The sequence below is a fragment of the Eulemur rufifrons genome, chromosome 6 (assembly GCF_041146395.1).
Source record: "Eulemur rufifrons isolate Redbay chromosome 6, OSU_ERuf_1, whole genome shotgun sequence".
In the NCBI taxonomy this organism is placed as follows: domain Eukaryota; kingdom Metazoa; phylum Chordata; class Mammalia; order Primates; family Lemuridae; genus Eulemur; species Eulemur rufifrons.
This window is the reverse complement of record NC_090988.1, coordinates 26,529,608-27,106,323: the sequence shown is the minus strand read 5'-3', so window position 1 is coordinate 27,106,323 and position 576,716 is coordinate 26,529,608. Positions and strand designations below refer to the sequence as shown.

Below are 576,716 nucleotides of genomic sequence, written 5' to 3'. Positions count from 1 at the left end.
AGCAACAACAGAAATATATGAATGGGTCGTGATTAAATTAAAAAGCTTCTTCACACCTAAGTAAATAATCAACAGAGCAAATAGAAATCCTACAGAATGGGAGAAAATAGTCTCAAACTATACATCCAATAAAGGAATAATATGCAGAATCTACAAAGAACTCAAACAAATCAGCAAGGAAAAAAACCAAACAACTTCATTGAAAAGTGGGCAAAAGACATGAATAGACGTTTTTCAGAGGAAGATAGACAAATAGCCAACAAACATATTAAAAAAAAAAAAAGCTCAACATCACTAATCACCAGAGAAATGTAAATTAAAACCACAATTAGATATTACCTTACTGCTGTTGGAATGGATTTTATTAAGAAAGTGTAACAACAATAGATGCTGGCGTGGATGAGAAAAGAAAGCTTATACATTGTTGGTAAGAATCCAAATTACTACAACCTCTATGGAAAACAGTATAGAGATTTCTCAAAGAAATAAAAGTAGACCTACCATTTGATCCAGCAATCCCACTACTGGGTATCGACCCAAAGGAAAAGAAGTCATTTTATCAAAAAGACACATGCACTCACATGTTTATTGCAGCACAATTCACAATTGCAAAGATGTGGAATCAACTCAAGTGCCCATCAATTCATTAGTGGATTAACAAAATGTGGTATACATATGCCATGGAGTACTACTCAGCCATTAAAAAGATGAATTAATACCTTTTGCAGAAATTTGGAAGGAATTGGAGCCCACTATCCTGAGTGAAGTATCTGAAGAGTGGAAAAACAAACACCACGTACACTCTCTAATAAATTGGACCTAACTGATGGGCACACATATGCACAGAGGGAAGGAAAAGTCATTGGAAATCAAGCAGGGGAGAGGCGGGAGGAGAAGAGGGGCAAAAACCTACCTAATGGGTACAATGAACACGTTTTGGGTGATGGGCACACTTCTAGCCCATGACTCAAGCCATGTAACAAAAACATTTGTGCCCCTTTAATATTTTGAAATTAAAAAGAAAGAATGTAAAATGGTATCTTTTCTAAAAGAAAATTCTTCTTCCAATGATCATACACATTCAATGCTTCTGAGAGCAGCACTTCACCAGGGTAGGCATAGCTTTCACACTGAAGAAAAGTTTACAGTGTTTGTCTTCTAGTAACTTCAGCGAATAAATCAGAAAAGAAAATCTCCCTATTGACAACGGCATCCCTTAGTGTGAAAACTTTGCATATGCCCTATTTTAAAGCACTGCTGATAGAGATGAACATAGACAAATGACAGCATTGTTTCAAATTTCATGTGCACATACAAAAATATCCACTGTTACTGCATTGATGCTTCTGCCTGGCTAGTAGACATTTGAAGATATGTCAGTGGTGTCCAGGTCTCTGATGCATGATGACAGCATCACTGATGCACGTGCCAGCAACGTTCTTGCTGTAATGTCTAAATGGTAGTGAACAGGCTTAATGGTGCCTAACATAGGCTTAAAGAGTAAGCAAGAAATAAAATAATAACAATAGTAATAGTACTAATGATAATAACATCTATTTAATGATGTTATTTCTATATGGCAGGTATTCTGCTAAGTGCTTTAAATATATTATCCCAGTTAGTTTAATAAATCCCTTATGCAGTAAATATTATCACCTCCATTTACATATGACAAAAATAGGAGCTCAGAGTGGCAAAGTAACTTTCTCTAGGTCAGATAGCTAGTCCCTGGCAGAGAATTCAAAGGCATATCTGTCTGACTCTAAAGACTGTGCTTCTAATCACTATGCAACACTTATTTTTAAAATATACCCGTAGTTTTTCCTCCCTGGCTGCTTGAGGATCAAGCGCCATCATGAATGACACAGTAACTATCCGGACCAGGAAGTTCATGACGAACTGACTACTCCAGAGGAAACAAATGGTCATCGATGTCCTTCATCCTGGGAAGGCAACAGTACCAAAGACAGAAATTAGAGAAAAACTAGCCAAAATGTACAAGACCACACCAGATGTCATCTTTGTATTTGGATTCAGAACTCACTTTGGTGGTGGCAAGACAACTGGCTTTGGCATGATTTACGATTCCTTGGATTATGCAAAGAAAAATGAACCCAAACATAGGCTTGCAAGGCATGGCCTGTATGAGAAGAAAAAGACATCAAGAAAGCAGTGAAAGGAACGCAAGAACAGGATGAAGAAAGTCAGGGGGACTGCAAAGGCCAATGTTGGTGCTGGCAAAAAGCCGAAGGAATAAAGATTCTGCAGTGATGTTATCTGCAGCCGTCGTGTGGATTTTTCACAAGAAGATTAATAAACTTAAAAACTTAAAAAAATGTATATATACCTGTAGACAAATAAACATGAAAATATGAAAGAAAACCAGAATGAGAAAATATTAAGGATATAATGGTTTTCATAGATATGCAAGTTTAATATCAGACTATACAGTACAAATCAAAACAATGGTTTTACTGAAGTGAATGTCTATCAACCATCTATCTATATATCTATTAATATCTATCTATGTAATCTATTTATCTATCCATCTATCTCTAGCTATCTATCTATATACCTGTCTGTCATCCACTTGTCTCTCTGTCATCTATCTTATCTATCTACCTATTTACTTATCTATCTATTTTTACCTACCCAGCATCTCTTCTTTATTATACAAAATCACAGCATGAAAATGTTAGGCAGGCTGAACAGAGAACCTCCCTCTCCTAGCAGAGTGATTGACCAGTTATGGGCACATGATAAGTAGGGCCAGTCAGTCTTTGTGGTTGGATTGATCTGAACACAGAGGGAAAAGGAAGTATCCTGATCTTTCTGAGACCATAAGTGCCAACTGCTATGTAAATCTGTAGGTGCATTGAGCCATTTTTTGCTGTCCAGGGAGAAAGCCTGCTTAGGCATGAGGCCAACAAAGAGACTAGAGATGGCCTAAAGAAATAGGCCTTATGATATTATTTTAATTCCAAGGCCATCTCTGTTGGGAGCTTATGCCATCCCTTAGATATTCAAGAAGGATGAATCAAAATTACTCTTTTTCCCCCTTAAGGTATTAATAGTTCAAGATAGGCTTCTTTCTAAGGCAAAGAGCACTGTCTCATCTCCATTTAAACCATGTCCATTTATATTTTTCTGAAGAGTTCGTACTTTCTCCTATGTCCACTTTTTTGTGTGTGCTCTTTCTGCATTGCCAGCCCCCAATCTCCCTTTTGGAAAGATGAGTAATATAGAGTACCCAAGGACAAAAAATCTGGTACCTTTAATGGAAGGTATTGAGTATATTGATCTAACAGATGAGATTCTATCTGCATGCTTGAGAACAAAAAAGTACCATAAAATTAGCTAGCTGTTGTCCCAAAAATCAGACTATGAGGATATCAAGCATTAAAATCTGAAATATAAATGCATTATAGCAAAGTTAGCCAAAACATGTTTGAGCATGCTTTAGCTATGATCATCACATAAGCCTAGTTTAATTCCTTCAGGCTGCCATAATAGTATTTCTTACATATCTATTCCAGAACTCCCAAGAATTGCACATTTCTCTGTGTGATATTCACTTGAGGAATTTGACTCCGACATACAATATAATCGTTGATAATTGAATGATGCCTCAGCTGAGTTAATGTTTTTACTAGTAAGATTTAAGTAAACATTAACATTTTAGTAGCAAATTCAGTATAGTATTTGGCTTATTCATTAATAAACATTTGTCAAATGATTTATATGGGTAAGTACTAGTAGAACAAAAAGTATTTTCCTCCTATAGGCTTTCTGTAATATTACAAGGGGTGTAGTACTGGCTATCATTGTGGAAACAAGGAATATTATTTCACTCTAGATGGAAATTAAATCTGCAGAGTTATGAGATGTATCATGTAAAGCTCTCAATGAGACATATTAACAGGATGCCTGTTGAGTATTGATTTGTAATTAAATATACAAATATTAAAAGACCATTGGGTAATAAAATAAGGTATCTGTGAAACTATCATGTATAATGCTTGACACTGAAAGTTTTTCTTGGATGCAGCTAGAGTGAGTTAAGAATGGAATCAATTTTAAGATGTTTTGAAGGAAAGAATTTTTTTCCATAAATTAGATTAGGAAATACAAGTTTTTGGTTTCGAAGAAAAGCTGATTCAGTTTACTTAAAATCAGGAAAGTAGTTCTTGTAAAAGAAAGGGATACTTTTCTCATGGGAAAAGCCAAATAAGATTAATTATTGGTGAAACGTAGGCATCAAACTCTCAAACTCTCATTTGGTTACTAGCGAAAATGATTTATTTAGAGATTGTTACTGAAGTGCTTCCAATTTGCCTTAAAAAGTGGCTTTTTGAATCATTTCTGAAGAATTGGTTTGAGAATAATGAAGATAAATAAAAAGACAAGTCAGAAGGACATGTGGAATTCAGGCAATATATGGAGATTATTCTTGGAAAATCATTCAGCTTTTAATCTCACTGGGTTTTAATTCACAGAAGTTGATAGAAGCTTCACTCCTTACCGAGTATCTGAATGGATTATTATTTTTTTTTTTGCATAAGTGGAGGAAAATAATGACACCAGAGACTTCCAATCAAAGGTGTATATATGGGATATTATTTGATACTCAAGATGAAGTATTTTTATATATGTTTTAAGTTATATATTAATAACTTTTAGCTTCTAAAGTTTAAGAATCAAGACTTTACTTTTTTAATAAAACAAATATTTTTTTTAATTCATATATATTTCTTTTCTAGGACTTTCCTGTTTTGGATTAGAGTCAACTAAATAAATCAAGAAAGAATGTATATATTAAACAGCCTAGTCAGGTATGCCCTATCACCTGGCTTTCCACTGACATTTCCATTACCTGAAATGTATAAAGTAAAGAGTGTTTGAGCCTTTAGAAGATTAGGTGGTATATAAATAGCAATGTTATAGAAGGGAAATTGGAAAGTTGAAGAAAGTGAATGTGAAATATATGCTGTTGACTTTATCTATGAGCACATTTTAAAACAATAAATATTCCGGTGATAGTTAGCAGTTTTATGCAGATTGCACCAGAAAGAAGGAAAGCAATCACTCAGAGCAGCTGAGGAGAAAGCAGGTAAGTCAGAAGATGGAACTTTAAAATTAGAAATGTAAATTTTTCACAAAACAGGAAAGGAAGATATAGTCTATTCAGTGGCCCTGAGTTTAGCCACATAGACTCTATTTAAAAAATCACATTAAACATCAATACTGGGTTGGGTGAACACAAACATCACTGATTGATATCAAGAATAAGGAATATCCCCTTCAGAGTTTCTGTAGTGTTTGGAAAAATGAGTTTTTCCATTTCCTATTTCCACCAATTCTCATGTAGAGTTGGGATAAAAAAAATCTGGCTTTCAAATCAGCTAAAAATAGATTCATTTTGTATGTGTTATCTGGGTGAAAACAAAAATTTTAAAGAAATAGTTTGATGATATATTTAATAAGTAAAGAACAACTCCACTGAGTATATTAGACAGTTTCTCCACATAGACTTAATAATGGTTGGTATATACACTGTCTTGTCCAACAATGTGTTAAATCAGTGTTCCTTAGGGTCCTAAAGAAACTCATTATCTAATGAAAGATTCAGCAAATATTTTTATAAAGGGAGGAATTACTTCCTATTCAATGTTTCACAAAATTTTCATTTTTATAAAAGTTTTTCTTATAGGAAAGGAAAACTATTGTGTTCTTCTAACTTATGAGACATGAAGATGAAACAATGTGAATTATATTTACTGGTGTGTTAAACAGGGTTGTGAAATTTGGTGATAAGATAATCTATTACATTATGCTACTGCAAAGCCAAATTAAAGAAGTTAACAGGGTTAGAAAATATCAATTAGCTGTAGCCAAAATGTTTTCTCTCTTGTGAAATGTACTGTGCCATATTTCACTTACATTTCTGTAATTTTCCATTCTAATGTCATCATAATCATTTTTTTTATTTTGAATTTTTCTGGAGCATGTGGGGAAGATGGATGACCAGAGACATCAGCTGCCAGGTTGTCTCAGAAAAAAGGAAAATTTTAGATGAAAAAGAAAAAACACAACCAAAAAAACACAAACATAAAATGGGTGTAATTCCAAGGGAATACTGCCAGAACCTACCAGAGAGTCCATGGGAAGAAGTTGAGGAGCAGAGCAAGAAGGAGCAAGATATTGGCAGGGATCAACCCCTAGAGGCTTGGAGTATAGCAAAAAGGATCAGTGGGGTGGTTTACTTCCCTCCCTCACATCTCTGGCAGCAGACTCCTGAGCTGCTGGAGAGCCCTTCTACCCTCAGAAGCCCAACAGCTGCTGCCGCCAGTAAACTGGGAGCTTCTTGAGGGAGAAGCACTAGGCTGCCAGCCCCTTTGGGGTTTCTTCCCATCACCGCAGGCCTGAGCTGAGATGGAAGGTGCCATATTGCTTCTCCATAGACTGAGCACCTTTGTCCTCCCCAGGGGGCTTCAGCCTCTCAGTTTTCATGACGCTCATTCCCACACAAACATTTCCCAACACTGGCCCAGATTTCAGGAGCCACAGGGACTGGTGGGTCCTGGGGGATCTTCATGACCCCAGAGCCTGGACATTCCGGGCAGGCTGCCTTCTGGAGAAAGAGACAGAGATGACCAGAGTGCTAGCTTTCCTCCATTCAGACTCCCTTCCTCCCATTCCCCTCCCCCAGCCATGGCTGCCAAGCCAGAGAGACAATTGAGCTGGGCTTGTCAGGAGCAGCTGCTTCCCCTCTGTGGTGCATCTATCACACAGAGGCTTCCACAGAGAGTGATACTTAAACCTTTCCTCTTAAAGACCTGCGGCAGACTAAGGGGTGCTTGGACTGTAAGCTACCTGCTCACTGGCCCTCCCTGGTGCTGCTTGCCCAGCTGCTCTATCAGAGCAGGGCACACCCTGAGTAGTGTGCTTCAAACCTACTTGAGCACCCCATAGGCAATGCAGGACCAGCATGCTTCTCCCTGACATGGGCAGAGATTGATCTTCAGGGACCCAGGGTCAGGTCCACAGGCCAGATCCTGTACCCCCAGGACTTGATTGTATTCTTCAGAGGCACAGAAGGGAGATTTGTGAACTAATCTTGGGAAGCAAGGGAGCCTGCTTGTGCAGAACTGAGAAGAGACTGCAGCATGGGTCCAAGCCACATCATACCCATCCCCCCACAGGAAGATTGCACTCTCAGCCCAGGGTGGGATCCTGGATAGGGAAGCTCCCAGCCTATAGCACCATTGTGGGGGAGCTCAGCTAGTTTGAGCTTCTGCCTGCTGGCAGATGCCAGAGAGAGACTGCAGAAAAGGGAAGCAGGGAGAAGAATGAAATCCACTCCTAACAGCTGGATTGTGAATCTCAGATGGCCTCTCCCCCATAAACAGACTTTCTGGCTAGGTGGATCCACTTCAGCCCCTCCCTGGAGGCTTTCCCAGAAGCTTGGGAGTGAACTTTTGACTTTTGCTAAAGGAGCTACCTTACCAGCTTTTGTGGGCTTGAAGACAAGGTTATCCAACACAGCTCACCCAGCATCACTCCCCCACCTGCATTTGCTGCACCACCTGGGGCATTTGAGTGCTTTTCCTGAGGCACACAGGTCACAGGTCCCAAAACAACACTGCACCCTATTCCTTTCAGCAAACACCACCTACTGACAGGGAGGCCAATTTGCACAGCCCTTTACAACACTAACTGACTCAATCATACAGGGTGTGGTTGATTCTTACCCACAAGCACCACCTACTGTCTCAGAAATTAAACTGGGCATGCCAATACAATTCACACTATTGAACTGACCATAGAGTTGGGAAAACAGAAAGGATTTCAAAGACCTCCATTCTCCCTCATCAACGAGAGACAGGGAATCTGCCCATACATGTAGCTCACTACTGCTACAGCCTACATACAACTGGCAACAGAGAAAACCACCACACTAAGAATATCTATAAGCAACAACTGCCCCAGATGAGAAGGAATGAGTGAAAGAATTCTAGAAGTATGAAAAATCAGAGTGAAAGAACTCTTGCAAAGGGGAACACAAGCTCTCTAGGAATGGATACCAACCACAATGAAAATATTGAAATGACAGAAAAAGAATTCCAAACATGGATGGTAAGCAAGCTAAATGAAATCCAAGATAAAATAGAAAACTAACTCAAAGATACCAGAAAAACAATCCAGGAAATGAATAATTCACTAAAAAGATCAACATGTTTAAAATAAAAACAAAATAGAACCTCTGGAAATGAAAAATTCCTTTATGGAAATACTAAACACAGTGGAAAGTTTTTGTTTGTTTGTTTGTATCAAGACAGAGTCTCACTCTGTTGCCTGGGCTAGAGTGATGTGGCATCAGCCTAACTCACAGCAACCTCAAACTCCTGGGCTCAAGCAATTCTCCTGTCTCAGCCTCCCAAGTAGCCTGGACTACAGGCATGCGCCACCATGCCTGGCTAATTTTTCTATATATAATTTTAGCTGTCCATATAATTTCTTTCTATTTTTAGTAGAGATGGGGTCTCGTTCTTGCTCAGGCTGGTCTTGAACTCCTGACCTCAAGCAATCTTCCCACCTCGGCCTCCCAGAGTGCTAGGATTACAGGCGTGAGCCACTGCACCTGGCCTGCATTCTTTTTAAAATTGAAGAATATTTTTTATTATTCTTTTTAATGCTCAAAATAGTCGATGTCTGGCCCTTGAAAGTCTCTTCAGACAGGCTCCCATGTTTTTTTGATATGACTTCATTAGTTTTTGAGCATTTTATTTCTTTCTGGTTTAACAATATGTCCTAGGCTCATCTTGTACTTTCCCTGATCCATATCTGTCATTTTCCCAAGAGGCCTTGATTTATTTTAGCAGGAAATGATATATAGAAACCAAGATCTGGGCTCTAGCTGTGCTTATTATTACTGAGTTATCAAGGCTTCTAGGCATTTCAGTGACCAGAGAGAAAATACCTATATATTTGTTTAAAATTATGGATTTACTGTGGTTAGCTGGCATTGAAACAACGGAGGAATTGACTTAAAAAATAAAATGAGGAAATATTTTTTTTAGAACTGTTCTGCATCCTGATTGTGGTGGTGGTTATATAACTCTGAATTTTTCAAAACTCAGAATGGTATACCAAAAAGAGTATATTTTAATGTATATAAACTTAAGAAAGCCTTAAGAATTCATACTCATCGAATTCAAATCCAATCATAGATTCCTCCTCACTTTCCTTTATTCTATAGTTTATCTCCCTTTTCCTGCAGCAAAATTCCTGGTTCCTGGCAATACCAATGTATCTACTCATGTCCTCTACTTTAAAAGAAATATAAAATAGATTCAAATAGTTTCAGAATTTCAACACCAACGTCACTATATCACTGCAACAGCAAATCTAGCAAATTCAAAATTTTTCTCCACTACTTTCTAATCTCAGAATAAATACAATTAACAGGTAAAGTTTGTGTGCTGTGTTCAAAAGTTACTTGGATTAATTGTTTTCTCTGTATGAATAACAAAACCACATAAAACTATATATGTTAATAAATACACAGCGAGGTTCATATGTATTCAATTTTATGGTTTGCCTCTTTAATTATAATTTTTTTCAACATTTAAAACACTTTCCTGGTTCAAAAGCCAAAACTAAATGGAATAGAATTCTTATTCCCACCCCAATCTCCTATATTCTATTTTCGTTTCATTTGCAAAAATAAGCATATATTTTAATTTCTCCTTTCTCAGACAAAAATTAACACACCATAAATTCTCTTTTGGACCATGCTTTATTTATTACCAATATATCTTGGAGATCATTCCAAAACTTGTACCAATCTTCCTCATTCCTCTTCACTGCCACAGAGCACCCTATTGTGTAAATAGTCACAAATAGTCAACAGTCTCCATTTCTCATATTTTATGCATTGTTTAATGTCACAACGAATAATTTTGTGACATGTTTTGTATTTGTGGAGGTTTACTTTTAGAGTGCTTTCCTAGATGTGAGAACACTGAGTTAAATGGTAAATGCATATATAGTTTAGTTACATATTACCAAATTCCTCCCCAGAGCAGATGCACCATTTTATCCTCCTCCTCCCAATGGAAGTGCTGAGAGGGCTGCTTTCTCACAATCCCACAACCTCACCAACGGAATGTATTATCAATTTTAGCTAATCTGGTATGGGAGAAATTATAGCTCAGTACAGTTTTAATTTCTGTTTCACTGATGAGTAAAGTTGAGCATATTTCTACTTGTTTAGTACCTATCTTAATATATCTTTCTGTTAATACTTTTTGTCTATTTTTCAGTGGAGATTGTGGTCTTTTCCTCCTTGATTTGAAGATAACTTTAAGAATTAAACAAATTAGTCTAATTAGTAATATAAATTGCAAATATTCTCCCATTTTTCATTATTTTGATTTTATCGACATGCAATAGTACTGTATGCGATAGTATGCAATAGTTTTATGCAGTAGTATTTTATTTCTATATGGGAGGTTTTTATCAATATTTCCTTGTATTTTTTTAAATTTTAAATCAAGTTATAAAGGCTTTCTCCACAGCCATACCTAGGTTAAAAGGGATTCTTATAAATACATTTGGGTCAATATTTGGGTGACTTCTATTCTGCTCCAGTGGTCTGTCTGTTCATGTACAAGTTCAACACTGTTTTACCAAAAGAGGTTTTCTATTATAGTATACATTAACATCTAGTAGGGCTGGCTGCTTCTCATTGGGTTTTTAAAAATTTCATAGTTTTCCTTGCTATTCTTGTATGTTTCTTTTTATTTATAACCTTTACAAGCAACTTGTCTGGCTCCAGAAAATAAGAACAAACTTGTCAATATTTTTTATAGGAACTGCATTCAATGCACTTATTAACTTGGACAGAGTTGGTTGACATCTTTGTGATGTTAAGACATTTATCTAAGAAAAAAGGGTGTCCTTCCTTTTGTTTAAGTCTTATTTGTCTCTTTCAGAAATGCTTTAAAGTTTTCCTTCTGTGCTTCCATATTTTTTAAAGTTTGTTTCTTAGTATATTATCTTTTTTGTTGCTATTTTATTATGGGAGTTTCCTCTTTCACTGGATTTTCTAACTGCTTATTATTTGTATACATGAAAACTATTGATTTTTGTAGCTTATTTTACATTCTGCTTGTTTATTGAATTTTTATTAGTGTTATCATTGATTCTCTTGGGTATTTTGAAGTATAGTATTTTATCATCTGTGAATATATATAGTTGTACTTCTTACCTATTGTTATGTCTGTAATTGTTTTCTCATCACTTTTCATCGCCTACCTCCAATGCATGATTAAACTTGGTAAAGAGAGTCAAGATAGAGTGTCCACTTCGATCTTATTTCTCTGACCATTGTAAGAATAAAAATGTTTCTAGTGTTTCAACATGATAATATATACTATAGATTCTTTTTCTTAGTCAAGAATAGGTGTTCAATTTTGTCAAAGTTTTTTAAGTATCCATTATATGATTTTTCCCCTTCAATATATTAGGTTGGTGAATTATAATTATTGGGGTTTTTTTTCTTTTCTTTTTTTTTTTTTTTGAGATAAGGCCTCACTCTATTGCCCAGGGTGGAGTGCAGTGGCTCCATCATGGCTCACTGCAGCCTCAAACTCTTGAGCTTAAGCCATCCTCCTTCCTCAGCCTCCCAAGTTGCTAGGACTACAGGCAAAACACATCTGGCTAATTTCTCTATTTGTGTTTTTTTTTTTTTTTTTTTTTAGAGATGTGGTCTCACCACATTGCTCAGGCTGATCTCAAACTCCTGGACTCAAGTGATACTCTTGTCTTAGCCTCCCAAAGTACCAGGATTACAGGCATGGGCCACTGTGCCCAGCCTAATTATTGATTTTTTAATATTGAATCATCCTAACATTTCTGAAATAAATCCCCCTTGGTCATGGTGAATTATTTTTCATGTGGTGTTGGATTATATTTGCTAATATTTTATTTAGAAATTTTGCAATGATAGTATAAGTAAAATATAAACATAAAGTAAAATATAAAGTGCACTTTATAAAAGCTTTTTTTTTTTTTCTTTGCTCTTGGAAAATTTAGTATTGAGTTGAACTATTCTTTGATTATTCTTTGATAGGTTCTTTTATGGAAACTATTTTACTTCAAAATTTCATTTATTTTACCTGATTTTTTATGATGATTGTTAACATTTTCTATTTTAACTCAATAAAGCATAGGAATTAAGAGCAAGCACTCTGACTCTGCTTCAGTTAAAATCTCAGTTTCAACTACTACTATGTGACCTTAAGAAATTTGTTTTATTTCTTATGCCTCAGTTTCTTGATCTGTGTAGTACTGACCTTATGAAGGTGTTGTGCCTACAAATTAGTCCATATGTAGGCACCTAGCACACAAGTTCTCAGTATTAGCTATTGTTAATCTTCTCATTCATGCATTTATTCATACATTCATTAAACATGTCAAAACAACATTAAGAAACTAAAAATGCCAGATTTTTTTTTGATACTTAGGCTGCAAATATGAATGACATAGATCTTACCCTAAAGATAAGATCAAACCCTAAAGAGGAATCCAGAAAAATATGGTGATTAGGAAAGGTACAAATAGAGACCTGAAAGAAAAATAAACTTTGATGAGCATTTCAGATGGTAAAAATAATATATTCAAAGGTATGGAAGTATTTAAAACAACATTTCAGGAAATCTTGTGGTCTAAGGATCAGTACTTAAAGTGGATGCAAGTGGTAGATTTTGAAGAGTCTTTTATGTCATGCTGTAGAGTCTGAACTTTACCTTCTCAGTCAGTGATGGACAATAATTAAGGATTTTAAATAATGTAGGGTTATGATCTGGCTTGGGTTTGTGAGAGGTCGTTTTGGCAGCAGTGTGGAGAATGCACGGGAAGAGGAAAGACTGGCAATATATCCAGTGGAAAAAGTAGTTGTCAAACTTTACAGTCCATGAGAATTATCTGGGGAACTTTTGTAAAAATATAAATTGTCAAGCCATATCCCTGAAGATTTCTGATTAGTAGGACTAGTGTAGGACCTTGAATAAAGATTTTCAAGGAATTTGGCTGCTGATGGTTGTCATACATTGAAATAGAAGAACATTAAAATTGTCCAGGTAAAGGTATTGAAGCTGTTATTATATATGGCAGAGGTGGTGGGGACAAAAAATAGAAAAAATTATGTCTCTATCTCTATCTATCTATCTATCTATCTATTTGAGTGCTATGGACTACATATTTGTGTCCCTGCAATATTCGCATGGCAAAATCCTAACCAATGGGATGATCTTAGGATGTAGATGTGGGGACTCTGGGAGGTATTTAGATCATGATGGTAGAGACTCTATGATGGGATTAGTGCCCTTATAAGAAGAAGGAGAAAGCTAGGTAGGATACAAGGAAAAGATGCCCATTTGTAAACGAGGAAGAGGGTCCTCACCAAAACCCAACCATGCTGGTACCTTGATCTTAGACTTCCCAACCTTTAGAACTATGAGAAATATAACATTGTTTAAAGCCACCCAGTCTACAGTATTGTTATGGCAGCCCAAACTAAGACTAAACACATATACACCCCTTGAAAAATTCTTAGTACAGATTTATAGTTTAATAAATTCTAAAAATTTACAAACAACATATTTTGACAGTTTAATTATTTACATTTTTTCAACACATTGTTAGTTTGGGGAATTTTTGATACTATATCCTTAATTTTAATTTTCATTTCAGTCCCAGGACAAAATGTCAACAGCACAGATTAGCTACTAGGGAGGTTGTTGAAGGAAAAGAACAAGATCGAATACAAAGAGGAAATGTGTGCTGTCATTGCCAGAAGAAGGGAATATAAAATTATGATAAGATTTGCAGAGGATGAGTTATCTTCCAGTTGTAGTGAGTTTAAAGTTCTTCTGAGCTACCCGGGAAGCCTTCAGCAGGCATTGGGGATCTAGGTCTGGAACTCAAGGAAGTAGACTCAGGCTGGGGATGAAGTTCAGGAGCCATCAGCATGTTATTGGTTCTAACTGAAGCCAGGAGAGGGAACCACACTACCCAGGGAAAGTGAGACAGTGAGAAGAGTAGAAGATTCAGGAAAGAATTTGGGGAAATATCAGAGGCAGGAAGGGGAAAAGAATTTGCAAAGAAGAGAATTAATGCCACATGAGGCATAATAATATAAAGAGAAAGAGCGTTATCGTGAAAGCCAAGGGAGCGATGGAATGTGAAGAGAGAAAGCAATGATGGAGGGTGTCAGGTGCCCCAGAGAGGTCAGCAAGTGAACGTTGCTCCAAGGATGCGGATGTGCCCCAGCAGCTGCTGCGGACTTCCAGAGACATGGGTTTCACTGGAGTGCTGAGAGCAACAGCCAGGTTCTTCCAGCGGTTGAGCAAAGGAAGGTAAGCAAGACAAGGCAGCACATAGGAGTAAACAATTGTTTCAAATTGTTGCAAAACAGAGGAAGGAAACAAAGTGAACCCCCAGGAGGGATGTAATATGTTTTCAAAGATGCTTGAGCCTATTTTGTAAGTGGCAGGTAGGGAGGAATGAGAGAAAGGGAATAATCATAGAGGTAGCATTAGATAAAATCCAGGGAATGGGCACGACCTCTTACATTCTGAGACAAGCATGAACAAAGGAAGCATGTGTGTGTGCACAGATTAGGGTTCTGTAAAGTAGAGCAGACTGGTGCCTGGCATTCTCCACTGTTTCTTTGCAGTAAAATGGACAGAGTCATCTGCTGAGTGCTGCTGCTCTGCTGGTGTGCTAAGCCTGTGCTTAGCAGGAAAGGGTTTGAGAAAAGCCACAAGGGTCTGGAACAGCTGAATTCAGGGCTGGAAAAGCAGAGGAAAGAACATGCAAAGTCGGTGCAGGAAAAATTATGGTGCACCTCTCTTACCCCACCCTATTTAACTATGGTTAGGTGGACCCAGTCTTGTAAAGTATAATTTATCTTGATGTGATACAAACCGTATAACATATGATGGAATTAAAGTAAACCTTTCTGTGGATTTTCTGATTTTCTCTTTTTCTGAGTGCTGCTGCTCTGCTGGTGTGCTAAGCCTGTGCTTAGCAGGAAAGGGTTTGAGAAAAGCCACAAGGGTCTGGAACAGCTGAATTCAGGGCTAGAAAAGCAGAGGAAAGAACATGCAAAGTCGGTGCAGAGGCCTTGATAAAGTTTGCAATTGAAACTTTTTTTGATTCCAATCCTCTTGCTTCTGTGACTTGCCTCCAATTGCTGTTACCTCCAATGGCAGCCCTTGCATGTATATAACCGTGAAAAAGGCTGGGGAGGGGGCTGCAGTCATTGGCTCAGGCCTTACATTGTGAAATCATCTTACTGTGGTAACATTTGAGTTCCTGCAAGTCACCAAGGCCTTAGCCAGACACTCGGAGTGGATGAAAATATGCTCATGCTAAATAATAGATTTAATTATGTTTTTGTGCTTAGTATAAGCCCAGTTTCAAAGACTTTAATGTGCTAACTCATTCAGCATTCCTAAGAACCCTATGAAACAGGCACTGTTATTAGCTTAATTTTAATAAAAAGAAATAAAAATTTGAAGTAATTTGCCCAAGGCCAGGGCTACTAAAAGGCAGAGCTAGGATTTAAACCCAGTAATTGTCCCTTTCTTTGATAAAGTGAGACATAAATGAGAAAATGTCAACTCATGTGAGATGGTTAAAGAGAAAACCCATTTTCAATAGAGAAAATGGGTGGGGGAAAGGGTGGGGTGGGGAGTAGGGGACATTCTATAGTAGCAAAGAATCTCAGCTTTGACATTGCTCTTAAAACAAATCAAACAGGTCATCCTAGTTCACGGGCGAAGGTAAGCTTCAGAAGTCCAGGCATGTTAATTTCTCCCCATAAAAAGAAGTCAATAAAATTATAACAAGTGTTTAATAATTTTCAATTAATATCCTGCAACCACTTCCTGGTGTTCAATAGCCCTGAACGATTTTGGTTACTTTCTGGGGAACAGTGATTGCATGTTTGGTTAGGTACATGCCTCACAAATGAAGGGAAAGTTCAACTGCTCCTAAAGGCAGTCCCATAACAGTTCTGAAGAAAATTCCATTGGTTTGCTCACTCCGGTATTCATTATTCTTTTGTTTATGCTTAGAAGGCTAGGAAGAGGAGAGAAGGCAATCTTGAGAGAAATAAAATAACAAATGGAAACTTACATAGATTTCTTATTACAGAATAGGAAGGAAAGCCCCAGGAGGGCACCAGTGGGAATGGTTCTCTCCTTTGTGCCTCCCCAGCAGTGCCTGCTTTGATTTGATTACACCAGATGTCCTGACTGTGCACTGTGCCCTGCCCTTCCATACACCCTGTGAAATACCCTTCGAACAGCAAGACTGTGCCTTGCTGTTCTCTCCATGTAGAATCTCCTTCTTTCCTCTCCCACCTGATTTCCTTATATCGGAAATCATTTAATTCCAAATTAAAATCCTACCTCTTCTTGAAGGTTTGCTGATTATCTCCGGTTGGAAGAGATTTCCTACTCTTTGGAACCCCACTATTATCTTATTTACACCCTTTGTGCAGCATTTAACAAATTCTCTTATGTTCATTTGTGTGGGATGTACAAGTGGCTTTGAAGTAGAGGGTGATAGTTATGGATTTTGCCTGCCCAATACGCTGGGACTGTCAGTCATAGTGTCCCCACCCTTTCCATTCTCCCCAACCACATGCCACCACCAACTCCACAGGAGGATGAGCTCATGACTCAGGTGCGTGGGAATCTTCACTAGGATCAATTTATTAACTTTTCAAGGAAGAAGTTCTCCTTCTGCTGAGATTGCTAACCTGAAAATACGTGAGCCTGGAGCTGTTGGCAGCTGTTTTGTCAGCCTTGCATGAAGCCCATCTGAGAATGGTGCCAATCAAAGAGAGGCAGAGAAGAGAGAGAAGGGAAATTGAGCTCTGACAACACTATTTGAGCTCCCGGAATAAAACTTGACTGGAGTCAGCTTCCTTGTACTTCCAGTTACCTGAGTCGTATTTTTTTCCATTTTTTTGCTTAAAATGATTTGAGTTGAATATTTTTTCAGTTTTTATCAAGAGTTATGGTTAATAAACTCCTGGAGATTTGTTATTTTAAGAGCAAGACTCAGATGCGATCTATCTCTCTTTTCCTTTTCCACCCAGCATTTGATATACACAGCTGAACGAGTGAATGAATTAATTAATGAGTGGTGCCTCAGAACATCATCCTTAATTCTCCCAGTTTCATGCACTGGGAAAATGCACACGCTATATGCAACATTTCAAGAACTCACATATATTATGCTTCGCCATTTAATTTTTTCTGGTTTCTTTGATCGTCTAAATCTTTATAGCATTTTTTCCACTTTTTGATTCTTTATTATAGCTTTATGAGATATATTTCACATATCATAAAAGTCCCCCATTTACAGTACAAAGTTCAGTGGTTTTTAGTATATTCAGTGTTATGCAACCATCACTACTATCTAATTTTAGAGCATCTTCTTTACCCCCGAAAGAAACTCTGCACATATTAGCATTTATTCTTCATCCATCAATACTCCCAGTCCTTAGCAACTACAGATCTAGTTTCTGTCTGTATGGATTTGCCTATGCTGGACACTGTACATACACAGACTCTTTTGTGACTGACTTCTTTCACTTATCATAGCATGTCAAGGTTCATCCATGTTGTAGCATGTATCAATATTTCATTCTTTTTTATTGTTTAATAATGTTCCATTGTGACTACTATATAGCCAAAAAAGAATGAAATCCTGCCATATGAAACAACATGGATGGAACTGGAGAACATGATATTAAATGAAATAAGCCAAGCACAGAAAGACAAATCTCACATGTTCTCACTCATATGTGGGAGCTAAATATGGAAAACAATTGTTCTCATGGAGACAGAGAGTAGAGTGACAGTTACCAGAGGCTGGGAAGGGTGGCAAGGAGAGGGGAATAAATTGGGGATAGTTAATGGGTACAAAATATAGTTAGATATAATGAACAATATTTGAACAAAGTCACAATGAAGTGACTATAATCAACAATAAATTAGAGTATACTTTAAAACAACTAAAAGAGTGGAATTAGAATGTTCATGACACAAAGAAATGTTAAATGCCTGAGGTGATGGATACCTCAATTACCCTGATTTGATTAATTCACATTGTATGCCTGTATCAAAACATCACATATATCTTATAAAGATATACAACTATTATGTACCTATAATAATTAAAAATAAAAAATTACAATAATAATAATATTCCATTGTATGTATATACCACTTTTTGTTTATCCATTTATCAGCTGATGGACATTTATGTTGTTTCACATTTTGTGAATTATGAGTAATGTTTTTCTGAACACTTTTGTACCAGTTTTTGTATGAACAAATGTTTTTATTTCTCTTGGGTATATACCAAGGAATGGAATTACTGGGTAATATGGTAGTTCTTTACCAGTAAATTCAACCAGTAATATAACCCCTTTCCTTCACTCCTGCTTTTTACTATGATTATACAAACAATATCTTTGTATGTTATAAACCCATCAGTACAAATTTATAATCTTGCTTTATGCAGTTGTCTTTTAAAATGGAAGAAAAGAGTGACAAACAAAAAACCACATTTATGTTGTCTTTCATAATACCTACATGGTTAACTTTACTGGTGCTCTTACATCTTCGTGTGGATTCAAGTTACCCTCTATCTGTCCTTTTATTTCATCTTGAAGGTCTCCCTTAAGTATTTCTTGTAAAGCAAGTCTGCCAGCAATAATTTCTCTCAGTTTAGAACGAAATGTCCTAATTTTCCCTTACTTTTGAAGGAGAGTTTAACTGTATATAGAATTTTTGGCTGACAGTCTTTTTCTTTTAACATTTTGAAAATGTCATTACACTGTTTTCTAGCTTCTGTGGTTGAACTGCTTAAATGTACAGATTAATATCTTTCATCAAATTGGAGAAGTTTTTAGCCATTATTTCCTCAAATAGTTTTTCTACCCTCTTTTCTTTCTCTTCTCTTCCTGGAAATCCAAGTATGCGTATGTTGATACACATGTTGGTGTTTTAAAATTCTCTGAGACTTTGTTTATTTTTCTTTATTTTTTTCCTCCTCATCAGATTGGATAATTTTGGGTAATCTCTATTGATTTATCTTCATATTTGATGATTCTTTTTTCTGCCAGCTCAAATCAGTTGTTCAACCATTTTATAAGTTTTTTTATTTCAGTTGTAATTTTCAACTTTATAATATTTTTGCTTCCTTTAAAATAATTTATGTCTTTATTAATGTTTTTTGCTTAATGAGACATCTTTGCCACTCTTTAATTCTTTAGACAGTTTCTTTTGGTTTAATTATATTGATAATAGCTGATTTAAAGTATTTATATACTATGTCTATGCTTAAGGCTTCTGCAGGGAAGTTCTAGTTGGCTGTTTTTTCCCTGTGCATGTGGCATACTTAACCATTTGTTTGCATGTTTCATATTTTTTTTGTTGAAAACTGAACGTTAATATATTGTAACAATGATATTCCTCACCCACCGAGATTTATTGTGTTGCTATTTTTATGTTGTTTTAGTTTTTCTTTTTGCTGCTTATTTGTTTAGTGACTTTCCTAGACCAATTCTGTAGATTATGTCCCTACCATTATATGTGTCTACTTAGTTCTCTATTACCTTTTTAATAAATGTTTTTGTCTTTATTTTTAAGCTTGGCTTCTAGGGGTGAGTTCTTTATGAGTATAATTTAGTGGTAAGCCAATGATTAGTCAGAAGATTTCCTTAAATGCCTTTCTCATATCTCCCATTTTTGGCATCAGTTTACAAGACACACTTAGCTTTCACTTTCTGCTTGATCATGGCCTTAAGGTCAGGAAGAAATGAATGACTAATGGCTTTTCCTTTCTGAGGTCTTTGCTAGATATGCACACAGCCTTGCACATACTCAGTCTTTTAGATTCCTAGGAATACATAGGAGCTTTCAAAGCTTTGCTCCCCCTCCTGAGTTGAGCTCTGAGTCCTATCAATAGCCACTACACCCTGAGAATATCCACTTTCTAGGAACCTACAAGTTTGTCAAAAGTTTGTGCTTTAGGGGTGGTGCTTTTCACAGAGCTCCAAAAGCAACCACATTTCTCTGTGTTCTGAGATTTGTTTCCTTTTGGTTATGGAGCTCCTGAGCTGGGGACAGAAGCGGATGGAGATAGTTCCAAGTTAGAATGTTACAGACTATGCTGTCTTATTGAGGTTCACTAGTTCTCTTGGGTAGATGATTCTCAGTTCATTTTGTGGCTTTAGTTAATTGCCTACATCCTACAATGGTTTATTTCTATTGTTTTGTCCATACTTTTCATTGTTTTAGAGGGAGGATGAGTTCAGAGGTCGTTTTGCCATTCCAGAAGTTGATTGTCACTTTTGTTTCTTGATCATATATATTTCCCCATGGTCTACTACTAAATTTTTCTTCTATCTGTTTAGTATTTTCCAAGATAGTAATCATATCAAGAACTTATAATCCTTTGTATTTTCCTCATATTGTAGTACTTATAGTGAATATTCAATAAATAATTGAATGTGACTACATGATAATTGCCAAATGTCCCTACGGGGAGCAAACTATGCCTTATTAAGAAACACTGATATACATTGTTTTATTTAATCCTTGCCACAATTCTGCTGGGAAAATATTATTATCTCCATTTGACAGTGGTCTTGAGAGCAACATATATACCTTACCAAAGTCACAGTTAGTTAAGTGGCAAAAGTTAACTTTAAATATAGTTTTCTCTGACTCCAAGGTTAATTTTAGTCATAGTTTATAAATCAAAGGAAGGACTTTGTTACTTTTTTAAATTATGATATACCTGTGATCTTGTCAATATTCCAGAACATTACATTTTATTTGTTCAGTAATTCTGGCAATAGCTTTTGGACAAAAGTATTACACATTTGAATGAGGCCTTTTATTAAAATTGAGCAATAAGCTATGAATACTAGGTTAACTTGGCCCCTTTTTTCAGTGCAATGACCTTGAACTCAGTATGCCTGAGTTTGTGGGATGTAGGGTGCTCACACTGTGAGAATTAGTAACATTATTCTTCTGTACTTTCCTCCTGCTTTAATAATAAGCTCTCAAAGGAGGCTGGCTCTGAGTTGTGTGCTGTCACCCACATCCTGTTTGTCTTGTCAATAGAACACATGGGGCGGTGTGGAAGTGCCCCAGGCAGGCTTCCTCACATCCTGTTGCCAAGGCAGCAAAGCCCTGCTCCCCCGTTCTGCGGCTGAGCTAGCAGCAGGCCGGCACCCACGGAAACGCCACACACCCACATGTGTCTTACTATCTTGGGAGAACATAAGAAAAACTGTGCTTGAATTGGGCTTGGACAGGATTCTTTATGATTAAGATGATACTTAGACCACTGATGCACCTTTGATACTGTTTTTCATACGAAGTTCTATTGACAAAATAGTGTGCTTCATCGAGTAGCTGGAGTCCAAGGACATGTATTGGAACCCTGAATTTGCCACTACTGAGTATGCAGTCTTGAACAAGATATTCAATTACCCTTTCCAAGTGTCAGTTTTCCCTTCTGAGGGAAATGGAATTAACATCAATTACTTCACTGGATCATTCTAAAAATGAGAAGAGTTAACACACATGAAATTAGTTCATAAATGATAAAGTTATTCAAATGCTAATTTTAAGTGTTTTAAACCCCACGCTTCATTTTTGGTATTACTTTATCCCCATTTGCAGAAATTAATCAGTGACAAAGGAAAAGAGATGCTGAGCTGTTTAAGGTCAGGAATCATGCTTATGAGGAGCATAAAGTAGCTCCTTGACCAATGATTATTCATGCATGGCTGTGAGTTCCCTGAGCTCATTGTCATTGCCACTTGAAGAGCCAGGCTCAGCAGGACTCACCCGTGAGTACCACAATAGTGAAAGCTGTATATTCTCCTTGTCCTCAGGGTACCTCAGGAGCAGGCTCTAATTTCCAGTGAAAGTTTTCTCACCGTAAATATAAGCATTTATGGTAGATTTGTTTGTCATATTTTTTGGAAGGTTTGTGAGTGCATTTTAAGTCCCATAATTTTGATGTACATTAATATTTTATTCAGTTAGATTAGGGGTGAGCCATATTTTATGAATAATCTTTGACACACAAGCACACACAGCTGTATTTATGCTCAGCACCACACATTGTAATTGAAGCAAAAATGAAATAAAGGCTTACATGGTAAGAAGCAAAGAATAGCTCCAGCTTTCTCCTTTGCACCTTCTAACCCACTTCAGTCTGTCAAGAGCAGGTCAGGAATAGCTTTATTTTGAGTCAATATGAATCAATTATAGAGATCAACAAATTGTTGAGAAAGAAACAAGAGAGTAAATCTGAGCAATGAGAGATTTTCACTATATCCTTGAAAACTATACGCATATCATTTTCAAACAAGGTCTCAGTCTCCGTCAGATTTTAAAGTAGTATTTTTTTCCTTTAATGATGTTGGAATTTACAAAATTCAAAAATCTAAAAATGTTCACAATTGTAGATCTATAAAAGTAATTAGCCACATGATATATGATCCCCTTTGAATTCATTACTCTTTTGAAAGTAAATTATCTTTTGCCTGTCCACAAGGTAAATAAACACTTGCTTTATTCATCTCATAAACTCTGGGAGGTTAGAGACCATTGTAAGTTCTCCCCAACTTAATGTCTACTGTGGCATCAGGTACAGATGAACAAGCATTCAATGATTTTTGACTATGAATGGTATCAGCACTACTTTTGTTTCTTAAAAGGCAAACAGAGTTTTCATTGCCTAAAGTAGGTACTTAATAAAAAATTCATGTACAAATTAAAAGGCATCAGCAGAATGAAAATATTGGATCATTGCACAAATAAACAGTAATGCAGACATATCCCTATCAGAGATTTGCAATTACCTATGTGTATCATCGACAAAAGGTCATCTTAAATCCGTAAAGAAATAAGATTCCTATAAAGACTATTTTCCCAATATATTTAGGTCTGTGAAGTAGATCTACAATACTTTTTTTTTTTTTTTTTTTTTTGAGACAGAGTCTCACTTTGTTGCCCGGGCTAGAGTGAGTGCCATGGCGTCAGCCTAGCTCACAGCAACCTCAAACTCCTGGGTTCAAGCGATCCTACTGCCTCAGCCTCCTGAGTAGCTGGGACTACAGGCACGCGCCACCATGCCCGGCTAATTTTTTCTATATATATTTTAGTTGTCCATATAATTTCTTTCTATTTATAGTAGAGACGGAGTCTCACTCTTGCTCAGGCTGGTCTCGAACTCCTGACCTTGAGCGATCCTCCCGCCTCGGCCTCCCAGAGTGCTAGGATTACAGGCGTGAGCCACCGCGCCCGGCCTACAATACTTTTAATATTAATGTTGTGGTATTGTATTAAATTTAGAAAATTAATCAGAAAGTATGCACGTATTTGTGTGAAAAATATATATATTTCCTTTCAACACCTTAACAGCAGGGGCGGTATTTGGCTTAGCGTTTTTCTCTTATACTATACAACAAAGAATCTCATTATTTCTTGTCAGGGAACTGGCAGCTAATCATTAATTTCAATTAATCAGGATGCTTCAAGTCATCTGCAATGTTTTTGCATTATTAAATATTTCAGCAGCTCTTGGGACTTTCCCTTTAATGTCCTCAGAATGATGTAGCATTACTATTTTTGAATAGATTCCCACATGTGTTCATCCCTGAAAACTGAATATCCCTCATTGGGGAAAAGAACCACATAAACCACTTCCTTCTGATTCCATCAGCCAGCCAGATCCAGAATCCCATTGGCATCTGAAATAAGTCCACTTATGCCAATCCACAAAAAACAAATCATTGTGACCTAAAGGATTATTGTTGAGTAAATGCTGAAAACACCACATGAAATCCACTTTCCCGTGAACATCATGCTTCCATCTACTCTGGCTAATTAATGTCTGAGATATGTTTTATATGCTTGGATAGAACACATAAACCAAGGGTTTTCCAGAAGTTTGACTTTGAAGCATTTGGTACACGTACATCAAATCTCTAGCAAGATGGGCTGTCCGAAGATATTCTGGTCATTATGAACTTAGCTTGAAATAAATTCATGTTTCCTTTAATATAGATCTTATGGGAGGGACAATTTCTTCTTTATTGCTTGAGAGTGATAATTCTAATTCTCTTAACCTAGTTAAGGTTAGTTATCTGTTGAATGCAGCATGTTAAGGCGAGCATTAAATGAGGTCGAAGGAATTTTTATGAATGGAAGATGTAAGGTGATCCAAGCTAAGTGAATGTAAAATGGAGAAAAGTTTGGAGTCATAAGTGAACACAGATTATACATTAGAAGATTAAAAGAGGCTTGCTCTATTTAAGTAGACTAAAAAATCATAGATCATGGTGCTTGCTAGTTTACTAGCTAGTAACACACCTCAGAGAAATTTTCCTCTAATTAGAGCACCTTAGCAAACTGAGTATTACAAGCCGAGAGAACCACAGAAACAGGAAGGTCACTCCCTGACCTTCTCCCTGACCTTCTCCCTCTCTTCTCCCCTGAAGTAGATCATGAGACCTTTATTAACATCTTTATCTCTGAAGACACAGGGACATAGAGAAAAATATGAACAAACTGGCCTGGCTAAGTCCTCCTTCCAGAGTTTATTACCATTAGATCAAACTCTCTGGTCCTCTAATTATACTTCTGCATGACTGACCATAAAAACACACAGACCTTGTAAAGCTTACGTTCAGTCAATTTCTATGCTTTTCTCTTGTAAATCTATCTTTTATTACAGGATCCTCAGCCGTGAACCTTGCAACGAGTGAGGAAAAGATACTACTTGTTCCTCTCTAAACTAGAACATATGGCTTTATAAAGGCAGATGCTTTCATTTGTTGGAAGCACCCCTGTCTCCTCAGTGCTGAGGACAGTGCTGGCATATGGTGGATGCTCAGTAAATATGTGTTGAATGAGTGCCTTAACTGAGGCCAGGGGTGGCCTTGCCAGGGCCTTCCTTTAGGACTGGTGGCTCACTGTAAGGGTGCAGAAAGCAAGAGAGAGAGCAAAACCAATCAGCAAAACTGATCTAGGTTGGGTGTGCTGCTGATAAGGTGAATTTGTCTCTTGCATTTTATTCCTATATGCCGCTACAATCAAATTCCTTCACTGCAAGTGATTTTTGAATATTCCTTCTCAGCCTAGTGCATGAATCAGAGAGTTATATGTTGCAATTAAGAGGATCTGTGTGCTTTGAAAGAAGAAACACTTGAACTTTAAGGAAGAGGAAACAAAATATAGATTAAAAATGACCTGAGCCTGAGCAAAAGAGTAAATTACAAAGGCTGTTTCTAAATTTACCCTCAACTCTTTTCTGGAAATTACCAAAGATGAATCTCTAGATGAATAATGTTCAATAGAATTTTCTTTGATAATGAAAATGTTCTGTAACCCCTACTGCCCTGTACAGCAGCCACTAGATACACTTACCTACTGATCACTGGAAATGTGGCTAACGCAACCGAGGAACTGAATTTTCAATTTTATTTAGTATTAATTAATTTTAATTTAAACATCCACATGTGGCTAGTGGCTACCATGTTAGACAGCACAGATGTAGGTCTGTGTTACCTAAAGTGGTATGTTTACTGCTGGGGTGGAGGACAGAAGGCCTTGAAAGCAGAATTACTTTCCACTAATTGGTGACAGGGTCAAAGAGGGCTGGTGCCAGAAGCACCACAGTTCACAGCTTTTGGAATGGATATTCTTTCAAATAGGGAAGTGGTGTTTTCTTTTACAAGAGGAAAGCAAAATCAATCTTTTCCTTATCACATAGTAGCAGGTCATTAGACAGGACCCACAGAAGGACATAATAAATCAAGGGTTCCCAGAAATGCATTTAGTAAGGGAAAACAATGAAGGTTTGCAATGTTTCAGATGAAAAGGGAACATTTGGCTTCCATTGTCAAAAATAGCACTTAGATTTGCAACCCTATCTCTGACCTTCAGATCTGATAAGGAAGATAAGAGGAGTTTATTGCTAAACCTCAGATCTGTCAAGCAGGGTCAGATGAAGCATTGCATTCCTCTCTGATAAAGAATACAGCTTGTCTGCAGAGAAAGGAGCCAGCTCCATTAGACCACACACGGAGACATAGGTGGGGAGAATTTCAAGCAACATTTTGAGAGAGAGAGAGGAGAACAAGCAGGGAAAAAGCAAGCAAGAGTTGATTTACATTTATGCAAAAGAAATGCAAAACAAAATTAAAATTGTTATGTTTTTATTAAGAACATATTCCCAAAAATATGTTTTCACATAGATCATGCTGGTTGGAGACAACAAAGAGTACTCCTGAAGGGAAATTGGGCAGTAATTACTCAAAAACCATTCAAATATACATATTTTGACACAGCGATTCAATTTTCAGAAAGGTATAAGAAATAATCACAACTGTGCAATGATACAGCTAGAGTCATTTCACTGAAGCAGCAGTTATTGCAGCATTAATTATAATGGACAAAAATTCTAATTGAATGTCTATCACTAGAAAGTCAGTTAGTTAAATTATGTTACTTCCATACAAAGGAGCACTATGCCATCATAAAAAAAAATGTTGGGAGATGCCTATAACACATGAGAGTTTAACAGTATATCTATACTGATTTTTTTTTCTTCTTATACATTAATATTTTAAAAATAATCCTCATTAAATTTTTTAAGTTTCTTAAATATATGATATTTTCAAATGTACTAGTTTTATAATAAAAAGTTATTTTTTCAAAATGTTCATGATGTTTTTGTTTTTTTGCTGTCCAGGCTTTGCTATTCAGTGAATTCCTTGTCTTGAGTTGTCAGAAAGATCCACTGAATCTGTAAACAGGTGGAGATTATAGTGTGTAAAAGATAATACTCTTTGGCACCTTTAGTAAGCTCTACTTCTTGCAGATCTAGAGGGATCTTAAGGCACATAAGCCATCACTAAAAACTGTTGTTAGTGTGTAAGCTGCTTATCCACTCATGGTTTTCATTTGGCTCAAGAGATTTACATTCTGCCTACACGTCACCTTTAGTAAGTAGGGAGCTATTTCATAGCTACTGTCCTGTGATCACTCCCCACTGTTTCCTAATTTCTCTCTGGAGAAATCTGGGTCCCTAATTGGAGGACTAGAGGAAACTACCCTCAGAGTTCATGTCCCCATTGGTCCATTCTAGTTAGTGAAAAATTGCAATGAATTTTCCAAAAAGTATGAAGTCAAGGCATTATAGACCCATTGCCTCGTCTCTGCAACTCCATTTCTGAGCATAAGGAATTTGTGTTTCTCAGTGCTTTCCAGCAGTACTAAAGCAACAACAAAAAGGAAGAAAAAGAGAGCTAAGAATAATACCAGAAGAAGAAGAAGAAGAGGAGGAGGAGGAAGAGGAGAGGGAGGAGGAGGAGGAGGGAAGAAAGGAAAGAAGGAAGAAAGGAAGGAAGGAAAAGAAATCCAACCTATACCGTGGATATAAGGGCCATGGGAACAACTAGAAGTCTGGATTCATCCTCATTTGTTTTGATTGTTCATTTTGAAAACCACAGCTAGGTTCCCAATCTGCTACCTCCACACTATCTGGGTTAAAGTGGTATGCATTAGGAAGTCTTTGCAGAAATGAAATCATATTGCCAGGAATGGTCCCGGAAAGAATGTTCTCACAACAAAAGGCCATGTCAGGTCTTTCTCATTTCTTTTGGAGAAGCCAAATCTCATGAAACAACAACACATATATTCCCATGAGTGATAGGACATTCCTTTCCTATCAGTGTCACTTTGGACAGAATGTACACAAGTCGTGGGAATATACAGAAAGCTGAATCTGCTGCAGGGATGCTGATAGCTTAGCTAGACTTCAACTCATACCAAATTAGTGTGTAATTTGGATACTGTCTGTATTTTCTTAAGTGAATTTTATTAGATAGATAAAAGTGCCACTTGACAGAGGTCCCTGTGTTACTCACACTCAGGTTTTACAATACAGGCTCTCAAAGTACCGCATACCTCTACATAGAATATACCATATCTATAATCGCTTGTTCAATGTCTGTCTTTCCCATATCTTTATAAGACTCCTGTTTTTAGGGATTATGCCTTTTTTGTCCACCGCTGTATCGTTTGGGCCTGGTTCTGTGCCTGAGACAAAGTGAACACACAAAATCTGTATATTGAACAAATAAATGGGAAGTGTTTGAGGGAACCTAAGAAAAGAAGATCTCACTAAAATCCGATAAAGACCAGCTGCTGATAAGATGCCATGTTTATCACAAAGTACTATGGATCTACTTGCTGATACTCTCCATTAACCTGAAAATAATAACAGTTACAATTTATTGAGAATCGACTATATATATCAAGATCTTTGCATACCTTATACCATTTAATTCTTTTTTTTTGGCTGCATATGTTTTTATTAATTTTTTTTTTCTTATTTTAGCATATTGTGGGGGTACAAAAGTTTAGGTTACATATATTGCCCTTGTTATTCTCATTTTGTGGATAAAAACTGAAATGCAGAAAATTTAAGTTACTCAAGGTCACAGCTGCAGAGCACATAGTAAGCTCTTGACAATGGCATTTAGAAATGAAATACAATGGAAGAACCAGAATTTAATCATTCATTTTAATCTAACGTTTATTTTTGTTTGTTTTCACTCATTTTATTCCATTCCTTCCCAGTTAGCAAATTTAGATGAATTATGTTTGTAGGATGTATGTACCTGCATAATACTAGCTACTGCTAACCAGGTTTCTGCAGAGAGGGCCAGGCTGGATCTGGTGTAGTGCTCAAGCCTTCTGCATCATGAGGAAAAGGGGTGCTCAGAAAGATGGAATAAAGTTCCCCTGGGGTGAGTTTCCTGAGTGTAAAATTAGGGATGTGTTTTTCTTTCTCACTGGAACACAAGGAGGAACAATGCTAAGGGTTTCAGCACTTTCCTGATGGGAGTGAGGAGCGGCAGCCTGGCAGCTCAGTGGTTGGTTGGAACCATGAACTCCCAAAGAGACAGCGAAGATGAAGTGGCAGTAGCAAGGCGTGGCTCAAGGCCAAGACCACCTCTGAGGAAGAGCAGGTGCCATGGGAGAACAACTCCAAGGGGACTTGGCTGAATCTCGCAGAGGCAAACGCCCAGAGTTAAGGGACAAGTCCAAGTGTGATTAGTTGGATTTGTCATTTTCTGGGCACTGGTGAGCTTGCTCCCAGAGGACCTGGGGCAATGTGCCATCCCAGGTGGGATTCGGACATGGAGGCCTCATTCCTGGGCTCTGGAAACTTGTTTGGGAAAAGCTGATCTTTGAAGGAGTGGGTATTTGGGGCAGAAATGCCTCTCCTAGTGCTTGGGGCAAAGTGAACTTAGTGTTTCTGTTTAATTTTTTCTACGCTTGGCTCCAGGGCATTGAAATGTACTTATAGGGAACAATAGATCTTTGCAGGATGTGCCCCCCTTAATGGCTGAGCTTACTGTCCTACACCAGTCCCCTGACACAAGACAAATAATAGGAAAAACACTCAGCATTTCTCAGGGCTTTCTTGAAACGGAGATCAGAGATTGATACCTGAGTTTAGGTTGTTGTGGGCTGACATGTGCCACTCCCCCTCCCACCCCCACTGCCAGCCACCATTCATATGTTGAAGTCCTAACCTCCAGGACCTCAGTAACCATTGGTAGAGATAAGATCTTTAAAGAGTTAAAGTGAGGCTCTTAGGGCTGGCCCTAATGTAATATTACGGGTATCCTTCAAAGAAGAGGAAATTTGGACACTGACATGACAAAGGAAAGACCATATTGAGAGACCAGGAGAAGACAGCCATCTACAAGCCAAAGAGAGAGGCCTTGGAAGAAATCAACCCTGCTGACACCTTGATCTCGGACCTCTAGCTCCCAGAACTATGAGAAAATAAATTTCCGTTATTTAAGTCACCCAGTCTGTGCTACTTTTTTATGGCAGCCCTAGCAAACAAATGTAGTGGTCCAAGGTTCATGAGGATATTGCATGAAGGCTCAGCGTAGATGGAGCAGGGGTGAGGAAGAACGTGAACCATCTGTGGCCCCAAACCTTGCCTACATAATTCAGGCATCAGGTTTTAGGGTACTTGAAACCCATGCACAACCAGAAAGCACAACAGTTCATAAAAGAAGACGTGATAGAAATGATGGCAATGGCTATTTGTAGAATGTTTATTCCATGCAAGTGCTATATAAATATTATTTCTTTAATCCTCACAACAGCACTCTGAGGTAGGTAACCTTAGTATCCCCATTTTGTGAATACAAAAACAGTCCTAGAGGGTTAATTTAGCCATCAAGGGTAATGTGCTCATGGTCACCCAGCTAGTGGCACAGCCTGGGCTCTGACAGATGAACGGGCCAAATAAGGCTCAAAGGTGTTCAGTAGGTATCCAGAGTCATAAAGCAAGCAAGAAGCAGCAGAGCTAAGACTTCCAATCAGCTGCTTGATTTGCAAAGGTTCCCTTTTCAGTTCCTCCCAAACTGCAGTGAATTAGTCAGACCAAGGGCACTATTAAGCACCCAGTGTGTCTTCTCCACTCTCGAAAATAAACAGCCCTTCATAAAAAAAGAAAGTGAAGACATCACCAGTGGTCAGCTAAAGATGGCCTCCTTCAGTTCTATTTTTGTTCAAAACTTTTCTTCCTCATTTCTGAAACCTTTCAGAAAAAAAATCTTCAGTTTATGCTTAGTATTTGTTTTACATGACTGATCTCACCACTGGAATGATGCCACGATATAAGGCTGCAGTAATCCTTAACCACTGACTCACAAGCCCAGCTGGTGCTTAATTTGTATTGCAATCAGCAGCGTAGAACACATTTTTTATTTTTCAGACTAAGTAAACATGTGAATCCAGGATCAATATAGATTGGACACTGTTTACAACTAACAAAGCTTGAGTTCTATGATATCATGGGAGGAAAAAGAAAAGAAAGAAAAAATCAAGGACCCTTATCTAAAAATTCATCCAGGGGCTCTTATGTTGAAATGTTTGAATAAACTGTTACAGAATTGGACAATTGTGTATGAAAAGGTCTTTTAGATATGCTTGTGTTCAAACACACACATACTGGTAAAGAAGCTTTGGAGAACAAATATTTGTTTTGATTAAGGATAAGACATTTGATGTAAGTTAATATATTTGCCAAACACATTACAAGGGAGCTGGAAGATGACAGATTTTTTTGGTATGTATATTCATTCCTAATTATGTGACAGAACAACTGCAGTGCATTCCATGGGTTCTATGGAAATCTTTAAGACGTGGTCTGACCTTTCAACCATGTATTTATTCATTTATTCAATTCTCTATTCATCCATTAAAAAACATTTATTGTTGGCCTACTGGTGTTCAGAACTGGCGATAAGGAAGCCAATAAGATAAAACACGGTTCTGCTGCCCAAAGATCTTAGAGTGTAGAGAGGCAGTGAGTCATCAAACAATCATGTGAATGCCATGTTCATGAATGCTACAAAGGAGAAGTAAATGGTGTCCCAGCTACAAAACACCTGGATCTAACTAACTGCAAAAGTAGAATTATTTCCCTGGTGTGTTTGCAGAGATGATATGAAATGCCAATAACTAGCAGTGACAGTTGGTAAAGAATAATCACACACTGGGCTAGAAATATTTTCCTTTCACTACATTTAGCTTTGGGCTCATTATTTTGTAGAACTTATTTTGTGGCTGCCTGAATAAATGGAATATTCGAGCTCAATAGTCTTGCAAACTGCCATTCACTATGGTTCGTACAACCATCAAGTTTACATTAAACCAAGGAGAGGACTAATTTAAAATTTTCTCCTTCTGCTTTTTCTTTTGGGAACCCAATGCCATGCTTGGGATCTGTCAGAGCACTGTCGGCAGAAGAGGAATGAGGAAAAGAATGTAAAGCCCAACTACTCTCAGCCCTTTCAGGCCTCCTTTCATTGTTCGTGGGTCTGTTCCTACTCAGTGAGCTGTCTGTTTCCTGGGGCTGCATGGTGTTTTTCCCTGACTCGAGTGTATGGTTCAGGAATAGTGAACTGCCTCTAGAGAGCTGAGAGTTCATTTTTTGCAAACTAAGTGGATTTTTTTTTCCTTGGGGAAATAATTTCTTTCCTATACAACTTATAACTGGAAAATCATTTAGCCAGTAAATATGTATGATGCTCTAAAAAAGGTATGAGGCAAGCGTGGATAGGAGGGAATAAGGTAGAAAAGAAGAGAAGTTAGGATTTTGAAAATCAATAAAAATTATTACTAGCTAAAGTATTTCTTTTCAACTAGCTGACTTTGTTCTGTCAAAATAAGTTCTAGCCAGATAATCATAGCTACTGTATAATAATGGAAATTTTTTTATTGTGCTGTGACATGCCTGAAATAAATTTCATTAGAACTGGTTATTGATAGGCAACTTAAGTAGTTGAAGAAGTTTAAGTTGTAATCAGCCAATGTTTTAATATTTTCCTCAGTATTTTAGAGCAGTGGTACTCTTTATCATTATAAATATCTGAAACCTATGAATTGAAAAGTAAACAAGCAAAGGGAATCAGAAGTTAAAGATGATATTTCCATTTGATAGCTTGTAACGTTAGGAGGAACTGAGTATCGAAAATAAGACTTCTGGAGTTTTGTAAATCTTTAAATGGTTTGGCACTGAATCCTATATTAATAGTTGTTATGCGGCCTATAAGAAGAGCTGATAAATGATTCACACTAAGGTGAAAAAAAAATGAGGAAATATTCAGACTTTAGCTTCCAGTAGACTGGAGAAGAACTATTTTCACATTGATGAACCTCTAATCAACAATAAAGTAGAAAATGAAATATATATTATAGGACAAAGGAAAAGCAATGAAAAGACACCAAGAGCACAAACATGTGGAACGTAAGCAAAATTGTATGTAGTTGTCATGCTGAAAAATTAGCTACCTGTGTATTAAATAAAATAAACTATATGAAATTATAAAACTTTGTAGTTTATTCAATGTGCAACATTATTCAAAATTCCAAATATTAGAAATGACTATGGTAGTCCCTGTCTTGGTCCAAGAGAAGGCAATTAACCAAAAGTGATAAAGTTTAGAAATAGGAAATTTTGAGGCCCTGTGATTTTACAATAAAAATTAATACATAAAATAAAATACATCTTGGACTCAAGATCAGAAGAATCTAAATACTAGCTAGCTAGTGTTTTCAGCTGAGTTCACTTTCAACAAACATGAAAAATGGGGATAATTATGTCTTTCTACCTCCTACTGCACTAAGAACAAACAAACCAATATATAAAAAGCCCTTTGTGGTCCTCAGGGTAAAGGTATTGTAAATTCACAGGATGACTTCAAGCTCTAAGCCCTTGGTAAATAGAAATTTTCACACCTTGTTTGGTTAACACTTAACTGGAATACCTGGCAAGGTGTCCTCTTGTGACACAAATTTAGGATTGAGAAAAGTCATGGACAATAGGCTAAGAAAAGTGAAGACATCTATCATGGATCTATGAGTCTCTGTAAAAAACTCTTGCAAGGCTTGGAAATTTTCTCCAAGTTATATAGCTGTATGGGGCAATTCATGGTGGGAAGTTATCTTTATATTGGATTATTAAATATGAAATGTCCAATTTCATTAAGTCTAATTTTTTTTAGAGTAATTTTTATAAACCATGGATAAGTCAAAAGTCTGTGTTATTTTCTAATACGAGTTTCATCATGGAACCAATGCAGCACAGACAGCTCAAAGTATCAACAAAGTGTTTGGGAAGGATGTGGCTAATGAATGCAGAACTTCTAGATGGTTTGAGAAGTTCTGTTCTGGTGATTTTAATCTTGAAAATGAGCCACATGGATGACCTGAGATCAAGGTGGACAGTGATGAGCTGAAAGCTGTAGTGGAAGCGAATCCATCTCAACCTACATGTGAATTAGCAGCAAGGTTTGACATTACTACTCCAACAGTATTGGACCATTTGAAACAAATCAGCAACGTAAAGAAGCTGGATAGATGGATTCCATTAAATGAGTATCAGAACTAAAATCATCTCGAAGTCTACCTTTTTTGCTATCATGACATAAAAGCAAATCATTTCTACACCATATTGTTATGTGTGATGAAAAATTGATTCTTTTTGACAATCACAAGCATTTAGCACAATGGTTGGATAAAAATGAAGTGCCTAAACACAGTCCAAAACTGAATATTCATCAAAAAAAGCTAATGGTGTCTGTTTGGTAGTCCAGTGCTGATATTATCCACTTCAGCTTCATGAAACCTGGTCAGTCGACTACAGATGTCTACTGCAACCAGATGAACAACATGATGAGGATGCTTGCCATTAAACAGCCAAGATTGGTCTATAGAAACAGGCCAATCTTCCTGCAAGACAACGCTTGACCACATGTCGCATAAACTACAGAGGCTGGACTTGGGAACTGTCATCCATGGTATTCACCAGACCTTGCACCAACTGACTACCACTTCTTCCAGGCTTTGAACCACATTTTGCAAGAAAAACTAGCCAATTCTCAACAAGCTGTGGAAAACACCTTTTGTGATTTCATCGTTACTCACTCTCCAGGCTTCTTTGCTGCTGGCATAAGCAAGCTACCACTGAGATGGCAAAACAGTGTCGATAATTTAGCTGCATATTTTGATTAATTATACTGCTTCTTGTTTAAGATATAATAAACTACACTTCTGATTCGAAACTCTGGGTTATGTGAGTTACTTCAGGAAGGTCTTCTGATCTCACCCTCTTTCATGTCCTTTCCAGCTGCCAAATGGGAATCATGATCTTATCTACCTCCTGAAGGAGGCTCCTGAGGATGGAGTCATTCTTGTGTTCAAGGGCTAAAGTTCTCTTCTGCAGGAACACAGTGACTGGAACTTCAGCTCATTTGCTACAATTCCTGCCCTTCTATGTAACATTTCTTAGGGACAGTTATCTGATCGGTCGGCTTTTGGAGGTTCAATCAATGGGAACTGCAGACCTGAGTCCGTGTTCTTGAGTCCCCAGTTCATCCAGTCTCTAAATCCAGTACTACATTTGGAATCGCCTCTTTTTGCTTTCATCTCCCCATTGTTCTACCTGAATGCATCTTTCTCTGGCTTGTTTCCTCCAGTTAGGAGCCGGGAGGATTCAGTCCCAGTGAATCCCTCATGGAGGATTCAAATGCTGGAATTCTATGCCAGCTTTCCTTACTTGCAGACCCCACAGTGCTTGGGGCAGAAGGAGATGTGATGCAGTTTGCCCTACTGAGCTTTTTTCATGTTAAGCCTGGATTCTTCCCTCCTCACTTCCTCATAAATAAAAAACTCAAAGGCCATGTGGTCATGAAGTCATTCTAACTGCCAAAGTCCAGCAGTCAGATGGCCTTGAGTAGGACTCCTGCCTTCAGTGTGTTTGTGACAGCAGCCTAAAGGCCTTTATTTCTTCACGAATTCAAAAGTATTTACCTGCGTATTTACGACTCAAATAGGGTCTGAAGTTCTGCAAAGAGAGAGCTGATGAAACAGTGGCTTTAGACCCACCCAATAGACTGGGAGTTTGCACAGAGCTGTGTGCCGAGGGCTAGTGAATTGCTGGTATTGCTGAAAGTGAGGTTGGTCGCTCATTTGCCTCGAGACTCATATTACATTCAAGATCATCTGCATTGTGTTGGAGAAGAGACACAATACTCCTGGCAAACCTGAAATTTTAAAATAAGACTGTCCTCTACAACCTCCTAGTCACACGCAGGAACACTGTAGCCAAACCAGAGTGTGTCTCAGCCACGGGGGGCAGGCTACTCTCAGCTGGCACAGCACCTCTGGAGAGGAGAGAATGCATGGATAGGAATTGGGTTGGAGAAAGGACAATGGGAGTATTGTGATCCTCGTTATCTGAGGGTCCGGAGGAGGCAGATGGACCTCACCAGGGAAGTCTTACTGGGTCTGTTTTGTGTAGGAATTCCCTGTAGACAAATTACTGATCCTCCAACTCCTCTCCCCAGTACGTAATGTCTGAATAAAATTGTGATCAACTGCATTGCATTGAAAGCCTTAAAACTAGTCAGGTGCTCCTCCAACCCAATACCATTGCTCATCCTCTAATCCTACGTGATCTTTAACAAAACAGTAATAACTCTAATGACAATCTCTATTTTGTTGGACTTTCTTATAGTTGTCTAGAAAACCTAATTGTAATAAATAAATGAATAAACCAATAAACTAAGGTTTAATGATAAGAGAATGATAAGGCCTACTTTAGGGTGGGATTTAGGGAATTTGCCCTCCCATAATTTCAAACTTTCCAAAATGCTATATTTAAAAAAATCATTACACACAACATACATTTAAGAACATGAAGGCAAGAAGTTTCTTATATTTTCTGTATGCACAGTGTCTGGTTATTAAAGCAGATTTGAGATTGAACATGCTTGAGAATATCCACTATGAGTAATTTTCTTCATTTCCTTGTTTTTCCTCCTGCCCACCTTCCTCTGCCCTTATCTCTGTCTGTTTCAGAGACCGTGTTTGCCTCACACCTGCTTGGTATTCCAGCTTTGTCCCAGCTTATCAGAATGCTAAAGCTATGCTCACTGCAGCCTCAGGTCGTGACTTTTAAATAACCATGGAAAATTGCTATCAGGATATGTGTTATGTTGTATTATACAAAATGTTTCCCCACAGAAGATGCTCTTTTTGCATCTATAGATAATTCTTAGTTTTGTTTTATTGTAAGTATAAGGCATTCTATAATCCAAGAGGCATTTCCAATCACTCGACAGGCTGTGTATTTAAAAAGTTGTTGGGCAAGAATCCAACGTTTAACGCATATTCGGTCATCTGGCCCACCATCTGTCATAAATATGTTATTTGGTTGCCATTAAAGCTTTGAACCAGATTGATTAATTGGGACTTACAAGAATCAACCTTACAACAGAACCTTGAAATATAGTCTGCCTGGTTTTCCACAGCTTGTCTTTACAATAAAATTCAGAGACACAGTTATACTGCTTTTTCTATGCTGAAAACATCAACCTGGGGAAATATCACTATTATGAACTAAAGTCTGGTTTGTTTGTATTATATAAACATAAAATGAGTATTAGCTCATGGAGATTGTTCAATTTTTATATATCATCTCAGTCAGATTAGGCTCAAAACTTCAATTCCTTCAAAAAGCCTGCTATAACTTTACCTGATTCTGATGATTTTGGGCTCAATGTCAACAGGATACTTTTACACTCAATACATATGATATTTACCAAGTGTCCCCTAATGGGAAGATTCTGGGGGCATTCTTAGATGGTCATATCTGTAGCTTCTCTGCTTGCCAAAGGTGTGAACTTTTATGGGAGCTTGACTTCAAAGATGGCCTCCAACAATTCTTCCCCTCTGTGTATGTTCATGATCATGCTCCCATCAAGAGGTAGAGCTTATTTTTCTTCTTTCTAAATCTGGAATAGCCAACAGGAAGCATTGGAAGTGGCATATTGGGACTTCTAAACTGAGGCATCAGAGAGTTGGCAATTTCCTTTTGGAACGCTTTCTGTTAAAACAGTCCCTCTTAGAACCCAGCTGCCATGTTGTGAGAAACCCAACCCACATGGAAATGCCATGTTACTCCTCTTAACAGCCTCAAATGAACTCTCAGCCAAGAGCCAGCATCTACTGCCCTCCATGTTAATAAGCTTACTTGGACATTGCAACTAAATAGGTCCTTAGATGGCTAAGGCCCATCATGGAAATTCTATAGCACAGACGAACCATCCAGCTGAGTTCAGTCAATTCAAAGAACGAGGAGAGATAATGAAATGATTGTTCTTTTACACTTCTAAGCTGGATGCCGGATAGCATTGGAAAAATAAAATGCTTTTAAGGATTCTTTGCTTACCAAGAGGCTGGGTCTCCAGTGGACAGGTGTCTTCTGCAGGGAAAACATGTTACCAGCCCTGAGAATAAAACTTACAAAGGCCCTCCCCAAGGGCCTATTAATAGGGTTTCCCAGAGAATCACAACTCTATAAATTTCTCATTCTGGGATGAGGAAAAGCAGATGAGGAGCCTATGAATCTTGCTTTTGCCAATTTTATTCCTACGCTTATTGATACATTATTTTTACATTTTTTTTTTTTTTAACTTCCCTTCATTGTCTTCTATATTGCATGATAAGCTATTTGGGATAATGGGGGGAAAGTTCAGGTTTGTTCCCAACAGTGTAGTTTTGGCATGATACTTGGGTCTCCTGTAGACTGTTTATTTCTCTTTCTGTAAGATGAGGTTAATAATACTCACTTTGCAAGATTATTATGAGGGTCAAGTAAATGGGCTTGATTGTTTTCTCTTCTACAGTACCCTAAATGCACTTATAAATAAATTTTGTTTGATATCCACGGTTTTGCTATATTTCTTTTTTTCTTTCTTTTTTGTTTTGTTTGGTATATTACAGAGACTTGACATGTTTAAATGATGAAAATGTTGATTTAGGTTTGGAAACAATGTGATATTTATCTCATTCCCCCCCCCCGGAGGATTTTCTGGCAGTATATAAATGGACATTCTGCCTCATATGATAAATTATAGCACCACAACGAAGTGAATGATCCCAAGGCAAATAGTTTCCTGAAGTGAATATGATTAAACTCAGTCGGAGGGTGACGGATCACTGGCTCTCCTGAAAGTCTGGATATACAACCACTAGAATGGCCTTCCTGGCCAAGCAAGGCTAAAGTGTTACAAATGGCTCTGATAGATAAGCAATGAAACTAATCAGAAGTCTCTTCAGGAAGCAGTAGTTTGAATGGTACTGTTTTATAATAGAGAACAGCAGTGATATTGGAGTTTCTAGTTGTCTCCTCTCTTCTCGTTGTTTAGAAATGAGATCTATTTGAGTAAATAATTCAGATAATGGTGTCTTGTCATGCACAAAGTTTAAAATGAACTTTGAGATGTTAGTATGCTTCATTTGGCCTAGCATAAGATGCAGGAAATTTTATCTCTTTTTGTCCAAATTTACTTGTGAGGAGATTATATTTGTGAGCTTCTTGGTTCATTTAATGTTGGTGTCCAGGAAATTAACCCTTTTGTAAGGAAAACTGTCTCCTAGGGTCTCCTGACTTCATTGTCATTTAAGATAAGAGGGTCAATGGTCCTAAAGAGTTTTAGTGCTCTTAAAGGAGTAAGTCTAATATACGAAAATTTAACTAAAGAAATATAGCATGTAGTTGTTTTTGCTGTTGTTATTGTTCTATGTGTGTATGTGTGTATACACATGAACTTAATTTTAGCAGCTTTATAGAGGTGCAACTGTTATACAAAAACTTGCCATATTTAACAAATATAATTTGATGGTTTTGAACATATGTACACACCAGTGAAACTATCACCATAACTGAGATAATAAACATCACCTCCAAAAGTTTCCTTCTGCCCCCCTCTTTTTGTGGTAAGAGTACAACTTGAGATCTACCCTCTTAACAAATGCACAATACAGTATTAATTATAGGTATTATATTGTACAGAAGATCTTAGAACTTATCCATCTTGCATGACTGAAACTTTATATCTGTTGGAAAATATCTCTTGATTTCCCCCTCCTCCAAGCCCCTGATAACCACCACTCTACCTTTTGCTTCTAATGAGTTTGAGTATTTTAGATATCTTATATGAGGAGGATCATGCAGTATTTTTTTTCTGTCCTTATTTCACTTATTTGTCCTTATTTCATGTGGTATAATGTCCTTCAGCTTCATCCATGTTTGCAATATGACAGAATTTTCTTTTCTTAAGATTGAATCATATTCCATTGTTTGTATGTACCATATTTTCTTTATCCATTCATCTGCCAATGGACATTTAAGTTGTTTCTATATTGTGGCTATAGAGAATAATGATGTAATGAACATGGGAGTGCAAATATCTCTTTGAGATCCTGGTGTCAATTCATTTGAATATATACCCAGATATGAAATTACTGGATTATATAGAAGTTCTATTTTTAAGTTTTTGAGGAGCCTCCATACTGTTTTCCATAGTGGCTGCACCATTTTACATTCCCACCAACAGTGTACAAGAGTTTAGCTTTCTCCACATCTTCACCATCACTTGTTATGTTTCAGCTTTTTGACAATAGCCATCCTAACAGGTGTGAGGTATATCTCATGGTTTTGATTTGTATTTCCCTGATGATTAGTGATGTTGAGCACCTTTTCATTTACCTATTGACCATTCATATGTCATCTCTGGAAAATTGTCTATTCAGGTTCTTTGTCCATTTTTTAATCAGGTTATTTGGGGTTTTTTGTTTTCTTTTATTTTTTATTTTTGCTATAGAGTTATAGGATTTCCTTACATCTTTTGGATATTAACCCATTATCAGATCTATGTCTTGAAAATATTTTCTCCCATTTCATAGGTTTTCTTTTCACTTTGCAGATTATTTCATTTGCTGTACAGAAGCTTTCAGTTTGTTGTAATCCCACTTGTCTAATTTTGCTTTTGTTCTCTGTGCTTTTCATGTCATATTCAAGAAATATTTGCTAAGAGCAATGTTATGAATCTTTTCTCCTAGGTTTTCTTCTAGGAGTTTTATAGTTTGCAGGCTTATGTTTAAGTCTTTAATCGATTTTGAGTTGATTGTTTGGGTATGGTGTAAGAGAAGGGTCCCCTTTTATTTATTTATTTATTTATTTGTATGTGAATATTCAGTTTTCCCAATACCATTTATTGAAGAGACTATCCATTCGCCACTGTATATTTTTGGCACTCTTATCAAAGATCAGTTGACCAAATATGCATGGGCCTATATGTGGGCTCTCCATTCTGTTCCATTGGTCTCCATGTCTGCCATTATGCCAGTTCTATACTGTTGTTTTTTGTGTTTGTTTTTGTTTTTTTTTTTTACTGTTGCTGTAATATATTTTTAAATCTGGAAGTGTGAAGCCTCTGGCCTTCTTCTTTCTCAATATTACTTTGGCTAGTCAAGATACTTTGTGGTTCCATGTTAATTTTAGGATTGTTTCTTCTATTTTTTATGTTTTAATGTAGTAGATTTTAGGGGTTTTTCCCCTTTTTTATTTTAATAGATTGAGGGAATACAAGTTGAATTCCATTACATGTATATGTTGCATAATGGTGAAGTCTGGGCTTTTAGTGTACCCATCACCTGAGTAGCGCACATTGTATCCCATAGGTAATTTTTTATTCCTTATCTCCTCCCACTCTCCTCCCTTTTAAGTCTGCAGGGTCCATTATACCACTCTTTGTGTCCCTGCGTAGCCATAGTTTAGCTTTCACTTATAAGTGAGAACATGCAGCATATATTTTTCTGTTCCTGAGTTACCTCACTGAGGATAATGCTTCCAGTTCCACTCAAGTTCCTGTAAAATACATTATTTCATTCTTTCTTATCACTAAGTAGTACTCCATGGTGTATATATACTACATTTTCTTTATCTATTCATCCATTGATGGGCAGTTAGGTTGATTCTACATCTTTGTGATTATGAATACTGTTGTGACAAACGTATTAGTGCAGATATTTCTTGATATAATGATTTCTTTTCCTTTGAGTAGATACCCCATAGTGGGATTGCAGGATCAAATGGTAGAACTACTTTTAGTTCATTGAGAAATCTCCATACTGATCTCTGTAGAGTTTGTACTAATTTACATTCCCACCAACACTGTATAAGTGCTTTCTTTTTACTACATCCACATCTGGAGCTATTGTTTGTTGACGTTTTAATAATGGCCATTCTAATTGGAGTAAGATGGTATCTCATTATGGTTTTAATTTGCATTTCTCTGATGATTAGTAATGTTAAGCATTGTTTCATATGCTTGATGGCCATTTGTATATCTTCTTTTGAAAAATGACTTAATATCATTTGCCCATTTTTAATGGGGTTTTTGTTTTGTTCTTGCTGGATAGTTTGAATTCCTTGTAGGTTCTGGATATTAATCCTTTGCCAGATGCATAGTTTGTAAATATACTCTCTCATTCTATAGGTTGTCAGTTTACTTTGCTGATTATTTATTTTGCTGTACAGAAGCTTTTTAGTTAAATTAAGTCCCATTTAATTAAAATTAAATTTAGTTTAATTAAAGTCCCATTGATTAAGTCACATTTTGGTTTTGTTACATTTGCTTTCAGGGTCTTAGTCATAAATTCTTTGCCTAGGCCAATGTTCAGAAGAGTTTTTCCTAGGTTTTCTTCTAGGATCATTATGGTTTCAGGTCTTACATTTAAGTTTTTAATCTATCTTGAATTAATTTTTGTATATAGGGAGAAAAAGGGATCCAGTTTCAGTCTTCTTCATAAGGCTATCAAATATTTCCAGCACTGTTTATTGAAGAATGTGTCCATTCCCCATTGTATGTTTTTATTTACTTTGTTAAAGATCAATTGGTTGTAGGCATATGATTTTATTTCTGGGTTCTCTATGTTCCATTGATCTATGTGCCTACTTTTATGCCAGTACTATGCTGTTTTAGTTATTATTGCCTTCTAGTATAGTTTGACATTGGGTAATGTCATGCATCCAGTTTTGTTCTTTTTGCTTAAGATTGCTTTGGTTATTTGGGCAGACTTAAACTGTGCAATATGGACTTAACAATTTATAGAACATTCTACCTAAAAACTATAGAATATACATTCTTTTCATCAACATATGTATATTCTTCAAGATAGACCATATTTTATTTGTTTTATTTTAGCCTCTGTGGAACATTGAAGAAAAGACCACATTTTAGACCGAAAAACAGGTCTTAACAAATTTTTTAAAAAATCAAAATCATATCAAGTATCTTAGACCAGCGGAATAAAGTGGAATAAAGCTAGAAATCAATAAAAAGAGGAACTTCAGAAAGTATACAAATGTATGAAAATTAAAGAAAATGCTCCTAAACAATCACTGTGTCAATGAAAAAGATGGAAATTAATTCCTTTTATGGAATGCAGGAATGTAAAAACACAACATACAAAAACCTGTGGGATACAGAAAAAGCAGTGCTAAGGGAAGTTTATAGCATTAAATGCCTATAGCAAAAAAGTAGAAAAGATCACAAATTAACAACTTGAGGAACCTCAAGGAACTAGAAAAACAAGAACAAACCAAACCCAAAGCTAGCAGAAAATAAGAAATAACAAAGATCAGAGCAGAACTAAATGAAATAGAGACTGAAATAAATAAATAAAGGATCAATGAAGGAAAAGGTTGATTCTTCAAAAAGATAAACAAAATTGATAAACCACTAGCTAGACTAACAAAGAAAAGATCCAAATAAAAACAAACAGAAATGAAAAAGGAGACATTATAACTTATACCAGAGAAACACAAAAGATCATCAGAGACTATTAAGAACTACTCTGTGCTCACAAATTAGAAAACTTAAAGAAAATGGGTAAATTCCTGAAAATATACAACACCCTGAGATTGCACCAGGAAGTATTAATAATAGAACTACTGAATAGACTAAATTAAATCAGATTAAATCAGTAATAAAAAATATCTCCCAACAACAAAAAAAGCTCAGGACCAGATGGATTCACAGCTGAATTCTACCAGATGTACAAAAAAGAACCAGTGCCAATTCTGCTGAAACTGTTCCAAAAAATAGAGGAGGGAATCCTTCCTAACTCATTTTATGAAGCCAGTATCACCCTGATACCAAAGCTAGGCAAGGATGTAATAAAAAAAAATAAAACTACAGACATATCTCAGATGAACATAGATACAAAAATCCTCAATAATACTAGCAAACTGAATCCAACAGCACATCAAAAGGATAATTCACCACAATCAAGTGGGTTTCATCCCTGGGATGAAGGACGGTTCAACATATGCAAGCCAATAAATGTGACTCACCACATAAGCAGAATTAAAAACAAAAAATACATGATCATCTCAATAGATATGGAAAAAATCATTCAATAAAATCCAGCATCTCTTCATGGTAAAAAACCTCAACAAACTCAGCATAGAAGGAATATACCTGAAAATAATAAAAGCCATATGACAAAACCATAGCCAACATCATACTGAGTGGGGAAAAGTTGAAAGCATTCCCACTAAGACCTAGAACAAGACAAGGATGTTCACTTTCACCACTTCTATTCAACATATTACTGGAATTCCTAGCCAGAGTAAGCAGGGAAGAGAAAGAAAGGGCATCCAAATTGGAAAAGGGGAAGTCAAATTATATCTGTTTGATGATGATAAGATCTTATATCTAGAAAACCCTGAAGACTCCTCCAAAAAGTTCCTAAATTTCATAAATGAATTCAGCAAAGTCTAAGGTTATAAAAATCAATATACAAAAATCAATAGCATTTCTATACATCAACAATGACCAAGCTGAGAACTAAATCAAGAATTCAATCCCATTTACAATAGTTGCAAAGAAAAAGTACCTCGGAATAAATCTAAGGAGGTGAAAGATCCAAAGAACTACAAATCACTGATGAAAGAAATCATAGAAAACACAAACAAGTTTAAAAACATTTCATGCTCATGGATCAGAAGAATCAGTATTGTTAAAATGACTATACTGCCCAAAGCAATCTACAAATTCAATTTTCAATTCCTATCAAAGTAGGGATGTCATTTTTCACAAAATTAGAAAAAACAATTCTAAAATCCATATATTTTTCTATTTCTGTGAAAAATGTCTTTTGTATTTTGATACAGATTGCATTGAATCTGTATATTGCTTTGGATAGTGGAGACATTTTTATAATATTAAATATTCCAGTCCATGAATATGGGGTATCTTTTCATTTAATTTGTGTCTTTAATTTCTTTCATCAATGTTTTATAGTTTTCAACATACATGTTTTTCACTTGCTTAAGTTCATTCCTACATATTTCATGCTTTTTGATGTTATTATAAATAGGATTTTTTTCTTAATTTCCTTTTAGAAGAGTTCATTGTGAATATATACAAATGCGTCTGATTTTTGTATGTTGATTTTTAGTCCTGCAACTTAACTGACTTCATTTATTAATTCTAACAGATTTTTGTGGAGTCTTTAGGGTTTTCTCTGTATAAAATCACATCTTCTGCAAACAGAAATTTTACTTATTTATTTCTGATTTTGTTGCCTTTTATTTCTTTTTCTTGCCTAATTTTTCTGGTTAGTACTTCCAGTACTATGTTGAATAGAAATGGTGAGTGGGCATTCTTGTCTTATTCCTGATCTTAGAGAAAAAGCCTCCATTGTTTTACTCTTGAATATGATAATAACTGTAGACTTGCCATATGCAGCCTCTTTTATGCTGAGGTAATTTTCTTCCATACCTAGTTTGTTGAAAATTTTTTCATGAAATGTTGTTGAGTTTTGTCAAATGCATTTGTGAAATGCATTTTCTGTATCTGTTGAGATCATCTTGTGATTTTTATCTTTTATTCTGTTAATGTGGTATACCCCATTAATTGGTTTGTATATGTGGAGTCATCCCTGTATCCCAGGGATATATTCCACTTGATCAGTGTTGATGCCATTATTGGAGTTGTGCTAATATAGAATAATTATTTGTTTTTTCTTTTATTCCTGTAAATGGCAAGGTCCCTTGAAGTTTTTGAAACTTTATCAGTTTATGATAAAGAGAGCAACAAACTTTTTCAGGCATGCCTGCATATTCTCATAGCTCAAATGTAGCTGCAAATAGCTCCATGCTGTATAGGTACATGGAAGAGTGGATGAGTACTGAATACTTTCCCAAGGAACATAATCTAGAGCCACACAGAAAAATAACATAGGAAGTAAATCACAAGAAGTAATCACTAGGCTTCCTGCTCCTGTCTAAAGCCTCGGGTATAAGTTGGTTCCAGATTGGAAGGGCTAAAGGACTTTCTCTCTTGTTCTTCCCAGGTATTTAAACCAACATTGGGATGTACAAAGAACAGATATAATGTTATTTTCTGTCAGGACTCTTCACTTGCTCTTTCATCTATCTGGAATGTTTTTCCTGTCATCTTACTCACCCAGATTCCTTATCATCTGTCAGGTTTCAGCCTCAATGTCACCCTTTCTGAAAGACCTTCCATCACCACTTTATTTGAGGAACATCCCCGCTGTGTTCTGTACCACATGCTCTTCATTTACCTCATGGCAGCTATTGCCATCTAGAATTATTTATTTTCTTATCTGTTGTCTATCTCCCTAACTAGAATATGACCTCCTCAAAGCTAGGAATTACCTCATTTATCTATTTATGTCCCCAGTTCAAAAAAAGAGAGTATTTACACAAATACTTGTCAAATATGTGAATGAATGAGCCTTAGATAAACTTAAAAGTGTATACCTTCAGAATGTCTTTATGAAACTGCATTACTTACCAAATCATGGGGGGAAAGTAGCTTTTGGTTACAAGAGACTCTTTAAGGGAATGAGATTCATTTCTTAATTTTCTGCATGTGGCTCACTTATTTTGTGGATTTTCTTTGGTTAGCTTTATACTCCACAACAGTTGCCATTACCACCTAGAACATGTCTTGACTGCCTTTCTCTGCTCTGTTCTGATGTGCTCTCTGAACATTCATTTTAATATCAGTTAAGCCAGACACGACTGAGAAGGGAAATGAGCTGCCATGAATGCAAATGCATGCATCCCCCAAAGAAACAAACAAACAAACAAAACTTGTGAGCTGGAAAAATTCAGTGTATTGCAGACAGAAAAAAACTGGTCTTAGAAACAGAAGATCTAAATTTCAGGTCTTGCTCTACCACTGAAATTCTCTTGATTAAATCTCATGGTCTCTTTGAGCCTCAATTTCCTTAACTATTATGTGAGTATAATTACAACTGCCTTAACTTGCTTTTAGAGTTTCTGTGAGAAATGCATGATATATAAAGCACTTGGGAAACCAATAAACCTCTCTCCACAAAAGGAATTGTTTTTAGAATATAATTTAAATATTAAGCTCTATAATATGCAAACAAAAGCCTGCAAAGTAAGGGCATAGCATCATGCACAAATCCCACATTTCTCATGTGGTCCTGGCCACTAAGAAAACCAAAATTATATGTTTATTCAACAAACATGTATTAAGCACTTTTATGTTCTAAGCTCTAGTGTTGACATTGGTAGAATAAGATAAACGTGCTATCTGTCTCATGTAGATTGCAATCCAGTGGAGAAGATGAGCTGAGAGTAACAATACTATGCCATAAATGCAATCTCAGAGTTAGTGCTGGGGGATGTACCAGGTACTCCAGGAAGGGAGTGGAAAGATTTTTCCAAAGGAAATATATATATTCTGAGACCTGAAATATAAATAAGATTAATGAGGTTAGAGGGTAGGAGAAATAATGCTCCAAGAGGTAATAGCATCTTTGGAGTCCAGAAGTAAACAGAAGAGGGCACATAGAGATATTGAGGAAAATAGAAGATTTTATAACGGATGAAGCTCAGTGTGTGAGATAGGGAGGTGCTAAGAGTTGAGGTTGGGAAGCTGGGTTGGAGCCAGGGACTGAAAGAATTTAGACTCACGTGGTCAATCCAGGAGTCATGAAGGATTTCGGAACATGGTAGTGAAATGAGATGATTTTGTTTTGGAAGAATTATGTGGACTGTAGTATAGCAAATAATTAGGCAAGAGTGGACCAGGGATATGAGTTGGGAGGTTGATTAAGTAGCCTAGGCAAGACATGGAAATGGGTGAAGGCAGTGGGGATGGAGAGAAATTTAGATGCTTGGTTTAGTGAGGGGAGTGAGTGAGACCACCCAATCGAATCTCCTCTCTCCCAGCCTTTGAGAGCCTACCCCTTTAAGTCTAAGTCAAATTTTCTAAATACTGGTAGCTTCTACCTTCAGACTTCAAACTATTCCAAACTCTAAACCAGTAAGTAGAAGGAAGCTTCAGAATGACTTGATTTTTTTTTTTTTAATTTTTGGATCTATTCTCAAATATCTCATTGAGCTTAGGAAGGAAAAACCTGATGTATAAGAACTTTGGTGCTGTGGCTTTTTCTTTAGAGAAACTAATGTAGAAAAAAATCTACTTTTTAAAAAAATTAGAAATAAAATGTGTAGGTTTCTATTTATCCATGAAGTTTAAGGCTATTTGCTTATTTAAACAAATATTCAGCAATAGATAAATTATAGTTATTGCTCAAATTATTAGAACACTATCTCAGTCTGTTTTGTGCTGCTATAACGGAATACCGATACTTTAGAAAAAACCAGAAATTTATTTCTCACAGTGCTGGAGGCTGGGAAGTCCCAAGATCAAGGTGCCAGCATCTGGTATTGGGTAAGGACCTTCTTGCTGTGTCCTCACATGGCAGAAGGGTGAGAAGGGACAAACTCTTGTGTTCTCACATGGCAGATGAACAGGAGAGAGAGAACCCACTCCCCAAAGTCCTTTTGACAGTGACATTAATTCATTCATGAGAGTTGAGCCCTCAAGATCGAAACACCTACCATCAGGCCCCACCTCCCAACATTGCTTCATTGAGGATTAAGTTTCCAATGAGTGAATTTTGGATGATACATTCTGCCCATATCAAATATGAAAATGTATTTAATACTAAAATATTTACCACTATTTACTATAATTAATTAGGACTTATAGAGGTAAAGTCATTATTGTAAACCTTACTTTTTACTAAGGGTTGTGAATGTCAAAGGATTGAGAGGTTGGTCTAAGAGATCTTTATGGATACTAATATCTACTCAGCAAAATGGAATAAACCCTTGCTACTGCTCATCTCTTTTCATAAAAAACCATGTGTGGAATATATAACCTTCAAAGAAATATCTGGTTCTTTGCATTTTCTGGTTGTTTAGATTGCATGTAAGTATTTTAAAAACTGTACAACTAAAAAAATCATGGTAGGGACTTAGCCCATTAGAATAGAAAGGCAATAGAATATTAATAATAATTACATTTATTGAGCACTTACTACTTGTCAGGCACTAACTGGTAAGGGGTAGAGCTGGAATTTGAACCCGGCTCTAACTTTAAAGGATATAGTAGGCTGTTTCCCCAGGATTTCAAACTGGCATCCTGCAGTCTACAATAAAGCCTAAGCTCATATTTTGCTGGCCTAATATGAGTCCACATCAGGTTTTAATTTTATTTTTAAATTAATCTCCAACATCTAAAACTTGAAGCATTTTACCCATATTCTTGGATTTCCAGTTTCTTTTAGAAAATTGTGAGAGCTGAGCTCATTTTCTTGCCAAAAAAACAATCAATTGGAGTTCAGCTTCAGTATAGTATAGCATAGTGTGGTATGGCATGGGATAGTGTGGTATAGTAAAATTTATACCTTGTACTTTCCAGTTTATTGTAATTCTCACCATTCCCTATTGCATTTGTTAAATGAAATTTGCCCTAAAGCTGCCTCCTTACATATTTTAAGTTTGGACTCAAGGTTTCTTTGTACATAGTGAACTGTAACCTAACTGAATGTGTAAACAGACTGTAACCTACTCTTGTGCCAATCACTGAGTTCAGAGGTGGCTAACTGTTCGAACTGAGTTCAAATAAGGCAAACGCTGAGCTGTAACCAATCCAATTGTTTCTGCATCCCACTTTTGTCTTCTGTACCTCACTTTCCTTTTTCTTTCCATAAATCTTCAACCACATGGCAGAGCAGAGTCTCTCTGAACCTATTCTGGTTTGGGGGCTACCCAATTAGTGAATTACTCTTTGCTAAATTAAACTTTGTTAAATTTAACTTGTCTCAGGTTTTTCTTTTAGCACATTTCTGTAAAGAAGCCAAGTGCAAGTTGCCATTGATGATGAATGCTTGCCATATAATTTCAATATAGAGTTAAAATGAGCGTTAATTATTTGTTATGTGTTCACACTTTTTTAATGTTAAAAGCTAAAAGACAGCTCCAAAGGGTTGCATGTTTAAAGAAAAATGGGAGAAAAATATTCTTTGAGGCTTTGAAAAATTCTGCCTATTTACATGAACTTCCTGGCCCACTGAGTTTTTGACATCTGTCCAGCCTTCTTGTTTTGCTCATTATAACTTCAAAATGGAGGCTTCAGAGAGGCCCAGAATGGAGGCTTGAGTATTTTTAAAAGCTTCCAGTAATCTTAAAGAGCAGCTGGGTTGAGAATCACTGGGTTAATCACACAGCTGGTGAGTGCCAGAGCCTGGTCCCCTGCCCTAAATGTGGAATAAACAAAAGGGTGACTTACATGGGAGCAGAGAAGTGGCTGGCTGTAAAGCCCACCCTTGTAGCAGGACAAAGTCCTCCATTTAAGTAGAAAGAAAGGCCTTTTGTGTTTTCCTTTTTCATTTTACATCTTCCAAGATTTGCTTGTTGCTGTTTACTCTCTCCTGGCAAATATTGTAAAAAATCTTTCCAATCTAACATAGCCACTAGCCTGTTTGTAACAAGCCTGCAACTGGGAATAGCTGTATCTAATTTTGGTGAATCATCATCCCTCCAGTGGGAAAGGCATAATTTATGTAATGGGGACTGATGGAAAGGTGAGCCATTTCCTACTCAACCCAAAGTTTAGGAAGTTACTGGAACATTTTTTCCCCTGAAAATCAGAAGAAAGTATACTAGAATAAATCTCCCAGGCCCCTGATTGTTGACAGCCGGGGGAAGCAAGAGTGGAGTGAGAGTACATAAAAATTGAAACCGTGCCCGGTTCTCCTATAGGCAGCAAGTGCACAGGGCATAACAGAGCCTTCTACTTCCCTTAAGAATTTCACACATCAGTTTGGGAGATATACTGACAGCAAAGGGAATTAAGTGAGGAATCTGCCTTAGGAATGAATGGCTTAGACAACAGACTTCTGATCCAGCATCTCTCTCTAAAACTGATACCTTTGTGTGATTGACTGGGCATAGTGTGAAGATCTGAGAATTTGTGGTCTAAAAATAAAAAAGGCTGTATATCCAATTATTACCTATTTGTTTAAATATTTATTATCCTGGGGTAAAGCCCTTGAACTTGGTATCTAATTAGCAGCTCAGTTATGAGCAAATTTTCAATCATCTTGAAGCATTCAATATTTCTCAATATTGATTGGTCATTTGATCTGAAGAAAACACAGAACTAGGCATTCTGGGTTAGCTTCAACTAATAAATGCTTAAGCTGATTTCTAGAGATTCTTGAAATCTCCAAATAGGTTTTATTTTAGTGTCAAGTCTTAACTGGATGGAGGCAGTAGAATTTGTGAACACACTTGGTAGAATCACCCCCTTTTTTTTTTTTTTTTTTTTGAGGCAGACTCTCACTCTGTTGCCGGGGCTAGAGTGCTGTAGTGTCAGCCTAGCTCACAGCAACCGCTCTTAAATGTCAGTGACCCTACAATACTAAATCCCTGTTGTAAGCTATACCTCACAGCTCCTATACTTCAGGCTTTTGGGTGCAGAAAGATTTAGTAAGTGGAAATGACACACTTTTCATTGGCTGTTCTATGGGGTTCTACTTTATTTATATTTAATTCCTGGATCTAATTTGATCCATATGCAAGTAGTGATTTCTCTCGGTGTTCTTATGTACATATGCACCAGTGCTAATTGTACAATGATTAACACATCAACATTGGAATCAGATTTGATATGAATTTCTGTTCAAGTTTCATGCAAGCTTTATGACCTTGGAAAGCTTGTTTGGTTTTTCTAAATTTCAGTTTCCTCATATGTAAAAATGAAATAGTAACAGTCTCCACTCCATAAAACCATGCGAAGATTAAATAAGATAAGGTATGTTTAAAACAAAGTGTCTGGATTCTAATCAGCACTTAATGTTAGATATTATCTACATCAGTCTCTTCATCTTAGCATCAGATCTTTACCTACCAAAGCCCTGTTTGTGTTTAAAAGCGTAGCTTCTTTTTGAAATCTCTAATCTTTGCAGTTAGAATTTATATCTCTTTCCTCAACTTTCCTTAACACTTTGTTAAAAACTTTATTACTCTAAAACTAAATTGCAGTCGAGTTTGTATCAGAGAATTTATTTCCCTAATATATAGTGAACTCCTTAAGAGCAGTTTCCATATTTTATGTATTTCTATTTCCCCAGGATATATTAAAATGACTGATATTCAGAACATGTTTGTTGTATAAACTGCTTCTAGGTGACTAGTTACTGTTTCTATTAATAAATTGGTCTTATCTTCCTACTGCTTAGCACCACTGTGATAAAAATATTCATGATTTCATGGGGATATGAAAAAAAAGAAGGGAAAATAACAGAATGCAATGACTAGAACATTTAATAGTGTTTTTCTCTAGCTATAAAAATGGAAAGTACTAGAAAGTGTCAAGAAATAGGAAAAAAAATTCATAATCCCTCCACTACAAAGCAATTTCAACATATTTTGACATATATATTTTTAAATGTTTTAGTATATTTTTAACAGAAGATCACAGTGTGTGTATACAAACACATATAAGAAAATATTATATTCTCCTTTTACTGAATGTTTAATTACCAATTTCTTCCAATGAAATTAAACAACTCTTTGCAAACATTATTTTTAATGGTGCATAACATTCCATCTCATAGATGGTTTATAATTTACTCAACCATTACTCTAATACTAAACAATTAGGTTATTCTCAGTTTTCATTATTATAATTAATGCTGAAATGGCATATTTTGTACATAATTGTTTGTTCACATTTCAGATTATTTATTTGGGACAAATTTCTATAGGTGAATTACTGTGTCAAAAAGTGTTATTCACAGAGTTCTAGATTGTGTTCTAAGATAAACCTAAATGTGGACATTTAAAAAGTTTCTGAAACTCTTCCTAATCAAAAAGAAATGGATAAAAGACAGGAAATAAAATTTAAGCAAATCCCCACTAAACATATGGGAGAATGCAATCTTGTCATTATCAAAAGAAAATTAATTAATATTAAATTTATTACTTGTTATACTATTTGTTATTAAAATAATAAAATATTATTTTAATTTATCATATACAAAAAGATTTTTAAAAAATTTATTGCATGGTCTTGAGAAGGAAATGAGTACACAGTATTTGTGAAACTGTAAACTGCTGTTGAGTTGTACATTTTAACAGTTGTTAACAAGGCATTAGGACAGTGCATATGTTTTGACTTGGGAGTGTATGAAAATAAATATAAGTAAATATATTCCTAAAATGTTTTATATTACATGTGCTATTTTACAATGTTTTAAAAAAATTAGCCAAGTATTGGGAATAGGAGATTCAAGATGGCTGACTAGAGATGTCAGACACCAGTTCTACTCAGAAGAACCAAAATTCCAAATAGATGATCAGCACTTGAATAGACTATCTAGGACAGAATACTGGAGCCCAGCCGAGAACTGAAAGGAAGAAGCTGGGGCACGAAAGAAGATGGAAGCAAGAGGCAGTGATTGGCGAGGAGCTCCTTGGGACTTGGTATTTCATGGAGAGGGTAAGTGGGAGGATTTCAGCTCCCTTTGTCCCTGCAGCAGACTGCTGATATCCGAACTGTTAGAGAGCTCCCCTGCTCTCCCAAACCTGAACACTAATCACAGCAATTTGGGGACTTCTTGAGGGTGGGCATTACACCAGACTTCAACCTCATGCCGGTTGCTCACCACACCCCCAGACTCGAGAAGCTCCAGTGAGATACCGGTGTTGGGGACAGCAGTCAGGGGACTGTATCCTGCCCAGGGAATCTCAGCCGTTATATCTCCACATCCCAGGAGCTCCTGCTGACATTCCCCATCACCCACTCAGAGAGTGGCAGTGGCACAGTGCTGGCTGAACCCAAGGGAGCTGCAGGAGTGCTACTCTTAAGAGAAGGGAGAGAGCAGTGCTCTAGGGGGCAGCCCCTGGGAGAAAGGAATCCAGAAGCACACTTTCTTGTGCCCAAGAACTACCTTCTTGTGGGCCATGAGTGGCTGTGCTGCTTCCAGCAGAGATACAAACTCTGCTCAGCTTTGCAAGGGAGGAGTGAAAATCCCATCCCACTGGCCAAGCAGCCTCAGTGCTTGAGCCCAGATACAGAGAGGGCGTTCTTCTCTTCCCACTCAGCCAACTACTGCAGACACAGCCCTTCCCTCTCCCATGGGAAGTTGGTACAGACACACCAAGGACAGACTATCTGTGGCTGTGAGGGGCTATAGTGTCCTCACTGGCAGTGTGGTCTCCAGGATCAAACTTTGAGGAAAGATGGGGTCCCTCCCTCTCCCTGCAAGGAGCTGCAATATTCCTGCACAGAGAGGTGGAGAGCTGTGTGTTTGGGGTCCAGGGAGGAGACTCCACACTGCAGACATTTCCAGATGGCATAGAGGTTTGGTGGGGAGCTGAGGGGCAGGTGGCTGCTATGGCTCTCGTCTGTATTGCAGCCTGGAAATAAACAGCAGTGTCTGACTGAACCGAATGTCCTAAGTGCCAGGATGAGAGCATCGTGGGGAAAGAGATCACATTCCTGACAGCCAGACTGTGGTGCTGGGCCAGCTCCTCCCAACACCAGGCGGCAGCAGTGTATCTCACCAGGGGACTCATGAATTCCCTGACATCCCTATCAGGGCTGGTGCTTCTGACTGCCACTGAGGGATCCAAAGACAGGGGCTTGCCTGGTCCAGCTCTGCCCCACTTTCTCTCTCTCCATCGCCTCACCACCAAGCAAGGAGCTTAGGCTCCTGTGCACTCCACAGATCAGCCCCATTGCTTTAGGTACTAGAAAGCTTCTCCCAGTAAACGAAGATTAAGCATAAACCCTACTGGTACAGCCATAGCAGGTTCTTACCTGCAAACACCACCTACTGGCCTGGAGGTTAAATTGCATAACTGAATACAAAATCTGCTGACATAGTTCATAGTGGTAGGGAACCAGATAAGCTTTTCAAGACCTCTACCACCCCAGCTCTGCAGGAGGCCATGAACTGCTTACATGCCCAGTACACTGTTACTCCAACCATCATTTTAAAGCCCACCACATTAAGGCTATTATAACCAAGGAATTCATACAGAGTCTTTGCCATGAAAAGCACCCAGAAACAAAGCCAAATGACCTCACTTGATATACATTATAGTCACATCCTTAAGGGAAAATAAATTTTTTTAGGTCTCATCCAAATAAAAGTAAATTCAATAATAAGAAGGAGTGATAGTTTCTCTAGATGAGAAAGAGCTACTGTAACAATTCCAGAAAAAAAAAAACAAAAAAAAAAAAAACAGGGTATATGACACTCTTAAGGGATCACTCTAACTCGCTAGCAATGGATCCTAACCAAAATGAAACTTCTGAAATGCCAGATAAAAATTCAAAATATTGATTTAAAAAAAAACCTCAATGAAATCCAAGAGATATCTGAAAACAGTACAAAGAAGTAAAAAAATAAACTCAGGATGTGAACAAGAAATTTACCAAAGAGATATTTAAAAAGAAAACACAAAATAAAAATGAAAATAAAAAATCTATTAAAGGAGTTACAAAATACAATTGAAATCTTCACCAATAGACTAGATCAAGCAGAAGGAAGAACCTAAGAACTTGAAGACAGGTCTTTTGCATTAAAGAAAATAAATTTAAAAAATAAAGAAAAATGAATTAAAGAAAATAAATTTAAAGAATAAACAAAAAAGAATTTAAAAAGTAGGAATTCTTCCCTAGTCTAGCAAAAGATCTATATCCAGGTATAAGAGGCTCAAAGAACTCCAGGAAAATACATTTCAAGCAGGACCACAACATACAGTTATCAAACTGCCTAAGGTCAACAAGAAGGAAAAATCCAAAAATCAGCAAGAGAAAAGTATTCTAAAAGAAACCCCAGCAGACTAACAGTGGACTTCTCAGTAGAAACCTTATAAGCCAGAAGAGAATGGGGTTCTATTTTCAGAGTTCTTAAAGAGAAAAACTGTCAACCATAAATTTTATATCCTGCCACAGTAAGTTTAATTAATGAAGGAGAAAGAAAATCTTTCCCAGACACATAAGCACTGAGGGAATTCATCACCACTAGACTGACACTACAAGAAATGCTCAAAAGAGTCCTAAACATGGAAATAGAAAGTCAATATTTGCCATTATGAAAACACAAAGAGAAAAAAAAATCAAAGAATCCATAAAACAACTAAATAACAATTAACATTATGAAAAGAACAAAACTTCACATGTCAAAATTAATCTTGAACGTAAATGGATAAAATGCCTAACTTAAAAGATACAAATTAGAAGAATGAATTCAAAAATGAGCCAACTCATCTTAACTGATAAAGCCACTTATAACTGAAAGTAAAAGGATGAAAAACATATTCCATAAAAACAAAAACCATAAGCAATCAGGAATAGCTATATGCAAATCACATAAAACAGACTTCCAAATCAAAAACAGCAAGAAAATAAGAAAAATGTCATTTTATAACAATAAAGGGATCTATTCAACAAGAGGTTATAACAATCCTAAATATATACGCAGCCAACACCAGAGCACCCAGATTCATAAAACTAGACTATACCTAAAGAAAGACATAGACAGCAATACAATAATAATGGGGAACTTTAACACCTCATTCACAACACTAGACAGATTATTGAAACAGATAATTAACAAAGAGACACTGGACTTAAGTTGGACTTTAGGCCCAATGGAACCATGGGGAGCCATGAGGGCCTCCAGCTATGGGTGGGATTTGTGCTGTTACAAAAGGGAGAGTTTGACTCTTTCTTATTCCGTTTTATTTATTTTTACATTTATTTCTTGTAGAAAAGGGATCTTATTATATTACTTAGGCTGGTCTTGAACTTGTGGCTTCAAGTGATACTCCCACCTTGGCCTCCTAAAGTGCTAGAATTACAGGCATGAGCCACTGTGCCCAGCTTCTTGTTCTCTTTTGACTTTTTGCCTTTAGCCATAGAATGGTGGAGAAAAGGCCCTCACCAGATGCCAGCCCCTTGATGTAGGACTTCCCAGCCTCTGGAACTGTGAGAAAATAAATTTCTGTTTATTGTGTAATACTCAGTCTCAGGTATCGTGTTACAGCAGCATGAAGTAAACTAAATCAATATGTATGTTGACAACTACAAAACATGGTTGAAAAATATCTAAGAAGACCCAAGTAAATGGAGAAATATACAGTGTTCATGGATTGGAAGATATAATATTGTTAAGATATCAATTCCCCCCAAACTGATTTATAAATATGACAGAATCCCAATCATAATATCAGCAGAATTTTTAATAGAAATCAATAAGCTAATACTAAAACTCATATAGAAAAAAAGAATCTAGAATAACCAAATACATTTTTAAAAAGAACAAAGTTGAGAAATTTACACTACTGAATTCAAATCTTAAGGTAAAGTTTAAGAATTTATGGAGACTGGGCACGGTGGTTCATGCCTGTAATCCCAGCACTCTGGGAGGCCGAGGCGGGAGGATCACTCAAGGTCAGGAATTCGAGACCAGCCTGAGCAAGAGCGAGACCCCATCTCTACTAAAAATAGAAAGAAATTAGCCGGGCAACCAAAAATTTACAGAAAAAAAATTAGCTGGGCATGGTGGCACATTCCTATAGTCCCAGCTACTCGGGAGGCTGAGGCAGAAGGATTGCTTGAGCCCAGGAGTTTGAGGTTGCTGTGAGCTAGGCTGACGTCATGGCACTCTGGCCCAGGCAACAGAATGAGACTCTGTCTCAAACAAAACAAAACAAAACAAAACAGAAAGACAAACAAAAAGCATTTATGGAAAATGGTACAAAGTCCAGAAATATATCCACACGTATATGGCCAGTTGATTTGTATATAAGTACAAATGCAAATTCAATGCAGAAAGAATAATCTTTTTATCAACTGGTGCTGGAACAATGGGACGTGTATAAAAAAAATTGACCTCAATCTATGCTTCATACCATATATAAGCATTAATTTAGCATGGATTATATAGCTAAATGTAAAACTTGAAATTATAAAACTTATTAAAGAAGGCATGGGGAAAACCTTTGTCACCTTACATTAAGTGAAGATATCTTAGGTAAAACACAAAATGCACAATCCATAAAAATTGATCAAATTTGAACTTCTTCAAAGCTAAAAATTTTGCTTATCAAAACAGAGCCAACAGAATGAAAAAAAAAAAAAAACAAGTAACAGACTTTTAAAATCTTTGAAAAACACATATCTGGTAAAGGTCTTGTATATAGAATACATATAAAGAACTCTCAAAGCTCAATAATTAGAAATTGAGTAAACTCATAAAAAATAGGCAAAAGATTTGAACATACACTTCACCCAAGAAGATGCAGAGATGACAATAAGGCACATGAAAAGAATCTCAATCTGATTCAAATTAAAAACAACTTAGAACTTAGATGACCTTAAAATGGCTTAAAAAAATCTTGGTGATGATATAGAGCATTTTGAACTCATATGTTACTTTGAAAATGCTAAATGGTGTGGCAAGTTTAAAAATCAGTGCAGCAGTTAAATATATACTTACCACATAACCCAGCAACCTCACTCCTGGTTATTTGTTTAACTAAAATGAAAACATGTTCATACAAAGTCCTGTACGTAAATGGACATAGCAGCTTATTCATAATTGCCAAAAACTGAAAAAAATCCTAATGTTTATCATTAGGGAATACATAAGGAAACTGTGGACATCCATAAATGGAATACTACTCAGCAATAGAAGGAATGAATTACTGATATGTGTAACAATGTAAATAAATCTCAAGAGCTTTATCCGGTCTAACTAGCCTGACTCAGAAGACTACATACTGTATAATTCCATTTACGTGATACTCTGGAATAAACATACATAAGAAAAAAAAAGTGATAGGTGGTTTCTGGGGACTGGGACAGGGACACAAGGGAATCATTGATTAATTGAAACATTGAATATCTTGGTTGTGGTGGTGATTCCTATGCAACTGTATGTGATTGTCAAAACTTACATAATTTTACACTAAGAAAAGTGAATATGAAACCCCAATTAAAAATAAATTTCTAACAGTTACCTGGATCTCACTATTACAGGAAAAGTCAATTTTACTGAATCAAAGAAATAATTAATGAAATCACAGACTGATGCATGGTATTTGTGACCTTTAATGTTCAGTACCTTATAAGTCATAAACAATGGATGAATGGGTTGTGGAATAGGAAACTTGCAACATTTTTATCTTGTAGCAGCAGTGTCAAAGAATTGTAGCAGCAAAATTGTAGCAGCAAAAGAACTTTGGTTCAACTGAGTATGCAGATGACTTTTAGGGGAAAAATTCTACATTGTGTGAACAATTTTCAAAGTGAAATACTCTAGGACAAAATTATTATTCTAAATTGTTTATTTCTACTCATTGCTCACACTTGTATGGAGTGGGGCATTTGTATTGATTGATTCTTTATTTAAATTATGCATGTCAGAAGTAATTTGTGAGTACAGAAGTAAATTTATCAGTCATTTAATAAATACTATAACAATCTATCAATAGATAGGTTATAAAATCCCAGAATATTTTTAGCTGCACTGTAGATTTCATGAGTTATTTATTCTCCCTGGGCTTTATTTTATTTTGTCATAGTGCCTTACTTAGTATGAAAATATTAACATTGATAAAGTAGCATATTGTATTAGAGTCTCCTTAGCTCAAAGAGACTTGAATAAATTTCAGATAGGCAAGTGACCCCTTTGTTATCCTTGGGACTGTCAGTGAAGTATCATATATATGACTGTGGAACTGAAAGTGCTGGCAGTTGACAAGTTATTCAATAGTGATTCAACAAATATTTACTGAGCTCCTGCTCTGTAAATTTTGCAACGTGGGTCTCTAAAGACTTCACCATAGGCATGAATGTCTGCTCAAGCTGTCCGCTGCAGTTGCACACTACCATATGTGGCTGTCTGGGTGACTCAACTGCTGCTGCTTATGCAAATTATGTTTCATTTTATACCCCTTAGGAACAAAATGGAGAAAAATAATTTCAGCTCCACCAACAAAAATAGTATTTAATGAGTGTACAGAAACTCCTGGAACTTACTGAGGGAAAGTATAATGTGGTAAGAAGAGAATGGGCTTTGGGATGCAATCCACCTGGATCCCAAATTCTAGGCTATGTTACTATACCTTGCTTTTCTAATTTTCAGTTTTCTCATTGAGAGAGAGAGAGAGAAAGAGAGAGGATGATTATATCTTCCTCGTGGTCTTGTGAGTGTCAAATACATAATAGTTTTGAAACGTGTTTGAAAGTACAGAGCTTAAGTGATAAATTGTAGCTGAGTCCCTTAATATAGGCCTGAACTGTAAGTTAAGTAGAGATAGCTTCTATTTTTGTGAACCTTATCGTGTAGAACCCAGAATAATAACATGAACACACACTGAAGAGACAGACTCTAAAAGCAGTCTCTGGGTTGTCTGCCCAGAGATGCACTCCCCAGCCCTCCAGAATGATCCCATTGTCCACATAGCTATTTCTGAACCCCCAGCTATGTTGCATTCTACTGGCTCAGAGGAGGCCTCAACTCAAGGCCTTTTGAATTGGAACAGTCAGTTCCTCTCTGTGATAGAAACTGTATGATGTAAAACCTGGAAGCTGTTTTGATTGTTTAATCCTTCCAAAATTCCATGAGCTAATTTGGTTGTATTTCTGTCACTTTTAACCAAAGTCATAATTGCCCCAAGTTGTAGATAGAAATTATTCAACAGAGAAGTGATATTTTCAAAGCTTACCTTTTAAAACAATGGAATAGAGCTTGGCTTGGAGTAAAGAAGCTCTCCTAAATAGTATGTGTGAATTCCTCAGGTGACAAAGCAAGTTCTTAAAGGTATGACTAATTGTATGTCTAGTTATGTTTATTGTGCCATATTTCTGTGTATCATGTGATGGTATACCACAAAAATCTGAAACAGTGAGTATTGTGGCAAAAAAAAAAAAAAAACCTGAAGAAAAAGAATCAAAAGCTTCCCCCCGCAGCTAACTTGGATATTATAGCTTTGTTGCCTCAAGGTTATATTGTGAGGAACACTGGCCCGCAGAGGAGAATAAGAAGACAGGCCTCACGTAAGCAAAGATTTTCTATAATTGATTCTCATTTAATCATTGTTTGATTTTTTTTTCTTATACTATAGGAAGTTGGAAAATGTTAAAGATCTAGAATTGACAGAATTTAATTACTGATTAGATGACAAGGATGAGGATAAATGACAGGAGGAAAAGGTGCTTATATTTCTTGTTTTGGTTGAAACTGATCACAATTCACTGAGATCAGGCACACAGTTGGGACAGGCTTTGGCTTGAGCAGTCTCTCTCCAGTTGTAGCCGCATTCTTTCTCTGGACACTATTCCCTTTCCCATTCCTGGAAGGATTGTGGCCCTGCCTCTCTGGCTCAGAGTTTATTGGAACAGGGATGAACACTTGTCTCAAACAGAGCCAAAAGTATTCTTTCTCCAAGAAATCTGGACTTCGACTTGGGCTGTACTTGCTGCTGAAACTGAGAACATATAAAGTCAATGGCAGGAGGTATCATTATCTGCCATGTGTGGGGAGAAACAAAGGAAGCTGGTCCTCAGAGTGAGAAGAAGAGGCAGATAGGCCTAGTGAAGTAAAGAAGACATAATATGAGAGAGAGAGAGAGAGAGAGAGCTGTTGCCTTGGTTTCTGTCATCTTTTCTCTTCCTGGCTTTGCCCACTGCTACAACTGTCTGATCTTTCTAATCATAGTATCTGTGAAGTATATACTGTATCCTTGATGGTTATATCCTTAATGGTTAATTTGTCCAAGACCGATTCTTTGCAGGCTAGATTCAGAAAAGAAACTGACCTCCTGAAGACCTCCATGGGGCCCCTTTATGGCCTAGTGCTTAAGTGATTAACCCTAGCCCAGAGAGAGGCTTGAACCCAGCCCTGATCACACCAGGAGAAGGCTCGGGCTTTCCAATCATCAACACTGCTGTGAAAAACCCAGCTGCTAGATTTCCATATTATATGACTGTACCAAAAATCTTGGACCTACCTACTCTCCAGTCACACTACAGGAGAAGCCAGTGCTCACCCGAACATGAATATTGAGCGGGAAGGAAGTCAGTGCAGCCAAAGGGTTGAAGTCGCTTCCCTGCAGTCTGTCATTTGAGTTTGCTTTCTATCTCTGCACTGACCTAGAATACTACGGGCAGCAGGGAACAGGCTCGGTGGCTATTGTTCCTGGGTTCAAGAGTTTTTCCCTGCTGAATATTGCTGTATGAAGCCTGGTGTGTTCTTGTCTATGAATTTGCTCTTGTTTTTATGACAATCCTTACAACACATTTCCTTCTTTTTGCTTAAGCTACCTTATGGTTTCTATTATTATCTGCCAAAAGTTTAAAGACAGAAGGGTATAAATATAAACATCTATTCTAATATTCTATATTTAGTAAAAGTCTCTTCTATAGACAGTTATGAGTAACTAAAGCCAAGAAAAAATTCCTAACTCTTGATAGTTACAAAAGCAGGTGCCCTAAATATGCTTCTCTACAGTGCTTTCTTGTGTTGTTCCTTGACTGATAACCTGAAACCATAATTCAATGAAGTCCAAAGTTGTCTGCGTGGTTTTGGTGGGAGTCCACCAAAACTGCAGAAATGATACAGGATTTAGGGCTCTTATTCTAATGCGAAGAGGTCTAGTTGACTTCATAATGAGCTATGACTCAGGGCTCCTTGGTACCCCCACAATGCTATGAAATATTACTTCACTAAGCATGAAGCCTTAACATGATAACATCCCAGGACTTAAGCAGGGTATTTCCTTATGCATTTATTCTATATCTTGTGAAGTCCCTCAGGGGTAAACTTTATCCAAGTAAGTATTTTATCTTTTAATATAGGGCTATCTCTACCCTTTGACGTTAGGATAACTTCTCGGATCGTTAGTGCTGGTCTTAGTCTGTACCTGCTACAACAGAATAGCTTAGACTGGGTAATTTATAAACAATACAAATTTATTTCTTACAATTCTGGAGGCTGGGAAGTCCAAGATCAAAGCACCAGCAGACTCAGTGTCTGATAAGGACCTATTCCTCATAGATGGTAACTTCTCTGTGTCTTTTCATGGTGAAAGAGGGTAAGGGAGCTTGCTCAAGCCTCTTTTATAAGGGTACTAATTCCATTCATGAGGTAGAGCCCTCCTGACTTAATCACTTCCCAAAGGCCCTACCTCTTAACACTATCACATGGGTATTAAGTTCAAACATATAAATATGGGGGACACCAATATTCATACCATAGCAGTGCTCTTATTACTTTCATGATAGATATTTTAAAATTCATCCACCATCAATTTTGGTTCTATTACCTAAGTGACTTCGTTGGTACTAAATCAGCACTTGTCAGAGAACCAGTAGAATGTCCAAGGTATTGGTCCTGTGGGCAAAGGCTGAAAATTACCAGGTATAGACTTGCTTTTTAATTTTAAACAAATTTTACTATTTTCTTATTACAAAATTATCTATGTTTATAGTAAAAAAAAATTGTAAAATATAGAGAATAAAAAATTTTTAGGTACTTAAAATCCCACTAAAAAGAGATGCACTGATAGCACTTCAAGGAAAAAAAAGTCCTTATGGTCTCACACTAATTACTTCCTGAAAGAAATCTACTTTCCTTTTCAGTTTACTTCCCTACTTGCTGTACATTCTAGAGTTCTTTGTCATGATCTGTGGGCAGTAAATACTCTTAGTCTTGTTTGCTCTAAAAAGTCTTTGTATTCCCTTCAACCTGTTTATGAATAAAAATTTAGTTGGGTATGGAATTGTAATTTTTTTTAATCTTTTCACCACGTTGAAGATATTACTACATCATTTTCTGTCATTTACTGTTTTGCGTGAGAAGTATACTATCCATCTGATAGTCATTTGTTTGTCTTCTTTACTCTGGCAGTTTTTTTAAGTTTTTTCTGGGTTTTTTGTTTTGTAACTAATAGACAATGACTTGAGTTTATTTTTTTCTGTTTACATCTTGTCATCTACTTCTAAGATTCAATCTTTCTTCAAATTTAAAAATTCATACATGGTTAATCTTTTGAACATTGCCTTTTCTTCTGAAACATTATTGTATGTAACTTGGAGGTTTTGATTCTATTCACCATGTCTCATAACAACATTTTCATATTTTAAAAAAATCTCTCTGTGATGCTTTCTGAGTAATATACTCAGATCTATTTTTCATTTTTTAAATTTATTTTTTATTATATATACTTAACATGTTATATATATATATATAGAGAGAGAGAGAGAGAGAGAGAGAAATGATTATAGATCAGCCAGTTAGCCTGTCTATCACATTCCATAGTTACTTCTTTCGTGTGTGTATGTGGTAAGAGCACCTAAAATCTATTTTCTTTGCAAATTTCAATATACAATACAATATTATTAACTATAGTCCTCATGCTGTGCATTAGATGTCCAGAATATTTATCCTGAATAACTGCAAGTTTGTACCTTTGACCTACTTCTCCCATTTCCTCCCCCTCCCCATCCCTGGTAACCACTGATCTACTCTATGTATGTATTCTACTGTACGTATTCAACTTTTTTTTAGATTCTACATATAAGTGAGATAGTGAATTTTTTTTTCTGTGTCTGCCTTATTTCACTTAGCATAATATCCTCCAGGTTTATCCATGTTATTGCAAATGGAAGTATCTCCTTGCTTATGGCTGAATAATATTTCATTATGTGTATATGTGTCTGTGTATATATATCAAAATTTATTTATTCATTCATCTGTCAATGGGCATTTAGACTTGTTTCCGTATCTAATCAATTGTGAATAATGCTGCAGTGAACATGGGAGTGTAGATATCTCTATGAGTTAATAATCTCATTTCCTAAGAATATATACCCAGCAGAGGGATTGCTCAGTTATATGGTAGTTCTATTTTTATTTTTTTGAGGAACCTCTATACTATTATTTTATAATGGCCATACCAATCTACATTTCCACCAACAGTGTACAAGTTTCTCTTTTCTCCATACCCTCGCCGACATCTATCTTTGGTCTTTTTTATCATAGCCATTCTAACAGTTTTAAGGTGATATCTCATTGTGGTTTTGATTTTCATTTCCCTAATGATTAGTGATATTGAGCACCTTCTTATATACCTATTGGCCATTTGTATATCTTTTTTGAAAAAAATGTCTATGCAGGACCTTGGCTCATTTTTAATTGGATTATTTAGTTGTTTTGCTATTGAGTTGTGTGAGTTCCTTATATATTTTGTATATTAACCTCTTATCTGACATACAGTTTGCAAATATTCTATCCTAATCAGTAGGCTGCCCTTTCATTTTGTTGATTGTTTCTTTTGCTGTGTAGAAGCTTTTTAGTTTGATGTAGTCCCACTTGTCTACTTTTGCTTTTGTTGCCTGTGTTTTTGGTGTTATAGTCAAGAAATTATTGCCAAGGCCAATATCAAGGAGCTTTTTTCCCATATGTTTTCTTCTTGGATTTTTGGTTTCAGGTCTTATGTTTATGTATTTAATCCATTTTGAGTTGATTTTTATGTATAGAGTAAGATAAAAGTCCAATTTCATTTTTTTTCATGTGGATATCCAGTTTTCCCAATATCATTTATTGATGAGAATATTCTTTCCTCATTGTGTCTTCTTGGTGGCTGCTTTCTAAAAACTCTCAAACTATGTTTTTCCCTCTGTTCACACAGTGCAATAATCATCAACATGGAAGACTTCTGTGACCAAGTGTGGGGATTTTTCCCCACACAACAAACAGTGGACACCAGCTAAGTGTCCTGTAAGTCAATTCTGACACCATCTACTTGGACATAGCATCAGATCCCACAGGGTGAAGGCTCAGTCCCCAAAACTTCCCTCATTTTCAGACACCAGTAGCAAGTCTAGGCCTCCAGAACTTCTGACTGACTACCTTTAAGTTGGTGTTCCCATGACTTACCCTTAGTCTTCAATTAATTTGCCGGAGTGGCTCACAGAACTCAGGGAAACATGTATATTTACAAGTTTATTATAAAGGATGATACAAAGGATAAAGATGAAGGGATGAGTAGGGCAAGATATGGGAGAAGGGATGGGGAACTTCTATGCCCTCTCTGGGCACACCACCCTCTAGGAACCTCCACATGTTCAGTTCTCTAGAAGCTCCCTGAACCCTGTCCTCTTGGGTTTTTATGGACAACCATGTTGAAATATTATTAATATTAGCCTTTAGAGTATGGGGCAGTACTCTCTCTAGAATGAAGGTCTTAAGACCCACAATCAGAAAGTTGGGGGAAGAATAGAGTTCTGTCTCGTGGTAGGTGAAGGTCAGAGATTCTATTTCCTGAGGTCTGCTCCTGAGGCCTAACACACCCAACATTATAACAAAAGAGTCAGGAACTATGGATGAAAACCAATATATATATGTATGTATGTATATATCATAACACCAAACGGCCTTGTGGAAAATTAATTGACTATAAATTTACAAATTTATTTCTGTTCCGTTGGTTTATATGTCTGTTTTTATGCCAATACTATACTGTTTTGATTAGTATAGCTTTGCAATATAATTTTAAATCAGGACATGTGATGCCTCCAATTTTGTTTTGCTTAAGATTGTTTTGTCTATACAGGATCTTTTGCAGTTCCATATAAATTTTAGAATTGTTGTTTTCTATTCTTGTGAGAAATTTCATTAGAATTTTTATAGGGATTGTATATTAGTTTGGGTAATATGGACATTTTAACAATATTAATTTTCTAATTCATAAACATATATTTCCTAAATCTATTTTTCAATTCCATAATTCCTTCTTGGGTTGTATTAACTCTACTGCTTAATGAATCACTGAGTATTAATTAATTCCTAAATCCAATTATTACATTTGGGATTTCTAGTTTTCCATTTCACTATGCTTTACATCTGCCATTTTTTTTGCCTCATTAATTCTATTCAATTATCTTTTTGAACATTTCAAAACACTAACCTGAAAATCTTTTTCCAATTGCTCTTTATCTATAATTCCTTGAGTTTGACTCATCTCAATTGTCTATATCTTATGGCAATAGATTTCACTGCATACTTTGTAATTTTTTGTGAGCTCATCTTTATTTAAAATTATCTTTTTCAGGCATTTTTTGTGAGTCATGAATTATAGAAGTATCCCTATGGAATGGTTCCATGTGGAATTGCTAGGACTCTTGGATTCATTTTTCTAGATCATTTTTAATATTAATTTCTTTGCTTTAGGTTCCAGCACTTCCTACATTTCAAGCAAGATTTATGGTTCAGGATTGCATTCTGAGTGAACTACGATTTCTGTTGTCACCAGAGCCCTGGCCAAACAGCTCATCTTTGTGCTATATCCTTGGACTGAAGAACTGAGGTTTCCAAGTCCCTTTCATAGAAGAGACAACTGTTCCTAGGCGCCTGCCTTGATAGTTCCAGATTTCCTTCTGAGCAGAAGATTGATAGCCTGGTGTTCTATTCCATGAGGTCATCACTGCCACTAATTCAAAGGTCTATTTATCTGGTTTGGTTAATCCTGGGCCTTTGAATTTTAACTCTTTCTTACCTTATTGGTTACCTCTTAAATTCTGGCACTGAGTTTTCATCTTGATCATGTATTTTATAAAATAAAATTTATTCTGTCTACTATTTGATAGTTATGAAGAGAAATAGGGACTTCCCTTTTCAACTCAGGCTGCAGTGATGAAAATCTCTAAGATAGCCTCTGTAAACTTCCCACTGACATCTCTTAATTTCCTAGAGAAAATTAACTAAATTTTTGCTCAATTTTCTAGTAAATAAAACCAGCATTGCTTGGTGCTACCTAGTCAACACAAACCGAGACTAAGATAGGAGTATATTCACAGAATATTTGATATTTTTGGTAAGGTAATCTGTTTAGATACAAGGACATAACTTTGACCATAGCCAGATACACAAGACGGTCAGTTAATTACTGGCAACAGATTAATTCTCCAGTGGTCAAATTAATCAATTAATATTAGCAGCTAAATTCATAGGAATTCATCTTTGTCCTTAGCTGTTAAGATAGTTTAATGCAATGGACATTTTGATGTAATATTTACTACATGTTTAATTTTAATGGAAGATAAATCATCATTTGGATGCATACTAGATAAATCATTGGTGACATGAAATGGACATGACCTATGAACAATAGGTTAAAATAATGCTAATGCTAATCATTTAGGTAATACTATTTGTTTCTAATTTTTTTCAGTGTGTCTTTTGTTTTTTAACAAGTTCAGTATCAGCTGATCCATTTCTATGGAAGTAATTGTGGAAAACCAAAACAGGTGCCATTAAATATATCATAGATATTATAAATAATAAATATATGCCCTCACAATGACAAGGCTGACAAAGTACTTCACAATCAAATATACTACTATTAGCCTTGTTTTGCATGGGAGCAGTTGAGGTCTAGGAGACTAAATATAATATTCAAGTTTACATAGTAAATCAGTACTCAAGAGGGAAAATGAGCCCCTCCTGGGCCTCATCCTGTGCTCTGGCCTGAGCACAGCATATTATCAGCATAAATCTATTCAGAACATTCAGGGCATTCATTAACTAGGTCATGTGGATGTGCCTGGAATGTACAGTGATGTTACTGAACATTGTGGAATCACAAACAGCAACACTGAGTTAAACAGACCATGAAATTTCAAATCTCCAAACTGATAAATACATGTTCCAAAGAGGAAAGGAGAGAAATTTGAGAAGGACATTTCCTCACTCTGCTAAATCCCAAAGTTTATAAAGCTTTATTTTAATTGACAATATTTAGTCTCTGTTAGAGAATAATGAAAGGAGCAAAAATATTGAAATCTTCACATAAAAGTATTGCTAGGCAGATATTTTTAAACAATTCAAACAATGAGGGAAAGGTTTTGATAAAATGATGTTTTCGTTTGCAAATAGGCATGGCCATGCTGATCTATCAACTGTTATTTCATTAAGCTACCAGACAACCCAGAGGAGCATGAAGTTGGTATTTGACATCTATGTTGAATTTTGGGCTCTGCCTCTCACCACTTTTATATGTTTTTGATCAAGCCATTGAACTACCAATATTATATGTCTTCATTTGGTCAGGTGCATGCTTTTGTACAAAAAAAAGGCCGAATGTAGATTTAAAATTTACATACTTATCTGCATATATGGTATACTGCAATAAAATAGTAAAAAGAAAATCCCCTTCATTTTTAAATGACAAAATTTTATTGTGTAAAATTACATAGCATGATCCAATTTTAATTTTGAAATATTTAAAAATTATATCAACATATATGATGCATTATTGTGCATGCATGGAGAAAGCTATAGAAGAATAGACAATAAGCTAAGGATTTACGACTTCTTTGGGGAATGGGGAAGAAAAAATTGAAAAATTTAAATAAAATTCTATGTTATATACTGAGTGAGCTATGTATGTGTGTGTCCATATAAAACATATGAGTATACATATATACACATGTATATACATACTATTTTTATAAATTGTATCACATATCCCTGCAACTTGATTCTTATTTTTTTATTTCAGAATATTACACAGGTATAAATGTTTAGGTTACATATATTGCCTTTGCCCCACCCAAGTCAGAGCTACAAGCATGTCCATCCCCCAGACAGTGTGCACTGCCCCCATTAGGTGTGAATATACCCATCCCCTCCTCCCCTCTCCCAGTTGCCCAACACCGGATGAATGTTACTACCATATGTGCACATAAATATTGATCAATTAGTACCAATTTAATAGAGAATACATGCTGTGTTTTTTTTTTTTTTTCCCATTCTTATGATACATCACTTAGAAGAATGGGTCCAGTTCTATCCAGGTTGTTACAAAAGATATTAGTTCACCATTTTTTTAAAGCTGAGTAGTACTGCATGGTATACATATATTACATTTTATTAATCCACTCATGTATTGATGGGCACTTGGGTTGTTTTCACATCATTGCAATTGTGAAGTGTTCTGCTATGAACATTCAAGTGCAAGTGTCTTTTTAATAAAATGTGTTTTTTCCTTTGGATAAATACCTGTCTTTTTTTTTCTTACCATTTCTTTCTATTTCTTCTTCTTCATTCTCTTTCTTCTTTCTTTTCTTTCTTTCTCATTATCTTCCTTCCTCATTTTCTTTCTGTGCTCCTTTTTTTCCTTCCTTCTTTTCTTTTTTTTAATTTCTTTCCATATTTACTTGATGGTCGCCTTCATCTAGATACTACCTATTCCCAGTTCAGAATCAGGTATTACATTGGTATTTGGGGGCATTCTTATTTTCCAGTATCACAAATTAAGTTCTTATTCAGCAGCATCTTTATCCAAGTCCTGGCTGTACAGCTCTCTGCTTCCTTCTCATATCTCAGACAGAAGCTTGAAAGAGATCACAACTCCAGTAAAAAATTTTAGTCTCCACGCTAGGGGCAGATGTCATGCCCTGTGAGCCTGACTCTGTTTATTTGCTATTTATTAAGGCCTTTGGGGTCTTGCTTCCCCTGTATCCCTGAGGGAGTTAAATTATTAAGAACATCTGCTTGATTCTGTTCCAGATGTCATACATATCTTTATTTCAGCACCTTTTTACCTCTCCCTCTGTTCTAAGACATCTATTATTATATTCATTTTGGCAGCAGTGAATCACTTGCAGTCTCAAAATGGCTAAGCACCTTTACCAAGAGTACCTTGTTAGTTAATAGAGTCAGGTATTAAATCTCTAACAGAACAATTCAAGAATATATATTATTTCCCTCTATTACACGTCCTTCCTTGATGTAGTTACTAAGTGTTTACCCTGTAGACCAGGCCTCTGGAATACCACAAGTTAATCCATTCTTCAGATTCAAATATATCTCATGTGCAACCTGTGGAAAGGTTCTTCACCTCATCACTTTTATCTGCTTTCCTGCTCTTACAGAAGGCAGTGGCAGCTCTTTCTAATGAGAAGGTGGTAACATGATGAGATTGAAATCAGGGTCAAAAATTGAGCAGTGCCATATGCACAAACATTTAGTGAAGGCACTTGTCTCTAGTACAGGTTAGAAAAGATTTATTACATGGGTGCTATAATCTTAGCAGCGGTATGTAAAAATACTGTCGAGACCAATTGGTCTTCACAGCTGCCCATAAAGGAGATATACAAAAGGGAAAGGAGTCGTATGGAGCACTTGTATGGTCAGCATCTGTCAAGGAATTTTACACTTATTAATTTGCTTAATTCTTTAACCAACACAAGGTGTTGAGTATTTTAATGTGGAATTGTAATCAGTGGAAAATAACTTGAGGCTCAGAGAGAATAAGTAATTCTCCCACTGTTACACAGGAAGCAATAGAAAACCCAGGCTTCCCTGATAACATACTATTTAGATTGCCTTTGTCTACCTTTTCACCAGGCAGCTAATGAAAGATCTCTATTTTATGAGCAATTATTATTTTAGCTTAATAAGTGCTTTCTTTAATCTTAAAAAGGGCTACATTCTATATTAATATTGGTACATAATTTGATCTTAATTGCTGGACTAAACACAAATAGAGGTTGCTCTATAATGATGATGAGGTTTCTCTCAGGACCTTTCTCATGTTAACCTTCTGTGGCAACACATCCTACAACTAACGCCATAAAGGTGGAACCTAGGCTGGGAAAATTGTAGTTTTCATCTTCCTGGACATAGTAATTGGTTCAAGGGGTTGGGTGGATACATGACCCACAGGGGCCTAAGGTGAGATATTCTTTAGATGATATGATATGATGATGTAATATGATATGCTGTGATATGATGATATGATATGATACAATGGGATATAATAGAGACAAGACCTGTATCTCTCAGAATCAGAGCAACTTAAGGCCATCCTATCAAGTCATGGAGAAAATCCACTTAGAGTTGAAGAGAACAAAGCCAGTAAGTTGAGAGAAGCATAAGTGAGTGACGGACAGTTTTCGAGTCCCTGCACCCAGGCTTCTCTAAGAATAAACCTCCTCCTGCCTGTCCAAGATTGGGTTATGCAAACCAATGAAGTTTGCTAAAGCTATTTTGAGTTGAATTTACGTTCTTTGCAACAAAAAGAGTCTTGACTGAAATATCTGATTTCTGAAAAGAGCATCAAATTACAAATGAGATATCATGGGTTTTTTGCTCATACAGTATTTTGTTTTTGTTCCCCTCACATTCCTCCCACCAAAAGAACAGCAAAGATAGAAGACATTTAATAGGGAAGTACTGTAATGTCTATGAGTGGCATACCTTCTACAGATTACACCAGAAAAAAACAAACTCAGCGCTCCTCTCAAATTATACAAAGAAGAAAACACTTTAGACTATGTGTACATTTTCTATATGACATAGCCAAGGACTTGTCAAAAGTGAGAAGGAAGAATAGGTTTTCCCAGAAATTGCCTAGTGCCTTCTCCAGCGTTTCTGGTTCAGGAGTTGGCATGGTTCACTGACCATTAGGCAGCCCCACACACTAAGATACCAGAGGCTGATGGTCGGTTTTTCTTTTTTCCATTTAAAGAGAAATGCTTTTGATTTTCTGTGGAAGAAACCATGAGGGACAATCCTGAGGGTGGTACCATCTCACCCTCTGCTGCTTCAGTAAACACTGAGTGCCTGTGGGAGGGAGGCAGCAATAGTGAGTCTGAAGATGGGACAGTATCTTGGAGGTCACCCGAGGGCTACTTTAAAGTAAGTAAAGGGGAAAATTCAGAAAATACAAAGTCCCTAGCAGTGACCTGTGTCAATAAAGTGGCCTCATCTCTTAAAGAGAGGTGGCCCCTTCCTTATGGCACCCTCCTCTCCTTTGAAATACACCTGCTTCCCGTCTTATTCCTTTAAAAGCTTCTCTTTGAGGAGACAAGAAAAAAATATTTTCCTTTTGTTACTCATTCAATCCTGCAATAATTTATACATTTATTCTCAACTTCTCCCTCCTACATAGCAGCTATGCTGGTGAACAGTGCAGTCTTCCCTGGATTGGCCCGCAGGGACAAGGGACATTCACTTTTCAGTCCACCGTTCTCTGGACTCTTCCCCCGCAATACTACTATGACCCCTCTTACCAGGGGGACCAAAGAGGAGTTAAGTGTCTAATGCAATGGACGCTGCTTTCCACATCTTACTTAACGTCTTAGAGAAGATTCCCTACTGGGAACGCTCTCCTTTGGCATTTGTAACTCTACCGTGCTGTTCTATTTCTGTAGTCATTCCTCAGATTCACTTCCTGGACTCTTTGTTCTCTTCTAAACATAAGGGTTTTTCTAAAATTATTTTAGCCCTTTTTTTTCACACTACTGTCTCCCTGAGCTATCCGATTCTACCTAGCTACATGCTGATGACTCCAAAACTCTCAAATGAACTCCAGATCCACATATTCAACTGCCTATTAAATATGTCTAATTTAAAGTTTCCAGCAGAATATCAAGCTCAATTTGTTCAAAAACCCAAACTCATTACTGTTTGCACTTCCTAAAATTTGTCCTTGTCCAATATTTCCTATTTAGATGAATTATAGCACGTAGTAATCCAAGATTTTTATTTTCTATCATCTCCAATCTCTTAAGGCCTTTCACTGATACTTTTTAAATAATTCTTAAAAACTGACACCCTCCTTTAAACTTCTACTATCTTAGATCACATTCTCATCATTTCTATCCTTAATTACTATCATGGCTTAACTTATTTCCAGCCTCCAGTCTATCTTCTATCCTACTTCCAGTGTGAGCTTTTAAAAATGGAAATCTTATCAGATTTCTCTTTTTGGGGGGAAATTTTTCAATGGTTCCCATTATTCTCAGTGTAAAATTCAAACCCTGTAGGGTAATGTTGAAAGCTCCTCATTTATTGGTCCCTCCCAATCTCTCTAATTTTAACTAGTACTTCTCTACCTGCATTTTACACTGTGACAACTGACATTCTCAGACTTTTCCAGGACTCTGTCCCTTAGAGAATGAACAGGGCACAGAATTTTGCTTCTTACTATATGTTATTTGATTTTGAAGTGAGGAACTTGTTTTATTTTGTGTGTGTTTTTCTGTATTTCAAAATGTCCTCCCAAACATAATGTATTGATTCTCAGGAATTCTCTGTAAATATCTAGATAGTTCTGGAAAGCTAATATAATAAACCAATACCATGGTATTCTAATTCTGTAGGAATATGTTGACAGATTGATAATATATGTAAAGTAGTAGCATTTTTCATACTTCAATTGTATAAATTTGCAAAATATATTCTTTATCATCGGCATCATCATTAAAAAAAAGGAGATTAAATAATTGGAGTCATGGGTTCTGCCAATGGACAAGTCTTAGTTGAATGTGTGTTGGGGTCATGGAGGAACTTCTTGAAATAGAAAAGGGGACCATCTAAAAATGAGGTAGAGGTCCACATCTGATTTGTAATTTTGAACTCAATAGTATACCATCTGTATTTGTGGGTATCCTAAATTGGCTATTAGCAGCCAAAAATAAATACAAAATACATTCCTTATTTCAAAAAAAGCAAGTATAGCCTACAAAAATTAAAATGTTAAAAGAAATTCTTGAATTTCAGACAAATGAGGGTAACAGAATAAACAACTTATTAATAACATTAACAATACTAAAATTATGGAGGTTTTATTATATCCTAAGTATTTATATTCATTCGACTTCCACAACTTTCATAGATTAAAAAACCTTCAGATGTGTAAAATTATATCTAAAAGATCCCCATGACTAACCGTGGAAATCCAGATTTTCCCTGACTTCCCAAAACACTATCTATAAGAAAATTTAGTATTATTTACCTCATGATAAATGCAGGAAAACCTCTGTGGGTAAGTATGGATAAATATATGAAGCAAAAGCAAAGAGTTGTCAGTAATGAATGTTGCACTTTATATGTCGAATCAGATAAATATATGAAGCAAAAACAAAGAGCTGTCAGTAATGAATGTTGCACTTTATATGTGAAATCAGTGCAGGTCCAATTTTGATATGGCCACTTTGAGACAAGGGCTATGTCATCCATAAATTGTATCTTATTTCCATTTGCTGTATTTTTACTTCTCTGGTTTTTAAGAAGTTTTGGCTGTGATGCAAATTGTGTATTCAAAAGATCAAACACCTCACTAACTAGACAAACAAAAGCTTTATTCTAAAAAAAAATCCTTTCCTTATAGCACAAGTAATCTGCGCAGAAACAGAATATCTGAGGAGAGATGGATCTCTGCTTACTATGTCTTTAAGAAAAAAAACGTTGATTTTCAACTTTACAACACTGGATTCAGTTCCTCCTTTCCTATCTTCCTGTACAAGCTCTGAATTCACCTGAATAATTCTCTTTCTTTTTAACCTAGACATTTTTTTGTGTGGCTTTAAAAAATAAATTCTGTAATGGAGGTGAAAAAGAAAAATTGTCCTTCACTTCCTACACTGAATCTAGGGCAAACAATTATTATTGGAAATGCCACCATTGAATTGAATTCATTGTACTATGCAAATTTTACTTTTTAAGCTTTTAAATGATGTGACATTTTTATTTAGCAGCAATTCAGAAGTGACCACAAAATAAATGAGCTCCCTGATTTTGCAGTACTTTATCATTCCCATATGAAAGTTTTAGAATTATTACTAACTGAAAAATTGGAAGGTAAATTCATAGAAATTCATCTCTGGGTTTTCAAATCTTTTTATTCATATAACACTTTCTTCAAAACTTTTTCTTCAACTCTTCATGAGAAAGTAAATATATAAAGCTATTAAAAGCTGTGCTCCCCTGACTGAAGTGGGGGTAGTAGACATGGCGCGAAAATGCATCCTTCCCTTGTGGAGTCCTTTAGTCCCTGTAACATACAAATATAAAGAAGCAGGAAAATACAACTTAAATGAGAAAAATTGATCAATTTAAATTGACTCAGAAATGATTCAGATCCTAAAATTAGTTAGCAAGAACATTAAAAGTTTTTATGACTATATTCCATATGTTAAGAAGCCAGATGAATGATTGAACTTGATAGGTAAAGGCATGGAAGATATAAACATGACCCAACTCAACTATTAGAAATGGAAATTAGGCCGGGCGCGGTGGCTCGTGCCTGTAATCCTAGCACTCTGGGAGGCCGAGGTGGGCGGATCGTTTGAGCTCAGGAGTTCGAGACCAGCCTGAGCAAGAGCGAGACCCCATCTCTACTAAAAATAGAAAGAAATTATATGGACAGCTAAAAAATATATATAGAAAAAATTAGCCGGGCATGGTGGTGCATGCCTGTAGTCCCAGCTACTCGGGAGGCTGAGACAGGAGGATCGCTTGAGCTCAGGAGTTTGAGGTTGCTGTGAGCTAGGCTGACGCCACGGCACTCACTCTAGCCTGGGCAACAGAGTGAGACTCTGTCTCAAAAAAAAAAAAAAAAAAAAAAAAAAAGAAATGGAAATTAAAATATGTGAGAAGAAAAGTACATTGGCTAGTGTTAGCACCAGTTTGGACATTATAGAAGAATACACAGCAATAAAAATTAGTCAAACCAAAACACAAAAAGATAAAATTTTTAAGGATCAAGGGTCAGAAAAATGATTTGAAAAAATAATGCCTGACATTACACCACCTGAATTCAAAATACGCTATAAATCTACAGTAATCAAAATAGAATGATAATGGCATAAAAACATACACATAGACCAATGGAACAAAACAGAGAACACATAAATAAATCAATACATTTTTGGTCTATTGATTTTTGACAGAGTTGCCATGAACATACAATGGAGTAAAGCCAGTCTCTTTAATAAATGATGTTGGGACAACTGGGTATCTACATGCAGAAGAATAAAATTAGCTGCTTATCTCACACCACATACAAAAATCAAGTCAAAATGGATTCAAGACTTAAACATAGTACTGAAAACTGTAAAATTATTAGAACAAAACATAGGAGATGTTCCATGACATTGGTCTGGGTAATGGCTTTTGGATATGACCCAAAAGCAAAGACAACAAAATTAAAAACAGATAAATGAGGTGATATCAAACTAAAAACTTTCTGTAAAGCCAAGGAAATAGTCAACAGAGTAAAGAGACAACCTATGGAATGGGAAATAACATTTGCAAACCATATATCTGTGAAGTGGTTAATACCCAAAATATATAAGGAAGTGAAACAACCTATTAGCAAGAAAACAAATAGCCCAATTAAAAAAATGGACAAGGGATTTGAATAGACCTTTCTTTAAAAAAGACATACAAGTAGCTAACTGTTCTGTGAAAAGTTGCTCACCATCATTAATTATCAAGGAATTATAAATTAAAACCACAATGAGCTATCACTTCACATCTGTTAGAATGGTTTTTATGAAAAAGATAAAAAATAGCAAGGGCTGGCAAGAATGTGGAGAAAAGAGAATGCTTGCACTGTTGGTGGGAATGTAAATCAGTATTTATATCTTGTAAATTAGTTATTAAAACCAGTATTAAGATTCTCAAAAAGTTAAAAATGCAACTATGATACTATTTCACAATCCCACTCCTGGGTATATATTCAAAGCAAATGAAATCACTATCTTGGAGAGATACCTGCACCTCCATGTGCACTGCCACATTATCCACAATAGCCAAGAGATGGAATCAACCTAAGTGTTTATCAACACATAAATGGCTAAAGAAAATATGCTATATACACGCAATGGAATACTATTCAGCCTTAAAATGAAGAAAAATTTGTCATTTTTTACAACATAGATAAAACCTGGAGGACATTATATTAAGTGAAATAAGCCAGGCACAGAAAGACAAATACCATGTGATCTCACTTACATTTGAAATCTAAAAAATTTAAACTCATATAAGTAAAGAGTAGAATGGTGGTTAACAGGGACTGGTGGGGGGTGGGGGTGGAGAGATGTTGGTCTAAGGATACATAATTTCAGTTAGATGAGAGGAATGGGTTCAAGAGATCCACTATACAACATGGCGACTATAGTTAATAACCATGTATTGTATTCTTGAAAATTGCTAAGAGAGTAGATTTTAAGTTTTCTCACCACAAAAAAATGATAAGTATGTTAGGTAACGCCTATGTTAATCAGTTTAGTTTACCCATTCCACAATGTGTACATATTTCAAAACATCATGTTGTACACAATAACTGTATACAATTTTTAATTTGTTAATTAATTAAATATATAGACAAATCAGAAAAAGAAAAGAAAAGAGAATATCTGGAAAAATTATAAATTTCTTTAAAACAATAAACTTACAGATCTAAGAAACTCAATAAACACAATAAGCACAAGAAACAAAGAACAATACACTGTTATGTTCCAATTAAACTGTTTTAAAAATGATAATGATTATAGGATATTATTTTATACCACTAGGAGCATCCCTTTAGTGATGAGCAAATGAACAAATTTTATTAATCCATTTCCTAGAGGACATTATGTTGCTTCTGAGTTCCTATTTCTACAACAATGCTATCCATGTGAGAATTTCTATAGAATACATTTCCAGAAGTGTGAGCATTGAGCAAAGTTGTGTCTCTGTCAGAATACAAACAACAACACCCCCAAATTTAGGATGATTCAAGCTTTTATTTACAAAGAGACTAATTGCCAGAGTATGGTTGGGATGTAAAGAAACCAGAAGAGATAGTGCAGGATCCCTGGGATAAACAGCAATGAAATTGTTATGCTCCTCAGCCCAAAGTCATGGGACAAGAGACAGGTTTCTAGAACATTTAGTGAGAGTGACACATTTAGAAGCTTTCTTTTGAGAGGAGCTATGACCTTTGGTGGCTATAGTACATAGCCACCCCGTGACCATCCTGCAGGGTAGGATAAGGGATTAGATTTCTTTTCTCTCCCTCCAGGCTCGTGCCTGGACTTCCAATGACTCAACCCAGCTAGAAACCAGAACGCATGGGGGCCTTGATGCAATCCATAGAGGTCAAGCTCCCTGGGGCAGAGGATAAGGTGAAGAAAGCTGATGGGACGCTCATGGTGAATCTACAGGGGCATATGGAGGATATGTGGCATAGGGAATGCATGGGGAAATTAACATTGCTTGTAGAAGTTGATGCTCCTACCAGTAGTATATGACAGTTTCCATTTCCCCATGTCTTCACGAGAAACTTTATAGAACAAGTTGCTGAATTTTAGGTACTCTTTTTACATGGTAAGCTCCCAGTTATGACAATAAAAGTTGGAAGAAAAATAGGTTAGTTTGAACATTTGAACATTCAGTGAATTCATCCTGGATCCTATTATTTTGGGTCACTACTTTCAGAACTGATTAAACATGGATCAACATCAAATTCACTGGTGAAAAATTTGACCTGTCTGCACTCTTTGAATCCTTTGTCATTTTTGCTGATACTTGAAAGATTTCTAAAATGGTTCCTTAATCACAGTTGCAAAAGTTTTCAGTTCTCTGCTAAAGTGATTATGAAGAAATGGGAAGAACCTAGGGGGTGAGATTAGCTAGTTTCTTCACCATCCGTAGCATTGGTTTTTTAATTTCTAGAATCTGAGACTGCATAGTCTCTAGACTCCTTTCTGAATTCAGACCCTGTATTTTTGGTTAAAAATAAAAAAAACAAAGCTCATCTATTCTGGTGATTATATTTACTTATCTTTGCTTCTGGACATTATGTTTAAATTCCCTAAACAGACATTCATGTTTAAAGCTCCTAAAGACAAGAAGGTTGTGTAGACATAGTGGTTGAAATCAGCCACACGGATGTGTTTCTTGTAATTAGCCCCTTTTTGGGGTGCCCTTCTTGGCCCAATGATTGCACAACTGTCAGGTTGCTGCAATTCTCAATCTGTTTATTGAGATTGAGAATTGATCTAAATTCTCAGTTTTGAGATTGAGATACCCATCTCCTCTCCCTTATTCGTTAAATATTCCTTGTCTGATCATTGTTTTGACAGAATCAGCATCTTACTCTATTTACATTGCTAGCACCAAGGTAATTCTTTTCAGTACAACCATCCTCATGCAATGTTCATTAACCCTGATAGTATTTATTTGCATGCAGAGCACAGGTTCAAATGCATATGTATAAGCACATCTGTGATACCTGTCCCCTTTTGATTGCCCTGTGCATAAAACCCAGCCTCCTCTAGCCCTTATCACAGGCTCCTTACGGACAGAGCAATCTGGAAATCCAGTTTTCTTAATAGACCACCTTGAATACAAAGTTCACTCAAAAAGCATGTGCTGCTCCCTAGCTGATAATGAAACATGAAAATAGAAAGCGAGGCTCAACCCACACCTTAACCATTGCTTTTAATTTGCCAACACATGTAGCCTCTGCAAGAGCAGTTAATAAGTGACGAGATTGAATTAGGTGTCCTCTCCTTGATGGAAATTTTAATGAGGTAGATAATGAGCCAAAGGTAGAGAGAATCAGGCAGAAGAAACTAGATGCATGAATAGTTTGAAAAACATATAATCCACTAGAATGATAATGCCTGGGTTAAATCAATGAGTGCTTGGTATATTTTAAGCAAAAATATATTTCTAATGGGGCCATTGTTGATCTTTTAAACAAATCCTAGAGAAATGAGCTAGGATTTTAGAAAAATGGTCTTTATTTAGTTTCTCTTCTCTGTCAATAATTATTTTTTCTAGAATATTTGAATGTGCTATTTTCTAAGTGCCAGAACCTGAGAGGCTACTAGAGAAAGCAGGAACTTGAAATTTTCAAGGATATCCTTTTTCCTACATTTCAATCCATTTGCCATTCATCTGGACTGTTAATGTAAATAGAAACCATATCAAATTGGCAAATATTACTCCTGAGGTTGTGCTGTAATAATTAAATTGTAAGGGTGACTAAAAGGTAGAGGGAAGAAATATAGTATGAGCCTATTTCTGGGATATTGTTATTAACAGCCTTTATTTGCATGCTGCTCTTTTCAAATTGTTCTTTTATATATTTTAGCTGGAAGATTCTAACAATTTCTTTTCTAGGGATCATGGCATTTTACGGTGTATATATAGGGATCTCTAAGGACATTTAAAATCAAGTAGTTGATCTTGGTAACAAGGGAGGAAATTCAAATGTAACTTCAACTTAACTTAGCAGATAGGCAATGTGGTATGGTAGAAAGATTATGTTTTTTTCTTTTTTAATAAAACTGGCCTTGATTTAAACCTGATTCTGCTGCTTACAAATTATACAACCTTGAGCAAGTAACTACCAACCTCTCTGAAACTCAGTGTCCTTATCTACAAATTGGAGTTAATTCCTCTTTACTTTAATATGTATTTTCAAAGACTAAGTTAATTTCAAAGATAAAGTTTTATAGGTAATGAACCTGGGATTTTCTTTTGAAAACCCACAAACTAGAAACAGCAGAAATAAAAAGAATTCAGAAAGAATATTTTAATGCCTGATTACACAGACAATATGAGCAATGCTTTTCTAATTAAAAAGTAATAATAATTAAAAAACACATCACAGAAGCTAGATAAAACAGTGATGGAAGAGATCATTCACCTATATATTTAATAGAAATATTATTCTGTCAAAATCGAGTCTGTTATTTTTGCCTTGCCTTAATAAGTTTTACTCTCTGAAGTTTGTAGGAGAAATACAGAAACATGCTTTTCTTGTCTCCTTTCTAATAAACAAGAAAGAACTCGTTAATAAAGTGTAAATGAGGACAATATTAGGGGAAAAGTGCTGCTATTCTTTAATCCTTAATAGCCAAGAAAAAGAAAACTACTTCATACTGTTAAAAAAAGTTTGCCATAAAAGAATCCTTTTAGTGGAAATTTTCAAATATAGATTCCCTGATCCCATTCCCAGAGAGCCAGTGGGGATGGATAGCCCAAGAATCAAAACTTGAAAGCTCTTCCAGGTCAATCTTGTGTCAGGTAGGATTTGGAACAGATGTCTGAGACAACATAGTAACAAATGTAAGATTCATAGTAAGGCATAAACCTACAAGAGAAAGATGGATCTAGAGGAATGGGAGATTCTCAAATTGGATTCTAATGAGGATGAAAAGTGGAACATCTATAAAGAAACATCTGAGGCATTTACATTTTAAAGGGATTTGTATGTAGCGTGAAAAGAAGGATATTTTAACCAAGGACATAGTGCCAAAACTTTGAAGATGGCTAAGTCTATATGAACCAAAGGTCCAGTGCTTGGAACAGATGGAGTAATGTTAAAGATCATAATAAATAAAAAGCATCCTCAGCACCTATTTCTTTTCCTCTCTGTTCCCTCTAATTGACAATAATCTTTTAAATTGGACAGAATAAAACAGTTTATTAGTTAAATATTGCTGCATAACTGACAACCACAAAATCTTAGCAGCAAAGAGCAATAAGCATAGGTTTCTCTCTTACATGGTAGCAGTTCATCCTCCTCCTGGCATCAGCAGCCCCGCCAGGACATGTTTTCAGGAGAATGGCAGCTGCACAAGAGAGAATGCCCAATACCATAGGCCAATGTCAATACTCAGTTTGTGTCATGTCTGCTTACATTGCATAGGCCAAACAAGCTACATAGCTGAGCCCAAAATCAAAGGACCTTTTTTGAGAGGAGCAACATTTGTGTCATTGCAAAGTTAAATTACAAAGGGAATAGACACAGGGAAGAGTAAAGAATTAGGGCCAATAATTTAATATGACAAAAATATGATGAAATCATAATGTAATCTTTTGTTAGGTAGCAGTTGGAACAGATATCCTGTACAACACAGTAACAAGTTTTAAAAGATGCATAGAATCTTATTATACAATATAATCATGTTATAAAATTATTTTATTACATAATTTAATGCTAAAGATATTATTTTCTAGCTGAGAAAGCTGATCAAAACTATGAAACATATGTTCTGACCCTAAACTCAGTATCCTTTCCAGTGGAAATATACCACCTTAAAATATCTGAGACATAATTATTGTTGTTGAATAAATATATTCAAGGATTTAAAAAAATACTCTGAAATGTATTCATTTGTTTGTTCAATATTTACTGAGCTCCTGCTATATACAGGTACAGGGCTGAACCTGGGGATTCGCTAGCAACAAAACTGGTTCTTGATTTTACAGTACAGACAAGTGGCATTGACTTAAAATTGAAAGTCACATAAAGATTTTTAAATATCTTATTAATTTTTAAAAATTTTCTCATGAAAAAGAAGAACTAATACAGACACAATAAATGAATAGTTAAGAAGGTGAAGAGCTCTGAGTCAGTAGTAATGAGGGGTTCTATGGTATAGTGAGGGGAAAACTTTGGATTAGAATCAGAAGATGTGAATTCTAGATTTGAATCTGCCTCTTATTAGCTGTGCTGACATTAAGAAGGTGATTTTACTAGTCTCAGCTTCTGATTTAACATTAGTAAAATTGGGATAATGATATCCCTTCTTCCTGCCTTAGGTAAGTGGTATATATCAAGCCCATGAAAACTATAAAATGCTTTAAAATTGAGACACCATTAAAAAGTGAAAAGTGATTAAACAAGTGTCAGAGAACAGATGAAATAATAGCTGAGTTCACTGGTACAAATTTAATCTGGCACTTTGCCACTCTATGTTACCAAGCTCCAGAGCAGAAAGTTAGAAGGAGAACTATTTCAAAGGACCTTCTAAATGCTATGACTCTACTTCTGTAAACAATTACCAAAAAATTTTTTATTTTCCCTGGACCACTAGAGCTTGAATTTGTTGCCATATTGCATAAGGCTGAATGAATATCAAACACCAGCATATGTTCCTGTTTAAGCATCCCATATGGACAAAAACAGCTGACTTCACTGCTATTTTTGATAATCTGTTACTCTGGCGAAACTAGATACTGTCTGCTCCTCTGAAAGCCGACTGAAGTTACTTAAAAACCGATCCGTTAATACTTGTGCATGAGTTTTAATTAGGAATTAGCATTTCATTTAAGTACACAAGCTCACCTTCATAGTATCTTGTGTCCTGCAAAGAGCTTCTCTAGGATCATTTTGCAGTGAAACAAGGATGTTCTATCTTCTTGTTCAACATTACTTCTGATACTGTTCTATCTACTGCAATATGCATGAGTAGAATTTTATTGTTATAGCCTTAGTTTTAGCCTTTTACTTTTTCAGCTTTCTGGTCCTCAATAACATCCACATCAGGCACCCTCCCTGCATCATATTCTTAATATTGACATCCTTTAATAATATACCCACTCTATAATACTGGCTTCTCTGAATACTGCCTCCCATGCTTCCAGCTTACCTACTTTGGTGGCTCTATTGCAGCAATTACTCAATCTCTGGAGACTTTTTTTCTTTTCTATATTTGTAAACATTTAAAATTTTATAATAATTTAGATTTACAGAAAAATCATGAAGACAGTATAGAGTTCTCACATATCCTACACCTAGTTTCCCCCATTGTTAACTAACTTATGTTTGTATGGTACATTTGTTGCAAGTGAACCAATATTGATACATTATTATTAAATAAAGTCTAAAATTTATTCAGATTTCCTTAGCTTTTATCTAGTGTCTTTTTTCTGTTTTAGGATCCCATGCAGCATTATTTCATTCTATGTTACAATATCATAATAATAGAAAATAAAGTGCACAATAAATGTAGTGTGCTTGAATCATCCCAAAACCATCCCCCTACTCCCTGGTCTGTGGAAAAATTGTCTTCCATGAAAACAGTCCCTGGTGCCAAAAAGATTGGGGACCGCTGCACAGGATAACATACAGGATGACATTTAGTCATCATATCTCCTTACGGCTCATCTTGGCTGTGACAGTTTCTCAGACTTGCCTTGACAGTTTTTTGAGGAATCCTGATCTGGTGTTTTGTAGAATATAGATCTGTCTGATGTTTTTCTCATGATTAGACTGAGGTTATGGGTTTAGGGGAGGAAGACCATGGAGGAGTAGTACCCTTCTCATCACATCGTATGAAGGACACATAATTGTCAACATGACTTCTTGCTGTTGATGTTAACCTTGATCACCTGGCTAAAGGAGCGTTTGTTAGTGTTCTCCATGGAAAAGTTTCTCCCTTTTCCATACTGTTCTTTTTGGAAGGAAGTTACTATCTACAGCTCATACTTGAGAAGCGAGAAGTTATATTCCACCTCCTTGAGGGTGGAGTATCTACATAAATTATTTGGATTTCTTCAGTACCACATATTTGTCTCTTCTCTCCATTTCTGTATTTATTCACTCATTTGTTAACATCCAGTATGGACCCAGGAATATTTATTTTATACTTTGAGCTATAATCCAAAGCTATCATATTAATATTTATTTTGTTCAACTTTGGCCATTGTAAGCTCTTTCAGTTGACTTCTGTGTCCCATTGACATACCTCCCTTCATTGTTTTAATAGGTACTTTCCTTTGCAGCATTTCTTTATGTTCTGGCAATACAAGATGTTCTGAGCTAATCTTACACATTTCCTGACCCAGTCCTACAATCAGTCATTTCTCCAAGGAGCCCTGGTTTCTTTCACTGGAGAATAGTGTTGGAAACCAAGATCTGGGCCTTATCCCGGAGACTTTGATTCCTTAATCTATCAGTTTCTCACTGTGAATCAGCCTCTAGTTTTTTCTCCTGTGTTCTCATATCTACTCTTCAACTGATTACTTCACACCTTCTCTTTTCTCCTCAAACTTTATCACCCTGGTCTATCCCTTTACTTGAGGATCTTGCCTCATATTTCATATTTTATTGAGAAAATTGATGCCAAAAGGAAACTTTCCATATTTTCACCACCCAAACTACCAATCCATCCATTTCTACCCAGTCTATGCCTCCTCACCCAATACTGAGGTTGAGATGTCTACATCCAGGGACTGAGGGAGTGAGGAAAAGGTGAATTTCTTGCTATTCTGTGTGCAGAATTCCACATAATCTCCTTGTTTCAAGTGTCGTACTCTTCCTTGTCCACACCTATATCTGTGTGTCTGGCTTCCCTTAGCCAATTGTCCTGTGGTTCAACTTCCCTAGGGAGTAAACATCCATCTTCTGCCAGGGCGGAGGCAAGACATCATTGGCAAGGGGAGAGAAGATGGAGTTCCTGCTATTTCAGACTACTTCAAATCCCAGTCTTGAGAGATGCATATAACCACTGTTTCCTGGGCCTTTCTACGTTCTGTGGTTTGAGGAAATCCCTTTGTTTGGGCTCCAGTCTCTCCCTTTGTCCCAATTCCCCTATCCAATTCTCCTCCCCATCCCCAATCCCTTAGGGTTTACTGTCTTTGCCAAAATCAGTTACCAGTCATAAATGTACTTTCCATATTCCTCAAATTTTTACCTGCTGTTTTCTTGTCATCGGTCTGTAGGATTCATCATTTTAATATCAATTTACTACCATTTAAGTGAGACTTTAAGGAAAGAGATGAAATAAATATACATGCTCAGTCTGCCATGCTTTATGAAAAGTCTCAGTTAGGTTTTGAAAATCCTTTCTTCTTACCCTATTGTAAAATCACCTATTTGCTTCCCCAACTTCTAGGTTCCACCATCACTGTTAGACTTCAATGTCTAAAATCTAGAGTGAAAAAACTTTTGTCATTGGAGCCAAAGAGACTTTGATTTGGATTCTAGTCATTTGGTCTTATATATGACATCAAAATTGGAAGCTTAGTCTCTGAATAAATTGCTAGGATGGCTTGTTTGATCTCTTAATATCACTTTGACTTAAGTTTTTTTAATCTTTAAATGTATGTTTAATAGTGCAGCCTTATAATTTTCTTCTCTCTATTAAATGAAATAATTTGTGTGAAATACACTAACTCATGTAATGCTCAGAACAAACCTATGAGGTCTATTTCTTTTGTTTGTTACACAGATGAAAATGCCTAAGCTTGAATGATTTAAGGAAAGGCAAGACACTGAAAACTGTTAATTTTAGAAAAAGAAATGCCCGCAGAGGTGTTTTTGGTACAGAATGATGTTAGTGTTCTCTCCCTCTTTCTCTTATGGTAGTTGGCACACTAAATTACTTGCTTTTCCCTGGGCATACCATAACTTGGGCATGTCTGAGCTTTGGTGAATGCCATTTTTTCTGCCTACATTGGGCTTTTGCTCCCTCCCCATGCTATATCCAACTAGGACCGAGTTCTGAAACCTCTGCCTCACAAATAAGTTCCTTGGAGACAGGACAAGGCCTACCCACGGGTCCTGGTAGAGTGCCTGACACATTATAGGCACCTATTAAATATTTTTGAAAAGAATGAATTATACAATTTAACAAAAGTTACAATAATAACAGCAGCATTTACATATAAATTTATTTATCTTAGGCACATTATGTAAAAGACACTAGTGTGAACTTATATAATAGATGGATAGATGAATAGATACATAGATGATAGACAGAGTCTATGCAATACTCATAAAAATGTGTAAGAAAGGCATATTCTTTTCTGTGGCTGCTGTAACAAATTACCTCCTATGGCTTACAACAACAGAAATTTATTCTCTCACAGTTCTGTGGGTCAGAAACCCAATTATCAACAAGTTGGCACTCTCTCCAGAGGCTCTAGGGAAGATTCCATTCCTTCCTTTAGCTTTACTATTCTCTGGCTTGTGGTTGTATCATTTCTATCTCCATCTCCATTTCCACATGACCTTATCCTTCTTTCTTTTCTTTTTTTTTTTTTTTGACACAGAGTCTCCCTCTGTCACCCTGTGTAGAGTGCCATGGCATCATCATAGCTCACTGCAACCTCAAACTCCTGGGCTCAAGTGATCCTCCTGCCTCAGCCTCCCAAGTAGCTGGTACTACAGGCACACACCACAACACCCAGCTATTTTTTCTATTTTTAGTAGAGATGGGGTCTCACTCTTGCTCAGGCTGGTCTCCAATTCTTGACCTCAAGCGATCCTCCCACCTCAACCTCCCAGAGTGCTAGGATTACAGATGTGAGCCATTGTGTGCCTGGTCAACCTTCTCTCTCGTGTGTGTTTTTCTCTTTCTCTTTCTTATAAGGACACTTGTGATCCCCTCCTCTCAAGAGCTTTAACTTAATTACATCTACAAAAGCTTTTTTTTTTTTTGCAAATAATATTTATAAGTTCTAGGGATTAGAACTTGATATCTTCCAGTGTCCATTATTCAATCTTTTATACTAGGTGTGCCAGGCAGGGCATTTGCTTGCAAGCAATAGGAATTGGCTCAGCTCATCTTAGAAGAGCAGGAATTTATTGCAGGATGATATTGAAGGCTCACAGTTGATTGGAGACCTGAAGGCCAGTCTGAGAAAATGGTAAAGAACAAAGGGGTAGGCATTGAGAGGCCAGGCAGTACGTATATTCTGCCCCAGGACGATGTTACTGTGAGAAAATTGTAACCAAACTTTCACCTTTGAGTTTTTTAATTGTGATTCAGAGTCTGGGGCAAGGGCAAGCTGGATGTTTGGGGCAAGGGCAGCTGGATAGCTGGCTAAGCCTACGTCATGTGTGAAATCTCTGGTCCTCAGGGCAGGGAGACTGGGAACTACCACAAAATAGTGTTCCAAAATAGGAGAAAGGAGGGTTAGACATTGGACAATAAAGAAAAAAGAGAGAAAAAAATGGGAAATGTCCACTGTGAAGAGTAACTATACTCCTCAATTTAAAAAAATGAAGAAATTGATTCTCAATTCAGTAAGGGTGGAAAATAGGGCTGCCTGATGCCGTGGTTTATATTCTTTTCACTCAATGATGCTGCCTTCTGCTACACCAAAATTCACTTAATTTATAGAAAAATTTTGAACTAATAAAATAATCAATTATATATATTTCTTCTAATTTACAAAATAAATAAATGTCAAAAACTCAAGGAACTGGTTTTAATGAGAATTAGGCCTCCTTCCTTTATGAAGTATAAAGACATTCAAACTTTGTTCTTCAAATAATATTAAATAGTACCCTTTTAAATATTATTCTGAAAATTCTATTTTTTTTCATTATTCAAAACAATTTTGGAACTCTTATTTTAAAAATTACCACCGGAGTCCCCATCTTACAAGTTTGTGTTTTAAAGACCAATCATGCATGTTTAAATTATATTACTGTGTCTATTGAAATTTTTACTTTAAATGTCATTCTGGAAAAAAAATGATTACTTCACAAAATTGTTTTTGGCATAAACTTTAATCTGCAAATAATTGGTCAAAAATGCTGGTTGCTACAGAAACCATTAAATGCAGATTTCACGTCCTGCAAAAAGTTAAGAGAAGGGGGAGGGAGAAGCCAACCTTTATGAAGCTAACCCATGACTTGCCAGCTTTGTAAGGAAAAAAATCTTTATTTTATAATTAAAGAAACTAAGAGAATTTATATGCCCAGTTCAAGATTGTAGAGCTATTGAACAGTCAGACTTTTAATTCTGAACTAACACAAAACCCATGCTAAATTTAAGCTTAAAGGAAAGGTAAGAAAAAGTGGAGTTTCAGTTCTCTTTGAAAAAAAATATAAGATAACTTGTTAAATACTACAAGGACAAAGAATCGTAGAGTTTCTTTCTTTTTTTGTTTACTTGTTTCTCTAACTTGATGTAGAGTTTGGAGACTATTCTAGAAAGACTAGAATTCCGTGGCAAATAACCCCTTCCTTGTTTACCAAGGAAGAACAAAACAACAATTGAATTGAGACAAGTACTAAGTAGAATAAATATTAACTTGCATAGGCTCATTCTTTCTATAACGCAATGTTCCTTAGTAATTCCAAATTTAGTTGTTTTAATGGATATTTCTCTTGTTGATTATTTTTAAAACAGTGTATGAGAGGGAAATGCTTCTCCCTCTCTCTCTCATTCAGTTACCCATTAAATGACTATTTTTTCAGACTAAATCAGGACATATGACCTCAGATTTGTCAGGATTTAGTTACAAATATTGAAATAAGGATTATCTGGGGGAATATGAAACATTTACTTAATGGCCTGCTGTAAGAATACTTGATATGTGCTATTCCTTCTACCTAAATGCTCAGCCCTTTTTATCTGGTGGCTTCTTTACCCCCAGCTCACATAGTTCCAGCTCTATAAAGTTTTATGCTGCATTTCAAAGCAGAGCACAACCAACTTTATAAAACAGATGCTATCTGAACTACATTCTAATTACTTATAAGCCTGTATCACACATGTCTATGTGTGCCTCAAGGATAGGAACCATGTATTACGAAGATGTTTATTCTGAATGCCAAGTATAACACCTGGTGAAATTTGCCAAGTTATCAATAAGTATTTTTAGAGTGGATACATGAGATATCTGAATGAATGGATGAAAGAAAAATACTGAATGAGCAAAATTCTGTCTGATTTGGGACAAGTAACTGCTTAACATATACTGATGGATGAAGTCAGTCATGTTTTTTCATTAATAACTCTAGCTTTTACTTATCATCAGCATGACATATGGTGGTTATTTTGCCAATGTTCCTGAGAAAATAGTAAGAAAAATAGCAAAGGATGAATATAAAACAGCTTGAAAGTTAAGACTGATAAAAGAGACTAGCCCTGTATTATCTCTATTAATTTTCCAAATCCTCCTCAAGCCAGTTCCTAGAGCCAGTTAGATACTCCTCTTAGGTTAGAGAAGATTTGACCTCTGAGCTGGGGAGCCCAGGGCTCAGAGTCTGATACCCAATGGTGAAACACAAGAACATGTTATAACCCTTAACAAGCTAAATCCATTCCTGTTAGCAGATTTGCCCCACCATAACACAAAAGTATTGACATCTGAAAAGCTGTGGATCATTATAACTGAAGGTTTACTGGAGAAAGAACTATTTTTTTTTTATTTCTGAATGTTAAAGAATGATCATTTCTGAAATTTTTCATTTGAGGTTTTGGAGAGCGGTGGGTGAAATTCCTGTCTCAGTACTGTCTTTGAGGATAATAAAAGGCAGTTGTTTATATTTCTAAGTACACCAAGACCTCTGACATCTTCTACATGAACTGGTAGCTTCTTCATAAATATTTACAAGAATTACAAAACCCACAAAGAACGAAAATGAATATATACATTTCCTTGTCTGATTAAAGAGAAAACTATTAATATAAATTCCCCTACAAAGTTATTCAGCCAGGTAAACATCAAAGCCATATGTTTAGGGAAAAATGATTACTAAAGCAATTAATAGAGAGTCAAACCATTGTCATATGTTACATATGTCCATTTAAATTAAGCAGAGATTTTCCAATTTTGCCATACTGGAGAGCTTATATTAATACACAATGTTCACCTACAATTATTGTTAGAAGTTTGATTTTCCTTCTAAACTATAAACTTCTTGAATATACAGATTATATTTATTCTGTTGGTAGCTCCGTTGCCACTCTCTAGCTTTATACCTAGTCAGATGCTGATTATAACCCAAAGGTCAGCTTTTTCTTTTGGTTTTAGGGATTATTTTCTACTCATATTTTGGGAAAAGAAAAAGAGAGCTTGTCTGAAGCTCTCTTCTAAGTTATCTACTTAATCACTGCTTCTGGGAAATACTCAATTTCAGATCCAAGAGAGGATATATAAGAGATAAGCCTGGAACATTGTGTGCCCTAAAATAAGAAAACCATGAAGGGGACATGAGGCTTTGTCAACATGACATACGAGCCAGCTGGAATGGACTTCCTCAGTCCAAATGTGAGACAAATTGAGAATCAAAAAGAATCATTACTATGATGTATTAAAACCCATTTAATATATAAAAAGCCATGCATTCATAATGATATTTTTAAGAGAGAGAGAGCCAACCAAAACTCATTGGATATTGAACGACATTAGAGATTGCCTTGTCACTAAATCAATATTCTGAAAATTCCCAACTGAAGGGAAAGAATTAAGTATTCACCTTGCCATTCTGAAGTAAATTGATTTCAGGGTATCCCAAAAGTCCTATAGGTGTAGGAAAGAGTTTTATATAGAAATATTCTAATTAATAGATGAAGAAAAACTGATTGAATTAAAAAACACTGCAACCCTAATGAAATAACTCACTGAGGTAATCATCACCAATAGATGATAAAATCATTAAAGGTGAAATTGATGGGTAATTTGCTGTCTAAGCTGTGACATTTTGTGGGGAAGAGATTGCACTGTTGATAATTATGCCAGGGCACCAGGCATAAACTGGTACAATTCCAGGCAGGGATATGTCAGTCATCCCATACTGAGGAAACTGATAATAAGGAGAACAGGCTGTCATTGTCTGAATTCGCTGATCAATTTTAGTAGAATAAAAGTGAGAAAATCAAACCTTATATGCCTCCTGATGTGAGGCAATATGAAGAATTCAGCATCATCTATGATACATTTATATATATATGTGTATACATATATATATATATATATATATGTATAAAATATTCAAGACTTAAATCTTATCTCCAGTGGACAAAAAATAAAGGGGATGGAGAAATAAGTCAAATGATGCCATGGGGAAGTACACTTTCTGATGACTGTCTATGTGAGTAACAAAAGCTCACACTGAACCATGTCCCACAAGATCACAGATTTAGGCACATTTTCTGTAGCCTAGAGACCTTTTCTTAGCAGGCAAGAAAGCACACTGAAAGAAATGGTAGACTTAGGTGGTGTGTCACTTTCTTTCATGATAGTGGCTTTTGAATCAATGCTAGTAACTGGATAATAGGTATTGGGCTAGGTCCTGTGTTTATGACCTAGTCACATGGAGGGAGCTTAAAATTCTGTTACACAGATAAAACAAGCCTGATCATATGAAAGTGAAATAATTATTCAACAGATAAGCTACTTTTAAAACCAACAAAATAAGAAATGCTTTGAGAATGAATACAGTTTTCAAGACAGAGATAGGAACAGCAAGTTCTGTTAAAGTTAGAAGTAAACTCTACTTCGTATTCTATTTATGCCCAGGGTAGAAGGAAGGCATTATAGAGGAGATAGGTTTTGAGTTTGGCTTTTAAAAAAGTATAGAATTTATAGATAGAGAAAGGAGAAAGAATTCCAGAGAGTGGGAATAATATGTGCAAAAGCACTAAATGCCTAAACAGCGGATGATATTTGATAGTTCACAAACAAGCTCTATTGGAGTAGAGAATCAATGGGAAATAAGACTGGAAAGATAGGTTGTTAATACCTTCCTGGGTCCCTTGCATAGTTCCCCCAAGCATACAGACCCTGTACCTTCCTGGGGGCTTATTAAACCACATAGCTCAGTAGCCACTAGCAAAATAATGAGTCAACCCCATTGCTGAACATTACAGGACTTAGTTTTCATGGGTTTCTTGCTCTCCCCTACATTAGCCTAGTTCTTTAGTTAGACCTTGCCTGAGTTCCTGCCTCTCAGTGTTTCAGAAACAGACAAGTCTTTCATGAGATCCCAAAGAAGCCCATTCCTCATATATCTAAGATATAAATTATCAAAGATTACAGATTTGAATACATTTATTTTATTTACACAAATGTAGACTTCAGACTTTTAAATTTAGTATGGCTGCCCAATTCCAAAACTATGGATATTGATTAATTTTATTTATTGAGTGCTCTTTTTTAATCCATGTCTAATATTCCTCATTGCTATTGCTTTTTTAATTCTGTTCAGTGGAGGCAAGTTATCTTGTTTCTTTTGTTCAATTGCTCCCAGAGTTTATTTCATTGATCATTGATAAGCTAATTTAAGAATATGGTCTCCGATTGTTTTAGATAATTGCTCTTAACAATCTACTCCCATGCAAAACTGTGTTAACTTTTCCATTACACGCACTATTAATTCCAAACAAGCAAAGCAATATTCATCACCCTTGACCACTGAGCTGCCGACCTTGTCTACTGCATGAATGTGAGCAAATGAAGGCAGATTACATTAAAACCTAATAAGGTGTTCGGTTGGTTAAAATGGATTGCATGAAACAAACATCTTCTCACACTAGGTCAAGGAAAGGGTAGTTTATTCTACAAATACCAATGATGTGGAAACTAAACATTAACTGGGACTGAGGCAGCCCTAGGGACTGGCTCCTCAGTTTCTCTCTGTTATATTTCTTTTAACATCTCTGCTTTTGTCTGTAAATCTGCTCTAGGTACCTCTCTGTATCAATCAGGGTTATTAACACTTTGAAAAATTCTAATTCTTCAAAATTTCAGCTTTGCCTCACTATGGCCATTCCAGTCTGGATTCTTTTCATGGAATGCCTCTATGAAAATGTTGCCTTCTCTTTCTGATCAACAGTCTCAGTGCAAGAATTCCTGAAGAAGGAATTGATTGCCTTAATACTTCTCACACCAGGTCATGGATTTTAAATTATAAAACATACAGCAATTTGTTGGCTTGGCAATTGACTGATTGTATTTGAGTCAAGTTTACAACCATTGTCTGATAGTCTAAGATTAAGAGGCCAGGATATTATGCTATAAAATTTGGTCGCTGTCCACTCAGCAGTGCCTAGCGATTTCTTTTTGAAGGAAAAGTAGACTGAGAAAGTCCCAAGACCTTTCAAGTACAGATGTGCTGCAATCCTTGAGAAGTAGACACATGGGAGGAGTGAAAGTCAAAGGAGTAGACTTGTAGTCACCACGGGAAGAAGAGAGTCTTACTTTGGAGTCAATCTTAGAAAATTGAAACAGGTAATCATTGTGTTGTATGATCTTAGAGGTGCTGGTGAGGCTCTGGATCCTAAAGTTATAGTTTATCTATTCAGATACTGAATGATGCCCAAAGATCCTTTGAAGGACTTTCCCCCTGAATAGCTCCTCTCCAGCATTCCTGGCAAGTGGTCCACCTGTTTTAGCTTGGATGTCTTCAGAGATTGGGAGCTTGTTTCAGGAGTCTACTAGCTTACTCAAAAGCACTAGCCTTAAAGGGAGTATCACCTTCAATTGTGCTCAATATTTGTTTTATTGTGAAAGGCAATAGTTCATGAGTGTTCTCAATTGCCTATGCATTCATTAAGATATACATAACAGAAACAGATTCTGAGAGCTAAAGCACAAAGTGAAATGTATTGATGGAGTATGTCTGTATCTCACAAAATCCAGAGCAGAGCCAAGCAACTAAGGCTTGGGAAAGATAGGAACCAGAGCTTCCCTGGGAGTATTAGTAGTAGTTTCTAGACAGTTCATCTAAATAATGCAAATAATGTGACTCAGTTGCCAATAACTCTTACCCCTATGTTTCTGAATGTAAAATTTTGAATTCTTAAGACAGAATCAACTGACCAAAAAAGAGTCAGCTGTCTTTCCCTCAATAGTCTGCTACAGGACCAATTAACAGACACATGACTTGTTGGAGTACTCTCCTGGCAGATGTGTGGGCAACTTTGAGAGACCTTAAGTGACTACCACAGTCAGAAATTAAAGTCCAAAAACCCTTTCACAGAGTATTCAAATATGTCAGAGATCTGGCCTCAACCTCTATTTTCAGCCTCATGTTTTACTACTTATTTTTTCTCTCCAGATCTTTTATTGAACCACACTGTATTACTTGCCAGTGACTAATTATACCATTTACCATCACACTATCACACTTTTTTGCCTCTGCTCATACACTCATGCCTCTGTTCGTGTTTCCTTCTGCATAGAAAACAAATCCATCACTGTCTAATCAGCACCCCATTTTTAAATTTAGAGGCAACCACTTACAATTCCTTTGGCTGCTTCTTTTGCTATTTACACCCGTATTGCCAAATAAAATATTTACGCTTCCATTTTTCTTTTTTCCCCCCAGTTTCACATCTAATTGTTGACCTCTCAGTATGAGAGCTTCCTCCTCTACCCACACAGGCTTTCCTCCCTTCTTCAGGCTTTCAAGATAGTTTATATGTTTAAAAGTTTTAGCTTGATAATGACTTAGTGGGTATATTATTATACCATTGTAAATATTATTCACAGGTAAATCACATACTATACATTTAATGTTTGTGCAATATTTTATTTTCCCTAGAGTTAATAATTGATTTTTTTTTGGTTGCTTTATTTTCTATGAACTTATCCGTAAACTAACCACAAATTCTTTACCATAGGTATAAATCTCCCTGATATTTTTAAACATGCTGAGTAATGTATCCATTTCATCTTTTTCTTTAAAACCTTCCTTCTGGAGTCTTCCTTTCTTCTAGTACTATCTGGACAGACTATTTCCTAGAACTGTGGACATGTGGTTGTCCTTGGACATATCATTACCATCTTCTTGGGGATCCCCTTTCCCTCTTTCTTGCATTAGATCCAGTATCTTCCTCTCTTGTTTCACTTCAGTGGCCACCCAAAAAGCCTGAGTACTAAATGTGGAAAGTTTTTAAGAATGAAAATATCTTTATTCTACCCTCTCCATTGATTATTGGGCTATATATAGCATCTAATGTCAAAAATATGTTTTCCTCAGCAGTTTGAAAGCATTGTTCCATATTATTTTGCTTCCATTTTTACTATTATAAATTTGATGCTATCACTCTAATTCTGGGCATTTTGGCCATTCTCTCTTTCTCCCTCTCTATCTCTTCATCTCTTTTCCTCTCTCTTATTCTCTTTCTTCCTCTCTCATTCTCTTTCTTCCTCTCTCACTCTTCCTCATCTTTATTTCTATCTGTTTTAGATTTTAGGATCTACTCTTTGTCCACGGTGTTTTCAAATTCCTTGGTGATGTATGTTGCTGTATACGTGCCTTTTCTTACTCTTTTTGCCAGACACTTGATGAGCACTTTCAATCTGGAAATGTTTGTCCATCAGTTCTAACAATTTTTCTGTGTTTATTATTTTGGTAATTTACTCATGTAGATATCTCTGTTGTATCTGTCTGAAACTCCTATTTTCAGTTTTAGAACCTTTAATATTGACCTTATATTTTTCTATTTTTTCTTTTTTGTTATTGTACTTTCCCGGGAATTTCTCCATGATATTTCCTCAAAGGAAGGAATTCGTGATGAAGATGTATGAGAGTGTGTTTGTCTAAGATTCATAATGCATAAATTGTATACTTTTTGTGAACAGAATGCCTCCATTAATTCTCTAAATCTTCAACTCAACATTCACAATTCAATTTTGCCTTCAGTAAAGCTTTGTTAATGATGCCCTTCATATTGCACTTCTCAGAGTAGCAAAATACTCAAGGATTTAGGTTATAATCAAAACCAAGATACAAACTTCCTAAAAGAATGCTAATGCTGTCGAAGTTCCTGGTTGTGTTGCGTATTAATTAACATGATATGTCCACTGCATAATTGGTTAAGAAAATTAAAATGGTCTTTTGCATCATATTCTCCAAAAACCCATTCTATGAAGGGCCACCTTGTTACACAAATAAGGAGGTAAATTTAGTATTTGATGTGCTTTTCTTTTAGATGTCTTTTGAACCCCAACTACCCAAAGCATCATACAGTACAATTGTGCTTGCTACTGCTCCCCACATCAAGGCCCTCCTCCCACATCAAAGCCCTCCTCTTTGTAAGTAACTGGAGGTCAGTGATTATCTCCATCAGATAATAAGTTTGCAATTTGCCAGAAGCCCTGTTTTCCAAATGCCTTAATCCATAAAAGAGTGATTAACATTAGCACTTGAAATCACCTATCCTGGTGGAGGTAGATTGGAGAGGGAGAAACATTTAGAGCCTCCTGGATCACATCACATAGGGAGGGCCGTCTCACTCATGTACTGTAAGGAAAGCTGGATTAGAGCAAGATACATGAAGTTACCTTCCCCCAAATCCTGCCTCTTCCTGAGTATTCTGTTTTGGTGAATAGCATGGTCAAAATCACTCTTAACTCTTCCCTCTCACTCATCCTGTTGGTCACCAAGTTCTTTAATTATACCTTCTAAATCTTTGGAAATTTTGATCTTTTCTCATGTCTGTTGCCATTCCTGATTTCATATCCTAATAATTCCTTTCTGAATTACCACAGTGACCTCCTCACTGTCTGTCTCCACCCTTGCCTCCATTTGGTTCATTCTCTGTGCTTCAATCAATGTTATTATTACACAATGTACAACTGACTGTGTCCACCCTCAGCATAAATTTTTCTTTTTAGAGGTAACAATGACATTTTGAGGAAAACACAAACTCTAAACCATGCCACTGAAGCTGTGTTATGAACTAGTTTCCAGGGGTCTAGTTTTATTTTATTTTATATTTTTTGGCTTTTTTGCCCAGATTGTTTCTTCTGACTGCTGCCATTTCTCCATTATTACCTGGCTAGACCTTCCTATTTCTTATAAACTCAGTTCACATATCTCAGACTCTGAAAGTACTTTTCCTGACCTCTCCCCTCCTCTTACCTCCCACTCTGATTAAATGTCTCTCTTCTATGCTACAATGGGCCCCTGTATGTGTCTTTGTGGAAGATTCTATCATTAGATCATTTTGTATCTTTGTCTCTCAGTCTGTGCCCTCTTGGGCTTTCCCCTTGACGTCCCCAGAGCTTAGGATGGTTCTTGGCACATAGTGTGTGCATAACAAAGGTTTGTTGAATATAAAATTTAAAATAAATTTTTTTGGGATTAAAGTTCAGAATTTTAATCCTGGGTTTCATTTTATAACAGCACATTTAATTCTTCACTTTGCACATACTTTAGAGGTGCGTGCATATTTTGCCGGCATATATCAGACACAGTGTTAAAACGCAGTCTTCACTATATGTCACGAAGATGAAAAGGAATAATTTGACCTTTAAAGTTGATATGAGTCTATACTACAGCTATTAAATATCCAATTTTACTTCAACCCTTTGATGCATATTTTAGCCTACTGAATAATTAACTTTTCAGAAACTGCATATTTTAGAAATACTCTAGAGGTTTTTTAAAAGTGTATGTTTCTAATGTTTTGAGTGACTTTGGTGTCTAAAATTTATCTAGGAGCCAGAAAAATAGATCTATCAGTACTTTCCTCTCTCCCAAGTTCTAGCAGTTTTTTGTTATTGTTGGACATGATGTGTAAATTAATATTTCCAGTAGACTTTTACAGCAAAATATGGTCTCCTGTGGAGTCATTTGGACAAATATAAAATACCCTTTATCTCAATTAGGTAAACTATCTATTTTATGCCTATTTTAAAGAAGGGAAACTCTAACTGCCTAACATGGTGAGTTTCCCAAATTTACTTATTAATAATATTTTATTAAGAATAACCTAATAAACCCATTAATTACCACATACACAGCTAAAGTCTTTTCTCCAATGCATTTTTTAGTTATTTGAAAACATACTGTACTTAAAATTTTCATTTAATCTCATATCAAAATTGTATCCCTATGTTATTAAAAACTTTATTAACAGAAATGTAAAATATTACACAATGCTTTCATGTGAAGATAGCCCTGTTTGCTTAGTGATTTTCTTTTTAGTGTGAATTTTTGCTTGTTGCTGTTTCTCCTGAAATGAATAGCACACACAAACATACACACACACACACACACACACACAATACATATAATTAGGTCAAATTGCATTTTCAGATTGCTTCCCATAAAGATCATACCAATCTACCTTTCAAATGTCTATGCATTGGCCACTTCTAACATTGTGTATTTTATTTTTCTTTCAATCTTTTTAAAAACTATTTGCTAATTCAATTTATATATTGTTGTTTAAATGTACATTTGTTTGGTTATTAATGAAATTTAGAATTTTTTTCCTAATATTTATTATTCATTTACATTTGTTTGAATAGAAAAGGGAGGTACATAAAACTTGACATATTCTCACTGAACTAATCACTTGCCTGAGCCATTTCCTCCACTTGCTTTGATTAAAGGAATTCTACATAGATCTGGGCTTGTGATACCTTGCAGACTCCTCTTTTCCTTTCTTCCTCATCTCTCCATCTCATATGTTTATATTTTTAAGCTCTCTTCTCTTCTGCCTATACAACTCTCCCATTTGATTTCATCCACTCTGAGGGCAGAAGAAACCATTTATATCTTTATCTCCAACTAATTTTTCTTCCTCCTTTCTCTTGAGCTTCAAACACAGATTGCCAACTGTTTAATGAATGTCTTTATTTGACTCTTTTAGTAACTTCAAAATTAACAAATCTAAAATTTAATCAATCATTTTCCCCATCAAAGTTGAGCAGCCCCAAGCTTGTTCTTCTTCTGATGTTTCTGTCTTTAGATAATGCCACAACCATCATCCAATAGCTCAAAGCCATATTTCATCCTTTAAACTATCAATTATCAGATTTCAATTATAATGCTGAAATAACTCTCAAATTCTCTTCAAACTCACGGATATCATCCTTGTTTAAAATACTGCTGCCTGGACTATTTAAATAGTCTCCTAGCTGCAACCTTCCATTTCCAATCAATTTGCACATTGCAGTGAGAATATTTTTTAAATGTACGTTTTATCATGGCACTCTCATCCTGAAGACTTTTAAGTCTTCAGCTTCCAGCCAAGATAAAGTAATAGGGACTAGATTTACCTCCAACTTAAAACAACTGAAAGTGTTGACAAAATATATGAAACAACTTTCGTAACATGTATATCAAGCAATGAAAGACAGTGAAGCTTGAAAGACAGGAAATGAATTGCCCAGTTGTAGCATGGCTTGGAGATTTTCTAGGCACAGGGTAAGATACAGGAGAGGAGGTAGCTGTCCCAAAAGAGGATTTCTAAAATCTCCAGAGGGTTTTCCCCATATATTCAGCAAAGAACTAATCAACACAAGCATGTGAGGAAACTACACAAAGCTGTGGAAAGAATCATCTGAAGGGATTAGGGTTAGAGGGAACAGCACTGGGAATACTTTATATTTTCATCAACAGAGTGGAAAACTTTCATAACACATGGGCATTACATAGAACACTCAGAATAAATTGACTTAGTGCACAGTAATTAGGCTTAGACTAAATGTTGCTCTGACCTCACTCAATTTTAAAAGCAAGGTGTCGAAATATTTTTCAAAAATTAAAATGTAACAAGGACTTTTTCAGACACAAAAAAGCTGAAAGAATTCATTACCAGCAGACAGGCCTACAGAGGACGCTCAGAGGGAAAATGATACAAAAAGGAATGAAAAGCTACATGGGTAAATTCATAATGTTTGTCTTATTTAAATCACATTAAAAGATCATTAATTTTTTAAACAAAATTATAACTATAGGGTGGCATTAATAACTATATAGAAGCAAAATGATGAAATATTGGCACAGAAATCAGAAGGGAAAAATGAAATAACACCACTGTAAGGATTTAGAACTATTATATAATATCACTTAAAAACAGACCCTGCTAAGTTGAAGCAGTTTATTATAAGCTCTAATGCACACATTAAAATAACAAGACAAAGAGTCATAGTCAATAAGCTGAAAAAAGAGATATCAAATGAAATCATAAATAATACTCAACCCAAAAAGGGGAATAAAAAGAGGAAAAATAGATGAAAGAAGAGATGGAACAAATAAAAAACAAAAACAAAAATGGGACATTTGACCTTAATCATATCAAAAGTCACATAAATATAAATGTTCTAAACACTTCAATTAAAAGGCAGAAATTATCAGATTGACTAAAAAACACTCAATTATAAGCCATCTGTAAAAAGCTTGATTTAAACATAAAAGACACAATAGAATAAGAGTAAAATAATGGAAAAAGACAAAACATGATAAAACTAATCAAAATAAAGCTAGAGTGACAATATTAACAACAGACAAGGTAGATTTCAGAGCAAAGGACATTACTAAAATTAAAGAAGTTCATTTCATAATGATAAAGAGGTCAACTGGTCAAGAGGACATACAAACCTCATGTTTAGACACTAATAACATGAAGCAAAAACTGTTGAAATTGCAAAGAGAAATGCACATTTTCTCACAGTTCCACAATTTTAGTTGTAGGTTTCAATACCACTCTCTCACTATTGATACAGCAAAAATCATAAAATTGTAAAGGTATGGAAGACTTTAGCAACACTATCAGATAACTGGACATAATCGACATTTATAGAACAAGCACATCAGAGTACCTTTTATTTTTAAGTACACATGTAATATTTGCCAAGATAGACCTTATGTAGGGCCATAAAGCAAGTTTCAGTAAATTTAAAATAATTTAAGTCATAAAATATGTTCTCTGACCAAAAAAGAATAGATTAGAAATCAACAATGAACGGATATCTGAAAAATACCCCAAATATTTTGAAACTCCAAAAAAAAAAAAAAAAAAAGTCAAAAGGGAAAACAGAAAAAATTTTGAGCAGAATGAAAATGAAATATCAGAACTTATGAGATACAGAAAAAGCAGTAACTTATAGCACAAAATCTCTATAATAGAAAAGGAGAATTTCAAATCAATAATCCTAGCTTCTACTAGAAAAAGTAGAGCAAATGAAACCCAAAGTAAACAGAAGAAAGCTATTTCAGATGGGAGGTAAGTCCAGTCCTGGCTGTTTCATCTTGACCAGAAGCAAAGTCACTTCTTTTGGAATTTGATTATTTTATCTCCTTAGAGAGAGAAAAAAAGATCAATTAAAGATGTTTCCTTGTAGAAGTTACTTCCAAATTAACATGAAAAATACAGAATCACATAAATAAGATAGGATGCATCATTATCAAGTTATAGAGGTTGTACTAATGGGTTTCTTAAGAAAGACAAATTATCTTCTTGTAGGAGAATCAAGAAAACCATTTTAAAAACTTCCACTTCCAAATCATAGTAGAGTCCATAAAAAAAAAAAAACAACGCTTGCACAAATTCCCACCACTACATTACTAACCTGCCTATATCTGAGCCCATATACTCTGCCTTCTCTATTGCTGTGAATGATCCCTCAGTGACTTGAAGAAATTACAAACTCTCCTATTTTTATATTAGATCACAATTCCTTCATCTATTCATGGACATTGCTCCAGATAGTCTCCTTTTCATCTCCTGCATCAAGATGTTTTTCATTCCTGCTGTATCTCTTTCATCAGCTTACAAGTCTACTTCTGTTACCCTCATCTTAAAAAAAAAACACACCTCTTGACAATAAATCCTTTTTCATCTACCACTGTACTTCTCACTTTCCTCATGCAGACCTCTGCCCTAAGGATTGCTTCCACATTGGTCCTCTCTTCATGGTAGATTTTTTTTCTTCCATACCCCTTTCACCTCTAGACCTAGTGGTGGGGGTTCCCTATTAGCTCATCCACATCATTCTCCTGCTCTTCTCCTTACATCATACCAGCTATGACTACATGTCATTAGACAATACCATCCACAAACCTTTGTTTTAGTGATCTGCTGCCCCTACATAGCTCTCTCTTAATTTTCAAAGGTTTTGGCTACATGCCCCCTTCCAATCACATTATCAAACACTATTGCTATCAAAATTCTTGATAATTTAAATATTCTTCTGTATTAGAGCCAATATTATGTTAGACCGCCATTGGCCTGAGGTGGTGGAGGTGTCTCCATAGAAAATCAGAAAAGAGACTAGATACCATCTCAAGACATTTTTATACCCCCAAAAATATGACCTGGTAGGCTGACAAAAAGAAAGATAAAGAATCCTAACCAATTATATATTAAAGATTTATGATAGTGGCTCTCAACTGTGGGCAATTTTGGCTCCCAGGAGACATTTGGCAATATCTAGAGACATTTTTGGTCATCACAACTTGGGGGAGGGGTGGAGTGTGTTCCCAGCACCTGGTGAGTACAGGGCAGGGATGCTACTAAATATCCTGCAATGCACAGGGGACCCACCACAGCAAAGAATTATCCAGCCCCAAATATCTATAGTGCTGGTTGAGAAATTTTGGTTTATGGTGATGAGTACTCATCACTTTAAGATTTTCAATCAGGAAAATGTCTCTTCAGGACACCAGCAGATTTTACATAGAATAGAAATACAGCAAAAACTTTTTAAAAAAAAAAAAAAACAAAACACTAGAACCTCTGGAGGATTAAAGGATTTTTGAAATATAAAAATATGAAGTTCACACTTTTAGAGCCTCCAGGTTGTTTTAAATTCCCTCCCTCATGAGTACAGAAAGTCTAGCTAGGTGTTTTATCTTAAGTTGAAATGTGGCTTAGTTCGTGATTTCAAGTTACCAGTTTTTTTTCATAGCCCAAGGAACTTTTTACGTAGACTGTTCTCTCCTAGGCTTACATTCGGAAGAAAAATATTTTTAAACTAAATGTGATGTCGTTGGGACACAGAAACTGTTCTCCTGTTTGCAAATTAGGACTCTGGCCTGATCTTTTGAGTTGCTTTATTGATCGATGGCATTCTCGACAGAGTGACTGGCTTGAGTTCACTGTCACTCATTTGTTCTTTTATTACCATCCACTTGGCATCCATTCAGCATCCTTTCATTTATTTAGAAAGGATTTTCTACATTCCTACTACGTGCTAGGCAAAGCACTAGCATTGGGGATATTAGGATACATAAGAAAAAGTCCCTGACTTTGAATTTCTTTTACTATGGTGGAGGAAATAAACCACAGAAATTATAATAATTTATTAAATTACATTTAGTAAATTAATACATTGAGATATTAAGCAATAAGAAGTGCTGTAATAGCACACAGAAAGGAGTGACTTACAATTCTGCATAATGTTAGAAAGCAATTTCAGTAGATTTTCAAGATTAAATCATATGTGAGTTAAAATTTATGAATAAAAGGAAAAAGAAATTTGACATTTGGGGGAAGTCTATCTTGTGCCAGACCCTCTGCAAGGCACTTTAGTTTCTTTTTCTCCTTTAATGCTTACAATAACCCTGCAAGATACATTTATTATCCACGTTTTCCACATGAGGAAACAGAACCTTAGATAAATTCGTCAAGGTTACCATGGAAATACACAGCAGAACTGAGATCTGGGTCCACATCTAACTCCCCATACCCATCTTCTTTCCAATGAACCAAAGGGTTGGGACAGGTTTGAATACTGAGGATATAATGTACTCACATTTTACCAGGTTCACCAGACTTTTATTTCTCATTTAACCCACCTTTCCTATAGCTCCTAGAACATCTGATTCCCTTGCTATTGTCATGTATAGCTGCCCTGACCCACAATGACCCTATCAATAGGCTGGGCTGAGTCCATGAGATTATCTCTCAAGAATATAAACAAAAAGACTATCCTCAAAAAGATGGTGTATATGTGGTGATGGCTGGCTGCTCTGCTAGGTCACTCCGTGGTGGGGCTGAAGTGGATGGGAAAGAAGGAAATGAGCCAATGTGGTACATGAGCCAATGTGCTGTAGGATCAGAAGCCTCTGTGTAGAGGAAGCTGTCAGCAGAACAAGAGAGAGAAGCAGAAAGAAGCTTCTGGAGAATGAAAGACACTGAGACAGCAGTAGCTATAGTTCTTGAAGGAAGTGTTTTATTTCCCATTAAGCCCACCACCACCACCACACTTGCAAAGGTTTAACTGGAGCTAAAGTTTGATTAGATTGCGTCTAGTAAAAAGATATTTGAAATGACAGTAGCAAAAATACAGAGCTATAAGACAATAAGAAACAAGAACTTTAGAATCACTGGAGCAGAGTGGGCTCCTAAGTGTACCCTGCCAGACTTGAAGAGGGAGGAGGGCGGAGTGAGACTATGAAGCGTCTTTTATGTTGGGCCAAGGATTTGGACCTTATTTTAAAAGTTTTGGGGAGATTTAAAATACTTTAAAGCAGCTCCTTAAACTAGAATGTTTGGTTTATTTATCCCTGTATCAATAGCACCTGGCTGAGAGACTTTTGTGCACAGTTTATGTTTAATAAAAAATTGTTATATCAATGAGAAAATTAAATCAGAGAAATCAATCATTGAGTTCAGTTCTATATCACAATTATGATAAGTAAAATCATGACGGGTAAGGAAGAGCTTTGAGGATAGGGTGAGTATTAAAGGACAGCAGGCAGTAAGCCCGCAGTGAAACACAGAAGTAGTGCCTCCAGCTATGACATGAAATGTGAGGCCACGCAGGAGCTGCAGGGAATGATGGGCACCATGGTATAATTTTAAAGAGTAAAGAAGTGCGGAGACACAGTGAGGCAAGAGAGATAGTATGAGTCTGTTTAAGAGAAACCTTGTATGACCTGCTAACAATCTTAACATTAATGTTCTATAGTTTACAAACAACCACTGAAGGATTTTCCATAATTAATTCATTCACTCCCCGCAACATGTATTTCTTGAGAAAAAACTATATTCTGGATAGTATTCTTGGTGCAGTAAATACATTGGTGAACAAAATACTATAAAAAATCCCTTGTGGAATGTACATTATGTTGGGAACAGACTGATAGTAGACATAATAAATAAGCAAATGTATACAATTGATTATGGAAAAGGAGTTAAGCTGGGTAAGGGGAATTAGGAGGGCTGGTAAGAAGTGTGCTGTAGTTTTAATAGAGTGGTCAGTGTAGACCTCATTGAGTAGGTGATATTTGAGCAGAGACTTGAAGGAAGTGAGGGAGTAAACTCGGCAAATACTTAATGGAAGAACACGCCAGGAAGGGATTTTCGCCAGCCACTACCACAAATGGCATGAAACAAGAAAATGTCTAGCAAGTCAGGGAAATCCAGGAGAAATGTAAAGAAACAGTAGAATAAATGGGATGCAGAGGTGAAAAAGATAAGGTCAGAGAAGGAATATAATGCCAGATCACAGAGGGCTGTATGACCAGATATACATTTTAGGGTGGTTACTCTGTCAGCTATACTGAAGATATATTTTTGAGGGGCAAACTACTTGGGATAATTTTGGTTCTAAGTAACAGAAATTATAAGAAATCACAGTAGGTCATATTATAGGATATGAAAACAAGGAGTTTACAGCAGATTAGATAGTAAAGAAGAAAAGATCAACAATGTAAAGATGTACCAGTAGACTACCCAAAATAAAGTACAGAAAGGAAAAGAAAAATTGGAGCAGCATTAACCTGTGCTAACATACATTTGAGTCCAAGAAAGATGGAAAAAGAGAGAAAAAAATCAGAAAATAATGGACAGTTTTTAAAATTCAATTAAAACTATAAATCCAAGACTCAAGAATCTCAGTATACCCCTAGTATTATGAAAAAAACCACATCAAGGCTTATGATAATTAAATGGTTAAAAACCAGTGATAAAGAAAAAATCACAAAAGAAGCCAAAGAAAACAATAACTGTATACAATGGAACAAAGTTAAGAATTACTGTAGGGTCGATGTCAGAAACTATGCAAGCCAGAAATGATGGAAAGTTATCTTTAAAGTATCAAAGGGCAAAATAAAGTCAACCTAGAAGTCTCTACTAAACAAAAATACCTTTTACAACTGAATGTGAAATAAAGACTTTTTTAAAAAAACAAGAGCTGAGAAAATTCATCTGTGCTAGATTGACACTATAAAAAAGATTAAAGGAAGTTCTGGCAGAAGGAAAATTATACCAGAGAGATATTTGGATCTACACAAATGAATGAAGATTGCCAGATGTGGTAAATAGGTAGGTAAATATAAAACACATTTTCCCCCAAAATATCAATTCTTTGTCCATTTAACATCATCTCCACACAGCTATCACTCTGCCAGTCTTCAGCACCACAATCTCTCAATTTTTTATCCAGATTTCTGCATGAGTCTCCCAACTGGTCTCCCTGGTTCTGCCCCTATTCTCAACACAGCACCCAGACTTTTAAAGTATGTCGTACAGATTATATCACTCTTTGCTCAGAATCCTCTAATGGCTTCTCAGCTCATTTTCAGTAAAAGATAAAGTCCTCACATTAATTATGAGGCCCTGTAACACTGGCTCTCCCATTGTTCCTCTCCTTACCTCTAAGACCTTATCTTAGAGTCCCATTCCCTTCGTTCATCCTATCCAGCAACATTGGCCTCTTTGCCAGTCATTGACACCAGGCATTATCCTACCTCAGAGTCTTTATCCTTATTCTTCTCTCTACCAGAACACTCTTCTCCAACTCATCTGCATAGCCACGCCCTCATCTCCTTTGCTTTTTGTGCAATGTCACCTCAGGGAAGACTTTCTTATCCATATTTCAAAATCACATATCCCCACTCTCAACAATTTCTCCCCTCCTTTCATGCTTTATTTTTAATACAGCATTTGTAACTATTTGACATACTCTGTTTTCTTATTTTGTTTATTGTCTATCTCTTCTACTGAAATAGAAGCTCCATGATGACTCACACGTATTCTCTGTGAAAGTTTCTTTGACACCTCCCAGAACAGTTGAACCCTCCTTGACTTCCCATTCAGACCACAGTGTATGAGCATTCCAATGGATTGCATCCTTGCTAACACTTGGTGTTGTCAGTCTTTTTCTCTTTGGTCATTTTGATGGAGGGAGAGGATTAGCTCTCCAAAAGGTGGAAGGCATTGTTTCTAGAAAAGGAAATGTATGCCATGGGACAAAAAGCATCAAAAACCAAACATGATTTCAGAGAAAATATCACTATGCACTGAATTTATAAAACTATGGAATGAGCTCAATTCTATTCCAAATCTCTCCAGGTTAAGCATTCAACTCAAGGACAAATAGATAAAAGGGTAAAAAATGTCAATGAATTTATGACATGTGCTGACTTATTTCTCTTGTTCTTCAGTAGGCACTGACAAGAGATCGTCGTCAGGCAGACAGTTGTTGATTTCATGCTTTTGACAAGTCTGAGAGATTTTAGAGTACAATTATTTAAATTGTCATTAAATTCATTACGGCACATTTTAAGCAGCAGCCTTATGTGTCAAGAACTCCTTATGAATTTTTTAATGTTATTAAAGTAAAATTTAAATACAGAAAATAGCACGTATCATAAAAGTACAGCTCAATGAATGTTCACAGATTGAGTACACCAATGTAGACGTTGCCCAGACCCAGAAGCAAAACATTGCAAGCATTAAGGAGTCTCCTTTATGTCTCCTACTCACTATCCATCCTCAAGGGTAACCACTATTCAGCCTTCCTCCTGATTAGCTCTGCCTTTTTTTTTTTTATTTTATTTAAGTGGGATCAAATTGTATTTATTATTTTGATGTCAGGCTTCTTTTGTTCAGTTCTGTATTTGTGAGATGCATGCATGCAATCCATGCTGTTGACTGTAATTGTGGGCTGCTTATTCTCATTGCTGTGTAGTACTCAACAATTCCTCTATCCATTGTAATATTAGTGGGCATTTGAGGATTTCCAGTTTGGGGCTATTTTACTGCTATTATAGTAACATTCTAGTGCTTGTCTTTTGGTGAAGATACACATGCACAGTTCTTTTGGATATACACCAAAGAGTAGAATTGTTAGCATATGGATACACGTGTGTTTAACTTTAGAAGATACTGCCAGTGTTCCAGTTTTATTTCTTAAAATAAATAGTGCTATAGATAAGAGAAAGCAAAATATTTTACTATGTGGTTATTGCGAGGATGCAGGTAAGCTGTTGATATATGCAAATTCATTTTTTTAAACTATGTACCATAACAAACTCTCTTATTAGTTTCTTTTCTCTCAGGTATCATGATCTTGTACTGCCTATTGCCCAATATTTGTTTCATATATTGTTTCCAGTTTTCTAGCTATTTACAGTAGGAAAGCAAAACCAACGAACCACAGCTGGAAAAAATGTCTCTTTCTTTGTTTTGCCTTTATTTTCTCTTAACATGTTTTGAAAGTTTCTATGCAAAGGTCTTGTGTGGAATTTATTTATTCCCAGATATTTGATGCTTTTTAATATTACTGTAAATTGTATCTTTTAAAATATTTTGTTTTATTTTTTGCTAACTATGGAAATACAGTTGATTTTCACTTATTAACCTGGTCTCTAGCAACCCTGTTAAATTTAATTATTAATTTTACTCTAAAGATTATTTTTTATTGCCTTAGTACATTCATGTTCTGTACAAATAATGATAATTTTATTTCTTCCTTTCAAATCTTTGTGTTTCTTATTTCATTTCTTACATTATTGCACCGGCTGAAATATCTAGTATAACATTACATAAAACTGCTGGTGAAGAGTGAGAATCCTTGTCTCCTTCCTACTCTCTGGGGAAAGCATTGACTATTTCATCATTAAGATCTTTTCTCTAAAATAAAATTTGAAAAAAGATATTTTCTCTAAGTTGTTTTGTAGATATTATTTATAAAATTAAGAAAGTTCCCTCGTATTCCTAGTTTAAGAGTTGGTTTGTTTTCGTCATGAATAGGGTTGAATTTTTCAATACTATTTCTGCATTAATTGATTTTTATTCTTTATTTTTCTTAATGTGGTGTATTTACTTTAAAATGCTAAAACACATTTGCAAACCTGAAATAAACTGCACTTATAATAGGATACTGTCCACTTTATTTATTGCCAAATTTTAGTTGCTAACATTTTGTCATGAACTTTTCTGTGTTCTTGAGAAATATTGATCTGTAATACTTCTGCCTTGAAATGTAATTGTTGACTTTGGAAACAGGGTGTTTTTTCTGTCTTAAAAAAGAATTAGGAATCATCCTTTGTCTATCCTCTGGAAAAATCTGTACTTGATTGATGTTATTTAAGAGAATCTAACAGTAAAGCCATATGGAACTGTCTTTTTACACCCCTAGGAAGGACTTTAGCAAGAGATTTATTTTTTTACTAAATGTAGCAATATTGGATTTTTAATATTTTTTAGTGCTGTAAGATGTGGTTTTTCAGAAATTTATCCATCCAATCCAAATAGTTGTTTATTAATGTGAGATTATCCCTAATATTTGCTTATATTTTTGAAAACTGTAGAACATATAGTGCTGTCATTTTTGCATTACTAATATTGGTTATTTGTGGTTCGGGCATTTGTCAATATTATGAATATTTTCAAAGACTTAAATTTTGCTTTCTTGAATTTTCTATATTGTATTTCATATTCCACTATTTTTTTTTACTGTTATATATTTTATTCTACTTTATTTATTTGAGCTTAATTTGTTCTGTTCTATTTCTAAGTTCTTGAGCTGGAAGTCCAAGTTATTGATTTGCAGCCTTTCTTCTTTTCTAAGATATGAATTAAGGCTATGAAGTTTCCATATCTTTTAGTTAAAAATATTTTTGAATTTCTGTTTTGGTCTCTTATTATTTTTTACCATTGAACTATTTGAAAGTTCATTGCTGACCTCTGGACCATTGGGTTTTCTTAGTTATCTTTTCATATTAAATATTGACTTATCCCCCTGTGGTCATAGAACATACTTTGTGATCTTCTACATTTACTGATGCTCTTTTGTTTGTATTGTTTTGTTTTATGGCACAGTCTATGGTGTGTTCCAAGTATACTTGAAAATAATACAGTTATGGTGAGTAGACACAGTATTCTATTCCTCTAAATATCAATTAGATTGAGTTTATAACTGTTCTCTGCAGATGTTCTAAATCCTTGCTGATTATTTTTATGCTTGTTTTTATCAGCAATCAAGAGAAGTATGCTAAAGTCTTCCACTAGGTTTTGGAATTATCTACTCCTTATTTTAGTTTTGTTAAATCTTGTATGTTATGAAGCTATTAAGGACAAACAGTTGTCATATATTCCATTACATTGTGCCTCTTGATATTACTGTTTATTCCTAGTAATGTTTAAAGTATATTTTCCTATTAGTACAGCTACCTCAGCTTTCTATAATTAGTGCTTGTGCAGTATATTTTTCCCCCTCTTTTTAGTTTCAACTAAATTCTTATAAGGAGTATAGAAATGGTTTTTGTTTTGTTTTTGCTTTTAATCCAAGCTGATGGTTTTAGTCATTTCATTGGAGTGTTTATTTCATTTATATTGAATATAATTACAGAAATAGTTGCGTTCCATTTTCCCTTTCTTCTATATATTTGGTTAATCAAGTATATATTTTCTTATTTCATTTTCCTCCTAAGGACATGTTGGTTATATTCAATTCATGGTTTAGAGATTAAATATGCATCCTTGACTTTTTACAACTTAATACAAATTACAACTTTTAACACTTGCCCTATACTTCTAGAGTTTTAGAATCTTTTAAACCGATTTATCCCTTCCATTTGTTGTATTATTTCTCTAGCATTTTCAGTTTTTGCTTTTCTGAAAATGTCTTTACTTCACTTTTATATTTGGAAGATATTTTCACTGGGTGTAGAATTCTAGGTGGCAGTTTTTCTTTTACTTTCAGCATCATAAAACTGCTATTACATTGTCTTATGACTCCCATTGTTTTATTAATAGCTGAGAAGTCAGTTGTAAATTCCATTACTGCTTCAATAAAGGTTTTTCAGGGACCAAGGGGAAAACTTCCCCTTTGCCCTCTGAAGGTTCGCAAGAAAACTCACAAAAGGCAGATTAATTGAAAAAAGGCATACAAACTTATTAACGTGCACATGGGAAAGAACGGTAGAGTGGTTACTGCCAGCCCCCAGTGGGGTATAGAAGCTATATACCCTCCTGAAGTTACAGAAAAAATAGGGGCTTGGGTTATTGCAAAACAGGTTTTGGTGGCAAGAGAGGTTATAAGAGGGGGAGAAGAGGAGGCCTGACTAGCAAAGGTGGCCTTGTGATGGAGATGAAACCGCACAGATGTCAGCCGTCAGAGAAAATAGAGGGCAAATATTTCTTTCAGAACTTTAGAAGTGTCAGTCTCTCAGTTAATCTTTCCTAGATCCAGACAAGGGAAGGCCTCAGAGAAAACCTGGCTGCATCAATGCAGATTCTCGGCAGATATAAATCTCCCCCAAACAAGATAGCTTTGCAGTATTACTTCTGTTTGCTGGCTCTCTGAATAACCATCTCAAAATGTGCCAAAGAAAGGTATTTTGGGGTAAAATATTTAGATTTTCTTCCATTTTCTATCTTATTTCTTTGGCTATTTTTTAAAAAATGTTCTTGTCCTTAGTTTTTAGCAGTTTCACCATGATGTACCTAGTGTGATTTTCTTTATATTAATTCTGCTTCAGTTTCACTAAAGTTTTTTAATCTTTGGGATGATGTTTTTCAACAACTTTGCTAAATTTTAAACCATTCTCTCTTCATTTTACTAATCTGTTGTTCTTCTATGTCTAATCTTGCATTTAACTCATCCATAGAGTTCTTAAATTCAGATATTGTATTTTTCAGTTCTAGAATATATATTTAATTTTTTCAAAGACAACTCCAAATTTATCTTAAAATTCATCTCTTTCCATTTGTTACCAAACCAAACTGGGGTCTGTTTGCTCAGTGCAGCAAAGCCAGACACTGATGTCAAGAGTTGCAGTGGGGAAAAGAGGCATTTTTTATTGCCTGGTGCCATGCAAGGACAACAGGCAGCTAATGCTTAAGACATGAGTTCCCTGATGGCTTATGATGCAGGGGTACATTTTGGGCAGGCAAAATTGTAAACAAATATATGGAGGTTATACATTAGCCTGGCCCCAAAAGGCAGGATATCCCAAAGTGGGGCCTATGGATCATAGGTGGATTCAGGGATTCTTGGAATAGTGGAAAGGAATGTTAAGATAGGTGTGACTCTCTCCAGGTCCCTCAGCGAGAAATTTAGAGCAAAGAACAGCAGTCAGAGTTCAATTCCTCAGTTCCCCCATATCTGCATTTTCCATCCGTGAGGGTTTCTGAAAAGCAACTGAAGAACATACGTTAAGACGCCATCTTTAGTGTCCATGGGGAACCAAAGCACCTCATGACTCTGGCTGGCTTGGAGAGCTGTTGTGATTCCCATTCACTTTGCAAGGCTACCTAGGTGCCCAGAACTTCCCCCAAAAGGATTCAAAAATTCCTTTATCTCTATGCTTAGGGAGACCAGCAGGCCCCTAAGAGGGGGCCTTGCTTTGTCTCACATTTATCTATTTTTTCATCTTTTCTTTAACACAGTAATCATGGTTATTTTTAAGTATTAATATCTTTCTAAGAACTTCAATATCTGAATCATCTGTGAGACTGTTTCTATTTCTTATTTTTTCACATCCTTATTGGTCATTTTTTTTTACCATTTTGTAAATAAAGTAAGTTTTGATTATGCACAAAAGAATTAGACACTGTTTATAAAAGAGCTACCCAGGGTCCTCATGGCTTTCTATTTCAAAAAGAACACTCTATTTCCTCTATTAGACAGGTAGGTTGAATGACTGATAACAATATACAGTTACAGGTTCTGCTTGTTTAGGGCTGGGTTTCAGTCTTATTAAGACTTTGCCTACCTCTGTTTACTTTCATTTCTAGGGTATAAAATTGCTGGATTTTTGACTGAGGTTCTGGCAGACCAGCTCATTTCTGAAAGACTATAGTAGATTCAACTCTTTCCTGCAGAGATTCTCAGCCCAGCTCTCCAGCCATACTGCTTCAAAATCTACTAAAATCCTTAACAGGGAGACAAGTTGTGTGCTTGAGACAGGCCTGCATGGTATGTATTGCAAGGTGGCCTTTTTTTCCCCCTAAGCACTGTCAGTCTATAAGAAATGTAACTCTGCCTTTAGAAATGTTTGGTATAGTTTCCTGGGCTCCTGTGAAAATTTCCCATAAGGAAATCAACTTTTGTTTGATTTTTCTCAAGTTTTTAGACTCTCATAATTGCTATATGTTTTTTCCTGTTTATCTTTCTTCCATCTGGGCCAACCTGGATCTTTAGCCAGTACCAAAATTTTCAAATTCTCATAAGAAAAAAATACAACAGCCAAAAGTGTCAGTTCATCTCAGAGGATCATTTTCTTTCCTCATATAAATTTAGTTTATCTGGGTCTCACTCCATCTGCAGAAATCTGATATCTTTAAATTATGCTTCATAAAATTAATTATGCAGCTTTATTTTATTTGTTGCAGCAAGAACATTGGCTTCTTGTGCACAACTGCACTATTTGGAAGTGGATTTCCCTTTGTAACTTTTACATGTTTGAATTTTATTTGCTAAAATGGGGAACTGGTGATAATTTCTGCATAAAACATGTTTTCCCTGAAAATATTCAAGAAACAACCAATTCCAGGACTCAGCAAAGTAATTTCTTATACCTTAAAAAAATCTTTTTTATGTATGTATTAGTGCTTGAAATTTCACTATTTGAGAATTTTTTGCTAACATGAGTTGTCCTTGTTAAACTGGAATGGACTGCCCATTATGTCCATATGCTGTAGTTTGAAGTAACTTAGTTAATTTGATTGAAAGTAAATATAGCAAAAAGGAAGATTGGAAAGAACTCAAGGACACAAAGTGCCTGGGAAAGAGAGAAAGAGGGAATATAAAAGAAGAATAAAAGAAACAGAAACAGGAAATTTGCTACCAATGACCAGATTAACCAGGTGTTATAGAGGTGGTGACCTTGCACTAGATCTTCCTCTCTTCTTCATCATCAACAGGCTAAGCCCTAGTGATTCAGATCTTATAATAAGTTACATTTAGTAAATGTTTGTTAAGTACTGCTCACTCTTGCAAGTGCTTCTATAATTGTATAAATTTTTGAAATTTACTTATATTTTATTGACAAAAATTGCATATATTTATCGTGCACAAAATGTAGTTTTAAAATACATATACATTGTGGAATGACTATATCGAGCTAATTAACACGTGCATTATCGCACATACTTATCATCATTGTATAAATTTTATAGACAAGAAAACTGTAGCAGAAAAATGTGACTTTTCCAAGATCATATGGTGATCAAGAAATATCCCTAGGTGTTTCAGACAAAATTATGCTACAGCTGAATTAGGACAGCCCTGTGCTTCTTTCTGGGGATGCATGGAAATCTGGTACTGACTTCTGACTTAAGGTGAGAAGGAGTGAGCTAGCCAATAATTTATAATGTGCTATTAAATTTCAAAAGTATGCTGGTAGCACCCATGCACAATTTATTTACATTCTTTATGGATGAGTAGATTGATGATTTATCCATGTTTAACTGGTTCCTTAAACATTTCTTGGTGGTTCATAATCTGGAGATGAAATGCATTGAGTACAACTAAGAAAGAACCCTGGAGAGCTGCGTCTTGAAGTCTGTTGGGCTCTTGATGCTTGTTTGCATTTTCTTTTTCCTAAGGTATTTTATCCTTTGCCTTTATTAAAGTCTAGTATGAGTATGCTTTGTGTAGTCTTGTGAATGTTTTCACCTGTTGAACTTTGTTTAATTATTTTGTACTAAGAGTCATACCAGCATTATGCATGCAAATCTACTGCATGCATATGTATATATAGCTCTTAATTTACTGTCCTTAAGCTTATAGTAATTGGAGGGAGAGTGTGTCTTAGTCTGTTTGTGCTGCTATAACAAAATAGCTAAGACTGGGTAATTTGTAAAGAACACAAATCTATTTCTTATGGTTCTGGAGGCTGAGAAGTCCAAGATCAAGGCACTGGCGCGTTCAATTGTCTGGTGAGAGCTGCTCTCTGCTTTCAAGACAGCACCTTGTTGCTGCATCCTCCAGAGAGGAGGATCACTGTGCCCTCACATGGCAGAAGGCAGAAGAGCAAGAAAGCTGAAGGCTGCATGAAACCTCTGTTATAAGGAGGGCCTTAATCTATTCATAAGGGGAGGAGCCTTCATGATCTAATCACTTTGTGAAGACCCCACCTGTTAATAACATTACATTGGCCATTAAGTTTCAAAACCTGAATTTTGGAGAGGACACATCTAAATCATAGTGGATGACCTTGGAAATGAGTTATTATTAGGCAATGTAATAGCTAAATTATATATTTTCACAGATGTCAAATATTAATATTTAGACTTAGGAGTACCTAGCTCTGACTAAGTCCTAGAAAGGATTAGAGAAAGGTTTCACAGTGGTGGTGACACTCAGGCTTCACCTTGAGTGATGAGCACGACACACCAGTTATAATGGAGGGAACAGACACATTAGGCTGAAAGAACAGTCTGTCCAACGACAGAAAGACTTGACTAGGGATGGTGGATCCTGACATTGTTAAAAGATACAGAGTGGGAGTGGCAGGAGTTGAAACTAGAGACATAAGTGGGAGCAAAATGGTAAAAGTCCCTACATGTCAGATCAAGGGGTTTGGAGTTTTTCTTTCCTACTGAGACTTGAGGAGTGTCGTTATTGTATTTTAAGCAGGGGAGTAAAGTGGTCAGTTTTGAGATTTAAAGACTCTAGTCCGGTGGTAGAGCTATCATGTGTAGCCACTGACATTATGCCTTGTACAATTCTAGGGAATGCCATTTACCTCTGCTGCCATGTAAACAGTGCCCTCTGAAGTTGTATGATGGGCAGTCCTGGAGGATAGACTGGAGAGGTGTTCCTGGAGACAAGGATATTAATGTTAAATAAAAACGAATCCAGACTATGTAAGGAGAGACTTTATTTGAAAACTCTGGCTATAAGATTGGCAAGTATCACAAAGGTCAGAGAGAAAAGGGCCTTTCTTTTAAAGGGCAGAGTTAACAAAGCTAGAAAGAACCAGGTTCAGGGAACAGGACCAAGAATGTTTTTCCTGAGATCAGTAGATGATGCTTAGATGGGCCCTAAGGAGGAGCAGTCCTGCATTATGCTGCTGGATCAGGCCAGGGTCAAAGTTCAGGGTCCTGTAGGGAGGAGAGAAGTTTAACTACAGTGTGGGCAAGTCAAGTAAACAAGCATTGTGTTTGACCAGTGGGTACAAACAATTCGGCTGATTATTATACTTATGAGGCAAAAATGGAAATTTGGAAGACCTGTGCCTGGCCTCATCCCGACATAAGCAAGGGGCTATTCAGGAGTGCTATCTAAGTCATGTGGGGAAGCTTGGCTCTTCCCAGTAAGATGTTTCTGGGAACACAAAGGGTAGGGAGATTGCTTTAATCACTACTGCTTCCCAGAATTACAGGGATTGGGTAAAGTTCAAAATTGTCATTACTTAGGAGACTGTGGTAAATGTCCAGGTAAAAAGTGATTAGAAATTAAAATATTTACAGATATCCAGAGCTCTTTTGGCTTTTGAGCTAGACTGAGTGTCAACAAAGTGCCATTTTTATTATCTGGGGGAAGAAAACAGAATTAATACTGGGTTTTTCCGGAGAAAGTAAATGTCTCTGCCTCCAACTGTCCTCACGGTAGACTCCCTTGCTGTGGTCTAATACCCTTTACCCATGGTTCTTCAGATACTCTTTACTTTCCACTACCTTCTTAATTAAGTACAAAAAATTACAATGAATGTATTGTTAAAAGAAAAACTTTGGACAAACTAAAATTAGCAGAGTTTAATTGAGCAAAAAATAATTTGCAAATTAGTCAGCCCTTAGAACCAGAATAGGTTCAGAGCAACCCTGGGGCTGCCAATGACTGGATAATATTTATGAAAAGAAAAAGGAAAGGGACATAGAGAAAACAGAGTGAGGTATAGAACTAGAAGGATTCCTGACAGCTAGACATTTGCCTTATTTAAACCTGCTTCGAACAGTTGGCTGCCTGTGATTGGCTAAAACTCACCTACTCGTACCAAGAGTAGGTTACAGTCTGCTTACACATCAAGTTAGGTTACAGTTCACTACATACTGAGAAACCGCTAGCAAACTGAAAATATGTATGGAGGCAGTGTTAAGCCAGACTTAATTTAACAATACAGAACCTGGTATACAATGAGCTCTCAATAATTGTTAGCTGTTTTGGCCTTTTTTCATTCTTGATTTTGCTGCTGATGAACGAGAAATATGCTGTCACTAAGTGTGCAAATGCCGCCCAGGGCCTTAATTAATTCATAAGTATGGTAGGCAAACTAAAGCTAGACAAATTTCATTATTAATTACTGGGTCATTTCTCTAGAAATATATTGCAAATTTACTGTATATCTAAATCAGCATTCCAAATGCCTAGGATAAAAGATAAATTTCTGCCCTCCTCTTTTCCCACTCCCTCGCTCAGGTGTGAGGTATTTCTATTTTCTAAGTTACACACTGCAGCTCATGTAACAGAAATTGTTTTATTCCCCCGTGCCCATTATAATTCATTGTCTGCAAGTAGCTGGGTTATAACTGGGAAATTTTTTCCACACTCTTTATTGTACTGTTACTTCCAGTAATCACCTCTAATTATACCTCCAGACAACTGGTAAATAATTACAAATACCTTTTTTTATGATTTTCATTGGTGCTATTTAAATTCTGAGAAGCTTTGTTAATTTTGGCAGCTTATAATAATTTCTCTCCCCTTCCGTAACCTGTTTAGTGCTCTCAAAAGCTTGCTTAATAGTCAATAAATGTCATTCAATAAGCAAGACTAATTTTCTAAAGGAAAAAATGAAACCATGGAGACTACAGGATGGTAACAAGTTATATTTGAACAAAGAAAGGAAATGTTCGATAAATATAATGTTTATTTACATTCATCATAAGCAAATGCATTAATTTGACATGGATATATCTAACTATCCATGCATCTTTGGAATTTTTTTCTTGAAAGGGCATTTAAAAAAAATACTTATTTTCTCATATGTCTTGCCTTCAGGCATTGCTGTATATTCATAGACTCCTAGGTACTCTTATATGTAAATTTTAAATAGCAATTCTCTAAGCAGTCACAACACAAACAATAGCACTCCATCGATTCAAGTCAATAAGATAACATATATTTAATTTGAGCCCTTTCTCTCAAAGTGTGATTCATGGAAACAGTATCTGTATCAATCAAGAACTTATTAGAAAGCTCCAAGATTTAAAATCTTCAGCTCCACCCTAGATCTCCTGAATCAGAATTTGTACTTTAACAAGATCCCCACATGATACAAATGCACATAAAGTTTGAGAAGCTCTGCTCTATCTCAAGGATATACATTTCAATTTCACACTATAACAGCCCCCTTAGTTCTTTTGACTCCATGGATTAATCATCCGCTTCTGAACACTATATAAATGACTCATTCACTGCATATTTTTCTGAGTCTGGCATCTCTTGTTAAATGTTATGCTTGTGAGATTTGTCCATACTATTTTATGAAACTAGAATTTATTCATTGTCATTGCTGTATAATATACCAGATAATACACTGCAATTTATTTTCTATTTTTGCTAGACATTTGAACTGTACCCTGTTTGAGACTATTACAATTTCACATTTATATGCATTTCTTTTGGATATACCTAGGACTGAAATATCTGGGTCAAAGAATATGTGTATAATCAACTTCAGCCAATACTACTGAAGAGTTTTCCAAAGTGGCTGTAACAATTTATAATATCATCAGCAACATATGAGAGCTGTGTTACTTCACATTCTCACATTACCAGTCTTTTTAATTTTAGTCATTCTGGTGGATGTCTAGTAGATTCTCGTTAAAGTGTTTTTTATTTTTCTCCAATGAGCTCAGAGCACTTTGCAATGCTCATTGGCCATTGGGATGTTCTTCTTCTTGAAATTCCTCTTTTAAGTTGTTTTTCTTTTGTTTTGACAACTGTTCAATTGATTTAACTGTCTTTTTCTATTGATTTGTAGGAGTTTTAAAATATATTTGGAAAGAGCCCTTAGATGGAAGTATTAAAAGCATGCTCTAATCTGTGAATTTGCCTTTTCACTCCTTTAATGGAATCTTTTTAGTAACAGAACTATTTCTTTTTTAATTTAGTGAAATTAATGCTTTTTTGTGTTAAGCTTAAGAAATCTTTCCCTATACCAAGTTTGCAAAAAATTATATTCTATGTTATCTTTTAGAACCTTCTAGATGCTTAAGGCAATCTTTTATGTGTAGGTCTAATTTCATCTGGAATTTATGTTTAAGTATGAACTAGGAGTCAGATGAGCGCCCCCCCCCCACCGCCACATGTGCATATACACATAGATAACTAAGTGTTCCAGCACTATTTTTTGGATAGACAATCTTTCCCTATAACCCTGAAGTATCTACTCTGCTATGTGATTCAAGCGTCCATACATGTTTGGACTTATTTCTAGAATCTCTATTCTAAATTATTGGTCTATTTTTTCATCCTAACACAAATATTATATGACTTTATTAATATAGTTTATATTAATAGTAAGTCTTGATTGATGACATAGTGTTTCTTCCTTGTGTACTCATCTTCATGCAGATTGTCTTGGTTACTGTTGGACTCTTAGTTTACATATACATTTCAGAATTAGCTTGCCAAATTACACACATATGCAAAGACACACACACACACATCCCTGACTTTTTTTTTTTTTTTTTTGAGACTCTACCCTGGGTAGAGTGCAGTGGCATCATGATAGCTCACTGCAACCTCAAACTCCTGGGCTGAAGCAATCCTCCTGCCTCAGCCTCCTGAGTAGCTGGGGCTATAGGCACACACTACCATACCCAGCTAATTTTGCTATTTTTAGTAGAGACAGGGTCTCGCTCTTGCTCAGGCTCACCTCGAACTTCTGAGCTCAAGAAATTTGCCCTCCTCAGCTTCCCAGAGTGCTAGGATTATAGGTATGAACCACTATGCCTAGCCTCACTCCTGAGACTTTGAAAGGAATAATATTGAATCAATTATATTGAGCCTTCCAATCAATGAATATGATATAATCTCCATTTATTGAAATCTTCTATAAATCTCTTAATAATGTTTTAGAGTTTTTTATGTATCATTAGATTTGGTATGCCAATATTTTTTTAAATTATTTAAACCTCTTTGCATGAGAAAGATTAGTTGTAATTGTCCTTTTTTGTAACGTATTTGTTAGGTTTTCATATTATATCATAAAACATCTTGACAAGTATTCTATTCCAATTTATTCCCTAGAAAATTTTTGCAAAATTGGTGTCATTTTTTTTTTTTTTTTTTAACTTAGAATTCACCAAACTTCTGGTGGAAAACACCTGGGCATGGAGTTTTCTTTTGGGGAAGGTATTAGATAATGGATACAATTTCTTTCATAAATATGACTAATCTGATTTTCTCCTTTTTGGTGGGAACAATTTCAGTAAGTTGTGTTTTTATAGGATTTTTGTCTATGGCATCCAAATGTATAGTCATAAAAGTTTTCACTTTACCCTTGTAGTAGTATTTTTAATTTCTGTATTTCTTATCTTTGTTATTTTCTTTCTTCTATTTTCTTAGGGTAAATTTTCTATTCTTTTCCTGACTTCTTGATGTGGATGCTTATCCCACTGATTGTCATTTATAATGTATAAACCTAAGTCTGTAATTTTCTCTCTGAGCATGGAGTTAGCTATATTCTGTAAGTTTTTACATGCAGTATTTTCATTATTGTTCTGTTTCCTAATCTTCATTGTGATTTCTTCATTGAACCATGGATATTTAGAAGTGAATTTATTACTTTCTAAATATAAGAGAATTTTCTAGTTATCCTTTTTATTATTTCTAACATCATTCCACTGTGGTCAGAGAATGTATTTGGTGTGATTTAAACCTTACTGAATCTATTGAGACTTGCTTTGTGGCCTATCATATTGTCAATTTCAGTAAATATCCCATGTGCACTTAAAAAGAATGACTATTCTAGAGCTTTATATGCGACTGTTGTCTGTAGTCAATTAGGTTAAGTTTGTTACGTACAATATTCAAGTATTCTACAGTTTTAGTGCCTTTTTTGGCTTTTTCTTCGTATTACTGAAAGAAATGTGCTAAAAATTTCTACTACAAATGTAGACTTGTATATTTCTCCTTGTATTACTAATTTGCTTTATGATAAACCTTCTTGTCAAAAAATGGCACCTAAAGAATTAGATGTTAAAATCAGTAGCTTATAAAACAGATCTTTTAATTTCAATCTTATATCAATAAAACACAGTTATATTCTACATTCTACTTATATCTTGATTTACACCGTGTGATGGACAGAAATGACCAGTTTCCTGTTCCTGCTCACTGGAGACTCACCATTATATTTAATAGAGACTAATCCAGAGATCTGCAAGCTGGAAAACACTGGATTAAGAGCCACTGCAGGAGGCTGGCATTGGTGAATAGCAGATAAGAGATTAGGTTTTGTTACTCACTGCTTGTATAAAATAGTCATGGTACCACCACTGACTCATTGACCACACATGCTAACTGCCAGTGAAGCATCCAAGTGAAAATAATCAACTTACTTGGGCTGCTACTGCAACACTAAAAAAATAAATTGAGAGTAAAACATTCACAGTTCTTGAGCATGAGGAAAACCTTGAGTATCAGGTACAATCAACTGAGCTCCTCAAAGACAGGGGCTACGCCTCATGGATCATTTTAGCTGTAGCAGAGTCTTTTACTTATCATTTGATAACAGTCACTAAATATTTGTTGAAGGAAACTATTGGTCCTGCTTGAAGAGAGATAAGAACAATAAGTCACATGTCAGTGAGCCTGGAAACCCCTGACTGCACAGGTAGGTCTCCCAGGCTTCAGCAATCTCAAGAACTATCACATTTTCTCTAGCAGAATACAAAAACCACAAAACAGAAAAAGTTACCTACACTAGGATCACCTCTCCTATGACTACTGTCTTCTTATGTCATGGATCATTGGAGGAAAAGGTTACATTCATCAGCCCTGGAAACTGGATCACCTTGCCTAAGATAAATCTGAGTACCTTAATAATTCTTCTTTCTCCTCCTCCTGTGCAAACCTAAAATGGCTCCCTGCTGATTACCCTTCAAAGACAGCGTCCATTCTCAAGAATCACTAACTCAGTTTCAAAGGAACAAAGAAATACTTAATTCTAGAGCCCCAGGGGTTAGTCTCCATTGCAGTATATTTTCAGAGATAATTATTTTAAAGGTAATAGGCCCTTTAAAAAGCACCCTGGTCATGTCATCAGTTCTTAAGAAGAGAATACAGTCTGAACATGACTGAGCTCAGGAATCAAGTCTCAGTGTCCTTGTACAGTGGGCTGCTTACATGAAATTGTGAGGCAGGAAATTGTCTTGGCTATTAAATATTTGGGGTCTTCATTACACAATGCAGTATCCCCAAAAAGCACATAAGGAAATTTTGCTGCAGGCCTGTTAAGGCCCAGTGGATAAAGATCTAATATGGGGGCCAGCACACTAACATATATAAGTTTGGCCATCATCTCTCACCAGAAATGATGGGTTGGACAAAGGAATAAAGTCAACTAGGGTGCCAAAACCTTTCATAGACTGAGATGGATGATATTCATCTGGCCATTCCAAGTAGCCTCCATAATTGTTTACTTCTATTTTTAAGTCACTAGAGAAAATAATTCAAAGCGTAGGACTTGCCATGACTTTTCCTAAAGAATCACCTCTTTCAGAGAAACACCAACCACTTTTCTCTGGTTTATAATTGTCTCTTCTGTGTTTGGCTGGTGGCTGTGGCTATATCTAGAAGATCTTCTCCTAAAGGAGCTGTATCCCACCCAACAGGTGGTATTGAATCTGGACACTGTATGTTCACAGCTTGGACATATCTCTAGTCTAAGTACTTCCAAATGGCAGAGAGGTGAGATTTGGCTTATTAATATATTAGGGCAATGACTTATACTCAAAAACTTCCTGGATTGGGAATGACTCATTGAAATATTAATATTCAGGCCTCTCTTACCTCTTTGCTGTGAGTAAAGCTCAATATAAGCCAGTAGATCCCTGGAACTCCACTGATTCCCCAAATCCTCCAGAGTGGATTAGCATTCTTGCCATCTTTCACCCAAATCCATTGCATTAACAAGTCCTGTCGGGCCGGGCGCGGTGGCTCACGCCTGTAATCCTAGCACTCTGGGAGGCCGAGGCAGGTGGATCGCTCGAGGTCAGGAGTTCGAGACCAGCCTGAGCAAGAGCGAGACCCCGTCTCTACTAAAAATAGAAAGAAATTATATGGACAACTAAAATATATATATACAAAAAATTAGCCGGGCATGGGGGGGCATGCCTGTAGTCCCAGCTACTCGGGAGGCTGAGGCAGTAGGATCGCTTAAGCCCAGGAGTTTGAGGTTGCTGTGAGCTAGACTGACGCCACGGCACTCACTCTAGCCCGGGCAACAGAGTGAGACTCTGTCTCAAAAAAAAAAAAAAAAAAAAAAGTCCTGTCAAATCTACCTTCCACATACATCTTGAGGACACCCACTTCTCCACTCTCTTTGTCTGTCTCAGCTACCATCTTTTCAACTACCTCCCTCAAATCATCTCCCACACAATTGCAAGAATAATCTCTTAACATATAAATGCTATCATATCACTGTTGAACCTGGTACCCTTTAATGACTTCTTTTATTTAACTCCAAGCTCATTATCATGGCCTGCATCTTCTCCTTTATTGGAGTTAGTTTCATGAGGGTAGAGTCTATGTCTGTTTTGTTCACCACTGAATTCTAAAACCTACAATTGAATCATAGTGTCAATCAAAGTAGAAGTCAGCCTTCTGTCATAGACTCACCATGGATCAATGATCTGGATTCCAAGCCCAATTCAGGAAACTCACTTCCAGGTAAAACCTTGAGGGCTGGGTCCTAGAGGTCTGGATTCAGAACAGTGATGTCATTGTCCCTGCCCTTCTTTTGCAGTAGAAAAGGCGATGAGACAGTTACTGAAAGCAATGTCCATAGGGAGCTGCAGGCCAGAGCCAGGAACACAGACCAAAAATGAGTTAGCAAACCAAACAGGAGTAGACAAAGAATAGAAAGGTAAGGAGGCAATTCAAATGAAGAATAAAAGGGAGCTGGGGAAATAGAGCTTTAGAATAAGATCCTGGAGAACTGCAACTTCAGAAATTCCTGTTCCTAAAGGTAAATAAAGAGTCATAGACCTTAAACTAATATTCATGGCCTGACCCTTCTGGGAGTGAGTAAATTGTCAGAAGCAGAATGCACACAAGTTTCAAACCCTCACCACCTCTAAAAATGCACATGATTCACTTCAAAATGTACTTACTTGTCTACTCACTCTCTGATTCATTCATTCTTCTATGATACAATATTTATAGAGAATCTGTGAACATTCTTTGGAAACATGCAAATACACTTATTTCAAAGACTGTCCATCTATAACAAGACAGATTGATTTTCCCATTTTTCATACCCTTCCTTCTTCTCTCCCTCGTCACTCAGGATTCAACCCAAGTCTTTCTATTATCTGGGGTTTCCAAAATTTCCCCTGGTTTTCTCTTATCTGAACTCCCTTAGCATGTACAATTGCCTCACATCTTTTAAACCTTGAAGACTAGCTATCCGTATTATTTCCAGATCATATAAACCTTAATGACTGGCACATTTTATTATATCTGTTGCGTTTCTCCCATTGAACTTAGTTCAGATATGGGTACTTAGTGCATGATAAGTTCTTGGTAAATATTTAAAATATATTGGCTGGTTAGTAGGATCATTATCCCCAGATTAAAACTCTAGTTGAGTTATTCCCCTTATTCTCTAGTTAATTTGGATATATGAAAAGATCTTTCTCAGCAGTTTCAGAATTTTATTGCATCTGTCTGCCAGCCAGAACCCATTCTTGTGTGCTCCCAACTGGCTCCTATAATATCCCTTTGGCACACTAAACTATGGTGGTAGATTTCTATTTATGCCATTTGGGTTATTGGCTGACTTGAATCGTTTCATGTAACCAATCTGGGAATTCTCAAACTTTACAAGTAAATAAATTTAAAATACATACATAAAAATACATATTCATTTAAAGAATATGAATAAAATAGAATTTTTTAAGTTCATTATATTTCTTTTATTTTAAAAGAAATACATGGAAATTAGAAATGTTTGAAAGATAAAATAACATCCTTATAATTCCAGCATCACAATAAACTTTGCAGTTTGCAAATATGTTTGCATTTTTTACATTTCTGTCCACTCTTTTTATCTATTCATTTTGGAGCCTGTCTTTTTCATTTCTGTTCCATATAGAAATCAATTATGACATACTTATCAGTTGTCTCATGTTCTCCATATTACCCTCGTTGGTTCTGAGTCTGTCAACTTCCCCTGATAGGACTTAAATGAAATAAAAGGAAGGTGAAGTGTACTGAATATTATACCAGAAAAATTTTTTCTGTGTTGGTGTATAGCCCTGAAACAAGTGTTTTAGAACAAACAAATATTTCTTTGGTATTCTATGAATTATATGTATAACTTAATGGTGACTGATATTATAGCCACCAATTCATATATGGAGACAGCAATGCAAACACCAGTTTCTTTTATTTAGGCTTGTATAACTGGACTTCTGCCCCCAGATATCTCTCGTCAGGTCACACACACATAAACACCTATAGGACATGGCTCTGTGGGGGGTGGTCAGAAAAGGCATATCAGTCTCAGGAAGCGAAATGGGGGGCCCAGACAAGGTGGGATGAAAGGAACTCTCAAGTGAAGTCTTCTCTAGGTTCAATTGCTTTCACAGCTTTGCTCTTGCTCTTTGTACAGAGTTGGAAGTGTGACATTTTAAAGTTAGTTTTTATAGAAACAAATGTCAGGAGAGGTGAGTCATCCCAATATCTCTAAAAATAAATCCAGGTTGTCAAAGAAATCAAAACTTTGCCCTCAAGCTTAGCCAGTGTGAGAGCAAGAGTCTTCCCACCCATGGCTGTGCAGCTGCTCAAAGTAATCCCAGAATTTGAGGGCAGTATGGGGCTGAACTGAATGAAAATATGAGGCAAAAAGAACTTTGGATTTCAGCTTTATCTAACTGGAAAATTTCCCTAAGGAAATGCACTATATTGAGAAGGAGAGAAATTATTTGATTATTTCAAATGAAGCCCAAGACAGGCATCCTAAGAGAATACCCTTTGTAGAGGCCAAAAGAAAGCCTCCCCTCCCCCTTCTTGTTACTACCTACCAAAGTTCATTGCCTGCTGTTCAAGAGGAAGCCAATACATTGAGACAGTAGGGGTTACAGCAGAGAAAGAGTTTGATATTGTGGGGCACTATGTGAGGAGATGGGAGGAATTTCTCAAATCCATCTCTCTGGGAGTTTTTGAACCAGGGTTTTTAAAGATACTTTGGTGGGCAAACGGCTAGGGAATTGGCTCTGCTAATTGGCAGGGGATGAATTCATAGAATTGGGAAGCAGAAATTATCTTCTTGCACTGAGTCAGTTCCCAGGTAGAGAGTTGAAAGACCAGTTGAGTTAGTTCCATGGTATGGGCCACTGGTCTGGTCTGGTCAGTTGGTCCACCATAATGCAGGGTCTAGAAGATATCTCAAACACCAGCTTTAGGTTCCAAAAAGATGATGTTATCTATGGGAGCAATGAAGAAAGCCAAGAATTTTTATGACCATCAGCTATGTGATGTCTGAGTAATAGGCAATTATAGGAAAGCAAGCTAGGGAACAACAGCTGGTGTGTGTATGTGTGTATGTGTATATATACGTATTTTAACTATGGTTACAGTTTTCATAGTTCAAGCCCCTACCATAGTTCCCACCTTATAGTTTTTTATTAATTTTATAAAGGATGGTTTCACTCTGAAGATTTACTGAAAATGAACTGACAATAGACAATAAATAGAAGAAAAAGGCATATAAAATTTATTTAAGGTGCATAGCATGGGGGAATTATAGGAGAATGATTACCCAAATACCCAATGAGTTCTAGATGATTATATAATCTTCTTCATAGGAAAAGGGGAGACAGAATATAAGTGTAAGTGATTTTCAGGGGAAATGAATGAGCCCAAGGAACAATGGCTTTGGACAAAATTGGTCTGAGTTCTGAGGGAAGTGGTGGAAAGGTGAGAGAAAGAATCTCACTGTGAAAAAAGATTGTTTTATCATACAGATAAAGCCTTCCAGGTAATCTCTCAGAGATTAGAAGAATCTGAGAAGAATCTTTCAGAAGCATTGAGATAACAAGTCTGTTTGAGCATGGTGGCAACTCCTAACTTCTTCTCTTCCCCAGTGGTTAATCTTTCCTGGTTACTTAATGAGATTCTTAGGAAAGGGATCTTAAAACAATTGCATTTCTTTTGGAAAAGAGATTTCTTAGATAAGTAAATTCCAAAGAGAGTCCCTCTTTGTGCTTCAGGAAAGAGGATCAGAGAAACAGAGAAGCAGGGGAAGGTCAGAGAGAGAGAACTTGAGGCTGCTTTTTTAGTTCAGCGTGTCAAAGGATTATATTTCAGGCTATTGTTTTCTGAGCCCTAACACCTCTAATGTTCAGATTTGAAACATAGGTTTGTTAGCAGCCTCAATAGTTAACATATGAAAATGAGTATCCATAGTAATCTGAGTTCAGAGGGAAGAAAAAACTCCAAAGCCCTCAGTAGGATATTCAGGAACCTAGGCCATGCCCAAGATGTGCCCTAACATAGACACATGAAGGCCAAAAGGAAATAAAAATTGAGTTCTAGCTTTAGAAACAGGAAGCCATCTATGTATGGTTTCCACTTATGTTACTCCTCTGTAGCCCTCTCTCCCATTTCAACATTCATCTCAGTGGCCAGTACCCTTTGGTCTCCCTGCCCAGGCCTGCCCACTGTGTAACTGTATACTTCCCCCTGACTGCCTGCTTGAGGATACCAACTGGGAAAGTTTTGGTGCCATTTGTTTGTTTTAATTGTGTACCCCCCTACCCCATGCTAGGGACTGATGGCACAATGGTGAACAAGACAAAGTCCCTGCCATCATCATGGTAACAAATAAATATATAGTATAATTTTAGGTACTATCAAGAAATAGTAGAAAAAAGAGTGTATGTCAGGGTATGGAGGTCTTGGTTAGAGATATCCTTTCTTCCATTTTACATGTGTCATACATGCATGTGTTATATATTCAGAAATACAGAAAGGTATACAGTTCAAAGGAAGCCTCTATGTGCCACACAACACATCTCTTGAAGGAAACCTCATTTATTGCTTCTCTGATACCCTTCCAAAGATATTCTATGGATATGTAAGCATAAATTAATTTATATCCTTATGTATATACAAAAGTTTATTATTGTAAAAACCTTCAAATATATAGCAATGTTGAATAAATTTTACAATAAACACATATACATCCATCGCTTAGAATCTACCATTAACATTTAACGGTACTTTAAAAAAATTATTTATCTATTTATCTATCTGTCTTAGTCTATTTTGTTCTCTTACAACAGAATACCTGATACTGGGTAATGCATAAAGAAAAGAGGTTTATTTAGCTTCCAGTCTGTGGGTTAGAAAGTCTGAAGGTATGGCCCTGCCTTCTGGTGAGGGCTTTCATGCTGCATCATAACATGGCAGAAAAGTTCAAAGGGGAAGAAATATTTGTAAAGAGACAAACCCCAGGGACATTCTGGCTTTTTAACAACCCACTCTTAAAGGAACATTCTTGCAAGAACTAATCCAGTCTCACAATACTGAAAATTCATTACTGCAAGAATGGCACCAAGCCATTCATGAGGATCCACCCCTATAACCCAAACAACTCCCAGTAGGTGCCACCTCCCAACACCACCACATTGAGGATCAAATTTCAATATAAGTTCTAATGGGAACAAACTATATCCAAAACATAGCACCATTCCTTTGTCTATACATCTTTTTTTTACACATTTCAAAGTAAATTTTAGACATTATTAGACAACCTTGTAAACACTTTAGTACATATATCAGTAATTAGAGCTTAATATTTGTTTAGATTTTCTTTTTGATATAGACTTGAAATGCAAAAGTTTTAAATGTCTTTCAATCTATAACCGTGCAATAACTCTATACTTAGTTTTTTTTAAAAAATTTCTCTCAACAATGTTTTGTAGTTTTTCATGGATTTTATTAAATTTATTTATGTGTTTTATGTTTTCTGATGCTATTCATATAGCATCATCCTTAATGATGAAGGACTGAAAGACTTTCCTCTAAGATTGGGAAGCAAAGAAGTATGCCTACTTTTGCCACTTCTATTCAACCTAGTATTGGAAGTTCTAACCAGAGCAATTAGGCATGAAAAAGAAATAAAAAGAATCCAAATTGCAAAGAAAGAAGTAAAATTATCTCTTTTCACAGATAATATGATCTTACATGTAGACAACCCTAAAGATTCCACACACACACAAAAAGTTAGAAAACTGATAGAACCAATAAATGAATTCAGGAAAGTTGAAGGATACAAAATCAACACTCAAAAATTAGTTATATTTTTATGCATTAACAATAGGTAATCCAAAAAATAAAATTAAGAAAATAATTCCACTTACAATAGTATCAAAAATAATAAAATACTAAGGAATGAACTCAACTAAGGAGGCAATAGACTTGTACACCGAAAACTTCAAAATACTGATAAAAGGACTTATCAAAGACATAAATAAATGGAAAGGCATCCCATATTCATGTATTGAAAAACATAATGTTAAGTTGTCGGTACTACCCAAAGAGATCTACAGATACAAAGTAATCCATTATCGAAACCCAACTAGCCAACAAACAAACAAACAAAAAAACCCAGAAAACAACTGAGTGTTAGAATATGGAAAAATTGGAGTTCAGAGAGCTCCCCTTCTTAGCATGGGCAGTGAGCTTTTGTAGGCTGAAGACTGGAAGTAAAGTAGAGAAATAGCTTGATTGGTTACAGTATGTGTTTGCCTTATTTGGACATGGTCTGATCAGAGTTGCATGTGATTGGCTGAAGCTCAGCTGCTTGCATGACTGAGACCTGGCTATCTGTTACAAAAAACATACACCTAAGTCAGATTTTAGCTTGTTTAAGTTAGGTTGTGGTTCTTGACCTCCTGCTTATTTAATTTAACATTATTGAGAATCTTGGGTGCTCCCTCCTATACAGAGGGGCTGATTAATTTGAGGATTGCAACAAAAATCATTTTAAAAATGATTGACTATAATTCTCACCATCTGCCACACTGTCAAATTGCTGGGACGTGACATAGAACTCATGGAAGGTTGTTGGGACAAACTTGCTGAAAACAGAATATATCTTTAGCTTCAGACATTAATGGATAATGGAGTGGTCAGAAATAGGATAAATTATTTTGAATTTCAGAGATTCCTTAAATAACAGGTCAAATATTAAACAATTTTTTTACTTTTGTGAAAATCAATCTTGTTGATTTTATTTTGATTCTTTAAATACTCAGAAATAGGATTTAAATGGTAAAAGATTGGTGTCTGTGCTTGTTTCTGAAATAAATTTAATTTATATAATTTTTTTCCTACTAAGGTGCCCAAAATACTTTATAACATTATCAAAATGTTCCATCAAATGCCATTTTGCAGGGAAGAGAACCATCTTTCAGTGGGAAATTGGTGACTGAGTGGTAAAATAATCTCTAATGAGATTACAAAACAAATTAGAAGTAGAGACTTCAAAGAAAAAAAGAAAGCTATCACATTCTCAAATGGAACATGCTTTATTTAAGATGCTGTCATTTAAGAAGTCTTCAATGGCTCTTTCTGCTCCAAATCATCCTTCATTTCAGTTTTTCATTCTACCTGAAATTCTGCCAATTAGAGATTCATTTTCAATAACAATTTAGTATAAAATAAGAAATAACTCTGGAACTCTGAGGCTATTAATTGTTCACACATTTGTATCATTTAGTTGAATCATATTTCTCTCTCTCTCTTTTTTTTTTTTCCTAACTGAACTGTATTGAAGACAGTAGGAGATAGGAGGAGGAGTGGAGAGGAGAGAGATAATTGGAAAGGACTAGGGCATTTATAATGATATTATCTGACTTCCCTGCTCTAAGGCAGCCGTCTGCATCCTGGCTGCATACTAAAACTGCCAAGGGAACTATTTAAAAATGAAACAAAACAAACTCAAACCAAGAAAACAAAGATCAATGCCTGAACCCCTCATTCCACAAGGACAATTATATCTGAATCTTTGTGGGAGGCAGGGTGTTTGGTTGTTTTTTTTTTTTTCTTTTTAAGGCTCCTAGGGTGATTTTAATTTGACAACTGAGACTGAGAACTCCTCTCTCAGTCCTGATGCCCAGATCATACCCCATACCAATTAAATTAGAATATCTGGAGCAAAGGAGCTAGGCATTGGTATTTTTTAAGGTCTCCAGATAATTCCAATGTGCAGCAAAGTTTAGGAACCACTGATGGTGAGCTTGCATCAGAATAACCTAGAGTACTTATTAAAACAAATGCTGCTGGGCTCCACTCCCAGAGTTTCTGATTCAGTTGGTCTGGGTTTGCATTTCTAACAAGTCCCCAGGTGAGTCTGATAACACAAGTGCGGAAATCAATTGCATAGGATCACTTTGACAACTGTTTAGCTTTAAGTGCTAAAAGTAAGGTTATACATACTCTGCCCAGCAATTTCTTTCTTCGGTACATCCCTTATAGAAATTCGTATTTTTATGCACCAGGAGACATGTATAAGAATGTTTCTGAACACTATTATTTTTAATTACCAAAGCAAAAAAAAATCCAAGTATCGACCAGCAATAGAATGAGAAAACAATTTGCAGCATGTTGAGACAATGAAATGACCTACAACAATAATAATAAACAAATACACACAATATGGATGATTCTTTAAAACATGCTATTAAACAGAAGAAGCCAGATACATACACAAAACACAAAGAAAATTATTTCATTTATATAAATTTCAAATAAAATTGCAAAGGCTAAATTATATTGTTTAAGAATTCATACTTAAGGGTTAAAGCTGTAAAGAAAATTAAGTAAATGCCTTAGAATAAACAGTGGTTTCCTTGTAGGAGTGAGAAAGTGTTTTTATTGGCATGTACCTCATAAGATCTTTGGGGTAATGAAAGTATCTCATCTCTTTACCTGGGAGGTTGTTCTGTAGATGTTTTCTTTACAATAATTTTAATATGTGTTTATTTTTATGTACTTTTCCATATATCTACAATATTTTACAATTTTAAAAGTCAAATACAATTAAGAAGGCCAAGTAACTAGTAGAGAAAATTATGTAGAATTAACACTAACTTCAAAGCTGAAACAGGATGGATCTAAAGTTGTCTGTAGTAAAGGAAATTTCATGTTTAAAGTCAATCCTATAATGTAAATAGAGAACATTTCAATTATTTTGTTTGGAAAGCTAGAAGAAAACCATTTTCTGAGAGAAAATGGTGACAACTAGGGCCTTCTTTGTGAGGTATACTGGTTGGTACCTGTTGTCCCAGTATGATTATTAATAATGTCCTCTCATTCTCAAAGGGTCGCAATTTAGACAATAAATTATGAGTATATAACTATTTTTAGCATTCTTTGCTTAGACATCTGAAATATTAGAAAAAACATCTTTTCCAATGATGGATTTTATTCTGTACAGTAATTTCCAACAGGATAAATGCAGAATGGCTTAATTATAGGTAAATATGGTTTTGGAAAAACATTATGCATTTCCAAAGCCATAGTATTTCTTTTGTGTTACAAACTTTTTTCCTTGATCCACCTCTAAAAGGTTTGGCCTAATTTAATGGTGCCACAGAAGTTAATCACTTTGCATGCTTATACCTATCCTGCCAAAAAGTAAGACTATTTCTTAATACAATGTAAAAAGGTCAAAAACGCATGCTAACACCCCAAAACAGTGCTTAAATACTTGACATCTGCAATGCCACCTGCTTTTAAATCTAAATATCATTTTCAGAAGTTTTTCTGATAATCATTGAAAATTGAAATCATGCAAAAGAATTGCAAGGAGTCTAGAAAGACTAGAAAGGATGGAGACAAGATGTCAAAGCACAAAAAGAAATAGAAACCTGTGCTAAGTTTCTTCTAACTCAAACTTTCTAAGTAAAATCTCCAAGTACAGCACTGAGAACATCAAAATGTTCCCACATAGTCATATCCTCCTCTTCTCCGACCCACTCTTGAGAAGGAAAAAGCTAAAGCTTTCAGATCAGATTGAAATAACTCAGCAAAATTTATTAATACTTGCCTAATTCTTAGGCCCTCAGGATAAACTCCCATTGACGTCAGCAGGAGATTTCTTTTGCAGACATTGTGAATTCATCTCAATAAATTTCAACTGGGTTATTTAGAGTCCTGCCATTTTAGGATGGAGTTTCAAAGGCCTTACCTACCACTGCTAAGAAATTCATGCTGAGAGCCTGAACTCTCAGATGCAATGACTCCCTCCTGGCTGTTTGTGAAGGATGCTGCTTGAATTTTGTCTCTGTAATGGGAAAATAAGATGAGAGTTTTCCTGACTCTGGACGCTGCTCTATTTTGGCCATCGTCTATTTCAGATTGTGAGCACTGGCCGATAGAAATGATGTTTCTAACTAAAGAGCCATTTACACACAGTGAAGCTGTGTTTGCACACACAGACCTATCTGAGGAGGGGAAACTAGTTAACTTCAGGCATAGACCTTTTTGTAAAACAATATGCCAGCCTAGGATCAAGAGGCAAGGAACTAAAGCCCATTTAAGCCAGCTTAAGTCAAGAGGAATTTATTTTAGGCTAAACCAGGCATCTTCACAGGCATTTAAGGATAAGATATGAAATGGAGCCAAGCCACATGGGGACAGATACTAGACCGGAAAAATCAGTTACAAGATCATTCTCTCTGTGCTTCTAATGCATGAGGTATCCCCCAATCTCTGCTTCCTTCTTTTTTGTCTTATTTGGCTTCATGTGGTTCCACATTCCTCTATTTGCCCTGACATGTCGATTTTCAATTCAATTGTCCACTATCACCTAACTAATAATCCCTGTATCTCCCAGTGCAACTTCTCAAGAGAAAGAATCTAATTAGTTCAACCCAGTCTATGCACAGGTTCTTCCTGTGCTGGCGTTCAAGCCAAGCTGAGTCAGCTGGCGGTGAGCAGTTGCTTCCTGTAAGAGGGGCTGTGAGTGGGGTACGTTTTACAAAAGTAGAATAGACTTAGTGCGTGCTCCCAAAATGTCTACTGTAAGAAGTTTATAAAAATTATTTAAAATTATTATATCCTGAATAGACCTATTTGTAGATGCCCAAAGTGCTAGCCCTTTTTCCCTTGTGTTTCAGGTCAATATGAAATTTAGGAAATGGATAACTGACAAATGACAATGTTGAAGATACAATAGAAGTTTTCAGTCTCCTGCAATGGAAATGTATTCACACACACACACACACACACACACACACTGGATGATGTTTTCAAAGTCCAGGCTTTTTTTTCCTCAAAAGGCCTGTAAGGTTGGATTGCTCTATTCCCCAAATGAAATTTTATGCATTTCTGACATGTTTCTGTTTAACATTCTCCCCTCAAATCCAAAGTGAAGAGTTGCTTTTAACATTATATTAATAACAAAATATACTTTTGATTTTCCCTGCAAATGACAAGATTTCCAAAATGGGATACAATTAGGTTCTGCTGAGACTCTCAGAATATATTTTAAGAACCAATGGAGTAAAATCTTACTATTTGGTTGTCCTGTTTTGCCATAACTTTGATCTCATATTTTAGATAACTTTTTCCCTCCAAAGTCAGAATATTTAGTGTATTTTCTTTTAAAAAGAAAACAAGTATTAGCTATTTGTTTCAATCCTTTCAAAGTAAGTTTTTGCAAAAATTATATGTTCTGACCTATGCTTACTGCTAGAGGACTACAAAGGGCATATCTGACCCATTTCCAGGAAGAACAAACAACTTTTTATATAACATATTTTCTTGGCATTAATATGCAGAATCTGAAAGCTTGGGGAGCTTTTTTTTTTTTTTTTTTAATCAATTTCTTACTGTACACAATTCACCTTAACATTTTTTAGGCTTTTCAAGTTTTCAAATTATTACCATTCAGGAGTAGCAATGAAACTTAGTTTAGTAGTTTATTTTTAACCAACCTGACTTGTGCCTCAAAAACTTATGATCTGAAACGAGAGAAGAAGGTGGCAAAATCTTTCAGTTGCTTAATCTCTAGCCAAGAGAGGTTACCTGTGGCCAATCTCTGCTAATTCAGTTCTGGGCAGGGAAGTGGTTTGGCCTTCTAGTGGTATTAATAATTGTGCCCACTGAGTGTCTCCCGCCTATGCCATACTGTACCTGTGCTATTGTCTGAATGTCTCAAACAAAACTCATGTTGAACTTTAATTGCCATTGTAACAGTATGAAGAGGTAGGGCCTTTAAGAGCTGATTAGGCCATGAGGATGGACTAATGAATTAATGCCTTTATCTTGGGAGTGGGTTAGTTATCATGGGAGTGAGTTCCGAGTAAAAAGGGTGAGTTCAGTCTGATTTTCTCTCTCTAGCATGGGTGTGTTTTTTCACCGTGTGATGCCTTCTGCCATGTTTTGACAACAGCAAGAAGGTCCTTACTAGAACTAGCACCTTGATCTGGGACTTCCCAGCCTCAATAATAGTAAGCCCAATAAACTTGTTTATAAATTATTATTTATAACTTTATAATATTATTGTTTATAAGTTTCCCAGTCTGGTATTCCGTTCTGAAAGCATAAAATGGACTAAGAAAACCTGTCACTTGATGAATACCTATGGCAGGTAACACTGAAGGAGAAGTTAACTATTAAAGGCGGACTTTTTTTTAAGTGGGAAGCAGGTTAATGAAAGTAGTTTTAGTTACTATTTTATTGATTCAGCCATTCAACCAATCAAGCAATTGTTTATTTAACAAATTTTTATTGAACAGTTACTATGTACCAAGTACTCTGCTAGGATTGGGGATATAGAAGTAAACAAAAATATGATCCCTACTTAAACTCAGTGGGGAATATAGTCACATAGGTAATTTTCCTGTGAAGGGTTATTTGGAGTTGTGAGAGACAATAGGAAGAAAGCATAGTGAGATTGGGGATCGCAGGATGCCTTCATGTAGAATGAAATGAATGTTACATAGAAGGCAATCATTGCCTTTAGGCAATGAAATGAATGTTTCATAGGAGGAGGCAGGAAGGTTGTTGTGAGGTCAGGAGGGAAATTTTATATTCAGGAAACTGAAAAGTCAAAGTGCTTATCCCGCAGAAAACACTGGGTAAAATGGCTGAAAATAAGACTGGAGCTGTAGACGAGGACCACAGTAACTTGGGTTCACGATCTGCATGAACAATTTGGGGCTTGATCCTAAATACAATGGACAACAATTCATGTGTTCTGAGCCAGGGATAACATGATCTCATTTATTTTTAAAATAATGGTGAAATGGAATGGAAAGGGTCAGAGGTCAACAGTAGACAGACATGCAGTAAAATGATTGTAAATTAGAGTGGAGGCAATGGAAATAAGAGAAACGGATTGATTCAAGACATCTTGAGGAGACCTATCCAATCAATCAGCAAGTTCTATTGTTTATGGGCAATTGAGGTTATAGGAGCAACCCTCATGATTTGGGATTAAGCAGTTGGGTGGATTGTGATGCCATTTCCTCAGATGGGGAAGACTGAAAAGAGAGGGTGCTATGGACTGCACTGTGCTGTCCTCCACCCCCAAAAAATCATATGTTGAAGCCCTACCTTCCAATGTGACTGTATTTGGGGATAGGGCCTGTGAGGAAGCAATAAAGGTTAAATTGTCATAAGAGCGGGGCCCTAATACAATAGGACTGTGCTCCTAGAAGAAGAAGAGACATCAGAGCTCAATCTCTCTTTCTGCCATATAAGCAAGTAAGTGGCTCTCTGCAAGCCAGGAAGAGAGCCCTCATTGAAACCAACTTGGCTGAACCTTGATCTTGGACTTCTAGCCTCCAGAACTGTAAGAAATAAAATTCTGTTGTTTAAGCCACCCAGCCTGTAGTATTCTTTTATGGTAGTGACTGTTGACTAAGACAGAGAGGCTATGAAGGATACCTGTAGTTTAAGATGAATGTGGACTGATTGTCATAATGGGTCCAGGAGTCAGAGTTTGATCTAAGTGGGAAATCAAAATCTAGCCATCATTAGTGCTGAAAAGGCATTCGAAGTCACAGGTGAATGAGATCATCTGAATCAAGCATGTAGATAAAGAGCAAGGATCAAGTCTCGAGGATGTCCTACATATAGAGTTTGATACTAGAGGAGTAGCCAGACAAATAAATTGAGAAGGATTGGCCAATTGGCCAAAAGGGTGAGAGATTTGTTATCAGGAGTTTGTGGTGTTAGGGAAGCCAAGACAAGAAAATGTTAAAGCAGAAGAGTACTGGTCAAATATGCTGTCTATTGCTGAAATGATAACTAGGAGGAAGATGAAGAAGCTTCCAGCAGATTTGGCAAAATGAAAGTGATTGATGAGCCATGGAGAACAGTTTTTGTATAATGGTGTGGTAGAATCCATATTTGAGTGGGCCAAAGAGTGAATCAAAGGTTAAGAATGGTAGGCACTTTTTTTATATGTGTGTGTGTGTGTTTGTGTGTGTGTGTGAGAGAGAGAGAGAGATTTGACTGTGACAGGAAGCAGAGTAATAATAAGTAATTGAATCTAATGTGTGTTAATGACTCTCCTGGGGTGGATCAGGTCTAGGATGAGTCACATTAGTTGCTCCTTAGGCAATGAACATGCCTCTATACCTAGTACACTAGAAATCATACAATGAAGTCTCTACTATCACCTGTTATGAAAAAATTACTTTAGAAATATTTATTTTAGGGTTAGGTTTTCAAGAATGCATTTCATAGCTATGGCAAGGGTTGTCTACACTTCTATTTCTTTGGAAATGGAATCCTTTGATAGCATCTCCTCAGTTCTTCCTTGTGGTCCTGAATCCTGGCTACTTTATTGGGTTTCAGACTCTTAGAGCAGGTTAGCTGCCTCTCTATCCCTCCTGTCTCTTATGAGCTTCCAGAGTTTCTCTACATGCATCTAGGCTCATGTACTTCAAGGACTTCTTCAAGGACCACCTTCAAGGACCACCTTCAAGGACTTCTCATTTCTGCACAGTCTAAACCTCCATGGTTACTACTTGACTTCCTGGATCGTGTTATATTAGCTGGTGTTTGACCATCTCTGGCCACCTGACATCCAGGCCACCTATGGGCTACATCCAAAGTGGTTAAGAGCTCATCCCTGTGGAATAAGAAATGTGAGTATGAAGACCATTTGTACTACCTGACAGCTATGAGTCCTTGGTCATATTTAATTCTCTAAGCCTAGGATCCTTTCCCTGTAAGAACAAGATAACATCCCTACCTCTTGGGTTGCTGTGAGTACAAAATGAAATACTGTTCATAAACATTTACCTGGAACAGAGGATGTTCTGAATTAATTGAGGCTGCAATTGTTATATCCAATAGTGACACAAATAAATTATCTAGCCAGCTTCATTTTCCTTCACAGTGCTGTGATTTAGTTTGAGTTTTAAAGCCTGCTGAAGTCTAATTAGTAAAAAATAATTTTCAAAACTGTTTTCCTCACTTCATTTTAGAAATTAATAATTTTAAACAGTCTATAACTATTTTAAACAACAGTCTGCCTTATGATTGTTTTTAACTTTCTTTTGCAAATGGGAGAAGAGTCTTCATAAATGACTCATTGGCCACTCAATTAGTTAATTCATGTGGCATTTCTAGACTCTAAAAGAAACCTCTCTCTGACATACAGTATAGGGAAAAGTACTGATAAAAGAAGATAAGATGAAGGCCTCCCAAAAACTTAGGCACAAATGCCAGCATACACTACTGCTGTCTCCCCAGAGTCACTATTTCACTCTAGTATCAGCTAAATATTAGGAAAGCTCTGTCCAATGGAAACATAATGCAAGCCACATATGTAATTTTAAATTTTCTAGTGGCCATATTTTTAATAAATCATTTTATTCACTTTATTGCTTTATTTTTTTATCAGCTTTATTGATATAATTCACATATTATATATAATTCACCCATTTAAAGTATATAATTCAGTGGTTTTTATTATATTAGCAGAGTTGTACAACCATCACCACAATTAATTTTACAACATTTTTATTATTACAAAAAGAAACTGCATACCAATTAGTGGTTATTCCCCATTGACCTTCCAACCTCTTGCCCAGCCCTCGGCAATCACTAATCTACTTTCTGTCTCTATAGATTTCTCTATTCAGAACATTCCTTTCTGCTATCCCCATTTAGTCAATTATTACAGTATGTAGCTTTTTGAATATAGCTACTTTCATTTAGCATAATGCATCTGTCATACATGGGTGTAGTAATGATTGTCAGTAGTTCCTTTTAATTACCAAGTAATATTCCATTGTACAGAGACATCACAGTTAGTTATTCACTCATCTATTGATGGACATTTGGTTATTTGAAGTTTGAATGATTATGAATAAAGTTGCTGTAGACATTATCAGTACAGGTTTTGATGTAAACACAAGTTATTATTCTTCTTCGGTGAATACCCAGAGTGGGATTGATGAGTCATAAGGAAAGTGTTATATTTAGCTATGTAAGAAAATTATCAAACTGTTTTCCAAAATGGCTCTACCATATTAAACTCTCACCAGTGGTGTATGAGAGTTCCGGTTGCTTCTCATTGTTGTATTTGGTATACTCAGTTTTTGTTTGTTTGCCATTCTAATAGGTATGTAGTGGCATAGCCACATTTTAAAAAGTCTAAAAATATGAAATTAATTTCAATAACATATTTTATTTAACCCAATGTATACAAAATAATATCATTTCAGCATGTACTCCTGAGATAGCACGTGGTCAAAACAAATGGTTAGTTTCATGTGCTATATGTGGTACTTAGTCTGATAGTACTGTATTGAATTTAGAATGGTCATGTCTATAGTGAATGGTGACACTGGCATCTAGTTGATTTTTTTGCTTTTCATTTAGTTGTGCCAGTGTTAGCAAAACTCTATTTTGAGCAGCTGCTTCCAGCCCAGAGAATCAGTTTGTAGGCCAGATAAAGAAACACACTGAGTGATAGCAGGGGTCTACCCAGCAGGTGTCTAATCCTGTCATTGAGAGCAGGAACTTTATTTCTGCCTTACAGTCAGGCTCAGATTTTGTGGCAGACCTAGAGGAAAGCTTCAGTGCAATCTGTATAAAGCAAAGGTCTAAGAAAAACACAGTGAGGAGAGAGGACCTGGGAGTTAGTCTAGTGTTCAGACAGAAAAAGAAGGGCTGAGAGTCGGAGTGAGAGAAGGAGGAACCACTGCTCAAATTCACAAAGCAAATATGCAATTGAAAAGGAGACAGAGAGACAGAGACAGAGAGCAAGAGAGTCCCTTAGGAGACCAGGAGACAGTTTTAGCAGAGCAGTCCAAGCCAGAAGCACAAGTTCTAATGGGGATGTTGGGGATCATATGCTGAAAGAAGGCAGACTTCCTATCCCACCCGGGTTCTAACCACAGACTCACACAGACTCACTAGTACATATTGCTAGGCCCAAGACCTCTTCTTGAGAAAGATTTGGCAAAGAGAACAAAAAGCCACAACAGATCTCAAGACCAAAAGGCATAAGGGTTAACAATTAATTGGCAGTTAGACTGAAACGAAGGGGAGACAATAGGCCATACATAAACAACAGCACGAAAATCTGTGCTTTAAAAGCCCTTTTATAGATTTCAATGATAGACTTAATACCAAAGAGGCAGCTGATGGAGCAGGGCTTACAAGAATGCTTCAGCTATGGTCAATTATGACTAATCCAACCAGAGAGAGAGAAAGCAGAGCCTGTTGAAGAGAGGATGTTTAGGGTAACCATATAATATATTGAGAGTGAAAGGGGGTACTAACTGGATGATAGACATAATTTTTAACTATTCTGATAAAATCAGGACAAGAGTTACCCTGGGATGTGCTACCACTGCTATGGACAGAATTGTGTTTCCCACAAACACATATGTTGAAGTTCTAACCCAAAATATGACTGTATTTGAAGATAATGCCTTTTTAAGGAGATAATTAAGGTTAAAGGAGGTCATAAGGGTAGGACTCCATCAGGCTGGGATCCTAATCCAATAGGACTGGTGTCCTTACAAGAAGAGGAAGAGAGACAAGAGAGATTTCTCTCCATGTGTGACAAAGAACAGGCTATGTGAGCACACAGTGAAAATCCTACAAACAAGGGAGAGATACCTCTCCATAAACCAATCCTGACAGCACCTTGTCTTGGACTTCTAGGCTCCAGAACTGTGAGAAAATGAATTTCTGTTGTTGCAGTTACCCATTCTGTGGTGTTCTGTTATGGCATCCTGAGCTGATGGAGAGAATAACCAAATTAAAATCTTCATTTCTTGGATGGAGTAGAACAAACATGGATTAGGCTAGTGTTGCTGGTTGTTGCTTGGCACATCCTCATTTCTGAGCAACACCACTGAAGCGGTCCTAGGACTGAAACCAAAGCATTTTGAAGATCAGTTTCTGAATCCAACCTTCTGTTTTTGTTCAGATAGTGCTTCTCATAAAGAAAAAGAAAGCCAGGCATTATCAGATATTCTTAGGCATGGCTATTCAGTCCAAAGCTGTGTTCAGAGTCAAGAATTGAAAGGCAGAGTATGGAAAGAACCAGTGGTAAATTGCTTTGACTTAGTTCAAACCAAAGGCCACCTCTTTTGAAAATGGAATAGTCATGTGTTTTTGTTTGAAAAATAGCATTCATTCCTCTAGCATTTGCATATGTACCTTCTATACCAAACACCATGCTAGGTCCAAGGGACACAAAATGAGCAAGGTATGTTCCCTCTCTTTAAATAAGTTATAATAGTATATCATAGAATTATTTAAAACAAGGTATTAATGTGGAAAAATGTTCATGATAGTGTTAAATATATTAAAAACTAAGCTTCAGCCCAATTTGTATGTAAATGTTTATAAAAATCTAAATATTATAAATATAAATGCACATACATAAAAAATTTCTGGGAGCATCCACACAAATCTGTTACTGATTACATTTGGAGAGTAGAATTGGGGCTAAAGGTAGCGACAAGAGATTTAATTTCACTAAATATGGTTTACAGTTGGTCCATGATATGTTTAATGAATTCACAGCCTAGCTACAGAGGACATGAGCAAAAATAAGCAAAATAAAGCATTGTAAGGGCTATAATAGAAATATGTATAGGGTGAAACCAGGATGTAAAGAAGGGAGTGTTCAATTTTATATGGAATGGTAGAAAATGACTTTTTAAGGAGAAGTCATAAATGAGCTGCTTTGAAAACTGGATAATAAGAAATGGAGCAAGGGAGCTAGACATCAGGAAGAGAGAACTAGAGCTATGAAACACTATAGAATGTTTGAGGATCTGCAAATGGTCCTCTATACCCACTCTAGTTAGCCAAATAGATAGGGGACAATGCAGAGAGGTATGGCCATGGATAAAGTCTATGAGGGAGGTACTAATACACACATCTAAACTTTAATGAACCATCTTGTGCTAAGAGCTTTGTCATTACAGAAGATGATAAGGAAATTGAGACAAACTTTCAGGAAAGGTTGAGTAGGCAAAAATATCAAATAGTATATGAAGAATCAGCCATCAAAGACATGGAAAGAGTTCTTGCTTTGACTACTATGAGATCACTGGTTACTTCCATCATAGAGTTTAATGAGTTGAAAAATGACGGGCATTTTGTCCAGTGATAGTAAATGACAAGGCTGTAAGGTGGTTTACCTTGGGAGCTCAGGTCTCAGGTAGCTCGAGACCCAACAGGAATTTATTACATTGCCTTTGCCCCACGTGTAGACTGGAAGTTGCTTAGTTATCATTCTCAGGCTTTGAAGAGAATGTTCCATAGGAAGTTGTAGGGGAGGAATTTGACCTACAGCTGGAACTCCACAGTGGGTGAGTCTTTTACAGATTCATGGTCTGTAACAAAAGAGGCTCAGAGCAGCTGTGGGAAAGGGCTCAGGTGGCTGGGAGGCTAGAAGTAGCCTGGGTAATAAAGCCCTTGAAACAAATCATTTTCTTTTGAGAATTTGCAGATAATTTAAAACTCCTCTCCTCTGAGGATATTTCTAGGGATGGACATCTAAATGTATTCACGTCTGGCTCTATCCAGAGCTATTATTCCCCATAAATGTCCTCTGGTGCCTTAATTCAAATGTCCAATTGAATTCACTTTGGCTCTAAAGGTTAAGAACCAGGCTTTGGCATCAGGTCAACTTGGGCTGAAATCCTGGCTTTGCCACTTGGCTAGCTTACTGGGTTTCGCCACGTCTCCACTATATTGCCACAAAGTGGGGAGAGTATGTGATTATCTCATGAGTATTCTTTGGAGGTTCAATTGAGAGAGTGTATTTAAAGCCCTTAGCATAATGCCATGTAGAAAAGATGTACCTAAAGGGGAAAAAAAGGATAGATTCTATTTTTATTATTTTAAGTATTTTATTACTTTATAGTTTTATTGGAAAAGTTTTGCTCTCAGATGAACTTAATATAATTTTTTTCAGGTGTCCAGTTAAAGATAATCTCAGGTTTTAATAAATACTACTAATGGTAAACCATCAGAAATTCTTTTGACTATAGACATTATTATTTTAAAAAATCAAATAACAAAACTAACTGAATATAAAAAATCTTCTATTTTATGTGACTTTATATTCAAAATGTAGTGAATTGATGTATGATATTGCACATGTTAAATGTATTTGAAATATCCCCGTGTGATGATTTGTGTCACTATCGTAGAAAATATGACTTTCACTTTGAGGTTAGGGTCTCAGTCTGATTCCTAGAACTGCTACTTACTAATTACTACTTGCTACTACTAATTAGTACTCACTATCTACTAATTTTATGGCCTTCTGCCAAAGATACTTTAAACTCATAAAAGCTAAGATGTATTTAGCACATACTATATGCCAGTGCGTTTCTAACTTGCTTCTTACGATATATCTCTGAAATAAGTACTAATAATTCCATTTTATGAGAATTAAATGAGAAAAGGGAGAAAGACAAATATCATTTTCCCAACATCGCCAGTAGGGAATAGATTTGAACCAAAGATCTGTGAGACTATGAAACCCACACTCTTCACCCCCAGCTACATACTGCGGTGGCTCTTCTGTCACTAAAATGAAGCTAAAGAAACTTACTTTGCAGAGTTATTATTAAAACTGGTGATAATGTATGTCATTTTCACATGGTGAACACTCCATAAATTTTAGTGATTTTTAAATTCTCATTTCTGTGAACCATAATAATTTAAAATGGAAAAAAAAACCCTGATATTTTGGAATTTATAATATAGATTTCCAAATTTACCTGCCAATAAAATGCATAATGTGGACAGAATTAGTGTGAAGAAAGAACAAGAATGTCATATGCAGTGAAGTATCAGGTTTTTGATACAGAAAAAGCAGTACGGCACCCATTTAGGTATTTGCAAATAATGGGCAGTATCTAATGACTAGATTTCTACCTAATGGCAAATTTTACCCAATGCTTTGTTTGTGTGAAATACAGAAGACTTGACAGTTCCATTCGAAGTTTTAATCAACTTAATAAGAAATTTGTGTCCTTTTAAAAACGCCTTCTTATTCAGTAAAAAATCAAAATGTGTTCACAACAGTTTGTTAAACTCAATAGTCCCTATATGACCTTCACTATAACTATTTTATTCTTCTTGTTTTCCTCTTTATCTTTACCAGTTCTATTTTGGGTGAACTGGGTGAGCACTTTACGTGAAAGCAAAAAACTGGTAACGTTTTCAAACACATCAAATTATGCCAAATGAGATGCAATCTGCTATACATATTTTAAATGACGAGTAACTATTAGCATTGCTGTGTTTGTTTGACTTCAGAAATAGAAAAGAAATAACTAAATTGATGTATGTTACTTTACATCAAAAGAGTTCAAAGAACTGTGATGATTAATGAACCATCCCCCAAACTCTATTAAGTCCTCAGGTTCAATCAATGCTTAATTATCCAAACTAATAGAGAGGGGCAGAGGTGTAGGACATTGGATTGGTCCCATCTATTTCAGGGCTGCTGCTCCCTGTCCCTTGGGATCTGGCCTCCCATGCCCAATACCAAACTCTCCCATTTATAGTAGAATCCCAGCCCTCCAGTCCTACCACAACTGCCCTCTCACAGAGTTCCGCACGAGCCAATCAAGAACAAAACATGTCTTATTCAAGTTTACATCTTGCTCAAGGACTGAAATAAGCCCAGTCTCAACTCCTGTATAATTTTGGAATGAGTGTACACCCCATCAGTCAAAAACGTATGTTCTTCTTCATGGCCACTAATATACTAATACTAGAGAACTTAGTATTTCAGCATGAAGTTAGAACTTCCATTTAAAATTATAGTGAAAGACTCTTTCACCCTCCAAAGTTCTTTCCTTCTTTCCTTTCTTTTTTCCCTTTCTTCTCTTTTTTCCATTTTCCCCCTTTCTTTCTTCCCCTTTCTTTTTTCTTTTTTAAACCTTTCTGCCTTCCTAGTTTCCTATTAGCACTTTATTATGTGTGTTGTACCAAGTGTTACACAGACAAAATTAAATGATAAGGCAAAAGTTTATCATCAAGAAACTCTTAAGCCAACTGACCAACTGACCATTTAGCTTACTCAGGGAAAAATGAAGAAAACCTTACGATGATATTTTTAAAGTACTAGAGAAATCTTTGATTTATTACTTTCATACAGTAAAAAAAAAAGGAATATTTCAAGACTTTCATTGTAAAGTAGATTTGTGCCTATATTTCAGAAAGTGGCACATCCTCAAAGAGTCACAATTTTCTTCAAATTATAGGGCTGTTCTTAAGGAAACAAGGAAGATGACAGAGAAAATGACTTGTCCGACACAGCTTTTGTTAGGCAGTAAAGAGGTACCTGAATCAGGGAGAAACTGTTATTTTTCTATTACTTTCATAGTGGAGACGCTAACATTGAAATGCTACATTTTTCTCCACTGAAGTTCTGCTTCAAACAGTGTTCAGCTACTGCTTTTTGCATCATTAGTACTGCGGGTTGTGATTTCATCAGGACAACTTCTATTGCAAAGCACTCTCCTAAATGAAATTCAGGGGAAATGAGCTAAACCTAAGAGGCTGTTGGTTTGCTAATGCCAATCTTCTTCTCACAAAATTCAAGTGCTACTTGTCTTTGTAATTGCAAGCATAGGGACATATCTTTCCTCACTTAGAAGCACTCATATAGTACTAGATCATTATCAGGCAGGAGAGCATTTGAATCTTAAATTGTCATTGATCCATGTTCACTGTGCAATTGGCTCTATAGTAATTTGACGGGGTCAAGTAGGAAATAAATTTTGGGTTTCTCTTGATTCAGTTTGAGAGAGTTCAAATCTTCCTGTTCTTTTTCTACAAAGACTGCTTTGATTTTAAAAAGGCATATCCATTTAGACATAAAGAAATTATTTGATTTTGGCAATCAATATTTTTGGTTTTTATTTTTTAGGAAATGCTAAGCAGTTTTTAGAGTTATGATTATGCTATGTTATGTTTTGATTGGCAAGAGAACATACATCAAATGAAAGGATGAAGCAATGAAGTCTTCTCAGTAGAGAAGATTGACAGCTAGAGTATTCCATATTTAACCTGAAATAAATACTCACGGGCATTTATGAAAGCCAGTGCCTTCATGATGGTAAATTATCTTTCTTTTTCTTTGTTTTTGCTTCCCCTGATGAAGCTGGGGTTGAAAATGGTTACTCTCGAAAAGTAATCCAGGCCTTTCTTCAGATGAATTGTAGGCAGGTCATGAGAAGTCTTCCTTGAAAAAGGATGTAAAACAAAACAAAAACATGAAACAATCTACAGAAGTTTGACACTAGTGTAGATGAGAGTATTCTGGCTTTTTTAGCCTTAGAAAAAAATTGAGTTTAGTTTAATAGATAAAGGATAAGTTAGAAAAAATTTCTAATTAAGCTGGGATCAGGCCAGTTAATTGAGCAACCTTTGATATATCTGTATTTGTGAGCAACCTTGATGATATCTGTATGCATGCTATATAGCCTCCAAACATTGGCATTTTAAAAATAGAAATTATTAAATTCATGCTACTCTAATTAGCATATAACTACATAATATTTAGCAACGTGCATTCATACAGCTTTTAAGACTCTCATAAAATTTAATACAACATTGTTTGCTAGACCCACTATTATTTTATGAACCGTTAAGTAAGACAAAAACTCTACCAAATAAAATATGACAGAGGCATTAGAGAAAATTTTGTGTGATATATGAATTGTTCACACAAACCTCTTATTGCTTGGATATTACTTTCATCTATTGTGAGGATTTTGGTAGTTTCTCCTGACTTTTACTGAGTTGCCTAGCATGTGGCAGGCAATTCTTTTGCACATTTCTCCCAGACAGAATGTAAGGCAGCTGGCCAGGCATGGTGGCGCATGCCTGTAATCCTATAATTCTAGCACTCGGGGAGGCCAAAGCAGGAGGACTGCTTGAGGTCAGGAGTTCAAGACCAACCTGAGCAAGAGCGAGACCCCTGGCTCTACTAAAAATAGAAAAAAATTAGCTGGGAGTGGTGTTGTGCTCCTCTTTTCCCAGTTACTTGGGAGGCTGAGGCAGGAGAATCGCTTGAGCCCAGGAGTGTGAGGTTGCTGTGAGCTAGGCTGATGCCACGGCACTCTAGCCTGGGCAACAGAGTGAGCCTCTGTCTCAAAAAAAAAAAAAAAAAAAAATGTAATGTAGCTTTAAGTACTCACAAGCATCTTCCTTTCTTTGATCCCATAAAGCACTTGGCTGTTTTGCAAGGAAATATGAAGTTTTAATTACTCTCCCAACAATGAATATTTGCTTCACTCTATTCTTTCCCCATGTTTTTGCACATAAAGAGAAACTTTTTGTTTCCATACTGAAACACGATATGATCTTTTCACACATTTTACATTTTAAATAGCTCAATACTGCTCAACAACAGTATGCACTGGGCTCATAATTCTAGAAATATGAATAGATATGACCCAGTTCATTCACATAGGAAATGAAAAATCTGACATGATTGCTGTCTGCTAGAAAGCAACTGTAAGCACTATAGATTTTAAGATGCATTCCTATTTCAGAGATTTTTAAATGTACCCAAAAGAAATGTGTCTTAGAATCAATGAAATGAGAACGTATTTATTTTTATAAAAGAATATATTCACATAAGGAAAAATGCATATTCTATAAGCATACTAATAAGTACTCTAGGAACTTGGGTGTACAAAGGAGAGGGTCATAAAAATGCACTCTGAGGCACCAGGGTATTTTAGTGTCTGAAGGCAAAGTGCCCCAGAGCACTTTTTGCAAACCCAGATCTCTAAAGATATGCCCATAGTAATATATAAAACTGAGTCCCTATACTTTGCTAAAAATATTAGGGTGAAAAAATATTGGAAAGGACAGAAAGAAACTGAGTGAGGCAGCATATGGAGGTAATAATTACTTGTTGTCAATCAGTAGACAGTAGACTTGTTCAATTTTATTGACTAGACAAGTTTATTGTTCCTGAGCAATAGGAACAAGTCCAGTCATCACAGCCCCCTGAGAACCATAGTCTCAGGCACGGGTCAGCAAACCAGTTTTGTGAAAGTCAAGATGATAAAAAGTTTAAGCTTTGCTGATCACGTACATTTTCTGTCACATATTCTTTGTTTTATTTTTGATCACCTTTTCCAGTTGTAAAGACCATTCTAAGCTTGGGGCCCTCCAGTAAGAGGCTGTGGGCTGGATGTGGCTCTCGGGCCACAGTTTGTAGACTTCTGGTTTAGAACAGCGATTACCAAATTTTAGCACACATCAGGACTCCCTGGATGGCTTTCTGAAACAGATTGGCGCACGCAGCATTTCTGATTCAGAAGGTCTGGGATGGGGCTGGAGAAGTTGCATTTCTGACAAGTTCCTAGTTGATGTTGATGCTTCAGTTCCAGAAACTATGCTTGGAGACACACTGGTCTAATGTTAAGAAGTAGCTTTGGAGTAAAACAAATTTGGGTTAAAATCCTCACTTTTTCACTCACTGTCTGTGAGAACTTGGGTAGTTTACTGAACTCCAACTGGATCTCGGCTTCCTCAGCTGCAGAACAGACAGAGATAGAACCTACTTTTCTGGGCTCTTGTGAAGTCAGACTTCAATAAACTTAACTTCATGATGAGTTTAACCTTCACGAGTGAGGTTCATGGGGCGCGTAGCACAGTGCTCCGCACACAGTGACTGTTACATATGTGTTAACTATTGTTAATCATAGCAGGTGGAAAACCATTTTGAGAAACCCAAACTGGGATGAAAAAAAAAGTTATATTCTTTCACCCTACATCAATTTATTTGGGGTGTTGGTGGGAAAAAAAAAAAACAACTCAAACCCTGTAAAATAATTTACAGAGGTTTATTCTGAGCTGATTATGTGCAACTGTGGTCGGGGGAACATGCTGTCAAGAGGTCTTGAGAAAACGCACTCGAAGTGGCTGGGTTAGGGTTTGGTTTGATAATTCATGGAGACAGGAATTATAGGTAAAATCATAAATCAAAACATGTAAGGTATACATTGGTTAGGCCAAAAAGGCGGTACATCTCAAAGCAAGGGCTTACAAGGCATAGGTGGATTTTAGGAATTCTTTAGTGGGGAATTGGTTGAAAGAGTTAAACTTTGTCTTAGGACCAGGAGACAGTAGAAAGGAATGCAGGAGTTAAGTTAGGGAGTCTGTCAGGATGCTTGAGTTAAGATAAAGGAGTCTTCCATCTGCCATGCAAAGCTATACTGGAATCAGATTGGAAAGTAAGCCACATTATACCAGCTTAATAAAAACCTGTAATGAGATTTGTTGTTTGTAGGCATAAATCACCAGGCCTCTTAGAAAGGAATTTGGGCAATAGAAAAAAAAAAAGTTCAGAGTTCCATCTTTAGGGATGAGGGAAAATATCAATGAGAAAGTTAAAAATGAAGGAAAAAAGTAAGTGGCAATGTAGGCAATACTGGAAAAGATGTCAGATTCTTTTCCATGTGAAAAGGCATGGCATTTTCCTGAAGATGGATTCATGGACTAAATGGTGAGATTAGTAGTCCATGAGCGAGCCGTGTGATGAGACACATGCTGTTTAAGAAGTGAAACATCTGGGAGGCTTCTCTGCACTAGAAACACGGGACTCATTTCTAGCGACAGCACACGCAATCAAGCAGCTGCTGCTGTTTCCTTGTCCTAATGTTCCAGCCACTCAGAGGGTACTTGAGCAATGTCTCTTCCTACCTGGTGCAGCTGTTAGATAGTTACAAATATGCCCTCTGATTCTGTTTGGGATTCATTCCTGCTGTTTGGTAATGCAATAAAACTGGCCTCCCCTTAAAAGTAAACAGCTCAGCTATCACAGGAACATTTGGGAGTTGTTGGAATGTGATTCACCTCCACTAAGACACAGATAAAGAGTGAGTCCCCCCTGTAATGTGCCTGGCACATAAGATGTGCTTATCACGAACAACTGTAGAATGAACACAGTGTTCCTAGCGTCCAATAAATTGTGCCTATTTGGCAGATCACCTTTAAAGGATTCATGGTGAAGCCAATAGATCCATTTATCTTGCCTTAGGCTATTTCTGTCTCACGAATGTGCATCTTCTAAGATGAGATTTCTCTTATCTAGGCAATGACCTAGGATAAAAGAACACAGACTTTGGGTTGCTTACTCAATGTTTATTTTCACCCCTTCTCTATTTTCTCCCACTTTTATGTATATGGCAGTGGTGCCTAGATTTTATAGGTCATCTCTGTGACAATCTGAAACACTCTATTCCACCATCTTAAGAGAGCGTCTAACAGTTACATCACTTATTGACTTCTCTGAGCATCAATTTCACCTGCAATAAATCCCTAACAATTTCTCCAGTAGAAGGGTCAGAGGCACAGTTAGGAAAGGATATAGTGAGAGGGAAAATAGAGTACTTAGTCTGCCAGATGGAAAGATAGCTGCACTCTTTACCTGCATCCGGATGGCCCTGGTTTTTGTAAGGATCATCCTAACAGGGATATGCAGTGTGAGTGATCATTTAAATATAGGAAATTTTGAGTGCCTGAGAGTTGGAACATATTCAGTTCATTCATTTAATTTTCTGAAGTATTGGTTGTGAGAATATGGAACACAATATTGAATAAATACAAGCAATTATCTAACCATGATAGATATTTGAAATACTTTACTTTCAGTACAAGAGAAAAATGCTAGAGGTTGAGAATTGAGAGAATGAGAAAGCTAGAGGATCTATGAAGCTTTTGGAAATGAGTGAAGTGGTGTGTCTCTGAGAAGCAGTTTGGAGGTACCTTTGAAGTGGCAAGGTCACAGGCTTTGGAGTCAGATGGATACAAGCTGGAATTGTTTAGTAATAGTAACTGTGGAATAGTATTTACTACCTCTAGCTCTGTAAAAGGTAGAAAATGTTAGTGCCAAGCTCACAGAGCTAGAATAGATGAGCTCTGTGGGGGAGTGCTTTGCAGTGCAAAGCACCTGACACATAGTCACTAGCCTATACACATTAGCAATTACTATAATTTTTGAGAGTTAAGAGGCAGACTAACACAGAACTGCCATGTTACCTCTGCTTCCACATAACAAATATGTATAAATAGCTTTTAAATGCCTCTATCTTTCCTTTCCTATGCCCTCACATATTCTTCTGTCCTTCGACACAAATCTCCCTTCTATGGGCAAATTTCTCCAATGACTAGATCAGAAACACAGTCAGAAATGGGAATAGTAAAAGGGGAAGGGGCCAGGCTGACAAAAAAAAATCACACAGGTTCCCTTTTGTGTCTTGTCCAGAAGAAAAAACCTAAGATTTCATTTCTGTAACCAGAAAACAGTTGTCTTCCTATAAAAGTGGACCCCACTTGGAACAACTAGGGAGCATCTGTGAAAGCAATGAAGGAGAGGCATGATACTAAATAGAGGGAGAACTGTATCGACACTGGAATCAGATTTCTGTGCTTGTTATATTAATGGCAAGAGCAATTCCCTTACCTGGCAAACTAAAATGAAATTGATGAATATTAATTCACTTCATCTTACTTGAAAAATTAAGCTAAAGTGTAGCACAGATGAAATATTATTTGAACAGTATCAGAATAAGTGTATAATCTAGGACAACAAGCACCGATACTTCTGTTAAAATATCTGACTTTTTTTTCTTTCTTCTTTTCTCATCTAAGATAGTTTTATATTGGTGGTAATGTTGAAATAAATCTAACTTTTTTCTGTGAGATTCTATAACCCTATTTTTGTTCACTATAAAAACAATGAGGAACATCCTGAATAACTTTTCTTACCATTCCTCATGAACTTTGAGTCCTGTACTATTTATTTCCCCTTGAGCTGTAAAGCTATGAGCTATTTAGAGCACTTTATTTATTATTCTTCCAATCAACTGATATAAATGTGAATAATCTTTACTTCCTGTTTTATAAAGAAATAAATGTACTGAAGTACCATTAAAAATAATATACTTCTAATCGAAGCCCCCACATTTTCCAATGAAGTCTAGAAACGTGAATGACTTTTCCAAATATACGAGCAATATAGTCAGGAGAATAGCTGAGATCTCTCTCACCTGAATCTCATTCCAAGCCCTTATGATGAGATCCTATTGATTCTTTTTACCTAGATATGTACTATAGTCTACATGACGAATATTGAAGACTCCAAGATGTTAAACTTGAATTCCTAGTAGATTTCCCTAGGCCTGGAGTTGATCCTAAAATCTGCTAAAATATAAACCAGTGAAGGTCACTAAATCTCTTACTAAGAAGACAACTGTGCTGTAAACAGATTTATCAGACAAGGTGTGTTAGTTCCCCATTGCTGCTATGACAAATTACCACAAATTTACTGGCTTAAAGCAAAACAAATTTATTACCTTGAAGTTCTTGAGGTCAGAATCCTGTGATCAGTCTCAGTGGGCTAAAATCAGCACAACCACATTCTTTCTTGAAGGTCTGTGAGGGAAACCATTCCATTGCCTTTTCCAGCTTCTAGAGGCTGCCCTCCCTCCTCAGTTCATGTCCCCATGTTACTCTGATCTCTCTCCTGTTGTCACATTTCCTTCTCTGACTCTGATCCTCCTGTCTTCCTCTTATGAGGACACTTGTGATTACGCTGGGCCTACTCCTACAATCCAAGATCATCTTCACGTTCCAAGACCCCTAATCACAAAAGTCCCTTTTGTCTTGCTTGTAAGGTAGCATATTTACAAATTTTAGGGATTAGGACGTGGACACCTTTGGGGAGCCATTGTGCTGTCCATCATACAACAATACTATAAATCTGTCAGATTTTTGCCTTGGCCTGACCGGCTCAGCCCCTAACCAATCTGTGCTGTAGTTACTGATGTAGGTAGAACAGGAGAAGTTCACATGTGTTTCTCTAACTCCATTCTTCTGACAGACTGTCTAGTTTGTTGCTATCTCACAACAAAAGAGTTATCTTTGAGAACTATCACCTAGCAGTTTAACCTGGAAAGCTGAATCAGAAATTCATTCCTATATGTGAATTTTATTCATCTTTGCCACATTTTCTAGGGGGGTTGAGATTGCTTCTATTCTAGTCTGCAAAACCTGAACAGGGCTGGGTCTGACTATTCAAAAATGAATGTCTTCAGTAGACAACTGAAGTGATAACGAAAAAAAAAAAAATGTCAAAGGGATTGCAGACTTTCTTAACTAGGAACAGCCTGAGTGCCTATGTTACATGCTCAACACTCACAGCTGTCAGAAAAGAATGCATGTTTCTCAAAAGCTCACCCCACATTCTATATCCAGTATTATTTTTTTAAAAAAATTCTTTATAACATGAATTGCTATCCAGAAAATCTACATGAATTTATTAAATGTTGACTCTCTTCCAGACATTGTCCTGTATTCTGTGAACACAAAAGTGAATCAGGTATGGTGCATATCTTCACGGAAGACATTGTACAGGGCAGTGGTTTTAAAAGTGTGGTCCCTGGGCTAATCAGCATCACCTGAGAGCTTAATACAAATGCAGATTCTTGGGCCTCATCCAAGACCTACTTCAGAGACGAAGCCCAGCAGTTTTTGTCTTAACAAGTCCTTCAGGTGATTTGAATGCATCCAAAAGTTTGAAACTACCAGGCTAATATTAATACGTGAGGTAGAAATGTAAACATATTATACCATAATGTAATCAACGTTTTAATAATGGTGTTGAGTATGTGATATGGAAACACAATAAGGTGGTTACTGGGAAAGTTAAACAGGCTTCACATCAAAGGTGACATGTCATATGGGCTTGGAAGGGTGATTAGGGGGCTTTGTTAGGTTGTCCTTCAAACCTTGATGTGCTCTGAAATTGTGGAAGTTCAACATGGCTGATCTATAATGTGTGTGGGTAGAGTAAGGATAGATAAACCTAGGAGTTAGAAAGGAGTCAGATTTTGAAGGACCTTTTATGTCAAGCTAAAATGAATGGCATGATTATATTTTCTCTTTAGTTTGAAGACTGGAACCAATATGAACATTGTGCAGGGAAGGTAGATATCTGTGGCAAGGACATCAAATAAGAACCTAGTATAAAATCAAAATGACTAATAAAAAGGGCCTTAACCATGGGTGACTAATTGTAACATGTTATGAAAAATTTCATAATTTTTATAAGCAAAATTGAAATAATTTTAAAAATAATTACCAGCTAGACATTACCATTAATGTTTTCCTAAACTTGCTTTATCATATATTCATCCATCCATCTATTCCTCTATCTAATAATCAACTTACTTTATTTTTTAATTCATTTCAAAGTAAATGGAAAACATGATTTGCCTTTTCACTACATACATCAGTATGCATATTATTCACCAGAGCTCAACACTGGTATACAATTTTAACTTTTGAGGTTCCATTTATGTACAATAAAATGCACAAATCTTAAATATACATTTGCTGAATTTTGTCTAATGCCTATACTTATTTAACTTCTATCAAGACATAAAGATTTTCCCTCACTCCAGAAAATTCTTTCATGCCACTGCCCAGTCATTCATTATGTCTAGCCCCAGAGGCAAACACTGTTTCAATTTTTTAAACCATAGATTAGTTTTGGCTATTCTAGGAATTCATATAAACGAAATCATACAATACATACTCTGTATGCAAAGTTTGTTCCACTCAACATAATGTTTTCGAGATTCATCCATGTTGGTATGAGTACTGTTAGCACATTCCTTCTTATTGCACAATAATACAAACAGTAATATTGTACGAGTAAATATACCACAGTTTGTTTAAACATTCTGTTTTTAAACACCTGAACTATTTCTAGTTTTAGTACTAATAAAACTTCTATGAGTATTCTTGTACAAATCTTTTATTTTTTAGGGTGGGTGTATGTTCTAATTTATAAGAAACTGCCAAATAGTTTTCAAAGTGATTGTACTGCATTTACACTCCCACTGAGCAATGTATGAGGATTCCAGTTACCCCATGTCCTCACTAGCATTTGTAGTTGTCAGTCTTTTTAGTTTTTGCCACTCTGAAGAATATATGGTGGTATCTATTTGTGGTTGCATTTTGCATTTTCCCAATAGAAAATGAGGTTGAACACCTCTTCGTGTGATTCTTGGTCATTTGTATATATATTTTTGTAAAGTTTTTTCTGAAACCTTTTGCTCATTTTATTTTTGCCTACCCTGTGTATGAGAGAGACACTAAACATTTTTTACATTCTTGTTCTTGACTAACAGAGTGCTGGTGCAGACGGAATGGAAACAAATTTCTGAAGCAAACTACAGAGAATGTGATCACAATGTAGATGGTGGAAATGAAGGAGATAGAACAGTTGAGTAGGATTCCAGATTGCTAGCTCATGAAACTGGGTGGGTGCAGTTATAACTATAAAAATAAAAAAAGAAGGAAATGAGTTTGGTTTGGAAATTGTATATTTGAGATCAATTGGACATGAAAGTATAAATTGGGAGTTGGATTTAAAGGTCTTGATCTTATCGATGAGTTTTCCACTCCTCATTTGACAGATTAGGAAACCTGATGGCCTGGAGAGAAACTTGACTGAAATGCTAATGGCAGACCCAGGTCCAGATCAAGGGCTCTTGCTCCTTTGTCTTTTGTTTTTCCTACCAGAGCACCCACAGATGGCATTCCCACGGCTGAAGTCAGAATATCAGTGTGGAAACAAAACTTTATTTGGTAAACATTTAAATCTTTTCTCCAAATAGAAGCACACCAATGGGAAACTACTAAACGCGTTCCACAGTCCATTAGCTACTTTAATGCCAGCTGCGGAGTTTGCTCACCTGTGGTGATCAGAGGTACCTGCTGTTTTAAATGATGCCAAGTGTAGTTCAAAGTGCTCTGGATCTTCAACTTTTTCCTATTTAAAAGAGATTAAGATTCGGTTGCCAATACGGTGTAGCTTCATTGACTACCTGATAGCAAACAAACTTGCCCAAAACAGGTGTTCGCTAAAGCAGATGCGAATGTGAGACAAAATCATGGCTGTTGTGATCCTTTACTCAGGCATTGTTGGCTCCCCTCGTGGAGGCAGAGGAGACAGGTGGAGCACCCTTCCATCTTGATTCTGATTTAACTGCCAACAATTTCACACCTGATATTCTTAGGAAAGCCTTGAATTCCATCTTTTCATTCTTAAAACCAAGACCAATGACGTCTCAGTAGAATGGGCAGCAATAGAGACTCAATCCACCAACCACACACCTGCAGACTGCAAGCGCTTCTAAAATCAATTCATTTCCAAGAGTTACTTTAAGAATCCTGAGACTTAAAGAGAAAGTTCATGAATATGATTTTATTATAGGGCATACTATAAATATCAGCTAGAGGATAGCACACAGTCACAAATAAAACAAAAATATAAGCAAATAAACTGGGGAAGAGTTGATGTTACGCATGTGGCAGCAAAAATTAAAATACTAAATCTATCTTCTTATTAAAGAAGTATCCCACCACTGAGTACAGGAGGAGAAAATTTCTTTAAATTGAGATTCCAAGTGATCATTGAATAAGGATCCTAAGTAAACACTCTAGAATACCAGACCCTCTTCTGAATTCGTTCATTTCCCTGTTCAGCCTATGGCTCAACAATTCAGAACTGCTACCTTAGATGTGACTCTTCTCCCTTCTTTTTTCCTCGGCTCTAACTCAAGTAGAAGTAAATGCTCAGTGATTTTATGTTTAAAGTCATAATCATACATTTAAGGAACTATTTTTCCTCATCACCGTATAGCACCAATTTTCTGCATTTCTTCATTATAATATAGGTTCAAAATTCATTTAAAAATATTTAAGTGCCAACTATGGACAATGCACAATCCTGGGTTTTGGGTGACAGCAATAAATAAAATAGAAAGAAAATCTCTGGTACTGTGGGGTCTACATTCTACTGGATAACAACTAATATTTATATAGTGCCTACTCTGTGCCAGTCTTGCCCCAGGTGGTTTGCATATACTGTATTAACTCATGTAATCTTTATACTAGTACTTCATTATACAGATAAGGAAACTGAGGGACAGAAAGGTTAAATAACTCAGCCAAGGTTAGAGAGTAAATATCAGAGGCGAAGCACAAACTCCTTTTCACTCTAGCCATACTCACTCCCATGGGAATTTCATTTAGTCTCATGACTTTAAATAACACTCATATAGTGATGCCACCCAATTTATACCTCCCTTGTATTTCTATTTCTCCTGAATTTCAGGCTCATAGATCCCATTGCCTATCCAATACCTTTAGTTGGATTTCTAACAGATTTCAGTTTAAAGTACCAAATGGATCTCCTGATTTCCCCCAGACCCTAAAACTACTCCGCTTGCCATCACCTCCATCTCACTTGACAACTGCATCTTTCTAGTCGCTCGGAGTCTCCTCTCTGCATCACACCTTGCATAGACTCCATCTTGGCTCTACATCCCAAAATTTCAGACACTCGGCGCCAGCCCCACTGCTACTGCCCTAGTGTGGGCCACATCATCTCTTCTCTGAATTGCTGGGGCGGCCTCCTCACTTGCCTCCCTTCTTCCACTCTCCCCCCACCCCCGCCCTGTATCGCAGCCTGATAATCTTTCTAAAAATTTTTAAATATACCTTATATTTCTTCAGGTGTCTGCTCAAATCCTTCTGACTGCTTGCTAATTCCCATCAAATCTGAAGTCATCTCTGATCACTCAGCTTTAGCAACACTGGCCTTCTTGGTTTCCATTGGACAGACAAGCTCCCACCATAGGGACTTTGCATGGTCCCTGTCCCCTACGGGAATATTCTTTCCTCAGATATTCCCCATATTAAATATTGTACCTCTTTCAAGCTTTTGTTCAAATGTCACTTTTCTAAAGAGGCCTGTTGTGAATTTTGTATTTTACATTATAACCCCCCTTTTCTCCAGTATTTCTATTCCTTCTCCAGTTTTTTTTCTACGACACTTACTCTGTTCTGTTACTTTGCCAGAGAACTTTTCATCCTCTAAGAAATGATGTCATTTACTTATTTATTTTATCTTCTCCAGCTAGAATGTAAGCCCTATGAGGGCAGCAATTTTTGTCTGTCTGGTCTTTAAGGTATCCTGATAACCTACAACAGTGTCTGATAGCTAATAGCTGCTCAGCAAATACGTCTTTCAAGAATCTAAACAGAGTAATTTTTTAAAAGTCAGGCAGAGCAGCATTCCAACATAAGAAAATAACTTTGGTGGGTTTGAGCTTGGCATCTTTCATGCATTAAAAGATCAGTAACTGGGTATGAAAGTAGTATGAGGCTGCATTGCAGAAGTCAGGAAGGGCGAGACTTTGGAGGGCTTTGTATGCTAGAATAATAAGCATGGACTTTATTTTAAGTGTTATATGGATCATTTGAGAGTCCTAAGCAGAGACATGATTAAGTTTATATTTAAAAATATATTGGCTGCTGTGTGCAGGGTGAATTGTAGGGAGGCAAAATTTGAAACAGGGTGGTGAGATTTTTAAAAAGTAAGATTATTTTGAAAAACTAGTTGACATTATCTAGGAAAGTTGAAATAAGGGTATCCTAAGGAATACCTAAGGGTGTTCCATGCTTAGTTATAAACAAACAAAGACGTTAACCTGTGCACCAAAAAGACAGGCACAAGAAGTTGCATAACAGCATTGCTCATAGTAGACAAAAACTATTAAGAGAATCAACCCAAAGGACCTCAAGAGTAAAATGAATTATTAAATTGTGATATATTTATATAATGGAAATGACATGGCTATAAAAAGACCCTGAACCACAGCTTCATGGAACTGTGTGAATGAATCTTACAAACATATTCTTAAGCAAAAGAAGCTAGACACAAAGAATACATGCTTATGACAGCTGGTGTCTAGAGATGGCTCCCAATGAACCAGGCCTCTAGGAATTCATACTTTTATATAGTTCCCTAGAGCACGGAAGCAGCACCACTTGGGTCTAACTTAAACCCATAGAGTGGGCTAGAAGTGACACGTTCCAGTTCTAAGCCTAAGCTTTAAGGATTAGCAGTTTCCATTTTTATACATTTGAGAACACTGACCCGCGTGTAATGCAAAATCAGCTGTCTGGAAAGGCCAGATGGGGAGGCCACATGGAGAAAAGAGACCCTGAGACTATCTGGAGTGGGAGATGCTCAAGTGTCCCAGCAAGCATCTAATTAGCTGCCATCTGACTGTTTGCATACGAAGAAAGCCAAGACAGGAACCACCCAGCTAAGTCCGGTCAATTTACAGAGCCTCAAGAGGTAATAAATAATTGTTTTAAACCACTGGTTCTTGGATGATTTGTTGGACAGCAATAAATAACCAAGACATAAATTAGAAGGGATTTCTTAGAGGAGAGTTGTGTTTACAACATAAACTCTATAACAAAAACCTGAGCATGTGGCACTGGCTTTGGTAACGGGCAGTGTGTGCAGGCCAGAAGGCCTCAAGGTTACTGTTCAAGAAGGTTACAAGGCCTGGGAGGCTGCAATAATGGCGACTCTTGGAAAGCAGGGGCCAATAGTTTGGCAACAATGTAATCTGTAGTAACATGGAAACTAGCAAATATACCTAATAAACTTTGTAGACTTGGCTAAGGAGATTTCCAGGCATGATGTTGCAAGTGCCAACTGTTTTCCTTTAGCTGCTCTTAACAAGATAAGGATATAAAAAAGATTAACTAAAGTAGAAACTGTTCAATTTCCAAGAAGACAGAGTAAACATTTCCAAGTCAGGACTTTCTGAATCCCTGGCAAAAGACTGTCGAAGGAAGACATAGCCTTAACGGAAATATCAGACCAAGAGTTTTTTAGTTAAAATGTGATCTCGGGGTCCATATCCCAAGATCCCTTGTTAAGATCTCAGAAAAAATTAAGATGGTGCCTCATAGACCCTCTCAGACAGATGGAGAGCTTTTAAAATCTTAAAGATGTTGTTTCATAGCACCTGGACTTAGTCAAGCCAGTGTAGAGAGGAACCGGTCTTAAATAGATACATGGGTATGGCTTTTGTCTGGTGTTATAAATTATAATTTGAATCATAAGAAAACTCTCAAAGTTTTTAAAGAACATATACAATTTTGGACTGAAAAGGAGAGAGACCATTCACAATGAAAAAAGTCTTTGGGCCCTAAGTTCTGATGGGCAGGCTGAGAAAGCCACAAACATGAGGTTTTTTTTTTTATAAAAAAGGAAGAATGACTCAGAGGCTGGGGCCAAAATTTCTGAGGGTGGAGCCAAGAGGCCTGAAGAACCACTTCCAAGGGAACAGGAACGGGCCTTGTCAGGAGCTGGCAACAGGTGCCTGGCGCAAACCTGGAGTTCAGATTTGTTATGAATGAGTGACTGCTATGTGCATCCTGGTTTTCCTTCCTCTCTGTGAATGGAAGCGGCACTTGTGGTTCTAGCATCCCTGTCTCATCACTGTATGTTGGGTGGGAAAGAGGGAAAAGAATATCTCTTTAGTTCACATGTCTTTAGATTGAGAAGAGTCATACCCAAAGAGCCTTATCCGCACCTAGAGCTGATTCAGAAGACAAGATCCTAAAATCCAAGCCTTAACCCAATTCTATATCATTAATGAGATTTGGGGGGGTGGAACATGGTGGGGATAGTTTACATGTGGGAGCAAAATACATTGTACATTGTAAGCCACATGACAGACTGGTAGCCATCCAAAGATGGCTTCCCAGTGAATGCTTCCTGACATTCACACTCTCGTACAGTGATTTTCGGGACCACTTTCTCTGGTTGTTTCTTTACTTAGCATCCTGTTCTTGGTTTACGTATGCAATATCTTCCTTAATCTGTCCAGAGATACTAATCTGAGTTACTCATTTAAACTGATGTTTCTTCTCCCAACCTGAATTAGCTCTTGTTTCATTCATGATCATTTTCTTCTATACATGTGTCATATCATTATTATTATTTCGCATGTTGCCATCTTTCCTCAAATAATGGCTGAGTTAGGTTACCCATTTGTATTTAAGGATTCAAAACTAAAAAGGCTGACTGGAAAAGTGGATGGAGCTTGTCAATTAGCAAATCTTCATTTTAAGATTAACAGTTATTCCTACCTCAAGGCCTTTGCACTTACTATTCCTCCTGCTTGGGAATTTTTTGGGAGAATATTTTCATGGCTAGTTTCTTCTAGTCATTCAAGTCTTGCTTCAAATATCTCATATTCAATAATGCCTTCCCTAACAAAAGTATCTAACGTCATTTACCGCCACCGTCTCCTCCCAACATGGACATACTCTATCTCTCTGCATTGTATTCTATGATCCTTTTGGTTTATTATTGGTTTGGCTGTTTCTTGTACTGGGAAGTACAACCGTGAGAGCATGCACCTCATGGCTTGTTCGCTACAGTGTTCTCAACACCTAGAGCAACACACTTCACATTGCATGCTCTTAATAAATATTTTTTGAGAAAATCAATGATTGAGATGCAGTCAGTCATCTTATTCTGAAAGTCTCACAGCTGTATCTTAACTCTGTCCTACAATAAACCCTCTCAGTGCCCTAAAATAACTTTAAGAAAATGACTTAAAAATATTATAATAAAAACTATTGAAGGCTGCTATGATATTATACTCTCTCTTTATGGCACTACTACTGAATCAGAAAAATCCAGGCTGAGGAATCTATTTTCAGCAGCTTTTTAATAAGAAAGATGATTTCATATTTCAATTGTCCTTTTCCTACAGAGCAGAATGAGGCATGAAATAAAAGGACACTAGAATTAGGTCAGAACACCTCGGTTTGAATCAAGGCTGTGGCACTTGTTAGTTGTGTGACCTTATTCAAGTAGCTTAAATTCTCTGAGCCAATATCTTTATGTATAATTTGAGGATGATAATACCCACACACAGTGGAGGATCTGTGTAAAAATACCTACATAGTGCATGTCACGGAGTAGTGACTTAATGAATAATTCTTTTCTTCCAATACTATATTTTACAATTAGGAAGAATTTCTTCTTGTTTAGTTTAAATCCCTTCAGCTCTTTGTTCTCTATTATGAATGTGGGAACAGAAAGTACTCATCAAATATGATGCTTCTAAAGTTTTACTTTAATTCTCTAATCAAGCAGGCACCAGGGAAAACAGACTATTTTGTAAATAAAGTCTTATTAAAATACAGCCATGCCCATTCTTTTACATATTATCTATGTTATGGCTGCTTTTATGCTATAACAGCAGAGTTGAGTAGCTGAAACAGAAACTATATGACCCCTAGCGCCTGAAATATTTAGTTCTGGGCTTTTGGAGGGGGAAAAAAGTACTGATCATTTTTAATCCATTAGAAAACAAACTTTTAAGAAATAGAATATTTTAAACAGTTTCTTTTTAAAAAATATAACTTCATTTCTTAAAAAAATTAAAGGCCAAAATATGTAGCAGTGTTAGACCATTGACATGTGAGAAAAAAAAAATCCTATTAAAAAGCCAATTCAGAAAAATCATAAAAATTGCTGTTATCTAAAGAAAGAAACATTTTCTTTGAAGAACAGTGGTTCACAATTGGGGGAAATTTTGTCCCCCAGTGGATATTTGGAAATGTCTGAAGATAATTTGTTGTTACAACTAGAGGTCAGGGTGCTACTGGCATCTAGTGGGTAGAGCCCAGGGGTGTTACTAAACATCCTACAGTGCACAGGACGGATTCCCCACAAAGAATTATTCAGTTTTAAATGTTAAGAGTGCTGAAGGTGAGAGGGAAGAACTTGGTGTAAAGTGAGCTACATACATAATTAAACAGTTCCTTTGGAATCTGTCATTGTGTTTAGTGTGGCTTCCAAAACCTTTATACATGCTGACCATCTTTCTGAGGAAAATCTAGAACACTCACACAAATAAGTCTGCCTTCTATTTATGAGTTACTGGCAAGTGTCAAAATGTTACCAAAAGCTCGGCACTTATCCATGAAGCTGAATCAGAAAAATGAGGACAAATGTTTTGGAGAGGAGGAAAGAGATTTACTTTGCTAGCAAAAGAGGAAAAATGGTAGAGCTTCTTATCTCAAAATCCAAATTTCCTGAACATAGGCAGAAATACAGAGCTTTTCAAGGGAGGGCTTCTCAGTTCTAGGCTATTGTGGTTTACTATTCTAATTGACCCATCTCTGCCAAAGACAAAGCCTGTGAACTCCTCCAGCTGCCCACCTGGGGGGGGAGGGGTTGGTGCCACCTGGGATAAGAACAAAAGGGCTTCTCCCTGCTCCTCCCTACCACTGGCCTGAGGTAAGGATGCAGGTTTCAGTGCTCAAAAGGAGTGGGGGAAGTTTCAAAGATACAGAAAATATTTTTGTCTTCTTTTTTTCTAAGCCATTCCCTGTTACAAAAACTGGGTGGCTATTTTCCACAAGGACAGATGTTTTGTTGTCCCTACATTCCTTCTTCCCAGGGTGCAAATAGTCACACCTTCCCAGTTTCCCAGATCTTTGCCTGTACCAAACTTCCTCAGTCATTAGCCCCTAAAGCTGTCCCCTGCCTGGAAACATTCATATTATATTCAGGTGCTGCTGCCAGCCATCATTAGCCAGAATTTCCCTAATTATTCCCATTACAGGTTTATTCTAAATATGGGATAAAATCTTTGTTTCTTCTTTTAATCAGGCAGTAGAGGTATTAAGAAACAGTGAGCACTCTGTATGGAAATTGGCTCCAGAGTCTGGTCCTCCAAATAGCATTCAGACACCTGGAAAATGCTTTGGGGAGGACATAATAGTTATAACGAACATTTAGTGTGTATCATTTTCTCCCCTCAGGAGAACAAATTGACAAATGGACAATTTATTTCACCCTCAATGATTTTGCCATTAAAAATGTTTTTATGCAAAGGCTGTGATAACAAAGATTCTCTGTGCACACATCAGATGCACAGCATGCCCCAGATACCTTTCTTCTAGGGCCTGTGGCTACATTTGGATATGTTCACTTCAATACCAAGCTTGATTCATTTTCAGACATAACATTCTATGGTTGTGATGTAAAATAATATCTACTCTGAGCCTATTATCTTCTTTAATGTCACAGATATTAATCGAGCAGAATGTTTACTAGCCAAAGTTATTTAAGTCCCAGTGGTTGACTCTACACTCCCCCATACCCAACCACAAACAGGAAAACTTGGGCAGCCAAGCACTTCTGGGTTATATAAAGATCTGGAGCTAGTCTAGTATATTAGTCAGTTCACCAGAAAAAAAATTGTTCTGTTTCTCTAGATGGATAGATAGATAGACAGATAGCTGATAGATAGAAAGAAAGAAATTATAAGCAATTGGCTCACAGGATCATGAAGACTGAGAAGTCCCAAGCTCTGCAGTCTGAAGGCCTGAGAATGAGATGAGCTGATGGTATACGTTCTAGTCTGGGTTTGAAGGCAGGAGGAGACTGATGTTTCAGCTGAAGACTGTCAAGCAAAGAGCAAAGTCTCTTTTGCTCAGGCTTTTGTTCTGTTCAGGCCTCTGATGGATTGGATGAGGCCCACCCACATTAGGGAAGGCAATCTGCTTTACTTAGTCTACCAATTTAAATAGTAGTCTCATCCAGAAGCACTCTCACAGTCGCACCCAGAATAATGTTTAACCAAATATCTGTGCACCCCGTGACCTAGTCAAGATGACATGTAAAATTAATCATCTCATCTGTACTCATAACAAATTCCTCAAGATAAAAATTAATGATATAAAAAACTATGGAATAGGTTCAATAAAACATAAATGCAAATATGTGAATGTACACGTATCTATCCAAAATTTAAACTGATTCTAATGTCAACAACAAGTTAGATAGGCCAATACTCTCATTATAACAAACACTTGAGAAAATATTTTAAAACTGCTAAAATGGATGTGAAGTTTCTTGGGAATCACTTCTTTTAGCTCACTGATGTTTTAGTTATGCACTGGTTTAACCTGAAGAAATGAATCACTAATATTGGAATTCTGGATCATAGAACAACAGAGGCGGGGTTAGTTGTTGGCTGTGTAGCCTTGCTGCTGGTCAGGCCAGCATTAAGCCTTGGCCTCCATCTATGTTTCTGTCTCTCACATGTCTTCCTAATGATTGGTGGAGCAGACAGAAATGAGATTAGTTTGATAGCTCACAGTTCTGGAGCATCACATTCAATTAATTACTTAAGACCCTGCCCCCAATCCAAAGACTGGAATTCCTTAGTCATTTCAGAGGGTAAAATGGAGAGACTATCAAGGCAATAATTTCTTTGTAAGCTGAGAATAAAAAGAACTATAGAAATTCAAGGTCATTTTGGGTTTTTTATGCAGTAATAGCAGCAATAATGCATTGCTATTGTAAAGTCTTGAAAGCCTAGATAAATACAAACATTTGCCAAGAATATAAGAAAACTATTTCAGGAACAGTTTTATAGAGATCAAAAAGACATGGCCTTTAGTACCCAAGTAAGTTTCTCAGTGTCAGATAACAAACCACTTAACACTACTGTGTCAAATGACAAGCACCCAGGTAGCAGGTGAATTTAGTGGCTGATTTGAATTTAAAGAATGGCTCACTGCAATTTCTTCCGGTGAAGAAATACCCTATTAAATTTAGTAAGATTAAAATTTATTTCAGAAAAGCTTAAACTCAGCTAGTTGCAGCCAGCCACCAACATTCTTTTGCTCCCTTATAAAGAATGATATTTGTATAAATATCTCAAATCATCACGATAGAGGAGGAGTTATGCAGTTCAAAGACATACCAAGCACATGATTCAAAATTCACCAAATCATCATGATAGAGGAGGAGTTATGGAGTTCAAAGACATACCAAGCACATGATTCAAAATTCATCAAACAGCTTACTTATGTCAAACAAGGTCAGGAATCTGACCTTAAAATTTCTATAGGGACAAGGTAGTTAACACTTATGAGAGAAGCAGTTGAGGTATAACAAAATAGGAAGTGATAAGGACCGGTGAATATAGGCCTAAACTTTGGCATTTAAATATATTTAAATGTGTGGTTAAAATAATATACCATGTGCCAGTTAATGACCCATAAATACGGTAGTTGAAGAAGTGTGTAGAGAATCTCTAAGTATACAACAACTGTGCTGAGGTTAGTCATTTTTCAAGGGAAAAATCTTTAAGAATGATATCCATAGTGAAACTTCCCTTCACAGAAGTCAATAACAGGATACAAGGCGAGAACTATGGTAAACGCATAGCTAAAAATAATGATAATAATTAATCGCTGACCCACTGTTTGCTTCTCTATAATTGCCACTCCAGAGCCATGCAGCTGATCATCATAAAGATTCTTAACTTTCTCCCCATAGCTGGTGTCCATAAAGACAACATCACCTTTTTGAAACCTAAAGGTAGTTTTTAAGGTATCTTCCAGGGCCTGCATTCCAGTGGTTTGATTGACCCACCCAGACCAGTGGCCCAGATCAAAAAACCAACACAACTGGAATTGTGACCCCAGAGACTGAAACAACACAAGAAGATGATTCCTACACCTCTATAATTTTGTCCCAATTAACAAACCTAATTGCCTAATCCCTTGCCTACCTAACTGTGAACTAAAATAAAATCTTAAACCTTCCCCCAAACCAGCTGGCTGAATGGAACCCCTCCTGGTCAAGGAGATACCCCAAAACTAAATTGCCTGCCATGAGGAGGGAGGTTAGACATGCCTCATCATGCCCCCCTCCCTTCTTAGAGATATTCTTTGTAACTCATTAATAGGCCTAAGGCTGTGCAAGACAAACCTGTAGGTCCTCAATTTATACAACGAATATGTGTTGGCTGGCTTGTCTCTGATTAACGGACCTCCTTATCTTAAAATATTCCAAGACTTTAGACAAAGCTTCATGTCTTTAACCAATTATAAATCAAAGAATCTTTAAGTCCACCTATAACCTGTAATCCCCCACTTTGAGATGGCCCACCTTTTTGGGCCAAATGGATGTATGACCTCCATGTATTGATTTATGACTTTGCCTGTAATCCCTGTCTCCCTGAAATGTATAAAACCAAACTGTATCCCAACCAAAGAGAGTCCACTTGCTCAAGGCTTCTTGGGTATGGCTCTGGGTCATGGTCCTCAAATTTGGCTCAGAATAAACCTCTTTAAATTATTTTACAAAGTTTGGCTTCTTTTCAGTTGACCAAAACATCCCTAAAAACCCTGTCTCCCAAATTCTCGGGGAGGCAGATTTGAGAAATTTCTCCCACCTCCCTGCTTAGCGCTATGTGAAATAAAGGCTTTCTCTTGCATAAAACCCGCTGAGTCCACATATTGGTTTCCTCTTGGGCAACGTGCAAATGAACCTGGTTGGGCAGCAACAGTTGCAGGTAGTCTGTTATTTATTTTATAAAATAATGTCAAGGGCAGCAAATCTTCAAACTATAAGAATTATTAAAAAATTTTGTGCTAAGTTCAATAAAATATGTAACAATTGTTAATATTAAATGCACTCCCCTCAGCACAGCAGCAATTTTCATAATGAACAGATGCAGAACGAGAAAGAAAACATAGACAAATATATAATAGGTGACTTTGACACATTTTTCTCAATCTTAGATCAAATGGACAGTAAAATAATAATTGCATAGTAGATTGTAAAAAAATTATAAAGTGGCTCTTCTAGGTGAATACTGAAGGAGCTCGGGAAATCTCACCCCAAAATATGACTCTTTGATATAAAGAATATTTTGAATTAAAGGCCTGTATAGATTAACAGGCAGTAGAAGGGGCCTTCCTTTTATCTGCATAATACCAGATGGACCTATCAAAAAGAACAATTGCCTTTCCTCCCTCTCCCTGTTATCTCACTATGTTGCAGTGAAGAAGATCAAGAATGCAACCAGATGTGATCAACTCATTTTAAAGATAATACCTGTATCTCAGGTTAATTAAATCTCCAAAGAGAATCATTTACCAGTCAATCTGTTTTCCCCTATTCTTTCATCCTCCCAAGTATCTATTAATCCTCCCTAGTAATCATTTATTTTCACTCAACAGAATTACCTGTATTCTTCATCTCCCCCTCCCAATTAAAATGAGGATATATAAACTTCTGGATGCCATTGGGATATTGAGTGATCACTCTGTGATTCTTCCCATGAACGTGGTAAATAAATTTGTAATCTCTCTTATTAATCTGCCTCATTGTGAGTTGATCTTTTAACAAATCTTCCAGGGTAAAGGGGGAGTTTTTCTTCTTCCCCACAATATCAAAAAGTAAACACATGTTATTAGAGAATATAAATTCATTTCAAGTACATATGGAACATTTACAAAAATTGACCATATATTTGGACACACATACATACTTCTACCTCACTAAAATCCAAGAACAAACAAGAAAGAATATATAAAATATCCCATTCCTAATGCTCTAAAACTAGAAATTTATAAAATAGCAATAACAAGAAAATAGTCTTTCCAACTGAAAAATTTAAAATCCTTTCTATGCAAGAAAAAAAAAATTTAATTCTTAGAATTTGTAGAAATCTATCAAAAAGAATAGTAATTAAAATATAATATATCATAATGTATAAGCTAAAAACAGTATTCAGAGGAAAATTTATAGTATGAAATATATATTTACATATATGTATTCATAAAAACAAAACAAATGACAGTAAATAAATTCAATATGTCAGGTTTTAGTTGAAACTGTCAGTTCTTGGCGCGCTCATGGCCAAAGAATGACCAGACACGCCAAAGTTAAGCGAGCATGAAAATGAGCTTTATTGAGGAGAGAAAGATAGGATTATAGGGCAAGAGCAAGATATAGAGAATGACACATACACCACAGATGATGAATAGACCCATTGTTTCAGCAAAGGGAGAGCTAAAGTAAAGGCACAAAGAGAGGTTGGCTATGGTCTGTGTCTTACTTTCTAGTGCCTGGATAGCGACCTCCCTTATGGTTCAGAAGTCACCATGGAACCACTTTGATTGGACAGTTGGGAGTCACATGACCTGAGCCTTAACTATGCTTGTCGGCTTTAGGTCACTTTCTGGACTTTCTGGTACTCATGCTGCTTTGGCCTGTGGGTTAAAGAGTCCTCTGCATTCTTTCGCAGCTGGTGGGCCAAGTTCTGATTGGCAGATTCATAGGGTGTTCCCTCCTCCCCCAGGTATGGAGAATTAGGGTGAGGCAGGACCAAGATGGGGCAACAGCACCCCATTTCATCCCTAGGAAACCTGGAATCCCTTGCTATCTACCTAAAAAATACCCAACTCAAAAGGCTAGAAAAATAATAACAAATTATAATAGAAGAAAGAAGAAGGAACAAATTAAGAAAAGCAAAATCAGAAATCAATGTTAGACTTCCAGTTTCAGCTCTAACATGTAAAGAGCTTGGATATCACCACCACATCCTTTAACAACAATGGAAAAAACTGAACAAACTGAAAATCAACAACTTCTTTTGGACTTAGTAGAGAATCGAGGTCATAGGGCAAGCCAATCCTGAAATCTGGAGAGACAAGGTGAATTAAATACAGGAAATTACAGCCACGATCAGTTTATCTGGAATACAAGCTGCTACAGCCATAAACTATTAGGAACAATTAAATGGTAATTTTGACAAGTTTCTGGAAACTGAGTGTCAACTAGCACGACAGTGAGAAACTTTCAGGAGTTGCAGTGTTGTGGGAGCTCCCATACCACTGCGAATGTTATTACCTTCAGGAACTAGTTTTCATACTAAAAACACAAGAAAAATCGCCTCTTATTTCTGGCATGGGGAAGAAGAAAGACATCATTTTGAATATGCCCAGGGCATTCTCCATAACAAAGTCTTACTCTCCCAAAAAAGATTTCAAGATTTTTATCTTGAAAAGAGGAAATCATCCTGGATTATTGAGGTGGATCCTACCTCCAACAGAAAGTATCCTTACAAGAGTGAGCTAGAGAGAGGTTAAATAGAGAGGAGAGGTGAAGGCCATGTGAAGATGAAGGCAAAGATTAGAGCAACCCAGGCAGAAGCCCAGGAATGTCAACAACCATCAGAAGAAGCTCAAAACAACAAAAAACAGATTCTCTCCTGAAGTCTCCAGAGAGTGTGTCGCTACCAACATCTTGATTTCAGACATCTGGCCACCAGAACTGTGAGAGAATCCATTTCTATTATTTTAAGCCACCCAATTTGTTATATATTTTTACAGCAGCCACAGAAAACTACTAAAGCTTGAGCATTCCTAATCTAAAAACCAAAATCTGAAATGCTCCAAAATTTAAAACTCTTTAAGCACCAACATGAGGCCACAAGTGAAAAATTCCACCCTTGACCTCATGACCTCATGTGATAGGTGGCAGTCAAAACACAGGCTTACAACACACACTTTTTTCAACATCCCCAAAAGAAAAATAAAATTACCTTCAGGCTACGTGTATAGGTGTGAATTAAACATAAATGAATGTTATGTTTACATTTAGATCCCATCCCTAAGGTACCTCATTATGTATATGCAAATATTCCAAAATCCAAAAAGATCCAAAATCTAAAACATTTCTGGTCCCAAGCATTTTGAATAAGGGATATTCGAACTGTATGCTAAAAGGCAAGAAAAACACAATCTGAAATGAGAAGCAAGCATCAGAACCAGAATCAGATATGACACAGATTTGGGAATTATTGGATAGGGAATAAAAATGACTATAATTAATATATTAAGGGATCTAATGGAAAAAGTAAACAACATGCAAGAATAGGTAGGTAATATAAGCAGATGGAAACTCCAAGAAAGAATAAAATAAAAATGTTAGAAATCAAAAATATCAGAATGAAGAATGTCTCTAATGGGAACATCAGTAGGTTTGACATAGTCAAAGAAGGATTCAGTGATCTTGAAGATAAGTCAATAGAAAATTCCCTAACTGAAATTCACAGAGAAAAAAGGAATGAAAACACAACATCATAGATTATTTAAGAATCACAAAACATTTTCAAGAGTGTAACACAGCATAATTGGAATATCAGAATGAGAAGAACAAACAAAAACAGAAGAAATAATTGAAAAAATAATGGCTAAAAATTTTCTAGAGTTAAGGACAAATACCAAACCAGAGATTTAGGAAACTCAGAGAACACCAAACAGGATAAATAAGAAAAATCTACACATAGGCTTTCACTTTGTGAAAGCACAGGCCTAACTAAAAATCATCATCATCATCATCACTGTCCCCTGTTTGCTTCTCTATAATTGCTACTTTGGAGTCACACAGCTGGTGGTCATAAAGATTCTTAACTTTCTCCGTAGATAACATCATCTTTTTGAAACCTACCGGCAGTTTCTAAGAGATCTTCCAGGTTCCACATTCCCGTGAATTGGCTGACCCCCTCAGACCAGTGGCCCATGCCAAGAAACTGACTCAACCGTAATTGTGACCCCAGCCCAGAAATCGACTGGACACGAGAAGATTGCCTAATCCTTTGCCCGCCAAACTACCTTTAAAAACCCTATCTCCCAAATTCTCAGGGAGGTGGATTTGAGAAATTCCTCCTGTCTCTCCACTTAACACTGTGAAATTGAACCCTTTCTCCATTGTAATCCTGACTGTCTCAGTGTATTGGCTTTTCTCTGCCCAGTGGGCAATACAACCCGGTCGGGTGGCAACACAAACTTCAAAAAACCGAAGATGAAGAGAAAATTCTTGAAAGAAGCCATAGAAAGAAAATACCACATCTTTCAAGCAGGGCTAAAAATTTTACTGGACTTCTCATTTAGAAACCATGTAAGCAAGAGGAGAATGGAGTAAAATATTTAAAGTGTTAAATAGAAAAAAATCTGCCAACCTAAAATTCTATTTCCAGTGAAATTATCCTTCAAAAGTGAAGAAGAAATAAAGACTTTCTCAGATAAACAAAAATGAGGAAATTCATTGCCGGCAGACCTGCCCTGCAAGAATTGTTAAAAGAAATTCTTCATGCAGAAGAAAAACTATATAGGCCAGACATTTAGATCTATACAAAGAAAAGAACATTGGGAAAGGAATAAATAAAAGTAAAATAAAATATTTTCTTTTTCTTAATTGATCTCATACATAACTCTTTGTTCTAAGTAATAGTAACAATGCATTAGGTGACGATTGTTTATGTGTAAATAAAATAAATGTCAGTAATGTTATGAGTGATAGGAGGGAAAGATGCAAATATTCTTATAAAGTATCTGCACTACCTGTGAGGCAGAATAATTTGAAAGTAGACTTAGATTTGTTGTAAATGTATATTGCAAACTCTAGGACATCAACTAAGAAAATTTTTAAAAGAAATCAATATATTAGGGAAAAAGTAAGTGTTAAAGCAAATAAATATAAAAGCTGGTTCTCTGGAAAGATGAACAATATATTACAGGAAAAAAGAAGGCACAAACATTCCAAATTGGGAAATGACAAGGGAAAAATAACTATCAAAACTGATAAAACTCAATTTTGTGGAAAAAAACTATTTTGTATAATTCCATAAAAATAACTTGTGTTAAATTAAGTTTAGCCTAAGGGTGCCCCCTTACATATTTTAAGTGTGGCCTAAATGTTTCCCCATGCATATTTGAACTGTAACCTAACTGGATGTGTAAACAGACTATAACCCACTCTTATAACAAGTAGTGGAGTCTCCGCCAATCACAGCAGCCAAGTTTCAGCCAATTACAGGTGGTCAACTGTTCAAACCACGTTCAAATAAGGCAAACATCATGCTGTAACCAATCCGGCTGTTTCAGAGCCCCACTTCTGTTTTCTGTACATTACTTTCCTTCTTTTGTCCATAAATGTTATCTGACCATGTGGCAGCCCCAGAGTCACTCTGAACCTATTCTGATTCTGGGGCCTGAAACATGAATTATTCTTTGCTCAATTAAACTCTGTTAAATTTAATTTGTTCAAAGTTTTCCTTTTAATACTTGAAAATATCAATTCAATGGATGAGACCCTAGAAAAATAAAATTTATTAAAAATGACTCTATTAGAGATAGAAAGTTTAACACAACAATTTCACAGAGGAGAGAAAATTGGCAGAAATCTAACAAACTTCTAACCGTCACCATCCTTAGTTCCTGTTGGGACCGTCTCATCAACTGTACTCAGTGTCTTTCTGGGGCAATAATGCCAGAGCAGTGATGTTTCATCTTCAGCCTTATAGGCTTGTTCTGGTATCAGACTTTCATGAGCAATGACCTTAGGAAATTCATTAATGAATTTCTCTGCTGCTTTGTGATCAGTAGATGCTTTATTACCAAAATCTTTAAAAATTTGGTGTTGTGTCTCTTCTTAAACTTCCTCAACCAGCCTGTTGAATATTCACAGTTTTCCTCAATTTTCAATTTATTGTGATAGATCTTTGTTTCGTGATCAGCATACCATTAAGTGGCATGTGTTCACTGTGATGCCGATGGATCCACTTTCTCAATATACAATCGAGATCTTCATTTTTAGTTTTATGCAGTGTTTTTCTATTTTTCATTAACTCCTATTTATCACTTTTGGCCTAGAACTTCAACGGTTTATCCTTCTGTTTCTTCCGGTCATATATGATGGCCATTCCAACACCATACTCTTCTGTAAGATGTTTCACACTCACACTGCTGTCCAGTTTCTCCAACAGCACTTTCTATGCTATAAATAACCATAAATGCTTTCTCTTTTTCTAATGACTGTTACCCATAGGGGTGTCTGCAGGTCTTTTTGGCACTTTTAATATCTTTACATTACCGAGCAATGAATAAGCAAAAAAATAAATAAATAAAAAATAAACCCCAAAATCCTACAGTGAGTAAAGCATATAGGTCTTGGCCCCATGTGGGGCATCATGGGGAACCTGTCACTGAGGTGTCCAGCCTGCACACGTGCCATTTCATTACCCTTTGTGGGTATACTTGCATGGGGGGACTGTGGGCATCCATGAAAAAGATATATCGCAACTAAAGAGGACTGGGAGGGTCTTTCTTACTTTGAAGATGCTGAATAATTTTGTGTTGTGTACCTGCATTTTGACTGTGACCCATTATATGAGGTTGAGTTGGAATTTTCCACTTATAGTATCATATCAGTGCTCAAAAAGTTCCAGAATTTGGAGCATTTCAAATTTCAGATTTTTGGGTTATGGATGCTCAACCTAGATATAAACTAGATATATATATATATATATGCTTTATTGATTATAGGTGATGCAAATATTTTCTCCCACTTTGAGCTTATTTTTCTACTTCCTTTGCAGTTCTTAAAATGAACAGAATTTAATGTACCTGAATATACCAGTATTTTTCTTTATGACTTACACTTTTTGTGTCTCAATAAGATACCCTTCCCTGACTTAAGATCATACAGATTTTTCTACTCTATTTTCTTCTAAAGTTTTGTAGTTTTGCTTTATACATTTAAATCTTTAAACCACCTAGAATGTGTGTTATATATGATATGAGATAGAGGTTGGATTAATTTTTCCACATGCATGTTACAAGAATCACTAGAAAACCCTTATAGTTTTGACATCATGAAATTCAAATATTTTTGGGGTCAATGAACAAACCATAATATTAAGAACTGAAAGATGGTAATACTTTGGAATTTGTTTAGATGTGTCTTGAAGCTCAGACTGGTAAAATTTCACACTATTTTGTGCATTTGAAAAAGAAGAGCATTTTTCAGGAGTTAGATAAAATGTTCTATACATGTTTTTTAAAGTGTTCAAATATTTCATGTCCTATGGACCTTTTATCTCCTTGCTCTGTCAATTACTCAGTGAAGTGTATAAAAATATCTTTCAATATGATTGTTTATTTTCCCATTTTACCTCTTAGTTCTGCCTATTTTTTGGCATATATATATATATATATATATGGTGTGTGTATACACATATACGGTATATACTGAGCTGCCTGTATTGGTGAGTTTTTCATTTCGGTATTCAACCAACCACAGATCAAATTCTGAGGATATGGAGGGCCAACTGTACATATTTTCCATCCACAGTTGGTTAAATCTGAGGATGTGGAACCTGAAAATATGTAAATCCAACTGTATTATGCCATATTATCTAAGGGATTTGAGCATCTGAGGATTTTGATATCTGTGGGAGCCCTGAAATCAATCCTTTGCAGATACGGGGGGGGGGGGGTGTGGGAAACTGTATAACTATATATATAAGATTTATATATATAGACACACACAGACCCCTTTTTTACTAAGTGAAAGTTTATAAGTTTATTATCTTAAGCTGAACTAAACAGTTTATAATTGTGAAAGTGACATTTTTAACATCTAATAGTGCTCTTTGCCTAAAGTCTATTTTCCGTGATACAAATATTTAATAGCTAAATTTGGGCCATGATGGGGTTCAGTATATCTTTCTTCTACCCTTTTACTTCCACCTTTCTGTATGTTTATATCATAAACATATTTCTAATAAATAACAAGTAGATGGATCTTCCCCTCAGCTGACAATTTTTTCTTTTAATGTGGCCTTTACATTTTTTATTGTAATTATTGACATATTTTTATTTATTTCTAACATTATTTTGTACTTTCTTTTTCCCAGAATTTTCTATGATTTCTTCTTTGTTTTCTTGCCTTGTTTTTGGATTAAGTGACAATTTCACTTTTCATTATAGTTTTCCTCTACTAATTTGGTTATTTTATAATTTTTATTTCTACCATTTTAATGTTACCCTATACATTTAAAAATATATCTTAAATTTACCAAAATCTCAGGTTAATCAATACCTTTATTTAGCTTCTGGCAAATGACACAAGAGTTTAATCTTAGAATATCTAATTATTATATAAATATTCTCCACATTATCTCTGATCACCCTGTTCCAAACTATATGCTATTGTTGTCATATATTCTGGTTTTATCTTATATTTTATAACCCCAGAATATGGTAATAATTGTTTTGTGTTGCCAATGTTTTTTAAGATTCATGCATATCTTCCACTTTGTGTTTTCTTCATTTATTGTGTAGTCTCAGATTTTTTTTTTCTGGGTTTATTTTCCTCTCACCTGAAGCACATTCTTTAATAAAGTTCTGTCAGAGGCAAACTTGGCCCATTTTCTGTTGTCTTAAAAAGTTTTTATTTTGCACTCACTCGAAAAAATTCTGTTGGGTCTATAGTTCAGTAAATGGACGTTTATTTTCTATTAGTGTACTGTGGAAAACATCTCACTGTCTTTTGGCATCTATTGTTATGGTTGTTTATTTTTCAATTTCTTTGTAGACAATTTGTCTTTTTTTCCTCACTAGTTTTAAAATGATTGAATCCAAAGTTCTGCAGTTATACTACATGTCTGGCTCTGAATTTATTCTTATTTGTTCTACTTTGGTATTGAATGGCTTCTATGTTTTCTGGAAAGTCTAAGCCGTCCACTGAGTATGGCAAAGTGTTTAAGGGCAAAGTATTGAAGGGCAGGTTGGCTTTGGTGCTCTTACCAGGTTCTTTTTTTAATTATTATTTTAATTAATTAATTAATTTACATTCCATATCTTTGTTTGTAAATTTTATTTCAGAATATTATGGGGGTACAAATGTTTTGGTTACATAATTTGCTTTTGTACCATTTGAATCAAAGTTATAAGTGTGCCCATCCCCCAGATAGTGTGCATTGTACCTGTTAGGTGTGAATTTACCCACCCCCTCCTTCCCCTCCCTCCTGCTTGATTCTTATATTCACTTGGTTCATACTCTATTTCTTATAGTTCAAAGATATACATACATACATACATATATATATGAAATCATTATTTTTAGTTTTTTGCAGGACAGCTATAATGGACTGACTATGACTATTTGAGTCCCCCACAAAATTTCTATGTTGCCATCCTAATCCCCAATGTAATGGTATTAAGAGGTAGAGCCTTTGGGAAGTGACTAGGTCATGAGGATAGAGCCCTCAAGAATGGGATTGGTGCTCTTGTGACAGAGGCCCAAGGAAGCTTGTCCACCCCTTTCATCGTGTGAGCACACAGCTAGAAGGCACTATCTATGAGGAAGTGGGCCTTCACAAGACACTGAATCTGTGTGCACTTTGATTTTGGATTTCCCAGCCTCCAGAACTGTGAGAAATAAATGGTTTTTGTTTATAAGCCACCCAGTCTATGGTATTTTGTTATAGCAACCAAAAAAAACTAGGACCAGGGACCAGGTAATTAGATTGTCCTATTTCCAAAATTTAACAAAGCATTTTTCTTTAATATTGAAGCTAAAAATTCTTATTATTTGAACTGGTAGTATTAATTGATTTACAATATTGTCATTACTCATATTTAGAGTTATACACATTCTATTTTGTATTTTTTCTTGACTGTGCTTATTCTCTTTTTCTTTGTTTCTTTGTATTGACTGAAGTTTCTTTAGTTACCCCCACATACCCATTTTCTTTTCTCTTTATGTGTTTGGCAGTTTTACAATTTATTTCTGTTTCTGATGAGTTTACTTTTAAATTGTAGCAGGCATAACTGATGTAGAAAGCGTACTGTTAGTCAACATTTTTATCCTCCTCTAAAAACCACAAAACCTTAAAGACCTTAACTCTGATTACCTATTCTTATCTTACATGTCATTATTTTCTATATGACTCTGCTTTGATTTTTAAATCTCCTAACTTAGCATTATGATTATTATTTATTTATGTAGTTAAAAATTAGCTGGATTTACCAGAGTGTGCATTGCTATCTTGCTCTTTATTCCTCCTACATCTCAGATTATCTTTCTGAGATTTTTTTTATTTCTTCCAGAAGTATATTTTTAAATAGCTTTTTTGATGCGTTCATCTTTATGTAAAAGTGTCTTTATTTTGCCCGAACTCTTGAATTCTAAATTTATTCTTTTTCTCTCAGCACATGAAAATATACCAACTGCTTTCTGGATTTCTGGCTTGTGTTATGGCTATTGAGAAACATGCTGTTTGTCTAAATATTATTCCTTTGTAGAAAATTTCTTTTTCCTCAGGTTACTTTTAAGGTCTACTCTTGCATAAGATAGTTTTATCATGTTTACTGAGATCAACAACTCCTCTCCTCTCCATGTTGTTTTGTTTGTTTGTTTCTTTTTCTGGTGACAGTTTTTTCTCTGCTTCTATGTTCTGAAATTTTAGATTGTGAGCTAATATTTGATAACGCTTTATCTTCAGGCATCTATTTATTCTGGGTTGAAGTAGTGTCTCTCTGGAGATACTTTGCATTTTCTTTTTGCTAGGCATATAAGGAATTTCAGCAGTGTAGGGAAACTTTTTGTGGCAGTAAAATTTAAAGATTCTAACTCTGGTCTGTGGTCATCAAATCTTAGGGAAAACTATTATTTTTGTCTCGCCTGAGCCATACAGAGGCAGAAAAATTTCCTCCAAGCAGCTTGCCAGGAGAGGGTGGATTTTGTTTTGTTTTGTTTTTTTGGTTTGCTAGCTCATCTTTTTACTGACAGTGTAACCCCATATGAGTCTTAGATTTCTCCTGAGGATTTCCAATTCCCTGTGGTCTATTATCTCATACTCTTTTAGGTATGAAAGTTTCTTGTTTAATGAAATCAACAACCATCTTCTTTCTCTCCTTCCCCATACCACCACAGGGCTTCTGAAGCTTCACTTCAAGTGTTCCTCTTACTTTCTGGTTTCTAGTTTGTCCTCTTACCTTCTTGTATACTAAGCTATTTTGTAGAGGGACATTTTCAGGTTTTCTCCTCTGTTACAATGCTGGAGGTAGAAGTCTCACCCTTCTATTTTCTGTAGAACTCTATTCACCCTTCAGATTTCAGCTCAAAAGTTACATCCTCAGTGATTTCTTTCTTCTTCCTTATTGTATGTATCAAAGTACTTTGTAAGTTTCCCACATCATATTCACAATTTTCATTTATACATTTGATTGTGCAGTTCTGATGAATCTTTGTATCTTCTGTGATTTATATAGCTCCTTCATGGGAGAAAATATGTATATGATTCATGATAGTCAAAAGGCTAGCACAGTTCCAGGCACAAAGTTTATATTTAGTAAATATTTGATGATTTAATGAACAAATGTGAGAACCTGTAGAAAGACAACGAAAAATTAACATATATCATTCAAGTGTTGCAATGTAAGTTCTGTAACGTAAGATGAAGAAAACTGGAGCTGATTTTAGGACAGAGAAAAATACCAAAAGGAAAGATGTAGTGTTCCCCTGGAAGTGTTGGAGAAATATAGGGAAGAATACTAAATTTGATGGTTAGCTGTGTAATCTGTCAGGTGATTTTGGAAAGCTTGCTAATCCTTCATGTTTCTTTTTTTGACAGATAATAAATACTCACCTGGTAAAATTAAAATGAGGACTAAATGGAATAAGGAATGTAACATGGGATCTAACACATAGTCCGAATTTATTAATAACCATAGTTCTTCTTCACCTGGAAAACTTTGAAAGAGAAGTTACTTAGATGAAACAAATTAGACTCAGCCTTAAGAAACCCCTGTAGAGTATAAATATATGCAAGAATCATCCACCGAGCTTGAGGGTGACTTGTCAACTTCTGTTGGTGACCTGCATGTGGGGCCACTGTCATTATGTGCAGTGGGCTCTAGTCATTGTGTCTTGAGGTGGTGGGTGGATTAGGTGGCCATTTAAATCTTTCCTTACCTGTGAGCCTTGATTAATTGCACATGACAAAGGAGAAGAGCAAAAGTTCTTTGGAGATTTCTTTATTCTCTTAACTGGCTGAAAGTCTTGCTCTACATTTAACGTGTTACTTAGTCTGTATCAGGAGCTTAAATCACTTCTCACCCTCTTACATTAGCACTAATAAGCTCAGAGTTGCATTATCTTAATGAGGCCTCTTGATAATGAAGTGTTCTACCTGTCATCCCCAAGGAGAAAAATCAGTCTGCTGACTATATAGGGTTCCCACAAATTCAGTATTACCACTGATCATGAACCTCCTTCCAGAGAGCATATAGGAGTCCTTTCAGGTGAATGACGAGGGCAGAAGAAAGGGAGAGAGAGGGAGAGAGAGGGAGAGAGAGAGAGGGAGAGGGAGAGAGAGACAGAGGGAGAGAGAGAGAGAGAGAGGGAGAGAGAGAGAGGGAGAGGGAGAGAGAGACAGAGGGAGAGAGAGTGTGAGAGAGAGAGAGAGCCTTTAAAAAATCTGTGTAAATTAAAACTTTAATATCTCCTCACATGGTAAAGTCTATCCCAAAGTCCCTATTGTCAATACAGTTAATAATTTAAAAGAGCCATGATTTAGCAGTGATATTAAAGCTTACATTACATTTTGTCTGGTCATAGAGCTATCTTTATGCATATACAAAGCAGAAGGGTATCTACATGCTATGACTTAAAGGATTTTAGGAGCTATCCTTATCCAACAATGTTACCTTCTATGTACTATTTCACCACTGCTGTGGATTCCTACTTTAAAAATGCAAATATCTCTAATACATTGAATTAGCGACAATGGAATAATGATTATGTCTAAAATAGGTTGCAAATTGTAGGTGGCCCATAGACAGATTAAATCGTCCTGAAATATTTTATATCCACTCCACCCTTCTCCCTTGGGTAACAGCCAAAAGCTATATGGATGTTTATTTATTGCCATAAACTAACAGTGTAATTTGCTACCTCTTAAACCACGGTGGGTTCTTCACTAGTGAGAGAATGATATCCCTCAGCTCAAAGCAATTGCTTTAGGTCTGTTGCAGCCTTCACATCTGTACAGTACATAATCCAGACAAAGAAAGGGTCTTCTCTTCCTTCAATGACTGAATAAAAATACTACCGAAGCCATTTTATGTCCACAAGGGAAGCCAATCTGAGGGTCAAGCCAACATGCAAAAGAGGGTGGAATCACAGCTAAACAGTCTTTGTATACCACATCTAAATTCTTAGTTCTATGAGCCTGTAAGTCTTCTTTAATTTAAAAAAGCCTGTTGAGTTGGATTTTCTGTTACTTGTCAATATACCTATCTAAAAAGACACACTTGCTTTTCCATCTTTGGCTATTAATGAATAATGGTTCTGTTCTGTTTTAGATTCTTGAGGCCGGAATAACCTCGTTCCAGTAGTACCCCACAGTGGCATTAAAGGGTGTTGGGGAGGTACATAGGCAAATTCTGTAAAGGATGAGATGATAGTGGTCATTCTGAAGAATGGATAAATATTCTCTAGGAAGTTCAGGACATGGGGAAAGTATTCTTGCAAAGTAAAAAATTATAAAATGTAAACTCTTCCTGTCAACAATGCCCCTTAATGCAGCTAAATTGGGTTTTCTCTTACTTAATATCTAAATTAAAAACAGCTTTTCAGATTGCATTGATTTAGCTTCACAACAATTTTTTTTTCTTTTTCATTTTTTTCATGAACAAAGGAGTTTCTACAAACAAGTGCTATTCCATGGACCAGTGCTTGTGAAGCATTGTGTAGGTAAGAGACAATTGCATCTGTACTAATTTCTATTTCCACCAACAGTGTATTAAAGTTTCCTTTTTACTGTATTCTTGCCAGCATTTGTTATTTTTTATATTTTTGATAAACACCATTATAACTGGGGTGAGATGATATCTCGTTGTGGTTTTGATTTGCATTTCCCTAATGATTAGTGATGTCAAACATTTTTTCATATACTTGTTGTCCATGTGTAGTTTTTTAAATGTCTATTCATGTCCTTTGCTCATTTTTAAATCCGATTATTAGTCTTTTTGTGTTGAGTTGTTTGTGTTTCTCATATATTCTGGATATTAGTCTCTTGTTGGATGTATAGTTTGCAAATATTTTCTCCCATTCTACAGGTTGTCTTTTCACTATGTTGATTGTTTCCTTTGCTGTTCAGAAGCTTTTTAGTGTAACATAGGCCCATTTGTCTATTTTTGTTTTTGTTGACCATGATCTTGAAGTCTGACTCAAAATCTTTAGACCAATGTCCTGAAGCATTTTCCTTATGTTTTCTTCTAGTAGTTTTATAGTTGTGGGTCTTACATTTAGGTCTTTAATTTATTTTAAGTTGATTTATGTATATGGTGATGTCTAGTTTTATTCTTCTGCATATGAATGTCTAGTTTTCCCAGCACTATTTGTTGAAGAGGTGTCCTTTCCTTGTGATACATTTAACATAATTGAGTATCTAGACATTTAGCATTTATCCAGCAGAAGTGCATTGATATTAATATATTAAAGCCAAGAACATAGTGATATGTGTAAGATAATACAAAATATTTAAATCAAACATATATTTGATTAAGAGTTAGATCCAAAGACTGTTAAGAGAGAGAAAGTTAGAGCACTAAGCTGCAACTATATTCCAATGAATGTACTCTCAGTAACTTTCTACTATTCAACATTTATTTAGTTATATAAAGGGCATCATATAAATAAGATCAAGATTGTAATTTAAAGACAGCCAATATCGAAATCTTAGTCTTTGGAAAGAGATGTACTTGGTCTAATCTAGTGGTCTAATCTTGGATAGTTAGCTTTTTGGTATTACAACAGTAAAAACAAACTTAATGAGGATTCCTGAGACTGAGGCCACCTGAATCACTAATGTTGTCAAAAAGTTTTGCACAGAATTCATGTAAAATTAACATATTCCCTCCCATTCCTTTGTAATTTAAAAACAGAACATGTGATTTTTAAGTTGGCCCCTCAAGCATTCTGCATTGAGAGACAAAAGTTATTAGTCACATATCTGGCATCAAAGAACATTTTAAAATGTAAGTCATTGCCTTCCTTGAAGTGAGAACATTAGATACATTATATGCTAAAATAAGGAAATTAATAATATATGAAAGAGTTTCATGTCTTCTTAAAAAAAAGGCTCATGACAGTTTTCTCAGGTTGGGATGTAGTAACGGATGGAAAAAGAGTTTCCTTCAATGGAAATCTGGGCTGACTAAAGTACAATTGTCAAATTGTATAGAGTAGTTTCTTATAGTTTCTTAGCTAATAAATTGCATATCTGGGATTGATCCCAGGTCTGTGTAATTCCTGATATCCCACACAAACTAACTTGTGCTTACTTCTTTGCACATCTGTTTCTGTGATCATAACCTTCAACTAAAAGGCATAAATTCGATAAAAATCTGACGGAGTGCTTCTACCTAACTTCTGTATTTTGTAAATTGAAATCCTATAGGCTTGGCCCTTTCATAACGGAAAATGTTCCAGGCTTGAACGCCAACACTGAAAACCCCAAACTGTTCAATCTGTCCAGGATTGGGTGATTAAGGGTCTTTTACTTAGCTCGTCTTGCTCATTGTGATTGTAGTGTAGGGATCCCTCTTTTGGCAATTTGCATATACCAGCTCTTCTATTCTACTAGATCATTAGCCCCCTTTAACTTAGTGCCCGGCACATACTTGGGATTGGGAGGGAGTAGTGAAGGGGAGGCTTTGTCTCCTAAGGAATGTAAGTTGTCCTCCATCCTCTTACTTGATCATGGTGATGAAGATACTTTGCAAGGGATTCCCTTCCTGATTAGTAGAGATCACACAAGAGGAATCTAGGAAACCTGTGGGAATCTGTGGTCTAGTTAATATGTTTTATTAGGGGGATTTGTCTGCAGATAGTAATCATCATTTGGTTAGAATGTCTCTGTCCATGGGAATTAGAGAACTAAGACAATCTCACAGCTAATATTACAATTGTGATTTTTGAATGATACAGTTCTGTTTTAAATGGGAAGATATAGCCTGAAGCCTGGTATTCCTGAGACTAAGATAATAAATAATCTCAGAATAAAAAAATACAGTTGTGGCAGAAATGGCTAAATGTCTTCCAAAATTGTTACTCTTTTTCTAACTCTCTCCTTGACCAAACCTGAATCAGACTCCTCTGAGTCCTTTGTCTGACCAGGCCCTGACCTTGGGCTCTGTCCTTGGTCTGCTTAGTCCAATTTTAACATGAATGCTGCTGAGAAAATTTCCCCACCCTTAATATCTGATCAGATGTTTCCTCTTAGAAATTTTCCCTTCACTGACCCGGACCCTGCTCCTTGGTTATAAATCCCCACGAGTTCTTGTTGGAGCTGGAGTTGAGACCAATCTCTCTTCTCTGCTGGAAAATCCCATTGCCATATCCCGCAAATAAAGTCTGCCTTACTGTCTTCAGAAAGTGTAATGAAAGATTTCTCTTTAACACTGGGTATGCAACTGGAGTGTCTTTACCATCTCTCCTGTAGTCAGGTGTGGTTGTATGACCGAGTCTGGAGGCAGGAATGTGGGTAAAAGTGATCTATGCTGTTACCAAACCTGGCCTATGAGAAAGCCTGCCAGACAGAGTCCTCATCAGCCTGGGTCCCTAAATAATAGCATAAAGAAGTTTTACTCCAATCTAGAAACTTTCTGGCCTGATGTATGAGTGTGAAATATACATTCATTGCATGAGGTCTTTGTCTGTTTAGATTTTTTGTAAGGGCAGCCTATCTTATCCTAACTAATATGCAGAATACAAAGCCTTGAAGATGGATGCCACTGTAAAAAAACAAAACAAGACAAAATCCTAAGCTCTGTGGCACTGGCTTAGAGGTGATTTGGAGATTTCTCAGAAGGAAAAGAGCAGGGCATATGCTAGGTGGTAACAAAACATTTAGTATAATAAAACTGTCGACCTTGGATAACCTTAAGTGATCTCAGAGTCTACAGTTCTAGGGCAGTGGCTGAGGGGAACCAGAATATCAGCGTGTATTCGTGTGTTGGCTTCTTCTTGCGGTATTAGGAAAGGTATGACAAGCAGGTGAGTTTAGGACAGACCTGGGTGGTTTTTAGGCAGAATGTGGAGAATGCCAGTGACTTGTATACTCCATTAAAAGGAGATAGGACTGAAAAAGACAGCAATAGAGACCCATTAAGACCTCTCATTTTAGCAAGGGGACCTCTGTGGCAAAGACCAGACTAAAAGTGTTGCCTCCCTCCCAAACCCTCCTTCCAGTTCTGTGTGACATTGAGGTGGCTGCCATTAAGTTAAAGAACAATCTTGGTGACAAAGAAAGAGGGTAGGAATAAAAACTTCAGGAAAAAAACCTTGGCTTGGATGCTCTCAGATAGAACTGACTAGAAGAAAATAGATCAGAAGACTTTTAAGTTTTGAGTGGATTGTTTTGTCCAACAACAAAAGACAAATATGATCCTGTCCTGGAAAAGCATGTAAGTCCAAATTAATGCTTCAGCCAAAAACGTGTGCTAGCTGGGAGTGGACTGTGAAAGCTATACAGCTCCCAAGGAGGGCATGTTTCCTAATACCCACTTCAGATGCAGCCATGGAATGTAATGAACAAGGAAGAACCTCCCAGCAAATGGAGACAAGTGTTGTAGATGGAAGTAGGCACCATAGATGATGATTCCTCCTAGAGAGTAGAGTTGGGGCAGGGGTTTCATAGTAACTGCCTATCGTGGTATGAACCAGAGAATTGGAATGTGTTTCCCTTTCTTCCATGAGAGTTTTAATTGAAATTATGCAATTATCTTGTCTTTGTCTCTCTCATCTCTGTATCTGTGTGAATATACATACACACATATATTTATAATACGGGAAGATGGAGAGGGAAGAAGCAGACAACCTGTGTTTAGGTTCCTAAGTGGCCAGCTGAGGATGGACATGACCAGGCCTTACCCAGAGTATCTGCACTTGAGCTGGATGTTTGAACTGTAAGATACTCTATGTTGTCTCCCTTGCACAGGGACCCAAAGGCATTCTACACGTGGGGAAAATTGTGCAAATCAATATGTGGCAACCAGAAGAGCAACTGTGGCAGAAACTTCTAGTCCTTCACCAAAATAATTTCCAGTTCATCCTGAGCACAATATCCAGTGTGCTTTGTAGTTAAGTCCTTAAAAGTTCAAATTATTAACAAAAGGTAGACTTTAGCCTCATTAACTGTGTTTTAAGTAGCTACTGCCTTGCCTAATTGGTAATAGTATCAAAGCAAGACAGTACATTGGCAACCAAGCCACGGACAACTTATGTTTCTCTTTCTTTATGCTTAAATTTTCTTACTTCTCATTTCGATCGGTAGCGGGAGCGGAGAGCGGAACCCAGAGAGCCCTGTGCAGCCCCACGCAGCCGGCCTAGTTACCATCACATACCGGGAGGAGCCGCAGCTGCCGCAGCCGGCCCCAGTCACCACCGCCGCAACCATGAGCTGCGAGGCCGAGACCCAGCAGCCGCCCCCGCCCCCGCCCTCAGCGCTGCCGACACCAAGCCCGGCACCACGGGCAGCGGGGCAGGGAGCGGTGGCCCGGGCGGCCGCACATCGGCGGCGCCTGCCGGCGGGGACAAGAAGAGCATCGCAAGGAAGGTTTTGGGGACAGTAAAATGGTTCAATGTAAGAAACGGATATGGTTTCATCAACAGGAATGACACCAAAGAAGATGTATTTGTACACCAGAGTGCCATAAAGAAGAATAACCCCAGGAAGCACCTTCGCAGTGTAGGAGATGGAGAAACTGTGGAGTTTGATGCTGTTGAAGGAGAAGAGGGTGCGGAGGCAGCAACTGTTACAGGCCCTGGTGGAATTCCAGTTCAAGGCAGTAAATACGCAGCAGACCATAACCATTATAGACGCTCTCCACGTCGCAGGGGTCCCCCACGCCATTACCAGCAGAGTTACCAGAATAGTGAGAGTGGGGGAAAGAATGGGGATCGGAGGGCGCTCCTGAAGGCCAGGCCCAGCCACGCCGGCCCCACCGCAGGCGAAAGTTCCCACCTTGCTACATGCGGGGACCCTATGGGCGGCGACCACAGTATCCAACCCTCCTGTCCAGGGAGAAGTGATGGAGGGTGCTGACAACCAGGGTGCAGGAGAACAAGGTAGACCACCAGTAAGACAGAATATGTATCGGGGTTATAGACCACGATTCCGCAGGGGCCCTCCTCGCCAAAGACAGCCCAGAGAGGATATGAAGAGGATGAAGAGAATCAAGGAGATGAGACCCAAGGTCAGCAGCAGCCTCAACGTCGGTACCGCCGCAACTTCAATCACCGACGCAGACGCCCAGAAAACCCTAAACCACAAGACGGCAAAGACACAAAAGCAGCCGATCCACCAGCTGAGAATTCGTCTGCTCCTGAGGCTGAGCAGGGCGGGGCTGAGTAAATACCGGCTTACCCTCTCCACCATCGTCCGGTTTAGTCATCCAACAAGAAGAAATGAATATGAAATTCCAGCAATAAGAAATGAACAAAATTGGAGCTGAAGACCTTAAGTGCTTGCTTTTTGCCCGTTGACCAGATAACTAGAACTATCTGCATTATCTATGCAGCATGGAGTTTTTATTATTTTTACCTAAAGATGTCTTTTTTGGTAATAACAAACGTGTTTTTTAAAAAAGCCTGGTTTTTCTCAATGCGCCTTTAAAGGTTTTTAAATTGTTTCATATCTGGTCAAGTTGAGATTTTTAAGAACTTCATTTTTAATTTGTAATAAAAGTTTACAATTTGATTTTTTCAAAAAAGTCAACAAACTGCAAGCACCTGTTAATAAAGGTCTTAAATAAAAAAAAAAATTTCTTACTTCTAAAATGAAGACATCAGATTTTCATAGGATTATTAAAAATTAATTAAGAAAATATATATAAAGCATTTTACAGTGATTGCCCTTTAAGGACTACTCATTAAATGTTTCTTCTACTTCTTTTACCTCCTCAGTATCAACTTTGTTATGATCAGGGCAGTGGTTCTCAGGGGTGGCTTCTGAGCAGCAGGTATCAACATGAAGACGAAGGCAGAAGATGAGAACAGCTGTGTTCATGAACACGGGATGAAGACTCCCTTGAGAACTACTAACAACAGGTAGAAATGGATTTTTATGGTGGAGACTAAATGATTATGGAAGAGAGGACCAATAAAATAACCAAGAGGACTTGACTTTTTTTATACATAATCTGCTGGGTTATGGGAACATTGGAATACAATGGTCTTGTAGGTATGTCATTTAACCATAGAGTGGTGCCCTGGCAGATTCTCAGGTGGGCATTTAATTGACATTTATTTAATTATGACAGTAATATGATCCCTTTTCTCAGTTTGTCCTTTCAGAGAAGCAACTGTCTAGTCATAAGACAGGTGAATTATGCCTTCTCTGTTTCATATATATTTAGAGTACATCTAACCACAGTAATCGTGGCTGTGCTGTTTGGTTTTGTGGGATGATTAAAGGGAGATTTCATGCTATAAAAATAATTCCAAATGGGCCCAGCCTACTATTGCATCAGTAGCATCATCTTCAGCCATAAAGATGATGTATTATGTGATGGATATACCAAGTACACTGATTTGACCATTATAAATTATATGAATTTATTAAATTATCACATGTCCCCTGAAGCTATGTACATCTATTATGCATCAATTTAAAAAAGGTAATGTATTATGTACACTCCATTCAATTATTTATTTGTTCCCCCATGGTTTCATCTATTATTCATTCACATGCTTAGTCATTGTCATTCACAGAGTGAAAAATATATGCTAAAAAGAATCTGCAGACTCTTTTTATGGTATCATTTATTGATTTAAATATTTTATAAGTGACAGTTTGGACTTACAGGGTAAATAAATGCATGACTTAACTAGACAGTTTTGTAATGAGTTATGTAACTATAACACACAACTATCATTTCCACTTTGTGTTATAAGAATCCCAGGTTTCCATCACTCATTTTTCATATACAAATTCACCTTGTTCTGCAGTCTGTAAATACAAAGACATTTTGCATCATAAAACATACTATTTACATTGTGCATGATTTAGAATAGCTACAAATAAGATAAGAAAATGAGTAAAAAGTAGTGTTACACGAAAAACAATGAAGATACAGTGGATGTTCATAATCCTATGTTTACATACTTTTACATGTACTATTATATTATTCTTAAAATTCTAGTGAAATGAGGCATATTTTATCATTTCAATCGGAAAAAGTTTCTCTAAACCTGTACTACTGGATAAAGGAAAATATTTTAAAATATAATATGAAATACGAAATGAAACTTTTTAAAATTAATGGTACAGGTTTAAGAGATGCATTCATTTTTTAAAAAATAAAAAATAGCTTGACATTTCAAAATATGTGCAATTTAACCATGCTCTACATATATTTTAATATATTTACCTGGCATTATTTGATGATGTAATTTAAGTTTGTGATAACTAGATTTTTAAAAGAAATTATTCACAAACTAAATCTGATAGCAAAAGAGCAGATGTACAATATAATTTACATTGCAAGCCAAACTAAAAATTTAGACTTATGAAATTTGAAATTACAGCAAATTAGCCAAAATGTTAAGATAATTCAGGTTATTTTAATAATTCAGGTTAAATAAAAACCATCCCATGCAGAGAAAGCTAATGAAGGCCTAGCACATTATAGCTGTGTTTGTATTAAATGAGGGAAACCTATTTATTATTATATAGTGGCTGAATGTTTAATGGAAATGCATTGGCTATTTATTTTGTGCATTGAAATGAGTAGGATTACGTTTGATATCTAAAGTAGTATTTTGGAAATGAGACCCTTTGGTTTTAAAAAATGGCTACTCACAGTTGAAGAGTCAGAATTCAGGTAGGTTGATTTTGAAATGAAGAATGATATGTATTTTTTCTGGAATGCACTTGATCGGTACATTTTAAAACCATGAGACAGTTTTGTCACTTGATTACCAAAGTTATAATGTAGCCACAGGCAGCTGTTATAAAACTTTAGACTTTTTCCAAGGCAAAACTCTCGGGAGGATTTTTTTTTTTTTAAGTGAAGAAAAAGCTGTTCATCCAACTCTAAGAAAAATCAGAAAGTATTTCTCTCCATGGACCATTTTTCTATTTGAACCTAACCTGATTTCCCTAGTAGTCATAACCTGCCATGATAATGTGAATCAATTTCCTTACAGTCAGAGTAATTTTTGTTCCAAATTCTTAAAGGAGGCAATGAATTAGTAGATTGTAAATTTTGCAGATCTGGGTCTTGGGTATCAACTCAGTAGAAGGCAACCAAATAGAGGGAAAAAATGGGATTAGGGATCACAGCTATTCAAATTTCATCTAAATTTTTTCTGTTTTCCTCAACCATATTTATTCTGTTTTTACAATCATTATTAAAAATATTTCCCTAAAGAAATAAAAATGGCTCCTCATCTGAACAAGTATTATAATTGTCTGTCATTTCAAGATAAAGGCTTTCTTACACTAAAAATCACAGGAAGAAAATAATCAGTATTTTCATAGTCGCCAATTTATACGGTAGATGCCCTTTTTTCCACAATTTCAAATAAATTAGTCAGTATGGAATAAATAAAAGTAGATTAACAGATAAATTCTTCCCCTTTGAAGTTTTTAATTCTTCTGAGTATTTCATACCCTTCTTTGACTCCTTGATCTGCTAGAGTTTAAGACCCCTGAAGTGCATAACAAAGAAGTCCAAGTAAGAAATAGGAACCAAAATTCAAAGGATATTTAACTTATTGAAGTATATCTTTCCAGAGAGGGAAAAAGCTGTATTATTTCTATGTGATATTCTATTAATAACACAAACATATCATGAAGACAACTTAAGTGTTTTGAGTACAATATTAATGCACTAACATAAAAAACATAAAGAAAATAAAATTTTCCATTTTGGAGATTAAAGGTTCTTTAAATCTTGTTTAAGGCTTGTTCAAATTATTATAATGTCAAGAGGAAGTACCTAAAATGGAAGAACATACTCTTCTGTCTTCCTTATTACTACTCTTAAATAAGATGTTTGACTTATTTTCCCTTATGAATCAAATAATCTGCTAGAAATGATTTAATTTTCCCTGAAAACAAAATAGCTTTGGATTGGGATTTGTAAATGATTGATCCCTTGATATGTTATAAAATGATCCAAGCTATGTCTCTTTGTATTTAATAACATGGCAATTTGCTAATTCTGGTGAATACAGCAACATTGTAGTTAAAAACAGCTATCGGAATATATGTTAAAACCTCAAAGGCATAGAGCTAAGACCTACAGAATACACTGTGTATTGCTTTTTCAATAGAGTAGATTTATAAAACTGTTGGCAAATGTTTTCAACCTTCTAAAAAGAACTCAAAACACCATACTACACCACGCTGAGTTCAGAGGGGTACCCAGGAAACAAGACAGTGCATCAGTTATCTCTAGATAAAGAGCCAGTAAAACCAAGTCAAATTTGGTGTATCTGCCTTATTGGGAAGTAGTTTTCAGAAAACAATTTTCCTACAAGTAGAAAAAACATCTTTTCTGTTTCAATCTTTAGCAGTGTGGTACTCACATAAAAAACTGACTATTTGGAAACAAGATTTTTCTAAAGTAAGTCATTTGTAGGAGCTAAAAAAGGAGATTGTCCAAAAAGATTGACCCTGATACTACTTGAGAAAGTGTTTAAATTCAGCAAAAAAGAACACACATGTGTTTTTGTAGACCCATGTTTCTCTTGACTGACAAAGCCCTTGGGAGCCAAAGTCCCAATCCTCTCAGGCACTTCTGTCCCCCAATGTCTGTGAGCCACCTCCTTTCCCTTGTCTCACAAATCCATAACGTGTTCAGGCATGCAAGAGTTTAAAAGGGAAGGCCCAGTCAAAATAGTGAAATACTATTGTCAAGTACATCATAAGATCTAGAAAGAAATAAAGAAAGGGAGAATGGAGGGAAGGAAGGAAGGAAGGAAGGAGAGAAGGAGGTAAAGAAGGAAGAGAGGAAGAGGGAGGCAGGGAAGACAAGAAAGAATGAGAAAAAGGCGCTAAGGATGTTAACAAGCTTTAAAGGCCTAAATAGTTTACTACACATAAAATCTATATATACAACCCATTCATTTTACAATCATCAAGAGTCTTATTCAGAAAGAATCCCAAAATTTATTGATATTCAAGTTATAGCCACACTTGATATTTGGACTCTTATATGGTTTCTCATTAGCATAAAGACTATACTAACATTTAAATTAGATCATGCAGCAAATATTGCTTGAAGATATAGTGCCAGATTTTCCCAACAGGAAGCAAACTCTGCACTGGTGAGCAGTTATAATGTGAGAACTTTTTTTTTTTTTTTGATCCTTTTTTTGAACTAATATTCCCTCTGATTAGTGAATTTATTAAGTTTTTTGTCTATTTTATTAAGGTTTTGGCATGTTGAATTTTCTGACATTCTGTCATTTTATGACATTCTGTTGAATATGATTCCTGTTTAAAAATCTATAATCAGTTATCCCTGCCATCCATTTTCAGCTTTCATCTAGGTTAACACTGTTGGGCTACCGACATCATTTAAATGCAAGTAAAGTTTGATTTTTCTGTTTCTTTTCATCTTCCCTACTGGTGTCCCTTTCTTTTTCTATGTTGCATTCCAGCTGAATTCAAGTAAATGTTTAATATATGATCATAAAATAAGACACCTCTTATAGTCAGGTAATCATTTGCGTTTTTTAGCAGGGGAATTTTTTTTAGACAGATTAAAAGTGTTTTTAAAGATCAAAAGAAAAAGCAATGAGCACCCACTATTCCAGGTCATTGAGTTACATAACACATGAAAGGGATGGATTTTACAAGTGCCTGGTGACACACGTGAAACAAATTTAAAAAAATAGGAATAATAACTTTGGCTATCTTCCAGTAATAATTCTTTTTACATAAGAGCAAAAATTAAAGTGGCTCAGCCCTGTAATACTAACACACTGGGGGACTGAGGTGGAAGGATCACTTTGAGGCCAGGAGTTCAAGACCAGCCTGAACAACATAGCAAGACCCTGTCTCTACCAAAACAAACAAAAAAATCCCAAAATAGAAAAATAGCCAGGCATGGTGGTGGGTACTGGTAATCCCAGCTTCCTGGGAGGCTGAGGCAGGAGGATGGTTGGAGCCCAGGAGTTTGAGGCTGCAGTGATCTATGATGATGGCACTGCACTCTAGCTCAGGTGACAGAGCAAGACCCTGTCTCCAAAAAAAAAAAAAAAAAAAAAAAAAAACAAAAAAGTTTTTTTCTAAAATTTGCCTTGAATTACTTTAGATAATTATACTATTCTCTAGTTTATCTAGACCTTCTTGGCTAGACTTGGATCTACATCAGAGATAATTTGTTCTTCTTGAGAATACTTTCTATTCAAAGAATTCTAAAACAATTTAACTGAGAGGCCATGGTTGCAATGTGGTCACTTATACCAATAACATTTAGAGGGAAGATTTCCTGTTGTTAATCAATCAACTGGCTGCTTCAATATTTTGCTTCATTTTATGGAGATTTTAACTTAAAAGGCTAAAAAAAAAGGGGAAGCCGTTCAAATGGTTATACACAAACATGCAGATCCAGGTTACCCCAGTCTCAGAAGATAGTCACATTCATCTGCTAGCCTTGAAAGTTTGTGATATTGACTATAAAGGAATGCTTCCTGGGAGTTCATGAAAGTAGAATTGCTCTAGGAATTGAGGCTTGATTAGGTATGGAAATGCATAGGTTCTTGTTAGTCAGAGGTGATGCAGAAATATTTATATGTTGTTCAAATGATTTGAACATAGATTGGCTTTGACTTAGATTTTATTCTGAGAAGTTTGAGATGCTTTGCTCCGTATCCTAATGTGGACAAATTTGAATACAGTATTATTTGACTGTTACCCTTAACCCTTACATTATTAAAAAGAGTTTAAATTTTTTAAGTAAAAGAATATTGCCAAATTTGCAAACTGTGGCTCAATGACATCTTTTTTTTTTTTCTGTAGCAAACAGAAAATATGAAGAAAAATCATTTAAATGTAATTTATAATTAGGTGTCATTACCAGAGGATCTTTCCTACGGAATCCAGAAACAAAATTAATTTTCTTTGTCATTGCTGAAGAACTTGATACACTTAGAAAACTTTTAAAAGCCTCCAACATTTTGAGTTTTGGATCTAAGGAAGTTGACTATCTCAGGATGATAAATCTTTATCCTGAATTATTTTTCTAATTGATAATTTGATTAAATATTGTTCAAGTTTGTCTCCTTCTTTTAATGTTTCTGTTCTAAACAAACCCTGCATGAATTAACCAGTTATACATAAGTGAAAAATCTTTGAATGATGATAAGAGACTACCTAACTACTTTTAATTTGAGAAGACTGAGAGTAAATCTTCATCTCTTCCACAGAATGCCAGCAAATGCTGTGGGGTGATTCTCTTCCCAGCTCAAATGCTCTGGTACACCCTTTAAGAGATGGATGAGCATCTCTCTAAAGTTGAACACTTGTTTTGCTAGCAACCAAAGCCCAATTGGAGAAGAGTGTGAAGAAGAATATGGAACATAGTATAGCCCCCAAAATGCTTTTACAAATTTCAGGACACAAAATAAATATTTCCTATCTTTTGTGATTAAATTTCCCAAAGAAGGAAAGATGTAATATCTATAATGTCAGATCAACAATAAAAAAAGGATACATAAAACAAAATTATATTCTTCTCACTGAATGCTAGCTCAGCCAGGCATGTTATAAATGGAAAAAAAAAAAGTTTTGTTGTGTTATCACTTGCTTATTGATAGTTTGTTTTCCTGTACTAATTTTAGCAGGCTTTTCTGTGGCATGTGGCAGAGCTGGTATTTGGCTTTCTTTGTTCCTTCAAACCAGATGTTGTGATACTTTCATTTACCTTCATCATTGTAACCAAAACTAGTTCTATCTGCCACCTTCAGAGAGTTTCTATTTATAGCTCTGTGAGCTTCTATCTCAGCTTCACTGAGATGTGCAGCTGCTGAGAAGTTGGCACTATCTCCTAAGAAAACTAAAAATGGCTTGTGAAGGTTTTTAATTTTTTTTTCTTCCTCACTTTTTAAAAATGAGTGACCGGTAGTCAAATAAATCGCTTGGCTTTCATTAAACCAGAGGTGTCTATTATGGCAACTGCCTCTCCTTTAAGAGTCTCCATACCTTCCTGAAGAAAAGCATTAAATCTTTTCTGAATCTCATCTAAAGCTCCTGCCCACCCTACTCCCTCCATCTGTTCCTCTGTCCTGAGTCTGATGTGTAACTGCCAGGCAGCAAAATGCAAGAGATTAGGAAGTGAGGTGGTAGGAAGAAACAATTTTGCATTTCTGATGATACCCCAATTATTACTTTTCTGTTCCACTTAGATTGAATGACATTTAACAGACCACAGTAAAAATATGTTAAGTGGAATGACTTCTTTATCTCCAAATAGTGAAAAGATCACAGAAGAAGATTGAATATAAACTGATTCCTTCATTCAAAAAATATGTATCAAAAGAATCAAAAACAAGCTATTACTCAGGGTTGCCATTTAGTTTTTCCTCTCTTTTCTGCTTTCAAATAATAAGCAACAGTACTTAAGTCTAACGTTGAGAACGGTCAGATCAGCAACTAGATGGATTAACTGGGAGGATAAATTCAGTATAATGTAATAGATTTAAATTAAACATTTTCCATTATTTACTGACACTCAAAAACATTCTTATTAAGGGTTTAAGGATCCAGTGATACACAACAGTATAATTGTCAAAACCTTCTCGGTGAATTAACAATCCTGCTTCGTTTGGATAGGGAAATTTTTCAAACTGTGGGCAGGAGAATGCTAAGTTAAGTTTTGTTATGAGTAATAGGAAGGTAGAGAGAAAATGCTAGAAAACCCACCCACCATTCTAATAGGCTCAGATTGATGATTAGAGGAGAGTTTAGCTCGCTAGGCATCAAAAGGAGCTGTAATCCTAGTTAGATTTGGATCCTAAATTTATAAGCTAAATAATAATCTTACGTTTAGACAGCATTCAGTATACCATAAATTTACCAGTTACTTTTAACTGTCTCCTAATACATTATTCGAAATGGTGGAGGGGTAAATATAACTATTCAAGAACTGATTATTATTGACTATGCCACATTAGAGTAAAATTATATTTCAAGAGGACTAAAAATTTAAGTTATTCATTTTGAAATCTGCATAATCATTTCCAAACATTTATTAATTATCCTACGGGTGACTTCAACCATATTCTGAAGTCAAAATGCTATTATACTTACTAAACATTTGTGTAGCTGTCATAGAAAACAGTGGTAATGAGCTCTTTTTATCTTTACTCTTTTATCTTCCAAGACTTTATCAAACCAACATTTGAATTAGTTAATTTGTCGCAAGACCCATCTATATTTTTGCAAAGCCTACTTTCTCAATCACCTTCTCTAATCTATGCCCTACTTTTACTCATTTATCCATCCTTAACTTCCCCCTTGCTATCATATACTAAGATCCAAAGATTTAGGCGACATTACAAATAACACAAAAATCTCTTTTAAAAGACTAGAAATCAAATTATAATAGGTATTTCAAAAACTGTACATGAGAAATAATCTGATAGGAGTATACTAATTATAGCATGTTTGCAGATGAATAACTTCTGAGATAGATTAAGCATGTCATCTGCTTAGTTTTTATTGTTTGCAAATGAATAACTTCTGAGATAGATTAAGCATATCATTTGTGCAGATATTTTTTTATCTGAGTCATCGCTTGCTGCTCATTTTGCTATAGATTAGTGAATATCTTTAAAAAGTCCACACCAGCTATATTATTGCTTGTATAAAGCATGTCTGTATTTCCCCAAAGGTTCTATGAAATGCTCAGAAATACAAGTTTCATATGGCATCATCACTATGGCTTAAATTATTGCTTGAAAGGTTGTTATAAGGTATTGCTAGGAAATCACTTTTAGATGAATGTACGATTCAATGTGAAAAGTCCATAGTGAGACTAACTATTAAATTGGTGTCTTTTCAAAACAAAAATCAAAGCATTCTGAAGTAAGGCTGTCACTTTGACATTTGCTTCTGTATCCTAGAGTTCGTAGTTTATACCTCAGTTGTGAGGATCAGCAAATATTGTAATATACTGCACATCTTTGGCAGTAACTAATGAAATGCTACCATATCTAGTATGCCTAATAGCCCTATAGTGAGCAATATTCATCCCTCATGCTTATCAGTGATGACATCTGTCTCTAATAAATTTGAAGACTTGTGTTCAAAAAGCAGACTACAAATTGGAAACTAAAGCTAAAATTATAAAACTTATGACAGAAATAATGGTATGAAGCCCAGAGTATTTAACTTTTCAGAATAACTACATGTGAAATAATATCATCTCATTCTACTTGTATTTATTCCTAGTAATTGGGATTATCTGAATACTCTTAACAATTCCCAAGTCTGGCTGCATATTAGCATTACTGAGAGCGACTTCCTGAATACAAATTCCTAGGTCCTACCTACTCAATCCAAATCTCTGAAGGCAAAACCTAACGATTTGTATTCATAAAACTCCCCAGGTAATTCTTATGAAGCCAGCCAGTTACTTACAAGTAGATGAGTTGAACCACTGAACTAGGTCATTTCTTAATAAGGATGGGATGGTAATGAGGTGCTTAACTGAAGCTGTGATCTGGTTACAACATATTAGCTATAAAGACACAAACTTTACTTCTCTACATTCCCAAGTCCTTCCAGAAAGGTTATTCCTTTTAATCATGTAACATCTACATTCAATAAACACATACGCGCACACACACACAAAAACTAAGAATATTCATCACTTTATAAAACTGTTTTACAATATGAGATTAGCAGTGATTCTTCTCATGTTATGAATGTATCAATGACTTCTTTTTAATGAAAGGAAAGGAGAAAGGAAAAAAGGAATGAAGGAAGGAAAAAGAAAGGTGGAAGAACAGTAATACTTAGGTTTCAATTGTTTGAATCAAGTGTGAGGAAGGAATTTTGCACACTATCTCAATATATATAGACTGATAAGATTATGCTAATCTGCATATAAAATCAGTGACTGCTCTTCATTTGCCACCATGAGGATCCTGAAATTGAGTCCACAGCTGGTGTCAATTAACCTATTTAACAATAAATTTTGTTCAATCTTATGAACACAATTTATGTGTATGTTAAACCAGCTGGTTGTGATTTAGGTATATTCATATCAAGAGTTGCCCATAAAACCATTATTCAGCCTTGGAATATGCTAAAATTTAATAGCTCAGTCTCTCATGTATCATGATTTTGGGCTATATCTAATAAGCTATGCTTATAGAAGCCTCTGAAATGACATAATTTTTGTAGTTGAAGGTCTGCAATTACAATCTAATAATGAAAACTACTAAGTTGTGATATGGGGCTTGGCTCTTGGACTTGAGTTTCTAGGTTTTGTTGGCTGAACAACAAGACTTTTGGTGCCACCCAAAGTCTATCCAGAGTCATGTATGATTAATTCCAAAGTACATTCAGTAAAGTTACATGAAGCACTTTGACTTAGATTGTGTTTTGAAGAAAGAGCAGAGGTAGAAGCTGCAGATGTAAGCAATGCCCCAGCACATCTCAGAATGGTTAGTTCACTCCAGAAGTGCACTGTTACTCGGGCCTGACCCTGTGTGGGCATTCTTGTCTACCTGAATCAGACCTCAGCAACCCTTTCCATGGCTGTGCCAGGCTCAGAAGAGAGAATGATGCTTGACGGGGCCAGGCTTCAGGGGTTTCTAGTGATAGATGGTTTCTAGTGATAGCATGGAGGAACAGAGGGTCTGGAATGGGCTAAGTCGTGCTCAAAATGCATGACAAGACAGAAACCTGTATGTAGAAGTTTTACTCTCCTAATCATCCACAACACCTGCCCTCAGCAAATCAGGAACCCAAGGAGCCTTTAACAAATAAATTTAATGATAGTCATAATCTTGAGCTCCCTCTTGATACATCAAAACTTAAGATACACTATTTCATTCGGCAGCAATGCGTTTCTGTACAGAACACAGAGCCTGGGGGGTTTCCAAATTCTCCATGGCTTTGCCTTTTGTAGCCATCAATTTAATTTTGTGTTATTGCTGGAACTCTTTGGAGGAATTTGCAAATTTAAAAGCCTTGCTGTCTTTGTGAATGAGATTTTGTTTAAGTTGTTATTGTCTCATTTTGCTCTGTTTTTCCTGGAAGGGCACACACTTTCACAATGAAACACTGTATCTTGGTACCATTGTCACTGGACAAGAGGAAGAAGTGTGAGACTGAGTTATCATTTGAAGTGTTGAATCCACAGACCCGCTCTCAAGTCTCAGGCATGGATGTGTGTCTCAAAGTCACCATAGGTCACAGCTCACTAGATTCAACACATAATCAGATATTAAAAAGGAAACTCAATAATTTGAAATATAAGATAAGAGATTAATACAGAGGCAGTTTTAGACGGTTGGGTCTCACGTCACCCAGAAGCTATGTCTTCTTCCCTTTCCCTACATTACACAGCCAAGAGATTCAACTAAATATGTTTCTTTTTCTCTTATTATTGTTCTTTTTATTATGGCCAATGTTACCTAATTATTAAGGTTCGCAAAGCAGATACTGTGCAGTACATTTTGAGTAAATATTGGGGGATTCTGGTTTTGCTAGATAACTGATTTATTTGCAGGTGATGGCATTCCTTTCCTCCAGATGATCCTCATGCTAATGTGAACCTTTGCTACTGACAGATAGGCTTAAACTGCCTTCTTCAAATTAGCTGCTTAAGAAAACATTAAAATACAGGAACTGCAGGTGCCAAATTATACTTCAAAGTATTCCTTTTACAGTGGGTTAAAGTCATTTCCCCAACTGCTTGGTTTCTAAGGGAACATCATTTAAATTCCTTTTAACTGCCATGCTAAAATGCATGCTGTATGCAATACTTTGTAAGGAAGTGAGAATACTGTATAGATATTAGTCAAATGAAATACCAAATGCCACCACATTGTTACAGTCACAATTCTTAAGAGAGAATATGTGGACTGCATTGTGTAGGACAAACAAAAATATAATGCTTTTTCGCAGCTTCTAACTTCCGTGACTGCAGCTGGAATGAACAGATATTTTGTATAGTACCTTACAAACACATTCAGCAACAGTGTAACTATAATAATCAACTGTAATAGGTTGGCAAAATGATAATAGATTAGACCATTGCCTCAGACAATAGCTTCAAAAATACATTTAGATTATACTGTATGAAAAATAGAGTTTACTTCCTGTTGGTGACATACAAGAGATCTCTGGCATGTTATTCAGTGTGACATTGGTGACAATGTAAATGGCTAGTTCTCTAAGTAAAGTTATACAAACTAATACAGATTTTGTGATTTTTCTGACAAATTGAATGTATATATACAATCCTTCTCTCAAACCCTATCACCAATTACCAGATAATGGAGTGGATTTCCAATGATGCTTTTAAAATATGTTTCCCATAGATATTCTTAAGTACAGAGAGAATAACCATGTGTTTAGTATAGTTGCTTAGACAAATCTTTACAAAAGACAGAGAAATAGACTGGATGATTCCTGGAAGTCCCTCTGTGTATGTTACAGAACACATTGTTTATCACCAAAATGTGTGTTGATTTAATATATCCTATTAAGCTCTATTGCACAGAATAAGCAGAAATGATTTCAGTGAGCTTGGTTTTCTCCCCAAGTCCCAGGCTATTAGAAGCCCATCAGCATTGCTAAGGCATTTTCTAATATCACCATGAGGACTGAGTTGCTCCCAGCCTGTGCTGTCCACACTAGCTGTAAACCTCCCCACTGTCCCCTGTGGAGGAAGTGGGTTAATCATCCAGTACCCTGAAGAGATTTCTTTGTGTGTAATTATTCCCATGAGAATACCCTGTCCTTGGCCTACATGTAGCCTCTTATAAATCTTGGCCTTCTCTCCCCCATGTAGTTAAAAACAGAGACATAGGCCCAGGGAAGAGGGGTCAGGCAGGGGTTTAGAGAGCTCAGGGTCTACGTCTTCTTTTCTCCACATAAAAAGTGTTACACTAGTATCCTCATAAACTCCAGGGTGAGAACAGGCTCAAATTATAAAAGGAATCACGATTATAACAAATATTTGCATATTTTAAATGTTTTCTAGCCACACACTTCGCAAAAACATTAATTAAGCCTCACAGACTACATTGGAAATTAGTTAATATACTTCTTAGCTGAGTTATGTCATAACCAAATCATAATACAGCCAAAATCCCTGAAAAGAAAAGAAATATATTGCATTCAGTAGACATGAGCTACCAATAAGTAAGAAAATGACCACTTCAAGGTTTCAAGGAAACAAATGCTTCTAGCTCATTAACTTCAATAGAAACTTAGGTTTTATATCTGATCTGAAATAAGAGTACTCTGGACACACTGTGCTCCTAATTTTAGTGTGGGCCAATAATAATATTTTCATGCAGTGTTGATTAATGGGAACAGGTCTTCATTTTAGCAGGACATGCGATGGAAATCTATCTGTAGCTACAGTGATTACTAGTTCTGAACGTTAAACTTACTTCAGTGCTCAGGAAGACGATTCGCTGAATTTAAAAGCCACATCAATCAAACTGCAGAACATTTTTAAACAAAATTCTCAGTGCCATAAAATACAGGGTTTTCCTTGCTTTGTGTTACACAAGAAGAAACAACATTCTTGGCAACATGTGCTGACACCTATTTGTCACTAACACCGGTATCCAGGAATTTGCTCTCCAAGTGGCAGTCAGCCCTTAGGAGGCATGAATTGGGGAAGGGAAAGGGGAGTTACCAACATGTCATTTGGTAGAATGCTGCTTATTAGAATGCAGGTTGATGTTGCAAAAACTACATATATTTATAAGTTCTAGGTTGCAAAAGGTCCAATGTAGCAAAGCATATCATTTTAACTGATATTTGTTAGAAGATGGCAAAAGAAACATTTCCTTAATCTTGGTTACAGGTATATCTGCTATTAGGAAATTCCATTTCCTTTGGATTCCATGCTACATTAATTAAATCTAAATGATATTTACTAAACAGACATATAATGCTTCCTCAGCATCTGAAATCCTTGGTTATATATATTCTCAGTCCAAGCACTTAATCTCTCTAAATAAGTGAAACTATATTAGAGTAATAGGTTAGCATCACATAATATACCAACAACATAGTAGGAGATTTGGAAAATCTAATAATGTGTGAAATGTAATTATCTAGAAGAGATATGTATAAAAATAGGTAATATCCCTAAAATATTTTGCTGAGTTACAATTCTTCCGATTGGGAAGTTTACCATACTGCCATGATATATGTATGAAATGTCTGTTCAGAAAAAGAAAATTAGAAAATCTTCCTCACCTACCAACTCACTAAATGTAGGAATATATAATCAAAACTGGCTCTCGAAAGTGGTACAAATATATATGGAAAGATACTTGTATGTGTGACAAACAAGAAAACAGAATCTATTTCTTGGTTAGTTTTGAAAGGGAGCCCATACTTGTAATTAAAATATATGTATATATATGTATATATATATATGACCAAAAACACTCTCATGAATGGACATGTCTTATTTCCCCTCATGCTCCAGCTTTTTGATTGGCAGCAGTCACCCACATTTTCTATGATTATTGCCTGACAAAACACAGAAAGTCCGCTGCTTATTTTCAACAAAGCTCTCACTGAAAGAGAAACAATCTCTTCCCGCTCTCCTGTCGTGACCCATCTTCTGGGCTTGTGCTTTGTGGAGGAGACTTCGGTCTGCAGCAGGTCTCAGAGGCTTGTCTCCCGGAGGAACATGGTGCCGATGTTGTAGGAAACTTTTTTGATTCTTGATGAAGAAAGAGAAGGCTTTGGCTGCTTTGGCCCAGTCCTTACCTCGAGGAAATAGCAGATCCCAGGGATTTCCTTTGGGAAGTTATCTGGAAGCTCTTCACGGGACCGAGGAACGAATGTGAAACTTTCTTCTCGTTTTAGTAATCTAAGAAGAAAATATAATGTGAATCAAATAGGCAGGGCAAATGTAAATAATGGACAGAAAGTTCAAAGGCTCAGGAAACCTGTGACTGTGCTCTTGTGAACAAACCCCATTCCTTTGAATAGCTGTGGCCTTCATAGGATTCCAAATACTAGGGAATGTTATAAATCAGGAAAAATCCCTTCATGTTATGACGATAAAAAACAAAGCATTTGTGGTACGACTTGAAAATATTTGTTCAAGTTTGATTTCTTTCTAAACAGCATTCCTTGAAAATATTTGTTCAAATTTGATTTTTTTTCTTAAACAAAGGGCTAAGGAAACTGCATAATACAGGTTTTATTTCAAATATGCAGAATTTACCCTGTTTTTAAAACCTGTCCAAATTCTAGAGTACTTCTTTTATGTTAGGTAACCTATTGATAAGCTTTAAATGTGTGTCCTGTGTATCAAACATAGTAATCAAATATTTAACTTTGTAGAACATTTCATGACTCCAAGTGTATGTGATATCTGCTTACTCATTTCTAGCCGTACACGTTACCCAAACTCACTAGCATTTATTGGTCAAACAGCTTAATTCTTCTCTTCCAGACACACTTCAAGACTCTTTTTCAGAACAGTAACACTGGAGGAGGTTTATTCTTTAAACTTGTTCAGTTTCATGAAAAGTTTGGTTTGATACCCATTTCTAAAAATGTGGCCCAACAATCCAATTTAGTTCCACAACTCTTTATGGACTACTTCTCATTGCCTAAGAAAAACCTCCTCGTCACTCTTGTGAATTTAATACGTCGAACACAATCTAAGAAGCTCATGGTTTTGTCAGTAGGGAGAGAAGCAGAGAATAAAAGAAGTTTAGGCCGGGCGCGGTGGCTCACGCCTGTAATCCTAGCACTCTGGGAGGCCGAGGCGGGTGGATTGCTCAAGGTCAGGAGTTCGAGACCAGCCTGAGCGAGACCCCGTCTCTACTAAAAAATAGAAAGACATTATATGGACAACTAAAAATCTATATAAAAAAATTAGCCGGGCATAGTGGCGCATGCCTGTAGTCCCAGCTACTTGGGAGGCTGAGGCAGTAGGATCGCTTAAGCCGAGGAGTCTGAGGTTGCTGTGAGCTAAGCTGACGCCACGGCACTCACTCTAGCCTGGGCAACAAAGTGAGACTCTGTCTCAACAAAAAAAAAAAAAAAAAAAAAAGAAGTTTAAAAAATCCTCAATAAGCAAACAAAAAACAGTAATATAAAAGTAGTACGGAACAAAATAGGCTAATGCCATAAGAAAGGTAGATACAAAAAGCTGCAGAAGCCCAGAAGAGAAAAAATGTTTGCAGTGAGAACACAAAGGCTTCATGGACAAGATGCTATTTAAGATGTGCAGAATTTCAATAACTGAATATGGAGAACAACATAATCAAAGGGTTCATGGGGCCAAAATCATTATCTTTTTATCAAGAACAACTAATCTTCCTAAGTCAGGTTAATGTTAACAGCTACAAGTTATGCTGTACAGGAGATGGGTTGGGGGGAAAGGAACCAATGAGTTCAAGGAGAACAAAGGATGTGTGAAAATATAAGAACATTACATTCCTCCTTCCCCCTGTTTGATTTCCACTCAATTTTACTTCTCTCTGTGCACATGTGTGCTCTTCAATTAGTTCCAGTTTAATAGTAAGTACGTATGGCATTTGTTCCTCCATTCTTTAGATACTTCACTTAGGATAATGGTCTCCAGTTCCATCCAAATTGTTGAATGAAGGAATGGGTGGAAACCTACCGAGCGGGTACAATGAACAATATCTGGGTGATGGGCACACTTATAAATTTGACTCATGCATAACAAAATTGATATTTGTATCCAAAACATTTGTACCCCTGTAATATTTTGAACTAAAAAAACTTGTTACATGAAGAAGACATAAAGTATAGAGATGTCATGCAGTTATTAAAAGTATATTGGTATTTTTCTGGAAATAAAAATTTCAGATAATGATTGGACTATGAGGAACATAAAACATGATAAAAAACCAACAGAGGAAAAAAAAGAACATTACATAAGCAATGATGATTGTCTCTATGCTACAGAAAAGAAAAACAACTTATTTCTTCTCAAACTTTCTTAATGGATAAAAAAAAAATATTATCTAAAAACAACAGCGGCCAGTACTAATAACTGTTACAAATGAGCAGTCTATACTTACTTTTATGAACCAGAGTTGTAGTATTTTGTTTTCTAAAGGATAAAAGAACAGTTCTAATTGCCAATTCCTTAAAAAAATATTCACAATGATTATATTAATTTGGGACATGAAGTGAGGATCATTCTAACATTTCAAAATTCTTTCAAAATCCTTATCTCATTTCATCCACATAACATAATCCTATGCAAATCTATAAAAAATGCTCTTCTCTGCCAAATATATGGAGGGTGAAAGTGAGTTCAGAACAAGTTGGAGTGATTTGCTCAAGGAAAAAGCAAGACAGTAGAGGCAGTGGCACTGGGATCTAGATCTGTTAACTTAGTCAAGCGTAGCCCTACAATAAATAATGAGAATGCATAAAGATAGCTCTCCATCACAAAACAACCACGCTGAGGTCTAGGTGGGGCATTCGTGACAATCAGAACGGAAGTCATCGGTACTGTTTTCATTTGCACAGATGTCAATTTCCTTCATGTATAATATATAATTAATCACTTCAGAAATAAAATGTAAAAATTCCTAAACAGTAGTTTAATTTGGCTATCAATTCCACAATACTTTTGCTGAGTTCAATAGAACAGTCATCACTGCACAATCTGTGGGTGTCAATCCATGATGCTAATCAATCAACAAACATTCCTTTAGTGCCTGTGATGTGCTAAAGGAGCCCTTCAAATGGAGAAAAATAGGTAAGAATATATAGAATAAGTTAATATAATTAAAAACACAAGAAATGCTTGTGGAAACAAATTAGTAATACGAAGCAGTATATGATACAACATATGATGCAATCCAAAAGAAGAAATTCTGTAGGATAAAAGAAATAACGACTGTGTATTTAAGTACAAAAGTTAAGAACCAAAGCAGTAACTTCACTTCAACCAATTGTAACATACAGCTATAGCTCAATCTTTCCAAACAATTTCCTTGGAGCCCCTGATCAACAATTAGGACTCCACATTTGCTTCATTCCTCCTCCCTATTTTTTAAGTCCTCAAATGTATCTCTTTTCCAGTTTGTTAGCCTCACTACAGTCTTTATGTTTTGCTATAATTGAGGTTTTTCTGACAATGAAAAATAAAATTGGGGTTACATCTATGAATATATTTGTAAATGACTAAAAGAAGAGGATAACATCCACTTCGGATGCCTGGACTTTTAAATAATTCACTGCACTTTGGCTAGGAGGAAATTCTTCACAGTGAATTGATCTCTTGACATTTTCAATAAAGCTCATATACTGTGCTAGAAATCAGAGACAACAGCTTTTATGAAATTTTATTTTTTTCACATAAACACTTTGGTATCAATAAACTAAATATGGTTTTAAATTTTGATAATAAAAATGAGAGAGCACATAACAATAAATTGATTCAAGCTCCTATGATATCCATGATTTAGCAGGCTTTGTATATATGAACATTGAAGTGCAATATTCAGATGACTTCCAACAGGAAAATCTCAATGACTTACTGTGAGGTCTGTGAAAGAGGTTGAGAAAACATTTCACACAGCATGGCCGGTGATGATATGAATCATGGTGCCGAATAAATGATCAAATGTGTATACAGGGATTAGGAATTTAGACCTGATCACCCCAGAACTTCTGATCCCCTCTGAAGTGTTTTAAGTCCAAGTCCCTGGGCTGGATTCTAAAGCTTTACCTAACAATCCATTTCTTTAGTACTGCGAGGCTGATCTAAAAGCTTAGATTCTACCTAAATCTAAATTAATCCCCAGCGGCAATCCACAGCTGGTTAATATACAACCTGGGAGTTTCAGCAACATGTTCAATAAGTATTTGGAAGCCACACAAATCCTGGTCTACCTGCCTGTCATCCTGTCTCTGTTCAATAGTATTTCTACAAAGTTATTTTCAAAATAAAAATTCATTGCTGCTTTGGATCAAGCTTGTGCAGGAAGCTGGATACCACTGAGGTCCTTGGATCTACTCCCATAGAGCTACAGAAATGAAGCTGGTCTCTGACTCTCTCAGCTCTTGTTTGCATGCCCATTTCCCCCAATTTCACCAAGCTTTGCCCTCTATCTCATATTCTTCCTTGGAAAAGGACCTGGAACTTATTCACACGGAATTACCAATGATCTAAATGTAATTTAAATTTTAACACCAGATTCAGAGTTTAATAAAAGGAATGGGATTATAAGGATGGAATTTCAGGCATCCTAGTCAGGGATGTATTGTCTTTTCTAAATCGTACTTCAAGTGGCATATACAAAATACAGGTTGGTTATCTATAATGTAGAGACAAGAATTTGGTCTTTCATCCCACTATAATTTTTTCTCCAATTGTATACTTTGATTTAATTGCTAATGAGGTCAGTTAGGGAGGTCTTTATGACCACTTGCTATGTGCATTTCCCTTACTGCTCCAAGACTGTAGAATTGTGAAAGGCAACATAGGAGCATGCAGTTCCTGAGTCAGGCTTCATCCTCATGCTTAGAATCATCCAGTCTTCTGGTCAGTGAGTTCAGGAGTTCAGCAGTCAGCCAGTCAACAGGTAGTTATTAATTAAGTGCCTTCTGTGAACTAGGTCCCGAAGCGGTGCTTTCCTATCTGTAGTCATAGTATTTATGGGGCAGGATATTTAGGTTTAAAGTGAATATACTTGCTTCTTAGCCGCATTCTCTTCTGTAGGACCTGAGACTTCAGTTTTCTCCTATGCATTAAGCCAAATATCACCCACGTATATATTTTCCATCTCCCTTTCTTCCATTGTTAGTTAAGTCCTCTTACAGTCTTTGTGTGTGTTTCTGTGTGTGTGTACCTATATATGTGTGTGTGTGTGTGTGTGTGTATATATATACATATATATGTCAGGAGAGAATTATACCTCTTTTATACCTTTATATCATTGTGCTGTTGTTTCAGTAAAAGATTAATTATAAACTTCAGAAAACCACAATTTGATAAACTCAGGAATTCAGTCTTCTATGTTCAAAGTTTCTGTTGTTGCTGAATATTCACCTGAATGTCTTTTTGCCAAGGAATGTATTCAGACTCTACTGTAATGGCACTGGGCATTGTCTTTGAGTGCAGGAGAAGGATGACAGTTCTGAAAATGGAAATAAAAAACATCAAGACACCTTATGTTTTTCTAAGTGTTCTGAAGTTCCTGAATTTTTCCCTTTCACTTTCTTCTTTCCACCTGAGTGAAAGAAAAGAAGGAACTCTGCTATGTATTTCTGCTTTGTGCTTCATTGCTCTAAGATCTGATGCAATTTGAAGATAGGCCCAGTGAAACTATAGTCATTGAGTCAGCTAGACAAGCCTAAAATCCCTTGAAACCCAATGATTCATTCTCTGGAAATAACACGCTGCTGTCCAAATAAGGAAAGTAAAAATCTAGCTCACTATGAAATAAAACAGAAAAAAGATCTCAACAATTTTTTCATACATTTTAAGGTTACAAACATTTTTAGTTGTGGATTCTAAGGCAATTTTATAAGATTGTCAATTTGTTCGTTCTAAAATTTAGATTAATGGATAAATTCTCAAAAATGGATTGTCTTCCTGTATGTCCCCCGAAAATTATGAGGCAGGGAGTCTCAGAGGCACTTCTGTGGCATCCCAGCTCACTTCTCTCTGCAACTCACCTTCGGTTAAGTACTAATGACAAAGTGTGCTTTCTATGGGGTTCCACAGTCTACATGCCTAGGGCTTGCTAGAGAGTGTACATCTGGCATGTTTCTTTCTATTTGAGTGACAAAACTAATGCCACTTAAATACTTGAATTTTAGGAGCTAAATAGCTAAAGATGATTCTACTCCATTGGCTTCTCTGGACACTGTCAATTTTGACCTTTAATAGCCTAAAAACTCTATTTCCAGTAAATGCCAAGGGATTCAAATTCAAAACACTCACTCAAAAGTTTAGTATGTCTATAGACAGAACGTAAAAAGCAGATGACAAATGAGAGATTAGAAAAGATAACTGTAATCAGTTCTTCTAACATAAATAATTACCTCCCATTTTTTCACTTCTCTGACCAAAATTCTTTCTTAAAAACAAATCTATCATTGTACTAGTCTTTATAAAAGACATAGGAAGGACCAGAAAGAAGAAAATATGCACATTAACTTTTAAAAATGAATTCATTATTAAAAAATGAGGACAAGAACTGATTTTAAAGAATTCTATGTTATTTATTTTCTATATTCTTCCACCAATTAGAAATAGACTTATCCTAGATGTATTATAAAAAGAACATGCAGAGTTGTAACAACTTCAGTCCCAAAGAAGGCAAATCAACCTAAGAATATATTTGAAGGCGAAAAGACAGAAGGCATACTTTTTCCCTTTTCTTCAAGAGTTCAGTCTACTTCTATTTACCATCTTGAACAATGTTTTATAGGATAGCGACATGTAGAAGACTGAAACAGGATCCTCACCTTTCACTTCTCACAAAAATCAACTCATGGTGAACTTAAACCCAAGGCATGAAACTATAAGAATTCTAGAAGAAATGTTGGAAAAACTCTTATAGACATTGGCCTAGGCAAAGAATTTATGAAAAAGACCCCAAAGGCAATCACAGCAACAACAAAAATAAATAAATGAAACTTGATCAAATTAAAAAGCTTCTGCCCAGCCAAGGAAACTATCACGAGAGCAAACAGACAACCTACAGAATGGGAGAAAATATTCGCATGCTACACATCCGATAAAGAGCTGATAACTAGATTCCATATAGAACTCAGGAAAATCAGCAAGAAAAAATGAAAAAACCCTATCAAAAAGTGGGCAAAAGACATGAATAGAAACTTTTCAGAAGAAGATAGACTAATGGGCAACAATCATATCAAAAAATGCTCAACATCTCTAATCATCAGGGAAATGCAAATCAAGACCACAATGAGATATCACTTAACTCCAGTGAGAATGGCCTTTATCAAAAAGTCCCATAAAAACAAATGTTGGCGTGGATGCAGAGAGATAGGAACACTCATACACTACTAGTGGGACTGCAAACTAGTACAACCTCTGTGGAAAGTAATATGGAGATACCTCAAAGAGCTACAAGTAGAACTACCATTTGATCCAGCAATCTCATTACTGAGCATCTTCCCAAAGGAAAAAAAGACATTGTATAAAAAAGACATCTTCACTAGAATGTTTATAGCAGCACAATTCACAATTGCAAAGATGTGGAAACAACCCAAGTGCCCATCAATACATGAGTGGATTAATAAAATGTGGTATATGTATACCATGGAGTTCTACTCAGCCACAAAAAACAATGGTGATCTAGCACCTCTTGTATTATCCTGGATAGAGCTGGAGCCCATTCTACTAAGTGAAATATCCCAAGAATGGAAAAACGAGCACCACATGTACTCACCATCAAACTGCTATTAACTGATTAGCACTTATGTGCACATACAGTAGTAACATTCCTCGGGTGTCAAGCAGGTGGGAGGGGGGAGGGGGGATGAGTATATTCATACCTAATGGGTGCGGTGTGCACTGTCTGGGGGATGGACACGCTTGAAGCTCTGACTCAGGTGGGGCAAAGCCAATATATGTAACCTAAACGTTTGTACCCCCATAATATGCTGAAATAAAAAAAAAAAATTCCTTGCAAATTCCCCTCACAGGATCCTTCTCAGAAATACTAATTTTTGTAAAGAGAAAATATGGCAAGGTGGTAAATAAGAATGGGACAGGAGAAAAGATGTAGGTAAAATCTGTAAATCTGATCTCTTACTTTATAGGGGTTCTCTTTCCCCCACAGAGGTGAGATAGGCACAAATTAGCTAATGGCATTAGTTAAGCCACTTAAATTCTCTGATTCTCCATTTTCCTGTGGAAAAGGAGATTTTGCTCTAATTTATCTCAAAGATTTTTACAGAGCTAACATTTAGTGAAGCTTGAGACTTTATATACTACACAGATTACAGAGAGTCATGTAAAGAACACGATCAAACATGTTAGCTTTAGACTTGCAAATCTGAAAAAGTCTCAAGTAAGATCTCCAGAGAAAACACATTTGTATTGGCTAATATCACAAAAATTGATTATAGAGCAATTTTGATTTACAGTAGTAATGGGTGACTAATGCATGAGAATCTTTGCACTTTAATCAGAGCTATGAAAAGGATCCTTGAACATAGCATGTAGAACAATCATATTTTTCATAATACAAAAGAATAGTGGGAGGAATTGACTAAAGACCCAATTAAAACTGGTTTCAATTCTCTGGTTTAATAATGATTTCTCCAAACAAACCATATTTTATTAAATATTAAATATTAAATAAAGTGTATGTACATAATACAATTCATGATAAATTTTTTGGAAGATAGACTGCTTTGTTATGGAGGGATTTGAAACATACCTATTTACCTAATATCTCATAATATAATATACAAACAATCTAATATAACACAATATAAAATTTTACTATTTTCTTTAAAAGACAATGTATATAAATTTTCAAAAAAGAGAAAGACAAAATGATATAGAAGTTTGATTACATAAAAGCAAAAACTTTAAAATAAAAAATAAATTCATAATGCATTATTTTAAAAAATGAGTAAATATGGCTTTCTAGTTCCAAAGGCACAGTGTTAACTATACAATACATAGAATGGTTATGTGGTTTTGACTTGTCAATTATTTCTTTAAAGAGTTTCATACCTTATATAGTTTCTTTCTATTCCCACTACCATGGTCCTAGTTCATGATCCTACCTCAGGCCTGGAACGATGCTGTTACCTCTTAATAGTCACCTAACCTCTAGTATTCCCCATTCCACTCCCTGTGAAACAGCATTTCCAGGTAAGTGTTCCTTTCATCATGTTGTTTTCAGGCTCAAAAAAACATTCAGTGGGTCTCTAATAGCAAATAACATCCTCTATTATCTAAGTTGAAAATAAATTATCAGCCTCACCAGATGTTAAAACTGTAATAATATTTCAAGTAAACATTTTATTTTGGAATAATTTTAGATTTACAGAAGAGTTGCAAAGATGGTAGTACACTGAGTTCTCTTAAACTCTTTGCTCTGTTTCTCCTAATGCTAACATTCTTTATAACCCTGGTACATTTATCAAAACTAAGAAATTAACAATGGTATATTACTATTAACTAAACTACAGACTTTATTCAGCTTTCACTGCTTTTGCACTAAAGTCCTTTTTCTGTTCCAGAATTTAGTGTAAAAAACTGTTTTAAGTTATCTGGACTTAATTGTGTTTTATAATTCATGAGTAAATGAAGGATGAGATCAATTATGTGACTTATTCAGGATCATAAACTAATTAGTGGTTGAACAGGAATATGAACTTCACATTCTTTTATTTGGCCATTCATCTATTTAATCAGTCAGTAGTGGTTATCAGTATCTTCTGAATTATGGGACACTTATTAGAAAATGCACATGTGAGTATGCATAGAAAATGCTTCATAAACACACTAATCCTAAGACTGAAATGCAACACCATCTCCCAATAACCTCAGCAATATTACTTTTATCTACGTTCTACCTTGGGATTCTATTTTTTTTTTTTATTTCAGCATATTACAGAGGTACAAATGTTTAGGTTATGTATATTGCCCTTGCCCCACCCAAGTCAGAGCTTCAAGTGTGTGCATCCCCCAGACGGTGCACACCGCACTTATTACGTGTGTATACACCCATCCCCTCCTCCCCCTCCCATCTGCCCGACACCCCATGAATGTTATTACTGTATGTGCACTTAAGTGTTGATCTGTTAAAACCAATTTGATCATGAGTATACGTGGTGCTTGTTTTTCCATTCTTGGGATACTTCACTTAGAAAGGGTTCCAGCTCTATACGGGATAATACAAGAGGTGTTAAATCTCTTGGGATTCTAAATCAGATTCTACTTGAATTGTCTCCACAACAAATAAACGTTTAAAACTTCCTTTTTTACTTTGCCTTTTTAGCTAAAATGTGGACATCTAAACAAACAAACAAACTTCAGAAAGAATTCTTTATGCTGTGTTGATTACAAAATCAACATTAATCTCCAAGCCACTTGAAATGTTGCCATTTTTTAATGGAGAAAGGGAAAGAAAAATATGAGGAGTGACTTTCTCTCTTGCTTTAAATTATGCTTAATTATTTTAGCAACTAATTTTCACTTTATAGTGTTTTAGATAACATAATTTACTGAAACTTGTCATTATCTGTGAACATATTATTTATGGCCAGTAAAAGTTATTATTTTTACTTCAAGGAAATTCTTTTTTGTGTGTGAGATTAGCAGATGTCCCCCATATAAATGGGAACTAATGACATGAATACCAGATTAGCATCTTTAATTTCTGAATCCTAGAACTATGTAATTGAAATTTTAACATTGCTGTCCTGGGAAGAGAGAAATACCAGCAGGTCCTCCCTTCATATGGGACCTAATAAAATGGGTCCTAATATAGAACCAGTAAAATTTTATTTCTAGATTCAATCTTGTGCCTAATCATAGCAACTAAACCTATGCCAAATAATCAACTAAATCATAAAGAAAAAAAGTCTATGTTGCCAGACACAGTCTTCATTTCATATCTATGAAATAATAATAACTAACCATTATTGCACAGCACATAACTATATATTTTCTCATTGATTATTAAAATTTTAGGCAATTAGACCTTTAGAAGTAAGCTAATGGGTAAGTTTTTACCATTTTTGCTATAAAAATTACTGTAACATTATATTCTGATCCTCAAAGACTTCACTATACTGACCTTAAATATGCTGGTAAATACATGGAATAATTGAAGTGGAATATTCTAAAAATACACAAAAAGGCAAGATTTATTTTTTAAAAAAAATAATTAGAAAGGCGTATGATTCCCAATCCACAGAATTCCATTTTCTGGGGAAAATGTTACTTGCTGTAGCAGGGAAACAAAGGAAGAAAGAACAAAATAAAAATGTCAAAACGAGCAGAATATTACATTCAGTCTTGCTACATGTGACTTTTGTTGGCACATTTAAAAGGGTAATATTAATGTAATTGGAAAAACAGAAATATGATTTTTGAAGCACAGCTTGTTTTCCTTTTGGGAAAACTATTAAGTCATTTACCTTGATGGATTATATTTCTTTTGTAAAATAGAAATGTAAAATAGTATTTACTGTTTGGGTGTTTCTATTGAAAAAAGGATAAGATGATCAATAAAGTTATTTTAAAGACTGACATTACAGTAACATGACAAACCCAATTTTTTAAATTTTCTTTAAGTATCAAGTCATTAGTTCCAATGAGCATTTTGATTTTTTTTTTTTAAGGAGGCTACAAGTAAACTGCTAGACAAGAATTTACTGAAGCTTCTCTGGATATCTTTTCCCACATTAAGTGTCCATAGGAAAAAGAGTAAATATTTGTAACATAGTATCTCACTCTTGTATAATAATTATATTGACAGAACAGAAGATTTTCCAGCTAGTGTTTTTATTAGTGTTTTAGTGATTATTAACTTTTACATGCAAAAAAAATTATATCCAAGCAACTTCATTATTCTTTAATAAGTTATTAAATGCATCTCTCAATTTATCAGAAAGATACATTCCTCCAAATGGTCTACTAAGTCAATTCTGAACAAGCCTGTATTCCCAGTGACTTACTACTTACTATATGCATCAAAGACATGCTTACACAGGATGTGTTAGCCTCACAGAAACAAAAGACGGTTTTCTGTTTCCCTTGGAAGCCTCCATTTGCCACAGCTTTGTCCTCTACGTTCATGTTCAGATCCAGAGATAGAGATACTAACAACTTTATAATTATGGTGACTCCAAGTAAATATTTTAGAAATAATTTCTTTTTTATTATTCTGAGTATGAAAGCAACTCCGGAACATCAAAAGTGCAACCTGGGGGCATTTACATCTGCAGAGATAGGAAAAACAAGGAACTCCCTTGCTGTGATTTCAGTTTGCTTCCCACTGCTCTTGTCATCATTTTCTTGCAGAAGAAATCCTCTCATCGAGGCAAGTAATATTCAGAAATTATTGCTTTTTTAAAAAAAATTTGAGCCCATGAAAATAGAGAGTAGAATTGTGGGTATGAGAGGCTGGGAAGGGCAAGAAGGATGGGAGAGGTTGGTTACGGATCCCAAATTACAGCTAGACAGGAGCAATGAGTTGCGGTGTTCTGCAGCACTGTAGGGTGAATATGGTTAACTATAATTTATTGTATATTTTCAGAAAGGCAGAAGAAAGGATTTTGAATGTTCTCAACACAAGGAAATGATAAATGTTTGAAGTGATGGATATGCTAATTACTCTGATTTGATCATGACACATATACGTGTATTGAAATATCATTCTGTATCCTATATACATATGTACAATTATAGTGTGCCACCTAAAAAGAAAGGAATAAAAGAAATTATTGGTTTTTTTTTTTTTACCATTTTATTTCAACTAGTTTATCAACCCTATGAGACAGTTTGGTCATGGATAAGAACTCAGGCTTTAGGGTAGGGCAGCCATGGAGTTGACTCCTACGTTTATTTAGCTGTGTGGTCTCAGTGACTTGTTTAACCTTTCTAAGTTTTAGTTTCTTCTTATCTTAAAAATAAAGATCATAACAAGGCCTAACTCACGTTGGAGATTAAATAAGCTAATGTGAATAAATTGCTTAGAGAGAATAAGTAATCCAATAAGTGTTTGCTGTAACTATCATGAGATGTTAAAATGGAAAGATACATAAAAGATCACCCAGGTCATCTAATATCTCAACCAAGATTAGATTCAGTTTTCTTAATTCCTAGAGGAATCATGCATGATACTTAACTCTAGCATAAAAATGTGGACTATGGACTATGTTAGGTTACATGGCAAAGAGGAACGAAGGTTGTAGATGTAATTCAGGTTGCTAAACTATCCTGGATTATCCAATAGGCCCAATGTCATCACAAGGGTTCTTAAAAGTGGAGGAAGGAGGAAGAAGAGCCAGAAAAAGATCTGTGGTGATGGAACTAGAGTCAGAGACATAATACTGACTTTGATGATGGAGGAAGGAGGTCATGAACCAAGGAATGAGGGTGGCCGCTAGAAGCTGGAAAAGGCAAGAAAATGCATTATCTGATAGAATGTCCAAAAAAGAATACAGCCCTGATGATACTTTGATTTTAGCCCTGTGATACCTGAGTTAGACTTTTATCTTAAAAAACTGTAAAATATTAAATTTTTGCTGAAGTCAACAGTAAAGTAATCAAATTAGTAATTCCATTTATATATATTATTAATTGAAGTATTTATGTACTTCTGCTTAAATTTGGGAATCTTCCAAGAAAATAGCAAGATTTTGTCATATGACTATGACTTAGATTCTCATCAGTAAGAGTGTATGCCTTTGCTAATATAAACTTGTAGGAATAAACTGATTACTATCTCAGTTCTGAGCCATAGCTCAAAATGCCTTTGGCCAAATTATAATATCATGCCCATTCTTTCTTTGAGACTGCCAGATGAAGTCTGTAATCCAAGTATCACACTTCATTAAACATGGCTAATTTGTAAAATATGAGGATCGAGTGCAGGAATAAGACGGTACCTATTTTAAAGGTGACAAAACTTGACCCAAATGAATTAAGTTCCTAAGTTTCACAGAGACAATAAGCTTTGGAGCTGGATTTCACCATAGCCACTCTTACTCTGAGTGTATGCACTTACCCACTTACCCTATCCTGTCCCATGGTGCGTTCCTGCATGTCATGAGCTGTTTATGTACTAGTGATTAGAAGACAACTTGGTTTTAACAGAAAAAGAAGCCTTTCGCAGTGAATAAAAATAGGCATTCTAAAAAGTCCAGAGTAGATCAGTTATAAAATGAGAAAAGCAAAAATGTTTAAAGGTTAAAGAAAATTCATATCAAAGAATTAAAAAGTCTTTCTACATTTTTAGTTTGCATGTAGCAAGGAAAAACAAATAAATCTGCTCAGGCAAATCATTCTGTTATTTCAAAATTTGTTGAAGCCATCCTTCATATTAATAGAAGCAATTATTTTAGCTTCACAGATCAGTAGCATGATATTAAGGCATTGTTTGTAATATGTGCACTATTTTTAAATTGGGATGAGTGAGAACAAAGATGAGTGTACACATTACTTTTATTGTAGAAAACTGAAAACATACAAACATGGAAAACTCAAGACTCAATCAAGATTTCTTTTTGTCCAGAAGTAAAACTAACAATAAAAGTACTCTAGGTGAAAAAGAAATGGTTCTTGGGCATTATTACTTCATGTAACAAGATGACTCACATACTAAGTGTCCAAAAAAATGGGAACTAGTATATAAAAGTTATGGTCCTGATTGTAAAGACTATTCCTTATGTCCACAATGAATTTTAAAATAAACAGCATTTGATCTTTCAATTCTAGTAGTAACCTAAAGGAAGCATAATTATTTATATAATATGAAATGTAAAGTAATCTAACTTATGTAATGGCAGGTAAATAATGTTCATAGGAACAAAGTTTGTAATAACTAAAAAGTTGAAAATAACCCTGTGCTCATCAATAGAGACATAGACGAACAACAAATTACAATATGGTATAGTCATACAATGGAACATCACACAGTAATTAAAATGATGATCTAGAGCTTTATATTTCAACATGGATAGTTCTTAAAAATATAAAATTGTGTTTAAAAGAAACAAAAGTTAGAGAGAGTCATACAGCAAGATACCACTTATGTAAATTAAAACATATAAAATAAAATTCTATTGTTTATGGAAACATATGTAGAAATATATAAAACACTGGACTTTAAAAATCTACCAGATTCACTAGGATATTTGTCACAATGAAAGGGAGGAAAAATTCCAATAGAAATGTTTAATTCATTTTTATTAAAAAATATCTAAAACAAATTAGCATTAAACCAGTGGTAGGATCAGGATATTATATTATCTTTTCATTTTCAGTACTCTACAATAGTTATAAAGGTAGGTTTTTTTGAAATAAGTTATTTGGATATTTCAGACAAAATGTATTTGGAATGAATTTTTCAGAAAATATTTCAATTTACCATAATATCAAAATAATCCACTCTCTCAAGGTTTACGATAATCATATAGTTTTACTAAAAATAAATTCAGTAAGAACCTCTCTGAAGATTTCAAGATAAACAGGCAATGTTGGATATTCTATAGAATTTAATTGAGGGATGAAAACTGGAAATTTCAAACTCTCATGAGCTTAATATTCAGTTTTACTTCACAAGGTCCTATTTGCTCTAAGAGTCTACTCACATGGCAGCTCAAAGTGTCTATCTGCAGCTCCATTTGATTTTTTTTTTTTTTTTTTTTTTTTAACAGAACAAAAAGCTTCAGTGTCTGCAGTGGTTGAAATGATTTAATTCTTCAGACCATATTGATCACTAAGGATTATCACAAATGCAATGTGAAAAAGATTGTGAAAACTCACAGTCACCACCAAAATGCACAGGTACTTTAGTGTGGCTTGCAGGGCTTTTCTTACTGGTCACGTGTAAACAAAGATAGCAACAGTTATGATGTCTAAGCTCAGAGCATGAACTCCTCACACAGTTGGCCCCTTCTTTATAATCAGTTTTTTAAAATTGAGTTTCCACAGAAGATGTAAATCTACACTAAGTTACACAAACATGGAAAATAAGTATTAACACCATGAAGGAAAAAAAAAATGTAACCGCGGTAAGAAGATCTGGATGAGGCAGTTGATCTTCAGTAACTTCCCCCACGCTATAGAGCATAAAGTGTCACAATCACTGATCTCTGCTAGAGAATTGGCCAAAATTCAATTTGATATGGCAGTTATTGTCAGATCATCTGCAATATGCTTAGAATTGTGTTAGAAAAATAGGGAGAAGTTTAAAAGCAGCAAAATCCTCTTACAAACATCACCAAAATGGATAACAGATTCTTGAAACGTGTTCCAGAAGTTGTCTGATAGGCCCTCCAAATCTCCTGGGCGCCTTAAATCTATTAGAGATGTGTCTTTCTTCAAAAAGAAAGAAATCTTAGCAAGAGATTTAGAATATATTTTTAATGTGAACTTTCTCTTGATTTTATATTTGTAATTTCAGCTCTCTTTCTCATCTATTCCTCCGCAATCTGGAAGTACTTGCCTTTCATCTAAAAAACTTTAAATTTAAATTCCCTCTGCATAGGTTTGGTATTAAAAGCTTCAATATATCACCATTTTATTCATTATTATAATCAACTTTTATTATGTTTATATTCAAATTTTCTGTTTAAGGGTTTTTTTTTGTAATCATGTCAATAAAAATATCAATGGTCACTAATTTTACTCTACATTTTTTTCAATATGATTCTAAGTTATCTACAACCTAACACTAATTAAATAGCTTGTGCACCAATGCTTAGCATAAAGCCAAAGTCTGACACGGTATGAGATTTTCAGGCTGTTCTTTGCTATTTATTCTGAAGAGGTCCATCTTATCGGTGCATTTTTTCATTAATTCCATAAATATTTGTAGAGTTCATATTATATGCTAAACATTTTTTGTAAGTTCCAGGGATATAATGATGACCAAACCAAAGACGGGCCCTGCCCATATGGAGCTTAACATCTAGTGGGGGAGATTTCTGCCAGTCACAAAATAAGGAAGAGTTCAGGAGGCAGAAATGTGTAGCATTGTCAAAGATGACCTTTAAGATGGAGTTTGAAGTTTTACTCCAAATCCAGAACAGTTGAGCATCCCAAATCTGAAAAGCCAAAATCTGAAAAGCTCCAAAATCTGAAACTTTTTGAGTGCCAACATGACACACAAAGGAAGTACTCATTGGAGCATTTTGGATTTTGGATTTTTAGATTTGGTATGCTGAACTGATAATATAATGCAAATATTCCCAAATCCGAAAAAATCCAAAATTTGAAACCCTTCTAAGCTCCAGCATTTCAGATAAAGGATACTGTATATATTTAACTTTACAACATCCTTATTTATACTCATTATTCAAAAGAATGAAAACAGACTGCTGCCTTTTCTATCTTATTCCTTTGATTTTTATAAACAATGAAGACCATTTTGAAAATATTGGGATTTCTAGTGTAATGTGGACCCTTTGCATTTGCTGTCCTGTATTTTAAACAGGTATACCTCAGAAGGACAGAAACTGGCGGAAATGACAAACCTCTATTTACCTCTCAGTCAAGTCAGATCTTTCATGCACTCTCACAGGGTACAAATAAAAGTTTGTGTCACAATCACTATCTTCCAGACTGGTCTACTCATAATATCTTGGACAATGACAGGATCAAGAAAAACAACAGAGTCTCACAAATGACAGTATATCACCTCAAAGCAATGCCCAAGACAGGGAGGAGAAGGATAGACAACACTTACTGGTAAGTGGTTGGGCTGACATTGATGCGCCGAGGGTGACTTCCCGACTCGAATTTGCTTGCCAGAGTGACATTATTTCCAAACAGGCAGTAACGTGGCATTCTCACCCCAACAACTCCAGCCAGCACGGAGCCTGAGTGAATGCCTATCCTCATCTAAAAAAGAATGAAAAAGGACAAGAACATATTTGTTTCCATTTGGTATGCAATTATATTAATGAAAGGCACTACTAATTACTAAAAAATTAAACTATAAGCTTCTCAAAGACAGGAGGCGAGTCTTGGTCATTTTTTTGAGCCTAATATCTGGACCATTATAGTGCTCAGTGAACGTAAGTGTTGTGGGATAAATGAATAAATGGATTAACTAAATGAAAAAATTTAAGTTTAATTTGCTACACAAGTCTGATTGTTACAGGTTAACTCAGGTTTCATTTGTACATAATATAGTCTAACTGAAAAGTATATTTTTCTCCACTTTTCTCTCCAGTTGTTCTTACATAAAACCCTATTTCTTCCCTTCATAGCATTAAACACAATTATAAATTAAATATTTATATTTCTGTTTATTTTATTTAAATGTTAGTTTTCCCATGAGAGAAGGGTATATATGTATTTCCTTACTGCCGAATATTCATCAATTTGTATAGTACCTAGAGCAAATTACGCACTCAACAGTAAGTGATGAATGTTGAATAAATTGCCTGAATTCCCCAACATACTATTAAAATGGAGTTATAGAGAATTCAACCCTTCAGTCAGTCAATAGACATTGATTAAAAAATGCTAAAGAGTAAATTAAGTGCTGTATATTTTACTCTCTGAGAATCTGATAAAGATTAGTCTGGTCCATGCCTTGAAGGAGCCCTCAATGTAAAGTTGATATACACTTAAATGTGATCACAGTAATGAAATTATATCAACATGGTTTACACCAAAACAACTGAAACTAATGGAGAACAAATAGGCGATGACATCCTCAGTTCTAGAGGAATGCAGAGTGTTCCTGAGAAAGAGGAGGAGAACTGACCCCTAGATGCCTACCAGGTAGGCAAACTGTCACCCTTTCACCCCCACCACACCCCCTTGCCACTAGAGTTGTAAGGAAAAGAAGTCACTCTGAGATCAACCCTTGTCATAGGACTAGAGACTTCTGCATGTATCAACTCATTATAAGATAGATTGAAACTAATGTGACCTAGATACATAATCTTTTCATCTACTTTTTAAAACTGACTTTAAAATTTATTTGGAAATTCAATATGGTAGGAAGAGTCAAGATACATTTTAGAAAGAAGAAAAATTAGAATATTTTCCGTATCAGATATTATGTCTTAATAGAAATATATCTAATTAGTGCATGGATATCATCAAGAGAAACAGACTAATGGAACTGATAGCCCAGAACGGCTGCCATGTATACATGCGTGCTAGATACACGAAAAAGTTGGCATTTCAGATTAGTGAGAAAAAGATGGCCTTTCCATTAAAATACTATGGATCAACTCTATCTTCATGTGGAAAAAAAATTTCAAGTAAGTTAAAGATCTTAATGTAAAAGGCACAACTTTACAGCTTTAAAAATAATGCTACTAATCAAGGAAAGGTCAATCTATGATATCAGTAAAACTCCCAAATACAGACACTTTAAAAACATAGACTTTTATTTGTCTCTCGATAACAGTTCCCAGGTGAGTGGTCTAGATTGTCAGGCAGCTCTGTTTCCTTCTGTCATTCAAGGGTCAGGCCCTGTCCATTGTGTTTCTCCTCCCTGTCTTGGCACATATTTGGAGCATCCTCATGTTCTAAGTCATGGGATGTGGGAAGATAGATAGCAAAAGTTATCAATTAAAGTGATCTTCATTTCTTTGTATAGATCCAAATTTCCGTCTGATATCATTTTCTTTCTGCCCAAAGGACATCTTTAACATTTCTTATACTGTAAGGCCACTGGTTATGAATTCCTTCAGCTTTTGTATGTTTGAAAAAGTCTTTATTTTGCCTTCATATTTAAAAGATATTTTACTGAGTATAGAATTATACATTGACAATTTAATTTTTTTCTTTAGTACTTTAAAGATGTTGCTACACTGGCTCCTCCTTTGCATTGTTTCAGATGAGAAATCTGCTGTCATGTTTATCTTAATTCCTCCATATGTAACGTAGCTTTTTATTTTGGCTGTTTTTAAGTTTTTCTTTTATTGCTAGTGTTAAGTAATTTAGTTATGATTTCCCTTGGTGGTGTTTTCTTTATGTTTCTTGTGCTTTGGCTTTGTTGAACTCTTAGATGTGTGGGTTTATGGTTTTCATCATATTTAGGAATTTTCCAGCTATTATTTTTTCAAATATTTTTTTCTGTGCACTTCTTCCTCTCAGAGACTCTAATTACCTGTATGTTAGGCTGCTTGAATTATTTCCAAAGTTCACTGATAATATATTCATTTAAAGTAATTTTTCTCTATTTATTTGAGATAATTTCTATTGCTATGTCTTCAAATTTACTAATCTTTTCTTTTGCAATGCCTTATCTGTTGTTAATAACATCAGTGTATTTTTCATTTCAGACATTGTAATTTTCCTCTCTAGAAGTTCAATTTGGGATTTTTTATCTTCCAGGTATCAATTTAGCTTTTGAACATATGGAATACAGTTAAAATTACTGTTTTAGTGCTCTTGTCTAATGATTTCATCTTCAGTTTCAGCTCTGTGTATATCAGTTTGGATTGATTGAGCTTTTCCCTTTATTGTGAGTCATATTTTTTCAGCTTTTCCTCATGCCTAGTAATTTTTGATTGGATGCCAGATATCATGAATTTGACTTATGGAGTGTTGGATGTTTTTATATTCTCATAAATATTCTTGAGCTTTGTTCTGGGATTCAGTTAAGTTCCTTAAACAGTTTGTTCCTTTCAAGTCTTGCTTTTAAGATTTGTTAGGCAAGCAGTGTTTCGTGAAGGACTAATTATCCCCCATTACTAATGCAAGAACCATGAGTCTTTTCTCCAATGCCCTTGATTTATGGGTTTTTCAAGTCTGCCTAATGGAAACAGGCATTTTTTTCCAAGTTGTATCTGAGTGTCAGGTACTTTTTACTCTAACTTTTTTTGGTATCTCCCCCTCCCCTGGGGCTCAGGTAGTTTCCTCATATTACATTCACTGGTCAGTGCTCTGTAGAATACAAGAGAAGGATGCTTGGAAGATATCTGGGGGTCTTTATGCAAATCTCTCCTCTCTGGTACTCTGTCTATGACCTCTAGCCTTCTTGGTCTCCCCAGACTTTCAGCTCCCTCTCTTTAACTCAACGAGTTCACTGTGTGTTCCCTGGTTTGCCCCTCCATGAGCCACAGCCTGGTTATCTCTCAAAGCAGTTATCTAGGACAATCATAAGGCTCATCTCATTTGTTTCCTATCTCTCAGGGATCACTGTCTTCCACTGTTTAGTGCCCAGTGTCATGAAAACTGTCCTTTTGTATATTTTGTCCAGATTTTTTTGATTTTTTTAAGATGGAAGTGTCAATCCAGTCCCTATACTCCATATTGGCTAGAAACAGAAGTGAGATCTACTTTTCTAAGAAACTATGTGAAAAATGTAAGCCTATTTCTGATGAGGGATTGCCTATTTGGATTTAAAGCAAAACATGATAAGTGGCAACATTCCTTTTAAACAAGACAAGTGTAAAGCACCTTTCTCTAAAATTAGCAAAGAGCTCTGCAATATCATATTTCTTTGGTGTTCTGTTTGCTTTAAGAAGGCCTATTTATACCTATTCATATCATCGCCTTGTGTAATACAGATTTGCCTGAAAAGACCCGGACCTTAGATACTACGATTATCATTTTGGGTTTGTGATCACTATTGTAATCTTTTTAAGTAGGAGGAGAGCAAGAGTGAGTATCATCACATTGACACATTTTTACAGCCTCTTTTATTTTTGGGCTTTCTGTTCCAGAAATAAGAGTCCATAGCCTACACCAAAAATATAGAAGGCTTTTCAAAAGACCTGAGGCTTTTTTAAGCCAAGTTTTCAGAAGGAGAATTATTATAACATGAAAAATACTCAAGATAAATACCCTGATATTCTTTGGGAGTGTATAGGGAGGAGTGGTCATAAAAAAAAACCAAAACAATTTTGTCTCTTACAATGCCACCTAGAAGATGCACAAGAGTATCAACCATCACAAAAATAGCACTGACCCATTGTCACTGCCACTACCCTATAATGGAAGAAGACTCAAAGAATTATTTAGTTTGGGAAGTAAGGAGATACCACTAGAAACTTACAAGCTGAATCATCAGACTCCATTTTCTTTAGTATTTCTTTCTTTCTTTTTTTTTTTTTTTTTTGTTGAGACAGAGTCTCACTTTGTTGCCCAGGCTAGAGTGAGTGCCGTGGCGTCAGCTTAGCTCACAGCAACCTCAGACTCCTCGGCTTAAGCGATCCTACTGCCTCAGCCTCCCGAGTAGCTGGGACTACAGGCATGCGCCACTATGCCCGGCTAATTTTTTCTATATAGATTTTTAGTTGTCCATATAATGTCTTTCTATTTTTAGTAGAGACGGGGTCTCGCTCAGGCTGGTCTCGAACTCCTGACCTTGAGCAATCCACCCGCCTCGGCCTCCCAGAGTGCTAGGATTACAGGCGTGAGCCACCGCGCCCGGCCTTAGTATTTCTTTTGACAACTTATTAAGATTTCCTAGGAATTGTTGCCTATATAAGGAAGTCACTGATTGCCTCATTCAGAATGTGCCAAGAGCATCTAGCTGTTAGACAAAATAGAGATACATTTAAGCATCAGTGGAGGGTTTAGATTCATTTTGGCAAGATTTAGCTTTATTTAAATGGGTTAACCAAGAAGTAGCATTTGCATCCATCTGGCCAGTATGCTCTGACTAAAGAGGATTTATTTGCACTAAACCAGTGGTTCTCAAATGGGGCCATTTGTGCCCCTCAGTGGACATTTGGCAATGTCTGGAGACAATTTTGATTTTCACAACTGGCGGAGAGAGCTGCTAATGGCATTTCCAGCATCTAGCTACTGGTGGAGCTAGAGATTCCCAGGTCAGCTCCCTCCCCTTAGCAAAGAATTCTCCAGCCTCAAATATCAATAGTGCCAAAATTGAGAAACCTTGCACTAAATAGAGCTCTGGCAACCTATTAATATTTAGTAAACCAGCATAAACAAAAATATAAATGCTTTAATCAGATTAAGGCTTGGATAAAACACATTAGACTTTAACCTTAAAAGAAAGTTCATGAAAAAACTAATGGTGTCCCAGGAATTTATTGAAAAACACAATAACTTTAGGATATACCCTGAGGTTAGGTTATCTATTACCTAATCTCGTATGTCTTCAATGTATAAAATAGTATAAAACTCTGGGACACATCAAAGTCCCCAATTATCAAAGGATTCAGTTATTGTCATAGTGTTCTACATATTATTTGTTAACCACAATTAATAAACAACTGCATATTTAGAAACATTCCTCCTACAACTTTTAAAAACAGAAGGCTTGTGTGGTTCTCTACTTCGCTAAGCCGAAACTCTCTCTAGTTTAGTAAAGAAGGAATGTAGGGTTAGGAGGGCAGCACGGATCCTTTAGTCCAGCTCCCTCATTTTACAAATAAACTCAAGTCCAGAAAAGCACAGTGAAAAGAGCAAATTAGTGTGAGGGCCAGCTCTAGACCTTAGGTCACTTGGCTTTGACTTCAGTGCACTATAAAAAGTGCCTAAATCAAGTGCTGCCTCAGCCTGTTTCTACCAGGCCCATCAGATTTAGACAATTAAAAAAAATCATATTTAATCTGGTTTGTGTACTCTATCTACACAGAAGGGCTGGCACATTCCAGTTGAAACTGAGAAAAAAATAAGTTATATATTAATTAAATCTAACAGCAGAAACCTTCCATCCCTTTTCCATCTCACTGTTTATGCTTTTCAACACTAAATCTTTCCTGACCAGTCTACTCACCACATTCAAAAAATGCTTGATGCATCCATGCCTCTGAGATTTTACTCATGTCGATTGCTTCATCTGAAATACCACCCAACCTTAATCACAGACTCTGTTCTAAGTGCTCAGAGTATAAAGAGAAACAAAAGAGTTTTTGTGTGTTGTTTTAGAGTTTTCATTTGCTGTAGAAGATAGAATAGCTAATTAAAATTATGGTCAATGCTAAAAAGTTAAAGTAACAAAGAGGGCAGGACATATGCAGCAGGCGGGTGGTGTGGACCAAGTCTGGAGAATCAGTGAAGTCTTCCTTGGAAAAAGTACCCTTTGATTTCAGTGCTTCTACAGCTAGTAAAGTACCCTTTGAGCTTAGTGCTTCCCCACCTTTGGCCAGGAGCTTTGGTACACTTAGGAGATACTGAAAGAAAGCCAGTCAAGATGGCTGTGGCTTAAAGAAAAAAGAGGGAGGCAGATCATAAGACTGAGGGAATATGTTCCCAGCAGATCATATCGAACAAGATTTCTTAGTCTGGGCACTATTGACATTTTGGGTTGGGGATCTGCATTATGCATTGTTGGATGTTTAATGTCTCTGGCCTCTAACCACTAGATGCCAGTTGTACAGAGAAGGAAGAAATTACGTCTTGGTAGTTCTTTTGCATAACTGAAAGGGTAAAGATTTTATATTCAGTCCTTGCTCTACTACCTACTAAATGGTGATAACACCTTCTCCAGCCAATAGCACTGGAGATTTTTTTTAGGCAATGCACTTTTTCCTATTCGCAGCCCTGCAGGTTTCATGGGACTGACTCCACCTCCAGGTGAGGAATAGGCCCAAACTGGCAAGGGTATGACAGTCTCCCAGTGTTAGCAATTAATTTAAGAAAGGACAGGTGATCCTATGTGAACCAATGAGAGAGTGAATCTCAGGAATTGTATAATGTAAGAGCTATAAAAAGAGACTCTCTTTCCCCCCAGATGGTGTGTTAGACATTTGTAAGCAGTGTACAGTGTTCCAGAGAACAGCTAGAATCAATCTGACACCAGGACTGGGGAACAGGGGACTGGAGATGTAGGGGGTCACCTTGTGGAGCCTGAGGATGAAGCCAACACTGGGATGGCAAACCAGAGAGAACAAAAGAGAAGCCAAGTTCATGGTGACTTCAATTTGGCAGCTATATCTAGCCTCCTATAAAGCTAGTCCTACCTCTGAACTTTTGTTATTTGAGTCAATGCATTCCTTTATTTGTTTATGTCAGCTTGTTTATTCTGTTTGCAGAAAAAGACAAAAAGACTCAAGTCATACTATAACTACATGAATTTAGGCAGGTCAACTAACCTTTGTGAGGTTTTTATTCATAAAATAATAATGATAACGCCTTCTTGGTCAAATGAGATAAACTATAGGCCCACAGCAGACACTCAAAAAGGTATGAATTCCCTTCCTACACCTGTGATACCCATTGCATTGCTCATGGTGTCAAGGACAATGCCACACACCCATTCATAATTCAGTAGATTTATTAATTTTGGAATGTGCAAGTCAAACTGAAACCATGATTAGCATTATGAGCTAGCAAGTTAATAAATAAATACAAATTTGTGTTGAAACAGTCCTAGTTGAACAAGAAAAATATTCAAATTAAAATAGAAGGTCTACAATAGAAAAAGAGGAAAGTCTCCTAGTAGAAAAAGCAAGTTAGCTGGTTTACCCATGCTTGCATTTATTTAAGTGCTGGTCTTAGATTTATGTGATTATGATTTTAAGCTTTTGAAAAACCTTTAACTGCTTCAATAGAAAGGAGCTTAAAGTCATTATTCACGTTGTTAGGCAAGAATAAAATAAGGACTTCACCCTTTTACCAGAATTAGTTAACATGTATTATAAAGTTTTACCATAAAATACTCTTTTCACCAACAAAATGAGATAAATAAAATTTCATATTTTTGTCTTATTTTATTAATAATCAATATTTCCCTGATAAGAAAGTTAATATTTTAAATTCTAATTTCTGAAGCTCAAGATTCTTAGGAAAAACACAATCAACTCATATCCTTCAGTAATTTTTACAATTTCTTCTTGTTCCCGAGGTGTTCAAGGAAACAGGGAGAAATAATTGTGTGGCTACGTGGCATTTTTCTCTTTATCAGGGGATTCAGCCTCCAGTCTGATGGTGTCAGAATGTCATGTTCTCAAGCAATACTCTTAGAAACACAGAACTTTGGGCAAAATATCTTACTGTGTTTACTCTGAACATTACAGAAATACTATTCATAGATAAATTTCACATTATAGAAAATATCTGACCAAATAATTGTTCTCATTACTGGTATGATGATATATAATTTCAGACATACAATAAGAACTATTGTGACTTTTATAAATCAAAATATGGTGAAATTTTAAAATAATTAATACATTGAAGTTAGGGAAGGAAGTGGGTTTGTAATCCTGTTTATGTTCTTTGATGGGGAAGGACAGAAGCCTACAAAAGACTGCTTAGGAGGGCATACCTGGAGTCACATAGCTGATGACACTGAATATCAGAGGTTGCTATGGGGATACGGCACGATGGCTCAACTTCACCACAACCTTGTCATGGGGCACTCATTAATGTATATGTTCTCATTTAAATACATTTGATACCCAAAAGGAGATTTAAATTTGACCCAGCTTGTAGGAGAGTTATTATTAGGGCCTACAAGCTGAATCTGAAATTTACCTTTGTGCAAACCTTTGTGCAGAAAAGAATGCCTTAAAATTTTTTTCAAAGTAAGAAACTGATTTAAATTAATTGAGATACTTAGACTAAATATGCATGTATTTAGAAATAACCAGTATATAATTTAGCAGTTGAAAAAAATATCATTTTGTGTTAAAAATATGGTTATCTAATGTATCATTTAATAACATAGTACCTTACTTTAAACAGACACGATCTGATTATTATAATAAAGAGTAACAGCAGAATTCAAAGATAATCAACATAATTTCTACCAACTTCTGATTTTCATTCTGATATGTAGAAAAGAATTATAAACTCTCTTTTGACATTCAATTTTTGGCTATCTAATCAATGATGCCAAGGAAACATCTATTCTACTAATCATACTTATAACATTAATCAAATCATTCTGTGATACTTTACTTAGTATTAAATACATCTTTATTGTATACTTGCCTAGACTGAAATCTACCTCTTACTATAATAATATCCTTTAATGGCTTCATTTTTAACAGACAAAGTCTGTTAATTGCTAAAACTTCAAATCTCTTAGAAGTTTCTATTTTGAGGATACTAATGAAAAATATTGCTACTGACTTACCAATTCACTCTGCTAAGTTAGGAAAATCATTTTCTGTCAAAATGCAACCCTTAACAGTTAATCTGGAACAACATTTTTAGTAAGAAAGAAATTTTATACCAACATGAATCCAAAATAATAATAATTTTTTTTAAATCTTAAGTATGTAGAAATGGAATTCTTTGAAAAGGGCTAAAGGGATTCAGAAAAGGATTCTAATAGCATTAAGTGTGTGTTTATCAATTTATTCCTCTTAATTATCAAAATATATTTCTCTCCCTCCTCTCTCTTTGGATGTACATCAGTGTACATATACATGCAGTATATATTTCTTATTCTCAAGACCAAAGACCAAAGTCAACCAACAGAATAACTTTACTTTCAACTAAAATATCTCCAAGCTTGAGCCCTTTGAGTAGTAATCTGGGAGATGCACAGTTTCAAAGAACAGAACATAGTCTCTGATCATTCATCCCTTAAAGAAAATGTAATCTACAAAATGTGGAAACTTGCTTCCTTTTATCCTTCCCTCCTTCCCTTCTTTCTTTTATTTCCATCTCCCTTCCAAAGGTTACTATGGAACAATTCAGGCCCAAACACCTACTCTGCATGTGGATGATACAAAGGAGAGGAGAGAAAGAGACTCTTCCTTCAAGGAACTTGAAATCGGTGTCACCAAGTTAAGGAAAGACAGAAATTTTATTCCTTAAAACAATGGACATGTGATTAACACATGTCTCCTCCAAATAGTAAATATTGGAATGGATTTTTATTTTACAATTTTACCAAAACTAACAATAAAGCTTTCAATTATATAATTTTCTATTCAGAAAATACTTAATAAAAATAGAAACACCTCTATGAGAAAATGCTGTGCATTATAATGATGTCCATGCTTAATATTAGGTAATTGAATTGCTGTAGGGAAAATTTAGTTCATTTGACTTTTCAAAAGTTCTGTATCTTGGAGAAAAAACAATGTATTTGATAGATGTGTAAGCAAAACAAACAAAAATGAGAATTTTAATAATGAGTTTAATTGACTGTTAAAACATAATAATTCTTATCCTCTTTTGTAAGCCATATTTTTTTATACTATAAGAATAAATAACAGCTAAGTTTATGCTCCTGAGTAAAAGTACAGGAACAACATTAAACCCCTGAGTTACAATGTAGAACTCTTGCCTACATATTAGAATCAACTAGGGAGCTTTAAAAATGTTTTTTTGGATTTCATCACAGAGATTATGATTTAACACATCTGGAATGAGGCTTGGGCATTGGAACTTTTAACCCTCCCTGGGGCTTCTAATGTGCATCCAAAGTTGAGGTCCATGAGTGTACAGCAATTGTTTAATGTTTCACAGATACGTTCACAAATAATCAATACTGCAGGAGCCAACTAGTTTATATAGCTCTACTCTTTGCCCAGCAAACTATCTTTTTAGCCAGGATTGTGTAAATTCCTTCATATACATATAAACATATATACTACCTCTTCAATTTTCAGAAGGAAACACAATATTCCATCCTGCTCTCAGGAGACTGAAGTTATCAACAAAATATTCCCGTATGTCTCCCGAAGACTTAAAAGCAAGAAAAATATAAGTTTATTAAAATATTAGTAAATAGGGCAGAACTGTGAATACTCCTCAGACTTAATGTATTTCAGTTTGTATAAAACAGAAGTTTCTTTGAAACTTCAGCACATTTGTTTTGTGCTAAACCAGGCTCATACATATAGCATTTTATATACATCTCCTATGCCTGGAGGCAATGAGACTCCAAAGGGAAACTTCTTTTTTGGGGGGTGTTGGTCATTATAGGAGCCCTGGGAACAACGTGGCAGCTGTGGTGGAGGGCATTTTAAGCTACAGATGCTGAAAGGGTTTTTTTTTTCTGCTTGGAAGTTGCCATAGGCTTTGAAATCTGACCCATCACTTACATGTTGTATCATCTTGGCAATCTTGGCAAGATAAACATTTTGGTAATCCTCTTTCTTTATCCTTTTCATTATTAGAGATGAAAAATGTACAATGGTAATTTGTTTATACAAACCTTCATAAAGCTGATTAAATATTTAATAGTTATATAGTGTTATCAAGGGGACAGAACAAGGGAAAGTATTTTCTGAAAAGTTAAATTGTTTAAAGATTTTGAAAAATAACAGCCATATTAAAATTCAAAGACATACAACATCAAATGTAAGTCAAACTGTCAAAACTAAGCATAAAGAGGCATGACTACTAAATTTAATGTGTCCTCGATGAGATCTTGAACCACAAAAAGGACATTAGGGAGAACTTAATGAAATCTGAATAAACTATAGACTTTAGTGAATGTTATCAATATTGGTTTGTTAATTTTAACAACTGTACCCTATTACTGTTTGGGTAAAACTGGGTGTGGGGTATTTGAGGACTCTATGTACTATCTTCACAACTATTATGAAAATCTAAAATAAAATGTTTATTAAAAAATGTAAGTGATATGCTCTTCCACCAATAAAAGGACATATATTTACAAAATGTTTCTTATTGCTAAAAATGTTTCTTATCATTAAATTCAGATAGTAACAGCTAACTCACGGGATTGTGATGTGGAATAAAAGGATCAAAAATGATAATATAAAAAAATAACTTACAAATCTTACAGAGAAATGAACCAACCAACCAACCAACCAATAACAAATCTAATTCCTTTTGTACTTATACCTATACCCTAATCATCAGTGGGCATTAGATGGCGCTCATGCTCATTTTACTGAGCAGGCTGGCTCTTTAATATCAACAATAATAGGTCTCTCAACTGGAGATGTGCCTAGAAGATCTGGCCAAATAGTACTTTTAGGGGGTAAATTATGAAAACAAAATCAACCCCATAATAAGGCTAATAAACCTTGGATTGGGTGGCAATATTCAAACAATGACATGATTTGAAATAAAGAAATCACTAAGCAAAATTCATAAATCCCAAGGAGTCCAACTGTAGACTTCACGGTATCCTCAGACCCACTGAAGTTACGTGCACATATGTGCATATGTTGCATTCAGAGTACTATTAGCTTTTCAAATGAGTCCATGGACTCCCAAAATTTTGATAACCATTATGCTAATATTTTTATTACTCGAGTCATTGGCTATTCATTCCTTTTTGTATTCCTCATCAGTATTTGCAAACTAATCTGAGAAACATCTTTTAAACAAAGGATCTTGAATCAATGCTTTATACCCAATCCTATTTCTGCTTGTTGCATTATCCCAATAACTGATAAAGTAACCTCAGCCTGGACCTTGTAAAATTGTACATTTAGATACTTCCAAATCTGGCTAAAAGTTAGAGAGAAAAACTAATTAATAGCTTCATAAGGGGAACAAAAATCTTGGTAATGGGGGCTAAAATCACTACCTAAGACTCAAAATTGTTCTTATAGTGCTGCCTCAGTCCAGCTGTGATTTTTTAATTTATTTTGATGGTGGCTTTAGTACAAAATAAAAGAATAACAGAATCATGAATCAGTGAGTCCATGGACTAAAATAAGTCATTTGATTTAATTATAGTTCTTCTTTTAACCTGGGCTTTAAGAAAAAACTCCAACATTTGAAATGAAAATTTTTGTAGTATTTATTTGTGATTAATAAGTCATTAATCTCATCCAGGCAAACAAAAGAAAAAATAGGACACTTTTTTCTTCAAAAATGAGGCTTGCTAAGTGAAGAACTTACGCAAAGTAGTCATCAAAGACCAATTATGTGTGTGTGGTGCACACAATGCCGATTTCAAGGAAGCTCTCTGCAGGCAGAACTTCTAGAACAGTTAGTACTGATTTGTTTTGTTTTGATCCCATTCCCCTGACATATGAAATTCAGAATAAGCAATCTGTAGTTTTAGGATAACTTTATAGGACTACTAAAATATATATAGTTTATTTTGATATATTTTATTATCACACCACGTTATCTGTAGGTCTTGAAACATACCAACCTGTTGTCCTCCTCTGATCCTTTATTGTTGCCCTGATTGCCTTCCACCTCTTCTCTTGAGTAATTCCCATCACTATCATAGACCCAGCTTATCCATAGTCCCTGCTCCATGCCTGTGCATAAGTTGTTCCCTCTGCTTTCCTCAACCTTCTCACCCTTCAGACCACAGATTACAAGTCACTTTCTCTGGGAAGGCTTTCATCAGAAAGTTAGGTATCCTTGGTATGAATTGTATTCACTACTCTTCTCTCCTAACATTTACTACACTTTATTTTGACTTTTTTTTTTTCATTACCTTTCTCCTCTGCTTCGTGCTGGGTTCTGGGAAAACCAAAATAACCTCTGTCTTAATCACTGTTATATTCCCAGCACCTACCAGAACCTTCCTGGCACGTAGCAGTGGCTCAATATTTAAGGTGAAATATGAATTTAAAATATCCTTTAAAAACATCTGAATATAAACTAATATGATTTTTGAATTAAATATTTGAAATGTAGTTTGTCTTCTTTAACTGTTTCTTCTCATAAATGGAATTTCCTAAACAGTGAATTTAATTAAAGAATAATTTGACAGCACATTGCCTCAGATACTCCTCCATTCCCTTTCAGTCTACTTTTTCTACCAAGTTAAAACCAACCACATGAACAAATGAAACAAGCTAACTCAGGTCAAGTGAGTGTGTCCAAGCCACGGCACCTGCCCTGTGGAATTATCTAAGGGCTGCCTGTGCCTCTTGCAGAGCTGTACACCAGGAGCAAGTAACAGCAGAAGGAGGCTAAGATAGCTGCTCTGGGCCCCAGCCATGCAGCAGTCTTAGTATGGCTAGGGGCACAGGGCAGGCAGAAGTGACCATCACAAGAGTTTATTCCTTAGACTTAAGGAACAATACCCTTCTTCTTCCTAAGTTAAAAGAAAGAAGAGTTGAAGAACCCTATAAGGAACTTTTGTTGGCTTGGGTTCATTTTTCATATGGTCACATAGACACACCTATAAAAATCAACCTCAAACCCCTAATCTAATTACCCCATCTTTCCTCCCAGCCCCATCCCACTCCCTCGGGTTGCATGCCTTTAAGAGCCTTTATCCTGTTTACACAGGAGAAAGCTACAGCTCTTTTGCTCTTGAGCACTTGCTTCATCCACACTTGGTCATCAGGGATCTTTATTTTACACTCTGAGAAGTCAGTGCTCAAATCATGGTTTGAGAGTCTTGACCTTAAGCTCATTTGGAAGATCAGTGTTCCCTTCCCGGTTTTGTAACATATTATCTGGCTGGCCTTCAGACTGAGTCATTGTTACTGTCTGAGCTTTCATATCCTCATTTGTAAAATGGGAATAACATGGCTACCTCAAAGTAGAGTTTTGAGGATAACTATCCACATTGTTATCCCTAGCATTTTACTGAGTGCTTATATATGCCACACACTGTGTTAAGCCCCTGATGTATATTATCTCATTTAATCTCATTATCTCATTTAATAGACCATCTGGCCACAAAGCTTATTCTCCTAAATCCTCAGATATCTCCAAGTATACAGACAGCTTATATAGATAATGTTTATTAAAAGTAGCCTCCAACAATTGATGTTATTACTTTTTATGAATAGTAATTTTCACAACAGAAATTTAATTACATTGTGGATTTCTGCCTTACAAGGATTGCAGAGCTAAGTATTTTAGAAATTATTTATTTTGGTGGAGAACTGCTCACATCTCCAATATCTCTACCTACATTCTTGTTGACATTACTCACTAAAATTCTAACTATGATATTTATTTGCATGGTATATACATAGGAGAACAAATGTGCCCTAAAATTATCAGAGTTATACCAAATAGTTCAACTTAAAAGTATATATATTTTAAAGTTAATTTAATTAGGTAAGGGTATTATCAAAACAAACATCAAGCCATGGTAGAATATCATTTTATAGTGTAAACGAACATACTTCAATATGGAATTACTTTGTGTCACAATATTAATAAAGTATATGTTCCCATTGGTAGAGAGTAATATTTCAGAGTCCTTTGAACCAAATATTAGAAATGGTAAATCATTATTTTATGAGCTTAAAAATAGTCAGTGACAGACACTTGCATGTTTAATTAAATGCCTGACTCTCCAATGACTACAACAATGACCACGGTGGACTCTATTAAATAGCTTCTTACTCCAGATCTTTTCTTTTTGCCTTTTGCATACTCATGCATGGACTGTGCAGTACTCTCAGCTTTGGGGATGAAGTCAATGAAAGTAGATGTTACGCTTTGTAATTCACCTTTTTTCTACAGGTAGGCTGGAGCAGACCATAAATTTCAAGCAGTATAAGGGCTTCTGATGTGATTCTGAAAGCCATCAAGAGTTTGAGATAGGCCATGTCTATTTCATTTACTGTGATAACCCTGCATCCTTCCACAGTGCCTGGCATGTAAAAAGCTTGTTGATAAATATATATGTATTGGGTAAGCATGCAAAAATTAATACACCAACGGGTTATATTTCTGTTTTAGATATTAGTATGGGCTACAGGATTGGGGGTTGGACAAGAAAGACTATAGGCTAAAAGAGATTTTAGTAAAAGTTGAGTGGAAATGGTAACGGCAAGGAGGAGACTGATTAGAAAGATATGTAGGAGGCAAATTGATAAGACTCAGTGACTGGCTGGATATAAAAGATAAGAGAAAGAGAGTTATAAAGGAGGATGTCACCAACTCTGGCTCAATAGGTTGGGTGTCATGGATTGAAATAAAGGGAAAGGGAGAAAGAAAAAGTTCCCTTTGGGTGGGATGAAGGTGGTAGAAGATTGTGGGTTAATTTTGAATGGGAGAGTTAAATGTGAGTTAAATTTGAATTAGGTGATAGCTTTCAGGTAGTTCTAGAAGCTACAGCCATGGCAGACTTATCAGAGAGTGAATAGCATGGGGGCAAAACAAAACAAAACAAAAAACAGCTGGATGAATACTGTTGGAACATGAATATTTAAAAGATTTGTAATCAAAGTAAAGTGAAGGACTTGAAGCCAGGCCACGAATCTGAAATTGGAGAGTAGACAGGTTGGGGTTGTAGGCCAGATCAAAATGGAAGGACAAAACCAGGAAGCAAGAGATGCATGAGAAATCGAGTGATAAAGTATGCGGCGATGGAGAAAAAGAAGCCTGGACATTAAAGCAAGACTGCTATTAATAGTACAAGAGTCATCCCCAGGGCAAAGCCTGCCTGAGGTCTGAGGACAGAAGGAATCTGGTAAAAAGGACACCCATGTGTGGTGAGTAGAGTCAGGGGCCCACCCTGACAACAATAGAGCAAATTCAAGAGCTGTCCCGCAGGAGGCAGCCCACCTTGAGAGCTTCCCTGCTCAGAGTCCACTGAACCAGACCCACTGAATCTATCAAACGGAAGCCAGCCACTGGCATTTTTCCACATCTGCGAGATGAGAACATGTGATGGATGACACACACTTCTCAGTTAGATGAACTTAGTCTCTTGGTCTTGGAAAGAAATCGCATTCTTAATTTCTTAAGCCCCTGAAGAATTTTCAAATTACTAAACACAGCACTAACGTTACATTTTTGAAGTGTTCCTTTGCCCTATTCATTTAAAAAGAATCCAGCAACAACAAAAACAACAACATATATATATATACACTTATGGAAAAAAAATACCACAGATTTCTTAAAAATAAAAGGAAAAACAACTTGTTTTCAGAAACTAGACTTTATACACTGAAAACATTTAGGAAGTGTCCTGCCAATTTTGCCTCCTAAATCTATCTCTAATTGGCTTCCCTTCTGTTTTCCTACTGTTCCTACTTTAGCTGGGGCTCCCATTCTCTGTGTGTGCCCGGACTACCACACTAATGTCTTAACTTGTCTACCTGTCTATCTCCTGCTTATTTCCTCTTCAAACTTCCAATACACATCTGCCAGATGGTTCTTTCTAAAACATTCTAAGACATTCATCTGAACTGGATTCTCCCCAGTTAGAATCTCCCAATGGCTCCTAACTTCCTAACTCCCTTGCTTCTGAATATTCAAACCCCGTTGCAAGGAAATCACAATTCCTAATAGCCTGGTTCCTTGCAAATGCCCCACCTCATCTGACATGCCTCTTGCCTTTATAATTGTTGCCCTTAAAACACTACATGCTTTGTTTTCTAAATTCCTTAAATAATTTCACATTTCTGGGATTTTGTATGTTTATCATCCCACTCTCTGTTAGCTTAGTTTCTTGTACATTCTTCTATTTTTGCATATATAAATCATAGTAGGCTCTTGAAATGCAACTGAAGAGATAGGGAAGGCATCTCTTTAGAAAGCTAAACAAATCTTTGGAAATTACTGAATTCACAATACCACAGCATCGAATAATTTCTGCCCAAAATGTTTAAGAATGAGACAGAACACATGCCATGTGGGCATGCAGATGGTGAAGAGTAATCTAAGCTCACTGACTAGCTCACTAAGCTCCCTACCCAAGCCTTGCAGCATGGGTGATTTAAATGCATGCCTGGGCAAAAATATATTTACTATATATAACTACTCTGAGCTCATTTCTGAATAGTTGAAACTAAGGATGTAAATTTTATAATTAACAAGGATCAATATTATGGTACTTACTTGTTTGTGCATTTGCGACCCCAGCTAAATCTACATTCCTTGAGAAGAGGGACTATGTCTATTTGTCTCTGTGTGAGAAATAGAAGATGCTCAATAAATGTTGAATGGATAAATGAACCAGATACTAGAAATTCAATTGCCATGTTTAAACAATAACAAAATGCTCATTTCCTTCTGCCTACTTTTAAGAAGAATGACAATGTGACAGTATCTTCCTATTTATGAAAAGTATGATTGCTAGAGGAAAAGATTTATTTTATTCAGTATTGGTTTATTTCACTTATTCATTCATTCATCAAATATTCGTTAAGTTCTTAATATACGCTGCTGCACATTGTTCCTTCTAGGTGTTGGGGATACGAAATAAATAAGACAGATGAGGTTTCTGCTTTTATGATGCTTACAAGAATGGAGACACACAATAAGCAAATAAATAAAAATTCCATACTGCAACAAATTCATGTTTTAAAAAATATCTTTTTGTTCTTTTTAAAACCTGGGAAGGAGTTAGAGGGAGGAAGATAGGGGGCTGAAGCTGGAAGGAAGAATTGGTGGGGACTGCTCTCTATTTCTGCCACTATACAATGCAAACTCTGAGCTTTGCAACTGCAGATTCTGAAGATTTTTCAAATCTTTGCAGTGTTCCTAATTACCTGTTTGCATAAAAAGCATTGCCAAATGAATGACTAAAATAATTTTTTTTTTTTAATTTCTGTGGGCTGGTTGTGTGACTCTGCAAATGAGCAACTTTGCCAGGAAACTGAGAGGTATATTTAAAAGATCTTACTTTTGTCATAGGGACCACATCTTAGCTGAGAAAACAGAAACGAAATGATAAGAATATATAGCCATTTAGTGGGGACTGCTCTTTAGAAGTTTAGGAAATTTTAATTATAGACCATTTTCTGCAATTACACAAGGCAGCTTATTGTTGTAAATGCAGCAGGGAAAAAAATGACTTCTTCAATGACAAAATAGCTCTTTTTGTAAATTTAGAAGATGTCATGCCTGCTGGAGTGGTCATAACTAATTATGCCAGGAAGAGTGAAAATATCTTTCTCACAACTATTCATTCATTCGGAATAATTTCCTCTCTGCATGTCCTTCAAGATTGGCCTTAGGGATTACATATTTTGTGAGGCTGTGTTTTGATCTCTTCTGTCAAGACAGTAAGTTCTTCCTTCCTCAGTTACCAATGTACCCTGTGTATACTTCGACTAGTTCATTCATCACATTGTACTTTAATTATTTTTCATAAACCTGTTTCCTTCTCTAGATTGGAATCTTCTTATGTCTGTGTATACCTTTAATCCCCAGAAGTTATCTTTCTGGAATAGAAAGATTAAATAAATAATTACAGTCTATTTTCTATATCGGCATAACCAAGCACATTACTCTTAAGTGATAAGAAATCGCTCCTTAAGTAGCAAAACATCTTTCTTTAATTAATATGGTACATTTTTATATTCACATTCTTTAATTTTAAATACATAAAGTTAGCTTCATAAGACTTTTATGCATATTTATTGAATTTGTTCACTATGACAAGATGGAATATCTAATGAATGTTTAACCTGCCAGAAGATACTAAATACCAAATACTGTAGTTATCTTTACACACTGCCAACAGCATATTTGGTGTTGGTGGTAATGGTGTTGATGAAGCATTTACTTGAAAGAACACACAAAAAAGTTATCCTTAACAATGAAATGTTTACTAGGATTTCACTTAGTGAAAAATCAATATGAAAGCGGGAAATTCTTCACATTCTGTCTTTAGGATGGACAATTCGTCCCACTACAGAAATTAGGGAATACAAAACAATCGACTCATTTGTGAACCTATATACACAAGGCAAATAAATGCAGAAGTCATTTCCTAACCAAAGCTAAGTGATAAGGAGGCCCAACATAGAGTAAAAGATAACATAAACAAGACTGGGAAAAAAAAAATAATAGACTAGATTTTATAAAAACAATAACCTTACTTTCTCTGTCTCATTCATGTGCTACAAAATACATGTAGAAATTTAGTCCCTGAGAAAAATAACACATGAATGGAAAATTCAGATTTGGAATCATCACAGACAACTGTAATCTAAGGTTATTTATTATACTTTCTTTCAATACTATAATGGTGTCTGAAACACTTATTTTGTAGCAAAGTAACTTACAGGCCCCCACCAAACATATTTCTGATTAAGCTTCCTAAAGGGACTTACACATCTTCTAAATCAAGGTTTTTTTAAACTGCTGGTTGCAACCTTTCAGTGAGTTGTAAGGTTAAGAGTTTTACTATTTTAAGCTAATCTTTTGTTTTAATTCTATGTACCTTGCATATACATAAACATACGTGTGCACTCTCCATCAGGATGTAAAATGGATTTATTATGAGTTGTACTCAAATATTTGAAAGCCATTGTTTTAAGGAGCACAAACAAGCTAACAATGTTTAATGCATATGAATACCTATAACATGTTGGAGGGGGGCTGTAAGCAGTATTTCCTCAAGAAGTTTACAACCCAAACACCGCCTAAGGCATCACTCTCTCACCGTACTAGAAAGTCTCAACATTTAGTACCTCTTCAAGGCTAAAAGAATATCTGCTTAAAGATAATTTTTAAAGTAATGATTTTTATTAAAATGAGATAGATTTTTAAGTTTAGCTTGTGATAGTAGCTATTTATTTAGTAGACTGAAGGCACAGTGGGAATGAGAGATACAAAGTGGACTGGTGGTGGGAAACAAGTGGGGGGCACTTATTGCAAAGGAAGGGGGAGCGTGGACAGGGAACCCAGTCCTCAGCAGCCCAGAGGAAAGAATGAGGATGCTGGCCCTGGAGGAAAAGGAAGGTTGGCAATGAGATGCCCGAGCTTGAATATTGGAGGCAGCCAGGGAGTATCTCTTAGAAATCTTATTCCTTTCTTGAAAATGCATTCATCAGCTCCTCCTAGGGGAACATTCCTCTAATTCCTGGAGACTCTGAACTATTTGGCCACATGTACACTGTAGGCTGTTACTGCTCAGTCACAGCATATGACTACGGATATAAATAGGTAACAATATAGCAATCTCCCTCCACCCTGCCTCCTCTAGACAAATAAATCCGAGTTCCTTTTTTGTTTGTAAAATAGGCAAAACGAAAAAAACGACCACTTAATAGTAACTAATATCTTATAACACTTTTTAAATGTGCTTTTGACTAATCCAACATCTGAAGGACATAAAGCAGTTATATCATTATCCCCAGAGAAAATTCAGAGGTGACCCACACAAGTTTAAAAGCCAGCAATTTTTGGAGCAAGAACTAAAACCTGAGCCTTTGCATTTCAAATCCTTTGCCCTTTGATTACACTAACCTGCTTCTCCACTTGAGAGACAACAGAAGGGGCCAAAATCAAAGATATATTTTTCTTATCTGATGGCTCTGCCCTTGGCTCACCTCGGCCTTAGGACACACTAAGAATATCCTATAAACCTGAGGATGCTGCTCTGTACTATCTTTTGTTTATGTGTTCTTTTATAATAACTTGAAAAATTAATGTATTTCACAGAATGTCAGAATTCATCAGTTGTAAAAGGCACGAGTATTTCATGCACCGTTAAGAAAGAAAAAATACAAGCAATTAAACCATGACATAATGCTTTCATATCTCTTAGAATTTCCTTTAACAATTATTAAAATATTTATTTTAGACTTATTTGGATATAGTTTATCATATTCATTCTATGCAAGCATAAAAAGAAAAATAATTCTGTTAAGTTATTACTAAAGTCCCTCATTTTCAGGGTCTAACTCTTCTGAATCATTTTTCAAATTGGAGATATTGTTGTCCATATTTTCCCACCTATTTCATTCTCTGTGACATCCAGAGTATTTCTTAGGAGTTTCCACTCTTCAGCAAGCTTTGAGGTTGGAACATCTGGATTTTACCAGAAGATGAACAGAAAAATGTTTGCAAACATTTGCTAGGCCGCATAGTTTTTCTTAAGATAATCTTTAAATTATTTGTAGATTTAAACATTGAGGATTGCATTTGTGTACACATGCCACCAGAAATATTAACAGTTTTACATATATGCAAACAGCAATAACTACCTCAGCGGGGCGACTTTTGTAAGGCACCATCAACTCTGAGACATACAGTGTTAGTCTGTGATGTTAGTTAAGTAGGAGGGAAAAAACCCTGCATTTTAGAATGGATGAAATAAAATATTCTCCTTGTAGCGTCTTTTCACTTTCCCTTTTAAAATAATAGGCAAGAGATTTAAATTCATGCATTTCACCAGTTCAATTCCTTCTAGGGAATCAACCAAAATAAGATAAATATTCAAAATTATTAATAGTTAGGCCCGGGAGTGGTCAAACATAATAACTAACATTTATTGAATACTTACAGAGTGCCAGATAGTGTGTTTTACATTATTTCTTTTCTTTTTTTTTTATTCAGGATATTATGGGGGTACAAACATTTTGGTTACATGTAATGCGTTTGTCCTGCCCAAGCCAGGGCTACAACTCTGCATGGAAGGCTTTGTTACGCTGTACTTTTTATAGATCAGGAAGCTGAAACTCAGAGCATCAGCAACTTGCCCACAACCTAAAGGCAGTGCAGGCCAGAGCCTAAATTCAAACCCGAGCAAGACACTGCCCTGTCTCGCCTATCACCCTCAACTCTCTCTTACTTTCCTTATGAGTTCCTTGCTATCCATACAATCTCTCTTTTGGAATCAATTTTTCCCTACTTCTTTCATTCCTTTCTGCTTACTCATCAAATACTTTATGGTGAACCATAAGATATCCTAATTCTCAGGAGACACACTTGGAAATGTAACTCTTGTCTGCCCGCTCACCACTGGAATGACCAATGGGTGGCAGGTGAGCTATGCCTGCCTTTCCATTCAGTAGCCGCCACTGAAGGTTACCTCCTCAAAATTCCCTATCGGCTTTACTGAAGCAGCATCTCTCCAGTCTGCCATAAAGTAGCTCCTCCTCACAGGCTCATTGAAAGGAGCCTTTTTTTCTCATTGGAAGTAGGCATGGGAGTAGAAACAGATGCTTTTAAGAGGAGCTGGTAAGGAGCTGGAAACATTTTCCAGATAGGTTTTTTATTTTCTACGATTAGCCATAGGGCAGTGATGTGATTTAAATAAAATTTGAGATGACTGTTTTAGTAGCTTTCTTTCTTGTGACCAAGCATTTACTCTACTTGAAATGCTAACATGCCTGTCCTCCTTCTATGATGATACAATGTCACCTCTTCCATGGATCTTCTTTAAATGCCCAGTTAGAAATGATTACTCACTCTTCACATCATAGCCTTCTGTGGCTCTTTTCCCGTTATGATGTTATAGTTACTTTCACATCTAGCCGCATGACCTCAGAGCAGAGTGCATGCCTCCTTTAACTCTAGTGTCCTTTATTGCAGTGCTGTTCAATAGAAATACAATGTGGGCCACAGATGTAAGCCAAATATGCAATTTTAAAATTTCTAATAGCCATGTTAATTTTTTTAAAACACATGAAATTAATTTAATAACATTTTAGTTAACCTAGTATATCCAAAATATCATTTCAAACTATAATCAAATTAAAAATCATTAATGGTATTTTTAGCATTCTTTTTTTGGTAGGAAGTATTTGAAATCTGGTGTGCACATATGGAAGCAACATTCATTGGGTGTCGGGCAGGTGCTGGGGGTGGAGGGGATGGGTAAATTCACACCTAATGGGTGTGGTGCTCACTGTCTGGGGGATGGGCATGCTTGTAGCTCTGACTCAGGCAGTGCAAAGGCAATATATGTAACCAAAGTGTTTGTATCCCTGTAATATTCTGGGGAAAAAAAAAACAAACCCAAAACCAAAAAACTATACTATGGGAAATAACCCACAAGATATCTATAGGTGAATGGATAAATAAACTGTGGTATATTCCTGTGAAGAAATAACCCTCAGCAATAAAGAGAAATGAACTCTTGACACATACGAAAAAAAAAAAAAAGAAATCTGGTATGTATTCAGCTACACACTGAAGTGTACATATGAGCTAGGGATCTCACACTTTTATTGAATGAAAAAGGAAAGGTCAGTAGAAAATCAGCAAGGTGTGATGGCATTGTATATCATAGGAGAAGGAAGAAGGAAAAGTAGAAAATAAAATAATCATAGAAATAGAGCTTTGGAGAATAGGTTATTAGTAGACACTGAGAAATCATTACAAATAAAAGGCTTTGAAGGACCAAAACAGAAGGTGATAAGTTTTGTACTATTGTCAAAATTATCCTAGAAGAAACAAATGTAATGTTTTTAACAAGTGTGGTGCTTCCACTAGGACCAGCTACATATAGGTATTTAGAAAAAAGTTTACAATGATCATAATAATGAGAAGGCAAATACATGTAACCTTTCCTCATTTTGGAGTCACAAGCAATTACCATGAATTTGACAGATTTTACCATGAAATAAAGTGTCACGATCAAGTGCATTGAATCCTTTTAGTTCTTAATCTAGATAATTGCTTCATGAATTTGACTAACATTCATTTCTACATGGTGCATATAGCTAAATAGATAAAAATTGAATGAAGTATGACATTTGAATGGGTAGCAAGGCTGTTCATTTTTCTTCTCTCAGACTAATAGATTTGTCATTTGATAAAAAGAAATGACCCCACTATACTTACTTAATATTATTCACCTAGCAATTACTCCCTTTCAACTGCATGCCATTTTATTCACAGTTCATGTTGTTATCAAAATACCCTGAGCAAAATTAGATAAGAAGTGGGGAAGTACCACATGGAACTATAAATGGATGAATTTTCCATAGGTAAAGAGATAGTTAAGAAGTTCTGAACTTCAGAAGTACCCTTTTCATGAAGATCCAATTTTTTTTTGGTTTGGTATTTGTTAATCTAAGAGGTTATTTTAGTTTTTGAAAATAAGGAAAAGTAAATAAAAGTATAAATATATTCTTTTGATCTTTAATAGGCTCCCATTACTGTCATAGTATCACACTGCTAAACTGCTACCACCTCATCTAATCAAACAAGTTTTGTCGATTTAGATTCCTGTATATTTTTGAACCCTTCTCCATCTCTAATACTGCTGCCTGACTGAGTTCAGGCTTTCATCAGCTCTCATATGACTCCTACAATAATCTCCTCACTGATCTCTCTGTTCCCAAGCTTGTCGCTCCAAATTCATAACCCATAAAGCTACCAGAGTGGCCCTTTCCTACTTGAAGAAAAGCCATGCTTCCTAGCCTGACCAGAAAGCCTTCCATAATGTGGTTTCTGCCGGCCACTATCTCACTGCCTTATCACTTGATTACCCTCTATTTGCTTTGCATTAATACTGAACTGGTGTCTTTCATGATTATAGGGTGGGATTGAGCCCTCTTATATCTTTCACATGCTATCCATATACTAATTTTGTACTTATTTTTCTGTATTATAATCATGTGTTTATGTACCTGTATCTTCTACTAATTTGTAAGCTTGTCGAGGTCAGGGAAAGCCATTCATTTTTTGAAAAATCTTTAGTTATTTGCATAATGTAGCACATACCAGGATCTTGACTAGAGAACCTAAGTCCTAAGGTAGTGTTTCACATGTAAATGAGTAAATGTTTGTGACAATGAATTAAATCTATGAACATGTCCAAAGTTGGACAAAAGATTCCAGAGTTTAATACAATATTCAGAAAACTAAAAGGTTACCTTTTTTTGTAAGTCCCTAGTTTAAGAATCCACCCCAATCTTAGATGAATCATGTTCCAATTTAGAAACTAGTTCAGAAATGAACTACCAAGATCATGGATATACAATATAAACATTATTCAATTATGAGTATACCTATCCACTATCCATTACTGTATTAAGGAAAGAAAATACAGTTTGCTGTCACTCAGAATTGAAAAGGGTACTGAAAACAAGGAAGTTGAGCAGTATGTGACAGACTTTGGAAAATTCCATTATAGCAAATATCTTTCTGTGTGCTCATGCAAATGAATGTGTTTTTAAAATTATCAGAACAGTTGCCTTCTTAAAGAATTTAACTTTATCTTGTACAAGCTTTCCCCACCCTTATCCTTTTGAACTTACACTTTCTTAGACATTTTTGGAAGACATGCTTATGAAAAGTAATGTGCAAGAAGATTTCCTTGTCAAGTCTTATAATGAGCTTATTTTATGAGCTGTTCGAAAAGCGATATAGAACACATTTTATGGAATGAAAACTGAGCTTGGAAGGACTTCTCTAACATTAGAAAATAGTAATTTGCCATCACAGAATTATGGAGTAGGGGATAGGTGCAGAACTTATTTTATAGTCCATGTGAAAGCAGCTAATTATATACTTGATCAAAAATTATATTTTGGTGGGTACTTAATACTATCAAAGTGGGTAATGATTGACTTCTCTTTGTCCTTAAACTGCTACATCATTAAGTTAAGCACCACAACTTTGACACTTCCAAAAAGGGTGTCTAACCAAATATTTTGGTTTTTTTGTTCATTAAGCTCCTGAGTATAAACTACTTTGTGCAAACTATTTAAAATGCTATCTAAAACACTGTTAGTTATGAAGGAAAAGAATAAAAATCATTATATTTAAGAAAGAGGAAAAACAAGTTAAATTCACCATGAGTTAACTAAGTATATAAAAAAGGAATGGACTTTTTGTCATGGATTTACTTCTTGGGCATAGTTCAAGTATATGACTAGCAGTTACTAGATTACAATATTTAGACTGAAAACTATTTAGTGCCTGTATTTTTATTTAATGGCATCTGTATTTAAGAGGGTCTTACTAAACCCCACAGTGATTCTTGGGTAATGTGTATTGATATATGTGGACACACACATATACTCTCTCTCTTAAAAAAAAATGATAAAAATTTTCTCTAATTGGCTCTGATCTTCTTAAGAAACAGAGTGAAAAATTTATTAGGTATTTTATTGTTACCACTGTGTATTATATCCCTCATTAAATTGCATCCCACTTTTAAACAATAAAATCCTATCAAATATTTATTTTAATTACCATTTGTTGCCACAAACCAGTATTTAGTGAATTGAGATTTTAATATTCAATTGCTTTTTCTGGCATGGTATAAATATTCATCAGTGTTTATTCCATAGCAACAGGAACTACAGAATACTTCCTTCTTAACTACTAACTCATCTGTACATAATAGATACTCGATAAATAATGACTAACCATATGTAATGAACATCCTAATATGCACCCACAACTCTTCTCAGAATGAACTATACTTGCAAACTGGGCCTTTCATGGTCTGTGATGGCTCACATCTAAATTGATACATTCAGTCTTTTGCCGTAAGATCTTCAAGCATTTCTTAAATGCTACCGTAATTCTGCACTAAAGACAGCCGGAGAGTTATATTTTGAACCCAGCAAATATGTTCCCCACCTAATGTAATTTCACTTTATACTCCTTTTGTTATACCTTTGTTTTGAAGCTTGTACATTTTCAGTCATTTCAGTGGTCATTATCGGTATCTGTTACAGAAACGGTGGATTTCCATCTTTAGCCCTACCACTAAGACAAAGAAACTGGGGTCAGAAGTTTTTTTCTCTGGCTAAAGGTCAGGCACTGCCTGTTAAAGTGGAAGCTATGAGTGAAAGCCAATGGAATCTGGGGGGCATTTTAGTGTCTGGCAATTGAGAGATGATCAATTTGGGGGAGCAGTAGCTCACAGTGGGAAAAAAAAAAAAACTTTGAGCTAAAATAACCTAGGTTTGATTTTTGGTTCTGCCATAAGTTACCGTATGACTAGGGAAAGTCAGGAGCATAGATTAAAATTGCCCCAAATATATGCTCCTTGCCAGATAATATTTAAAGTGTACCACCAATGTCAAACTCAGTGATATTCACCATAAACCACACGATCACAGCTATTTGTATATGCAAATCAAAAATTTCACAGTATCTATTTTTTGTTTTTGTCCTTTGATTCACTTGGTGTGTCAATGTGACTTTTCAACCTCCTGATGAGTGAACTCCTTCTCCCCTTTCCCATTTCCATCCCGCTGTTTTCAGATCAGTGTTAAAGTCGAATGGAGTTGAGTACTGAAAGAGTGATGAGCTTCACTTATTGGGAGAAGGAAAACAGAAGAAATAGATATGCATATTGGTTATTACTTCCCCGATCACAATATTTATTCATTTATTGAAACATTCATCATCATCATTTTATTACCAGTAGTTCTGGTAGTTTGTTGAGAGTTAACTTTGTGCCAAGCGTAGGTTAGAACATATGTAAACGTTAACTTGTTAGTCTTCACAGCAACCCTATGTCTTGCATTCCTCACTTTACAAATAAAAAAACAGGCTCAGAAAACTTAGCCCGGATAAACTCTCTACTTATATTTACAAAAAGAAAAGAGGAAAAAGTTATCTGGCAGAGGGAGCTCTGTTGTTTGAAGTGATGAGAGAGTTTTACAAAGGAACTTAGAGGGAAAAAGTTTCATAGAAAAAAGAATATAAGGGCACCCAGGAAGAAACAAAATGTCACTCTGGGCAAAACCTTGTTTTCCATACTGAGTTGTGCAAACAGCCACCGTCTTTCAAGAATCAAAAGGTGTTTTATGAAATAATAAATGTGGGAAATGCTGGGCTTAAAAGTTCAATAAATCTCTTAACCTTGAAACTTTTCAGTCTTTAAAATGCTTTGTGCTTTGCAAATCCTCATGTAGTAGACAACACTTTCCAAAAGTTACTTCATCACCAAATTGTCTTTTCACAAGACACCCATTAACATCACATGAGGTCAGCTTTAGGATTGTTATGCTAGAAGATCCAGTGTAATGGGGAGAAGGCATAACTGCCTAAGGATTAATACAAACAGTGCTTATTAGGAAGACTTGTGAACTCAGTTGTAGAACACATCCAGCAGTAGATGGCAAAGGGCATATGACTTCCTAGGTTTTTGCATTTTTTTCCTCTACTCAACCCTTCTGGTTTTTTCTGCAGTAACTGGAAGACAGTCAATTACAATTTGGATTTCGTGAGATCTTGATAATGAGAGGTAACCTACAGATTTACATGTGTGTGCACACTCGTGTTATCTTTACAGAAGTGCTGGGGTGGGTAGGGCTGGGTGAGGTTGGGGGCTCCCAGGAGGGGCTGTGCACACAAGCAAAGGTGGCGTTCCCAAACATGAAGGACTCATGGCTGATGTGAGAGTTACTATTTCCTTGCTTGTTCACTTCCTCATTGACTATAAACCGTACTTTTTGTGGGACATGTGTTACAACCCCAGTGCTCCTGGATCCCCATGGCAGTGACATCCTTAAACACAATAGCTGAGAGTAGGAAGAGACCGCCAAAGCTCGTAGAGGCTTGGTGGGATTTCCCAGATTCTTAAGCTCTCATTTCCTCTGAAGAAAATGAAGTAATAGGAAAGGATAAAGTAGTTTCTTTAAAAAAAAAAAAAAAAGCAAAACACCATTTGATTTTGAGGGTAAGGTGGGTGGCTGAATTATTATGATACACCTTCAGAACATAAAAATTACAGGTAATTTTCTCTTTTCTGAAAGGTGATTATGATAATGGAGCTCTGCTCTTAAGAGACTAAAAGCTCTTTCCCTATGAAAAGAGACAAGAAGCTTAAAAATGACAACTGTCAAAACAATCAACCTGAAACAAACATAAGATGCAGAAGGATCCTGAGATAGTACACAGGCCAGCTCTGACTACGGAGTAGCATCCAGCTGGCTGTGCATATATGCATGTGTCTACACAAGATGTGTACACTAATTCTCCTCACTGTATACATATAAATTGAGATGGCAGAAAACTGAGCAGCTGAGGTAAAAACAGGAGACACAGCACCTCATTATTCAACCCTCTGTGTTCCCACCCTGTTCATTCTCTTAGGGAGCTAGATGTTCTTTACCCATTTATAGATTCTGAAACACTGACAGATGAAATTCAGAACCATGGAACATGAACCCATGTGACCTCATTTTCTAATTTCTTAAGAATTCATTCTAATCTTTTTTAACTGTCCTTAACACTATGACCTTTATTTATAAAAGTTTCAGTGTATATGGCTCCAGGTAACATGATTTTAATTATATTAATATGCCATCACTCACCTTCTTAGGTAAATTAATTTAATTATCTTTTCAGCCAGTGTTTTCCAAACCATGAGTTCTGAAATTACTTTAGGGAGTTATGAACAGCATTGTTTAATTAAATAGAACAGAACAGAATAACAGAGCATAGTATAGAACAGAAAATATCAGGTTGCATTGCTAATAGGGTATGATTTAATAAATTTCTGTCTCTGTATGCCCAGTAGAATCATATACAGTCACGTGCCACATAATGACATTTCAGTCAATGATGGACCACATATATGATGGTGGTCTCATAAGATTATAATACTGCATTTTTACTGTACCTTTTGCCTGTTTAGAGATGTTTAGATTCACAAATAGTTACCATTGTGTTACAACTGCTTAGAGTATTCAGTACAGTAATATGCTATATAGGTTTGTAGCCTAGGAACAATAGGCTATTTCATATAGCCCAGGTATGCAGTAGGCTGTACCACCTCTGTTTGTGTAAGTATGCTCTATTATGCTTGTACAACAACAAAATAGCCTAACAACACATTGCTCAAAATGTATCCTTGTCGTTAAGCAGCGCATGTATTTTCTTCTTACTGCTGTTCACAAGGACAAAATATTTGAAATCTATTGTTTTAGGTAATATTTGGGTGTCAAGTTTTCATCTGGGCTGTGGAATCACTCATGTTGCATACCTCCTGCCTAACGTACTGTATACTTCTGCTGCTCCACTTTACTCTGCGCCCTCCTCTAAGTTCAGTTGCAGCCGCTGGGCAGTTCTGGGAGCTCTTACACTCACTCTACGCTGATAACCTCTTTTCTCATCCATGTCTTTTTCTTTTACTCTAGAGTTTCTCCAAAGCTGTAGAACCCATGGGGTGATAGTGCAGCTGGAAGTGAGAGGGAGTTAATTTCCTTGGGGCATTAAACAATACAGGACAGGGCCAGTGAATATATGTTCTCAACTGCTTTTCCCTAGACAGATGATTTAAGAGGTATTCTCTATGCTTCTTAGGAGGAACCCCCAGCAGAATCAAGTCCCCATTGCTCAAAGGGGCATGACCTTGAAAATGTACCTGACATTGTCCTTTCCTCTTTCTTTGTCTCACTTTTCACTTTCACTTCTAATCCTGATATCTCCTTCTAAATAAACTACCTACACCCAAGATCTCAGACACTGGAGAACTCACACCATGGTACCATGTAAACATCTAGCACTAAATGTGTTAGCAATACAACATAGCAAAATGTTGGATATTTTCATAAGCTATTACAAAGCTGAAATTTTAAATTCTTATGCAGTAAAGATAAGCCCTTGCTGCAATTAGAAAATACAGTACCAAGTCAAATTGCATATAAATACTAAATGACACGATTATAACTGAAATGATTTAGTCAGCCTATAAATGGTTGCTACATAAGAATGAAATATTTGATTTATACCAATTACCTCACAACCAAGGTATTTTTCCAGTGTAGTGGTTTTAGCACCATAGTGAATGTAAAAAGAAAATTCTATATTTTATCTTATGTTCTTAATCAGAAATGCAGTTTCCTTTTTTTTCTATATATATTTCTTTCTTTTCTCTTGGGAAATCTTTTCAAGGTGTCCCTGGATTATGAGAATAGAAACTCACTTGATGGGTCTTACTTGTCAATCAAATTGACAGCTATAAAATAAAATCAGTCATTCTGCTAAAGTATAACTTTTGAGGATGAATTTTTAGCTCAGAAATTTAATCACATGAGTGCTTCTTAAATGAAAAGATGATGCCTGGTTAATTCTGTCTATGTGCCATTGCATACTAATTTACATGTCTCCTTTTCAAGGATACTATCCTAATGGGATAATGTCACGGTGTGAAATATATGAGTTGCCAAACTATTGCTACAGATTGTACTTTTCTACTTTTTACTGCAAAGGTACTGATACGAATAGTACTAGATTACATCCCAGAGTCCTGAGCTATAGTTATTAATAGACCACATGTAGACAATTGCAAGTATTTTCTGATTTATTTTTAAAAATAAACTTTCACATTTTTATTTAAAAATATAAAGCCAATATTATATATTATGCTGCCATAAATGGCTTATTATAGAATTAAATATAGAACAACTTTCAGCTTCCTATATCTATTTAGTACCTGGCATCAAGTGCATAGCAGTGTCTTGATAAATACTTTAGATAGAAAAGCAAAGTATGAAAAAAATGAATAAAGAATGAATAAGTGTATATCAGGATATAATTTATGATATTCTGTTGCAGAATTTGTAACATTCTACATTAGTGTACCAGCTAAATTTAATTCACAAATATTAATAGATTACTTGCACTACGATATATAAAGATGAACAAGACATCGTCCCAGAACTGAGTGCTCTTTTCGTCCAGTACATAAAACACAGGAATTTACAAAGTTTATGTACAAGTTATGATATGTTAATTTCAACAGTAAATAGTGACAAAATTATGAATTTCCTAAAGAAGAAGCAAATAATTGCTATTTAAAAGAATGTGAGCATTGAGGATGACTTCATAGGATTTGAGCTGGCCAAGAAAGATAGATGGAACAGGAAAACAAACAAAATACAAATGTTAAAAATGAACCAAAACAATAACAGCATACCTAAGGCAAAATTGATAAACATAAAGAGGCAGCAATGTACAGAATGGCAACAATCTGGTATGTTTAATGCTATAATGTTATGGTGGGAAAGTATTTATTTAATAGGATACAGGTTTAAAAAACTAGTTTGATGACAGGTAAAGGTACTGATTAGAATTTATTTATTTCATAAGCAATGGAGAATCAACAGAGTGGCTTTGTTGTTGTTATTATTTCATCATAAACAAAAAAGCAGAATATGGCATTATTAAAGAGGGAAGGTTTCAAAGAAAATGACAATTTTGTATTAATAAAAAAGGAAATTTTGTTGGCATTCAGGGGCGAGTTGAAGGGGAGAGATGAAAGAGAGAAAGCAGAAGACATCTGAAGAAAGGATGTTGTTGGGGAATGGTGTGGAAGAAAACTTGAGAGGATTTGTATTACTGTCTTCTATCATTTCATTTAATTAGGAAAGAATGAGTCTGTTGAGAGTAAAGGTAGCAAGGTTAAGAGACAAACTTAAAGAGAGTGAAACATATTTGCAACAGTCACAGCTAGGGGATAGTATAATAAAACAAGATCCCTGCAGATTTAGGGCCCAGCTGTGTTCAAAAGGTATGCATTCTTATTGTTATTTAATTACCATGATTATGTGATTTTCTTCAATAGTGTGCATCAATTACAGAGCAAGAATTTCCTACTTAGGTAGCCCATTATGATGAAAGAGAAATAAGAATAAAATTAGAGTGCTGGCAGAAGCAATGTTAAGATAGGAGGTAATGGGATCTTGGCTAGACAAGAAGGCATTATGGGTTGAACTGTGTCCTGCCCACTCAAATTCATATGTTGAAGTCCTAATCCTCAGTATATCAGACTGTAATCTTATTTGAAAATAGGATTATTGCAGATATAATTAGTTAAATTAATATGAGGTCATATTGGAGTTAGGTGGATCCCTAATCCAACATGACTGGTACCCTTATAACAAGGAGAAACTTAGACACAGAGACATACATGCACACAGGGAGAATGCCAGGTAAAGACTGGAGTTATGCTGCCCCAAACCAAGGAACTGCCGGATTCTAGGAGAGAGACCGGAACAGATCCTTCCCTAGTGTCTTCAGAGAGAACATGGTGGAGCCAACCTTGATCTCAGACCTCTAGCCTCCAGAACTATGAGACAGCGCATTTGTGTTGTTCTATGCCACCCAATTTGTAGTACTTTTTTATGGCAGCCATAGCAAACTAATACAGTGGCAACCATAACCAAAATAGACCGAAAACCTAAGAATGGATAAAAGCTTGTACATCACAGTCATCAATGAGAATGGTAGAAGAGGAAATGGCAGAAGAACAAGTGGTCATGATTAGGGAAGGATATTTGGAGTGGAGATTCTAGAATTGGAACAGTTCTAAGCTATGATGAGTTTGAAGTCACAGCTATGTGTGGATTTCTGAAGTGGGCTGTGCTTCAAGGAATGGTAGCAACATGTTAACATAGAACTATCATTTATGTGAGCACAAATGTTTATAATGGTCACAATTTTCCTTAGAATAGCTTTTTAATATATGAATAGTATTTATAACTTGATATGTGAACAAATTGTGCAAAATAATTTTATTCTAATTTCTTTAACATATTTGAAGATGGTAAGGAATAGAAGAAATGAGGAAAAATATTCATACCTGAAGATACATTACTAATTTCAAAACTTTACTACTTTAAAAAATGATTATTTTGTGTGAGATGAAACAGAAGAGACATGAGGATTGGAAAGGTATTCATTTATTTTTTTCCCCTTTTACAAGCTAACAAATTACTAGCCTGGCATATCAGTAGAAAGTGCTGAAGGTTAAAAGGAGAGGAAATCTATTTGTCAACTTTGGCCAAACTCTATGTGAATAATTACCACTTATTCATAATGAGAGGCTCTTGCAGAAGGAAGATAGGAACTGGAGGAAAAATTAATAGTTTTTAAAAGAGTGAAAATAAAACAGTAAAAATGGTAATACTTTGATAATAGAGGAATGACACTCAAGAGGTCAAGATAATTGGACCTTCTGACACAGACTTGTACAGTGTTTTCCATCTCTTTTATATAATAACCTCAAAAACACCCCTTCCAAATGATATTTCTTCAATCATGATGAACAGTTGGTGGGAAAAAAAAAACTATAGAATTATTTCTCCCTCTTCTGTCTGGCCTTATCATCTTCATTAACTTCCTTGGTAAATTTCAAATGTTCAGATCTCATTGCTAACTAGTGACATAACTTAAGTATAATGAAATACTTCTTTTGATATCTGTTTTATCACATTTGGAGTGAAAGTGCTGTCCTCCAAATTTTTCAACTTCGAAATCTTACAATTACCAAATGTTAATTATTCACAACAGAATTTCCTAAATTGATATATAATTATCCTTTTTAAAATTACCTCAGGTCCAGTTCTGGCTAAACTAAACTATAACAAAAGGATGAAGGGTATCTTGGTCCCAGTTCAGTAAAGCAAAAAAGCTGAATTTACAACATAATTACCTTGCTTTTCAGACAGCAGCAGCAAATTAGAAAACATCTGGAGTCTTTAGGCAAAAACGTTTGGCTCTAGAATCTGGCATAAATTGGCTATTCAAACAATGCCATAGAGCTGGATAAAAATATGTTTGCCTGAGATAATTTTTCAAATCAAAATATCAATCTACTTGAACACACTAATGACTTTTCCAATTTTTCCCCAATTGTAGGAATTAGTAATGTTGGAGCAAATATTTGGAGGCATAAATAGCCCTTGAAACACCAACCTTAAAAGGAAAGCTTTGCTATGATTGTTTATGACTGACATTATCCCCAAACTTCTGCTGATAGACTGTATATTTTTAAAGTATGATATAACTTGCTTCCCTGGGCATGCCTTTTTAACCACAAGAAGAACACTTTCACAAACTAGAGTTAAAAAGAAAAGAAAAAATTATAGACAATAATGCTTGGAAATAGCCTGATATAATAACATAGCTAAATAGTAAAGTGATTTTAACGCGTAGCACAGGATGCTCCACTGCACAGAATATAGACATCACACTGTATCATAACCTCATAATATGTATCCTCAATACTGGTGTAATGAAGCAGTTTCACTTTATTTCATTATACTTTTGATAGCAAAATTACTAATTTCTGTCTTGAGTGCTAGGGGCAAAATATGAGCCTGGGTTAAAGCTTAGTATTTTTCAAAAGGACATGATTCTAAATATGCAATTTTAGAAAAAAGAACACGAGAAAACAAAATAAGAGAAAAGAAATGGAGAGTACTATAAATTTACACAAACACCAGAAGTCAATGTTATTATCTATACACCATGTAAATGACATGACAAAAAATTGCAAATATAAAAGAATATTGACCTGTGCATCAAAGGATCAGAGAGAAGAAACTATAAACATACAAAGATACAATAGCTACCACTGTCACAACAACTAAATGAAACTCTCTACTTTCTCCTACCAGTTGGTAAAATTTAATTCAGTTTATTGAGCATGCATGTCTAGCACATGATATAGCTCCTATTAGTTCATCAAATAATTCCTTTGGCTAATAAAATAGTTATAGTATGAGACATTTGGACCCCACCAAAGGAGTACAAAGATTTAATGCAGACATTTACCACGCTGAAGAATTATCATGAAGAAATTATTTTCTGTACTAAATGACATTAAATCAATTTAATTCCTCGATCTCTTTTCTATGTACTACTGTTAAACTGATTCTAATATTTTATGTTTATAGCTGTGTTCCTCTGAAAGTATTTCAATTGGCACCAATTCCTTCACATTTAAATTTTACAGCGATGATTTGTGACTCATTAAGCAATAGTTTGCTCATATTTATTTCTGCCAGTATAGTTTTCTTTTATGGGCATTATTTCTACCAACTCTAATTATGCTGGCCAAATGTTTACAACATAATTTTGTCACAAACATTTGATGCTCCTACCAATTTTTAGCGAATGAAAATTTTTACCTTCTGCAGTTGTAGGCGTTGTCTGTTGATTATTCCTTACGAATCAAATACGTAAGTAGGAGCTTGTGCTTAGTTCATTTAAAAATTATATTTATGAGTTATTTTAATTACAGAAAACTATAAAGAGGGAAATAAAAATGGCCCATGATGGCATCACCCATAATCTCTGTTGATACTAAAAATGAATACATAAATAAAAATGCCATGCACATATGTGAAAAATGTAAATAAATATAAAACTATAAGGGTAAAAATGTAAAAAGCTCTTTCCCCCAAATTAACTAGTATCAACAGTATTATGTGCATTATTCATGGCAACATGATTTTTTTGGTAAGTAGTGCTTAGGCGATCCATGGAAAAATGACAGTCACTTTTATGACATTGCGAGAGAAAGAGCCTGTGGGGGCCCAAGAGTAGAGGGCAGTGAGAGATGGGTGAAAAAAACCCAGCAAGAAAGGCAAACACAGAAGAGGAGGCAGAGAACGACATGCACATCTGTGGAAACAGGGGTGGGGTAGAAGAAATGGAACTCGTATTTTCTTTCTTCCATAACTGTACCTTTCCATAGGTAAGATGCCAAGTGCTACTGAAATGACTAAACATAGTCTATTGCCTATTTGACATAGTTTTTAGATAAACTAATTAATTAAAGAAAACAAGTTGAATGGAATCCTGGAGTCTGAAAATCTGGGCGACTGATTGAATTTTTGACTGAATGGATTTAAGGGACCAGATGTTTTGGTATTGTGTAGACAGAGTTTTGACTCCAGAGCCAAGAAAAAAGCAGATTAGTATTTGGCACTCACACAGTCCAGTCTGCAACTCAAATACACAGTTTTGCACATGAGACAAATCCAGGAAATGCTTGCTGGCTGACTGATCAAACCATGTGACTACATTTTTCACTTTCAATCAGTGCTTTTAGTTATTGTAAATAAAAAAGTAATCTTAGATAACTTAACATCCAAAAGGATGAGTTGATACTATCTGGAAAATAATATGTCCAAAAGAGTAAATATGTGTTTTGGACTTCTGTTATGGTTTTAAATCTCTGTTTTCCTGATTTAGGATTATTACATTGCCACAAAAAGGATATTGTATCTTCTATTTCTCATAAGAAGCTAATATTACAGCACTTTATCTTTCAATATTATTTCCAACCTAATGATTTGTTGAGAGATTTTGAAAATCTACAGAACTACCAATTTTTGACTCCTCATGTTAAATGTAGACATAATTTATTCTTATTATTTCAACATTTCCATGTACAATTATAGTCAATAGAGTTTGCCTCAAATTAGAATGCCTTCAATATGTTGCACTGCTATTACATCTTGGTACTTCTTTCTTAAGGAACAGGGAAAAATAATTATTTTTTAAGGAAGATTAAAGTTATTAGCTTAGTCATAACATTAGAAATCATATGTTCTAATTACATCGTGGGAAACAGTATAGGGTAATGATTAAGAGCATGGACTTTGAAGTCAAACAGATTTGAATCCCAATTCTGAATCAACTCTCCTTTAGTCTTCTTTATTTATTTACTCCTATTTAACAATAAATCCCTTAACCTCTTTGAGTCTTTGTTATCTCATTTATAAATAAAAATAACATCTAATTCTTGGTCCATAATTGTTGTAAGACTTACACGATAATATGCATATTCAGTTCATATATACTTCACAAATATGAAAATATGCCTAAGATACACACATATGTGTAAATAATTATGTGTGTGTGTATAGAGAGAGAGACACAGAGAGAGAACAGTGAGATAGAGAGTGTACACACACTGTAGCTTAGCACAGTACTGAGAACACAGTAAGCACCAGGTGAGAAGTAACTCTCGTTATTAAAAACGCAGGTAACAAAATTCTACACTGGGCACTCTGGTGATGTATTGGCAATTTTTGTATAATGGAAAGATCAAAGCTTTTTTTTTTCCCCCAAGCAGATATATCTGGGTTCAAATTTAGTTCTGTAATTAATTACCTACATAATCTCAGCCAAATTATGTAAACTTTCTGAATCTCAGATTCTTTAAATGTAAAATAAGATTACTTTGCAAAGTTTTTTGACAGGGAATAAAAAACTCAAAATGTATAATAGACCCAAAACAAGTCTGAAATATAGAAGATGTATAATATGCATTATTTTTATATGATCTTATACATATTCTTTAACCCCTTAATGTCTTATTTTCTTATTCTTTAAAATACACAAAACCTGCATATACGCCCTTCATAGTTTGAATGAGATGATATACAAACTATCAAACGAACCACCAGAACATAGTTGTTTTTCAGTGTCTTTTGACTTGACTCCCCTAGAAACATACAAAGACACCAAAATAATGTAGATCTGAAGATAAACAACAGTATCTTGAATATTTGCCCTACAAAGAATTTAAAGTCATTGACAAATATTTCTAAAAATCTAACAAAAACCTCTCAATATTAATGTGAAAACAATACTGAGAGAAAGTCATGAATATTTCTCTTTCTGAACCAAGTTAGTCATTCGTAGGTATTGGTTCCACAGACTGTAATTCTTGAGAGAATCCAGTACATATCTAGTTTGTTTACCCTTACATCCCTGAATGCCTAACCAATTGTTTAGAAAAATAATAAGCATTAAAAAAACATTTGTTGAACAAATGAATAAAAGTCATTGCCAGCAAGGATCCTGCCAGATTCATGCAGAACCAGGTTTCATTTGAGTTGAAACAGCAAGCCTCCAAAATAAGACTTTCCTCTTCAGGGACACCCAGTGCATACTCCAGACCTGTGTTCCCTATAAACCTTCTGATCACTTGGTCATTTGTCCACCAAAATTACGCTATTTTTTCAACTTCAACAAGTCTCCCGGCTGGGCGCGGTGGCTCACGCCTGTAATCCTAGCACTCTGGGAGGCCGAGGTGGGCGGATCGTTTGAGCTCAGGAGTTCGAGACCAGCCCGAGCAAGAGCGAGACCCCATCGCTACTAAAAATAGAAAGAAATTATATGGACAGCTAAAAATATATATAGAAAAAATTAGCTGGGCATGGTGGCGCATGCCTGTAGTCCCAGCTACTCGGGAGGCTGAGACAGGAGGATCGCTTGAGCTCAGGAGTTTGAGGTTGCTGTGAGCTAGGCTGACACCACGGCACTCACTCTAGCCTGGGCAACAGAGTGAGACTCTGTCTCAAAAAAAAAAAAAAAAACAAGTCTCCCACTAAGAACTATTTGCCTGCATTTTGGACATTGTTGTCAAAATTACTATATATCCCCAAAGAGTGAAGTCTGTGTTAATGAAGTTTTACCAAATTCATTTTTTTTTTTTTTTTTTGAGACAGAGTCTCACTCTGTTGCCCGGGCTAGAGTGAGTGCCGTGGCGTCAGTCTAGCTCACAGCAACCTCAAACTCCTGGACTTAAGCGATCCTACTGCCTCAGCCTCCTGAGTAGCTGGGACTACAGGCATGCGCCACCATGCCCGGCTAATTTTTTGTATATATATATTTTAGTTGTCCATATAATTTCTTTCTATTTTTAGTAGAGACGGGGTCTCACTCTTGCTCAGGCTGGTCTCGAACTCCTGACCTCGAGCGATCCACCCGCCTCGGCCTCCCAGAGTGCTAGGATTACAGGCGTGAGCCACCGCGCCCGGCCTCAAATTCATTTTTTATGATTGGTTTAACCTTTGAACAAACACATTAAAGGCAATTATAAAGCAGAATAATTTCTTAGAATTGAACCTACATGGAAATTTGATCTTGTAGCATTTGCACACAAGGTGACAATTTCTGATGCAGTAGGAAGCATTACAAATGTACCGAAATCAATTCAGCCATTAGGAAAAAGCAAAAGTTGCTAGGAAACCACATTCCAAATAAGGAATATTGTGGTGGTGACCCAGACAATTACTATATGCCTGACATGACATCAACACAAAGCTTAACAGATTCTGAAAAGCACTTGTGACACTGAATTGTTAGTACCACATCTGCAACTCAGGGGATTAAAGAGTTGCCTTTCAATGACTCAAAAATTCAATTGTAGAAACAGGAAAATACAAAATCAAGGTGAGTTAGTAACAATGAAAGATGCTTCCTAGGGCTAACCAAGTTTCTCCTGTACATTTAGGATTCATGCACACTTTTGTTAAGCTGTGACTCGTGACATCACTGAATTGAATGAAATTCATTCAATTTTTAAAAGAATCTACACTTTAAGTCTGTATCTTCTATTTCTATGTGTTTCTATATTCATAGAAAAAACCCTTTAAAGATATTCAACAAAAGGTAAAATGTGGTTATGATTGGTTGGTAAATCATAGGTGATTTTGACTACCTTCTGTGTACTGGTTTTCACGGGTCATTTGATTCTTTGTGATTTTGGAAAATTAATAAAGTTATTATAAAATAATTTTGAAACTTTTATTTGGAAATAGATATGAGATTTCAAGACAGTATAGCAAATCAAAAACGTAAAACCTAACTAAGTCAACAGTTTGGTTAGCATGCAGATAGCACATTATTGTTGTATGTATTACCTTATCTTGCATTTTCATGCCATTGTTCATAGTGTAAGTTTCAAGCTGCTAACGTAGCATGTGTGCATATAACCTTAAAAGAGACTAAGTTAAACTGGCAGTAAAAGAGAAAAGATCTCCAGTACAATAGTACCCAAGAAAGATACCATATTCTAGAGATAATGTACTAACCTACCAAAATGGAGTGGTGAAGTACATCTTAATATGTCTTTAGAAACAAAAATTGGCAGATAGATATTATTATTCTTTACATAAACCTCAGATAAATAAAAACATGAGCTTCTTAACCTCTTGGAGGCTTCACACTTTTAAAGCACAACACACAAAAATAAAATAAAAATGAATTTTTAGCCTCTTTTTCCTCTTTTTTTTTTTTTTTTTGACACAGGGTGTCATTCTGTCACCCAGACTGGAGTGCAGTGGTAAGATTATAATTCATTGATTGCAACCTTGAACTTCTGGACTCAAGTGATCCTCCTGCCTTGGCCTCCCAAAGTGTTGGGATTACAGGCATGAGCCACTACACCTGGCCTAGTTTATGGGCCTTTTCTTAGGACATTGTACCAGTACTCCTTGTGGGGATACTCTCTGGAGACAGGTTAAAATAAATCAAAGACTGCTTCAATCTCGTTGCTCGTTATTGGTCTGTTCAGGAATTCTATTTCTTCCTCATTGAGTCATGAGAGTTTGTATGTTTCCAGGAATTCGTCCATGCTCTTACATTTTCAAGTCTATGTGTATAGAGATTTTCATAGTATTCACAGATGATATTCTGTATTTCTGTGTTATCACTTGTAATATCTCCTTTTGCATTTCTTATTGAGCTTATTTGGGTCCTTTCTCTTCTTTTCCTGGATAATCTAGCAAGAGGTCTATCAATTGTATTTGTCTTTTCAAAAAACCAACTTTTTGTTTCATTGATCCTTTGTATTGTTTTTTTGTTTTCCATTTTGTTTAGTTCTGCTCTAACCTTAGTTATTTATTTTCTTTTGCTGGCTTTGGGTTTGGTTTGCTCTTCCTTTTCTAGTTCCTTGAGATGTGTCATTACATTGTTGAATTGTGATCTTTCTGTCTTTTTGATATAGGCATTTAAGGCTGTGAATTTTTCCTTTAGGACTGCTTTTGCTGAATACCATAGATTTTGATAGTTTATGTCCTCTTTGTTGTTCAGTTCCAGGAATCTTTTGATTTTCATTTTAGTTTCATTATTGACGCAATAATTGTTCAGCAGCAGGGTGTTTAATTTCCATAATTTGTTTAGAATTGAGTGTTCCTCTTGGAGTTGACTTCTACTTTTATTCCACTGTGGTCTGAGAAGATACATGATATGATTTCTATTTTTTTTAATTTGTTGAGACATGTTCTGTGGTCTAAGGTATGATTCATCTTGGAGAATGCTCCATGTGCTGATAAAAAGAATGTATATTCAGTAGTTTTGGGATAAAATGTTCTGTAAATGTGTGTTAGGCCCATTTTTTTCCTAAAATAACATTTGAGACCAGTGCTTCTTTATCTATTTTCTGCTTGGATGATCTGTCCAGTAATGTAAGTGGGGTATAGAAGCACCCAGCAATTACAATGCTGCTGTTTATCTCTTTACACAGATCTAGTAGGGTTTGCTTTATGAATCTGGTTGCTCCTGTGTTGTATGCACAAATACTTAGGATTATTATGTCCTCTTGTTGAATTGCTCCCTTTACTATGATAAAATGACCATCTTTCTCTTTCTTTACTATTATGATTTAAAGTCAATATTATCTAATATAAAAATGGCTACATCTGCTTTCTTGTAGTTGCCAATTGCATGGAATGTTATTCCATCCCTTCACCTTCAGTCTGTATGAGTTCTTGTGGGTTAAATGTGTTTCCTGGAGACAGCAGATATTTGCATTATATTTTTCCATACATTCAGCCAGCCTGTGCCTTTTGAGTGGGGCATTGAAACCATTCACATTGATGAAGAATTGATATATGGGATGCTGTTTTGTTCATCCTGTTGGGTGGTACATTAATGCTTTGTTTTACCTCTTGTGCTATTGCTTTATATGAGCTCTGAGCTTTAGCTTTGGGTGGTTTTATACTAGCAGGTGTCTACTGTGATGATGCATGTATAATGCAGTTTTGAGTATTTCCTGCAGGGCAGGTCTGGTCTTAACAAATTCCCTCAGTGTTTGGTTGTCTACAAAAGTCTTCATTTCTCCTTAATATGTGAAACTTAGTTTTGCAGGATACAAAATTCTAGACTGGCTGTTGTTTTATTTAAGAAGACTGAAGATGGGGCCCCAATCCCTTCTAGCTCGTAAGGCCTCACTTGAGAAGTCAGCAGTTCACCTGATGGGTTTTCCTTTGTAAATTACTTGATATTTTTGCCTCACAGCTCACATGAGTTCCTCCTTCATGTTGATTTTGGTCAGTCTGATGAATATCTGTCTTGGTGATTGCCTTTTTGCAATTAATCTCCCAGGTGTTCATTGAGCTTCTTGTACCTGGATGTCTAAATCTCTAGCAAGATCAGGGAAGTTTTCCTCAATTATTCCCTCAAATAGGTTTTTCAGTCCTTGTGCATTTTCTTCTTCATGCTCAGGGATGCCTATGATTCTTATATTGGGCCATTTTAATAATCCTATATTTCTTATATGCTTTGTTTATTCCTTTTAATTCTCTGTTCTTTATTTTTGATTGACTGATTTAATTCGAAAGAGTTATCTTCAAACTGGGCGATTCTTTCTTCTGCCTGATCTAGTAAATTCTTAAAACTTTTCACTGTGTTTTGTGTTTCCTTAAATGAATTTGTCATTTCCAGAAGGTCTATTTCTTTTTTTGTGTGTGATTTTTTTAAAATACGTTGATCTCTTTAGTGAATTTTCCATTAATTTCCTGAATTGTTTTTCTGGTATCTTTGAGTTGGTTTTCCATTTTCTTTTGGATTTCATTGAGCTTCCTTACAATCCATATTTGGAATTCTTTTTCTGTTATTTCAATATTTTCATGTTGGTTGGTATCTATTGCTAGAGAGCTGGTTTTCCCTCTTGGGGGTGTCCTTTCACTCTGATATTTCATACTTCTGGAGTCCTTTAACTGATTCCTTCTTATCTGTGACAGCTGTCACTTCTTATTTTTGAATTTCTTTTTTTTAGATGGGCTTTCCCCCCACTTCACTTGTAAAGGATTGTATGTAGAATATGTTGGATAAGAACGATTGACTTTGCTTGTGGGTCCTTTGATGGTGATCTAGGTTCTGGATGGATGCCTTGGTTATAGCCATCCTCAATGTGGTGGTTATCTCAGTTGCTAATTGTTTGTAGGCTGTAGGGGTGGTGAGTTATGTGTGTGGGCAGATTTCCTGTCTCTTTTCAATGAAGGAGGATGGAGATCTTTGAAATTATTTCTCTTTCCCCAGTCCTGTGGTCTTCTTAACAGTATGAATTGTATTAGCATGCCCAATTTAATCTCTGAGACAATAGGTGGTGGTTGTGGGTAAGTATCAACCATATCCTATGCGACTGACTTAGTAAATGCTGTAAAGGGCTGCGAAAATTGACCTCCCTGTCAGTAGGTGGCACTTTCCAAGAGGAACAAGATGAGAATAGCAAAAAAAAAAAAAAAAACACCTTTGGACCAGATGGGTTCACAGGCAAATTTTACCAGACCTACAAAGAAGACCTGATATGCATACTGCAGAAATTATTCCATAAAAAAATGAAGGAGGAAATCCTGCCCAGCTCATTCTATGAAGCCACTATCACCTTGATACCAAAGCCAGGAAACGACACAATAAAAAAAGAAAACCACAGACCAATATCTCTTATGAATATAGATGCAAAAATCTTCAATAAAATACTAGCATACTAAATTCAACAGCACATCAAAATAAAAATTCACCATAACCAAGTGGGCTTCATCCCAAGGAAGCAAGGATGGTTCAACATACATAAATCAATAAATGTGATTCACCACATAAACACAAGCAAAAAAAAAAGGACCACATAATCATCTTAATAGATACAGAAAAAGCATTTGACAAAATTCACACCCATTCATGATAAAAGCTCTCAACAAAGTAGGAATAGAAGGAACATATCTCAAAATTATAAAAGCCATATATGACATGTGACATATGACATATGACATATGACAAACAGACAGCCAACATCATAATGAATGGGGAAAAGGTGAAAGCATTCCTACTAAGAACTGGAACAAGACAGGGAAGGGTGTCCACTGTCACCACTTCTATTCAACATAGTGGTGGAAGTCCTAGCCAGAGCAATCAGGCAAGAGAATGAAATAAAGGGTATCCAAATTGGGAAACAAGAGGTCAAACTGTTGCTTTTTGCTGATAATATGATCTTATATGTAGAAAACTCCAAAGGCTCCACCAAGAAATCTCTGGAATTGATAAATAAATTCAACAATGTCTCAGGTTACAAAATCAATGTATGCAAATCAGTAGCATTCCTATTCACCAATAACAGTCAAGCTGAGCTTCAAATCAAATAATACCATTCACAATGGCCACAATGAAAAATAAAATACCTAGGAATATACTAAACCAAGGAGGTGAAATATCTTTACAAAGAGAACTATGAAACAATGAGGAAAGAAATTGCAGATGACAAACAAATGGAAAAACATATCATGCTAATATATTGGTAAAAACAACATTGTTAAAATGTTCGTACTAACCAGATTGTGAAGTGATCTCAGAATCTTCAGTGCACAGTTTTGTAACCCATAATAAGCAGTGATATTAAAGATTATAACTTCTTTAGGAGTATTTATCCTCATAGTGATAATATTATCAAACTTTATAAGATATTTAAACCATGTCTCCACTTAAGAATATATTTCTCTTCTGAAAATGTGAAAGTCAAAAGACTGTTGTACAAAATAAAACTGAACAATTTCATACTTTACATGCAGTTTCATGAAAATCAATTTAGCTTCCATCCCCATTACCTGGTTTTGTTTCTCCTTTCACTAAATTATTATTACAACTTTTTCTTGTAACGTAAATATGCAAATATCTTCACAAAAGGACTGCTTGGAAAATCTGATTGACAAATATAATAATAAAACTCTTCAGTAAGACTAGCATTTTGAGAAAAGTATGCCTAATAATCTTCTTTTTTGTAGTCTGAAAATATGATTAAAAGTCTGTGATTATATGAAATTGAAATCTTTCATGATTACAGATCAAAGGTAAAATAACCTAGCAATAGAATTTTATCTCATTGACATACACATGTAATATTGTATATTAAATCATTATGCTGATATCTTATAGGGAGATTATAAGGCATTAACGATGCTCTGTCTATTAAAGCTCAGCACTACAGAATCATGCCAGAAGAGAAATCCTATGATTAAAATAATAGTGTTCAATCAATAAAAATAATTAAGCTAAATACGACACAATCTTTAAATGCAATGAAATAATGTAACTAAAACACTTTTAAATATGTTGTGTCTTCACTACAATCCACAACAAACAATAAACAAGGGGAAAATATACTGAAAAAAACAACAGAGCAACATGACTAATAGATGTCACCACCCAATCTGGCCAATGACTGCGGTTTTCAAAATAAGGCTAGAATAACACTCATTTTTTTCCTCCCACAAATGAATCTCTCTCTCTTTTTTCCTTTCATTGTTTTGTTTTGTTTTGTTTATTGAGATGGGGTCTCATTGTATTGCCCTGGCTGGTATTGAACTCCTGGGCTCAAGGGATCCTCCCACCCCTCAGCTTCCCAAGCAGTTGGAACTACAGCGTGTGCCAACACTCCTGTATAGAATCTTACTTTCTAATTTAAAAAAATAATCATTTTGGATGGAACACCTCTAAAATAGATCACTTCCATTCTTTTAAAGAGGAAATCTAATATAAATTTAAATTTCCTGAAGACCAAAGCCACAAAAAGTCTAACTTGATAGTGAAATACTCAAGGCCAAAGGAAAAATATAAATTTTATTTAACACGATTTTATTTAATGTCTATAGGATGTATTGATTAGGAGCTCTGGTTAACTATTATTTTATCCATCTTTTCTTCATTTACAAAATGGAAATAATAGCAATACTTCCCTCAGAGGATTATTGTGAAATGTAACATATATAACATAATAGCAGATTATATAATTTGAATAAACTTGTGCAGGTCAACTAACAGGGCAATGAAAAATTATTGCACTAAGATCTGGAAGAAGATGAACCTGAGGAGAGGTGAGCACTAAATTTGGGGATTCCTTTCCCCTGTAGGCATCTGCTGACTCCAGAAGAGGTGAATGAGAGGTTGAGAAATTGGGCACTACTTTTGACAGCCTTGCAGGACTAGGGGAACCAGAATTGGAGTCCATGAATTCCCAAGGGCAAGGCCTTAGGAAACCCCCCCTACTTTGAGATGAGATCCTGACAGGTAATAACACAGGTATAAGGGTAACACCAAGAACAATGGGGTGAACCAGAAGTAGACTGATTCTTACAAACATCAAAATCCAGTTTTAAATCACTTGGTTCCTAACTGCTACACCCCCTAGCCCCTTGCCAGAAGCACACTAAAGTTGCTTTTTAGGAGGGTAAAACAATCCTAGGTCTTAAATTATTTCTATAACATTTTATATACAATCTCTAGCACTCAAACAAAAAAAAAATAGTAATTAGGCAGACAACATCCAAGTAATCCAAGTAATATGACTAGCAATTAAGTGAAAGAACAGATAATGTAATAGATTGCAGGGGCTCTAGAGAATGCGATTACCAGACAAAGCATTCACAATCATTATGGATGATGAATTCAGGAAATAAAAACAATATGAAGAATGTTGTCAGACAAATGAAAATTTAAAATACCATAAACTGCTATAACCAACATTATGCATTAAGTAGATGGGATTACCAGAGACTTCTACAAGCAACGGAGGGAAGTATGAGTCAGAAGATAGATGTGAAAACAGCATATAGAATTAAGTTCTGATAATTAAAAGGAAGCAAACTACAGAAGAGAATCTGTTCTAATTTTACTTGTAAACACTCAGTGAACAAATACTTTAAACATACTGATTTTTAAAAACATAAATATATTTCTAGTTCCAAATAAATTTACTATACTAAATTTACTATACAGAATAGATCTATTAGATATGAGGGTCCCCAACTTTTCTGGCACTGGGGGCCGGTTTCATGGAAGACAATTTTTCCACAGGTAGGGGAGTGCAGCGTAGGGGTTGAGGGGAGGGTGGTGCAGAGCTCAGGCAGTGATGAGCGCCTGAGGCCTGGGGGTTGGGGACCACAGCATTAGAAAATATATCTAGCTATTAATTTTCACCGGTGATATTTTATAGTATTTTTGTGTATCATGGCTACGATAAACAGTAACTTACTGCAGCTGCCACTTTATGCATTACCCAGAAGACTAAAAGTGATTTCCAGTATGCCTAATGGATAGGCTTTAGAAATGAGGGTAACTGAGCTCAGTGTCTTAACAGCGAGCTCCTCTAATGTCTATGCAGTTCTTTTCTGACCTTAGGTTTTTTTCATATGCATAGGGATTCTAGAACTAGAACATTTCAGACATGTATACATACTTATTTGGATAAGTGTTCAGCATAAAAAGTACAAATTAGAATTTTGTAAACAAACAATTATCAAAGAATCATAAAGAATTAATCAACTTATCAAATACAGTCAGCCTCTGTAGCCATGGGTTCCACAACCGCAGATTCAACCAACCACGAATTGAAAATACAGTATTCAGAAACAAGAAACAACAAATAACAATAATACAAATTAAAAAATCAATACAGTATTACAACTGTTGACACAGCATTTACATTGTATTAGGTATTGTAAGTTATATAAGAGACTTGTGGCCCTTTTATAAAATGAAGTATTTGCATACAACCTATTAATACAAACATCCTCCCATATACTTTAAATCATCTCTAGATTACTTATAATACCTAATACAATGTAAATGCTATGTAAATAATTGTTATACTGTATTGTTTAGGGAATAATGATAAGAAAAAAATACATGTTCAGTACACACGCAACCATCATAGCCCTACTACATTTTCAATCGGCATTCAGCTGAATCCGAGGATGTGGAACCCATGAATAGGGAGGGCCAACTGTAATTAGTTTTTCTTTTTCTAAATACAATCCCGGGCTGTAATCTCATGGGGTTAATTAAATATTTGCAATATTTGAAAAAACCAAATTCCTCCAAATAGTAAAATAACAATATTGGGTTCCCTTTGTACATAGCAATAGCTATTTAAAAATTAATTAGAGAATAATTGTTTTATAATCTCAAAAATCCTATAAACTCATTAGAAGTTGAAGCTTAAGGAGCTACAACTTAATGTATTACAATACATGTAAATTGTACATTAATATTCCTGCTTTTGGCTTAGTCAGAAGAAATTCATAGCATTACCTTGATTTGCAATTGAGAGTGTGAAACACATTAGTATTACATGATTACACATTGTTTAACTCTATTTCACAATCTCTCTATACTTGCCTCATTATTTAAAATGTACTGTTCTCTGAACTAATGAAGGGAATTTGAATTTCTATGCCTAACAGATAAAATTTAATGAAAATATAGTTTTAAACTGAAGTACACAATTAAAACTTAGATATTTGGACATACTCAATATTCTTTAAAAGGCTTAAATCATGAAAGTGCTAGTTGTCTTTCTAATGTATCCCTAATCACATTCTCTAGTCAATCCTCAACCCAACTTCCTTTTTTCCCATCAACACTTTTTTTTAAGAATAAAGCACAGACAATAATAAATGACTAGTTATTTTAATCTAAGGGTCGTTAAACTATTAGTATATGTAGGCTTTCAGCACTAAAAACTTTATTCAAAAAAATTAGGTTCACAAGATTAAAGAACAGCATAAAGTTATCCAATTTTCTAGTAAAATCACAATATAGCCAGTACAAACAAAGGAGAGAGAATATAAATTTGATTTTACTTTTCAATTGTCTATTGTTTAAAATAGAAGAAACAGATTCTCTCTAGGGAGGAATAAAAAAGGAAAAGTCATAATGCTGGATTTACATATTTTCAGCCAGCAGAATAAACATCATATTGATCAAGTGTGAAAAAACATTCCAATCACTATTTTTAAAAACAATCCTAATTAAAGTCACTGCAGACTGATTTTTCAGAATTTATCATAGAAATAGACCATACTTGCGTATACTTTATAGATACAGTCTAGAACTAGCCTCTGAGTTTCATTAGAGTACTTATTAAATGATAATTTGTGTGAGTATTTATATACTCAATAAACAAAATGACACATTCTCTGGTTATTTTTTAAATTAAAACAATGCAGACAGTTTTACAATTACTGAGTCAGGGATATTAGTAATCATTTCCAACCAATTATAATTGACTCTTCAGGTTTCAATTTCCCATCATTACAGGATGTCTCAAAGGTTTATAAATTCACATAAAAATTATCAATTTATTTTTCAAAATTTGACAGGCTTGGGGAGTTTTGTTTTGAGCAATTATTGCAACTTTAAAAGCTTGCATTTTAGATAGACTAAAAAACGTATGCAATTTGAGGTCAACAATCAACTGATCACATATCAATTTTACTATAACACCCAAGCATTTTATAAGAAAAGATTCAATAAGTTTAGAAATGTTCCCATGGCACCAAGCTAGAATGCAATTCAAAATCAAATTAATATGCCAAAAAAAGAATCCCAAACCATGCAAATCCTATAAATTAGGAATGAAGCTAAAATAATTAAGGTGGTTTATTATTTTGAATTCTCTTTCTGTGTTCTTATTAAATCTTTATGGACATTTCCTCTTCTGATTTAATAAGACTATCTGATTCATAAAAAAGAGCTAATGTTATATCCCACAAATGAAAATATTGATGAGCACGCTATAAAACACAATTCCCTGGTTTTGTTCTCTGGTAATTTCAGTTTGCTATGACAGTACTGAAATCAATACAAACATTATCTTTCCAACGAAAGAAAATCCAGTATTAAAAACAATCCCAAATGATCAGACTTTCCAGGTAGCAGGCTTGAAAATTTAAGAACTGATATGAGTTTAATCTGGAATATGTATATCTGCAGTTTGCAGCAGATCTGAGATAGTATTCCTTTTGTTTGTTTTCCTGGAAGTGGCAGAAATGCCATTGAAATATTGGAATAACTCAATAATTATGCCCTAAGGGAATTTAAACTAGATTTTTTTTTTTAACGCTCCATACTTCCCTAATTTTCTCACTGTTAGAAGTGGTTAGAAAACTTTCTTTCTACTTTTAAATTGTCAAACATAAACATGTATGTACACATTAAAAATAATGATAACATGAACAGTTGTGCACTATGTTTACTTTTCCTACTACAGCCCCTCCTTCCCATCATCTTTCGTTCCCTTGAATTTTGTGTTAATCATTCTCTTTCTTTCCATCAACGTTTTTTTCATAAATTTTTTTTCCATCAATGCAGGCATTTCTAAACAGCATTTTTTTTTTCAATTTTTCCAGTTTTGAACTTTAATTAAATGAAATAATTCTATAGCATTCTTCTCTGATTTGCTTCTTTTGCTCAATATTATGTTTTTGACATTCTTCCTTGTTTGACATCAGTAGCTGAAGTCATTCATCTTCCCAACTGTATAGTATACCAAGGTATAAATACAATTTATCCACTCTACTGCTGATGGATATTTGAGTTATCTCCAGTTTGAGGCTATTATGAAAAGTAATGCTGTGAATAATCACTTGTGACTTTTGCCACACATGCACAAGTACCACGTTTGTATTTGTGCAAACATCTGGGGGAGAAATTGCTGGGTTGTAGGATATATACAAGTTAAACTTTATTAGTTAATGCCAAGTGAACTGTACCATTTGTACTCTCACCAGGTAGACCCCAGATTGCAGAGAACCATCAGTACCAAAAAGAGTACAACATACCAGGAGCTGATTTTCCACAGTATATAAAGTTTTCTAAGTTATTCAGCTCTAACCTTCAAGCTCTGTCACAAGAAAAATGGCAGAAGTAACTATGAGGTCTGAGGCTTTATAAGGAACACCTGTACACTACCCACAGGAAGTTGTGCAGATCCTCCATTTTCTTGCTTCATTGATTTTACTTCTTGGATTACCTCTCAAACTCTGAATCTCACCATCATCCTTGCTTAGATTTGGTGACTTGGTCACTAACAGTAAGTTCTTCTCCTTCCAGGGGTGGGGAATCTACAGACTCAAGACCACATGTGGCCCTCCAGATAGATCCTCAAGTGCGGCTCCTCAAGTTCGGCCCCTCAACCGAATCCAAATTTTACAGAACAAATCCCGTTCTATGAAGTCCGGATGCAGTCAAAGGGCTATCATACTCAAGGATCCAGAGATCCAGAAGAGCTACTAGCTCTTTCTTTTCTCCACAGTAATTTACCTTCCACATACTTTTTCCTATTTTGGACCATATTATTATACATTTGTTCTTTTCCTATATTTGTCGGTTACCTCTAGTCATTCCTGGTCCTCCATAAGCACCCAAACTGTCTAGATCTATAAATTAAAATAGGTAGAATTCAGAAGTGAATTTCTTGCCCCCTTCAGTTAATGGTACACTTCCTGCTCAAACAGGGTTGTTGAAAAGGTTACCTGAATCGGTCTTCCATCGGGTGTCAGCACCTCTTCTGAAAGTTCCATCATCTTCAAGGCCATCAGCGCAATGGGTTTCGCATGGCAGAGGCTTTTTCTGTGGAGTCCTGCTGCAACGCAGTATGCGTCACCTATTGTTTCCACCTGCAGCAATCAGACAAATCAAATGCAAACGTATGATAATGAGCTAGAAGAGAAATGATTAGTTATCTGCAATCACAAATGTTGCTGAAAAACATGTCAGCAAAACATCAATAAATTAAGCAATTAGACAACTGTGTGTAATCACAGTTGAGTTTGCAAACAGCCACAGTCAAATACTGACATCTCACTCCAGGGCTGTTCATTAACATTATCACCATAGATGATCATTGAAATTAGGAGCAACTGTCATATAAAATAATTATCCCCCACAAAAATAGAACTGTCAGCATTTCGCCTAGACAATTTCCAAATAATGACATTTTACAGAGCCACCCTCTGGTCTCCTTCAAACTTTCAAATAGTCCTTCCCTGGAAAGCATTTTTTCCCAATTTCCCCATCTTCTCAATTGCTCCACCCTTTTAGATATATCTGTAATTTGTTGTCAGGTCTGTTCTTACTGAATAATTACAACACATATTATTTCTTGAATTCATACTTTGTACCATTAATTCTGTCAACCACTTTATGTATATTATCTCAATTATCTTCACAAATATCCTAAATGAAAGAAACTAGTATTAGTTATATTTAGGAGATAAAAAATTGAGGTGCAGAAACCCACCCATAAGCATACAATTAAAGAGTTAATGGGCACTTTAGGGGTTTTTCCAGACTCTGTTCTAAGTCTATTGTCAGCATCTATTCTGAATGGCCATTGCTATTGTTAAATATTTTAAATATTTAACCCACGTTAAACCCCCCAAATTCCAAAGCATATAACATGGCATAAAAGGCATAAAACTTATTTTCTGAGAAAAGTTTCCTAATTATCCACTATAGATATGATGGTAAGTATTATTAATTAGACCAAAGTGATGAAATTTTGTGTTAAATGCCAACTTCCAATGTCACCTTTTCTGTGAAGCCTTCCATGATCCATCATCCATTAGTCCTTAGTAAAAGAACTTATCACTTCCTCTGTTCTGTTTCAACAGCACTTTCCACATCTATTTGCGCATTGGTGGTTCAGTGGTAGAATTCTTGCCTGCCACATCTATTTGCTATAGTATTCAGCACAGGCTATAATCAATATGTGTCTGTATAATCAATATGTGTCCCAGCTATGATGTGAGCTCTTTACAAATGGAACCATGTCTTTTTCATCTAGGTATTCATAGTGTTTAACATAGCATCTAAAATATAGCTATTTAATAAATATTTACCAAAAGAATAAATAAGTTGATCATCTATGTTAACCATGATTACAACAGCATTCGTTCTAATTATTTGCATATTTTCACCATTCATTTCATAAGCACTAGATAGATCTGTGTGCTATGTAGATCTGTATAGGAAAAAAAAATGCCACAATGACTAGAGATACTTCTAACATAAATATCCTGAGAATTATAAAATATCTATTAAAATTTAATATCAGTAATTAAATTTCATGTGAATGCATTCTAACACTATAATATTAAAAAGACATCATAAAATTCTTTGAGCACTAATTTAAGGAATATTATAAGAACACTTAAGAAGCTCATGGGACTCTGACTGCCAAACTTGTCACTTGATTATCAGGAAATATGCATCAAAAATTTTATTCTATTGACCTATTATTATATTCAAAATTTTCACTTCAAGACCTGTTTTTTGATGCTATAAAAATGGAAACAAAATTATATGTAAGAATAGAAAGGCAATGCAATGTGAGTTGGCAATGGTTTTATTCCAAAGACTAAAATATACTTCCTGGAAAGAATTCTCACTGAGGAAGACACTCAGCAAACAACAAACATCTTACGTGTGGCCATTTACCGTTTTCCCCCCAATAACACAATGTCTTTTGCTAATCCTCACATTATCCCATCCTTTCATATTTCCATACAATTTTGAAATCTAGAATGCTGTTAGCTATATACTTTGAAATTGATTTCTGATTTTCAGATATCAGAACACATGGGCAGTAAATTGCTTGCACAAATTGAAATGCTTTGCAGTCACTCTGTACACACATGTTCCTGAAGCACTTCCTGGAATCTCTATCATCACCATCGTTATCATCTTTATCCTTCTCATCATCTTCATTACCTTTTCAGAAAAAACTTATTGAGTTCCGCTAAAGATTAGGTATATGTTGCACTTTCTCCTTAGAATTATGTCATGTAATAGCATGGAAAAGATGGACCAATATGTTACCAAGAGATATAGCACATAAATGAAATACAAAATAAATACATGCACAATGCAAATGTAACAAAGTCACATTAAAATAAATGCATAATCTTGTAAGATTTTATAGCATTTTGTTTCCAAATGTTTGAAGTAAGGTTAGCTATCAGAAAAAGTAGAACCAAGAAGCTAGGCAAGAAACAGACATCAAAAAAACAATGACACATGCTAGCATGTGGAATTCTCACAATTATTCACACTTAACCTAAAGAAGAAGAAAAAAAAACCTAAGAAATGTGGTTTTCATAGGCTAAGCTAGATTATGCTGTAGTAACAATAGAACCTCTAAATCTTAATGCACTAAAACGACAAAGGTTTATTTCTCATTCGTGCTATATATTCCTGCAAGTGAAAGGATTGGAGTGGAGGGAAGAAACCCCACATCTCGTCACTCCAGGAACAAGGCTAATAGAGCCTTCACATCTGGAGCTAGTTACCTGGCAGAGGGAAGGAGGTTCTGACTAATAGCACAGGAGCTCATAAAGCTTCCTCCCAGATGCGACATGTATAGCTTCCTCTCACGATTCATTCACCAAAGCAAGTCATGTGGCCATGCTTAACGTAAAGGGAATGGGAAAATGCAAACTACCTTGTACCCGGACAGGAGTCAGAAATATTTGGTAAATAGCATTAATGAGAACATGAATGAATAGGTAATCACTCAGAAAATTTCAAATACCCAGATGTCTGTAAAGTTTAAGTAGTGCATCTGTGTGATGTTTTTCTTTCTTTCCAGATATATTCAGCATCTTAACCTGAAAATCTTGGCAGAAACACTGCTGCATTAGTAATGCAGCTTTCCATGAACACTCCGTATTTCTCTCCTCTCACTTCGTCTAAGGCAGCTATATACAAGTTTAGCAAAATTAACCATATGTGGAAATTTTAGTGGATCCCTTCAAAGTAATTAGTCAACTTTGCTTCATGAGGAGCATGGAAAGTGCAAGAAGTATACATCAATTCCAATTGCTCTTGGGGTAATTCCCTTGAGCCAAACCAAAGTGAAACAAGTGGACATTGTAAACAGACTACAAAAGAACTGTCCGAAAAGTTGACTATGTTCTGAATCCCTTTATAATTGCCTCAGTGTTTTTATATAGTTTTAAATACAACAGACACAATCTAAAATAGTTCATCTCATTCACTTTCACCCTCTCCCACCTGTTCTTAAATAGCATTTGATAAGAATGAAGATGGCTAAACTAAGCATGGAGGTGGGAAAAAGATAAAGCTTATCCAAATGTCTGAAGAACCTTACATTCTTTTATGAACCTAGAAGAGGAGGCTTAAGTACCAATAATATTATGTACAACAGCTGCCTTACATATGACTACAGCTGCTTTTATCAAACTTTAAAGAATTCCCCTATCTCAGTATATGTTTTCTCAACACTTTATAACCAAGATCCTCACATTATTCCAGAAATAAAGATGACGTAAAACAATTTCTTAGAGCGATGCATTCACTTCTTTTATTTACTTTATTTCAGTTTTAGGTATTCTAGTTTTAGATCATTTAAAAGAATTTATTTTAGCTCCTAATAGAATCACATTCCCATAAAATTCTTCTCCTTTCCTGCCAGGCAAATGCTAAGAAAGGAGTGGGACTGGGGGTTAATACTGAGGATAGGATTAACCCAAAGGAACAGTGCACACAATTGGGCAATTAACCATCCCTGTCCCATGGGACTCATGACCGCCCCAGTCCTTCAATTCCACAGCCCTGGTCTGTCTCCCTTTGAACTTTCTAGAGGGTCAGAGAGCTCTGGTAGTCTACATTACTGGACAACCTCCCTCTCTCCCTCTGAATACAATCCAGAGGAAAAGCAAATTTGAAAGTCTCCTTTTCTAGTTGTTTTGTTTTATGTTTGTGGACATAAAAGAGAGAGAGAAAGGGAGAGAGAGAGAGAGAAAGAGATGTTGGAGTGAGATGTAGGCAGATGGATATAGATAAACCCTAATGATGAGAAACATCTTCTTTTCCTTCCTAGTGCTGCAAAGAGTACAAAGTCACCTGGTCATGCTCAGTTGGGTGAAAGGGGGCTCACAAATGTCCCATGTTCTTCATGGGCTCATTGGCTGTGGCCAAGAACACTTGATTCTTGGAAAGGATGCCATACTCACCCTTGCCGAGAGGACTGGGCCACACTGGCCATCCCAGTCACCTGACATTTGATATGGTTCCTGGTTGACAAGGAGGACAGGGGAGGTGGAGGGATTTTCCAATGGTTGGCAGAGAGTTTAAGTCCACAAGCAGTTGTGGAGATCCTTGTTGACTAGAAACCAAACAATGGGGTCATCAGTGGATGGACAAGATTATCCAAAGACTGGTCAAGAAAACAGAGCATGGCACAGGCCTTCATGGATACTTACTAGAAGCAGAAGTGCAGGAAAAACTGTGGGCTTGTATAGATTAAGAGGTCCTCTCCTTTTTGCCCTTCCTTTCACACATGCACAGCAGCTTTCCACTGTTTATTTCCCTGTTTTGCCAGATACTCAGCAGCAAGGGTGAAAGGGGCTCCTAGCCAAAGATAGAGAGCCAGGTGGTGGTGGTGGCTAAGCAAAGGTCTCAGGTCCAGGGAATGGCCACTGGACATGCTCAAAGGTAAGTGGCTTGCCATAGACAGTAAGCATGAACCCAGCCTTTCATTGTTCTTGAGGTTGCAGTTCTTTTTTTTTCTTTTTCAAAATTGGTTTTATTATATTTTTTAATTGACAAGTAATAATTGCTCATATTCATGAGGTATATAGTGACATTTTGATATGGATATTATATAGTGATCAGATCAGGGTAATTAGCATTTCTATCATCTCAAACATTTATCATTTCTTTCTGTTGAGAATACTAAATATTCTCCTTTTAGCTATTTGAAACTATAGAACATATTATTGTTAACTATAATCATCCTACAGTGCTATAGAATACTAGAACTTATTCCTCCATCTTACTATAATTTTGTATCCTGTAACAAGTATCTCCTTATGCCCCCTTTGCCCATACCTTTCTCAGCATCTAGTATCCTCTGTTCTACTTTTTACTTATTTTCAAATCATATATTTGATAAATGACTTATAGCCAGAATATGTAAAGAACTTTCAAAACTCAATAGTAAGAAAACAACCCACAAAAATGAGCAAAAATATTTGGACACTTCATTAAAGAAGATACACAAATGACAAGCACATAAAAAATGTTCACCATCATTAGTAATTAGGGAAAAGCAAATAAAACCACAGTCTGATCCCATTACATACCTCCTAAAATGACTAAAATTAAAAAGACTGATTTTGGTGAAAATGTTTAGGAAATGGAATTCTCATCCACTATTAATGGTAATATAACATGGTACAACCATTTTTTACAACAGTTTGACAGTTTCTTAAGAAGGTAAACATACATCTTCCATAGGATCCAACCATTTCATCTCTAGATATTTACTCAAGAGAAATAGCCAGGTGCAATGGCATGAGCCTATAGTCCCAGCTACTTGGGAGACTGAGGTCGGAGGATTGCTTGAGCACTGGAGTTTGGGGCTGCAGTGCACGATGGTCAGGCCTGTGAATAGCCACTGCATTCCATCGTTGGGCAGTATAGCAAGACCCAGTTTCTTAGTGTTGATCAGTCAGTGCCAGTTTGATGGTGAGTACATGCGGTGCTTATTCTTCCATTCTTGTGACATCTCACTTCGGAGGATAGGCTCAAGCTCTATCCTGGAAAATATAAGAGGTGCTAGATCACCATCGTTTCTTATAATTGAATAATATTCCATTGTATACATATAACATATTTTATTAATCCACTCATGGATTGATGGGCACTTGGGTTGTTTCTACATCTTTACAATTGTGAATCATGCTGCCATAAACATTCAAGTGCAGAGTCTTTATTATAGAATGACTTTTGTTCCTTTTGGTAGATGCCTAATAGTGGTATTGCTGGATCAAATGGTAGTTCTACTTGTAGCTCTTTGAGGTATCTCCAAATTCTTTTCCACAGAGGTTGCACTAATTTGCAGTCCCACCAGCAGTGTAAGAGTGTTCCTATTTCTCCACATCCTCACCAGCATTTGTTCCTTTGGTATTTTTTGATACAGGCCAACCTTACTAGAGTTAGGTGATATCTCATTGTGGTTTTGATGTGCATTTCCCTAATGATTAGAGATGTTGAACATTTTTTTATATGTTTGCTGGCCGTTATTCTGTCTTCTTTTGAAAAGTTTCTGTTCATGTCCTTCGTCCATTTATTGATGGGGTTGTTGGATTTTTTCTTGTTGATTTTTTGAGATCTAGATAGGTTCTTGTTATCAGCCCTTTATCAGATGTATAGAGAGCAAATATTTTCTCCCATTCTGTAGATTGTCTATTCTAATGATAGTTTCCTTGGCTGTACAAAAACTTTTTAATTTGATCAGGTCCCATTTATTTATTTTGGTAGCTGCGGTGATTGCTTTGGGGGTCTTCTTCATAAATTCCTTGTCTAGGCCAATGTCTGAAAGAGTCTTCCCTATGTTTTCTTCTAGGATTCTTAAGGTTTCATGCCTTATGTTTAAGCCTGTTATCCATCGTGAATTGATTTTTGTAAGAGGTGAGAGGTGGCGATCCAGTTCCAATCTTCTGCATGTAGCTATCCAGTTTGCCCAGCACCATTTACTGAAAAGGGATTCCTTTCCCCAGTGTATATTTTTGTCTGCTTTATCAAAGATTAGATGACATATGCGGATGGTTTCACCTCTGGGTTCTCAGTCCTGTTCCAATTGTCTATGTCTCTATTCTTGTGCCAGTACCATGCTGTTTTAGTTACTATAGCCTTTTAATACAGCTTGAAGTCTGGTAGACTGATACCTCCCAGTTTGTTCTTTTTACTTAAGATTGCTTTGGCTATACAAGGTCTTCTCTGGTTCCACACAAAGCGCAGAATTATTTTTTCTAAATCTGTAAATAATGATGCTGGTACTTTGATGGGGATTGCATTAATTCTGTAGATCATTTTAGGTAGTATGGACATTTTAACAATGTTGATTCTACCAATTCATGAGCAAGGTAGATTTTTCCATCTGTTTACATCTTCTACAATTTCTTTTCTTAGTGTTTCATAGTTCTCCCTGTATATATCTCTCACCTCTTTCATTAAATATATACCTAGTATTTGATTTTCTTCAAGGCTATTGTAAAAGGTACTGCGTTTTTGATTTGAGTTTCATCTTGACTGTTATTGGCATATAAGAATGCCTCTGATTTCTGTGTATTACTTCTGTATCCTGAAACTTTACTGAATTCATTTACCAATTCCAGGAGTCTCTTGGTTGAATCCTTGGGGTTTTCTAAGTATAATATCATATCATCAGCAAAGAGTAAAAGTTTGATCACTTCTGCCCCCTTTTGGGTGCCCTTAATTTCCCTCTCTTGTCTAATTGCTCTAGCAAGGACTTCTAGCACTATGTTGAATAGAAGTGGGGATAGTGGGCATCCTTGTCTGGTTCCAGATCTAAGAGGCAATGGTTTCAATTTTTCCCCATTCAGAATGATACTGGCTGTGGGTTTATTGTATACGCCTTTGATAATTTTAAGGTATGTCCTGTCTATGCCTATTTTGCTAAGAGTTTTTATCATAAAGGTGTGCTAGACTTTGTCAAATGCTTTTTCTGCATCAATCGAGAGAATCATATGTCTTTGTTCTTGCTTTTATTTATGAGGTGAATTGTGTTTATAGATTTGTGTATGTTGAACCAGCCTTGCATCTCTGATATAAAGCCTACCTGGTCACGGTGAATTATTTTTTGATATCCTGTTGGATTCGATTAACTAAAATTTTGTTGAGGATTTTTGCATTCATGAGGGATATTGGTCTGTAGTTTTCTTTTTTTGTTGTGTCCTTTCCTGGTTTTGGTATCATGGTGATGTTGGCTTCTGTAGAATGAGTTAGGGAGGATATCATCTTCCTCAATGCTGTGGAATAATTTCTGCAGTATAGGTATGAGTTCTTCTTTGAATGTTTGGTCTTAAGCTTGCACAGATCCCAGAGCTTGACAGAGGAGTCGTCAGCTGCTGTAGCCAGGTAGTAGCCATTCTCAGAGAAGACAATGTCAGTGATGGGGCCTGAGTGGCCAGGGAAGTTGGCCACATTGGTGCGCTCCTTCAAGTCCCAGATTTTGATCTGAGAGTCCATGGTTCCCGTTTCAAAGATCAGTCTGTAAGGGTGGAACTGTGCACAGGTGAGCGAGCAGCCAGAGGTCTCATCTATCACCTTGGTGAGCACACACCCTGTCTGGATGTCAGAGAAAGCCCAGTACTGGTCATCAGAAGAGCTCAGGAGATAGTCACCAGTGGCATGGAAGCTAAGGCCAGTCACTGCACTCTTATGTGCCCAAACAACCTGTACACAAGAGGCATTTGGGACTGATCAAATCCTGATAGTGGCATCTGGAGAGGCAGAAAACACCAGGTCCTGGGAAGAGTGAAACACCACACTGGTGACCTTCTTGGTATGGCCTTTGAGGGTGTCCAGGATTTGTTCAAAACTCTTGTCAAAGACAACGACATTTTTATCTGCCCCCCCAGTGAGGATCTTGTTGGTGCTGGAGGGACAGAGGTCCAGGGTGAGGATCCCAGGAATGCTGGCACTGTGCAAGCCCATGTGGGATGCCACCTGCCAGTATTTGCTGAGCTCTTCTGGCTTCACTAAGGAGCCACAGCCCTGCCTCCTCCTTCATCTCTACCACTTCATTTTCCTTCATGACCTCCTCTGCCCTCCCCATGGACATCACAGCATCATCTCTTCCTCCACCTACACTTCTTCCTTCCCCAGCCTCTCTCCACCTTTTTTCCACCTACCACATCCTCTTCTTTCCTTACCTCTTCTGTTGCCATTGAAAAGTGGTACACTTCTCAGTCGCATCATTTGGTCAACCCCCTACACTAGCTAATGCCTGAGACCTAGACCCAACCTCTATAGGGCATTTTCCAACATTTATGGGGGAAGCAGGGACACTCTTTCCTAAAAGCATGATGCCTATCACTACCAGTACTGCCAGTAGAAAACTGAGGCATCCCAGGTAATGGCTGGGGGGGGGGAGCCCATAAATTGCCACACCCATGTCACTCCAACTCTAGAGGAGAGGGTGCCCATAGTCCCAGTTGCTATGCATGGAAGTAACGAAAACTGAGCAAGAAGAGGCTCCACTTCCCACAGGGGACCTAGAAGCAGCCCCCACATCTTTGGAAACTGAGCATATGCAAAGTCATTCTAATCAGATACTATATCGTAAATCCACTTCAACATTTTATTCCATCCCCTCCATAAAATGTTGACTACCAAAAAGCAAAATTATCATTATGCTATTCTTAGTTTTTATAAATAATCTTGTAGTCATCATTCAATATTAGTATCTTCATTGTAGGATCTTATTTTATGATGCTAAAGGTTAATACTGTAGAAATAATTTTGATATACTAATGAGATTAATGTTGCAGAGGCTGGAGCTCTGTACTTGCCTTCCATATGAAGTTATAGGTAATATCTAAGGTGTGAACTAAGGTGTGACAAGAAGTCATTAACATAGCCTCTGATACCTCTAACTTTCTATGTGTGTCACCACCTGTCATACAAAGAACTGAAAATCCTCATTTGTCATTGTTATTAAGCTACACTGGCACTTCAGAGGGAAGAGTTTCTGTACACAGGCACTCAATCCTTGCATAGTCCCAGGAAAATAAAAGGTCATCTGCTCCTAAAGCCCACTGTCATTGTTACATGTGGGCAGCTATTTTCCCCAGTGGCTTTAAATTCATAGCTTGGTCATTCTCAGAGACCCTGATACAGAATATGGATTGAAACTAGGTTTATTTACTCTTTCCAAAGGCCCCTGATGCACTCATTACGTTTAAAGGAATCTCAAAATGAGAAGAAGGAAAACTATTTCCACTTCACTGAGTACTCAGTCCTTTTAGGGCACATCCCAAACAAAACGGCAAACAAGGCAAAGTCTATCTCAGGACTCAGCCCTCATATTTTTCACGTTTTCTTTCCCTATTTCTGGATCTCTAACTTTCTTACATCCATTCCATGGACAAATTTCTATCACTCCTCTCAAGGTATATATCATGTTGGGGTGTGTGTGTGTGTGTGTGTGTGTGTGTGTTTATACTCTGCTCCTACTGGATATTTATTGAATTTTATATTCCTAGACCCTAGCACAGTATCAGGATGCCCAAAAAGAGTTTGACTAAATGCTTTAAATTGCAACCATTTTCTGCATTTAAGGATCAGAAGTGTCCCTTAAGCAAGTTTTCCAAATGCAAAACTCAGAACCACTTGCATAAGAATTACTCAGATGGTACTGGGTAATTATTAAAAATTAGATCCCCAAGTGCCACTTGGATTTATTAAATGAAAATTTAAGTATAAGGCTCAGAAATCTACATTTCAAAAGCTCCCAGTTGTTTTTTTATGATTCCCAAAGCCTGAAGACCTCTGTATGTGATGTGAGTTAGAAATAGTAGAAGATTCACTCAAATATTCACCTTATTTTAAACAGCCCATAGGCTTTCAGAAAGAAGAGAAGCAATCTAACCTGACTCCAGCCATTCCCATGTATTCCTTCTGCCTTCCACTCTATTGATAGGGGTAATAAACTTTTCCAGACATTTCCTTATTTGTCAAAACTGTAGACTAAAAACAACCAGCCTAAACACATACATACACCCCATCAATGTTGAGAATAATCTGCCAGAGTAGGCATTCGATGATCAAAGAAAGTTTGCTGAGTTCAATTAAATACATCCAAGTGACTTGCTCATAATGATTTGGCAATTCAAGTGGAAATAAGTTTAAGGATTTACTGATAAAACTACATCAAAAAAATTCCTTCATTCTTTAAAACAATCTGTCTAATTACACTCATTTTGGTTGATATTTTTGACCCAAATACGGCTTCTTTTAAGGCTGTCTCCACAGTGCTCAGCTAATACAGCACTGAAAATGAGGTCATGGATATAAATAGAACAGTGATTTGGCCTGGGAACTACTCCCAAATGAGAGAAAATGGATTCCAAATGACTGCCTATCACAGAAAGCTCTACTCCTGAAAAACTCTCAGTAGATCTATCAATGTAAATTCCGGATCTCGCACAGGGATCCCAATCATGTGGAAAATACTGTTGCTAGGCCCCAGGTTGTTTATTGTAAAGGTTATCTAATACTGAGGCATGTTAGCAAAGAGAAATACATTGAAATATCCAGTAAAAATTTCATTTTAAATCCTCAGGTTAGACACTGGCAACTCAAAATTTCTTTCTGCTATATAGTAAACAGTCCTGTAAGATCTTCAGCAATAGGGCTCCAGTTTCCCAGATTCATCCATCACTATCATTCTAATTTACTCCATGTGCCAATCAAAATGAATAGCTCAATGTTATTTGTAAACTTTCTTTACCTCCCAGCACCATATTTATACTCAAAAGTTATTGCTTTACCTGGAGTCCATCCTTCACTCTTCATAAATATTAAGAGTATATTATTTTTAAGAAAAGTTTTCCAGGGATTCCTGATTTACCAGAACTTTAAACATGTCCCCATAGAATTGTGGATGTGAGCTATATTTTGAATAAAAGCACATAAAAAGTGCTAAATAGTGTTAATTGATGTCACAAAAGTGAATAGTGTGGCCCAATTAGCAAATCAAGAGGAAATATTTCATTAGTAATTTTTTTTAAAGGAGACAATCCAACCCTCATAAATTCTACTATTCTTAGATATCTGTGGAATGATTGTGTTTTATCCCCCCAGATTAAGTATATTTTAGAAAGCAAGCCTTCCCCAACTCCTCTTTCTTTTTCCTTCTGTCAAATTTGTCACTTACTACCAAGTCCATCTCTTATATGATATCTTTTCTGATTTTCTGAAAGTATCCCAATTCCTTTATTATCTTTGATTCTTTTAAAACAGCAATGAAATTTAGTTTTTGTATCTTTTATACTGCAGTCATTTACATTTTGTACTTTATAATTATTCTGTCTAGATTGCTAAATCATTTAACTTTGAAGAAAAGGACAATGCCTTAGTTATCTTCTAAGTATTGCAAGGGCTAGCTCCATGCTAGCATTGTAGACACTAAAAATTACGACTGAGTCAAATTGTATGATAAACATCTCTATCAAGAGTTAGGCCAATACAGATAATGTATAAATTACATTTCAAAATGCAAGTCAATGTTACATGAGTATAAAATATATCTATTCAATCAACTCACATTGATCAAGAACACATTCATGGTGCTGGCATAAAAACAGACATACAGACCAATGAAATAAGATAAAGATTCCAGAAATAAATCTACACTATCTTTGACAAAGGCATCAAGAATACACAATGGGTAAAGGATTGTCTCTTCAATAAATTAATTGGGAAGCTGGGTTGGGATGGGAATATGAAATTGGATCTTTCTCTTAAAACATACAGAAAAATCATCTCAGGGGAGTTGTGGGCAAGATGGCAGACTAGAAGCAGCCCACACTCACTGCTCTCAAAGAGAGGATCAAAAGTTGCAGGTAGACGTTCATTCACTTACAGATGGACTGTCTCAAAAAGAGTATTTTGAATCACTAGAGAAGTGACTGGAGATACCCAAAGTGAAGGGGAGAGAGGTGAGGTGATAGCTTGGCAAGATCGAAAGGTACCCGGGGGAAGCATCCACACGTGAGGACAGGTCAGGGAAGAGATCAAGAGATCCCCAGGGCTCCACACTCCTCCAGTGGACGCGGAATCTGAGCTGCAAGAGGGTTCTCCCACCAAAGCAGGCCTCCAGACTGATCAGGAAGCTTTTTGAAGACTGCAGCAGTATCTCACTAGAAAGCAAGAACAGTGGGTTCTGCCAAATTCTGACCCTGGGTCACTGCAAGAGACATTATTCTGCACTCTCAGCCTGAGTGCCTGGTCTACAGAGGGGCTCAGCTCCACTGCAGCTGCCTCCCCATTACTCCTGCCAGGCTGGGGAGGGAGTGGATAGGGTGCACACTCTCACACACCCTCCCCCAACAACCCCCAGCCACCTCCAAAGGATCCAAGCAGAGCAGGCACCTACTGACCCTCTGCATCTGCCACTGCCATCTCGCCATCTTGATAGCACTGCTGCTGCCACCTGAGTAGCACCACAGCAGCTGTTGCAGTTGGACCTGGGCTAATGGAGAGCTACAGCCACCACAACTTGCCGGTGGGGCACTGTGCATCTCCCCAGCTTCACCAGCCGCAGGCTGCCCAGCTTCTGTGGCTGAAGGAGCTGCACCACCACCAGCCCTGGTCCCACAACCTTCCCAGGAACCAGCCAAGGTCCCTTGACCTGCCCAACCACTGGTCAAAGTTCTGTGACTCACCCAGCCACCAAGCCCCTGGGCCGCAAATGCCTTGGTGGCCCCATGTGCCGTAACCCTGGTGGTACAGTGGATTGTGCATATTGGTGACCTCAACCACACCCTGTGCTGCACAGCCACTGTGGTACTGCCGCTTGCACACTGCCATGGACCCCTCATTGGAAACCATCCCCCACCATGTACCCCTGGAACTGAGTAGAGTGAGCACCCACAGACCTGACATCTGGGGCCACCATCTAAATAGCCTCACCCAGCTGCCACTGCCACCTCTGCACAGAGGCTTGAGTGGGACAAACTCCCATGTCACCTGCCTTCATGGGGAGTGACTCTCCCAGCCCTCTGCCCGAGGTTCCAATAGCAACCTGGGGACCAACTCAGCACTCTGCATGAAAACCCCCAACACCAGCCTGGACTGTGACAACCACAGGGGAATGGGATGATGCAGAAGAACAATTGTATTACAGGCCTTCTGTGTATCCACCCCTCTCCCACAAGGTCAACCCTCAGAAGTAGAACAGAAGTGCACCATCCTGGGATCTCTTCTTCTTTTCACTAGGTTGGAGAATGCCCAGTAGAGGAAAACAGGTACACTGCAAACTTATCTGTCTTGAGCTGAGAGCAGAGGTTTCAGATGAGAAAGAACCAGCATAAGAATGTTGGCAACATGTACAAGCTGTTTTCACACCCCTTAGGATCACAGTAGGATGTCAGCAACAGACCCCAACCCAAAGGAAATTGTCAAAATGTCAGAGAGGGAATTCAGAAAATGGATGGCAAATAAGATGAATGGAATTGAAGAGAAAGCTGAAAACCAACACAAAGAAGCCCAAAAGTGTTTTTCAGGAGATGAATCAAAAAAAAAAGGAAAAAGTCACTAAAGAAATAGACAACATAAGAAAAAATATATAATAACCTAAAGAAATGAAAGAGTCATTTAGGACAGCGGTCCCCACCCTTTTTGGCACCAGGGACCGGTTCTATGGAAGATAATTTTTCCACAGACCGGGGGTGGGGGATGGTTTCAGGAAGATTCAAGTGCATTACATTTATTGTACAGTCAAACCTCTCTGCCAACGATAATCTGTATTTGCAGCTGCTCCCCAGCGCTAGCATCTCCCCCTCAGCTCCACCTCAGATCATCAGGTATTAGATTCTCATATGGAATGTGCAACCTAGATCCCTTGCATGCACAGTTTATAGTAGGGTTTGTGCTCTTATGAGAATTTAATGGCTCCACTGATGTGATAGGAGGTGGAGCTTATGCAGTGATGTGAACAACAGGGAGCGGTTGTAAATACAGATGAGGCTTCCCTTGTTCACCCGCCACTCATCTTCTGCTGTGCGGCACAGTTCCTAACAGGCCAGCGAGTGGTACCTGTGGCCCAGGGGTTGCAGACCACAGATTTAGGGAATTTCAAAATGTAGCAGAAAGCTTCAACAACAGGCTAAACCAAGCAGAAGAAATAATTTCAGAGCTTGAAGACAAGGCTTTCAAACTAATCCAGTCAGTCAAAGATGCAGAAAAGAGAATAAAGAAGGAAAAATAACTCAGAAAAATGTGGGACTATGCAAAGCTAGCCAATATGAAAATTGTAGGTATCCCTGAGGGAGAAGGAAAAAACGCAAAAAGCATAGGAAACCTACTTGAGGGAATAATTGACAGAAACTTCCTTGGTATCACCAGAAATCTAGATATCCAGATACAAGATGGTCATCAAACACCTGGAAGATTCATAGCAAAAAGGACAACACCAAGACACATTGTCATCAGTCTGGCCAAAGTCAAATGAAGGAGAAAATTCCATAAGCTGCAAGAAAAAAGCAACAACTAATTTACAAAGGAAAACACATCAGACTAACAACAGACTGCTCAGCAGAGCTCTTCCAAGCTAGAAGGGATTTGGGCCCCATTTTTAGTCTTCTTAAGCAAAACAATTGCCAGCCAAGAGTTTTGTATCCTGCAAAATTAAGTTTAATAAATGATGGCTATATAAAGACTTTTCCAGACAAGCAAACATTAAAGGAATTTGTGACTACTAGGCATACCCTATAGGAAATGCTCAAAAGTGCACTCTACATGGAACAGAAAAATAGTTACCCACCAGTGTAAAATCACCTGAAAGGTAAAGCTCACAGCCCTTATAAACCAGTAGCACAGGAGGGAAAATAAAATAACAACGTATCATTCAACATGATGAACAGAACAGACTCCCACATATCAATACTAACACTGAATGTGAATGGACTTAATGCTCCACTTAAAAGACATAGACTAGCTCAATGGATGACATATCGCAACCCAAGTCTATGCTGTCCCCAAGAAAACACATCTAACTCACAAGAACTCACATAGATGAAAGCTAAAGGGATAGAAAAAATTCCATGCAAATGGAATCCAAAAGAGTGCAGATGTAGCCATTCGCATATCAGAACTTGGATGGAACTGGAAACTATTATCCTAAGTGAAGTATCTCAGAAATGGAAAAACAAACACCACGTGTTCTCATGAATAAGTGAAAGCTAAACAATGGGTACACATGGGCACAAAGATACATAAAGGATATTGAAAACTAAGAAGGGTGGGAGAATGGGAGGAACGTGAGGGATAAAAACTTACCTATCTCCAGCCTGAGCAAGAGTGAGACCCCGTCTCTACTAAAAATAGAAAGAAATTATATGGACAACTAAAATATATATATATACAAAAAATTAGCCGGGAATGGTGGCGCATGCCTGTAGTCCCAGCTACTCGGGAGGCTGAGGCAGTAGGATAGCTTAAGTCCAGGAGTGTGAGGTTGCTGTGAGCTAGACTGACGCCACGGCACTCACTCTAGCCCGGGCAACAAAGCGAGACTCTGTCTCAAAAAAAAAAAAAACAAAAACAAAAAAAAAACTTACCTATCAGGTACAGTATACATTGTCCAGATTATGGGCCCTCTAAAAGCCCTGACTTCACCATTATACAGTGTATGCATGTAACAAAAAACATTTGTACCTCCTTACTATTTTGAAATTAAACAAAAAAGAAGAAGAAAGAAAAATCAACTCAAAATGGATTAAAGACTTAAGTGTAAGTTCTGAAACTGCAAAACTTCTAGCTGAAAACATAGGGAAAAAGCCCTTTGACATTGACCTTAACAGTGAGTTTTTGGATATGTCACCAAAATCACAGGCCACAACAACAACAAAAATAAACAAATAGGAATACATCAAACTCAAAAGCTTCTACACACTAATGGAAACTATCAACAAAATGAAACAGGTAAACTACAAAATGGGAGAAAATATTTGCAAACCACATATACGATAAAGGGTTAATATTCCAAAAATATACAAGAAACTCAATAGCAGATACTAAAAATAACAATTTAAAAATAGGCAAAGCACCTAAATAAACATTTCTCACAAGACATACAGATGGCCAAAATGTACATGAAAAAGTGCTCATCACTAATTATCAAAGAAGTGCAAATTAAAACCACAATGAAATATCACCTTATACCTGTTAGGATTTCTATTATCAAAAGTGTGAGATAATAAGAGTTGGTGAGAATGTGGAGAAAAGAGACCTTTTACACTGTTGGTGGGAATGTAAATTGGTATAGCCATTATGGAAAACAGTATGGAGCTTCCTTAAAAAATTAAAGATAGAGCTATCATACTTTTCAGCAACCCCATTTCTGGGTATACAAGTGCTGTCCAGAACGTATCCAGCCATGTAATATGCTCTTGTTATATTAACAATGGCTGGGTGCTTTCCGGACAGTCCTTGTATATCCAAAGAAAATGAAATCCATATCTTGAGGAAATAGCTGCTCTTCCATGTTTATTGCAGCATCATTCAAAATAGCCAAGATATGGCAACAATCTCAGTATCCATCGATAGATGAATAAAGAAAATATTATATATACATGCATATACACACACAATGGAATATTATTCAGCCATAAAGTAGAAGGAAATCCTGCCAGTTGTGGATAAACGTAGAGGACATCATGCTAAGTAAAATAAGCAAGACACAGAAAGATAAATACTACATGAACTCATTTATAAGAGGAATCTGAAAACGTCAGGCTCTTAGAAACAGAGCATAAAATGTTGGTTGCCAAGGGCTGGGGGTTGGGAAAATGGGAAGATGTTTTTCAAAGGACTCAAAATTTTAGTTACAAAGTGAATAAGTTCTGGGGATCTACCATACATCATGCTGACTATAGTTAATAACACTGTATCACATACTTGCAATCTGCTAGGAGAGTAGATCTCTCTCTCTCTCACACACACACACACACACACACATACACATACACACACACACACACACACACCGGGTAATTATGTGTGGTAATAGATCAATTATGTGTTGATTAACTTGATTGTGGTAATCATTACACAACATATATGTATAACAAAGCACCACATTGAACACCGTGAATGTACACAATTTTTACCTCTTAATAATACCTCATAAAAGCTAGAAAAATGAATAAAAACTCCAATAAATAAATAAGATCCTATCCAGAATAAAATCCAAATCAATAAAATAAATAAATAAAATGTCTTATTTACCGTTATGATCCAATGCCTACTTTAATACTCAGAATCCAGTTTATAATCAATTATTTCTTGAAAATAAATTAATAAATTTATATAAAGAATTTAGCATGGTAACTAGCACATATCAATCATTCAACAAATATAGGTCCTGTCCCTCCCTCATAGCAAATTCCCCAAGATGTTCTGTCTGGTCTTAGTCTTCTTTCACAGGAATGATGCCACATGGAGTCAACTGCTGCTACTGTTTATTAATTCACAAACAATTTTCCATAGATATTGTCATTATTTTGAGTTATGAATAGAAAAAAATTCCCAACAACAATCATTTGCTGAATACATTTTATGTGTCAGTTGTAACAAACATGTCCGCCCAATACTATTGTTACCATTTTATATATGCAGAAGCTGAGCATAGATAAGTTGTATGACTTACTCAACTAAGTGACAAAGACCATTAAAATCAGGTTTTCAGTCTTGATATTCAATACCATTTCCTCCACACTTAGCTGCTATTGCAGTAGTCCACACCTATTCTCTCCCTAACGGTCAAGCATATTATTTTAATCAGGGAGCAGATACATGCCCCCTTGTATATGAGGTGGTGACACTAGTAATAGCATTCGATAAGGGGAAAAAGGGAGAAGAACAAAGTTTCCCTTTTATGACAGCATAAAAACTATCCAATATCAAACTTTGACTCAAAGGAAAATATAAAATTATTGCTCTGGACTACCTTAAGAACAGCATTATCCTAACAGACAGTTATCATAGATTCCAACACATGTATGTGCCTGCACATGCATATGTACACACACATACATACACACACTCACAGACACACACAGCTGAGTCAGCAGTCTGACAGGGATTTTGCTTCAACTGATTTCTTACAGTGTTCCAACTTCAAGGTCATGTTAACCATTTCAAAGCTTGAAAAATGCATCAGAACTTAGAAGCATTTGTATCCATTTTAACTCAAATTTAAGATGACAAAGTTAAATTCTCATCTTTCTACTTTAAAAGATGTTTGCAAAAATAGACATAAATCATTTAAAACTTGCCATAGATGAATAATCTACTAATAGGGAGGTAGCAATGTTGATTTGCACTTGGAAGACATTTTCCTAGCCAACTGCATATGCTCCAACACTGAGAATTTAGAATCTTAGTATCTCACAGAGTCAGGGGGCCTTCTGAGAATTTCATCCACCTGCCCCATCAAAAGATTGTAGCTTATATTTGAATCATTCCAGTGACCAAAGCATATGCTTCAGCTAGTTTATTTCATTCTTGCTTTTCATACAGACCTTCTACTTCACTAAAATTAGTCTTTGAACTTTTGCATAAAGTTCCTCCTTAACCTCCTTGATCCAAAGAGAACACATAATCAAAAATAGCACAGATTTATTGAATACCTTTTTAAAACAGAGTTATGTTTTTACCTCTGGGCTAAAATTCGAATTGCAATTTACAAATTCACAATCATCTTGCAATTACTACATTGAGGGTCTCAGGATCATAAAAACAACCTTTGGATCTTTGGCTGTCAGTTCTTTTCAGCCTCAGGACAGTCCTGTGACATACTATTGTTCTCATTTTAAAGGGATGAAACCTGACTGGCAACTGTCAAAGTTGCTGGAGATAGAATGTCAATTTATTAAAAACATATATAGCTTTACGTATAAATTCCAGAAAAAATTTTGGTCCTGATTCTGTATCCAGTTAATCAGGAACACTAGCAACCTGATAAATGAATAATGACTGAAGACACAGTTTTCTAAAATATGAGCTTTTGACTGAATCAGAACTAAATTCTAATAACATCTCTGCCACTTATTGAACTCATCTTTAAAAAAGACAGAACACTTATAGCACAGGATTGTTCTGGAAAATAAGTGAAATATCACTATTAAAGCATTTAGTACTGTGTCTGGAACACAGTTTGTATTTAGTAAATGTGAATTCTGTTAGTTCCATTTTGCTTGAAGAAATTTGCACTTTTAAAATCACTGTTATTAAGTGGTAAGTAGTGGGAGAATTATTTATAGCATTTCTACTTCATATCAGCATTAATTAAAGGTTTGGTTAAAAAAAAGTAATAGAAACACTCCAATCTAGTAAGATTTGCACATTGCATTAAGGCAATGCTATCAGATAAGTGAGAGACAGTTGTCTTGCCTAGACCAATTTCCACTTTAGTAAACTCACCCAATACCCAGGTATCATCAACCTTGACGGGACACAACTGACCTGTTCACATTCCAAAGCTTGCCAGAAGTCTTCTGCTAAATGGCCTCAGGGTCTCAACTGATGATTTAATGACAATAGTTCTTTATGAAGCAAAGCCAATTTTTTAAGTGATTTTTTTAGAAAACATATTGGAGTAACAAACTATTAGTAAAATTTAAAATTGCAAAATGCATGTAAACTAAAAGTTAGCTGCTCATTGTTCTGATGAAGTAGTTAATGATAAAGATAAATAAGTAGTTTGGGCTTAGAACTTCACTTCTTTACAGCTTATTGAGACACAAGAGACAATTTTTTTTTTTCTCTATAATTACGCAGTTAATTCTATAAGGCCAGTGAAAATCTTTTACTTGCATCATGGGGTAACAATTATCCTTATTAGATATAGGAAATCCTAGCAACAAGGGTCTAATCTATTAAGAGAATTTTCTAGAACCTTATATCATAAAGAAATTTCCACATTGTTTTTATAAGTGATACCTATTTTCTTGGTGTCTTAGTCTGTTCAGGCTGCTACAACAAAATACTATAGAAGGGGTGATTTAAACCCACAGTTTCAGAGGCTGGGAATTCCAAGGTCAAGGTGCTGGCCAATTCAGTTCCCAGGTAAGGGCTCTCTTCCTGCCTTACAGATGGCTGCCTTCTCACTGTGTCCACAGCAAGTGCAGGTCTCTTTGTTTTTTTATAATGACACCAATTCCACTATGGGGGTTTCACCTTCAAGATTTCTTCTAAACCTAATTAACTCCCAAAGACCACACCATATTTGGGTTAGGGCTTCAACATATGAATTTGGGGGGTTGTGAAAAACACACAGTCTGTAACACTTGGTTTTATAAATAGAAAAACATCAATCTTCTTGCAATTGCCACCACGCTTTAGAAAACTAGTATCAATAGGGACAAAAACAGCCACCCCAAAATACTCTGAAAAAATCAGCAAGATCCTTTATCAATATTGATTTATGCTTAGCAATTCCAAGTATTTTTAGTCTTCTAACTGTCTTCACAATTTGCTACAATGCTAAAAGAAATGTTCTCTGTATATAGAAAGAAAATAATTCAGGAAATCATATTAAAATATAAAAAATAGAAATTTTTGGTTCAGTTTCAAAGTGTTGGCCATAGACATTACATGAGTCAATATAACTTTAAGAACCACTGTCATCCTCATAAAGTCTATATTGTAACTCAGATTATTCAGATAAAAATGATCCATGAAGATAGACTATGGATCCATTTTCAAGAATAAATTCTATGAGGACCCAATGAAGATGATACCAATAATGCATTTCAGGAAGCGATGTCTCTTGCCCCTACCCCATTTTTTCCTCTCTCCCTACCCTTCCTTCACAGTCTTTCTCTGGTATACAATGCAATTCTAATAACCTAAAACAATAAACCTAAACAAGTAAGCATTTTTATCTATTCCTAGTAAGCACTAGATACACACAGTTTATGTATCTACAAACACATGCACAGAAAAGTACACACATATGCATGTATAACTACACATTCACACACACACACACACACACACACACCCCAAACAGGCCCAAATATACCTATTTGAGAAATAATAACAGCTAACATTTATATTTACTATCATGAACCAGACACTATTGTAAGCATTTTACATAAATCTCATTTCAAAGCTCATGAAATGTAACTATGAGGTAGATAAAATTAGTCTCTTTATTTACAGATGATGAAACTGAGGCAGAGAGGTTAAGTAAGCAATTAAAGATGGAAAGATGAGAACTGCAAGTAGTATACTTAAGATAGCACTGGGACGCACAGCCTTGGCTGAATGGAATGAAAGGAACATAAGGAAGGATCCATCCTCCCCTTGCTTCTTCCTTATCTCCAACCTAAGTGCTTGCCAAAGGCAAAAATATAAATGAGGCAAAGCCCTTTTCAGGTAATTTTTAGTGCATTATGGTATTTTGAAACTGACAATATAATCCCCTCAGTAGAACAAACATCAGAACAGAATGCTTATCTGTGATTTTCACCTTACCTCCTAAAGCATATAAATTAGTTCTTTTCTACTCATTAAAATTATGCTAAAAATACATACCAATTTCCATAACATTTTATAAGCTTCTATGGGAGTTATGCCCCTTTATCGAGTGAATGAGTTAAAAATGTTTATTGAGTGAGTGAATGAATGGACTATTCTTTTTTACTTCAGAAATTCCCCTTTTCTCACTTACTACAAGACACTGTTGTTTCATTTCCAATAAAATAGCAACAAAAGTAAATGACATTGATGTTGACGAAGACTACTGAAAAGAATTAATATAGGTCTTTAATAGTGTTTAGTTTCAAACGTATGTTCTCTGATCATAAGAGGCGAAAACGTATAAACCTTGGGGAAAAATGAACCAGTTACTCTTTACTAAATGGAACTGACATTTAGTGCTTGGAAGTGAAGTAAAATGATATATACATATTTATAAAATTCCAAGAATAACTTAAGTACCTAAGTACTTTGAAAGGCTTTCTACTTTATCCTAAAACAAAACAAAGGGGAAATGAAGCATTTTGTATGTCTGCAAAATCCAATTCATGGTGAAGTGACATCCTTGAGATTCTGCTTCATTTTCCAAAGGCTGCTGAAGGTCCAGTGCAGACAGCTTCAGTAGCTTTGTGTTGTCAAAAGTCAAGACAAATCAAAATTCTTGAGGTATAAAGTTCTATATCCTTAAAACTTTATGTGAGAAATGTCTGCTTTCAGCTTCCACAAAGGAGGTTAAAGATGGGGATTTAAGTCTGGTAGACTTATCCAATATACAAACTCGGATGCCGCCAGCACATCGGTGCAAATCCTCAGTAGTCTTCACCAAGAAGCTTGGACCTGAAGGGCTTGCCTGGCTCTCAGCTTCCCTGGGATATTAACATACACACTCAAACGTGAACACTGGTCACCTTATAAATGAGCCTTTCTATCACAAATATTTATTACTATTTACTTCCACATTCTGTATTTATTTTTTAAATGTGCTATGGTTTGAATATGTCCTCCAAAATGCATGTGCTGTAAACTTAATTTCCAATACAACAGAGTTGGGAGGTAGGGCCTAATGGGAGGTGTTTAGGTCATGAGGACGGAGCCCCCATGAATGGATAAATGCCACCAGTCGAAGGGCGTGTAGGAATGGCTTCACTCTCTCTTGCCCTTCAGCATTCCACTATATGAGGCCACAGCAAAAAGACCTTCTCAGCCTTCAGAACTCTGAAAGAATCAATTTCTGTTCTTTGCAAATAACCTAATCTTAGATATTCTATTATAGCAGCACAATACATACTAAAACAGAATGTTTAGACTTTTTTTCCCTCAAAGTAGTTAAGGAATTACAGTTAACAGGAGTCTATAAGCTAACAGGAGATTAAAGCAGAACAATATACATATATAAATTAAATGAAATGTACATGATCTTAATGGCTTTTCTGGCTCTTTCTATTGGTGTTGTATTCATGGAGGTTTTGAGTTTATAAAGTCAACACAATGTTTTCAATGGTCTTTGGAGATTTTTCAGAACTCTGGTTATTTAGCAATTTTCAAATTTCATTAATGTCGAGTGTGCCCAAATATATTCTATGCATTTTCACAAACACATATAACTAACCTTCTAACTCTAGTGTCTCAGTGGGTCTAATGCACTTTTAGCATTCAAAAGCTCTGTGGACATCTCTACATCCTTTGATAAGGTTGTCACATTTGGTTTACCTCTGACTCTATAGAGGTAACCTATGCACCTTCTGACTCTAAGCCTGGTCCTGGCCAGGGAAAAGACTCTGGATCTGTATCAGATTTTATCCTGATGCCCATCTTTATACTTGCACCTAGACATACTGCTGGGTTTCCAGTTCCTGTAATCCAGTCCCCTTGAGCCCAGTTCCAAGGTCTGTGACCCCTGAGGGTGTGCCTGGATTTCTGTTCCTACCTACTCTGCTGATTGTCCTGGACTCTGCTTTTCCAGTTGGACTTATAATACTTGCATTCCCTTGCCAGTATGAACTTTCTGTTGCTGTTTTTCACATTCTCAACATCAGATTCCCTGCTGTAACAGAATTCTGGTGCTGGTGTTTCCTGGCTGCGCCATCTTGTCTTTCTGCTGCTTCTCCCCAATCCAAGCCTGACACTGATATTGAACGTTTAACTCCACAATTGCAAACCACATTTGGGGTTCGATATGAGAATGCCACCTCTCCACCTTCATCCCAACAGAAGAAAGTATTTTATCACTAATATATTGCAGAGTTCCCTAGGCAAGATGATTTTAGAAAATCAGATCAACTTTTATCCAGTTTCATTATTTTAAAAGTATACCTCTTATTGACTGCACCTGGGACCACTGCTCCCACCATCCCCCCTTGGTATGCTACTTCTCCATAGGAGCAATGAAGACAGAAGGTGCCAGCTGGTTTCTGACAAAGAGAAAGGGCAGCAGATGGGAGAGTCCCCAATTTTAAAGATATAGCTCCTCAGACCTCTGAACTAATTGCAACTGAAGAAAGGGTGGTAGATCTGGGTAAGGTGGTCATAAGAGTTTCTCTCATCACTTGATGGTATAACTATAGGTTACTGATCATGTAATGTAGCTTTAAAACAGTTCACACTCTTTGTTTTTATCATTTTATCTTTGTCTTGATGACAGGCTGAACTTGTGCAAATACTGTAGGCTTTAGAATCAGATAAGCCTCAGTTTAAATTCTGATTTATTACCTATATTATCTGAATTATTTAACATTTCAGAAACTCAGTTTTCTTACATGGAAATGGAGATAATTTCACATGTTAGTGATGGAGGGGTTAAATGAGTTCATTCATATTTTATTCTTTTCTAAAAAGCTATGGGTATATTATTATATATATTATACATATATATTATATATAATACATTATATACACACAAAAAAAACACATACAAACATAATCACATAACACACACCCCCATTTGTTCAGATACACCTGTCTGAGAAATACTAATGACAGCTACCATTTGCATTTACTACTATACACCAGATGTTATTTTAAGTGCTTTGTAGAGGCTGATTGAAGTGCTAACAATGTAACTATGAGATAGATACACTTATTACCTTTATTTTATAGGGTACAGAACTGAAGAAAAGTGAAGCTAAGAAAGTGCTTACAGGTGAAAAGACGAGAACTCTAAGGAGTGCATTAAAGATAGCATCGGGATGCTACAACCTTGGCAGAATGGAATGAGAGGAACTGGAGAAGGACTCATCCTCTCCATTGCTTCTTGTTATCTCAAACCAAAGAGTTTGCCAAAGGCAAACATATAAAATGAGGCAAAACTTACATTAGGTCACTTCAATATCCAGTGCCATCATTATTATTATCATCTATATTCCATTTAAAAAGTTACTGCTTCTTTATTTTGTTCATTCTCTATAATCTAAGAAGCAAAATATCATATAGTACATAATTTATGCTGACTTTTCACTGAAAATTTGCCTTTCTAATTACAAGAGAATCAAAACTATAACTATGCTTCCTTCAATTTACCTAGCTCTTAGTAGTCATAGATCTGTAACATCTTGGCAGTCAAGCATTGTAAAGGCTTTAATTTTCTCAGTGCTTGAAATATGCACTATAAAATCCATAGCTTCTTCACCAACCTCCTAATTTATAGTAGGCTTGATTATTTTAACAGAACATTCTTATTATGGCCTAATTTAGCTCAATTGTACCACTGGAATTATAATTTGTCACTACATCATCTCCCTAACGATAGGAAAACATGGAATAATAGATGATGGAGAGGTGACAACCACAAATTTAGAGACGAGGGTTTCATTTCATAGTAGCACACTTTGAAAGTCCCCTGTGGGCCACTCCCTCTAGTTATTTTCTCTGGGCATTCAGCTTTATCTGGTTTCCTTTCATATTTCTAACACAAAACAAACGTGGGCTATACCTTATTTTTTTCTGTGGTATGGTTATTGTACATAATCCCCAAAATTCTACACATATTTTGAATCTAGCAAAACTCTTTCATTTTTTAAAATCAGCAAATTTGTGGTCCTTAAAAATGTATATAGCCTTTGAGATTTTTAAATTTCAGTAGCAGTTAAAAATTTAGAAAATAGTTCACGGTATGAACATGAGCTATGACATTGTGCAATCCATGTGAATTTCTATGAAAAGTTATTCATTAGGTAGATATGGGGCTGAATTACTCAAGATATTGCTATTATTTTAATAACAAATTAATAAGGAGTTCACCAAATTGAACAAACAAATGGCAATTGGGACCCATTTTGAAAGTTTTTCCATTATGTAGCTTGGAAAATTAAGATGCTTCCACTAAAAACCATTGGTCCTTTGGGAAATAGTTAGAATATTTACATACATTCTTTTAGAATTAAGGGGATCTCGGTTGACAATGCAATGCAAAATGCTGATTAGCCATATTTAATTGATAGTACAATGCACATTTTAACATAACTTGCTATTTCTATTTAACTGTCAACAAAAAATTCTTAGTTTATGTTGGAAACCTCTACTCTAAGCAAGAATAATTATGTGGTTAAAATTGCCTAGAATTCAGCAAGTTTAATTTTTTAATAATAATGAATTTAGAAGACAGGCTATTTAGAATTTTCCTTTCTGAGCAATATCATGATTCACAATTACCTATGTCAGTACTATAAATCAACTTATAATGAAAGTTTACTTATAAAGCAGAAATACCTGTATTCTGTGTTAAGATTTCTAAATTAAAGAGATGTCATTTACTATCAAACTTAAGTTTAAAATAGTATCCTTGTGATTTAAAATAATAATTTCCTATTAAATAACACTTATCTATAAGTAACTAAACCCCCTTACCTTATAGATATCCAAAAATCCACACTGGTGGTCAAATCTGGTGTACAGTTCGTTCAGCATGCTAATCACCTGCATGGGAGTACACTGGGCACAAATGGCTGTGAAGCCAACAATGTCTGAAAAGAGCATGGTGACATCATCAAACTTTCTGGCCTGCACTTGCTGCCCTTGCCACAACTGCTGGGCTACATCACCAGGGAAAATAGAATATAGAAGATCCACTGTCTTCTTTTTCTCTTCTTCCAGGGCCTGGTGAGTTCTTTCTAAAGTTGCCTTTAATTTATCCATCCTCTTCTTCAAGCCATCTTGGGCCTTGGCCTGCTCGCCAACCAAAATAACATCTCGGGTGGCATCATGGATGGGGATGTCTGAGAGATGCAGCCCTCGGCCCATGAGTTCATCCAACTTGTCCACACATGGTGAGCCCAAAAATAGAATGGAATTTGATTCTGGGACATGGATCATTTGTCCTTTGACTTCCATCACCTGAGAAATAACATGAAATTTTGATCAGTACTCTTTACACAGCAGGTTCATAAAAATTAATGTATTTTATTAGACGAATAGGAGGAAAAAGAAATGTTTTATTAGCTATACTGACTTACTGCATTCACATAAGCAAATTTAAATCTGATTTTTAGTCAGCGTAAAATTCATGGTTCTGCATAGAAACAATTGTCTTGTGTCTCACTCAGCCATTTTCTAAAGACAATAATGAAATGGTGAATGGGATCATTGAAAAATGAAACAGAAAAACATTTTTTATTCAAGTTGAAATTACTCCCACGTACATCATGCAACTGGTTTATGAGCCAATTCAAAAGCTTTTAGCTTGCTTAATAATAATAGAATTAGGATAAATCCATCTGTCAAAATAACTATATTTAACTGTCATTAAAATAATACTCCTTTCAGACAGAAAATCTAGGTTATTAAAATGAATCAAAATAATTGTTTGGCCTTATGTAAGTCATTTTTCAACTGGTTGTAGTTCTTTGAAAATATAGTAGTCATTGCACTGACTAGATTAGTGGAAATTCACTCAATTTTTAAAATAATAATACAAACCAGATATTATTAAGCCAGTACCACTAGAAAATAACTAACACTCAACTAGCTAAGAATAAACCAAAAAAAAAAAAAAAATGATACCACTAAAGCAATTTAATTAGTAAGATAAGGAATCTGAGGATGTAGTATTTAAACCTATTCCTGCTTTCTGTGCCCTTTCACTGGAGAATTTGGGGAACTGATGTTTAATGGAAAACTTAGTAAGCACAGGTGTATGCTATCTTAGTTTGGTAACCTAATGAACACCTCAGAGAGGATGAGCGCCAGTAGGAAAGGAAGGTGGATTTAGGGTATAGCTATCCAAACATAGCTATTTGGGTTACACGAAGGTATTTCAGCACACCTGGAGAGAAAGCTAGTTGCAATTACTTGGAAAGAACAGGCTAAGAGTTGGCCAGCTGAGACTGTGTAACAGTTTCATCTGTGTCACATTCCACCACGACATAGGAGATGCTCAATACATTTATTTTCCTTTCTTCATCATAGCATGAAGTATTTAGGCAAGTTGATGAAACTGGAAGCATTGAACAAATATGGGGTAAACTACAGGGATTTGGATTTTTAAGTTTGCAGATATTTTTACTTTGCTCTCCTGCCTAATTCTTGAGGATCTCATTTATATAAGGAAATACAATTGAATTCTTGCTTGATGTTGTAAATTGGATGAAATGAAATGGTCACTTTAACTTATGTAAAGTTTCAGCTAAAGTTTAGTATTTCATGCTTTTCTTCATATTACTCTCATTTATTCACTGAAGTATTTATTTTCTTCTCTTTACTAGTACTGCTCTGGATGATAAGAACAAAAATATAAAATATGTTCCCCTTTTCAAAGATATCATAGTGTGGTGGGAAACCAAATCCATATAGGTCTGAGAATAGTATGAAGAAGACACTGCCAATTCTCCACCCAAGGTGAGCTCTTGAAAGACTGTAGGCTGTGGTTTGAATACAAAGAAAATAATTGTCCTGTGAGGTATTTCCAGATTGTTTTATATATGATTGAGATGCTTTTTTGGAGAGAGGTGTTATTAATGATATATATTTCTGTATTGTTAGGTTATTAAGGGCATAGCAAGGAAGACATATGTGGTGTACAATCCCATAGTTCAAAATTAGTATACAAAATTTTTTCTTAAGATTTACAAAAAGAGCAAAAACCTTTGATAAGCTTTGTAGAGATAATTATTTTTAAATGGTAATAATAGCATCTGATGCTCATAGATTTAAACTTATATCTAGCCTAACTTGCTCTCTTTCTCTCTCCCCTCACATTTCTTTCCAATTATTTTCTTTTTCTTCTCCATCTTGCTTTCTTCTCCCTTCTCTCTTGTGCTTTTTGGAGTTGTACTTTTTTTCACCCTCCTCTCTTCATTTGGTCTTTATCTCTCCTTCTGTCTGTCTCTCTCTTCCTCATCACTTGGCCAAACTATCCAGGATATAATAGAAAAATCAACCATCATAATCAGAACCAGGAAAATAACAATTTAAATGAGAAAAGACAAAGAATTGATGCCAACACTGAAATGAAACAGATGTTGGAATTATCTGTCAAGAATTTTAAAGAAGGCATCATAAAATGTTTCAACAAGTTCTTTTAAAATGAATTTTAAAAAAGCCAACATCTCAGTAAGCAAATGAAGACATAAAAATAACCAATGAAAATTACAGAACTGAAAAAATTATAGCAATAAAAATAGAAAACTTGCTGTATGGGCTCAAAATTAGAGTGTAGATGACAGAGGATAGAATCAGTGAATTTAAGGAAGTTTGGTGGAATTTACTCAATCTAAACAACAGAGAGAAAATAGACTGAAAAAAATAGTTTCAGGGACCTATATAGGATAATACAAAAAAATCCCATATTCATATCATGAGAGTTCCAAAAGAAGAGGAGAAAGAGAGTAGAGGGGAAATAACATTTGAAGACAGTGTGGCTGAAAATGTCTCAAATTTGGTGAAAGACATAAACGTACAGATTCTTCAAGCTACATGGACTCCAAATAGGATAACTCAAAAAAAAAAAAAAATCAACTGCAAAGGACATAATTAAACTTCTAAAAATTGAATACAAAGAAAAAATCTTGAAAGCAGCCAGAGAGAAATGACATATTACTTAAAGGGAGTGCCAATTCAAATGGCAGCTATTTTCTCATCTGAAATTCTAGAGGCCAGCAGAAAGTAGCACGTTATTTTTCAAGTATTAAAATAAAAGAACTGACAACCATGAATCCTACATCCCGGGAAACGATCCTTCAAGAAGGAGGGGAAAATAAAGACATTTGCAGACGAAAAAAAGGTAAAAATCTTTGCTGTAGTGGACCTACTCTTAATGGCTGAATAAAGATCTTTAAACAGAAAGAAAATGATGAGATAAGAATCTTAGAGCATCAGGAAGGAAATATAAAGAACAGAAAGACTCGAAATATGGGTAAATACATTTGATTATCCTCTTCTCATGATTTTTCTAAACCATATGTGATGACTGAAACAAAAATTATAATACATTCTGTTACTCATCATGATTGTCCTTACAAGAGAGGCAGAGAGAGATTACACACACACATACACACACACACAAAGAGAAGAAAGTGACATGAGCACAGACACAGAGATTGGAGTGATGTGACCACAAACCAAGAAACACAAGGCATGCCAGTAGCCATAAGGAGCTAGAAGAAGCAAAGAACAGGTTCTACCTCAGAGCCTATGGAGAGAATATGGTCCTACTGACACTTTGATTTTGGGTTTCTGGCATCCAGGACTATGATAAGAATGCTTTACAAATAGGCATAGATGGTATTTACTTAAAAAAGATAAAAGCCATATATGACAAACCCACGGCCAACATCATACTGAATGGGGAAAAATTGAAAGCATTCCCTCTTAGAACTGAAACCAGACAAGTTTGCCCTCTGGTTGCCCTCACCACTTCTATTGAACATAGTGCTGGAAGTCCTAGCCAGAGCAATCAGAGAAGAGAAGGAAATCAAGGGCATCTTAATGGGGGTAGAAGAGGTCAAACTATTGATCTCTGCTGACAATATGATCTGATATCTAGAAAACCCCAAAGATTTTGCCATGAGACTACTGGCATTGATAAACAAATTCAGCAAAGTCTCAGGTTACAAAATCAATGTACAGAAATCAGTAGCATTCCTATATGCCAACAACAGTCAAACTGTTGGGTCTATTTTGTTACAATATATCCTAATTTTCCATTTGCTGAACAGACTGTCCTTTCCCCACTGCATAGTTCTGGCACCCTTGTCAGAAAGCATTTAACCATCCATGAGCAGGTTTATTTCTGAGCTCAGCATTCCACTCTATAAGTGCTCTATAAGTCTGTCCATGCCATTACCATCCTCTTTTGATTACTGGAGCTTGTAATAAGTTTTGAAAACAGGACATATAAGACCTCCAAGTTTGTTGTTTTTCAAGATTGTTTTGTTTACTTGGGGTCCTTTGATATTTCATGTGCCTGATACTTTGCTAAATTTGCTTTAGTTCTCACAGTTCTTTTGTGGAATCTTAAGCGTTTTTGACATACGGGATCACGTCATTCACAAACTGATAACTTCACATCTTCCTTTTCAATTTGAGTGCCTTTTATTTCTTTCTCTTGCCTAATTGCTCTTTCAGTTATTGGCATCACCAGATTAGATGTGTGTGTATGCATTGTGTGTCCAAAAACATCAACTAATAGGATTTTTTGATACATTAGTTTATTAAATCATGTACAAAACAAAACTAGTACTAGCTTTTATAACTGTCCACGTATTTACCTTTACCAGAGGTCTTTATTTCATCACAACACTTTGAGTTCCTGTCTAGTGTCCTTTCTTTTCACGCAGAAGGACTCTCTTCATTGCAGGCAGGCCTGGTGGTGCTCAGCTTTTGATTATCTGGCAATGTCTTAATTTCTCCCTCATTTTTGAGCACAGTTTGTGGGATCTAGGGCTCTTGGTTGACAGGCTTTTTTATTTTGTTCTTCCAAGACTTTGAATATTTCAACCCACTGACTACTGGCCTCCAAGGTTTTTGATGACAAATCTGATGATGATCATGTGGGGAAATTATGATGACAAGTATCTTTCTGGAAGCTCTATAGATGTTAATAATGGACCTTATTGTGTATCACACACCACAGAACCCATTTTTGTAGTATCATGATGTCAGCTATGTTGTAGCATCACCCTAACACCAATCAGAATTTAAAGAAAAAGAAATTGAATATTTCAAGTGTAGACATTATGAGGTCTTTAAAAGCCTAAAGTTGTTACAGATTTTCAAACTATAAATGGAGAGGTTCCAGAAGCATTGTACAGGTTTAAATTTCTAATAAACTAAATATCAATCTTTATAACCATGTAAAGAAAAAACACTTGTTTTCTTTAAAGAGGAAAATGTTCTTGCAACCAAAAAAGGAAAAAAACCACTGCAGGTTATACCCAGACATGATTGGCCCATTTCTTGCTGTGCTCTCATAAAGAGCCACTGTTATGAATTTACTACCACCTATATAAGCCCCTGTCTGGGCCTAGGATTTCAGTCCTTGTTGCCCGGGAAGCTCCTTTTTGGTGACCTGTGGAGTTAGACCATTGTGAGACTGCTTTTACCTTCTTAGTTAGCATTCTTAGTGTAGTCAGCATAGTTAGAGGTGACCATGGAGCAGTCCTTGGCCTCCAGTTTATCCATTGAGGAGTTTAACAATTAGAAGCTCCTCAAGACAATTGGCTCTGGCACCTTTGGCAAGGTGATGCTGGCTCAGCGCCTTTCTAATGGGACACAGGTGGCCATCAAACTTATGTCCAAGAAGACAGTTCCCAGCATGGAAAGTGTTGATATGGAGGTCAAAGCCATGAGGGCCCTGAATCATCCAAACATCCCTAAGCTTCTGGACGTCACTGAGAGTGAACACACCCTCTGCTTATTAACAGAATATGCCAGTGGTGGAGACTGTTTCTGGCATATAGCGAGATACCACCCCTTGAATGAGGAAGAGGCCTGGGCCAAATTTCAACAGATCCTGGCTGTGGTGCAGTACTGCCACAAGAACCACATCATACACTGTGACCTGAAGCCCCCCCAACATCCTACTTGATGAGCATGAGAACATTAAACTAGCTGACTCCAGCTTTGCCATGACTTTTGATGAGGGGAAGAAGCTGGACAACTTTGGTGGAACTCCTTGTTCTTGTCCGCCAGAAATGTTTCTGGGTGAGGAATATACGGGACCGGAGGTGGACCTGTGGAGCCTGGGCATTGTCCTCTACACCATGACAGCCAGACATATTCCATTTGATGGTAACAATTGGCAGGAACTTAAAGTAACATCACCCATGGAAGGTATGAGATACCTGCTTTCTTTTCTGAACAACTGAAAACACTTTTGAGGAAGTTCCTAACCATTGACCCCTTGGAGAGGCCCACCCTCCCTGAAAGTCTGAGGGATGTTTGGATCAAGGGACAGGAGACACCAGAGGAGACAAGGAAAGCTAAACTGCCTTCCAGTCCTCTACTCAGCCTGCAGATGAGTCCTGATCCCAGCATACACACCAGCATGCCCCAGGGCCTCCCCGCCCACCCACAGCACCAGCATCCATGGAGAAGACAAGGAGACACCTCTCTCCAGGCTGGGCAGCCACATGGGAAGACCTCAATATCTTCCTCTCAAGAGGGCCAGGGCTGGAAGGGGCTCGCTAGGAGATTTGCTAACTATATGTTAAGAATGTGCTGTACCCCACCGGCCCAAAAGATCTGCTGCAGATGGCTAAACAAGGTGGTGCCAGTGAATGTGGGCAGCTGAAAAAGCAAGAGCAAGTATGTGGGGTGGCCTAGCCACGCTTCCTACATCTCATTTTATTTATTATGGTTTTGCTGATATTGTTTTTAATAGACAAGTCATAGATGTATACATGTATGGGGTACAATGTGAAGTTTCTGTATATGTGCACTATGTGGGATAGTGACCTACAGCTAATTAACACATCTGTCACCTCAGAAGGGCAAGTGCAACATGATGTCACTTACATTTGGAATCTGCAAAGCTGACCTCATAGAAGTAGAGTAGCTTGATGGTGATGAGAGGCTGGGGGATGGCAGAGGGAGGGCATTGGGTCACAGGGCACAGAGTTTCAGACAGACAGGAGGAAGAAGCCCTGACATCTGTTGCACAGCTTGGTGCAAGAGTCAATGAGAATGTCCTACACATTTCAAAATACTACAGAGTCTCATTCAAATGTCTCCTTGCCTTTAGAATGCAGAGAAAGAAGTCCCTTAGCTCCCTGGAACCTGACAATACGGAGTGTGAGGTTTGCCAAGGGTGGAGTTACAGGCTGGGTGAGAGCCACTCAGAAGCATCCTGTGGTCTTCAGAGAGGTATACAAGGCACAGAGGAGTTAGCTGCAGCATGGCCTGGAGCCCTGGAGACAAGAGAGCCCTTTCACCCCCACTGGGTCCCCTTTGTTTTCCAGTGTGGAGTTTCTTTATGCTTAACAGCCCAGTGAGCAGTCACCCAGTGCTACTGTCCTTAAAATCTATCCCTGGCTCTCACCCCTTCAGCAATGCCAGTTTTAGGGGTTTTTGTTTTTGTTTTTTAATGTCATCACAGGTTAAGATCCAAATATGGGAGATTCAAATACATTTGAATTATTTTGGGAGGTTACTTTATTTCTCGGGCTCCATAGTTCCAATTCTCTGGAAGCTTTTGTCTTTCCGAGGTCTTCTCAACTTTCGAGCTTCTCATTAGGTTGGCTGACCTATGTTCCTGGCTCATTTTCACCCCAAGGTCTCAATACATCATTTTGTTAAGGAAATAGAATATTCCAGATTGGTATTCTCTTGCCTTTCAGTTCTTTACTTAGAACAGATGGATGCTGAAGGATCATTCAAACCTGTCTTGTCTTGTTAGTTGCCTTTCTGTGCTTTCCAGAGCTGAAGACACAAGGTGGAAACTGAATTGCACTGGGTCCTAGATTCTGAAGTTTCTAGTTATGAATCCTTGTTGTGCCAACCAGGAGAAAAAGATGAGTGGAGAACTGACTATATTTTAGTCTATTGCTTTATTTTATATTGCTTTAATTCACTGAACACTTTTGAAGGGCATATTTATTTGATTTAGTGAGAGGTACTGTAAGCATTCTCTTTTGTCTAGGGTAATAACAAATTTGTTGGGAAGATAATTGGCATGAAATCATGTATCATTGCTATTGATGCTTCTGATTACAAAAGAGGCAAAGGGAAGATCTGGAGGAGGAGAACCTTAAATTTTGAGAATTATAACTTTTTCTGTTGTTTTGCCTTTGGTTTTAATTTAGAATTTGTATACATGAAGAAAAGTGAGTACAAAATAATGACATGAAACATGACAATTAGGGCTTCCTTGGTTAAAATAAGAAAGAACTACAATGGATGAGGGGATTTACTTATATTTCCTGTTGAAAAATTTATTGTGATAGCAAATTGTAACATTTTTTCAAGACTGAAAGTGTTGTACTTAAAATCAGGAAACCTACAGAACAGGATTATCCAAAAGGCAAAATAAGAATTTCCTCAAGGCTTAGTCTGATTGATTAGTACAGTTGATTTTGATGCCTCTGCACATTGATTCATGTAGTTTATATTTTTTTAAAAGAGAAACTGAAAAAATAAAACATGACTTTCTAGACCTTGGATATTGCACTCTATAGATTCTTAGGTCTAGCAGGTCTAAGTCTTTAAAAAAATCAAAATACATGAAAACAAAACAGGGACCATGACATCCAAATATTTTTCTAGCTCATGTTTTCTACAGATGCATGATTTATTTGGAGTAGGTGAGTTCTGGCTCTATCCATCATTCATCACAGCACATATAAAATATAGTGAGAACAGTTATAACAGCAAAAATTAATAGCCATCTAAATTTGTCCGTGAAGTCAGAATTGAACTATTTTCTTGGTTCCCAACCTCTGCTCTTACCCATGTGTTTATAAGAAATATTTTACTTTTAACTAACTTGATTTTCACTCTAGCAGGTTACCTTTTGTATTTTAAATATTCCCATGGAAATTTTCTTCTATATGGGAATAGCTTCCTGAAGAACAGAGCCTTTCCTGCCTTGAAATCAGATTGGGTCTCAGTTCTACTACCTATGAAAATGAGCAGGTTGCTTAATCTCCATTTCTGAAACGGGAAGTAATAGTCGCCCTAGTTAAGTAAGATAATGCTTGGAAAATCACTGTGGAAACTTACAGAAGTGTTAGGTGTTCTTTTTAAGGGAAGTAGAATTTTAAAATAAGGGGAGAGAGAAGAAATTACATTGGACTACCTACTAACTGCGATAGGTTTGTGAGGCCCTTAACATATATGCATTAGGTCCTTTAATTCTCTCACATAGGCTTTGTGATCTTCATTGCATAAATGAGAAAATTGTGATTCAAAGATTTAAACTATGATATGTGGGACGTTCAGCTCTAGTATATGGTGGCATCTGGGTTTGAATTCATCTTCAATTCCAAAGCTCATACCCTTTCAACTACCATGTGCTGTACAGTATTATAAAATATTTGATACAAGGTAGATCTCTGTTATACAGTGACCTGAAACACAAGATGGAAGTGAGGTTTTGAGAAACCTTTAAAGTGGCCCTCCGAAGGTTATGAATGGATTACAACTATGTGCCTTCTGTGACTGATACACACAGACGTCTGGCCCCCAAATAAATCACAGGTCTATGTCTTTGGGGATCATACCACATGCGGATGTTCCTTTAGTTGTTCAATGAGAAGGCTAGATGAAACGATTTCTGAAGTTTTACTGAGTTCCAGCATTCTAATGGTAAGAAGGAAATAAAACACACATATAAATTGCTTCCTTCCTTCCTTTCTTATTTCCTTCGTCATTTTGTCCTTCCTTTCCAGAAGTATGAAGTGAACACCTCCTGGACCCCAGGCACTAAGCATTGTCATCAAGCTCAAGAAATATACTTGCTACATGAATTTTCTTATTAATTTATTAATTCTAATGTGGAATACATTAAAAAGCATGGAGTACCAGAACTTTTTAGAAAAAGAGATAATTACATTTTCCATGTAACCTTCCTGCCAACCCTCATGAATTTGCTTCTACACATATTATAAAATTAAGTTTAGAGTTATGCATCTAAACTTTAAAAAAGGAAACAAAATATGAATGAGGACAATCAAGGAAGAAATAGTACTTTTAACAAAATATGATTGTTGTGAATATTAGCATGATAGTGGTGGTAATATTCTGAAATTTCAGATCTTACAAATGCAGAATTCCTACTGTCACTCCCTGTTTTCCACCTACATAAATCATAAACGTGTAGAACTAGTTATGTCTCCATTATACATGGGTTTGTAGTATAGAACCAGATTCTATTCTAACAAAGGAAAACCCAATATACACTTCTACGGTATTGCATTTGTTGATATAGTAAAACAAAACAAGCCCCCTGAATGTTTTGTTTGTCTTCTTGGAAAAATAATCTCCTGAAGAGCATGAAACAGAGGAAAACAATGTTAAAGCCAGTGTTTTCCAATATGTACAAATCTTGCATCTGGGCTGGTTTACAAACTAAACTGCCAATCTATTTTGCAGCCTTTGTGGAGTTTTGTTAAAATGATTAAGTAATGTGGGTTTTAAAGAACACTGAAAACCTACCAGATTGATGCCACACAGCTCAGCTCATGTGTTTCTTCCAGGTGTAGTATCAGAAGAGGATTTTGGTTTACATGTAACACTGGCCAGAATGACCAAGGAGCAAGTTTGGTTTTAACAAGTCAAAGTGATAATCATGATATTTTGCTCTTTAGTTAATCATGTGAATCTTGTTTCTCAATAGGCTTTTTGTTCCATACCAATGTATGTCTTCCATGTATTGATTTCTGACTTAACCTGTAATCCCTGTCTCCCTGAAATATATAAAACCAAACTGTAACCCAGGCACAGCGAGTTCCACTTGCTCAAGGCTTTTTGAGAGTGGCTCTGGGCCATGGTCCTCAAATTTGACTCAGAATAAACCTCTTTAAATTATTTTACAAAATTTGGCTTCTTTTCTGTTGACAAGATTGGCGCTCAACATGAGGCTCAGAGAAGACTCAGGACTCCCAAAGGAGCAGCCGGAACTCTGAGCCAGGTACCCGCATTGTCCTTTCAGCTCCTCCGACTCTGAGCTTCTCCTCTGGCGGAACTGCTCAGTCCTCCTGTGCTCTGGAACTCCCATTTTTAGTTGATGGCCCTGGCTTATTCTGAGTTGGTTCTTTTCCTAGGAATTGTTGCTTGGGATACTAATTTTGATTTCAAGGTGCATTCTAAAGAGTCTTGTTCATTGTCTTTTCATCCAAAAATTAATCTCTGTTGGCTTTTCTGCCCATTTGTGAAAGAGGAAACTGAACTATCTTTTTGCAGAGAAATGAGAGACTGAGTTCCTCAGCTCCAGAGAAGAAAGGGCATTTTACTCCTCCCAGCAAAAAGGTACTCCTGGGTCACCAGGGTCCTGACTGGGACTTGCCTGGGCAATTCCCAATAGCACTGAGTGGCCCTATAGGGAACCCCCCAACAAATTAATTAAAGGAAGGCTCCTCCAGGAAACGCATATAAGAGCTGATGACTTGGCATCTTGAGCCCTCTTAGAGATACTAGACCCCGGAAGAGAGAAACTGAGAAATATATGAGTGTTCGAATGACTCCATGGTGGAACATTGAGGAGCCCCACCCACGGTGAGCACACTCTGATCCATAACGACAAATCCTACACTCCAGTTCCATTGTTCCTTTTTTTTTTTTTTTTTTTTTTGAGACAGAGTCTCTTTTGCCCAGGCTAGAGTGCCATGGTGTCAGCCTACCTCACATTAACCTCAAACTACTGGGCTGAAGCAATCCTTCTGCCTCAGCCTCTCAAGAAGCTGGGACTACCTGCATGCGCCACCATGCTCGGCTAATTTTTTCTATATATTTTTAGTTGTCCAACTAATTTCTTTCTATTTTTAGTAGGGACGGGGTCTCACTCTTCCTCAGGCTGGTCTCAAACTCCTGAGCTCAAATGATCCTCCCACATTGGCCTCCCAGGTCGCTAGGATTGCCAGCCTGAGTCACCGTGCCTGGCCTGGTTGCTTCTTTTAAAGAAAAATGAGAAACATATGCTTTAAAAATGAGGAAAGACAAAGAGAATGACCCCCTTAGGCACTCCAATTAGTTTATGGTGCCTCTACTTGCAAGCATTTGTGCAAATGGAAAGCTTCAAAGGCACACCACTTTCTCTAGGGCTGCAGCTGCTTATAACCAATTCTTGTCCACAAGCTCTTAGGAAAGGGCAAATTACATCAAGGAAAATTCAGAGCTCAAATGGTCCACTTACCCCCATAGAGTTAAAATGTTCCACAAGCTATTTCTCTCTTTTCTTTTCTGGCTACTCTAAAACCTGATAACTTTTTCTGTTGATGTTGAGAAAACTCACTGTTTATGGTATTTGCAATTGAAAGGCTACCTGGAGATCCTGTAGCCAGTTATAGCTAAAATGCAAACTTAAAACTCATTTTCAACTAAAGGAAAAAAAAGGGCTAAGGAGGTTTTATAAAATCAAACTGCCATGGAAACTGCTTTACCCGAAACTTTGATCCACAGGCCTAATTAGGTTGCTTATCGGGGCAAATAAAGTTTGCCATGTAAACAAGTTCCAGCTTTGTCAGAAGAAATTTGGATCCAATTGTCTTTTTTACAGACTGGTGAGTTGTGTTACAATCTCATGGCTGGAGTTCTAGGGTAAAACTTATTAGAGTTTTGTGTGTGCGTGTGTGTGCGCATGTGTGAGTTTATACATTTAGGTATGTTTTGTGTATGTCCATGTATTACATGTTTGTGCTTACATGGTTCCAGACTGGCTTAAAAACAAAAGAGTGCCCATAAATTAACTAAACAAAGCCAAACAGTTCAGGTGAATTTAGTAATCTTTGGTAAATAAGCTTGGTTATTATTATTTTTATAAAAGGATATTATTGGTAAAGTAATAGTAAAAATGTATTCAAATTCTCAGCATACATTTGTTTTTGTCTGGGTTTTACTGGGAATTTTGTATGTGGTCCAGTTAGTTATAATTAAAAAGAAAGTTTGGTTAACACAAAGTTTTCTATAAATATTAATTTGCTGTTGATACAATTACATAATGTAATCATTTTAATTGTATAACCTGTTTCCTTTTAACTTAAAAAAAAAAATCACATGACAGGAGGTTATTCTGTATTTTTTGGTAATTGACCTAAAAAAAACCCAGAATTTTATACTGTATCAAGATAATCCCTGTACTCTCTTTACTAGGTTTTGACTAAACACAAAAACTCAACTTTTAAGGGGTTAAGGTTATACCCACATAACTTACTTTAATCTCCTTTAGAATCTTTTGTTGACTATCTCTCTTGGTTAAATAAATGACCCTTATAGTGGCTTGTGAATGTATTTGAACAAATGTTTTAAGCCTTTGATATTTGACAGACTTTCAAAAACACAAATTCTAAATCCAGCCTTTTGACCATAAAGTAGATTTTTATATATTAGGGCCACTGAAAGTCTAAGGCAGACAATACATTTATTTGGTGCATTAAAACCATTTAGGGAACACTGTCAAATATGAAATGGTGTTTAATTTTCTTTGGGCTATATTTGTATGTTATTAATGTATGTTCCAGTATTATAAAATATTGACATGTCTTGGTGTATGTTATCAGTAATTATGGTTATTATGCAAATTGCCATATGCTACAAAAATAACCAATTTTGTTTGCTAGTTGTCTCTTTAACCATGGCTAGTCCAAGTTTTGTCATCCCTAGACAATTATTATTTTACTTTGATTCATCTCAGAAAGTGGTTCTTTCTGGCTAAGTCCAAAGTTTGCTTCTTCAAGTGGTCATGGAAAGGATCAACAAGTTCACTTGAATATGGGTTTCTGATAACTTTGGAGATATATACCACTGGACTAAAACCAAACAAACTTCCAGGACTTTAATTAGAAAACTAATATGTCCATGAGTAAGTATAGCTAACTCAACGTCATGAGACTGAACTCAGTTTGGGTTTCGGAATCTTTGTCAAATATTAAAAGTTTAAAAAATTTGCTTAAATACAATCACAAACCACTATAAAATAAGGATCATTTATTTAACCAAGAGAGATACTTAACAAAAGATTCTGAAGGTGATTAAAGTAAGTTATGTGGGTGTAACCTTAACTCCTCCAAAGTTTAGTTTTTGTAGTTAGTCAAAACCTACTAAAGAGAATACAGGGATTATCTTGATACAGTATAAAATTTTTGTTTTTTTTAGGCCAATTACGAAAAAATAAAGAATAACCTCCTGTCATGCGATTTTTTTTAAGTTAAAAGGAAACAACAGGTTATAGAATTAAAATAAGTACATTATGTAATTGTATTAACAGCAAATTAATATTTACAGAAAATCTCGTGTTAACCAAACTTTCTTTTTAATTGTAAGTAACTGGACCACATACAAAATTCCTTAATAAATTCCCTTTATAACTTTATCCCAAACTGCACGGACTATCGATGACATATAAGCCATGTTACTTTTTATTTTGTTTTCATATTCTTTCTAAATCCATATTTTGATTTAACCTTTAAAGAACCTCTGAATGAGACAAAATGATATACATTTTAATAGAACACATTTTAGGCTTTTTTGATCATTTTTCTTATGAAAAATATCTTATTCCTTGGTACACTTTATACATAGATTCACATACATTGACTAGAATTCTTATTTTTAGTAACTTTAAATGTTAGTGAAAGCTTAAAGAGCAGGAGCCTATGAATTGCTTATCATAAGATACTTGTTGTCATGAAACAATATTGTAGGTTATTATAAAATTATAGACATTTACTTAGCCAAACTGATAAATATTTTAAAGTACAAAAATCCTATTCTTTGACAGAGAGGAGGCTCAGTTTCTCAAACAAGTACAAGACCTAATAGACAGTAGTAATAAGGAGGCTGAATCTGTCTGTTTTTCTCCTCCCTCCCTTTTTGTAGTTTATTGAAAAGGTAAACAAAAATTTTTGTGTTATTCTTAAAAACTTTTGTTATTTTTATTAATATCTTAAGAAAATCTAGGTAAAAGAGAAAACTAAATTTTCTATTGTATTACTGTATTGATCAAGTTAATTTTCATAAAATCTTATAAACAAATCCATCTAATTTTAATGAATTTGACTGTAAGTTAAAATTTTTACAAACCTTTCATAACCTTTAATTTTTATCATTTAATTTTAATCATTATTTACTTACTTAATTTAAAGAAATTTTAAAACTAATAAATTAGACAAAATTATCTGTTTTTAACAAAACTATTAATATTTATGTCTCATAACCTTTTTATTAAAAAAAGCTTTTTATATAAAATGGTTTCCCTTCTATCTACAAGTTTCAATTACATATATTAATTATAATATCAATTCTTACAAAAACTTTGGATGTTAAAGTACCTTTGAACTGTATTTGTCACCAATTTTATTAGCATTCCTAAAAATATTTAAAAATAAGATATCAAGGTATATAAACTTAAACTTATGTTTGAAATGTTTTAGTAGTTTATAAATGACTCGTAAATTTCATGATCATCTTAACATGACTTTCAGATTTTAAATTATATGAAAATTTCATTTGTGTTTTTCCATTCATATTTCTCTAATTTCTCTAATTTATTTATTTATTTTAGTAGTTCAGTTAGATTCCAGTTATTACTTTAACTTATTTTTGGTTAACTATTTTTATATCCTGTAAATTAGATCTATAATGCAGAACAGGGATGAATGTAATTTTAATTGTTTTTTCAGCTCTTAAATATTAACCAAGAGAAACATGAGTATTTTCATAAGACTTGTTATTTTAAACAATGTAATATCATTTTTAAGTTTTATAAACACAGTGGATATTTTGGACTATATTCTGTTTAAAAGGTATTAGTTAATTAGATTCTTCCAAAATACCACATCCCAAAACAAAATTTATTGATATTATAGGGATCAAAGTGTCCGGGGCCCCCAAACATAAGTAAAACGATAGGGAGCAAAGGTCAGTCTTCCTATAAAGATTTGCTGAAAATTTTACTGACATTAAGATTAATAGGACAAAACTAAAAAAACTTATACAGGGACACCTTAATAAAACACACTCAAAGGTGCAGGGGAAATTGTTCATTTTTATGTTTAAAATATGGACAGCCATGTAGAAATATGATTGTACAAAAAGGGTGTGAGGTGATTCTAAAAGGCTGAGTGGGGAACCCAGCAAGCCCTTTCTGTCTAAATTCTGTTTGTTCCCTTCTGAGTGTGCATTCCTTCCTTCTGGGCTTATAGCAGGGCCCTTCCTGAAATGGGGGTTTGATAGTTACACGATTTAGGTCAGATAATTACTTTATCTCCAGTTTTACACAGAATAATTTTAGGTTTTCTGGCGAGTTTTCAGAAAAAGGGGTTCTGGCCTCTATGTCCTGCCTTGGGGAAGGGGGATTTTGATTTCTATGGCCAGCTTCAGGGAAGAATTGGAAGAAGAGGTAGGCAGACAAAGCAAGGTTAGAGAATTTTTGCTTCTGAAACCTTCATTTTTGGATTATTTTCTGAGCCCCATCAACATGATATTGCTTGACTTGAGACTGAAAAAAACCTTCAGCACCAATTTGTAATGCCTCAAACAATGACATAAAGCTGTAACACTTTTGTTGTTGTTGTCACATAGGATCAAGATTAAGCTGTTTTAAAAACAATCTGAATAGTCTCGAAACATTTTTTCTCAACTTGGGTGTAAACTTGAGTACAGGCACTATTTCTAAAGAGTATGACTGTTTTGAGATTCTCTTAGGATTTTAACAATTATTTACTTATTTTTCCTAAAATAACTTATTATACAAAAGTTAACAGTTTAGGAATTTTTTTCCTAGCAAAAATTTTGTCATACCCATATAATGTACACATAACCGGCTAGCTTGTAAAGAGTAGGACATAAAATGGACAAGACTAAAGGAAAACTAAAGCTTCAAATTTAAGCTCTTGTAACTACAACTTTTAGGACAACTTTGAATCCCTAACAGTACTGTTAATATCAGATGACACAAAGAGTTAGAAGCACATTTCTGTACCTTTCTATGGACATTGAAATCAGTGGAATGAACCATATCTTTAGTTAGGATTCAAAGACCAAAAAGAAAATATTTTCATAAACCTTTGACCATAAGTTTCGGCTTTTGTGCTCTATGGACTTGATGTTTTATTTACTGTAATTTGCTGACACTTAGGCACATCTATATTTTTACCTTAAAGTTAAACACATAGGTATTTATTTGGTAACTACGAAGATTTAGCTATTATTAGACCAACAATATTAAATTTACCTTACTTATCAAAAATCATATACATGGGTTATTTTGCCTTTGGCTGAGTTTATAGTTTTGTCACCTTTATGTCAAATCTTGACACGTCAAGAATGTAAAAATGTCTAGTAAAACCCAGGCAAAAACAAATGCATGCTGAGAATTTGAAAACATTTTCACTATTACTTTACCATAGTAATGTCCTTTTTAAAAACAATAATAACCTAGCTTATTTACCAAAGATTACTAAATTCACCTGAACTGTTCAGCTTTGTTTAGTTAATTTATGGGCTCTCCCTTATTTTTAAGTTAGTCTAAAACCATGTAAGGACAAATATATAATACATGGACATACACAAAACATACATAAGCATACACACACACACACAGAACTCTAATAGGTTTTACCCTAGGACTCCAGCCATGAGATTGTAACACAACTCACCAGTCTGTAAAAAAGACAATTGGATCCAAATTTCTTCTGACAAAACTGGAGCTTGTTTACATAGCAAAATTTATTTGCCCTGATAAGCAACCTAATTAGGCCTGTGGATCAAAGTTTCCATGGCAGTTTGATTTTATAAAACCTCCTTAGCCCTTTTTTTTTCCTTTAGTTGAAAATAAGTTTTAAGTTTGCATTTTAGCTATAACTGGCTACAGGATCTCCAGGTAGCCTTTCAATTGCAAATACCATAAACAGTGAGTTTTCTCAACATCAACAGAAAAAGTTATCAGGTTTTAGAGTAGCCAGAAAAGAAAAGAGAGAAATAGCTTGTGGAACATTTTAACTCTATGGGGGTAAGTGGACCATTTGAGCTCTGAATTTTCCTTGATGTAATTTGCCCTTTCCTAAGAGCTTGTGGACAAGAATTGGTTATAAGCAGCTGCAGCCCTAGAGAAAGTGGTGTGCCTTTGAAGCTTTCCATTTGCACAAGCTTGCAAGTAGAGGCACCATAAACTAATTGGAGTGCCTAAGGGGGTCACTCTCTTTGTCTTTCCTCATTTTTAAAGCATATGTTTCCCATTTTTCAATAAAAGAAGCAACAGGCCAGGCCCAGTCACTCACGCCTGTAATCCTATCACTCTGGTAGGCCAATGCGGGAGGATTGTTTCAGCTCAGGAGTTCAAGACCAGCCTGAGAAAGAGCGAGACCCCATCTCTACTAAAAATAGAAAGAAATTAGTCAAACAACTAAAATATATATTAAAAAAAAAAAAATAAACTAGCCAAGCATGGTGGTTCATGTCTACAGTGCCAGCTACTTGAGAGGCTGAGGCAGGAGGATCACGTGAGCCCAGGACTTTGAGGTTGCTGTGAGCTAGGCTGACACCATGGCACTCTAGCCCAGGCAACAGAGACACTGTTTCAAACACAAACAAACAAACAAACAAAAAGCAACAAAATTGGTGTGTAGGATTTGTTATTATGGATCAGAGTGTGCTGACTGTGGGTGGGGCTCCTCAATGTTTCACCATCGAGTCATTCCTACACTCTTAGGTTTCTCAGTTTCTCTCTTCAGGGGTCTAGTATCTCTAAGAGGGGTCAAAATGCCAAGTGATCAGCTCTGATATGCATTTCCTAGAGGAGCCTTCCTTCAATTTATTTGTTGGAGTGTTCCCTATAGGGCCACTGGTTCCCTGGGGAATCACCCCAGGCAACTCCCACTCAGGACCCCTGTCACCAAGGAGTACATTTTGGCTGGGAGGAGTAAAATGCCCTTTCTTCTCTGGAGCTGAGGAACTCAATCTCTCATATATCTATAAAAAAGACAGTTTGGTTTCTCTTTTACAAATGCGCCGATAAGCCAACGCAGATTAATTTTAAGATGAAAAGACAATGGAACAGACCATTTAGAATGTACCTCAAAATCAAAATTAGGATCCCAAACAATTCCTCAGAAAAGAACCAACTAAGTGTAAACTAGGGCCATCATCTACAAAACGGGTGTTCCAGAGCACAGGAGGACTTACCAATTCTGCCAGAGGAGAAGCTCAGAGTCAGGGGAGCCAAAAAGGACAATGCAGGTACCTGGCGCAGAGTTCCAGCTGCTCCTTGGGGGGTCCTGAGTCTTATCTGAGCCCCAAGTTGGGTGTCAGTCTTCTCAACAGTAAAGAAGCCAAACTCTATAAAATAATTTAAAGAGGTTTATTCTGAGTCAAATTTGAGGACCATGACCCAGAGCCACTCTCAGGAAGCCTTGAGCAAGTCGACTCGCTGTGCCTGGGTTACAGTTTGGTTTTATATATTTCAGGGAGACAGGGGTTGCAGTTGAAGTCAGAAATCAATACATGGAAGGCATACATTGGTATGGAACAAAAAGCCTATTGAGAAACAAGATGGACATCATTAACTAAGGAGCAAAATATCATGATAACTAGGACTTGTTAAAAGCAAATTTGCTCCTTGGTCATTCAGGCCAGTGTTACCTGTAAACCGAAATCATCTTCTGAGACTACACCCGGAAGAAACACGAGCTGAGCTGTGTGGCATCAATCTGGTAGGTTTTCAGTGTTCTTTAAAACCCACATTACTTAATCATTCTAATAAAGCTCCACAAAGGCTTCAAAATAGGTTAGCAGTTTAGTTTGTAAACCAGCACAGATGCAGGATTTGTACATATTGGAAAACACTGGCTTTAACATTGTTTTCCTCTGTTTCATGTTCTTCAGGAGATTATTTTTCCAAGAAGACAAACAAAACATTCAGGTGGCTTGTTTTGTTTTACTATATCAACAAATGCAATACCGTTGAAGAGTATATTGGGTTTTCCTTTGTTAGAATAGAATCTGGTTCTATACTACAAATCCATGTATAATGGAGACATAACTAGATGTACGTATTTATGGCTTATGTAGCCGGGGAAAAGCGAGTGAGTGTAGGAATTCTGGATTTATAAGATCTGAAATTTCAGAATATTACCACCACTGTCATGCTAATATTCACAATCATATTTTGTTAAAAGTACTATTTCTTCCTTGATTGTCCTCATTCATATTTTGTTTCCTTTTTTAAAGGTTAGATTCATAACTCTAAACTTAATTTTATAATATGCTTAGAAGCAAGTTCATGAGTGTTGGCAGGAAGGTTAAAAGGAAAATGTAACTATCTCTATCTCTATGAACTCTGGTACTCCAGGCTCTGTAATGCATTACACATTAGAAAAATTAATAAAGAAAATTCATCTAGCAAATATATTTCTTGGGATTGATAATAGTGCTTAGTGACTGTTGTCCAAGGAGTGTTCACTTCATACTTCTGGAAAGGAAGGAGAAAAGGAGCAAGGAAGGAAGGAAGGGAGGGAGGGAGGGAAGGAGGAAGGAGAGGGGAGGGATGGAGGAATGAAGGAGAAAGAAGAAGGGAATTTACATTATATGTGTGTTTTATTTCCTTCTTACTATCAGAATTCTGGAGCTCAGTAAAACTTCAGAAATCATTTCATCTAGCCTTCTCATTCTACAAATAAGGGAACATCTAGATGTGATATAATCCCCAAGGCACGGTCCTATGGTTTACTTGGGAGTCAGAAGTGTGGCTATCCATCACAGAAGGCACATATTTGCAATCCCTTCAAAACCTTTGGAAGGCCACTTTAAAGGTTTCTCAGAACCTAATTTCCAACCTGTATTTTGAGTCACTGGATAACAGAAATCTACCTTGTATCAAATATTTTATAAAATACTGTACAGCACATGGTAGTGGAAAGGGTATAGGCTTTGGAATTGAAGTTGAATTCAAACCCAGATGCAACCATTTACTAGAGCTGAACATCACATACATCATGGTTTGTATCTTTGAATCAGAGTTTTCTCATTTATGCAATGAAGATCACAACGCCTATGTCAGAGGATTAAAGGAGATAATGTATATATGTTAAGGGCCTCACAAAGTTATGACATTAAGTAGGTAGTCCAATGTAATTTCTTCTCTCTCCCCTTATTTTAAAATACTACCCTTAAAAAGAATACCTACCACTTCTGTAAGTTTCCACAGTGATTTTCCAAGCATTATCTTACTTAAGTAGATAGCTATTTAAGTAGCTATTACTTCCCCTTTCAGAAATGGAGAATAAGCCACCTGCTCACATTCATAGGTACTAGAACTGATAGCCATTTTGATTTCAAGGCAGTAAAGGGTCTGCTCTTCAGGGAGCCATTCCTATATAGAATAAAATTGCCATGGGAAAATTAAAAATACAAAAGATAACCTCCTAGGGTGAAAATCAAGTTAGAAGTAAAATGTTTCCAATTTTCCTATAAACCTATGGGTAAGAGCAAAGGTTGGGAACCAAGAAAATAGTTCAATTCTGACTTCACGGACAAATTTAGATGGCTATTAATTTTTTGCTATTATAACTGTTCTCACTATATTTTATATGTACTGTGGTGAATGATGGATAGAGCCAGAACTCACCTACTCCAAATAAATCATGCATCTGTAGAAAAAATGAGCTAGAAAAATATTTGGATGTCATGGTCCCTGTTTTGTTTTCATGCATTTTGATTTTTTTAAAGACTTAGACCTGCTAGACCTAAGAATCTATAGAGCGCAATTTCCAAGGTCTAGAAAGTCATGTATTATTTTTTCAGTTTCTCTTTTAAAAAAATATAAACAGCATAAATCAATGTGCAGAGGCATCAAAATCAACTGGACTAATCAATCAGACTAAGCCTTGAGGAAATTCTCATTTTGCCTTTTGGATAATCCTGTTCTGTAGGTTTCCCGATTTTAAGTACAACACTTTCAGTCTTGAAAAAATGTTACAATTTGCTATCACAATAAATTTTTCAACAGGAAATACAATTGTATTTCATCCATTGTAGTTCTTTCTTATTTTAACCAAGGAAGCCCTTATTGTGATGTTCCATGTCATTACTTTGCACACACTTTTCTTCATGTATACAACCACCAAATTAAAACCAAAGCAAAAAAAAACAGAAAAAGTTATCATTTTCAAAATTTAAGATGCTCCTCCTCCAAAACTTCCCTTTGCTTCTTTTGTAATCAGAAACATCGATAACAATGATACACAATTTCACAGCAATTACCTTCTGAATACATTTGTTATTACCTTAGACAAAAGAGAATGCTTATTGTACCTCTCATTAAATCAAATAAATATGCCCTTCAAAAGTGTTCAGTGAATTAAAGCAATATAAAATAAAGCAACAGACTAAAATATAGTCAGTTCTCCACTCACCTTTTTCTCCTGGTTGGCACAACAAGGATTCATAACTAGAAACTTCAGAATCTAGGACCCAGTACAATTCAGTTTCCACCTTGTGTCTTCTGCTCTGGAAAGTACAGAAAGGCAACTAACAAGACAAGACAGGTTTGAATGATCCTTCAGCATCCATCTGTTCTAAGTAAAGAACTGAAAAGCAAGAGAACACCAATCTGGAATATTCTATTTCCTTAACAAAATGATCTATTGAGACCTTGGGGTGAAAATGAGCCAGGAACATAGGTCAGCCAACCTAATGAGGAGCTCGAAAGTTGAGAAGACCTCGGAAAGACAAAAGCTTCCAGAGAATTGGAACTATGGAGCCCGAGAAATAAAGTAACCTCCCAAAATAATTCAAATGTATTTGAATCTCCCATATTTGGATCTTAACCTGTGATGACATTAAAAAACAAAAACAAAAACCCCTAAAACTGGCATTGCTGAAGGGGTGAGAGCTAGGGATAGATTTTAAGGACAGTTGCATTGGGTGACTGCTCATTGGGCTGTTAAGCATAAAGAAACTCCACACTGGAAAACAAAGGGGACCCAGTGGGGGTGAAGGGGCCCTCTTGTCTCCAGGGCTCCAGGCCATGCTGCAGCTAACTCCTCTGTGCCTTGTATACCTCTCTGAAGACCACGAGATGCTTCTGAGTGGCTCTCACCCAGCCTGTAACTCCACCCTTGGCAGACCTCACACTCCGTATTGTCAGGTTCCAGGGAGCTAAGGGACTTCTTTCTCTGCATTCTAAAGGCAAGGAGACATTTGAATGAGACTCTGTAGTATTTTGAAATGTGTAGGACATTCTCATTGACTCTTGCACCAAGCTGTGCAACAGATGTCAGGGCTTCTTCCTCCTGTCTGTCTGAAACTCTGTGCCTTGTGACCCAATGCCCTCCCTCTGCCATCCCCCAGCCTCTCATCACCATCAAGCTACTCTACTTCTATGAGGTCAGCTTTGCAGATTCCAAATGTAAGTGACATCATGCTGCATTTGCCTTTCTGAGGTGACGGATGTGTTAATTAGCTGCAGGTCACTATCCCACATAGTGCACATATACAGAAACTTCACATCGTACTGAATACATGTATACATCTATGACTTGTCTACTAAAAACAATATCAGCAAAACCATAATAAATAAAATGAGATGTAGGAAGTGTGCCTAGACCACCCCACATACTTGCTCTTGCTTTTTCAGCTGCCCACATTCACTGGCACCACCTTGTTTAGCCATCTGCAGCAGATCTTTTGAGCCGGCAGGGTATATAGCACATTCTCAACATATAGTTGGCAAATCTCCTAGTGAGCTCCTTCCAGCCCTGGCCCTCTTGAGAGGGAGAGATCGAGGTCTTCCCATGTGGCTGCCCAGCCTGGAGAGAGGTGTCTCCTTCTTGTCTTCTCCATGGCTGCTGTTGCTGTGGGTGGACGGGGAGGCCCTGGGGCCGCAATGGGGGCTCATCTGCAGACTAAACCCCGAGAGTCTTGCAGATTAGTGACAAGGGTTGGTGGAGAACTTAAATTTCCCCTCCGTTGCATCTTGGACTGCTGGTGGACTCTCAAGCTACTGGAGAGATTTGCCAACACCAGCCCAGAGAAGGCTGCCTCCAATGAGCAGTCAACCTCTTGCGGAAAGGTCACCAGGCTCCCAGCTCTCTCGGGACACACCCCGCTCCACAGACCCAAGCCAATTGGCAACCACCCTATTGCTTCATTCTCCCCTTCTCCTCCCCTACATGCGGCTGCTGAGAGAGACAATTTAGCCACCACCCAGAGGTATCCACACGGAATGGGACCTTTCCTCTTGAGGCCCTGCAGCAGACTGAGTGTTACTCAGACTGTGATCTCCCTATTCACTGGCTCTCCCTGGTGCTGCTTGTCTGGTGATTCCAGTAGAGCACGGCAAACCCCAGGACAGAGAGCTATTGATCCAGCTTGGGTACTCCATGGATGACTTGAGACCAGCATTCTTCCCCTTGGCAGGGTCAGGGATTAATCTACAGAGCCCGGAGGATAGGCCAGCAGGCCAGATCCTGTACCCCCAGGTCTTGATCACATTGCCTTGGGGCACAGATGGGATATTTGTGAGTTAGTTTACTGAGATGTGTGTGCCTTCAAGGGCAGATTAGAGTGCATCCTAGCTGCAGCATGCTCAAGGTGCAATCTTCCTCCCATGGGAGGTCCACGCTCCCAGCTCATGCTGTGATCCTGGGCATCACAGTCAGGGGACCTCTGCTGGCTTGAGGTCCTGCATGCTGGCAGAGGCCTGGGAAAAACCATAGAATAGAGGAGGCTGGAAAGGAGCAACCTGCATCATACTTCCAGACTGCAGGTCCAAGAAAGCCCCACCTCCAAAAGCAGACTTTTTGGCTGAGAGGGGCCATTTCAGCCCCTCCCTGGCAGCTTTGCCCAGAAGCACAGAACAGACCTTTGACCACTGCTAAAAGCATTTGTGGAGCTTGATGGCAGGCTCACCCAATCCAGCCCTGCCAGCCTCACTCCCCCACCTCACTCTGCTGAGGTGGAGAGTGAAAACACACCTGGAAGTCCCAGAGTCCCACCCAACACCTGAGGCACTAGAGTGCTTCTCCAGAAGAAAGAGAGCTATTTACAGGACACAAAAACAACGTTGCAGCTTGCTCCTTCCAGCAAGCACCACCTACTGCAGGGATATCAATTTGCATGCCCTTTTGCTACATTTACTGACTCATAATACAGGGTGTGGTCAAATCTCACAAGAACCACCTACTAGCTCAGAGACTAAACTGGGCATGTCATTATCTAAATGAAAATCCAAAAATAAGAAGCAACAGCTGCTCCAGATGGGAAGGAATCAGTGAAAGAACACTGGAAGTATGAAGAATCAAACTGAAAGGACACCCCCAAAGGGGAACACCTCCTGTCTAACAAAGGATATCAACCAAATACAGAACACTAAAATGACAGAAGAAGAATTTTGAACATGGATTGTAAGAAAACCAAATGGTATGCACAAAAAAATGGATACCCAACACAAAGAAACCACACACACACACAGACACACACACGCACACACACACACACAAAAAATCTTGGACTTGGAAGAAAAATTCACTAAAGAAATTGAAATATAAAAGAAAAATCGAACAGAACTTCTGGAAATGAAGAATTTCTTCAAGAAATTACAAAACACCATGGAAAGCCTCAAGAATAGGGTAGATCAAACAGAAGAAACAATCTCAGGGATTGAAGATAACACCTTTCAATTAAACAAGTCAGTTGCAGAGATAGAGCAGAGAAATAAGAGAAAGGAGTAAAACCTGCAAGAAATGTGGGATTATGTGAAAAGGCCTAACATGATAATTAGGGGCATCTCAGAGGGTGAAGAAGAAAATACACAAGGGTTGGATAAACTATTTGAGGATATAATGGAGGACAATTTCCCTGGCCTTGTTAGAAATCCAGATATCCAGGTACAAGAAAGTCAAAGGAATCCTGGGAGATTGATTGCAAACAGGAATACACCACAACACATTGTTATCAGACTGGCCAAAATAAACACGAAAAAGGCCCTCCTATGAGATGTAAGGTGAAAGAAGCAGGTAACCTACAAAGGAAAACCATCAGACTAACTTCAGACTTCTCAATTGGGACCTTACAAGCCAGAAGAGACTGAGGCCCCATTCTTACTCTTATCAAACACAATAACGCCTAGGCCGGGCGCGGTGGCTCACGCCTGTAATCCTAGCACTCTGGGAGGCCGAGGCGGGTGGATTGCTCAAGGTCAGGAGTTCGAGACCAGCCTGAGCGAGACCCCGTCTCTACTAAAAATAGAAAGACATTATATGGACAACTAAAAATCTATATAGAAAAAATTAGCCGGGCATAGTGGCGCATGCCTGTAGTCCCAGCTACTCGGGAGGCTGAGGCAGTAGGATCGCTTAAGCCGAGGAGTCTGAGGTTGCTGTGAGCTAAGCTGACGCCACGGCACTCACTCTAGCCTGGGCAACAAAGTGAGACTCTGTCTCAAAAAAAAAAAAAAAAATACAATAACGCCCAGCCTAGAATCTTGTATCCTACAAAACTAAGTTTCTTATATGAAGGAGAAATAAAGACCTTCTCAGACAAGCAAAGATTGAGGGAATTTATCAAGACAAGACTTGCCCTCCAGGAAGTACTCAGACGGTGTTACACATGGATCAGCACAATAAACACTCACCAGTGTAAAATCATCCAGAAGCTAAAGGACAAAGGCCAGATATCACCATGGCTCAAGAGGAAAACAAAGTAACAAAGTTCAACTCAACAGGATGAACAGAAATCTGTCCCACTTACCAATTCTTTCAATAAATGTGAATGGGTTGAACTGCCCACTAAAGAGATATAGGCTGGCTCAATGGATAAATACACACAAGCCAAGTATCTAATGTGTTCAGGAAACACATTTAACCCACAAGAATGCATTCAGACTCGAAGTGAAGGGATTGAAAAAAATATTCCACATACATGGAAGCCAAAGAAAAGCTGGCATAGCAGTTCTGATTTCAGATAACTTATTTCTTCAACAAAAGTAATGAAAGACAAAGATAGTCACTATATAATGGTGAAGGGTATCATTGAACAAGAAGACATAACAATTCTAAATATTTATGCACCTAACTCAGGTGCACCCAGATTCATAAACCAAATCCTACTTGATCTAAACAACATGATAAGCAGCACCACTGTAATAGCCAGAAACTTAAACACACCTCTGACCTAACAGGACAGATCCTCCAAATAGAAAATAAATAAACAATGGACTTAAACAGAACTCTAGAACAAACAGGCCTGACTGACAGTTAGAGAGCATTCTACACAAAAACCACTGACTGTATGTTTTTCTCATCAGCTCATAGGACATTCTCTAATATTGACCATATCTTAGGCCACAAAGCATGTGTCAACATATTTAAAAAAATAGAAATTATTTTTCTATTTTTATGCATCTTCTCAGACCACAGTGGAATAAAATTAGAAATCAACTCCAACAGAAACTCTCATCTCTACACAAAGTCATGGAAACGAAACAATGTTCTGCTGAAAAATTATTGGGTTCAGGAAGAAATTAAGTTGGAAATCTAAGGATTGTTTTAACTAAATGATAGAGAAGACACAAGTTATCAAAGTCTGTGGGACTCAGCTAAAGCAGTCCTGAGAGGAAAATTTATATCCATAAATGCCTAAATGCCTACATTCAAAGACAGAAAGATCACAAAGCAACAATCTGATGAATCATCTCAAAACTGAAAAAGGATGGTCAAAGCAAACCCAAACCCAGCAGAAGAAAAAAAATAACCAAGATCAGAGCAGAACTCAATGAAATTGATAACAAAAAAACTTTATGGAAGATTATAAAATGAAAAGTTGGTTCTTTGAAAAGATAAACAAAATTGACACAGCTCTTGCTAGATTAACCAGAAGCAGGAAAAAAAGGACTCTAATAAGCTCAATCAGGAAAGAAAAAGGAGAAATTATAACTGATAACATGGAAATACAAAATACCATCTGTGTATACTATAAAAACCTCTATGCACATAAACTTGAAAATGTAGAGGAAATGGACAAACTCTTAGAAACACATAGCCTCCCTAGGCTCAATCAGGAAGAAACAGTGTTTCTGAACAGACTGCCATAAAGTATAGAAATGGAGGCAGCAATAGTAAACCTTCCTAAACAGAAAATTCTGGGACCAGATCATTTCACACCTAAATTTTACCAGATCAACAAAGAAGAACTGGTGCCTATCCTGCAGAAATTATTCCACAACATCAAGAAGGAAGGAATCTGAAATAAAAAAAAAATAATAAGGAAGGAATCCTCCCCAACATATTTTCTGAAGCCAACATCACCCTGATACCAAAGCCAGGAAAAGATGCAACAAAAGAAGAAAACTACAGTCCCCAAACAATAAATGTTGGTGTGGATGCAGAGTGATAGGAATACTCATACACTGCTAATGGGGCTGCAAACTAGTACAACCTTTGTGGAAAGTAATACTGAGATACCGCAAAGAGCTAAATGTAGAGCTACCATTTGATGTAGCAATCCCATTACTGGGCATCTACTCAAAGGAAAAAAAGACATTCTATAAAAAAGACATCTGCACTCAAATGTTTATAGCAGCACAATTCACAATTACAAAGATGCGGAAACAACCTAAGTGCCCATCAATCCAGAGTGGATTAATAAAATGTGATATATGTATACCATGGAGTACTATTCAGCTATAAGAAACAATAGTGATATAGCACATCTTGTATTATCCTGGATAGAGCTGGAACCCATTCTACTAAGTGAAGTATCCCAAGAAGTGAAAAATAAGCACCATATGTACTCACCATCAAATTTGTTTTAGTTGATCAACACCTAAGTGCACATACATGAATAACATATACATACATAATGAGTGTGATGAGCACTGTCTGGGGGATAGACACGCTTGAAGCTCTGGGGGGGGAGGGGCAAGGGCAATATACGTAACCTAAACATTTATACCCCCATAATATGCTGGAATATAAAAATAAAAAATAAAAAAAAATACATGAGTGGATTAATAAAATGTGGTATATGTGTACCATGGAGTTCTACTCAGCCACAAAAAACAATGGTGATCTAGCACCTCTTGTATTATCCTGGAGAGAGCTGGAGCCCATTCTACTAAGTGAAATACCACAAGAATGGAAAAATAAGCATTGCATGTACTCACCATCAAACTGGTATTAACTGATCAACACTTATGTGCACATATAGTAGTAACATTCATTGGGTGTTGGGCAGGTGGGAGGGGGAATGAGCAAATGGGTATATTCACACCTAATGGGTGCACTGTGCCCCATCGGCGGGGTGGACACACTTGAAGCTCTGACTCAAGCGGGGCAAAGGCAATATATGTAACCTCAATGTTTGTACCCCCATAATATGCTGAAATAAAAAATTAATTAATTAATTAATTAAAATCAATAAAATAAGTAGAAGCACAGCAAGACTGATAGAAATAACAAGTGAAATAACAAATCAATGTGAGGAACAAAATAGGGACTATTACTACAAATCATATAACTATTAAGAGAACAATAAGAAACTATTACAAACAACTTTACATTCAAAAATTTGACAATTGAGAAGAATGAACCTAACCCTTGAAAACCACAAAATATCAAAACTCAAATGAGATAGAATAGATAATCTGCATCATTTTATTATATAACCATTAAAGTCATTGAATTTATAATTTAAAATTTCTTCAAAAAGAAATCTCCAGGCCTAGATGGTTTTGATAGAGAATTCTATCAAATATTGGAAGAAAAATTAATGATTTTACACAATGTCTTTCAGGAAAAAAAGGAGAGGGGACACTTAAATGTGGTGAAATTCCATCCCTTTCTAAAGATTCCATCAGTTGTCCTCTCTCATCCATCATCTAGCTAGGATATATATGATAAGCCATATGCAATGAGAGGCAATTTTAGCTTAAATTACACAATTACTATATAAGTTTTCCTTAAAACTTGTAGATAGATGTCATCTGGCCCCAAAGATTTATCCTCATGTAAAGTTTATCATTTAAGTCTAGATTATCCTGTTTTGCCAAACTATTTCAAGTGGGACCTTCATCCAAAAAAATTCCTAAAGCTTTAACAATAATTTTTCCATGTTATAGACTTGTTAATTGTTCAGTTATTAATAAAGAAGAAAACAGGAACAAGACAAGGATGCCCACTCGCACCACTTCCATGCAGCATAGTACTGGATGTCCTAGCCAGAGGAATTAGGCAAGAGAAAGAAATAAAGGGCATCCAAATTAGACAGGAAGAAGGTAAATTGTCCCTGTTTGCAGATGACATGATCATATATATAGAAAACCCTAAAGACTCAACCAAAAAACTGTTAGAACTAATAAACAGATTCAGTGAAGCTGCAGGATGCAAAATCAGCATAGAAAACCCAGTAGTGTCTCTATACACTAACAACAAACTATCTAAAAAAGAAATGAAAAAAACAGTCCCATTTTCAATAATATCAAATAGAATAAAGTATTAGAAATAAAATTTATTCAAAGAGGTGAAAGACTTGCACACTAAATTATAAACATTGATGAAAGAAATCCAAGAAGACTCAAAGAGAAAGGTACCCTGTGTTCATGAACTGGAAGAATCAATATTGTTAAAATGACCACACTATCCAAATGATCTATAGATTCAGTGTAATTTCTATTAAAATTCCAATGGCATTTTCCACAGAAATAGAATAAACAATCTTAAAATTTGTATAGAACCATACAAAACAAACAAATAAACAAAAAACCAAATAGCCAAAGCAATTTTGAGCAAAAAGAACAAAGCTGGAATCATCACACTACCTGATTTCAACATATACTACAAAAGTGTAGTAATCAAACCAGCATGATATTGGCATAAAAACAGACACCTAGACAAAACAGAATAGAGAGTTGGGAAATAAACTCACACATTTACAGTCAATTGATCTTCAACAAAGGTGCCAAGAATATACAATAGGAAAAGACAATCTCTTCAATAAATGGTGTTGAATAAACTGAATGTAGAAACACATGCAGAAAAATATTAATATTAGACCCTTATTTCACACAATATACAAAAATCAATTCAAAAAGGATTAAAGACTTAAAATGTAAGACCTGAAACTATAAAACTACTAAAAGAAAACATAGGGAAAAAGCTCCCTGACATTGGTCTGGGCAATGATCTTTTGGATATGACCCCAAAAGCAAAGGCAATAAAAGCAAAAATAGACTTACAGGATAGCACCAAACTAAAAAACTCTGCATAACAAAGTCAACAATCAACAGAGTAAAAAGACAACCTATGGAATGGGAAAAAATATATTTGCAAACCATATATCTCATAAGGGATCAATATTCAAAATATATAAGGAATTCAAACAACTTAATAGCAGGAAAATAAATAACCTAATTAAATAGGCAAAAGGCCTGAATAGACATTTCTAAAAAGAAGATGCACAAATGACCAGGGAGTATATGAAGAAATGTTCACCATCACCAATCATTAGAGAGATGCAAATTAAAATCACAATGAGATAGCTACGAATACTATATTTTCAACCTACTTTTGGTTGAAAAAAATCCACATAAAAGTGGACCAGAAGTTCAAAACTGTGTTGTTCAAAGGTCAGCTATACAACCTGCCAGTACCATGCTAACCACTTCAAATATGCAGGAACTATTTAATATATCAGAACATCTTTGCCTTTTTACTTAAGTGAATAGTAGAGGTGTATGTGTGAGGAGGGGATATTACCATGAAGCTAATTATGCTACTATTTATTTCAAGTATTAAAAATTGAAATGTTGATTTTGTTGAAATGAGAAACTATACAATTGATATGGTCAATATTATCAATAAAAAAACCAAAACATAATCATTCAAACATTTTATCTTTCTATGCTTCCCTCATTTTCCCATGTGGTTTGTATTTAGTTTCATTTCTATTCTTTAAATCTCAGAAATTCATTCTAAAAATGGATTTGAACTCTGTTTTGATAGATAAGCCACAAAGCACATAACTAAGTTGATTTAATGTGCCATGATTAGGTGCCACTTTTCTTTTTAAATCACAGCAGGATTCATACAATATTTAAAGGAAATAGGTCTGTGCTTTATATTTGAAAGAAGTGTATCAACAAATGTTTTGGCATTCTGTTGTTCAAATTTTCCAAATGTGAAATGTTTATGTTTTGCTTTTAGATTCTTTATTCATTTTTTATTTAACAAACACTAAATTTCATGCTATGTGGGAAATATTAAATTCATATGCAATTTTAATAACTTACATACACAAACTGCCTTTTTCCTCTAAGGGTAAAAATGATTTTATTTTTCAGCACATTCACACAATCAGTAAATCACACACATTAAAGGCAAGGAACTGAAAGTCTTCCTTGCTTTAACACCCCCAGTTAGCCTGCACCTCTGGGGTGCTTTTGTTACCACACTGTCATTCACACATCCCATAGGGGATTTGGGCTCTATTTCTATATATCTGGTTTATACAAATACACTTCAACCAGCAATAATAAATATATGGCACCACCATTAAATGTTGTGCAAAGACAGGAAATTCTATATTCTCTTCAAAAAAATGAAGAGTATAGAATTCTGCACAATTCACTAACACATTGTTACATAAGGATGAATAAAGCCTCCTCATAGCAATAGAGAGCCACATGGATTTGTAAAATCATATCAACCATTCTGACCCAGCCAATTTAACACAAGACTATTCTAAGGCCAAAATAAAAAAAAAAAATTTTAAACCCTAACATCCAATTATTATTATTTATGTGTTTGTGTATGTGTGTATTTATGTTCGAATATTTGTCCTTCCATCCCTCATTTCATTCCTGTGAATCATGGATGAGGTAGGAATCAGGGTTGGCTATTTAATATATTGCTTAGTAATAAAAATAGTGTTTTGGCATTTCGACTGAATTACATTAAATATTTAAAAGAAATAATTAGAATTTGTGCTGAGACCCAGACTGGCGAAACTCATTGCTGCATACTGAGAATTCTGGCTGTTGGATAAGCAGAATTAAGGCCATAAGAGTGCAGAAGGAATTTTCTAATGGAGTAACAACAGGTGATTGCTTAGTCTAAGGCATATATTATTGCTAAGGCAATACAGAGAACTGCTAAATATAGTTTAAACCTGAAATTTTATACAGAGGATTCTTTTTTTTTTTTTTGAGACAGAGTCTCACTCTGTTGCCCTGGCTAGAGTGAGTGCCGTGGCGTCAGCCTACCTCACAGCAACCTCAAACTCCTGGGCTTAAGCGATCCTACTGCCTCAGCCTCTCGAGTGGCTGGGACTACAGGCATGTGCCACCATGCCCGGCTAATTTTTTGTATATATATATTTTAGTTGTCCATATAATTTCTTTCTATTTTTAGTAGAGACGGGGTCTCACTCTTGCTCAGGCTGGTCTCGAACCCCTAACCTCGAGCGATCCACCCGCCTCGGCCTCCCAGAGTGCTAGGATTACAGGCGTGAGCCACCGCACCCGGCCTATACAGAGGATTCTTGTCCAGTAGTAATTCCCATAATGATGACAATATGGCTAATGGAACTAAAGAATTACATTTTTAATTTTATTTATTTTTTGTTAATTGAAATTAAAATGTATATAGACACAAAAGGCTACTGGTTTTATGTGTCTACATACATTTTAATTTAAATGTATTAGACAGACTAGATCTGAAAGAAAATTTGTAGCTCCAAGATTCAATCCATCATTTGGGCTAAGATGGGTGAAGGAAAGTTCAAAGGCCCAGTGGGAAAAGAGAACATAGCATATTTAGGTCACCAAAGAAAGTCCAGTCTGATTACAGCAGAGAGCAAAAGGAGATTGACCAGGGTCTAGTCAGTTTAAGGCATGTGACTAAGTTATGAGCACTGGAATGTGAGCTTTGCCCAAATGATTCTCCAGTTCTCCCTCTACTTTGTCCTCAGTAACCATCAAGGTCACTCGTAGAAGATAGTCAAATCATAAGACAGAAAGAGGCTGGATCGCACAGTCTCTATTGCAGCAGAGCTGCTCAGTAAAGATGCCTAACCTGCCTCAGATCTGAGATGTGAGCAATAAATAAATATTTACTGCGTTAAGGGACTGGGATTTGAAAATGGTTTGTTACAGCAGCAAACACTATTTGTCTTGATTAGTATACCAGGTCTGGGTAAAAGATAAATTTTTCTTTTCCCCATCTCCATCATACACTTGAGAGGTGATCTTAGCTTGCGCCTCCTCCATCCTAGGACCGTGGTGAAAAGAATCCAGCATGATTCTTTTCCATCCCAACCTGATTATATTCACTATCATTCTAATTAATATCATTCCCATTTTAAGGTTCTATGCCATAAGTTAATCAAAGGCAGAGTCCTGAGATTAATATATATTTCAATTGGTAAGTCTGAATCTAAAGCTTTGCTTAAAGGACTAATATGCCCTTGGTTGTATGCTTATCCAACATTAATCATCATGAATTATAACTTGAGATCAATTTTTTATCCCTTTGAAACTAGACTACATAAGTATCTTGCATTCCAGTCAGATGGATTTCAAACCTTTCAAGTATACTGTAAATAATTTAAGTGGTTTCTTAAATCTAAATGTTCACAAATAGTGTATAAATTAATACATTATTTGGAGGAATATTGAGGGGATAGTCGCTCTGAAAATGAAAATCTCTAGGGCAAACTATGTTTAAGAGACTTTATTCCTTGGTGACATTTATTTTAAAATTTAAATTTCTCCTGTGATTTAACGTTTCAGTAATCTAACTAGTATGAGCAGGTGTAGGAACGGAAACCAGAAGTTACCTGACATGTCCAAGGTCTGTGGCTCAGGAAATGCAGATGCAGGACACAGGTGTTCTTATCTTGAGCATGTCTTTTGCCCACATCTTTCACTATCACCAAAAATAGTTCTTCAAAAAATTGCCTATGTGTACATGTGTTATGCAACACTGCAACACCCTCAGGAAAGTCTCTTATATGTAGATCAAGAATCTCTGCCCTGTCATGTAATGTTTGCTTGAATGTTTTCCTTGTATCTTTAAAATGGGAATACATGAACCCATGTAAGACGATTGTTATTTGGGTACATATTGGTCACTATTTACAAAGTACTTAGAACAGTCCCTGGTATAAAATAAACATTATATATTTGTTAAATTAAATGGAAACTGCCTGGCTTATAGTAGGCTAGAAGTAATTTTAGAGCCTTTTAACTTATCCCCTACTATTATCCTGCATATGGTTAAGCTGGCTGTATTAGTTTGCTAGGACTGCTGTAACAAAGTACCACAAACTGTGTGCTCAAATAACAGAAATGTAGAGTTCTGGGGACTAGAAGTCTGATATTAAGGTGTTGGCAGAGCCCTGTTCTCTCTCCTAGGTTCTGGTAGTTCCTTGGCTTGTGGCAAACTCTCATTTTCACATGGCATTCTCCCAGTGTATGTGTCTGTTTCTGTACCCCAAATTTCTCCCCCTTTTTTAAGGGCAACAGTCATATTGGATTAGGGCCCCCCTAATGGCCTCATTTAAACTTGATTACTTCTGAAAAGATCCTATCTCTAAGTAAGGTTACATTCTGAGGTACTGGGGGTTAGGACCTTGACATATTTTTGTTGAGGGGGGGCAGTACACAATTCAACCCATAACACTGACTCTCCTAAACAATCTGTCCACCTGGTGACAGGAGTGATCCTGCTATGACCTAACAGTCCATAGATGGCCAAGGTTCATTAATAAAGTGCTCAGAAGCAGCACATCCATTTACCCATCAAATATTGCAACAGTCCCCACCATTCCTTATTCCTCTTCCAAGCTTTACTTTCCTCCTGAGCACTATATAGCTTGCCATTTATTTTACTACTTTCCTTATTGATGTCTATATCATGATAATAAGATGAAAGATCCATAAGTGTGGGGATTTCTATTTGTTGCTTGCTATGTTTTCTACCATGGGTAACAGCACGTGCCACACAGTAGGCACTCTGTAGATCTTAATGGAGTGATTAAATGAATCTATATGAAATTAAGCATAAGTGGATAAAGATTATTAACTAATGGAAAAATGGACAAAAGGCTTATATTTTGCTTCACTTCAAGTCTTAGACTTTTTAATAGATCATCTCTCCCTTTGCCCTTCCTTTGAACTTTATAAAACAAATCAGAATAAAGAAAAAAAATTAAGATGAGCTACACTGTAGTAGTCTCCTCGTGGTCCATTCACTCTTCTGTAAAAGAGGAATAATTTTTTTCAGCTTTATTGAGATATAATTGACAAATAAAACTTGTATATATTCAAGGTGTACAAGGTGATGTTCTGGCACACACATACACTGTGAAATGATTACCACAATCAAGCTAATTAATATATCCATCACTTCACATATTTACTTCATTTATTTGTGGTGAGAAGACTTAAGATCTATTCTCTTGGTATATTTCAAGCATACAATACATTATTATTAACTACAGTCATCATGCTGTGCATTAGGTCCCTAAAACTTACTCATCTTATAACTGCAATCTTGTACCCTTTGACCAACATCTCTCAATTTTCCCCACACCCTGAACACCCAGTAACCAGCACTCTACTATTTGCTTCTATGTATTAGATTTTTTTAGATTCCACATATAAATGAGATTATGCAGTATTTGTCTTTCTATGTCTGGTTTATTTCACTTAGCATAATGTCCTCTGGGTTCATTTTAAATGTGTTATTAATACAATAACTTATGTTGCATCCAAAAGGACAAAGTAGCAAGAATCAGTATGGACCACTAAACTAGATAAATCAGATGCCAAGTTAATTTCTATTTGCTCTAAAGTATTCTGGTTTGGCTTCTCTATATTGATCAAATCAACTTGATAATTCACAGACTGATCTATCATTCAGCTCTGGGGCAATAGGCTGATTAGAGACTCTGAAGGAGCCTGCTGAAAAACAAACAAAAAAAAGTATATCCTGCATAAAACATATTCTTATAACACTGCTGGGCCGAAAAATAGGTGAGGAAAATCCCCAAGAAGCCTACACAAAAATAAAAGCAAAAACCTTGAGCTAAAACCTTCACTATGAGCTGTAAGTGCAAATTTAAGTTAGGATACCTTAAGAGTAAATGCCAGTCTCAGCACCACGGTCTGGAGACAGCTTTACTTTAGCAGCAGAGAAGGGGAGCTGAATCTGAGATTCCTGGATTGTACCTGAGACCCTGGAAAGGGCTAAGTGGTCCCAGCCAGGTCTGCAATGCCTCCAAGATCCCTGTGGAAACACATGCGCCTTCTCTTACATGGAATATACCCTTAATTTAGGCTCCAAGGTTTTCCTCAGAATAAAATAAAGTCAAATATAAGGTAACAACAATCACTACATTTACAAGAAAACTCACCACCAAAAATGAGTCAGAAGAAAAAAACAAATCCCAGTAGATTTTGACAACCAAAGGAATCAGATACTGGATTCTCAGATTTAAAACACAAAATATATATGGGACATTTTAAGGAATAAAGAGTGGCATCACAAAATGCAAACAATGAGACACAATTAAAACTGACTGAGGATATCTGGAAAAGAAAATAGAACCTTTATAAATTAAAAAAAAATAGTTGAAAGTAGAGCAAACTGTAGATGGGTTAAATATAATATTAGATGCCACTAAAGAAAATTAGTGAACTAGAACTGGAAGATATATTTGAAAACATTACAACACGTAGCACAAAGAAAATATGAAAGATCAAGTGACATAAAAGATAGAATGTGAGAATCTAAGTTAATCAGAATACCCAGGGGAAAAAAATAGAGAGAATAAAGGAAAGGCAATATTTGAAGCACCAATGATTTTTAATCTCTCTGAAGTAATGGAATATATGAACCCACAATATTAAGCACAGCATCCACCAAGAAATATAAATAAAAAGAAATCCAGAGCTAGACACTTAGTAGTGAATCTGCAGAATACCCAGCAGAAAGATCGTAAAAGCAGAGAGGAAAGATCACCTATGAAGAGCAGACTGGAAACAGATAGGAATAAAAGAAGTCGGAAGACAATGGGATCATATTTTCAATAGGCTGAGAACTAATACCTGTCGTCACAGTATGGCATACTCAGAAAAGCTGTATTTTTAAAATGCGAATGAGATCAACACTAACCAAGAGACTTTATTACTAATAGTTTAACACAAAAGAAACTTTTAAAAAATGTATTATTGAAAACAAGGAAAATGAATCTTTTCATTTTTTCCATGAAAAAATGATAGGGAACAAAGTAACTGGAAAAATGTAGATAAATCTAAACAAACATTTTCTACAGAAAATAAAATAGTAATAATTTTAATAACAATTGTAGTATGCTATTTTTTACAAGCATCCCAGATAATTCTTTTTATTGGGTATATTTAAGAAACGATGTCATTTAAAAAGTTTTATATAGCACATAGAGGCTAAAAATGGTAAAAGAAAACATTATTAAGAAAGTCATAAGGAAGAGAAAATACATATACAGTACAGCACTGTATTTATCGATACTGTAAATTTACATAGTCTGTTTACAAGATGAATCATCTGTCTGAAATGGCAGGCAGCCACAGCTACAGACTTCAATCTATGGTACACACCAAGAAATTCAACTTTTTCTTATAATGCTATGACTTTTCTCTGCTTCTTGGGGGCACTTCCAGCATCATTAGTGGCATTTAGTGTGGGTCCCATGGTGTTATTTAAGGTTTATGGTATTGCAATAAACACAATAAAAAATACAGGAGAACTGTGAGAGATCACTTTTTTTCACAATAGGCAATGTACTGGAGAGATGAACTGTTCACACAGGGATGATTAGTGTAGCATGGCATTTTAAGCAGATACTCACAACACTTGACCTCACCACAATAGCCAGAGGAGGTGGCTACCAAATCATTACAATAATACAGCACATACTGTAGTTAATTTTATGTAGTTATGACTTAATATTGCATCTTTTTTTTTCAATTTTATGACATTTTTATTGAAATATAACACATACAGAAACATGCATAAATCCTAAGCGTATAGGTCAGTGAATTTTCCCAAAGGAAATACCCTGTGACAAAGGTTAAGACACACGATGTTAGAACATCGTCCGCACTGCAGAATGCTTCCCCACACCCTCTCAGTCATGACCCCTCTTCATCACCACCAGCGGCTGCTCTCCTGACCTCTAACACCCCAGATTAGTATTGCCTTTTGTGAACCTTGTGTAAATGGGATCACAGAGTATGTAATCTTTAGTGTTCATTTATTTCACTCAAAACGATGTTCATAAGGTTCATTCACATTATTGCATGCATCTAGTGTTCGTTTATTTCCATTGCTGTATAGTACAGATAAGTTACAATGTAGTTGGGATTGATTTCTAGTTCTGCTGATTGTGAATAATGTTGCTATATACATTTTATATGTTTTATGCACATATGCATGGATGTCTCCTAGTTATGTACCTACAAGTGGAATTGCTGGGTCATAAGGTAAGCATATGTTCAAATGAATAAATGCTATCCATTTTTTCAAAGTAGTTGTAAAATTCATATCTACTTTCTCACCATCAGCATATAGGAGTTCCTGTTGCTCCACAATCTTTCAGGATTTAGGATTATTTTTCTTAATTTTAGTTACTTGGTATTTTGTAGTGTTATCTCATTGTGATTTCAGTTTGATTTCCTCAATGGCCAATGAAGTTGGGACACTTTTTATATGTTTGTTGGCCATTTGATTATCTTCTATTAAAGTATCTGCTCAAGTCTTTGCCCATTTTTTTTCTATTGAGTGATATGCATTGTTAATAATTGCACTGAACAGGAAGTCTTTATACATTTTTATAAGACTCACTTTTTAGTTAAATGTGTTACAAATATTTTTCTCCTCTGAACATTTATTTTCACTCTCTTATTGATGTCTTATGATGAATAGAAGATCTTAATTTAACAGACAGATTTGTCAATTGTTTTTCTTTATGTTTAGTGCCTTAAATTCTATAGCTCTATAGCAAGTCTTGATATCTAGCAGAATACGGTCTTCTAACTGCTATTCTTTTCCAAATGTGTCTTTACTATTCTTGGCCATTGAACTTCAATAAATACTGCATCTTTTTTTTTTTTTTTCTTTTTGAGACAGAGTCTCACTCTGTTGCCCAGGCTAGAGTGAGTGCCGTGGCGTCAGCCTAGCTCACAGCAACCTCAAACTCCCGAGCTCAAGCGATCCTCCTGTCTCAGCCTCCCGAGTAGCTGGGACTACAGGCATGTGCCACCATGCCCGGCTAATTTTTTCTATATATATTTTTAGCTGTCCATATAATTTCTTTCTATTTTTAGTAGAGGTGGGGTCTCGCTCTTGCTCAGGCTGGTCTCGAACTCCTGAGCTCAAACGATCCGCCCACCTCGGCCTCCCAGAGTGCTAGGATTACAGGCGTGAGCCACCGCGCCCGGCCTGCATCTTTGTATTTGTTTACATTTCTCTTGACTGCAAATAATGTCATGTACAGTCTATGTTTGTGTGGCTAAGTTTTGATAAATTTTAACTTTTTAATAATATATTTGTGTATATTTATGGTAATAAATGATAAAATAGACTAGGATCTACAGATATTTTACGCATCATGGCAAACCTAACTTTTTCTTAATTTTTTGATATTTCTAGGCTATGTGGTTCATCTGCAAGTTTTTTCAAATCTTCACAAATCTCTAAAAAAATTTCCAGTATAGTTACTGAAAAAAAATCCACATATAAATAGATCGTCACAGTTCAAATCTGTGTTGCACATGCAATTCTTCTATTGCTGCAAAAATCAAATCAATAAAACAATAAATCAGTAATCCTCAGAGTATTATTAATAAGTTTCTTCCTAAGAAGAATACCTTTGTTATTTCTGTGGAATAATAGTTTTTGGTTCTTTACCATTTGTAAAGAACCAAAAATCAGCATTCCAAGCGTTTTCAAGATTCTATCTTATTTCATGCTTGTATTCTCTCTATTCTGAGCACACATTCTACGCTAATACTTTACTCATGGACTGGTAATGTACTTTTCTCCAATCCTCCTATGTCTCTGCTCTATCCGTTCTAGGAGACACTTTCTAAATATTAATATCACCTCCTTTAGGAAATTGTCCCTGACCTACAATCCTACCATCTCAAGTAGAAATAACCTCACTTACCTCAGATGTATGTAGCATGGCTTTGCACAAGCCTCTCTTTTGATACTTAGCACATTCTCTCTGATAGTATGCCTTCATGTCCTATATCTCTGCTGTACTGTAAGCTCTTTCAAAACACTTCTCTGTCTAAAAGTCAACTTTAAAAATAGAGTTTAGCATAGCACTTTATAAATAGTAGTGTTTCAGTAGATATTTATAGAATCAATGTATGAATTGAATAAGTGAATGATTAAAAATTGAAAACATCTCTAAAACAAGTAGAACTTCAGAAACAATTTGGGAGGAATCAATCAGTTGCAAATTATATAGATTATGTGTATATATTCATAATTATATATTCACATCTATCTTTAATGAACAAAATTCCATCTTTATAAGTGACCAGAGACCATTAGCAATTGATATAATTTATCATAAATTATATATTAATCTCATATTTGGCAAGATCAGAGCCATATATATATATATATATATATATATAAATTTTCCTGGCTTCTTCATGACTTGAAAATCATCTGCTCTAAAAGCATTTAAAATGGGCCACTGAATCCATAAAGCCTGAAAATAGAATATTGTAAGCTACTTAAGAAATCATTCCTTCAAACATGTCCATCCATCTACAGGTTCACATGTCTGAGAAATAAGGTATTACCTCTCATCTGCACCAAAAATGACACTATTGATAGTGGAGGAAAGAAAGCACTATTAATTGTACTATTCTTTGTTTCTGTGTTAATATCCATCAAGGCTACTGTAGTGGTTAAAGAAGACACTTGGTAAAATAATAATGTGGAGACACATGTGATTGGCAGGATCTCCAGTACTTCTGACAGTGCTCTTATCATGGGTTTTTACAGTAAATGTTTATATGAAATGATAGTGCCTGAATAGATGATTCTAGCTCAAGAGAGACTCTGCATGTCCTTCTCAGTTGGCTAGAATTCAGAGAAATACATATTGGCCACGAGTTACCTTCTCCAGACAGGCAAAATGACTGTAGTGTTACAGAAGTATCAATTAGTCAAGGTGGTAGATGAAGAAATCTGAAAGTAAGCAGTATTACTGACAAAGAAAATTAAGAATATTTCAACAGTAAGAATACACGCACACACACATACACACAGAGGCATGAAATTTATTTCCTAATTGTTGACATGATTCTATGATACTTTTTGTATCCTACTTTTCACAACAATCAATTTAAAATGGTTCTAGCTTTATAAGATTGTTAATAAAGGACACCACTATTAATTTCCTTTAAAAAGATGTTATTACTTTAATGTACAGCAAAACATGACAATTCAGAATAATTCAGATACTTTCCTGCTTTAGAAGAAAGAAAAACAAAATAAAAATGCTCATCACTAATTATCAGGGAAATGCAAATTAAAACCACAATGAGATATCACCTTATACTAGTTAGAATGGCTTTTATTAAAAAGTCCAAAAATGGATGGATGCTGGCGTGGATGCAGAGAGAAAGGAATGCTTATACACTGTTGGCAGGACTACAAATTAGTACAACGTCTATGGAAAACAGTATAGAGATTCCTCAAAGAACTAAAAGTAGACCTACAATTAAATCCAGCAATCCCACTACTAGGTATTTACCCAAAGGAAGAGAAGTCATTTTATCAGAAAGACATCTGCACTTGAATGTTTACTGCAGCACAATTTACAATTGCAACATGAGTGGATTAACAAAATGTGGTATATGTATACCATGGAATACTACTCAGCCATGAGGAAGTATGAATTAGGGCCTTTTGCAACAATTTGGATGGAACTGGAGACCATTATCCTAAGTGAAATATCTAAAGACTAGAAAAACAAATACCACATGTACTCATTATTAAACTGGAACTAACCAATAAGCACAAATGTGCACAGAGGGAAGTAAAACACAATGGAAATCAAGCAGGGAAGGGGGCTGGAGAGGATGAGTGAAACCCTACCCAACGTGTACAATAAACACTATCTAGGTGAAGGGCACACTTATAACCCTTACTCAAGCATAACAAAATTGGTACATGTAACACAAACATTTGTACCTCTGTAATATTTTTAAATTAAATAAATAAATAAACAATTTAAAAAATGACTGGGTTTCTGATTAGATAAAACAATTATAAATTATTGTAAAAATTTTTTAGAACATAGCTGAAATTTTGCACATTAAGTTTAATTGAATAGAAAAAAAATACACCCTGGAAAAAGAACCTAGGTCTCCTGATACCATGGTTATTCTTACTACTTTATTAACTCTGTTTTTTTCTTTTTCCTGCTCTCCTTCCTATCTCTATTTTTTTAATGCCATGTTACTTTGAAAACTGTGAGCAAAATCTTGAATTCCTAATACATAGTTTGCTGAGTCTCAGCACTCTTTGATTCATCAAAAGGCACCTAGAACTTTTCAGGGAATGGGGTGTGACCCTGAGTCACCACCTTTCCATCCTGCTGGCGAGCTCTTTAGGGAACCATCTTCCCATAAGGAATTCCTAGGCAATGTTTTCAAACACAAAGAAAAATAGTAATTGTTTATGCTTCTGATTTGGCTGGCATTACTCTTCCTCTGTATTCTGGAATCTGTGGACATAAACATTTTCAGCCTCAGGTACTAATTTAGATTTCCATTTTACTTTGGACATGAAAATATAGTCCATGCTGTCTGCCATTCTGCTTGTATGATTTCTCTAAAACTTGTGTTTTTCTGAAATGTAATACAGGAACAGAAAACAATTCCAAAGGGTTTCTTTCCATCTTTTCAATAGTATGTGTATTTTTAGATGAGGAATACGTGCAAAACCTAAGAAATATTTATTACCAGACAAATTCAATAGTGTGGATTATCAATATTTACTCATGGTCATCTTCAATTTGTCCATTCTCAGTGGATATCAAAATGGATATCAAAATTGAAAGCTTACTCTTATCTGAAGCCCTGACAAAGTTGGTTTTATGTTTTTCATCTTGAAGCTATCAGTGACTCACCACTCTTAATTACTATTCTTTCAAAATATTTATACTATGTTTCTTGTGTCTCATAACCAGCATTTATATGCTTGAAATTCACTTTTTAAGCACGTGGTCAAAGCAGCAACATGAAAACCAAGTTTGTACTTTTTTGCTCTTTTCTAATATCATTGCTATATCAGACATGTTTTCAATAAACCATGTTTTGTTTAATATCTTGCCCTGCAACAAAGGGTGTAATTTCCTTATACAAATGGGCCTGTCTAACAGGACTGGAGTGAAAGGGCTTATTATGCTACAAATGATAAGCTGCAGGATGTTATCAAGAACAGCCGCTCACTCCTCTCTAATATCACAGAAATGCTTCTGCCTGTGAGTCTTGCCAATGAGTAAACTTTATTGCATCATCTTCCAAAGTAATTTTCAGGTAAATATGCCAGGGAAAAAGACCTCATTTGTGGAAAAGAACAGCAAATCCTTGCCATCAGTAGGTTTATCTGTGCTCATGCTATTCTCTTCAATTGGAGTCACCTCCCTCAATCTCCACATGTCCAAATCCCACCCATTTTTCAAGCCTGAGTTACCTTTTCTTCTCCTGAAAGTTCTCATCCCTGGCTGCACATTGGAATCATCTGGAAATGCTTTGATATATCAATGTCCAGAGTCCACCGCACACCAAGTATATTAGAAAGTAGGTGGCTTATGTTTTGTAGAAGCCAAGTTCTCTTCTTATTTAAAACAAAAGAAACAAACAAATAAAAAATCCTGAGGCGGATTTAAAAAAAAAATACTCTGTTTTCCTGTAATCAATTCCGAAGTTCTTACAGTAGTGCTTCCCCGTTTTCTTTTGGAATGATTTTGATATTTGCAATGGAGTGGTTCTTAACATTTTGCTAGGACAGGAAACATATCCAAGACTTAGAGCAAGAGAAAAACATCTTACTTGGATTGTCTTTGCTTTCCTGAAAGATCGTTCAAGTGCTGGTTGAATTTCTCTTCCATGGTGGAAGAAATTAAAGAGCAGGTCAATGTAGGTGCACTTTATTTGTGTTCCTGATGCTCATTAGACATCTATTAAACTGTACTTATTTCTTTTCTATAAGAGAGATATCATTGTAATCCACTAGACAGTAAAAAATAGGCCCAGAAAATTTGAGGCAGCTAGAGATCCTTCTTAATGAGGTCACAATTAGAATTAGAAAATCATCATTTTGTGACCACCAATGTAATAATTGATTCAGGCAAGGATCATTAATTAATGCTAAATGCATTAAATGAAAGGCTGTTGGAGAACAGTCTCACCCACAGATAACTTGCTAATTATCAAATGAAAGTTACTTTCCCAATGAAGAGATTAGCAGCCGACACCTTCACCAAGTGATCTAAGAAAGCATTATGAATAGCATAAACTAATATTTTTTACCTCTTGATGTGGTACAATAGGAAGTACACACCATCACCTGTTCAGTATTCTTGCCAAAGACATTTAATCTAATCTAACAATGAAGAAACAGTCAGAAAAGTTGAGATTGCAGAACTCCTAAAAAAATACGTTAATATCATGAAAACAAGAAGGGGAGACTATTTAGAATAAAATGTGCTAAAGAAACATGAAAACTAAATGCAATGTGTAATACTCAATTGGATTGTAGAAGGAATAAGCTATAAATAAAATCTTTCAGATACTTGGGGAAATCTGAATATAAATTACATTTTTGGTAATAGACCTTCAAAGTTAATTTTTGGGCTTTGATAATGGTATTGTAATTATATATAGATGGATCTACTTCTTATGAGAAACATGCTGAAATTTTAGTGGTAAAGTGGTAGAATTTAATTTCAAATGGGAAAATGTTATTTAGCGAATCTAGATTTTAAAAATGCATTTTGATAGTTTCCAGCTTTTCTGGAAACTTAAAATTTTTTAAAATAAAAAGTTGGTGGAAAAAATTCTAGATTTTGAACTAAAATATTAATGTCTTTACATAAGTTAGGACACAGTAAATACACACAAAACAAGGGTCAAATACTAATTTAAAAATCAGGAAGTCTATAATGGCTGATACACAATAAGGAGATCCAAAGGGGAAACATTTTGGCTGGGCTTCCCAGACATTCTAACTAGGAATATATATGATATGCATATATATTAATATATACATGTGTGTGTGTGACAAAATGAAGATGATCATAATCACTACAATGTAGTTGAAATAAATAGGATATTGTGTATAAAGTGTCTGGCCCAAAGGAAATGCTTGATCAATAGTAGTCATTGTTAATTTTATTGTTATTTAGGACAACTAAGACCTATACACAAATTATTGCAATACAAGGCAAAATATTAAAAGCCAAGAGAGCCTTGGGGACCCAAAGGAAGGAGAGATCATTTAAACTAAGTCCCATCAGTAGAGGCTTCATGAAAAGGTGATGTTTCATTCCATATGCCTTAGTAAATTTCAGTGGCACAAAAAAATATAAACTCTCCTAATTAAAATTTGAGTCTGTAGAGGAAGAGCCGTAAAATCTTTGAAACATGTATAAACCCATTGTATTTTATTCTTTTTCAACAAGTATACTTATTTTTTATGGGAATAAGAGGCTACAGAAAGGAAAGACAAAACAATAAATAGCAAGTTTTGAAAGACACCAAAAGAAATAAGAAATACTTTTTTAAAATGAGAAATGTCATCCAATTTATTAAATGGGAGGGCAAGAATAGTATAAATGACCCTAGAAAATTATAGACTTTCAGCAATATCTTTTAACTCTGTCTCTACAAAAGTCAATGCTGGCTGGGTGTGGTGCTCATGCCTATAATCCTAGCACTCTGGAAGGCGGAGTGGGGAGGATCACTCAAGGTCAGGAGTTAAAGACCTCTCTGAGCAAGAGTGAGACCCCGTCTCTACTAAAAATAGAAAGAAATTAGCTGGACAACTAAAAATATATAGAAAAAATTAGCCAGGCATGGTGGCGCATGCCTTTGATTCCAGCTATTCGGGAGGCTGAGGCAGAGGGATTGCTTAAGCCCAGGAATTTGAGGTTGTTGTGAGCTAGGCTGATGCCACAGCACTCTAGCCCGGTCAACAGAACAAGACTCTGTCTCCAAAAAAAAACAAAAAACAAAAAAAAAGTCAATGCTCATCTAATTACTAGAATAGCAGCCACTACAATAAAAGTACAAGAAACCACAACAAAATAGGGAAGGATGTGGACACTGATTAAACTAATCAAATACATTCAAATTAGTAAGCCAAATGATGTTTATTTATGCAGAAATTTCAAAATGGGCTGAAGGCATCACCGAGCTCTACCAGCACAACAGAATGCGTGGAAGGCTAGTGACAACTCTGGAACACGTTTCCTTTTACCTATTGCTTAGTTTTGTTTTTTTTCCTTCACAATTAGGCAGTGGTAGATAAATGAATAGAATGCTTGTCAACATATATAGGTCAAAAGCCATTTCATGAGCAGGAAAAAAATAAGAGTTCAAACAACAAGCATAGAAGCAGTATATGCAAACTGTGAATATGAAATAATTGATTTTTTTGAGAAACATATACAGATATTGTTAAAAGAATATTATTCTCTTCAAAGTACCACAAAAATTGTATTAATTCATTCATTCAACATTTAATTGGGTGTTCAACGTTTGCCTGGCAGTGAACTAATATACACATTTGACACAGTGATATTGCAAAGCTCAAAACTCATTTTTAAAAACTGTTAATGTGTTCCTATTTTGAGAGTGGATATAATTTTGGAAGCATCTTAAAGTGATTTCTGAGCTAAGCCTAGAATAAAATGATTGATTACCCGAGTAATACACTTTTGGTTATAAACAAGTTATGATGAAAAAGTACTAAGATTGTTCATTCATGTAATTTGTACCCTGGCTTTGACAGAAGTTCTGGAAGAGCAGCTCCAAAAATGCTTTTAAAATAGCAGCATTAGTGGAAAAAGTTTGCTAGCCCACAAGGACCTCCTATGAAAGATGCTTATTTGACTCTTTGGTCATCTATTTAAAAGTCCATCTTACTGCTATATTACACCTTGCATTTGTGGGATACTTATATACCATATGAAGTATTTTCAGCATTTGTTTTTAACTTTAAAAAATACATAGGGGGAAAAGTTAAGCTTTGAATTTTATTTAGAATTCCAGTAAGTCAAAGTCTTCTAGGCCAATTATATTTCACAGAGCTACCATTTTCTGGACAAAAGCCAGCTATTAAATGATAAGCCTTGTAAGAGGTTACAGAGTATCCTTAATCTTAACCCAATCTATAATTTTCTGGATTACTGATAAAGGCTACTTACATTAATAATCAATCCCTCTTCCCTGGTGTAGAGACTGGCATACATATTATATAATTATAAACACTATTAAATAGCTCATATATATAGAGAACTGTATTAAGTCTTTAGGAAACTTTAAAAGGTTATGTCTTCTATAGATTTACAATTTATAAATTTAGCTAAATATATAGAATATGTTATATATGTAATATACATAATATATACATTTAAGTCTATTCAAACCCACATATGCTGATTGATAAATAAACCGTAGAAAAAGAAGTATCACAGAGGTTCACAGGAGGTAACAATTAGTGTTTCATGACTTAAGCTGTTGCGTTTATGAGTTAGTAAATAGTTATTATGGTAAACTTATTTGATTGGGTATATTTTTGAGGAATAAAGTAGAAAAACATGAGCCACAACATGAAATTTGAGCCCTTTCCCAGCTCCAAAATTGCATTTTAAATTTTGTATCACATATCTACAGCTATGTTTATATAATGATTTTATAATGTTCCAGAAGGAAACCCTTAAGATATTCTTTTAAAAACACCTGATGGAAAACCACAATTTTCAGCAAAAGGAGAACTAATAATCAACTCTAACTGGGCATCATTGAACAGAATTTAGGGTAAAAATTATAACAATGACATAATAGAGGTAAGGAGGCCCCTTTTTATTTTTAATAGTTTGAGATATAATTCATATAACAAATTCACTCATTTAGTATGTACAATTCAGTGGATTTTACAACTGATTTCACAGAGTTATGCAATTGTCATCACAAACTAATTTTGGAACATTTTCATCACCCAAAAATAAACTTTGTATCCATTAACTGTCCAATCTTCATCCCTCTCTTCTTCCTCCCCTCAACCACAGGCAACTACTAATCTGCTAGTCTCCACAGATTTGCCTCTACTGGGTATTTCATGTAGATGGAATCATACTCCTATGTTTTCTTCTACGAGTGTTATCATTTTAGCTCTTACATTTAGATCTATGATCCATTTTTCCCTTTTATTTTTGGCTGACATGTAATAATTGTACATATTTATGGGATACAGACTGATACTTCAATATGTGTGTACAATGTGTAATGATCAAATCAGGGTAATTAGCAAATCAATCACCTCAAACATTTATCATTTTTTGTGCTTTGTGCTGGGAAGATTCAAAAGCCTCTCTTCTAGCTTTCTGAATAAATTATAGTTAACCATATTAACCCTTCAGTGCTGCAGAACACCAGAACTCATTCCTCCTATCTAGCTGTAATTTCATATCTGTTAACCAACCTCTCCCATCCTCCCTACCCTTCCCAGCCTCTAATATCCACAATTCTACTCTACTTCCATGAACTCAAAGTATTTTTTTAGCTCTCAGATATGAGTGAGAGCATCCAGTATTTATCATTCTGTGCCTGACTTATTTCATCTAACATAATGTCCTCCAGACTTATCCATGTTGCCTTAAATGACAGGATATTATTCCTTTTTATGGCCAAATAATATTCCATTGTGGATATATATCATATTTTTGTTATCCATTCATTAGTTGATGGACATTTAGGTTGAGTCCATATATTAGCTATTGTGAAGAGTGCTATAATAAACATGAGGGTAAAGGTATCCCTTTGATATACTGATTTCCTTTACTTTAAATACTCAATAATTGGATTATTGGATCTTATAGTTCTATTTGCAGTTTTTTGAGAAACCTCCATACTGTTTTCCATAATGGCTATAATAATTTACATTCCCACCAACAGTATATAAAAGTTACCTTTTCTCTGAATCCTTGCCAGCATTTGTTATTTTTTGTCTTTTTGATAATAGCTATTCTACTGGGGTGAGATGATATGTCATTGTGGTTTTGATTTGCATTTCCCTGATAATTAGTGATGTTATATGTATGTCTTCTTTTGAGAAATGTCTGTTCAGTTCCTTTGCCCAGTTTTTAATAGGATTATTTGTTTTCTTGCTGATGAGTTGTTTGAGTTCCTTGCATATTCTGGATATTAGTCCCTTATTGGATAGTGTACCAATATTTTCTCCTATTCTACAGGTTGTATCTTTCGCTCTGTTCATTGTTTCCTTTGCTATGCAGAAGTTAGTTCACATAGTCACATTTATCTATTTTTGGTTTTTGTTGCCTGTGCTTTTGAAGTCTTGCCCATAAAAATCTTTCCTAGACCTGTACCCTGAAGCATTTCCACTATGTTTTCTTCTAGTAGTTTTAAATTTAGGGTTTTAAGTCTTTAATCCATTTTGAGTTGATTTTGTATATGGTGAGAGACAGAGGTCTAGTTTCATTCTTCTGCCTATGGACATCTAGTTTTCCCAGAAACATTTATTGAACAGGGTATCCTTTCCCTAGTGTATGTTCTTGCCTCCTTTATCAAAAACCAGTTGGCCATAAATATGTGGACTTACTTCTTGGTTCTCTGTAATGTTTTATTAATCTATGTGTCTGTTTTTATACCAATACCATGCTGTTTTGATGATTATTGCTTTACAGTATATTTTAAAGTCAGGTAGTATTATGCTTTCAACTTTGTTCTTTTTGCTCAGTGTTGTTTTGGCTATTCAGAGTCTTTTGGGGTTCCATACAAATTTTAGGATTGTTTTTCATATTTGCTTTGAGTAATATCATTTTAACAATATTAATTCTTCCAATAATGATCCTAGGATGTCATTCCATTTGTTTGAGTCCTTTTTAATTTCTTTCATCAGTGTTTTGTAGTTTTTATTGTAGGCGTCTTTCACCTTTTTGGTTAAATTTATTCCTAGCCACCTCCCCCTCCACTGCACTCCCACCACCACCTCCTAGCAGGAGGCCTCTTTCTCATAGCTAAGATCTCACTATTTTCAAGAGCAGTTCTCTCTCCTTACCTCTTCAGGCTTAGAGTTAATAACTTTTTTTTTTTTTTCCTATTCCTTGTCTATGGGAGGTTCACCATTCCTATCTGTTTCCCTTAAACCAGTCCATACCTTTGCAAATTAACCTTTCATGAAACTCTCTTTAGTTACTTCTTTTGAACATGCCCTCTGTTTTCTGCTAGGATGCCATCTGACACAAATATTGTTGTGAATTTTTTAGAATGTAAAGGTCTAAGATAATGCTAACATATTCCAGAGAGAACAAAACAGATTGACCACAAAAATAAGACTAAGCATGACACCGGACTTTTCACTGACAATACCAGATATGAGCAATATCTTCAACATTCTGAAACTAACAAACAAAAATACAAAGACAAAAAAAACAAGCAAAATACACCTGGAAGTTTAAAAACTAAATAACTCTTGTTTATGTATAAAATCATGTTGTCTGCAATCAAAAACAATTTGGCATTGTCTTTTCCAATTTGGATGTCTTTTATCTATTTCTCTTGCCTGATTGCTCTGGCTAGGACTTCCAGTACTATATCCAATATGAGTGGTGAATATAGACATCCTTGTGTTATTCCAGTTCTTAGAGGAAAGGCTTTCAGCTCTTTCCAGTTTAGGATATTAGCTGTGCATTTGTAATATATGGCCTTTATTATGTTGAGGTATGCTGTTTCTATGCATAATTTGTTGAGAGTTCTTATCATGAAGGGATGTTGAATTTTATCAAATGCTCTTTTGGCATCTATTGAGATGAACATACAGTTTTTGTGCTGCATTTTGTTAAAGTGATGTATCATATTTATTAATTTGCATATGCTGAACCATCGTTGCATCCTTGGGATAAGTCCCACGTGATCATAACGAATGATGTTTGCTAGTATTTTGTTGAGGATTTTTGCATCTATGTTCATCAGAGATATTGGCTTATGGTTTCCTTATTTTATTGTTTCATTGTCTAGTTTTGGTAAAGGTAATGCTGGCTTTGTGGAATAAGTTAGAAAAAATTCCCTCTTATTCACTTTTTTGGAATAGTTTGAGAATTGGCATTAGTTCTTTAAAAAATTGGTAGAAGTCAGCAATAAAGGCATCAGGTCATAGGCTTTTCTTTTTGGGGAGGCTTTTTATTAATGATTCTATCTTGTTACTAGTCATCATTTGTCTGTTCAGGTTTTCTATTTCTTACTAGTTCAATCTTATAAATTATATGTGTCCAGGAATTTATCAATTTTCTCTTGGTTTTCCAACTTGTTAGTATATAGTTGTTCATAAATAGTTTTTAATGATCCTTTTAATTTCTGTTATAATGTCTCCTTTTTTTTTTCTGATTTTCTTTCTTTGAGTTTTCTCTCTTTTTTTCTTAGTTTAGCTAGTCATTTATCAATTTTATTTATATTTTCAAAACGCAAAGTTTTGTTTTGTTGACCCTTTGGATTTTTCTATTAGTATCAAATTAGTTTATTTCTGCTCTAATCTTTATTATTTCTTTCCTTCTACTAATTTTGAGTTTGAGTTGTGATTACTTTTCTAGTTCCTTAAGATGCATCATTATGATGTTTAATTAAAATCTTTCTCCTTTTTTGATGTAGATGTTTATCAGTATAAACTTACTTCTTAGCACTGCTTTTACTGTATCCCATAGGTTTTGGTGTGTTGTATTTCTACTTGCATTTGTTTCAAGAAATTTTTAAATTTTCTTCTTAATTTCTTCATTTACCCAATGGTCATCTAGAATCATGTTGTTTAATTTCCATGTATTTATTCAGTTTCCAAAGTGCTTCTTATTATTGATTTCTAGTTTTATTCCATCCATATATTGTTTAGCACCTAAACAATATAGTATAACAACTATTTACCTAGCATTTACATTGTATTAGGTATTATAAGTAATTTAGAGATGATTAAAGTATACAGGAAGATGCGCATAGGTTATAAGCAAATAATACACCATTTTATATCAGGAACTTGAGCAGCCTTGGATTTTGGTATCTATGGGAGATCTTAGAACCCATCCAGAACTTTAAGAAGAGAAGGAAAGAAAGAAAGGAAAAAGATATATGGCAGAAAGATTAAACTTCTGAGAGTTGAATCCAAGAAAAGTCTCTGAGCAATGCCAATCAATCTGAATGGCAATGAGCAACAAAAGTACCAATCCCCTATATTGTCTAAAGCCTTTACTTCAATTTATTTCTTGCCTAAATCTTCAATAATTAGAAGATTGCAAAAAGTAAGAAATCTCTTCTTAAAGACAAATAATTATTGGAGAGGTATGGTTAACAGTGAATCACATCTCAGTAAAAATTAGGATAACTAGGTTGCTGTCCTTCTAAGATCTACCTAAATTCTATCAGTCATATTGGAGGAATGAATAATTTAATAAAATTGGCAGGGAAAAAATATATTATCATTTTGAATGAGAAGCAATTTGTAAAATTGAAAAGCTTTGGCAGTACACCTTAGTAAAGGACTTGTGGCACTATAATGTTACCAATCATCACATATTGAGTATGTTCTGGGCACAATTCCCAGTGAGTTATTCCATTTAATCCTCTTGACAACCTATGAAATAGGTACCATTATTATCTTTGTTTTGTAGATCAGAAAATTGAGACTAAGGGAGATTTAAAAACTTGGCCAGGGACATACCATCTAGAGGTAGAGCCAGGATTTGAACATGAGTTCTAGACCTCTACGACGACTGGCTACCTAAAGGCCCAAGAGCAGAAATATTGGGACTTATAAGGCAGATAAAGATGGAGTGCTGGTATGTGGGACAATTCTTTTCACAATAATCAGGGATATTAAATATTGCTCTACTTCTAGGTCTAGGAAACAGGGAGCAAAATCATTATGCTGCCAGCCCATCCCTCACATTCTTAAGCTGAATACTTTAATGAGTACATTCTCAGGCCACCTTATTGAGATAATAGGTTTTCAGAAAGTAACATGAAGACTTGATAAATTATAATGTCATGTAAACAGACAATTGTCATCTAAATTGCAAACAGCTGATTTAAAAATGATCCACTGGAAGAAAAGCCATTCAATAGTTCAGGATTCCTTGATCACCTATAAACATGAGGAGGTTATGAAATCTAAAATCTCTAAGTTAAAATTAACCCTGGCCTCCTTTTGTCATAGTTTTTAGGGACTGTAGTTTTTCGTTACAATAATTTGAACTACTACTGACATTATATAAAATTAATTAACAAATTCAGATTAAAATAAAAGGTAAGATTGCAGTAATTGTAAATGATCTTACATCTAAAGTTAGATTTTCAGACACCTAACTGTGAACTGAGGTGTTCTGAATTGACAGCTTGAAATCCAAACTAAATCTTGTATTAAGGCCTGGTATTTTTGTATGAACATTTGAACTTCCCTAAAGAATAGCACTTTGTCACCAACTAGGGATGATAGATATTGTCTCATACTTGAGCTGGCAATCCAAGTTTAATTTATGTATTTGTTCTGCTGAACTTCATACATCTGTTATGCCTGTCTTGTTAAGAACTAAATACAAGAAAGGACATAAGCCAATGAAATTTTATAATGAATTTAATTATTAATAATTACTAACTCCACAAAAGTTTACTAAGCATCTATTATGCAAAATGTATGATCAAAAAATTCGACTAGTCAGACAGGTTCCTGTCCACAAGGAACTTGCATTTTTAAAAGTGAGATAAGATTATATGAAAAATAATGATATTAATAATAATACCAGGTCGAAAGCACAGTCGTGCTCCACATAAGGATGTTTTGGTCAATGACCAACCACATTTGCCATAGTGGTCCCGTAAGATTATAATACCATATTTTTACTATACCTTTTCTATGTTTAGATACACAAATACTTACCATTGTGTTATGATTGCCTACAGTATTCAGTATAGTAACATGCTGTACAGGAGCCTAGGAGTAATAGGCTGTACCATATAGCCTAAGTATGTAGTAGGCTATATTGTCTCGATTTGTGTAAATGCACTCTATAATGTGTGAACAATGATGAAATCATCTAATGACACATTTCTCAGAATGTATCCCCATTGTTAAGTGATGCATGACTATAGTGTAATCTAGTGTTAATGGAAAGAGTTTCACCTGATTCAGCATAAATAAGGTAAATGAAAGAATATGAGCTAATACATTTAAAGTGCTTAAAATAGCTTTTAATACATAGTCACTATTATTATTACTTAATATATTTAAATTTTATGAATTACTTAAGTTTATACTTTTAAGTACCAAAATATGTTTCAATTGTGACATTTCGGGTTAAAAAGAGTCATTAAATACACACACTGTTCTGCTAATTTTACATAGAGTAACCTGATCATAAAAATTTCTCAGAACTAAGAATACTATGAACGTTGATTTTTTTGCTGAAATGTAATACAGTAAGGCTTTCAGAGAAAAAAAAAGGAAAAGAACTAACATGAACTAAGTTTCTAGTATTTACCCAACACTTCACATATTAAATCTATACTAAAATTCATATTTTAATGTCCCATACAATCAGAGTTCCTGTCTTTCAAATTATAAGTCATTTTTCCTTTATAGCTTCATTGACATTTTTCTACTGCCAAACATTTACTGGTTTTTTCCAATCACATATTTTTTTAATTTCAAAGTATTAAGGGAGTACAAATGTTTTTGTTACATGGATAGCTTTTATAATACTTAAGTCACGGCTGTAAGTGTGCCCATCACTCAAACAGTGTTATTAAAGACAACTCTACCCATCCAGGGCACATTGCACCACAGTGTATCTCATCTGCTGTGGACTGGGAAACCAGACAACCAAACACATTAACCATGTGTAAGGAGACTAAGTGAGGGCTTAATGGACTCTATTTAAGTGCCTAGATGACACAGATTTTGTGGCCTATATTTTAGCTTCTCAGAGCTCTTTGCCTTTTTCATACATACTTAGCTGAGTTCATAAAACTTGAGGTTGTCAGATAATGCAACTCCATATAAAGGAGGTGCTAATGTCTATCCTTTCACTTATTGTTATAATGGTTGAATTAACCAATAAAAACTAAGACAGGGCATCTTCTGTTACTGCCACTGAATATGTGATGCCATCATAAATAGCTAAAGAGTACCCAGCCCAGCCCTCATTCCAGCTTGACTCTAGTCCAAGGGATGGACTGCAGATCAGAAAGGGAAAGCTCCACTCTTCTTATAAAGATAAATTTTAAGGAGGAGAAAGAGGAGGAGAATCATTTTCTTTGCTTATAAAGGGAAAGGAGGAAGCTGTCTTCTCTTCCTCTCTTGAAAGAGTCTCATTGAACACAAAATGCGCTTGAGTCCGAAAAGCAGGTGGGGAACCTGAGGCCTTAGGGGCACATGGGGCTTTCTGGATCCTTTTAGAAAAGGTATTTGTTCTGTGAAGCTTGGATTCAATCGAGGGGCCACACTTAGGAATCTAGACAAACCCAGTCTCTAGTTTCACAATGCAAAGATGTATACAAGGTTGTAGGCCTGATAACCTTTTAAAATATAAACACATACCTCCAGAGCTAATCTAGGAGCCTATCTTAAAATATAACTGAGGAAATAAGTGTTGTTATATTTTCTTCTGCTTTGCTTTACAAATTGTGCGAAAGGTCATCCTGACCTCCTAGTTTTCGCAGGCTGTCTACATGCATGCACTCTGTTTTGTTTATTCAATAACAAATCGGTGTTCTTTTTTTCCGTACTGATGTGGATAGGACTCTCTCTTTGTTGCTAGGACTGTTTAACTTACTCATATACTTCCCATTTGTCAGCCATCTTTCCACCAACTCTCAGTCCTGAAATAATCTACCTCCCCAACACACCCAGCTTTAGGTGCAAGTTTGCGCTCTATTATCCAAGAGTTGTCACAGCTATAGTTAGCAAGTTGCAGGCATGTTCTTAGGATAATAAATATATCCCTAATTCTGACAGTATAGCTATGTGTGAAAGAATAGCATTTAAAATTAGGATTTCCTTTTATATATTATATATTCAATCTTAAAATATGGTAATTGCAAATTTTTTCTTGAACAAACTATTAAAAATGAAATGCTCAAAATAAAATATGGGAAAATTACTTAAGTTTTTTTAAAAAACATTTTTGTTCTATCTCATTTCCTTGTTTTATTCCCTTAACAACATTTATCATTATCGAAAATTAGCTTTTATTCTTCTTAAAATTGAGGTCTAATTTACATATAGTAAAAATCACCCTTTATAGTATACAGAAAAGCACTTCTTTATACCAAATTTTCTGTAAAATAGCAAAATTCTGATAAACTAATAGTGAAAAGAGGAAAACTTAAACTTCCAAAAGCAAGTGTTAAGTACATTTTTTGGTTTTCCTCTTCATTAAGTATTGTAGAAAAATACTGTACTTAGAGACACAATAAACTAAAATTGTGCAATTATGTAGTCAATCCCCTTCGTCCTCTTAAAAAGAAGCAAACTGTGTAATAGTGTACACAGATGACCTTAAGTGCCTTAAGAAAGCAAGGCATGATAACATGAATTGTGGCACACACCCCATCAGCAGGTTTGGAAGGCCGCTTTCTTCATAAGAGGTGGTGTTAACAGTGGAAAGTCTATGAGTTTTGAGGTCAGAGAAGATCTGTGTTTGAATTGAAGACCTATTAATTACTGCCCTCAGACAATTTACTTAGCCTTTCATTTGTAAAATGGAGATAATACTACTAATTTCATATAATTGTTATGAGGACTAAATAAGATACAGAAAATAAGGCAATAGATTTGTTTCTGGTACACACAAGGAGATTAAATGGTAGCTGATTATTATTATCATTGTTATTATTATTATTTAGCCATCCTCATCTTCCCAACCAGAAGCATCGTGTTCTCCTCTGGACAACTCATAAAATTGATGTGAAGAAATAGCTCTCCTATTGTGAAAAGTGGAAGAAGCAGCACCTCACTAAAGGGGTGAAGAAATATGTAAGACTTTTGCTTGCACTTTAGTGAATACCCAGAGACGGGGGATAATTGCTTTCTTCCTTAGGCAATTGAGGTTGCCTTGCAGTTTTGCTGGACTGAGGAAGATTCTATTCCAGTGCTTTCCTTGAGCAGAAATTGGAATAAGGAGGGAGCTGGGGCAGAAAATTCTCTGTGTTCCTTTCCTAGGGTTTGGCTTTAAGAGAAAGGAGGCATAGAAGGGGCTACGTAAACTGCCCTGCTTGAGCAGATCTCTGGCTGGACTTTCACTCAGAAACATTGGGACAAAAAACCTGCAAAGTATAAACTGTTCTTTGTTTCTATACTTTTATATTTTCACTTTCATTTAGATTCCTAGAGAAGGTTTCTTTTTAAAAAATGCTATGCTTTGTAAACTAGGAGGAAGAGGGATCTTCCGATTTTAGGGCATTTGTGGATCATCTGTGGCCAGGGACTGAGGAGGCTAAGGCTGTCCCTGGCTAAGCCGGCCCGCTCTCCCTGCCTCAAAGACAAACCTGTAGTTAAGGAGCTATGCAGTGAGACCAAAACACAGAAGGAGAGTGAAAGATAACCTCTGACTTAAATCCTTTCTATCTAGGATTTTTTTTAATTCTTAAGGCAATTATTATACGTATGGGACTTAATTCTCCTGGTAGAATGTAAACTACTTGAGGAAATAACCCCTATCTCATTCACCTCACCTCTGTTTCCTCCACAATACCTATCATAGAGCCTTACACACAGCAAATGCTCAATACTTATGTGTTAATGCGTATAACATTTTTATCCTCTCATTATACTACATATATTATAAAGAAGTGGTATATATGATTCAAAAAGGAAGACCAGAAACATCCATGGGCACATCTAGCTCTGGCAAAGGCTGAACCTGTCTAGGCCTTAGTTTCCTCCATGAAAACATTAAATTGGATTATCTCTAATTTAATTTCTGACTCTAAATCAAAAGAAAAAAAAGAGGAAAGAGGTAAGGGAGGACAGGAGGGAGGAAGGGAACAGAGAAGAAGTCAGGGAGGGAAGTAGAGAAAGGGTACTCTGTCAGACTTACATATCCCAGAAAATTCCCTAAGGAAGCGTCCTTGTCATTGAATGACTTCAGTATGGGGCTTGAGAGAATGTGGAACCCACTGTTACTATGCAACTAAAGACAAATTTTAGTAAATTGAAAAGGATTTGGAAAGAGAATAAACTATTCCATGCCCAGGTAGAGCGAGGAAGAGAATGTGCGTGAGCCATTGAAAACTACAAATTCCCAATGTCATTCTGCAAGGTGGTCCTCCTATGTTGAGTTAGCGCATCTGTACTTTTTATTTGGCCTGTGGTAATAATGAAATTTCTCCCTTTGTTTGCTAAAGCCTGTGCATTCATCCAGCTCCTAGTCTTTATAATTCCTAAGGTGAAGAGCCAAATCAGTCAATTAAAATGCACAGTATCAGCGGTGTGCACTTCAGTGGTTTAGAATTGCTGTCTGCGGCTCCATGGATTAACACGGGAAGAATCTTTTCTGAAATGCAGATAACAAGAATCTTATCTTGTAGTAACAACCTCCACTAATCAATTATGTTGCTATTAGTTGATAGTAGTAAAACCTTTTTCAACACATAAAATCTATCTTAAAAGGTACCACAGATCATATCTGCTCACCGAATTTCCACAAGCCCTGAATACTGCCTTAAGTTTCCATGTTAACCAATCCTTCTTTAGACTATTTCTTATACACTTCAACACATAATACTGGGTTTCCCCTGAATTAATTAATTAATTAATCAATTAATTAAAAATAAAGTGCTACTGAGCTCACTCTTCCAGGGAGCTAAAATATTTGATGGTTCTCAGAGAGAGGCAATAATCTACATTTACTACAAAGATCACTGGTTTTCAGTAATAATGTATGATTTATTTTTAAAACATCATCCAAAGGCTATTATATGGTATGCACTATACAGAATAAAATAAAAGAGACATGCATGTATTCATAAACCTGCTGCCACAATCTCAACTTTATTTCCTACCAATCTGAAGAGACTACGGGGTCTGGGAGGTAGACACTTATAAATCAGACACCGGCATAAACTATGAGCAATAGAAGCTCCCCAGTTAGGAAGAGAAAACAGAGCACACACTAAAACAGGATCACTTTCTAGTTGAGATTAGTTGAGAAGCCACTTTAATTTTTCAGTGTGTACAGAATCCCCGAGAAATACAATTTACTCAGACCAGCTAATTTTTAGAACTGCCTCCTCCAAGATCCAAAATATCTAACCAGCATCTTATAACATATTTAACAAAAGATGGAACAAAGTAAATCCCATTTCGAGGTCACAACATGAATGCTAAGGGCTCCTTATAACACCTTTTTAAGAGGAAAATTCAAAGTAGATTCCTCAAAATAAGTTAAAAATTTCAAAACAAAACAGAATTAGGCCAAATGAATTTTTTTTGATGCAGAACACTAAAAAGTTGATTTTTTTTTATCAAAGACTAGAATATCAATATGTTTAACTTCTACATCTAAATAATACCTTATCTATTAACAATTTTTGAAGCATTTGGGACACAAAGAAAGAAAAGGAATGTGAGGGAATAAAAATGTTTTTAGTGGCCATGCTATGGTAGCTCGGCACCAGTAAACACAGGACTATTTATAAACTAATCTGCATAGGGAATGACATGAATTCCAACTTTATTCTGGAATCTATGTGAGAATTATCTCCTCCCACCTTCAACCCCTGTCTCCTCGCCCCCCCCCAAAAAAAAACCTCTTTAGTCTGGTAACAGATATGCAGAGCAAATTAAAAGTAAATCCTGGAAGTTCTATTTCTTAGGTGAGTCACAAATGTGCACTTTTTAATTTCATGATGTTCATGATAAAATACTGAATAAAACTGGATAAAATTCATATTGGAGGACAGAATCTAAAATCTGGTAGCCACAAAGCCATGCCTGTATCTGGAAAAGGCAAGATTGAGTAGGAAAAGTGACAAGTAGTTATCACATTGAATGATAATTTACAATTAAGGAAAAGTTTATGTCACATACTGAAGCTAACAAGCAGCACAGGTTTGATTACAAATCCATCATAAATACTGCTTGTTTGAGAGTAGGGAGAGGTCCCATAGGGATACAGTGATGTTGAACAATAAATGAGATGACCGTAGAAACAGTTCTTAAAATTCTGCATGAACGTTGCATACAGTTGTCAGGTTGCTCTTAAAACATCTGCAGAGTTGTAAATAGTTAATTATAGAAACATAAACACAAGCTCATCGAGAAGTATCCAACTTTATGCAGATGAAGGGGATTAAAGTAAAAGTTCTGTTTAAGTCATGTTTTAAAAAGATGTTTTTTAAAAATTCAACACTTCCAATATTGCCTTAGTTTCATCCTCTGTTACTTAAAAAGTCTAGGTCACTGATTTGCTATGGAAGAATTTTTAGAGTGGTGTCAACCAAGTAACCAATTTCTGAACGACAGTTTTCTAATATAGCTCCTATATTGTAATGATTTCATTATATTAATATTGTTAAGAAAGATTTTCATTAAAATAAATGTTTTTATGTTTGAATCTTTTCTTCTAATGAGGTATTTCAATGGCTACTGATAATTATAAAGAACATATTTTTGAAATGAATCTCTTAAAAAACCAAAATCGAATTTATGTTATCAAAGCTGTAAGATTGTTCAGTGTCTTGAAAAACAAACAAAAATAAACAAGACATCCATCAAAGCATTGCATATAAATAGCACAATTTAGAAATATTATAAATACACAGGATAGTTTAATTTTAAATAGAACCTATTTTTAATGTCAACTAAAATAAACATATTGTAAGCATCAAACTGTTCAACATAAGAATTTTGTCCAGTTACAATGTCAATGTTTTATCAAGTCTAATAAATCACTGTTGTCCCATATAGGAGGGGCTACTAAACACTTGAAATGTGGGTTGTGTGACTGAGGAACTGAATTTTCAATTCTATTTAATTTTAATTAATTTAAATCTACATAGTCCAGGTGGCCAGTGGCTACTATATAGGACAGTGCAGATCTGTACGTTAAAAAGTTATTATATAACTTAGTGTGTTTTAATTCTGCTCTCCAAATATATTAGCCTAGCTCAGCCTTAGAAGCTATTGACTCATTACTTATAAAAGATTTAACTCCGTAAGGAAAAAATCTGGTATTTTTAAACCACCATTATATCCTCAGTACTTGTCACAATGCCTCAGTAACTATTGTGTAAAATAATTAATTAAATGATGAAAGAAAAAAGCAGAATATTCCTCTTTCACTGCTGTTTTACTGTTACTATCCACGTGCATAACCTCCCAACTGTGAGGAAGAGAACAAACTTGGTAGCAGACAAGCAAGATCAAGCTAATCTTGTGCCTTAAAATGTATTAATGTAATATTTTCTTCAAAATGGGATCAATCCACAAATCTTCTAACAAAATTTTAACTTGTCATGTTATAGAATACATTTAGTATAACAAATATTTTGAGTGATTACTGTGTATTATCATGTAATTTAAGTGATTTTTGTATTTCAATTTATGTAATCTTTAGCTTTAAATAGAATGATTTTTATTGTTATAGGTTAATGAGAAAAAAATTAGGTTGTATTTGCACTAAATGAATGTAAGAATATCAGAAAAGGTATAATAGGGAAGATTTTATAATGGTTCAAAGAGGAAAAAAATTGGCACCAGAACTGAGTTATTATGTGGTACATGGCAGTAAAACCTATAGTACAGCTAATAATGCTAACCCATTAGTTTGACTACAGTCTTTAAAGCATTTAAGTGGAAAAGAAATCTATGACTTTTGTTGAATTATTAGGCTTTTCTCAATCTTTATGTTAAATAGTCAAGCTTTGTCTCTGATAATATTACTTTTTATTCCTTCCTGTCTGGTTACAAATGTTTTAATGCAAAAGATGTATATTCCTGTCATAGAATTTCATAATATTTTATTAAATTGCTAAATATTTGCTACCAGCTTTTGGTAGGTTGGAAACTCTAAGAGGAGGAATTGGGTATTTTCCTTCAAAGGTTCAAAGTAGCATGCTGTTTTACTTAATGGTACATGGACAGGATAAGGAATGTTACTAAAATAAAATAAAGCACTAATTAGGAAATTTAAATAAAACTGTACTCTAGCAGGTGCAATTTAGTTTCAGCAAACATTTACTTTCACATAACTTAATATTGTTAAATTGATTAGTTTTTTGGGGAGGTGGGAATATTTGGTTTATAAACGTATCTTCATTATATAGTTCTATATGAATTTTATGCACAAGAATTCCAAACTATTTTTGTGTTTAAACATAAGAAATTAACATTAAAATAAAAATAATTTAACTGAACACCAGGGATCAACAAGAAGTTATTTTGTGTTTTGTTGCTGTTGTTGGTTTCCTTTCCTTTGAAAGAAACTGCTTTATAAGTCAAGCTTGGAAGAGTTGAGAGTCATTTTAGGCAGCCTATGACCTTCAGGAAGAAATCCAAGATCTATCATGAAATAGCTCTGGCCTACTTTTCCAGCTTTCTCTCTTCCCTGCCACTCACTCTGCATTTCAAACAAATACATTTAGCTAGATTTCCGGAAAGCTTCTTATCCTCTCACATCTCCATGCTGTACAATGTTCTTTAATTTTTTTGGTTTATTTTTAATTAATTACTTGATTTTTTTTTTTTTTTGGCTTAGCCCACACATCATATTGCATTGGGCCTTAAATTCAATACTATGGTAAATTTCCCCAGGTAGCCCTATTCTTGCTTTTTCCTAGGACTACATGTGTCCTCTTTCATTACACTTGTTGCTCTATTGATACAAAATATCAATATTGTATTGATATTTTAATTGTTTTATCACCCTCATTTATCCATAAACTTCTCAAGTTCAAGGACTACATTTGCATTTCCAGAGCCTAGCTTAGTCTCAAGTACATATTTAGCAATTAATAAACAATTTTAAATGAGTGAATAGTGGGGTAAGTGAGCATCTGACTATTTGAAATTTATGTAAACTCAGAACTGTATCCTAGAGCATTAAAATATCTTGATAATGTGATTATTAATCCACTTTTGATAATCGTTGGAGAATCATAGGAAACTAAAGCATTTCCAGGAGAATTAAGATGAGTATATATTGACCTAATTTCAAAAACAGAGTAAAAGTGAATTGTGGACACTTATATTCATGTGTAGAAGTATTAATTTTTTACAAACTCAAAGGCTTAAAACAATAAAAACTTATTCTCTCACAGTTTTGGAGGTTAGAAGTCCAAAATCAAGGTGTTGTCAGGGTGATGTGCTCTAAAAGACTATCGGGGGAGAATCTGTTCTATGCAGTTCTCTTAACTTCTGGTGTTGTCACCAATCCTTGATGTCCCTAAGCATGTAGATGCATGATTTCAATCTCTGCCTCCTTGGTCACAAGGAATTCTCCCTGTGTATCTCTATCTTTGTGTTTCTTCTCCTCTTCTTATAAGGACACCGGTTATATTGTATTAGGGGCCCACACTAATGACCTCATCTACACTTAATTACATCTGCAAAAACCTTATTTCCAAATAAAGACACATTCACATGGAAAATAATATGGAAATTTCTGGGGCCCAATAAATGTTCATTAAGAGAAAAGATATGTCAAATTTACACTATTTCTATTTGCTTTAAAGTTCTTACACTGCTTGATCTGGATAATGTCAAAGATACAGTATACTTTGATTTAAGAGACAGTTAACATAATCAGTATGAGATAGGAAAATATTAGCTGGTTTAGGTGAGTTAAACTAATTAGCCAAACCCTCAAAGTATTATATTTTGCATATTATTAGCCTCAGTGGGCATGCTATCATACTCTGCTGCAGGATGCTGTAATGCATCCTTTGAAATTCCACCTATTTATCAAAAATTAGGATCAAGGTATATTTATCTAATTTGCATAGGACTGAAAAACAGTAGGGGTTGATAACATAGAAAAACAGAATGAAGATTTATGTATCTCCACAGACAATTATGCTAGGCCAAATTAAATTTAAATGACTTAAATTGAACAAGGATAAATGTAAAATCTTGTACATAGGTTCAAAAAGCCACCTGTACAATTATAGAATTGAGCAGAATCAACCCAGTAGTGGGTCATGGAAAGCCAATCTATGAGTTTTAAAGTCAATATATGCTAATAATATAATGTAGCTAACATTGGCAACAATAAAAAATACTAATATAATCATAAATAGCATTTATTTTTCTATTCACAGAATCCAGAAAAGGATCAGAACATTGCTACACACCAATCAGGCTACTTATTAATTGGACTGGCTACATTTTGAGGCTGGAACGTTCTAAGAAGAGCATGATGAATAGTTGAAATGACTGGAACTTTAATTTTGGAGAACAGAAGATAAGAGATACTTTTAAATATCTGAAGGATGGTCATATAAAAGGGAATTAGACTAATTTTAATTTATGTAATTGAGAACAGAAACACTGAATTAAAAAATCAGAAGGTGGCATATCTCAGCAAAGCATATAGGCAAAAATGTCTGGCAATTAGCACTATTCAAAAGTGTAATCACTGCTTTGTGAACTCTGGATGCGATCATGTTGTCTGGATGACCAATTTAAGCCTCAATTCCTCAGAATGGTGTGTGCACACACCCCGCCCCCACTCACACACAAAAACTTTTCTTAATACAGTCTTTACCAATGGACCAGTTTCATCTCATGTCAGTCTGTTCATAATTCTTCAAATTGTCTGTAATCTCTCTATGCCCTATGCCTCTGTGTCTTTGCTTATTGTCTCCTTTGCCTGGCATGTTCTTTGTTGTCTAAGCTTCACGTTCAAAGCCTGACTCAAATGTTAGAGCTTTCTAGAGCTTCTGATATATATATAATCCTTTACTGCAGAATATTGTTGCAGTCTGTTCACTTCACTGGTCTACCCCATTAGATTGAGAGCTTTGGTGGGAGGGTACATTGATCTCATCCATCCTTGATGTCTAGCATAATGTCTGCTATTTAATACGTAACCAAAAAATATTTGCTGAATAAATGTTGTAGAGTTTACTCTCCTACTGAGTGGGATGTTGTGTTGGATAACTTTTAAGGACTTTATAAAATTCAATAGACTCTCACCTTTTTATAATAGGATTGAATACAGAAACTGTGCAGTCCAGGGCTTGATTAATACAGAAACAGCAGGTATAAGTGTGGAGGAATAAAACCAGCAACCATAAAGTGGCCAGATCTTAAGTAAAAGGTGGTCTAATTATCTATCTAAGAAGAACATTTTTGAACTTCCTTCCCTCTGTCTATCTTATGACAAAGAGCCTCAAAGCAGAGTAGTTCTGAATGGTGTACATTGCATGGGGACTTTGCTCTCTATTCCTTTGGTCTTTATAAATACTTTTAGTATGCCAATGATATTTCCCAAATATTTCTGTAGTGCCTCCTATATGTACAATTTAGGGAATTTTATTTTTCAAATTTTATTATTCACATGAAAATCTTAGCAAAACAAAAGAGAGGAATGGGCACAGCTCCTATGCAAGTTAGTAACAGAACTATTCCCTCTGTCCCTTTGGTTATATGGGTGAAAATGGAAAGCTACTAAGAGAAAAAAACCTGGACAAAATATTGTAATATTTAATCTTTAAAAAAAAAACCTTGTTAAAGTTTCTTCCTAAGCAGAGACTGAATGAGAATCAAGCCTTATTCCTATCATTTACCGGATACCATGTATTCAATAAAATCTTTTAAGATTCTTCTAGCAAAACTATGCATTCATTATAAATACTCCAGGAATTACAAAAAATTCATCACTACTAAAATATGGAAGTGATCCATAGTGATAATGGATAAATTGAAGCCGGGCTTGCACCCATTCCTCTAATTCCATCAACAGGAAACATACGAGAAGATCCATCAGCCAGGTTGCAGCACCCATTAAGGCAATGAAAATTTTTTCCAAAAAAATACTTTCATTGATGCTACTAATAGTTTCATATTTGCAGAGAATTGTATGGCTGAGCAAATTATTAGTATCAAGAGGTAGTGAGGGAAACCAGCTCACTCCTTCTGCTAAGATACAAAATGAGGAAGCTGAATGGGAACACTCTGAAGACCTTGGTCAATGTGCCCAAGAAGGATTTTGAAGAGATCCTGAAGCCCAAGTGAGAGTTCTGGGTGTTGTACATGTATGATATAGAGTAGATTCTTGACAAATTGATAGATGGACACCTAAAATTAGCTTAGATAATAAAGAAAATATACTGGCTTATAAACCAAAAGAAGCAAATTTCAGCTTCAGTCATGGCTGGATCTGGGGCTCAGCTCTCTGCAACAGTGACTCTCAGCAGCTCCAGACTTAAGTCCTACCCCATCCTCAGTAGTTCTAGCAAAAGCTCCAAGCCTAACACTTCTTGACTCAGGTTATGAGCCAATTATAGAATCTATTACTCAGATACCAATCGAGTGGAGTTGGGGGAAGGACAAAATTCATGGATTGCAATAGGGAAAGGATGGGAGGGCCCATTACCAATAGAAAAAAAGATAGAGGCTAGGTAAACAAAAACAATGAATGTCTATTACACATCCTTTCTCTTCTTTTGCCAGAGAAAATGTTAAATCTATATTTAACACTGATATTAAATATAATTAGGACTCCATGGCCTTGAAACAATCCCAAACCCCCATTACAGATGATATTCCATTATAATTGGAAAGGTGAATCCTTTTTTTTCCAATTAAGTGTTGACCCTTTCCATATAAAAGTAATAAAAAACTGCAGTTAAGATGCATTTAAAGTAAATATTCTGTCCAATATAAGTATCTTCCACCTAGGAAGTATTCACTAATATCACAAATTTAAGAATTAATGAAGAAAATTCATAATATCTCAAGAAGTAATTTATCATTCCTGACATAAAGTTACTATCACAGGAACAAGAAAGATTTCTCCAAGTGAGAAAAAGAAGAGACCCTTCACAACAGCTATTGGCACAAAGATGTTAAGGCAAAAGGAAAGATGATAAGCAAGCAAAGAAAAAACATTGACAACTAACGGGTTAGAGCCTTGCTTCAGAACACCAGCACGGTCATGAAAGACAACCATGACTATGGTTCAAATACAGATGTGATGTAAAGTTACTGAGTTGTAAAAAGTTTAATAGTTGCTGCTCTAATTCAAGCCTTTAATCAAACAATCTATAGAAATGTATTGTGCCCAACCTATGTAAAGAACTGCACAAGGTACCACATCTAATTGTATCTTTGCCATTCTCACTACCTTCAAACTTTCTCTCCACCAGGCTCTCCTACAAATTCTACATAACTAAGCTCTTATAAATACCATTTTTACAACAGTCACCTCTTCTTAAAAACTTAGAATGGTTCCCTGGTATTACCCACATTAAATCTAAATCTCCCCTCTTGAATTTTAAAGCTCTTTGTAACTTATACCAGCCTACTTAGCAATCCTATTTGCCACACTTCTTAACATGTATGTACTCTATATTTCATTTCCATCTCTTTATTATTCATCTATACACTCCATGCTTATTTCTTCTTCTAGAATTTTCTTACACTGTTTCTCCACTGTGGTAGAAAGAATAATGGTCCCATAAAAATTTCCGAATCCTAATGCCCAGAACCTGTGACTTTGTTACCTTACACAGCAAAAGGGACTTTGTAGACATCATTGAATTAAAGACTTTGAGATGAGGATATTATTCTGGATTATTCAGTTGGGCCCCATAAAATCACACAGTCCTTATAAGAAGAAAGCAGAGGATGTAGTGACGCAATTTGAAAATGCAGTAAAGGGCCACAGGCCTAGGGCACAAGCAGCCACTAGAGGTTGGAAAAACAAGGAAATGGATTTTTCCCTGGAGCCTGCAGAAGTAATGCAGCCCTGCCAATACCTTAATTTTGGCCCCGTGAAACTCATTTCAGTCTTCTGACCTCCAGAACTGTAAGATAATAAATTTGTGTTGTTTTAAGACATGAAGTTTGTGATAATTTGTTACAATGGCAGTCAGAAACTAATATAACCACCAACACTGCCTTCAATAAATACTATTAATGTTCAACACTGTTTTCTCCACAAAGCTTTCTCTGACCTATTCCTTGTGATGGATATGTCCTATATCAAGGGTTTAACACAAGAACAATCTTTTTTTGTAGTGTGTTAATTGTCTCAAATAGATTCTAAACCTTTTGAGAGAAGGGATCATCAGAACTAATGCTTCACATACTCAACCATAGTTATACACTTTGTGAACAATGAGTGTTTTCATCATACTTATATTCATTAAGCAAACATTCATCAAGGGCATGATTCTTACAAAGTAACTGGCTAGTACCTATGGAACTTACCAAGACAAGCTACTGTCCTTATCCTCTAGAATAGTATTTTAGGAGTCATAAAACATGTACTCAACAAACACACTTATAACTTTGACTCAAGCAGTACAAAAGCAATCCATGTAACCAAAACATTTATGCCCCTGTAATATTCTGAAATAAAAAAAAAGAAAAAGAAAAATCCAGAACAGGCTAAGTAAAATTATAGAGTCAAGAAAGAAAAGCGAGTTTAGATGTGGAAGAGTTAAATTTGTTGGGAAATTCAAAAATAACCTCATGGAGGTGGTGGCACAGTGCCCTACTTTTCTTTAGTATGTCTATGTTTGACGTCCTTCCTTCCTTTCTACTTCCCTCCCACTAATCATCTTCATCGTGTCACTTTCTGGTATTTTTATTTGGTTTGAGGGTTGCCCCAAGGAGAAAAAAATGGGCCTAAAACAACCTATCCCTCTGAAAAAGGCTCTCTTTTCTCTCTCTTTATTCTCTCCGTTTCCATTGCCATTGCCTAAGACCTATATTTATACTACTAATTACCAATGACCATTTTCATTAGCGCATTCTGCCATCAGTTTTCATTAGAGAGAACCTTATGCTCTCTCCTCAGTCCCTTCACTGAGCCATGAAATGAAAAGATTTGAAAGCATTTGTGGAATCCTGACCTCCCTTATTGAGCAACTGTCCATGTATATTAAAGTGGAGTTATGTGCGGTCATCAGTTAACCTAATTTTAAAAATTGATCTGTTATGTAACTAAATTATATGATAATAAAAAGAAATCTGACTAACTTCATAGCATTATCCAAACTTTCTTCCTTAAAATGTACTGGGTGTTTCATACAAAAGGGGTTCAGTTGTCAAACAATTTTGGGAAGAGAAGATTAAACAGTTAAACAGGTTCCTTTACTGGAGGGCTTCTCGGAGCCTTTATTTCACTAAAGTGGGCTGTGAATCTACAAGGAGTATATAGGATGCAACATTCCAAAAATTTACTTTGCCACAAAATCCTGGTTTTGTTGTTATTGTTCGTTAGATTTGTTTGTTTTCGTTGCACTCATATAAGCAATTTTGGAAATGACAATTTAGGAACTCCCAATACAGTGGAAAGGAAAGAGAAGGAAGCTCTGAAATGTTAGTTTTGGTACTGGCTCTTCCATTAACTAGCTGTATGACTAAAGCTTCTGTGTACTGTAATGATTTCCCCATTTATAACTGAAGGGGCTAAATTAAATTATCTCTGAGGTTCCTTCCAGCTCTAACCTTTTATGATTTTATTTTCCCTAAATTAACCTAATTGTCCAGAAGTTTGGACTGTGTTCAGACAAAGAACAACTAATACTTTCATTTGCAATTACAATTGATTCTAGAAAAGGCACATCCCTTTTAAATGTTGGAAGTCTAATAATAACTTTAACTTTATATACATATGAAGCAAGGTTGTTTACAGGGTCACCTGCATGTAAACATTAGCCACTCCATGAATGTTCAAAGAATAAACAAATTACAAATAATCTAATTGTTATAAGAACTGGAGTAGTCCTCAAATGGTGGAAATACTCTCAGTCAACCTCTAACTTCATGAATTTTCATATTCATAGTTTTTCTTTAAACTGAAAGCCCATTAAGACCCAGAATGATTATACAACTTGCTTGCTCAAATTCATAAAACTAGGGATTATTGTCTGCCTTGTAGTATAGTATTCTTATTAAAAATTTATTATTTATGAAAAAAAATAAGACAATGAATACCAATTTACTCATTGTCCACCTAAAGAAGTAAAATGTTGCCAAAATGATTGAAGCCCCTGGGTCCCCCTGCCTGTGCTGCATTCTCCCCAGAGGTAATCCACAGTACTCTCCATGGTAAATAAAACAAGGAAATACACAAGGAAAGCTCTAAAGTAAATGCCAATTATAACCAATTCTTCTCTTTCTTTCGTTTTTCTTATTTCTTTATTTTTTTATACTTTTTTTCCAAAACAAAATAAAAATTGACTTGGCATTTCACACTCCATGTCAGTACATAATAGCTGGAGGTGGGAGGTGTATAGATACATCACCATATCTAAGAGGCCAAAGCATTTACTCCAGGTTATCACCTAATTTGTGAAGAAGTGGAGATGCTATAGGAAAGACGCAGTGAAAGCAGGCTAGGACTTGTGTTGTTCAAAATGGGATTTTTACATGAATCTAATTATGCAGATAAACGCCACCTGTGCATTTTACTTTTCCCTAATCGTTCTAGTTTCCAAAATGTTCTTGTAAGAACTTAATAAAGTCAAAATTTATAAAAAGTAGCTGAAAACTGGGATAGAGGAGTGGAAGGGGGAAAGCAGGAAAAAAAATTGTTTGAACAATCATTAAAGTGTTTCCCAATGGCTAGAGTAAGATAAAATGTCCATTATAAGGTTTGAACTATCTAGTGGACACAGACACAAAGTATACCCGTAGGACGTTATGAATCTAATCCCCAAGAAAAGCTATCTGGACCTAGAGCTTGGCATGGATGTTCATCCTCATTTAACAGTATGTGTAATGTTCCCACTATTGTTTCACAGAAAACTACACTTGTCAAAAATATGCATTTATTGCCATCAAAATGTACCTGTGAAAGAAGAAAATTTGTCTCTAGAGGAAAAAAACCATATGCTTGGTAACAAAAGAATATAAGAAAGTAATCAACTTACATGTTAATTAGGGATGTGATATTAAGATTTTATCAGTTCTGACTCCCAAACTATAAAATTAATCCACGTTAGAAATCCCACAGTTCCTCATTCCATCATGTAGATCCTCAACAGAAAAACACATGAAAACTGAACTTTGAGGATCATCATTTAGTTAACTATCAGACTTTTTCAGCATTGCTATATCATCATCTCTATGTATACAGGCCTGTGTTTGGATAAAGAAAAATTATATTTGCCTTTGATATTACATATCGCAGGTATCCAGAGAAAGTGAATTATTATTATAGGAGATTAAAGTGAAACTACCTAACCATTTACATAACCATTCTGTTTTGTGCCTGCAATCTCATCAAGTCCTGCAACACTCAGAACAAAGCCCACATCCTGCCCTGGAAACCTGATGATTTGATATTCACCTTTCATTTTTTCACTATGTTTAAATCTCAACCCAGCCAACAAATAAAGAGACTTCTAGATGTATTTATCTCCATGTGTATACCTCACACAAAAGATATTTTAATAATGTGTTATTTATATCTGTGAAAAATGTACTCATTTATTCAGAAATATTTACTGTGCACTTAGCATGTGACAAACATTATACTGGACACTGGAGATTATACTGTGAGAAAAACAATACGGTTTCTGTCCCCTGAAGCTTCCTATGTTATGTGAGTTAAGAAGAGCTAAATGATGCTATAAGAGATAGAACAGACAATTTTACCAATCAGAATGCAGGGAAGCCTTCTCTGAATAAGTGCTGATGAAATTTAGATCCAAAACACTAATAGAAGTTAAGCAGACAATCATTGGAAAGAAGAATATTTAAGAGAAAATAGCATGTATGTTGTCTCTCAGGTGAGGGAGTGTGGGAAGAACATAAGGGAGTTTGGGAGGGGAAGGAGGAAAGGTAGGACTGGGAACAAGCCACATCCAAAGGCGGAGTGGACAAGGATGGGCCTGCACAGTAAGCAAAGAAGGAGTAGGGAAAGTGGGTTGGAAAGAGAAAAAAAAAGGGAAAGTTGCAGAAATCAAAGAAAGAAAATGTTTCCAGAAGTAGGTATTTAATAAAAGTTAATATTACTGAACGGCGGAGTGGACAAGGATGGGCCTGCACAGTAAGCAAAGAAGGAGTAGGGAAAGTGGGTTGGAAAGAGAAAAAAAAAGGGAAAGTTGCAGAAATCAAAGAAAGAAAATGTTTCCAGAAGTAGGTATTTAATAAAAGTTAATATTACTGAACAGAGAAGTGTGATAAGGACTGGAAAATGTCCCTGGAGGTAATGAATGTTAACAAGAAGCTATACTTCTAGTTTCTGCAGTTTCTAACCTATTTAAAAACAAAGAAAAATGCTTCATGCCAAATTACCTTGTTTCACCGTTTATTTAGTGGTCAGAGTTTGGTTTTGGCCCAAATGAAAGTTTAAAATTTAAATAATATCTCTCAATTTTTTAACCAAAAATTCAGTCTTTTCAAAAGAGGTGGCTGAATCCCTGGCCTAGTCAACAACTCAATAGCTTTCCTTTTCCTTTGCTATTTTTAAGAAAAATGTATTTTCAGAAAATTTACTCCCACAGATAAAAGGCTAAAAATGCTTTGTATTAATTGGAATGACGACTGGAGTAGAAATTATAAACTATGTCCACTTGACACTATGTCCTATGGCACCAGGTCAAAACACCATGATTTGAGTCTGTTGTTGAAAGCGTTTGCTTCATTTTGGCTTTATAGTGATAACACTTACAAGGGCACTGTTTTTACAAAGTAATATTGCAGTAGGACAAATATAGTTGAATTCTCTGATTATTTTATCCAGTGAATATGTCAAAAACCAATTAAGATGCAGACAGGTTTGTGTGTTACAACTAAAGGGGAATAAATGATTGATGAGCAAATTTATCTATCACACTTTTATACTAATTGAGCAACACCACACAATTGATCTGTCTTGGTGGAGAAGAATAGTTACATGCAGGGGGAAACGGGATGCTCTGACCATGGCCAAGATAAATAAGTGAAAAAAAAAAAGGATACTTGAATGCTAAGTTTTCAAACAAAGAACAAGAATTCATGTCCACTAGCATACATTCATTTGAACTAAAATACAAATTATTTTCTAATTATTTTCTGTCCTCAAAAATCCATACTATTATTCTCTTCTATTAATAGCCCTGAAGTAGGGGTCAATGAACACTAATCCAGTTTCAACATCAGACCACATAATCCCATTTCCCCATATATAAAATGGGGATAGTACCACCATCCTGTTTACATTAGAAATGTTCTAGAGATTATATGAGATCATAAGTGTAAACGTACCTTTGTAAACATTTTTAAAGCTCTATACAAATGCAGCTTATTACAATCATCACATGTAGTATAAGCCAATTACATAAACACAACCATTTTGAAAAATGCTTATACTTATAAAATGTTATTATTTATTGCCTACAAAATGTGTGTTGATTATATGTTCCTCCTAATGGAGGAACCTCTAAAAGCATACCAGCTACACACCCACACAGAGATATTCTCTAGACAGAATTACTGGAGAGAAAGGAGGGGAACTAACCACATGTATCTGGCAGAGACAGCTAGTTCTCACACTATATTCCTTCTTCCCCTTCCTGCTCATAAGAAAGTCACCACTGTCAGCTGGGCATGTTGCCATCCAGGGGGATAACATTTTACAGCCTCTCTTACAGCTATGTGGGGCTCTTAGGCTAAATTCGAGCCAATGGAATGTAAGTGGAAATGTCATGGTGAATGCACCTTTAGAGTAAAAAGGACCTTAAAGACTTCCAGCTTTCCCTCCTTTCTGTTACTTGGAATGTGTGTATGACACTGGAACTCAAGCAGACACCCTGGGCCACGCGGAAGAACCTACAAACTGAAAGAAGTGGAGCAAAAAAACAAAAGGTGTCTAGGTCTTTGGCAGTTCCTGTTAAAACTGAACATACTCTATCATAGGAGTAATTGTGATCTTTGGGATTTACCCTAATGTGTTAAAAACAAATGTCCACACAAAAACCTGCACACAGCTTTATTCATAATTGCCAAAACTTGGAGGGAACCAAGTTGTCCTTCAGTAGGTGGATGGATGAATAAACTGTAGTACCTCCAGACAAGGAATTATTATTCAATGCTAAAAAGAAATGATCTATCCAGCCCTGAAAAGACATGGAGGAAACTTAAATGCATACAAAGTGAAAGACGCCAATCTGAAAAGGCTATATACTGTATGATTCAAATTATATGATATTCTGGGAAAGGCAAAACTATGGAGATAGTAAAAACATCAGTGGTAACCAGGTGTCAGGGGAGAGGAAAGGATGAATAGGCAGAATACAGAGGAGTTTTAGGGCAGAGAAATTTTTTTGTATGGTACTACAATGATGGGTACATATCATTTTAAATTTGTCAAAATTCAGAACATGCAACACCAAAGCTGTACCCTAACATGAACTCTGGACTTTGAGTGATAAAGGTGCATCAGCATAGGCTCATAAGTTCTAACAAGTTTACCGCCGTGGTGTAAGATGCTGATAGTCGGCCAGGCTGTGGGTATGCAGGGGCAGGGAGCATATAGGAATGCTCTGAAGTTTCTGCTCAATTTTGCTGTGGACCTAAGACTGTTCTAGAAAAAAAAGAATTTATTTTGAAAAGAATTGTAGTGTATGGATTATTTGGATTAGAATTATCTTGTATGTCTTTTTTTTTTTTAGAAAAATTTTTTTAAAATTTTATTTTTTATTTTTTTTATTTTATTTTTTTGTTTTTCAGCTCATTATGGGGGTACAAAATTTCAGACTATTTATATTGCCCACACCTCCCCATCCCCCCGAGTCTGAGCTTCAATTGTGTCCATTCCCTAGACAGTGCACATCGCACTCATCATGTAGGTGTGCACCCATCCCCTCCCCCCACCCCCATCCCCCCCCAGTCAGAACTTCAATCTGACACAAAAATATTAATAACAACTCTAGACTGCCTACATATTTCTTTATTTATTTCTCACAAAAGATATATAAACTTCTGTTATTTTAGATCTTCAGTTACTCACAAACTTCCTCCTATTGGGACTCTCTCTCTCTCTATATATATATATGTATATAAAGATGTTTAGGTTAAGTGAAGGCATCAACACTGAAGTAGATAATTTCTCCTAAGATATTCAATAGTATTACACTGAGTAAAATATATATATAAAATATGTATATGTGTGTATATATGGCATGTGTTTGTTATCTATAATTATATGTACCACTGTTTATAAACATAAATATATGCAAATATTTATGTACATATACATATATTTGTACACAATTTAAAGTCAAGCAAACACAAAATATTACAACTATTCAACTGTCTAGTAAGACAGCCACTTTAAATTTATGTCTAGTAGGAATGCCCCCAAAGGGCTACAGTATTACCCTCTTTACTAAAATCTCTACACTGTCAATAAAATAGTCATTATAGAAATTCTAATTCTAAAGCTGATTTTACCACATTCCCTCTTAAAGTCCTCCAGTGGCTCTCTATTTCCTTCAGGACAAAGTCTAAATAATAATTCAGGTTTCCCAAGGGGGTTTCCTTATTCCTCCCCCACATGCACCCTGCACTCCAGCCTTCCCTTGCCTCTCTGCTTTGTATAGAGAGGCATTTTTCCCTTTTGCCTGAAATTCCTCACTCCAGCCCCTATGATCTACCTTGCTGATGGCTAACTGTCCCTCAAAATTCAATTCAAACCTTATCTCCTCTGAGTGCCTTTCCACGACACTCTTCCACATTCATTCCTCTGTTGCCCTTGCTGGGTTAGTTCCTTCATGCTCTCTTAGGACTTCATGTATATAGTTATTCTTTTGACAAAAATTTAAGTACCCACTGAGTGGCAGGCACTATCTGTATTATAATCATCAAGAATATTGTAATTAAATTTTCAAAATCCGTTACCCCCAATCCTTGAAGACATGAAAGTATGTTTTTCAACTTCTTTAACCCTTGATGCCGCCCATGAGTGTTCAGTAATGGATTGATTAATTATTGGGAGTCTGCCCTATTCAGTGACCAACCAGATGACCCATCCAGCACCCTGTTGTCATAGTTTCTTGACTTAATTTACTTTACTGATCCTTCCTCCACTTACATGGCCTCCATTTAGATAGTATCCTGCAGAGACAAAGATACCTTAAACCTTAAAATCTGAAAACCATCTTTCTCACCCACAAAACAACTTCTCCCATTGTCTCTCCTCTACTAAAACCGCATGCTCTTTTCCAGATGCCAAATCCCTGTCTGCTTCACTTCCTTTCGGACCCAGCTTGGTCCTCACGCCAGTCACCTGAGTGATTCTCAGTTGCACTATCATGTCCCTCATTCCTGTTATCCTCATGTTGTGTCACAGCTATTCAAACTATCATTACACCGAGTTCAAGTTCAACTTAATTATTTGTTTACAACAGCAGGAGCCTGTCACAGAGATAAAGATGTTCAGGTTAAGTGAAGGCCTCAACACTAAAGTAGGCAATTTCTCCTAAGATATTCAATGGTATTACACTGAGTAAAAGCCATGGAATTAGGTATCTCTAATCAGAATTAATTCCAGCCTTATATTCCCATTACTACACTAGAGATCGTCAACTGCTGCAATTTATAATGCTACCTTCATCTTCGGCTAGTAGGGCCAGAGTCTTACCTAGTTCTTTATTGGTCTCTGAAGGCTACTACCACAGTGATTCTGGATAAATCACTTCAAAACTCTCCTGAGAAGGCCTCTCTCTGTAGTGGACAAAAAATGAATAATCACCTGTGCCTAGCTACTATGTTCTGAGGCAAAGTTGTCTGAAAAAGTCTTTTAAAGAGGCTGAGAACGAAAAATGATTCTGAATGAGCAACCTATTTTTATTTCACAGGCTTTGAACAAGAAATTCATCATCTCATGCTGCTGGGAAAGTAGCATGATTGTTTTTATTTCCCTTGCCTTCTGGTTTCTTTTATGGCTATTTTTTCCTTTATAGCCAACAGGTGTTTGTATGACAATAAGTGTAATGATTTAGTAAACATCTCATTCATCACTTCTGGTCACTGGGTAGCAAGGTTACAGCAATTATTTTCTTGTCCCATAAGAATAGTTAGAAAAGTTCATTTCCTTGCTGCTATATTTCCTTTGATCCTTGGGAAAACAATTGATTTCCTTTCCGATTAGACATCTTGATAATATCTTCCTATTTTGGCCCATTCTCCACCTTAGAACAATCAATTCTTTTAAGGCTTCTTGAATATAGGAAGATCAGGAAGAACTATAAATGATACAAAATGGCTACTCAAGGCACAGCAAGAAAGTTATGCCTCTTCAAAGGCATAACTGAGAAGGCTATAGTCTAATCCAGTATTATTCATTAAAAATAAATAAATAAAACCTCCAAAATTGTCCATTAGATAAAAAGAAATTATTTGCAATGAACTATCTCTTCTTGACATAATGAACATTTATTAAATAAAAACTAGGCTCCATGCATGTCTTTTCATTGCCATACCTTTAGGTTTGCATGTTCTATCCTTGCTCTTGTTGATAAAGTCATTTAACCATATTCCCAATGATAAAATCTACTTTAACTCCTACCTCTTAGAGGATAATTATATTATACATTTCCTGGAAGGTTAGACATACTATTTTTACTATTTTTTTTTTTTTATTTTCTCCAGGATGAGCTCCCATGTGTTTAAAAAGGCCCAGAAAAATCATGGGGACAGAAGCTTAAAGAAGGACAAAGCAAAAGAAAAAAAATCAAATGACAGAAAATAAATGACATGGCCATGTAACAGCTTCTCTTAAACTTCTGTAGAGAACATAGAGTACTGGCTTTCTAATCTCAGATCTACCTAAATCCAACCCCTCACAAGTCACAAGTATTTCAAAATCTATTTCTACTGTCTCACAGCTCACTTCCACAGCAAGAAAAACATCCAGCACCAACACATTTATTACAAGACTTTTGAAACCTGAAGAAATTTTAGAACAAAGATGAAACATGATTTTATTTTACTCGAGTGCTAAAACTGTTGGGGTGTTTTTTCATTTCAAAATCTCCTGAGACATCTGCAGAACTATTATATGTCTTGGCTGCTTCACCTCCTGCTGTCTAATAAACTCCCAGTCATTTCACAGTACCAGTCAATGACATCTTGCACATGCAGTTTTACGTACCTGCTGAAAAGTGTCTAAAGAAACAGAAGCTTTTATTACAACCAAAGCTCCTCCAATATGACAAAGCATATTAATTTTTGGCATAATGTAACTTAATGTCTTTCAGAGAATTCTTTAATACTTATTTTTATTTATAATAGTAAAGCAGTTACCAAAAATACAATCTTGCAAAAACTTCCCTGCCAAGAGCCCATCTTACATGAATATTAAATCTCTTAACCTGACAGACCCTCAATTTGCTAAAATGATGCATCTCCAACTACATGGCAATATTGTTTCTACTACATAGCATATTCTAGTATCATCACCTAATTCATCACTTCACCTGCCCCAGGCTACCTTTCTTCTGATTTTAACCATCCCAATTAAGTAATAAGTCATTACCTGATCTTATTGCCCATTAAATCTGCTACTATATATTTTGCCTATCTTTTTTAAGGTCAAGATCTGTCAATTTATTATCTATACTCAATAAATCTACTCCATTCAAACCCCACTCTTCACTCAAAGTTTCTCTAGTCTTAATTTGTGACTACATAACCAGCAAGCTGTTCTAGCTAATTTGAGTAACTTTTCCTTTATTATGCTTTTCAATCTCACTACCTGTAATAATACCAAGAGAGGACACCAGTAATACAACCCTTTCTTTTTCAGCAGATACTCTCCAGAAGGCTGGTTCCGGTTCTTCGGCTGGCTGCTCTTCACTTCCTCCACCTGAAGTTTGAGTTCTTCAGAAGGACAAGCAAATGGCCATTATTACATGGCTTTTCTGCTCACTCTTTGGGAAGTGTAAGATCCTGATTCCTTCCTGTAGGTTCATGACTTTAACCTGCCACACTTCACCACTATATTTCTTGCTGGCTCCAGAATAGAAACATTTGAATACTATGCTGTCTAATCATTTTTACATAGAATTTCATCTAGTTGAGTTACCCACAACTACCTCACCCATAACTGCGATTTTCACAGCTCTCCATACTACATAAACAATGCATAAGACACCATCTGAAGAGCATTAGACTTCTGTTCAAGATGACTCTTTAAGCTTAAGCCTGGAGAAACCACTGAAGTTCCATCAAATTCCAATGATGACAAAATATAAAAAGAGGGCATTATAAATAACATTATAACCTATTAAAGAACATTCAGGTGGTTTCCAGGTTTGGGAAGTTAGTCATAAACTTGTTATAAACATTCCTGTGCAAATCTTTTTATGAACATTGCACTTATTTCCCTTGAGTATATCCCTAGTACTGAAATTGTTAGGTCATAAGGTAAGTCACATTATTAGTGATGGGCAAACAGTTTGGCAAAGTAGTTGTACCAATAACATTTCCACCAGCAAAGTGTAAGTTCCATTTGCTCCTCCTCCTTGCTGACATTCAGTATCGTCAGTCTTTCTAATGTCAACCACCTGTGGTATGCCACTGTGTTTTTATTTACATTTCCTTGATGACAACATTAAGCATATTTTCCTACACTTTTTGTCCATTTACCAGAATGTCATCAAGACTTTTGTCCATATTTCAATTGAGTTGTCTTTTTCTTGAGTTATATGAATTCCTTACATATTCTAAATACAAGTCTATTGACAGATATATATGTATTGCAAATATTTAAATGATGAGAAAAATTTTTTGTTTTGATGAAATCCAGTTTTAATTATTTTTTCTGTTATTGTTACTGCTTATTATACCCTGCTAAGAAATTTTTCCCCTCTCCAAGATCATGAATATATTTTGCAATTTGTTCTAAAAGCCTTATAATTTTAGCTTTTATATTTCTGTCTATGATCCACCTTGAATTAATTTTTATTTATATATGAGGTAGGTATCAAGGTTTATTCTTTTCCATCTAAGTATCCAATTACTGCATTTATTCAATATAAAGTTCTTCTACCCTGTATTGAATTGCTTTTGTGTCTTTGTCAAAAATCAAATACATATTTGGGTCTACTTCCTTCCGACCTATTCTGTTGCATTGATCTAGTTATCAATTATTATGCCAATATCACACTATGTTAATTACTATTGCTTTATAATAAATCTTGAGTCTGGCTTGTTCTCCAACTTTGTTCTTTTTTTTTCTAAGACTATCTTGGCTATTCTAGGCATTTTTCATTTTCATATAAATTTTAGAATCAGCAGCTTCTGAAGCTATACATCAATGTGTGGAGAAATAGCATCTCAATTATAGAAAGTTTTCAAATCCATGAACTGATAAATTTCACCATTTATTTAAGTCTTCCTTATTTTCTCTTAGCAAAATTTTGCAGTTTTGAGCATAGAGGTCTTGAATATCTTCTATTAAATTTTTTACTAGGTATTTGTATCCTAGCTATTTCTTAGATATTAGTTCATGCTATTACAAATGACATTTTAAAATTATTTATTTATTTTTATTTATTCCATTTTCCAAATGGTTTGTTCATAGCATATATACATGTCCACATTGGCACAGTAAGCAATAACTACAAACTTAGGGGTATTTCCCTGACTAATGCTATCTCTCATTTTCAGATCTTTCTCTCTTATTCTGGGCCTATAGTATATTTGCAATCATCATCCTACCTAGACAATAATGGAACTTTTACAATCATTTCTTGTTTCAGGACTTTCAACTAAACACATAGGAGAGTTGTTACTTTTCTTTTTTAATGGAGATGAGTTTATTTTCTGAAGAACTAACCTATGCCCAAGTCTTGAAATCTCTGCTGCCTCCCACCTTTGCTCTTACAACTGATATTAAGTTAGCTACTTCCAGCATCCTGCCCATGAAAGTTTCCTTGTTTATTTAAGGCCTTTCCTCCTCCAATAAAGAATGTTTAAAAAAAAAGTTTTATGTCATTTTTCCTGTAAGTAATGTTCAAAACATTTCTTTATTATTTCTTTCTTCTAGTAAAGAATGCTCAAAGAATCACTGTAAAAAGTATTGAAGTGTGATGTCGGTCTTGGAATGAAAATTATCAAATGTATAGAAAACAATTGGAGTTGGCCTTGACTAACGCCAAGTCAAGATGATTGTTAAAGTCCTTTCCAACACTGAAAATTAATGATTTCTAGAAACAATTGTTAAATAAAATAATTGTGTTTAAATCACCAGTCTATTTTTTCGGGTTTAGAGACTAGAAAAATGGGGCACATGTGTTTCTTTATGAAGAAACATTAACAACAACAACAAAAAGTGTCCTGCAAAATAAGATATTCACATAGCAAATTCTTCTTTACAAAAATTATCAGGAAAAATATATAAGGAGCTCTTTATAGGGATTTTTTTTGATATGCCAAGTATACAAACCAAAACCAGATAAATAATCTTACAAGATCATTCCTGAAAATCTCTGTAGCCCTAGGGAACTAGCATCAAATATATGACATAATTTTGGGCTAAGCTAGGAAGGGCTTTGACAGTGGCAAGCACAACATATTTATTTGTAATCACTGAATCAAAAGCATTTTGGCTAAAGGCATTTAGCTGAACTCAAAAATTTCACAGAATAAAAGACAAAAGTATTTGGTATTTAAACAAAACTACTTCAATATTTGGGGGAAGAAATAATATAATAAATTTTATTTGTTTTATATTTCTGTTACATAATGACTCTAAGCAAAATATATATACCATCTATATTGAAATGCAAAATTACAGATTACTCTATGAGCTATATACTTTAAAAATATGTGGTAGTGACCTCCAGTTTTACATCAACAACTCTTCTTAAATCCATAAGGGAAATGAGATCACAGGGCAAAGCACTGCTTCCAAAATTGGAGAAAAAGACAGGCAGATACAGAGAATTACAACTTCTCAGAACAGCAGCCCACAAGCAAAAACTTCCTTGGGAACAAGTGCTACAGTAGAAAAACCTAAACAGTAATTGACAAACTGCTGGAGGCTCAGTGTGGACAAGTCCAAGAGATTAAAAACTCTAAAGGGACCCAGTTATCCCAGGGCCTACACATTTTTGTGAGTATTACCTCATAGAGCTTTACCAGGTTCTCACCTGGTAAAAATCCCCTCTGGATTCCGTTAGAGGGAGAGGAAAAGGAACCATTTTGAAATATACCAAAGCATGCTGTACTTCTTTAAAAAGTCTGCTCTCAGGAGAAACTATTTAATCAGAGCCTATCATGCTGGGGTTTTATCAGAGCCTAACCAACCTGGGCAAAAGAAAATTTCCAACTCCAATCAGCTCTAGATTTCCATGTGCAGGAAGGAAAATAACCAACAAGGCAAGGAATAGAGAAAGGAAAGTTATCAGAGATATGGAGGGGCATTACATAATGATAAAGGGGCCAATTTTCTAAGAACACATAACAATCTTAATGGGTATATGCCTAACAACAGAGTATCAAAACAGTTAAAGCAAAAACTGACAAAACTGCAAAGGGAAATAGATGAATCCACTATTTCAGTTAGAGACTTCAACACCCCTCTACCAGAAATGGACAGATCAAGCACGCAAAAAATAAGTAAAGACATAGTTGAATTCAACAATGTCAATCAATTGGATATAATGGACATCTAAAGGCTACTGCATCCAACAAGAGCAGAATACACATTCTTCTTAAACTCACATGGAACATTCACTAAGTTATACCACATTCTGGGCTATAAAACAGTAATACACCTTAATAAATTCAAAAGAATAAAAGTATTACAATGTCTGTTCTTAGACCACAGTGGAAGTTAAAACTGTGAATCATTAACAGGGAGATAGCTGGAAAATCCCCAAATATTTGGAAATTAAAGAATAAACTAAATAACACATGTCTAAAATCTCTGAAGAAAAATTTTAAAATATTTTGAACTAAATAAAAATAAAGACATAACATCAAAATTTGTGACTCAGTGAAAGCACTGGTTATAGGATAACTAATAACATTGAATACAGATAGTAGCAAAGAAATATCAATTATCTAAGCTTCCACATTAGGAAACTAGAAAAAGAAGAGCAAATTAAATCCAAAGTAAGGAGAAGAAAAGAAATAAAATTAGAATAGAAATTTATGTGACTGAACACAGGAAATGAATACAGAAAAGTCAATGAAACCAAAAGTTGGTTCTTTGAAAAGGTCAATAAAAGTAAGATGCCTCCAGCCAAGCTAACTAAGAAAAAAGAGAAATGATACAAAATACTAAAATCAAAATAAAAAAAAAAAGACATCACTACAGATCCTATGGACATTAAATAGAAAATAAAAAAATACTAATACTAACTCTATGCCCACAAATTTGGTAACCTAGATGAAATGAACCAATTCCTTAAAGACACAATCTGCTAAAACTCACACAAAAAAAGATAATCTGAATAAGTCTATATCTGTTTGTAAAATTGAATAAATAACTAATACCTTTTCAAAACAGAAAGCACTAGGCCCAGATGGGTTTACTGGTGAATTCTACCAAATATTTAAGGAAGAGAAACCATTTTTCTACAATCTGTTTCCAGAAGATAAAAAGCAAAAGGAATACACCCTAACTCATTCTGAGACCAGCATCACCCTAATAGAAAAACCAGTCAAAGACATTACAAGAAAAGAAAAGTACAGACCAATATCTCTCATGAACATAAATGCAAAAATTCTCAAAGTATTAGCAAATCAAATCCAATAATGTATAAAAATAATTATATACCATGACCAAGTGAGATTTACTTTAAGCATGCAAGGCTAGTCCAACATTCAAAAGTCAATTAATGTAATCCATCATATTAACAGGCCAAAAAGAAAAAAAATCACATGATCATATTAATAGATGCAGGAAAAGCATTTGACAAAACCCAAAACCCATTCATTATACAAACTTTCAGTAAACTAAGAATAGAGGGGAACTTTCTCAACTTGATCAAGAATATCTATGTAAATTCAATAGCTAACATCATACTTAATGTCAATACACTAAAGGCTTTCCCACTAAGATAAGGAAAAGGCAAGGATGTACTCTCTCACTACTTCTTTTCAATATTATACTGGAAGTCCTAGCTGAAGAAATAAGTCCAGAAAAAGTAAATAAAATTGCTATGATTTAAATGATGGTATCCCATCCAAAATTTATGTTGAAACTTAATCCCCAATACAAAAGTATTAAGAAGTGTAGTCTTTGGGAGATGACTAAGTCATGAGGGCTCCATTCCCTTAAATAAAATTAGCATCTTTATAGAAGGGCTTGAGGTTGAAGAGAGTGCTCTCTTGCTCTTCCATCCCTTCTGCCATGTGAGGATACAGTGCTCCTCCCCTCCAGAGGATGCAGCAACAAGGTGCCATATTAAAAGCAGAGAGCAACCCTCGCCAGACACCAATCCTGCCAACACCTTGATCTTGGACTCCCCAGCCTCCAGCCAGCCTCCAAACTGTGAGAGATAATTTTCTGTCCTTTATAAATTACCCCATCTGTGTTGTAGCAGAACAAACAGACTAAGACAAAAAGATGTAGTGATTGGGAAGGAAGAAATATAACTGTTTCTGTTCACAGATGACATGGTGGTCTATGTAGAAAAATCTAAAAGAATCAATAAAAAGATTCCTGGAACTAATAAGTGATTACAGCAAAGTTGCAGGATACAAGGTTACTATACAAAAGTCCATCACTATTCTATATACCAGCAATGAACAAGTAGAATCTGAAAATAAAAACATAATGCTACTTACATTAGCACCCCCCAAAATAAAATATTTAGGTATAAGTCTAACAAAATATGTACAAGATCTGTATGAGGAAAACTACAAAATTCTGATGAAAGAAATCAAAGAAAAACTAAATAAAGAGTTATCCCATGTTCATGGATAGGAAGACTCAATATTGTCAAGAAATTACTTCTTCCCCACTTTTCCATAGAGTCAATGAAATCTCAATCAAAATGTCAGCATATTACTTTGTGAATATCAACAAACTGATTCTTACGTTTACATGGAGAGGCAAAAGACCCAGAATATCCAACACAGTATTGAAGGAGAAGAATGAAGTTAGAGGACTGACACTACCTGACTTCAAGACTTACTATAGAGCTACAGTAATCATGACAGTGTGGTATTGGCAAAAGAATCGACAAACATATCAATGGAACAGAATAAAGAGCCCAGAAATAGGCCTACATAAACTGATCTTTGACAAAGGTGCAAAGTCAATACAATGAAAAAAAGATAGTCCTTTCAACAAATGGTTCTGGGACAACTGGATATCCACATGAAAAAAAATGAAACACAGACCTCACAGCCTTCACAAAAAATAAGGCAAAATGGATCACAGACCTAATATAAAATGTGAAACTATAAAATTCCTAGACGATAATATGAGAAAATCTAGATTAACTTGAGCTTGGCCATGACTTCTTAGGTACAACACCAAAGGCATGATCCTAAAAGAAAGAATTGATAAGCTGGACTTCATTAAAATTAAAAAATTTATGCTCCATAAAAGACACCATCAGGAGAATGAAAAGAAAAGACACAGACAGGGAGGAAATATTTGCAAAAGTCATATTTGGTAAAGGACTATTATCCAAAATACACAAAGAACTCTTAAAACTCAGTAGTAGGAAAAAAAAATAACCCAATTAAAAAATGGGCCAAAGACCTTAACAGACACCTCAATAAAGAAGGCATTATTTCTTAGTGGCAGTGGTTCTTTGAAAAGGTCAATAAAATTAAGGTGCCTCCAGCCAAGAAAAAAAAGAGAAAGGATAAAAAAATACTAAAATCATATAGATGTCCCACAACATATGTCACCAGGGAAATGCAAATTAAAACAATGAAATATGACTACATACCTATGAGAATGGCCAAAATCCAGAACACTGACAAAATCAAATGTTCAGGAGGCTGTGGAGCAACAGGAACTTTTGTTCATTGATGTTGGGAATAAAGACTAGCACATTTTAGATGGCAGCTTGGCAGTTTCTTACAAAGCTAAACATATTCCTAAAACCATATGATCCACCAATTGTGCTTGGTGATATTTACCTAAATGAATTGAAAACACAAAAACCTGCATATGGATGTTTCTAGTAGCTCTATTCATAAGTGCCAAAACTGGGATGCAACCAAGATGTCCTTCCATAGGTAAGTGAATAAATAAACTGTGATACACCCAGACAATGAAACATTATTCAGCACTAAAAAGAAATTAGCTAGCAAGCCATGAAAAGACATGGAGGAAACATAATAAGTGAAAGAAGCTAATCTGAAAAGTCTACATACTGTATAATTCCAATTATATGATATTCTGGAAAAATAAAAAATAGGGAGATAATAAAAAGATCAATGGTTGCCAGGGGTAAAGAGATAGGGAGGGATAAATTGGTGGCACAGAGGATTTTTAGGGCAGGGAAAATACTCTTCTTGATGCTATAATGGTGGACACATGTCATTATACATTTGTCCAAAACCATAGAACATACAACACCAAAAGTAAACCATAATGTAAACTATGGACTTTGAGTTATAATGATGTGTCAATACAGGTTCTTCAACTATAGCAAATATACCACTCTAATAAGGGGTGTTGATAATGGGGGAGGCCATGCATATGTGAGGGCGGAGTTATATGGGAAATCTCTGTACCTTCCACTCAATTTTGCTGTGAACCTAAAACTGCTCTAAAAAATAAAATCTATTAAAAAATACATCAAGCTGTATATGTAAGATTTGAGTTCTTTATGTAAAATACACTTTTAAAAATTAAAATAAAAAATAGAGGGATATGAATATAAAAAATGCTTTGCAATGAGGCCCCCAAAATGAGAATTTTTGCAAAAAAAGACACTAAAAAATATCATTAGGAAACAACCAAACAAAAAACATTGCAATGAGTGATAGCAAGGAAATTAATCCATAGACTGGAAAGCTGACTAGTTCAAAATGCATTTTTTAAAAGAACATTAAACTTTACTGCATTTCGAGAAAGAGTTTAAATGAGACAATATAATCTAGAAGAATATATTGTTAAATATAAAAGTGAAAATTTCCTGCATGTGGAAAATTTAGTAGCAGCCCAAAGCGTGCTGTTTCCATGGAGAGATAAATAGAGCAAGTGTGGGTGAATTTCATGTATTGTAAATTAAATCAGACATAATTAAAGGACTTGGGTTTTGTCTACATAATGCCAAACAACAGTGACAAAGAGGAAAATTCAAGCAACCAATTGTTTAGACTATCCTATATTAAAATCTTATTTTCCTCCCCAGAGAATTGAAATAAAGTACTTACAGTCATTTCTTTAAATACAGAATAATTGGGACTAAGTATTTCTAAGACATTCTGTTGATAATCTGATGGATCTTCACCCCAGGAAAAGTAATTATATACCAAATTTTGATATTAATAATGCAGGGGTTTCATGGGGCCCCTGAAACACATCCATGCATCCCACATTAAGAACCTATGATGATAGGCCAGGCACGGTGGCTCATGCCTGTAATCCTAGCACTCTGGGAGGCTGAGGTGGGTGGATTGCTCAAGGTCAGGAGTTCGAGACCAGCCTGAGCAAGAGTGAGACCCCATCTCTACTAAAAAATAGAAACAAATTATCTTGCCAACTAAAAATATATATAGAAAAAATTAGCCAGGCATACTGGTGCATGCCTGTAGCCCCAGCTACTCGGGAGGCTGAGGCAGAAGGATCGCTTGAGCCCAGGAGTTTGAGGTTGCTGTGAGCTAGAATGATGCCACAGCACTCACTCTAGCCCGGGCAACAAAGCGAGACTCTGTTTCCAAAAATAAAAAAAAAGAAAAAAAGAACCTATGATATATTTAGTTAATCAGTGTATGATATCTGGTAACTGTTAAAATGTTCTAACAAAACAAAGAGTTATTAATCTAAAAGTCATAATTGCATGGCTCAATTTAATGAAGAAACTAAAAATAAAATACACTTTAATAAGCACATAACATCTGTAGTAAATCTGAAGAAGACTCTTTTATGTTTCTAATGATGAGCTTCCTTTTTTTGAATAATTACTAAAAACATTTTCTATATTTCCAGTTTTTCTATACAGTAATACCTCAGGGATATTGCAAGTTCAGTTCCAGACCACTGCAATAAAGCAAGCATATGAATTTTTTGGTTGCCCACTACATATAAAAGTTATGTTTACTCTGGACTATAGTAATTATGCAACAGCATTATATCTACACAATGTACATACTTTATTTTAAAAATACTTTATTGCTAAATAATGCTAATGATCATCAGAGCCTTCAGTGAGTTGAATCTTTTTGCTGGTGGAGGGTTTTGCCTCATTATTGATGGCAACTGACTGATAAATGTGGTGGTTGCTGAAGGTTGGGGTAGTGAAGTGAAGCTGCATCACTTTCTTAAAATAAAACAATGAAGTTTGCTGCACTGACTGACTCTTCCTTTCATAAAAGATTTCTCTGTAACATATGATGCTGATTAATGGCATTTTACCCACAGTAGAACTTCTTTCAAAATTGAAGTCAATTTTCTCAAACGTTACTGCTGCTTTATCAACTAAGTTTATTATACTATTCTAAATCCTTTGTTGTCATGTCAACAATGTTTAAAGCATCATCAAGAGGAGGAGATTCCATCTCAAGAAACCACTTTCTGTGCTCATCCATAAGAAACAACTCCTTATCCACTCAAGTTTGATCATGAGATTGCAGCAAACAAGTCACCTCTTCAGGCTCCACTTCTAATTCTAGTTCTCTTGTAATTTTTGCCACATCAGCAGTTACTTTCTTCACTGAAGTCTTGAATCCCTCAGTTATCCATGAGAGTTGAATTGGAATTAATTTCTTCTAAACTCCTGTTAACGTTGACATTTTGAACTACTCCCATGAATCATGAATGTTCTCAATGGCACCTGCAATGGTAAATCCTTTCCAGAGGGTTTTCAATTTACTTTTCCCAGATCCATCAGAGGAATCACTATGTATAACAGCTATAGCCTTACAGAATGTATTTGTTAAATAATAAGACTTGAAAGTCAAAATTACTCCTTGATCCATGAGCTGCAGAGTGGATGTTGTGTTGCCAGGCATGAAAACAACATTAATCTCCTTGTACATCAGAGCTCTTTAGTGACCAGGTACATTATCAATAAGCAGTAATATTTAGAAAGGATTTTTTTTTCTGAGCAGGTCTCAACAGTGGGTTTAAAATATTCAGTAAACCACGCTGTAAACAGTTGTGCTGTCATTCAGGCTTTGTTGTTGCCTTTATAAAAAGGCAGAGTAGATTTAGAATCATCCCTAAGGGCCCTAGGATATCAAAATGGTAAATGAGCATTGCTTTTGATTTCAATTCACCATCTACATTAGCCCCTAACAAGAGAGTCAGGCTGTCTTTTGAAGCTTTAAAGGCAGGCAATGAGTTTTCCTCTCTAGCTATGAAAATCCTAGATGACATCTTCTTCCAACAGAAGCTGTTCATATACATTGAAACCTGTTATTTAGTGTAGCCACCTTCATCAACCCTCATCAATTATCTTAGCTAGATCTTCTGGATAACTTGCTGCAGCTTCTACATCAGTACATGCTGCTTCACCTTAGACTTTTATGCTATGGAGACTGCTTCTTTTTTCCTTCCTTCCTTCCTTCCTTTCCTTTCCTTTTCTTTCCTTTCCTTCCTCTCTCCCCTCCTCTCTCTCTCTCTCTCTCTCTCTCTCATTATTTCTTTCTTTCAGGATCTTTTCTCATGCTAGGGTTTAGTGGTGTGATCATAGCTCACTCTAGCCTGGAACTCCTAGGCTCAGGTGATCCTCCCAAGTAGATGGAACTATAGATACATGCTACCACATCCAGCTAATTTTTCTATTTTTTGTAGACATGCTGCTCACGCTGGTCTCAAACTCCTGGCCTCAAAAGATCCTACTGCCTCGGCCTCCCTAATTGCTAGGATTATAGGTGCGAGCCATTGTGACTGGCAGCTTCTTTCCTTAAACCTCATGAACCAATCTCTGTTAGCTACAAACTCTTCTTCCACTGCTTCCTAAACTTTATCAGCCTTCAAAGAATTGAAGAGAGTTTGGGCCTTACTCTGGATTAGGCTTTGGCTTTAGAGAATATTGTGGCCAATTTGATCTTCTAACCAGACCACTAAATCTTTCTCCATCTAGCAGTAAGGCTGTTTCCCTTTCATATCATTTGTGTGTTCACTGGAGTAGCACTTTTAATTTCCTCCAAGAACTTTTTGTTTGCATTCAAATAACTTGGCTAACTTTTCGATGCAAAAAGCCTAGCTTTCAGCCTATCTCAGCTTTAGACATGCCTTCTTCACTAAGCTTAATCATTTCTAGCTTTTGATTTAATGTGAGAGACATGCAACTCTTCCTTTCACTGAAACACCTAGAGGCCATTGCAGGATTATTAAGTGGCCTAATTTCAATATTGCTGTGTCTCAGGGAATAGGGAGGCCTGAGGAGAGGGAGAGAGACAAGAAAATAGCTGGTCGCTGAAACAGAACACATAACAACACTTACTGACTAAATTTGCTGTCTTATGTGGGCACAGTTTGTGGTGCTGCAAAACAATTTCAATGGTAACATCAAAAATCACTGATCATAGATCACTATAACAGATATATTAATAATAATAAAGTTTCAAATATTGTGGGAATTACCAAAATGTGACAAACAGACATGAAGTGAGCACATGCTGTTGGACAAATAGCACCTACAGACTCGCTCGACACAGGGCTGCTACAAACCTTCAATTCGTAAAAAAATGTAATATCTGCAAAGTGAGATAAAGTGATATGCAATAAAACACGGTATGCCTGTATTTTCCATGGGATTCCTATATAAATGCTAGTACATTTTTTTAAATGTAAATTAAAAAGAAATCACAAATACAAGAAATTGTTGTTTATTCTTACCCTTAATCAAATTTTATTCTTATCCTTAATCAAATATGTGCAAGTAATATTTTTCAAAAAAGTCAATTCTTCTGAAGGAGATGAATTATAACATTAAAGAAAAGAAACTTTGGCATTAAAGAACATAAATATACTCAGTGCTATGAAATTTAGAGACTTTTGAAACAGGAGAGTTGTACTTTCAAGCTCAAACAGAAGAAATCTCTAAAAAGAAGGGGGATGCCACCTCTTTTCCTTGGATACCTTAGATCTAGAGCTTCTGCACTAAAAATTTGATCCTCAGATCTCCAGAAGTCCCTGAGATCATTTTAGGGAATCTGTAAGTCAAAACCATATTTATAATAATAGCAAGACATTATTTGTCTTTTTTACTGTGTTGACATTTTCATGGACGGTGCAAAACCATAGTGGGTAAAACTGGAGGCACCTTATCACAAATCAAGGCAGTGGCTGCAAACTGTACCAGAAATCCAGTAGTATCGTTTTCTATCATAATACTTAAAGTATTTACAGTCAGCCCTCCATACCCATGGGTTCCATATCCATAAATTCAACCAACCATGCATTGAAAATATTTGAAAAAAAAATTGTACTGAATATGTAGACTTTTTTCCTTGTCATTATTACATAAACAATACAGTACAACTATTTGCATAGCATTATTTATATTGTATTGAGTATTATTAGCAATCTAGACATGATTTAAAGTATAGAGGAAGATGTGCATAGGATATATACAAATACTACCCCATTTTATCCAGGGACTTGAGCATTCGTGGATTTTGGCATCCAAAGGAGGTCCTGGAATCAATCCCCCAAGGACACTAAGCAATGACTGAACATGTCACTCGATTAAGAATCTGTGTCCTGCAGAAACTGTTCAAATATAAGAACTCTAACCCAATTTCAGACATGTTCAATGACTTACTCTGTTCTCAAACTTTGAGTTTATTCTTTAGAATATAAACTTCTAAAGCATAAAAAATAAATCTGTAAAATATCAAGGAGATGCGGTCACAGTCCCAAGAACAGAAGAGTACTAAATAAATATTTAACAATTATTACATCTTTTGAAATTACAAAAAAAGAAAATTCATTACCAATTTCCAAAGCTTTTCACAGCCAGTCAATTTCATTCTGTTCTCTAATGTTGTCTAGCCATATCCAATTTTCTCAGTTCAATTGCATTGCCTCTCTATCTTGATTCAATCTACTTTGACCCCTACTGAACTGTGTCTAGAGAAACAATGATATGGAATTTCTTTCTATTACATTTCAGCTTTACATGTCCCATTATGAATTATATTGCATCAAAACATAAAAGCAAGGCCACCAATAACCCTTTAGAATTTCCCCTTGGAGTCCAGTAAATTTCAGTTTCCCACACCAAACAACTGTTTGCTATAACTTTCCCCCAATCAATTTTGATTTAACCAGAACAAAGTTCCCTTTTCAGACAAAACCATGAATCTTTGGTCAGAGTTTATTTTAAAACATCATAGCCCTCAGGCCTTGTTTGAATCTACAGCTACCCATTCAAAGGAAAGCCAGGTTTTTTATGATTTACTACCGAGTTTGAAATTGCTAGATACCACTAAAACAGAGAGTCATGATTTTTTAAATAAGAACTCTGAGCATGTATTGTCATCTAAATAGCAAAGGAAACTAGAAAGTGACAAAGGAATTTCAGTGAAGTATATCACCTTTATCTTCTAATTTACCATTAAACCATAGCATGGTCACCATTGAGTAAAATTGTCCACAATTGCTTGTAAGCCTTTTTGTGAGAATACTCACAACATAGCACCTCATAATTCCCAGCTAATAATATAAAGATGACATAGCTTATGTGGAACACTTTCTTCGAACATAAAAAGCATTTTTCCAATCCAATATCTTTGTTAAATCACAATCTGTGGCTAAAGGAAATCGGAGTAACCAGAATTATACTCTGTTTCACTAAACAGAAAATTATCAAGTCTCTCAAAGCTATCAGTCTATCCTAAGGTTCTTTATAAGCAACCAAACTTCTCTGATAGCAGCCATAAAGCCAAAGCTACTACTAATAATGTGCTTTACCAAAAAAAAAAAAAAAAACCAAAATACAGATGCCTTATAACTATTCCTCAGTTGACCTACACCTCCAGAGAAAAGCAGTGGCTGATTCTCCACAATATGGAGCAAAATATATACAGGACTTGGCCTGCATCTCCTTGAAAATGGAGATGAGTAACATCCTCAAAGTGTTTATCACAGTAAGTTTTCACTGTCTTCCTTATCTACAATGATAATGGCAGTGTCTAATTCCCATAGCTATTTCAATATTCCATTATACTGACTAAATGTTTAGAATGTGTAACCATTGATTATTGTGTTAATAATCATCTATATCCCAGTAACTCAAAATTTTCCATGAAACTCTTTGGAGATGTTTACCAAAATGACTCTCTGAGAAGCACTTTAAAAATCAATTTCAAAATGTTTCAAATCTTCACATGCATTAATTTTGATATGAAGGGGTTTTTTAGTTGTTTTATAATGTATAAAAAATATCTATCCATTCATTCTCCTAATATGTTTCAGGCACTGAGGTAGGTTAAAGAAAGCTAAATAAAATAAAAAAATTTTTTCCTATATTTATCACTGAATCCATGTTTTATTTAGGTCCAAAAATCTACTACAAATTTAACATATTCAATCTGAGAGTGAGGTCTCAAAAATAGATATGAGAAAACATCAGATTTCTATGGCATACCCCCTTGAGGACAAAAATGTATGATGCCAATTGATGTCAAAAATAATGAAACACAATTATCTAATTTTCTAGGTGGCTCTGACACGTGAAATGGCTCCAGCTCTGAAAGAAAAATTAAGATGTATAAGCAATACTATTTTACATTTCAGAATTTGAGCTCACAAGGTGATTCGGGTGACCTAATTAGATTACAGAGCAAAATAATATCATATCCTGACTGTCAGAAAAGATAGGAAATGATGCATTATGCCTAATCATGAATATAAGGCACTGAGGTGGCTAGAAAAAGTAGTTGGTATTTCATGTACTTTATTAGGAGTTAGCAAATATGGAAAGATACAACCAATGGCTCGTTTATTTTGTTGAATGCCTAAATATCCTAGAACAAAAATAGACTGTTACAAAATGATTTCTAATGGAAAGCTGACTCATAATTCTATCTGCCAGAGCATTAATTAATATGGCAATCACTCTAATGTCAGACTTAGTGTCTTAGTCAGCCAGGGCTGCAATAATACCATAGTCTGGGTGGCTCAAACAACAGAAATTTATTTTCTCACAGTTCTGCAAGCTGGAAGTTAAAAGCTCAGAGTGCTAGCATGGTCAGGTTCTGGCGAGGGCTCTCTTTCTTGCTTGCAATCAGCCGTCTTCTCACTGTGTACTGACATGGTGGAGAGAGAGGTCTGGTGTCTCTTGCTTTTCCTATAAGGGTACCAGTTCTATAATACCAGGGCTCGACCACTATAACCTCCTTTCACCTTAATCACTTCCTTAAAGGCCCTATCTCCAATACAGTCACATGAGAGGTTAGGGCTTCAACATACGAATTTTGGGGGCAACACAATTCAGTCCTTAGCATTTAGAGAACTGGGATCAAGCACACATCACTGGCAAAAATAGAAGTCCAAATAAGCCAAGAATCTGTGAAAGTTGCAGGTACCAGCATGAAATCACTCTTGTCAGACTCAGACAAATTGGAGCCAGGAAAGCACAAAGGAGAGTTGATGCTTACATATCTGAGATAAGAACTGTCTCAAGGACTTTCTAAACTAACCCCAGGAAGAAATCCTTCATGTCCTTAATGCATCTCATGCTTTTCATGATCTAAGGCTTGCATGTATGCACGTATTTCTATGTTTATCACTAGACATTCTTTAGTACTGTAGCAATTCAGATAAGATGCTCTCAGAACACTTTCCCAGTAATGGCATCTTCACCAACGAACTGATGCCAACTCTGGCTCTGGGCTCCCAGAACCAATGAACTCTGTTTCCAAGCAGCTTATGTGAACTTCTCCTTTTTGCCAAATAAAAGCTTCCCTTCACCCTTCCCTCTTCAGGTGCACAGTTGTACATCTGGGATTATAATCCTTTTTGCTTATGCCCGAATAAATTCATTATATTAGGAGATTTTTTTTGTGATGTCTTTTTTTAGTTTGACAACTCATTTGCCGGGGATTGTCATAGCTATAGCTAAGACATAGCAATTTTTATTTTTATACAAATAAGTTTATCCACACAATTTCAAGAAGATGTAAATAGGGTTTCGAATTCTTTTGGCAGACTTCTGTAATTGAAAATTACATGATCAAAAATAAAATAATGAGGAAACATTCATAAGGATTATAACAGAAACCTACATGCTAGTAGCATAATATGCACTTAAATGTTAGTTCATGTACAATAAATGTAGTAAAAACAATTCAAACTTGGATACTAAAAGCATCATCAAAGAGATATTAGGCAAATGACAGTAGGACTTCCTCTTTAAAATCTCTAGAGGAAGGAAAGGAAACATAAACACTATCAAGTGTATTCCTTATCACTTAAACCTTTCTTTATGAGGCATGCACTAAATGCAGGGAAAAACTCAATTTTTTTCAAATTAATCATAAATTCAACGTAATCATCATAAAAATTCTAGTTGAATATTTTAAAGAATTCAACACACTCATATGCAAATTTATACAGAATAATAGTGATCCACATATAACTAAATAACTTAAAAAGACATGAGATATGGCACAATAATATTCATGTAAATGTGAAATGTACATAAAATGCTACACATTTTATAAGGATTTACTCATACATAAAACAGAAAAGTGAGTGTGAGATGGGGAATATTGGAATGGGAGCCAGTGATAACAAAGGAGTGGTAAATAACCAAATGTATAAAGAACAAAAATAAGGGCTTTGCACAGAGAGATGATGATCAAGTGTTTTAAACTGAAGATGTGAGGAATATCATTACTCAATTATCCTATTTAAAACAATTTTTAAAATAAAAAAGTGAACAAAATCAGATTTTTGTGATAAAAGAACACATTTAGCAGCATATCGTACCGACCAAGAGCATATAAATAGGTACAATCAGGTCATTATGCACTATAACAACCGGTGCTGGCCATGAAGTCTGTTGGCAATTACATCCACAGAAAACAAAAATAAAAATTAAACAATCAGGCTGATGTCAGAGCTGCTCTACAGACAGGTCAGTGAAAGATTTGTGATGATGTGTCCAAACAAAAAGGCCAGAGGGTGAAGAAACACTTTTGGAATTGCTGTTATGTGCAAAAGTTACTAAAAAGTAAAAGAAGAAAATTTGGGCAGGCAAACAAGAAAGCTCTCAGCTGTACTTTGAACATTTAACTACCAGGCAGGAATAGTAGAGAGTGAATAAGAAAGGGGACAATTTCCTGATTACAATTACAGAAAAGCTTAGTCATCAAACAATAGAACCTTATTATAAGGAATGTACCAAAGCCCTGTGATAAATTAAATTTCATACATTATTTTTAACAAAATTGTATTTTGAGATAATTGCAGATTCATATGCAGTTAGTTGTCAGACATAATAGAGATCTTGTATGCCCTTTACCCCATTTCTCCAAGGACAATATCTTACAAAACTATGGTACAATATCACAAACAATACAGACAGAGATAAAATCCACTACTGATCTGGTTTCCCCGGATATACTCGTGTGTGTGTGTGTGTGTGTGTGTGTGTGTATTCAGTTCTATGCAATGTTATCACATGTAGGTTTGTGTATTCGCCACCATAGTCAAGAGGCAGAACAGTTCCCTCTGCAGGAAGATTCCTCATGTTGTCCCTTTATAATCACACTCACTTCCCTGCTTTTCCCTCCCCCTGTCCTTAACTCATGGCAACTACTAACTTGTTGGGTTTTTTTCTTTTAATTTCAAAAATGTTCTAGAAATTGAATTATATAGTATTGCATCTTTTAGGACTATCTTTTTTATACTCAGCATAATTCTCTACAGATTCATGCAAGTTTTGCATGGGTCCAATTGCTCCATCCTTTTTATTGCTGAGTAGTATTCCATGATCCAGATGTACCACAGGTTTAATCATTCACCCAGTAAAGGAAATTTGGGTTGTTTCTAGTTTTGAGCTATCTTGAATAGAGCAGCTGTGAAAATTCCTTTGTAGGTTTACATATGAACATAAGTTCTTATTTCTCTGGGATCATATCAAAGAATGTGATTGCTGGGTCATCTAGTAACCGCCTGCATCATATGGGCACATTCATTCCTGCTCTTGAGAAGGTAAATTGGTACGAACTCTTTGCAAATCACATGAACAGTATGTATTGGGAACCTTAAATATATTCATACCCTTTGAGACACCACGTTCACTAAGGTAATAATCAGAAATGCAAGCATGGATTTATATACAAAAGTTATTCACCAAAGACATAATAAACAATAGAAACATCACATAAGGAATTCTATCAATAACAGGATGATTACATAAATTATGGTACATCCTTATGATAAATATCTGTAGGGCCATAACAAATAAATGTTTTCAAGTATGTTTACTAGCATGAAAAACAGTTCAAAATATTAATTTTAAATTAAAAAGTCCAAAACTATATGTAGTATGATCCCAATTATATTTTAAAATGCATGTAAAAGGCGAGAAAGAAATGCAACAGCATTATGATAACATTCTCTTGGCTATGTGATTAGGGGTAGATTTAGCATTCTACTAAATTTTATATATACGTATCAAGTGTCTTACACAAACCAAGGAATACTTTTTGTAAACAGGAGAGGGGGAAAGGTATAGAAGTTAGTTTTAAGGTTTTACAATTAAAACTAGCATATCTTCGTGAAAGTTATCAGTTAATTCTCCCTCAAGATGGCCATCTGCAACTATGGCCCCGTGACCATTTACATCATGGAAATCCATTCTCCACTTCTTTCTAGGCACAGAACTATATTCCACCTTTCAGTTTTCCTTGCAGTTAGTGTGGATATGTGACTGCAAACTATGAATGAAAATATGCATACTGTTCTCAGGTCTGGTCCATAAAGTCCCCACACAATACTCCATTCCTTTTATCTCCTTACACGGGCTAAAACAGCTCAGACTCATGAGGCCATGCCTTGGCCTGGGACCCTCAGCCACTATGCAGAGCAGAAACCCATCCTCCTGATTTGGAACATTTTCTGGAAACTGTTTCATGCAAAAGACTTTAACTTTCCTCGAGCTAGTACATATTGGTTATATTTGTTATAGGAATGTGGCCTATCCTAGCTAATACAATGACTCTGAGGGAAGAGGATTTCACTCACACCAAAGCCAGTCAGCTAGAGACACAGGCACAAGGACAGTTATCTGACTGAGCCCTTGGCTGACCATGAAAACTGACAATTCCTCCAGGACTACACTGTTAAGATGTGGTCCTATACGCCTACCACATAGGTGAGGTTCAGTAAGTATTTATCAAAGGAAAGAAGGAAGCAAGGGAGAACAGGAGGGAATAAAAGGCAGAAGAAGCACTTGAAGAAGGAAAACAAACTCTCAGGAAAATGGGTAACATACTGAATACAAAACTGCACGATTTAAAATTTTTTACCCAGAAGTAACTTCACTATACCAAAGATAGAAATGCATTAAAAATGTTTTAAGCTCTCACAATGGCCACTTCTATTGAAGACTACTAGAATACTAAGCCCAAAGTAAAAGTGAATTCTTGATGATCCAGGAAAACGGAAAACAAACTATATGAAAGCCACAGATCATGTTAAACCTTACTTTAACCACTTTGTTTACCCTTTCTCCAAACACTAACCATGGGTAATAAAAGTACTAATTTGTATTTTAGGACTTCTTTCTTCCCCCACGTCTTCCCCAGAGAATCAATTAGCAACGAAATAAACAATAAACAGAAGCAGTAAAAGTTAAACCACGGGATTTAGATAATCCTCAGATTTGACAATCATTCTTTAAATGCCCAAATATTGGTTTTGCATATAAATTGCAATTGGAAAATCCAAAGAGCTATAAGGTCTGAGAGTTTCACAAAATGATACTAAGTTGTATGCATAGTACCTAATATTTTTGTTCTGCCATCAAGAAGAAAAGAGCTTTTTTTTGGTACAAATATGAACTATGCTTTGAAAATATTAAAAAATTCTTTTTAAAGCAAACTATTCAAAGCTATATATAATTAAATGCATAAAATTTGTATTTAGCTTGGGAATTTAGATGCTGCTAAAATAAAATTTGAAATTATACTATATAATCACTTAGATTATATTTGGATGAAAAATAACCAAATATTCTAGTATTTTCAGTACTTTCATTAATCACTTGCATCTAATTGGTTGCTCTAATTATTGAATCAATATAGAATATTTAAAAGAACTAATATACTGGCCGGGCGCGGTGGCTCACGCCTGTAATCCTAGCACTCTGGGAGGCCGAGGTGGGCGGATCGTTTGAGCTCAGGAGTTCGAGACCAGCCTGAGCAAGAGCGAGACTCCACCTCTACTAAAAATAGAAAGAAATTATATGGACAGCTAAAAATATATATAGAAAAAATTAGCCGGGCATAGTGGCGCATGCCTGTAGTCCCAGCTACTCGGGAGGCTGAGACAGGAGGATCGCTTGAGCTCAGGAGTTTGAGGTTGCTGTGAGCTAGGCTGACGCCACGGCACTCACTCTAGTCTGGGCAACAGAGTGAGACTCTGTCTCAAAAAAAAAAAAAAGAACTAATATACTATTGTTAAGAATTAGAGTAGAACTCCAAAACTGCAGGAAATATAAATTTCCTCCATAGTCATTTGCCTATTCTTGTTTCTTTTTTCTTCCAGCAAACCAACTTCTAGAAGAAGCTAAAAATAAATATAAGTTTTATATGGAAAGTCATCTGAATTCTTTCTACATACTTTTATAGCTCATATTAACTCATGAGTTCTTATTAATTGACACCTAAATTCTGCATCAACTCTCATCTTTGCTTTTTTAAAAGGCGAAAGATTTATACGATCTGAAGAGAGAGTATCATCTTTGCTTTTTTAAACTGGCTCTCAATGAATATCTATCCTCAAAAATATGAAATTAAATTTTCTCAAAAAAATTCTCATCACAAATCTAGTCTTAGATTTCTGCCCACCATTAATAAAAAATGTTAAAAAATAATTGTTGAGCCATTCACTGGCCCATGAATCTTTCCAGCATTAAAAAATATAATCTCTGGAGGGAAGGCCAAAATTCCATTTGAACCCAAGCCTTTCTCTCTGACCCACATACATATTCTCTTGTTTAAAAGAATATTCTCGCCAGGACCACATAAGCAGTTATGAAGGACAGGAAACAGTATAAGTCTCTATTCTAGGGTATTTTCTACCTACAGACAGTCATGAATTAAATCTTCCTTTTCAATTTGAGAAAACTGTAGGGTGACATTTGACTCTGAGGTTCTCTATGTTCAATCATTATGAAGGCTGGAGAAGCTCAGCACAATCTTATCAACAGAATAGATTAAATGATTTCTCCAGGCCCTAACGGCACTTTGATGCTAAAATAAGGCAGATGAAATATCAATCTCTGAAGAGAAAAAGCACAGTACTACACAAAAAGAAAACTGTTAACTCTGCCCTTTAATGAAAGCTTTTGTTTCTCTGCTTGACTAAAGTTATGTCTACACAGCATCAGAAGAATCAGCCGATCAATGAAAAATATTGTCAACCAACTAGGAGTTTGATCAGCCAACTTCCAAACAGCCTGTGCTGACTTCTACCCTTGAATTTTTCATAAAAATAAAATATTTCTGCATCATATAGACACAATCTATTTGCCTTTTGCAAACATACTCTGGCAACATTTGCCAAACCTCAGGAAACATGTTGGTTTTAGACACAGTACCAGCATTCTATGCACAGTTATAAATGTAAGTTGATGTTTTGCTTATGTTAAGGGATAGTTTTTTCCAAAAGAAATATATCTAAAAGCATCCAAATGTTTCAACACAATTTGTACTAATCTATGAAACACATACACACCTTTTTGTCTTAGTATGTGTGTGTTGCTATAAAGGAATACCTGGGGCTGAGCAATTTATAAAGAAAAGAGGTTTATTTAACTCACAGTTCTGCCAGCTGTACTAGAAGCATGATTTCTGCTCAGCTTCTGGTGAAGGCTTCAGGCTGCTTCCACTCATAGCAGAAGGCAAAGGAGAGTCCGTGTATGTAGAGATCACATGGTGAGAGTAGAAGCAAGGAGATTGGGGAGGTCTTGGGCTCTTTTTAACAAACAATTCTCAAAGAAGCTAATAGAGCAAGAGCTCACTCATTACCATGAGTATGGCACCAAGCCATTCATGAGGGATCTGCCCCCATGACCCAAACAGCTCCCATTAGGCCCCACCTCCCAACACAGCCACACTGGGGATTAAATTTCAACAGATTTGAAAGTGTCAAACAGACCATATCTAAACTAGCACACATAGCACACATACACACAAATATCAAAGTGCAGTGCTTCAAAATACAAATCTAGTAGCCAAGTGAGGCTGGATACATGTAGACCTAATGTGCTATGTAATTTATAAGCATGACTTACTTCATCTTACTATCATTTAAATTAAAATGTTTAAGTCTATCCCGCTAAATTATTCTTAATTAAATTCCAAATAGATTTCCTATAGGAGAAAATACCTTATACTTGAGGGCCCAAGTATTCCTTAACCACGACATAGAAAGAATACTGAACCTTATTCAGTACTGACCATCACGTATAACTTGGGCAAAGACTGGAAGGATTCTAACAGGTTTTCAACCAGGGACAGACATATCCTTGAACTTACTGGGTCTCACTATCCCTTAACTACTCCCATCAAATATCCATTCACAGTTCCACTTCAGTCTACATAATTAATGTGAAAATGACCCTACTTTAAAAATTTTTATACATTCCCCAGGCAGTGCGCATCGCACTCATCAAGTAGGTATACACCCATCCCTTCCACCCAGCCCCGACCTCTGTCCGATACCCAATTGGTGTTATTCCCAAATGTGCACTCAGGGAAACCAGTTTGCTGGTGAGTACATGTGATGCTTATTTTTCCATTCTTGGGATACTTCACTTAATAGAATGGGTTCCAACTCTCTCCAGGAGAACTAAAGAGATGCCATATCGCCATTATTTCTAATAGCTGAGTAATATTCCATGGTATACATATACCACATTTTGCTAATCCATTCATGAATTGATGGGCATTTGGGTTGTTTCCACATCTTTGCAATTGTGAACTGTGCTGCTATAGACATTCAGGTGCAGGTGTCTTTTTTATAGAATGACTTTTGTTCTTCTGGGTAGATGCCCAATAATAGGATTGCTGGATCGAATGGTAGGTCTACTTGAATCTGTTTAAGGTATTTCCACATTGCTTTCCACAGGGGTTGCACTAGTTTACAGTCCCACCAGCAGTGTATGAGTGTTCCTGTCTCTCCGCATCCACACCAACATGTATTGTTTTGGGACTTTTTGATAAAGGCCATTCTCACTGGAGTTAAGTGATATCTCATTGTGGTTTTGATTTGCATTTCCCTGATGATTAGAGATGTTGAACATTTTTTCATATGTTTGTTAGCCATTTTTATATCTTCTTTTGAAAAATTTCTATTCCTGTCCTTTGCCCACTTTTTGATAGGGTTGTTCAATTTTTTCTTACTGATTTTCCTGAGTTCTAAATAGATTCTTGTTATCAGTCCTTTATCTAATGTACACGCTTGAAGTTCTAACTGGGGGGGATGGGGGTGGGGGCAGGGGATGGGTGCATACCTATATGATGAGTGCGATGTGCACTGTCTAGGGAATGGACACACTTGAAGCTCAGACTCGGGGGGATGGGGAGGCATGGGCAATATGTATAACCCTAACTTTTGTACCCCCATAATGAGCTGAAATAAAAAAAATAAAAAATAAATAAAAAAAAGTTATATACAGACAAACAAAATTCAGCTGCAGAATTACTCTGGTGCCATCAGCGAATGCTAATAGTCATGTGGGCTCATGTTTAGTTGCCTTATCATGTTGTAAACGGTCCTCCGTTCGTTTGTTTCTGTTTCATTTTGAGGTATTTTAAGAATATTAATAGCCATGCCATGTCTGGTAAGTACAAACATAGTAACAATATTACAAGTGCTAATAAAAAGAAATAATTACAAGGGAAATTAAATAAAAATAATGATAATAACATTTTAATGTTGCACGAGTGTTTGGAATTGTCCAATAGTAAAAAGTATTTTGAAGGACAAAACAGTAGGTCACAAAGGGACTTCCAGTTTCAGCTTTGACATGTAAAAAGTTTGCAAGTTCTCACTCCATTTTCCAACAAGAAAAAAGATGAACAAACTGAAAATCAACAAATTTTCTTGAATTGAACAATGCAAGTAAAAACAGAGTAGACTGAAATATTTTCTGTTGAAATTTTAAAAAACACCAACCTAGAATTCTATATCCAGTAATCCTGCAAAAGTAAAGGAGAAAAAAAGACTTTCTCAGACAAATAAAAACAGGAAATTCATTGCTAGCAGATCTGCTGTGTAGGAAATATTAAAAGAAGTTCTTCAGGAAGAAGGGAAATTATATAGGACAGAAACATGGATCTATATGAAGAAAGAGACTTAAGAAAGAATAAGCAAAGGTAAAATAAAATCTTTTATTTTCCTTATTCTTAATTGACCTAATAGCTGTTTTCTCAAAGTAATAATATAACAATGTACTGTGTGAGTATAGCATATGGATCAAAGTATATGGATAAATGAAATAAATGACAGCAATGTCATAAAGGGCAGGGAGGGAGTAATTAGGCATACTCTTGCTATAAGCTACCTGCACTACCCACTACCTATAAAGCAAGATATGTCACTTGAAAGTAGACTTAGTTTACTTGTAAATACATACTGAAAAATCTACAGCAATCACTAATAGTAAGTGACAACACATGTGAAAAGTGCCATGCTTATACAATTGGCAATTTAGCAGTAAGAGATGGAAAAAAAAAAAAAAAAACTTTTGAAAATGTGACTAGAACATTGCATACTTCTGGGCTTAATTTTATTCCTGCATAAGGTAAAATCTTATCCAAAAACATGAAGGAAACCTGGCGACTGCCTTGCTGGGGATTCAGTAGTCACTGAAGCATTTCTACAGCACTTCTGGAGATTATCAAGAAGGGAGGCTTCCTGCTTCAACCCAATTTTAATACAGATGAACCATGTAAACCAAGTGAAAAGGGACTATGCCTGATTATAAGATTTCATACTATTTGTATATTTTAAATCGTATACTTGCTTGCCGGAAAGGCATTTGAGCATTACAAGCTGAAACCTCTTCAGCCACTTTCAGGAACAACTGAAAAACAGCCTTCTGGGACCTAACCTGAAATAGAGGAGCTACTTCATACATGATATTTTTTTACCTATCACAGCTATTGCCACTCTTATTGTAAAAAAAAATACATGACGGGGAATGAGGGAACCCAGGTAGATGAGATATATAAAGGATATGATCAAACTGTACTAAGATTAATACACTAATTTGTGACTGATTATAAAGACAGCTTTCTAAACACTAGTCACAAGAAGCATTCCTTTGATTAAAGCTGAAATGACAAAAGATTTATTTGACAGTTTAGTCATAAGCATAAAGTACTTTTTGGTTAAATATTAAATTTAGACTACTTTGCAAATAATAAATGACAGCAGCTGTTACATCAATCCTGCTTATTATCAGTTTTAGTTGCACAGGGAAAAAAAAAGATTTGTTTAGCAAAACCCAAAAATTTTATGATTGCAAAATTATTAGTCTGTATATGCTGATAATAAATGCTATAATTTACTGACTCTCTAATCCCCACTGGAAAAATGGAGATGATAATACTTATCTCATTTGGTTGAGTATGAATATTAAATGTAAGTAATAAATCAAAGCAAGTAGCCCTGGGCCTGGATCATAGTATAGGCTCTCAAATATCAGCAGTTATAAACATGGAATGGATTTCAAGATATCCTCTATGTTCCTGCTTCAAGAAAGACTATTCCTAAACCAGATGAACCATATTATAACTTGAGTGAAAAGCAATTTTTAAGTACACATGTACATATATTTATATGCATATTTTTAGATAAATGTAACATACTAAAATTTATATCAAGGAAGGACAAGAAGCAAATTAGTTTAGGAGGGTCTGTCATGTTTTTATCTACTAGTAAGTGAACTGACTTCTTGGTTCAGTCCAGATATATCTTGGATACAAATATCATCATAGAAAAACCTGGGCCGAGTCTATCCTACCATATGAAAAGCAACTTACCCAAAATTCATAAGCCCTTGCAGAAATAAAACATTTTGCTGATATGAAACAAATTAGAATGTACAAACTAGAAACTGCAGAACTGAAAATCAATCATTTCAAATTGATTTTTATAATATTTAATGAGGATCTACTCTGTAATTAAACTATTATTCTAGGAACTAACTAGCAATATAAGATGCAAAACAAAACAAGACAGTTGGGCCCTTGACTTTATGTCACTTAACATCTTTAGTGAGGACACAAGACAATAAAGAAACAAATCATTATAGATAGTAAATAGTGCTATAAAGAAACTAAACAGAGCACAGTGACTGGGCACTTCTACTTTACATAGATCAAGAGGAAGGCCCCTCTGAGGAGCTGATGGGTAAGCTGTATTTTGAGCACTAAGAAGCCATGTAAAGAGCTAGCGAAAAAGCATTTCAGACCAAACAAGTGACATGTTCAAAGACCCTGTGTTAACCAGAAGGAGCCTGAAATATCAAATATATTATTTGATTCCTCTTCAAACAAATATTGGTTTTAAAATTTTTCATAACATCATTTAAACATTATTCAAACACTGAGTAGGAACTAAGTACTGCCCTGGGTAACACCAGAGACAGAGAACTAATGGCACAATGCCCCTGTTTGCATCCCTCACTCAGCAAAACACGCCTGCCATTCACCAGTGCTCATTGTCATTTGCTGTGATGGAGCAACCACAGTTTTCCCTCCAACCACTTGTGTCCTCTTCTTGAAAAAATCTGGCAAATGCAATTTTTTCCACTTATTACATTTGCAGCAACATTTCAGAGCCCTGTATTGGACAAAACACCTGAAAACTGTCCAATTTGCCTTCCCTTTAATTATACTCTTCAAAAGAAAATATTTTACCCAACATACTATTTTTTAAATTCCATTTTTAAACAAATACATAATTCTACAATACTTACTTGTAAGGAGATAAGAGAACCCAAATTTGTCTCCTTGTTCTTCCTTGCCATGGACATTACCCATACATAAACACATCCAAAGTCTCTCTCTCACACACACATATGTGCACACGCGCACATATACCAACGTCACATTAATTTCAAATGAAGGAAAAAAATGAAAGGAAATTTTCATCCTACAGAAAAATTCTTACAAGATCTGTGAATCTGTCAGATCACTTACCCATGCAAAGAACTGAAGAGAGAATAGTATTTATTGTGCATAATTCTTCTATTAACAAATAAAATTATTTTAACAGCTTTTTATCTTTCTTTTCAGTCAATGAATTATACAGTAGTCACCAACTCAAGTGTACAATGTACCTAGCACTTCAAATCATCAATATTAGAAAGCCAATACAATCTTGATTTATCATCTGATGGTATATGCAACTTCAAAATGGGTAATATTTTTAAAAATCTCATACTGAATCTAAACTTGATATTGCTCATGGTATACAGTCACACAATTGTTGTCTGAGTAGTGAGTCTTTTATGGAAGACTATAATTACTTTCTTCTATTAATTAATTGAACTCCTACATGCCACACACTGTAGAAGGCACTAGGTAGATATTGGTTGATAAAGGAGACATTGTCTCTGCCACATGGATCTTTTGGTCAAATTGCCGGACAGAAAACATGTCATTAAAGAAACATAAGAATATATAATCACAAATTGGCATAAGTTGGTCAAAGGATATAAACTTTCAGTTATAAAATGAGTAAGTTCTAAGGATCTAATATACAGCATGGTGACCATTGTCAACAATACTGTATTGCATACTTGAAATCTGCTAAGAGAGTAAACCTTAAATGTTCTCACCACCACAGCAACAATAAAGGTAGCTAGGTGAGGTGATGGATGTGTTAACTAACTTGATTGTAATAATTGTTTCACAGAGTATCCATATATCAAATCATCATGTTGTACATCTTAAATTTACATAATTTTATTTGTCAATTAAACCTCAATCAAGCTAGAAAAAACCAAATTGACATAGTGCCGTAAAGAAAACAAACAATAGACAATAATGGGGGGGGTGCCCAGGTAAAGTGGTCAAGGACGGCCCCTCTGAGGAAATCATATGTCAGCTGAAATCTGAAAGATAAAAATAAGTTGTCAATGCTAAAAAGAGGTGGAAGAGTTTTTTAGGAACCAAGAAAAACCTATACAAAATCCCTAAAGTAGAAAAAAGGATTATATATCTGATGAAATAAAAGGAAACTACAGTGGCTGGAACATAGTGTGAGGTGAAGAGAGCAGCATGAGTTCACCCATTTTACTTTTTAAAATCTAAACGTCCCAACGGAGCTTCTTTATCTACCAACTTAAGTGAATTAAATGTTACCTCCACTGCCTAACTCATAAGGACAACTGTGAAGATGTCCAAAAAATGTGTTAAAGCACTTTAAAAATTGAAATATACTAAACCAGAGTTCAACAAAGTATATGTTGATTCATTGGGCAATAGAGGATCCCAGATGAATTAGCTTACATCTAACTAAGCTCAAGGATATGTGAAATATATTTTTTGTAAAGCTCAGAAACAAGCAAAAGTAAACAACATATATTTAGGGATATATATGTTATTCAAAAGTCACTTACAAAACACACACACACACACATACACACACACATATGGGCAATAATACCAACCCCAGAATGGTTATTTCTTAGTGGATGGAATAGTGAATAACAGGGAGGTGAGGCAGGAGAGTGGATTCAGGGAGTTTCCCAGTATAAAATCGAGAATGTTTTAATTTTTAGGCAGTGGATTCACAGGTTAATATCTTAGTCTTATGCTTCACAATGTGCATTTGTATTATAAATAGATTATATTCTTTTGTCTGTACAAAGTATTATTTAATAAAAGATAAAAACTTTTAATGATTTTTAATTGTCATTAAGACATTAAATCGCATTCCACCAATTGAAAATTTATAATACATTAGTGTAGATGAAGTGCAAATTTATCAAACTTTGTTGAAAGTATAAACAGGATTTCTATTTCAGAGCAATCTTAATCTGTGAAAAGAAACTGAACCATGTTTAATGGTTTAAATATTTCCAATTGTTTACCATTTGGATCTTATAATTACAAATGACTCTTAAACAGCCAATAAAATAATCCCTGTAAGCTGCTTCTTGTCAACATTTTGTTAGCAGTTCAAGTGAACAGCAGAACATTAAGTTGTTGATTTCTTTCACAGTACTGATTAAGCTGACTATAACAAAACTGTATTTCGTTTTTAAAAAATCTTTATTTCATAAGTTTTTTAATTCAAGCTGTCCTTATTACAATTAATCTCAAATAATGGTATTTCAGTACTTTATTAACTACTGAAAGCAATGACATTCTATCAATAGAAAGAGATAAAATCTCTGCTTTCTCTGAAATTTTATTATATTCAGAATCCTATGATGAGCCTAGTTTTGATTTTTCTTTTTATATTTTATAATAAACTCAACACATGCAATATGTACTAAAGCCAATGAAAATATCAGGGTAAAGGCCAAGTGTCATACAGTTTGCCTTACTGAGTCCATGTGTAATGTAATGTAATTATGTGACACCATGGGAAAATCCAGGAACAGGGCATGCAAGTCACCTATTTTTAAAACTTGTTTATGGACTTCTCATTATTCTTCCCATGTTCACTGAATTCAATTTCCCATATCCTGAAATGCTCCAAGACCAGAACTTGCAGCATGATTTCTGCTCATGCTGGACCTGATCAGAAAAATTCCTCAGATGTTTCCACACTTCCAGCCAACTGGAACATTCTAAGATGTCCTTTCCTCATATTCCCAGGAATCCATGCCAGAAATGTGATCCTCAAGACAAAATGTGATCCAAAAGAGGCTTCAAAGATGATTAAAGAACTAAAACAATTCTGGTTTAAAAAAAAAAAAAAAAAAAACTGTCACTCTTATTAAGAACATGCTTTAAATAAATCTTTTAGATGTTTTCCTTGACCCAATATGACCAGGCCAGTCTCCTATTCCCAATTTCCTTCTCCAATTCCACCATAAAGAACCAATTATTCATTCTTTGAGGATCCCACAACATAATACTCATACCTCAATTTTCTTACCTGTAAAATGGGAATAATGATTTCACCTAATAGGACTGTTGGAAAAATGAAAAAGACTGTATATGTAAAATGTTTATTCTAAGGCCTTGATCATGGTGAGCACTTATAAACAGTAACCAAGCAAACAAGCAAAAAAACCAAGCACATCCCTTCCATTTTAGGAGTTACCACAATATATCTGGTCTTGCCTTCCACTCTGGTGGAAGTTCATTAACAATAGATGGTTTTCTCATCATCATATCCTTAGCATCTAGCACAACATGGTGACTAGTATAAAACAGGCTCTCAGGAATTAACAAAGTTACTGAATATAAAACAGATGCCTATTTCTTTGTCCAAGCAGAATACTGTCACCACATGAACATCAACTCAACCTCCAAAAGCATTTATTGTATAGAAGTTGGAAAAGTGCTGAACTCTTAACACTTTTACAGTTAGCTTTTTGCCTAGGTTGCTTTCTTCATTAAATTGATTCTGAGATGGGCATCAGACCAGGCACTAGCACCACAGCATACGGTAAATCATTTATAACATTTGCCTCTCTGTTTCCTCACCTATAAAATGAGGATGACAAATACCTGCCCTCTTACTTTAAAATGTTAAGGTGAACTCATGGACATGGACTTATGAAAAATAATAATAAAATAAGAAATAAAAATAAAAATAAAAATGTTAAGGTGAAAGACAAATTTGAGTTGAGGTTTATGATTAAAATACTTCTATATGTGCTCTCAAATGAAGGATAAAGTCTTTGTAAGTACATTGACCCAACAACTGATTGTCTACTTTATGCCAGGCACTATACTGAGTGCCAAAGAAATACAGATGGATAAGATATAGTTCATGTCCTTAAGAAACTAACAATTTAATGAGATAGACACAGAAACAAATATATATATATATATATATATATATAATATGAGTCGTAAAAAATAAGAGACTCCTTGAGGGCTGGAAATGTATCATATTCATATGTGTATTCTCAATAAGCTTGGAATGAAATAAATGTGCAACAAATTGTCTCAAACTGAACCTGACTAGATATATGTAGTAAGCAGTGTGGCAAAGGAAGAAGGGAAAGAAAGATGACTAGGAACTTGAGGTCAAAGTTTGGAATATCCATTATACAAACATGCATGAAAATGAAGAAGAAATATAATAAGATTGAATTGCTTATGTTATAGGCAATGATTGAAATTAGACTAATCACCACAAATGGGGAACCATTAAGAAATTACTCCATTAAGATTTTATTTATAATTCTTTTTTTATCTTTTCCTTTTATGCCCAGCAGACTGTAATGACAAGTAATTTAGAGAAAGATTGATTAAATAAATTATTTTATGTTGACAGTGAAAGTTTAAATATAACCACTAATGAATGGATGAATAATTTTATCTAATATAAATACCTCACAATTAAATAATACTTTTCAAAATGCTGTCACATGTATTCTCACATTTTGGCCTTAACAATAAAGCAGAATGAATTACAAAATCATTTACTCACTCAGCAAACATTTCTGGAGTGCCTGCTGTATGCCAGACAATGACTAAATGTCAGGGATAGAATAATGAACAAAATTTGACATGTCTGACTAAAAAAATGAAGGAAGAGAACAAGCCATGAAAGGGTCATGCCTGGCGCAGATGAAATCCCAGGACTTCTTCCGAAGGCCCACAGCCACATCAGCATAAACAAGTTGTTGCCAATCTGACATTATGCACAGGTTAAATGCAATATTGTAGATTTTTTTTTAAATACGACAAAAAGATGCACTGCAAGAAAGATTTTTTAAAATGTTGATTTTAACCAATATTGATATATGAAATGGGAATAGAAACAATATATCAAAACTGTATTGAAAAAAACAGGGAGCAGAGTAACAGACTACCCTATGAATTTATACTAGAGGAGGAGACACAACAGATTATAAAATAAGGTAGGCCTGTGAGACAAAGGTTGAGAAGTCTTAAAGTATTAAATTAACTTGGAGCCTGAAGGACTGACTGTGTATCAGAGATAGTTTTCATGGAGTAACAATGGACATAGACCATTTCCAAAATAAAACTAAAGTGACAAAGATGAGACTTGTCCTCAATCTATTGGGGTAAACAAAAATTACCAGAAGAAAAAACATTTCCTTACATCTTTAAAGAATATTATATAAAGCAATCAAGACAGTATTAGAATTTTCTTATATGATTTTATAACATATAGAAAAGAAATTTATTTCAGTTTTCCAGAAGCAGCACAGATAGCTTTTGTCATAACATTTAAAACATTACAATTACCAGTAACAGTTTGCCATCGTTTATACTTGGGCTTATAGGACAATCAAAAGAATAACTTAATTGTGACATTTAAATAAAATTCAGCTTATCTCCAAGGAAGACCATCATAAGCTCATACTGTTAATAAGTCAATGGACAACTCCTTTATACCTTCTGCATAAATCGTGATCTTTACATATATTTTTATTTTATTTCCTAAACTGATCTTAGACTCTGCAAGAATAAGAACCTCATGCAAACACTATTGCAGTCCCTTTTTGCAGTAAATGCTCGAAAATATATGTTATTTGATATTCTTCAGAATAACATGATAGTGAAGTTTATTTCAGGCCATACATTACAGCCCAGGCTTTGGAGCCTGAACATCCGGGTCCAAATACTGCCTTTGGAATGTACTAGCTATATAACCTTGGAAAAGTTTTCTTAACCTCTCTTCATACTTTAATTTCTTCATCTAAAAAAGTGAGCCTTAGTAACAGCATCTACCTCACAGAATTGTTATGGGAATTAAATGAGACGATATACACAGAATGTTTAGAAGAGGACCTGGTACTAAGCACTGAACAATTCGACAACTGCACATCATTGTTGTCACCTTCATAATCATCATCTTTGAAAGGACAGCAAGAAATTATAAGGTATTATAGCGTGTCAGGCTAATTTTCACCTTGTATTTCTCAAAGTCCACTAAAATGCTGAAAAGTTTACAAAAGGTCTAGTCTCTAAAATCATCTTTAAAAAAATACATACCTAACACACATGTGTATGTATCTATACACACACACACACACACACACACACATATGTAGAGAGAGAGAGAGAGAAATTGATTTCAACCAGAAACTGGAAGTCACTAATTTTGATGAAAAGTCGTATTATTTTTAAACATGAATTAACTGTATCAATCCTTCACAATAACTACTATAATAAAACATGTTTTATGTCTGCAATCTGCACTATCGCTGGTAGGATTTTAGAGCACATTCTTTTCTCTCCTTCTGCCAGTCAATTCTACACCAAGAGGTATGAAACCTGTTTTAAATTAGCCTCAGTTCTGAAAGTATAAATGGTGTTAGGGATTCTGAACCTTCAATTTAAGTTAAATAAAAATAGATTTTTAAATGTTTTGATTGATTCTAGTAGGAAAATAAATGGAATAAATAATTAAATGATAATTTCCCACACTAATTTTTCACATGATGAATAAAATGATTTTTGACATTTTCTACAAAAAATAAAGAAAAATATCTTCTATACTATAATATATAATGGTTTATAAATAAGTTAATGGTTGGTCTGATAAGCAATCTTGAGAATCCACGCCATCAACACTCAAAAGCTTCTTCTCAGTCATAAAGTGTGCTTTTTGAAAACTATGCAGAAACTTATCATATACCAAATATAGTATCTTAATCAATTCAACTATGCCAAACCAAGAAAACCAACTCAAACATTAAATGCAAACAATGATAAGGGATAAAGATAAAATTGGGCAATGGAGTACCTTAAATAAAACAAAATTAGAAGTTTGAAATAAGCTGTACTTTTTGGTGACAACAATCCCTCATTGGGGTAGGAAGTGATGACTGGGGGGGGGATAGGGGGTGGGAGGAGGGGATGGGTGCACACCTACATGATGAGTGCGATGTGCACTGTCCGGGGAATGGACACACTTGAAGCTCAGACTCAGGGGGATGGGAGAGGCATGGGCAATATGTATAACCTGAACTTTTGTACCCCCATAATAAGCTGAAATAAAAAAAAAAAACATAATTGAAAATTAACCCAGGAAACCCTCTCACCTATGATAGATAAAAGTAAATACAATGAATATAATGAATCAAGAATTATTAAGGGCAAAGAGAAGAAAATAACGAAGTACTCAAGTCAATTTTTATATATATAATAACAAAAACATTTGGAAATTTATGAGACTATTTTTTTCCCCCTTCAGGAAACATGACATCAGAGCCTTGCTCAGATTGTAGAGAACAGTTCATACCAGACCCACTTAATCATCTCTTCCCCTTGGAATTATTAAATTAGTAGTTAAGGGAAACATAGCAGATATACATATACTCTATATTTAGACTTTAAGAAGGCTCTCAACACATTTTTTAAATTAAATTACTTGAAATTGTTATATGATAGTGGTGAGAAGCAGCCTTATAAATTGAACATTGGCAGTGCCCAGAAAGTCACACTGTAAAACACTGGTTCACTTGAAAGAAGTGTCTGGGAAAAACTGAAGTGATAAAACCATGCATAAAGTTTCTAAGATCATGTTCTAAGAAAATCAAACACATTTTTATAGTGTTCAATGATCCCCGTCACAAACAGAAAATTAGAGTCTTTTTTCTCATATAGTGACACAATTATCCATTCTTTTCTATAATTTAGTAGCGTGGATTCAAGTTTAAAAGTCATATCTACTTACAAATGGAAAAACTGACAGAGTAAAATGTAAAATCTAAAATCTATAAAATACATAATCCCATAAAATCAAGATTATAAAGAAACCCAAAACAGAACCTATAAATAATTTATTAGGTATTATTTCTTTCTATAAATTGTGGTGATAAGAACCCTAACTTCACGAAATTTTATTTCCTTTTGAGTCGGCATAGAATATTGCATATAAAATAATATAAATTATTTCACAGAATAATAAACTCATAGTATGAAAAAAAGTCTCTAAATCCATAGAGCAGAGTAGAATTGTAATTAAACTACTGAAAAATATTTTGTCATAATTAGTTTCATAAAAATAAGATAAGAAGAATTTATAGCCTACCTAAGAAATATATCAGAGTAGCACAGAATTCTTTTAATGTAAGATGTCTATAACTCTTTCTTTCTAACTCTTGTTTCTTTCTAACTCTTGTTTATGGCAATTCTATTATTAGATCTACACATATGCATATCTAGATTAGAAAAATATGGCAATGCAAGTGCTATAAATCACAGTGTGGGTTCTCCATATATGTGCATGGAGAGAGAAACAGACTCCCTCACACCTCTCCTGAAGTGGAAGGAAGGATTTCTGAAGCTGGTGTTCAATGGCCAATAGAGAGTGATTCATTAATTCATAATTTTGAGACATGTAAGCTTGAAATCTCAGTCCTTGGAAGGAAGCATGCATGTTATTGCAAGCATTCTTAATATCAACCATCAACAACATCACAGATGAGTCTGTCCTGACAAGAAATACAATTCCTGACCTCTCCTTCAAAGAGCAAGAATTTGGGAACCAACTTCCTCCCTCTGCTTGTTGCCTGCAATAAAGTCAGACTTTTGACTCCCCTGAATCTCCATGAAAAAAAACACAGTTTCTTCAGTTAAAGAGAAAACAAACCAAGACCATAATGTGATTCAAATATAAATAGTCATGCATTGCTTGACATGTGTGTCAGGAGTATGTTCTGAAAAATATGTCCCTAGGCGATTTCAACATTGTGTGAACATCATACAATCACTTACACAAACCTAGACACATGGTGTACCCTACTGTGCACCTATACTATAAGCTATTGCTCCTAGACTACAGACCTGTGCAGCACGTTACTGTACTGAACACTGTAGGCAACTGTAACACAATGGTAAGTATTCGTGTATCTAAACACATCTAAACCTAGGAAAGGTACAGTAAAAACTCTCCATTCTAATGTAAGGAGAGCATCATCATGTATGTGATCCACCATTGACTGAAACAACATTATGCAATGCATGACTGTACTTTTATTCTTTTCAGAAAAATAAAATGTGGTAAACTGTACTCATTTCCTCTCAGAATAAGGAAATACTGTTAAACAGAACCAGGGGTTCTGGGTCATATATTTTTAAGTATAACAGAAACAGATGTATCTAATAAGAAATCAGAGTCTTTAACCACCATTGTAATAGAAATGTGAAAACTTTAATTTCTAACAACTAAATAAGCTGCAATAAAAGTTGTTAAAGACTCATATCTTAATGACTTGATTACTATTTCAGCATTTCCTAAAGGTCCAATTTCTTGGATGCTGAAAACATAAATAAATGGCTTTCTTATAAAGCATTCCTGTCAGTTGAAAATGTTTTAAAGGCAGCTTTTACTATATATAAACTATTCATGATAGATCATAGAAATCTAGTTTTCATTGCATTTTGAGGAGTGGAAATTGGCTACTAAACTTGGAACCCAAATATAGGTGACATTTCAAAGATACATTATTGAGCTGAATTTTGAAGGGCACTATGTACTAAGCTTTGGAAGAACAGAAATTGCTAAATAGAGTTAAAGCTTTTATGAATGTCTCTATTCCGCCAATTCATTACTTTTTCAGGTTAAGCCATATCTGCCATAAAAAATAAAATACAAGGTTTTTTCCATAATAGCACAAAAAGTCTATAATATGGGTACTACCCCTACTCCCTGAAACTAGTATTTATAAAAATAATGTGATAATATTATTTACCTTTGAAGCTTGGGCTGCCTGTATGAATCGTTAATAAAATATCCCCCAGTGATTTTCATTCAATTTCTTTTTTTCATTCCAAAGTATTATGGGTGTACAAATGTTTTTGGTTAAAAAAAATTGTTTTTGAAATGTTTGAGTCAGGGTTATAAGTGTGCCTGTCACCCAGGTAGTACTCATTGTACTTGTTAGGTGGTTTTTGCCCATCCCCTCCTCCATCCTCCACCCTGGTTGATTTCCATTGACTTACACTTCCCTCTATGCACATATGTGCTCGTCAGTTAGTTCCAATTTAATAGTGAGTACATGTGGTGTTGTTTTTCCATTCTTTAGATACTTCACTTAGGATAACCATCTCCAGTTCCACCCAAATTGTTGCAAAAGGCATTAAGTCGCCCTTGTTCATGGCTGAGTAGTATTCTATGGTATACATATACCACATTTTGTTAATCCACTCATGAATTGGTGGGCACTTGGGTTGATTCCACATCTTTGCAATTGTGAGTTGTGCTGCAATAAACATTCAAGTGCAGGTGTCTTTTTGATCAAATGACTTCTTTTCCTTTGGGTAAATACCCAGTAGTGGGATTGCTGGATCGAATGATAGTTCTACTTTTAGTTCTTTGAGGAATCTCTATACTGTTTTCCTTAGATGTTGTACTAATTTGCAGTCCTATCAACAGTGTATAAGCATTCCTTTCTCTCTGCATCCATGCCAGCATCCGTTGTTTTTGGACTTTTTAATAAAAGCCATTCTAACTGGGGTAAGGTGATATCTCATTGTGGTTTTAATTTGCATTTCCCTGATAATGAGTGACATTGAGCTCCATGTCTTTTTGAACCCCCAAGTATTATACCTCACTATCTCACAAAGCAATTCACTCCATTTTTAATATCTCTAATTGTTGGAACGTTGTTCTTAATCCTTAACCAAATTTACTTCCTTATAATGTCTATTTTTTGATTCTGGTTTTGCCTTCTAAAACAAAATAGAATAAATTTTATCTCCTTTTTATATGATAACTATTCAAATATTTAAAGGCAGTTTTCACATCTTCCTTATTAATATTTTCATGCAAGCCTTTAAGACAATACCTGGAATATTGATGTATACACAGAAAGAGATAGATATAGATACACAGATAGATATGCTTTTAAAATATTAAACAATATTTTTACATTTTTCTCTAAGAATGAGTGTTATTAAAATTTAACAAAAGGAGTAGGGCTTAATCAAAACTAAGGATTAAAAAGGAAGAAAACAACCAAGAGAATGTTGAATAAGTGTTTGAAAATTAACAAATGTTGGTGAGGATACAGAGAAAGGAGAACACTTATACACTCTTGATGGGAATATCAATTACTACAACCTCTACAGAAAACAGTAAGAAGATTTCTCAAAGAACTAAAAATAGAACTACCATTCAATCCAGTAATCCCACTACTTGTTACCTACTCAAAGGAAAAGATATCATTATATCAAAAAGATACCTACACTAGTATGTTTATCTCAGCACTTATCATGATAGAAAAGACATGGAATCAACCTAAATGTGCATCAACAGATGATTGGATAAAGAAAATATGATAGCTCACACATGGAATACTATTCAGTCATAAACAAGAATGAAATCGTGTCTTTTGCAGCAACATGGATGGAACTGGAAGCCAGTATGTTAAGGGAAACCAGTCAGACACAGAAAGACAAATACTGCATGTTCTCACATATAAGTGTGGGCTAAATAATGTGTACACATGGATGTAAAGTGTGAAATGATAGACAATAGAGACTCGGGGGGGGCAGATGATGAGAAATTACTTAATGTATACAACGTATGTTACTTGGATGATGGATACCCTAAAAGCCCTGACTTCATCACTATGCCATCTATGCATGTAACAAAATTGCACTCATACACCATAAATCTATGCTAATAAAAAAATAAGTGATGATAAAACTGAAAAAAGTAGTGAACATATTGGTGGAAGTCAGAACAATGTGGTAATTATTTGCATATGGAAATAGGAGAGAAAAAGAGAGGCCCACTGACCATCAAGTTGGCAATGCAAGCAAGCTTTAAAAAGTTAAACTACTCAGGGTCACCCAGCTAGTGAATGACAGAGAGGATCTGAACTCAGGAAGTCCTGCTCCAGAGACTATATTCTTAATTACACACAATATTAACCTTCAACACTGCTTCTATGCTTGTTTGGATGGTGCCCAACAAAAGCACATATAAGTTAATTACTTCAATCAGAATCACAATAATTAGATACTATCATAAAACCCACTTGTAAAAAGAAAGATGATGTAACTTAAATCGTGATTTTAAAGTTGCTGCAGCAATCAAAAATTAAGTTGTGATCTGAATTCTGGAACCCAGTAATACCAAATCTCAGAATCTTTGAAGAGTTAAAACAGAAGACGAAAAAAGAGGAAAAGAGAATCTAGTATATTATGTTGTCATGTCTCTGATATCTTTTTTTCTATCCTGGATATACTTCATGAAGACAAAAGCAGTTACCATGACCCACTAAGTTATTTCCCAACACATTAATAACAGAGCAACAGTCAGGTTCTGGAGTCCTTTGATGAATGTACGGAGATGGTTGCTGAGAAAACTGCTGTGTGTTCTCTTAGGTAGGGTATCCCGTGGTGTTGTCATAACAATGTTGACATCTCAATAATGTTTTTCTAATGCTCTTGAAGTGCTTGATTGGCTCATAAAGTTCAGTTGTTGCTCTGAGAAGAAAAGGAAATGTGTAGGTACGTACTGGCTTTGTGGTTCAATTGCAATGGCTGGAGTACCACATGGCCACATAGAAAGAATATAGGCAGGGAAAGCTCTGTTTCAAGCTAAGCTATCAATAGAAAGGATGAAGTTGAGTGCAAGAGGAGATACTGAAATATGTAACCAGTTTTGACTGGTAAAGAACAGACTTACATTTCTACAGAATAGAAAGTTCTCCACAAATATCTTTTAAACGATAGTAAATTGAAGATTACACAAGACAACTGCATAGGAAGTAACAAGGATCAGAATAGTAGAAGTGCCAAAATAGATTAGACTCCTATTGAGTAATCAGAGGAAATATGCCACAGAATAATAGCTAACTGCACCACTAAAGAAAATCTGAAAAGAAAATCTAAAGACTAAATTGGCATGTATTACCCTTTTTATCAGAAAAATAGAATTTTTAAAAAAAAAATCTAATTGTCTACTACTATATGAGACTTACAGGAAAAAGTAAAAAGAGGTACACCAAAATGTTACCAGTGAATATTTCTAGATATTAATAATAAAAGTTGATGTTTTTTCCTAATGTTCAGCATTTTCCAAATTTTGTACAAAGTGTAAATTATTTTATAATTTAAAAAGGAATCAAAAAGCAGATTGAAAAATATATAATTAAATATCTGCATTATCCAAAAAAGGATATAGCTTTGCTTTTTAAAAAGAAAAGGAAGAAGAAAAAGAAATTAAACTAGATGCCCAAGAAATGAATGGTTAAAAAAGGCACAAAACGTGTCAAATGGTGGAATGAAGAAACAGCATTAGGAATCCTATCCTATTTTTTCATACTGAAAAAATATTTGTTCAATACGAAAGAAGTATTATAGGAGGAACAGAGGAACAAGGACATGCTACACAGAGAAAACAAATAGCTAAATGGAAGACATGAATCTAATTAAACCAATAATTATATTCAATGTGAATATACTACAATCCAATCAAAAGGCAGAAACTATTGCCTGAGTGTATTTTAAAAGTAAAAACTAACTACAGCTGTTTATGAAAGGCACACTTTAGATTCAAAGGCAAACAAAGGTTAAAAGTAAAAGAATAGAAAAATGTTTGTCATGCAAACACTATTAAAAACCTGAAGGGGATATGTTAATATGCGACAAAACAGACTATAAGACCAGAAATGTTACTAGAGATAAAGTAGGATATTTCATGATGATAACAGGGCTAACCATCATGAGGACATAGTTTTATAATTATAAATATGTACACATGTGGAAACAGAGCCCTAAAATACATGAAACAAAAAATCACAGAATTGAAAGAGAAATAGACAATGCAACAAATATAGTGGAAGATTTCAATATTCCATGCTCAATAACTGAAAGAACTAAACAAAAATATCAGATTTAGAAGATTTAAACCCAACAATCAATTTAACCTGACATTTATAGAACACTCAACCCCAAAATGACATAGTACATATTCTTTGCAAGCACATATGAAACATTATCCAGGATAGATCATATGCTGAACAATAAAACAAGTCTTAATAAATTTAAAAGAATTAAAATCATTCAAGGTATATCCTCTGACAATAATGAAATTAAGACACAAATAATAAAAATAAATTTGGAAAAATCCAAATATTGGGAAATTAAATAGCATAATTCCAAATAACTCACTGGTCAAAGAAGAAACCACAATAAAAAGCAGAAAATGATTTGATCTAAAGGAAAACAAAAGCACTATAGATTAAAATTTATAAGATGCAGCTAATACAGGACTTCAAGGGAAATTTATGGCTTAAAAGACTGTATTAGAAAAGAAGAATGATCTCAGCTCAATAATTAAAGTTTCTACCCTAAAAAGCTAAGAAAAAAATAAGAGTAAGTTAAACCTAAAGGAATCAAAAGAAAGAAAATAATAGAGAGGTGGGTGAAAATCATGATAAAAATAGAGAAGATTCTGTTTCTTTGGAAAAATTAACAAAATTAACACACCTTTATCAAACGTTACTAGGAAAAAAAATAAGGGAAGAATAGAACATAAATTGACAAAATCAGAAATGAAAAATGAGATATCAACCATGCTACAGAAATTGAAAGGATTATATGGAAATAAAATAAACAGCTTTATGCCAACAAATTAGACAACTTAGGTGAATGGACAAATTCTTAGAAAGACTCAAATTACTAAAACTAACCCAAGAAGAAATAGAAAATCTGAATAGACCTATAATAAGTAAAGCAATTTAATTGATAATTTTACGTCATCCCATAAAGAAAAGCCTAAGCACAAATAGTTTCACTGGTAAGTTTTACCAAATATTAAAAGAAGAAATGGTAGCAATGCTACACAGTCTTTTAGGAAAGAGGAAGAGTAAGCACTTCCCAATTCATCCTTTGAAGCCAAAGACAACACAACAAAAAAAGATCTTTTTTTTAATGCTGTAGACCAATATCTTTCACAAAAATAGATGCAAAAATACTTAGCAAAATATTAGCAAACTAAATTCAACAATATATAAAAAAGTTTATACACTATGACCAAAGTAGGATTTATGCCAAAATTTTAAGTTTAGTTCAACATCCAAAAATCAGTTAATGTAACATATCATATTAACAGAATATGTAATATATCACAATAGAATGTATCATATTAACAGAGTATCAGTTAATGTCATATATCATATTATCAGAATATCATATCTATAATCCTAAACTAAATAATGTCTGATCTCCAGTAGGAAGTTTCTCCTTTGTAAATTCAGGGCTACAATCTTTCTTGTATGTCAAACCACATAACCATCTTAACACACACAGAAAGTAAACTTGATACTATATAAGCCAGCATTCACTCATAATAAAAAGTCTCAACAAACTAGGACTAGACAATCACTTTCTGAACATTATTAAGAACATCTGCAAATAATTATAGCTAACATAATACCTATGGTAAAAGACTGAATGCTTTTCTTAAAATTCAGAAAACAGCAAGGATGTTCATTTCACCAGTCAAATTCAACATTGTGCATTGTTCTAACCAGTAAAATAAGGCAAGAAAGAAAGAAAGGAGGAAGGAGTGATGGAGGGAGGGAGGGAGGAAAAGAGAAAGAGAAAGGGAAGAAGGAAAACTGTCTCAACTCTCAGACTACATGATCCTGTATATAAAAATATTCTAAAGAATTTACCGCCCCCCCCCCCCGAAATAGCCTTTTTTCTATTCTGGAATATTAAACTTTTCTAACCTTACTTTAGTAAGGTCATAGGACTCAATATCAATGTACAAAAATAATTTCTATTCTTAAATATTAACAAAAATTAAAATAAACTTTTAAAATCCATTAACAACATCAAAAATAAAAATACATAGAAATAAATTTAACAAAAAAGTGTGGCCTGTATACTGAAAATTATTATAAACATTTCTTGACAAAAATTAAAGAAGATCTAAATGAATTGAGAGAGATATTGTCTTGATGGGCTAGAAGACTCAATATTGTTAAAATGGCTATTCTTAAATTGTTCTATAGATTTAGGATAATCCCCATCGAAATTCCAGCAGCTTTTTTTTAAGAAATTAACAAACAGATCGTAAAATTTATATGGAAATGCAAAGAACCTAAAATAACCAAAACAATTTTATAAAAGAACAAAGTTGGAGTACTTACAATATCCAATTGCAAAGCTTACTTTGATAAAGTTACAGCAATTATGACATTGTGCTATCACCATAAGTTTATATGTAAAAAACAGTGAAAAAAGAATAGAACAACTAGAAAAAAGTTACAGTCAATTAATTTTTGACAAAGTTGCAATGGCAATTCAATGGTGAAATGATAGTCTTCTCAACAAATTGTGTTGAGATAACTGGATGCCCATATATACAAAAAAAGAAAAAAAGAAATTAACAACTTAAGCCCTCATAGTATACACAAAAACTACCTCGAAACAAAGGAGAGAATCTCCGTGGTCTCGAATTGCACAAAAATTTCTTAAACATCATATCAAAAGCATGATCCACTAAAAAAAATGGATCATGATCCACTATAAAAATTAAAACTTTTGTTCTTCAAAAGACAGTATCTTCTGAAGACAGTATAATATCCAGAAAGTATATATTTTTAAATAAAATTCAATGAAAGGAATGCAAACAACACAATTAAATATGGGTAAAACATTTGACTAGACATTTAACCAAAGAAATTCCACCAATGGCTAAAAAGTACAAGAAAAGATGTTTAACATTATTTATCAGGGAAATATAAATTAAAACCTAAGAAACCACTTTGTGCTCATTAGGTTGGCTATGATTAAAAAGACTGACAATACCAAGTGTTGGTGAGGGTATAAAAAATGTTGAACCTTCATACATTGCTAGTCAAACGGTAAATGGCACAGCCTCTTTGAAAAACAGTTTGGCAATTTCTTAAAAAAACTAAATATATACTTAACCATATGATGCAACAATTTCTCTCCTATGAATCTGCCTGAAAAAAAAAAACGGCAATATATCCACATAAATTCCATTCACATACAAAAATGTTCATTGCAACATTACTCATGATAGCCAAAATCTGGAAACAATCCAATGTCCATCAACTGGTGAATGGATAAACAAACTGTAGCATATGGAATGGAATACTGTTCTGTTCTATGCCACGGAACACTGTTTAGCAGTATAAATAAACAAATTGCTGATACATACTACAACATAAATGAACCTCAAGAACATCACATCAAATCACAAAAAAAAAGACCAGCTGTATAATTATATTTATAAGAAATATCTAGAAAGGCAAATCCATAGAGATGAAAGTAGGCCAGTGGTTACCTGGGGTCAGGGGTAGGAGCAGGAATTGACCGCAAATGAGCACAGGAAAGTTTTTGGGGTGATAAAGTATTCTAAAATTACATTATTATGACAGTTGCACAGTTAAACACATTTACTAGACATAATTGCACTATATATTTACAAAAATGTTCATGTGAGTAAGGAAAGCACCATCAAAATTGAAGAGGTAGACAACACATGCAAAACAGCTCTTCAGCTTTTAATTTACTGAGACTTAAAGCTATACCAAAAATAAAACAATTCTAACTTAAAAACTAATGGGACTAATTTTTCTCCCTCAGAACCTAAAATCCTAGAACTAAATAATGTCTAATCTCCAATAGGAGGTTCCTCCTTTGTAAGTTCAAGGCTGCAATGTGTCTTGTTGACAAAAATAAAAACATGGCAAATATGCATTTTAAGTATAAGGGTGACTGTTAAGAATATATAATTCACCATGTAATCATCTACAGTGTCCTCTGACTCTATAAAATATACTAACTATACAGAAACAGTACTATACAGTAATTTTAACATTATAGGTATTTTTTTCAAAAAACAGAACCAGGAGGAACATCACTAATATCTATGTTAAAATATCAATTTATTTAATCTACTTTAAAAAGCAATCAATGCTCAGGGAACAGTTCTAGAGAAATATGAACAACACAAAAATTAAAATTTAAGATCTCATTTATACTTACAAGAACACAGTAAACTCCAGATAATTTTGAATGAAGTTATGTTTATCCTCAGCTAATGTACAGAGAAAGCCCTAATGTCAAGTCTTCCATCATTAAAACCACAGTTCAATATTTGAAATTCTCTAATAAAATATTATGATCTGAACAGAGAAGAAATGCTCACACTTTGCAAAATTAAATTAAAGTGGAAGTCAAATAACGCATTCTTGACAGCCAGATGAAACTTGTCTTTCAATAGTTTCATTATGGTATGGAGTGATTAATAAATATATTTTAAAACTTTTCAATCATCACCTCAGGAAAAGATGGGCACCTGTCTAGAAAAGATAAAGGAGTAATTTGGAAACTGATTTGACCACAGAAAATCAGATGTTATTTCCTATTTTACTCTTTGAAAATTATTTCCCAGGATTCATTTGCAGCTTGTAATTAATAAGACAAATGTGAGGATATTTCTGGGAATTAAAAAAGAAATGTGTTTTTGTTATGCTTTTCCTCAGCTCCAACCCTGAGAACAAAAGTCAAGATGAATAACAATGCTATTGCTCTGTTGCAGGGATGATGTATTTCAAATGCTGGGTTCTTTCCAAGGTGTTATTAAAGTTCTCTGAAGCGTTGCTACCAAAAAAAAAAAAAAATGTCAAAAGAACTCATGTTATTTATTGTTTCTCAAAATCCATTGCTGCTCCAGGTTGTGCCAAAGTTAACTCATCCATTTTATTTTGGAAGTCATAGCAAAATGCTGTGATAAATGAACATAAAAGATATTAGTAGACATAGGTGATGAAAACTTGATTTCAAACTTTCATGAATCAGGCAAGAAGACTAGGGGTTTTAAAACAATGATAGTATATAAATAAAAGGTAGATCCAAACAGAGATCCTATAGAACTTGTGACAGTGGTCTTCAAGTCTTTATTAAGGAGACAAGAAGCAGAGCCCAAGCCATATGTTGTGAAGATGTTAGGTGAGCTTGATATTCCTCTAAAATTATTAAACCTACTGATACCCAGTACTTTTTTCTATAAGGCATTAAGTGAATATGTCAAGTTGTCCATCATTAAAACCACAGTTTTAATGGGGAATGGATAGGAAGATGTTACAGGTAGAAAGGACCACTAATAATAGTGGTAGAATAATGAACATTTATTCAATGCTTAGCCTCAGGATCAAAGATACTAAGAATTTTACATGGATTATGTCATTTAATCCCAACACATAATGTTTTGAGGTAGGCAGCCTAAGATGTCAGAGAATTATTTTAACTCAGTCTTGATAATAGGGTGAGCCCTTGATGGTAGATAAGTTAGATTCTCCCTGCCTCTCTTTATAAATGCATCTGAATTCACTGAATCATAGCGATGAAAGAAAGCTTCATAATCAATTGACCCCATCTAAATGTATATGTGTTAATTATGATTTGTAAGGGAACAAAAATATTAATTATTAGTCTAAGTTCCTTTATTTCCAGATAGATAAATCTGAGGCTCAGAGATTAAAGGGATTTACTAAAATCATAATTGTCAGAGACACCTCATTCCCAGTCTGTTGATACTCTCCCCACACATCATGACCTTACAATGCAGAGAAGGAAGCTACGTGTCATGACTCTGACTTCTGACAACCCTATCCACAAACGTGGTCCACTCCAAACAAAGAAGCTTTGGAGTCCGGTTTACATCTGAACTTTGGTTTACATCATAATGAACCCCAAACTGCTCATTGCACTGCAACAAATTTCCCCTCAAATTCACCACGATGCCTTCTCACTCAAAAAGATCTATGTAATAAGCTTCCAAATTCTCAGAATAGTATATTTGAATGATGTAAAAGAGATACACAGCACAAATTAATATAAATTGAGTATTTCTAATGCTGAAACTGTTGCATTTTTTAAATAATTGACTAATTCATTCATATGTAATGCTTGACATCTGATAAGGAAAGATGATGAAAAGGAAGTTGAGCTTGAGGAAAGATGAAAACACAGGAATACAATATAGGAGGGAAGAAAATAGAGAGAAAGGGAGATAGAAGAGTATGTGAGGCATGGATAATCACTTCGAGAAGATGTAGAAGAAACCAAGTGATGGGATCAAAGCATGGTCATGCCACCTGGAAGAGTTTTTTCTGACCTCAAGACTGTTGAATTTCAATTCATTGACAGTTTTCATAATAGGATGAGCCCTTCATGGTAGATAAGTCAGATTCCCCTCTGCCTCTCTTTAGGACCTGCCACTGATTAATACATCAGATGCATCTCAATGACATCTTGTTTCTGGTGACCAACCCTTACATCTTTACAGGCCACTACAGCAGGATCAAGTTGTAAATACTTTGGAGGCTGGGACAATGCCTTTCTGTTTCATTAGTATCTCACCAAATTGCTCATGAGCATGGTCTACCTCTAATCATACAATTAACCTGTGAGTGACACCACAAAATGGCAAATACCATGCTTTATGAAAAGCATTACAGTTCAATCTGCAAAATGATTTACAGTTATACAGCTGCATGATTAACTCCTAATTTTTTTTATGTTAGGAGTGGTGGTTCATTGATATTAAATGCACAGATAAATTAATTTAACTATTAATATTAAGTTGATATTTAAATTCCTCAAATATCAGACTAAGAAATAAATATATAAAATTATTTCAAAATAGCATTTTCTTATCAAAGCCAACTAAAAAATTAGATACTTTAGACAACATGGTGTTATCTGTTAACAATAGCTATTTTGGGGAAAATAATGAATATCAAAGTCAAATTTATCAATAAAAAAATTTTTAAGTCTGATTTATATTTCTTCTTGTTTTAAGGAACTACAAATTTAAAATTTGGTGACATACTAATTCAAAAATGTTATTCACTTGCTTAAAACTCCATGCCACAGCTTACTGACTATAGTTTTAATTTGGGGCAACTACAGCCTCCCAGATGTCTCTTTCTGGCAAACACAGGTGAGTAAGCAGAAATAAATGTAAGGATGAGTATATTACTAACCTTATTCTAACTAAAAATCCTGCCTATTGCTTTATTTTTAAACTGCCACTAACATGCTTAAATGATAATTGCATCTTCTCAATGAGCACAGTTCCTTATTATTGGAATTGGCAGGGGGCCTTGACATTTGAGTCATCATTTCATTATGTCTATTTCTTACCCTGGTATACAAATTAAATAGACATACAAGCCAAATATAAGGAGAAAAATCTGAAGCAGTAAGTTTAAAATGAATTAATTTTTCTCAAATATATAGAATATATAAAGCAACCAGCATTGGTAATAATATATTCTAGCTCAGGCAGTATTTTCAAAAATATTAACTTTAATTCTAAAATCCAAAAATGCTTCCTAGCCAAATATTGTACTTCTGTAAAACAGAACTGATAGCTTTAATATTCCCTAAATTAAAAAGACAATGATTCTAGTTTTAAAGCAACTATAAATGTGAACAAAAATACACATTTAACAAGTTTCTTCCATTCTAAAAGACTTCAAAATGGATAGCAATTACTGAATATATATATATTATATACATGTGAAAAATATTTAAAACATCATGTGATCAACTAATAATAATAACAGTAATAATTCATTCAGACTAAAATATCCAAATGTGCTGAATTGGAATCCAGGTCTATCTTTAGATATTTTCAAATCACTGAATTTATATGATAAAAACATTACTGAATAAATCTCCTAAATCACCTGATTCAATCATATGGAATACATGTGCATCATTCCATCTTTTTAAAATACTTTTTTAAAAATTTTCCATTAAACTTCAAAATTATAAAAATTAATCAGTCATGAAACTAATGCTTTATAGAATCCTCAAAAACATCTTTGGGCCTGCTTTCAGAAGGCTATTTCCTCATTTATCTATTTATTATTGCAGGCACTCCAGAATATGTGTAGATTATTCATTCATTGAGTCTTTAATTATTTCTGCAACTCTTCCTTCCTTTAGCCCAGAGCAACCTGTTCATTTCTAGTAGCCAATAGCTTCCCTGAAATGATTGGAAACAGCTGAGTAGCCTAAAATAACTTTATTTACCCTAATATGAAATGTTGAAATGACAATCTACTGGAAAATGAATGTACATTCAAATGTCTATAGTGGAAATTAACATTCTTTTTCCCTTTAATCATTGAAAGCATATTAACATAAGAATAGTCACAACTTATTTTTCTTTACATTGTATTATTTATTTTAATTTTGACTTTTTAAAATATTTTACCTGAAGGACAAAATGTTCATTGAAACCAAACTATTTTAAGATTTATTTCTGATGTCTTTTCATCAATTATTTATAATTTATAACCCAAAAGGTATTCAGAGAAATCCACAAAAAAAAAAAAAAAAAAAAAATCCTACTATTCACTGTATTCTCTTAAGTAGTGAAAATGTTCTAAAGGAATGAGTCTCTATTTTAATACACAAATCTAATTATAGGAGAAGTCTACATATACATAGTTATTTAATTTCCAGCTTTTGGGGAATACATTATTCTGCATATTAAGACAAAAATAGGATGTAAACCAGATGTTCCTAGATTATGAAATTTAGAATATTAAAAGTATAGCTAGCTCTTTACCCATATTTATTTAAAGATAAGGCAGTCAAGCCCAACAATGTTGAAAGACTATTTTTCTCATAGTTTGACTTCAATCAATAGGAATATTCATGAGTTTTTATCATTAGGTTTTAGTGAGTCCTTTCATTTTTGTAATTGCTATGGCTAGTATTAATAAATGTCATCTTCTTATATGCTGAAATAAATTAATGGATGAGGCAGACACTATGCAAAATGGCTGGGAATGGGGCCAAATCTTTTTACACACATCCAGGGACTAGTAATCTTCCAAATGGCATATTAAGCTCTCTTGCCTAAATAATTACAAGTACAGCCAACATGTAATTTATTGAAATAATTATCCACTCTTCTAGTTCCCATCACCCATCTCAAGTCCATGACCACTTACCTTGTCTTTATTTTCAGTGCCAGAAGCCTCAGGCTTTGTTCTAATCACAAACGGGGTGGACAGTCGCAGCAGGACCCTTTCAAAGGTGGCATTAACCTTTGGAGATACAATGTCGAAGCAGTCCTCAAACTTGAGCACTTTGTGAGTGTCGCATCGGAGCTGCTTCCTTAGGCCTTCGCCCAGCTGCAGGACTGACATGTTGGGGTCAAACATCAAGTGGAAAGGGAAGGCTCTGCAGAAGGTGTTGATGCTAATTCTGAGGTCCGCAGGAACTTGGGAGGTTCCCTGTAGAAGGTTCTTCGTGATATTAGTATTTTCACATTCTCTGATAAGGAAAGTAAGACAGCTACAATTGCCTGGGTTTGCACCATCGGAGCACAGCTTCTCATTTGCAACCTGCTCCACTTCCACGTCCAGCCGATAGATCTTCTTTCCTGCAGCCTTAATCATCCCCAGCATTGCAAACCCCACAATATGGTGGGGGTGGAAGTAGTGGAGCATGAGAGCACCTTCAGGGAGCTCTTTGCATAGGAAAGATGGTGACTCCAGAGTGGCCTGTTTTCCAAAAGAAGTTCTAATGTGTTCCAATAAAGCATCAAAGCCATTAAAAAAGTCCTGCAATGTGCCACCTACAGCTCGAAGGACTCGTTCATTCTCATCAAAGCATATATTAAAGAACTCCTCACCAAATCTTTCTTGAATTTCCTCAAACTTCAAACCTAGAGGTAAATGGGAAGCAAATGTTAGTAAAATCAAAAATAAATAATTGAATTTATAGTTTTTTAAATGCTTATAAAAAGAGGTAGCTAGTGAGTAAAGCAAGAGAGGTTTTACTCTTGGGCACACAAATTTCCAACATAGGTTAATTCATTCATCTTGAGTCAGAGAACCTAAATTTCAGTTCATATTCTGGATGCCTCTAAGATGTTAATGAGCAAGAACTTTTTTGTTTGTTTTTAAATAGACTCTAGTTTTTAGACCAGTTTTAGGTTCACCCCAAAATTAAGCAAAAGGTACAGATATTTCCCATATACCCTCTGCCCTGCCCCTACCCGTGCATAGCCTCTTCCATTATCAACATTCCCCAGAGTGGAACATTTGTTACAATTGATGAACCTACATTCACACATTATTATCACCCGAAGTCCATATTTTATATTAGAGTTCACTCTTGATATTGCATATTCTATAGCTGTAGTCCCCAGCCCCCAGGTTGTGGATCAGTACTGGTCCGTGTCCTGTTAGGAACCAGGATGCACAGCAGGAGGTGAGCTGCGAGGGAGCAAGGAAGCTTCATCTGTATCCGCAGCTGCTCCCCATTGCTAGCATTACCACCTGAGCTCCGCCTCCTGTCAGATCACCAGCAGCATTACATTCTCATAGGAGCAGGAACCCTACCGTAAACCACATGTGAGAGATCTAGGTTGTGCACTCCTTATGAGAATCTAATGCCTGATGAGCTGAGGTGGAGCTGAGGTGGTGATGCTAGTGCTGGGCAGTGGCTGCAAATACAGATTATCATCATCAGAGAGGTTTGACTGTACAGAGACCATAATAAATCAATTGCTTGCAGACTCATATCAAAACTCTATCAGTGAATGGCAAGTGACAATGTAATAATAATAGAAATAAAGTACACAATAATTGTAATGTACTTGAATCATCCTGAAACCATCCCCCCCAGCCCCTAGTCCATGGAAAAATTTTCTTCCTTGAAACCAGTCCCTGGTGCCAAAAAACTTGGGGACCACTGTTCCATAGGTTTGAATGAATGTATAATGACATGTCCACACTATTGTTGTATCACAGAGTATTCTCACCACTCTAAAAATCCTCTGTGCTCCCCCTAAAATATCCCTTCCTTCCTGCTAACTCCCAGAGCATCAGCTTTTCAAATGCTGCTAATCTAACTGTTCATTTTTCAATACCCTATTTCACTTGCTGTGGTTATCACAAATGATACTTTTCTTTTTCTTAATGATTTCCCCAATCTTTATAGAATATCCAACTAGCCTCTATATTATGTCCATATACCATCCGTATTACCATCTCACTTCTTATCAAAATGCATGTACTAGGTGGAAGTAAGTAGAAAACCTAAGAAAAAAACTCTTTATAAAGATATATCACATTAATTTTGGTTTCATAGATTTGATGTTCAAGGCTAGCTGAGAAAGTCACCTATTAATATTGCTCTTCAACACATGGTGCACTCACTAACAATAATGCCAGAGGGAATTGATAATAATAGCATTTATCTGTACAGTTTGCTAGTGTAGAAGAGAGAAAACAAGATAGATGATACTGCAATCTGGCTCCTGCTCTGATGGCAGTGTTGAAACTGCTCTCATAATTACTTAAACCAATGTGTACTGTTTCGTCCTTATCTTACTTAATCTTGTTTGCTGTTTTCCCTTTGACACTATTGGTCATCTCTTCCTCCTAAAACTCTCTTCTCTTTTGGCATATCAAACTATATTCTCCTGGTTTGATTCTACCCTTTTATATTTCCTTCACTAAACCTTCTTTCTATGCCAGATTTTTATATCACCATCACTATATTGTAATTAAATAATTGTAACACATACAAATTAATGTCCACATTCAATGACAGTGTTCTTTGTTACCATGAAATTTTATAATTATGAAATTCTTATTAAAAACTAAATTCAGAATAAATAAAAATTCCTGTAATCTGACTATATTTGCTGAATCTTGGTATTCCATGTGCCACTGAAAATATTCCATGGATTACTTCTAAACTTTGAAGAACTATACCTTCAAAGGACTTAGGGTCTACAAGTACACAAGAAAAAGAGAATTGTTTCTAACTTGCATTTCTCATAACAGTTAAAATGCTTTCCTGGTTATTAAGAACACAGATACAGAGTCAATACAGTAAGCCTATGTTCTATTTCCAATGCCAAAAATCCCAAAGAATTATCCAGAAAATAACAAGTAAATTCACCAGAGGCAACAAAATAAAAAACTGTGCTGTATCCAGGATTCTATTAACTAGAAATCCTTGCTGCTTTAAAAAGCACCTCTGTACTTTAAGATACAATGTTTATTAATTTTCAAATTATGACACTAAGGAATACCAGATGCTAAAGTAACTGTCTTACTAAAAAGAAAAAAAAAAAACAAATTGTTTTGAATACTATACACAGTAATTCTATATAAACAAAGATATTCAATTAACTAATAAAGATCTTTATTCCCATGATTGTTAAACTGCACAAGATCAGAAAAGAAGAAATAAATTCTTAGATGTTGAAAAATTAAAACTAAGAAAAGATCACTTCAACTTTTGCAAATATACTGCAAATCAATAGCCAAGACTTCCATTTTAAACCTTATCTCAAAATTCAGAAAGCGCAGATAAAGTAATTCAGCTCAGACAACTGCTGCAGCTCTTCCTCCCACGATTGATGCAAACCCCCTACTTACAGTAAATCACTTGAAACATATAGACAATGCTCATCTCTTCATATCACAGACTCTATGACAGCTTGACATTTGAGTCTGTAAGAATACATTTCCTCACGGGGCAAAATTTATAACAAAACTGCTCTTGTTAATGATTAAGTTAGAATTTTAAATTACTGTTAATTCACCTCTTTAAAAAGGTGAACAGCCTAAATCCTGACATCCTTTAGCTGTAAATGAAATAGAATCTGTTCCTTCATGACACGGGGCCTGTTGTCTCTCATCTGCTACCCTGTCCCACCTCAGACTGTACATTTCTTGAGGACAAGGACCTTGCCCTATTTCTGTCTGCATACCTATCGCTAGCATAATGCCTGGCACATGGAGAATACACATTTTTTTATAGACACTACCATTCACCTAAGTGTTTGATAAATGTCAGCAACCTTTTAAGGTTATAGTTGGACCACATCTAATACCAAGACAAAAAGACACATTCTTTTTTTCTGTACTTCCCTAGGTAGTCCTGTGTGCCTATGTTATAGCCCAATCATAAGGCAATTTAATGATCTATAGGGGGCCATGAGAGAAAAGAATGTCTGCCTCTCCTTAGGAGAGGAAGACTTGAAAAAAAAAGTAAGAAAAGCCAAAAAGGAAGGAAAGAGCACCCCAGCAGATGAACACTAATGGAGTATGGATGAAGGAGGGAGGTGGGTGAGCCCAGCTGTGGTCAGGGAAGAGCAAGTAGAAAGTGTATAATGGCTGGGAGGGAGGAGTAGGGGATGAGATGCTAATTAATCAGCATTCCAGAAGTTGGATTTGGCATTGCTAAGGCCAGAGTCAAGAACACCAGCCAGAGAGATGTATGTTGCCATGTCTTTAAAAGAAGAGTATATTTTTTTTTTTTTTTTTTTTTTGAGACAGAGTCTCACTCTGTTGCCCGGGCTAGAGTGAGTGCCGTGGCATCAGCCTAGCTCACAGCAACCTCAAACTCCTGGTCTTAAGTGATCCTACTGCCTCAGCCTCCCGAGTGGCTGGGACTACAGACATGTACCACCATGCCCGGCTAATTTTTTGTATATATATATTTTAGTTGTCCATATAATTTCTTTCTATTTTTAGTAGAGACGGGGTCTCACTCTTGCTCAGGCTGGTCTCGAACTCCTGACCTCGAGCAATCCACCCGCCTCGGCCTCCCAGAGTGCTAGGATTACAGGCGTGAGCCACCGTGCCCAGCCAGAAGAGTATATTAACTGCATTAGGCTGTCCCAGTAAGAATGAAAAAAAAAAAAAAAAAGAGTGCCAAACAGTATGCTAAATACTTCCATAGATGATTTAATCCTTTTAAAAATCCCTATGTAGATATTTTTAATTGTCCTCATTTTACAGATGATGAATGTTAGGAAATATGCCCAAGTTCACACAACTTTGAGCCAGGTCTTAAAGTGAAGTCTGTTTAATACTAAATCTTGTGTAATAACCACAGTATCAAAACAGTAAAACTTTTGGGTGGGGGAAAAAACATCCACGTCTTGCTCATTGTTTTATTATTAATGCCTAACATTCTGCCTGACTCAATACATACTGGCTGGATATTGAATGAATTAATATATCACTGAAGTCAACAGAAAGGAGTAACAAGGAACAGTCAATAGTTTTCAAATGCCACAGCAAGAGCAAGTAAGACAAGGACAGAAAACTGCCAACTGGATTTGTCAGATCTTTGAGGACCTTTGACAGAACAACTTCAGTGGAGAGGTGGAGGCAGAAGACTAAGAGTAATGGGGTGAGGAGTGTGTGGCAAGCAAAGAAACAGTTTTCATCTGAAGGAATAATATTATTTGAAGGCTACAATTACTTATTTTATAAAATTGTAAAAAGCATGACCTTCATGCTTGGAAAGGGAAATGTTGCCTTCATTGAGAACCAACTGAGTAGAGAGAGATATAGCATTGACTAGAATCTTGGATCCTCTGAGGAAATTCTATTAATAGAAGAGGGAAATCGGTGTCTTTCTAGATCCAGAGACCATCCATATCACCAGCAAGGGCATCAGTCTCAACTAATGTGAGAAAATACCACAGGAGGAGTATATCTTCAAGTTGCTTAAACTCCAACCAAATAGCCAAACACCTACCAACTACTCACTTCTGTGAGCCAGAGACATTCCATAATTATTTTTTGATTATCTGCTTAGGCTTCATCAACCAAATATCTAAATGACATAACTCAAGCACAACTATGTCTCATGTCCAAACTGTAAATACATTTCAATATTTTAAGGCAATGATTATCTTTTTAGAGAGATAGTGATTTTATCCAGCAAGACTATAAGGCTTTTGTCAACTAAGTTTGAAACCCAGATGACAAATAGTCTAGTGCCACATCAATCTATCAAGAAGTGATGAAAGTTGGTTTCTGACTCCCAGAGAAGATTCAAGGGTAAATATCATACATGTTTAAATAATAACAAAGGAGAAGGCTAAAAAACAAATCACACCACCCAAATTGTAATTTTAAGGGATTTTTTTAAATCTGATCTATTAATAGTCTCATTTAAATCTTTGTTAGGTGAAATAAAACCTTTGTATTTTTTTATTTGATAGTTTAGTAAGTCAGTGTTGAGATAATAGTAAAAAAAGGTTCTTATCAATTTTACTCTTAACCTATCAAAGGTTAAGACAATGATTTGCTACTATTTTAGAGGCATGTTATTCTCTTCCTTTTACTGCATTAGTGGCATCTTTGCCCACCCCCCACAAAAGAATATGTATATTCATACTTTTATTTTTAAATATAGATGAACTTAAATTAATTGTTCTTAATTTTTAAAATTTTATATCTCAGAGCTAATAAACACACATTCAAATTTTTAAAAATAGGGTTTCATATCTTTGGGCCAACAAAGAATTTGCTAAGCATAGTAATAAGGAAAATCTTCTAACATATTTAAGATTAATTCTTGAATATATACAAGAATAGATATTATTAGAAGCATATTATATGTTTCAAGCACAAAATTATTTGTGATGGTTAAGTTTTACAGTTGGTAATTTTGAAAATCTGTGAAGGTATGTTTTAAAATATACATAGAATATAAATTTTTTTAATGAGAAATGTGGCATAATGGAGATGAAGCCAATCCCTATCTGAGTGCTCTGGAATAATTTTTTTTACCTAGCAACTACATCTAAAAAGTAGAATATCATAAAAGTACACTCTAATACTATCAGTATCATTCCTTCCTCTCAAATCGCAAAGCACACGTCTGTGCTTTTCTTATAAAATGGCAGATAGTTTCTTGTAGTATTGATTCTGTGATCCTTCTTTTGTCAATAAACAGATTTAGAAGAACAACTCACAAAATAAAATTTCAAAAACAGCATGTTGCAGATTGAGAAAAAGGAACCAATGGAGGAAGGACTATAACCAAATGAATTATACAGAGAATTTCCCCTGAACTGCAGAAAATTCTAAATCTACAAATGGAAAAGGCACAAATTCCAACCAGGAATATTTGGTTAGATCCCTGAAAAAAAGAGAGGAAGAAAATCTTTTAAGTTGCAAGAAAGAACAAGTAATTTTTTTAAGAAAAAGAAAAAATTTACTTCTCATCTGCAACCTGGAAGCCAGATGATGGTGGAAAAACACAGATGGAATACCAAGAGAACTGAAATCTCAGAGTTCATTACCCAGCCAAGATATCTGGCAAAGATTCAGAGACTATATTATACAATGAAACACCTGAGAAAAATAATTGAGATACACTTCAAACAACAAATGAATCAGAAGAGTAGAGGAATCCAGGTAAGAAAAGATGGGAAAAATAGACATTCTGTACATAAATTCACACATTATATACATATTATACACATATTATGAATAATGACATATAATCTGGACATTTGTAACATAAATGTTAAAGAAAGATTACTGAAATAGAGAAACTACCAAACTACCGCAAGGTAAGTTTTATTCATGATCTAGAACAAAACAATCTCAGTGAAACCCAGGAGCTGGGGAGTGGGAGAGAAAAGGAAAAGGATGTAGGGAAAAAAACATAATCTTAATGGGAAAGAATTGATATTTTGTTTTAAAATAATAATAAAAAGGATCTAATTTTAGTAAGAGAAAAAGGAAGATAACCAATAATGAAATGGGAAAGTGGAGTAGAACTTTCAATTACAAAGGTAAAAAATATTTATACATAGAATGTCAATTTGATCAAAACAGCAAAAATAACAGAAACAAAGACAAAATAATTACCATAAATCAAGGTGGAAGGAAGAAAATCACACAAACCATGAATTTCAGTAACTGTAAATGAATAATTATCCTTTTAAATGGGGAAGTATTACTCCCTCAATAATTGCATAAAAGGTGATTTAAAAAATGAGAGGTTGAATTAAATCAGCAGACAAAAAATTTCAAGAAACTGCAGAAGAAGAAGAGCAGAAATGGAGAGGCAAAATTAACAGCAACAAGGTAGAATTAAAGGGAGAAGTACTAAACAGGACAGAAAGAGACATATGACAAAGATCCACGATTTCCCAAGACCTATAAATCAAGCGACACTGCAGCTAAATATATAAAGCAAAAACAATTAGGAATTGATTGCTAATGAGTATGGGATTTCTTTTTGTAGTGATGAAAATGTTCTAAAATGGATTGTTGTAATGGTTGCACAACTTTGTGAGTATACTAAAAACCATCGAATCATACATTTTAGTTGGGTGAATTGTATGGTATGTAAATTATATTCCAATAAAGCTGTTATATTAAAAAGTTAAGAATGAAAGAAGAACTCTATGCAATTAGATTTATAGTGGGAAACTTTAATATACTTCTCTCAGTATCAGAAGGATCTAATACATAAAAAAGCAAAATCATAGAGAAATTAAATAAAATATATACAACAAAACAATGAAAATAAAATAAAAAATAAAGTCATAGAACTTTAAATTAAACTTTAAATTAAAGTCATAATGAAATTAAAATAAAATCTAATAACAAAAACAACAACTCAAAATATATATATATGTACATACATATGTAATACCAATTTCTCTTACAAATATTTGCTAAAACAGCATAGAAAATCTAGCATATGTATGTACATATGTACATATGCGTTATATGCATAAGAAATTATAAAAATTGCTCAAATACTTGGCCATAAGTATCCCATAATATTTTTGTAAGTAAAGCTTTTGCAGATCACATTTTCTAATAGCAATTTAAAAATTAATAATAAACACAAATAAACAAAAGTTGACCAAAAACTCTTATCTATCTGGAAGTTAAGAAATATATTCTCTTGGATAAAGAGAAAATCAAAATTGAAATTACAACTTCTAGAAATCAATGAAAAGAACTTAAATCATATGAGACATAACAAAAACTGTACTCAAAGAAAATATGTCATAAATGTTTTCAGCATCAAAAATAAAAAAGCAAATAAAAGGCTTCCAAATTAAGAAAATTGTGTTGAGCTTACAGAAAAAAAAAAAAAAATCTAAGAAATTGGAATTAACAGATCAAAACTAAAATTAAAAGAGAAAAATACACTAAATTAGAATAAGAAACAGGTACATGATGAAAATAGAAGAATCAGTAAAGAACTATGTAACTTTCTGCAAAACTTTCTGTTTCTTTTTATGAAGCCCATGTAACTTTATGTCAAAACCTAATACAGTATACTAAGACCAATTTCTGTTATGAATATTTGCTAAAATAGTAGCAGATAGAATCTAGCAATTTATAAAAGAATAATATATCATGACCACGTAGTGTTTATAACAGAAATGAAAAGTACTTCAGCAATAGAAAATCTATCAGCATAAATTATTGCATTATAAAATTAAATTGAGTAAAATAGGGATATACAGAAAATTTAAATATAATAAAAGCTGTTTTTCAAAAACCAGAAGCAGATTATTCTAAATGGTGAAATTCTAAAATCATTTCAACTAAAATCAGAAATTAGACAGGTAGGCTTGCTGTTACCATGTTATTCAATATTACCTTGGAGGTTCTAGCAAATTCTGTGAGATATGAAAATAAAATAATTAGTATACACATTGCAAAAGAGAGCAAAATTATATCTTTTTGAGATATATTAAATTTTTGGTATTTTATGGTACATTAAATACTATTTAATTACTTACTAATGTACTATTTATTTAATGTGCATCATGTGTCACCCCTGACGTTCTGCTGGTCTCTATCCTAAATACCACTACTTTGTTTTAGACCACCATGATCTGTAGCCTAGAATTATTTCATCAGCTTCCCAGTTTTTCTGCTTTCTCCCAAACTCTCTCCAATCCATTCTCCATAACCCTTTCTAAATCATAAATCTTATCGTATCATTTCTCTGCTTACAGCCACCCAATGACTATCCATTGTCTTCTGAATAACGTCCAGACTGAGCAGGGCTTGATCCAGCCTTCACTTACTGGCCCAGCCTCATCTCTGTCAATCCCGTTTCACATCTCTACACCAGCCATTATGAACCACTTAGAGTTTTGTGAATGTGCTCGACAATCTCACTCTCATTTGTAGGCCACTGTAATACTGGTTTTGTGTTTTGTTTGGGGCTTTCTTTAAACTAGAATTCTGTTCTCCTACCTAGCTCTCTGAGCTAGTGATCTGCTTACACTCATCTTGCATATCTTTACATCCAAATAGCTCCAGAAGGCTTTCCTTGACTCTCCAAGACTGAGATAGATGCTTCTACCTGTAAGACTTTCAAAGCACCCTAGTATGTGTCACACAATAGCTGCTGACTTGTGTGCCCCCTCAACCAGACTTAACGTCTTTGAATATAAGGGTTATGTCCTGTTCACCAGTTATTTATTCCTTAATTTAAAAACAAAAATAAAAGAGGAACACCCCTCAGTATCTGTCTCAGTGCTAAGTACTGGAAATACAGTGGTGATCAGAACAGAAATGGGCCTTACCCTTATTAAGCTATGGGACAGATAGAATAATCCAATAATCATACACATGATCCAACAACTGTACAAACATACACATGACACTGGGTGTTATGAGAACAAGGGGCAGAATGCTATGCCAGGAGAGTATGTAACAGGGGCCTAATGTAACCTACTGGGCCAAGGAAAGCTTCTTTTAAAAAGCAACACATCTGAAGGGTAAGTAAGAGTCAACTAGGCAGTCAAGAAGGAGCAGATAGGGGAGGAAAGAAACTATTCCAGACTGAAGAAACATATATGCAAAGGTCCTGGAAGAGAAACTATGGAGCTTTAGAGAAGCTAAATGAAGGCCACCCTAGTCCTTGGCATCATGCCTTGTCTGTAATGAATTTTTTAATGAATAGGTAAAATAAATCAATTAATAATGAAAAATAAATTCAGCTGTGTGTGAGTTATCATTACCATGTTTTATATGGTATCATCTATGATTCATATATTATGTAATATAGAGTAGATAGCAAATCATTTATGTGTGCATACATATTGATTGAAGGGTAACTTCAGTATTCACTGGCAGGTCTTTTTACACAAACTTGGGCAAATTATGCCATAGGACTGATTTAATAGGTGCAAATACTTATCACTTGACAAATTCTTGTTCCTTTGCCAACAAAGAGCCACAGGTGTTGAGTTCTAAGAAGTGGACAGACTCAGGGCAGCACATTTCCAATCAGGCAGTCTTCACAGGGCTCTGTGCTATGCTTGCTGCCAGACGCTGGCCACCTGGCAGGTGACAAAAGGCTCATCACATCTCCCAGCCTTCCTCTCCCACACCCTGGCATACTGCTGTAAAAGACGCCAAGCCAGCATCCCAGCAGCAGAGTAGTGCAGAGTCAAAGAACAAATAGACATGAGCTAATTACAAAAAGGAGCTGCAGGGGCACCTGCCTCAGCTCTGGAGCCACACCTGGCCAGTTTCTGAAATGCAATCTACCACATTGTGAAAATAGGGCAGTGGCTCACTGGCTTTGGAATCTCTTGACAGATGAGCATTCTCATCATTTCCCTCGCCCATACTTTTTACCAGTGTTTAACCTGCTAGTTAAGAAAGTGGGGGAGGGGATTCCTATGCAAAAACATATAGATTCTGGTTTCTGCCATTGATGACTGCCCGATTCAAACTGGAGGCCACAGGAGTGGCAGCAGGAGAGCAAGATTTCCACACCGATACATCCTCTCAGAGGGCTTACTAGGAACTGTTTATTCACTGCTAGTGCCTCTTTCATTGCTATGCTTTTTAAAATCAGTAAATTGTGATCCACCCACCTTACCTACTCCAACCAGTCTCGGGAGCTCTGCTGCTGTCCAATTTGCCCAGGGAGGATTAACTTTGGGAATAAAAATTGTGGTAAAGAAATAAAATTGATGGGAATCTAAAACTTTTTCCAATTTTCCCATGAATTAGGTAATAAATACTTAGCTGAAGGACTAAAGTATGTGTTTCAGTAGCCAAATAGCATTAGATTTTAAGTGTGACAGAAATGAGTATGCTATTATGTGTCTGTGACGTAGCCATTACAGTATTATGACAGCATTTTTACAGCATTCACAAGCAATCCAAATACTTTTATACTTCTGGAAGATGAAAGCAGGGGATTATGTACGTGTTTGTTTCAAAGAGAATTTGTGGATACACCATTTCTTATCACATTTATGCATGAAGCCATCAAGTGCACTGGACACAGTGCAACTTTCCTAAAAATAGAGCATTCTTACAGACAGTCATCCCTCCTCTGCTTCACCCCCACAAGTGATGAGCAGCTCACGAAGCTTGCTCTTCCAATACTGAGTATCTCTAGTAATTACAAAGTTCCTTCCTTCTTCCCTTTGAAGCAAAATCTATTCCTATAACTTTAGTCCACTAGATCTAGTATATCCTCCATGGTGATTTGAACAAATCTATCTCTTCTCACAGAAGTCCTTTAAAGTACCTGAAAATAACTTTCATGTTCTCCTTTGTCTCCTCATCTTATATTCTCAAAGAACTAATTCAAAATGCATTACAGGTAGCTCTAAAGAACTGGCTAAAATAGATATAAAAAACCAGGGTACATGAGGAAAACACACACACACACAGTATATGTAATTTGTAAGGACAAGTCACCCTTTGGAAGGAAATAAGAAAGTGGTAGAGAAATAGGAAGTCTATTTCAGATAAGAGGAGCTCACATGAGAAGCTTTTATGCCAGGATTACTGTCTTTTGTGTATACGTGCTCTAACTCGGGAAAATAGATGTCTACATTTATTCCCCCTCACTAAAGTATACACTCAAACTGTTTCCTGTATTGTTCTTGATGTCTTTGCCTTGTGCCATTCACATTTTTCACACCCAAATCCCTTTTGATCATGCATAAATATATATACATATATATATATATATATATATATATATAACATGCTGGGCTGGGTAAGGAAGCAATTTGGGGCCATGAAAATGAGTATCAATGACACATTTAGAGATTGAACTCAGAACCACTGCCTTTATAGCATCATAGCACCCCCGGAGGAATGGCTGAAGTTAGCACCCCAAGCAGAACAACATTTCATATTTGTTACAATCTCAAAGTAGATCTGACAGAACACTGTGCTATGTTTGCCATTACCACACCCTGACATACTCCACAAATAGAACACAAGGGAAAGCCTCAGAATTAACAAAAAATGGTCATCTTTTAAAATTGAGGGAGGAGGAGACAATATATATCTGAATTCTTCCACTATTGTAAAGAAAACTATAATCTATTTGCTTGTTTGGTTTCATTGTTTATTTGGTGAAAGGGCTATATTCTCATGACTTCTTTCACTTTTGTCACAGCTGTGTTTATTTTTCAGTGTCCCCTTCCGGGTTTTGTATATACTCACACATATTGTACATACCTGGACTCTTAGTGTTCATAACGTACACACTCTATGTTTACCTTTTTCCTTTCCATGTAATATTTCATCCATAATGGATGCTGGGAGCATCTGTAGCTGTCACCTGACTCCAGGCATTGCCTTCAGCTGACAAGAGCTGTCTGCCCAAGGTCCTGCTCCCTCCCCAGGGCAGCCTGCACCCAAAGACAGTCAGCATGGGAGGCAGGGAGTTGTAACGCAAAGCCTCCGCCTTCTTGCCTCTATTAGAGGCAAGAAGAGAATTTGAAGAGACCAACTGAGACCTCTGTTGTGATGGCATCTACACAACAGTTCAAATTCTGCCTCTGCCCATCTACTTTCTTCACATCCTCACAGGAAAACAGTCTGGTAAAACTACTCAGCTGCGACTGTGCCACTGTTAGGTAGATAGCGAGGATCTCCAGCTCTTCTAGGGGTAAGGGTGCCCTACTTTGGTGCTGCCTCCAGCAATTGCCCCACCTGGGAAGAAGGATAAGGGCAGACACTCTGTTTGGTGTTGCTCCACCCTTAATCCTATCCTGAGCAACTGCTACACCTGGGGAAGGAGGGAACACTTTAGCAATCTGAGAATTCCCTGGCCTAGGCATAATAGCATTTGAAAGTGACCTAGCGTAACCTAACACTAATTATTATGTCATTAGCTTAAATCTACATTGTGGTTCATCTGCCCCCAGGTAGGGCTTTTAGAGGAGGAGCTCGCATATGCAGATACAACCTTGAGAACACTTGTTAATCATTTGGTAACATCCCTCACCTCCAAAAGCCCTTCCCCCGGAATAGGCCAATAAAAGGAAACAACTTGAGAACTCCAGAGAGAGTCAGGTAGTCAGCAAGTCAGTGAGTCGGTCTGTCTCTCTCCATTTGTGGAGACAGACCAGTTTCGTTTTATAATAAAAAGCTACTCGTGAGAAACTGCTTCCTGCTTGTGGTCACTTCATCATACCGGCCCCGCTTGGATTTTTTTCCAAGCAAGGAGCCAAAGAACTAGGATAACAGTCCACCAAGAGGCTGGACCTGACACTTTGGTGTGTCTGGGCATTCTTTGGCCAAGAGCACACCAAAAACTGAGAGCAGACTGCCACCCTTTCATGACAAAAGAAGAAAGACTCAGAGTGTGGAGCTGAGAGCCACAAAGGATTATTCTCAAGCCTTGAAACCTAACGGGGTCTGCCTGGTTGGATCATTGATCCCGAGGACACTGCCTGATAGCCTTCCTGAGTGCTAGTCTCCATGTCAGAATCTGTTTCCTGGTGAACCAGAGCGACAACATCATAAACATTTTCCCATGCTGTAGCATCATCTTTCCACATGGGCCTCCTTTAAACAGCTGCTTAACTTTCTTCTAAGCAGTTATCATATTTTAATTGACCATTTCCTTACAGTTGGTTGTTGCCAATATTGTGTCAGCTTAAGGAGCATTCAGTAAACATCATCAAGCCATTTCTGATGTTTCTTCTTGTTTTGAATTATTTCTTTTAAAAAATCTCAGATGTGGATCATTACTATGATAAAGATAGGAAGACTTTCAGTCTATTGATATTAAGGCTTTATAGATTATAGTATTATAAATGTAAGTAAATCAGTACCTACACAATGCCAGCATCCAGGATACAATAAACATTTGTTGAAAAGATGTATGAATGAATGAATTCATGACTATGCATGAATATTCATCAAAGTGCTTTAAATTTTAACTTAAATTCAAGGGGGCTCATTAATGCAGAAATGTAGAAAACATAGATAATATACAAAATATGGACTAGATACTGATATGCCATTGGCTTTAAATTCTTAAATCATCCCCATTCAAAAGCAAAAGTGATGGTTGTGGTAATGGTGATAGCATATGTGAGTGTGTGTTAGATCCTCTTTTATGCAGAAGCTAGCACAGAAGGGACTAAAAGGAAGAGTTAAGAAGGAATAAAGTAAAGTAATAGCCAATAAAAGCACTCAGAGTCAACTAAAAAACCATAAACCAAGTTTGTAATTATCTCACCAGGACACATACTACAAATTCGTGACAAAGAGTGCCAGAGACTGGAAGATATTAGTGAAAATCCAAACCTTTAAATTTGGAGGCAGACGAGGAAGGATAGAGGGTGTTAATTTGGACAAGGTATAACTAGTGAGATGCATTGGCAGATCACACGGACATAGCATAAGAATCATACCCTGTTCTCATTTCTTACAATGCCCTGACAAGAATCGTTTCTCAAATCAGACAGTTCTCTACAATGCCTCATGAGCACATCTTGCCCCTTCCAACCCCGTGTCCTGTCACTCACACTCCCTCCCCTGGAATGCCCAAAGGAGAACAGCCTCCCACTGTAGATGAGACAAAGAAGACACTTCACTTCTTAGGGAGGGGAGGGATGAAAAACTATGTCACCTGGGAGGTAGGGAATATTAACAACAGAAGCAGAAGCAGAAAGGAAACAGCATCAAAGATTTAGTTTATTCTCATAAATACTTTAATAGGTAGGTTTAGAGCTACCTGACCCAAAAGAGATATAAAATGAAAACATCTGAATTTGGAGCTATTCTTTTGCCCATAAACATTTATCATTCCCTCAACACTAACTCCTAAAGAAAACAAAAGGGTTACATGAGAGATCTTTTTTAATATTTGAAAGCAAACAAAAACGCATTATCCAAAAGGTCAACTGAATCTAGTACTTGACAGGAAAAAGATATTACAAAGCTAGAAGATCTTGAATTCACACCTGATGAAAGTTGCCACATTCTTTTCAAAATGCTTCTTTAGTATACAACAGAAAAGCATCACAATTAAAAGTAATAAAGCAAGCTGCCTTTTCTCAGCCCCTTTCCAGCCTTGCCAGAATATTGTTGCTGTCTCCTTTCTAGCTTCCAGAAGAATGTCAAAGGTCAACATAGTTTGTTTTTTCTATCCCACTAACAGTGGATCGGTTGGCTTGGTGCCCTAGAAGGCAAACGGATATTTGAGATTTTTTTTTTAGCCTTGTGACTATGGTAACCTTGTTCTAAATGGAAGTCTCCCAATGTGGGCAATTTTCATTTTAAACAAATGGCCTATGAACAGAAATTCTGCTGTCTGTAGAACCTATACAACAGTAAAGGTTACTGCTAATAATATCCCTGTTTCGCTCCTCAGAACTATCCAAGGACTTAGATTAGTAACATAAGAATGAAGTCAAGTGCAGTCAAGTTCCCAATACCCAGATTTACTCCAGCACACAGATCCCTCTTATTTGCCTAACATTTACACAACAGTGAGAGCTGGGATGATGGTCTGTGAATACCACTCTTACTTGGATTTTTGCCTCCTATTAGTAAGACCAGATTCATCCCAATATTTAATTAAAAATTTTGTTCCCAAAGGATCAGGACTATGAGGTTCAAGACTGCATGAAAGTGTGGATGTGTGTGTGTGCAGGGCTTGAGGGAGTAGGGGAGAGGGGTTAGATCACATTAACAGGGTTAAATCACATAGGAGACCTGAGGTGACATTGATCTCCCTCATATGTTTGTATGGGATCCTAAATAAGTATGGGACTTGAGGATAATTTACTTAAATGCCATTATTTCTATAAAACAATTAAAGTCTAAGGAATTAAATATATATATGTGTGTATATCCAAATTTGAAATTGACAGACACCATTTTTAAAAATGATCCTTCTCTATCTATTCCAGTAAGAGAGGAAATGAATATCCAGCTTGTGCTGATGCTCTGATCTATTATTAACTTAAAAATCTGGGCAGTGGTAATAATTTTAACCATATATAACTATAGCCACAGCGTTTTTCATCATCTTCTAAATCATTCACTTTACCCACCTATTAACTCAATTTAAGCACTAAACAACTACTTAGTGTGATGTCCTGCTTCAAGTGAAGATTCTATTTAACTAATTGCACATGCTGCTATATGGAACTACAGAAAGCACTGTGACTAAATATAGAAATACTTTGATAGCACATTGCAATATTATCTAATGACTGCTGACAGACTGTGAAAAATAATTTATCCTGAGTATTTAAAATGTCAGGGAAGCAATCAAAAAATCAGAGTCTACAGAGAAGAATATGTCAATGATTGATGACGCTTTTGAATTCAAGGAAAGTATCTGAGAAGTCCAAAATTATCATAATATAATAGTAAGAGGATCACAGGAAGAAAGTTAGATGGATGTCCTTGTGTAGATGCCACTCACTATAGTATCAAGAAAATAGGTATCTTAAGCAATAGAAGTAGTCAGCAGTTTTATTTTTATTCTTCTAAAATATGATACCATTCTTGATATTTTTCTATATAGAAGAAAAAAATGAAATGTTCTGGAACATAGAGGAACCAGTCACCTATTCTAACATCAATTGCCCCAAAATACTAGATAAACAGAGTGGGACTATGTTCAAACACTATTCCAATTTCTTCTTGAATCTCCATATCACTAAATCAGGTTATAAGGGAGATGACAAAACTTGAGGAAAATAAACTCCATAGATGGGCTCCAATCTGGACACTAATTATATAGAATTTGGTGATTACATGGATGATATAAGAAGAAACAAAATACACTTAAGTATAAAAATAGACTACAAGCTCTTAAATTCACTTATGTTATTTTAGTTTAGTTTTGTATTGCTTTTTTTTAATTGAGGCAACAACACAATAGAAACAGAAAGTCCCTTTGGATTTATAGTCTGTTTTAAGTTGAACTGTATTCAGCAGTTTTGGGAAATGTTTATTCTGATATAATTTCAGACTCAGAGGAAAGTTAGTTGCAAGAATAGTACAAAAAATTCCCATATTCCTTTTCCAAGTTTCACCAATTTGTTAACAATTTGCTCCACTTTGTGTTCTTATTCTCTCACTCCCTTACTCTCCCTCTCTCTTCTCTCTTCTGTCTTTCTGTACACACACAAACACACACACACACCCACACACCATTTGAGAGTAAGTAGCAGGCATTATGCCCCTTTATCTCTAAATAGTTCAGTGTATATTTTGATAGAATACTATCATCTAATCTACAGTCCGTCCATATTCAAATTTTATTGTCCCAATAATATACTTCATGGCTACATATTTTCCTAGTCCAGGATCCAGTACAGGATTGCACTTTGCATTTGTTTGTTTGTGTTTTCAGTCTCCCTTCCTCTGTTAGGAACCAGGCTACACAGCAGAATGTGAGCAGCAGAACAGCTAGTGAAAAAGCTTCATCTACATTTACAGCTGCTCCCAATCACTGCATCACCGCGCATGTGAGGGATCTAGGTTGCACACTCCTTATTAGAATCTAATGCCTGATGATCTGAGGTGGAGCTGAGGCAGTGATGCTAGCGCTGGGGAGCAGCTGCAAATACAGATTATCATTACCAGAGGGGTTTCACTGCACAATAAATGTAATGCACTTGAATCATCCCAAAACCATCACCCACTCTGGGTCTATGGAAAAATTGTCTTCCATGAAACCTGTCCCTGGTGCCAAAAAGGTTGGGGACCACTGGTCTAGAACATTCCTTAGTCTTTCTTTGTATTTCAAACAATAATTCTTGGATGGGTATTCTAGGCACTCTGGTCTTGGTGCTGTGGTCACAATGAGTTACATATGGCACCTAACAACTAGGTAGTCACAGTCAAGTTGAAGAGAAAGCCATGTAAACAATTAGGAAGCACATGATGAAATGTGCTTTAATAGAAATATGGACTTTATTCATTCTATTTTTATCAGCTCAAAACTCTTGCTTTCTGGATCTTTTTTCTCTCTCTCACTTGAAACTGGGAAAATACTGCCAGAATAATCATTGGCAATGTTCACTTTGGCAGCACATACACAGAATAATCAATGGCAAAAGGTATTTATGAAATAGTTTTTAATTCAAGGAGTTGGCTGAAGTAATATACAGTACCATACAGCAGTATATAGTCATACATACACTAAGAGTTTCTGTTAATTTTTTAAGAAACAGAGGTGGTTCTTTTAATGGAAAATGTGTTACAGTTACCACTTATTTTCAGAAACAGAGAAACGCATGGCACAGTAGGAAGAGCTGTGCTCATTTCCTATGGTTTAAAAAGCTATATTCAAATCCAACCTCAATCATTTGTTAGCTAAGTGATTTGAGATAAGTCATTTGCACTCTGGGCCTTAATCACTACATCTATAATATGGGAATAATAATACCCAACTATTGAATTTAACAAGGTACAAAATAATATATGTGAAAGTTCTTTATAAACAGTAAAACAGTAAATAAACAGTAAAACATAGATGGCTTATATGTGTGTATATTTATATATACACATATATATGTATATGTACTTATGTATGTAGGTATATGTGTGTACATGTATGTATATGGAAAAGGATAGAGAATAAGGGTGAGAGAAAGCTTAAGGAGGCATTTGATTTGTGGATTTTCTTTTCTGGCAGGGTTACTAGAAAAGTTTTGAATCTCAAGTTTCCCAGCCCGTTTGGGCATATTTTTCTTCACAGCGTGCATCACTCTAAAGTTATCTTATTTGTTTATTTACTGTTTGTATGTGGCTTTTTATTGTTCCCCTTCCCACTTTCTGTTTTTCTCCCTGCTGATAACCAGTACCTAGAACAGTACCTGAAAATATAAGATATTCAACAAATATTTGTGTTGCTACAACAAAGCACTTGAAAAATGTTCCTTTAACAGAGCAAACATTTTGTCTACGATGTTATATACAGACTTCTCTGGATTAATAAGCCTTTTCCTGCAGTTAATACAACAATAAACTTTAGCCCAGCTAAAGTCCCAGCAGTCACTTAGAACTCTAAATTAATGATATTTTATAGATTTGCAATAAGTTACAGTCTCTTGATCACTAAATTTTCTTGGCACTTTTCTTGGGATGGCTCTATGCTAGTGGCCACACCTAACAAGCCTTCCACCCTGTCCACTGAGTAGAGAAGCTTCATACCTCATATCACTCGGTCTTCCCATTAGCTTCTAGACTGATAATGCTGGGAGAGCAGAAATTCCATCTGCCTTACTCACTGTCAGATCGCCATAGCCTGCTCAGGCCTCGCACGTGGAGATACTCAACAAACGTTAGGGGAGTGGATGAACATCAACCAAAAATACACTGATACAGCCTCACTGCCTCCTTCCACTGATCTTCAATAGATCCAGAGTAGCAACTGCTACTTAGACATCAGTGGGAAAACCAGAACTTTCATCAACCTCTTCCACGTTAAGGTGAATGATGTTTAAAAAACAAAAAGAAAGTTCATTCCCGGAGCTTTAAATCCAGAAGTACCACTGAAACAGCATAAATTCTATGGTCATGTATTAATAGAAATCCTATTAGAATTGCTTAAATGAATTAAAAATTATCATTAACATATTCCTTATTTAAGCCCTTCCCACTCACTTTTACATTCTATCATCTTATTTTTCTTCACAGCGTGTATCACTCTAAAGTTATCTTATTTGTTTATTTGTTGTTTGTATGTGGCTTTTTATTGTTCCCCTTCCCACTTTCTGTTTTTCTCCCTGCTGATAACCAGTACCTAGAACAGTACCTGAAAATATAAGATATTCAACAAATATTTGTGTTGCTACAACAAAGCACTTGAAAAATGTTCCTTTAACAGAGCAAACATTTTGTCTACGATGTTATATACAGACTTCTCTGGATTAATAAGCCTTTTCCTGCAGTTAATACAACAATAAACTTTAGCCCAGCTAAAGTCCCAGCAGTCACTTAGAACTCTAAATTAATGACATTTTATAGATTTGCAATAAGTTACAGTCTCTTGATCACTAAATTTTCCAACTAAAATATTAAGCTTAAATATGGCCCTAAAGTAAAATTGTGATGAAAAATTAACAAAGCAAACTTAAATGTCTGGCAGATTTGCATTGCTGCTTTTTATTAAAATGTAAGATTGCGAATCAGAATAAAGAAAATGGAAAAGTTATAAAAACTACATAAAAGAGGTAAATGCAAATAGTCTGAGGTACTGCAAGTAAATGGTGAGGTGAAAGAAGTGTCATGCTGTGGGCAAGTATACAGGATGTTGTGGGGAAGTATACACAATCAGAAGAAAGAGAAGGAAAAGTAGTAGGAAAATGATAGCAACTGGTTATTTTCAGTTAAAATTTTTCTGGGCCGGGCGCGGTGGCTCACGCCTGTAATCCTAGCACTCTGGGAGGCCGAGGTGGGCGGATCGTTTGAGCTCAGGAGTTCGAGACCAGCCTGAGCAAGAGCGAGACCCCACCTCTACTAAAAATAGAAAGAAATTATATGGACAGCTAAAAATATATATAGAAAAAAAAAAAAAAAATTAGCCGGGCATGGTGGCGCATGCCTGTAGTCCCAGCTACTCGGGAGGCTGAGACAGGAGGATCGCTTGAGCTCAGGAGTTTGAGGTTGCTGTGAGCTAGGCTGACGCCACGGCACTCACTCTAGCCTGGGCAACAGAGTGAGACTCTGTCTCAAAAAAAAAAATAAAAATAAAAAAAAAATAAAATTTTTCTGGGCATGATCACTCAGCGGAGGAACTCACAAGAATCAGGATCATTTGTCACTGCTCTGTTTGTTCTCTGGCTGAAATCCCCCTTGATCTCTTCTTTATAACGATCCTAAAACAACTCTGTGCTTCATGAAAGCTCACAGACAAGTATAGACTTCGCTTTCCTACTGCAGCAGCAAACTCTATTGCTCACTTTATTTTCCCCCTAGGGTAAATTTTTTCCTCTGGAGATTAATAAGATTTCTGCTCCTAACAGCAGTAGTGGAGAGAAAAATGTTATCTTAAATTCTAAAATAAAAGAATCCAGCAGCAAATGGACATTTTACTAAAACCATGTGTGACCCATTATTTCTGACATTGAACAAAAATCTACCACGTGTCTGTGCAGAGTTAATGACATAGGATGAATAAAGGGAGGGATTTTCCCAAAATGTAATATGCCCATAAGCAAAGACAGGAGAAAATCGGGGGGAAAAAAATGATATTCTAATTGTATGGTGTAGACAATGGCAGTTTAAGCCAACAGTCATCAGCACGAAGGAGATTTGGCAAAGAGATACAGAAAAGACAAAAATACAAAAAAGAAAGAAAAGAAAGAAAGAAAGAAAGAGAGAGAGAGAGAGAAGGAGAGGAGGGGAGGGGAGGGGAGGGGAGGGAAGGGGAGGGGATGTGGGGAGGGCATGAATGGAGCCAGAGCATCTAGCAGCAGGAGGTTCTGGAAGACAAAGGGCACTGAATGGAAGCAGGGCTCCTTCCTCTCTGGGGGGTTCAAAAACAGAACTAAAGTCCTAAGGAGAAGTGGGAATAAGTAAAGAGAATTGGGTATAGTACAACGTAACAACTCACTTTCAGAAATAAGACAGAAAGGGAAACACAGATCTTAGAATCTCAACTAACAGTAAATGTGATTTGGTATCAAGTGTCCTAAGAACTCAACTGGAGCTTCTTGAACATCATTGCCCAGGAGCAGGATTAGCCTTGCAATTCAGGGGTTAAAAGTCATGAATGCACACGGGACTATCTGTGGAGTGTATTTTTAAAATACAAAGTCCTGGGCCCTGCCCTGGATATGATGAATCAGAATATCTGGGAATAATGTCTACAAGCCTCTGTTATTTTTTAATGTCTCTAGATGATCCTACTGCACAATCACTTGTGGAATGTGGAATCTACTGATGTAGAATCTGGAGTAGAGATAATCACTTCTGGGATTAGGATTCAAATCAATAAGGCAATTCTATTTTCCTCAGAAAGATAAAAGCATAAGTTTATAAATATCAAAATAAAAACTGTTGTTTTCAGAGTTGGTTTTTCCTCATTTCCTTATCTGGCTCCGGACAGTGTTCAATCCTGACCATTATGTATGAATCAGGAATTACTGTAGCATTCTTGCTTATGAAAATCACATTGGTGTCTCCTTCAACCAACTCCTATATATGCTCCATTGGTTTCTTTCCCTACCTGGCATCAACATTTGAGGTTCTCACTCCATACCATCAGTGATTCATCTCTTCCATGGGGACCCACAGCTGGTTCCTCTGATTCCCCTTTTCTATGTGGAAGTGAAGTCAAATTCTTCACACCCCCACCATGCTCTACGTCCCAACATCTCTCTACCTCACCAGACTCTAGACCATAATCATGGCACATAACAATGTGTAAGCGGCCCACAAAGGCTAAAATAAAATTCATTTATATCACAGAGGAAAACTCTGGATGGTATTTCCAATTCTACAACTTCTTTCTTCACACTGAAAAATTACCAGACTTGGTGGGAATATAGAAAAAAGTATAATAGGCAAGAATTGGAAGTTTAAGATCAAACAAATTAGATTTGACGATCTCACTTTAAATAGAGACCATTACAGGTAACAGAAATAGGGAAAGAGAACTCCAAAACACCTATAAAAATCACCCACAATACATAGTAGTCCAGAGTTCTCCACATGGAAAATATAACCTATGGAAATCTTTAACTGAACAGGCTGCTGAAAAACAAAAGAGATTAATATTTTTGCTTTTGAAAAATGAACTAACGGGGTTAATAAAGGGAATTCACCATATATAAAATGCCTTAAGTTGAGTAACATTTTTATTGTGACTCATAAAACTCTACTCACCAAATTAATTTAAATAAATTACAATAGAAATCCTGTCAAAAGCATTTAGAATTGACTGAAGATCCAAACTCAAGGCTAATAAGAATGACAACTCATCTAGCATAGAACCTAGGATGCTTGAGTTTAATTCTAATCTTACTTAAAATTTTCATTAATTGTCAGAAGAATTAAACAGTATATTAAACAGTATTAATAAAATTTGCAGTTGAGTCAAAGAATTATGCAGCAAAGAACAATGAAAACAGAAAAATAACATAATGGACAAAAAAAAATAGACCCAGAGGTAAGAAATGATTAATTTAATTAATAAAAGTCATCAAATACAGAGGAAAAGGGTGGGAAGAGAAGGAAAGGTTTCACTTAAACTAAAAGATTCAAAAGTATTAAAGACAAAAAAAAAAACGGTATTTAAAAAAGCAAATGAGCCAAATCACTATAAATCTGCTCCGTGAGATGGCAACAAAATGAGTTATGAGTTTGACAAATGAAATGATGATGAGCCTATAATCATGTTTCTCACATAGTAAGGAAAGAATAAACTTTCTTCTAACTCAAAGAAAAACCAAAAGCAACCATTCTCTTTTATAATAGAAGCAGTTGAGGTGTCAATAAATAATGCAGCAGACTGTCCCATCACACCCTCCTACTCTAAACCCTGCCTTCCCCACAGGCTAACGGTGTGGCCCCATGCAAACGCCTGACCTCAATTTCCTTGTAACTTCTAAAACTGACTTGTATAATTTAAGGATCAGTATTTATTAAAATGTTTATTTTATACATATAGGAGGCAGTGTCCCCCTCAGCGTTGTCATTCCTACTCAGGCCTACCTGCTACATCTAATCATTTCAGGGGAGAAGAAAAACAGAAGTTCTCTCTAATTTACATAGAACCACAACCCAAGGTCTCTGTTAGAAATTATTAAATGAGATACTGTGGCAATATCACTAAACTTTTCCATAAAAAAAAATGGCATCATAAACACAGCCTTTTTGTAGCCTTTGTGCTGGCCCAATGATGTCTATCTAACACGTTAGGCCACCTATATAGCAAGATCAGCTTGAAATGTTCCTGCCAACGGAACTGGCCCAGTGTTTACCACGGCATAACTGTGAAACCGTGTTTGTGCCATGATGGGAAACACTATCACCCTTTCTTTGCAATACCTGAAGTCTAAAGAAAATCACAGTTTCTAAATTTAAAATGATCCAAATTACAATTAAACTTCACTCTCCTCAATACTGATGAGGAATACACATTTTTGACACTGCACATGCAAGCAAGTATTCCAAGTATATTCTGAAAGAGCAATGAACTAAGCAAAATGTGACATCGTGACGATTCTAATAATTCAGACAACTAGAAAGACTGTGTGCAATTAGCATCAGAGGGGTGCTGACTTGATAATCTCAGTCCGATGACTCTGGAAGGCAGCACAAAGTAGTGGGAAGAACAGGGGGTTTGGAATCAGACTGAACTGTATTTAAATCCTGCCTCTGTGGCTTGTTAACTCTTACAAAAGTCATTAACAAGTTGATCTTGCAAAGTATCCGTTTCCTGACCTTAAAAAGTGAGCAGTATTGACCTCCTGGATCTGACGCAAACATTATTTTGTGCATACTCAATACTAACAAGAGCAAACATTTATGTGGCATTTGTTTGTTATATGCCAGGCTGTTTTAAGTATGTACTTTGTATAAATTAACTCATTTAATCTTCCTAGCAAATCTAGGAGATGTGTAATTACATCATCTCCATTTTACAAATGAGAAATATGAGGTATAGAAAGATTAAGTAAATCACTCCAGTTCATACAGCTAGTAAGTAGCTGAGCTGTGTTTTCAACCCAAGTAGTTTGGTTCTAATCTTTGCTCTAAATCACTACATTATAACAACATCATTAAGCTCTCTCCCCCGCAACCAGCTTAATTCTAATTCATCTTATTAAAATACTTAAAGTATTTACATTTAATGAAAGAGAAAACTGATCCATTACCAAGTTAGAGTAACAAGAACTATAATGGCAGGAGTTACTTATTGTTATCAATCTTAATTCACCAACAAAAATGGTAAATTGTTACCGCACCAACTCGTTCTCCAAGATGTTAAATATGTTAAACATATTCTAATTATATGATGTAGAGTTATTTTAAGAAAATCCTCAAGGTAATCTTAACCCTAAGTAAGGCGAACTAATTCTTTACAATTTTATTACCAATTAAAAGGCTTCTAAAAGCACATTCCAAATCACAGTGTAACAAAAAAGTACATACAAGTTGACATGTAAACAAAAAATTATTACTAATAAAAAACAACAACCGAAAGCTTCATACCAGCTAAAGATTCTGGAATCTGTGGCACTTTATAAAGGGTTCTGATTTCACAGAATTTCAGAATCCCTGACACCAAGAAAATATTGTGAGAAATAACCCCCACTAGCACTTTCCCAATAAAATAATTCCATGATAACATTAATCCCATTCTGACTTCAATGTATTAAGTTTTTAAAGAAGACAAAGCACACCGTGACAGAGACCTTTAAAACAGAGAAAACATTAATGAATATCCTTTCACAACTCATGTACTTAATTATTTTTGAGAGAAAATGCACTTAGCAAGAGCAGTATAAAACCATGCTTTGTGCAATACCTAGCAAATAACTGATGTTCAGTTTGTTATAATTCATCAGTAAATGGATTAAACTAAAGCTCCCATTTCTATTTGTTCTCTAACTTACTGTGGGAAGTCTTTTTCCCACACCCCATCTGCCCCATCTTGTAGCTCTTGAAGCTCTACAACAACTGAAACACCCACAGCCCCCTTAATAGTATTAAAACTTGTTAAAACTAAAATAGTCATAACCCCATTTATATTTAACTTATTATGACAAAGAAGACTATGCAATTTATCATCCTTCTCCCTTAACTCTCCTACTCATTCTCTGTCTCCCTGCCTACCTAAATTCAAGCCATAGAAACAAGCGGCAACATCTCAGCAGCAACCATGGTATAGACCCTTTCATACACATTTCAGCATCACATTCAACCATTGCAATTTCCAAAAAAATATTAAATTCCATGCCTCATAAGAGCATAAACACATTTTTACTATTTAATTGGAGCTAAAAATGAGCTTTGCAGATTAGGGATAGAAAAGGTTTACATTTTTCAGACAACTAAAATTAGACCATTTGGGTATGCAAAAGACATTATGTACCAAATAAAGCAGTAAATTTAACACTAAAAGCCTTCAGCAGGGAGGGCATCGCTCACAACCATCTTTCTTTGCATGGTCAGGGTTTCAAGGGCCTCTTAGGGCCTCTTTCAAGTACTGTTCTGCATTATCACAGTGATTACCAGGGCACCACAATGTGGTGAATAGAAGGCAAGTGGCAGACTGTCATCAATATCCCTAATTTGTCAGGGATGAGACAGAAAATAAAAAAAACCGGTTTCTAAGCCAACAAAAGTGAAACAGATGGGAAAAAAAATTGATATCTAGAAACAGTTCTTTCCCATTACTCCGGAGGCATGAACCACTCTGTAGTCCACATGCATATCCAGGAAATCCTATAGAGAACATGAGAGAACAAATGCATGACAGAGGCATTAACTAGTCTTCAACAACTCACTTTCTCTCTTTCTTCAGGTCCCCTTTTGTATTCCATGCCACCCCCTAAACTCACACTTCAACCTGAAGAGCCAGTAAAAACTCAAACTATGTAGAGGAGTTATTAATACTAAGTAGCTAGAGACGGTCATTTTGGAAGGAGAAAAATTTGCTACTGTGATCATATTTTGTTATCTGTTACTTCAAGTCTTTATTGATGGTAGGTAAAGTATAAATAACATACAAATGAGTGAATAATTAACACATTTCTAGTCTGTACTACAATCTTGTAACAAGTTAAGAAGGTAAGAGGCATAAATTTGCCAATCTCAACCCACCAATATTCTAACCACACTCCCCAAAGGTGACAACTATAATCACGGAGTTGGAACATTGCCCTCTGGCATCCACAGAGAAGGTTGCTAGGCACCAAAATTTTTCTTAATCTGGTTGAAACACTATTTTTCTGTGCCACCCTCCCACCATACCACCCCAAAACCACTTATTAAATATTTTCTTGTATGATACTTTTCTGTTCAGTGGGCTAACCAATTCTTTCATTCTCATAAACGATTGCACAAGAGAATTTAAATGCATCTTTTTTAAAAAGATGGAATCTAAGCAAGCCAAGATTAATCATAGTTCAGTGACTTGTTAAAAACAAAGCTTTCATTGAATATGACCAGTAAAGCCACTACCTTTGTCCTCAGAGAGTTTATATTTCAAGAGTTATGAAAGGACATTATTCAAAAAAGAATAGCTACGTCTTAGGTACACAATCATCTGTGCCAGCATTTGGTCAACAGGTGACAGGCATTGAGTTTAGTTTTATTCTCCAGAAATTTCAATTTTATAAGATTGTGCTTTAAATCTTAACAACCTATCATTACTTAGAGGGAGAAAATAATCAGAGCTAATATCTCTTTTGCAGAAAAAGTTAATGTTTATGGAACTCTAAACCCTGTTTTACAGTCACCTTCTGAATTATAAACACTTCACTTACAACTACTGTTTTCCTAATATTACCCGGTATCACACTGCCCGCTGCCCTGTTTACTCACCACCTACTCCGTATCTCATGCCAACTTTGGAAGGGCAACTAGGCTGTGCTAGGCCAACACTGTCCCCTGGTGGTCACCACGTCAAATTGCCTGACCCAGGTTTTCTTCTCTCTGGGAATTCTGTACACTCATTTACAAGCCACAGTTCAGAAGCCTTTAGCACCCCCTATGTCTTCATTATCTTTGAAGACCTCCTACTTCCTCTAACTCAGTGATTTTCAAGGCATGGAGCATAAGAAAAGGAAATAAGAGAGTCAGGGAAACGTTTAGAAACTGTTAGTAAGAAGCAACTTTGTGAAATATTAAACATCTCACCACTGAGATTCTGATACATCCTCTTAGTGGGGCATCATCTCACCCCACCCCTTTAAATCACAATGTGTCAAGAGAAATAGATGTTACTGAAAGGAGAGTTCTTGAAAAGGCAAAATCAAAAAATTTTAAACAGCTCTTGGGTAATGCCCCTTTTATTCTCGTCCCTCATCTTTTCCAACAGTAAGGTTCACTTGGGTAGGACAACATCCCTGCACTGTACTGAGATTGAGGTAAATGAATCTTTGGCCTTCCTCTTCATGGTCTGTCACTGTCCTGTATGTTATCAGAGAGAAAAAAAACACATCTGTCTGCCTCACCTCACAAAAGATCTATTTTCTTAGTATATTATTTTGTGTTTACAGAATCTACTTAGGATGAAAATGTAATCAATGGGCAGCTGGATTCCCAGCTTGAGTGTAAAAGTGGTCAGACATGCTTAGAAAGATCTGGTAGACTCATGGGTTGAGGTGATCTGGAATCTGTTTGTAGGAGAAACTCAGGCATCTCCAGGAAAAGAACTTACCCCACAGGAAAAGAAAGACATGCAAACAAGTTTACCCAGTCTCCATCACCCGAGTCTGAGGGAGGAGGGGAGGAGTGACTCTGCACTCTGTAGGGAGTTGGTCACTAAGATTTGTTTTTCTCCACCACCGCCCTCCAGCACCCCACAGACTCCTATCTGGGTCATAAGGTAAAAGGATTCCAAGAAGAACTTAAAGAAATATTTGTCACTAAAAACCTCTGTAAGACATTAGGGCAAAACAATATTCCTTCTTTGGTATCTATTATGCGTGGAATACAATGAAGCTCTCACCCACCAAGAACTTCAGAGAGTGATAGTGCAGCCCAGTTACAGTTCCTTAAGGCGGCAGGATTTGGGGTGCAGTTGACAACAGTACTTGTTTGCCATGTTGGCAGCATCCAAAAACAGCCCCTCTGTCACAAATACAAATATCTTTCAAGTGGACACACCCCTGGCCTCAAGCAGGGCACAGAGACCTGAGCAGGTAGGTGATCTGCCTTCACTAATAAAGCCACAGAAGGGGCCTCTGAGTTGTAGAATCCGTTATGAGAACCTGTGAGCCACCTCCAGTCCCAACCAGGACCTCCCAGAAATAGTAAGAGTATGACTTGGGGAGGAAAGAAAGATCCTACAATTTCAGCTGAGGGTAAGGGCCAGAGAAACATAGATTACACGAAGCTAATGCTACTAACATATGAATATTTGAAAAAGTTTCCCTGGAATGCTAAGTATTTTTGTTTTAATGTTTTTCAGTCTCCAAGTAAATGGCATGCATGTAATTTCCACTCAAACATCATCAGGAGTATTAAAATTAAATCACTTATAAACAAGGTCTTGGTCACGATTTGCAATATTCTCCAAACCTCTTCTTAGTAGAAAATGAAACAATTACACCTTTCTTTTCTCCTCTTTCATTCTCTCTCAATCATATAAATATATAGTTAATATACCTAGGATATTAGCAGTACACTGAAGAATTCCTGAGACATCTTCAATTTCCTCTTTGTTGGAATGGTCTGCATAGGAGCATCTGTTAGAGATATTGTGGAAATTCTTTTCTGCATCCCTATAACTAAGAAGAAAACACAATTAGCAGGAGAAATTTTTGAACACATTTGCGTATGCATTCATATATACACACACAAAGCACACACAGTCTATGCTTTTGGCATAATCACATTTTAAAATAACTGAGGCTTTAAGACATGATTCTGGAGTAACCCACCATTCATATCGCCATTAGCAGTATAGACCCGGGTCTGGAGGCTATGTGTGAAAAAAATTAAGGAAAACCAAAAAAAATACATCAGCTTTGTAGAGCTAATATCCCTGTGTAAGCACTTCGTCACTGCTGATCATCTGTTTCTATAAGGAAGTTGCCTAGAAAAACAAAAATCAACAGTACTAATTTGGTGCACTGGCATTCAACTGTGTTGAAAATAAAAACACATCTTAACCTCTATTACAGTCGAGAAGATAGTAGGATGGTGTATGGATAACAAATAACAAATAAAGTGTCTGGAGTCTGGCAGAATCTGAGTCATAGTCTCACCATTTTCCACCTGCAAGATCTTGGGAAAGTAACCTAATCTCTGTTAGTCTTAACTTTCCTCCCTTACAAAAACGGAGGTGCCTCCTGAGTTCTTTTGAGGACACAATGCCTGTGTCACTGGATGTTGGCTTGGATTTTACAGTTGCCTCTGAATGAGAGCCAAGACACCAACACTGAGAACCATCAAGGCCAAGTGCTGCACATTCCAAAAGAGTGGCCAAGACCAAAGCTCTCATTCAGGACCTAAGAAGTAACTAAATAAATAGCCAGTGCCCTGTCACCCACCAGCAGCTTACAGAAGCAAAGGGATAGAAAGAATTCCAAAGGAAATTCTCGGAAGACTGAGTAGTCATCCTAGGAAGAACGTGCTATTGTATTTCTCCCTCCCCTCCTGGAAAAGGAGAGAAGGGAGTGTTCCCTGCAGAAGCCCAGTTGGTAAGTGAAGGGTTCACAGCTGGTAGAAATTAGGGGTTGGGAATCTCATTCCCCAGTGAACATCTGCAAAGACAGCAGATTCCTGATCATACCCCTGTGTCTGACTCAGTAGAAGAAGATTCTGGAGAGAGTTATTCACAAGAAAAAGAAATAGAGCAAAACTGGGGGCAACCTACAGGCTCACCATTTGGCAAAGCAAAAATATGAGTTTCACATGGGTTAGGAAGATGCCCCTACAGAGAAGAAAGCTTGAGATGTCCAGCTGTCATGCTGCTTTCCCAATCTAGAGGCTGCTGGCCAGGGGCAGGAATCCCACTAGCAAGACCATGTGAGTGCTGCCCATAAACACAGGAGTTGGGGCATGGGAAGCAGTCACGGCAGAGCCCATACATGTTGAGCCTAAGAATACTGAATTATAGAAATGCCCCCTGTATTTCTGGAGACAAGATTTGATTTCAGAAGCCAAATAAGGCTTTGCCTTAAGGAAAAGATAAATGTGTTAGTTCAAGAGCTACCTCGTCTCAGGAGGGCGTCTTGCTGGTCAGTAGAAGCTGCATCTCAAGGAGACAGCTGTAAACTGGGCCTTTGGTTCTCACCTGTTTTGAAAGACAAGGCAGGCCTCCCTAGGACCAAAGGTTGCCGGTGCTGCTGACAGGTGGACCCCCGGAGATGAGAGCTAATCAGATAGATATGCTAATGCCCAAGCCGGGCCCAGATGGAACCATGTGGTTAAAGTAATTAACACAAAGCACAGCCCATGTTGACTTCTGGGATCATCTCTGTCTCCAAGAACACAATCACCAGAGCCAAGATGTCTCTGTTTGTTGCTAAAGTAATAGCCTTATCATAAAACTTAGAAGTTTGCCCCAAGACGATTTTATAACCCATTGTTCCCCTAGTTAGTTAGTTAAAGGATCTGTAGTAGCCTTTTAGGAGACTTTGACCCTAAAGCAAACTGCCGGTTAGTATGAAAATCCCGTTGCCCTTGGCAACCGGAGCCTGTATGTACCCTATATAATACCTGTGTGGAGTTTCAGTCGGGGAGATATTTTATGCGGGTAAAATATTTCCATCCGGATACCCTCCTTTATCTATTTTCATAAACTTTCACTTTATAAACTGTATCTTTGGCTCTGTGTATTATTATCGCCATTACTTTATATTTTTATTTCTGTTTCCTACTATATTTTTCATCCTTTGCGATGACCCCTGCCTGAGAGACCTGATCAGAAGAAAAACCTCTTTGCAGGGAGCGTAGCTAACTCCCTGCAAACTGGTGTAGTCAACTTAGAGACCATGATCGGAACAAAGAGAAAAGGACCTCTTTGCGGGGAGCGTAGCTAACTCCCCTCACATACATACAGCTCACTGAAGGCATCACAGCCAAGGGAGGGCCGTACAACCACAGGTGAATTAAAGAAGGCTTCTGCCATTTTCCATTTCATTCCTGCCTGACACATCAGAAGAGACAGGGACCCAGAAAGGAATGGTCTGAAAAAGAAGAGTAAAAACCTGTATCATACCCTCTCTGCATTTCATCCAAGTTCCTCAGGCCAAGGCCTGACCCAGGCAGAGAGAGGGACATGAGAGTTAGCCTGGATATGAGAGTGAAGATTTAAATTGGTCAGGAGTGGACTTCATAATCCCTAGAAGTACTCAGAAAACAGAGCAATCTGTCCAAGCTAATATCAAAGGGGATTTATCCTAGCATGTCTGGCACAATTGGAGAGAAAAAATAAAATGGTTTCACTGTGTACACCTCACTGAGCTCAGACTCCAATAAACCTAAGCAAAATGCTTACCACAGTTTCAATAATGCAGGAATCAATAACATGTGGAACAGGGAGCACAGACATTAAACACAGACAAATACAGGGTTATTTTTAAATCAAGTTCCATCGTTTTTATGAGAGTGACTTTAGCCAAAATATTTTTTCTCTCAGCCTCAATTTCCTCATCTGTGAAATGAGCTTAATACAATTTTATGAAATATACAATTAGGATTAAATAAAATAACAGATGTAAAGCACCCAGCAGATTGCCTGAAAGTAATCAACAGATATTAGCTTTTGCCTAATTTGTTGTTTATGTTCAAAAATATATAGTTTTTCTGTGTAAATATATGAAAAAGAAGCTAGGTCATTTTTTATATAAAATAATTTAAGCCACAAAATCTGACCATGGAAGCATAAGTAAGTAACATCATTGACGTTTGTTTCCCGGAGTAATCAGAGTTCACCCACTCTTAATTTCACTTCTAAGATTCTATTGAAAATATTCTGCCTTAATTTCTCTTCAATTGTCAAAACAAAAAGAGAACAGAAGGTTGGCTGTGTAAAACAAACATAGGTCCCACAGTGATAATCGGAGCAACAGACTTTAATTTTAGAGGACTACAGTAAATGGTGTCCCAGATTAATAAGAGTTTGGCAGCAGCCCTACCCATAATATTAACACAACAATGCTTATTCTGGCAAAAAAGTATAAAATGAGTGGCATGATTCTGAATACATATTTCCCTATGCTTTATTGTTCAAAATATATAATACGTGAACACTGTATCTCAGAAAAATCAATTATCATGTGTTTTTCATGATAGTTTACTAAAGAAATCTCTGCTTCTTCTACACTGCCATAGTAACCCATTTTTGTGAACTGTAGACCAGTAGGAGTCATGTAGTACAAACATGAGTAAGAGAAGTTGAGTTGAACACTCTAGAGACAGAAATTTAGATTAAAAAAAAAAATCCAAAGCAAAAGGAATTCTCTGTAAGAAGAAAACTGTAGCTGGAACATGAATTGGGCATGCCCAGCTCCTGATGCCAAAAAACTAATTTCTAAACTTTTAAAGGTCCTGGGAAAACAGGTAGAAGATATAACAGGAAGATGAAGGGAAGACAATTAACAAAAATTGAGTGCAAGAGTCAGATACTAATAGTATTAATAATAAATCAACTAATATATTGATGACTTTTGTGTACCAGGCACTGTACTAACCACTTTATATGATTATGCAACTTCACACACTGTTATCATTAACATTACATTTAAACTTCACCCTCAACCCTGTTATTATGCCCATTTTTTAAATGAGAAAACTGAGGCTCAGCATTTTAAGTAATCTGCCCAAGATTATTCAATAGCAAAACTTGACTTTGAGTCTAGTAAGTCTTGTATGTCTACCTTCAAAGCACAATCTCTCCCCAACAAAGACATACAGAGAGAAGAAAAGGCACAAGATAATGGCAAGAATGAAATCAGAAAAAAAAAAAAAATGCTATCATAAACAAATATTCCTCTATCACTAGAGGAGGGATTTATTTAGTAATCAAAATTTATCACAAGGTCAATTGACACACAGTGGCAGAACATTAAGCATAAATGGAAAACTATGCAGATATATCAGCATAATTTATGCCATAAAGAAAAGGGTCCTGGATAATAGAACTATAAATTTTAGAATTGTAAAGGACTCTGGAGATTATTTCAACCCCTCATTGTACACCCCCTTCCCAAGCATAATTTACTCTTTTATCCACTATACTCCTAAAAAGTCTGAGTACATACCTCTAGGGTGCAAATTTATTCATTTATTCACCATCACTGCAAAAAATCAAATAAAAATGCTAGTCCTTCCTGTGTAACAAACACTTATAAAGGTACAGGAATCTAAAAGAAAACAAGACAAATATGCAAATAAAAAGATAAGATAATATAAGGTAATGATAGACACTATGAAAAAAATAATAGAGGGCAACATAATAGAAAATGACTGGGGTTAGAGCTTGAAGTAGGGGATAGAGGGTTACTTTAGATTGGATGGTCAGGACAGGCTTTTCTGAAAAGATGACATTTGAACAGAGACCTAAATGTATAGAAAGAATAAGCTTGTCTAACATCTGGGGAAAGAGCATTCCACAAAAAAGGAACAATGCAGGCAAAAGCCCTAAAGCTAAGCTTGGTACAGTTGAGAACCCAACAGAAGACTGGAGTGAAGTGAAAGAGAGGGAAGGAGTGAAAAAGAATGAAATTAGAGAGGTAAGCAGAGGCCAGATCACAGAAAGAATTCAGATTTTATTCCACCATAATAAGCCATTATATTGTTTAAAGCAGGGGTTTCAAAGTGTGATCCCTGGACAAGCAGCCTCAGCATTACCTGGGAACTTAGAAATGCCAGCACTTGCGCCCCACCAGGACCTACCAAATCAGGACCTCTGGGAGCAGGGCCTAGCAACCAGTGTTTTAACAAGCCTGCCAGGTGACTCTGATGCACACTAACATTCCAGAACCATTGGCTTCAAGTAAGAAAGTGCCATAACCTAATTTTTTAATCACTTTGCTATGGTGAAAACACAGTATTGGGTGACAAAAGTAGAAGCCACAAAACTAGGTAGAAAGGTAGACCAGAATTTCCTGCTGAGAGATGATGACGTCAGTGGAGATGAACCAAAGAAGATTTATCACATGGCATGAATAAATTATTTTAGCACTCATTTTCCCAACTTGAATGATCTCTATGAATAAATAAATGAAAGAGTGAATGGATAAATTAGAGAATAGAATAAATGTTTAAAGATGAAGTGGCTGTGGTACTGGGAGGCTATCTCACATCTTGGCAAGAGGCCCCATCAGCTACCTCCTCCCAATCCTTCCATCTGTGACCTTTGAACAGCTGCTGCCTGCATTCAAGTTTCTGTCTTGGAAGATGAAAAAAGCCTCAGAGAGTTTCTATAGGCAACCAGTATAAGAATTCAAGGAGCAGAACTATACAATCCTGGAGCTCTGATAAATAAAGCAGATCTGAAGACAGAGTTTTAAAGGAGAGGAAAGAAAGATCCATGGTCGGAGCTTAATTAAATTAAGAAGCTTGTGGACAGCAAAGGAAGTAATCAACAGAGTAAATAGGCAACCTACAGAATAGGAGGAAATAGTCACATACTACACATCCAACAGAGGACTAATAGCCAGAATCTACAAAGAACCCAAACAAATCATCAAGAAAAAACAAACAAACCATCAAAAAGTGGGCAAAATACACAAACAGAAGTTTTTCCAAAGAAGATAGACAAATGGTCAACAAACATGAAAAAATGTTCAACATCACAAATCAGGGAAATGCACATTAAAACCACAATGTGATACCACCTTACCCCTGTCAGAATGACCATTATTAAAAAGTCGGAAAAAAAAAAAAAAAAAAACAGATGCTGGTGTGGATGCAGGGAAATATCTGTGCTTATACACTATTGATGGGACTACAAATTAGTACAGCCTCTATGAAAAACAATATGGAGATTCCTCAAAGAGCTAAAAGTAGACCTACTATTCAATCCAGCAAGCCCACTACTGGGTATCTACCCAAAGGAAAAGAAATCATTTTATCAAAAAGACACCTACACTCAAATGTTTTTCGCAGCACAATTCACAATCTCAAAGATATGGAAAACCAACCACATGTTCTCACTAATAAGTGGGAGCTAAACAATGGGTACACATGGATGCAAAGAGATATAAAGAACACTGGAAACTAAGAAGTGGGAAGACGGGATGAGAGATAGAAACTTACCTATCAGGTACAATGAACACTGTCCTGGTGGCAGGCACACTGAAAGCCCTGACTTCAGCATTATACAATGTATCCGTATTTAAAACAACATGTGTACCCCTTTAAAATTTTTAAATTAAATAAATAAATAAATAAAAATAGAAGGGCTAGCTCAAGTATGAGCTGTTATCCATCCTAATTCATCACTTCAACCCAAAGCACCTAAATGCTGAGCTACTTCAAGACAAGCCTGACCAAGCCCAATTTCAGAGGTGAGGGAAAGCATCTCCTTCCCAACCTCACCTCCCCAAACATGTATAAAATAATGCCTGTCAGCATTTATCCCCAATTCTCAATAAAGGGATTCTGAAATCCCTTTAACTGTAAGAAACACATTCCTTTTCACAGTTAGAGATAAGAAGGTTTGAATTGTTTTCTTAAGAGGAACAGCAACATGTAGGTGTGAATACTTAGTCCAAGTGTCAGTGATATTAGCTGCTCTCCTTTTTTGATTTTGGAGAAAGAAATTAAAAGCAGAAAGGTGGAATCCAAAAGGCAAAAGAGGGAGTTGGACAAGGAAAAGGGAAGAAAGGCGAAGACAGCGTCAAGAAAGGCAAACCTGGCAAAACTGCTGCCAACAGGCCCTGTGTTTTCATCAGCATGAGTGAAAAAAAGGCAGCAAGCAAAGGTACTTCAAATCCTAGAAGTCAGCCAACACTCAAGCAAAAAATATGCTAACGGGTCTATTTGAATCATGTTGGACAAGACACCTCTTTATAGTGGAGTTGAATTCTCTGTTTTCCTTATATCATACTATGTCTGCAATGAACAGAACTAGGAAAAGACCATTCAGGCAATGAACAAAGAATCACCATAGGCTATGTCTACATAGAGAGAAAAGGAGTCAAAGCAGTTAATTAACAAAAGAGAACTCCATCCTACTAATGGAAAAGAGAATGTTCTTCTGATTATAGCAATGTAGTTTGGTTATCTATTTTGATCACAATATGAGTCCCACTCCAATTTGCTTTGAAGACAGAGTTTAGCTTACAAATGAGAATATTTCATCAGTTATTACTTGATTTCCAAAAAAGAAAGAGCATTCATAATTCCAGAGAATGATTTGAGTTTGATAACCAGTATTGTCATAAAAATATTAATAATAATAATAAACATAAGAGCAAACAGGTATGTAGTGCTTACCATATACAAGGAAGTGTTCTAAGTATACTGACTAATTTAATCCAAACATACTTTGAAAGTATCAAATTCAATGAGAGTGATTAAGTTTTATTTTAGAACCTGTGAGGAAAGATTAATTTGACATTCTTTATCTCCATTAGGATAAACGGTTTAAAATCACTAATGGCCTCAAACTAAAAGCCATCTCATGAGTTTAAATAATATGTTTTTCCTACACTGCACTCTTGAGGATTAGTATGACAAAGTTTCAAAGCAATTCCCTTTGAAATGACAATTAACATAATCATCGAGCACTTAAAGTATATGACATTGTACTAGGTAGTGGGATTATTTTTCCACTAAGTTTTCTTCCCTTCTGTTTTATGAAAAAAAAAAATCACACTAAACCCTAATAGCCAAAAATATGGTCTCTATCCCTGCGGCAATGCCTATTCGCCATAAATACTAACTGATTCCTGACAGCACTTCAAGAGGTACCAGGATTTGAATTTTGACTCCTCAAAAGTTCTTAAAATCTTACAAAGATAAATCACTGTAGCATATAACAAATTTTAAGGTAAACTTAAAATATACATTGTCTCTAATGTCAGTGAATTTAATTTAAAAAGCTAGACTGCATAAGAAAGTAAATTTAGGCTTTTGTATTTTCCAATTACTTTTTGCCATAGCCAATTAAAGGTGCACCTTATACTCATTTGGAATTTTCTATTTACAAAATACTTTCATTGAAATTATCTCATTTAATCATGACATTTAATCCTTGATTTCATTATTACCATCACCACATTTTACAAAAGAGATAAAGTTACTTATTAACAATTCTATGTGCTGGGGAGGCCTGGAATTCCTACCTTTTTACCTTAAGTCTTCTTACCTTACACCATATCACAACTACTTCAAGAAATAGGGAAAATAAAGAAAAATATGTAGCATCTGACTCTAGCTAAACCAATACCTCTCACTGAACTGTGTTAAGTTTGTAGTGATTTTGATTAAAATTAACTTAAGGATTCTAAAATCCCAGTCAAAGCCTCTCAGTTGGTACCAATAAACCTTACTACATTTTAGTAAGGCAAAATTATGAGACCTAACATTGGAATGAGAGGGTTAAAAGAGAGGAGGGGAAAAAAAGGAAAAGCAATACCAAAAAGGAATTTCATTTAAAAGAATTAACCACAGTAACCCAAAGGAAATTACTCCAAGGAACCTGGAGCCCCTACCTCTCACACTAGGAGAACATTGCCACCATGAAATCAGGTTGACCTGGGTAGCAGAAAACCACATGTTCAACATCTATATTTGAGTAATTACCTTTAATTTGCCCATATAATAGCCAAAATCCATTTTTACTTACCCAATAACTTGATGCTCATAATACTGCAATGTCCTCTTGAGAGTTTGCTGTATCGTCTGAGGCTACAGAATAATAATAATAAAAAAATACATTATCAGCAAATCAGTGCCATTCCCATTCTGAACATTGTAGGCAGAGAGGTAAACTTCTGATTTATCTCACGAGGGTTTTCATTTTATAATATTAACCCATTTTGCATCGTGCCATGTATTTCCCCCACAGGAGCTAATATGAGGCACTCAGCAATTACCCAGAATTTCCCAATTTCCAGTAGGATAGTATTTCCTAGCCATATTTTTTTCTTCAATTCTTTTATACCATCTATTAGGCTCAATAAAATACTCATTGCCTGCCTACAATAAACCTAGGCCTTGGGGGTGGTGGGGAGGGCGCACTGCAGAAATATGGGTCATGGTTCTTCCTTTCCAGCTGTATAATCTCAATGAGGTAATGGCCAACAGAAATGAAATGACATATCTTAATATTTTCTTTGATGTTTTAACAAGGCTTTCAAGGATGATCTAGCAAGCAACAATAAATTTAGTTAAATAGTCACCTTTATAATAAGACATATTTTTAAAGTTAGATGATCTTTCTTTTTTTCCTATTAGTTCTATATCTGAGGGCACTAACAGGAAGGCTAGAGCAGGGTGGGAAGCAGGCAGTCCAGGGCCCCATAGCCATCACTTCCACCAGAAGTCAGCTTGATTTCCTCAACGTCTCAAGAGATTTCAAGCAAGGGTCCTTTCTGGAGCCTCCTAGATTGGCCACAAGTGCTTTGGGTTAAAAAAAAAAAAAGTGGTCTGCACCAAGTACCTAAGCAGCTCATGACTGAATTTCATAATCCTCTCTTCCCTGTGGTTGTTCAAGACAAAGTTTCTTAATCTCAGATCCAGAAATTATTCTTAGACCTATTTAGGCAGCAGAATCTGGACTTGGAGTTATAGGCTTAGAGAGCCATGAATGGGACACCAAGATCCCAGAATATAAATTTTATTAAGAAGTTACAAGAAGAACCAAATTCTCAGTGGCAAGAGAGTAAATTTTTACATAATAAAAACCTGTAGACAATCCAGCAGTAAAAAAGTAGTTAAACGTTTATCAAAACATTGATCCAATCTAGCCAAGGACGAATTTTAGGGGAATGTCATGACTGCAACACAAACCCTTCAAGATGTGGGGCAGCACGGTAGCTTGGTAATCTCACAGGCTGCTGATGATGAACTGTACAAACCTAGTACATCTAAAAAGGTAATCTGCAGAAAAAGTCTAGCATGGTGCTAGTACCCAAGAAGCAGTTAATAAATATCAATTTCCAATCCCTAATTCTTCAAAGTGCCTGTCTCAAAAATATATCATGTAAAGGAGACCACAGAGGTCTATACCAAATTTCATTTCGACCTACTCCATATTCACCTCTTTACAAAAAACATACAGGATAGATGTAACAATCTGCCTACCTAACACTCTTAAACGTTTAGCATCCTCCTTGGCAAGCAATGGTTATCTTAAATCTAGAGGAAAGTGATCTTAAATTAAATCAGGGGCATACTCTGAGATCTACCCTACACTGCCATGTAAGAGGACCCTTTCTCCGCACAGGCCTCAGACATACACTTCACGCTAGCTCAACCAATTCACAAATTAGTTTTAGGAATAATCAGCCTCCCAATGTTCAAAGAGATACACGGCAACTTCTTTCAGCAGCGGTTTTTCCTTTACATCAGGTTAAAAAGATGAAGGAAACCTCAAACTGGCACAGATGTTTCTGCTCATCCGGATAAAATCAAAGCAGAGTAAATGGAATGCACCTAGGAAAGAAAAATCATTCCTGAACCAAGAAGCAGTGGAGTGGTTGAGAAATCTAAAGAGAATGAAGCAGACCCAGCAGTCCTAGTACACATAAAAAGTGTGCTGTAACAACCCAACCCATGGCCAATCTAAAGCAAATCATTATCAGTCACTGGCTCAGTACCCCTGGGATCTGGGCCTCTTGCACTAGCTTGGCAGTTTCTAAGCTAAGATAACTTTCCCTTTGGCAACAGCCTCACAAAGCAGTGAATATCCACAGAGGGATTATCCTTCCAATAACCTCTGGTCACAAAACATGGAACAGAAAGCAGGAACTGGAGTACACAGGGCCAGTTAAGACCAGAATGACCTCATTTGTACAAAAGGACATTTTTTTCTTGTACCAAGAATTTCCCAGTCATTAAAAAGCACATGTTTGTGAAAGGAGTTAAGCCTTTTAAAGAGCTGACTTTTTTCTTGTATGAAGCAATTATTTCCACTCCCAGCAGGAGTTAAATTTATAGTTTCCAAATACATTAAAAGAAAATGTTTTCTGGGTACATCCAACAAAACTTCAAGTTAGTAAAGCATTTAGACACTTCTGTTGCTTGCCAAAGCCAGGGGGTACGTCCTAATGGCCTAAACCACAAGCGTAGGGACTGCCTGTAGAGAATCTCCTGATCTCCAGCAAGCCAAGGCTGACTGCAACACAGAATGTCATGTGGCCATGGATTCACTCCAGTCTTCAGAGTTCACCCGATGGCCTCAACCCATGGCCTTATCAGTGAGAGACATCTTCACATAAGCTCCATCTCACTGACATGAATAAAAAGCATGAACTGAAGACTCACAAATAGGCCAAAGTCTTCCATTGGGTGACTTCTGCATTGAGGGTGATAGGGGCCATCTTTTTTGACAAACCTTTACTAAGTGCCCGTGTATGCCAGTGATGCAAGTCAGTGTAGGTCAGTGGGAAAAGGACAAGGGCTTTGAAGACACACAGATTTTCTATTCTCTTCTTTAAGAATACTGCTTCCTATTGTCCCCTACTTAAGAGTACCATCCAACCTTCTACAGGCAAGATCCCATTCCTCTTTCCTTTAAGAAGGAGATTAAAAAGATGATTTAGAAAAGAGGCTTTAAGGTCACACCAAGTTCAAAATCAAGCTCCATGACTCACTAGCTAGATGACCTTGGGCAATTTACTTAAGCTCTCTGAAATAAGGTTCCTTATGTGAACTTTATTTTTATGGAAATGAATTGAAATAATTAAAGCAAAATCTCTAGTGCATAGTAGGTGCATAATACATGATAGTTATGGCTACGGCAAGCTGAAAACATGGTTCCTACGCTCAAGAATCTTATAATCTAGTGGAGGAGCACAGGTTTAGGTTAGAAAATCCATTCTACAAGTGTCATGTTTCAACATCCTCATCACCTAAAAAAAAAAAAAAAAAAATCAGTAAAGCTACCAATACTTCTTCTTTTTTTTTTTTTTTTTGGAGACAGAGTCTCACTCTGTTGCCCAGGCTAGAGTGCCGTGGTGTCAGCCTAGCTCACAGCAACCTCCAACTCCTGGGCTCAAGCAATCCTCCTGCCTCAGCCTCCTGAGTAGCTGGGACTACAGGCATGCGCCACCATGCCCGGCTAATTTTTTCTACATATATTTTTAGCTGTCCATATAATTTCTTTCTATTTTTAGTAGAGACGGGGTCTCACTCTTGCTCAGGCTGGTCTTGAACTCCTAAGCTCAAACGATCAGCCTGCCTCGACCTCCCAGAGTGCTAGGATTACAGGCGTGAGCCACCACGCCCGGCCCCGATACTTCTAATAATGAGAAATTGATGCCAATTCCAGCAGACAGAGGAAAAATTAGGAAGATGGCAGCTAAATTTATAAATATTTCCAATGAAACATTAAGACCAGTCCAGATCTGACTGATCTTTAATGGTGACAAAAGCAGAATTCTCAAAATTAAGACTGAGGATAGGTCTGAAGCCAGGCCTGCAAGCAGGAAGGACGCTGAAGCACCATAGCTAAGGTCCAGACCCCAAGCATTACGCTTCACAACTACTAAGAAACAAGCCATGAACCGCCTTCCTTGGACACAAAGAATGTGCAACAGGAGAGCTGGGAGGCTTAATAATTTTATAGCTCTATATCCTTGAGGATCCAAGAGACAAGAGTGGGAAAGGAGACAGAATTCACTGTTCCTATCATAAAAAGAAAATTAAAGACGTCTGTGATTTTTCTCTGCTTTCCCCAAACTAAAATATAGATAGTGGCCTCCGATTGTCCCAGCTCAGCACAGAGAAACAATGTATAGGGAGACATCTGTATCCTGCACACTTATTTTATGGGGCTCAAAGAGAGAGTTCCCTAAAGCTCCCATCACGTGGCAACAAGAAGCCATCTTCATCTCTATTCTCATTAACAGCTTCACTCCACTTGGCTAGCAGTGACTGACCCCCACAGACCAACCATTATGCTCACGAAAGGTCGTGGGATCCAAACAGCCAGCCATGAAACAGTCCCAACAGAGCCAGAGAAAGGATCCCTGAAGAGTGGGAGGAAGCAGTTCTCAGCAGCTGGCCCTGCAGGCTCAGACAGTCCTGCTGAGGCTCCCACACAGTCCCTGCCCTGGATATCCGTGCCAGATGGTGCGGGGATCAGGCAGGAGGCAGAGAGTCAAGATGTGAGTGTGCAGCATGAAACACATTTGTCACCGCACAAAATACATGTGCATCTCCATTTCACAGAGATAAAGAGGCTGAAGCTCAGGGAGGTTAAGTAAGTACCACAAGATCCCACAGCCAGTTAAGTGAATAAGACACTGCAAGCCAGGACTGGCTTCAAAGTGCGTCCTCTTCTCACTAGATGCTTTTGAGGGTCCCTCCTACCTTTCACATTTCAAATAAGGATGATTCTATATCCTTATTTACTATACACAGCACTTCATCATACCAAAAATAAAAATAAAACCACAGATAATTTAAAAACAAACTTCTCATTTCTGCTTAGTGCACATACCCGTAAGATACAGATTTAATGGAAAAAATAAGTCTGCCTTTTGAAAAAAATCCATAAACAGTCATATCATTTTATTTATTTAAATATGAGAAAATTATCTATCAAGGTCAGAAATTAAATGATATAGATATAGATTTAATTAAATTCATGCTCGAGGTCAGTGGTTTGAACTCTGTCTGCCCATCAAAATCACCTGGGCATCTTCTTAAAAATTACCAGTGCCTGAGTTCTACCCCCAAATTTTCCATCTCAACTGGCCTGGGGGGACCCAGTTACTTCTAATGTATAGTCATGGTTGAAACCTTTTATTTGAGGTATAAACACAATGAACAAGACCGATCCACTATAAACCTTAGCTGAATAAGTCAGTGTTAATGATATTTGAATCCTTATATTCAAATATCAAAAGAAGTAAGCTTATGAGAGATGTTCACTCATAACTGCTTAATTCAAACATAGTCTCATTTATTAACTGTCACTAATGGCTTATAATTAAATATGGATTTGTTAGATAAACAAAATCTATATTGCTTGAAGCATAAATACAGGATTTTTTAAAAACTTCCAAGTAATTTACTCCCATGTATATAAGTCAGCATTCAGTTTTGTGCTGACATGCACATAAAAATACCTCTAGTATGATTATTGTACTTTTTGCCAGGCACTGCTTGAAGCCCATTACTGATGTTAACTCCTTTGATTTGCACATCAACTTATGAAGTAGGTGTTATCATTTCTCTCATTTTATGCAGAAGAAAACTGAGACACAGAAGGTTTCTGTTGCCCTCTGTCACACAGGTAAAAAGGGACAAAGCCAGAACTGAAACCCAGGTAATCTGACTCCAGCATCGAAGCACATAACCTGCAACTTATGCTGCACATTTATTTGATTAAGTACTTTAAAGTTCACATTTTTAATACACATTATCATAATTGATCCTTACACTAATCCAGTGAAATAGTCAGCCTGGTGTTATTATCACTGAAAAAGAACCAAAGTTAGAGAGATTAGGTGATCTGCTCAAAATCACACGGCTAATATGTAAGGAAACCCTCTTTTACAAAAAGAGCATCTCTTCCCCCTAGGAAACTATCTTCAATAAGAAAGCAGTTTTTTAATGTTAACATAAAATTAAAGAATCACATGTATTCAAATTAATTGAGTGCTTCTTGGTAGCACACAACACTCTTTAAATCAAATCGGTATCAACACGGGAGGCCATAGGCAAAGTCGTGAAGTAAGTCTTTCCTTAAAGGTGCTTCCATTTTCCCTTCCTTAGCTTTCTCTCATCCTCTGGCTCATCTCTTCCCAACCCTCTGGGCACCCAGTCTCTTTATGCTCCCTTCCTGCTAGGCCAAATCCCCACCACCATAATCTAAACTCCCAAAACAGGTAACAGAAACTCATTTACTGCACTTTCCCTTTCTTTCCCCCATCAAAATTTCAAATCCCCTTAGTATCCTGTTCTCAAGGTGGTGCTTAGGAGGAATCCTAACTCCATTCACCAAACACTCCACCCTCTGTCCTTTCTTAGGTAGATGATGGTATGAATGAGCTTCTCTATAATATAGAAGATGGTCAGACCTCTAACAGTTTAATTTGGATGACTAGGCTTGTCAGTGAAAGGTAAATTGGCAGTGTGGGTGAGGAACCCTTCTCATCATCCTCCAAATCGCAATGTGGAGATCACCACTTCCTCCACAACGTGAGAGCATTTTGTTTATTAGTACACCATATGCCAGATTCCATAATTTAAAGTAATCAGAATTAGAATGTTAGATACCCCATCTTTATAGCCAGGCCTGTAGACACCAATGGATCAAATTATATAACTGACTTTATTAATAAAACTAATCAAAATAATAAGTCACTTCAAATAACCAGCCTACTTCTGAAAGGGAGGTAATTATGGTAATCATCAATCTTGCTAAATATCCAGACATAATATTCATTTTCCCAGCCTCTGACTAAACTTACTACATATTAAAAAAAAAAAAAAAACAGACTAAAAAGTAAATATAGAACTTTGAGTCAGGACCGCTATATTTCAAGCCCAGCTGTGCTACTGACCTTTTTATAAAATTAGCCCAAATCTCTTCACCTGGGAGTAAGAAACCTTGGGGAAAAAAAACGCCTCCATTTTCCCATCTGAAAAATACATGTTAGAAGTTCATAGTTCTCAGGGTCATGTTCAAGTGCAGCATGGCAAAGTTGAGGCCTTGCAAATACAGAGTCAGAACATACTAGTGATTAAACCACCTTTCTGGGTAGTCATAACTTCACATTTTAGAAGGGTAACAACCTCTCAGGAAAGTTGGAATACCATTTCAAGTGATCTACACCACTAATGTGTTAAACAAAACTGGTAATTTGCTAAACAAAATTCAAAAGTGCTAAGTGTGCTAAAAGAAAAAAATAAAAAGCTAGAGATGCACTATAATATGTGAACTACAATAAAATCTTAAGCTCCCCGCCCCCAGCTGACTGAATGGACCCCCTCTTGGCCAAGGGGATGCCCTAAAACTGAGTTACTGGCCATGAGAAGGGAGGTCAGACATACCTCATCACGGCCCCCCTTCTTGTAGATATCATTTGTAACTCATTAACAGGCCTAAGGCTATGCAACACAAACCTGCAGGTCCAATTTACATAACAAATCACTTGAGTCTGGGTATTCCACCGGTAGCTTGTCTCTAATTAACAGACTTCCTTATCTTAACATAAAGCATTCCAAGCCTTTAGAAAAAGCTTCATTTCTTTAACCAATTAAAAATCAAAGAGTCTTTAACCCACTTGTAACCTACAAGCCCTGCTTTGAGATGTCCCAAATTTTGGGGCCAAACCCATGTATGCTTTATTGATTGACAACTTTACATGTAATTTCTGTCTCCCTGAAATGCATAAATCCAAACTGTAACCCAACCACAGTGAGTCCACTTGCTCAAGGCTTCTTGGGTGTAGCTACTGGCTATGGTCCTCGAATTTGGCTCAGAATAAACATCTATTTTACAGAATTTGGCTTCTTTTCCATTGACAAATATAGAGTTTTTTAATATAAAAAAACTGGTTGAACATCTGCACAATTTCATCCACTATCTATGTTACTCTCCTTGTGAGCACAGTATACATTTGAGTGACCTCGTGAGAACTCAGGGTGAAGGCTGACATTATGCTAATTGAGCCATAAGGACATTCAAACTGATGACCTTTACCTTATTAAGAGTATGTTCTAATTAGCAAAGCACAGTGGTTATCATCATTATAATTATTGGTTATAACTGAATATACGTAACATATAATCAATATGATAATTAAGTCTTCCTATACAAAGTATTTGTTTGCTTTCCAAGTATTTTCCCCTTTCTTACTTCACTGTAATGCCTTTCCAAAACAGCCGTTGAATTTCAGTTTGATACAAGACCTAATTCTATCAATACTAATTTAAGCTGAAAACATATACTCCTTGAAAAGAAATAGATCCAAGGGGTTCTTATATGGTCCTTCTCCTATGGTCAGGCAAGTCATCCAAGAATTTCTGACGTTTTCAAAGGACTCCAGAAAATAATACCACCATGCTCAGTTTGCATAACACTTCACAGTTTACAAATCACTTTTTCTTTCATTCCACTAGATATTCACAACAACATCATGAGTTTCAGATTTAATTAGCCACATTTTAAACAGGAGAAAACTGAGAATCAGAGAGGTTGAAGTGTTTTGCCTCAGCTACACAGCTGCAGAAGAGCACCAAGACAAGGAATTGGGTCTCCTACCTTCTTTCTCTCACAGGCTGCTGCCTCCATAAGTAACTTAATTCATCTTCAAGACCATCAGAACATGCTTCCATGTATCTAACTGAAATTCCTCATTTCCTTTTTTTTTTGTCTTTAATGGATATGAAAATGATGTTGTCAATTCATTTTCCCAAATCTGTAAATCGTGTGATTGTTATTTAAATAGTTCTGGTATGATCATTAACTTACTAGGGAGAGTTTTAGGAGATACATGCTTCACTAGTCACCGTCTTGGCCAGTATGGCTCAGTCTGAATGAAAATACTATGAGACAAGAAGGCACTGCTTCTAGACATTTTCTCAGGAAAATGGGTAATGCTGTATCAAAAGCCTTTGGGGGGACATGGATCCAGTCTTGAAGCCCTAACCCAAACAGAGCCTCACAGATGGTACAGGGCTGACTCTGTCTACAAAGTGTAAATAGGGCAGGCTTTCTGGGTGGAACACTGTAATAGCAACCAGCAATGTGCTGATTGTCAAACATGGGGCCCAACATGCTATATGGATCAAGTCATTTAATCCTCATAATAATCCTATAAGAGAGTTACAAGTATTACCGCAATTTTATAAATGTGAAAAACAAATCCAGAGAAGTTAAAAAAAAAAAAAAAAACCTGCCCAAAGTCACATAGGAGGTCAGTGTCTGAGAATGTAATCTAGGTCTGACTGCCTCCAAAAACTCCAACCTTTTAACCTGCTCCTCTCAACTAAAATACATTGTTCTATCTTTACCAATAGCAGAGAAGATTACAGTTGAAAGGGATTAACTCCTGGCTAGACTGTGTGATTTTGGATACAGCATTTGTTTTTTGGAACCTCAATTTTTTTTTCAATGGGGAAATTTCTTGAATAACTATTTCTCAGGGTTGTTGAAAGGTCAAAATGAAATAAACCTATACAATATTATATAATAAACGTTATGTAATGATGTGATTCTATGCATAAATCTCTTGATGATGATGTAGTCAAAAAATTGTTAAATTGAACTAAACTGACCATGTCTAACATCTAGGACTGTTGCCAGGCATGCCTCACAGCCCAAAGATGCCAATTAGTAAATGCTGCAAAGCTAATTAGTGCCTTTTCAACTCATGGCTACCCTACTGGATAGCAATGGGTCTTGTGTAAGGAAATAATTTCTAGCCTTTTAAAACATCTTTGTAGCCTCCAATAGAGCATTTCCAAAGAATTCTCTATTGTTTCTAGCCTTTGTAAGATACAGTGAGGTGTTCCTAAACAAGAGCCTGGGAATAAAGGAAGTAATATTTCTGTCTGATAGTTAAATGATAAAATTAACACATAAAACAAAGAAATATGTTGTCAACCCTAAATGCACTAACTTAAACAATAAATTGTACATGGATGACAGAGAATTATCTCCAACCATTTGCCAGGGTTTAGCTCCAGGCAAAGTAGGCCATTGAACAACAGAAGCAAAATATCTCAAGGTGACCCACACAGGGAGGACATGGGAGAACTGATGAAGTTAGAAACCCGTAAGAAAAAAAAGGGAAGGGGGACATGAAGCATTGCATTTAATACCATTAAGGGGCACACAGAGCCTCTGTCACATTGGGAAAGATTACTTCTAAAGTAAGGAAAATTCTTCAACCATCTTAACTAAAAAGGGAGTCTTAAGAATGGACTTGGAGCATTCGGTCTCAGTGGCCAGGCTTCCCCTACAACCTACAACTGGAAAGCTCCTAACTGGATTAAATAATCTGGCATGACATTCATTTTGCTTTGACTCTAAACAGATTAAGCAAATTTCTGATTATGACTTGTAGCCTTCTCATGTAGCCTGAACAGGTAAGAAATGTGCTGACCATTAACACTTTGAGTAATGAGACTGATTTCACAGTTATTACTCATTGTAAATAAGTTGATTGTCATTCAGATTCCTACCAAAGCGTCAGTCATGAGCATTTTAACCAGTCAGTGGCTGAGTCTGATTATTTCAGGACACTGACAAGAGCAAGTCCTTGGAGTTTAAAAGTCTCAGATGCTGAAACATGCAGAAATCTTCAAGATAATACCCAGGGTGGGTCCTGCCCAGCTCCACAGCTTCCACCTCTCTTGGAAGGAGAACTCAGTAAGAGTCAGAATATAATCGGATCTAGTGTTGACTATAATCTGATGATCCAGATGGATAAAAGACGTGCTTACTAGGCAGACTTTTGGCAGATGATGACTGTCACATCATCAGTGGCTATGATGCACTAGATTCCTAAGTTAGAGATACAGAACAATCACACTTTTTCTGGAGGGGATAAAAAAGCATGCATGCGGAACACTAATACTGTATGACATAAAAAGTCATACTTTTTGTTAGTTTAACTCAAAACTATCTGAGCACATATAACTACTACATTGCTTCCTCATTCCTCCTAAGAATTTAATTATGCAAGATATGCAGATGTATGGGTATGCACAATTATATATTAATACAATGTATGCAGAGAAATATATACCCTTAATCATGTAACTTAATAGTTATGATAATCATGACTTCCTTTATATTCAGAAATCAAATTTAAGGGCATGTCATTGCTCTTCTCGCACTCTGCAGACTAAGCTAAGCTGCTGGCAGTGATGATGGCTTTTGTCGATCTACTCGTAGCTCCCTCGGCCACAGAAGCGTGGCGCACACAAACATGACAGTGGACACGCAAACTAGGTCAGCCTGGAGGCAGAACCCTGATGAAGAAAGAGCCCTTTACCATTTCTAATTCAGGTCTATGTTGTGTGGACTCATCACACAGTCCGGAACTAAACAACTAGTAAAAGGAGTAAGGTTCAAGAAAACCAACAGGAAATTGCTACCAGCCACTCCTTGGCAAGTCATAAAATAGGAGACACGTAAGAGGCAAGATAGGGAGCCTACACTGACCAATATTGTATATTGCATATTGAGGGTGGAACTATTCATGCCCATGTTGGGAGACATGGTGTCATGGTGGAAAGAGCTTAGGATATGAAATAGGACAACCAGGCACTAAAATGTAGGTGGTTGCCACCTTCCTTACTTTGGGCAAGTTACTATTCCTTTCTTAGCTTCAGCTTCCTCACCCTTGAGTTGGGCCTAATGATAATCCTTGCCCTGCCTACCTTGTACATTTTCTGAATGAATCAGAGTGGGATAATGTGTGTTAAAAATATACTTTGCAAACTCTAAACAGATGTTACTTATTGCTAATGGCTTTTCTGTATGGTGAGTATCAATTCAGCACATCATTCCCTTATAGTCCTGAAGTGGGGGAAATTAAAAAGAACAAAAACAGTAATGTCACTAATGCCTTGTGTTTTTAGGTGTTGTGAAACAGTATGGTTGGTGAAAGCCCTGGCATTTCAAAATTCTCTTCAAATGTGCTTACACTAAAAACCAATCAAAATAAACTGTTTACCACAAAATGGCCATCATAGCATGAATTGCTCAGAAGACTTCCAGCAAAAGACATCAAACTTGCTCACATGAGAACCAAATTTTTAATTATGTAGTATTTCTGGCCATTTGTTTGTCTCATTACCTACTGGTAAATTAGTAACTAGGAAAATGAGACGGTGAAAGGATATAAGAGAGGGACATTGGGAACAGTTGCCTACAGATGAAGGGATGTTGCTGGCATGACATATTTTTTTTTTTCAAATTCTTTCAGGATACTACATCAGTTTTAAATATCTCACTCTACCATTCTGCTTTACAAAGAGTCAAAAATTGACCTGCACAAGATATGTAAATAAGCATGTACATACATTCATACTAAAAAAAAATGGGGAATTTTAATGATATGGTACTTAGAAACAAGGTACTGATTGGATATTATTCTCTATTTTCCAGCTTCTAAAAACATTTTAATTTCCTTGCAAGCATAAGGGCTATTAACTGGAATTTCCAAAGCAAACCCAGTACAAGGGCACTCATAATTAGCACAACACATATTAATCCATAAATTATTCATATAAGTAGCAAAAGCTCTGGAATCTCTACTATGCATGACAAGACATAAGGGCAACATCGGATCCATTTGGTCCCATTAGCCTTATTTAAAATGAACTCTAAAGTAGCAGTAATAGTTCTTTAAAATAACAGAAAATAGTTTGTGATCCAAAATTTAAAAGTATAATGCCTCAACATCATTATTTTGTTTTTTACTTCCCAATGTAACTATGTTATTCCTACAGACCAACAACATCAAATAATTTACTGTAGCTACAGAGATCTCCAGATGGCTAACGGAGAAGCTCCCAGAAGCATCATTACTACATAGTCATCACTACACGGCAAAGCCTTGTGGGGCCAGACTCCAGATTTGATTTTAGGAGCACCAGGAGAGCTTCTCCATCCCACCCCTCCCGAATGTCCCTGAATGTTTCCACCCCTACATAGGTGTTTAAAATCAAGAAAGCTGTTTTTCAATTAATAATTTAACATGATAAGGTATTTAAAATGTATACAATACAATTTATCTGATAGGAGAGACACATAGTTTTGTGGCATAAGGTTTTGATACAGGAATCAAAAGAGAGAAAGATAAAGTGAAGAAGGATTACCAAAACAAATGTTCCTACTTTACAATTTTTTCTCAACCTTAATCTGTAATGTATCAGAGGTTAAACTAGTATAAAATACCAAGGGAAAAACTTTAATAGACTTGACTTTGATATGCCTTTGTTTTCATTTCTATTAGTCACTCTGGAAGAGCAAACAGTAATAAACTCTGTTATTTTAGGTTTTTAAGATGTTTTCAGGCAGGCATATCTTGATTTGATTTGTAAGTCACAGAAAGTAGCTGAATACCTAACCTAATGGCCAAGATTTGTCTGTCTGATTTTATTTTTAGATCCTTATTGCTAGATCCCTATTTTATAGTTACACAATGGTAATATTTTTGTTGACGTGTATTTGAAAGTGACTTACTAGTATGTATTCTTTGAAAAATTATGTCTCTTGGGGAAATTTGTAGTAAAATGCTTTTTCCAATTACATACCCAATGGAATTGTTCATTTCTACCATTACAATCACCATTAATGCCATTGATTAAGGTGATATCTTCCATCAATATTATCAAAATAACTGGATATCTCTGTTAAGTAGGTGTTTGAGACCTAGATCATCTGGATTTTTCTAGTCAAGAAAGCTAGTGGAAAAGTACATTTACAACTTAATTTAATATTTGATTCCCTGTTTTCCCCCACCCTCATCCAAAAATGCAGCTGAACAAGAAGAGAAACTGCCCAAGTGCTTAGAGAATCCTAGCAGGCAGTAGCCTCATCTACCACAATTCACACGGCCACCTGCAATAAGTGCAGACGAAGGCCATCTGCTCTCCTTCGGCAGGAAAGTTAGGTTTGTTGAGTTACAAGTACACTTTCGGAGAAAGAATTTAATTCAGAACAAAAGGAAAGAATTTAATTCAGAACAAAAGGAAAGACCGGTTTTCTTTGAAATGTGTTTGTAATGGCAATAAGTTAACAGAGGAGAAAAAAGAGAGACTTTATAGCTTGCAAACACTGTCAGGTCCACAAAGCGTTTATTGATCTTTGTTATCAGGTGGAAACAATAAATGGCTCTTCTCCAGCTTCCACACTAGAAACTCCCTCATATCTGTCTGAAGCTTCAAATGGAATTACTATAGTGTCTAGCTAGGATTCACTTTTTCCCTCAGTCTCTGTTCCATTATAACACAATCATCTCATCATTATCATCCCCTACAATAAATGCCTTTGGAGGCAGATTCTTTTGTTAAGGAAGTAAAAGGCATTTTCATTAGTTGTGGCAAATTTTTTAAAAAGACACAATAAGGGTAATTATGCCTACTCCAGATTTCTATTTAAATGGTATTATTTAATTCAGAATCCAATGACAGAGTCACTCTCTTCTGCCACATATGATCAATAGTACATAGGTAGATAAATACATGGATACATAAATACCATAGATATGATAGATATTTCAAATATGCTATTAAAATAAATCTGGGTTTACATGTGTAAATACTACGATAACACAATTTGTAAGAATCTCTGCATCCATTCTTTTCTGGAAAGTAAACAAATTCCTTAAGTTAAAAAACAATTAACAGGTAAGACAACATTTAAAAATTAAGACATCAGTCATGCACAAATTAAACCAATCACACAGGGAAAAATGAAATTGGAAGAAGGCTAACAAACTCTGAGTGACCAGGCACTGAGAGAATTTGGTCAATAGGCATTTATTTGAATAAGATACTTTACTTTCTTTTGTTAAGGTATACAGAGACCTACTAAATTAAGATGACAAGAAAAAGGTTGGAAGAACGATAAAATCTTTCATAAATTTCATTCCCAAAATGCTTGCAACAGAATCACAAGAAAAAATGGGTGAGGAGGGTGGGGAATAACTGAGACATCTCAAATTCCTGGTACAGAAAGGGCCAATTACAAATATCTACTTCATGAAATAATATAGAATTTCTTAAAAATGTAGTTAGGTCATATGGGAAGAACTTATTCTTTCCTCTTAGTATATAATATAAGTTGAACAGTGTAGTAGATCATGGGTATTCAAGGAAAATACAACAATTTTTTTTTTAATTTAGCAGATTACTAGAGCCATTTTTTGCTCCATAGATCTTGTTTTCTGGCTCATGATATAGTAAAATTAAGCAAGCATAGTAGCCATATAACAAATATATGACAAAGAATAAAAATAATAGGTCATAATTATTTACATTTTTCTAGTCTCTGTTTTTCTACTTTGTTTTTGTTGTTGTTGATTTTATTTTTCTAAAGTGCATTTGTATTTATTACCTTACTTGTTTCTTACAACATTTGTGTGGTATACTTAGAATAAATATCTTTATATTCACTCTAAATTTATTCATTTAACACATATTGATTTACCAATTACAATGTGCCAGGCACATGGCAGACATGAAATTTGGCAATATATATAAAACAGAGAAAAATCCTTACTTGATGACATTGAGCAAAATTCACTCAGAAAAGGAAAGGGAGAGGCCAAGAGGCTACATTTGATTCTGTATGTCCTGTTTGGCCTTATTTTACCTTCCACACCACCTTTAAACGGCATAAAATATAATATATTCAATATAACAACAAAATAGAGTCCTATTCATTTGGCTCCTAATACTTTGAGAATTCCTTCCAATAGAGACCTTTCCTCCAGTATCAAAAAAGTGTCAAAAAGAGTTCTAACACTGAACAAAGTCATATCAGACACAGAGAGGATAAGATCAGGGGTGTACGTGAGTGAGTGTGTGTGTGTGTGTGTGTGTGTAACTCACACATATAGAAACTTACATAACTTTTATAAATAACAGAGAACAAGCTAATATAAACACAAATCAAAAAACCGTTCACGACACATGGTGTTCAATTTATAAACTGTTATCTTTAGAAGAATAAGAGAAAATCTGAAGTCTACAACTATTGATAAGATAATGCCAAAGTTATTTAAGCAGTGGATTATACAAATCAAAAATGGACACTTCATGATTTCAGTATAAAACTATTGAAGGATGAATGAGTGACATTTCAGACCTGATTTGACACCCCATGGTCAGTGCCACTACCACTGTTAACGTTTACCTAGAGAACTGCAAGAGCATGGCAATTTAAATTTGATAGATATACAAAATTAGCCAATGACTGAGTTATAATGATAAAATCTAGAAAAGAATCTAATAAAAATTAGATGTGAATAAAACCAAAATCTGACAGTAGCCTTTGCACTACCTACACTCCTACTATGCCATATTGCATTCCCTTTGGTATAAAGAAAGAAGTGTCCTCATTCTTAGAAAAGGAATCAGAGAATGCCTTTAGAGCAACCCTATTCTTTCCCAAGTCCTATCTGTCTCATCTATCTCCAGCTTTTTTTACTTCTCTATTCACTTCAAACATGAATCTCCGTCTCTTTAATAAACTGATTTGGCCTCATGGGCACTGTTAACACTCACTCTCTCTCTCTCTATTTTTATTGTCAAATGTCTTGGATCAGAGATGTATGCCCAGGATAGCCTTTGTTCACCCATCATATATTCCCTCTTTAAACCTTGATAAATAGGTTTCTATCTCAGATGCAGGATTGACACCACTTTTCTAAGGCCACTAGCAACCTTGTTCTATTCAATTCTCTTCATTATTTTGCAAATATCAAGCCCTGAGTCCTTGCTCCCAGCTGCTCCCCAGTCTCCTCCCATCCCACAAACACAAAAAAGAATCCTAGCACCTCATTCTTCTGGTTCTTTTTGTATATTGCTCCCTAATTCTCTGCTGTTCTATTTCTCTCTCAATCAGAGTGTTTGTCAATTTTCAAGATATTAGCTATCACCTCCAAAGTCACTATCTACAGCCATGAGCCCTTAGCCAAGCTCCAATCTCAAGTCTTCAACTCTGTACTTATTAAATCGGCTAACAGGTACTGTGTGCTAACAGGGCTTGATTCAGTAATACAAGCCCTTAAAGAGCTCACAGATTTCTAAAAGATTAGAAATGCACGTTTATAGCAAGAGATTGGAGATCATGCTCCAGGACATATTTGGAGAAGACTGTGAAATACGGCTCTATTCTTAGTGTCACAGTGGATGGGAAAACTGCTAACCTTAACCTGGAGACACGGATTGTGGAATGTGAAGAAGGAAGTGAAGATGATGAATCTCGCCGAGAAATTTGTGGAACTGGCTGCACAGAGACTATATGAGGCCCTCACAGCAGTTCACTGATAACTTTTTGTCGGTATATGTTAAAACATTTTAAAAATACTTAACTCTACTTCTGTTACTTAAAATAAAATATGTTAGTTTCAAAAAATCATTTTCACCTAAATTCAAAAAATCCAAATCCGAGGCTATCATTGTATTTCTTCCAAATGCCACCCTACCATTGCTGAATTTTGCACTTGTATTAATGCCAACACCATTCTCAAACTCACTACCACAGGTTATCTTCCCTGGGAAGCGACTCTGCATGCAGCAAATTTATTAGGGAGTGCTATTGGGATCAACACCCACGAAAAGGTAAAAAAGGAAGCAGCACGGAGCAGAAGAAGTTGGGCTGTGATGCAGTGTCAATGGAAGCCTCAGCCAACCCCACATGGAGATTTGACTTCAGAGGTGCCCCACACTGATTAGTCAAGGGATGGGGCACGACCTTGGGCAACTGAGATCATAGGCAAGTTACCCAACTACTCTGAATCTAAATTTTCTTATAAGATTATTTTGAAAATTCAGTGATATATATTATGATAACTCTGAATAAATGTTGGCTCCATATTAGTGGCCTAATACATGTTAATTCTCCTTCTCCTACCTCCTAAGTTATTTTAAACTATTCTCTTTTTTTTTCCAAGTCCTAAGCCTTCCTTTAAAATGGCACAATACATCAATAAAGATGTATTGAGAAACTACTTCTAGCCAGGATTATTCTAGGTGCCACAAAAGACCACAGTGATCAACCCAAACAAGATCTCTCGACTTGTGGAGCTTAAATTACAATGAAGTAAGACAGGCAATAAATCAGCAAACCAGTAAATAAAAAGATAACTTCTGATGGTGATTGCTATGATGAAAACAGCAAATAATAAGTGGTGCAAGAGAAAATGATTAGTAGGAGAAGGCTACTATCTGATGAGGTGACACTGAGCTGAAATCTGAAAACCAAGAAAAGACCAATCTTGGGGAGACCTGAGCAAGGGGTGTGAGTTGCGGGGCATTTCTGACATGGAGAATGGACAAAAGTCATGAGGCAAGTTGATGCTTACTTGGCATAATCAAGGAGTGTATCACAGAACCTTGAGTGCAGATTAGAGTATCACGAGATGAAGTCAAGGGCATAGACTCCTGATATCTTGTAGAACATGGTAAGGCATCACCCCTGTATTAGTACTGCATTTAATGGATAAAATCCATAGAGCACTTAGCACTGCCTGGTACATGGTAAGAACTCAATAAAATCAACATCACTATTATTACTGTCATCATCATTATAGGTTATAATACATACAGACCATATGTCCTCTACTTCATGCCAAATGAGGAATGGTCAGGACTGAATGAGGGGAAGAGAGAGATAGAGGGGCAAAAATAGCTGTTGTGGACATCATTTAGTAATTTTTCAAATGTGACTTTACATTTTTTAATTCAAAACAACAATATCAAATTTCTGTCTGAGTGCCCCACTTTAGGCATCTGTTTAGAGCATATTGAGTACAAACCGAATGAATCAGTAAGGGTTCATTTGCTAGATAAATGCTGTCTGAATGAATGAATGTGAGAGGTAAGTGAATGAGTGAATAAACAGGAAACCAGTAAGATCACATTTGTTTTTAAGATTTCTGGAAGGGGACATCATTTGTAAGTATATAAGAGCAACAGAATGACCCTGAAATGTCATATGCCCAAAAATGTTGAAAATATTTCCCCATAGAAAGCATGAGAGTGCTAAACAAGAACTAAGGCAATATCTAGAAGTTTTGCCAAAGAGTGTGGCTGGAGGTAACTGAAGGTATTAGGAAATGTGATTACCAATATGCAAATCAGCAAGATAACTGGTAGGAAGGGGTTGTAGAAAGGCACCAATATTTATTGATCATTTACGGTATTTCAAATACTGTGCTAGGCATTTTTATACTTTTAATCCTCATAATCTTATATACTAAGTATTACCCTCATTTTATAGTGAAGAAATAGAGCCTCGGAGAGGCTAATTTATCCAAAGATGCACAAGATAACAACAGGAGTGTGGCTGACTGCAAATCTGTTCTTTTCTCAGAATACAGAGTTAAGGAATCTCAACGAATACTTTGGTCCACAAGAAAGCAGTGAAGCAGTGCAACAAAGTCATTAGTAATAGTAAACATAAGGTTTTCAATTCACTGTTCTCATTTTATTACATATTTGCTCTCGAGTAAGAGATTAGTGAGAGAAATATGATTTCAAAGATGGAAAGTGGAGACAGCAAAGTTATTTCCCCAAAGTCAAATTAGAACAAAAATCAGAATGCAGCATTTATTGAGTTGTAGTTATCAGTCCCTGCCCATGCTGGGTACACACAGAGACAAACAGGCTTATAGGCATTTTTCAAGAAAAAAATAAGACAAGCACATTTACCAAATTATATACAGAACTCCAAAAGTTAGGAAAACTTTTTGTTAAAATCCACTCACAATATTTCTCCCTTGCCTGAGAGACTCGCTGGTGGAACATGAGAAACTGAGAAGGCACATTAACTCTGTCAGACCACAAGGACCATTTAGCTCCTCAGTGCTTCTACGTAGAGGAAGTTCTCTGTCATCAAGCATCAGGTCATCCAAAACACTCCCCTTACCAGGATGTTAACACATCAATAGCAGAGTATAATTAACACTCATAAGGACAACACTGAGGCATTGAAACACACAAGAGAAAGTCTGGGATTATCAAAGACTTATTAACAAATTTAAGATCCTTTAACTCAAGTGTATTTTATTGCATTTCAGCTGCTCACTTGTAAATTGATACTGCATATGTTAGAGCTCACTTAGTCAAAATGTTTGATAAACCAGAACTGATTTCTACCTTTTTAGGTAAGAAAATATCCACTGCACTCTCCAATCCAATATGAAATGTTTTGGTAGCCATCCGTTACTCTAAATCCCACAGGTTCCCTTATACTCAGGAAGTGATGTATCAAGTCTGAGCCAAGGAAACCTTACAATGTAGCAAATAGGGACCATAAATAATGCACTGAACAATGTAGCTGAACAGCTTTATATTTTTCAAGGATTAGTTCTAATTTTGTACTAGTCAAGCAGTCAGTTAGAAATGAGTTAATGACCTTATCATTAATTATCATTATCATTAACTAGTTAGAGATGACTACTTACCAGGTTACCTGATTCTGGTTTAGAAGTGGGGGAAAAAATAATCAATTATTCTAACAGAGTGAATTGAATAGAATAAGACCTAGATATTTACTAGAGAATCTTAATATCATATCTGTGTCCAAATAGGAAGACTAGAAATGCCTTTGAATTAGTACAGTCTGCCCCATTTGACATTCACTTTCATATCTCCCAAAATATAACCCTCCACTCTACCAGATTGCCCCTAAACACCTCAAGCTCAATCTGACGTACAGGACTTTTAATATAAATTTAATACCTTCACTGCTTTATACCTTGCACATCACACTCATCCCCTCAGTTTGTTCTACAAATTCATTATCTCCAGCCCCATTGGACCCTTAAAAAATACCCAATGATACATCTACCTATTCCTGGTCAGTTTTCCTCCTCATTCTGTAAATTAGCAATTTCTACCTTTACCTCTTCTCCCAAGGACTCTATCCCTCCAGTGCCATTATTATGTCCACTAATGATAACCGTAGGATAGACCTTTGGATGTGCTGGTGTGCCCAGTTTTGTTTTATGAGATATTTGGTAATTCAGGGTTTCTTACATACTGAAATGATAATGAACAAAATAGCATGATAGAGATATCAACGCTGTATCTTATAGAGTTACACATCTCTTTAAGAGATGATATACAAACCCTGTAAGTAGCAGCACATATGCTCCCCCAAATAGTTGTTGTGTCTGCAGAAATTTTAAGATAATCCTACTAACCAAAGTTAGAGGCCATTTATATAAAATCTACAGATTATTACAAAGTTCCAATAAAACACCAGGTATGGCAGTATTTTGAAAATCTTAAAGCATTCTAAAAACTAATGTTAGGACTATATTGACCATCATTTATATCTGAATAAAAGCTACAAAAGAACTATTAGATTAAATAATCAACTAAAATATGGCAGCACAAAATCATTGTAACCCACAGAGCACTACCGGATACACCAAAAGCTACACAAGGATTTAGTCAATCAAATATTCATTCTTTTAACAAACATTTACTAAGTGCCTTTGTAATTCAGACCCTCTGCTAGGCATGTGCATACAGAGATGAATAAGATATGATTTTTGTCTTAAGGAGGTAGAATAAATCAAAGTCACAGTACAATACAGTAAGTCCTATAATGGAGGTGTGGGCAATAACTTAGTATTCTACAGAGAAAAATTGCAGTGACTGAAAACAGGATACGTGTGTGTGTGTGTGTGTGTGTGTGTGTATACATAAAAATAGTCAGAAAAACCATCCTTTCCCAGTATTCAGGTGAAGGGTTCATACATGAAGAAGCATGGGCATTCAGGAACAAAGAATATAAGCATGTTTTAGAACATTTTGATTGTCGCCACTGGCCACAGTAGACTCACACATAACAAATACGGTATGGTCAGTGGAAAAGGAGGCAAGTGACTTCAAGGACTTACAGTGAACATAACATCAGGACTTCCACACAGATAGCCTCCTCTCGTGACTGGTTGATTACAGAGTTGTCTGCAAACGCAAATTCTAGAAATGTTAGATCACCAAGATCACCATTTATTTGGAGAGTTCAACTAGACCTTATCCAACTTGGCCACTGAATGACAGAAGGACTAATTGGCTACTAAATGTAGAGATCAGCAACCATTACTATTTTTGTCATATTTTGATAGGGTTTGAAGGTGGCCCTATACATCTGATATCTGAACCTCCTATTGCTTCTTTTCTAGAAAAAAAAAATCTGGTATTCAGATGTGTTTCTTTCTCCCTTCACCTTTTTAATTTTTTCATTGGCATATAAACAAACCATTCCTCCAAAGTGAACCAGTAGATGGAGCATTTGAGAACTGCTGGGTCAATCTCGCTCTAGAAAACACAAAAGCTGATGGTAATGTCAAATTGACCCTCACAACAACCCTTCTTCTCCCTTTTCCTCTACAATCCCCAATCTTTTCGAATATTGGTTTCTTTATTCTTAGGGAAGAGGTCACAAAACACTTACAGCAATGCCATGTGACCTCCTGAACATAAACATAGGGCAGTTAACAAAACACCCTCAAGAAAAATAGGAAAAGAGTCCACCATAATTAAAGCTACAAATGGTAAAACCTCAAATGCCTTCTACCACACAACCAATAAGATTATTTTGACCACAAAGGATATAGCCATAGATGTGGTGATAATAGCACCAACTCACCACCTTTATCCCGTCCCTGTTAAGGCAATAGCTGCCTGGGATAAATGCATCCCAAAGGAGCCATTTCCAGGATCACTCTTTCCAAATATCAGTCTGCAGAGCTCAGTGAGCTTAGATCAATGGTCCCCACGGTGTGGAATTCAGTTACCTTTTGACACAATTTTAGTGTGCCTAGAAATCACCTGGCATTTTGTTCAAAATGTATTCTGGGTCCCTAACTGGATCTACTAAACCAGACCCTCTGAGGATGAGGTCCAGGAATTTGTAGTCTAACAATTTTCTTCAATTATATCTTATGTTCACTGAAGTTTGATAGCCACTAGCTTAAATGAAAAACTATTTAATAAGCCTCAGATAAAATCTGTTCAGGAAGTGATTTCTCACTATTCTATTCATAAGAATGTTCACTCTTTCTCAATTCCCCACAACAGTCGCAACAATTCTCCAGCCATCAGCGATATTTCCAGGTCCCCTACTTTCCAAATCACTCTAGGCCGCAATTTTATGAGGTGCTCTGAGCTTATAGCACATAATTCTAGATCTTCTGATCTTGTCCTGAAACGATATTTGAAGACCGAGATTATGTCATTTCCATCTCCTAGCAGTGCATTTTTGGCAACAGTAACCCACTTGCTGACAAACATTTCTCTCATTTGACAGAGAATGGTGCAGAAAATATAAGCAACATAGACTATAGGAGATTCATTACATTTATCTAACTTTTTAAAATATAAATGGGCTACTCAAAGAGTCCTAGAAGGAGGATATTGTTCTATCTGCTAAAAAAAAAAAAACAAACAAAAAAAAAACATTCTATTCTGAAGTTTTGTTTTAAACAAAAAGTGTAAGCAAATTTTAAAGAGGGTTGCACACTTGAGTATGTCTCTGCCAGGCTGGGTGCAAAATTTAAATATTTTGTTTGATGGAACCAAATATACCACAAAACATATCAAACACAAAAGAAACATTAACAGAACAATTAAACAAGAACATCCATCCACTTATATTAAGCATTTTATTGAACATCCATTAGGTACCAGATAAACATACAAGTATTGAGGATAGAGTCAGAATTTAAACAAAGACTTTGAGTTTTAAACTAAATCACTGTCTCATGCATTAAACAGGGGCCTGCAAAAAAAAAAAAAAAAAAAAAAAAACCCTCAATAGACAGCTCTTGCAAATATTCTCCCTGCATATGCCACGTAAATTGTTTTTCTTCCTACATGTGTTATCAAGTCTCAAAAAAGAAAATTATATTTTCTTGAAAACTCATGATGAACAATGTGTAGCAATAACACATTTATTTTGCTATCACATTTAATAAAATATGTATAGTATTTTTACTTTACTTTCAGCTCTCTATAATAGAGGCAATAAGACATAAAGGTGAACAAAAAGAGTGATGATGATACTGAGGGGAAAAATATATAACAGAACTCAAGTACTCCTCCCATGCATCTCAGAGTCCTTCAGGTAGATAAATTATTGTACACTAAAAAGGAATATATGATCACTTATCACCTCTACTTACAAACTAATAGCCACTGATATCATTTCCCATTGTCAAAATTTATCTTTAAAATGAAAGCTTAATAATTGAATTGGTAGCCAAACAAGAATAGAGCACTACACACTTACACAAAACGTAAATGGCATTTGCTGGTGACTACTGCATCTCACAGCCTAGACCTTTGAACACATGTACAGATTAGTCTGAATGCAATGGATGAGGAATGCTTGACATTCTTAGGCAAATGAAATCAGCAGTTTCTCTTTCACCTACATTTTTCCTAATTTAAAATTAATTTGCTGTGAAATACATTCTACCAAATATATACGTCTTCATATTTTTATAGAATTTATAGAAGTGGTTTTCACACTGCCACACAGCATTTAATAATTTGACGGAAATGTCTGAATCTGCAATGATTACAAATGTCTGTGTACATGCCGGGGAGCCAAAAAGGGACTCCAGTTTTAATTGTTTTAATGTTTTGGCTAGTCTATGCCAACAAAACAAAGTGCTTCTTATCACTTTTTTTAAAGTACTTGACATCTATTCTATGAACTCTTCCAATAAGGTTACTAGCAAGTGAATTATTAAGAAAAAAAGAAAAATTTTAGATCATGTAGAAGTTTTCAAATTTGGTTGAAATTAATGGAACTCACCCTGAAAATATTATTTATTGAATTTGAGGAGTTTTATGAATAATATTGCTCCTCTTTCACAACAAATCTACAAGGTAATTGTTATTCCTAGCTCACAAAAGAAGAAATTAAGGCTCAGAGAAGGTAGGAGGTAGCTTTTCCAGGGTCTCACACTTAGTAAGGAGCTCAGGAGCAGACTATTCAAACCCAAGTCTGTCAGACTCCAAAACTTTGTTCTTTCTACTTTGCCAAGTTGTTTCTCAACGACTGGGGATGAGGCAGAGAAAGGCAATCGACAGCCATTAGATACAGTTTCTACTAATGTGAAAACTACACTACTGGAATACATTTTATCTAATTTTATAATTGTAAGGAATACATTTCTCAGAGCTTTGTTAGCCAAATTGAGCCCCAAATTGAAAAACCTTTAATTAAAACATACAAATTTTCCAAATATCATAACTCATAAATATATTTTATATATTTTTCATTGTGGACATGTTAGTTACACTTTCTAAGGATTTTTTTTTAAGTTTTTTTTTTTAAGGCTTTAAACATGTCAGGCAGTTGATTTTTATTTACTGTTAGGAGAGGCTAAATATGTATTTTTTTACATCCTTTCATTCTTTCCTATGCATGTATCAATATAATTTCCTTTCCCAAAATACTGAAACAATTTCTGTCTTTTTGCCACTTGAATCCAGTCTTCCCTCTCCATTTTGTCTCTCGGTTTCCGGGACAGTTCCCTAGGCTAGTAGCTTTCCTCCGCTTATTTGCCATTCTTCCCAGTTCTGTTACTTTTCTTCCCGCCATTCTGCTCTCTATGCTTCTGAGGTCTTCAGAGACACCTGGAATGTCCCCTGACAAGAAACCTAGGGACGCTTTGCCCTTGAGTTAGACAGAATACCTTCACTGAGAGGCTGACATCAGCAATCCCAAAACTGATGTCAAAGTGATAGGGCAACTAACCCTCATTTACAAAAATAAAATCCAAATAAATGACTTACTAAATTCAACCTTGATGTAAAATCCCCAGGTGTTTCTCAATGTGTGTTCCCTAGTATTAAATTATTTCACAATAAATAACACACCATGTGATTTACACATCTTCAGTCAAGTCTTTACAGTTATTTTCATTCTTATGGCTGTACCTCAGAGATTCACAGTGAACAAAACCACCCAAAGTGGACGATAAATAAAACTTCTTCTAGACATCTCCAAGACAATTGGAGTTCTTACGTTTTCCTACAATACACTTTCCTCAAAATAAAGACTATAATTAAAGAAGTTCCATGAGGTCAAAGACAAGGTATGTTTTGTTCAGCATGTGTCTTGCCAGTGCTCTGCACAATATTTGCCACACTGCAGATCCTCAAATATTTTAGAATAATTGGGTGAATTAAATAGTATTTTGATGTCCCTACTTAAGAAAATAAACTATCCTCAAAAGTTTCAAAACTCATAATGTATGCCCTGGTTTTCTTTTATATACTATTATGACAGTTTATTCAAAGCCTAAGAATATATGTCTTTGTAGAATCTCAGAATAGAGAAGAACTCTAAGCATAACACCTTACAGATGAGAAGGATCCCAGAGAATTAAAGTAATGTGTCCAGAGATATACAAGTTGTCCAAAGCAAAATTAGAGTCGGGTCTCCTGAATTCTGGATATTTTTCAATTTCATCAATTCAATTTACTTTTATTATTTAAATTGTATAAAGTATTATAATCTTTCTATCTTATACCAGTGCATCTAAAAATGACTATTAAAGTATCAAAAACCTGAGTTTAGTTATTCCATGGGTAAAATAACTAGTTTAATTACTTGGCAATTAAATAGTATTTATTAAATTCATTTTTATTTTCCTACTTGCAAATCAATTCTGAATAAAAAACAAATCCCAAGTGGCTGAGACATTTCATGATGAGACCATTGAGAAAACAGGAACTTCCATAGCAAGTACAGTCTCTCCTGAAGTATACTGCAATGAAATGCAAGCAAGCTCACAATGATCAAAACAACCAGAAATTCCCATCTAAACATGCCCTGGTAATAGTTACTCTTAGTGATTTAAAAAAAAAAAAAAAAAAAAAAAAAAAAAAGTTGTTCAGCTCTAATGAGAGAATGGATAGAGAATAATCCATCTTCCCAAGTGTTTTTTTCAGAGAAGTTTAGAATCCTGACAGTATCAAAGAATGAATCTACTGGAACTTTTTGAGGCAGTGTCCCAACTTGCCAAATAAAAGAAAAATGGGACCACGCAGATATTATATAAGTCATTGCTTTGAAATACAATCTCTGTTTTCTTTGTGTCATTAAGTCTATTGGTGATACGGTTAGCCATTGAGAATTTTTCTATACGTGTAATATGATATAGAAAATGTTTACACTATATTCACTTGTATATTCTCAGCATCCACCTGACAGAACCTTTTCAAAATAGAAAACAATTATGGCATGGAAAGTATATATAGCTGTTGCACATATTTGAGCATCACAACTATTTTCAAATTTCTTATTCTGAAAATCATTACCTGCGTACATGCTTTCATCCAGCAAAAAGCCAGAGTCATTCAAATTTGACTTATAAAGGTAACCATCAGAGGCTATTTCCTCCCTCATATTCTGGGAGTAAATGCCTATGTTCTCAGTTTATTTTATCTATTCCTCATGAAAGTTGTCGAAAATAGTCTTAGGTTAAAGTGGCATTACCAATTTACTTTTTTAAAATTACTTTTTTAAAATTTGTAAATTCTGGTTCTTAGGCAAAAAGAAAACTCCCAGATTACAGAAAAACAATTCTCCCAAAACTATTCACTAGCTTTAGTAAAATCAGTTTATCAAATATGAATCTGTTGTACTGAGGAATTATTAATACTATATTGCACAAATGTTGCTTTTAGATACTGACACAAATCTACAGATGCACAGGTAGACTCCTCTTATAAAGGATTATGTTCAACAATCTGCAACATCAAATAGTTGCTAATATGATGCTGCCTTGGAAATATTGGCAGGGAAGAACAGCAAACAGCAGCCAACCCATTCTGAGGTTTGTTTCCCAGGTTATCAGTGGGGAAAAGTGGTAGAAACGTATATTAAAGAGGAAAAATACACAAGAAGAGGAAGATGACTGAAGAGTACTTTCAATGATTAAAAAAAAAAAAAAATCATTCTCCATTAATGTAAATGCCACAAGGATATCCACAGGCCCACCTGGAACCAGTACTCAGCCGCTCCGGCTCTCACTCCAGCAGGTCCCTCTACCAACAATTGCAATAGTATTTTCAAAAGCGAGACTCAACAGTAATCAAACAAGATCAGTGTTCAAATTCATTCTGGAGACTTTTTAAAGAAGTAAAAGTCCCAGGAGTGGATAGGTAAAAGTGCCGCCAGGAGTTAAAACGCTTGTAGCCAAGGTCAAAGTGAGGATAAAAGGTAGATGGAGATTTGACACTGAATCTCTTTCAGATTGTCTGCAATAGAGAGGATTCCTTCAAAACAGCTCACCCAGACAGGGAGAGACTAGATCAGAGTTCTGCCACTCCTGCAAAAGATAAAAATCAAAGGTAGCTGAAATGCCTGGGCAGGGATGAGGCAGGAGTGGCCAGAAAGGATGCCTTAGAGCCAGGCGAGTTTGGTGTATGTACACCTGGAACTGCTGTTACAGACATCCTGAGATGAGCCCAAGTTGGGAGAAGCCTAGGAAAGCATTTATTCATTCAACAAATATTTATGAAGGGCCTAATATAAGGAAGGCCCGGAAAAATGAGGGAGAGGGTATTGTGGAAGCCAGGAAAGGGAGAGTGAAGGATAAGATACGGGTGCAAGAAGTACCAGAGAGCTTTAGAAAACCAGACACCAGGTTTACCCAGAGAAGCAGCTTGAGCCAATAATCGCTTGGTGAATAAAGGAAAAAAACTACTGGGTGGGGAGAACACAAGAAAGATTAGAGGTTTCTTCATCAGAAGGCAACTCAGAAAAATATCTGGCAGAGAGTGTCTGAAGATTTGAGAACAGGGATGCAACACAGAATGCAGATAGCCTGTGGAATTCAACGATGTCAGAGAAGGTCACGCTAAGACCAAGAGAGTGTGGGAAATAAGGAGAGGAAGGGTTTCCTGGAAGGGGTTGGGGCTCCTTTGGGATGCTGGAGAACACAGATGAAAGACATGGAAATGGAACTACAGAACAGTGCCTGGGAAAGTTTGGGGGAAAGAAAACAGGTGGGTGTGAAGGAGCACTGGGGCCGTCAGGGGACAGTGATGAAGTAGGGTCCAAGGCTAGAGGTGGGCAGACAGGGCCCCGAATTTGGAGACCCTGGGACCCCAGAAAAGTGGAGTCTTACTCTTTTCCCGTGCCCTGATCCCCACTTCCGTCCCAACCAAGTGGATCGGGTCTTGCCGGGGGCGCCGGAACCCTAGGCCAGGCGGGGTGAGGCCCGGCCGCCCCCCAGCGGTTGGGCTCGGCGCGCACGCCCCGGCTCGCCCGGCGCCAACTTTCCCGATCCTTGTCCTCTCTCCCAAAGCGCGGGCCCCCCTTCCGCCCCCCGCTCACCGAGGGCGCCGTCAGGCGGCTGATGCTCTCGCCCAGCGAGTCCAGGTTGACCCGCCTCCGGCGCTGCGCCCTCCTGGCCCCGGCCGTGGCGGCGGCGGCGGCGGCAGAGAGAGCCGGGGCCGGGGCGGCGGCGGCGGCGACGGCGGCCGCGCTGGGCTCCAGCGGCCCGGGCGGGCTCCGGCTGCCGTTCCAGCAGAGCCTAGACAGGGGGCACTCCCCCTCCTCCTCCGGGCTGGTCTCCAGGTAGTCGGAGCCCAGAGAGCTGAAGGACTCGGACGAAATCTTCCTTCGAGACATGCTGCTGGAGGCGCTGCGGCGGCCGAGGAGGCTGCGGGGACGCGGGCGGCAGCGGCGGCGGCGGCGGCGGTGGCGGGACCGGCAAGCAGCAGCGTTAGGCGCGTCGGGGCCGCGGGGCGCTGCGGTCGCGCTCGGCGGGGCGGGAGTCCCCGGGGCCGCGGAGCCCCCCGAGCCGGCTGCTCATGGCGGGAACTTGGGGCGCCGCCGCACCTTGTGGCCCGGGCTCGGCGGCGGCGCCGGGCTGGGCTGGGGGCCGCCGCCGCCTCTGCTGCTGCTCGCGCGGCGCCGCCTCAGCGCCCGCCTCGGCGCATCGCCGTGCGCCGCGCTCCCGCTCGCGGGGAGGCTCCGAGTGTGTGACCGCGGGCGGCGGGGCGGGGAGGGCTGCGGCCCGTGCGGTCGGGGAGGCAGAGGCTTCTGCCGCCTGCGCGCCTATCTCGCCCCCTTTCCCCGTCTCCTCCCGCCCCTCTCCTCCCGCCTCTCTCCACTTGCTGCCCGCCTCCCTCCTTCTCTCTTTATCTCCCCCCACCCCATCCTCTCCCTCCGCCGGTATCACGTGTCGCCATCATACTCATTGGGAGTCTCTGCCTCGCCTGTCGCCACGTTTCAGGAGCAACGAGGACACTTCGTTACTGTCCTCTGCGCGCCCTCCGGGCTGCCACGATTTCTGCTCCGAGGAGGAGCGCACCGTGGCTCGGATCGGACTGAGGGGCGCCAAACCCAAACGCCCTATCCGTCGGCCCTGGGAAAGGCCGCTGGGGAGCGGACGGGCCCGGCGGGGCTGGAGGGGAGAGGGGCGCGGGCCCAGGGGCAGGAGGCCTCCCTCTGGAGACACCTTGGGGAAACCTGACAGCGCGAAGTGGAGATCAGGGTCCACGTTTGTCCTTTCCCCCACCTTTCTCCGAGTTTATTTAGGAAGTTCCGAGGGGAAAGGGAAAGGGAAGCGGTCCATCCTGCCCATTCCAGCGGAGACGCTTACAAGCGAAGGGAAGGAAAGGGGCCACATGTTGGCGCCCATCCTGCCGAAGCAGCTTGTGGGGACTAGCGTTCCCCGCCTCGGGCGAGGCCGCGTGGCAGTGAGTGAGGACAGGGTCTCCTCGGGCGAGAGCCGTGTGCTGAGCCTCAGCCCGGCGGGGCGCGCGAGGCTGCCTGCTCTCGCTGGCTCCGCACTAGTGCTGGACAGCTCCGCTTGCCACCTGCAGCCGCGTTTGCCGGCGCTGCAAACCGGAGAATGGTTCCTCTTCAGACTACCTAGGAACCTGCCAGGGGGGACTGGGAAGTGATCCCATGTCTCTCATCCTCAGGGCTCTTTGAGCCAAATATGCGCTATGTTGCACTTGGCTACAATGCTGTTCAGAAAGCTAAGGGGAGTGGGGAGAAAGGCTTTTCAAAGCCCTAGAACAGATTCGCCACAGCGCTAGCACATCTCTTGCCCAGAGTTTTCGGCAGAGCGACTTCATTCCAAAGCATGCCTCTTTGTAAACCAGTCCTTCCAGTGCCTGGCCCCACTGCCCTTGCTTTAGCTCCAGAAAAGCCTCGGACTTGTTTTGATGTTAGAGTAAGAGATGGGAAGAAGGGCCAAATGACAGTGTCCCGAAAGAGGGGTGTCCCCCTGCAGCAAAGCAGATGAGCACCCTCCCCACCTTCCCCCCCCCGGCAGAAAGCAAAGTTCAGGGGCTCTGTCTTTAGCTCCCCAAGGACATAGAAACCAAAGCTTTCCCCACTCCCACCCCCCAAGGACTGATCCTTCCAGGTGAAGGCAGATGGATTTGCAGGGACTGCTTATTTAAAGACAAAACAAAAATACAAAACTTTTTTTGTATTCCCGCCCAAATTTGCTTTCAACTCTAAATCTTCCCAAGTGTTTATGAGGCCCCAGATATAAATGTTGTTTGAGGTTTCCCTTTATGCTTTGGAAAAATCCACTCAAACTGGTTCAGAGACGTGCCTTATTCCCAGATCTTAAGCGGGCGTTAAAGACACAAAAAGCGTGTACTGTCTCTCACACGCTCCCCTTCAAAAATATATATATTCTTTCTCAGCCTGCTGAGGAAGTTTCTAACTGCATAGTTTCTCATCTTAGCAGAGAAAACCCAGGCTTGTCTTTGGAGAAACTGTTTAATATTCTTGCTGTGCAGTATCAATCACAGCATCCAAGGTTGGAGTTCCTGGTTCTCTTCTTTAGTAATGATGATCTAATTGTCAAATTCTTTAGAATAATGAGCTATTATTAAAGATACTTAATAGCACATGCCCTTCACATTTTTTCAATAAATTACTGCTGCACACACACAAAAATATCTATTAGGGTAGTAGTAAATAACCTTCCTACTGAACTTCGAACTGGAACTTCTTACTAATCACTCCCAATTCTTGTCTCAAAGTCAAAAAATACTGAGTGCAAGGCAGTGAGTATCATTTGTTTTAAAAATTTACAAGGGGCCCAAAAGTCTTCCTGTTTACACTGGAAGTTTATTACCAGAAAGAATTCTGAACCTATAGGACATTTTTTTTCTTTGGGTGAACCATTTGAGTCAAAGACTTATTACAGAATCTTTCCAGGTGAAGCGGCCTAACAGTTTTTATATTAATTACCCTGCTTTTGATCATGATTTTCCCACTGATTTTTTAACTATAAACAAATTGAGGCCTAAATATAGACAGTACATCATCTGCTTTGCTTTCAAAGGTTTCCTTTGTATTTCTGTTCAGGAGCAGGGTTCAAAAGTTCTCAGTATGAAGAGTGCTGTGCTCTATACTTGAATCAACATGTTTAAAATGAATATAATCTATTCTCTGATTTTTGTTTTTGTTTTTGTTTTTTTTTTTTTTAAAAAAAAAGCCTTACAGTTAGTAAAAGCAATCTAAACACTTTAGGCAGAGTAGTCCACTGAGAATAAATAGTCTGTGCTCTGATTTTAGGAAAAGAAACTTGCATAAATTCATGCCCACAAATCCAGCCCTGCTGAATGTCTTGTGTTTCAATAAAGCCCTTAAAACCCAGTCTCCTGCGAAAGGAAAATGCAAAATTACACTTAGTTTCTTTGTAAAGTTCCTGAGGGCATCTGAGGACTCAGATTGATCAAGCATTGGGAAAGACACCCTAAAAAAGCAGATTCTCTGCCTTCGTCAAGATGGTGATTATTCCCCCATTTAACATAAAATAATTATTGTTTGTCTATATATTATCTTCATTTAAAGTGTTGCTGTTTATAAACTCCCTTCATTTACATTACTTCAATTAATTTGATTTTCATCCTTCCCAGAGAAGTAGGTGGAAAAAAAAAAAAATCACCTCTGTTAAATAAAAAAAAAAAAAATACTACAGTCAGTTCTGGTTCCCCAAATTCTTTGCATTTCAGAGGTCCAGACTCTTTCCTAATTTCTTTTCATCTAAGTCTCCAGCAAGGAAACCTGCAACATCAGCATAAGTGTTCCCTGGAGCAGAGCTCCTTCCTAATATCAGAAGACTGAGAATATCTCTCTCCATCTTTACATAAATCTGGCAACTCACAGGAATTGTGCACGTATCATTAAAGTAAGTTCTCTAAAGAAATATAGTAGCTGGTGAATTCTTAACTAGGACAAGTTTTTCTGGATCCCTAACCTAGAAAATTACACACACACACACACACACACACACACTCCCCAGCTGCAAGTTTAACCATAGGTCCATGGTACCTGAATTGAGATTGGTCGATCTTCCCATTTAATATCTCCTTCTCTTGTAAAAGAGGGCAAATGTACTTTCTTGGTGAACAGCTGTGAGAAAATAAAAATGGAAATAGTGCACTTCATATTCTTGCATAATTTTGTAAGTAAATATTAAAGATACTATCAAAGTGAAAAGAACCATCTGCTTTGTTCACATATAAAGGGACACATGGAAGACAATGTAACCCATCATCCTATGGTTATATTTTATCAAGGAACCATCCTGAAGGGGTAGGATAGTTGCTGCTCAAAAAAAGGAGGAGGAGGAAGGCATTGGGAAAAAAGGGAAAAGAAATAAAGAAAAGCAACAGAGTCAATGCTACACTTACTAGAATTTGTACCAGAAAGATACTTACTGAGTGGGATGGCTGCCTTGTTTTAATGCCACCAAATCCAAGACAGCAAGAAAGAGGGCAAGTAATCAGTATATTTGGGTACCTCTGGCAGACACCACTCTCTCCCTTAAGTGGTTTTTCATTTAACAATATACTACAGAAATCCATCCTCCTCTTAAGAAGAGACTCTGTAAGTCAATGCCTCAAACACTAACACCACAGCCTCCTACAGTTCTCAGCCTTTTTGTCTGCAGACTCAACAATCCTAGCATCATTAGCTCTCTATACACTTTCTGTAAATTGGGATTCTAAATCCCAACACAATAGGACATATTTTTGCAAGTACATAAATATGGAAATTCTGGCACAAAGATTTTAAATATCTTCCCAGTATTATGGAGCAGATAAATATTAGAGTCAGAATTTCAATCCTGACTTCTAAGTCCATGCTATTTCCACTGAAACATGTTCCTGCCTGCCTCTTGTCCTCAAATGTCCTAAAAACACAGAGAAAAATCTGCTGAATTAAAATCACAATGTGAGTGATTTATTGCGTTAAAAATAAATATTGCATACACAATTAATCTGTTTGAATTATGTCCTGGAACATAATGGCATGGAAAAGCACTGACATATGCAGAAGCTCTACATTTTAATAGTTTCTTTGCTGATAACTAGCTGTGTGATCAAAAGCAAGTTGCTTAACTTCTCTGGGACTCAAACCATTCACATCTAAATTAAAAGGGTTGGATAAAATCCATAGGGTATCATCAATCCTCAATGTTCTATAATTTTTCTATTTGTTGAACTATTCGTTTTCTTTCCAAACATATGTTATGCACAGAAAATTTTCCCTTCACACATCATGAGGGTAGCTTCTCTTTTTCTTCTCTATCATATCCTTTCTGAGAGTGTAGTTCCTCTGAAAATCCCTTCTTTAACTACCTAAGATCTTCTAATACTAAACTGTCATGAACATAGTCCATGGAATTAAATGGATAGAAAAGAAAAATTTCAACACAATCATATTTGGCTAGGTGCTCACCATCTCTCTGTCTTTTCATAACCTAATTCTTTTGTCTGCTTTATTATATTATATAAAGGAATCATATCTTCCTGTCTGCAGCTTATTAAGCTTGGCAGCTAATGATAATAAGTATGAATTATCAATAGAAGCGTCTTAATATAACCTTGTTAATGTTAATAGACATTTACTTAAATATCTCCAACTTGTAGTAAATATGCAATCTGTTAGTTATTATTTTAAAATAATAAACCTATTTTTTAAAAATATCCAAATTTAATGTAAATACTAGAATCTTAGAAGTATTAACACTAAGAATGAAATGTATGTACTCTTCTCATACATAAAATAAAGGCACATTAGCAAAATGTTACTAAAAATGATTAAGTGGCAATATATTTATATTCCTTAAGATAATTAATAAGAACAATGTTCTCTTTAAAAAATTAAGAAACAAATGACAACTGATACTCATAATCATTTCTAGAAAACATTTCAAGGTGAATAATAAAATGAGTGACCTCAACAATGAATAAATTAGTTCAAACCTAAAAACTACATTAGTGTTAAAATAATTCTAAAACGTTTTTCCATCAAAAGTAGTAAAACTTTTGAAATAAAATATATGTATACCCATTTCTGGAAGTTCTCCTTTGGAGAGTAAAATATGCTTTAATTCCTCTTTTCTCCTCTTTTTGTGTACAAAAATGAACAGGCATCTGTACCAGCACAGTGAACTAAAATCAAATATTCTATTTCTCTAATACACAGAGTCTTTTTTTTTTTAGACTACAAAGCCTAGACCTGATCATATAGAGTCTTTTTAGTATCACATAAATAGAGGAACCCTGTTTCCAGACAAGCAGCATGTGTAGACAGTCATCTCAAAGTGAGCCCATTTTAATCCTCCCCCAGAACCCCTCAAGTAACTCTGTTTCCCTCCATAGTGTGAAGACATAAGCTAGACTCATCTCTGCTTGATCTCCAATAAAGTCTTTGCATTCCTATCTCAGTGAAGAAAACTCCCAGATTTTCCTGGTTTTCAGGTATTCTCAGCAATTTTTAACAGCACCCTAGGCCAAAAGAAATACCTAAAAGTTCAATTTAAAATGTAGCTTGGGCCAAACCATTTGATAAGTATTTATATCCTAACAACTTTGTAGTGTTTGAAAACATAATACAATTAAAGTGGAAGATAATTAATATTTTATTCTTAAATAACTGTGATTATTTGATTATTTTAGCTAATTAAGTTGACCACTGTACAACTTCACAAACCTTGGGATCATATTGGACTTTATCACTCTCATTTCCTATTCCACATTCCCCATTGATTTTCCCATGGTTCTTGCTTTTCATTATAGCAACCTCCAAGAATCCAGTCCAGCTTCACAAATGCATGAAGTAATTGAAATAAGGTATTAATAGCATACTCCAATGTTAAAACTATAAACTACCTAGAGCTAATAGTTTGCTCAGTGCTCAACACATGTTAAGTATCTTGTTTTTCTCTTGAAATTTGAAAATGTCCCTCGGTACCCCTGTGCATTCACTGCAAAACCCCAGGACCTGTGGGCATATGGTTAGGGAACTATGCCTCTGGTTGCTCAGCTTCCAAAGTTCTCAGAAAAGCTTGTCTTTTATCTTGATTACAGACTCCGAGTAAACAGACAATAAAATCTTACAAATATAAAATGAAAATTATGTATTTTGATGTCATTTTTTGCAGTAAGAAATTTGTATACATAGTATTGCCCATGCATTTTGGTTTGTGTATAGTGCATTATTTTATAAGTTTTAACTCATTGTCTATCAATTAAGCTTTAAATCCATAACAAGAAAGAAAATAATTTGTAAAGACACAAACTTCTTTTATATTTATAAAACATATAACATTAAACATAATTTTTTACCAAGGGTTATACCTATAATAGTTTAGCAGAACAATATTATATCATGAAATATACTTTTAAAAAGATTTCTGATTTTTTTTTAACTGACCCTGAAATCTTGGTAACTATTCTTTGTTTGAAAAGAACAGGAAAGGCAAAGATAGGATTTATAATTCCCTATAACTTCTACTATCAAGCAGGGAAAATAGGGCACTTTATTTTCTGTTGTTGATAGAGAAACAAAGGCATCCGAAGATTGAGGAACCCGCTCCTGGTCCTATGGCACATGGTCACAGGTAGGCTCTTAGCACTGCAAAATCTTATTTTATAGTTCTATTGTAGAAAGTTGTCACTGAGAAAGGTTAGCCCTTGAGGAGGAAAAAAAAGTTTGGCTTATTATTTCTGGAGAGTATCATTTTGAGTTGTTTTCTTGGGTAATAATAATAGGTTTGCATTAGTCCAATTACACATAGCCATCATGGCTAAGTTAATTCATTCATATCTATTCATCACAACACATATTTGAGTAACTGAATGTTTAGTATAAACCAAGCACAGTGAACATTATAAAGACAAGATATGGTCTCCACCTTTGGAGAACTTACACTGTAATAAGCATAAGGAAAAGCTAAATAATATCAAAAGTTAAATGGCCATACAAAATAGTACAGATTGGGTGTCATATGGAAGATAATATTCTAGAAGAAAAAGAAAGATAAACTCTAGATATTTTCTAGAGTTATGAAGGAAATGAAATTCAATTGGCCTCTGAAGAATGGGTAAAATTTTAATAGATGGAAATGAATTAATGGAGAAGGGAGAAAAGTAAGTTGTGTTTGAAAATACTATGTATCACATCCAAATTGGATAAGGGAATGCATATAGAGAAATAGTGAGAAATAAAACAAGAAGATAAAGATCAGATTGGAAAAGGCCTTACTGTGGACTTTCTCTGGCAGGCATTGAAAAAAATCATTTTAACTTTTTTTCTTGAGAAGTGACATAAAAAGAGTTTTGTACAGGTCAAGAAACTCTACTTATTCATCTATGCAAGACATTATTCCCAAAAACATAACCCAGCAGGGCAGACTGCCTCAATGTCCAGAAAACCAGTTACATACCATTAAAACTAAGGTATGTGGCTCCTTTCTGCTCTTCCCCACTCCACATACACACACATATTTTCTATATTATCCAAATTTAGGGTGCAGCTGCTCTAAATTATCTGCAGATTATATTACCCAAGAATATAATCCCAGTCAATAAAATACGTCACCTCCCTGTCTCAGCTTACTATTTGTCTAAATTGGCCAATTTTCAAAGCATGTCAGTCTGTAATAGACCAATAGGAGAAAAGGTTAACCTTTACAGAAACTATTTTTTTTTTAATGAAACCCTCAAAAGACCTAATAAGTGCCACTTCTGTGTTAGGGTCAGTGGATGTCTTGTACTTAACAAATAGATCCATAAATTCTTCATTTGGTGTCCTAGGACAGTAACTTGGTAAATTCAGTGAAAAGGATTCTAAACCAGATTCGTCAAAAAAAAATCATTCCACCTTGACTCATACCAAATATAGTGTGCTCTTGTGCTCAATCTCATACATTTTCTTTTTCTATCAGAGAAAGATTTTGAGCTTGCTGCCTTTGCTTTCAACAACTGGGAAGAGACTCTTCACCCATACGAACTGGAAAGATTGGAGCTCAGAAATTTCTTGTCAGGTAGTGGGCCAGGGCAAGCACACATGATGAAAGCACTTGCAGCCAGCTCCGGAAAGTATTAGAGGCAGGGGAGAGAATGGAGAAAGAGACATGGATGTGTGAATATTGAGATTTGGCAAGGTGACTGTTGTATCTCTGGGGGTTGGGGGGAAGGGGTATCATGTGGTCAGCTAGAAACACAATCCTAGGACAAAGATTGGCCAACGGGAGTGAAGATACAGGTGCAGTATTTGAAATCACTAGACAGGAATGATTAGTGAAGCAATGACTAGATGAGTTTGCCAGAGGAGCACAATATGAAGAACAGCAGCTAGGGGACAGCATTTGCTTAATCAGTTAATGAAATTTTAACGAACGGAATCTCTGTTCACAGACAGCACAACTGAGGGTGCTCGCTACTGAAATATGAGGAAAAAAACTGAAAAATGGGTTTGAAATCAAGAGTCATCCCCCAAATTTCCTGTACACACTGTCCATTTTTATAAGGTAGTAGCCACCATTTGTAACTTTGTTTAAAAGTACCTCAAAAAGTGTCTCAGATGATTTGGTTGGAGTATAAATCCAAATACCCCATTCAAATATCACAATTAATTACTTCCACAATGTTTTTTTAACAAGATAACTAAAGTATTTTGGAAATCAAAATAGCATTAAAGCCACCAAAGGGAAATGCTTTATTTGTTCTCTCACTGTTCCTTCATTTTTCTTAGTTTACATGGTGCTTGTATCTTCAGGAGGTTATGTAATGAGCCATAATAAAATTAATTGTTTCTAGGCTGATGAGGTCATAGATTTTCAGTGTCCTTGAGTCCCAATTATTTTAGCAGAATTTCTTCCTCAGTTGTTCTCTGCTCTATTTGGTGTCCTATTTCAAAAATAAACACTTTTGCTTTTTTGCTGTTTGCTATTTGCTTTTTGTTGGAAGTTTTCCATCAGTGGAAAAAAAAAGTACTTTATTCTTATTATATAAAATGACATAATATAATTTCTGTGCAGTCCAGCAAGATTTAAAAAGTAGTCACTATAAATCAGTAATAAATAGTGTCAATTTATAAAATAGATTATAATATTCTTCATATTATAGAAGAATAAGTAAACATGAGCACTGCCAAAGCTAGATTGTCATTCAGATGCTTTGGAATATTGCATCAATAACAGGAGCAGCTGATATTAGATCATAGAAAGGTCCAACATTCTAAAACAAAGCTATACATTCTTTTCACAAAGAAAAATCTTTTTCCAAGGTATTGGTTCCCAGTTTCTGAGGTACAAAATAGATATATTCCTTTTGGGTAAATTGACAATTTGGAACTAGTTATTGGGGCTTTCATGCTTGAATGAAAATGTATACAAATAGGAAAAGATTTCACTTCTATCACCAGTTATTTATAAGAAATTTAAATTGTATGAATAAAGGTCCTTTACATTTTCTTGTCATTATACCTTCAGCTTATTTATATTGAACAAGGCAAAAATAGAAAATGCTTTCTTAGGGGCAATAAAAATATTCTTTCTATTAAACATTAATAACATAATTTAGTCCATGTTTATTATTTTGTGTAATGCAATTTCTTATTAAGACAGGAATCTATATCAAGAGTTGAATTCATTTTCTTTTCTTCAGCCTGATAATTGCCTCCACTGTGATTATTATCTAAAGACTTGGAGATAATAGCTTTATGCAGAAAACACAATGACTTCTTTGGATCTTGTTGAGAAAATAATAAAAAACAGTTGCATACATTAACTTATTCCTTCATTCAAAAGCAATTATTGACTAATATTTTGTGCCAGGCACTATGCTAGATATCATGAAGAGAGAGGAGCATAAAATATAATCTTTCTCTTCAAGGATCCAGAAGTTGAGTTAAAAAAAAAAAAAAAAAAAAAAAAAAGCAGCACACACTTGGAAGAAGCAAACATACACACTGATACATGTTAGAATGGTAGATTTAATAGTAGAGATACATACAGGATACAGAGGAGCAGCTAATATAAACTTAGAAAAAAAGAAGTTTAAATGCTTTCTTGGTGGTGATGTCTGAGCTGAGTTTTAAAGAACAAGTAGGGCTTTGAAGACAGGAGAGTTTAAGGAAATGGCAATCTAGGCAGAGGGTTAGCCAAAGTAAGAGCACAAAATTGAGAAACAGCAGGTATACATTAGAAAATACGGGGAGTTCAGGAATGCTGAGTGTGGAGCTAAAACAGATTACAGCTTGGTAGAATGTGATAATGAGAGGTGGACAGATTACAGATCACAAAGAGCCTTGTATACATACCTTGTTGAGGCACCTTAGAAAGATCACGTGACTATGTGAACTATAGACTTGAAGAGCCAACATTTTTATCATGGAAAATATTAATAGTTAGGAGGCTGAGTAAAACAGAAAAGATAATAGGAATTTAACTAGAGTAACAGAAGAAGCCAGACCCCATATTTAAATCCCATCTCTCTCTCACTATGTAACCTTGCACAAGGTCCTGATCTCTCTATGCTTCAATTTCTTTATCTGTGAAGTTGGCATAATAATGCTTACAAGAATTATACACTGCCATCCTGTTTTGCAAATGAGGAAACTGACAATCAAAATAAGGATGCACTAGAAGGCATGCATTAGGCAAATATAGAAGTTAAATTGTCAGGACATGGAGACTAATTTAATATGGGAACTGAGAGAGGGGTGAGATTTAAGGATGACCCTATGTTTCAGTTTCAAAAACTATCAACTGATATAAATAACATAGGAAAAGAAAATGGTCTGGGGAAGATGATAAGGTCTATTTCTTATAATTGAATTTGAAAATAAGTCCAGATGAAAATGGCTCACAGGCAGTTGGATATAAGGATCGTGAGTGCAGGAAAGAGAGCTGGGTAGGAGATGCTGCTATAAAAACCACCAACATTTAGTTTAATCTAAACCATAAGGATGAAGGAGATCAACAAGAACATGGTGGGCTGAAGAGTAGCCTCCCAAAGATCTCCACATCCCAATCTCTGGAACTTGCACACATGTTACCTTATATGCCAAAAGGGAATTTATAGATGTGATTAAGTTAAGGAATTTGAGATGGAGAGATTATTGTGGATTATCTTGGTGGGCCCAGTGTAATCACAGGGTCCTTTTAAGAAGAATGCAGTAGAAATCAGAATTAGAGGAGAAGGTGATGTGATGACAGAAGTAGAGATTTGAGTGACTGCACTTAGAAGATGGAGAAAGGGGCCACAAGCCCAGGAATACAGGTGGCTGCTAGAAACTGTTCTCCTCTCATAGCCTCAAGAAGGAACTAGACCTCCCAACATCTTGATTTTAGTCCAGTGAAATTGATTTTGGACTTCAGACCTCTGGAACCATAAGAGCTTAACTTTGTGCTGTTTTAAACCCCAAGTTTGTGTTAATTTGTTACAGAAGCAATAGGAAATTAATACGCAGAGAAAGTGTAGTAAAAATAAAAACAAATGAAAATACTTGAGTTACCCTAACATTTAAGAAAAATGGCTCTCAGGGGAGCAAGGGAAAAGTCAGGTAAAACAAGGACTGAGAAGAATCAGAAGACTGTCATGTCAAAGAATTTAGGAATGGAGGACTCAACAGTTAAACATGGTGAAGTAGTCCAGTAATAACTTTTTTAAATGAAAAATATTCATTGGATTTGGCAAGAGTCTTTAGAAAACAGGATCAAAGCCCTACGATGTAGGGAGATGCTTAGAAAAAGACATTAAGGCAGCAACAACAACAAAAAATAATTGGAAAGGAGAAAGGCCCCCAGACATACAAAATTAACTATAAAAGGAGAAGAAAGAGACGGATGTCTTGAAGATACTAATACAGTTGTCCCTTGGTATCTGTGGAGGATTGGTTCCAGGACCCCCATAGATACCAAAATCCACAGATGCTCAAGGTCCTTTTATAAAATGATATAGTATTTGTATATAACCTATACATATCTGCCCGTATACTTTAACCTTTAGATAACTTATCATACTTAATACAATGCAAGTGCTAAGTAAACAGTTATTATACTATATTGTTTAGGAAATAATTACAAAAAAAACTCTGTACATGTTTAGTACAGATGCAACCACACTTTTTGGTTTCCTGTTAATATTTTAAATCCACTTTTGGTTGAATCCATGAATGAGGAACCCATGGATATAAGGGCCCATTGTACTAGTAAATATCACTGGAGTAAAACAGGAAGTACTGAAGAAAGCTCAGTGTACTATATCTGGTTCAACTAGCTAGATTGCTAGTGGAAGGAAAGTGAACCATAGTTGCAGTTATGTAAGTAAATTTTTATTTGCAGCTTTATTCAATGGGGTTTTTTTTAAGCAATGAAAATATCAGAACATACTAGATAAAGAAAAAAGTCAAATATGGAAACATAAAAAAGATAACAGATGCAAATAATAATAGAAATATTCTCTGAAGAATTAATGGAAGAAGTACTTGTGGTAGAGGATGTTTTCAGGAGAAAAAAAGCTTGCAGGAAAAGAATAGATTAAAATTAATAAATTCTATTTTGAAAAAATGTAATTCAGCCATTTGATAAATTAGTCTGAGTTTCTATTGACGATATGCCAAGCCCCTAGCAGCTATGTCTACCAACAGTAGACTTAGACTACGTAAGTAATATCTGGCACAGGGAAAATATTTTCCATTGCATATTTTAACTTTTATAATGCTGGTATTTTATTCTGTGTTTCATGCAAAGGTATTTCCTGTGCTGTTGTGAATCATTCTGTGCTGTGAATAAAATTTTATAACTTAGATTTCATAGAGAATTTTAAATTATAAGTGAGTCAGTGCCCAAATTCTTGCCCAAGCACTCTACACATAAAAACTGTACTTTGACTACTAAATATCTTTAAATATCAAGGATACCATGCCATACCATAGCAATTTACAGCGCTAAACAAAGGAATAGCAACAGAGAAAAAAATGAGCCTCTTTATATAAAAGTTGATTGACAATGAATCTCTCTGTATTATAAATGCATGACATAACCTCACTGAAGGTGGTAGGGGAAAAAAGGATTTTAGCTAAGTAACTTAATAAAATGATGTTACTTGACTGAAAATAATAAGGCTAAATACAAAAAGAACTGTATGTAAGCATAGGATGCTAGCTAGTAAATTTGTTTCTTATAGGAATATCATTTAACAATTCTGAATCTACATGTATACTAGGGTTGAAAAAATAAGTGAACAAATGGTAGATAAATAGGATGTAGGTTTCTTATTAACAGAGAAAGAAATTACAAATCAGCAGGGGTGAAGTCTAGTATAAACCCTGTGGTACTAGATTAGAGGCAGAGACATTGGTTTGAACTCATATTTAGTAACAGATCGATAGATAATGTGTGTATACATAGCATACACACATACATTTTCTAGCTCTATCCACAGAGGGGTGTCTGGAGGTAATGACACCCAGTTGCAATAAGCACACCCAGTACCCAGATCTTAGTTTCCAAATACAATTTACAATAAATGGAACTAGGGATCTTTGGAGAAATAGCTGATTCTAGGGCTGGTGCAGGGAAAATATGAAGTGATTCTAGAGCATCTTATAGTGCCAGAAAGTAACAAAGTACTAACAAGGAAAATAAAGACATATGGGGCATTTATGTCCAAAGGACACTGGAGGCAACCTAAATGAGCTCCCAAAGGCTAAAGCTGGAAATTTGAACAAAATAATTTATTACTGAGCTATAATCTGAAGTATAAAATAAACACCCTTGAGGCCATACTAATACAAATAAATTATTGAAGAAATAAATAAATGGATAGCAGATATAAATATTCCTTAGAGAAAAATTCCAAATAATATATGGAGATACTCCCCACTCCAAGAAATGAATCTTAATCCCTGTCCTCCCCCTTCCCCCACCACAGACAACTACATGTTGAGTGTGAACTAGACATAGTGACTCCCTTCCAAAGAACAGAGTGTGAAAAGGGAAGAATTGTAACCTACAGTGGAGAAACCTGGCAGACACCATCTTATCCAAGTGATTCAGGTTGACATCACCAGTCACAAGTCATGGTGATACCATGTCCTTTGGGTATGATGTGACGGAGAGGGCACTCCACCTCTGTGGTATGTGTCCCCCAAAACCATAACTCCAGTCTAATAATATGAAAATCATGAGACAATCCAAATTGAGAGACATTTTATAGAATTTTTGACCAGGACTCTTCAAAACTATCAAGATCATGAAAAATAAGAAAAGACTAAGAAACTGTCATAGATTAGAGGAAACTAAGGCTATATGATAGATAGCTAAATGCAATATAGCATCCTGGATTGACTCCTGAAACAGAACAAGGACATTAGTAGAAAAATTGGTAAAATCCAAGTGAAGTCTGGAGTTGATTTAATAGTAATGTACCCATGTTATTTAATAATTTCTTAGTTTTAACAAATGCACCATGGTTATATAAGTTGTTAACAGTAGGGGAATCTGAGTAAAAAGAATATGGAATCTCAGTATTATCTCCACAACTTTTCTGTAAATCTAAAATTATTCCAAAGTAAATTGTTTATTTTTAAAAAATAAAAAGTTGATTGGCAAGTTTTAAAATGAAGAATTTAACATTTGAGATAGTGAAATATAATCACAGTAGTGAATAATTTTTTTAATGCCAAGATCTAAGTATATTAGCTCCATCATATCTATGACCAATAAAAGTCCTCCAAAATGTTTTGATGATCTATGGTAACATTAAGTTCTACATTCCCCTTTTAAAAGGCATGGTATTCATCCTACTGCTAGAAGTTTGGAAAAACCCTCCTTTTTCAGCTTAGAGAAGGAAGGTTTCAAACCAGAATATCTTATCTATACATGAGTTTGGGTCAAGACAAGGAGGTTGTGCCAAGGATGTTGAAATTTAGAGTGCTCTTCATGACAAAATGTCTCCTGTAACTAGTATTAATTACTCTAACAGAGTATGACTAGCATTTTAAGACACCATAAAAATGAGAGCAAGAAGAGGTTCTGGGGCTCTGATAGCTCAAACACTCTACCGTAACATAGGCAATACTTTGTAAAGTTTAAGCTAAATATCAATTAGGCTACAAATAGCTAAATGCATCACATATCTGAGGTCTCTCTCTGCTACTGTCTGCCCTTTTAATGATTCTTACCCCTGTTATTGCAGACAACTGTTCAACATGGAAGGCTCTGATCATCCATTCGTTCCCCCTCACCACATAGTCATCCCCCCATTACGTTGGTTTTCCTCTCTGAGATTGTTCTTTTCACTCTTGACCTCCATTCCAAGTTTTTCCATCAAGCCCTCCAGAGGTCTGGTAGCATTGTAAATGAGTACCTTTATTGGGTTAAGTGCACTTCCCCACAATCAAATACTACTTTATACCCACTAGAATGGCTAAAATTAAGATTGACTATACCAAATGTTATTGAATATATGGAGCAACTGGAAACTTTTTGTACTATTTTGGGGAGTAAAAAATGGTATAACCACTTTGTAAAGCTATTTGGCACTTTCTTGTGAAGTTAAAAATACACCTATAGTAGAACCCAGCAATTTCATTTTTGGGTACATATCCAAAACAAATGAAAGCATGTCTTCAAAAAAACATATATGAGAATGAATGTTCATTGTACTTTATTCATTATGGTCAAAAATTTTAAGTAACTTATGTCCATCAACAGTAGAATAAATAAACAAATTGTGGTGTATTAATACAATAAAATAATACAATATAAATAAACACACTATCGATATTCCCAACAACATTGATAAACTCTAAAAATGTTATGCTAAGTGAAAGAGGTCACACATAAAAAAGTATATTCCATTTATATGAAGTTCAAGAAGAGGCCAAACTAATATATTGTGAGAGACATCAGAAGAGTAGTTGTTGGGAATAGGAGGGTGGGTGGGGGAAATTGACTAGAAATGAGCTTAAGGGGCCTAAGGATATTTTTGAGGTGAAGAAAATGTTTTATATCTTGCCTTGGGTATTGAGTACATAGGTAAATATATTTGTCAGAACTTATCAAACTGGAAACTTATTATCTGTGCATTTATAAAAACTTGATTAGGAAAGAAGTCATTTCTATCTTAATTGATTTATACTTGATACCTAGTACAGTGCTTACTTAGCCCAGAGTCAATGCTCAATGAATAGTTGGTTAATGAATAATAAACATCATCAATGCAATTTTATTTTTATCACTAGTTAGCACATAAGATCAGATCCCAAATCCTTTGGATACACATTCCTTCCAATTCAGGGAATTCCTTCAGGTCTATCTGAGCATGGCCAGCTAAGCATTCCCCAGTCACCAGGAGAGGAAGAGAAAAAGGAAATGAAAAAAACACCCTTAGCATTTAAGTCACCCGGTAGAAATGGGAAACAGATGAAAGAAGGCAGAAAGAAGGAGAAGGGTAAGAAAAAGACAATCATGACAATATAGAGAAAGAAACAAAGGCTAGGAAGAGGTATTTCAATTTATGGAATGCTAAAAAAAAAAAGTCCCTTTAAAAGTATTATTTTATGTCATACACGCAAATAAATAATCAACCACTATAATAATTCAGGGTACTTAGATACTAAATGCAAAAACTCAAACTCACTATTTGGCAAGCTATATAGTGGATAGATACATCTGCTAAAATAGATTATTTGAGAACAAGTAACTTTTTCCGGAGTTGTTTTAAAATATTTTAATTACTAAAGTTTGTAAGCTTTAGATTGTTACATACTCATTTTACACACACCCCTCCCCCCACGACAGCAGCAACAATAGCATAAGTAAAATAAGGTAACTAACTGCCTGCTCTGATGGGCCACAAAAAGAGTTATCTACTTATAATTTAGCCCCATCTTGTGGTACTTTCGGAAACTGTGACTAAAGGCTCTCACTGTCCTATTGTGTTTTTGAAACTACAGGCATAACTGATACTCTTCCCAGTTATGTTTAGGCCAAAAGAAACTGGACTGAGAAAAAGACATGGCCAAGGAGTGAACGATCTCCTGCTCCTCAATTACACAATAGAGATGTTCAAGGAAGTCTGTGAAGTACTTTTGATTCCTTGGATAAACCACTTCTCTCAGTAGTTATTTTCACAGAAAGCTGGTGCTAAATATTAATTAATGTTTTTTAGAAAGTTTCATGTAACTTTCTCCTCTGCCTCAGCAAAAAACGAGAAAGCTCAATGTCTAACTTTGGAAACTAGCTAGGGAAAGTCAAACTACTTAAAAAGAACAGAATGATGTTGTTCTACCACCTCTATAACCATTATGATTTTGGAACAAATGACAGTTTACAAAGCTATTAAGGGAGACATTTTAGCAAAGATTCATGCTGGTCAGTGACATTCAGCTAAAGTATGACACTGGAATATATTTCTTTGATTTTTTTTTTACATTCAAAATTATGTGGGGAAATGCATTTTTAACTGCCCTTTTGGCAATAAAAGCACTGTAGTTTTTGGAAGTGCCATTTAGAAATGTCTTTAGCCTGACCTTTCCGCACTAAATGAAACTTGTTCTATGTAATCCAAAATAGATATTTCTTTCAATCTAATTTAGATAGTTAGCCATAGTATGACTCTGAATATCATGATTACTCATGTATAATTATCAAAATGAGAATTCCTCAGACATGACCATATAACTCAATTTCACTCGATTAGATACTTCAGTAATTTACAAAAATACTTATATTTGGATCTGTGTCCAGGTGGCCTGTAAATTTAAGTATGAAGATAAATGTGAACTATAAACATACTTCAAGTCCGATCAACCAGTGCTTAATTTGCCACATCCTCGATATGACATAATACCACAAAATTCAAGGACCCCTTTCCTGTACTACAATTTAACTTTAAAAGGAAGACTAGCTAAAGTCAATGGCAAAACTTGGGAGAAACAATTGTACTCTCACTTGATGTAATAAAATAGGTTTCTGAAAGATACACAATTCCTCTGTAAATTGGGCAATATTTTCATATTGAATTAAATGGTATATTTAGTCATACATTTTCACAGATGTTTTATTTTTATTTCCAATTGATCATAAATTGACATATAAATATACTAAGGTATCCATACTTTAAAAGGTGCCCACCTAATGAATCTTTGCTGAACAAAAAAGAATAATTTTGGAATATAAAGATTCTTCTTATTCTTGTTTGATCAGCTTGATGCATAAAATTTTGGATCAAGCTGATAAAACACATCTAATTTTGTAGGGTTTCTGAAAGCAAGGCAAATCTTTGCTGTAAACACAAAGTAGCATATCCTGTAACACTCCCTTTCCATTGGATGATATAATTCCCATACATTTCTCATCACTAGATTTTATCCCTATTAACATCATTAGACAATCACTTTCACAAAGTGAAATTGATTGATAAAGTTAATTGATAAATGAATCAATTAAGGATTTTTTTTAAAAAATGAAAATTTTAATTTATAAATTTTAGGCATTCTTAAAATGTGTATATATGTGCTTGCCTACATGTGTATGTGTGGACATTCCCATTGGCTTCCATTTTACAGATAGGTGTAATTCTTACACCTTTCCTATTCCCCAAATATGTAATAAAATCCCATTTTCTTCCCCCTTACCTAGATTCTGCTCTCCTCTCTCTTCATTCGCCCTCTAATTCTCTCACTTTCTCTTCCCCATCTCTCTTCTCTGTTTCTTTTTCTTTTCTTTTACTGCCAAGTAGTATAAATTCAAAAAATGGTATGATTCTTTTATCTCCCTCATTCCATCTCTCTGTTCCTCTGTATAGTCCTCCATTTTCTTTTACTTAATTGCCCACAATATAAAGCTGATTCAACAAGTAAAACATGTGTTTGTGTATTTATATGTGCATGATTATTTACATATTAATAAAAAATTTCAGTGATAGCTCAGTACAGAAGAAAGGTACGAACACTTAGAGATTATCATTATGGAATATTTTAAATACTTTAAAATTATATACATATGGTAGTCAATTCTCATTATTTGTGGTAGCTATGTTCTAAAGTTGCTGTTAACATTGAATTAGCAAATACTGAACCATGCTCCTAGAGGAAATACAGGGTTAAGTTCCTGCAAGCCTCCAGTCAGAATAATTTCATCAACCAACTAATATATAACTTTGTTTTAGTGTTTCTCTTTAAAAACATCTTGGTTAATGCATACCATTGATTCATTATTGTTGAACTCACAGTCAACAGCACTATGTAACCCATGCCTGAAGAAAGCTTATGTAAAACATATATGTTCTCACAGTGTTCTTATGCTTAGGAACACTAGACAGCATGTTGGTTCTACACTTGGGCCGTTTTCAAGAGGGAAATCACCAAAAAAGGCATACAAATGTGCTAAATAGACCTCAGAAAAGACTCTTGTTTATAATTATGGTAGCTGAAGCAAAGAAGCAGAATGTAGCCTTGTTTGACCTCAGCTGGGAATATGCACATCAGTGACTCATGTTTCTCACTGCCCTGCATATGTCTGTGAATGACCACAAAAGTGCCACAAGTACTGAATTTGAGGTTACAAATTTTAGTGAGTATGCAAATTCACAAACATAAAATTGACAGATAATGAGGATCTACTGTACTTTGGTTGCAAAGATATACAATGTGATGATTAATAAAATATGTTTGAGTATAAAAAATTTAAGATAACATTATATAGGGAAAACAGAACAAAAATACGAGACCAAGGAGAAGAAAGAATGATGTATAACTTCTATTAAAGAAAAACGTATCCATATATTTTGTAACTGGATGATGATCACTACATACTATAGGATACATTCTAAAGACTAATGTAACTGATATTTTGGATACATTCAAAACTTTATATTTGAAATCATTTAAGTTGTGATGAAAAATTCTACATATCAACTTTAAAATTCTGAAGGGGTATAGAGTCATTGAAAATTTTTAGAGGTCTATGATCAAAGATTAAAAGAGAGCTTTGGGCCTGATTTTGAAACTGAAGTCTCAGAATAGCTACGTGATACTGGACAAATTCATTGTATTTTCCGTCTCTTAGTTTATTCAAAATATGGGAACAAAATGTCTAGCTGAAGTGATTATTCTTATGACAAATAAGATAATACAGGAAAATTCTGTATATAAATTATAAATTATAATTGTAACTATAATTGATAATAATAAGATAACAGCTACATGATGCTAGGGCATTGGTAATTCAAAGGTCCTTGGACTCCTACTGGACTGTGAAGGCATTAATAAAACTTGCAGAGCTGTTTTTCATCACTTTAAAAGAATAACTAGTAGAAATTATACTTTGTGTCTCGAAAACATTAACAAAAGCCTGACTTACAAATATTGTTTTTATTTCTTAGCTATAACATTATCAGCTGATCAGAACTTCTGGATTATGGCTGCTAATATTAATTAAAATGGAAGGAAATTTTACTTATACAGGCAATTTGATAGACCACAATTTTCAAAACATGGCATGCTTGATGGAGATGGGGAATAAAAGAAGTCCTTAATGATTAAAAGAATGAAAATCCTTTATAACCAAGAGTGACTGTTAAAATACAGGAGTCCTGCTGGGGTTTTGCCACACCTCCTGTAGAGAGATAGCACCTGCACTTCTCCCCAACACACATTCCTATGAAAAATGATGCTTTGTTGGGAAAAGAGTAAGCCTTCTAAAATGTAAATGAAGACAAATCTGTGGCTATTTATAGCAAACAATAAGCTGATGGCATGTAATTAATTTTACACAGTAATAGGGAGATGCTTTTGTAGCTCAAGAACATTCTAAGCCAGTTGCTTCTGCAGTCAGGGGAGATGGTATCAGACACTCCCATCTGGCACACACAAAATCATCCTCAGCTCCTTGTCCACATTATGCATCCGTGCAGCCTGGCAAATGTGACAGATCAACGTGACCGACAAAAAACTGATCAAGCTTCTTGCCTGCAGCAATGAAACTCCCTTGGCCAAGAACATGGGAACAGTGCAGCGCATTACAATGAAGCTCCCTAGTCACAGGCCAGATGGATGTTGGTAATGCTTCTCTTTTGCCTTTGTGCTTGCTTGTTTTCTTTCTGGAAGCTCCTTAAACTTGCACCTGTTCCTGTTACAGTAATGCAACAACTATATACCAACTTACTAGTCAAACATAGTCATTAATGCGATCAAGGGAGATATACAACCACTATTAAGAAACTAAGTATTCTTCTGTCAGCTCACACAGAGCACTTTATTAATGTCACATTTGGGTCAGGTTTATTAAAGAGACAGACTAAATAAGAGCCCTGCCAGAGTTTCTATAGGCTCTGCCAGGCCCATGATTTGCATTTGAAGGATAAGATTCAGTGTTCCTAGCTAATCACAAGTGATACTACTACTTTGAAGGCCATACCGAATACACTGGCAATCTTGGGATCGCAGTTCTCATCCCATGAACTCTAGGCCTTGTTCTTGCACTGCCGCATATTCGAGCATGAAGTCAAACTGATGTGACCTACCCGAAAACAGCTTTTTTATGTGAAGTTCCAACACTGTATTTACTAATTTCTTCCTACAGATAAAGAGCTTGTAGTACAAAAATATTAGAGGAGAACAAAAGCTAAGATAACCTCAGCCGCCATTCAATTTTTTCTTCCCATGAGATACCCAGCCTCTTCCCACATCATCACTGCACAAAAGACCCACAATAAAGGCTTTTAAGAAGCCACTAAAACCACCAAGGAGCCAAATCATACTAATCTTGTGACTGTTTCAAATTTCTAGGGCACTGACTTCAGAAGTCTTCCTATTGCTCTCTCCGGGCAGATCAAAGCTGAAAATGAGCACCAGTAATGAGAACCAGTACATGTGGTCAGAAGACGCAATGGTGACCAGGTCTGAGTCAACAGAGTAGAGTCTGAGGACAAATGTAGAAAGTTTTGCATGTGTTAAAGTAGGTCGTTAATGCATGAGAACGACTATCTTTTAAAAATCATGATTTTCACACAAATCTATTCCCTATTTTACATACATGATAACTCTTCACCTTTGCAGCCGACAATTATGCCCTTTTTTCTTTGCCCCCCCTACTTCTTGCTTTGTACATTGTAAATTATTCTCACTTTTTCTAAAGCATTTATTTGCATGATTTTGTTAGTAGATCCTTTATCAATCTGGATACCCTTCTCCAAATTTCAATGTTCCTTTCAAACAGTAGCTTGGTATTTAGTAAAACTTTACATTTCTACTGCACAAAAATTAAATAGTAATAACTATCATTTTGAGCCTTTACAGTATGCCAGTTAATATTCTAGGTGCTTTACAAGAATTATTTCTATGATTATTTATTTATTTATTTTATGACGATTATTTAATCATTACTTTTATTTTTATTTTTTTTATTTTTTTTTTTTTTGAGACAGAGTCTCACTCTGTTGCCCAGGCTAGAGTGAGTGCCGTGGTGTCAGCCTAGCTCACAGCAACCTCAAACTCCTGAACTCAAGCAATCCTCCTGTCTCAGCCTCCCGAGTAGCTGGGACTACAGGCATGCGCCACCATGCCTGGCTAATTTTTTCTATATATATTTTTAGCTGTCCATATAATTTCTTTCTATTTTTAGTAGAGATGGGGTCTCGCTCTTGCTCAGGCTGGTCTCGAACTCCTGAGCTCAAACGATCCGCCCACCTCGGCCTCCCAGAGTGCTAGGATTACAGGCGTGAGCCACCGCGCCCGGCCTAATCATTACTTTTAATCATTATTTTCTGCAGGGAGCCTAAATAAATCAAGTAGCTTACAACTATTGAAGAGCCAGAATACAAAGTCAGTTCTCTTTGACTCCACAACTATTGCTGGAAGGTGATACCAGTTGAATTGATACCAGTAAACTATGCCACAAACATATTATATACCATATTTCCTTGGCTCTAAGAAACATTCTTTTCTTCTACTGTTTAAAGTTTCTGAAATCAGAATGTATCTTAAAATTGGTCTGGACATCAGATGTATCTGCATTGCTTTGCCCCATCCTACTTCCCACAAAAGAGCTGTTATTAGATAAGTGACTCTTCTTACAGTTGACAGCAAAGTAGAACCAAGGATACAAGGATACTTATTCTCGATTGTCCCCAGGCCTCGTCCACCTGTCTGCCTTCAGATGAAAGTACATCAATAGTAATCATTATGCAAATGCTAGTAGCTGTTGCCCCAACAGTCTCTGGCAACACTTCAGCTCTTAGGAAAGTGCCCTAAGTGTGTTCACTCCTGTGCTTACCAATTCTATAGAGCCAGGCACCAATGGTGCCCATCTGGGCAGAAGCACAGCTTAGATCCCCATGATTCAGATACCTTTGCTAAAAGAGCTGCTGTAGCACCTACCTGGAAGTTTCTCTCCATAGAGTCTGACCTTGAGGCCAGCCATGGCAGGCAAAAGAGTTGATTCCATTGTGACCTCCCTACCATGACTATCTCCAGGTGTTCATGTAGAAATTTCATTCTGACAAACCCCTTAGGCCCAGTAAATAAGCCCATCAAGGAATTATGTCTGAGTTATATGGTCCACCAAGTCATCTGAGACTCCAAATAAGTCTGAATCCCACCAGTTGGTCCACCCTCAAGGCACCATCCTCACCCACTCTACATATATTGTCCCATGTGAGGCAGCCCATATATGGTTCCATCGTGGAAACAATGTTATTCTCTAACATGCAATTACAATTATGTGATAAAGTAGAGAGAACCATGATCCTTCTGACTTCTAGTGTTCCTCAAGTCAGGGAGACCCAAGAGAGGGTCTAAGAGCCAAACTGTCACAATCAGGAAAACATGAGATTATATAGATTACATAGGAAGACTGTGTGGGATGGAGCCACTTTATCTTAAATTGCGCTGTGCAGCAATGCCTTAAAGTTAGCATTTAATACATGTATGCTTTTCTGATGTTCATGCTAGACAATGAAAACCAGGCTCCTTCATTATCAGACACAAGGAACAACCACCAAGGAGAAATAGACTAGAAGAGAGGACAGTGGAGGTGAAGTGAGGGAGGCAACAAAGAGTTGTCACAAGCAGCAGGTTTACATCAGGGATAGGTTGTAGGGTATATACTCATTTTAAAAGAAATGTTTAAGAAAAAAAGGGACTAAGATGAGGTGTGAAGTCCATTGGGCTGACACCAGCAATCACAAATAAGTAATAGACTAGTAGACAACAGCTTTAAACTCATCTAAAAAAATAATAATAGCTCCCCTTTATTGAACGCCCACCTTGTGCCAGATCCTAGCCTGAGCCTTTTACATGGACGCTGGTTTATTAAATAAGCTTACAGACAGAGCTTTACTATCCCTAAGCCAATAATTTTAAAATGTCAAAAGTTAAAAAGTAGAGTGGTGGTTGCCAGGGGCTGGAGGGAGGAGGGAATGGGGAGTTATTGTTAATGGATATAGAGTTCCAGTTTTACAGGATGAAAAGAGTTCTGCAGATGGATGATGGTGATGGTTGCACAATATTATGACTGTATTAAATACCACTGAACTGTATGCACATAAATGGTCAAGAGCATAAATTTTACGTGTATGATATGTGTATCTAACCACAATTTTAAAAATTGATGGGGAGGAGTCAAAAGAGAATCAATGAATACTATGTTTTTCAAATGTAATCCTTTTAAATAAAATACAGAATTAAATATTGAATGCTATTAGCACACATATTTTCCTGGCTAATATGCACACTAGATTTTGATCTACACATGAAAACATAGCAACACTATTGACCAGCTCCCAAAGGGATTGCAAATACACCCATTGCCACCAGAGGAGTCAAAAAGAATGTTGTTAACTTTAGGAATAAGTATGATTTTGAAGATCAAACTATTGATTACTATACAAGATATAAAACCATTTTAAACCAGCCCAGAGAGATGAAAATTGTCCTGATTTCTAGTACCTCTGTGGTAAGATTCTTAGTCCTTTCTGGAGCATATACCTTCTTTGTGAGCTGAATCTCCTGTTAAAACTCATCCCAGTATTTAAAACTCTAGAAAATTATTCCTAAAGTGAAAACTTGCAGTTTTTCTTGATAAAAAAAAAGAAGAAGAAGAAGAGAAAGAAGACACCTGCCTTCCAGTGCCCTTAGGATAAAGTCCAGAATCCTGGAATGATGCTCAAGACCCCTGTTGACCTGAGCCCTCCCAACCTCACCAACCTCATCACACTGCTCTGCCCTGCTCTGCTCTCAGCTGTCACTTCCTCTGAGACTCTTTCTTTGACTCCCAGTATGAAATAGGTTCCCCTCCTTTGGGAACTCTCCCTATAGGATCACACCCTGTCCCTCCCATCACACAGTGAGATTCTTGAGGTCAGGGATTATTTTACTTATATCACCCATATGCCGAGAGGAATTGAATACATAGGTGGTATGAGTAAGTACTTGTCAAATGACTTATATATATAGAATAAATGCCAAGTCTGTGCATGGCATGAGCCAAGCACTAGGCTTAGGACACAATCCTTACCATCAAGACACATTTACTCTGTGCAGTATTCTTCTACGTGAAGAGAAAAACAAAAAGAAGCCACTGTCTTCCGTACGATAGCCTTTCAAGTATATGGAAACTATTACATACTTCTTATGTGGGAAATAAAAATCCAGTATCTTTAAACTTTCTTCTCAGGGTTTATTGTTCAATCCTTTAGCCTTGCTTCGTTTTTCTACACCTTCAAAAAAAAAAAAACACCTAACTAAAAGAGTGGAATTGGAATGTTGCTAACACAAAGACATGTTAAATGCCTGAGGTGAGGGATACCCCAATTACCCTCATTTGATTAATTCACATTGTATGCCTGTATCAAAACCTCACATGTCCCCCATAAAGATATACAAATACAATGTGCCCATAATAATTAAAAGTGAAAATTTTAAAAAATAAAATGAAAAGAAGAAAAAAAGCTTTCAAGATTTGATGCTTCCAGATTGTTTTAGGAAGTAGTTTGTGAACGTTCAGTAGGTTCGCAGTTACCTAGCAAGGTCGAGGATGGTCAGGGTTTCCCCATGAATAGTTCCTTCACTAGAGGATCCCTTTGTAAAACACAAATAAATTCACATAATTTCTCTGCTTAAAACCCTCATTTTGGTTTCTTATTGCACTTAGATTAAAACCAAAGTCCCTAATCTACAGGTCACCTTCTCCTCAGTGGCCTTAACCTCCACCCTCCAGGGGCACCCCAGCCTCCTGCACTCCACTCCAGCAACTCTGGCCTCCTGGCCGGTCCTGAGACACAGAAACCTTGTTCACACCTCAGAGCCCTCTACCTGGCACACTTTTCCCTCAGGTATTTTGATAGCCTTATCACGTACTTCGTCCAGGTCTCTGTCTAAATATATCCTTTTTAGAGAGGTCTTTTGGCATCACCATACATAAGGACACCCCCCTCTCCCCATATCCCTCTACCTTGCTTAATTTTTAAAGCCTTCATCCCTATCCGAAATTATATCATATATTGCGTTATACCAAAATACATATATGTTTATGTATTTCTCATTTGCAGTTTGCACCCCACCCCCCAAATTCTGATCTTGTCATGACCACCACTGTATCTCCAGCTCCAGAACAGTACCGGAAGCATAACAAAAGCTTATTAAATACTAGTTGAATGTATGCATGAGCTTGTTGATATTTGTTTACTGTATAAGCTGCTTTTGGAAGAGCCATCCATACAAACTTTCACCATATCAGTCACTGAAAACACTTGTGCAGGCCAGGTGCAGGAAAAACAGACCCCTATTCCCCAATTCTCCTAGCCTTGGTTTCCCTTTTATAAACTGTGGATTATAATGACCACTTCACAGGTCTATTATGAGGATTAAATAAAATTACCTGTATAATTCATGAAAATATGTGTTTTACGAAGGGAGATTTTTGTCTATTGTCTATATTAGTGCCTGACAACGGGTAGGCAAGGGATCTTTGCTGAATGCTCTGAATGAATGATCAATTCAGTAAATGTGCCGAGAGCCCAGCACGATGCCTGAAATGTCTGGGAAACACAATAACAGGGAGTTCCCTTCTCTACCGGCTCGATGTCAGATAGAAAAAACATTGGAATATCTGAACAAGAATATTCTTGAGGAGGAAATTTTGCCAAAGAAATAATTAGTTTAAAAACTTTTGAAAATGACAAACCAGCTACATGAATTATATAAATCCTCAGTAGTGAGGCCAAAAATTCTCATCCTTTTCTTTCAGGGACTTCACAGGCTTCTTTAGGCATACAGAATATTTTTTGTTACATAAAACAGATATTAAAGACTATAAAATTAATGTATCTCAGCACAGTTCCTGTCTGGACTCACATTACCTTTCTCATCATGTCCTCTATAACTCTCCAACCCGAGCTCCATGTCTGGTCAGACCAGCACGTGTCCCCAAATTTTATCTCAAAGATCCCTGTGGCAGTGACGTCCTGAAGCCAAGACCAAGCACCACGTGACATCTCAGTTGGGAGAACCGTAAGGAAGGGTGGTTTTTAGCACATCCCTCTAAGGACACATGGGAAGGGGTTGGAATGGCCATAAAAGAATTTAATGCCCTTTGAAATATTATAGTCTCTCTAAGAACCATTAAATCATTTATTTAGAAGCCTTTAAAACAATCTATGCATGATTGTGGAACAGTAGTATGGGAGAATACTTTGCTAATAAGTAATAATTTAATGCTAAAATTGACTATTTTCCCTTGAACAGTAGGGTTTTTGATTCCAAATAGAGTTTTAGTTTTTCAAAATTTTCTCCCTCCTAGATTAACCATTTTAATCCTCATTCCCTTACATTTATTATAACATGTACTTATGCAGAGGAAGAAAGGAAAGCTGTGCTCTTTAGAGAAAGTACTTAACGATTTACAGGAAGTAGAAAAATATTTAACCATACATACATTTAGTGTGACTCAAATGGATGCCAAGCCCAGTTTTCTCTGATCTATGCGTGCCATCTGGCTCAGCAAGGCGAGCTAATCCATAACCCTTAGGGTGATAGAGCACAGGCTGCACAGCATGGTAGATATTGGCAGCTTTGTGGCAATTTTGTCATTAAGTAAATATCACTTATTTTAAAAATTATTGTAAAAGCAATACTAATATAAAATTACTGTAAAGCAAATAAAAGAGAGGAGGTCTTGTCCATATGAATGCATAATTTCATATATGATCACAGCAGAACATATTTTATATTTTTCATATAAAATATGTAATAAGCATTTTTCCAAGTGGAATTTATAACTATCATATTTGATTATCACATATGATTCCCCTAAGTAGATAAACCGTAATTTATGTAACACCCCTCTACTGACAGACAATTAAAATTGTTTCTATTGTATATGGGTGTGAATACAACTTTAAAAACTTTTCTGTGAATTATTTTCTTTATAAATGTTCAATATTCATTTTAAATAATGTATTCATTTATTCAAAAAATAATTATAACTTGCTCCTGTGTTCAATGCTTTGTGCAGATAAAAACACTTGTTCAAAAAAGGACTTCCCTATTCCTCATTGCCATTCTTTAGTGGCCATTATCATTTAGTAATGTGTCACAAAACCTGCAATAAATGTGCTCTTTGATAAAAATTTGTGATATCAAGAAGCCTAAAGATTAGACTTATTCTCTGTCCACAAGTTTTCCTTTGCCTTAGTCTGCTCAGACTGCCATAAACAACAACAACAACAAACCATATTCTGGGAGCTTAAACAAGAGAAATTTGCTTTCATAGTTCTGGAGGCTGGGAAGTCCAAGATCAAGATTCCAACAGATCTTGTTTCTGGCGAGGGCTTTGCTCCTGGCTTATAGATGGCCACCTTCTCACTACATCCTTTCCTCTGTGCTTGCAGGGGCCCAGGGGCAGGGGCATCACAGCAGTGCTTTCTGGTGTCTCTTCTTATAAAGACACTAATCCCATAGGTTCCTATAGGATCACTCTTATGACCTCATTTAACCCTAATTACTTCCAAAATATGGCCCTTTCCAAATATAGCCACACGGGGAGTAAGGCTTCACCATGTGTGTTTTGAGGGGGAGTGCACAAACATTTTGTCCATGATATTCCACCCATATGCAGGATAGTTATGTCATGTTAGGCAGAATTGTGACCATTCTATTGTCTTCATATGGAGATTAATTATAATTTAAGAAGATGTGTATGGGTGCCAAGTTGACAAGGGTTAGACTTGTGATGGACAATTTTATGTTTCACATTGACTGGACCATCAGGTGCCTGGATATTGAGTCAAACATTATTCTGGGTGTTTCTGTGAGGGTGGTTTTGGATGAGTTTAACATTTAAATTGATAGAGAAAGTAAAGCAGATTGTCCTCCCTGATAAAAATGAGCTTGATCCAATCAGTTGAAGACCTGAATAGAAGAAAAGTTGACCCTCCCCTGAACAAAATAGAATTCCTCTTGCCTCACTGCCTTCAAGCTGGGACATCATTTTTTCCTGCCTTCAGGCTTGAACTTAAACATCAACTCTTTCTGGGTCTTGAACCTGTAGCCTTTGGGCTAGAACTACACCATCAGCTCTCCTGAGTCTCCAGCTTGCTGACTATGGATCATGGGGCTTGTCAGCCTCCATAACAGCATGAGCCAATTCCTTGTAATAAATCTCTCTCTTCTCTCTCTCTCTTTTCTCTCCCTCTCCATACGTATTTCTTCTATTCCTATGATGAACCTTGACTGATATATCCTTTCTTCAAGATGCTTTTTAAAATAGATTTAAATATCTTTAAACTTCAACTAAAACATGCCTTATTTAAGAAGCAGTGTGTTAGTAACTCAGATAAAAATAAAATAGCACAGTTCTGGGATCAATAGAATCCTGGATGAGTAAATGTTGACCCCTAAAGCAGAACCATGGTAGATTTTTGAGAATTTGAGAGAATTACATTCAATTTCAATGCGCCCACTCCATTTTACCCATAGCAGGAGCCTCACATCACTTCAAATAAAGTGTCATTACCAGAAGCAACTTCCTTAATATTCTGAGATAAACCTTAGCTTTGGGGATGTGCAAAGCAACAAATGGACTAAGCCCTGGTGTTTGCTTACTTTGAGCACAAATTCTAACAATTTATGCCCTCTCACTATCTCAATGTAATGCCAAAGCTTAAAAAATTACACATCTATGTCTATGTATACAGACAGATATAGATATGTATGTGGGGTGGGGTGGGTGTGGGTGTGACATGAAAGGGAGAGAGAGAAACAATAACAATGGAAATATTAATTAATTCTTTAATTTCCATATCCAGAAAAAGATGAATGTTAAATTTGCTATATATGTTAGCATGAAAGCACCAAGCAGCTTTCACAAACACAAGGATCAACTTTTTAAACAAGGGGAGAAAGAAGGTTTTAAAGATCATCTCTCTTTCCATTACTGCCTGCAAGTAAAGTCAACATCAAGTTACTGGGTCTAGGTCACCTGATCCCCTGGACTCCTAAGTCAAGAACAAAAAGTTTAAAGATGTTAACAAAGAAAAATTAATTTAAGGAAAACTCTATTAGAACAGGCCAAATGGTTACTGTGGATTTGAGGGTAAAAAATTGTGACAAAGCTGCTTCTTTTGAAAATGCACTGCCCATTCCCAAAAGGAGGCACCTAGATCACCAGTGGTCTCCGAAACATGTACCCACAGATATCTTACAAATTGTGTCATATAATTTTTAAGATTACCCTCTGCTATGGTTTGGATATGGTTTGCTTGTCCCCACCAAATCTCATGTTGAAATTTGAATGTGGCAGTATTAGGAGGTAGGGCCTAGTGGGAGGTGTTTGGGTTGTGGAGGCCGATCCCTCATCAATGGCTTGGTGCTGTGCTAGAGGTAGTGAGTTAGCTTTTGCTCTGGCAAGACAGGATTAGGTCTCCTGGGAATGGATTAGTTCCCACAAAAGTGAGCCAGGATGCCCCTCAGGTTTGGTTCCTCTTTGCACTTGCTCACTTCCCCATTGACTTCTGCCATGTTCTAATGTAGCACAAAAGCCCTCACCACAAGCTGAGCAGATGTGGGCACCATGCTCTTGTACAGCCTGCAGAACCATGAGCTAAATAAACCTCTTTTCTTTATAAATTACCTAGGCTCATGTATTTTTTTGTAGCAACACAAAATAGACTATGACATCCTCTGGATTCAGAGAATGTCAAGTCACTCATTCTTTTATTGATACACAAATCAATTTATTTAACAGATATTTATTAAGTGTCTCCTTTTTTTCTTTCTTCCTTTCCACATCAAAACTCCAAAGCCTCACATCACCAGTACTCCCAACACAACCATCTGATCTCATGGTCTCAAAGGTCTCTTTTATAGGGCTCCGTCCAGATCTGCTCCCCCTAAAGTACTCTAAATTCCAAACATGAGCTCCGATATCTCTTGCCCAACACACACACACAAACACACACACACACACACACACAGCCTTCCAGCCCTTCAGCTAGGTGAATATCTCATTAAAGGAAAGTGTACTGTGAATGACAACTAAAACTTTACCTATAGGAGAGTATATGAATTCATAAATATTAATTACTAGATTATAAGGTATTTTGGAAAAGAGAGAGTAGAAAGTATATTCTGTTCTCAAAAAATACCACTAACTATACACCCACTTCCTCCCTCATACACAATATACACATCCACATTGTTCGAGTAATAGGGATTAGACCCCTAGGAATTAACTTGGAAAAGTTTTCTACTGCTGACTCGGGAAAGGGGGGATGGGGAAAAATATGAAACTATTGTTTTTAACTTGCACTGTTCACTTAATAATTTATCATGAATAAAAAAAATAATAAAAAAAAATTAAAAAATAAAAAAAAAAAAGAAATACAAAGGCAGTTATAAAAAAAAAAAAAGTTTTCTACTGCTAAAATGTTGCCAAAATTATTTCTAAAATAACATCTCAGTGTCTTACCCACAAGGACAGAGTGGAAGAAAACACAGCCTCCCTTGGAAATATGAGAAAGATTTGAATATTCCATTTTATCTACATATCTAACTAAAAGGCAGAACTGAGTTCTTTCATCATCACTTTTAAGATAGTCATCATCATTATCATCATCATCACCTCTTTAAAGGGGAGCAGTAGCAGGGATTGTCTAATCTATACAACTTTCCAGAAAGGTTTGGATTAATTTTATCGCAGACCACAATGTTGGAAACCATTCATTTTTCTCCCTTGCCTGTTAACAAAATATTTCAGGTAGAACTCAAATTCACTGCTCATATTTAACCAATCACAAAGATTAAAAAGGGAAAGTGAGTCTTCTTTTGGCTTTGCTTGCCTACATCCTTGGCTGTATATCAAAAGCACTCAAGCACTCAATTTTGCCATCATAATTCTTTAATAATGTGGCTTGTAGTATTGATTTCAGTAAACAGACCCTAGAGAGCCTAATAGATTTGAAAGATTTTATGAATGGTAAGTAGGCCCATTTGGTCATGTCTTACAGAGTAATAAATGTCTGAGCCAATTCCCTTTGCCTTTGTACATGCAGCATCTACTCTTTGCCTAATGCAGGCTTTGAACAGAAGTGGAATTGGCTGGCTAAGAGCTCAGGCCCCAGAGCCTGGCCACCAAGATGGGAAACTGACTACCTGTGACTGGTGACTTGGGAACTCTTCATTCATTCACTCAAACATATTAATAAATAATTCAAAATATTTATTGCATACTGACAAACTGCTAGACATTATATTAAGCGCTTGTGATACCAAAAAAAGAGCAAAACTAAGCTCCCTGCCCTTCTGGAGTTTATTCTAACAGAATGGGAGAGAGAGAGAATAAGCAATAGTTATCATAAGTAAGTAACTATACATGGTATGTTAGAATATGTTAAGTGTATTGTGGGGAGAAAAATATACAGTAGAGTGAGAGGGATTGCAAAGTGAGGAGTTGTCATTTTAAATAAGGTAGTTTGGGTTGACCTTATTGACATTTGAACAAAAATGTGAAATAGGTGAGGGATTTAGCCATGCCATGTTTGTAGAGTTCAAGGAACTTCATGGAAGCCCCTTTGGCTAGAATGGAGTAAACTGAGGGCAAAGTAGTAGGGAGGAAGTCAAACAGGTAAAGAGGGGAGGTGGGTGTGCAGATCACATAGGGCCTTGGAGGACACTGTAAGAGTCACACTCTGGGTAATATTGAGAGGGTACTTCACGGATTTAAGCAGAGGAGTGACATGATGTGACTAATACTGAAAAGAATTATTCTGGTTTTTGTGTTAAGAATAGACTGGAAGCCAGGCACAGGGGCTCACGCCTGTAATTCTAGCACTTTGGGGGGCCTGAAGCGGGAGGATCACTGGAGCTCAGGAGTTTGAGACCAGCCTGCACAAGAGCTAGACCCCATCTCTACAAAAAAAAAAAAAAAAAAAATAGAAAAATAAGCCAGACACAATGGCACACACCTGTAATCCCAGCTACTTGGTAGGCTGAGGTAGGAGGATCACTTGAGCCCAGTAGTTTGAGGTTGCAGTGAGCTATGATGATGCCAATGTACTGTAGCCCAGGTGACAGAGTGAGAACCTGTCTCAAAAAAAAAGTGTTCTGTTAGAAGACTATTTCAATTACTGGGAGAAATACAATGCTGATTACAATAGGGACAGTAAGACATGGTCTGATTCTGAATGTACTTTTGAGGTCAAATCAAAAAGATTTCCCAATAGATGAGATGTGACAATTGAGAGGAAGAAAAGAGTCATGAACGACTCCACCTGGGTTGAGCAGTCACGTGAAAGAATGGTGCTGCTACCAATTGAACTGAGGAAAGTTATCGGTGAAACAAGTTTGGGAGGACATTGAGTTCAGTTTGGGACATGTTGACCTTAAGATCAATATGTGGGATTTCTAAGTGAACATGACAAGTAGGTAATTGGATACACTGGTCTAGAGTTTGGAAGAGAGGTCCAGATTACAGATATACAATTGAGAAACATGGTCATCAAGAGATTGAGTGCATATAGAAACTTAAAGAGAACAGACGACAAAAGACTGAGCCATGAGATACTCCAACATTAAGCGGTTAAAGAGAGGAGGAGGATTCAGCAAAAGGAGACTATACAGGAATGACCTGTGAGGTAGGAAGAAAACCAGCAGAGCGGAGAATCCTGGAAGTCAAGTGAAGAAAGTATAAGCAGAAGAGAGTGAACAATTCCAAGTGTTGATGAAAATTACATTAAAATAAGGATTGAGAATTAACTACTGAATTTAGCAACATGAAGGTTATTCGTGACCTTACAAGGGCAATTTAAGTGAAGTAGTGGAGGTGAAAGCCTAATTGGAATTTGTGTAAAAGTGAAAGAGAGAATAACTGAAAACTGTGGAAATAGTGAGTGTAAACAACTACTGTAAGGAATTCCTGGAGAAGAGTTTTAAAGAAATAGAGTCTGTAGGAAAAGTGTTTTGTTTTTTTTTCTTCTTTTTTTCTCTTCTGTGTTTTTACAAAGGGAGAAATAAATAGCAGTATGTTTGTATGCTAAAGAGAGTGTTCCAGGAAAGAGTAATGTATACAATGTAGGAAGGAAGGGGAGATGCTGGAGCAATATCTCTAAGTAAATGAGATGAATGAAAGAGGTGGGTGGTAGACAACTGGCAAGATTGATTTTAAATAAGACTATGAATAGGTCATTTATGGTAACAAGGGAGAAAGTAGAAAATAAGAATGCAGGTGTTGGCAGGTAGATAAATGTGGGAATGATAGTCTTGTCTGAGTGCCAAGTGCCAATCAATACATGAGTGGGTTAGTAAAATCTGGTATATGTATACCATGGAGTACTACTCAGCCATAAAAAATGGTGAAATAATATATTTTGCCTTAACCTTGCTGGAATGCAGACCACTCTTCTAAGTGATGTATCACAAGAATGGAAAAAACAAACACCACATGTATTCATCATTAAATTGGAACTAATCGATCAACACTTATGTGCATATGTGGAAGTAACATTCATTCATTCATTCAATCAAGCAGAAGGGAGGAGGAAGGAAGGGGATGGATAAATTCACACCTAATGGGTACAATGCACACTATCTGGGGAATGGGCACACTTATAACTTGGACTCAAACAGTACAAAAGCAATTTATGTAACCAAAATATTTGTAGTCCCATAATATTCTGCAATAAAATAAAAAGGTCATCAGCTGAGAGGAGTTTAGGGAAGGTGATGTTGGAGGTTTAAGGAAAGAAAAAGTCTGAAGTAACTGTCTAGAGAGTGTGAGAGTGAACATACTAGGAAAATACAGTAAGAGTGCCAAGCAGCAGTAAGGGAATATTTGAAGTCCATAAATAAGAATTTAAAGAGAAGATCAAAAGACACAAAGAGTAGAGAAGGAAGTGGTTATAATAATTGAGCCTAACATGTAAGCTGGGTAAAGAGAAGAGAGAGACAGCAAGAGGGTGAAGAACAATGAAAAAGAGGTAAGGCCAATCAATGGATTGACAATCCTAGCAGATTATACACGTTTGAGTTAGAGGACTAACAGTAGTGAGATGGAAAGACGATATGTTGGAGACAATGGAGGGGCTCTAGGTTATGCACATGGGAACAAGCTGCTCGGGTAGAGTAGAAGGCAAAACCATCAGAGGAGATGACTTCAAGAAATGAAGAGCAGAGTATTAGAAGACCCAAGTATATTTAAAAAAAAAACAAGAAGTATGACAGGAGTAATATTGGAGAGTTCCACCTAGGCAGGAGCTAAAATGATGGGAAAATGAAGGGGATTGCTTTAGGAATTTGAAGATGAAAGAAACAATGAGTGGTAAGGGATAATATAATGTAATGGCATCAGGGTCAAAGATGGAAATTTTTAGAAAAGAATAATTCAAATGTTTCTAGCATAAAGAAATGACAAATATTTAAGGAACTGGATATCCCAAGTACTGATTTGATCTTTGTAAATTATATGGATGTATTAAATTATCACATGTACCCCAAAACTATGTGCTCCCATTATGCATCAATAAAATTTTTTTTTAAAAAAGAAAGAAAGGCCAGGCGCGGTGGCTCACGCCTGTAATCCTAGCACTCTGGGAGGCCGAGGTGGGCGGATCGTTTGAGCTCAGGAGTTCAAGACCAGCCTGAGCAAGAGTGAGACCCCATCTCTACTAAAAATAGAAAGAAATTATATGGACAGCTAAAAATATATATCGAAAAAATTAGCCGGGCATGGTGGTGCATGCCTGTAGTCCCAGCTACTCGGGAGGCTGAGACAGGAGGATCGCTCGAGCTCAGGAGTTTGAGGTTGCTGTGAGCTAGGCTGATGCCACGGCACTCACTCTAGCCTGGGCAACAGAGTGAGACTCTGTCTCAAAAAAAAAAAAAAAAAAAAGAAAGAAAGAAAAGAGAGAGAATGGTCTGGAAACAGCAATGGAGAGCAAAGAAGGATCCCACCCCATCTTTAGCCTGGTAGGGTCATGGGGCTATGAACAACCACCATTTAGGATGCCTGCAGGAAAGGCAAAGTTCTGTGGGAAGGGCCAGGTTTCTGTTCCAGCAAGAAGGAGAAAGCGGCATTCAGGGAAATAGTAAAATATAGAACATTCTGCAGATAATGGACTGTGATTTTCAGAGGGCATGATGAAAGGATTTCAGAAGTTGAGAAGGAAGCAAAAGATAACATAATAGAAGATGTACAGATGCTCATGAGAATTCAGGTATGCAACACAAGGGGGTAATAAGGGAACCAGGATTGTAATGATGAAGACACAACATGGAAAATCATAATGACATTCCAGTGAATTGAAAGCAGATAGCATTGTGATGATGCTGTGAGTGTTGGAGGATGGAGAATAATATAATAAATACGTACCCACCATCCAAATTGAATCCATTAAATCTGGCTTCCACCCCACAACCCCACTGAGACTTTCCCATCAAGATCACCAGTGATGACCAGCACCAGATCCAATGATCATTTCTCAGTCCTCACACCACTTACCTTCTAACCAATGTTTAACAGACTAGACTTCCCCTCTTTTTACAGAATCTCCTCTCTTTGCTTCAGCAATACTACTCTCTCCAGGGTTTTCTCCTATCTTTCTAGCCAATGTTTTTCACCCTCCTTTCTTGGCTCTTTCTTCTTTGTCCTGATCTAAATGTCAGATCTTCTCAGATTCTTCTCTGCTTTACCATCCAAGCCAGATATTACCTCTGAGCTTCAGATTCATATACTCAGTTACTTACTTCACAGTAAACAGCCACAGTTGGATATCGCTCAGACATCTCAAACTTCACATACCTAAACTATAACTCCGGAGTGGCTCTCACAAAACATCTCTGCCACCAACTCCAATCTTCTTCATTTCAGTGAGTAACCCTGACATCTACCCAGCTGCAGAAGTTAAAAAGCTAAGAAATGGGCCAGCTTCCCCCTTATGTAACTGTACCCATATGCAGTGCACATTAAGTCCTGTCAGCACAGTCTCCAAACCATCTTGCAACTGTCCACTTCTCTGGAAGATTCTATGCTGCCACCTTACACCAGGCCCCATTATCTCTTTGCCACCTAACTGCCCTGTAACTAGTCTCCCCATATTTATTGTTGTTTTCCTCAAATTCATAATCACACAGTACCAAAAATGAACTTTATAAATATAAATCAAACCATATCTCTCCCTTACTTGAAACTATTCAAAGTAATCATTCCAGGTGAAAAGATAGTTGAATTTATTTTTATTTTATTTATGTTGTGGAAGTGGAAAAGGTCTTTTAATCATGGCATTAAACCTGGGTGCCATAAAGAACAATTTGATACATTTGACTACATGAAATCAGACCCTAGAAAACAAAATATCAAGCTGGGAAAACAAATTTGCTACTACAGGCATACGTGCCTTAATTGCAAACTAATCATTTCACAAGGAACTCAGATAAATCAATAATGAAAAGAATGGTCCAGTAGAAAAATGGTTAAAATGTATGAATAAGCCACAAAAATACAAATGTAAAAAGCTTACAAACATAAGAAAAGAAACTCGATCCCAAGTAATTCATTTCAAAAGGCACTGAGATACCATTTTCTTTTTGTCAAATAAAAATTTGCAAAATATTTTGCAAAATAAGCAAAAATTAAAACAGTATTCTGTAGGGTGTAGGAAAATGGGCACTCTCATATACCTGAAAGGAGCAATTTTGAATTGGAGAACTCATTCTGAAAGGACAATTCAGCATTATCCTCAAAAGTTTAAAAACACATAATAATCTTAGGCAATGATGACACTTGCAAAAGTATGCCAAGATATACATACAAAGATGTTTGTGGTAGCATTGTTTGTTATAACAAAACAAACCAAAAAAGGAAAGCCATAAAAATGTCAGTCAGTAGGGGACTGGTTTTAAAAAAGATCATACATCCATAAAATAGAATATTATGCAGTTTTTAATAAGAATGAGATATTCTGTGAATGCTGACATATTTTTAAGTGAAAATATAAAGTACAGAACATAATACAAATATAATCCTATATATATAAATATTTAGGTATTTGCATAAGATTTTGAAGAAAAGATGTTATGTAATAATGACTTCTCTTGGAAAAAGAGCATGAACATCAGTGTGAGAAAGAGAACTATATATGTGTTTATGTACATAAAAATAAAACTTTTCTTTTTAATCAAAATATAATTATGCTATCTACTCAGGAAGATTACGGATCATTTAACTTTTGCATTTCTCTGTATTAAAACAAAAACAAATGCTATACAATTGTAAAAAACAGAAAGTATGACCTTAGAAATAACAATTAAATTGTTTTAAGATATCTTCCATGGGGACCCATTATTCTTAGAATGTGATCTAGGCCTCTAAGACCATGGTCTACATCATGGACCCCACCAGATCTTGGCCTTGTCGACTACTCTTTACCACTCTTCCCTGCTACTAAACCACATCCTCACGGCATTCTTTCAATTTCTCAAATATGCCATAATATCAGAGCCTCAGGGCCTTTGCACCTGCTCTCCCTCTGCCAGGAATATTCTTCCCCTGACCCTGTAGGGCTAACTCCTCATTCCTTAGGTTCTGGCCTATATGTCACTTACTCAGAAGATCTTTTCTTAGTTACCCTAACTAAAGATATTCCCTCACTCCTAATTATAATCTCAGGTCCTTGTTGTTTCCTTCATATTACCCTGTAATTCCTTTGTTTATTTTTTCTTTTGTTTCTTTTTTGGGGGAGCAGGGTGGAGCTGGACCTTCCACTAGAACAAACCTCCTTAAGGATAGGAAATCATGTTTCCTTTGTTCACTTTTGTGTTTATCTCTAGTGCCTAACACACAGTAGGTGTTCAGTAAACAAGGTAATCATATAATTAATCATCCAAACGGGAACACTTTTGAGAAAGAAAGAAGAATATTAATAATCCTTCCAGGGCAAAAAGTACAAACAGGAGAGTCCCAGGTAAACTTAGAAGTACATTCACCCTAAAAACATGTTGAATAAATGCATGAATAACCATTGATAATGGAAAACTTAATTTCATTAGGGGAAAGAGACAGCTCAAAATAAACAAATATTAATTTGTTTTTAAAAGTAGTTTTCTGATCTTTTTCTTCCCTCCCTTTATGCTATTTCTTGTTCTCACTGTCCATAAACAAAAGTGGTAAGACTCCCAATTCATCTTTTAGGTTGACCTTCAAATTTAATTCAGCCAGCTAATCTACAGGACCTGCCTCAAACTATAATTCTTCTCTCCAATTCTAATCACTGCCACTTTACTACACTTGACCAAAAAATAACACCATGCAAACAGTCCTCAGGAAAACATTTCTAACTTAGAATGGGGCTTTATCAAGGCAGAATTCAGAACTGCAGTTAAATATGTTGCCAATTTCCCTCTAACCTGTGATAACTAAATTAATGAGAATCAATTTTATTTCCCACTGCTTGGCCAGAATAGATTACAAATAAGTAAGAATTTAGTCACATATCTGCCACGATCAATCTTATTAAATAATTCAGCCTTCCACAATACCCTGGAGCTCTACCCATTTGTCAATGCTATTATACAAATGCATGCGTGCACACACACATGCACACACTGAATAAAAGGTAGCCTACAAGAGTGTAATTCTTGACACCCAAGGGTGTCCACACATCTCAAAGGGACAATAATATTCCTTCGCACATTCTTGGGACAATAGTATGAGTCAGATGAACCTAAGTTCAAACCAAGCTCAAACAATAGCTGTAGAATTATTAAGCCATTTTTCCTCAGTTGCTTATCTTTCTAAATGATTCATTGGTATCTAACTTGTGGGGTTTTGTGGGGATCAAGTGGGCATCAAATAGCAAATCTTACTACCCAGTTAGCAACTAGTCCAATACTTGGCATGTATCAAATGTTCAATAAAAGTTAGCTTCTTTGATACTTTATGTCTGTCCCCACCTGCATGCTAGCCAGGAGACCAGCATGCCTTTCCACCGGCCAAATCTGCCTAACACGGGAGCTTTGGGCTGGGGAGGAGGGTTTAAGGAAAGAGGAACTGCAGGTGGGGGTGGATAAAGAGGGCAACAATTATAAGGATTTGTCATGCTCCCTGTGAAGCTATTTTGCTTTCTTGGTACTGCTGCCTGTTCTCCCTCCACTCTGACTTGTGAGTCTTTTCTTAACAGCTGCAGCTTCCAGATACATGATGTTCTAAGGAGCCAACTGGATGTGGTACAGTTTTACATTTCTCACTTGACCCTTAGAAATGAGCCGTTGTACTGCAAGCTTTTTTTTTTTTTTTTTTTTTTTGATCACAAAGTACCGTATCTAAAAGAAACCCCTCCTTCATCTTGAGTAGGTATGAGTGATTTACCTGAAAACCTAGGGTAGGGTACAAATCCAGAATGGGCCATCAGCAGTGGTGTAAGGTGGGTTGTGGGTCTGGATAGAGGGCGGACGGAAAGTGTCTGTTGGTGCTGCTTGAAAATGCCATAAGCTAGAATTTGAAGGTTATTTTTAAGACCATGCAATATCCATGATATGACACTAGATACATCAACAAGTCCTGGTTTACAGCACTCTCTGGAGCTTACATGTTGGTGGCAGCATTGACTCATGCTTCCGCCTTACCACTTCATTTGAAAATGTCACCCCCAGCATTTCAAGTTCCTCCATCAGTCAAATATAAATATATATATATATATATATATATCTTGACTGTTATATATACATATATATGTATCCTCAGGCAAATAGGACTGCCAGTAGATCCGTCTATTTTCCCAGAACTCCTGAGGTAGGCACTCAGATTAGAATTCACCTGCTGCAATTCCTACTACAACAAGAGTCAGCTATAAAACTTTTAAGCCCCACAAGGGAGATCATGCCAAAATTTGAATCTTGGTCAAATGTCTCTGCAAATCCTTCTCATTTTTTTGGTGTAAAATATGAATGTAATTAGTAATCAGCATTTGAAGTTTCCCTTTGTCTATGTAAAGCTTCAACTCAAAATATTTTAGTATCTGTTCTTTTCTTCAGAAATGCTAAGTGAAGCATTGCAAATTCAGCTTTACACACAATGGTTTTTAAAAAAATAAATCCCACAAGGATATAATTATTTAAATTTAATTTCATAAAGATGGTAACTGCTTGAAAAAAATGGAAAATAATTATAAAAACTGTCACTGATATTTTTGGCTAAAAAAAACAACAAAATAGAATAGGCTAATGCCTGTATATAAGGACATTTAATGTAAATTAATGATTTGCAACAAAAATTATTCGTATTTATTTTTATGGCAACTTCCTGCTTCAGAGCTCCTCCTTAGAGATTTAATAAGTTAGGACTAATATGCTGCCAACTGAGGTGTGGGTAGTACTTCATCTTATCTTAGAAGTGGTAGAGGGCTGTCAGATCATTTGAGCAAATGGCATTAGATTTCTTTTAATTCTAGGCTGCATTGATGTATTTTCCAGTCCTTCACTGTGTCTCCCTTGAAGTGTGCCCCTCCCTTTTCACAGGCCCCTTCCGTCCCATAGAAAACATAGAAACTCAAATCTGTACATCCTTTCTATAATTAATCATATCTTCTGCACTGGAATAATCACCTCATGTTCATCTCATCCACCTTAAGTTCCAACCCCATACCTGAGGGAGCCATACAGCAGCTTTTTCTACTTTGTAACTCTTTGATCAAAGTAACAACATCTCTGAGTTTGTTTCCACATCTTTAAAATAATGCTGATACTTATTTGCTAGTGCTTTTGTGATGATTAAATAGGTTGATATATAGGAAACCCCTAGTATGTTGCTACCAACCTCTAAACTCTAGACTAGACACATTGTAGTCCTAGGCTGCCGCTGGGACCCTAGTCTTGAATAAGACTTAGGGCAGTGTTAATTAAACACTCTTTACTTCTGTCTAGTCCAAGATGCTAAAATTAGTGGTGATGTAAAAATTAATGTAAAATTAGTGGTGATGATGACTGTACTGAAATGTGGGTTCCAATCACATTGCATCTGTGTTAGATGAATAATTATCAAAGATTAAGGTTTCTGAAGTTTTACTAACAGAGGACCACTTAGCACTGATCTTTCTATACCTTTATTCTGCTCAGGATGTATAGAAAGAAATTGTATTTACAAAACAATCTCTCTTGTTTTTCTACCACTGTGTAAAATATTAACTCCAAAATTTATCAGCTTAAAATAACAAACTAACAAACAAATAACACAAAAAAAAGCAGTTTGTTATTGAGTTAGGAATTCAGAAACAGCTTAGCTGGGAGCCTCTGTCCCACAGTCTCTCATGAGCTTTTGAGATTGCATTTGAATCATAAGCTATGGCTGTGGTCTCATCTGAAGGCTTGAGAAGGGGGAATATTGAGGAGGATCTACTTCCAACCCTCACATGGTTGTTGAAAGGCCTTAGTCCCTCACCATGAGGACCTCTTCACAAAATATGGCAGCCAAATTTCCCCAGGGCAAGTGATCTAAGAGAGAGTGAGTGCTATGATTTGGATGTTGGTCCTCTCCAAAGCTCAGGTTGAAATTTAATCCCCAACGTTGCAGTATTGAGAGGTAGAACATTAAAGAGGTGATTGAGGCATGAGGGCTCTTTCCTCATGAATGGATTAATCTATTTGTGGATTCATGGATTAATGGGTTAATAGATTAACGGATCATCATGGGAGTGGGACTGTTAACTTTACAAGAAGAAGAAGAGAGACCTGAGCTAGCATTCTCAGCCTCCTTACCATGTGATGCTCTGTGCTGCCTCAAGACTCTACAGAAAGTCCCCACCAGCAAGAAGGCCCTAACCAGATGTGGCCCCCCTTGGACTTCTCAGGCTTCATAAGTGTAGGAAATAAATTCCTTTTCTTTATAAATTACCCAGTTTGGGGTATTCTGTTGTAAGCAACAGAAAACAGACTAAGACAGTGAGATAGTACCCAAGACAGATGCAGTCTTTTCTATAACCTAATCTCAGAAGCAGCATCCTATTACTTTTTTCATATCTGTTCATTAGAAGTAAGTCACTCAATCAATCCAACACCCAAGAAGAGGTAATTATACGAGGGTATAAATACCAGGAGGTGGGGGTCATCGAAGGCTCCCTATCACCTGGTCATTGACACAATCATTTATGTCTCAACGCAAGGCTAGATGACCGCTCTGCGGTGGTGACAACTTTGTTGAGTTCTTGGACTGGCAGGTTGCCGCTGCTCTCTCCCCCACTTCTTTACCAAGTTTAGAGGAACTAGAAACACAAAACCCTTTAGGAGAGTTTATATCTGACAAATATATCACAATGCTTCAGACCATATTGTCAACCAATGTGTACTTAGTACAATTTCATGATGTAATTTCATGGAAAGGGTAAATAGGAAACATGATCCAAAAGATACATTGTCACTAGTATATCTGTCCAAATTCTACTCTTTGTCAAGCTAATGCAACACAGTTAGAATGTTGTGTATGCCCTGAATTATCCTGGTATTTATGTGTCTTCCACCCTAAGCATGAACATTTCCATAAGCACTACTTCAGTTCTTTGGGAAGCCTTTTGGGACACAATGGAATAGATCGATGTATTAAATTTAGAGACATTAGCCTTGGAGTTTGCTAAATGTTTCTCTTGTGACCTGAAGGAGTTAATGTGACACACACAGTCTAATTTGTAATGAGGATAGCATTTGCACATGAAGATAATGAAGCGCTTTATGTTGGCCTCCTACTGAGATCTTGGTTCATGGTTTTTGAAAACAATGCATAAGCATATAATGACTTGTTCTTTTGTGCCTGGAGAATGAGAAATAATATTTAAACACCATTACAACTCAAAGGTAATTAGCAAAAGGAACACACTGTTACTTTGAAAGCTAAGTGTCTTTGCTTCAAATGCCAGAAAAGATGTATTACTATTACTTACAAAAACCAGTCACAGCCATAAAGACAAACTGGAAAACCATTTTCAAACTGTGTTTAATGGAGGCCTGGGATTCCCCACAGATGCTTCCAAGGAACTGCAGGGAAGGAAAGGGGTAAGCCAACCAGACAAGGCTCTGAGCCCTCCTGAGCTGGGCTCTCACTTCAGTCAAGGTAGCTGTACATCGAACTGTTTCACACATGGGCTTAGCTTAAGCTGTTATGCAAAAATTGAAAATAGCCAGGATTGGCAAGTTTATGAAAAAATGAGGTCTTTTACACTGTAGGTAAGAATACCAAATATTATAACAGCTTTGGAGAGTAGTATATCTGCAGAATCTATTGCAACTTAACTCTGACTACTTTTTGCCCCAGAGATTCTACATCTAAAGAACTATAATGGGCTGATAGTTGACTCTTGGGCAGCATAAAGTCAAACAGAATGATACTTTCACTGGGAAAGTGAACATTCTTTGACTTTGGGATGATGTAGCCTCTGACTGATTTAGTGAATTAAATTATACTTCCACTGTTTTGAAACACTATAATGGACAGACATTTACAAAATTTGGGAAAAAAAAAAAAAAAAAAACACTTGGAGGACAATGTTTGACTCTCACTGGAAAGTAATTTTTTTTTTTTTGTTTTTTTAAAAGGGACTGTGGTTTGCATTTTCATATCCAGCAACAAGACCACAACCTGATACAGAGAAAGTACTCAAAAAATATTTGCTGAATAACTAAATGAATAAATGTTGACCAACATGTAAATACATAAAGAAGTGGTAATAACTGTCTTTGCTTGACAGTGTAGCTGTAAATGCTCCTTTCAGGAAAACCTAACAGTCAATTCTTATTAGTATCTCACCCATTTTCTACTCAGGTCCATAAAAGAAAAAAGAAATGTGCCACGGAGAATCGTAAATTAAACAGATTGCTCCATGGCCATGAAAAGATTGTAAGTTATATGTCTATGAGAGTAGCAACTGTAAAAGTATTTTTATTCTCATAAGGGCAAGAGCTATTTATTTGGCATCTCCAGGTAATGGGGAAAAATATACAGTTTTATATTGTCAGTTAGATATCAAGTCACCAAAATTATAATTCTACTAAATACTTTCAATGATAGCCTAAAGGGAAAGTTTGCCTGATCTGAAACATAATTTTCCTTGCCATACTCTGTGTCACTCCATAAACAGTCTTGTACTCAGTGGGCAAGATACAGAAATATGGCTTTTTATTACATGCTCAGAAAAATAAACTCTACACTACGATGTCACCTACATTTCATTTTTACCAAGAAGTGAAATACAGTTTTAATACCTAAAGTATTATCCTAACAAGGGCAGGCACTATATCTATTTATACTCTATATTCAATAACTAGTATGTTATTTGACACATAGTAGATGTCAGCAAATATTTGTTAGATGATGCCCCCAACAGCCACTATACACACCCCACTCAGTCTCATTTGTCTTTTCTGCTCCACTCCCATCATTGGAAATGAGTACCAGAAATTTTTTTTAATGGCATTACCAACTATAATTTACATATCATGACATTCACTTGGGTGGTAGAATTTATATTTTGTAATGGATGGGCTAACTCTCTGAAATATCTATTACTTGCAACATTCCTTCTAAGGGGCTCTGCCTAGAGCCCCCTTCTTAATGACTTACACACAAGTCCCCATGCCACTGCCACATCACCAGTCAAACTAGCAATTAGTTGATTGAATGGGGGATGGGCTCTGACCCAAGGCAGCCAGTCCACAGATATTCCTTGGCCCATTAGGTGAGTTAATAGGAGAGTCCTGTCCAGTAGGGAAGATGGTGAACACCTATACTGATGATATCCATCTCTGAGAGAGTTTGAACTTGAGATATATAGAATTAAGGACCTACAAGCTAAGCTACAACACCCAGAATGTAGCAGAGACATAGTTAGAAGCTGTAGAACTCTGAAGGAGAAAGCATAGAACTCCTACTGTAAGGGATCAATAGAGGGAGCTCCCTAGAGCTGAGAAGCAATTCCAGCCCAGCTCCCATGGAGGAGTAAGTGAGCCATAACTAGCAACCAAGGCACAAGGTTTATCAGTATTCACTATTTAGCTGGTGCTGCAAGCAGTATCCCAAGGCATCTTAACAACAGTTGATCTCGACCCTGTTTATGCCGATTCCCCCAAGTTCATGCACTGTCCTTGTCCACAGAGCTTCTTGATCAAGTCATGAATGTACCAGAAGCCTGTCTTGTTGCATTGAGCTGCTGGTCAGACTGTGGGTTCAATGATTGATTTTCCTCTAAGTCATTGCCAAAACCATTTTGCTTCTAATAAAAATGGTGGTGGCAGCACTTACATTTACTCAGCATTTATTCTTTACCCAGCCCATGTTCATCAAACTAAATATTCCCAAGAACAAGAAGTAAGACTGTTCATTATCCCCCTTGTACAAGTGGACCAACTAAATCTTAGAAAATATTAAGTAACTTGACCAAAAAGCACACAGCCAGTAAGTAGAGTCAAGATTCAAGCCAAAGCTGCCAGATGCCATGTCCTGAACATTCAGCCACTAAGCATATTGCCCTGAATTTATTGGGTTTGAAGGTAAGGATATGATCCATGGGCCTCCCAGGGAGAGTTATGTACATGGAATAAACTAGAAAAATATGTACAGGAGCCCCTGGCACTCTGCAGGAGTGTAAAAAAGGACCATGACTTAACTGAAACTAGGCCCCTGCTACACTCTTAAGAAACAACTAACTGTCACTCAAGGACTGAAGACACAGCCACCTTTAAGGGAACGAAAGGGACATAAAGCAAAGGCTATCAGGAGCAGGAGGATTTCTGCAGCTCATGGGTCTGTTGAGATGACTGTCTAGTTCCCTGACTGCCTTCCAGTTCCCCTGAGATCTAGCTGTGTTTAGTATCAGCTCTCTGTAAAAGCTGTGGTAGAAATTACTATTCTCTTTATTCTTATCAATGTCCTCACAACAAACCCCTGCTACTTAAGGTAGCAGGGGTATGTCTTAACTCCTTGAAAACCAAAAAACAAAACAAAACAAAACAAAACAAAAATCCTAACTAAGAAATATGCTGTTGCAAGGAAAGGCATTCATCCTTTGTTTTCTTCTAATAAAGAATGGATAATAGAGCTAGGAAGACAGAAAAAATAGTGCACATAACAATTATATCAGCCAGGGTCCCAGCAGGAAACAGCTGGCACATTCAAATGGGAGAATTTGAGGAGAGTTTAATAAAGGGACTATTTAGAAAGGTTTGAGCAGACATCAGGGGAATCACATGGAGTGATGCGACACTTCACCCTCAGGCCTGAAACAGCAAGGGAATGGAGAGGTAACTGGAACCTGGAGATAAAAAGCACTGTACGGAGAGGGCCACAGGAGAGTCGCCCATGCCTTTGGACATCGCAGGGAGAAGCAGCAAGCCCACAGTGACTGCGCAGAGCAGAAACCAGGGGAATAAATACCTCATCCTCACTACCTTCCTCCTTCCCACTTCTTTGATCTCCCTGTTGACCAAATCAAACTTGAAGCCGGAGCCCTAAGGAGACTGTTCTTGTGAGTCTGCCTTCTGGGCAAAGGCAGAGCAGAGAGGGGATATAGAAGAGAAAATTGGAGGATACTTACCCAGAGTGATAAAAAGGAAAAGTTGGTAGGGATCAGGTTTAAGAACAAAGAAGAGAAATTGTGACAATATGGAGTAGGCAGTTGCACAAATGTGCGGGGCTGTGAATGGACACCCACAAAATTCCTTTGCACCATTTTCCTTTGGCTTGCCACTCTCTTTCACCTTGGGACCAATACGCTCACACTGTTTCCAGGAAGTCCAAGGTCATTCCCTAGTACAGGCCCTATTATAATGTTGATTCTAATGATCCAGTTATTCCGAGTTTCCTCTCACTATTACTATCATCTTTGTCTCAAGGTCTTACTACTCTAGGTGACCCCAACTTGAAAAACTGTCAGTGCTGGGCATTATTGTGTAACCTGTAACAGAAAACCTGTCTGCACTTTAATGTAGATTGCTTAGAGACATACGGTCTTTACGCATAGATTATACTTGATAATAGGCATTTCAAGCTCCAAGGCAGGTCATTCTCTGAAAGTGATAAAAAGTAGACCAAAAAAAAAAAAGTCTTCAAAAAGAATATGCCATTCAATGTCATTTCTCCATATCTTTGTTCGTGTGTACCCTTCTCACTGAAATGCTCTTCTCAATCTGGGAAAATTCTATTTATCCCCGATAATCAATTCTGGTGTTACTAGTTCCTTTGACCTATAATGTAATCACTCCCTTCTCTGTGCTTCCATATTAGTTATTCATACCATTGTAGAAACAGGATTCAATTCAGGAAACAGAAATCACTCCAGATATTTTAGGCAAAGGGGCTTTTTAAAGCAACTTTATTGAGTTAAGATTGATATATGATAAACATTACATATTTAATACTTAAGTTCTATAATTGCATAAATTTGATCATCATCACAGTATAATTTGCATCTTCAAGGATGTTATATAATGCAATTATATGATATATAGTTTCTCTCACTCTCCTTTTTTTTGGGGGGGTCTTCATTCTTTCACTCAGTATACTTATTTTGAGATTCATTTATGTTTTTGCGTGTTGCATGTGTTTATTTGCCATCCTTATATCTTCTTTGGTGAAGTGTCAATTCAAACAGTTTGCCCATTGGAAGGTAGTTTTTCTCTTATTATTGAATAGTTCATCTTTTTTATTGCTGGGTAGTATTCTATTGTTTATCCATTCACCTGTTGATGGACAGTTAGTAATTTCTAGTTTGGGGCTATTATAGATAAAGTTACTATGAACTTTAGTGGAGAAGTCTTTTTAGGGACATGTACTCTCATTTCAATCAGTTAAATCACGTAACAAGAGAGATGTATGGGTAATAAGAGAGATGTATGTTTAACTTTTAAGAAATTGCCAAATTGTTTTCCAAAGTGGCTATAACATTTTATATTCCTGAAAGCAATGTATGATAGTTGCTCTGCATTCCCACCAACACTTGGTATAACCAGAATTTTTTTAGACATTGAAATATGTGTGAGTGATAACTCATTGCGTTTTCAATTAGCATTTCCTAATAAGTAATAATGTTGAGCATTTTTAAATGTGTTTAGTTGCCATCTATACATCTTCTTTGGTGAAGTGTCTGTTCAGATAGTTTGCCCATTTAGGGGATATTTTTTCTCTTATAATTGAGTTTTGGGAGATTTTTATATATTCTGTGTACATCCTCTCTGAGGCCAGACAAGAATTACTTTTGAGCAAAGAACAATTACTATGAGGCTCTAAAATGTGAAATTCTCAGAGCTCACTTACGGTTGGAGCTGTTCAAATTCCTTCAAGTCATAGTGGAGAGACTGTGCTGAATATGTCGGGCATTCAAAAGAGATCCCAGAGGAGTTATAGTTTAGATATGGGGCTAATTAGCCCAGGAATAAAGGCTTCTCTAGATCTTCCCTAAAGATCTTAGAAACAAATTCAAAGGGGTCAAATTTATAAAGTAATGTAATATCAGAAAAATTGTAATTTCTTTAAAGGAAACAATAAAACACAGAACTCAACAATGTAAAATTCATAATGACCATAATCCAATAAAAACTGCTAGACATAAGAAAAATAAAATATTGTCCACATAGAAGAAATATTACTTAATATAACCAGATATAGAAATGACAAAGATAATGGAATTAAAAGACAGAGACTTTAATGTAGCTGCTTGAAATATGTCCCAAATACACAAGATGTTTTTTAAAAAAGTCATCATGAAAAGAAAAATGGAAGAAATAAAAAAGACCCAAAGGAACATCTAGAGATCAAAATCAACATCTGAAATGAGCAATGCACTGAATGGGATTACCAACATATTAAACTTCGTAAAAGAATGTATGGCTCAACTTCAAGATATAGCAATAATAACTATCCAAAATGAAATGTAGAAAAGGCTGAAAATAAATGAATATGGAAACTGTGAACTATGGGAAAATATGATAGGCCAAAAAGAATGGAAGTTTGGAGGACAGAAAAAAAATTAATAAACATTCAAGAGAAATTGTTCAAATTTGATAAACAACTGTAAATTCATGATCCAAGGACAAAGAACTATGAGCTGGATAAACAGGGAAACACACACACACATACACACACATACTCCAATGCAAATAATACTAATTTCACTGAAATGAGTGACAAAAAGAAAATCTGAAAAGCACACAGAGAAAAAAGACACGTTATACACAAATGATCAAAAACAAAAATGACATCAGACATCTCATCAGAAACCATGTAAGCCAGAAGATAGTGGACTAACATCTTTTGATGCAATATTCAGCCAAAATATTTGTCAAAAAGTAAGTCAGGTAGATTGACTTCCAGAATGGTGGGAAGAGAACCTCACTGAATGATAATAGTTTTTGCCTATAAGCAACAGTTTTAGCAGAACAACTTAAATCAATCATTTTGGGACTCTGTAAACTAATCAATGCCACAGATGAACTAGAAAAATGCCTAAGAGAAACTACTGAACTTCAGTAAAACAGTGGGATGTGTGACATTTAACTTGGAACTATTCCCATCTTCCATCCCTCCCCAGCCTTTCAGCCAGTGGAGATGCTCTGTTACAAGTACCATCCTCAGAGCAGTCAATATTTTTGACCAACTAGCAGCTCCTTGAAAACATTCCATTCTAAGTATGTTGTGGCTATTTGATTTGACTAAGTCAAACAAAAAAATCCCTGCTCCCAACCCCACCAGAAACAATAGCAAACAGCTGGCCACACCATAGCTGCCTAAGGCTGTAATTTCAGGTGGGGCCAACAAGAGGCTGGTGGAGAATTTATGAGGGAAATCCTAGAAAAATAGATGGCCATAGGAAATTCTGAAAAATTCCCGTATATGTCTGGGCATCTTAAAGGCTATGAATATGTGCAAGGCTGTATGCATGACCAGGAAAGAAGTGAGAAAGGAATAGGCCTTGGTCAGTCAACTCTGGCTGAACTTGAAGCCCTGCAAAAACAAGAAGTGAGTGCTAAGACTGTCTTATAAACTGCCTGAAATTTGAAGATGTGTCTTCACTCACAGATCCCCTTGGCAAGGTGCGGAAGACATATAGACAAGGCATTTAGGTAATCTTCTGCCTGGGCACTGAATTACACTGACTCAAGGGTGACTCTTAAAAGTCAGGCTTAAAAAATTTAAAAAGCTAGCAGGGAACTCAGTGGCCACACACTACAGAGAATACAGAATCTACAGAATTAGTTTGTGAAATTTGTTAAACAAATAAGCAGTAACAAGAGAAACAACAACAATAATAGCCCAGAAATAACAACAGACTGGGAAATACAGGTGTCTGATACTGAAGTTGTTACAATATGTTATTTTAAATTTCTAATGTGCTATAAAAATTATAAGACATGCAAAGAAATAGGAACATATGCCACAGACACAGGGGGAAAAAAGCTAACAGAAAATGTTCCTCAGGGAGCTCAGATTTTGGAATTAGTTAACATAAATTTTAAATCAGTATTCTAAACTCTGACCAAAGAACTAAAGGAAACCATGCCTAAAGAATTAAAGGAAAGTATAAGAGTGGTGCCTCACCAAATAGAACAATAGAAATTATACACAAAAGATATAGAAATCATCTATCTCATAAAAAATAGAAAAGCTGGAATTAAAATTATAAAAACAATGAAAACTTCACAACAGGGAATCAACAATAGACTTGATTTGGCAAAAAAAAAAAATCTGCAAACTTGAAGATAGGTCAATAGTGATCATGTAGTTTAAAGATCACAGAGATAAAAGAATAAAGAAAAATGAACAGTACCTCAGATACCTGTGGGACATAGTAAAGCATAAGGATATACACACTATGTAGTCCACAAGGAGAAGAGAATAAAAAGGGGAAAGAAAAAAATCTTTGAAGAAATAATGACCAAAGATTTACCAAATTTAATGAGAAACATTTATCTACACATCCAGAAAGCTCAACGAACTCCCAGTAGGATAAGCTTAAAGAGATAGAGATCCAAACCTAGATATATCTATATCTATATTGTTTATTCTATCACCTTTTTATCCAACTGGTTTTAAAATCCAACATCATAAAGCAATAGTTATAAAACTGTCAATCTGCTTATGTTATATAAATATATAATTTCTATGTCAATTATAACACAAAAGAGGGAGAATGGAGGTATACTGGAGCAAAATTTTTATATTATTGAAATTAAGTTAGAATTAATTCAAAGTAGATTGTTTTAAGTTAAAATGCTAATTGAAATCTCAGGGTAACCACTAAAAAATAAGTTAAAAGTACAACAAAAGATATATGATAAAACAAGAAAAAATAGTACACTAAGAAATATGTACTTAACACATAGAAAAAGCAATAATAGAGGAACCAAAGACAGGTATAAGCCATATTAAAATGGCAGAAGTACTTCCTCATCACTAATTACTTCAAATGTAAATGGATTACATACTTTGATCAAAAAGCAAAAATTAGCATAATAAATTTAAAAAGTTGTTCAATTACATGCTATCTAGAAGAGACAAGTATTACATTTAAAGTTAAAAGTAGGTTGAAATTAAAAGAATGGAAAAAGATATATCATGCAAGTAATAATGAAAAGAGTGGAGTGTCTATGCAAATAGCAACAAAACTAACTTTAAGACAAAAATTGTTACTAAAGACAAAGAAGAACATTTTAAAAAATAAGATGGTTAATCCATCAGGGATATATTAATATAACAATTATAAAAATCTATGCATCAAACAATGAATCCCAAAATATATGAGGTAAAAACTGACAGAACTGAAGTCAAAAATAGGCAATTCATTAATGATAGTTGGAGACTCATTTTCAAAATGAATAGAGCTACTAGTCAGAAAATTCTGTAAAGAAATGTAAGATTTGAAAAATACTATAAACTGGCTAGATCTAATAAATAACCATAAGACACTCCACTCAACAATAGCAGAATGCACATTCTTCTCAAGAACACATGTAACATTCTTCAAGATAAAGTCCATAAAAAAGCATTAACAAATTTAAAGGAGCTGAAATGATACAAAGTATATTTTCTAACCACACGTAATGAAATTAGAAATACAAAAGAAGGAAATCTGGGAAATACTCAATATGTGGAAATTAAATAACACACTACTAAGTAACCAATGAGTCAAAAAATAAATTCTGAGGGAAAATAGAAAATACTTTGATATGAATGAACACTCCATAACTATAAGATGTAGAGAGAGCAGTGCTCATAGGGAAACTTATACCAGTAAATATCTATATTAAAAAAGAAGAAGACTCTAAATTAATAACCTAAACTTCCACCAAAGGAAACGAGAAAAGGAAGAGCAAACTAAATCCAAGACAAGCAGAAGGAAGGAAATAGAAATTAGAGCAGAAATAAATGAACTAGAGAATAGAAAAGCAATAGAGAAAAATCAATGAAATCAAAAGGAAATCAACAAAATTTAAAAATGTTTGGTTAGACTGACCAGGAAAAAAAGAAAGAAGACTCAAGTTACTAAAATCAGGAATGAGAGAAGACATATCACTACAAAACTTACAGAAATAAAAAGAACCATAAGGGAATACTGTGAAGAATTGTATACCAACAAATTAGATAACTTAGATGAAATAGATAAATTCCTTAAAAAACACAAAGTATCAAAACTGAATCAAGAAGAAATAGAAAATGTGAATAGACCTATAATGAATAAAGAGATTGAATTAGTAATCTTAAAATTTAGCACAAAAAATATTCAGGCCATATGGCTTTGCTGGTAAATTCTACTAAACATTTAAAGAAAAATTAATACTAACTTTCACAAACTCTTCCAAAAAATAGCAGTGAAGCTAACATTTCTGAACTAATGTTATTGTATGAAGTCAGTATTATCTTGATAGAAAAACTAGACGAAGACACCACAAAAAAATAAAACTACAGATCAATATACCTTCTCAATATAGATGCAAAAATCCTCAACCAAAGGCTAGCAATCCCAATCCAGCTACACATAAAAAGGCTAACACAACATGCCCATGTAGAATTTATCCTAGGAATGCACAATTGGTTTGGCATCCAAAAATCAATCAATATAATGTCATATTAATAGAATAAAGAACAAAAACCACATGATCACCTCAATAGATGCAGCAAAAGCATTCGGCAAAATCCAAGACCCTTTTATGATAAAACACTCAACAAACTAGGAGTAGAAGAAAACTTCCTCAACCTTATGAAGTGCATCTATAAGAAAACCCACAGCTAACATCAATCTCAATAATGAAAAATAAAGTTTTCCCTTTAAGATCAGAAACAAAACAAGGGTGTCTGTTATCCCCACTTCTATTCAACATTGTCCTGGAAATTCTAGTCAGTGGAATTAAAAAGAAATCCAAAACAACCAGCCTGAAAATTAAGAAATAAAACCATCTTTATTTGCAAATGTCATTGTATACATAGAAAATTCCAAGGAATTTACTAAAACTATTAGAACTAACAAGCTATTTCAGCAATGTTGCAGTGTACAGGATCAATATACAAAAATAATTTTAATTTCTATGCATCAGCAACGAACACTCAGAAATGAAATTAGGAAAATTGCATTTATATAACAGTAGCATCAAAAAGGATAAAATATCTTGTAATGAATTTAGGTAAACAAGTACAAGATTTGTATGCTGAAAAACCACAAAACATTGTTGAAATAAATTAAGGAAGATCTAAATAAATATAAAGAACTTCCATGTTTATGGATCAGAAGACTTCATACTAAGATGATTATGATTAACAGATTCAAATTGATGGATTCAATGCAATCCCTTTCACAATCTTAGCTGCATTTTTGGTTTTGTTTTTGTTTTTGCTGTTGACATGCTGATCTAAAGTTCATATGGAAATGCATTGGACCCAGAATAATCAAAACAATCTTGAAAAGGAAGAACAAAGTTAGAGATGTACACTTTGAAAAGATCAATAAAATAGATAAATCTCTAGTGAAAGCAATAAAGAAAAAAAGAGAAGTGACGCCACCAATATTAGGAATGAATGAGAAAGGTACATTGCTACAGATCCTAGAGTAAATGAATAACAAGAGAATATGAGTGGACTAATTCCTAAAAATATACAAACTACGAAAGCTCACTCAAGAAGAAATACACAAGGGCTTATAGGCTAATTATGATGGGCATGTATTAGTAAAGCTGGGTGATGAACACATGAGGGTTTGGTATGCTATTTCTTCAAACTTTATGTATGTTTGAAAATATTGATGATCAATTTTTTAGCAAACAAATATATAAACACAGCAAAATAAAGATCTATCAAATGTTTAGGTTTCTTTGACTTAAGAGATTCTATGTAGTCTGTAATCTTCTATCAGCAAATTGAATGGTCTCAGGCAAGCCACTTCATTTCTCTAAGTTTCAGTTTCACTATTTGCCAAATGAAAGAATTGGTAATCTCTAAATCATAAGAATCTTTCTAGCTCTCAAGTTCTATAATTCTGGACTAGTGAATTCTCAGGCTTTCTATAAATTTCCTTCACACAACTCATTAGGGTAAAATGTGACTACATTTCTGGGTGGGTGCTCTGCAGAGATTATTCTGTTTGGTGGGTAAGGATAGAAATCTATGAGTTACTAACAGCTTCTTTACTTCCTGAAAATGTATAAACCAGAACATAAATACCAAATGAACTAATTTGTTCTTTGTATTCTCTCTTGCTTTCTCCCTCTCTCTCACTCTCATGAGTGCTCTAATGCTCTCTCTTGTTCTTTCCCTTTCTCTCTTTCCCTCTTTCTTCCTCCTGTATCTTCCTTATCTCTCTCTCTCTCTATTCTCCCATAATTTCTCCCTCTCCACTGGACTGGTTCAAGGAAGCTGTCTTTCTCTACAAATTTTCTCCATAAACAATTGACCAAAGGACCAATAAATGAGTCATATATCAGCCCTGAGTCAACAAAAAGATCTCTTAGGGCTTTTGATAAAAAGGCAGGGAACTTTAAAATGTATCCAAATGCATAGTTTATTCCAAAGTGTACATGTCATATTCATTTTTAAAAGTATTTAGAACTAGTGGCTAACCTACTTTGAAATGTTCTTTTAATATAAGAAATCACACAATCAATCTTTTCAGGTATGCAGCTATTAATTTTAAGAGAATAAAATACTATACTAATGTTCCTAGAACATCAAATAATGCATATTTATATTTAATCAAGAGTCAAACACATGTAGTAAAATTTTTCTTGTCTGTATATGGAAAGCTTTATATATTTTATTCAGTTCTACAAATAAGCATTTTTATGTAAGTAGAGATACAGTCAGAATATTAAAGAATGAAAACAGCTTAACAGAACACTGATGGAAGGTATCATTGTAAGTCTATTTACATTTTATAACATGGCAACACATTTTCCATTTAACAGAATTTCAGAATTCTGCTATAAACTTAAAAAAATCTAAAACTGAAGCTAAAGGGCAAAAACAAAAATAGAAATGAAGTCCTTTGCATTCCAAAATAGTAACTTTTTTTCATTATATTCTTTGCAGCATTTTGACTTCGTCATTTGCCATACAATGCGCTACTCCACTCCATTTTGTTAATAGTTACAAACGCAAACAAAAACCTCCAAAACCCAGGTACAATGACTAGAACAAGTTTTCTGCTGAGTGAGTGCAACCCTCTCATATTTGCTTCATTTTTCCCTCACTGCGCTTATTTTAAGTATTTGAATTTCTGCTTTTCAGTGATACCTACTGTCTGAACAGTGGGCTTATGAATGATTTACTTTTTAATTTCATCTATCTCATGAATATGAAATGATGAATTTCTACTAATCACTTTTCTTCTACAGACCTTATGAGTCCCCAAGAGGGGACTCAAGCATCTTTGTTTTCCCTATTCTTAGCTCCACTGAAATTTCCTGTTTCATCAAAACAACCCTAATGTAGGCATTTTATTAACCAATAATATCTTAATGAAGTTAACTTTGAAATTCCATCCTACTAAACTCAACCACAGGAGTTAGCCAAATTTACTCTGATGGTACACAGAGAAATAGAGGAAATATGCTAATATTCTAGTATTTTGACTTATTATGGTCATCAACATCGTCGTCATCATCATCATCAAAAGGAATGAAAATGCAACATGCCTCATTTATTCATTTATCTAATAGGATGTTTATAGCACCATTATATACTCTGGCATATACAAAAAACACCTAAGGCAAAACCTAGGCCCTGCATATAAAATACTTACAATATTAGAGAGACGTACACACCATTTTAGCTCTTCATGAATTTAGATCCATTTTCCAAATTTCAACAAGGTATCAAGTTGTATGTGGAACTATCCACTGTATCAACTACTATTAATTATAAAAATCATCGTCTAAATTTTTAAATAACTATCTTTTGTCTTTTCAAATTGGCCATCATAGCCTATAAAGAATTCTGTTCTTGAGGTAAAAAATTCTTCTTGATTCATTTTTAAAAACAATTATTAAGCACCTACTGTTTATTTGGCATAAGGTAAAATCCCAGGAATATAAAGATAATACAGAAATTATCTCCGCTTATAGGAGTTCATGTTCTAGTCAGGAAGACAGATGTACACAGATAACTACCAAGCCCAAGGTAAGTGCTAAATTAAGAGGATGATCAAATATTGTGCTGGGCATAGCATAAAATGTCTATCTTATAAAATGGACATTTAGGATGAGGAATAAAATTTCATATTTAGGTGCCCTGGAATAAATACCATTCTCAAACCAGATATTTTAAAGTGAGATTTCTGGCAAAGTTAGAATATTCTGATTTATAAAATCATCCATAAAATGGTGAGTTAAATTATATTATTACATACATCATCAATTTTTTTAAAGAATAGAATTAGTATGGTAGAATTAATACTACATCTACATGGAATATTGCTATATTCCTTCGGTGATTAGAAGTCCTTTAGTATTGCTTAAATACTCAAAGTTATGATTATATAGTAGATTCTCTTTTCACAATTCTGCCTTCTCTGGGGCCATATCCCAGTAAAACATGTTTTAACTACCTGGCTCTTCCTCATTTACCAAAGCTGACTGACCCAAGAGTAGACCTCTGACACATATCAGTCTATCTGACCTGGACATTTGAAAAAATAAAATTTAGAGCCAGAGACAGTTTCATTACTCAGAGTAGCTGTGATGACTTTACTCTAGAGTAAAAAATTTAAAAAAAAAAAAACATCATTTCCTGTTGAGTCCCTGTATCAGTCAGTATTCAGTCATGAGACAGAATCCACATCAGTTATTTCAACAGAGCCAGTTTTATGTAAAGAATTATTAAGTAGGCATTAAAGAACTGGAAAGGCAAGAAGAGAGCACAATGGTATCACCGAGCGCACAAAGGTATACTGCTGGTAGCAAATATAGGGAGTAGCTCCTATGAAATGGAGGACATAAAGGGAAGAAGCTGGAATTGCTAAAACTTGGAGGACAATTCTGCAGGTTTCTTCTCACATTCCTGGGAAGGCAGTGGTGGATAGGAGACAGCTTAAGGAATGTTGGTGCTTAAAGTCAGCTGTGGATGAAGACAATTCACTTTGGACATGCTGGGCTTAAGCAGTCTCACAATCAGAGTGGAGGTATTAATAGAAAGGACCCTGTGATATTTTGGGAGTCAGGAGCTAAGGGGGATGGCAAAAGCAATGCAATTTGTAAAACATATTCTGAATCCAAAAGTGTGATTTCTGAAGTAAACTCGTTTGACAAATGAGAACTCCGCAGAGACTGCCAGAAAGAGTCTGTGCCTGGATCAAAGACTAATAATGTTAACCATGTAGCTGAGAGAGGAATTATGTTCCCTGAGGACAGTAAGGTTCCTGAAGATCTTAGCAGAGATTCTCACCACACGGTACAGAATCAACACTGCTTACTTCCTTAAACATCCCCAATATGGCAAACAGTTCCGTGTGGGGCTCTGTGAGTTGGTATCTCAAGATGCCCGAGAATAAGATGGAAACTTTCCTGGGGATTTAGTGTACAAGAGGAGTGGGAGAGGGCTTTGGAGTCAGACAGAACTTGGTAAGGAATCCCAGCTCAATCACTTATGAGTGACTGTGTTACCTTGGGAAAATTTCTTCACCTCTCTGCACTTCAGTTTGATTGTCTACAAAAAAGAGATATTTATAACCATCTCATAGGTTGTAGCGATTAAGTATGTTTAGTAGAGTATCTGGCTTTCTCTCACAGAAGACCCACATACACCTGCTGGAAAAGACTCACACTATAGATAATTCCACAGATCGGTAATATACAAAAACTACTTGGGCAGCCCAGTCCTGAAGCAGCCTGACTGCTTCTCTGTTTCAAAATGCAACATACACTTAGTAAGTTAATGCCAAATGTCAGAACATACATAGCAGTCTGCACAACTCTGAAAGACCACGGTAAACAGGTCATAGTCCTGACCTTAAAAGAGCTAACACTCTAGCAAAGGAGATGAGCAAGTAAGTGATTGCTACAATCATTGGTAGTTACCAGCAAGTGTTTGATGCATTGTGAAAACACTATTTTATTGGGGCAATTAAGCCAAAGTGGTCACTTCTCATTACATAGGAAGCAGGGAACCTATACCTTAAATGCAATAGGATAAATGCTTGATACATTACAAGTGACCAATAAATGTAAGCTCCCTTCTCCCCTTCCCAGAGATGTGTCTAATTTGTACTTATGTATGACATTTTCTTCTATGCCTTTGGCAAACACAATCTTTGCTTGGTGATTTCACTCTCTTTATATTTCATATGAAATAAGAGCCCTCTAAAAATAAACTCTTCATGTTATCTAGAGTTATTTCTGTGCACTGATCCATCCATCTCTGATCTTCTTCTTGTCTAGGGCTGGTGTTTTCCTAAGTGCTTTTCTCTGATGAAAAGGCCAGGAGGTGACCATGTGAATATGTGCAAGAAATGTTGACTTCTGGCCCTGAGCAGTGGCTCATGCCTATAATCCTAGCACTCTGGGAGGCTGAGGCAGAAGGATTGCTAGAGCTCAGGAGTTCGAGACCAGCCAGAGCAAGAGAAAGATCCCGTCTCTACTAAAAATAGAAAAAAATTATCCGGGTGTGGTGGTGCTGGCCTGTTGTCCCAGCTACTCGGGAGGTTGAGGAAGGGGGATCATTTGAGCCCAGGAGTTTGAGGTTGCTGTGAGCTATGATGACTCCACTGCCATCTACCCAGGGCGATAGAGCAAGATTCTGTCTCAAGAAAAGGAAGGAAGGAAGGAACGGAGGGAGGGAGGAAAGAAGGAAGAAATGTTGATTTCTGGCTTCTTTGAGAAGACAGCATTTGACTCCTTTCCAAAACAACCCAATCTAAGGAGAGCATCAAAGGTGAATGGACTGTTTTGGTGTGCTTGAAGTACTTCTGGCAATTTTGTTGGGAAAAAGAAGACATTTCTATTCTGAAATTCAAATCACCATGGAATTGTGCTTTCATACATTGTTTACATGGTAATCTGTCTATTGCTAGATTATCTTTAATATGACTTCACAAAGGGAAAGAATGAAAAGTATGTAGTGTTTAATAATTGCTTTCAGCTTCCATGCCCTGATCAAAGACCAGTTTTGATAACTGCACCTTGCTCTATCTAGAATTCTTTCTATATCTACTGGACATGATATATTCGCTTATTGTTATAAATTGCAGTGTTTTATTGTCTTATAATTTTTTTGGTATACGGAAACTTCTAGCAGCTTTAGTCACAATAGTCAAAAACAGCAAACAATGGAAATGTCCACCAACAGATGAACGGCCAAACAAAATGTGACAGATTCATGCAATATAATACTACTCATCAACAAATCTCATGATGTTTTAATGCTCTTATACACCAGAAAAATTTCTTGATAGAATCTTCACGGTTTTTTACAGAGTGGTTTATCATGTTTTGTAATTGTAAGCTGTTCTTCTAGGGGTATTTTTTTTCTGGACAATCACAACTGCTCTGACTGTAGAAGTGTCTCTTCTTGAAAGTTCTGTTTATCTTATGCAAAGGTTCCGAAGATTTCACCAGTCTCAGACCAGTAATTTTTTAAACAGCTTTATTAAAGTATAATTGACATAAGATAAAATTTACATGATTACAGTGTATAATTTGATAAATTTTGACATATTTATGCACCTATGAAAATATCACTGCAATCAAAATAATTAACATATTCATCATCCAAAAGAGTTTCTTGTGTTACTTTGTCGTCCCCTTCTCCTGACCCACACCCCACCCCATCCCCATTCCCAGGAAACCACTGATTTGCTTTCTGCTTCTATAGATTAGTTTGCATTTTCTAGATCCTTGTATAAATGGAATAATAGATTTTGTACTCTCTGTTGACTTGCTTCTTTTATTCAACTCTAGTTCTTTTAAGATTGCATGCTGTTATTTCTTATCAATAGTTGATTTCTTTTTAATGTGGAGTAGTATAACATTGTCTGAATGTATTACAGTTTATCAATTCACCTGCTTTTGGACCCTTGGAGTTGTTTCTAGTTTGGGGCTATTACAAATAAAGCTGCTTTGATCCTTCTTGTATAAGTCTATAAACATATGCTTTCATTTTTCTTGGAAAAATGCCTAGGAATGGAATTCCGGGAAAATATAGAAGACATGTATTTACTTTTTTTAATATTCCAAACTATTTTCCAAAGTAGTTATACAATTTTACATTCTTACTGACAGTATACGAGAGTTCCAATTCATCCACTGACTTGTCGGCACTTGATACAGACAGTCTTCTTAATTTTAGCCATTCTAATAAGTGTATGGTGGTATTTCACCATGGTTTTAATTTGCCTTTTCCTAATGACTATGAGGAAGCATCCCAAGACGATGGCCCCAGGAACACTTTCATGCAAGTCCACACTCAGCAATGCATCAAAATTACCATGTAACTGTTGCTACAAGCGCTTATGGCTCCAGTGGTTTCTGCACCAGGTAAGCAGATTTTGGTTTCTGTATTTCTCTGGATATGCCTGCTTCTCCAGATTTGAGGGTGGCAGTTTGTCCCACAACTTTAGTTCTCTGACAGGTACAAGAAAAGTCGTTGATTTTCAGTTTGTCCAGATTTTTCTCATTGTGAGAATGGCAGTGATTAGGGTTATTGTGGCATATATACTGTGACCATCCACACTACTTTTAACCTAGTTGTATCTTTATATTTGAAGTTTCTTATAGTCACCATATAATTAGGTTCTGTTTATCTGATCTGACCATCTCTCCCTTTTGATTAGGTTATTCAGAGCATTCATATTTAATGTGATTTTTTTATTTTTTTAATGTGATTTTTTATATCTTTAGGTTTAAACAGACCATGTTGGTAATTGTGTTCTATATATTCTATCTGTTCTTTTATCACTTTTTCCTTCCTCTTTGGGATTAACTGAACATTTTTTTATTTCATTTTATCTCCTTTTAGGCTTAGTAGCTATAACTTTTTTTAAAATATAATATCAGGTCATGTAGGTTCTCGGAAGAAAAATAACACAGGTGAGAGAAAGAGAGAGAGAGAGAGAGAGAGAGAGAGAGAGAGCAACGTAATCCTAAGCCTTTTCCTTCATTGTTCCCACCACCTGGACTCCACTGCCCACACCACCCCCATCGCCACTATCAGTAGCACATGTGTTTTCATGACTTGATTTTTTACTTTATTTTATTCTGTGAGTATATTGAGTTTCAGTTACTGTCCTGGGCACTGGGGAGCCAGCAGGAGAAAAAAGCACAGACAAATCATCCCTAGAAGCTCACGTGGAGCTTCCATGCTAGTGGGGGGATCAGACAATAGGCAAGACGAATAAGTAAAATATGTTGCATGTTAGATAATGGTAAATGCTAAGGAGAAAAAGCACGGGGAGGGGATAGGAAGTACATGCATTGGATGTGGTGAACGTGAGTCGCAGTTTTTGGTAGAATAGCAAGGATGGCCCCACCCAGGAGACGCTTGAGGAAAGACCAGGAAAAAGCTGAGGGAACAAACAAATCCATAGTAGCTATAATTTTTTGTGTTATTTTAGTTGCTGCTTTAGAATCTGTATTATATATCTTTAACTTATCACAGTTTACTTTATGTGATATTTTATAATTTCATTTGTAAGAATTTTACTGAAGTTCTTTACAAAAGTTTTTGCAAAAGTTCCAATTCTCCCCTCTCAGCCTTAGCTTTCATACACTTTACTTAACACACAGAAGTCCCAATGCATTACTACTTTTTATTTAGAGAGTTAATTATCCTTTAGAAAAAATTTTAAATAAGAAAGAAAAGTCCATGTGGTGATCATTTCTGTTGTTCTTCCTTTCTTTGTGTAGATCCAGGTTTTCATTTCACATAATTTACCTCTGCTTTCAAGGCTTCCCTTAACAGACCTTGCATTGCAGATCTCTGTGCAAAGAATTATTACAACATTTGTATGTCTGGATAAAAAGTCTCTAACCTTCTTTGTTGAAGAGTATTTTTGATAAACATACAATTCTAGATTGATAGGCTTTTTTTTTAGTACTTCAAAAATGCCGTGTCTCTATTTTTGTTTGCTTCTATTGTTTTAAAAGAGAAATTTGCTGTCATCCATATCTTTGTTCTTCTGAATATAATGCATATGTTTTCCATGAATGATTGTGAAATGTTCTTTTTATCACTGGTATCAAGCAATTTGGTCATGATGCACCTTGGTGTAATTTACTTCATGTTTCTTGCACTTGGTGTTCATTGAACTTTTGGATCTGTGTGTTTATAATTTTCATTAAATTTGGACATTTTTTCATGAAATGTTTTTTCAGTCTCCCCTCTCTAGCCTATCTTTAGGGGACTGTAATTGTTTGTGTATTTAGCTTCTTGAATTTTTCTCATAGTTAACTGATGCTTTTTTCCTGTTAAGTATTTTTTCTACGTTTCATTATGAATAATTTTTATTTCTTTATCTTCAAGTTCACTAATCTTTTGTGCTCTATTGTCTAATCTTCTGTTAATCCTACCCAGAGTGTATCATTGATCTCAGAAATTGTAATTTTTATCTCTTGAAGTTTTATTTGCTCAATCTTTGTTCCAGCTTTTTGAACATATAGAATATAGTCATAACTTATCTTTTAATTTTTTAATTTTTTTTTACTAAGTTTATCATCTGAGTCATTTAGTCCATTTTCATTGATTGATTTTTTATAGCCAATATAGCTTTCATTTTCCTATTTCTTGGCATACTTGGTAATTTTACTTGGCTCCCAGGCATTGTATTTTATACCTGTTGTGTACTAGATACTTTTGTGTTCCTGTAAATATTTTTGAGCTTTGTTGTGGACATAGTTGAATTATTTGGAAACTTTTCCATCTTTTCAAGTCTAACTTTTAAGCTTTATTAAATGGGAACAGAGCAACACTTAATGTAGGGTTAATTATTTTCCACTATTGATGTGCCCCATAAGTTATAAGGTTTTTCACTCTGGGTGTTGGCAATACACAGTCTTCCCAGTGATCTGTGAGCTCAATGCATTGTTCTCTCTATTCCTTTGGGGCATTCTTTTCCCCCACTTAGGGTAGTGCCCTCTCATACATGTTCTGATCAGTACTATTGAGTATTTGAGGGACAGTTTCTGCTAACTTCCCGTTTTGTCCCTGTGTAGTTCTCTTCTTTGTTACTCTATCCAGCAAACTCTAGCTGCCTTAGACCCTTCAAACTTTCAAATCAGTTTCTTCAATTCAGGGAGCACGTTCCACCTCCCTGAACCTTGTCCTGGAAACTTTTTCCAGGCAATAAATAGAGGCAATTATAAAGCTCACCTAATTTCTTTTTTTTTTCTTTTATTTTTTAGACAGACTCTCACTCTGTTGCCTGGGCTAGAGTGCCCTGGCGTCAGCCTAGCTCACAGCAACTAGAGGCCCTCAGACTCCTGGCCTCAAGCGATCCTCCTGCCTCAGCCTCCCAAGTAGCTGGGACTACAGGCACATGCCACCATGCCCGGCTAATTTTTTCCATATAGATTTTTAGTTGTCTGGATAATTTCTTTCTATTTTTAGTGGAGACAGGGTCTCGCTCTTGCTCAGGCTTGTCTCAAACTCCTGATCTCCAGCGATCCACCTGCCTCAGCCTCCCAGAGTGCTAGGATTACAGGCGTGAGCCACTGCGCCCGGCCAGCTCACCTAATTTCTTTCCCATCTCTAAGGATAAACATTCTTAATTGCCTAATGCTCAATATCTTGAGCGACTTTTTTTCATATATTTTGTCTGCTTTTTTAAAAAAAAATTCAAGGTAGAAGGGCAAATCTGGTCCCAGTTATTCCATCTTAGCCAAATGCAAAGACTTCCAAAAGTAGTCTTACATTAATTAATGCTCAATTTAATATACTTAAACCATGTATAATTAAATTTAAACTCATACCTGTGCCTTCCATGGGATTGAGTGGTTGATTTCTTAAGGATGACTTTCTTCCTACCCCCATTAGATTTTTGAACAGATGCATAAAAACAAATCTATACTTCAACTTCCAAGGAGAGTATGCAGAGTTTTTTCCAGTTTATTTTTTTAAAAACGCAGCAGTTCTCTGATAATACCAGCAAATGGGTTAGGGTTTTAGTTGGCAATGCTGAGAAAGTTGTTTTATTTAAGTTTGCAGGTGGTTTTACAAGTTTTTTGTCCACGCCACAACACATACCATTTTTTAACTACACAGAGCATAACGTTTTATTGATCCATTGTCTTGTTTTAGTTTTTTCTCTGCCTTTAACATAAAAATATATTAATTTCATGCTGTAAATCAGTATACTATGCTTATTTTGGAAAAATTTAATTTTACTGGAGGGTCACTGTGCTTTGTTTGAAAATGGCATGAAAACTTCTAAGGGTTCATGCCATATTTTTCAAAGTTTTATAAGACAGGTAGATACTTTTAGATAATTCCTTAGCGTACTCATTATTTTTTTTTTTATTTTTATGAAAGTGATCACATTTTATAATCTCTTATCCAAGCTCATATACCCTCACATTCCATATAGGTAGTGGAAGTTTTTTCACTAAGTACATTTAGAATATTATTTGGAGTTGTAATGTTCCCATTACTGTCATTGTAAGATATAAATCCATCTTTTATGGATTGTTTATACAATGTAATTCATATAATAACACTAAAAAGGTAAATTCAGCAGGTACGACAATGGCATGCAAATGATGTAAAAATAGGTGAACCATTTTAAACTTCACCCTGATTATTGAATATTAAAGGAGACTGATGAAGGCAGTCTTAAATCATTCATGATCTTTAAGAACATAGTGATTACAATAGAAAGCAGTATATTTCTCTGACAATATAATCAATCTTATATTTAAAATATGTAATGTACTATGTAAAATTATTTTATCACCTTTTCTTCAAAAATTGCCAAGAGCCATTCAGAGTGGTACAATAGTCACATTTTAAGAAATGCTGCCACAGAAAATTCAATAAAATTACAGACCCTTTCAAAGAAATATGTACAAATGCTTCTGACACCCATTTGAGACCTCAGACTTGGAATCACTGTTGTAGGTGTTTACGTTAGGGTATAGATCCTCCAGTAAAGATATTATGGCCAAGATAAAAGGGTTTCTTATCCCAAAGCCTAACAATTTCTGAAGAAGGAATAGCTGGAATTATTTTTTTTAAAGGGGATGTAACCTGGCAGACAGTTACAATTCTGTGGGTTGTCCAATATGAAAACTACTACAAAATGAAAACATCTGGTACAGTCTTACAATTTCAAGCATCTTAGTAGTCAAATATCATTCATAGGGCCGGGCGCAGTGGCTCAAGCCTGTAATCTTAGCACTCTGGGAGGCGGAGGCGGGCGGATGGTTTGAGCTCAGGAGTTCGAGACCAGCCTGAGCAAGAGCCAGACCCCCATCTCTACTAAAAATAGAAAGAAATTAGCTGGACAACTAAAAATATACAGAAAAAATTAGCCGGGCATGGTGGCACATGCCTGTAGTCCCAGCTACTTGGGAAAGATTGCTTGAGCCCAGGAGTTTGAGGTTGCTGTGAGCTAGGCTGACACCATGGCACTGTAGCCAGGTGACAGAGTGAGACTCTGCCTCAAAAAAAAAAAAAAAAAAACAAACCAAAAAAAAACCCAAATATCATTCATAGCAAGTGATTATCATTTATGTGTAATTTGTTTTGGAGAAATGGTTAGAGCCTTTTTTAGACATTACTAAACTAGAAATTACCAGAAAGGCCGCATGATAAATCTAGAAAGTTATGGTAATAATTGAAACAAAATCAGAAAAGTAAACTCAACCTTTACAACACAAGACGATTAACTTCTAGAGCCTTGAACTCAGTGCCTCAGATCTGAGTAATTAACATACCCTAGTTATAGTGAGAATTTTCAAAATCTCTATTCCTTTGGTGACTTTTTAGAGTAGTATCAATAAAGGCTTATAAATGACCACGGATTTTCCCCACTGACTTCCTTCAAAGTCCGAAACTGCTGTGATACAGAGCAAAAAAGATTGAAAAGTTTTAAATATTCACAAGCAGTGGGCACAATGTTCCAGAGCCTGGGGACATAATAGAGAAAAACTGAACTGTTCCATTTTGAGTAATTCAAGCAATTATCAGAAGAATGCATGTAGCATATACAAGGCTTAAAAATATAGTAACACAGTCAAGGCAATGTGATTGGAGCTTGAGAAAGGAAAAAGCATCATTTAATCCGCATAATCAGATCGCAGCCTTTTGCAGTGGAAAGTGCCCTGGATTTAGGTCAGAAGACCTAACTCCTAGTTTAGCTCTACCATATCGTCTATATGATGTGAGGCTAGTGACTTATATTCTCTGATTCAGTTCCTGCAGAAATAACATAGTCTTCCTAGAAGAGTTACAGGAAATGATATTTTTTAAAATAAAATAAAAGCACCTGGAGTCTAAGGAAATGGATTTAAGTTTGGGCTCTAACTGTCTGAATTGATGTCTTTGAACATGTCACTTAAACTCCCTGAACCTCAGTTTCCTCCTACTATCTATAACAAATTGGTAGTATGACTTCGGTGCTTGAGCAGGCTAAGAGGGGGCAAACATGCACCAGACCCGTACCAAGTGATTAGGACTTGAAGAATGAGAGCCATAAATGGCCTAGGCTAAAGGGACAATGGATACCGGTAGAAACCTGCAAAAAGGAGGGTTCCTGGAAACTGGTAAGTCAATTGTGAGTTTGTGGATTTATCTATTCTGGGAATTTGCAGTCTTATTTATTCTGATTGGCCTAGAGATAAGCTCTCTGACAAATCTGTTTGGTAAGGTAGTGTTTGGAGATCTTTGCAGGCATAAGCGAGATCCATGCTGAGAAAGTCCCTGACAGATGGATTTGAGGCACATTCTGTAAAATAGAGATTCTTGTAATGTTTTTTACTGCAAAGTCCTTTGCCCATCTCTTTGAACTCCCATTTCCCCTCAGCCACTGACTCAGGTACAAAGAGAGAAAGATTGGCAGATGGTTTTAATATTTTAAAGTTAACTAAGGTTTTGGTCCTTGGGCACAAAAGGTTTTGTTTAGTTAGTGTTTTTTGTCTTTTTACAAGCTCCTTTTTAAAATATAAACTAGTAAAAAATAAATAAATAAAAAGCAAAATAAACAGAAAACTATACCGTCTCTGATAAAATAGGACATAACTACAACTTCAAGTCAAATCTATGAAAAACCGTGTTTAGACAAAGTGTTTGGACCAAATTCAGGAAAGAGGATGAGAATAGAAATATATCTCTGTAGAACTATGGCAATGCCTCAAATCCACTCAAAGTGGATGGCAAAACTGATGTAAAGAACCAGTAATCCATTGCTTAAAATAGCAAAATCTGGGAGCCTGGGCTAAGGGAAGATCACTGGTAGAAGAAACAGAGCTTAAAGAGGATTCATTCAGACTTGCCATCTTTCAAAGAAGTAGGCTGTTGTGAAGCAGAGTAGGAGAGAAGCAGTGAGTGGCAACCAGCTCTGCAATGTGTAGAGAAGTCGAGACATTACAATTGATGCCACAGAAATTAAAAAGATAATAAGGGACTACCATAAACAATTATGCACCAACAAATTGGACAATATAGAAGAAATGGATAAATGTATACAAACATACAACCTACCAAGACTGAATCAAGAAAAAATATAAAACCTGAACAGATCAATAACAAATAGGGAGATTGAATCAGTATTCAAAAACCTCCCATCAAAGAGTCCAGAACCAAATGAATTCACAAGTGAATTCTAACCAAACATTTAAAGAGGAATTAATGCCAAGTCCTTAAACTCTACCAAAAAATAGAAGAAAAGGGAACACTTCCAAAGTCTTTTTATGAGGCCAGCATCATTCTGATACCAAGGCCAAAAATACCACATGAAAAGGTGAATACCCCTGATGAACATGAATGCAAAATCCTCAACAAAATACTAGCAAACCGAACTCAACAGCACATGATCATATACCATGACCAAGTTGGAGTTATCCCTGGGATGCAAGAATGATTCAACATACACAAATAAATCAATGTGATACACCAAATTAACAGAGAGAAAGATAAAAATACTTACAGAATCATCTCAGTAGGTGCAAAAAACAATTTGACAAAATTCAGCACTCTTTCATAATATAAATTATCAACAAATTACATATAGAAAGAAATTACCTCAATACAACAAAGGCCATAAATTAAAAGCCCACAATTAACATTATGCTTAATGATGAAAAACTGAAACCTTTTTCTCCAAGATCTGGAACAAAGCAAGGATGCCCACTCTTACCACTTCTATTCAACGTAGTACTGGAAGTCCCAGTCAGAGCAAGTAGTCAAGAAAAAGAAATAAAAGGCATCCAAATAAGAAAAAAGAAATAAAATTATCTATTTGCAGATGACATAATCTTATATGTAGAAAATCCTAAAGATTCCATAAAAAAAAAAATCTGTTAGAACTATATTAAATGAACTCAGCAAAATTGCAGGAAACAAAATGAACATACAAAAATCAGTTCCAAGGGGACAAAGATGGCAGACTAGAAGCAGCCTGCACAAGCTGCTCCCACAGAGAGGGTCAAATGTGGCAAATAAATATTCACCTTCGCATTGATAGTCTAAGAGAGACCATTGGGAATCAACAGAGAGGCAATAGGAGGCTCCAAAACTGAAGGAGGGGGAAGTAAGTTGACCAGCTCAGCAGGATTGGAGGTACATGGGGAAGGAATGCACACTTAGAGAAGCGACAGAAGAGACAATCCCATAGCTCCACATTTCCCCTGTGTACATTGTAATTGGAGCGGTGGGAGGGACCCTCCACTGCAGCAAGCTGCTGGACTGACACAGGGAAATGGTTGGAGAATGCACAGTGGCATTGTTCCGGAGAGAAGACACAGCAGGGTCCCATTGGCTTATGAACCCTGGGTGCTGTGGCTGGCACCATTCTGAGATACCAGCCCCAGACTGTTGCACCTACTCAGGGGTCAGATCCAATGCTGCTGCCTCCCTATCACGCCTGCTGGCTGGGGAGGGAATAGGGAGGCTAGGTACTTTCACATGTCCCATGGGCAGATGCTATGGATCCCCACCACAACTGGAGGGGTGCTCAAGCCTTCAAGTACTGATCCCCACCACTGACAGCGGAACTGTGCAGGGCAATCACTCAGGCCGCAGCATGCTGACCACCTATGACAACCACAGGAGATGGCGAGATGGTGAGATGCAGGAGAGTAGCCGTGTTAAAGGCTCACAGCGCATCACCTCCTTCCTGTCGAGCTAATCTTCCAAAGTAGGACTCAAGTGCACCATCCAGGGGCCTCTCCCTCTCTTTACTGAATAATAGCAGTCCCAGCAGAGAACAGGTATACTCCAAATCTGTTTGTCTTGAGCTGAGAGAAGAGGTTTCAGATGAGAAGGAACCAGCATAAGAACTCTGGCAACATGAAAAAACAGGCTGTTTTGTCACCCCCAAAGGATCACAGTAGTTCTCCAGCAATGGACTCCAACCAAAAGGAAATTGTTGAAATGTCAGACATGAAATTCAGAATATGGATGGCAAGTAAGATCAATGGAATTGATGAGAAAGTTGAAAACCAACCAAAAAAACAAACAAACAAAAAAAAATTCACGACATGAATAAAAAAGTCACTAAAGAAATAGATAACATAGGAAAAGATATAACAGAACTTACAGAAATGAAAGATTCATTTAGAGAATTTCAAAATATTGTAGAAAGTTTTAACAACAGACTAGACCAACCAGAAGAAAGAATTTCAGAGCTTGAAGACAAGGCTTTTGAACTAACCCAGTCAGTCAAACATGTAGAAAAAAAAAATGAAGAGGAATGAGCAATCTCTCCAAGAAATGTGGGACTATCCCAGCGGTTCCCAACCTTTATGGTGCCAGGGACTGGTTTCATGGAAGACAATTTCTCCACGGACCAGGGTGTGGGAGTGGTGATGGCAAGAGATGCGGAGCAGTTGTAAACACAGCTGAAGCACCACTTGCCACCACTCACCTCCTGCTGTGTGGCCTGGTTCCTAACAGGCCACGGACCGGTACCAGTCCACAGCCTGGGGATTGGGTACCACAGATAAAAAGAACTAATTTTACAGCTCAAAAGGGACAAAAAACTTAATTTAAAAATATGAGCAAAAGATGTAAACAGACACTACACCAAAGATAATATATGAATAACAAATAAGCACATAAGAAAAGGATCATCATTAGTTATTAGGGAAATGTAAATTAAATTCACAATAAGAGAGCACTCATTAGGTAGATAAAATGTAAAAACATGATCATACCAAGTGTTACCAAGTATGTAATACTACTGGAACTCTCATACATTGTTGGAACGTAGAATGGTACAGCCTCTTTGGAAAACAGTTTTGTAGTTTCTTAAAACAAATATACACCTACCAGCCACTGCACCCCTAGATGTTTATCTGAGTGGTAGTGTAAGCAAATGTTCACAACAAAGACTTGTACACAAATGTTCATAGCAGTTCTGTTTGTAATAGCCAGAGATTGGAAACAACCATCAAAGACGGATGGGTAAACAAATGTGGTATATCCATAGAGAGCAATACTGCTCACCAAAAAGAATGAACAATCAGTACATTCAATGCCATAAATGAATCTCAAAATAATTATATGCTGAGTGACATAAGAGTATCATCTGTACGATTTCATTTATTTAAAATTCTAGAAAATGCAAAGTAACTCATAATGGCAGGAAGCACATGAGTGTTTAACCGAAGATGTCAGGGAGATGAGCACAGAAGGGACGATTTGCAAAGGGGCATGAGGAAATTTTTGAGGGTGATGAATATATTCCTTAATTTGATTGTGATTATGGTTTCAGGTGTATACTCATATGTCAAAATTTATCAAATTAAACACTATAAATGGGGGCATGGTAAATAGATGCACTATAAATACATGCAGATATTACATACCTTCATAAAGCTGAGAAAGAAAGTGGCCTTCTAAGGATGATATGGGTCCCAAGTTTTGTGAAACATATTTTAGATAATTTTATAAACTTAGCTAGTATATAATCTTTTAATAATTTATAATTACATCTATAGTTTATCATTTCAAATGCAAGAGAATTCATTGCAAATTTCCTTTCCCCTCCTCTCCCTCCTTTCTCACTTGGATTAAGTCCTTTTTGACACACACCATAAAAGCTCAGTGTAACTTCTGGTGGTTTAGATAGGCTTTATAATTACTGATCCCTGCCGCAGCTGTTTATGTCAAGCTTGAATTAAAGAAAAGTGCTTCTGACACCTTCTAATCTAAAGGCAGCAGAAAGTCTCATTT

The 576,716-nt window shown here is 36.0% G+C and overlaps 1 protein-coding gene and 2 pseudogenes across 1 annotated transcript; 2 read left to right on the top strand and 1 right to left on the bottom strand.

Annotated features, from left to right (window-relative positions):
- Window positions 1-1,827: 1,827 nt before the first annotated feature.
- Window positions 1,828-2,308, top strand: LOC138383863 (small ribosomal subunit protein eS24 pseudogene; annotated as a pseudogene).
- A 185,647-nt stretch (window positions 2,309-187,955) lies between these two features.
- LOC138383862 (Y-box-binding protein 1 pseudogene) lies at window positions 187,956-188,914 on the top strand (annotated as a pseudogene).
- A 15,474-nt stretch (window positions 188,915-204,388) lies between these two features.
- Window positions 204,389-502,741, bottom strand: GUCY1A2 (guanylate cyclase 1 soluble subunit alpha 2). Its single transcript, XM_069468984.1, has 8 exons — window positions 502,445-502,741; window positions 473,051-473,112; window positions 463,912-464,033; window positions 433,519-434,237; window positions 302,343-302,828; window positions 274,934-275,077; window positions 222,148-222,302; window positions 204,389-204,596 (listed from the first exon to the last, which is right to left on the bottom strand). Exons 1-8 carry the CDS (start codon window positions 502,739-502,741, stop codon window positions 204,389-204,391), a joined length of 2,193 nt encoding a protein of 730 aa, XP_069325085.1.
- Window positions 502,742-576,716: the final 73,975 nt, after the last annotated feature.

Bases quoted from the DNA above. Each gene is read 5' to 3' on its own strand.
- GUCY1A2 (XM_069468984.1), bottom strand. From the start codon at position 502,741: ATGTCTCGAAGGAAGATTTCGTCCGAGTCCTTCAGCTCTCTGGGCTCC. The intron at 464,034-473,050 runs GTAAGTAAAAAT...TTTTCTTCTTAG, and splicing joins TATGAGCATCAAGTTATTGG to TTATAGGGATGCAGAAAAGA. The intron at 222,303-274,933 runs GTAACCTTTTCA...ATTCTTTTTTAG, and splicing joins CCGATGGAAGACCGATTCAG to ATGAGGATAGGCATTCACTC.